This window comes from Lineus longissimus, chromosome 12, assembly GCF_910592395.1.
Source record: "Lineus longissimus chromosome 12, tnLinLong1.2, whole genome shotgun sequence".
NCBI classification, from domain to species: Eukaryota; Metazoa; Nemertea; class Pilidiophora; order Heteronemertea; family Lineidae; genus Lineus; species Lineus longissimus.
Genome location: NC_088319.1, coordinates 13,658,688 through 14,098,402, shown reverse-complemented (window position 1 = coordinate 14,098,402; position 439,715 = coordinate 13,658,688). Strand labels below are relative to the sequence as shown.

At 41.1% G+C, this 439,715-nt stretch overlaps 20 protein-coding genes and 1 long non-coding RNA gene across 32 annotated transcripts; 11 read left to right on the top strand and 10 right to left on the bottom strand.

Moving 5' to 3' along the window:
- Positions 1 to 4,970: 4,970 nt before the first annotated feature.
- Positions 4,971 to 14,571, bottom strand: LOC135496605 (ubiquitin conjugation factor E4 B-like). Its single transcript, XM_064786021.1, has 25 exons — positions 14,378 to 14,571; positions 13,683 to 13,899; positions 13,322 to 13,388; positions 13,046 to 13,133; positions 12,668 to 12,797; positions 12,242 to 12,407; positions 11,916 to 12,054; positions 11,574 to 11,674; positions 11,302 to 11,416; positions 10,886 to 11,032; positions 10,413 to 10,529; positions 10,180 to 10,278; positions 9,735 to 9,848; positions 9,191 to 9,386; positions 8,834 to 9,075; positions 8,491 to 8,618; positions 8,194 to 8,292; positions 7,730 to 7,965; positions 7,250 to 7,376; positions 6,962 to 7,109; positions 6,589 to 6,723; positions 6,146 to 6,337; positions 5,755 to 5,929; positions 5,466 to 5,615; positions 4,971 to 5,259 (listed from the first exon to the last, which is right to left on the bottom strand). The coding sequence occupies exons 1-25, from the start codon at positions 14,399 to 14,401 to the stop codon at positions 5,198 to 5,200; spliced, it is 3,414 nt and encodes a 1,137-aa protein (XP_064642091.1). The 5' UTR covers positions 14,402 to 14,571; the 3' UTR covers positions 4,971 to 5,197.
- Positions 14,572 to 14,821: 250 nt separating this feature from the next.
- LOC135496606 (solute carrier family 35 member E2A-like) lies at positions 14,822 to 20,136 on the top strand. Its single transcript, XM_064786022.1, has 7 exons — positions 14,822 to 15,010; positions 15,364 to 15,822; positions 16,163 to 16,298; positions 16,717 to 16,965; positions 17,279 to 17,332; positions 17,585 to 17,788; positions 18,050 to 20,136. Exons 2-7 carry the CDS (start codon positions 15,519 to 15,521, stop codon positions 18,246 to 18,248), a joined length of 1,146 nt encoding a protein of 381 aa, XP_064642092.1. The 5' UTR covers positions 14,822 to 15,010; positions 15,364 to 15,518; the 3' UTR covers positions 18,249 to 20,136.
- An 869-nt stretch (positions 20,137 to 21,005) lies between these two features.
- Positions 21,006 to 23,070, bottom strand: LOC135496810 (uncharacterized). The gene is made up of 4 exons (XM_064786335.1): positions 22,917 to 23,070; positions 22,446 to 22,569; positions 22,246 to 22,320; positions 21,006 to 21,700 (listed from the first exon to the last, which is right to left on the bottom strand). Exons 1-4 carry the CDS (start codon positions 23,009 to 23,011, stop codon positions 21,392 to 21,394), a joined length of 603 nt encoding a protein of 200 aa, XP_064642405.1. The 5' UTR covers positions 23,012 to 23,070; the 3' UTR covers positions 21,006 to 21,391.
- Positions 23,071 to 23,668: 598 nt separating this feature from the next.
- On the top strand, positions 23,669 to 29,459 carry LOC135496905 (uncharacterized). Its single transcript, XM_064786476.1, has 4 exons — positions 23,669 to 24,580; positions 27,471 to 27,596; positions 27,948 to 28,122; positions 28,517 to 29,459. Exons 1-4 carry the CDS (start codon positions 24,220 to 24,222, stop codon positions 28,758 to 28,760), a joined length of 906 nt encoding a protein of 301 aa, XP_064642546.1. The 5' UTR covers positions 23,669 to 24,219; the 3' UTR covers positions 28,761 to 29,459.
- A 5,285-nt stretch (positions 29,460 to 34,744) lies between these two features.
- Positions 34,745 to 36,908, bottom strand: LOC135496906 (Parkinson disease protein 7 homolog). Its single transcript, XM_064786477.1, has 5 exons — positions 36,751 to 36,908; positions 36,212 to 36,370; positions 35,808 to 35,877; positions 35,587 to 35,673; positions 34,745 to 35,460 (listed from the first exon to the last, which is right to left on the bottom strand). Exons 1-5 carry the CDS (start codon positions 36,838 to 36,840, stop codon positions 35,300 to 35,302), a joined length of 567 nt encoding a protein of 188 aa, XP_064642547.1. The 5' UTR covers positions 36,841 to 36,908; the 3' UTR covers positions 34,745 to 35,299.
- A 347-nt stretch (positions 36,909 to 37,255) lies between these two features.
- On the bottom strand, positions 37,256 to 39,374 carry LOC135496943 (60S ribosome subunit biogenesis protein NIP7 homolog). 2 transcript variants are annotated; one of them, XM_064786543.1, is made up of 5 exons: positions 39,249 to 39,374; positions 38,664 to 38,750; positions 38,326 to 38,464; positions 37,909 to 38,049; positions 37,256 to 37,593 (listed from the first exon to the last, which is right to left on the bottom strand). In XM_064786543.1, exons 1-5 carry the CDS (start codon positions 39,302 to 39,304, stop codon positions 37,474 to 37,476), a joined length of 543 nt encoding a protein of 180 aa, XP_064642613.1. In that variant the 5' UTR covers positions 39,305 to 39,374; the 3' UTR covers positions 37,256 to 37,473. The 2 variants fall into 2 exon arrangements, with proteins under 2 accessions (XP_064642613.1, XP_064642614.1); XM_064786544.1 differs by having other exon boundaries at positions 39,175 to 39,280.
- Positions 39,375 to 39,468: 94 nt separating this feature from the next.
- LOC135496942 (uncharacterized) lies at positions 39,469 to 45,512 on the top strand. Of its 2 annotated transcripts, none has more exons than XM_064786542.1 (5): positions 39,469 to 39,527; positions 40,170 to 41,115; positions 41,796 to 42,512; positions 42,704 to 42,750; positions 44,549 to 45,512. In XM_064786542.1, exons 2-5 carry the CDS (start codon positions 40,419 to 40,421, stop codon positions 44,801 to 44,803), a joined length of 1,716 nt encoding a protein of 571 aa, XP_064642612.1. In that variant the 5' UTR covers positions 39,469 to 39,527; positions 40,170 to 40,418; the 3' UTR covers positions 44,804 to 45,512. The 2 variants fall into 2 exon arrangements, with proteins under 2 accessions (XP_064642612.1, XP_064642611.1); XM_064786541.1 differs by lacking the exon at positions 39,469 to 39,527 and adding an exon at positions 39,797 to 39,922.
- Positions 45,513 to 50,130: 4,618 nt separating this feature from the next.
- LOC135497157 (carbohydrate sulfotransferase 15-like) lies at positions 50,131 to 54,037 on the top strand. The gene is made up of 6 exons (XM_064786902.1): positions 50,131 to 51,040; positions 51,576 to 51,783; positions 52,022 to 52,286; positions 52,801 to 52,969; positions 53,156 to 53,303; positions 53,573 to 54,037. Exons 1-6 carry the CDS (start codon positions 50,555 to 50,557, stop codon positions 53,758 to 53,760), a joined length of 1,464 nt encoding a protein of 487 aa, XP_064642972.1. The 5' UTR covers positions 50,131 to 50,554; the 3' UTR covers positions 53,761 to 54,037.
- Positions 54,038 to 88,763: 34,726 nt separating this feature from the next.
- Positions 88,764 to 211,603, top strand: LOC135496662 (galanin receptor type 1-like). Of its 4 annotated transcripts, XM_064786103.1 has the most exons (5): positions 88,764 to 89,729; positions 122,223 to 122,322; positions 185,884 to 185,922; positions 202,761 to 202,883; positions 206,937 to 211,603. In XM_064786103.1, coding segments are annotated over exons 4-5 (1,254 nt in total). In that variant the 5' UTR covers positions 88,764 to 89,729; positions 122,223 to 122,322; positions 185,884 to 185,922; positions 202,761 to 202,881; the 3' UTR covers positions 208,189 to 211,603. The 4 variants fall into 4 exon arrangements, with proteins under 4 accessions (XP_064642173.1, XP_064642174.1, XP_064642175.1 ...); XM_064786104.1 differs by lacking the exons at positions 88,764 to 89,729; positions 122,223 to 122,322 and adding an exon at positions 138,737 to 138,992; XM_064786105.1 differs by lacking the exons at positions 88,764 to 89,729; positions 122,223 to 122,322; positions 185,884 to 185,922 and adding an exon at positions 201,738 to 201,795.
- A 358-nt stretch (positions 211,604 to 211,961) lies between these two features.
- Positions 211,962 to 214,110, top strand: LOC135497309 (uncharacterized). Its single transcript, XR_010448796.1, has 3 exons — positions 211,962 to 212,241; positions 212,942 to 213,008; positions 213,347 to 214,110. It is a non-coding gene; the product is annotated as an uncharacterized LOC135497309 (long non-coding RNA).
- A 3,584-nt stretch (positions 214,111 to 217,694) lies between these two features.
- LOC135496852 (protein tilB homolog) lies at positions 217,695 to 221,492 on the bottom strand. Its single transcript, XM_064786406.1, has 8 exons — positions 221,416 to 221,492; positions 221,057 to 221,167; positions 220,736 to 220,829; positions 220,519 to 220,646; positions 219,999 to 220,141; positions 219,704 to 219,749; positions 219,353 to 219,504; positions 217,695 to 219,186 (listed from the first exon to the last, which is right to left on the bottom strand). Exons 2-8 carry the CDS (start codon positions 221,153 to 221,155, stop codon positions 219,072 to 219,074), a joined length of 777 nt encoding a protein of 258 aa, XP_064642476.1. The 5' UTR covers positions 221,156 to 221,167; positions 221,416 to 221,492; the 3' UTR covers positions 217,695 to 219,071.
- A 142-nt stretch (positions 221,493 to 221,634) lies between these two features.
- Positions 221,635 to 229,264, top strand: LOC135496945 (DNA ligase 3-like). Of its 2 annotated transcripts, none has more exons than XM_064786546.1 (17): positions 221,635 to 221,695; positions 222,328 to 222,906; positions 223,164 to 223,337; positions 223,521 to 223,676; positions 223,926 to 224,032; positions 224,175 to 224,464; positions 224,674 to 224,842; positions 225,112 to 225,399; positions 225,599 to 225,678; positions 225,778 to 225,865; positions 226,105 to 226,182; positions 226,394 to 226,517; positions 226,659 to 226,876; positions 227,168 to 227,314; positions 227,519 to 227,710; positions 227,920 to 228,033; positions 228,292 to 229,264. In XM_064786546.1, the coding sequence occupies exons 2-17, from the start codon at positions 222,351 to 222,353 to the stop codon at positions 228,547 to 228,549; spliced, it is 3,039 nt and encodes a 1,012-aa protein (XP_064642616.1). In that variant the 5' UTR covers positions 221,635 to 221,695; positions 222,328 to 222,350; the 3' UTR covers positions 228,550 to 229,264. The 2 variants fall into 2 exon arrangements, with proteins under 2 accessions (XP_064642616.1, XP_064642615.1); XM_064786545.1 differs by having other exon boundaries at positions 221,637 to 221,804.
- Positions 229,265 to 229,894: 630 nt separating this feature from the next.
- Positions 229,895 to 233,466, bottom strand: LOC135496859 (uncharacterized). The gene is made up of 5 exons (XM_064786418.1): positions 233,386 to 233,466; positions 231,196 to 232,872; positions 230,741 to 230,910; positions 230,330 to 230,495; positions 229,895 to 230,144 (listed from the first exon to the last, which is right to left on the bottom strand). Exons 2-5 carry the CDS (start codon positions 232,805 to 232,807, stop codon positions 229,969 to 229,971), a joined length of 2,124 nt encoding a protein of 707 aa, XP_064642488.1. The 5' UTR covers positions 232,808 to 232,872; positions 233,386 to 233,466; the 3' UTR covers positions 229,895 to 229,968.
- Positions 233,467 to 233,675: 209 nt separating this feature from the next.
- Positions 233,676 to 241,208, top strand: LOC135496777 (exocyst complex component 8-like). Of its 2 annotated transcripts, XM_064786288.1 has the most exons (15): positions 233,676 to 233,734; positions 234,105 to 234,254; positions 234,390 to 234,485; positions 234,939 to 235,036; positions 235,581 to 235,631; positions 236,662 to 236,804; positions 237,190 to 237,343; positions 237,574 to 237,724; positions 237,912 to 238,073; positions 238,309 to 238,686; positions 238,884 to 239,017; positions 239,122 to 239,241; positions 239,517 to 239,619; positions 239,843 to 240,033; positions 240,411 to 241,208. In XM_064786288.1, the coding sequence occupies exons 1-15, from the start codon at positions 233,677 to 233,679 to the stop codon at positions 240,579 to 240,581; spliced, it is 2,160 nt and encodes a 719-aa protein (XP_064642358.1). In that variant the 5' UTR covers position 233,676; the 3' UTR covers positions 240,582 to 241,208. The 2 variants fall into 2 exon arrangements, with proteins under 2 accessions (XP_064642358.1, XP_064642359.1); XM_064786289.1 differs by lacking the exon at positions 235,581 to 235,631.
- Positions 241,209 to 241,308: 100 nt separating this feature from the next.
- Positions 241,309 to 253,796, bottom strand: LOC135496778 (speract receptor-like). Its single transcript, XM_064786290.1, has 20 exons — positions 253,338 to 253,796; positions 252,816 to 253,016; positions 251,841 to 251,994; positions 251,326 to 251,490; positions 250,686 to 250,951; positions 250,001 to 250,175; positions 249,389 to 249,564; positions 248,588 to 248,769; positions 248,210 to 248,336; positions 247,691 to 247,861; positions 246,734 to 246,910; positions 246,462 to 246,624; positions 245,953 to 246,096; positions 244,031 to 244,214; positions 243,634 to 243,774; positions 243,143 to 243,266; positions 242,657 to 242,900; positions 242,304 to 242,402; positions 241,793 to 241,884; positions 241,309 to 241,526 (listed from the first exon to the last, which is right to left on the bottom strand). The coding sequence occupies exons 1-20, from the start codon at positions 253,779 to 253,781 to the stop codon at positions 241,404 to 241,406; spliced, it is 3,552 nt and encodes a 1,183-aa protein (XP_064642360.1). The 5' UTR covers positions 253,782 to 253,796; the 3' UTR covers positions 241,309 to 241,403.
- Positions 253,797 to 255,753: 1,957 nt separating this feature from the next.
- LOC135496803 (uncharacterized) lies at positions 255,754 to 260,808 on the top strand. Its single transcript, XM_064786320.1, has 10 exons — positions 255,754 to 255,926; positions 256,036 to 256,287; positions 256,629 to 256,821; positions 257,093 to 257,186; positions 257,679 to 257,835; positions 258,104 to 258,260; positions 258,545 to 258,721; positions 259,124 to 259,246; positions 259,845 to 259,931; positions 260,137 to 260,808. The coding sequence occupies exons 1-10, from the start codon at positions 255,912 to 255,914 to the stop codon at positions 260,439 to 260,441; spliced, it is 1,560 nt and encodes a 519-aa protein (XP_064642390.1). The 5' UTR covers positions 255,754 to 255,911; the 3' UTR covers positions 260,442 to 260,808.
- Positions 260,809 to 261,460: 652 nt separating this feature from the next.
- Positions 261,461 to 265,435, bottom strand: LOC135496760 (uncharacterized). Its single transcript, XM_064786245.1, has 8 exons — positions 265,421 to 265,435; positions 264,292 to 265,062; positions 263,744 to 263,932; positions 263,220 to 263,555; positions 262,922 to 263,027; positions 262,579 to 262,805; positions 262,270 to 262,396; positions 261,461 to 262,022 (listed from the first exon to the last, which is right to left on the bottom strand). Exons 2-8 carry the CDS (start codon positions 265,033 to 265,035, stop codon positions 261,880 to 261,882), a joined length of 1,872 nt encoding a protein of 623 aa, XP_064642315.1. The 5' UTR covers positions 265,036 to 265,062; positions 265,421 to 265,435; the 3' UTR covers positions 261,461 to 261,879.
- Positions 265,436 to 265,697: 262 nt separating this feature from the next.
- Positions 265,698 to 270,891, top strand: LOC135496663 (uncharacterized). Of its 2 annotated transcripts, none has more exons than XM_064786108.1 (6): positions 265,698 to 265,846; positions 266,244 to 266,607; positions 268,636 to 268,736; positions 269,020 to 269,136; positions 269,326 to 269,457; positions 269,704 to 270,891. In XM_064786108.1, exons 2-6 carry the CDS (start codon positions 266,316 to 266,318, stop codon positions 270,010 to 270,012), a joined length of 951 nt encoding a protein of 316 aa, XP_064642178.1. In that variant the 5' UTR covers positions 265,698 to 265,846; positions 266,244 to 266,315; the 3' UTR covers positions 270,013 to 270,891. The 2 variants fall into 2 exon arrangements, with proteins under 2 accessions (XP_064642178.1, XP_064642177.1); XM_064786107.1 differs by lacking the exon at positions 268,636 to 268,736 and adding an exon at positions 266,781 to 266,881.
- A 3,696-nt stretch (positions 270,892 to 274,587) lies between these two features.
- LOC135497048 (uncharacterized) lies at positions 274,588 to 282,606 on the top strand. 4 transcript variants are annotated; one of them, XM_064786711.1, is made up of 7 exons: positions 274,588 to 275,014; positions 278,406 to 278,871; positions 279,767 to 280,262; positions 280,580 to 280,781; positions 280,998 to 281,143; positions 281,350 to 281,466; positions 281,815 to 282,606. In XM_064786711.1, exons 3-7 carry the CDS (start codon positions 279,866 to 279,868, stop codon positions 282,063 to 282,065), a joined length of 1,113 nt encoding a protein of 370 aa, XP_064642781.1. In that variant the 5' UTR covers positions 274,588 to 275,014; positions 278,406 to 278,871; positions 279,767 to 279,865; the 3' UTR covers positions 282,066 to 282,606. The 4 variants fall into 4 exon arrangements, with proteins under 4 accessions (XP_064642781.1, XP_064642783.1, XP_064642782.1 ...); XM_064786713.1 differs by having other exon boundaries at positions 274,622 to 274,638; XM_064786712.1 differs by lacking the exon at positions 274,588 to 275,014 and having other exon boundaries at positions 278,116 to 278,871.
- Positions 282,607 to 282,821: 215 nt separating this feature from the next.
- Positions 282,822 to 293,570, bottom strand: LOC135496919 (G-protein coupled receptor dmsr-1-like). Its single transcript, XM_064786507.1, has one exon. The coding sequence runs from the start codon at positions 293,561 to 293,563 to the stop codon at positions 292,370 to 292,372; it is 1,194 nt and encodes a 397-aa protein (XP_064642577.1). The 5' UTR covers positions 293,564 to 293,570; the 3' UTR covers positions 282,822 to 292,369.
- Positions 293,571 to 293,697: 127 nt separating this feature from the next.
- LOC135496921 (G-protein coupled receptor dmsr-1-like) lies at positions 293,698 to 334,628 on the bottom strand. Its single transcript, XM_064786508.1, has 3 exons — positions 333,536 to 334,628; positions 297,069 to 298,629; positions 293,698 to 293,810 (listed from the first exon to the last, which is right to left on the bottom strand). Exon 2 carries the CDS (start codon positions 298,318 to 298,320, stop codon positions 297,136 to 297,138), a length of 1,185 nt encoding a protein of 394 aa, XP_064642578.1. The 5' UTR covers positions 298,321 to 298,629; positions 333,536 to 334,628; the 3' UTR covers positions 293,698 to 293,810; positions 297,069 to 297,135.
- Between the last annotated feature and the right edge of the window lie 105,087 nt (positions 334,629 to 439,715).

Genomic DNA, 439,715 nt, shown 5'->3' with positions numbered 1-439,715 from the left:
TGACCATAGAAATACAATGTAACTCCCTTCTGCCTTTGGTAGAGGGTCTTCCCAACTGTGCTCTCGAAGACCGACACTTACCACAAGGTCCTTCCCCCTTGGCAATCCATGGGCCCTCCTGGGAGTAGCTCATGTACCTGGGACCGCATCGGGACCCTTTTGCCTTTGGTTGAGATTCAACCTTGCTGTGCTCTTGAAGACTGGCACAAGTTTCTCTTTGGCAACCTACCCTTCTTGACTCAGGTCAACATCAGGAAGACGGATCCAGCTAGCCTGACCATAGACCAGCCTACTTGAAGTAGCTCATGAACCTCGACAACATCGGAGCCCTAATGCATTTGGTAAAGCTTCTTGCTGTAGTCTTGAAGACAAGCACAAGTTCCCCTTGGCAAATCAATATACACTGTACCCTTCTTGATATAGCTCATGTACCTGGGGCAGCATCAGGACACATGTCTGCTTCAGGTAGAACTTCATGCTGTCCACTTGAAGACAGGTATAAGTTCCCTTTGCAATCAACACACCCACTATATCTGTATATAGAGCTCATGGACCTGGGACAGGGTCAGGACCCTTTTGCCTTGGCAGAGCTTCTACCTCGCTGTGTTCTTGAAGACAGACCCAGTCTGGCCATAGAGTATTAGCTCATGTCCCTGGGACCTTCTGCCCTTGTGGAGCTTCTCCCTCACGGTGCTCTTGAAGACAGGCACAACTTCCCCCTGTCAACCCAAGTACCCTCTTTGAAGAAGCTCATGCACCTCGGGCAGCATCAGGACGCATCTGCCTTGGGTAAAACTTCTATCAAGCTGTCCACTTGAAGACAGGCATAAGTTCCCCTTGGTAATCAACATACCCACTATATATAGCTCATGCACCTGGGACAGGGTCAGGACCCTTCTGCCTTGGCAGAGCTTCTACCTCGCTGTGCTCTTGAAGACAGACCCAGTCTGGCCATAGAGTATTAGCTCATGTCCCTGGGGCAATGTGGATGGTGCCAGGACCCTTCTGCCTTTGGTGGAGCAGGTTCTCCCTTATGATGCTCTTGAAGACGTCAACACAATCCCCTGTCAGCCCATAAGTACCCTCCTTGAAGTAGCTCATGCACCTTGGGCAGCATCAGGACACATCTGCCCCGGGTAAGCTTCTATCATGCTGTCCACTTGAAGACAGGCATAAGTTCCCCTTCGCAATCAACAGACATCATGCCACTTGATACAGTTCATGTACATGGCAGATGTAACATGCACATGACAGGCACAACCCTCCCCTGTCAGCAGCCCAAGTACCCTCCTTGAAGTAGCTCATGCACCTGGGGCAGCATCAAGACAGATCTGCCTCAGATAAAGCTTCTTCATGCTCAGCAGTTGCAGCATGCTCCCAAATGTGCTGTAGTGATTAGGGTCCTCAGTTGAAGGTCACACCCATGAGGCTGTGGGCGTGGCAGATTAAAAGAATCTGGCCCTGAAGACCACTCAGTCTACTCTCCTAGTAGCCATAGCCACCGCCAGTGACAAACTGAGCTCTATGTTTCAGCCTTTGATAGGGTAGTTTTTAGTGTATTATGGCCTAGCTCACATCCGTGGATTCCTTTGGAAAAAAACTGGCCCCCAAAACCTCCAGGCATCCGGTTAGATTCCTTCATTGTCTTAGACAGTCTCTGGGGAACTCCCAGACAGAACTTTACGCCCAGTAATAATGTTAGGGCAAGATCTTTCACCATCGGACCAAAATTCTTTCAATATGCAGTCAATTCCATAGACCGGGCAGAGTGTGCATCTAATGACACAAGTAGGAATGTTGAGCAGACGCAACAAAACAATATTTTCAACTGATTCATTTATTCACAGTCTTTGTGCACAAAGCAAACAGACAAAATTAAAGGGTTAAAATAAACCAAAAGTCAACTACAGAGCCTTGTATTGTACATTAAATAATGAATTGAACTGAAGAGGTAGAGTGCAAAAAGTTACCAAGATCGAGAATGATATGCAAGGTCTGGAAGGATTGCTAAAGCTTCCTCTGAAAAAAGATCACACTGATACTCATGTAACATCTGGTGTACTGGTACCTCTCCCTCAGACCATTCTAATTCTATTTCCATCAAGAAAATGTTCTTTCCTGAGTATGAAGGCCAGGCTGAGCACTCGCGAATGTTCGTGATGTGGATAGCCCTGAGTACTAGTACACCCCCAGCGGAGTATTCAAATCAAAAGGTCTGGGTTATTTTTACAAAGTAACACCACGGTATATTCATTCCAAATTTTACAACACTCAGTAATTTCACATTGAAAAAGATATACACTTGAAATCAACCACAAAGCATCCACCTTGCAACATCATTCCAGATATTTTTTCAACCCCAGCAAAAGCGGCGAAGGGTTAAAGAGGATGTGATATGCATCAACTGTAGAGAATTCTGTCTGATTGCAGTATCTATCCAAAAATCACTTACCACAACCCAATAGTTCAACGTGCAAAAACAAAACCACTACTGTGCGGGGGTCATCCATCAACATCGATGCATCTCACGATTGGAAAAACTCGAGGATTGACTTTTAATACCTTCCTCAGCGTCAAAACTTTTGAACATCAATTTCATTAGTTTCTCCACAGGCATGTGAAAATCAAGAGCTCACCAACCCCCCACTCGACTGACATACCCCTGCTGACAACACCTGTTTTCAGTAGATGAATGCCTGTCAGTCTAATGGGGGCTATTCAGCTCTTATTATCACGTGCCTGTGGGTTATCCCCTAGTTTTACACTCCAAACTCCCCCCCAGACCACCTGGGATTAATCAACAGAGAAAAATGGCATCTTCACTCCAACGACTTGGAGGAAATAGTTACACATAGCCTTACCCCTCCTCTCCTACAGTAAGTTTTCAAATCATGAAATACATCAATATTTCTGGACTCTCCCTTATGGGGTAAAACATCTAAAAGGCTGCATTTGATGCAGGCGAGTGCAACAGTGCCACAAAATGCATGCAAAGTTTAATAAATAGAAATATCAATTGTCTGCAAGTCACATGAAGTTGTTCTTGGCCGCGTGTACATTATACGCAATATATTAATGTACAGGTGGCCAAGGTCAACTTACCATGACATGAATTCGCACTACAAAAGCATGACTTGGAGATTTCTTTTCTGACCCCCCTATGAAATCTTACGCCAAAGAGAGACAACTTTGTCATTTTCTAAAGGTAAGACCAGGGTTGGGCAACTCCTTTTGTGTTTCCAAAAGGAGTGTTACCAAAAGGAGTTGCCCAACCCTGGTCTTGGGTTGGCCCGCCCGTTCGCATTTTCGCCACTTGCGAATGCTGCACAGGAGTGGCGAATGTAAAACAATAGGGCCGTTTAGACGACGCGAAAAAATCCGGATGCGTCCCGAATCCGGATTAATTTTTCGTCGTGTAAACGCAAAAAGATCCGGATCAATGTGGTTGCATCCGGACTAAAAAGGTACCATCGCCTTGGGTGGTTTTAATCCGGATTCATCCAGATTCGATCCGAATGCGGTCTTTTCGTCTGTCGTCTAAACGGCCCTAATGTCTGGCTAAAAATTTTGCGAAGTCAATTTTAATTGCCATGATTTGGCGAGAGAGCAATAGTGTTGTGCGAAAGTTGATCAAAGTCTATTAAAAAGATCCACTCCAACACCAAATGCACCAAGGAACGATCGTTAGTCAATCAAGCTTTATCATTATTTGCGGGCGGCCGCGCTATCACACGTGGTTGCTATCGTCTGCATTGTAGTTCTACCCGTTGCCGCTACAGTGATTTGGTGGCGCTGCTAGTCGCCTTACGCATACATTATCGGCTAGTTGCCCGCTCGCTTCGTTGCCATGGAATCTCCGGTCACATGTTCCTCGAATCGTTCGTTGATTTGCTAGTCTCCGTACTGGCGGGCTGCCATTCTCGCACATGTTACTGTGGGCTGGGTCTGCCCCAAGATGGACAAACGATCGGCAATGACGAGAGCTGAATCAATATAGCTAAAAATGACAGCCACTTGGCTAAAAAGTGGCTAGGAGGAAAAATTTCACAGAGCCAAAACTGGATAAATGATACATATTCATGATCCATGTGTAATCTTGAAACCATATCACTTATAATTCACTGCATCCATTACTTGAACTTTTGTCCCTTAGCTGGGCTGGATGATGATAGGCTATGGAAGAAATTGAGCAGATTTCATGGAGGGGGATCAAAAAGTCTAAATGCACCAACCTCTCATAAGCAAGCAAGAAAAGAGTACAGCAATTTCCTAAGGAGATTCCCAGTGAATTCAGAAGTCTCACATACAGCAGACAGGGTCATGTTAGTGTGCCTGTGTTTCTCCTGTTTACAGATAATCCCGAAAGTGTAGGACTGCGAAAAAGATGATCGAGACAAATAGTTCCCTTTAAAATCTCACAGCAAGTGCAAAAATCTATCAGATACTGAAAACATGGAAATATTCACGGCCATTTTACTTCCCGGTTTTCGTGAAGTTACAACGTTTTGACAACCCCGTACAGTTTCTTCATCACCGCCATATATTTTTGCAATTGCCCACAAAAAGCGAAAATAAAACGCACGCAAACATTTCCAGTGTTATATCATTATATCCGACAATATCAAGACAACAAGAAAAACACCAATTATTGATAGTTATGTCCACAGGAATACTGACCAAGTGTAAACATTACTAAATGCAAAAGCTTAGGAAGTCGGCTTCTGTGTGAGCTTGGGAAAAACACTTGACTTGAACAGTCCATGACACGAAAGAAGCCAGAGAACCATTTTTTATTGAAATGCGCAAAATGGGGGTAGCTGGGGAAAGCTAGCCATTTCACTGTGTTCTACATGTACACACTATTCTTGAGTGTGAATTGAGAGCAATGGTGAGGGCAATAGCTTACCCCCATTTTACTTTGCATTCAATTCTGAATGAGGTAGTCGAGGGGGAAAGCTGGCCTTTCATTATTTTCTATACACAATTCTCAAGTATATGAACGGAGAACAATATCAAGGGCTAGCTTTACCACAGGTAACCTTACAGATCTTCTTTTTAAACTTGAGCAAGTGTTAAATGGACCCCTTTCTTAACTGGTCATTTTTTTGTCTCTAAACTTCATTAATTCTCAACAATTTCTACATCTTCTGAATGTTTCTTCAATAAATATTGCTCTTGGCAGCCCAGTGGAGTTGATTTAGTCAATATGAGAGTCCTTTTCTTTCATCCAGGCTTGGATTTTAGCCTTCAATTCCGGCACTGAAAGAAAATAGGGAAAATTTCATAAAATGCTTAACACAAACCGATTCTCCAATTTCAAACATAGGAAGACACAACTCCTGATTACCCAGGTTACCAATCAATGATCGACTTGAGATGCTAGAGGAACAAGACATTTGCCAGGGTCTTTTCCCTCCTGGTGTTTACAGCAAGGCAAGGATTTCCTTTTGATGATGATTACTTACATGGCTCAAGCTGCTCCTCTGTGAGGTCTTGCCTATTAAACGGATCAGTCTGCGAGTTAAGTAAATGCCTCATTATATTTGATCTATCCATGATTTTGCCGCTGGTTGGTAGGAGGACGGGGTCGGCCATCAGCGTGTCCATTACAGGATCTGCAATCGATAAGGATTCAAAACATGAAACAAAGTTGCCCATTCGAATTCATGTAGTTATTTGATTGAATTGAAGTATCAACTGATATCAATATAAGCTAAATTATCAATACAAATAAAATCGGAATAGATTTTCTACCTTTGAATTCATCAGGTGCATCCTCGTAGTCGATTTCTGATCGCTGCTTCTTAACGACAAGTTTTTCTACTTTGTCCTGTAGGTGGCGAAACTGTTCTATTTCTATTGGCGTCTTAATGTTGGCTTTGAGCATACGAGAGATTGCGTCATCGAACAATTCTTTTTTGTAGGATCGCTAGAGAAGTAGAAAAGAGATCATGAAATATTTGAACGGGAAATGATGACGTCTTCAAAACATCCAGGTAGATTTTACCTCTCCATTTATCATCCTCACCGATTGAAGGAAATCCCAATAAACAGATGGCACATCAGATCAGTAGACTAACGGGGACAAGCACAAAAATCTATGACCCCATTTGATTTCAACCGCAAAGATTTTGACAACACTAACCTCGTCATTGGCAATCGAGTAAGCAAACTCATCACAGTCCAGGTGGAGGTATATATTTGTGAGCTGATTCAAGAGTTTCTTTGGCTCCCAGCCGTAGTCGTCTGGGTTCTTCACTTTCAGGTTTTTACATTTTGGACCACATAGCTGCTGCAGGTTGAAGTTTAACATTGCTGTCAGGCGATCAGCAAGCTCCTGGAAGAGAGAATTGTCAACATTGAATTGAGAATAGAAAGGCCTTTTTTCCACATTCATACTCTGGAGCATAATGTGATATGCATGTCACGTGCCAGTAAGGTTGAGATGTTTAGCCAAGTGACTCTATCCAAAGCCACAGAGCAGTCCACAACAGGCTGCAAACCACTTGGATAAGGTCTTCTGCTTTCCCCTGGAACCAGAACAACAACTATAGGAATGATAAGACTTGCAAGAGGTACTTTACTCACTGGAGTTAGGAATGGACGTTTTATACAATCGGTGAGATAATCAAACATTTCCACTGTCTCTGAGGCTAACGTCAGATAGGACCGCACTTGCCGCTCATCACTGGATAGCTGCCTCTGTTTACTCTGCTGCTGCTCCTGAAAAATATTAAATTACGCTTGTCACAGAACGATTTTTGAATTTTCCCCTTATTTTGCTAGGAGGGAGGAGTCCGTCACAAGCTCCTAAAATCCCACACTCAGTGTCCAGGTAAGTGTCAGATATGGATACCCAGAAAAGATGGACCACTTGTCCGAACCGGAGTACACAGGGGGGGGGGGGGGTTATAGGCCCCAGCTCGCATGCCAATGTACCATATCTTAAAGGTGCACTTGCCTTGCTGAGTTTGTTCCATTCTGCAGTGTTTTCTATCAACTCCTGCAACTCGTGAATCCGTTTCAAACAATCGAGGCTCTCGTCGAGGAGGAAGGTTGTATCGTTCATCAACATGTTGACAAACTTGATGAAATCTTTACTCGAGGAACTGAAAAGTTAGATGCGAAAACTTAGCCACCTCACTTCAGCATTCGTTCTTCAGAGCGCATATTTGCGAGTCTGCTTGGTTGTGCAGCAATTGGATTTATTGACCTTCCCCTTGCGAAAAGGTTTTTGGTTTTGACTTACTTGGCTTCTTGTATGAACTTCATTCGTTGTGCTGGAATCTCCCAGAGAGCTTTGAATATGAGACTGATGTGATAGCGGATACCAAACTTATCATAGAACTCGCTGCTGGCACCAGTGGTCTCGATGTCTGGAAGGTGAGAATTCAAAATAATGTTGAAAAGATAACTGACAAGATGAGAAAGAATGTTGATGATGACGGACGAAGGTATAGTTGCTAGATAAAGCCTCTAAGTGCTGATCCTTTTATACACTTACAGCATGGACTGAAAGGGTCTCAAAGCATCTAGCGATGTTTGAAAAGAACAAGATATGGGCCGTCAAATACCAGTTATCTCCAGCTGACTTTAACAATATCCTAACCAAGCACTGGAAAACACATGTTGCACTGCCAGGTACCACAAAGTTGGAGTTAAGCTATACATGTACTTGCATGTGACAAGGCTAAAAGTACAAGCTGCAAAGATTGCTTTGACTACTCACCTGTGTAAAAGTTGAGAAGGGCAGACACCAGATAATCCAGCGCAATGGGATGCATAAGTATGATCTCGTTGAGTTTCTCCAGACGTGGCTGTACGTAAGGGTTCACATGGAATATAACCTCGACCAATTTGGCGACCAAGTATGGATTGCCGAGGCAATGGTAGTTGCAGAGAATGGTCAAGATGAAGGTGACAATCGGAGACATGCTGGCAGCGTCCAAGATTTGAGGAAGAAATCTGAAAATCATAAGTGAAAAGTCAACAACAGGCAATACAGAGCATGGAAAACCCTGCGAAATGAACTGATAGCTTTTTAGCCCAAAATATTGTACCAGTAAAGATGACAGATTCGGTACCACTAGAAAATGCTGGTCAAGAGTTTTCCAATAAATAGTCATGTTTCGATGACTTATACTCTCTGTGGCAAATTTGTGTTCTTTAGACGAAGAAGAATGATCCACTTACTGTAGTATGAATAATAAGAAGTCGCACACATCCTCGACGTAGAAGTCTGGAAGTGAACTGAACACCATGGTGATCTCTGTGGGGAGTGGAAGTTTCATCCTGAAAGAAATTAGGTCAACATCAACTTCACAGGCAAAAGTTTCGTTCATTGAATCAATGACTGATTCTACCTTACCATGGGGCAGCATCGATGATTCTACATGTATGATGGAGGACCTTTGTGAATCATTGATTGAAACCACAGGTTTATATTGGAAGTGGTGAAGTCAGAGAAGTTTGAAAATCTAGTGCACCTACCCTGAGGGGTGCTGATCTAAGATCTTGAGCAGTAGTTGTGTGACCGAGCTATAGAACTGCAGACATCGACCCAGCATCGCTTCGTGCATCAGACCAGCATCCGCACAGAGTTTGCCTTTTTGTAACCTCTGAAATATTGAAGAGAAATGTGTTTGTAACCTATCAAATTCAAATAAACAAGATGTAGCGCAGTGCTTTCTTCATCCAAATCCCACAGTCCTTAAATTTCCGGAAGTGAGTGCACTTCAACAAGTGAGAAAAATCAGTATCTTCCCGAGGTCTTCTGACAGAAGATTCAAGTGAAGATTTCCATGGCGTACGAGCTGTGAAAAATATGGCTCACCTTAACTTGTGACTTCCAACGTTTTAATAATTCCCGATTCCGATTTGCCTGCGGATGATGCTTCCACTGTGGCTCTGCATTCTGTAGTTCCTCGACCATGCGACCTAGGTCGCGTATTGCGCGCAATCGCCGCTGATACTTGCGCATGATTGGAATTATGGACAAGTGATGGCAATGGAGAGTGAGGAAGTAACATTCTGTCGGGAAGCGAGGCTCTTGCCAAGAAAACGAAGCGTTCTTTTCTGAAAAGAAGAACCAATGGACTAGAAACCTGCACAAAATCAAAGGAAATTTCACCAATATTTACTGGGGAAACTCGAGTTGTGAACAGAGCCAATGTACAATGTTTAAACTTACCGAGATCCTCCAGCCATTTTGAGACATCCTGAGTATTTGACTTGAGTCTTGTTTCCTCCTTGATGTTTACTCTCGAGCTGGGATGATGCGGATAGTGAACGTCCACTTTATCCAGACTCACTTTGATGGAGAGTTTTTGTAACACAGATAGCAGATTTAGCATGAAACCCTCACCGGACACAACCCTTTCATCAGTCTGAAAGTAGACATGTTTGAATATTGAATTGAAAATTGAGTAGCACTGGTTAGTGGTTGTCAGTCACACAACACATTCAGGTCAAAATTATAGTCTTTGCCCTCAAAGCAACCTTGATGTCATGCAGTCTCAGTTGGGTGCATCAAGACTGTCCAGCTCAGCCAGAATGTCGATACCAAGACAGTTGTTCCATCACATCGTGACCGGGCATTCTCTAATGACCTCCCAAGCGGCTTGCATCGTCTGACCTCATACACCCCTCTTGAGAATCAACACCATCACTTTATCTCCTGCATCGGTCCAATCTATTCAGAACTTGGAATACGTAAAAACGAGGCCAAGACTTACTTGGATTTGTGCTCTCTTTGCATTGTATTCGATCACAGTTGCGATGAACGACAGGGCTTCGTGCCGTGTGTCACTGTAGACCAGCAATGAATGCAGGATCTTATACATCTCATCCTGAAGATTTGAAGAAAAAAGAGGTTTCTAAACAAATTGCCGAGTCATAATATATGTACCTACTGGCATATCATATTATTAAACAAATTGCTGAGTCATGATACATGTATCTACTGGCATATTATTTTAACTTGTACTGTAGCCATTTGATAGGCTAATGGTCCTTTTCTCATTCATACAAAGATGTCTGTGTATCACTAGGTTGTGGTTCTCAACGCTGGTACCATTTCTGGGCAGTTCATCCCCTCAGCAATTTCGACAAATTATGCTGGTGTGTAATGCTTTTTTCTAGCGAAGAGAAGAAATCGACACAGATTCCTCGACGACTTACCCGAGCAAAATCCATCTGATGATGCAGCGACTGATTAATGAGACGGGCGCTTTCTGATGTCACTTGATTTCCTGAGAAGAACTTCTCAACAACCTTAGTCTGAAACAAATGTGTGTGGAAATGATCAAAAAAGAGTGGGACAGTAAAACATTTATCCATTAAAGTAAATTTCCAACCAAATTTGTTTGTAATGATTTAATAGGTATAACGCAAAAAGAAACAGGTTTACTTACAGTATCTTCTGCGAAGACGGATAGTGCTAAAAATGGTCCTAAGAAAGATAGCTTCTGTATTTCCATGCCACTATCCTTGGTCATAGGTTTCGGAAGCCAATTCGGTTGCTGTATAATCTGAAACGGCAAAAAACAAACTGAAGAAACTTTTTGAGACCAAAAGATCCAAGCCTGGCTCCTCAGATGATCAAGCAACATTGTGTATTGCTCAAGATTTATCCCTGACACTTTTCAAAACTTCAGGCAAGTGAAGGTTGGAACCAAGTCAAATTATGCCATGTCTCAAAACTTTGCTCAGCTGAATTGACTTCATACCATCGGCATCGACCCAAATCTCTTTTTTATCCCCACAACAACATTCTACAGAGAAATTTCCATCCAACAAACAAGGGTATGTGCATCGAAAATGAAAATAAATGTCCAGGTTTATGCCCACTTTAACAGCAGGAGACACCCCCAGCCAGGCTACTTACCAAGTTGCATATAGGCCTTTGATTTGATCCCGTCATCTTTATTTCACATAACTCACTCAGGGCAATGAGGGGCTGCTTGAAGTGGTCACAATCGAATGACATTTGGCGCACCATCTGACAAAGGCCTTGCAGTATGGGGGAGAAGATCTGTAAAGAAAAGTTGAAGAAGATGATGAAGAAGCCGACAGTTGCAACATTCCTTATTTTTCTGGTCGACAGAAAGGCAACAGGCAGAATAAAATGATAAAGTTAAAAGTTAAAAGTCTGTAAGAGTCGTGATTGGCTCATCAGGCCAGATGAAACAGTAGCAATCCTTCAAAGAATTAAACCTGATCTCCTGATTAGGAACCTGGCATTCTAGCCTCTATGTCACTGATCTCCCGTTGAAATCATTAGTGGGAAATCCTTGTACTCACATCAGAAAAAAGCTTGTTATCTGGACTAGTAGCACTGATTAGTTCCATGAGGAAACCTCGCGGTAGATTATGGGATAGCATGAAGGGTAGCAGCAGTGATGGCCGGGCAGGGGACCTGCAAGCAGACAAACATGAAGTTTCAAAAATTTCTGTGTCACTGGCAGTAACTGACTCAACCTCTCAAGGATGCAAATGATTTTGTTTATGTCACTTATCTAATCTATTTTACATTATATTTGCAATAAAAAAGTAACACCATTACATCAACCCACCTTGGTTCTGTGAAGACCCCCTTTAGCACCAGAGTGGCATGATTAACACACTGCAGTCGAGATTCTGACAAAGTCAGACTCAACGGAGGACTACTGGCTCTCTGAAATAAGACACAACAGTAAGACATGATTGATCAGAAAGAAGACCAGAAAAGGAATTAAACAATGCACATTTTTCACTTCAACGGTGCCTACTTTTGCATTTTGAATTTTCAAATCTCCGACACCACAAAGACTACTCTAAGTGCATCATTGCCTCAAAATTATTAGTGAAAAAGAGCAAGGTTGTTTCACAATCTTAGAACAAACATTTGATAAACATAACAGTAATCAATCACATACCTTTGGCGAAATCCTTTCTTCAATAGCAACCCTCTCGTAACAATCAAATATATAAGTTAACAGTTCTGTTTCTTTACATTTCTCGGGTCGACAATGTTCAAGGAATTCTCTTTTAGGCTTCGATTGGAGATGACTGACACTAAAACAAAGGATATACACAGATTGATAAGAATTGATGGACATTGTGGCCCTAGGCCAATTGCCTGTATGTACATACATACTATTTCACGTTGCCCCACTCACAAAGTTTTTGTAATGCACCAGGGAAATCTGTACAATCTGTTCTTCGAATAAACAAATATACGTATAGTAAAAAGGCATCATACCTTGATGGGCTGGAGCCAAATGATTTCATCGGAGAGGCGGAGAGAACTTTGGTGGTTTCCTTACTCTCCTTGGCTAACTGGCTGAAAGGATTTTGCTTCTGGATTGTCATCTGCTCTAATGCCTCCACCACGATCTGACTAATTAGATCACTGTGATCTTGATATGCTGAAATGACATGTATATAAAAACCTGATAAGTGACAGTAGTTCCTCCAAAACAAAAGTCTTTATTGAGTACTTTGAACTGACAAATTTTCAAATTCAAGTCATTTTTTTGCAATTTGTAATAAGTATCAAAAACCTTTAAAATTTCTGTTCTGATTTTGAAATTTCTCGATTCTGCACTGGCCTTGATTGTCAAATAATACTTCAATTCTAAGTATGTTCACATTTGATTTCATACTTGTAAATGAGTAGCTGCCATACCTTGTTCTCTTTCTGCTAATTCTGGAAGATAAAGAGTGTCCGTCTCCTTTTCTCGCCACGACACTTGAAAGACTCGTCCTATAGATGTCAGCACCTGTTCTTCAGTGGCTTCAGATCCAAAACTGGCATCCTGCAGAGCAGAAACAAAAAAGGTCAAGAGATTTACCCAAAACATGCCAACTATCATCTTCATCCCATATGTGACAAATTTATGAATTTCTGTTCATTTTCATGAAATGCTGACCTGTTTTGTATATGTTCCTTGAAAATTAAACGCAAGCGCAAGCCTAACTCATAATCAGCTGTAACTTCAAGTGTCTTAACATTCAAAATCATTGACTTTTGCATGCAGATATACACGTAGTTCCTTTCTCTTACCCTTTTTCTTTTTCCTTCATGCCTCTGCTCTACTTCATCTACTTCCATGGTCTCTATACCAGAGTCGAAATCAACCTGGGACAGAGCACTGAAAGTACAACATAAGATCAACATAAAAGCTCCTTTTTCCAACCTACAGGCGCATGAAGTTTTTGGCGTGCCAATTATTTTTGCAACATACTTTTTCTGACTTTTGCAAAAAAAGTTATAGTGATGGTAATGTGTAATTTTTTGGGAAATTTGAAGAAGAAAAAGTGAATGACGAGTGAAACCTACCCTTTATCACAGCTGTCCACTTCCATACTCTGTTCTTCTGATGAAGCTGACTGCTTAGGTGTACTCACTGAAAGTAGAAGTTCAAAGAAGTATGGAGTGCAACTTCAAAGACGAAGGGGATAGCTCACCAAGCTGTGGGATGAAGGGTGGTTACCTCACAGTTCTTTTTAAAAATGTACACTGTCTGTTTTCAGGCGATATACAATTTAACTATTCCTCACTATGAATCAAACTGTAATATTCTATTTTGAGCAAAATTATCATATCATCTGATCAGAAATATTGAGCACTTGAGGCTTGAGCACATTTTGAATAGCGCCTATTTCCCACCGAATAACTGCATGAAGGTGAGAGAGATTACCTGGTGTAGTGGTCGGTTTCTCCATAATCTGTGGCGTTGCTGGAGAAGCCATGGGCGCTGAGTCTACAGGTGGATTTTCCTCATTTTTCTCTGGCTGTGCTATGGGCATCTGTGGAGTGATCTCATCCGGCTGTGATGGTGATGAACTTGCTGCTGTGCTACCCTGGCTGGACATGGAAGGACTAGCTCCTAGCCTGGCTAAACGACGCCGTCGTATCTGCAATGGGATTATTTTAGAATAGGTTTAATTAGAAAAGACAAAGGGGCAGTTATTGATTTAGGATGACAAATACAATAGTGAGCAATCCCTGGTATCAACTAAAATACTACGTAGGCCTATTGACAAAACATTGTCTGTACCAGTGCTAATCCAAACTGCTCACTCCTCTTTCCTCATTTCTTGATGTTAAATGATAGAGTTTGAGGGACCTGGAAATAAATTGGAATCCTGGTCCTGGATCGAGTCTTCGTTCGTTCAGTTTTTTTTATCTTCCTTTATCGGGTGATTTAAAAACCATACCATAACATAAATCTTACAGTTAAACACACCTATATCTCATATCCTGTTAAAGGATATGATGAATCATCCAAAGGTTTTAGGCCTACAAAGTAGAAACATGAATAGAATATAGGCCTAGGTCACAGTACATTTGTACGGTCATCATAGCTTCATTTTTCAGAAAAAAGGTTCTCACTTCTTCGGCACTTAATTCACTCATTCTGTCTTGATTTCAGTATATCGATGTTATTTCATTTGCATATGAAGTCTTGGATCTTTCTGTGCTAAAATTATGCCGATGTTGAGCCACACAGTCAAGAAATAGGACTTTATAAATCGGCCGAAATCGTCAACACACAACGCAACAGCGCCATCTTGAATTCATTACGTCAACTTCGGGGTGCCGGTTTTTGTTTCGTTTCGTTTGGCTGATTTTATAAGCAACCAGGGTCCCTACTTCCACTTTTCAACCTTTTCTTGAGTTTTCTTGGTTTAAGAATAAAAATTTGTCACATCAAACTCTGGTCTACTACAAAGACTATCTCTTGACTGCTCTGTAACTGTTAGATCCGAGTATTTTAGAAGAACCAACGACTTTCTAATGAAGCCATATACCAGGCCGATTCCACTATTTATACTTAACTTGTCCAGTTGTCAACATGGCGTTTTCATGAAATTTGGCATATTTTCAGCGGTCAAAAAAACATTAAAAAGAACACCTTTCAAATCGAAAATTTGTCTGACAACAATATCAAATATTGGACGAGTACTTCTCTTACCATTCATCTAAAAAGATTGAAACCAGGGTCTGATATTTCCAACATATAAGGTGATCATTTGGTGCATATGCCAGCAGGGCCTGCATCAGTGCATGGCATGCATGCAATACAGTGCAAATCCACACATACATTTTACATTGCTCAGTAAAATTTTGGAAGTTGAAGCCATCAGGCCTTTACGGTTTTGTCAATCTAGTTTAATGACCTGACAGCACTACATTTTGATTTTGAAAGCCAATGACAATGTCTTCTTCACAACCTAGGCCTAAAGGCCTACCTACCGCCCCGTTACCACTACTAGCCTACCCTTGGCACTAGTTATTGACTTACAGTACACAGTCACGAAATAATCATAAAACTATTGATTTTTAGTTAATAGCAATTTGTTATCTTTTATTTACAGTCAGGACCAAGAAAATTCACTTCAAGTAACACCTTAAGATACTTCTTGTGATTACCCTGAGGCCTGATTACGTACATAAGCCTACATGGGTATTTTTGTAACTTGTGTAACCAGCCTTCGAACAAAAGACAACTTCACTTCAGCTTCCTTTGGCAATGGAACAATTGCAAAGAAATCGTCACCGTTCATCATCAGAGTCGGAATTTATCAATAATACGGAGCCTTTTGAGTTAACGGATAAAGACAATAAGGAAAGGATGTATGCATTACAGAAGCTTAATCCTCATCCACCGGTTACCATGGCGAAGAAGACAGACGTGGCAGAGCAACCAGAGAAAGAAGGGCTTCTCAATTACCGCGCCATACTCTTCTTGGTCCTGTGGTATATTTTCAGTTTCTGTACCCTGTTTCTGAATAAATACATCCTGGCAACACTGAAAGGAGATCCAATGTTATTAGGTGAGCTTGGCAAACTTTAAGATTTTGGATTCACAGTAGATTACATGTACTTGATAAGCTGATGTATTTTGTGGTACAGTGAACATCTCAATAAAATGTTCCTAGATCTATTTTGGATTGGAATACCATTGGGGCTCTATTGTATTTTGTAACATGGGACAGTATGCAAATACGAACTGTGTTATTTGTACATGAACCCAAGCAAACAATGTGCATTGAGCAATTTCCATTGATTCAAAGAAAACAAATTTCACTGTCCCCGGTGTAGTGTATGAGTCCATTGGGATAAGGTGGCAGTAGAGTTTGGAGTCGTAGACTTTATTTCCATGTTTTTTTCCAGGTGGAATGCAGATGGTGATGACGACAATCTGTGGATTTATCCAGATGTACCTTCCTTGTGGCTTATATACTCCTGTAGAGCGGGATGGGAAACCGGCAAACTTCATTAGGAATATGGTGTTGGTTGGAGGAATGAGGTTTGTAACACTTACTTTCTGCCTTCTTAAAGGAGTAGCGTATCTGTCGCGCTTGTACTGAGCTTTTTATCTGCTCACTTGAGATACAACAAAGACATAACTATTTGGGGAACTAAATAGTGCTTGGCTGGGAATCTACAATGTATAGTACCTCCAGGTATATGGCACGGCTTAACCCGCCGGCCATGAGGGAATTCCTTTATGGCCCAGTGGTTGGCGCGTTGGCCCCAGAGTGGAAGTTAAGCAACGTTGAGCGCGGTCAACCTTTGGATCGGTGACCGGCGCGTATAATACATCTGGCAGACCTGCGTACCTGGCGTACAATACATACAACACAAACCTTTTTATCAGGGACAAAATCATAGCCTCTTTGACACAAAAAACGTTATTCTATTTCAATTCAATCTCTCATTTTCAGATTCATCACGGTTGTCTTGGGTCTGATTGCACTAAAATTTGTAGCGGTGTCTTTCACAGAGACGATTAAGAGTTCTGCTCCAATATTTACTGTTTTGATTGCACGGTTGTTGTTAGGAGAACGGACAGGACTGGTTGTGATGTTGTCCCTCATTCCGATTATGGGAGGGCTAGCCATATGTAGTGCCTACGAGCTCAGCTTTAACATTCAAGGATTTATTGCGGCACTTGCTACGAATATAACAGAATGGTAAGTGAATCCTAGTAATGTGCCTCGGAATTTAAAATTAAGCCTTAAATTTGTTTGTGTAATGTAAATGTAAGTTGTTTGTGTACTAATGGAGTACTCCTTTTGACATTCTTAAAAGCAGTTTGTCACGACCCCTTGGCTTTTACTGTCTACCTCGGAAAATATTGCTGAATAATCCTATGGTTTTTGGCATAACTGATGCTACTCCTCTCTTCAAAACAGCAATTTGTTATCCTAGACATTAGCGTCCTGTTAGTGCTGTGTCTGTTTTTCAGCTCCAGATTTATTAAAGTTGTCATTTGTTTCTTTTCAGTTTACAAAATGTGTACTCTAAAATGCTTATAAGTGGTGAAAAATACAAATACACGTAAGTATTGAGTGGTTTTAAGAATGATTCTGATGGGTTGTGGGCAATGTTGGATACACACTTTTGGAAAATAGGAAAATGTCATAACGGAATTGAATGGCCATTGGAGCACATTATTTGACGTTGTGAAATTCCACCAGACGTCACAAACCTTGTGGCTCTGTTGCGTGTTCTAATGATGTCCAGCGTGACGTCATGCAAGTCATCTATAAAGCGCTACAAATGAAAATTAAGAACTTACTTTTTTTTCAGACCTGCTGAACTCCAATTCTACACAAGTATAGCGTCTGTGTTGGTACAAGTTCCTGCCTGTTACTTTATGTTGGACTTGCCACATACCAAGAAGACGACAGACGCCCACTTGATCCTCATACTTATCCTTAATGGAATCTTTTTTCACTTTCAAAGTATCACTGCCTATGCACTTATGGGTTACATATCACCAGTTACACACAGGTGAGCTTCTTTGAAAACATATACACAGTTACTATTCAGTCACCACATGAAATTGCGAGGATTTATTGCCGAATGAGTTATGATCAGTATACTTTATACCTAAGTTTCTAAATCTGGTGGATGAAATTATAAGTGAGGGACTTTTCATGAACAGATTACGCTTGCTGAAATTTCGTCAATTCCTTTTTGCACAGTTTATGTTAACTGAGAGTTTCTGTTGAATTGTCAAACTAATTTCTAATTGCCTCTGTTTCTTTTCAGCGTGGCGAACACTGTGAAACGTGCATTCCTGATCTGGTTATCTGTGATAGTATTTGGGAACCCTGTGACTTTCCTTAGCGGGCTTGGTACTTTGATTGTCATTATTGGAGTATTGCTTTACAACAAGGCAAGAGAGTATGACGAAATGAAGAAGAAACTAGCAATCACCTACAGTAACAGAAACTCTCCAAACGTTTAACATTTCTGTTGTAGAGGTTGTATTTTTTTGTTAGAAGAAGAGTCAAGATTTCATTATTTAGGATCTCAAGTGGTGCCTGGAGTTTCGAGAAGTTGAAGGGTGCCATGAATTTTCACAAGTCAGAAGGTGCCTTGAATTTCAGCTAGTCGGAATGTGCCTTTAGTTTTTAAGGGAACGGTAATTTGTAATCCTAGCCGGTAGTTTAGTATTATCATCAGCCATGGAGATGCATCCAAAAAGATCAGAGGGTGGTATTTGGTATTGGTGAATTTGGCATATACCCTCGGAATGGGGCCTCATGGGAAGCCAGAGGTCTAGCTGTGCAGTTTGGAATGTAAAGATCTGGACTCTCACCTCCCTAGAAAATGTACTTACTATATAAATTATAAAAGGTTAAATTTCACGGCTGGTTTAAAGTATGTGGTTCTTCAGTGTAGATTTAGTTTGATGTTTTGAGAACACTAAAGTAATTTCAATTAAAATTTAATTTTTTCGGGAATTTTGCTGGTCGCGAAAATGAAAAATTTAAACTTGCCCAGTTAACAGTAATTGATTTTACTTATGTCCAGCTTACTTGTGTAATCAAAGTTGCACAAGGCAGCAACATACATGTTATCTTTGGTCAGGAGCTGCCGGGTTTTGGCGGCTGTGGTCTTTCACTCGTGGTCATGTGGTCCCTGGTTCAAGCCCACAGTCCGTGTGAGACTCTAGGCCGGTCTCTTTGCGTCACATTCTCAGTTGTACATGTATACAAGTAAATCAGTACTGGTCACAAAAATTTGAGCATTGTTATTTCCGCTGCTAGACACGCTATAAGTATAATTTCATTATCAAGGTTCTAAACCATATCGGCTGTTTCTGCATTTCTGTAATTTCTCAATCAAGTTGAGAATGAGATTATCTGACACTAATCACAAATTTCTGCAAGACAATTACTAATTCATTATCAATTAATCATCAATTTCGTCTTAGAATATACTAATAAGTACTTACTCATCTAACACGTGTGTGGATTCTTCAAAGAGAGAATATTGTGCATTCTAAAGTGAGAATATTGTAGATTCTGAAGGGGGAACATTGTGGGGAGGGAGGAGCAAACTAAAAAAGGGTACATGTACAACTTTAAGCTACTGGTGGGCTCAAAAAAAGGTCGGACAAATAAGTTATCTTTGTTAACTTGTCACTTTAGTGCCATCTTACATGTAGGTGGATCCAGTGAGACCTTTCATTTTCTGTCATTGGCCTACTGTGAGCGATTTTTATGTGCCAAAATCCTCCCTTTAATTGAGTGTGGCGATCGTAATTACTCGTGGTCCAGGAAAGTAGGAAGGCAGAACATTTGGTTTCCAGTGGTACTGTTAGAGGTGTAACTAAGAGAAACTGCATTTTATAACCCAGTCATGATGCCTTTTTTGATGAGGCTAATATTTTTGGGGGGAGAGGGTTGAAACGCAGACTTGCATGTACATGTATGTTGCGCGAAAAATTGATTTATTCATTGCATTTGCAATGCATCGGTGCAAATGAGAATTAGGAAAAGCTGTTTTCGTGAAGGAACAAGTAGGGCCATGAAAAGATTGTGGTATCAAGTTGTATAGTACGTGTACGTGTATTTCAGTTTTTTGTCAAAAAGGTCAATGTAACGACGAATGCCCTTGCCATTGACATTGACAGTGGAGGCCAGCTCTACAGTCATGTAATTATCATGAAAAATAGATTTGTAAAGTTGGCAAACATTTGTTGTATATTCTTAACATCTGTATTGGAAATGTGATGGGACTCTTTTGTAAGTTGTGGCAGTCTTTTTTGTAGACAAGTTCTATCAACGAAACAATATCTAGTAGTATTTATCTATCAAAATAAACATATTTTCTAAGTAAACGATAAATTTAGTCATTTGAATCCATTCTTTTGCTGCTCGACTCTTCTCTGAGGACTTCACCGGAAGGATGCACACTAAGTCGCCCATCAATTTTTCCAGACTTGATCAGATGTGACATCAGGGATCAGTACCAGTGGTGGTCCGGAAGTCACAAGACCTTCATTGTACATTTAGATGTCCTTGATGGCAGACTGTTTTGTCTTGTTCACCACGGTGACAATACAGTAGAACCTCTCTATATTAAGGACACCCTCGGGACTTACAAGTGCTGTCCTTAATAGAAAGGTGTCCTGATTAGAGAGGTCAAATTGAATGGAAACAACCAATTTGGGACCAAAACTAGTGTCCTTAATAGAGAGGTTGTCCTTAGTAGAGAGGTGTCCGCTAAGGGAGGTTCCACTGTAGTTACTTAGTCATATTTCATGGCAGGGGTGCGAAATGTCATGAGTATCAGAAGTTATGCATGTTTCCAATAGGGTTTACTCCATGGTGAAGAGCAAGCCAACACAAAGTGTGCACCAGTGCCAACTGACATTTCTGTCGCATACACTACGAATGGTGGGAAAGGAACCAGCCAAATTGTACTGGCCGACCCCTGGCTGGAGCTGCCCAGGCCGCAAGCAAATGTCCCTCCCGTCTTACTGTGTACACCCAGTCACTGCTTGGAGATTGAGAAAGACTGCAGACAGTTAGCCAAACTGAGTACCTGGCCCAGTGTAGGGTCAGCTTGAAGAAGCTTCTGGCTGTCTTCAGCGCAGTACGACTGCGACTGACAATTGCAAGTGTCAGATGACTCATAAGTGGTCCTTTAGGTGCATTGTCTTCATATGCAAGACCCATCAAAATTATTCAGAAGGAAACAAGCTTTTGTAAAAAATATTTATTGCAAAAAATACTACATGAAGTTGAACTACTATCATTTGGGTTACTACATTTCAAATATGATTAATACAATATTTATATAACATACCCGATCACCTCGTATTTGGAATGATTGCAAAAAGCTAGTCTTGGACGGAGTGAGGAATACCTTTAATGATAAAAATGTAAGGACGGAAATTCTCTTGCCACCATGTTTATCCCTTTAGCATTTCTTGTTTTTAATTTTTGCCGCACTACCGCACAGAATGCAGTCAGTCACTGCTTTTAGACATGATTGATATGGGAGATGATCTGTGAGATTATCTTATCGAGAGCGGACTGTTTGAATTTCAAAGTTCACATCTTTCTAAAGAGTAATGCTGAAACAATGTGTCCACATTTATCTTGGTGACTTTAAACCAAAAAGCCCTTTCTTTTTTTTCTTCTCTTTAGTAGAGGATTTGCTCTCTGGTAAATTTGGGTCAATTGTCACAGATTTACTAGAGCGTCCTGTCTGGGGTGGTGAAAGATTTGAAAAATCTGCTTCTGAAATATCCAAATTATAACCATTTTCTGGCATCAAGTCGAGTTCCGATGCTTCTTCCGAGACCGAGCGATTTGAACGTGGCGTATTGCGTCTCCTTTTGTATTCGCGCATCTCTTCGGACCAGACAGGGAAGATATTTTTCACCATTGACCAGTAGTTATTCTGAAAGAAAATTTGAATATCGAACTTTAATTGAAGAAAGCCTTGGTGCGAAAGGAGAAATTTCTGTTTGCTTACGAATGACAGCGCAGTGGAAGAGCTATGGTCTCATGATCAAGAGGTTGTAGGTTCCACTCCGGGCAGAGTCACTTGTTGGTTCCCCCACAGGCCATGTTCAAATGAACGCTTTGTAGTTTCTCCTCGAAACCCCAGGAAGTTTTCTGTGGAGACTGGGATAATGATAATCGCAAAGCACTGGTGAACAAATATCGAGCCAACTAAAATGAGCACTGGTCTCTTTGAACGCACTTCACAGTAACAGGCAGTACATATGAGCTTCAATTACAATCATGTCTTATGAGACTTTTGGCGATTCTGGCTGTCTTTGCCTGAAGACTCCTTGCACAACATGAGACAACCACATTCGCCCAGATCATTTAGAGATGGTAGAAATGGATATGGCAAATGATCCACCACAACAAAAATCGACCCCAAGTTGACACTAGCATACAAGAGAGATTCAATCCTGCTTTCGGATGTTGTATTACTTTTAGTGTTGTAAATCTTGGATCTTCTTTGGCTCTCTTCTTCATCTTCATCTCTTCTGAAAACTGTCTCATGTCCTAAACAAGATAAAAATAAAATGTAATATAAGTTCTCAATAGTGCCTTAATGACCCTTATACTTTACATGTCCCCTAGAATCTAAACCATTCTACTCTAAGGACAACATTTTATTTTACCAGTACCTGGAGTAAAAGTTGATTTCTCTCAATGGCATTATTGTACGTCCCAATAAACGATCCCGACTTGTCATCTTTGTCATCATAAAAAGCCTCGGTTCCATTCAGTAGTGCCTCGCGTCTCAAGATACTGAAACCAACAATAGAATCACATTCAGCCTTTCAGGTTTTTCTTTGGTCCCAGATATGATGACGATGTCGATGTCGATGGTATTGGTAAGGTTTGTACATTCAGACATGACCTCTCTTCTTGAGGGTCTCTTCTTTGCTAATTGCTTTGCCAGCTTAGACTCATTTGTGTGTATTGTACAAACTATGCACGTATGTATGGCCATGGCCTATAATAGTATGCATATACAATGTATAGTAAAATGCAATGCATTTTTAGGTAGTAGTATATAGTAGACTACTAGAGAAAATGGTGAAGAAAAATTACCACAAAATGTGACAGAAAACAACCTTAACATGCCCACTTACATTTCCTGATGTCTCTGAGTTAATTCCACCTCATGCTTGAGGTATTTCGTGTCTAACATATTGGAATTACTGTTGCTTTTTACATGTTTTAGCATGATTTTAATTGGAAATATTAAATGGACTGTGATGTATTTCCTGAGATTATTCTACATTTGCCGAGAATACTAGTTATTGTCCTCACTAATAGGTGGCAGCATAGACAGGTGACCTGCAACGTACCTCGAACGTAAGTAGGTCAAACCATGAGAGAAATTGCATGAAAGCAGGAGATAGCAGATACTGCAACAACTATATCATAACATGCTGCCACAACCAGACCTGATAATACAGCATAGTGCTGTCACTACCAGATCTGAGTGATAGACAGCTGGAGATGCTGGCACAACCAGACCTGATGAGATTTGCAGATACTGTCGCAACCAGACCTGCATGGCGAGATAACAAATGCTGTTACACCCAGTGGCACCAATGATGTCAGTCATTATTCGGTCTATCACTTATGCCAGATCATATCATAAGCATAATCATTATCACAATTGTATCATGTTCCCGACCTCAAAGGGTCAAAGAGACAATGAAGAGTATTAACCAATCAATGCGAACAAAGGTGAAAATGTGGGAATTCCCCCTGTCCGAATTTAACCAATCAAATTTCGCGCACTTTTAACTCGCTAGTGACGTCCTTAGCAACGGAGATACTATGTTTATAACGCCATAATAACAAGTGAAAACATTGTATCTAAATAGAAAAAATGGCGATTATCAGCTGGCTAGTGCTGCAGTGACGAAGTGAACCATTACGAAACATTACTATTGGGATGACTGAGGCAGAAATGGTGTTTTTGTGGTCTTTATCAGACTAAGAACGATGTTTGCAGTCGCCGGGTTTCTGGGACTAAGTCTAAAGAATAAAGCCTGTTGTGCTCTATTTTTGGATATCTGACGTGCCCCAGCAGATTTCTAGGACGTTTGTGTATATGTGCACCGTGGCGACCGGTAAACGTGTGGCATGGTCTCTTTTCACGCCGGTGTCATTAATTAGTTTTCCCAGTCTATTTTTGGCTGTTTTGAATCGTCGTTCTGAGGAGACAATTATATAAGGGACTATAATAGTGAAGGAGCAGAAGGAAGTGGTGTGTCAAAGAGGGATACATTTTCTTTTTCTGTTTGTGATTGTGGTTCATTTTATGACTTAGCTTGGCTGCCAAGATCTGTTGTGACCTGTGTATTACTGTATAGTTGTATACATTGTATATCATTAACTGAGCCTAGGATCAGGCTTTGATTGACTTGTTGGCTTCCTATGGCTCAGACTCTTATCCTTCGCGTGGTTTCATCGCACGCTGGGACCACGCCCACAGACCCGCCATCCAGTGGTGGGAAACGCAGACCAACAGCACCCCTGGTCACAACCAGCGATGAAGACGAAGACGACAAGGCCGATACACCAGCCCTGAGCTCCACTGAGTACGAAAATGTCAGTTCGCCAGGAAACAGCAGCACGGCTAGTGGCCCGATTTATATTCGGCCCCCTGGCTTCAGCCATCATGGACAGACAATTATCTTATCAAAACCAAAGTTAAAGAAAAAAAAGACGGCATTAGCCATTCGAGAAGGACTTAAGAAACGAGATCCCACGCCACCAAAATCAAAACCAAGGAGAGGTAGGGTCATGATTTCATTCTGATGAATTTATCCAGCGTCATTTTCATTACATAATAATGCGGGTAGATGTTTCCGGTCCCTATAAATCCACAATAGTCCGTACCACAACCTAGGAACATCATGTGCAGTGGGGCATGTCCCTAGGTTTTGGTATGGACGTTATTCCCCTTGAAATGTGTAGACCCTGACATTTACTATCCTAAAAAGATAAAATTAAACTCAATTGCCTGTGAAATTTGTCAATATCTGGTTGATTTCAAAATGGCAGGGGGCATTAAACTCCAAAGCGGCGATTATATTCTAGAGTAGGACCGCCTCGCCACCTATCACTGTGCCGGAGTATGTAGCAGGGGGCCTCGGGCGGGCGGGTAGCATTTCCATCTTTTTTTTTCCTGTGTACACCCTGTACATTTTGAGACCTTGTGTCCCACTGATATCATTAGTGTTGCCATTGCTCTTAATCCATTGCTGCTATTAATAACAGAATGTTTACCTGTATCTAAGTGAAGGAAATGGCAATAATTTTGTCATCATTAATCAAACCAATGCTAAAAACCTATGTAAAGTTCAGGCCATCAATAATAGAGCAGTGATGTGCCTTTCTATTGAAACGTATGATATTTACATTGTATTATGAAACAAATTTAGGAACACTCAATTCCAGAGATTTCTTTGTTGGAGAATTCTCTCATCAGAGATACACAACTACCTGTTACTACAGAGGTATACGCTTGATCTCATCTAGGCCTTACCAGAAACTGCTACTGTGCAATATCAATTCTCCTGAACGAATCATAAGGATGGAAAAATAGATCCATTACTACATTATATTTAGCCAGTTGCCCAGTGCAGTCAATAATAAATAAAGGTTAGTCCATCACCAATCATTGGAAAAAATCAATTAATGACCTTTTTAATTGCACCCCTAAAATACAAAATCATTAGTAATTCAGATGAATCATTTTCAGCAATAGTCAATAGTAGGTGTATCTTTGAAAATAGCTTCCAGATTAAAAATCTATAATTTTCCACTATTATATGGAAAAACCATGCAGAACTGTTCAAAGTGTAACACAGTGCACCATTAAAAATGCTTAAGTTTGATAGCTGCAGACTGTCGAAAAATTTAAGTGGCATAACATGCAGTGACTAAGTTTGGAGGTCAGTGTAAAAGTTACTTTTGTATAACTCTCCACTTTGTTTATCCATGAGTTTCATTGGTGAAAATTTACATCCAAGTTCACTTTCTACCCAGTAGTCAACCCCTTAGCTTTGATATATGCAGAATTTACATTCTGTTAACCCGGTATATTTAATTCCAGAGATTTCTGATCCATTAGTATTCTTTTCAAAACTCGATCCAACCTTTATGCAGTTTGACAATTGGTGATCTTGGCCTACCGGGCCTAGTGGCAATATCATCCAAATAGGAATGACATGGGGTCATAGATATCTCGCTAGAACATGTATTTTAGATAAACAGTACATTTATTTCTTTGGTAAATTTGCCGAAATGCCATTGTAATGTACATAGTGACCAAGATAAACAATGTGGACATTTTTGACAAATTTCTATAGTTTGAGACATGAATAAGTAGCTTTTGATCTTGTACTTGATAGATGTCGTATCCTGGCATGGGGGCTCCTGGGCCTATGCCACGTTGGGAGAATATAGGGCAACTGCTTTCACCTTTATCATTTGTATCCCCAGACAGGCCACTTGACTTCAACTAGGGCCCCAGCTATTTGTCTGTATCCTTGGATAAGTCACTTTTAAACTCAGCCAGGCCAGATTGGGTTTTTGTTCACTTTCTCTCGTATTGGTGTCCTTGGGCAAGGCATTTCAGATTTGAACTAATTTTTAGATTTTCCAGTAGTGAATACCCAAATCTATATGAAAATGTAAAGAGTTTCTCTGTCTAATGGTGAAGTCAAAAAACCAATGTCATGCACGCCATCAACTAATTATAAAATAAAGTCTGAAGTCAATGGTGTTGTCATGGATTTGAGACAAAGCTAAGCTAAATATATACAAAAGAAAACACAAAAAGCTAAAAAAATAGTTTTAAAATGTTTTTGTCAAAAATCAGCTATGCGTGTCATTAGGCTTAACATTTTTTTCCCTTAAATCTGATTGTCAAATTCATATGCCAATAAGCATGGAATGCGTCCAATTCCCACATCGTTTAATTACATGTAGGCCCAATAAATTTCATTCACTCTAAGCTGAAAGAAATTTCTTATACATTCAGTGTATTGTGACTGTTCAGGTTGAGGTCAACCAAGGCTGAAACAGACTTGAGTAATGTTGTTATAAATTATTAGTTTCTCTGAATGGACATATACTGCTATGCACGTAAGGGCCTAAATTAAGTTGTTTCCTTGTTGTGGTCAAGTATGAATGACGTTCGCTGAAGTTGTTGTGGCCAATTTATAATTTAACCCATTAAGTGCCATTACAGTGTTACTTTACTGTTATTTTGTCACTACATATATTACATGTTCTGTAATTAACCCCCAACAACAATGTAGCTGTCCTCCAGAAGCCCATAAAAGAGGCCTATGTGTGCTCTCACAGTGACTTTTGGTGTTTAAAATAGAATGGTCATCCCAAAAATCATCAAACCAAAATCAGGCTGTGACCATTGCAGAATAGGTGACCTGATTACGGGCAATAACTGGTTTCAAATTCATATGCTGGGTAGACCATGCAGAATTCTTATCTAATATGAGTTCCACCCAAAATCATGTTTAAAAATAGAATTCTTGACTGTGATTGATTTCATATCTTGTTGTTTAATTAGTCATTAACATGCATCTAGATTTGATAATCAGCAGATCAGCATACCACACTTGATTGCCACTTTCATAATCGCTCTTTTCTTCCAGAGCCCCTCCCAATGAGATTACGGGCCTTACCACAATCGTTCTGGCAGCAACCCAACAAACCCCAAGTGTGTTCCCCGGCATCCGTTTTCCCATCTTTGCCGCCATTGTGTAAAGATGATGTCACAGGTGAGGTTTGATCATCATTACAGATAGATTCGATACGGGAAACATCCTATCTTACAATTTTTCTATTGGTGAAAAAAAAATTATACTGTAAGTGTAAGACCAATTCAATCAAGTCATTGATGTTTTCAGGGCCAGGGTAGAGTGTGTGGGTTTGATAACTGATTCAATTAGACCTTACTTGTGACCTTCGACAAATTGCAGTGATACAATGTAGCTATCTAAGTAAGGGCCACTTCAAACACAGAAGAAGAATTGAAAAGGGTTAAGATTTTTTAATCCAAGATAATAGCGTCTACAGAAAATGAGAAAAGTAATCCATCATTTTTTTATCAAATCTTTCCCTTTTGGCAGAGATCCGTCCAGTAACGCCACCAGAAGACAAAGAAAAAATCAAACAGAGGCCAAAACCGGAGAGGAAAGTGACAGCCGCGAATACAGATCTGTTGTTCAAATTATTCGAAGGAATCGGAGAAGCGGACAAAAAGCCATTAAATCACTTTTCAACATCAACTTACAGGCGTGGGCGGTAAGAGGCAATAAGACTAGTACTGTAGCTCGCAGACGACCTGGCTTCTTCTCATTATACAATGTACTTCCCCCTACATGTGACGTCCAGTACCCGCGGCCCATTCGACAAACCTGTCCAAACCAACATCCTGCTCCTTTTCACCAACAGCGAGACTAGGGGTTGACCTGTTCTTCTCCTGATCTCGGTGTTCCTGACACGATTGAACCATCTGATCGTGAGAAGACGTTGTAGGCATTGCATGTCAAAGGCGGCTCCTGCGTCGTTGTTGTGGCCTTTAGCCTTATAGGTTTCTGTGCCATAGGAAAGTATTAATTGAGAGTTCAGCAACTTGATTTTGAGGATTGCCTTGCTCCGACATACTATAACTTCACAAATTTTTGTTTGATTTCAGGCCCCGAAAACACGTTGCATCATCAACACTATTATCAGGAGAGGATCCGTACTTAGTCGAATGTGTCACAGAGAAAATGTTTCCCCATTTATCAATCGAAAACAGCAAACATTATCAAAACTCAGGGCATTCTTCTTTACAACTAGTGACGCTTCGCGAGGGCGATAAATCTGTGACACTGCCCTCTTTAAGTGTGGAGCAGAACTATTCACAAATGTTGTCCGAGTTGGTGATGCAGATTTAAAGGTGGTATATCATCATCCTCTTGGATGGCCCTTTCAAACAAATTGGTTCGAACTTTGCCTTTCAAAGGAACCTGTGTGATATTTCAAAATATTATTTCAATAATAAGTTATCAGATCTTCATCCTCCATCGATCATGCATATTGCTGTGGTTTCGACATGGTGCCTACTATGTGTGCAAGGAATTTTGACTTGATTTGCTTTTCAACACTGGATTTGATATGATCCGTCCTGAAGTTATGGAGTCTCCGTCTTGCAAATTCAGGTCAGGAACCGTAAAGCTTTCAGCAGCTGTGTTATGTCATGGAGTATGTTATTACAAAGTTGTGCCATCATCTAGAAAGTTAAATGTGACAACTCCTGACTGGTTTTACAGTATATGTGAATATGCCAGATCTGTGATGGCCCTTATGCCAGTAGAACTGAATTTAATGCCCGCCACACTCTACCAAATTCTTGAGTTATTATCGACTTTTTTATGCATTATTTCATCACCACTTTAATAGTGTGTGGAGGGCATTTCACACTACGCCTGGCCGCCATTCGTTCTGGTCTGTATATAATCAAATACAGATTTATGATGGTAAGACTTTGTGTAAATATAAGATTGGCAGGCTTTGGTGCCTTGTTTACTGTATATATTTCACCAAATCCCTAACAAATATCATTCCTGATATCATTTGTGCCATTGTGTCCTTTAGAGGGGGGTGATATAGGCAAGAGCGGGGGGGGGGGGGGGGGTGAGTCAGCAATAATTATATTCCATATATGTGAATAGTTTCAATGTATTGTGAGGTAGAAGCGGCCCCTGGCAGTGACCACGTGTAATTAAATCTAACCTCCCTGGCTCCTGCATATAATCTCCCTTCAGAATGGTTTCCTCTGTGATCTCAGTACAACAAGTACCAATGGTTGTAAGGAATTGAAATTATGTCAATTTCCGTCCACGATAGAAAATTCTACCTCTCACGGTTCTCCAGTCTTTGATTCAGATCAAATCCTTTAGCAAAACCACTTGGTTGAGTTGTTGGGTTTAGTGGATTTTCTAATTGTGTGAACCACTGGATGTCATTATTAATCTCTGTTCACCAGAACCACTGGAATCCCATAATATTGTTCATGTCGGGATTGAATTGAAGGTGTTGCATGTCAGATGCAATTTACTGTTAGTGGAATTTTAGATCTATGGTCGTGCTGTTGAACACTTAGTCAAACAGTGTGAGTGTCATATTAGAATTATGTGGCAGGCCACATATATCTATGTTTATTAGCTGTGATTTAATTAACAGACTGAGGTAGAGTGTGTATGTTGATTTCCATTTATTCATAACTAAACGTATGTCTATGAATTAAATGACTGTCTCGAGCTAAGTTTATAGAGCTCCTGTGCAGAGGCTGGTTCTTGGATATTTCCAGGAATGAACACAAACATTCTACAAACTATCTGTGGACATTTTTGGACGTATGTCAGTTGCGCCTTCTGAACAGAAACACTATATTTATCATTAATGCCAGATGGGCATTGTCTTAAGGCACTCCCCCTTAAAGTTAATGTAGATCTATCACTCAGGCTTGATGCAGGCTGTTTTTGGTACCAAATTTGAAGAGAAAAATCAAAGCTGGCTTTTGATATGTTAGGCTCATTTCAAAAAGGGTTAACTGAACAAATCACATTGGTGGAATATTTAAAAGGACATTACCATGGTGTTTTGTTTGAAATGATTTTTTTATCAATTATAGTTGTTAAAAAAGCGACCAGAATATAGCTTTAAAAAATGGATGACTATGCTTTAATGGTGCAAGCACATTATTGTCCGTGTATTGACCGCAAAATATCATCTAGAAACGGCTTACTATGGTTTACATGCTGAATCATGCGGAGAGTAGATCAATATAGCCCTAGCGTGAGATGCAATACGAATTATTTTATTGTTGATATCAGAAATTCATTAGCTCAGTGTCAGCTCACAGTGATGAAGATTCACCATGCTAAAAACATGATATTTCCATGGTTAAAAACCTCGAATTCATCAAAAGGACACAATTTCACCATGGTCAAAAAACAAAAGTTTTGCACTCAGTTCTTGTCATCTGGGGATGATTTCAATGCTTAGCACCGTCATTCAGTCGGAACAATTCAATACATGAGTTGATGTCACTTGGGGCTGCAGGCTTGGCAAAAGTGGTACAAGACAATTGTTTCTAACAGTTATATGTTTTGGTAACCCACATGCGTGTAAAAAACAACATTCTCATGTTATGGTTCTGCCAATTTTTTGTTTGAATGACATTTTTTGGCACTGAGAGGAGCAGGCCTTGTGCCAAGAAAGATGGTCTCATTTTAGTAATGGTTTTCATGGTGATCCATTTTAAACAAAATACATGTACAAAAATGAACTGAATCAAACAGGAGTTACTGTAGAAGTTCGAATAAGCTGCTGAAGTACATGTATATCAGATTAAGGCCTAATTTTTTTTGTTTATAAGCTTACTTTTTTTATGGCTGTGCAGCCATAAAAAGTGGCTCTTTTCAGACCTCTCAGCCTTTTCAGTGGCTCGCCTCCCGGCTCTCCTGAGCTTTGCCTTTACCTTCTTAGTATGTTCTGATTTCCCTGGTTGGCATTACTTATTCCAATGTCTACAGTATGTAAGTTCCCATGACCATGAGCCTCATTTGGTATTTGGGGAAACTTGTCGAACCAGACAAAACCAGATTAGCCTTATTTTGGCCAAGGCCTCGGGAAAGTTCCGCGCTGCAGTTAATATTATGGAAACCACAAGTATCATTGCATGTTGTTGTTGGGCAAGTTGACTGGGAATTTCCTACTATGACAGGGAATTGAGTATCAAATATGCTCTTTGTTTTTGTATGGGGTTAAGTTCCAGTCTATGTACTGTTAGGTACCCATTATCCAGTATCATTTACAGTACTTATAACTGTGTGATTTTTTATTCATAATTATGATTGCGCGTGAATAATTTGTTTTATTTTGGATGAATGGTTGTAAGGCATGTGACTGCACTGACGCGCAGTATTCCATTCTAGTACGGTATTGCCCCTGTGAAGGACACCTCAGCAGGTTGGAAGGCCTACCTGATTCTTGGCAAGCTGGGGGATGACTCTCCAGGGTGGAATGTGTGTGTTTAAGTTATAATACCCAACAGTCAAAACTGTATGGCTGGGAAGACGAGGTCAAAATTATCAATTTGGTGAAGAAGCAGCAAGGGTATAAAAAACTTGATTGAAATTCAATAAAGTGATCACCACAGCTTTTTTTACTTGTAAAAACATTTAGAGGTATAAAGTTTATGAAGCTGAATTATTATGTACATTGTAGCTTTTAATAACCTGTAAATAATTAATTGAGCATAAAAAAGGACTTGTACATTTACTGGTGCACTTTGAAACTGATATTCCTAAAATTGCTAGATTATTTAGTTAATGTATTATGAAATACATTTTGCATTTATCCTCAGTTCTTCTTTACTGCCAAGTTTGAGAGCGAAAATTTAAATGGAAAAAATTTGAAATATCAAAAGGAAAAAAATGGTTGAAAATGATATTACCGCATTTCAAAATATCAGTTTCAAAACGTATACTGTACAGAAAGTGTTCTTAAAATCATTTTACGAGTCGTTAAAATTGAAAAAGGCCTATTCCGAGATGCATTGGATGTGACCATCCAGTAAGGCCTACTCATGAAAGCTCAATCAAGGGAAAAATATGTCCATATTTCATATTTATAACAAAGAGGCTTTTGTGTGTACAAATGTATAAATCGTTGAATAACCCTGTAAATATTCCTTGATATTTTTAGGATATTTGTTGAAAGTGTGATTTTAGATCATTTGTATAGTTCATGACATAATTTTGTCACCTTAGTCATAACATAGTGTGCTCATAGACTTCAGTCTGTTCTCTTAAAGATTCATACAGTGTGTCCCAAGGAACCTTAGCAAAATCAGCTGTTGACAAATTTTTTGGATACACAATGCTCTGGTGATCTTGTAAGAGAAACAGACTATCGCTTTTATTCTAGATCTTTTGTTTTTGCTAAATTTTCTTTTTTCTGTAGATATTTATTTTTCTTGTTCACTTTTTGCATCAGAGACTGCACTTCAAATTTGTACAATAGGTGCATCAAGTAGGCTGACCTTTTGCTCCAATTCATTTGGTGTTTATTCTCCAAGCCTAAATAATGCTGTGGAGAAAAGTATACTCATGGTGATCACACATTAATGTGACTTGCAACTTATGACATCCCCGGTAGCCATCATTGGTAGTGGCAAATATTCCAAATGATAAGCCTGTCTCAGGTCTAGCGTAGTTCCTGTCACATCATCTTTGGTTGTCTTTAGACATTAACACTGGATGTACCACTGAGATTTGCACACATTTGCCAAGGACATATTTCGTGTAAGGAATAGCTTTATTTCTTTAATGCAAAAGTATAAGTATTTTCCAAGAAACATTCTGCTAATTCGGTATGAATGCAAAGCTGCCTTGGAAAAATTCTCCATAAAACCTTAATCCATGGAGTACTTATAGATCATTACCGATCATGACTGAATCTACACTCCTGTGCACTGGTTACAAAATATGTCTAAAACTAAACTTTGCTGTGAGATACTGCCTTAGGAGTGTAGACATCATCAGTAACGGCAACATGCAGCTTTTGTAAGTTTTTCGAGTTTCTTGGAAGGTATGCTTTCGTACCCATTCATTCATGTCCTAGTGTCAGGTTAACCAAAAAGTGAAGGACCAAATCAAGCATCATCACCCTGAGTGAACCTGTTTGAGGACAAATCTTTTGTATCGTGCTATTAATTAGTCCTATTTGAAGCTATTTGATAGGACAGCTGTAGTAAGTTTGCAGTGCTGGGAATTTGTTAAGTTTTTTCGTATTTTCTTGTCCCAGCACACAAGAGATAAAGACAAAAGCACGTACTGTATCTCATGTTGATCTTTTATGTATGATACAGTAATATTAGAACATGTCTTTGTGATCACCAAAAATGTCTCCCGCCATGGCCCTAATGGCGGCTGTTTTGGATGTCTCCAAGTATTTGAGGTTGAACCGATGCCACCAACAACAATGTCATGGTTCAAATCTGTTACAAATTTCACTCTATTTATTCCGTCTTTTCTTGTTTTGTTTGTGACTCCACCTATTGACCATTGATAAAGCAATGCTGTTGTTCATGGTTAACATGAATCCGGTAATAAAATGAAATTACGCAGTACTTCGATGTTCTGTTTTGCGGTTATGTTCTCCAAAGTATCCAGATATGATCCTCCATTGGAGACCCCATGCCAGGATGACATTAGCTCAAAAAGCCATTTGCCTCTACAACAGCACTGGTTCATTGAAGGACAGCTACTTTTGTCTCTGCCAATAGCCATTAGCCAATGGCCAGGACAGCCACCTTCGTCTCTGCCAGAAGGAAACTGGCTCAAGGCAAGAACAGACACATTTGTCTCTGCCAGGGAGACATGGGGGACTCAAGGCAAGGACAGCCAGTCTTTGGTCTTTGGCAGGAAGACATCGACTTAATGGAGTTCATTGAAATATATAGGACGTTCAAGTTTGTCCCTGCTAGGATGACATTGGTTCATGGAAGGACACCCCATTTAGTCTCAGACAGGAAGACTGCCTCAATGGACAAGTTACATTCACCCCTGCCGGGAAGACACTGGTTATGAGAAGAGCACCCACGTTTATCTCTTCCAGGACAACACTCACTCAAGGCTACGGCATCCCGTTCTGTCTCTGCCAGGAAAACACTTGCAAAAGGCCAGGATGGCCACATCTCTACCAGAATGAAACCATCGATGATGGAAACCCATTTTATTCCTCTGCCTGAATGACATCGACTCGTAAAAAATTGACTCTGCACAGATTACGAGTATCGCATTCAAAGGGTTGAGCAATCCTAGAGTCCGAAACACTTAAAATGCTTCAGAAAAAACCAAAAAGCACAAAATAACTTGTATTTACAATTTATTAAGTCTACCTTTCTGGAAAAGGCAGTCATGACAGTATAGAAGGGGTTCAGTAAACTAAGCACAAAATGCACAGGCAACAGCATGCCAACCTTGTTCGGGAGCAACCTGTGTAATTGGATATGCAGCAACAGAAACTTGGCAATGCCAGGTAAACAGCCACCCTACCATCTATAAACAACCAAGAACACTACATAAGCCAGCATTAAAAGAACAGGTCACAGTTAGTAGCGATTGCTGTCAGCGATATAGAAGCTATCCCCCATTGAGAAGACCAGCTGGCATTGCTCTGGTGATGGTGTCAACATCAGATTCAGAGTTCAGAATGAAACTGAAAGTGTTACATCGGCAGAAGATGGACAGATCACTGGCAATTAGTCAATTTGACAATACAATTATATTTTTAAGTAAGCACAAGTGTCCTTATACATTTTTTTTATAACAAATGGCGATTTCACACACTCGATTTTAAAAGGAGGAGCAAAAATGACAACCAGCACCATAACTTCCTCTTCTCTCTATGACAGTCCAAGCATTCACAACTTCAGCAACATGGGTGGAATAATTGAGTCTGCCTTTTCCTTGCCTTGTAATGCCTCAACTATTGCAAGGGAAAATTCGAAGCAGGTTCCAGGGCCTTGACTTGTGATAACCTTTTCATCTCTGACCACTCGCTCATCACAATAGGTGAATTTCTCTGAAAAAGGAGAAAAGAAATTCAGCAAAACTTTCGACAATTTTTGGCCATAGTAATCCAGTAATTGTTTTTGCAAGATCTTTCAAAGGGTGTTAAACAAACGATATTTTTAAACACCAAACTTACTGTCTTTTTCCATATCCGCCTTGACAGCTGGATGTGACGTAACCTTCTTGTTCAAAGCGATGTCATGGCTATGGAAAGCCAAGGGGCCTGCAAATGAGACAGGGAAGCATTTATTGCCCAGTCTGAATAATGCCAAGTCATATTTATTAATCTGTTTTTGATTCTATGAAACAATTTGATTTCTACTTGTTAAAGAACATTGGCTGAATATTTTGACCCACCTGCACAGATAGCTGCTACAAATCGATCACTCTTCTGTTGCTCACTAAGAATGGTCTTCATCTTGGGTGACTGAAGAGAGAAGGACTTGGAATACAGACATTTTGATTGATGGAAGTATTTTTGGAAGGGCAAAAGGCCGGACTCGATCACTCTTCTGTTGCTCACTAAGAATGGTCTTCATCTTGGGCGACTGAAGAGAGAAGGACTTGGAATACAGACATTTTGATTGATGGAAGTATTTTTGGAAGGGCAAAAGGCCTGACTAAATAATTCACTGTCGACACTTTTGTGCTTGGATGATAAATCTCTCTTAGACTTATTTTGTTAATCAAATCGAGGCCGGCCGAGAACCTTCTCTGGGAAACGGCAGTGAATTGTCAAGTTGCTCTGGGCAATATCTTACCGCAGCCAATGCTGTTGCCCCACCCATTCCTCCAGGACAGATAACGATATCGTAAGTTTTGCTTGCAACGCTATCTAGATCAATATCTGGCTTTAAGAAGACGCCGCGGCTGCACTTGACAACGTCAGGGCCGTCCAATCCTGCCACTGTCACATCAATCTGAAAATACAGCACATACAAAAGCTATTATGGGTAAAAATGGTAAGGGTTAGTAGTAAAATATATCACTCTAGAAATTACAGCTGAACCTCCATTTAGTGTTAGTGGACACCACGCTATCAATAAGAACACTTTTGGTCCCAAATTGGTTGTTTACATTCAATTTGACCACTCTAATCAGGACACCGCTCTATCAAGGTGAGTACTTGTCAGCCCCGAGGGTGTCTTCATAGAGAGATTCTACTGTAGTGAAAGAGAGTTGTCACTCAAGTCGCTCCGCCAAAACACATTTTTTGTGACACCCTGTAGGTAAGTGTAGTGAATCTGTCAAGTGCAAAATGTTTTCGGCGACATTCAAATGTGTTTTTGTCTGTATTTACCCCTCCCCTCCTCAAGACATCCACTGTGATGACCGTCTCCATCTCCTCTGCTCCTTCTGCAAGGACCACAAGAGCTGTCGGATTCGACATGCTGTGATAGACCTTTATTAATTTAAAAGATGAAGAGCCTATTATGCAATTTGTTACATCCTCGAGGTACACATCGAGGGAAGTTAGAAGGATGTCGGAGTTCTTTTTAGTAATAACAGGTGACGCCACCAGTTCCTAACGCGGGAAATACGTACGAATGCGCGCGTTTAGTGTTTAAAAGAGGTTTTTAGATTTTAAAAAGGGATGGCCCCCTGTAGAATTTGTGGCTTTTAAAGAAAGGGGTCCTGGGGGGGGGGGGGATGTTGGCCAGGATTCATACTAGTGATAAACCATTCAATGTGAACTCGAGTGAATGTGATCATCTGAAGGATTCATACTGGTGATAAACCATTCAATGGTAGGGCCTAAATTCAGTTAATTTGGACCTATGAAGAAAATAGGATAAACACAGATATCTGAATCACAGACAACTTTATTGTACATTTATACAACAACACTGTCAACAGAAGATAAATTTTTAACCGAACACAGTAGGGATAAATGTCTATTTAGTGTTCTCACTTCTATCACATTGACCCCCCCCCCCCCCATGAAATAATCGATCCTGATTTCATTCCAGAAAGTTATTGTCCAAGAGCCAAGAGTCTTTGTTTGATGCAAATAGACTTTATGCTATAAAAGTGCCTCCTCATTCCGGATGAATTCTCCGATATCCGCTTGGTGAAATGTGATTATTGTCATCGGATCTGCACGGCGGCACTCCTGTGTTGATTTTGCGGCAACTCCAAATCCCTGAAAACAAGAAACAAATTACTTTTGAAATAATTCTCTATACCACTCTAATCAGACAATTTTAATGCCACTTTACTTTGATGTCCATGCCATTTGAGTGAAGAAGTTCTATATGCAAACAACCTTTGTGTGTTTTGGTCATTACAAAATTCACGATAGAAGTCACAGACAAAGGTTGTGTAAGAACTCCGCATTGACCTGACAACTTTGATAATGAGCATACTGAATGTCTACTGACCAAGTGTTCATGATTCACTCCCTTTGCCCAAAACAACGTTTGCCAGACCCCCTCCCAAGTTCTAGAATTCTACTCACCAATGGTAAATCATTCATAGAGTAAACTACCACGCCTTGGTACTGGTTTGTGTTTTCAGTGATTCGACCTAGCCCCGACTTCATCACATGATGGCCGTACAGAAACTGCTGCTCTGCACTTGGCTTCACCCAGATTTTAAACTGGAAGAAAAAATGGCTCATGTTGAGCGCGAAGAGAAGTCGTCTGACTGCCAGAAGTGTGCATTTGTTATCGCGGTTCGAAGATGAAATCTGAGGACCTTACGAAACTGTCCATTTTGTCACCTGTGTTTGATATAGGAGAGCCAACTCACTCCGGTACAATCAGAGCCAAGAACATTCGAGACTCGAGGTACCAATCTGGTACAAATTTAGGTTTTGAGGAAAAGCATCTGAAGCAAACAGGATGTCCTCCAATAAGTTTCGACATTCACTCACCTTAGCGTATGGTGCCAGAAAATCTAAAGCTGTGATGTGTAATCGAAACTTTCCACTCTTTGTGAACTTTCCAAAGCAGGTTCCAAACGTCATGAGGTTCTCTCTTGAAACATGAGCTGCCTTCTTCAGTATCTCTTCACTGAAACACAGATAAAGAGCAGATTTCAGTAACTAGTGGCAATACTTGAAAGCAAGGCCTCAAGGTCGGGTGGTACCCCTTAAGAATTGATGTCATTCAAAACGTTTTTTTAAATTGGATGACATAAAAACGTTTTTTTAACTTTTAAGATTGCGATTTAAATGCTGCACACAGCACAACTCCAGAGCCTGTGTCATACCTAACATAGAATATCCTATCGCGATGATATCTGAAGCAGTATGTGCCATCTGGTCGGTCAATCAGCAACTTGATGTTTTCTCCAATACTGAAAAGACATGACAAATGAGTTGAGTTGACAAAACAGAACGACTGACACTAGTGCACGGACGAATAAGTGACTTTGAAAGTCACATGGCTATTGCTCACGTCGTCACGACATGCTCGGTTGCGACATATGTCTGGCCGATCTGTCGGGTACCAACTGTATAGAACACTTCCGAACTTCGGTCCCAGATCTAGATCTGACGATGGTTCCGAGTTGTCGTTGTGCAACTCGAACTGTTGGCTGATCCGCAGCAAATATATCATCATTATGGCCATTGGAGTATGGCACGATATCACTTCGGTGCAAAATATACAAATAAGCGTCAAGCACTGATAATGTATTTTGTATATCATGCATACTGTTCAATGACATGAATGATGTACAAGTGATATGACATGTAGATGTACAGCGTTGATGTACATACCACACCATACAATATTTAAGCTGCCTCTTTCACACTCTTATTCACAATTTGAAAGTAAATTTCTAACTGCTCACTATTTAGACAGCTTCTCGAAAACTGTTCTCGTTTCTTCGTCTGTTAATGGCCGCATTTTGACAAGATCTAGAGAGTTTTAATCGAACACAAACACGACCCACGTGTTTTCATTTATTTACTTCCGGTTTTTGCAATCTGAGCATGCGCATCGGTAAGTATGAGGGTTACACGAAAACACAAACTCGATTTACCCGGATCGCACGTCAGAAGCGGGTAGCTGATGATTAAAACACTTATAACGCAAGAATAGGCTACAATTTCCATAATACGATACACTGGTAGTATAATTTGATCCATTTCAATCTGCTATTTGAAACTGTTTGCTTTGGATTCGGAATAAAAAAAAGGAAAGTAGAGCTTTCGTTTCGTATTTGAGCAACTAATCGATTGACGGTTAGTTGCCCAATCTCCCGTCGCCGGGCCAAGTGTTGAATTTGCATGCACCCGCTGAAATTGTCACTGTGGCAGAGACAGTAGGTCGAGTGAAGCTTGACAACAATGACCACCATTGACAACGCTTGGAGAATGTTAGTTGCCATGGCAGTGAACATGGCATTGCGGAAGTGAAGTGTACATGCATGACAAATGTCTTGTTTACATTCGATTTTATGCTGTTTTCTCAGTACATGAGTAACGAAGGGAAGACAAACTGTTCGTGCGTTATATGACCAATGTGAGGACCATAATATATTCAAATTGTAATGCATATTCGTCCAAATTTATATGAAAAAAATCATAACATTTTGTATATTTATTGCATCAACTTTATATAATTATAAGTTTATCAAGCATGCAAGCCATCATGGCAATGCCAATGCCAATGGTCAATGCATTCGCATGGCTTCAATGTCATGACATGGGTATGACATGACATGACAGATCTTATGGAGATGGTCTACCTCAATCATTTATCTTTTCAGGCGCTCAGGATCGAACTACATGAATTGAACTATGTGACTGAGGACCTCCCTGCCGCAGTTGGCAGTCCAAATGGGTTAGGGCCTTGGCCAATAAGAAAACTTGAAAACAAAAATAGAAGGACCTCCCTGCCGCAGTTGGCAGTCCAAATGGTTAGGGCCTTGGCCAATAAGAAAACTTGAAAAAAAAAAAAGAAAAATGTACTTTACTTACACTGGTGTTGAACTTGGTCCAGGTCGCTGACATGACTAATGGTAAGACAGCTTGGAAAGGTTAATGACAGTGTTATCAGGAGTGCAATGACACAACCAATGATTCTCTCTCATCGTGCAAGAAATCCCTCAATGGGCCCAAACACACCAACCCAAGACTTTCAGAATAACCTAGAGTTTGATCGAAGAACGCCAAAAGAACGATTCTTTGACAAAGTAACGGTTGTGAATTCGAAGACGAGCTTCCTCCCACAGATTCCTAACAACTTAACGTCCCAATCAGGCCTTCAACTTGTTGGAACTTCTTCACCTTTGCAAGAAGTGTTCTATTTCGGAAGAAAGGACACCAATGCCGAGTTATCGGTTCAGTCACCTGTTGATGGTTCTGACTCCGTGAAAGGCTCTGGATCAGAACAAAGTCGGACTCGAAGTGCGGCAAGTCTTCACAGTCTTCAGCACAGCATCTCAAGACAGGGCTCAGATTCGATACTAAGGGAGGATCAAAGTGCTGCAAGCGTTCACACTCGCAGTCTTCAGAGCAATATTTCTAGACAGGAATTAGATGCGATACCAAGTGAGTCAGGAAGTCGCAGTCTTCAGTACAACATTTCAAGACAGGACTCAGATTTTGTAGTTTCAGTGTGTACAAACAACCGGGACACTCTTGATGTTCAAGGAACATCTCCTGCAGAAGATGCTGTCCATGGCAAAACAGCAGAGGATATTTCAAAAGCCGGTATGTATTCCTGAAACACAGATTTTGAACATTGGGTAGGCAGTGGTTGATAAGGAACTCCCAAAATATCAGACATGGCAGACAGCCAATGTTATATAGATGCCTCATTTTCCTCCTTATATATCTCAAGCATATCAACTCTTTACATCACAGTCCATGGGACATCAGATGAACAAACTGTAACAAATGTTGGTCATTCCTTCTTATTGTGAACGTGAGCCTACGATTATTGGAATACAGTTCACCCTGAAGCTATTTGAAGGCTTTTTATTTATCAATATTTGATGAAGTGATATTGATGTTTTAGCTGGGGGTGGGATCACTGTTTTGTTGATGAACACACTACATTTATTACATGTCAAGGTGGAGTTTTTTTGGACTAACAGATAGGTAAGTATACATGTCTTGACTGCATGGCATCTTTTTACTGCAATACCAATCACAATTATGGGTGGAGGCAATCCATTTGTAGTGTCTGGCATAGCTAAACCAATAGGCTCCCTATACATCACAGTACATGTCTGTTGATGAATTAACTCAGTTACACTACAGAAAGATATTTGGCTCATTTAACTTAGTATCAGACACAATATGATCTATTTTGGTAAGCAATTTGATGTCGAAACCCAAATAGATATGTGAATCACATCTATCTCAATACATTTCCTTTTTCATTTCAGCACCTTGCCTGACAAATTCCCAGAAAAAGAACCTCACGAAAAGACGAAAAAGTGGAAAAAAGAAACACAAAAGTACAACTGGGCGTCAAAGCCTCAGATCAACAAGCAGGAAATCAAAACATAGTGAACAAAAACAAGGAAATGTCACTGTGTCAAAAATTGAAAAAAAATTGACAGAAAATGGCAATACAGCTAATCACAACAAAGATTCGAAAGTTCGAATAAAGTTAAAACTTTCCTCATTCAGTACGAAACGCCTAACGAACATTGGAGGTGCTTATTCCGTAAGTGCTGACCCACCGATGGGACAGCGGGTGTCACGCGTAATAAAACCGCACGATGGTGCTAAGGACACATCAGAAAGTGATGATCAAATGAATCTTCTGGGTTTGTATTCTCAACCGATACAAATTTCACAGAAGCAAAAACCGACAAAGAAGACGGTGACGTTATCGACGCCGATTTTTGCGCCGAAACCACCGAAGACGAGAAATGTTGTACAGTCTTTTGGCGAGATTGATGCTGATGTGTCAGCCCGGAGACGACCTGTTGGTGGGAGCGTGGATATCGGGGATTACGTCCCGTATCGGCCGGCAGAGGAACAGTATGCTGCGACGCGAGGTTTGGTTCGTGTGTACCTCTCTGAGCGACAGTCTGGGACGATCAAACTTCATGGCCTGCAGCATCCCGGGGCTCCACCTGCCACACCCACTCCTGGTGCGTAGTTACCGTAGTTACCGTTCTTTTCAAGTTCCGTAGCATCCACCAATCTGATAATTTAATGCTGTTGAATGCTGAAGACGACTGCCTGGGTTGGATTTGTAATGTAAGCATCTCTCATGACTTAAAAAGACAAAGACAATGGAAGACATTATTGTCGTAGCTTATTCAACTTTTTTCCATTCCAGCTCAGCTAGGCCATGTTCTCTACATTCCAAGCATGAACGATATCAAGGTGAGATACTTAACACGTGAAAGTTTTTTTTCTTTTAAAGGCTGACGCTGTTCGTTTGATTTTGAAATTTGTAATTGAATTTGAAAGTTTTCAATTGCGTAAAAACACACTGAAAATTAATTTCAACACTTCTGTTGTGTAGACAGGCATAACCCTTTCCGGAGATTGGGTCAGTATATATGACAAAAAGTTCAATATGTATATGTATTATTCATAAGTGTGACCAAACACCCCTAGGTTTGTTGTGCCTTATTTGTTGTTAGCTCTGAGTTGTTATCCGCTATTAGTAAAGTCATAATGCATAACTACAAGTAGGGCTCAGTCCAGTAATCTTTAGTTTTGCACGGTAGGCATATAGGCATACTTAGCTCCATTTTATCAGGCCTGTGAATGCCTGATGACTGAGCGGTCGGCCTATGTTGTCAATGAAGTGAGAAATTTTTGTGCCAACAGGGCTGGAGTCAAGGTTTTGTGTACTGGACGTCTTTATTTCTGTGGATGTTGTCCTTCCACAACTTCAGGTTGGATGGGAGTGCTTGAGGAGACATTGAGCATCTAACTCAATGTCACATGTCTGCCAGACTGTTTTCACAACATTCAATAACCTGCCATCCATTCATGAGACGTACACCACAACTTATTTCAAGATATAATCGTTGTTAGTTGTTCAGTTTTGAAATATCTCGAGGAATTTCAACTGTTGTGGATGTTGTATACTTGGCCGTCATGATCGTTAAGGCTGTGTTAATGGAAAATATGTGTGATGACAGTTGTTGACATGAAAAATTGGATTATCTGCATCTTCATCTTTGACATGGTCATGTTTTGAAATTGACCAAGCAAAATTTCATCAGCTATTCCAATGTTGACATTGGGCCTGGAGAGTCGTGCTGAACAATCGCTATGCTAAACAAACCAAACAAACAGACGAGCCATGGGCTGTCGTCCTTTCCACCTCTTCTCCAGCCATGGGTCTCGGGCTCCGTATCAGCCCTCTCACAGACTTCCAACGGCAAAAGTACACCATTACCAACAGCAATATCAACAAGCCAAGTTCATGCGCGGCATCCGAAACCGTTAATTTCATCCAAGACTTACATTTGCACTCGGTTAGATTATCTATCGAAACCGAAGGAAATCGCCCTGTCTCAAAATGCGAGACTTTCCGTCCCGAAATTAAAGCGTTCTAGTCGTATAACTAGCCCTTACACCAGTCGCGGGGAGAGACGTTGGCAGCTGAGTCATTCAAAACAAATTTCACCAAGTTATGACCCGGTGAAAAGGAATGATTCGAGTGTGATATTTGGCTCGCCCTATCAGACTTCAGCTGGGTATCAATCACCAACAATCGAAAAGTATCGTTTTGCTAAAGCAAGTCAGGTAAGAGACAAGGAAAAGGAGACAGCAAAACCTATCAAGGACACCCTTGGGAGAAAAACTGTACTTCATTGAGAGGTGTCCTGATTACAGAGGTCGAATCAATTGAAATGACCAATTTGGGACCAAATGCAGTGCCCTTAATAGAGAGGATGACCTCGGGAGGTGTCTGCACTGGGAGATTCCACTGTCTTTTGAAATATATTTTGAGCCACTGTCCTGTTTTTTCAGCGAAAGAGAATGATACCACGTAACATATCTTTAATTGGTCTCTACTTGAATGAGGGAGGGCACACATACTTTTGGAGGAACCTCTGTAATAAGGAGGACACCCATGTGACTGAAATCTTACGGGGGTTCGACTTGTTTAAAGTGGTAGCTTTGTTTATTAACGTCGATGATATCAATCTTTTCGTTTTAGGCTCAGCGTGAGTTAAAAATGAGGCTGGAAGTCTTAGATCGACAGGACAAAAAGCGACAGGAGAAACGAATTGAAGAGAATCTTCGAAAGGAGATGAGCGCTCAAAAGGAGAGAGTCAAAGTGCTCAAGACAATGCAGCGCTTACAAATCTATGCTTTAAACGAGGTGATGACAACGTTGGAAAATGAGCGCTTCGAAAAATTCAAACAACAAAAAGAGAAACATTTAGAAAAGGATTTGAATGATATTCGGTGACCATTCTAGGAGACTTTCTCCTTAGTTTTTTCCATAAAATCCATCCAATGGTTGATCCTCAGTTTAATCCGTCCAGTGGTTATTACTTTTTACATGAATGTTGCATAATTCAGTCAAACCAATAGCGAGGCTTGCTTTAGTGCCTCTAGTTTATTGCCGACAAGATAAGATTAGAGTAAACTCAGTTAGGAGCAGTCACAACATTCTGCTCCTGACTGGTTTTACAGTAATTTTGAGATTTGCCATTTTAAGCCATTTACACATAGATGTTTATTGCATACTGTGATATTGTTATCATTTATTGACATAAGGCTGCAATTGTATAACTGTAATGCTGAGATTGATCAACCAATTTTTTTACTCTTTACTTAAAGTAAAATGACATGGTTGGTGGTACAAGGGGGCTGTAGGAGGGCCATTGAGCTCTTATTTTTCCCTGTGTTGCCCTATAGGTGTTTTTAAATTGTACCAAAGCAGGGCCTACGATTGTATCAGGGCTATAATTGCACCTTTTTACCTTGATAAAGAACTGCGTTATGGATGAGTGAATACAGTAGCGTCTTTTAATAGCAAAGTTTAGCAAGTACAGGTTCAGAACTTCATTAAGTTTGATTGTGAAATTAGTGCTTTGCCCAGTATGGGACAGAGCTGTGTTTCCTGTGATAGAGAAAAAAACACTATGTAATTTTGGACAATCAACATTACATTAGCTGGAATAAAATTCCAATATTAAAACCTATGTTTTGTGAACTCCTTGAGCAGTACATGTATTGTCAGGTATCTCGAGCAGTGGAATATTTCAAGTTTGCAGCACCTGCATTTCTCTTACTGGTACAGACATCACGCTCCTGACAGATTTACAGTAATTGGCAAAATGATTGTCCTCGTTTATCTGATACAGATAGTGACATCCATCCTGAGCTACAGGCCAGGTCTTTCTTTTGGCACAACATACGGTCAGTGATTTGTTCGAGGAAGGAGCAATTTTGAAGGCAAATACAAACTCATCAAGTGCTATCAGTATCAGTCTTGAAAGTTGGGACGGCCATGACAGCTACTTGCTGATTGACAGTATTGAAAGTTTGACAAACGACTAACTGTAAAGTCGGCACTGTCTGACGTCCGTTGCATGGCAAGGAGGTCATTGTCCCACTTGAGGAGACAATGCACATCCAGATGTTGTCCCGAGTTTCGACCATATGCCATAGTTGAGCTCGACCTCAACGGAAAAGTCAAGAAGTATACGTACTAGTCGGCACGTGGCGGACAAGCCTGCATATGGAATTAGCGCGCCTTTCAAAATCGAAGAACCCGTTTTGTCCCAGCAACCATCGCTTCGTTTATCATTAAAGCTGGGATATTTTAACTATGATTCTCCGTAATGATTGATTCTGCCTTAAAATCCCCTTTTGGGAATGGAACGTTGAGAGTGAGCCTCGGTGATGTGGTTGTTGTACTTATAGGTTCGTGCGTGGCGGCCATCTGTGGGGGTTACCCTCCACTCGGGCTCTATTCTTGGCCTGGTGCGGCTGTATCCATGCATCGTGTCGCATGAACGTTGGCCGGATTTCAGTGCGTTTTCACCAAACACCAAAGAAAACAAAGCGTATACATTCCTCGGACCAAAAAAATCCATATCGCTCCAGACAAAGGGCTATCAATTTTGATAAATGTGATATTGCAGTTGGACGAAGTCTGCATGAAAACGTCTGACTCATTGCGATTAGTAGGATTTGGGAAATATTCGCTTCACTCCAACCAGATCGTCCTAATCACCTGCACAGGGTAAGCTATAACGAAATGCTCATTGCCACAGGTGTGCTGGGTTTTAAAAAAGGTTCAGACCTTGTCCCATTATGTTATTTACAATATCGAATGCACAATTGAAGGGGATAACTGAGTCCCGCCTGCTGGGGACGGCTATGTTGCAACTTGGCCCTGTTTCAGTTTGATGCATGTATTTATGAAATGTTATTTAACATTCATTTCTGCAGATTTAAGCTTTGATTTAACACACACATGGCCCGTATTTGTAGTACCTTCTATTGAAATATATCAAAACTTTATGCAGCTGCACGACTGCCCACACAACTGTAAAAACAGACTCGGACTCGAAGTTTGCCATGTGCTTTCGTTCGTTAGGATAATGTAGTCAATCTCATCATTGTTCCCGGACTGATGACAAGAGGAGTTACTAGAGGACTGACAACTATAGACGACATCACCCTGCGCTCCGCCTGGCCCTGCAGTCACGGCGTAGAAATTCGTCATGGCAAAGTCAAGAATTTTCAAAGTGACGTTAATATTCGTCATTGATTTGCTCCTTATTTCCAGTGGAGTGGCTCTGCCTACTGGCTGTACATCCACAACAGTAACCGGCGCAGAATTGACCCCAATGTCGTCAGTAGAATGCGACTACAGTTCTTGGTCTCCTCCGCTCCTTTCATCCGATTTTACGGATTACCCGCAGATTCTCACGATTATAAACGTCAATGATGGAAAAATAGAGGCGGACACTTTTAAAGATTTAGAAAATCTCGCGAAGACTGCTCTGGTGTCAGCTGAGCCTGTTGAAGTGACTATATCCTGTGACGGAAGCACTTTGAGCCTGGTCGTAGATTCTTTCGCAGGACTTACTGACACAGTCGACAGAGTCACAATATCGTATTGCACCACAACAGTTGTGGATGGCGCATTCGCCGGACTAGGAACCGTGGATTCCCTGGTCTTCACCGCCGGCGATGTGGGCGGACTGAATGCGAACACATTCTCGGGTCTTACCATCACTCGGAACGAGTTCCTCCTGGATCCCAGCGGAAAGTTGGAAATGTCATCTGTAACTCTTCAAGACGGAGCAAACATCCTCCCAGACAACGTTTTGTCGCCACTGACGAGTATTAACGAGATCAGTATTACATCATCAGGGATTTCCACCCTTTACTCTTCGACGTTTTCTGGGTTGACGAAGCTGAATAAGTTGACACTGAGCGGTAATACCTTCACGTCTCTTCCGGTGAATTTGTTTTCCACAAATACGGGTCTGGAGACAGTGGTGATGGATGACATCACCTGGGAGTGTTCCTGTGGTAACGCTTGGATCATACCCTGGGCCAACGCGTCCTACGTTTTCCTGCAGGGGGAACTCATCTGCAGCACGCCGGATGCTTATCAAGGTAAACTGAACGCAAGAAATTGAAAGACAATGTGGATGCGAATCGGGGACGTTTCTTGAACGTCGGCGTCTTAGGTCTTTTGAGAGACAAAGAGTTGCTGGGGGATCGTCTGCAAAAGTTTAGTCCGATGTTGAAAAACTTAGTCAGCATGGTATACAAACTCATAAAAGCTGGCTGTGGGGCATTCGCTACGCCCTAAAGTTTTGATGTGAACTGGTTCTCTGTGTCTTCTATTTGCAGGGACCAGATTGAAGGTCTACTACCATGCCTACTGCGAAGCTCCCACGGAGCCGGGTAAGGTTCTTTTCGAAACACCATGATTTAGGTGATGCCTCCTATACAATGAGTAGTAGCGACTTATACGGCATCGACTAGTCTTTCTCTAGACTTTATATAAACCCCGTAAATCTTTTCCAATCATATCCAGCCTTATTACAACAGAAAATGTTCAAATTATTTGTCTTTGGATGTCGCGCACAAGGACTCATTTGAGTGTCGTGACATTACTATAAAAATGGAAAGTCTCCGGTTTATTCTACTGCAGGATTCTGGATTAGCAGCCTCTTCTTTACGGCGAAGGAGACGGCGCACATGGTCGTGACAATCGTCATCCTCGTTATAGTTATACATACCACTTGTATGACCTGCAAGAACAGGAGGAGGATCTCTAATCTGGGTGAGTTTTAAGAAGAAAAAAAATGTGTTAAACAACTCACTCACTCACTGCTGCAACTTGACATTTTTATGTCAACTGTGCCTCTCTTACAACTGCAGCGCTCCCTCCATCGCCGGCTCCAACATACTTCCTGCGAGTCCGGTATCGCGCCGTCCCCTTCGTCGGTTGCCACTCCAACACTCACTATCTTTGGAAGTCTTGCTGGCCCCATTTGATATACGTGTCTTAACCAACGTAGTCTACTCCTTTTCACCAACAGAGAGACTGGGGTTTGACCTGTTCTTCGATCTCAGTGCTGAACAACTCAGTGTCGGTAAATGTAAGAGACCAAGAAAGAAGCCGATTGACGATATCCGATAATCTTTTAAGGTCGTTGCTACTTCCATGCGCCTTGTTTCATAGACGCTCGGCCGTGGGCCAGGCTACTTCTATGTTACTTTCTTTCATAGACACTCGGCCGTGGGCCAGGCTACTTCTATGTTACTTTCTTTCATAGACACTCGGCCGTGGGCCAGGCTACTTCTATGTTACTTTCTTTCATAGACACTCGGCCGTGGGCCAGGCTACTTCTATGTTACTTTCTTTCATAGACCGTCGGCCGTGGGCAAGGCTACTTCTATGTTACTTTCTTCATAGACACTCGGCCGTGGGCAAGGCTACTTCCATGCCGGCTACTTTTTTCAAAGACTCTAGGCCGTGGGCCAGGCTTCTTTCAAAGACCCTAGGCCGTGGGCCATACCTAAAACGCTGGCATTCGTGACAACATTTCGAGGTAAAGCAAGAATGCTTTTATCGTTATGTCTTGTTTTGTTTTTTTTTGTTTTTTTTATTGCAGCTTTTTCTTTCAGAATCTCTTGAGAATGAAAGGGAAATCAGACGCTTGGACAGACAGGAAAAACTAAAAGAAAGGAAGGAAGAACTCGCCAAGGCTGCGGTGGAAAAGTGGGCGAAGGTCCCCGCGGCAGACAAGGCCAATGAAGAACAAGAACTGGACGCATGGAAAGACTCTACACCGAAAAAAGTAGACCGCGGTAAATCGCCGACGCAAAGGAAAATCTCGCCAGCTCCTTTTGAGGACCAATCTTTGAAACGGGATGCGGCCTACGCGGATGTGAGGTATGACGAACTGGGATATGATGAATTCGGCTTTGATAAGAATGGATTTAATCCGAAGAGGACGGCGGCCATTACTCCGGGGCAGGCCTACACAAATGCTGCATGGGACTAGCTACAACTTCATTGGAATCGAACTCTGATTCATGTATATGTTTCTGACACATGAATATGGTCCGAAGAAGACAGGTTTTGTTAAATGGGGACTAAAATGTACATTGTATATAGGAAGGATGTGTCTCTAATACCGCAAAACTCTTATTTTTTGTATTTATTGTTTATTTGAGTAATTGTTCCAGTTCGCGATATTGTAACATTTTGCATTATAATGGTAGTGGTTTTGACAATACCTTTGACCTCTCCAATTAGTATACCTCTCTATCAAGGATAACACTAATCATTCCCAAAGGTGTACCTAATAGAGTGGTTCTGCCTTATATATTTAGTCCACAAACCAAACACTCGTGATTCAGTTTCTTTTGTGACATTAAAATACTTTGTTAAATATTTTGTCAAAGTATCAACGTAATACGCCCGATTACTCTTTAGGTAATCAAGGGGATTTAACGTTGGTCCCAGTATAGCATGAGTCGTTTTCGGTGAATAAATAAGTCCGAGAAAAATAAACGTATGCCATGTCAAGCTTTAGGCGAAGACGGACGAAGGATTTGGTCAACATTGTGACCGAGGAATCTCAGTGTAAAAACTCGTGTGGACAGTGCTTTTGGCAGTTCTTGGTTTAACCTCACCTCTGATTTTGAAAACGAGTAACTTTACTCAGTGTGTGCTATGTATTTCAGAACAAATGTTGATATTTATAAGCGTTGTGTAGGTGAGTATCGGTTCACAGACAAGCTGGGAATGCCCGAGACGTTCAGATGGTTTTACCGAGTCATCACCATCCTGGCTAACTGTATATTTCGGCGGCGAATCCTCAATCTAGCAGGAGTCACATTTTTGGTTCTAATAGGATTAAATACGTACAAACTGTCAACATCACTATGGGTCTCCAACGTAAAATCGGAAATTAATAATAGAAGGCACACCAGAATAGATTTTGTCATGTCTGAAGATATCCTGAAAGCCAGAGAACAACATAGTGCTTTATCAGAGAACGTATCGCGGGTCCGAACAGACGGGTTGATTACGAGAGAGGACATCTTGGAAGACCTGGCGTCCTATGTGCCAGTAAGTGACGCGCCCAAGGACGTACTAACGGCAGAATGGTTCGGAAGGTTCAAACCAGCTGATCTTTCTCTAAACTTGGACATCGAGGTGAGTCGGTTATTATTTTGCATTGGAAAATCCTCCAGAGAGAGGTTGAATCGGACGTCTCTTACTTAGAGTTATGATACAATTGGTGTCGATTGTTAGAACGATCAAATGGACCTTTTCGACAAAGACGAACCAGCCCCCTCACCCCCATTAAAGGGAACACTCCGCACACGTTACAAGGCCTAAGAAAATTGAGGACGATGCCATAAGCCACTGGCCCTTGTTCCAGGCATAACGCATGACTAGTCAGCGCCCAGACAAACTTCTTCGAAATCAGCTGTTCAAATGGCAGATTCCAGCGCTGGTGCAGAAACGCCAGGGGACGTATAGCTTTTTTGTTGCTTGTTCAGCAAAATGGCATTTGATTACTTTCACCAGCATCTTTAATTACAGAACTCTAAATGAAGGTACAGGGTTTTTTGATGTTGCAAGAAGTGAAATGATGAACATGTGATTATATATCAGGTCATTTTCTATCATTTCGTTGACTTTCCCCCAAGATGCATGCAACCAAGATGTTCACTTCACATTCCAGCCCCCAGCTCCTGCGACGATAGAGACAAAACTTAAAACCCGTTGCTGGAGATTGATAGAGAAGGATAATGACATGGCCTGTCTGCCCTATTTTTACCTCCTTGGGTTCCCTAAAGCAGGCACCACGGATTTCTGGTACCGTCTACACGAGCATCCGGAGATAGTCAGGAATTATAAAGAACACCATTTCTGGACAAGGAAGAAATATAGTAAGTTAAAACCTGTCGAATATAGCATTTAAAGCTGAATTGTCACCGATTATATATACCAACAAGAGTTAACAAAGCCTAGCTTTTAATTTTTTGCCTGTGCCTGTTATAGACCATCTAACGACAATCAATCAACCGCTCATTTCAGAATCTCTGATCAAATAGTTGAATACGACTGGGCTTTCACAGAAATCCGTCCCGTTCGATCCTAACAGAAACACATTGTTCTTCGTTCCAGAGTATCCTTTGCACAAAGTTGGACGATATTATAGACAGATGCTAAACCTGGAGTCGAGAAAAAAGTTTAACACAACGATATGGCAGCAACCTAATCTGATTATAGGTGATGGTAGCCCTTCGTACTACTGGGATGTCACGTACCGGGAGCGCATGTTGACAGTCAGGCATGAGCCAAGGGCCCCTGATATCGTGGTAGGAAACCTGATTAAGGCGTACACCCCCGATGCCAAGTTTATAACACTTATCAGAGATCCGGCAGAAACGTAAGTCAAACATCAAATTGATAAAAAACTTCTTGCATGGCTACCTAAAGGCTGCCTATCCTAAAACGTAGCCTATATAAAGCGCATGCCTCTTTCGACGCAGTCGATTTATTTCAATCGGAGCTATGAGCCGGAGCCAAAGTCACCGAGGACGAGGCTGTGGCCTGCAGCAAACAGCCGCGAACGGCAATCGTCGAAAGAGCTCAGTGCGGGAAATGATGGTTACTAAAATCTGACCGACTAATAAGAAGTTTGATGCCAGCATACCTCAATCGGTGGTTCCCGTCAAGTATTGGCCAGTCAAAAGTCGGCTACCACGCATGTTCGGCAAAGACAGCAAGGCCATAAAATGAATACAAGGCCTATTATTGGCCAATGTACGCGATTGGGAGTCGCTTCTCGAGGAAAGTACCGATAACCCGGGCAAAGGGGGCAGCAGGATTTAAGCTAATTGCTGCCAAATTTAGGTTACAAAGGCAGTCAATTGCTCTATGTTTGTTACCGTTTTTTTCAGCGTCTATTCGCACTATCTGTACATCAACAGCACGTGGGCCAAGTCACCCCAGATCTTCCATCACAGAGTCGTACACACCATTAGCATTTATCTCGACTGTTTCCGGTCGTACTCGGTTCGCGCATGCGCATATAATGGCGACATGGTCATGAAAGCAAATGAACAAAATGTAAGTGGAATATAATACATTTGTATCCTTGCTTTCCTTTCTTGGTGAATATGCATATAGCAATTAGCCTAATGCTCATGGCCGTTTGAAAAATATCATTTTTCCTTTGCCTGTTCAGAAAGATTTTTGCACTGCATTTTTATAAAGTCACAAAACGGCGATTCTGATTCTTTATATTTCCTCCAGGTTCGTCTATACACTGGTCTGTACGCTGTCTACATCCATGATTGGTTGAGAATATTCCCACGTGCCCAGTTTCTTTTTGTCAAAACGGAGGAATACAAAGAAGACACGGCAAACCATATAAAGAAGGCATTCAGCTTTTTGAAGGCTTGTAAGTAGAACGTCGTAAAAATACCATTTTCTAATTACAGGTAGCTTAATTAATCACGACAAAACCAGTTACACTATTTGAGGCATATATCTTGTGACCAAAATCAAGCAACAACCATCCAAAAGAAGCGTTTGAACAGATGCCGAATTATCTGACAAACGCCCCCTAGGTCAAAATTAGGTAACTATAGGAGTGCTAGTTAAGATGTTCATGTATTGCTTCCCAATTCTTAGTCTGTATTATATCTTGATTTCATGTGTCTCTTGCAGCGGAACCCTCAACGACTGTGATGGACCGCATTAAGGAATACGAGTCCGTAAACACACAGGAAAAGATCAAGTCACAAATGGGACAAATGCTACCAGAAACTAGGAAACTGCTGGACAGATTCTATGAACCTTTCAACCAGGTACTGGCAGAGTTGTTACAAGATGAAAAATGGAAAATGAACTCTTGAAAACCATTCCGGTCACAGCGTTCTAGTATAAATGTGATTTTTGGCCGAGGTGCCGTTCATTTAGTTCGGTATAACGAAGGGGAGAGCACTTATACATATCAGTGTGGTCCATTCTACGCACACGTGGGTATCTACAGGCATGACGAGAGAAGGCGGGGGTCGATAAGGCGGTTCGAACAATCTATTCGCCGCAACATGTCACGAACTATGAAAAAAATGTTACGGGGTTCTGTTTAGAGTTTATGCAGGTTTTTGATTAAATGAGGCATGTACAAGAACAAAATTGTTTCATGGTTTTGTGAGCTGTGCCTTTAATGATTTTAAGATGATAAAATAATTACCTTGCATACACCAGTATCGACTGACGATCATTTTGCGTATACTTCCAATACATACATTGTGGGCAAGTATAATGTCAAATATTGGATCTGATGCCGAGGCGAACTACTTGTAATCAGTTCCAGACGTTTAGACTATAGGCGCCACTACTCACTGACGATCATCATCGCCACTGCTAGCCTTGTCTCGCCGAATAAGACGAGGTTGCAAACGAGATTGCTATTAAGACCAAAATGATCATTTTAATGACGAGGATGAGAGTATCAACTGTTGAACACGGAACTTGTATTTCTTTCTGACGACTGTCGTGGACAGATAGCGTGTTCGTCTTGAAGTTAGTTCCATTTTCAGCGTCCAGTTTCAATCGAACAATCGAGGCCAACGAGGCCTCATGCATTATATATACATGTACATCAACATCAACGGTGTTGCAATCGAGGTTGATGTGCTTGTGACTGCCGTTTCAAACATGCCCAAGGCTTTAATAAATAAGGATTGCTCAATCCCGAGTCTTCCAATAGCATTCCGCGACGTTACTATTTATAGCTCACAAGGTCATTTGAATAAGATATTCATGACGTTGTAGTCACGTGACAGTCGGACATCGACACTTATTTCTACGCATTTGAGCTTATTTCAAAGTCAATTATCTTTGACCCTGCATTGTTTTTAGCATGAATGATACCATAGAGTCAGAGAGAGAAATATTCAGAACAATTATGTAGTATTTCCAACACTCGGACATGTGCCAGATTGAATCTAACTGCCCTAGTTAGAAAGCCTGAATCCATTACGAAACCGCATGTTTGTCCGACATTGCCTGTAATTCAGCGATGGGGAAATAGAGGGCAGCAGCTGCAGTGACGTCATCTTCGCGGAATGCTATAGCGGTGAAACGTAGTTTTACATGTATGCAGCATTCTCAAACTGAGAGTTGGCAAAATCCAGCTACAGTTTCATGGTCTATTTTCAACAGCCAAAGGGTGACTTTCGAGACAAGAACAACAACATTGTCTAACATTTTTACAAGACGCCCTTGAAATCTTTGATTTATACCGGTATAGAAATGGTGCACAAGACAACTCACGACGTAGCACAAAGAAAATAAGACAACCACAACCAATTTTCTATATGATGTGTTATTTTTATCACATCGTTGCTTCATATCGACTTGAAGTTGAGAGGCGCCTCCAGTCATCAACAGCCGTTTGTGACAGGCTCAAAAATGACTACACACATTGATGTCTGCGACTTGAGGCTTTCTCTTTCATGTTTGATACGGTTAGGATATTACAAAGGAAGGAACAAATTCATGGCTTAATGTCAATTTATCATGGTGTGCTGAAGGAAAATGAAAAATGATTTGGGTAGTCTCGGCAGAACATTTTGAAAAATGAAGTCTCGGAAATCTGTGTCTTTACGATATACATGTACTAGTGTCTATACTTAGTCTATGTACATTGCATTCCGCCATGATGTTGATTAAACCACTGCTTATATTATTGGAAGTGACTATTTGGCAAGCCCGGCTCACCAAACAGCGCCTTTTTTCTGCCCTAGATGGAGAGCCGAACTCATGCATATTCAACCATCCAGGAGCTCATTATCATTCGTGGCAACACGGTCAGCAACACTGGAGTTACAGTGAAACGCCTTTAGAAATGCACACTAATGCATTTAACATGCTTATCAGTTAAATCACGTTTATGACTTTTTTTGTAAATCCATACAGTCATGTACATGTACATGCTTCTTCATGGATTATTGACCAAAACCAGAGTTTAGTAACAGAAATTGAATCGAGAGCGGGAAGTCGGCCATTGTTAAATATGCGCATATAAATTCGATTTTAACGTCACTACTCTCTGATTGGCCAACACGTTGTAACCTCTCCGGCTCGCCAAAGAGGGTAGTATTTTTGCCCTGTTTGGCAAGCCCGGCTTGCCGAACAGGGTGGCTTTTTAGTGCTGGTTGGCAAGCGGCTCTCCAAACAGGACAAAAAAAGATGCCTGTTCGGCGAGCGGCTTGCCAAATAGACCCGGCCTATATTATTAAAGGTATGGGTTTGGCATTAGATGTATACGTTGGTAGGTTGTTAACATTACTGCCACTAACGTTAGTTATATTGGTGATACGTTTGTCTAATTCCTGATAGACAGTGTCACAGAGTTTAAAAGTGATTTTTCTTTCTTGCACAAGAGTTTGATACGGCCACCTTCTACATCAATTCTAGCGTAAATTCCAATATGAGCGTGCCAGAATCACACGTAAAGGTACTAAAACTTTAGTACACCGATGAAATGTGCCCCTCGCCTACCCTGGGCAAAGAAGAGTTCAACCCGATTAGCAGACCTGATTATTTGGTTATTAATTTGCCAACCGCTATGAAAGATGGCTGGAATACAGAATGTGACGCGCCAAGTGAACCATTCTTTGTAGCCAAAGACAAGGTGACTTGTTTGTTTTAATTTCCCTTGGGCGGGTCCAGCATATCGGGTGGAAACTGCCGCAGAGGTAACCAACCACGTGGCAATGGCAAATAGTCTCGCGACTCACTATGGTCTTATTTTGTCAGAAGAAAGTTGTAGGGGAACAGGCGTTACCTGTCAAATAAAATTATTATTCTTCACTATTGCCCAAATCAGTAATCACAAATTATATTCTCTAATTTCTCGGGGGGAGGGGGGGGGGGGGGGCGGGGTTGTGTGCCTGAGAGGAGTTGTCGCCACAACACATAAAAAAAAGGAAAAAATTTAACCTCATCACAAGGATTCCGTGATCGGCCATTTTGTTTAGTGTCGCAAAGAACCAACCACCATGCCAGGGACGAACACGTAAGGTGACACACCAAGTTAGTTAAAAAAACGGAAGCGTTCCATTAGCACTTGCTGATTACAACCACGTTCAAGGCTAAGGCTAGTTAGTGGGAGAAGAAACTGAAGGATTGTACTTGCTCTTGTCCAATGCAGCTAACTCTATGCGTTTAGTGCTCGCTCTAGCGCATGCGCACCAACCAAAAGTCGATTAAATCAATTTGGTTCATTAGTAAAATCCAGCCTCCAGAAAAGCGTATCATTTCGCGAGCATGGCGGCCTATCAGTTGACATCACCACCTTCCCAGCCTTAATTTGCCGCTAATTTCATCAAATAAAGGATGGGAGGAGGCTGCTATCAGGAGACGAAGCCTGTCAAGGTCCAATAATCGTCGACATCACGATGAGGTTTCAGACTGAAGATCACAGCACAGTTTCCTTGTAATTAGCTCGAACGCTTCTGTCTGTTTTCTTACAAAATCTCCTGTTTGATCTAAAAGTATAAACTTCTCTGTTCCTCAGACGTAAGTTAGGTTTCATTGTTTTACAGCCAATGAGAATGGCCGATACAATGCATCGCGGCAGCGGCCAATTGAAAATTTGTTGACATGCATAACCATCTGCATGCATGATATGGAAAGCAATGGCCGACACCTTTTGTCGTGTACATTTTTGATGTACATGTACATGATTGGTTTTTAGATCTATGCGACAAGATCCGTTCCAACATGGCACGTATGGTATAGCAATTCTGAATTTCGTTTCCACTCATTGACTCGGGCTCAACAACGCCTTGTACCATGAGTCGGGTTGAGGAACACGTCGGTTAGAGATCCCAAATTCTTGTTTTCTGGAAAGGCAATCGCTTTCAGGGCACTTTGGGACGTCGGCAGACTCCAGACCAGTCGGTCTCATTTCCTGGCGACCGCTCACACGTGAGATTTGGGCCTGTTGGAACGTTATTGATCGGCTCTCTCCCAATTGCAACCCCCTGTCGAATAAATATACGATTCCCGCTCAATGTAACAAACAAAGGGGCGGATGTTGCAGACCTTCATAATTTTGGTGCCAGCAAAATTTTGATAATGACCGACCACGCCAGACTCAAACAAACAATTTTTGATTAAGAACAGAAATCCGTCCAACTCCACTATAATTCTCTTCTGCAGTCAATCATGGACTCCTGTTGTTCGTCATGTCGTTGGTCTTGCACGTATTCCATACTGTATCGTATCATCATAGTAGTCGGGGCGACGAGTCAAGCCGCTCCAGTAAGCCAGGTATTCTATCAGGGTTTCACAATATCCATCATCTTAGGGTTCTTAAGGGATCACCGCACTATTGGGGATTAGGTGGGCCAAATCTGCACAAATTAATGATTTACGAGGCAGATCAATAAGCGGATACGCCAACGTGATGGTTGTTTCGTTAAGCTTAATGATTTTGCGTTTGGTTGTGACAGTAGCTAAGAGCTTTTCCCTTCTTGCGGTCTGTACATCAATGTTTTCTGAACAACAGGTTTGTCGCTAACTTGGTTACTGCAAGTTTGATGTTAATGTTTTTTTAACTTGGCGTTAAATGTATTTGGCTGAACTGAAGACGATAACATCAAGTTAAACTTAACGCCAAGTGATGCCAATAAGGCATTTCGACAGTCTGGTTGTGAGGACAGATATAGTAGGCCTGCATGGGTGTTCAAAACAAGTTAACGCCAAGTTACACAACCGGGTCCTGGCTTATTGTGGCTACCGAAATGCCTTATTCGCATTGGAAAAGCATGCAGTTGGCTTGAAGGAATGCTTCATTGGCATCAGAGGTATAATCGTACGATATACGTGCGTAAACAGTCAACTGTGGAGAGGCCTTGTGTGGAGTGTCATCACAATTATTCAAACCTTTTTTGGGCCGAATCGTGGTAAATATGTATGCTCTCTATTTGGTTGGTGTTCTCACCAGCATCGGTTTGAATTGATTCCAAAATTTCGGCCACCCACGGCATGTACCATGCAGTACTCCATCGCTACAAATTGGGGATAATTACGAATCTAATGATACAGAATATGATCCGTACTAGGACCTATTACCAAAGGGCAGGGCAGAAATAGAAAGATTAGCCTTGTTGCAGGAGACATGGAAACCATACCTGGGTATGAGGGGAACTGATTAGCCTCATCAGGGAGATGGGAAGCATCCTCTTCAGCGGGCTGAGGTTAATATTCGGTCGGCCGTTCGTGCAGAGATACTTAAAGTTGCGAAGTTAGCACGTGTTGTCCTACTGATTCCTGGGCAACATCATTTCTGTCTCTCATGGGAAGCGAGTACATATCAATCTATACTAATATTTGCGTATTATAAGGAAACAGAGAAACAAATCAATCTTAGAAGCTTAGCGCGCGGATCGTGTGGGTCTTTGATCTTGTATCGGGTACCCAAGACAGCAGGCATAACTACTCGATCTTGCTATTGCTCCTCTAATGGTACTGCACTGCTCCGTGTGACTTTTTCCCTTCATTTTAACCCTATCGTTATCCACATCATTCGCTTGGCAATTTATATTAACCATCATCAGAGAGGTATAGTGTCTTTTGTCTTTTGTCTTTGACTGAATTTTGATTGAATTCGCTGTCTTAGTTTCCCCTGCACCAGGATTTACGACAAAAATTTTGGCCTGCAGACACCAAATATCGAGGGAAAACTGTGTAGAACACAGCATGACTTCGGAACGACAAGGGGCTTCCTCTCCGCCAGAAGAAAGAGAAGAAGAAGAAGATGAAATGTCTTTGTGTATATGTCTGTTACGAAAGCAGGAATGTCATGTCTATAGTACAAACCTGAATATGAGAGAGGTCAACACTATCAGTCCATACTACATTAGGCCTATAAAAAGCGGTAGATCTGCTGTTGTCAGTCCTGGCTTTTGGAACCATGGCTTTTTGCTCCCTTTGACGTCATTGTATCTAAGCAACAGTGTTGCAGGGTATGGAAAAACAGCCAGTGTCGACGTATTAACGGCAGTGTAACTATGATAATGCTAGCATGTAAATTTGCTTAGCCGCGTGCAAAAAGAAAAATCCTAATGAAAATTGGGGGACATCTTACTGTTACAGAGTAACTGCTGTAGCTTAGAGTTATTAAGGAGTTGTGTAATGTTTTAACTGACTACAATGTGCATTGTACTCTCGTTACACACAATGTCCATCTTTTGAAATATATATAGTTGAAACACAGAGAACTTCTCAGATAAACACATCCGATTAAATCCCTCTAGTAACAATTGCAACCTTGACTGCAATGGCCCGGCGGGCAAGTTCTAGCTGCCTGGCAACGCGAATGCTGTCAATTGAATAAAGACCAACATCGCTATCGTCGGAGAAATTCAGTCAAAAAGACTACCACTCGACTGGTAATGTTCTTATTCTAGATATTAGGGATTTTTTTGCTAATCAATTAGCTCCAATAAATATTCCCCGCAAACAAGATCGTGCTAATTAAGCTATAAAAAGATTGAATACCTAGCATTCTCTCCAAAATTAGCTGAGAAAATTGCATAGTGTTTTTCCTTAACAAAATACGGTGTATCTCGGTTGTTATGCGCAGTATCAAAATAAGAGACGTATCATTCTGTTCGTATTGGTCACCCTTCAATTGCAAACGGTTACATGTAAATTACTACCGGTTTAAAAAATTCAACATTCTTGCCATAAGGTAAGAATGCATTGCAGTTCATTTCTTCTTTAGCCACAACCAAAGTCAGTTAGACAGTTATCAATATACATCATCCAATTCGAGCTCATTTTCTCCATAAAATCGTTACAAGAGTCGGAGTTACGAAAAATCCAGCTTTGCACGCTATAAAGACGAGCAGTTATCGAGCTGCAAGTGGTTTTTAAACGATCGTATGATATTTAAAGCCATTGAAAAGGTTTCGTGTTCGTTTGAAGCAGCTGCAAATGAAACGATTCGCTTTATACTTCTTACAAATCAAATGATGGACGCTATTAAAAGTGCGTTTGATGTGAAATTGCGATATCTTGTGGCCTTGCCAAATTGCGGAAGAGACTCAGGTGAGCGACCTGGAGCTATTGATTCTGCCTTCAGCCTTGTGGAGACTGGGTAGACCAACCTGGCCCGTCCTACTCTATACAAGAGGTTGCCAGCTCATTTCGTCAACCTCGGTGCGGACTAGAGACTCGGCAACAACCAGAGTGAGGTCAGGAGCCCAGTCAATTCTTAGCCATGTGGTCGATACCCGCCATCTTTTTGAAGAAGCGTTGAGATCCTTTTTTTCTGAAATAAACATACCAAGTATATACACTGACTCTTTTTTTAGAGCTGTTCCTTCGCAAAGCCTTGATAACTTTAGTCAGTCGCCTTGCCTCACTATCCTTCTTTTCGTTTGGGAAAATGCCGAATGAAGTAAATTTTCAAAGATAATAGACTCTGAACAAAAACCTGGAAATGCTCTCTGATGTAAAGAAAATCTTTTAATATCCCCTTAGGGTTTGTAACTTTACCTAAAGACTTTGATTCAGACATCGCGCCGAAGTTAACTTTCTTTCTAAATTGCCTTGAGAAATCTGGCGGAAGACCTTAGAGAAGGCTATATCTCGAGATCAGATCATTGGTAAAAACTGCCGTTGACAGCCTTTATCGGCATATTTTAGAGTTAGCAAATTTTCCTGGTAAACAGTCGCCGCTGTGTCTTTTTCATGGATGAAGATAGAAATAATAAAATGGCATTGCCAAAGCGCCCCAGGTTACGCCTGGTGTTTACTAGACAAGCCCATCCCTCTACAAAGGGAGCTTATTTCGTCACTGATTCATCCCTAAGGTCAGTTAGATTATTCGGCATAACTCACCCAAACTACAAGTATATAGATACTGCACTTACACTGCTCACAGCCTCCGTTGACGGGTTCAGTTGCCATCAACATAAGCCTTCTCGGACCTCAAAAATTAATATACAAGTACATGTAGTTTTGGACACAAGTGAGCAATTTTAGTGCATGGCATACAGTGGTTAGGCCTATAGAGCGCCGGGCACATACATATATTAACCCATTTAGGCCTGAAATTGATGGTCTGCGACTCAACCCTTGATCCGCTTAGCGACAAACTAATGAAGCTTCCACATGTTCAGTTGGTTACTTTATACAGCCGTGCAGGCAGTTCTATTTCTGCCATTCATGACTGTTCCTTCGATTGGCTCGGTCTGATTAACCTGTCACATGTGCCCATCTTTCCTTTGTTTCCATACACTCGCTTGATTAGCTCTCGGAGCGACTTACGGGCGACACCCTCCATCGGTTTTTGTGATGAGCGGTTTGGTATAAATGCTGGCCAGTCGAAAACGCTGAACCACCATCATTAGCTTTGAGCAGCAGCGCTGTGCTGAGCGATACTAAAACTAATGAATTAAACAAGGATTTGTAACACTCGTACTCGATTCACATTTGATTCGATTCTGCTAGCGCTTTTGCCATATCATTCATAACGCTGATTTTTCTTTGTCTTAGATTTCAGTTAAAGGGTAATGCATCAGTGTAAGTACATTTGGCGAAATTGGCTTATCGTGTGACGGCTATAACTGGCCTTTGTCGATTAGATATGGAAATTACTTAAAAAATAGGAAAGCCGGTCAGTGTTCCTTTATGGATTTGGCAGGTGTCTGGTGCTGATATTGGCATCCTATCAGACAAGGGCGGTTCACCAATGGTTGTCGGGTCAATGCTGCCGACACCAGTTCGTAATGGTAGTGTGATCAAACGCCAACCCATGGACTGTAGAAGGGATATGTGCACCATTAGTTAGTTTTTGCAAAGCTCCCCGATTCGCCCCGCGCCACCGTGGTTCGAGCGCCTGAGCACGATGTTGGACAATGGGACAGGCATTCGCGTTGGCGTTTCCGGGGACTTGCGAAAACTCACTATCCCATATGACGCAGACCTTTCACTGTACATTAGTTTTTTGCGTCACTTCTTTTATATGATATTGTTATTCTCTTCCATTATCATTGTGAAGGCGATAATCACCAACCGTGTCTTTCTCTTCTTCTTCTTTATCATCGACGTCGTCGCCGCCGCCCCAACACTACCACTACCAACACCATCGACCCCAACATCACCACCTCAACCATCACCACCACCACCACCACCACCAACGCCAATGCCAACATCACCTTTTTCATCTGAAAAACCTCGGTGGGCTAAGGTATCGGTTTGTCAAAGAAAACTACGTACCAGGAGAGAAGATGACGACACAAAAGAAACAGATAAAAGATTAGTTCTTTTTGAGGGGCGTTAATGCCCGCATCCCTTATTTTTATCCGATTGCACCCCTCCAACACTGTAGTGGGAGCGCCTTGTTTCTATTGTGTTAAAGGTAATCCAATACTTTTACCCTGCGTGAAAACCTCCATTTTTTGTGTATCACATATCGGCAGAAAAAACACTTCAGCACGCTATAGCTTCAACAAGTTCATCTAATTATTACTGGCGGCAAACGCGGCCGTTAACCAAGATTGCCGTGATTGCTTAGAAACAACATGACGGAAGTGGCTTCATGGTGTCACCATGGTGACCGACAATAACAGTGATGAGCAACACTTCCGGTGGCACTTTCTTAATAATCTTGATGCATTGGGTGACACTGATCTTTGACAATGTATGGACGCGGTTATCTATTTCAAAAGTTGCTCATTTCTGCGAGAGACAGCGGCGACTGCCTATGGCATTATTAAGGACATTATTGCCAAACTGTCGGCTACCCAGTCACCTTCCATTACACAGAAGCTGTTCCCACTCTCAAATAAGAGATAAAATGAAGAGAAAAAAGAAAAAGGGAATGAATTATCACGCTATTCCGATTTTAATTCCGACTGGACCCCCGTGTGGCCTCCGTGCAGAGATCATTTTTTTGTGGATCAACACATGACGACGCGCTCTGCCGGGAGCTAAGGACGAACGTGACGACTTCGTCATTTGGCGTTGGCGGAAAGTTTTAGACATGACTTGCAATACAGACATAGACCTACTGGTACATTTCGTTCTAACAAGAGCATTGCTTCCTGCAGTTAAATTATTTTTAACTATTATTTCTGAAAGTCTCGGTTCTGCTGGAAGCCATTTTAGTGTGAAAAAACCTTATCTCACGACCTACCTGCCCCTTTAAGAATTTTCAATTACTTTACCATGTCAACTGGAGACAGAATTAATTAACTGATGTACACCGGCGTAATCAGGCAGTAAGAATTTTTTTTAATCGGACAAGTCTGGGGAACAAGTGTTTTTCTTGTTACATCTTTAGTCCGTGAATCTATAAAATCTATAGTGCAGAAGTGATGCATGCAATAGGTAAAAAATCATTTCCAGTCCCGTAGGGAATGATGTTTCTAATTCAGCTTTTATTCAGAAATTCAAAGTAATTGGGTTCTTTTGATGATCATATAATATGGGGCTTTCAGTCCATCGATTTCTGTTGAATTGACATTAAAGAAGTTTAACGCCAGTTGTCGTGTATTAAAGGTCACAAGAATGATACGTCTATGAAAGCATCTTAAGGGGGAAGAGGTCAACTTTAACCATACTCACACAAAATGATGATTAAAAGCCGTTGTACCAGTTACAGCAGTCAAATCGTAGAACAGTTCTCAGCCCTTTTTGATTAAGTTATGTCCATTTCCTTAGGTAATGGAAGAGAAAAAGACGAATATTGCAATCTAATCCATCATCTTGAGGACAAGATTAAAAAAAAACACACGATACTCGATGCTCGATCCTCTGTCATATATAAATTAAATGTGATTTCTTTGGCCATCGTCGAATCTTTGTCGCCGCTAACCCGAGCTTGGCTAAAGAACTTCCATGCGAAGATTACCTGGTCTCCTGTACAATAGCACAGTTACGTCTTTCACAAAATCTATTGCTAATTCATATCAAACGAGTTGGACTCGGGAGTTCTGAACGAGAAAAAAGTTAAACCATTCCGACTAAAATATATTGCAGCGTTAAGGAGAATTCACGCTTTTCCGGAACGAGTGGTATGGGCAATAAATTCAATTCTAGAAGGAAATGGAAACGATTAATATTGGCTTGTAACCGCAATCAAGCATCTAACTCCACAATTTTTGTTTATTTCTGCCCAAGATATCTGAACGAGCAGTTGATATCATGTGAAATGGGCAATATTCGTTGACATTTTTGATTTATATTTTTGATAAAAGCAAATACCCAGCGTTCACATGGAATCAAGCCATGATGTTGGCAAGAATAACACAAAAACCTCTCGGAATGATCTGTATTTGGGCTGTTTTTAAAATAACACCCACGAATTGACTTAAAACCGAAGAACCTTTCACTTTATAATGCGGATGCTGATTCGCAATCTAGAGTAAACATGGCAAGTCACTTTTCTTTCTCACTGGTCGCCATCTAGATGTGACCTTTAAATGACCATCTTAAAAAAGAAAGTGGTCAATGGACTCTACGACTTCTTTCATGCAACAAGCATGGCTACGAAGTACACATCCGGAAGCTGGCGAGACCCTTATTATCAAGAGTGGTCAACACCCTGGTCGAGTTGAAATCACCATCTTAAATAACAAAGAAGATTGGCGGTCAGTGAACTAGACGATTTCATATTCTGTAAGATAACAAGTGGGGCAAGTAAGTACATAACCTTAACATATTTGGGGTGGTCAATTGCCTGGCCGAGTTGAAGACGGTAGTCAGTGAACTTTTACTTGCATACCGGAATTGACATTTGCCGTCAATACTAAAGCATTTCTGGCCTTTAGAAAGCAAACCTTGGAGACAGTTACTACTCCCATACAATAATCTATACCGAAACACCTGCGAGTTGAGTAAGCGTCTCCTGGAGACAGGGTCTATTTCAGAACATCGCGCCGACCAAACGACAAACGTGCAGCATCACAGCTTGTTGTCTGATATTGCTGATCTGATGATATGCAACGTGCAAGTTGTATTCTTTGGGAATAAGGAACGAAATTCACAGAACGTGTTTGACAAGAAACTTTTGGACATTTCAAGCCCCTTTATTGGATTTATCCTGATTCGTGAATGTCTTGTTGCCATTGATGTCCAGCCGGGATCGTGGTAAGTGGTTTGCACACTTGGTCAGTGTCAACAGTGAATAGACGGTTTGCGAAAATACTTTTCGGCCATTTTGTTACGCCCTTTTCTCTCCCGCAACTGGAGTTTACCATGACATAAAACCTTTTTGTTTTAGCCGGGTTTTCTATTCTACCCATCCTTGCACCAGTTGTTTTCAATATAGTACGCATCTCGATTTTTTTAAAAATTTTGTTTACGAAGTAGGAGTATCAAAAACCTGCATCTCAGGATGTATACTGCCATGCCATTCCACATCAAAGCACAGCAATCTGATTGCTCATGACTGCAATAATTAAGGCAATACCGTGTGCAAGTCAAAAACGATTGAAAATCTAACGTCGGTGATCCAGCTCAGAATCAATGTTAGCGCAATCTCGAGCCAGAACTTTATTATGATGAGACCAGCGAAGACAGAACTTAATTGAAATGCAATGCGGCGAGGAATAAGTCGTTGCTTTTTAGTTATTAATTACCTACGATGTTTATGTGCGGTACGGTTATTATCAGCGGGGATAATTTCATGCGTCTTAATATTGCCTATTCTAGATTTCCGTTGATGAAAAAAACAGTGCATAATTGTATCATGGAGTGGCATTCAAATCAGATAATGACGTATATTTTGATATTAACAAATCCGGCGTGGGGGGGGGGGGGGGGGGGGGCAATTGAAGACATAAAACTCTTCGCTGATATACGAAAACTCATCTGGCTCACCAATCAGCGTCGATTGTAGTACCAATGCTTACTCTCCATTACGTTATTTTGCCCCTTACGGCTTGCAGTTAAAATAATTCAGGCCCAGGCCGTCAGAGGCCTTTGCACCAGGCAGAGGAAGCCACTGCTTGCCACAACAAACACGCAGCAAAAAAAAGACCACATGGTCGCACACCACATGTTATTTTGTTCATTGTGCCTATATTTAGGTTTGTTTGGGCCAGCAGTGGCTTCCTCCTCCTGGCGTAAAAGGGTGTCTATACACGGTCAAAGCCCAGATAAGAAAAGGCTATCAACTGATGGGACGACGCCACCTTTTGAATATGCAAAAATTTGAGGGAACCAGCCATCAATCTATTGGAAGCTTTTTTTAGCTGTGTGTATAAATTTGGTTTGAAAAATACCCCTTGGGGTACATGTACTATATCCCGAGATCCTCCCCCGAAATCCACCCCATTTCTATCTTTGTTCGTTTTAAAATGACAATGGCGGGATAAAAAAACGAGATCTAAGGGGGACGTGGTTGGTGTGAGGTGATAGGGGGCATCCTGGACTAACATGCCATATACCAGTCGCTACAATAAACAACTCGAAATTTTAGTTCCAGCCTCACCCGAAATCCACCCCATTTTCCATCTTTGTAGCGACTGGTATGGCACGTATAGGAGAGACCCTATTGGCGACTTCGTGTATCTTACTCTTGCCTATACCTACCTACCTTGGCTGCTGCCTTTAGTCTCGCTTTATTGGTCAGCTAAAACTGGCTTGATTTTTTTCAATAACCCAGTCCTGATGGTCGGAGTTGAAGACCTCGTGTTAGAGTAACAGTGACCCGCCGCCGCTGGCGTGTTCTTCGCTCCTGGATCGAAGCTAACGTCTTAATCGAAGTCCCTAGACTGAGAAATCGAACCGGTGCTTTGAGAGCTTGTGACAGCCAACGTAGGGCCATCATCAAAGTCGCCAAAACTGGAATTAATTGGCCGTAATGGAAGATAAAAGGCTTACGTTATTACCTGAGTTACCTGGAGTACAGACTCAAAGACGTATCATACCCAATTAAGGCCAGAGAAGATATCTTGGATGTAAATATCATCAGTGAAAGTAGCAAATATCACGATTAAGGTCGAAAGATGGTCAACTTCGCTCTTTCATACAAAGACACGTGTTGGCTTCTTCTTCACGGGTGCATGTGGACATTGACTTATAGTTACATGTACTATAAGTCGACAATGCATCCCTTAGAACAGCTGTTTTGGAGGTGTGTTTAAACACCAACCGATCTCATCATCAAATGTTTAACTTAAATTCATCCAAGGACAGCCATCTTACAAAAATAAAACTTCCAAGATTAAATGTAGCTATCGGTTATGAAAGGGACTAAATTACTATCTGTTGAATTTCACACTGATGATTAGCTTGAAAAGTCTGGTTTGCAACATTAATCACATGTTTAGCGGAAATTAGAAGCTTGAAGGGAGGAAATGATGTTCTAGGTGTAATAATCTTCACATGATGATAAGTGCAGTTATAAGTAATATCAGTGATACATTTGAGCCAGCTTTGTCATGCATGTTAGAAAAGTAACTGGTTCCCCAAAGAATGTTGGTGCGTCATAAAAAAAAAACAAGATGCAGTCTGTGGACAAGGTTTGTTATCGAGATTGGTTGGTCTACAGCATTGCCTCCGCAGACGGCACCCAAAGCAACACACTAGACTCGGGTCTATTTCTCACAACTCCACTCGCACTCACCTTGTGGCACAGGTGCTTGGATGTTGCGAAGAATTACAATGGCCATTAAAAGCACATCTCGGTGCATAAAAACTCACGATTATTTACCGACAATCGGAATTTAACCTATATATACTCTAGAAAAACACTGACCAATTTCCTGGATTGGGAAGCAATCGATTTGAGTGTTGTCAATATGCCGGGCAAAGCACAGAGGTGAGTACTTGGCCAGACTATGATATTGCCTTGGTAGATATTTCAATCACCAGCCTTAAAAAAAGTCGGGGAAAAAAGATTGGCTTCATCATCTAACCTTGACTTACAATACATTCATACCAAGTTCGATACGTTGACATCATTAACCGACCAAATTACCATTTCTATAGCCCAATATTTCTATATCAAGTCAAGTAGAGCATGCAGTAGACCACACACCCTAGAAAGCGCAGACCAAACGCCCTTGACATGCTTGAGTAGATTTGCAATCCTCTCGTTGGGCCCGTGGTGATTGCCTAACAACACTTCCCTGACACTTTCAGCTCGCGGAGCAAATTCTAATGTGGTCGAGACGGAAACAAGTTGGCCAGAATCATACATACATCATGCACGCCCAATGCAATTGGCCTTGACGAGTGTTCGGTGAAGTCGACTCCTGTTTGTATAAGACTCTTCATCAAATGACCACAGCTGCTGGTATGCCGCCAAGAAAATAATCCGCGGATTTTCCCGCTTCGAGAGATGTCGAATGATTTGTCGCCTGGATTTCCCTCGCACCCACTGCCATTAATCGTGTTAGAAAATCCGGTCTCGTGTCGCAAAATCCGACATTCGGTATGTTCAGTTGGTCGATCGTCTTAGCAGAATAAGATGTGGACGAATGACAAGATGAATAAATGCAGTGAAGTTGAGGCAGATTCGTTACGGAGGAGGTTATTCATGTACCGCTATAATATTTATGACAAAATATTGGTATTAATTAAGTAACTGTTAATGTGTTTGTGATTAGAGTAAGCGTTTTGACTTTTAAGAAGACCAAACATTTGTCTTTAAGGTGCATCTTCTTTAGGTATGGAGATACAGTTTTATGTGGGAACCTGTATAGAAAAGAAAGTCCTAGATCACTTTAAGGATGAAATTCACCATCTCGAGAAAACACCAGTTCTGCATTCAGCTTTGTTTTCTTCAAAGGATTTTGCATGAAGATTACATAAATCCTGCGCTGTTTAATTATGTAGCTCCGTTGCGGCAAAAACGATATCATTATTGCGGTTAGAAAACAGAACGCAATATCGCTGGCTTGTTTCGCGGTGGAGTTGCTTTTGCAACGAAATGAAAAACAGTTGTTGATATATCAGTTGCAGTACAGCTGAAGTCTCACAACATGGAATTTGCCCATTAGTCATCAAAAATCTTCACGTTTTCAATATTCGACCGGGCGGGCACAAAAACGTTCAACACTTTATTACACCACGAAAATGGCAGTAGAAACGAATTGCATGTACTTTGTCATCGCGTTATTACTTTAGGCTACAGAGCACTTATTTACTCATCCACTCACCCACCCACTCACCCCCGAATTATTCCCCGCAACTTGATTTTTGGATGTCAACTGTGCCACCATATTCCTTCAGGTCCTGAGCTGTGTGCATCAGTACCTCTTATGCGACTCAATCTTTGCATCTTTTCCAAAAATATGTACCATGCTATTGTGTCAGAGCATGAAAAGATAATTAAATAAAGATATTCCTAATAAAAATAGGTGATAAGTCAGGCTAACCTAGGAACGTAAATGGCTACGTAAGGAAGGATTCTATCATGGGACTTCTAATCTCTGAGGCATAAGCAGTCATGGCCTTCATAGAACCATCATCCATAATCCGTCACTACAATAGACCGGACACGTTCTATGGACCGGGGTTCTGATGCTTCAGTCATTGTGAGATATATCATAAGCACTGTAACAGTTCCGATCAGTGCTGATCCGAGAGGACGTATCGAGCGGTTTGTTGTACCCCTGGGCCACGAGCTAGAGGGTCCCTCGCGGCTAGTTCATTTCCAGGGGTTCATATAATGCTGATTTCAACGTTGCCCGCGGTAGTGCTACAATTACGCTGCAGGCTGGAGCCAAGCTGCTCAGTCAATCGAGGCAATAAAAGATCGTAATGAGAACGATTCTTCTTCGAACTCCTATACGATAACCTATCCCGTACTGGTAGTTGATGGCAGAATATAAACTCTTAAGTTTCTTTTTATAAAGTTATACTGAGATAAACTGTCCAATTTAAAAAAAATGTTTAACTCATTCGAAACCAATGTAGGTTGTGCTCCATCAACTAGTCCTATATTTGGATGCTTTGATACTTTTAAAGGATGTTCCTCCGACATGATCATCCTATGTAACTGTCATCTATTTCATGAGCTTGATATGGCTTTCTTTCAGGATGAATGAACTCAGAGTTTGAAGTTCTATTTTTACAAACGGTCTTCACCACTTTATTGATCGCAATACATACTTAAATTACTGGCGCCTGACTGCATTGATCCTTGAAAGGATCACTTGTGGAAATTCCTGAGGCGAATTGAAGGCAAATCAATGCTGACATTTTCCGGCCATCAGCTAATTCGTAACTCAGCGAGAGTTAAAAGGCCAATTTCAATTTCACCAGTACCCTAAGCGGCTCTCTTCTGGTTGACTGAACGTCAATTCGATTCTTAAGTGGGTCTGGTGGCAAGGAAATTCACTTGAATGACGGTGTAGTTGGATTTGCGTTAGTTCGTACCCTATCGGAATTCGGTCCGGTTCGCAGTCACCGAAATCCCAGGATGACAATCCAAGCCACTAATGATTGCAACCTAAGACGCCAGGAGCCAATATCCAACGGTGTATCCAACTCTCGTCTGACTAATAAGGCTACTTGTATTCTGTCACCATGCTATGCCGCTAGAGCGATCTCTGAAAAAAAGAAAATTTTGCAAGAGACGAGCAATTCGAGGTCCCGAAATAGGCTGCGAACAGAACGACGGTACTCGAACTTTTTCATCTTTTCTGAATGACTGTTGTTGTTCATATTACTGTATGTATAATTGTGTTGTATTCCCAAAAGGTCACTAATGTGATAGCTTAGTCGAGAAACGCTCGTCAGTATCACATGATAATGTCTGTCACTAAGGAGAATTGGCTTTCTAGCCCAAGTTATAATCATATTGTTGATACCTCATCGATGCTGTACCAATCTCTCGGGATCGCAGGGAATTTCACCATTTAAGCAAGGTCATTGAGAACGTAGAGAGTGTCGACGCCAGCGTTACATCCTCACGCTACTTTTGAAAGGAGATATTAAGGAGAAGGAGATAACAATTAGTTGAGCTAACACTGGTGTTTGTCTTTGACGCTCGTTCATTAGTACGTTTAGCTATATCAGAGTAAGTGAAGTCAGAAGGATGAGGCTGGTTTACGCGGTTGCTTTGCCAACGAGGAAATGTCAAATTGGTTGAAATTTTATACTTTACTACTTGGCGAAGTCAGTGATGGTTTCATGGGTTTTATTCTCATTCATCTTTCGAGGGGGGGGGTCCAGGGAGATTAGAACAGTATGCGTCCCTCTTTCGAACAAGGTCAAACATTCACACAATTTGCGAACTCATGATAATAGATTGCCTGTAGGTCATTGGGGGCTGATCAGGGCAAAGGTTCTAATCAAACTTCCAATTAATCTTTCTCATTGATGACCGCTATCATGCATGCTATACATGTACGTATAGACGATAGAACGGTAACATAACATCGTGGCCTTGCTTACCCTTTATGCTCAAGGAATGATATTTGGTCGTAACACTAAGTGGCCAGACTAAACCTCTCTAGTGGCATTACGTATTTAAATAGAAATCATAAGTTTCCTTGAATTATGGTTTTTAACCTCTTCGCGCGCATTATGAATTCCACCGTTACGCACTCTTGAAATCCGCCTCGGCAGAACTTTAGAGTGTAGAGTTCATCTCAAAATGCCCTCTTTTTTAGTCACTTCGATTCATGTCTTGGTGATTGCCTTTCCAAACCTGGCCACACTCCTCGAGATGGCACAGAATCAACATTAATGCGATCTCATTAAACAGCTAACGCGTCTAAGGTAGCTACTTTTTAGTTGCGGCGATTTCTTTTCAGCTCCGCCAGTAATTGAGATTGCTATCAATATTGATTTGGAAACATAACATGCTAATGGGCGTTAATCTGAGATTTGCAGCTTTGGAGACAAAGTCCTGTTCCAGTTAAATGCGATTGACGATTATCCATCAAGGGTCGGTACGGTACAAATGCATCATTTAATTGTTCTCGGAAAGTTCTTCACGATAACGACCAATACATGCTTCGAAGACAGCCAAGGACAGTAACGAGTACTTTAAGGACCATGGTCAGGTCTCATTTCCTTACCTTTCAAGGATTGGTTTATAACCTCCGTGGTGGCCACTAGATCTTCAAGCATACGCCTCCTCAATGACTGTGTTATGAGCTTAGAGTGAGCCTGCATTTGTGAACAGTATTCGGAGATTTGCACTTTGCAGAGGGAGCGCATAAATCAAAATCGCTTTCCTTTGCGATGGTCAACGCGGATGTCTGCTACAAGGTTCCAGGTGAGAGCTCATCGCACATTGCGTAGCGATTGTAATCTTGCGTACATGCAGAAGTGACGACAGTGCTCGGTTTGCGCGACGCGAAGAGTCATAAAATTCGTCAACGAGAGATTGAGAAGAGTAAGCAACATTAATATGGTGCAACCTGATAACATGGGAAAGATTGTGTGACCGTCGGTTGAGTAGTTTTTACCCGGTTCGATGGTCACCAAGGGACTACGGAAGCCACAGCGGCAAAGGTAGACCATCGAACACGACGATTCCATATTCCCCCATCGACTCCAAAACTCTGACCACACCGTCACGGTTTCATAAACAGATTACTAATGATCAAAGCTATTTACCGTATCAGGAAAGAAACTAGACTAATTCGCCTCCTGGCACTAATCTACATTTTTATTGCGGTAGCCACGTTGTAAAAGGAACGAATGTCTCCTTTTTCAGTTCTTTGGTGTGATAAAGGAGAACGTGCTGTGCTTTCAGTTTAGACGGAACACCATCATTTGGTTTTTTTTCAGTCTCACTTCTGTCAGGAAAGTATAGTAGAAGACTTGCAATTTGACAAATTTTGTTACTAATTAATGAACACCAAGCCGCGGACTTCTTGTACATAAGTCCGTGATGTAGCAAGGTAACATCTGTCGTTTGCCTGCAGCTAACTCGAGAGCATCCTTGTTATTTTATTTAACGTGTCTAAGTACCAGCGTACCAGCCAAGTCTTGCATTATTTGCCAGAAATGTCTCATCGTAGTTTAATAAAATCATCCAATATAATTACCACATGGATAGCCTTTAAGCACATCACAGGAAAAAAATATCCTAAACTCAAAGTATTCTTAGTCAGTTTTTTTAAAAGTGCACTCCTAAACAGTGATTGAAGTTTATAGAGATGAGAAAATCAGTTCTGAAAGAATTGCGTCTTAAACGAAGCCGTCAGTTAATAAGATTACGCTATATAACACTCGCAGTATAAAATCTGACCGTCAAAACTGTCGCCTGTCGAGAAGTACAAAGTACAAAGTTGTTCCAAGGAGGAAACGTTGACCTACTTTACATACCGACGTATCGATTTTACTCAGCGGCCGGGAGACGCTGTCTCATCGGAGAATCACTTGCTCCTTAAGGACACCTCACAACAGTTACTAATGGCAGGGTTTGAAGATTGAACTGAAATGTACTTAGATTCGAAGTAGGTTTACGTCTCCAGAATCCCGTTTGTTAGTCTTTGATGTTCGTTTTTCTAAAGTCATTATCTACAAGGATACATTAGTGCGGGGCTTGAAAGATATTGTGTATGGTGAATACATCAAGGAATTTAACGTAAAATAGATATTGAGGGGCTAAAACAGCATTAAACGTAAGGGATGATTAAGTCGAGTAGAACATACGATGGATATATTAAGCCTTTCGCTTTTGCAATTCTCGTGGGAGTTGAAAACGCTTGAAGTGAAAACTTTGACATCTTTAAATGGATATCGTAGTGGAGTGGATCTGTTAATAAATCGCTCTTGGAGAGGGTCTTCCAATGTTGCATTCTTCGGAAGGCGCAGTGTGTCGACAAATACGAAATGTAGACAAGACTTTGGTTTGGTTCCCATATCATTACACGTCTAGACCAGTGCTGCTCGACTTGATTCATCACAAATCTGGGAAGTGTCAGTTTTCTATCAAAAGCCCGTCTCATTTTTTCGGGCCTCCAAACTTTAGCTAATTAATTTCCTTCAAAACCTTACTCCTGCAAGATTCAGTTCCCAATTTCGGTTTCGCTCCAATCAATCTGCGATTGCCTAGCAAGAGATTATGGCACTGTCTGGGTATGGCGCCGACCATACACCGGGGGACACTTATTCAGGTTACGCCGATCCAAACCAATTGTTGCTCAACAGTCAATCAAAAGAAGCCAGACACAAATCAGTTCCTTTTGTCCATCCCCGGCCTTCTTGGATTTACGTCTTGATTGTCAGATCCCGGTGAACCTTCGCCATCACTTTACCATGCATACGTTTTCTATCACCTATCATCTCGACGAGAGGGGGTTCCGATTTATTTCTTCCTTGTCTGACACTCCCCACTGCTCTCCTAGTCTCAGCCAGACAAGATTCGGTTCCCTATTTCACCTTCCGGCCCTATCAGTCGGCGGATGGCCTAACAAGAGCGGATGGCATTGTGACAGAAAGTTGCCAACAATGCTCGAGGGAAAAACAAATCAACTTACATGAATAGTAGTATTCTATTACGTGGTATTCCCATTGGATTTGCTGTCTCTTCAGAAGAGCTGATAGAGGCAGGTCTGGCGTTTGAGCGATTGGAACTGATGACAATCATATTGTAAAATGATACATAAAAAGAAAGAGGAGCAAAGCAAAAAAACGAATTCTTCGTGATCAGATAAATCTTGCTTACAGAGTACTCCGCTATGAGAGAGCTTCCTCTATTTCGTTTGACTGAATAGGCGTACGAGACAGAACATAAGATATTGAACTAGATACATGTTTTTAGTTTACAATAGATACCTTTATCTTATACAAATAAAAATCGTTTGTATAAGGCCAGAGAATTCCAGGGTTACTCATCATCGGGTACCGTATAACGAAGCGGTCAACGCCGCCAATCAAAAATACCATGCTCTGTTGTTCATAGCGCCGCTAAGCAGAATTACAATATCTTCTATTGCCATCCTATTCAACCCCGCTAAGAAGAATACCATATTTGCTGTCATCTATTCAACGCCGCTGAAAGAAAACCATGGCCAACGGCGCTAAGCAAGAGTACAATCGTTGCCGTTATCTATTCAGTGCAGTCATTGAGACTGTTTCCATCCTCTTAACCGTACCTAATTCTTCTGAAAGAATTAGACATGCAATGATAGCCGCATATGTCTTGATTTAAATGTAACGCATCGAAGCTGTTGCTGTCGTCATTCATATTTTGCCATAAACTTCATTAGGCAGAGACTGGTGGTTTCTATTGTTATGATGTTTGGTATTCATATTTCGCCATAAAGTCAGTTAGGTGTTGTATTATGGAAGATTTGTGATTGCTTTTATGGCAAATATAATCCAATATCGAGTGCAGTGGCCAGCATGGTTGTGCTTTATTGGCAATTGGTGCTTTACACTTTTGCACGCATCATCGAGACGATGTAATGCAAATCAGTGTTAGTAAACTCGAAAGAGATTTCGGTTGCAGAGATGATGTATATGATATTATGGGTTGACCGAAGGCACCACCATTTTAGTTAGGACTTGAAATCCTAAAGCAATTAGAAGTCCTTCAAACTGAAATGAATGTCAAATTCAAGGGTGGGAGTCTGTTCTGTGGAAAACAAACATCTGACTCCCATCCTTGAAATTGGCATTCATTTCAGTTTGAAGGACTTCTATTTGCTTTAGGATTTCAAGTTCTAACCAAAATTGTGGTGCATGTGGTCAACCCTTAGAGATTGGGTGAATACCCCTTGTGTCGGGCGAGAAGGATGACAATTGTAAATCATAAGTTTAGTGGGAGAATGAGGTTCGTGGAAGTCAACCTCAGTCTACAAATATCTGTAATTCATCCATCCTCTCCCGCGCCTCATATTCTTTCTTCGTTGTTTCTGCAAGGCCACATATTCCCTGATAACAGCATATCACTACACTCCCACTATCAAAAATCAACAACCATATGATATTCCGGATAGGGAATTATCTGACTTTCATATATTCCGATTAGGTTAGTGATATGCAAATTAGGACTTCATACGATATTCGTGCAAGCTTAGTAAGTGAGTACGTCCAAAGTAACTTGATAATCATATCATTCCTATCGGCGATACTATTATATCAAAGGCAGATATCGTAAAGAAATGATGGATATTATAGTAGTCATTACACCTTGTTTTACGCGAATGACATCGTAAAATAGTGCCATAACGTTGAATGAAGTGAGATTGCTGTAAATAATTAACACCAATTTCCAGTACTGCGATGCATACCGAATTTTATGTCTCTGAAGTAACATGGTCAGTCGTATAAAGGTTGGAGCGCCGGTGTGATAGTAAATTGGGTCCATCATTTTAATAGTCCTCTGCTATTGTTCACTGATTTGGGATTTATAGCTACAGATACCTATATCTTAGATTATGATCGTACACCAGACTATTTGTTGGTCTTCCATCTCCGTTACATCTTTCGCCATACACTTACAGGTTCTTGATTTTTTAACGTATCTTAAAAAGGCGTTAGACAAAAGAAGCTGACCAAGGCTATGAATTAAATGTTATGTAGCAAATACTACTGAAATGTGGAAGCCGGTCGTGATTGTGGTGGTCTGATTTAGATTGTTTGATATTTTGCATTTCCGGTTGGGCACAACGAAAAGTCGATTATCTCATTCTTTTAGGAGGTGCCTCGGGCTACCAACAGTCTGTCAAACCAGTGAAGTGGTCACCAGTCGTAGCCATGCAGCTAACTATCTGGTGGCCTTTAAGAGTTCTTCACTTACGGTCGGATTCTGCATCCCCGGTCCTATTATCACAGCCAATTCCCCCGATCAGCGGCTTCCGTCAAAATTGTCATGACAGTGGATTATAGGCCGGACAGGAGATACCGCGGTGCCAGGCTCCGGCTTATATCATCTCCTCAAGGGAGATGCAGCTATTGATAGCAGCCAGACCGAGATTCCGATGTCGGTGCAAAAAGACGAGTGTGTGCGGGCCGGAGGTCGGGTTTGTCCCGGTCTTTCTGCTTGAGAAGAGTGGAGAGCACAGTGTCAGGCTGCGGGTTATCGCCGTAATCCGGGAGGATTTTGATAAAGCATCGAGACGGGGAATGTTTAAAAGTTGGTAATGAAATCGAGGACAGGTTGGAGGGATTGCCCTGGTCATCTACTGCTGTCACGAGCGTCACTGGTGATGATTAGGCTGCAACGACTGGAGTCCCGGGGTGACGGTCGAAATTATCTGTTCACAATCGGGAGACTGCGCATTTGACAGTTGCTGTATAGGGATTTCAGCAATTGATGGTGGCGTAAAAAGCTGGGATTGATGCGTTTGCCCTGATCATTCAACCGCAGCTGCTATGGTTAACCTAGAGGGGATGAGGCTGCTCCTGGAGAATGTGTGTTGACATTAGTGAGATTATCCGGTAACTTGACATGAAGAACCTTAGCAGCATTGAACCAGTGCAAATTGGGGGCCATGTTATTAAATCATCATCCTCATTGACGCGAAAGTCCACGGAATACGATAATCACCGAATTGCCAGAATCTGCAACGCACTGATCATTTTTCAGTTGCCTGGTCACGGCACCCTAATCATCATCATTGACCAAAATGATATTGACTCGAAAGGTCCTTAATCCGCCTCATCGGAGCTTGATACTTATTGGAGGTGCCGGGTCGTGGCTGGATGGTTAGGTTAGAGATGATCTGTTCTTAAGTAAGTATTCGGGCTCAGATGATGCATCAAAAGTTCCGAATGCCAAAACTGCGGAGAAGCAATCCCTTGACTCAGTGCACAACATCGGAGAGTCCACTTCAGTAGATTTATAGTAGACCTCGTCGGCAGGCCGTATTTTTGCATAATGCTTGAGTAACTTTTAAAGGGTGACCCTGGGAAGGATCAACCGGGTAGGTATGCAAACGTCATCGATATCTGTCCTTTGCAAGGGACAACCTTGCTCGGAGACTAAGATCCCGGTAATCAAACAAAGCCCCGTTTCCCATCTTACGTCCCGGCTGCTTTAAGCAGATATGATTCAGTAATTCGTACAAGAATATCCCGAAACCAGTGATCATCATATCGGTCCCGACAATCCGGCGAGTCGCTTTTGTACTCCTTGTTGTTGTCGTCTTACTTGGAAACCATAAGTAGTATTCCGTTGTGGCCGCTTCTTTGTCATTTCCTTGTCCTTCATCTCTGACTTTTGGCATGCCTCCTTGGTGTGAAGTTCTGAGATATGATTGACGAGTGTCTAATGGAAGCGCTGGGGTGAAAGATGCTTGTGCTCCATGATAACTGATTCTGCTTGCTATTCGAGTTTCATATCGGATGATACGAGCTGCAGATTCACTCGATTCTCTATCTCTTATATTTCAGGCAGTAGTCAATTATATGCACTGAGACAGATTACGGCATGTAGAGCTTTGAAACATACTTGTTTGTTTGCTTACATGACGATCACAACCGCAATGACATGCCGGTGTAACATCTGTGGTTGTTCCCCATGTGTCAGTGTTTCCAAACAATAGGCAGCTAGAGAGACCACGACTTTTCAATAAGGGGGATACACAGAAAAACTTGTCAATCTATTTTTGAGCGTTCCCAAACAATGAGGGGAAACACTCAAAAACAGAAACACTCAAAAACATTACACCGGCCCATGCCCTGAAGCCTCTGATCGACATCTATAGTCCGTCTATCATATGGATTCGCTTTCCGTCTACTAGCATAGTAATCAATAAAAGTTTGCCCCAACCCTGTACTTGTACATCTGTCTTGGGCAATTCTCCTCACTAAGCAAGTCTTTGGAGCCTTTTGTGACCAGTACCCAGTCTATCTTTATCTACGGGGTTCGCTTTCCGGCCACAAGCATGGAAGTCAATAAAGTGGCTGCCCTGGCCATAAATTGGGCTTGGGAATGACATCCTCCAAAGCTGGTCCCTGGAGCCTAATTTAAGTACCTATAGGTAGTACGTAGTCTACGGGATTCGCTTCATTTCCGTCCAATTAGCATGAAAGTCAATAAAACTGACGCGTTGGCACTCTATGGGGCTTGGGCACGACATCTGCCCAAGCAAGCACCTTGAGCCTCAAATCAGCACCCTATCTATCAAAGTCGTCTACGAGAATCGTTTTCCGTCCACTAGCATATAAGTCAATAAAAAGGTAATCAAGACCATTAGCCTATAGCCAAGGGTAAATTAGCTATTTCTATTCATTGTCAGGTAGTAGGAGAGTAGAGAGGCTACGAGGGAAGTGTCCTTTATAGGCTAGTAGGAGAGGAGTCAGATTCAATGAGTAGTCCTCATTACATGTACAATCGTCGTTTCTGGTCTAGTTTTTTCCTTCGGTTATATCTGAGACTTGCAGAATTTAAATATTTTAAGACTTGTACAAGTTGATCAGGTATAGGCATATTAAGGGGAACAGCTCGCTCAAGACTAACCGCGGCCAATAGAACGTGAACCAACCCATCGCTCTGCCGAGATGTTGACCTAGCGGGGAAAAAAATTTAAAACAGAGGTGTCTTGCAATACACCTGGAGTTGTCACGAACAGATATTGGGTATAAAAGGATCGATACCTGTTCATATATCACAGCCTGTTAGCGCGATGATCCTTGTCAGCTCAGTGGCGTCGATATCTACTGATCTCATTTTTTCCCGGACTTCTTCCCATCACATCTCAAACTTGGTCTTTACCAGCAATAATCATAGCAGAAAAGATGTGTCTCTTTACCTACATCCGGACCGCGCGAGTTCATGCTGAATAGTATCTTCGTCCAATCGGTAACACCGAGCACGGCTTGTTGTGCTACAAACTATATAAGCAGAGCTTCGTCCCATCTCATCCAATGTAGATTTTGGAAAGCATTAGCATAGCATAATAGATATGTATCAGCCATGACGTCTGGAATGTGACAGTAGGTTATGCTAAATTTCCTTCTAATCGGAGATTCTTGATATACAATGGATATAAAGACTTGTGACAGTTGCTGGAAGGCATTTTGATAGTGAGCCGAATCAGTGAAATTCGCTATATAGAGCTGGAAACGCTCACAAGTCATCTGATATCTTCACGACCAAACACGACTTAGCGGATTCGGCATTGTCAGTGCAGAAATTTAAAAAAGATGCTCAGCGAAGCCCAATGGTAATTTGGTGGGTACCCTGCCTGGAGACATATTTTGTTTCAGGGTATTTCTCAACCTACCTCAGCACATAGCCGGAGTAGAGGTCATAGACACAACACCGCTTTGGCACAAAATTGATAAAAACCTTGACGGCAGCGCGCATTCAGAACAATATCGTTAATCCCCTAAATCTTCCTCAGATTGTGTACACGGAAAATGGGATCAGTTGGCTTTAGAAATGCCCGGATGTTTCATCCCCTGTCGTGCAGTATCAACACTAGCTCGATCCAATTTCCATATACATAGCGGCCTCACTGATCAAGTCACGATGATAGGAGATGAGTTCCACTTCTATGATTTAAGCCCCAACATGACCAGACTGTTAACAAATTAATTTGCTCCCCTGTAACTTTTCGGTGAGGATAAGCGGTACACAATTCCCGCATTACAGCCATTGCATTCGGAAACTTTTGTTACGAGCAAACCGATTGGCCAACTTGATAAGTAGCTTATTGTTATTGCAGCACTGATTGGCTATTGTGTGAATCGTCTTATAGATATCCGTCACTCGCGAAGATCCCCTCTTGTCGCCAGATTACTTTGATTAGCGAGAAAAATTGGACAAGATACAATTAGAAATGCAGTTGAAAGTGGACACAGTAAGATGATTTTTACCCTTGGCCTCAAGCTCCGTTAACCTACCCCGGGACATACTGAACTTCCAGAGGTATTGTTGGTTGTTAATATTCAAAACCCATCACACGTTTATTCGACCTACATGTACCCTTTTTCAACAGTTGCCGATTACTCTTTACTTACTCCTCCTGCAAAGTGCGCAACACGGTCGTGGTTTCGTCCGATAAACATTGTCGTAAAAAGATTAATCAACCTGATAATCTCAACCTTGATGACGCACAACAATATCGCTTCATACTAATAGTCTTTCAATTCCCTACCGCCTCCTACATAACTGAATTTACAATCCGGTCAGGCAGACGTCTGTCCCGAGCGAGTGACTATAGTTTGGCTTTTCCTGTCAGCAGTCATAGATATAGGACACGAGGGACCAGTGGTAATCCTTCTTGGTTACTCAAGCAGCGGGGATGACATACTGTTGTGCTTGTCAAATCATTTGTCGAGATTTCTATTAATCAGCAACCTATCGACAGCGGGTCAACTCCCGAAGTTATCAGGTGAGTTCTGCAAATGGAATCGGCGCATCTCCGGAGAGTACAGTCACGGGTCTAGCTTGTCCATCTTCTGAGAGAGGGATATAGGATACCTATTGCTAAATGTCGATATAGAAATTGACCTCTTTTGGCGAAGCAATTTGTGAAACTGATAATTATCCTATCCAAACTACAAGACTCCATTCGTTTCCGATTCTCAAGGCGAGAAAAATATATTCCCCTCAAATATTAAGCAGAATTCCATCGTAATTTCCCAATATGAAATTCATGAATGCTACATTATTGTCTAAATGGCCACTTAGAAATGTAATGGATTTTATTTTTTCATATGAGAATATTTCACTTTTTTATACCCGGAGGTTTTCGCTAGATACAGGCAGTAGACATGGTTTTGCAACCCTTACGAAGATCTACGAGCGGTGAAGTACGAACTATGTAATCAATAGTCGAGATGTTTTTAACGGATGACTATGCCATAAAAGACTTGTAACGTTGATGAAGGTCATCAATAGTTGGCACAGTTTTCCGAAGGAAACGGATGAAGATACATATACACCACGGAAGATACCATAAAAGCTATGTTAGAAAGCAAGTACTCTTCTTACATCCAGTCATCAAGCCTTTCTTCACTCGACCTTTGTGCCTTGGTGCACTTCGCAACCAGAATGAGTCTCGTTTCCGATGTACTGTCAAAAGCGAAATTTGAACGAGCTTTGAAAGTACTCGGTACAAAAAGTCGCTGTGGGCATTTAAAAATGCGTGTTTTGAGCACGGATTATGTTACCAGTAGCTGAGGGCTGACATGTCATATGTACATCTTCATCCCTTAGGACAAAAGGCGCGATTCATAATTTTCATTGCTGATACAGAACATGTCACTCATGTGTACTCAGCGTACATTTAAAACGACTGTGATATTATACTCTCGCTAAGTATAACCGGTACGTAACATTCCGATGACCATTCGAATTTACAACAACAATTATTTTTGCCATAAAATGTCATCTATCAGGCAAAGACCAGTCTACCCACTTTCGCGTGAATGAATCTGACGCGCGAATGTGAAAAACAGATTTATCTCTTGAACAAACAGCCAGCTTATAATGCATCGATCATTAATACTGATGAAGCCTTGCCAATTTGTAATATTGATAAAAACGTGCTGCTAATGATGCGACGGAAGCAAAACAAGTGAGTCCGGAATACAGATTTGACGAAGAACTGTTGATGATGAGACTGGCTTCTTGGTAATTTTTTTTCCTGTGCTGATTATTTGGTGCAAACATGATAATGAAATATAAAAATGACGGTCTGACATTTCTATTCTTTTTCTTGAATAACGCAGCATGGTGAGTATTGATGCATTGAGGAAGGAGGGCATTGAAATGTAAGAGGGACACTTAGTGATGATATCTCCTGGCCCGGAAAGCTAAAAGCCAGGGAGTGTCTAAACTATAATCTGATTTTAGTTATTTTTGGTGAGAATTCAGCAGATGATTTGAAGAATAGTTTAAGTAATGTCAGTATCGATTGCCGTTGGTAATGATGGTTGTAAGGCGGTAATTGCCGTACAATCACTGTCATTCTTCATACATTCACTCTCGGGAAAGATTCAGCAGCGTTTTTACCCTGCCATTCCACTTATGCTATCTTGCTGAAGGTCGGCAGGCAATCGCATGTCAACTGCGCCCGGACATTGCTGTCAGAGATGATAAGGAGCACACCTGTCAATTTCATCTTAGCGCTTCTAGCGACGTTCATTTCCACGATGATCGTGACTTGCCCTGGGCATTCCGAGTAATCTGACAATGACATTTCACCTTGAAAACCATCCGCGATCGACCGAGAAGTACTTCAGCGGAACGCTGTCTGCCGTTTTGGGAACGAATTGTCAGCCATTCAGGAAAGTTCGTTCGACCAAAAATGTCGGAAGGTTACAGTCGACATTTGAAGCTCGTCCTGACGTCGAGTCATGTACAAATCCTCATCATCCTCTACTGTATTTGCAACTTGTTCCTCAGGTACACTTTTAATTTCCTGACGTCTAGCCAACCAGTGGCAGTTCCTTTCGATTACAGCGTAACGGGACATCGCCAAAGTGCTTATATTGTACTGGTACAGCTATCTTACTAATGAAATGTACGGTCACACGCACGGTAATTCGGAGACCATGTCAAGCACCGCACCACTGTGTGATTTCCATGGCAATTTCAATACCTTGACACTTTACGGAAGGAACAATGGATGATTAGTCACGCTCTCGATGTAACGGTATCACGGTATGTGAAGAAATGCAACCAGTTGGAATACATTAACAACATTGATTACTTCGATTGTGCGTGCGGCAGTTATTCTATGTCTTTTCAGTATGTCAGTCCATAATGAAAGACGGCTTGTGGGGGAATATTCATGAAATTTCGAATGTTTTATTCAATAAAAATCACAGCTTCGAGCCAAAGGCGCGCCAGTGTAGTCTCGACCAGTGATTGACATTGACCAGTGATTGACACTATGCACATGTATAGTGTCCACGCAAGTGAATCGTAATGAAATGACTTCCGTTTAGGATGATAATATCATAACCATAACCTAATTGTAGGGTATATTTGACAGCATGGATTTATGGTAATAACATCACGACAGACATTTGTCCATAAATGCGCTCTTCATTCCAATGACATATTGCAGTTAACAAATTTCCCAGTGCTATTTCAGCAAATAATGTAGTTTCAAACTGACTTTGTCATGGAATGAACGGTTCCGCAATACACAGATGAATTGCGTTCCTGGCTTTGCCACTTCTTCGACACACATGATACATGTATGCCAGAAACTTAACCATATCCTCACAAGGTAAAGCTCTTCGGCTTGGTTCATCTATAGTCGGACAAAGCATGGCAGGAATAAATACAAAAGTTACCGATTTTCCCAGCCACCTATCTATCTACCTGCTACCTATCTTGTATGAACACAGGAATACCATATAAAATCGCCGTGCATTTGATTGACGTACATGTAGATAAACCACTGCTCATTATTGGCGCATCATAAAAAAGATAGAGACTGAGATTGCGCCGGGAAAAATTATCAGAATTTCGAAATAGGAAGGAGATGATTACCTTATTTATGCATGTTTCCCTGGCAACAACAAGAAAATTACAAGCACATGCACCACTAAGTACTCACTGTTTCCCACCTAGCGATAAGCGGTCGACTAGTTGGTGAATATAATGCTCTTGAGATATGGTCGCATAAAATGTCATTTGAAATCAAACTTCACGAAAGTCAAAATAAGGCCGCGGTCGGAATTGAATTGATGGGAGGTATGTGGTTGATGATATCCTTGTTTGAGGTATCTTTCTATCATTGCAGATATGGTACAGCTAGAGAGGATATGTCCCCTTTGTCACAAAGATCCAGCTAAAACAAACTCCTCCAAAACAGCTTTCATAAGGGTCGATAGGCGGCAAGGTTTAAGAAAGGTAATGTTACTGTTGTCGAGCCAAGAATTTACCAAAAAATTAATGAAATGCCAGTGAAAACCTAGCCTTGCCCGCTTTAATTGAAACCAAGCTTAATTCCTAAACGCTATGAACCACTGATTATCTTCTTTCTAATGTTCCGTTGGATATGACTCGTCGTCTGAATCCTTTCTTTACATTCGCACATCTGTCGTTTTCCCATCTATTGTTCTTCAACTTTCTTTGGATCCGGCGAATTATCATATCTGTTCTGACAATGAGTTACGCTTCAAATCCTACTGATAACATGATAAAATCAAAGACTCGTTTTATCAAAATCCAATATTTCCAGTAAGGGATCTTTATAGCCCTTTTGAAAAACCCAAGCATGGGACAGTCTAGAAAGACCATTGTCCAGAACTCAACGTTGAAGAATGTAGCAGTCCTTTGCACATCGAAACTCGAAATCAAACCGCAACGGGGAAATACAATCAAATCTCAGTTAGGTCTGGTAAATGAGGCAATGATATCGGGTCTGACTCTGGGAGAAATCGAACAGGTCTGATTCTGGGTCAATGGCGAATGTTGACCTGTCTGATTCTGAATCAATGGCGATTTTTAACTGGTCTGATCCTGGGTTAATGGCGAATGTAAATTTCAGGTCTGATCTGGGTCAATGGCGAATGTGAACTGGTCTGATACTGGGTTAATGGCGAATGTTAACTGCAGGTCTGATCTGGGTCAATGGCGAATGTGAACTGGTCTGATTCTGGGTCAATGGCGAATGTTAACTGCAGGTCTGATTCTGGGTCAATGGCGAATGTTAACTGGTCGTAAATAGGCGAAAATATGGCGGTTTGTACTAGGCCCTGCTATTGACTGAAAGTATCAGTTACAAACAACCTTGAACAGAATATCTGCGGTTCTTCATGTCGTTAATGATATTGGGTTTAGTTTGTTGAGAATACCACATTATGATATGTTTCATCAGCTTATTAACCTTTCATTGCTATAGCAAGAAAGCTTGTTTCGCGTAGCGTAAACTCAGATAAATTCGTTATAACATCGCTAAGAAGTACACGGTGGTCTATAAGTTTGTTTTATTTATAGTGAGAAGGCATTACTTTGGTTCAATCGAGTTACTTGTATACGTGGGATCTGAAATGCCTCAGATATATTTGATAATATTTTGAAAGTGTTTTAGCCAGGTTTATGCAAACAAATATTGCGAAGACACCTGCATGTAAGCTTAATGTATCTTTCTATACGCTCAGCTGCAAATACGTTACAATACATAAACAGAATAGCACCGCTCTGGATTCTTAACGGGTCATCGCTAAAGAGCTATCGCTTAAGATCTTCGATGCCGTCCATCTCATGAAATCGCAATGATATCATAAATTGCTCTGAGCGATATGTCCGGCTGATAACACATTTTAGATACACATTGATAGTCCGATTGCAGTCCTTACACAAACAAAAGAAATCAATGTTATCATTATGGCAGCGATGTCAACAGCCTGACATTTCCTTAACATGATCGTGTTATTTTGTCTATGAAACTTGAGCCTTGTGTAGAAATGAGGGTAATGAACACCCTAGAGGTATCTTAAGGTCGCTTGTAGCCACTCGCCTCCAGCTGTAAACGTTGGTTCAGCTCAGACGACCAGCTTGATTTGGCGTGAATAATTTATTCCTTCAGCGAAAACTTGGCCATGTTGGAGTATACTATATCTAAAAGTATTCATGGCGTGAATGGGGAAGAAAGTGAGAGTCACGGTGTTAAATCTCGCCAACTGTTCTTCATGTATGTTACGTGGGCAGGTGCAGAAATTTGAAATGTCCTGGGATAGGATGTCAGGCGTTCAACGGATTCTCTCATGCACTTTTAACCCCTGATGTATTGACATTTATAAAACCGTATACCATAATCTTCAGTATATAGTAGAGCCTAACAGTTCCCAGGGCGACATTTTCTACTGCTACAGCGGTCGCCAGTCGTAGATATAGAAGCGGAGATTAGAACCACTAACCTACCCGATAACTGTAATATAGGTACGTCATTTATCTCTAACTTGGTACGGATTCAAGAGGATCTCATCAGGACTATAAGCGTTTCCCATTAAGTTAATTGGAGGACATCAGACACATGGTATTGCCATCGACTCTTTTGGAGTATATCTCATCACCTAACTAAATGTAGCGTCGATTTTCAATTGTACCTCCAAGGTTGCCGATACCTAAATTATTGTTTCTCTAATTGCAGGATGAAGGACAGGAGATAGATGTATATATGTGAAGCAGCAAAATCGTTTTCTTGAAAACTCAGCGTTCACTGCGTCTTGAGGACAGATGAAACACGTTTTGCAATGGGACGAAAGTAGTTTTATCTGTGACATACCATTCAAATAAACTTCGACGATAGAGATCAATGACCAACCAACACCGCGATCATTAAAGTGCCAAACCTGGAGATGACGTCGTGTTCCATTGAAAAGATATAATCCCTGTCAAATGGACGGAAACCAAAGTATCGGAATTTCTGAGTCCGTGGTAATAAAGCTACGATTTTTCTCCAACAGAATCGGTTCATGACTCTGAACTCTGCCAATTTCAATCGTCCTTGAAATAGTTCGCCTACCTTCACCGTCAGTCGACTCGATGATAATCTGACTATATCGGATTACTCTATACCCAGTTGTCTCTGGTTGCTCCCCGGATCAGACAGGATTAGTCTTTGGATTAGTCCACTAGAGACTCATAATACGGCTTCTATATAGGCCAACACAGCCAACATCTATTGGCCACTGTTCAAATTTGAACTTTATTCCTAACAATCGAGACTCGCGTTGAATGACCTAACATTGTAGAATCAAATGGATTTACGATAAATTCGTAGGAAGAATTTCGGAGAGGATTATTCTTGAATCTTGTATAATCTGAAAGGATTTAGAGAGATTTGTTTCAATCAAATTCCTGATCTTGGAATCTGCTGTCGGTATATCTAATTCAGAGTGATAGTCAGATAAAAGATGGGTTTGGACCTAGTGAACAGCTGTCGTGGATACATCGTATAATTATCGGATCAATTTTGGATTCCGGAGTGTTTGTGTCAATCAGAAAGGACTTAGAGTTCCGTTGGATTCCGTAGGCTTGCATCTTTGCAATTTATTTACTGCAATGTACATTTGTTTCAAGATAAAATCGGGTGCACGTTTTTGTCATGATATCAGGAAATGAGATTATCGTACCAACGATAATACATGCTTGGTAACCGAAATCGGTGGTCCTTGATTAATTCTTTGTTGTCTTCCACGGGTGTACACGGCGAGTAAATATTCCAGTAAAAAATCATTCATTGGCCGGCAACAAACTTTATAAAAATATATCTTGCATGTAGAATCCACAACATTTACAAATGGGGCAAAGATTTTGCCGACTATCGAATTATGGATACGCGGTGTTGCTTTGTTGAATAGATTTCTTTTGACTCATCTCAAGAACAACAAAGCGAATTGTGTAATTGTCACCTAAATTGCAATCTCGTGTTAATTCTTAGCCATGTTGCATTCAGTCTTCATGGCTAAAATACGATCGCTGCGATTTGTAAGTACGCTCTACGCGCTACATTGATTTCCGCGAGACAGGTGGTGTTTGCCGCGAGAGCGAGGCTTCTGAACGTAAGGTCGGGATTTCTCGAGACTGAGCCTGGAAGTACGGTTCGTCTGCAGAAAAAAGAAAACTGTCTAATTGATTTATTTCGCTGATGCTCTTGCAGTTTATGGATGGACTTGTTCGACTAGACGAATGTCAAAGTAGTTCATTGATCGATTTGATCGATTCATCGCACTAACACATGTTGCTGTTGTAAGATGTGTAACAATTAAATACATTTGGAGTTAGTATTTGGGATCAGTAACAGTTACTGCACTGAATCGAAAACTATTCGAAAGTGGAAAATCGAAACATTTCATAGGAATTTGGAGGACTTAGAGGAACGTTTATTGGATAATCCGCTTTGTTTTCAACTGGAATCTTCACATATACTGGAAAGCCTATCGGAACGAAACGGACAGTGGATAAAGACAGCTTTGTATAGGGTGATCTCAGAAAGATTATACAACCGTCAAGGTAGGCGCAATTTATTTCCGTACATGTATCTTGCAATTTTTTCAGTTCAGATTTTTTTACATCACTCGCGTCGTGAACTTTTCGGAACGCGATCCATTGAGAGAGACGACCACCAAGCTACCCCACGAATCCATGGCTACACAGCTTTATCTAATTTTGATTTGACGGAAGCACAGTCTGACTGACTGGCCCGCAATCAAACCTCGACGCTAGGCGGTTTGATTTCCAGTGTTTCACAGAAACATCTTACAAGCACGAAAATGATTTGATCGTTGCCGAACTCATTCAGGTTTGTATAAACATTCACCTAGAATGACAACAACATGGAACATAAAGATGACGAATTTGTTTGCCTATTCATCATTCCCTACTAGCGAGGCATGTCAAATCAGCTAAGTGAAAAATCGATTATACTCTGTCGAAAAAATCTGAGCGTAAACTCAATTGGCACCAAAAATTTCATTTTACCTCTTTGGGCGGAAATTTGCGAAAAATCTAAAAAAATTATCCAGCAAAGTTTTTGAAGTAGCAAAGAGTTTAGAAGAGTTTGTTTGCCACTAAGAAATGAATAAGACGTTCGATAGAGTTAATATCTTCTCATACTATCAACAATCATGAGCCACTTTGACACTGAGAATCACTTAATGTTCTCCTTGGATTTGGCCAATACCCGCGATTTGGGAAAATAACTTTGTAGAAAATATGTTTTCGATTGGAAAAACCAGCACAAAATTTGCGATCCACCAAAACAAATTCACGATTTTTTTGGCGGCAAATTAATGAGACAGGTTTTTCTCTTTACGGAATTGTTTTTTGATGTTGAATTAGGCGGCATTATATCTATTAATTTGCATACAATTCTCATGAATAGAGCTTAAGGCATGAAGTTGGCCGTATATAATCTCGGTACTTTAATTAGCGTAGCGTTTAGGGTATCAATAAACTATTCTAGCGGCCGGGTAATGAAATTAAATCATATCTAAAAAACAAAATCAGTATGCGACAGTGAAGTAGTTTTACCGAAATTAAATGTCACGCTAATTGAACATCTAATATTCAAGGATTAGTAAGCAACTGATTTACAATCAATGATTGGAATTCAGATATGTCCAAAATGAGAACAGATCGTTTTGGCGAAACTTTGGCCTGCAGCCACGGAAAGGACAACAGCAACAGGAGGATAATTATTACATCAAAGCCTTGGTGTTCATTGAATACCAATACATTATTGGGAATCTCATACCATAAGAGTTAGCAGGAGCCAGCCCAGATTTCTTCAGAAGATCACCTGGTTTACCTTGATCTAATAATGACACAGTAGCCTTTATTAATGATGCGAAGAAAGAGTAAAAAGGTTATCCGTTGGCAGCGTTCGAACTTGGGCGATGGTGTTACCAAGTCAAAAAGGATATGTTTTCAGTTGAAGCTTTAGAATTCAACAAAATCTTATACCATATGCCAAAATTCCCGCCGGTTCAATACAACTAGAACCTAGTTTTCAGTGCATTGTAAGCCAGTTAAACTACGCACGCGTTTTATTTTCGTGGATTTTGCGAATGATATCGATTCGCGAAAACAAAAATCGCGAAAAATGTATTTGATTGGAAAATCCGAAAGAAAACTGGCAAATCGCTAAAATTAAAATCGCTTGAGGCGCGAAGTTACCAGTTTGGACTTTGACATGATCGAGGCCTTCGGTGACTAGTGTGTTGTTACCGCTATATACGATCATAAAATAATTCCGCACACTCTTATGCACACCGAAGTTATCTCTTACATTCGAATGGTCCTATTTGGGGCAAGTTTCGTGAGAATCAGCACATTGGTTGATCAGATATCGCATTCATCCCCATAACTCGTGATATTCCTGGACTCCAATCTGTGATTTTCTGTTGATCTATCCTAATGTGCGTCCAGTGGAAATGGTAATCCGTTGATCTGTCACAGCGCATCTGTGGAAACTAAATCAGCTTGCTGGCAGCTTTATTCAATCAGTGTTCCATCAACGTTTTCATCAAGGGTCATGTCTCGTTTCTGAAGTAAGGTTTTGATAGACGATTTCTGCTATACCGATACGAAGTGCTGCGAACGACGAAGTGCAAAGTGTGTAAATGTACTTCATAGAAAGTTAATTATAAGCTCAGCATGTTAAAACACGAATAAAACATTGCAATCGATCGCCAATTCTGCACTTTCTCATATAAAGCAAGCAGGTCTTTTGAGATAAATTAATATATTTCTCACTGTTAACCACGATTGATTTAATTCGAGTACATACAGGCGTTGTTTAAGATATCAATTAATCAGTCTCAGCATGTGGTCGGCAAGGTCGATGGGTTTGCTCCTGATCTCGGCAGAGTTAAATTGGACTCCACAAGATTCATGTCGTCTATTGTTATAAGCCGGAAGACTGTCATATCAGTATCGACATGATAGTGTTTTGTCCTAAGGATTGACGAGAAAACACTCATGGGGTTTTATTAAAATACACACGTACGCGGGGCCAAACAGATGGGTTTGCAACCTCTTTGCTCTGGGGTCATCGCGCCCCCCTAAGGTCGATTGCACCGGAGTCGACTCTGATTGCACTAACCCCGGTCAACATCCAAAAATATAACCTGATTTGATTTGAAATTGATAATTAAAATCAGATGACGTCACAGGAAAGCACCTGCAATTTAGAAAAGAAAAGCAAAAATGTAAGGTTTTTAATTTGATTTGTCGATATGCCAAATACTAGTTAGTATTCTTACTTGCTGAAACAGCAGTTTGTACAGATTGCATTTGAGAATAATGGCCGGCATGTTGTAGGCGAACACAAATCCAGGCGGGATGAAGGATAACGCTTTTCCAATCGTAATCCCGGCTGAACTCGAGTGAGCCCTCCGTGTAGTGATCATCTTTGTGCGGGTGGATTCATTGGCGACGCGCCGTGGCGCTGGGTTTGCTAGTCGCTGTGATCACCGACTCATGTTACTGGTACCTGCGATGACCACTGCAAACGGGCGATAGTCATCGCATGCAATTTGAATCGCAGGTAGCAGTGATTTAAATTGCTCGTCGTTTTTTGGATGCTTTTAAGGGGAAACATCGGGAGCACTCAGGCGGCGGGAGTTTTCCGCATCAGGAATTGTGCGTGCTTAAGATAATTAACGGGTTTTTCTGACTGAGTTGAAACAAGATTGGAAAAAAGTCGAATACTTTAAGAAATGAAAGGAAATTAGCAATAGCCATCGTATCGAAGGAACAGCCCTTTTAGTAGGCTGGGTCCATTATAAGTATTCATTTCGCAGACCTTTGATATTGAATACAAGTCGTCAACCGATCCCCCTATGACAACATGCCATCTATACCAACAGCAATAATCGATGAAGGTATTCGGTTGCAGGTTGTAATTTTTTATTTAAGCATGTCAGTCAACTGTGTTGACATTGTGTTTGAGGTTGAGAATGTAAAGAGTGATAAGACAGGTATACTAACTGGTATGGTATGCATGTTGGAGAGTTCGTATTCTTGTTGGGTTGGTTGTAAAAAGTTAAATCGGTCCCCCTGGATAATGACTGGCACACTGCAATTAGCTGTAACATTTTAATCTTAGTTCATTGTCAGCTCATCTGATTAGAGAACTCCAATAATGAATTGTTTTTCAAAGAAGAGAGGATGAGAAATTGTCCATCCAATTATGATAAGGAAAATACCAAAGAAAGAGCTTCTTGTTACAAGTCCTTGGCGATCCAAATGTCCTCGGCAAATCCTATTCACCTGCTCTAGAATTGATCTTCAGCTCCTGACTATGCGGATGAAGGGAGAGAATTCCAATAAGGTATCGATTTTCAAAAAAGAGGGACTTGGGAAATTGTTCCGTGATATTAGGGACAAAGACAGGTTATTCTTAGTCCAGATGTCCTTGGCATATCCCATTAACCAGCTTAAGAAGTTATCTCCTGCTCCTTACTACTACTTATTCAGTCAGAGAACCCAAATAATGTATTGTTTATTTTCAAAAAGTGGGTTCGGTATGAGAAATTCTTCAAAAAGTGATATCAGAAACAAGACACCAAGGAGCTTCTTCCTATACGTGTCCTTGGTAATCCAGGTATCCTCGCCAAATCCTGTTTGCACGCTTTAGAACTTATCTCCTCTAGCCCTTTATCTGCTTACTGTAGCTCACCTGGTCAGAAATCGCAAGTAATGTATTGGACTATTGCTATTCAAAGGAGACATGAACGCTTTGATGTTTCACTAATGTAGCAATCATTACATGTCAGTCCGTCGTGGCCAGGCCAATCTTCGTCAAGTCAAAGATGGCTATAAAAAGACGCTTTCGAGGTTTCCTTGTCATTGGCGGACATCACAGATAATTGGATCAATGTCGGTTTGTTGGGCCTTTGGTTATTCTGGAAGAGGATCCCCATGTTATTCTGTTGCTATTTTACCAATGGATAAGTAATCAAAGACTAGATATACATGGCTAGAGAGACCAATTATCATTGTTTTGTCCCTTTCCCGCGCAGTTACAAGCATCAGACCTAGCCAAATGCACGGTATATTGTCTTTGAAAAAAGCCCACTCGCACCAAGGCCTAAATTCCCATTGTTCTACGTCGATCTCCACGAGACAGCTTTCACGGGGGTCGATAGGCCTTAACGGGCAGGGCAAATAAATGCAAAAACGATCTTCCTTTTACTATAGCTACAGTGTACATCAGCCTATAGCTTTGAACTGTTTTTGCTGTTTCGTTGCATACCGGTACATCAAGGACAATAAATGCACTGAACGAAGAAATCAATGAAATGAAATTTACTCGCGAACAGTTGTTGTCAATATTTGTCCCGATGACACACACCTTTTATTACTGAGTCGTGCCGGATCTCTAAGAAATGGGCTTCATGGCACGCTTGTACAGATAGAGCAGGCATTATTAATCGACTTGAAAAAATCTTGGGGTATTTCTAAAAATGATTTTTATTTCTAGGGGTGATGCGTCACATGGCCCCCTGCCCCACCATCCTTCCCCCACTACCATGACTACTGCCAGCAACAGATGACTAATACCAAACCGTTTTATTGATATATCCAGTGGCGTGAAGCTAGCTTTTTTGTACGGGTGGGATGACACTTTTTGAATTTTATTTGGTCTAACCATGGAGAAAAATGTAGCTGCGTTCGAACAGCTCAACGTGCTCAAGAGTTAATTTAATAAGCGTGACGACACGGGAGCCATGCTGTTTTTATCACGGGACACCTTAATGGGATCACAAGTAACGACTTGAGTTCATTTCCACCGCCATGTCGCGAGTTGGCAGACGTGGAAATCGTGCTAATGAAATTTTAAGTATTTGCTCCGATTTTTCGAGCGCTCGAATAACCAAATAGAAATTGCACGAAACATGGTTTGTAGCAATGCGGACAGATCGGAGGTTTTTTTACACCCATAGCTCGTACAATTAAAGGTGAGGTTATTACCATTTCACGTACAGCGCGAACGAAGTAAAACTTGATAGTCAAGAGTGTATGTAGTTCCATCTCATTCCGTGAATTCATTTTCAACTTCGGTCAAACCACTCTGGGCCATGCATGTACTTATAAGGATAATAATCAACAAATTTACTTTCTTAGATGGAATGACTTTGCCTGCGGCAATATGTTTTAACCTCTGTCACCGTGCTATGTGATATTAATGACACTGAACGTGCGAAAAATTGATCGTATTACAACTTAACTCTTTCCCTTCATGGGTAAGCATTAATACTGATAAACTCCGGATTGCAACGTGTTTTTGTTATTGGTCTAATAAATGTGTTAGGTTTTCCTTAACTATATGATCCTACATCATAAGGCGCCTTGTTGTAAACAGCTTAACTTCTTAGACACAATTCGTATGCAAATGTATCAAGAACCATCATATCAGAAATCAAGCAAATCATGCTTGCTGTTCGATGGGTGTAGGTTGATTGAGGCTCCAGGCGATTCGCTAATTAGAACAGATTCATCCCTTCTGTTTGTTATTGAATAAGCCAACAGCAGTAGAATGCCTGAGGCCTCAAGCTGTTTGTTAATTAGTACGGACAACCATCTCTGCAATCAATTTCTATCCAACGGCTACTTTGGGACATCATCCCCATAACTAAAGGCGCTCGCATTAGCAATTAACCACCCGGCTCACGCGTTGGCTTATTATTTCGACACACACCAGGCCTACTTTAGGTTCCATGCTATTTATCAATTGTGGACAATAAAGGTCTCGGTGATATGAATGAGTGTCTACCCAACTGCAAATGTTATGTTTCATCATGACTTATGACAAAAGGGACTTGGAAAAGCACAATTGATGAGTCATTGCTCTGAACCCCTTGCATTTAACGTTGGAGCAAACTTCAGCTTGTCGATGAGTAAAATTGCTTCATCACCTAGTCCAAAAATAGTCACCACTCGACTCTGTTTGGAAGTATTTTCACCAAACTCGCTCCCCAACTCCAGTCATCGACATAAGGCGAATGACAATAATGAATCTTCCAACACCTACGATCCTCCTGATGACTATCAAGTGGCTGAGACCTATAGTCATAGATTCTAGGAGCGATTTCACCCCCTTAGGGCTTAACTTGTTAATGATCTCACTACACGAGAAGCATTTCTTTGGTACTTGTAAATAATTAAAGCGATGAAATCATTGAAGGGCTTGGGATATTCTTGTACTTTCAGGTTGATGATACGGTAAGCATATCACGAATTGTCTCTTATTAGGCGGTTTTTGGGGATCGTGACTACGTTAGAGCATGTTTACATCTGTGCATGGATGATTAGATAACAAGACAAGGAAGAAGAAAAAAAGAAAAAAAATTCGGCAGATTCACCGGGGGTCGAACCCGTGACCAGCCGATCCACAGTCAAACACCTTCAGCGCTGAACCGTCAAGGCTTTCATGTTGAAATGGAGATTTTATTCGCCTCTTATATGCGGTATGCAAACGAGCGCGCCACAATAGTGACAAGGTCGCGCAGGTGGCAAAGTGATTAGCCGAAATAGTTCCAAGTAATCGTATATTTCGATAGTTGTACAGATTTTTCTCAACATATCGTATGGATATACCTCAGTGATATAAAAGATTATCTTTGCAGTTGATTTAACGTTTGAATGACCTTTTTTAAAAAGTTTTTCAAAATCGAGGTCAGCAGGGTCAGACACAATCATTTATTGTTTTGAAAGACTCCGGCAGGGTCAAAAGAAACAGTTGTTGGCGCCGATGATGTCAGCAATATGGCGAATTTCCGCCCCACCCGTGAGATTTGCTCTCGTCACGTCATGAGCACATTGAACTGCCAGTGAACCGTGCTCAATATGTACCGGCTACCGCTCTCTCCATCATCAACGACGATATATGTCGGTGCCGGCCGTGCGAGGTCGTTTCAATGAAAAAGACGCACGCCACTGCCGTACCCGTACCTGAGAAAAACTTGCCGTTTTAGGCAGATTTGCGATGATTGAAACAATACATCTACCTCATAATTCATGTACTCGAACGCCCGGAATCAGTATGTGCTGGAGTTTGAAAAGTTTGGGTGCGCGGTATGATAATGATGATAATGAAAATGTTTACATCTGTACATGGATGATTAGATAACAAGACAAGGAAGAAGAAAAAAAGAAAAAAAAAGTTCGGCAGATTCACCGGGGGTCGAACCCGTGACCAGCCGATCCACAGTCAAACACCTTCAGCGCTGAACCGTTAAGGCTTCCATGTTGAAATCGAGATTTTATTCGCCTGTTATATGCGGTATGCAAACGAGCGCGCCACAATATTGACAAGGTCGCGCAGGTGGCAAAGTGATTAGCCGAAATAGTTCCAAGTAATCGTATATTTCGATAGTTGTACAGATTTTTCTCAACATATCGTATGGATATACCTCAGTGATATAAAAGATTATCTTTGCAGTTGATTTAACGTTTGAATGACCTTTTTTAAAAAGTTTTTCAAAATCGAGGTCAGCAGGGTCAGACACAATCATTTATTGTTTTGAAAGACTCCGGCAGGGTCAAAAGAAACAGTTGTTGGCGCCGATGATGTCAGCAATATGGCGAATTTCCGCCCCACCCGTGAGATTTGCTCTCGTCACGTCATGAGCACATTGAACTGCCAGTGAACCGTGCTCAATATGTACCGGCTACCGCTCTCTCCATCATCAACGACGATATATGTCGGTGCCGGCCGTGCGAGGTCGTTTCAATGAAAAAGACGCACGCCACTGCCGTACCCGTACCTGAGAAAAACTTGCCGTTTTAGGCAGATTTGCGATGATTGAAACAATACATCTACCTCATAATTCATGTACTCGAACGCCCGGAATCAGTATGTGCTGGAGTTTGAAAAGTTTGGGTGCGCGGTATGATAATGATGATAATGAAAATGTTTACATCTGTACATGGATGATTAGATAACAAGACAAGGAAGAAGAAAAAAAGAAAAAAAAAGTTCGGCAGATTCACCGGGGGTCGAACCCGTGACCAGCCGATCCACAGTCAAACACCTTCAGCGCTGAACCGTTAAGGCTTCCATGTTGAAATCGAGATTTTATTCGCCTGTTATATGCGGTATGCAAACGAGCGCGCCACAATATTGACAAGGTCGCGCAGGTGGCAAAGTGATTAGCCGAAATAGTTCCAAGTAATCGTATATTTCGATAGTTGTACAGATTTTTCTCAACATATCGTATGTATATACCTCAGTGATATAAAAGATTATCTTTGCAATTGATTTAACGTTTGAATGACCTTTTTTGAAAAGTTTTTCAAAATCGAGGTCAGCAGGGTCAGACACAATCATTTATTGTTTTGAAAGACTCCGGCAGGGTCAAAAGAAACAGTTGTTGGCGCCGATGATGTCAGCAATATGGCGAATTTCCGCCCCACCCGTGAGATTTGCTCTCGTCACGTCATGAGCACATTGAACTGCTAGTGAACCGTGCTCAATATGTACCGGCTACCGCTCTCTCCATCATCAACGATGATATAATGTCGGTGCCAGCCGTGCGAGGTCGTTTCAATGAAAAAGACGCACGCCACTGCCGTACCCGTACCTGAGAAAACTTGCCGTTTTAGGCAGATTTACGATGATTGAAACAATACATCTACCTCATAATTCATGTACTCGAACGCCCGGAATCAGTATGTGCTGGAGTTTGAAAAGTTTGGGTGCGGGGTATGATAATGATGATAATGAAAATGTTTACATCTGTACATGGATGATTAGATAACAAGACAAGGAAGAAGAAAAAAAAAAAAAAAGTTCGGCAGATTCACCGGGGGTCGAACCCGTGACCAGCCGAGCCACAGTCAAACACCTTCAGCGCTGAACCGTCAAGGCTTTCATGTTGAAATGGAGATTTTATTCGCCTCTTATATGCGGTATGCAAACGAATGTTTGATTTTAGCTCCTGGCTGACACCCTAATCACGAAGCCTAAACTGAGAGTAGAACTGGAACACCGAATTATGCTTTTGAGACTGAGTTCAGTGTACATATGGTAGGAAAAGCAGATGGTTCTCGGTACATTACTTGCCGGTTCACCCTTGGCTATAATACATAGCTGAGTAATCGAAAACGCCACTTAAATTAGTTTTGGATGGAATCACTCGGGGTTGTGAACTTCGATATTACATGTAGCTTGCATTCTGTGTCACAAAACCCGAGAACCTAGAATTGTGAATTAAATGAACAGAATTTATTCACAGTTATTGCCTATAAGGTAGTATTCCTTAATCTATCGTGTAAAACATTTGAAAGTTACAGAAAACAGAAATTAGAGAGTAAGAGATAAAACTTCTTACCATAATCTGAAATTTCAGATATCCTACCTTTTACAAAACTACTCAACTACTCCACACATACGCTGGGACTACGTATTGCTGCTGGCTTACACTGTCACGGATGGGTATACCCATCCGGCAGCAAGTCAGTGTTGTCAAGTCTTCATACACCCCAGCTGTCGATCGAGCATTCCTGGAGTTAAAGCTGAGCTCACCATACGAAGACGTCGAACGCCACCAGACTGTTTTACTAACACGGTGCCCCAGGTCATTAATTATCTGTCTATCGTGTTGATGAGTGACAATATTCTTTGATTAACATGTCGGAACTGGGGAATATATATGTGACTGCGCAATTACATGTAGCACAACGGTATTCTCAGACAGGCAATCGTCATGATACATTGCATTGCTGTACATTGCATTCCAGGTCAATTTAAACTGAACAGTCCCTGCACTCGTCTGAACTCGATTCGATGAAATTTCGCTTAGTGAAGCAAGGTCCAATACATAGAACGTGTTAGAGTGCATATTTATAGCTACAAACTTGTTATAATCAGCATCGCTCTGCACTTATAGGTGTTATTCTCCATGTAGCATTCATCCTCATCCGAAGCGCGCAGGATAAGTAGTGTCTTACGAGTCGCTACGGCTTCTAGGCGCCAATTGGGTTTATTAGCCAGGTGACCTGGTCTTCGACTATAAACTTGCAAATCACTCTATTTTATATTATCGGTGCGGATTTCCATCTATTCGGTCATGATGAGCATCGAAGGTGACAAATACTGATAATTTTGGAGACTGCATAGCTTGGTATAATCGGTTGCTTTTATTCAGAGATGCTCAGAGATTTCGACAAGGTAGCTCTGCGATTAATTGGCAGATTATGAAAAGTCCCGGTGCTGCGTCTAACAGATATGATTCTTCTTGAGATTCCTCCAGTTTTTTGTAGACCCAGTTCAAAACATTCAATTTGTCATGCCGCCTTCGCGTAATAAGATGAGCACCAGAAAAAACACCCAATCATCGTTGCTGTTTTCTTCACTCCGTGATCAATTGCCTGTCATCTGACTCGCGATCTGTCTTTCTCGAGGACCATCTGCCTTTGTGGTGAAGTGGATATGGCTGCATCACGAAGCAGACGTCAGGTCAACACAAACTGACAAGAGTCGCCTTAAGAAGAAAAAACAGCTTTCCTTCAGCTGGTCACATGGCCTGGACTAAAACAGTGTTAAAGGATTCACTTTAGGTGTCTAGGGAACTATACGGAAAGGATTCTACTAGGTGTTTTAGAAAGAAAGTTGTTATTTTCTCCGGTAAGCTAAGGTTGAAAAGGAATCCATGCATGCTTACAGTATCTCATGTAACGACATTCTATCATGGCATCATCAGATTCCGATACATACATGTATACTCCATGGTCATTTCAACATGCAATACCTATACAAGTATACCCCATCGTCATTTGATCATCCGTCTCAAGTCGACATCGTATTAATAATGAATGGCTATCACTTCCATATTAAGGCTTCTACATATAACCTGACACCTATACCCAAAGGCTAATGTCCATTAATCCCAGATTCAGCCAAATTATTGAAGGCAAGTGGGGCCCGCGCGGCCTCGGGTTTCTCTGGGATAGTCTATCCCCGTGGCCCTTAGCATTGCCGCGTCGAGTAATCATAGCTTGGCAAGTAGTGTCTCATTTCTCCATGAACAGACAGTACAGGGTCTCTTGTATTTGTTTCTACTGTGAATATGGTTGTTGTTCGGAGGCATAACGGTGATCTTGTTTCAGTGTACTATTAACTTATTCCCTTAATACCTCACAGGCCTAAACCCAGCCCAATACACAGTCTATTGTCTTAGAACAAAGCATGCTCGCACCGCGGCCTAAATTCTCATTGTTCACCTCCCTTATCAAAGGTTTATCAGGGCAAATCTTGATAAGAACGACCTCCACGAATTAGCTTTCGTGGGAGTCGATATGCCTAAACCCGCTAGGGAAAATAAACGTGATGTTGGCAAGGGATAGAGATAGAACTTCTAACTAATCTTCGTTGGTAAGAGAGCTGCTGAGTCGGTTGTATACTCTTTAATTTGCTATATAATTAAATATCGTGTCTCGTTGTACCTACTTTAAACACGGTTGTTTAAGAAGTGACTTGAGTGCTGGCTTTAATCGCTGACATGGGATCTACTAGACAGAGTCTGTTCTGGATCTAACTCATTTCTATCTTATCATGACAATCTTGTCTGGTTCTGGCTGTGAGTGCTTAGATGCGTTATGAGGGTCTACGACTAAAATCATCAGAAAGAAAAACAGCGGAGTCGTTCAGAACCCCTAACGCATTTTCCCCTCAACATCGTGTCTGCTTTCGTCGAAACCATGATGGTTTGGAGACGAAGTGGCATGGTGTGCTACATTTGATATTGCTGGCAAGACATAAATGTTCTTGATCTCGTACTTTTTTCAGTTACTTCCAGCAGTTCCCTAACAAACTCTATCGTATTGATTCAGATAATAAATTAGAAAAATCATATATCTTTTTCCCAAGACAAACAAAAAATTGATGTGCACTTAGATAATGAAAACGCCTACAGTCAGCACAAGTTAATCAAAACCTCGATTGCTTTACAAAAACGCCTTCATATAAAGGTGCCGCCGCTGTAGACATTTCCTCATGCGCATACTGGAAATTAGGTTTACATATTGAATAAAATTCGACTCAATCTTTCGGCGAAATGATTGTCTCAAAACAACTTCTTGCATCGGCCGAACCGTCCTTTCTGTTACATGTACTTATAACGTTTAATTGGTCTTGCTGGTTAGGTGAATTGACCTCCACGAAGGCTGTTTCGCGGGGGTCGATGTATCAAGACTTGCCCTGTAAGCCCTTTGATAAGAGAGTAGAACAATGAGGATTTAGGACTCGGTGCTATCGGGCTTTGTTTAACGACACGAGACCGTGTATTGATTGATTGGGCTAGGCCTGAGTTCCTCTTTTATCTGCAAGGTAAGGGCGGGGGAAAAATAACGTCATTCTGCAAGAACGAGAATGCGATCGTTTCACGTGAGTGGCATCCCCAGCTCCAACACGACAAATTACCAATTAGCGATCTAATTAGGCGGAACTATCGAAACCAGACTGATACGATATACTGTTATCCGATTAGGTTATGTAGGGGCAGATTTATTCCTGGGTGACATGGCAGGTACGAGGACGCATCGGTTGCTTCCGCTGAAATTAACATGAAGATGACACAAAAGTTTACAAGTACTTTGGCATACTGCATTTGCGCAAAAGCTATGAAGAAAACTTCTAACAAATTTTAGTGTTGCATATAACAATGTTAAGCTGCCGCAGCATGACACGTTTTCTTTGACACTCTCACCTCACGTACGGACTAAATCTGGAGAAGCCACACCTCCTAAGTTTAAGGAGTTCTGTGTAGAAAATCATTTCATACGTTTGCCTTCGGTCTTAGCTCTTGGCTTTTAGTCATGTATATTTTCACTTGGCGTATATATTTTTCTCCCCGATGATTACTCGTTGCGTTCTGTAACAGACCTATCCTTTCCTTATATCAGCAACTGTTTCATAACCTGGACTGTTCGAACTCGTACTAAGAGTCCAGAGAGATACCTCTGCCCTTCCCCGATGTCACCCCCAGGCTGTTTCTGCATGAATCAATATCATTGTCTGTTTGAAGGTTATAGCCTCGTCCATCGTTCACCAAGTCAACGGGCTGAGTAAATATGACCGTGCGGGAGTTTCTACGTGGAATCAGCGTGTTTATCGCGCTTAAAAAGGGCATTCACAAGGACCAGCGAGAGTATGATTATTTTACACATGTATGGTATTATATTTTTGTCAGGTTTGAGAGGGTGTTGAACAAGGCACGCGCACACATTCCACAAAGTAAACATTACGCCCCCTCCCTTACCTCGCTGTTAAAACAGACCTAGCCCAATCCACGGTCTATTGTCTTTTAACAAAGCCGGCTCGCACCTTGGCCTAAATTCCCATTGTTATTCTCCATGAAACAGCTTTCCTCTGCGTCGATAAGCACAAGTACACGTAATGAAACCCCAAGTGTCAAATATGAACACTTGATGTTATTCAACAGGTCAAGGTTAGTCGGACCATGTGAGCTTTTGATGTAGGATTTGACTGGGCTGCCAAGAGCTTGGTAATAATGTCTTTAATAATGTCATTGGTCCGTGTTTCGAGACCTGCCATATCAATGACAGCTCAGATCACTCCAAGTTTTCAATCATCATCAATATACATCAATATACCAAGGGACGAGCCTGTCTAATATCGCATGTTCATGCCGGAAGGAATGGCCCTGTATGAGAAGTAACACAATCAGTCGCGCCCAGTCGGCGGAATGGCCGCGGTGATACAACACCAATAATGTCGCCGACGCTTCCTTTGTGTTCGGTCAGATAGTTACTGCTGATGTTGACTCGGACGCATAGCCCTTGGAGATAACTGGAGAAGGTCGGGGGTCGTGCCTTGCTCACATCAAGGCAGCCGATGTGTCTTACAAGTCACTGAGTCCCTTAGCGTGTGAGTGATATAATTACAGGATATTTTGGGTATCAGATATTATTGAAGTCGCACTGCAATGCGCTTCTCGATTACTTTAAGTGAAATGTCATGAGTTCTTCTTAACCTTCTTCTTCTAACAGTTTTTCAATCGATCTTGTTCGCGTGCAAACTTACGATACGATAAGGCGATTTCCTGAAGTTGTTCTGTCTGACAATATTTTTTCCGATTTTTCCTCTCAGTGAGGGACGATAACTCAATTTTGTTGTGAAAGACGCTGTTGAAACGCTCCATATTGAAATTAATGTCTGATTACTGTCAATTAATTGAATGTACGATTACTACACGACCTGGTACGACTTGCGCTTAGTGGATGCTTGACGTGCAATCCGGTTATCGACGAAGTGTTTGCCGAAGATCTGAGCAACACTAAGTGATTGATGCAGTATAATGACTTCAACGCGAAGAAGAAAGCTCTTTTTCTGTTTGGAGCAAATCTACAGTGCCTCCAACGGATTTTTTTCTGTCTAGTGTAATTTGATTATGCGAAGTCTTTGTGATGTCCCGATATGCAAGATTGAGATGGAGGAGATTCATGACTCTGGGAATATCGTATTACGCTGCGTGCGACGATTTGATTTTGCGGGTTTTCGACCTCCGATTTTCGACGAAGCTCTGGGGAGCAAGGGAGAAAAGAGACGACGACCAGGTTTATCAGAGACATAGGCCTGGTTCTGTCGTAAAGCCATAAAAGAAAATAGAACGCTTAGACGAAGAAGGACTAATGGCATCTTTGCGATAAAGTTAGTTTCGGGGTAGCTTGCGATTGATCAACTTCCAGTGATGCCGATGCAGACGTAAGTCGCCTCGCATTGCAGCACGACCGGTCAGCTATGATTTACCAGAATTAGGACAATTGCAAGCCATCATAACCAAATCTGAAGTTGCCAATTGCCTCCAGTAAGTCACTAACTAAATTGATGTCAATACCTCTTGATTGACGGCCACCAGACAGATGGTATTACGGGCATTACGGTTTCACCTACGGCTATAGACAGTTAGTAAACCTCATGATTGATCAGTAAATCCGCCAAGGTGAGGTGAATGATAACATTTAGGGGGTTGTACTGATCTCTTGCCTCCTAAATGGCGGTTCAAGCATAATTCCAGATTGACACAAAGCTTAACACAAGGTATCAGTGCCGAGTGGTAGAGCCACATCAGCCATCAAGGTAGCTCTCTAGCGTACACAGTACCATTCATTGCATTGACTGATGCTCTATGTAAACCCCTGCCTTTGTTAATTGTAGGGGATCTGTAATTGGCTACATTTATAGGTGACCGAAGCTTTGCATTTTCTTTAAGTTTTTCGTTGACTTCAAAACACTTCGTAAATGCTATTCACAACATGATAAACACATGGGTAAGACGATAGAGTAGATATATTTCATACCCCTTTAACATAACCTTGAAGCATCCATCTAAGCAATCAAAATAAAAGCAATCAAGCTAAAAGGAACTTTGGAGTAGAAATCGCATGCTATCTCCTCATTTGTTCCAACACGAAGCCACCTTAATATATCTCTCTTTTATTAGTTACTTTTACATGATGGTCCTGTTCTGTCATTACTTGGAATTAGTTTCGAAAATTGATGTTTGGTGATGGAAAGGAGATTGGCAGATGGGATCCGTAAATTGTAATAAGGTGGATTATTATGTATCTTGATGTCATGACATAGCGAAATTAATGAAGTTGTCATGTCTGTAACGGGGACTTCAGGGGAAAATTCATGAGCTGATTAGACCTCATGAACCGACTGGCAGACATGATGTTCGTTTGGTATTTTATAGGACGGGAACGGATCAGAAGTCGAGAATTGAAACTCTTCAACAGGGGCATTCTTTTAGGCAAGTCTATTTCAACTTAACTTGAACACATGATGTATACACGATGAGCCAGATAACTGTACACCAGAAAACCCAGGTCAATCATCAAATAATTGATTGGAGAAAAATGATTTATCGCGAGGTATCAACTGGGATGGACACTGATAGTCAGGTGCCCTTTATTCGTAGAAATTTTGAACATAGAATTGTATTTCCCGAATATCTGGTTTAAGTTACAGACTCGTTTGCTCTATAAATTCCACAACAAGACAAAAACAAAATATCATCGCTTCCAATAGGTTTAATTGCATTATGATGATACTACTTAATGTCAATATTTTTGAAATAAGTCAGATCATAAATGCTCCAATTGATAGACACAGCTCAGCTGCACTCTCCAAACGTCTTCAGATAATTGTTATGCTTTCGGCGACTTATCCGTGAGATTGAAACACTATCACCATGGGAGAGAGCCATTGTGGATGACAGGCAATTTGGGTACCCTCTGGGGGTGATTCCTTAAAAGCTTGCACTCTTCGAAGTAACATTATTTCGTTCTGGTATGAATTCGCGAGGAATCTCTTATCTTGGCCATGTTTTGATGGATCTGGAATCGTGTATCTTGTTCAATCGTGATGATTTAGGGTGATACGAAAATGTGTATGGTTAGGCTAACTGGCCATTGCAACCTTAAGAATCAATTCCTCAATTTGTCAATAGCAATAAACGAGATACTTTTGCTGATATTGGGAGTGTAATGCCGCTCGGCTACCATGTAACGCCGCGCGCTCTGCTACCATGTAACGCCGCTCTGCTACCATGTAACGCCGCGCGCTCTGCTACCATGTAACGCCGCACGCTCTGCTACCATGTAACGCCGCTCTGCTACCATGTCACGCCGCTCGGCTACCATGTAACGCCGCTCGGCTACCATGTAACGCCGCGCGCTCTGCTACCATGTAACGCCGCTCTGCTACCATGTAACGCCGTGCGTTGGATGTTGGTTCTAATAAAGTTGGATAAAACCATCAGCCGATACCGAGTTTAACGTTAGGTTTGCCCCTCCAGAGGCTGTAAATCTTGACCTGGCAGTTTATTCGGAGTAATTCGGTTACCTTTAGAAATCAGCCGCGTCCCATGGCTTGCTTCCATTGCCTAGGTCGGTCGATAGGAAAAAGCCGCGATCCCTAGTTCATGGTCCATATGTTACATATCGGGAGTCAAACGTGTCATCCGACCATATGAAATGACCAATCAGAAAGTGCCAACGCATGAAGCTAAAGCATTGAGCGATACACTCGTGATAAATTCATGTTGTTATTACCTGAATTTGGCTAACCTTGATAGATATCAGATTAGCTATTGCAGTTAAATATCAACCACCTGTCTGATCCCAAACTGTGTGTTAAAAGGCCTGGCACTATTAAGTCCAAATATGAAATTATACAATGTTTCTGGACACTGTAACAGGAGCACGAGCAACAAACTTGGCCTCCGATTCCTTCTGACAAGGAAATCTCCATATCACTTCGTTAAGATTTATTCACGCCATCAAGTAAGAACAAGGGCCAAGATGTTGCTTAACGGCTGGAGATATGACATCAAACATCATAATGTCACTCTTATCGGCCATATCACAGGTCATCTCGAGAGATTGCTCTTTGGGGGTGATGTATATCTCGTCACTTCATTCTGATATAATGCGACTACTGTTGTTGTCAATATCAGACATTCTGCTTCAATGGCATCAAGCCGATTTATCAACACTAATAGGGGGGACGTCCTTTTGATAGATATAAAGCCATATGATAAATTTCTTTTGGCAGTAATGGTGTCTATACTGACATGAGACATGAGAAATGTTTAACGCGTTTAGAATAGTTTCCCTGACATTGACACTCGCCTTGGTTATAAATGCCTTTCTCGAGGCAGCTTTGATGGTGCCATCATTCACCATCGTTCATCATTCACTCTTTGATAACTTCGTGCTGTTTGCTAACGCGCGAAACTAGGGAGAACTGACTGACAGAAGTCAGATTCATCTTTACAAAAAATATATTTGTTCAGTCATGCAGTAAGCTTCTCATCGGCATTGTCAATTTGTTACAGGTTGAACGATCATAATTCATTACTCGGCAATATGAATAGATTGAAAGCAGGTAGATTCCTTCAACAGGTGACACAGCTTACCAACCCTCTCCCCGGCAAAGGAGGAATCTGTCTGAGTGTGTAACAACACGAACAATGATATTGCATGAATCTGATACGTATCGAATAGCTTCTTCGATATTCCCCGTACTACTCAAGGCAGCTGGCTTTAAGACTCGCTCATGATACATATAGCGAATACTGATGAGTTTGGATTGTCTTCACTATCACAACAAGATTATGTGTCACTTAAACAAGTAAGCCCACCAAAAGCTATCTGGATGAAAACTCGTCAATTATTCACGATGTTTGAATGCAAAACCACTCGAGGACATTTAAATCAGCTCCCTTTCTTTGATAGGTCTCCCAATCAAGGTATCTGCATTCAGGACCCACTTAGTAAAACTCCAATATGTCGAATACTAATAGATAGGTATGACTGCGTTAACCATTTCAACAAGACTACGCGTCGTTATGACGAGTTAGGCCACGAAAAGCGATCTGGATAAAACTCGTCAATTATTCACGAATTTGATTATGCAAATTACTATTAGAAGACGAGATTTTCTTAAGACATGGAAGATTCATGATTGAAATGTTTATAAAGGAGACTTACAAGCATGTATGGGGATGATTTTCAATGAGAACTCATTTAAATATGGCTGTGATGCCTCTTTCAAATGTTTTCCGAAGGTGAGTAAATGTGTTTTTCGGCGATTATTGAAATCAGAGTGACACGAAAGTCAAGGCGAAGGTGATGAAGATCACGGGAGATTCTGGTAAACAAAAAGTGATCGCCATCTTTGCAAAGTGTGAGGTAACGGGAGCAACATCAAACCGATAGAAGGTGAAAACCTTAAGGTTTAAATAAGGTAATCATTCTTAGCAATATGAAAAGTACAGAGAAGGAATTACACACCAGGGGGTCATGATCGAACTACATGTATTCTGTATTCATAGTTTTCAACGCGGCATGTAACCTTGTGATTAAGCGGTGGCTGATCCATAAGGCAGTAGCATGTATAAACGTCTTTTCAAATTCCTTTTAAAAGGAAATTGGCATGGAAACTCGGCAGCACCACAGTGTAAGGCGGTGACAAACTGTTTTTTTGTTTTCGTGCCAGTACATAACAACGTAGGGACGTGTTAATTAACAACACAAAACGCATCGGCGCGCCAGTCCGTCACAGCCCTTAAAAAGTTTATTTGTTTTTTGAAAGCATCTCTATCAGATTAGTACGCCATGAACATGTAGATAAATCAAGAATTCTTGGGAAAACTGGTAGCTTTTTTGCTTGGTTTTACTCTTACCGGTCGTCTAGACAAAATAGTAGTAATAAGAAAAAGAGCCATCACTCGTGTCAGTACATGAAAAACAAGTGTTAAAACTGAAGCTTCTTTAACACCAGCAATATTAATGATGTGAAGAACAGTTGGCATTAGTGCTATTTGAATACTGTAACCAGCGCAACATGCGCCGTGAAAAAAGAATAATTACCGTCCATCATTACCTCTGAGTACTCCGTGAGACACAAACAAGGATTGGGGATGAGCTTTTGAATGCTGAACGTCAATTCCAATTCCCTGACTGGTTTTTGCCTCCGGCTTCAAATCAACTACATTGAAGTATGCATTCTTGAAAACCTTGTTGATCTCATCATGTGTTTACGAAACTTTGGCCATTTGTGGGTCGTTAAATATGCCAATTCATCTGCAAACTAATGTGATGGGATATCATAGTACTCTTGTGGGACTGCTGGACCTCTAAAATTGTCTAATGGGCTACATGGCAGAGGGTCCGCGGGAGTACTTACGCTAGGCGATGTAAAGAGCGTGGTGGCCTAGGTTCACCCGGAAGATTAACAGACATTACGTTAGTTTGCATCTTACCTTGCAATTGAAAGAATCAATGCCAAGCCCCCAAGGTCTATTGGCTTCAAACAAAGCCCGCTCGCACCTTGGCCTAAATTTCTATTGTTCTATTGTCTCTTATATATAAAAAGGTAAAGCCCGCAGCACACTAGCCGCCAACTTTGGCGACAAGAAGCGTTCAGCTGACGCCTCTCGACGCCGAAGTGAGCGGCCAATGGATCCCGGTCAGAGCACACCTGCCCAGAATCGGCGTCCAGTAGCGTCTTTTCCGCAACTTTAGGCTGCCATTTTGAAATCATGTGACATCAAGACGCATACTGATTGGCCATAGCCTCGCCGCCGACGCCAATTCAGGCGGCATTCCGTAGCACACCTGGCTTCTTCTTGCGTTTAAACGCGGCGACACGCGTCAAAAATCAAACATGTTAGATATTTGGAGTTGAGTTGCGGCAAGTGGCGGCAAGTCGCGTTCGCTGACGCCGTTCATAGCAGACTACGGATTTTTCAAGCGCTCAGGGCTCTTGCGGCAAAAAACGCCAGTGAACGCCGAAGTTGGCGGCTAGTGTGCTGCGGGCTTTATCAGGAGAAATATTGATAACATCGACTCCCACGGAATATCTTTAATAGAGGACGATAGGCGTAAACGGGCGAAGGCAAATAAAAATAATAGATCTGCAGTTATCCCGGATATCTCCATCCACTTTCTTGCCGACAGTCTTCAAGAAAATGTGACCTTGGTTTAGTTCTGTTCTCCGTAATAAATCCAAGCTCAATGTGCCTTAACACTACGCCGAAGATATCACCAATCACTATTTATTGCTTGGATATGTTGGGACAATTGCGTGTACAATCTTACCGCACAAAACATATTAAGCGAAGACTACATAATTTGTCAACGACCAAAGATCATCCAATTTAAACACAAATATGCCAGACTATGCTGAAATATCATTAACTTGCTTGCCATATCTTTCGCATCAAAACTCGAATAGCAGAGGTTATCTCAAGACCGTCGTTTCAGTTTACAGTTCATTGTCAAATCGCCCGAGAGGAAATTGAGTTGTGATAACCAAATTGCTTCGAGTATTTTGCTTGTCAGAAACAAGCAATGAATATCCTATATCTTTTGATGAGGGACAGGTGGAGATATCATCGGAGTTTCACTTGAGGTGATGTTTGAACACGGGGTTGCTTTATCTCCTCTCATTCCGGGATGACAACGTCACAAGGATGACGTTTTCTATACAAACTCTGTTGAAACGACCTTGGTTGAATTTAATAATACTGCAGTGCCAACACAGATATGACAGGCCTTTCTGGCATCTTACCAGCTATAGCTTTTTAATTCACTACTGTTTGCTTGATAACAGAGTTCTCTCACCGCTGTCTACTTAGTTTCTGTACATGTAATTGTACATAGTTCAACGTCGAATTACGCAAGAGTCATGATAACCAACCAGAACAACCTAAGTCCTATGCATTAACCATATGACTTAGGTTGTTCTGGTTCTCAACCCTTCATTTGTTCCTGGCATTCTATTGCAAAAACATGCTCTGAACATCATACATGTCATTTGATGAAGGACAGGTGAAAACATCAATCGAAATTTTATTTGAAGTGATATTTGGGCTTGGGATTGTTAACATCCTTGCCTTATGGGAAAACAACTTTACAAGGACGACAAGTTCGATATACCAAAGCTGTTCAAATGACCTTGGTTGGATTAAATGTTTGATCGAGTTCCAACACAGATCTGCCAGTCTTTATCTGAAATATCACAAACAATTGCTTTTCATTTCACCAGTGTTCGCTTATCATAGGAATAGTTCTATCACTCCCACGTCTGTTAAGTTGTTTAGTTGCAGTTCACCGGATTCAAAACGATACTATTTTTTTAAAAACTTTGCTTGTAATAGCTTTGGACTGTAAATAAAACCAAGCTATTGAAATTATCTGGACAACTATTTGACAAGTTACAAAATCAGGTAAAGCATGTTTTTAGTCGCATGCCACTAAAATACCGGCAAATATAGAACCTTTTACTCGGAATTTTCTTTTTTCAACAATAACAGTTTCCTGTCTAGACATCTTTGACTAAACAACATACATCAGCTCGTGGTTCATGTTTAAAGTTGAATTAAAAGGCCATGCCGTATAGTTAAAACACGATTAGCGGAACTGCATGTCATTGGAGCAACTTCACTGAACCTTATCTGATTATTTATTATTGTTAAGAAGCCTCGTGGGAAAAGAGATAAATGTAAATGACATTTCTATCATGAAAGTAATCCTTTTTGTACAGCACACACTTTCATTATCTTACATTGTTGTCGATTGCTCTTTCATCTTTCACATTATTGTTCTAATGAAATGTGCTCCATGTATTTTCAAATATAAATTGGATTGAAGTGAAATGAAGACGGCAGTCAAGAATTGTTTGTTGGTAACAAGTTGTTCAAACCGCCATTTTTTCTCTTCGCGAAATAAGAAATACGATTTTTTTAAATTGGAAAGACCGACCGATATTTGGTTTGGCCCAGTTTCCCCATAACAGGAAACTTGGCGAAATTGTACCGCCATGGTTTGATACAAAAGATACGTGTCACTGATGGTATTATTACAGGACGAATCCATCTTTGCCCTACGGAGAAAGATGGCCGCCTGGGTCCCAAACACTTCTTTTCATTACGAGTTCCCAAGTGATCGATACCTGGAGGGTCAAAACCGTCATCATCAAAGTACCTCTCAAACATATCGCAAACGAAAATTGAGTTAGCTCCTCGAGCGCACCTGTGTTGTCGCGTCGATTTTGGTTAGACCTGAAGTGGTTCTCTAAATATTTCCCTCCGCTCTATCTTACTTCCGTATCATCAGTGTAAGTGAAGTTTATCACTCAGAAAGGAACCAATAGATTGTTCCCTATAACGTGGTGGTGTAACGACCAGTAGCGTTCACGGTGCATGCTTGGTCGTGGTGCATCAAGATAAAATGTATGGACCATTCCGCGTAGGAAAGAAACTAGAATGTGCTATTTTGCATCTTTGTGGTTTCTTCTTCAGAAATCAACTACAGAATGTTCTCCAGAACGTAATGCAGTTAAAATCTACGACTAAGCGCTCAATGTGCACGCGTCGTCATGGTGAATGGAAACAGAATGTTAAAAGAATACACATGGCTTCCCGCCTACCGGAATAGAGGGGAAACCTCAATGTTCAAGCCGATTTACTTAATTTTTTTTAATGACGTTGTTTTATTTCCGTGACATCATAACTGCGGCTCATCATCATTTAAGTTGATGGTCATCAGCGATTACTGAGTAAAAGTTGCGATAAAGGCGATTGGAGACGGACTGTTGCTGATATGATTCGGTGTCGTACTTCTGTCAATCAGTGACTCGACCTAGCCGAAGACAGCAATATCGTGTTTGTAAGATTCTTCCGGGTGATCAACAAGAAATGACACTGAACTCATGGTCATCATATCACAACAATATATCCTGCACGGATCCTGTTAACAAGTGCTCGTGCCGCAATGTTTACGGCAGAATTATGTCGTAAAACAGCAGTAATAAATAACTACTGATGTCGTAAAGTGCATGTTTATTAACTACATAATCCCCCGTTCTGTACAATTAGGGTAATGCTTGTTTATGGTAACTTTATTATTCAATTAGGAACTATCAATGGCTCTTGTCATGCATGTACAAATAACGTACACTTTAAGTTACTTGTGTTGACGATATTTACGGTACAGTAATCATTTTACTACTCGTGATAAATCGTGTTTCTGTCATGGAATTGGCTTTATGAATTAGCTACGGTAATAGGAAAATAGACAAATATCCGGGCCAGACCAATTACCAGTCTGAGATGGTGTTGAATTGAATGAATCGAATAGAGTTGAAAGCCAACCACTACAGCGATACTTCCGTAGCCAGAATTTGGGCGATGATGATGATAACCATATAATTCTCGCCGTTAGCTAATGCCTCGTTTTTCGACGAATTTCTGCCCATAATCTCCCGGTATTTAAGGGAATTATGTAGTTAAACTACTTGAACCTGCTGCTAATTCGGACGATAGTAAACTAAAATAGAATTGACTGGTACCATTGAGTCATGAGTAAAAATGCTCTCTTGAACTAAAAGATGTTTGTATGCAAGCAGGGCCGAAACGGGAATGACTACACATTTATAAATTATAACCAGCCCTAATGCAAGTATCAATTCGTTTCTTGTACCCCCCCTCCTCAAGGGTAGTTGAGCTATCACCACTAATCTTTGCCGATGCTTGAGTAGTGTTTATATTTCCTTCAGTGAATATTTGGCGAAGCTGGAAAGAATAAGGATGCTAATGTGTCGATGTCTTGTCGAACATACAGCCTTACCCAGTAAAATTAGTCCGGTTACTTTATATGATGGTGACAACTGATATATTGTTGATGGTGATGTCTTGACGAAAGAAAAAGTAGCCTTGGTGAAAAAAGGGTGATGCTTGAGCCTTAAGATGTCGTTATAGGGTGATAAGGTGTCGTACCCTTGAGGAGGGGGGGGGGGGGGGGGGGGTACAAGACACGAATTGATACTTGCATAAGACTATGTGGCATACCCACAATATACAAGGTTACGATCATTTAGTGATGATCTTCTTGAACTTGACATGGCCATCATCAATCAAGACTCTCACAGTGTCATCAACCAACCACGCACAAAGATAGTCCAACTTCACACCAGCCGCTCTTCAGCATGTCGATCTATCGACCTTGGGCGTGATCGGTATCCCTTGGAGGTTTTAAGAATGTCACACAGCGCTGATGAATCGACATACTCTTTGGGGTGCAATTGCATGAGAATAACTAACACAAACATCTCACTACATTAGACGTAGTAAAGCTGCATCTCCCAAAAGTGCCATTGCCAACACCCAATACAAGAACGTACAATTAATCCATCATCGATCATAAGCGATGTGTTTAATCGGTGCCAATTTACAATGAAACATTGGTGTACGTGGAGCAATTCTAGCTACCTCGCATCAACATAGGTAAGTGATTGAGTACACTCCATGCTGACAACCAGCGATTTCATTGAGATTTTCCGCGGATGCCACTTTATTTCTGTTCCTAGGTACAGAAAAGGCAAAACGTCATTATGATGTAGTCGTGCCAGAATGTCAAGCTTGCCATCGACAACCTGTTGCTGTACTGTCTGTATCAGTTGATAACAAGGGGAAGCATGGAAACAAGAAATTAGGCGATCAGTGGTTTAATGATCATCGCCGGATTTCATGTACCAGCCAGATCCATCACGTACGCCTTAAAACGAGTTATTGACTTTTAAATCGATCATAACGTCATTTTGCCCCTTACCAAGCAGTCAAAAATAATCAGGCCTAGCCGAGAAGGCCTACACTGTCTATTGTCTTTAAACAAAGCCTGCTCGCACCTAGGCCTAATTCCCATTGTTCTACGTCGATCTCCACGAGACAGCTTTCATGGGGGAGAAACCGGCAGGGCAAATGAATGCAAAAAACGATCTTCCCTTTTCCTATAGCTACGTTATTTTATGTGTTTCACACCACATTGCTCATTTAACAGTGTCACTTTTAAGTTACTATATAACGGTTATTACGGGAAAACAAAAATTGACAGTATATCTGCTTTTTGGCGTGATAAGAAAAGAAATGTTACATTTGATTGATACACCCTGCAGTAGTTTTACCCAACGGTGGATTCTTACAAGCAGTCAATCTGAGGAAAATTATCGATTTGAAAACTGCTATCTTTGAGAAACATCAGCGCCCGTAATTGATCCCCATTCCCTCTCTGGGCAGCCGCGCGAGTATGCGGAAATGTCACCATGGTTGCAATTTAGAAGAAACGAGCCATTGCGCTTTCTATGGAAAACAATTGAGATTTAAATTAAAGAAGATATCGCTATTTTTGTAAACAAAGATCAAGGTTATTTAAAAATTGATGATACTTTCAATCCAAATCAATTGTTTGTTAGCCTGGCATGAAATGAAATGGCCATATTTAGTTGGGGGAGGTTATCGAAACACAATAACTGGGATATTCTCACCTTCGGTCTCAAGGTTAATTGGCCTTGACTTGTTACCAGGGATTAGATGGCTCAGAAGTCACTGTTCTGCTGGAAGCCAATGTTGCACGGAAATCCATATCGTATGCCCAACGTGAACGTGTCCTTCTAAATTTCGCAGCACTCCCAGATACTTTTTTTGCTTTTAAGGAGAAACCAGTCAAGTGCTTTATCAAAGCATTAATGGGTTTGCAGTACATCGCTCATACCCTTGTCACGCGACCACTCTATGTTTTCGTTATACGATAAGTGATGCTATAGACAATACAATCGTGTAACGTAAACCTTGTTGTCTTCTGTAGTTTAGGTTAAGGCTTTTATCAGTTGTAAGTTTGTAAGTTTTTTAAAGCGTGTTCTATTTGTACAAGCTCGAGATGCTTCTGACTATCCGCATTTCACCAGATACATGTACTGCCAAGGACAAATTGGCATTTATTTCACATTTCACAAAACAAGTGTTGAGCTGTCAGATGATTTCATCCTCCCGTAGCAGGCATTTCGGTCGATTCCAGGCTGAATTGAGTGTATTTCAGAATGATACTGAGCAAAAACATTTCAAGGATGACTTTTGTGGACTACGAACTTCTCGTTATTTCAATAAAAAAGTAACGATATTTTAGCAATCTTTATTTCGTGAATCGAAAGCATTCACGGAATCCGCGACACACTCTGCGGATTACAACATCGGTTTTGTCAGAAGAACCTTACTGTAACTGAATGACGACTCCAATCTGATGAACTGCCACAGCGATGACGCTGGCAAATTCAGATAAGTAAATAGTAGCGACCTATCAGGTACTACATTATAGGTTTCTAGACTCGCACTTTGCCAACGAAATGACCGCTACAAACGAACGCAACCTCTGCTGGTTTCTTACCAGAACGGTCGCCTTCATCATTAATATTAGAGGAAGTTGCTTGGTCTTTCCTGTCAGGACCTGCATAAACTTCTAAGGGACATAAAAAGGATGGTGAATTAGGAATGCCTATTGGCTAAACTAGCGATCGTGATGTGAATTTGGATCGCCAACCCACGCCGACGCTTTTCCTTTCTTTACGGGACCATCCGTCATTGTCCGTATTCATCCCGAGTTCTCTCTGCCCCAAAATCAAAGGGGTGCTATGTGTCTTGTGTTCGATGAGTCCTGGGTTCTATAGCTGGGCTCTAGAACAAAATAGCCAGTTTAAATGATGTCAGTGAACTATACTACTGGGGGTTTGCAGAGAGCTTTTGTGATGGCTATCTGATTGTGTCCGTATGATAATGGCACGTCTTTCCTGAGCTACCCACCACAAATAACTAAATTGCTTCAAAGCTTGTCACGTCCTTGCTCATTACTGGCCATCTCCAGATCGTGGAACAAATGAAGTTTCATGCTTGCGGGGTCGTTCCAACACGTCTGACCCAAGAGGGAATTACAAGTGTGTGCGTCTAGCTTTAGTTGAAGTCTACATGATAAGATAAAAAAAAATAAACGAGAAGCTATTTGATCTATTATTAAAGACCTACTAAAGTCATTCTCTGTGAACCCTAGAAACCTCATAACACAGATTGTCAAAAGCTGACCAACATTGTAGCCAAAAAATAATGGCTCCAAAGTGGAGGATCATTTCTAGCAGATATAATGGTTATTTCTTGGATATCTAAGATGAACACTTCTGGCCTTGACATTAATGTGATTAATGGAGATAAACATACGACACTAACGACAGTTTGCTCTATAGATAGTGAGACGATGATTTAAACCTTTCTGGCGGTGAGATGTCATTTCTGTACGTACCTCATTTTTGCCAAAGGTGAAGATAAGTCTATTCTCACTTCGGCCCTACTCTAAGTCACCATTTTGCGACCAAGATAGTCATGTCAAATAAAAAAGAATAAATCCGCTGTAAAACGGGAGGGAAAACTGATGGTACGTCGCATCAAAGATAACCCCCGATGTTACTTCCTGTAGTTGGTCCAAAATAGGGCAAATTATGTTGCTGACAGTAGATCTCCTTCGTCAAAGAAAAACTAGCGAGAGTGACTTTGCCTGTTCGAACTTAAAATCAAACGGATGATGTGGAGTAGAAGATCTTTAATACCTTGAGGGTAAATCCCATCACCGCCAATGTTCGTGGATGAAAATGTAAGTGGCAACAATGTCAGTCTGTGGTAGTTTGTTCATCACAGCATGAAACTTTTGACCGGATAAGTCATGATAGTGAGCGGAATAAATGGTCATGATCAGTCACCTCCGGTGAGAGCGGTCGCAGCGGAACGGCGGATAGAACCTATATGAGTATGTTCGATGGTGAATAAAAGGGATGCCCTCTGGCGATTGTAACAGATCCTCGCGCCGGAACACGGCAGTATTACCCCGGAAGAAACCATGCTATGGATCACCGAACTCTTTGTCGGAGAACGGAAAGGATGTCTGTCAAAGTTGACACGACCGGACACTGAATAATAGCAGTAATGCACAGATGAATGCGTAGTGTTTTCTGGCAGCTTAGCATGATACTGATGGAAAATGTATGAGTTTCGTGTTCCTTGCCCTAAGGTACTCCCGTAGCCTATTAGGAAATTGACATTCTTCGCATTTGGAACTAACGTAGCGGTATGTTTTAACCGGCTTGTGAACCATGCGAACCTTGGCTAATATATTGTCTGGCCAGAGGGACGTGGTTTTGAGGGAAGATGGCACCTTTCTACTTTCGTTAAGTCAGTCAAGTAGAATAAGCTCCCTTTCGATTATATCGGTTGAGGTGTTTTCTGCTCATGAAAGAGTGATGTGGCGGATTACGGGAGGTAGATGATATATAACTCTTGGAAGCTAAGGCCAGTAGGTCTCAAAAGTTCGTCGCTAAATTTATATTTTTCCTCATGAGATGAGTGGCCCGCGCTTGATTTGACTCCCCTGGGAACGGCCGTGATTTATGGTGAAGTGCTTCAGTGCTTGTCGCGATAGTAGCCTGCTGATAAACGACCGCAGTTTAAAGACCAGCAAAGACCACAAGTCGAGTCTGTTGTGCAAATATTGCATTAAAAGGGGCCATCGGCCGCTTAATGACAAATTCAATTTGTACGGAGACGTGAACATATCGGTTTCATTAGCCTTACGATGACAAGACCCCAATGACATCTCGGCCAGTCGCGATAGGAAAGCGTCTGTTTGTAATTTAATGAGAATCCTGTAAAAGACTATTGGAATTGGAAAAATGATTTATCTACAGCTGAAATTTGTGCCGAACCACACTTGGGAAAAATTAAAAGTGTCAAATGCAGCGGATGTAGGTGAAATCGATATAAAACCCAGGCGAACTCAGTGCTTTTGCGAATGGGGTGATACATCTCAGCGATATATCTAAAGAAGCAAGTGATTATTTTGATAGATGGGGGCTAATTACAGTCTGTTGATTTGATCTTATGAGGGGAAACGCTGGCACACAGAAACACTCACAGATACTTCACCGGCATTCCCTCCGAATCTATCAGACCGGTATTCATCTACTGGTGATGGCTCATTGCTGGTGGACAGCCTGACAGGCCCCCTGTTCCAGTTCTGATTCTGTTCAGTGGCTCAGCACTCTAATGTCGCTCATTCTCATCATTGGTAGCTATAAATGAGACAAATATGATTAATATGTTTACGTGGTTCAGCGCTCGTGTAGTGTCTTAGCTTGATAAATTACGCAGTAAGGGCGTCCGGCAACTGTCTTAGACAACCGGATATTGTGCCCCTGCTTGATGAATGGTGATGTAGTTACTGCACTGGTATATATGAGGTTGCATATTACTAATTAATCGTGTTGGGTGGAGTCAATGAGTTGAGTCCTTTGTCCTAAGACGTTGTCCTTAGTCAATAACAACAGATGAGTATAGTTTTGTGAGGAGATTATAACTTCCTGACGCTCTTGCGGAATTCCATAGTTGCATCTTTTCCAAAGAGGATTGGTATGGATGATGTCAAGAACTTAGCTGGAATAAAGACCAGTGACCTGATCCGCTTGGACTAGGACAGAACTGCATGGTGCCGCATCGTTAATGGCACAGGGACGCCGAAATGGTTGCTCGGCTGCGGGACATGATGATAATGTTGATGTGCTCTTTCCGGATACATGAACTCCATATTAAACATCGGCGACATACTTTCAGGGACCTAAGGCTGGAGCCATATGTTTATGAACGGGCAAGGACAACGCTATCAGTTCAAGAGGTCAACTCGCGACAATCAATGATCGTCGTTATAGATGCAGCCTTCATTCCCTCCGGATTTAGTCTAATCAGAAAGGGTTGATTGATGCCGAGATACTTTCATAGACCTTATGCTGGAACCTGTGTTTATCAGTGGGCAAGGGCCGTGCTATCTTGGCGTCAACTTGACATAATCAGTAATCGTCGTTTGATGCAGCCCTCATGTTCTCGGCCATTCCCTCCGGATTTAGTCTTATCTGGAATCATTGATTGATGCTGAGATACTGTCAGTGACGAAAGTTTACATCTGATAAATATTCAGGGCCAGTTTTAATGCACTTCGTGAGCCCAAAATTTCTGTGGGGAAACTCGTAATAAACATCGTCTAAGGCATGCACATGTAGGCTATGTATTACGACATTAACGAGGAGAAAAAAAAATCGTTCTAAATGGAGATTCCGTGGTCTATGATAACAATTTCCTTTCATTCAAACTGGTTCAGTCGGCCTTTTGAATAAAAAGCTACATCCATGATATGTACTGCCAGCGGTTCATTTTGGAAAATGCAATTAACCAATCATGCATGAAATAGTGTATTTTTCGTAATGGATTATTTTTCCCTGAGGGAGGTGCTGATGTGGTTGGCCCGCTTTGCAAAAAAGTTCGAAAATTTCACTCATCCCTCTGTTGGCGCTGTTGTCACCCTCAGGCACCACAACTTGGCCTCCGAAAAAAGTATAGCATCGCGCCTCTGCCGAGACTCGAACTCGGAATCTCTGGATCAGAAGTCCAGGGCTTGCCCGTTAGGCCACAAGGGCGCGTGTAGTTGTCCGCAGTGCGGCAATGCTAACTGTTGGTCGCTAATGAATTTCCAAGCACATGTATTATCATCAGCGCATTGCTCAGTGACTTATCATTTGTACACAATGATGACCAGTGTTCTACCTTTGGCCTTGCGTCTCGATTGTCTAATGTTAGGGTGTGGTTAATCAGAGTGCCGCAAAATCTCAACAACATCATAAACCTAACCAGAAAGATAAGACAAGTATACACTTAATCAAAAGATAAATTCCACCAAGAAATCAGGGACATAATTCCCGCCCGCGACGATTATTGTCAGATCGTGCTTTATGGCGTTATGAAATGGAAATAAAGCATCAGAAGAGGAAGGAATTATAGCGAAATCCTGGAGGGGTTGATTAAGCCCGTTAATCAGTAAGCGTGGAGGTGAAACCAGTCAAAGGAGACCTGGCTCTTCCTGTCTTAACGGAAATAACTTCATGTTAAATCGCCATCAAAAGACGGGTGTTCGTGACGAAGCTCGTTATTGACTTGTATATGGTATGATTAGGCTGTACGTTAACCTTTTGGTCTGACAGTTCAATATGTGGACTCGGAAATAAAGTTTGCTTTACGGCATTGTTTCCGACAAGGTAAACGAATGACAAACATGGCGCACGATCCGGATAGGTCGATATTATATTTATTGCCGGTCGTGACCAGTCAGTGTATGAGGTATGCAGCCACCATAAACTACATACAATAAATCAAATCATAAATCGTAGTCACTTTAGCAATGAGCTGTTTTCATGTGCCTTGAAGAGAGATAATCGTAGTGTTTGTTTTTACCTTTGTAATCATATGCACTGGATTAATGATGTTGATGAAAGTTCGAGTGAACCCCTACCGCTAAACCTGAACTTAAATTTCGTCATTGTTTGTCTTACAGAGCAGAAATTGCTAACTTAAGAATTATAATTTCAGAAAGTGTGATTTAATTCTCTTTCAAAGCACATGTTCGTAGAGGTACTGTCATGTTAAGAACAGTGCATTAGAACTAAATGTACATTCCTATGGCACGCTGTTCTAAAGTTCTCAGTCGCGAAACTTTAGATTAGGCAGATTTTTGGACACGACCTTTGACCTATATCTCCATTTTTCTTTACAGGTTTTTCAAAAGGATAAACGAAACTAATAGACTGCCATGGTAAATGTGGATTATTGTAAAATCTGGATTTAGGCGGCGTTTGCACACTGAAATATATAAGGTAAGTTACGCACTGCAAACTCTTCAAGCGTGTTGATTCATTCTGCGTAAAATGACGAATGTATGTACATGACCAATGATATTTTCAATGTCATTCTGAAAAAACGGTTAAAAGTCCTTTATTTCTTCAGCGTATACTCTTTTTTACGACATTTTTATTATTGCAACTTCAGGCCACTCAGGTCATCAGGTTTGCTTCAGAGGGTCATTAGAAGGACAACGAGCCTATTAAATAGAAAACGAGGTTGTCTCAGGTCGATTATGCCTTTTTTTCTTCACCGTCTCATCATTAGTGCAATTGTCCAGGCGGTCGAAGTGTCATTTCGTAATCTTTACGAAAGTGTTCCGATTATTCTTGCTGATATAAATACTAACGAAACATCATCAAGTCGAGAAGCTGGATATGGACTCGCGATCGCCTGGTCATAGTAACTTAACGATCACACACTTTTTGCCAATTTACCTATCTCTGGTTTAAAATGACGACCACGCGAACGAACATTCGCGCATGGCTGAGTTTTGGACCTCTTTCTGCTGAAGGTAAGAACCTGAGTAAAGTTAGCAATACATGTTTTTAAAACAAGTTCCTGGGACCAATGTTGCAAATACATATTTTCTTTCTTTCCGGTTAAGGTCAATGGAAATTTGACAAATCAATTGCATTTTTCGAAAAGGTGTAATAATTGTATTTTAGTCAGTGAATATTCTTCGATTACGGTCGAGAGTATTTTGACAAATGAATGTTCTTTCTTGATGGGGGGGGGGGGGGGGGGGGGGTCATTGGTATGTTGCAAATGAAACGTCTTTTTCGATGAAAGTCTTTAGTATTTTGCAGATGAGAGTTCTTTTTCGATACGGATTCGGTATTTTGAGGGGCGAATGGTCTTTTCCTGTTATGAATGATAGATCAGCTCTATTAGATCTATAATTGACACGGTGTCCTTTATTGCATCCAGCACACATGACGGTACTTAACTGGGAGAAGAAACCGATGGATCATTAGATGCTAATGGTACTGGATGTCAAAAATAACATGATACACATCTAAAACTGGTTATCTAGCTTCTCCATGAAACTCGGGTCACTTCTGATCGAAGTCATCACAAATGGCGAACAACTGGAATTCGATTAGCCGATTACTGAGGTCATTTGATGATTTGCGTCCTCTGAGTGATATGTCGTAGCTACTATACTTGTTCTGAATGTTGATGCTACTCAGTTGTAAAAGTGTATCTTCATTTTTTTTGACACAGAGTATTGCGACAATGTTTTCCCGTTTATACAAATGTGATGTTTGTCGCCAACATCTTCGAATAATGAATGCCGGTGTGAGACTCAAATCGCCATTCCGGATTCGCTACTTCTGGAAGAGATTCATTAGGTACTTTGCACAGAATAATGATGAAAAACAAAGGCTGGTCAGCGCGATTTACGGCAGGCATTTTGCTTGATAAGGACATTACCATTCGATGTGGACGTTGCCTAGTTCGATATGATTGCCTCCGGGGCCCGTTGTCGTCTGTTTATACCAATTGATGTTTAGGGACGCTTGTAAAAAATACCGAAGACGCCATTACGAATCTACTTAGACTGATGGTCGTTTCGTGCAGGTTTTGATGAAGTGCTGGCCTGTGCAGTCAAGGCTCTTACGTCTCGATAGCTACAAGAAAGCTAGGATGTCGTGGTACTCATGTTGGGAGATGTTCACTAATGGAGCTGTCTATTCAGCAAAACATTGGCAATACAAAATCACCGTTCAAATGTCACACACTCCAATGACACACTTGATGGTCACTGAATGTTGTATCTCATTATCCACTTATGAAATTAAACAGCGGTACTTCCAAGGGGTTTTTGCACTGAATTTCGAAAGTCAATTAGGCTATATTGAAAACAGGTCAATTCACTACCCACTAACCTGCATTCACTGCCGTGCGATCAATTCAAAGCATAGGCCTACTGATCGGGCTCCTTTGTCTATATTGCAGCTCCTGACACATATTACATGAGATGGGAGGAGTATCTACAGGCCTTGATTTCTAATCCTTTTTATGGATGCAAAATCTTGAGTACTCGAGCGGTTTTATAAGCAAACCTATAGGGTCATTTGATCCTGCGCATTTTATCGCCAAGTCATTCATAACGATAACGGTAAATGGATTCCCAACAGAAGATAGGATTATTGTAGTTCAGGCCTTGCATTTCTGATTGATTTTAGGGCTTAAAAAGCGTTCTTTAGGATGCAAAACATGATACTCTGGCGGTTTTTAAGCAAACCTCTGCCCCTTCTTGGTTTCATTTGCTCCTACGCATTATCGCCAAGTCATTCATAACGATAACGGTAAATGGGCGCGGGAAGCGGATATGGATGACCGATCTCATCAACGACAGGAAATACCTCACTCCGAATACGTCATTGATCTACTCATAAACAATAACACATGTTTCTGTTCTATTCATCTCTGAATGGGCCCCTTTAGCATACAATGTTTTGGAATAGAGAGTTTGCCCTCAAATTCTCTAATTTTTTCAATACAACGAGGAGGGAAAAAAGGGCCGCAATAAAGCAGAATTTATGTAGTTCCATTTTTTTGCCAGAATTTCTTAAGTCTTTTAGACATTGAAGACATGCCAGGAATTACATTTAGTATTGATGTGTGTTTAACATTGAGTCAAACTAGTGGAGTTCTTCATCGAATTTTGTCGTTAACAAAACCATTGACAATAACACACATTGTTGTTATTTTGATTTTACATGTAGCTGTATGAGGATTGTGCCTTTTTGGGACACCCTGTACAAGCCCAAAAAGCCATCGCGAAGAAAGATTTCCCTTTAATTAGTACCTGGTTGCCTCCAACCTTATGAATATTTAAAAGGTGCTGGTCGTATCTGACAAAACCTCGACAATAGCCTCATTACCAAAGTAACCGAATGCTATAACTTCGCGGCTGCTGCATTTCTTTTCACTGGTCTTTGGCATTTCTCAACCAACATTTCTGACAACTTATCTCCGACGCCTAGAAGGCAACTGCCCTTCTTCCTGTATCCGATGTCAAAGGATTATTTGTAATCGCTGATATAAACATAGTATCCCCTCAGGTCAGGCCTGGTTGAGCTTTAGAATTATTGTGTCGTCTGTGTGATAGGGCTAATGGAGGCTTTGTGATGGAGAAGAAAGCGTGGTTCTGCAGTACGGTTATTTCAAAGTACGATTGTGAACAATGGTTAGTACGTTGACGCGTCGCTGGGTGTCCTCTCAACTTGGTGTCGTTATGGCCTTGACACTTCGAAGACATTTTGGCCCGATTCACACGAGACCAGTCGCTCTGAATAACTACAAACGAAGAGAAATAAGTATTTCTACAAAAGGAAAATCGAACCTGTCATTATCGGAATATCACTCGTGTTGCAGCTTCTGCTCACCCTGGCGACAAGAATGTCCAATATTGAGATGGATGGTGTACTCTTCGGCTTAGTGTGTGAAAATTAGACATGTTCGTTGAGTAATTTATCGATGTGCCGCAGCACTATCCACTTGTAGGAAGCTTTTTCCAACTTCTTCACAATTTCTATAACTTTTTCCTGGTTTATCCAACAAAATTTCGACATTTGTCCGACTTTCCCCCGAAAAGTCGGATTTCTGGAAAACTTGTGAAAAATACTAGGGTTCCCAAAATAGGGCATTAAAGATAAAAGGCCTATGTTGAATGGGGTTGATGAGGTGACCTAATTGAGAACCATGCTAGAAATGTACCTGCACGAACAATCATCTAACCAGTTCCTTCACGTGAACCGCTCGGGAACAAATTATTTCGACACCAGTACCCTATAAGTTCCATCTAACGTCCGCGATCTATCCCTTCTCCTCGTGAAATGACGTCCTTCTAAAATACGATAATCCTTCTTTGATTGTTTTAAGATTGGATTTCTTCAGCCTTATATCCGTCTGGTTTTAGCCCCTTCCCCGTTTTCATAAACTCTGTCATCCGACCTACACTGAACCATCTTCGAAGAGAAACATCGCCAGCACAAAAATAGTCCACGCAATTACCAATTCTTTGTATCTCCGCTCATCTCGTCTTCCGATCTCCTCTCAAAGAAAATATGTCATTTTCGTTTTTCGCTAAGATAGAAAAAAGTTATATTATTAATAGTTTGTCAGTTTTTGTTGTACAGAACATTAGGAACAAATGGAGGATCGAGTAACCTTACAATGGGAAACAGATACTTAGAACCGCAGGTTTATGCGGCCTTAGAATAACAAAGGGATATGCGTGTATCAACAATAGGGAGCTGCAACACTAAACTCAGTCCGTCAAGGTTCATGTTGAAATTTGAGAGCTCCAATCAAGTCCTTCATCACATTTTTTTCTTTCACGACCTAATTTTGAGACTGAGATATTCTTCATGAACTACAGTACTTACTATATACATGTACCAACATCTATGCCGTTGATTATGTAGGTTTCTTCTTGGGGGACACCCTGTGTTTATTTCTTATTGGCTAATGCAAAGGAACTCAACCGCCACTTTCAAATTTTTTCTCATGTTCATTCCGCCAATCATAGGATTATATGTCATGGCAAAATGACAGAAAATCACTTGACGGAGAGGAATGAAGCTTAATAGGGGAAACACGAGATGCCTGGCTTTCTTGTCAAACCATTTCGAGATCCTCAAATTGCTGCTCTTAGGATGACGAGATGGATATCTTTTGGTGCGCAGTATTATGCAACTGTCAATGTGAATCTTGCCTCCTCCTTATCATTCAGGGACCAGGTCGAATTGACGGCGATTCCAGGGCGGTTTTGAATTCTTTTACCGAATATTTTCCTGGTGACCGGTTGTGAGCATCATCATGAGAAATCGTACTCTCGTCGATTTTGTTTAACTCTCATCAGCTCACAAGAAGAGACATGTATCCGCTTGTTCGCCGGCACATCAGCTTATAGTTCCAATCGCTGCGGGGCCTATTTTAGCTGCCCACTTTCACGCCTTCGTGGTAAGACTATTTCCCAATAACACAAAACAGCTGCTCGTCAAGAAGCTGAGGTAGAATGCGATTTGTGGTAGGTTCCCGGAGGGAGATTCAGTTATGAAACCACTTAATTATCTCTAAGCTGCATCGGAATTTGTGTATTTTCTCTAAAAACGTATCTTTATTAGATTTGCACGTGACAAAATACGTTAAGGCCTTTAACAACAGTGTACATTCTTAGAAATAAAGGTTTTTGAGCTTCTGAAAACCAATTAAGTACTTTTCTGGAGAATTGGGGTTCATATGGTGGATATATACCCCCCCTCGTCGCGCGTGGAATTGCGGGTCTCGATCTCGTTCGAAACACGTGACCATGACATTCTCCATTTCATTCAATTAAACATTTCACTTTATGTAATTAATTTCGGCGAAATCAAAGCGTGACGGAAACAAGATCCAATTATTATAGGCTTGTGTTTCAAAGTAAGCAACATTTGCCTGACATATTCGCTCATGTGCATGAAATGCTTAGGAAGGGAATGCAATTATTAGACAATCCCTTGAAGCCACGATTTGTTTATCAAGTGCGCTGTTATTTCTAATGGGATATTGGCCATGCCGGTGATGATTAGACTGCAGTTATTTACGATATACCTTCAGTTTAGAATCGGTTATACTATTATGTTGCAATCAAGATTTTAAGAAGATTGTTGTATTAAGGTCCTTGTTAAGATCTAAAACCAGATCCTTCCAAGAATCATACCGACGAGATATACCGATGCACAACGTTGATAGAACGGCATGTAACTAGTGGAAAGTGAACACTCCTCCTACAAATGGACAAACACTAGTATCGCAGAGCCGTGAACCGTCGATGAAACAAAGCCGTATAGCTCCTACCCCCTGGGTGCGAACATGATTGAGGGAATTGAGCGCTGAGGCCGAAAATGACCTTACTCTCGAGTATATGATGTTGATAACAATACTTTCTCAATTTGTCCCCCGCGAGTTTCCATCCTGTATATCATTTGATGGTCGTTCGGTCGCCTCGGGGCACACGTGAGTACAGCAGTATCATCTATATGAGAAGATTCCCCCGAGGGATCCGGGGTATGTTATATGTCATAGTTCTTGAGAGAGGCCACCATTCTGCTCCCCCTAACTTGACCTGGTTCCATGGAATCATAAGAAACCCATTACTGAGAGTCAAAACCCACCTTATTGTCGGCGTTGTTGCTAAATTATGTGAGAAAAAAGTCTGGTTAAATTCGAATGTTTCGAGCTCAAGATCCAGTGTAGTTGCCCACCGTGCACTTGCGACGGACAAACATAAGAATGTGTTAACATTTTACCAAAAATGGACTTGGTGATCTGATCTGTACCATCGATTTCAAAAGAACCTATCGTTTTTTCCCAATGAATTTCGCGGTGTAACAGTACTTAAGCCACATTGTCGCCATCCATATTCGGTGACGATGCATCGCAAGAGTTCAACTCCTTCCCATCTGTCGGAATGATTATTATGAGCAAGAACATCGCCAATCTTGCCTTATGGGAAATCTGCATCAAGTCCTGTCAAATCTGCAGAAAGAATCAATCAGATTTATTAATTGCCTCCATGACCGTTCCTGTTGCGATTTTTCTCGTTGATTGGCCATAATTCCCCTGATACCGCCACGACAAGCTGCCCAATAGGCTCATCACGTCCAAAATGTTAAAAAAGGTTATCAGAACGGCCTTACTTTTGTGACATAGAACTCATCTGCATAAAACTAGAATAAAGCCTGATTGGTGCAAAAATCTTTGGAGCATAATTTTGATTAGGCAAAATCTTTCTTTTCTTATTTAAAGATTATGAATGAGGTTGTATGATATAGGAAACGTGCTGGATATCTGGCTATGCCTGCATTCTTTTAACTATGAGGTCGGGGACAGAATAGCGTAACGGCTAAATGGTAAAATTTGGGGCTTGCTGACTTGCCAATTGGCACGACAATTATCAAGTATTGGCCAAAGATTGGAGTTAATTCCGTAATGATTCTTTCGACCAATTCCAACGTTTTCCGATATTGGTACGGAATTCCCCCAACGCACTGCCAAGCCCACGACCGGCCAATCACGCAACAAATGCCTGGTCAATAATAATTACGGGGCCACGGTTTAAATTCGCCGTCTAAGCAATCCATTATACGCTGGACCAATCTTTATATCAAATAAAACAGGCTATCGTTAATTGCCGCTTGTTTGCAGTGGTTTTGTGTTGATTTGTATGATAGTGTTTAGCGAATTCATCAATGTTACCCGGACACTTCTGGCGTTTTGACGTTTTTGATAATGGTGTTATGGTCCCTCGGGGCATTATGACATACTGGCCGACATGTTGGTTATATTAGGCGAGTACACCATGGGGAATATTAATGAGAAAAGACGACAGTGGGTCTTGAGCGAAAATCGGAAAATATTTGGAACTTGTCAGTGGGAACGCCTTGAAAGTAAAACATGAATCAAATAGAATATTACGCACTAGTTAATCTTCGTTGTTGAAGCTGGACATCTGAAGTCAAATTTACATGAGTATAGCAGTTACCACTTAGGCTACACACTATTTGACGGTAAAACAAGCGGTTTTTTTAAAGTTTTAATTATACTCGTGAGCGCCTTATATGGCATGTACATCATGTACATGTACATTGGAAATGTGTTCTTCATTAAATGAATGATATCATGACGATGTGCCTCAAATGAGAAATTTGCCTCTGGATATGACGTCTCATTACCAGTCTTACTTTCATCAGCAAATCGACGCTTTTTGCCTTGAGTGAAGGTCGACCTCGAATTTCGACAAAGGTGGTATCTTCGCCCCTGACAAAAATAAATAAGCAATTACTTATGATTTAATCTACAATACTCCAGGGTTAGTTTAACAAACACATATCTATCAAAGCAGACAAAGAACATGCCCTTTGCAGAAAAAGAAAAATGGTACCTTTCGTTCCAGGTGGCGTCACTTTTTATATATACCACTATTAGTTTCATGCTTCCCCTGTCGAAGCATCTTTTATGTGACACATTTTTTTCTCTTTTTAATCAATCAGAGATGCAAAGATGGGAGAGAAAAAATGCTTCGGGACAATTCTCGAACCTGACATGTTTGTAGGTGTTGTTACTTCATTATAAACTTTAGAAGGACTCGATCAGCGTAGAGAATTGGTTCGTAAAAATGCTTACGTTTGGCTTCCTAGGTAAAATGCGCTGAGGAACTACAGGTAATTCGACTTTTTCGACTGCTACGTCGACCCAGTTTTACATTTTGTCTGAAAAGAATGTAAAGAATGCACTTCGTATCCAGATTCCCTTCCTCTCGGAGCATCACAAGATTTTCAAACGAAAACGTGTCTCCTCATTTCCTAATATTTGTTGAAGCAAGACTCGGCCTATCCCAGTGCGAGTGGGTACACATCAGTCTATGATTACCTGACTTGGACTGGCTTTCTTTGACTCGAGCAAAGCAAATACGTTTGTTTATAAACCGGATTGAATTTCACCCTCTTCATCGATTCATCGTTTACCGTAAATCGGGTAAATAGTCTTAGTCTTGATTTAGCCCAATCGGCAACCTTCGCGTGTTCCAATTCATGCTCGAAATATGGTCGGACGATCAACCCCGCCACGAGTTACTCTTTTATGTTGCTGTCTGATGGGTATTTGTCAATTGTAATTGATTGGCTGAAACATCTCGCGTGATATGAAGCGGTTTTCCGCGGTTTGTTCGCGTCTTACCTCATACTCAAAACCAGCAAAATATAAATTCATACGCTTGCGATAATGTTTGTGATAATTTAATCTGTAAAATATCTTTTGCAAATATTAGGCCTTGATATCCTTGAGACTGACTTCATACGGTGAAATAGCAGCTATATCCAGAAGTGTAAATAAGAAATGAACCGTGGAAAACAACAGTTGGCTTCATGGTCAGGAGTAATCTGTTAGGAAATATGGTGACACTATCAGGTTTTGTTTGCCCTTTTTCCTTCACAACACTAACGTGTTGATATGCCAAAGCAGTCCTTGACTTGTTGCCGAGAAGTGGTTTACCGAGAGAAAAGGGGAATGGAAGGCATAGCGTTCTGCACTCGTGTTCAATCAAATTTCAGAGCACATACTGCTGATCAGGATCATTTAGCGCTAAGCCCACCCTCAACCTTTTCTAAGTAGCAAGAAAACGGGCTGTAGATATTTCTTCGAAAAAAACCTCGATCGTGTCTCTAATCTCTATAGTTGTACATACGAGTTGTCTCGTTGCCATTGCTATATTCTATACATGCCGATACGAATGTGAAACACGCCCGATAACCAATTAGGAAGCCGCACACGAATATGACATTTCTTCACACATTTTTTCTGTGCTCCAAGATGATTCAGATAAAGGTAGGTCCTCGCTGGAACCCATGTATTTGTTCGGAAATAAGATCGCGAATGGTGGCAAGAATCCATACATAGTTACTTTTTCTGGCTTGAGGCATTTTAGATGTCGTGCCAGGCGGATTGATTGGGTCCCGGTGTTTGGTACAGGCGTGATCGTGGTTGCAAAGATCTAGACGGTTCTGGTGACAGAAGAGCTAAGTTCTCAGTGAAAAGAATGATCTTTTTGGCACAGCGGTCTTTCATTACCAAGAACCGCTCCCTTTGGCAGTAAATAAGTTTTGTCGGCCTAATTCCCTATCCTCTAGTGCAAAAGGAAAAGCGCTAAGTATCAAAATCTAAAGTTTATTTGGCTTTTCGATTATTTGCCCTTTGCCGGTATAGGCCAGTCGACACCCATGAGAGCTGTTTTGTGGGGTCGATACCGATTTTCCCTGATGACCCTTTGATAAGATTGTAGAAGAATGGGAATTTAGGCCTTGGTGCGGGCGCGGGCTTTGTTTGAAGACAATAGACCTATTAAGCTATGTCATGACTTCTTTTAACCGCGAGGTAAGCGGCAAGACAACGTTGGTAATGAAGCCCTTTAACAGCACTCTTATTATATTTACAGATTCTAAGTACGTAAGCTACGTGCACACTGTCTTTATAGCTCAATACATGACAAGACACAAATTTATAGCCTTCCTCAGATCGCATGAAGTGTCATTAAAGAAATGGCATGTACATGTACGCTTTGTTGTGTATCGAAGTACATGGGGATACCTACATCTGATGTTAATGAGTGATACACGTGAAAGAATCGGTCGGATAACGGATCTGTAATGCATTTGTAGTGCATTTGCAATGGATATTGGCACACATTTGATGAATGTATGGAGGGTGCAAACTATAGTACACTCCACCTCTAATGCAATGAGTAATTTTGTTCTGGTCGGGATGGAATTCATATTATTCATGGCTGGAGGCAGCGAAAAAGTAGCTACACTAGCTGATTTCGTGTTTCCTGTCAATGCCGGAGGTAGTTTTGAAAATGTTTACAAGGTGTAGGCCTGTCTTGTCTGGTTCCTGTTTTCAATCCTATAGAGCACTTTTTCAGCAGTTTTAGCAGTGATATAACGAATGTTCACTGCTTACTGTGAATCGACTTAATTTTGGCAGATTTCGCGAAAGACCTCAATGTGTGAAAATTAAAATCGCGAAAACATTTTTCATTCAAAAAATAAAAAGCTATTTCGAAATTCATTAAAATGAAAATAGAAAGTTTACTCTCCCCACGCTCAAGTACTCCAATAGCTATACTCTTCTTGCATACGCACTAAACATGTTAATAGAAGGGTTACGCTCGCGCCCCACTGCACACTCAAATACATGTTGACAATGAACTAGGTTCTGCATACGAATGCCCTTTGTGACCCGAGCACATTGCGTTGAATGGAAACCTTCCCGTCGTGGTAATCCATGACGTAACGTTATAAGCCCGGGCGCAATGCATACAATGTATATTCAATGTCAGTTCCTGGCTTGAGCGTTGAGAGTGAACACACGTTTGTGTGGTCGCTCCAATGTTTTTACAGGACTGTGCATGCATTTAGTCAATTTCCCAATTTTGTGTGCTATTTTGGTCAAATCATCTTCTGGCGAATCTTAATGATATATTGGGCATGTTGAGTGCTCTCAGATTGATATGGTGTATTATGTCAAAGGACATGTGAAATTTTATGGTGTACAGGTTGTGTGACAGGTGATTTAGCATAGGGCAGACAGGTCATGTAGGTACTTTGTGAAGTTGTTCGCCTTTTAGGTGTGGCGACGTTCTCTATTGTACGACAATAGAATAGGTTCTTTGGTTCGTACTGGGTATGATTATTTGTGATAGGCTCTCCAGTTGGAATTGATTCCAGATGAACAAGGTGTTATTTGTACGCAAGCCCAGTTGGGCAACCACAACTTATCTGTCCGATCAATCAGCTAAAGCATCCTCTCCAAGTATTATTTATTACCAGTCCGTCATCACTTGTTATACCGCCGGAAAACAATCCGGCTCACGTTTCCACAAAACATAACTGCCGGTGTGCAACTACCTAATCCTTCTAGTTTACCGCCGGCGCATTTCAAGTTGATTCCGGTGATGACATGACGCAGCAATTCTTCTGAGATACGCTGTCAGTGGAACTAGAAGCTTAATATCTCATATTTGACATGTTCTAGGAGTTGGTGTCAAGAAAATGTATCCTGATCCGTTTTACGATGTACTTTTGTGTGGGCACTGTTCTGTATAGGGAGGTTTTCATTATGTATGTTATCAACGGTGACAAATAAGTTACGTCTGCACATACAATGCAAAAAAGCACAGAGGCAATACAATGCAGGAATGTTTGATCAGCATGTGATTGAATTCAATATTTTTGATTTCAGAAGTAAGATCATCAGTCGTCAATGACAATGCTTGCCTCATAAAACGACATTTGTTCCAAGCTTTAACCAACTGAGATATTTGCTGCTGAAAGTACATCTGTGTGTACGCTGAATCATTGAGAGTATGAAAAAGAAATACACCCCATCTCGGCATGCGACCTTTGCTGATAGAGTGCATGGGATGTAGAGGCTTCATGAAATATTTGCAGTCCTTGTGACACACAATCGTATAGAGCGGGGTCGACGTTTTCTCAACACCAAAGCTTGAAGCATGCGTTGTATCGTTGTTTTCAGGTTGTTTCGAGCACCAAGGTATTAAAAAAACTAACACCCAATGAACTCCGACGAGCCTGTAGTCTCAGATTCCCATCTGATCAATAGTTACGATATATATTCATGCCAATAGGTTGGTATTTACTCAACAAGAGGTTAAGTAAATGGTCAGAATTGATTGCAATACATTTTGTTTGTCATGTACTCCGAACGTATTTATCAATATAACCAATTTGCCAGTATGACACACATACGCGCTTATCCCGTTGTATAGCCGATCATATTATCTCCTCCATCATATGGGCAAATATATTCGGCTATTTCGTGTGGTTGCAAATTAGTCTTAAAGCACTAAATATTGAATTTTCGCAATATTATTGCGACCGAAAAATACATTTGTGTACTCATGTTCTTAGACTTTCAAAAGCAGAACATGACCGGAACTTACCCTGAAATAGAGCATTCTTAGTGACTCATCCCTAATTAGCACGCCGAGGATGCAGAATTCGGCACTTGTGATTGGACAATCAGCAGAAACTAGTCTGCAAGTTCATGTGGATGAAATTTACATTGTTGTTATATTTAAATCATCATATCTACCAAAATATTGGTAATGGGTTGTTACACACGATTGACCTGTGGCGAGGGATTGACACACAGTTTCTTGACGCGACACTTGATACGGAGGTTAGGACGTGTTTACTGTTTCATAGCAATGAATCTCATGTAAAAATCCGTGAATCATATTGGGCCACATGCTGCTACCTCTAGTATTTCCTTCAGTTGTAAATTGCATGTGATATGTAAATTGTGAAGGTTCTTTCGACTAGAAAACTCTTTTTCCTCAGCGGTTCATTATACTGTCAGTGGTACCTGAACACTTCGATAAATTGGCTAAGCAAAAACACCCAACAGCGGCTGCTTTGTGCAAATTTAGATATGAATATGTTGTTTTAATGGAAAATATGTGGCATAGACGCCAGTGTGATTGCGTTAGCTAACTGAAGCAGGTTGGGAAAACTCGGACAAAGTGGTTCCAACTGATTTAGCGATCGCTTCCTGGATTTATCGGCTGCATGCGATCCGCCTGATGAATTGATACGCCTGGCTAGTTATTTTCCGCTGGTGCACGCTTAGAAATAAATGTTTTTAGTTTTGGAGAAAATTATTAATGGCCAGCAGAAATATGCACCCATACAGGTCTGTCAGCGAAGTGAAAAACCCGTTGAGGTTTTCGGAATCTCAGACATCGTTAGTTTTTCATTTTACCAAAAAACCTCCACGGGATGCGTATATTTGTGTTGGCAGAGAAAATGTTTGAAGATTTTTCAAAAGCTCAAAACATCATTATGTCTAGAGTGTACGGCGAGAAAAAAACGCCTTCCACATCCGAATATAATCTAGTTTCAGCGATGTAAGATCAATTTAGCAATCACTTCGAAATCGACGCAGGTAAGGTCGAAACAAAACCTTATGACGAAAAGAAAAAATGGTGTCGTCAACTCATTTTCTATCCGAATTGAATATGTTGAATGGCATTTAAAGTCCAATGTACACATTTTGGGTCTGACTTGAATATTCAGATACGGTTTTAGATAGGTGAAACTAGAGAAGTATACTTTGGTTGTCACCTGTTTTGATAAGGACAACTTTTCCTGGAAGCTTGTTGATTATAGAATACAATAGTAACCATCAATCATGTCAGGTATGCATTCTATTCGTATGCTAAAAAAGTGCCTGTTTTCCTATCTCACAACGTACTGCAATAATAAATGCTAAGAAATGCCCAGGACCACATTTAGAACCAGAGCTGACTGCGCATTAATGTAATTATTTGCAATCAAAGTTATACGAGACAATCAAATTAATCGCCTTTCACCATGCAATTGCCCAAAGGGATTATGCGGTAAAAGCACGTAATCGTTCTACGCGAGACAACATATGAGTGTCATCCCGCTGCATACAGCTTCAATTGAGTATAGCCGCGTAAGAAAGATACCGGAGGTGCGTAAATGGCGGAGTTCAATCGTTGAAGCGACGAATTCCAATCTAGTAACTAATGATTACCTCACACCCTAGAAGCACCTTTTCACATACATGTACATATATTTGTTCCTTATCTGTACCCTAAAAATGACAACATACGTGTGTGTATGATTGATAAAAGACCGATTTGGCCAAATTAAGAGTTAATCATCGTTTGATAAACAATATTGAAGGAACAGGTTGGGGAAGAGGTTAGATAGATTTGAAGGGAAGAATGTCGAGTTCCGAGCTGAAATGAAAGCCAGTTCCTCAGTGAGGCCCGTTGTTCCTAACATGCATATTATGCTTCGGCCTTGCTGCTTGTTTTTTGATGCATCATTTGACATTCTAGTCTATCTCAGTGATCGAAAGAAATGCTGTTCATATGCTGTTAACTAATGCATGTTATCTTTAACATGGTTTCCAGGTGATATGGAGTCCAACTGAGGCGTTTGTGGTCCAGTGCAGTGTCGGCCAGCGATGGAAGAAGTAATATAGCATCCATTATGTATAATCTATCCTCGGTCGTCTTCTAGTCGCTTTTTCCTTCTTCATCAGGCATGCACCAGGGATTCTCATCATCTTATAACCAGATTATGATTTGTTTGCAAATTGGTAAGGAGAACCCATGCAGGTCCGCGTTGGCACAAAGGCACCCCAGGGTACCTAAAATAATCAGAGCTGTCTGGGGAAAAAAATACATGGTTTTATCCACTAATTCGGTTAGTTTCTTCCTCATCCTGTTAGTAGTTTGGTGGCACAAAATGCTTTGATACCATTTCAAGATCTTCATAATCCGTGCAGTACTTCATCGTAGTCGAGTAGTTTATACTGCCCGGCTACGTTGGAGGGAGCGGTTAGACCCCAGGTTCGTTTCCATAGAAGAACCTTCTGTCTCCTCATAGTTTTTTGAGTTGGACTTGAAACTGGGGTCCTCTTTGCCGCAGTCCCTTTTCTAGGGATAGGCTTTATATCCTCACAGAAGTAATGTGGTGACAAATAGAGCAGAAATTTATGGTATGATGATAGCACTACGTTGTCACTTGTAAATGGTAACAAAATATCCTTCAGAACATTGATGGCACATTTATGTCAATTGATTATGACATTAATCCGAATCAATGTACGTTTGTAATTGCAACAAATTACCGCGGCTGCAGTCACCGTTTTGGCAAGTATGGAACACTTTTATTGTTGGAATAATCAAAGAGACACTTATGAATTGTATAAAAATATCAGAACCCTATTCATCACGATCACGAAAACACAAAGCCATTTGTAGTTACTGCGCTTATTTCAATATTTACATTTGCCCCATTTCCGTCAAAGCGTATTCACCGTCAGTTTGCTCTAAAGGTCATTGCATAAAAGGTTTAGCGACTGATACACAAATATTCCATGCAATGTACATAACATTGTTCAGATCTGCATGCAAGAGAAAAGCTTACAGTAAAAGTGTTATGGACCATCACATTTCATTTTTTGCATTAACACCAGTTAGTTTGAAGAGGTTCGTGCGTGGGAAACCTGTTTCCGTAGATTATCGAAATTTGACACCACGAGGTGAATTATGGCAGAATTCTAGGAGAATCTTCACCACACTTAAAAATTGCGGCTTGAACATTGTTGACGACGAAACCAATTTCTATTTTTTGTTTGATAAGTCATGGTAATCTTTTTATGGTGAAGCGACAGGTTCTCAGTTGTGTTTAATTTTGGATATCTGTGCCAAGGCTTTGATATCAAACTCGACTACATGTATTGTTTACTTCCTGACAAACTGCATATTGATCTGCCGTCGTTGTGCTCATATCCATCCTTCCATGTGAAAGGAGGAGGCTTTAAGATTGACATTCACTGCCGGTGTAACATCTGTGGTTGTTCCCCATGTGTCAGTGTTTCCAAACAATAGGCAGCTAGAGAGACCACGACTTTTCAATAGGGGGGATACACAGAAAAACTTGTCAATCTATTTTTGAGCGTTCCCAAACAATGAGGGGAAACACTCACACACGGGAAACACTCACATACATGTATATTACACCGGTATAAGTCGGCATGGACAAACTAGTGTTAATACGAATGGAACAATTAATCACAAATTGGTTGAGGGGTCTTGTCTCATGGTAGAGGGAGCGCCTAGTAATTCTCGTAATTACTACACCACCAATTGACGCTCCCTCGATAATAATGGTTGGCCCCGGCGCGAACGATGTGACGTCACTTTCACGTGGAGCCAAGGCGAGATCGTGGAAAGCCACCGACATATTATCACAATTGATCGGCGCTCAGCATCTGCCATGCTAGTTCAGTATCTCACAAGTTCATGAGGACAGGTACTCGCATGTTTTACGTACAGACATTCATTATCGGATTAGACAAGAGTTTCAAAAGTCGTTCTTGCAGTCTTGGCAGTTCAGGGGAATTGGACTGGAGTTGTGTCAGTGGACCACACCCTTGGATAGCTCAGTTTGGTTCCCTATTAAGGCAATGCCTTAGTTCTGATTGGGTGGCGTTTGATTTTAGGCGAAACTTTGGATTATCCATATCCAAGGTAAGTTTAACGATCGAATACTTTTATAATATAAGTTTAGTATCTGTAAATGTACTGTATGAAACTGTGTTACTTACAGCGGCTTCTGTATTGTATGAAACGTGAACGGAACTCGACTTAACTAACTTTCTGTTTCTAAAGATAGCGATTAAACATCAAATGCATTCAAATGGAATTTAAACTAGTCACCTGGAGATACAGTTTAACTAGAGTCAGTGAATGAAGCTAATAGTATGTGGTGTCGACGTTGGTCTTCTCCTTAATTCCTCCACATTATCCAAATCGCTCTTACTTCATATCATTCACAAATATCATATTTCACTTGTCATCCCAACTACTTACAAGACGACTTAGATTTCAGAGTACACAAACTATTTTCATCCACCACTTGACAGAAGCTTTTAGTTCACAGACAGAATAAAAGATATTTAAAAAGAAAGACAATACCACAGAGAACTGATGCTAAAGTTCACTTTTTACTTTTTTATCGTCTGTTGTTCAAATGGGCAGGTTTTGCCACTGCGAAGATATACGCACGACGAAGTGCAAAGTAGGGATATGCATTTCATCGATAACGGTTTTTCGAGAGATTCCTAATTTGTCGTGCAACCTTCAAGTATGCTTTCGATTACAAGTGTCGCAAAATTGATTCGCGCAAGTCTTAATGGCATCACATACCTTTATATCTGCCTTATATTAGAATGTAATGGCAAGGTTCGTTTATGGACGCTGTTTATTATGGGCTCGCTAAGAAATAAAAGGGCATTCCAGTAGTACTGTTACCATACACGCCAGCACTATAAAACGTGGAATGCAGTGGCTTATATATGTAATGCATCAGCCTTGTTGCAGTGTATGTTCATAGTGTTTTACAGGATTAGAAAAAACTCAAATTTCAAACTTCTAGCAATAAACGAATTTGGCCTTTTAATGAAAATAGAAGTCGTGACATTTAGTCTGTTGAAAACCACCAGTTTGTCTTTATGCTTGACTTGGCCGAGGAAACAAAGCTTGGGATTTGTCATCTTAATGTGAGAGTGCGTTCAGCTGGAATCGATATTTCTGCTGTTGACATTGTCAAAGGAATATACACATTTTGAATCTTATTCCAGGTTGGAAATATCAAGAACGACATTAGGGTGCGTTCAGTGAAGCGATAACTTGTAATCTTGTCTCAAGCGGGGTCAAGGGACACTTGTTAGTCGGATTAAGATACGCTAAAATAATAATCTGATCTAGTCTTTATTCAACTCGTATCAACACAGCATGTCTCTAGATCCACACCCAGGTAGAGATAAAAACAATGTTTTGCCATGCGACTTATATACAGCAGGATTATTCACGTCGAGACTGGTACAGCTGGACCATTCAGCTCAAGCCATCAGAACCACTTTCAGAATAAATTTGAACATAAAACATTGGCCAATTTGCACAGGTGGGTGTGATGTTTTTGTACAGCCTGTATGGATTTACTATTCTTTTTATTGAAACAGACACATTGAGATGATGGACATATTCTCTGAAGAATAAAAGATAGTTAGATTAGTGTTCAGGATATTGAAACCAGTGTTTAACAGCAACCAATGTAGAAGGTTTACGTCAACGCTTATAGGGCCGCACCTAAAAGTGGTTTATTTTTTAAAGTAAGAGCGATTAATAAAATACGTACTCAGGTCCAGAAAGCCAAATTTTATCCTTCCGCGTTTAGAAATCTGGCAAAAGCAACGCTTTAAGGGCCGAAGCTAAAGGCGGCAAAGGTATGGTCATCCTCCCTATACCCACCGCTGACCATGGCTAGCTACGGCACTGGCTATCAAAGAAAACATCAGCTGCTCACGGAAAGTTGTTCCCAGGATTTGGGGTTCAGGAGAATGATCGCTCATCATAAGCCACCGTATGGTCATTGACCAGGAACAAGCCCAGATGGTTATATTGGTTATATTGGCTACATGCATGTATGGTAATAGTTCTTTCACTCGACATCCGGCAGAGGCCATATGTCTTTCACGCCATATCAAATTTTGATAGAACTCTTGCTTTATGTCAATCATTGCATGTTTACTAGGCTATTGCGTGTAAGAGAGCTGTAATAAATGATTACGATATACTGTTGCGGTATTCATTAATAATGTTGTATCAAAAAAGCACGATTTGACTCGCGAATTTCTTGGCATTGCTTTCGAGGTGTATGTTACAGTCGCCGAGTCAACAACAGTCGTCAAAATGAATCCAACCCTTAGAAAACCGCACTTTTTCCCTGGACATAGTGACTGGAAAAGATTCGACCAATTGATCCGAGTAGTTCACCCTATAGTGGGTTTGAAATCTTCATGATCCCTTATTACCGTTGATGTCGTTCCCAATCGCTTGCTGAATGAACCCGCAACTTATGCCGATACTCGTCAGAAATAGCCAACAAAATTGGATGCAGTACTGCCAGTAGAACGTAAAACGTTTTGGGACACCCTGTATATGTCGGCCAATTGAGCAATTGAAACATGTCACTAAAGCGGCCACTTAACGTATCGCGCTGGGAAGAGGAATCACGAGTGACTTATCTGTCTCGTGCTTATGAACTAAAAACCTTTCTGCTCTATCTCTAAAGATACGGAAAGGTCTCCGATGACTGATGGCGTTGCCAACATCCGCTAAAGGAAGCAGCTTAGGCGGCAGTTGGTTCAATCTAAGGCAAATCTCGACTAATCAGAATGACGGATACAGGCTTGCTTTCCCTAAAATTTGAGACACATGGACCCGGGGCACAGAACCTTTTTTTTAAAACTTGGAACCCGATAACATATGATGTAACATGTGACGCATAGGGATGACCCTGGCGATGATCGAGTAATGGCATTTGAGGCGGAAGACTTGGCAGTCACCAACTTGACCTTCATCGTATCGGAATAGGTACTTTATCGCTCACGAGTCCAATAACAATAAACCCTTATTGTTGGTATTCGTTAGTTGCTTCCATTACAGCTTTGTCAACTTGAGTCAAGATTACGTGACATGTGTTGTAATATAAATAGGCGATAATTAGTGATTTGTTTAATATAGTGCCCAATGGTCAATTTCATCCCATCGTTATTGTCATGTTGTTTGACCTCATGTGTACACTTATGCAATTATGTACAGGTCAATAAGTGCAAAAAATGGATTTCAAGGAGATGTTGAATAACAGAGTAGTCATCAGTGTGTGTGTGGGCAAACATTGATTTTAAACCTTCTGCCTTATTCTGCACTGTAAGGTGCACATTCTCCAAGAAAATTGCTATATTTTTGTCTAAGATTGGGTTTACATAGAATTCAAGTTGTCACTTGTGTTGAGGTTCATGTGTCACTATGTCACTTGTTAAAAGCATGTTCGTCTTTTGACTTCGGCTTAAAGGCAAAATTACATCACGAATCCTATGTAGCTCAACCAAAGTATTACGTCACAAGAGACAAAGTGAACTCTATGTAACTCCAACCTCACTACTTCTTCCTTAAACAAACGTTACCTCTTCATTATATAAAAAGCAATCAATCTCTATTGACTCTCAATAGGCTGGAGCACTATTCGATTTGTCAGACCACAACAACGATAACCTTTGTTTAACTGATTAAGCAATGAAAGCCACATTCAAGGAATCATCACGAAAAAAGGTACATGGTTGTCAAGATTAGGTGGTAAATTTGTAGGAAACTGGTAAGCGTCACAATGTACATTGTGCGTACGTGACAATGACATTCTTAGCAGTATGAGGTCGTGTTCACTAATGAGCCAATTAGCACGTTGATTGAATAGTGCTTTTAAGTACAGAAATAAGTTTGATTATGGGTATTGCACAACCAACGACATGATGCAACCGAACCTCCGGCCTTGGGATATAAAATGCTATTTTCTTACCTTAGCATGATATATCATTAATATAATCAACGCACTCGGCGCTAATTTGATAACCAAATACTGTACTTATGAGTTCGACGTTCGATGCAATGACCTATAATGTTACTAACTGATCTGGGTGTATCATTTACTGGATGATTGTAGCTAATAGACAATGTCATCATTAACTGACTGATAGAGATAATTAAATAACCACGTTTGATGTAATACAGAGATGACATTGATTTTCTGATCAGTTTTCATTGTGTCCTGCGATGACCGTATTGTCCATAAAGGGTCGATAAAGAGGACATTTAATCATTATTAAATTCACTGCCGTAATCGGTGCGTATACTCTACATGAATTGCCGTCGGGGTGAACTTATCATAGGCAAATCTGAGTTCATTGGATCCAATCGTACCTCACTCTTCATTAAAGGTGCGATCTATAAATGAGTTAGATTATTAATGATGAGGTCGATTTGAGGCCATATTGGCACCAGCTATCGTTCCTTTTGAACTTGACCCCAAGTTCGGAAAAACTTTGGGTCAAGTCAAGATGATTTATTTCATCTTCTGATGAGCAACTAATGCCACATCGCCTACGTATTGGAGGTACATTTATAATAATTGAACTACCTGGCTTTCTCAACATCATCATCATGCCCGTGTTTCTTTTTCAGACCTGTTTAAGCTGTCATTGCTTACATAGAGTCACCTGCGGCCAGGTGTGCTTGCGGAAGCAGTCCGAATACCGGAATACGCCCATTTCATTTTTGTCAGAAAATCTTTATAACATACCAATGCAAAGGTCGCTTTAATTAAAACTCTGCAATTTTCGTCACCTTGTTTTGATATTTTTCTACCTTGAGGATATCAAGGCTAATTCAATTTCAAGGGTCTGATATATAGGGCTTTTAATCCAATCAGAGCCTCAGCTGCTAAGTGTCCCCTTTATAGGAATCCGTTTTTGCGTTCAGGCAGTAACAAGTGCCGGCATACAAGTTTGATGGAGCACACACTCTTGGGTGTGCTAAAACCGACTTTGCGGTAAATTGTCTCTACTTAGAAATAATTAGGTTACATGAAGCGGTTACTAGTATGGTCTTAGCTAAGTGTGGAAATAAGAATTCGTTTTTTAAGTGTGCCAGTGTTTTACTGTTGAATGTCACGTGTAATTAAACATTTACCGATATACGTAGTGTGTCTTGTTGATTACGTTACTTCATAAAGTGTTTTGTATTTTTTGTTGATTACATTAGTTGAGGTACAACAGTGTTTTTCATTTTAAGAGCAATGAAAAGTAAAAGATAATCTAGACTTGAATACCGTTAACCTAGCGTTTTTGTTTTAAACATTGCTCAGAAATATTTGGTCAGATATCGATTTGAAGTTCCCGATTTGAGAGTCAAGTGATTGGTTCCGAGATATAGAGCAAGAGATACCATGTCCTCCTTATGATCATAGATGAATTGGCTCAGATTCGATGTGAATAAATAATTGAATATAAATAAATAAATATAAATAATGCACGCTTAAGAATAAACGTGTTCGACATTTTGAAAAACCTTTCAATTTTTTTCGGCTAACACGAATGTGCACTCCGGAGAGGTTTTTCGATAAAATGAAACCCCCCTTTTAAAGATGGTGAAAAACCTCTTATAGTTTTTCATTCCGCTGAAAACCTCATTCACGTGCTTCTTCATAATCATGTTCTGAAACTCCTTATACGTGTACACATGTACAGTACATGTAATAGTTATCTGGAAGCAAAATTCCATGCTTTGATCGAATTAAAAACAGAGTATTTTAGTTGCACAACAAATAGATTGGTAGAAATAATTCACGGCATCCATTTAAAAAAAGGAATTCAGATGATTATGCTGTAAAGCAATTCATTAGGTAAGTGAACATCAATTAGCTTCATCCTTTCTCGACACAAAGTCTAAGCCTAATTAGCAAGTAGCAAATTGATTGCATTTAAGCTTCATTTTGAAGGATCTTAATATTAATCTTCTTCCTCGCGTAAAATACGCACTTCAAACCGTGACAGTGATTTGTTGAATATTTTTAGATTACATCCAAAGAGTTTCATTAGTTTGGACTTGTTAGAGTGCAAGGTGCCTCACGTCAAGCAGAGTAAGCTGATGAAACTCTTTGAATTTAACATAAAAATATTTAACAAATCACTTGCCCTGATCCCATCCTATGGGTTTCCGTGCCCACTAATGATTCATAAGTTTCGTCTGTGCTCCACAATGCTTCCTGAGAATCATGGTTTGGGGTTCAGTCGATGATGTTGCTGACGTTATTGGGACACGCAGTGTGTTGTCTGTTGGTTGTTTCTGCCTTAGCGCTGCAACAACTGTGATCAACAGTTGAAAATAATTTAGTTTCATTAGTTTTGACTAGTTAGAGTGCAAGGTGCCTCACGTCGAGCAGAATAAGCTGATGAAACTCTTTGGATTTAACATAAAAATATTCAACAAATCACTTTCCCTGATCCCATCCTATGGGTTTCCGTGCCCACTAATTATTCATAAGTTTCGTCTGCTCTCCACAATGCTTCCTGAGATTCATGGTTTGGGGTTCAGTCGATGATGTTGCTGACGTTATTGGAACACGCAGTGTGTTGTCTGTTGGTTGTTTCTGCCTTAGCGCTGCAACAACTGTGATCAACAGTTGAAAATAATTTAGTAAAAGTTCGGTTAAAAGCTTTTCTCTCATGAGTGCATCCGTTAGTGGAGAGTGCGCCCCGCTACTTAAAGACCTAATTCAACCTTTAATGATCGTACACATCTGGTATATATCTGAATGTAGTGTGTACCAGATCGGTTAACTTGAAAACCTTGTTCTGTCTTAACTGCCTTAATAACAACAATGGAGAAAAACACAGATGTTTCGTACAGGAAGCCAGGGGAGTTAGACTAAACGATGCAATCGATAGATGGTGATATATATATAGTTTACCTTGCCGGGAACACGTACATTTCTTCATGAAGGACGGCAACTTGGATGTTGCGGAACGAACCCAATAATTTCCTAATCCTTATAATCCGCCTAGCTTAGCGGCATTCGTTATTGTAAGTAGCCGCGGTTACCGGTGCGTGATCTCAGTACAAATGTCATTGGACCCGTCTGATACCTTTCCTGTGTGTTGCATCATTTCTTGGTGTAATGCAATTATCCTATGACTTCCTCACTGCGGGTTTCAGTGGACTGAGTCTGTCAAACTTCCGTTGCTCTATCTGTTTCCGCGACTAATGAAAGTGACTTGCACCAGTTCTTGGTCGTCTCACAGTGTGAAGGCAAACGATAGCGAGTTCATGATATATGTTTGACGATTGCGTAAATACGTACGAAGTATAAATTTCAGCACTGCTGTTGTGTGGACCACAAGTAATCTACGTGACACTACGTCATCACTTCGCCTTCTGTGCGATAAATGCTTTAGCAAGAAGTTCATCATGGATTGACGCATAACAACGTGATAGAACGTGATGATAGAATTACAACGCGCCTACAATATGAAAACGTATCCTTAATCTGTTTGCTTAGCTTTTGAAATAACATTCGAGTTGAACGTGCGAGGCATCCAAAGAATCTAAAAACAATAGAATGCCCGGCATGCAGTCATTTCTTTATAGCCTCTATTAAAGACCATACATATCCATGTACATTGTTTACATACAACCTATAAACATTGACGCAGTTCAGTAAATGCACGCGCTCCCTCGGTGGAACTTAACATGCAAATTTTGAACGAACGAACCTGTCCTTCGATCAATTCATACAGAGAAGCCTAGCAGACATTCACCTGGAAAAGCATTGTTTTTCTGTTTTTTTAAGGTCAAGAATTTGCTTTTCTTGCCAATATTGCAGATCTGGCACATCATAGATTGCCGTGCTATTACGAATCTTCTAAACTGCACGGCGAAGAACAGAGTTATTTGTTTGTTTCTGTTGTGCTGGAAAGTCAAGTGTTTACAACGCCGCGACCATGGACACATGTACAATATCTGCTCTGGGTGAAATGTACACCTTTCGCCACGAATTACATGCGAACATCTCTTGAAAAAAATCAATAGCTTATTGTAGTAGTTTGAGGTGGGCAGGAGGCAAAAAGCTCCAGGACAAATATGCACCCGTTGGCAGCTTTCAGAGAAATGAAATATCTCTCATGGTATTTAGGCTTGTGGAAAAAACTCAAGTCGTTCTTCTCTTCCTGAATAACCTCTACGAATGCATATTCATGGCCACTGAAAACCGGCCTAAAAGGTTTTCCGAAAGCTAAAAAACCTTTACTTTTAAGAGTAAACGGCTCTTTAAAGGGTGCACGTGTGTTCCATGTTGCTACTCGTCAAATCAGTTTTAAAAAAAGGACGTTATTTTCATCATATCTGAAAATATGCGCCCATCGGTTTCCGTCTATAGATACTATGGTTGGAGGACGTGTCTCGATACCTCCGCGATTCGCAAATCTTCAGAAAAAAAATGCCATTAGTAAATTATGTGGGTTTTTTGGTATATATATATATATATATCAGACGTTGCCCTTTTCTTCTTGAATTTACAAAGAAAAGAAACAATAGAGGATTTTCGCCTGTCGATTTCATGTGTAGCTTAAGGAAAAGAACCCAACCCTCAAATGAGCAGAAGGTCAATATTATACTGGTATGATAATGTTTTAGTTGAATCCATCTGGCCCATTGTTAACGGAAAAAATGCAAACTTGTGCCATGGACGTAAATCAACGCTAAATTTGTGTATTCGCCACTGAGCAACTCAAAATACGCTCTTAATCAATAAGGTCAGTCAATGGTGGAAGTTTTAAAAGCAAAACCATGTGTACACCACGGCGATGATTTGCTTTCAACACGCCAGACACTGGTCTGTAATCCGTCTACGGACCCTGCAATCACACTGATGGCCAAAGCGAATAGATCAAAATGGTGTTGTGAGAAATTCGGTCACGAATGTTAGAGGATGTGGTCTTAATGGTTAAGTAGTGGATTACTTGACCAGAGACCAGCTGAGGTCCAGCGCTATGTTGAACAGAAAGACTCGTCCGTCATGATCAGTCGTTAACCAGTTTTAGAAAAAACATGACAGTGGCATCTGCGAAAGAGGTGGGCACTAGTTTTATTACCATCAGTCGATTTTTTAGTGATTGATGACGGTGATCCACCTCATAGGTGATGGCGCAGGGGCTTTATCGTCTATGAACCTAATGGTGAAGACAAAGAAACGTTTTCTGCTCTTGGTCACTGAAATAAGACACGTGCGTGATTGTAAAGCCGGAACAGCTCGACACTGCCCGATCAAAGGGGATAATGGCCAATGACCATAAGCTTCCAAGTTTCGAATCAGGTCAAAACCACAAGCCGTACGATGATGATGATGATGAATTATTCAAATGACGGAAGTTTTCATGGATTTTTAAAAAAAACCGGAAAGTATCAAGTTTTTTTCCTTGGAACATGTTGCATTATTGATTGATACTTCGGAGTTCATAAGGCAAATAACCTTTAAATGTTCGATTAGTAAGATTTTGTACAGATGTTGCATTGGGCATTACAAGAACTGAGACGATGGGATAGAGCTCTAAACTAGGGGTGATAGGGACAGTGGCTAAACCGGTATTATCAAACCCCTGGTCTATTCAACCGTTAATAACACGTAATTCCTTGCAACAATTTTCTTCTTCTCTCCTGACATCATTTTTCATGAGTGACACTAATCTAAACTCACAAATAATGATTGTAATGTGTAATGTTGAGCAATTTACATAACCCATTACATGTACGTATATCATTCCCCACATACCCGTCTCATTTTCTATCACGCTTAATACCTCATTTGTTACATGGGTGGTTATACACTGTCTGATGTGTCCATTCAGGCGAAAGTTAGGAGAAACCAAAGAACAATGTTGATATTGAGGAAGCTAGCGCGGGAGGGTGTCCTTCTTTGATGTGATGTGTGGACGGTATAGGGCATATTTTCTGCTCATAGAAGTGCTTCCTAGTAATACTATCGTTTTTCCGTCAGTACTATCAGGATGTCCATGCCAGGAAAAAGATTGGTGCAAGATAAGGTTATTATTAGAGGCTATTTATTGAATGTAAGCGTTATTATGAACAAGCTGACATTTGCAGAATTAAAAAAATCCACCGAATCGAGTTTTTAAAATTTTTGAGTACATTTATCTCGTAAATGATCCGATAATATTATTTGCACTTGACAAATTCTGAATCGATATGAAAAATCACATTCGCTTGATATATTCGATATGATAAATACCTGAAAACGCCTTTTTGTAATGTGGTAATGGTTTTGGCGATGCTATAGGGGACACTACTTTGATTACTTTCGACAAAGAAACTGTCAATAGATCGATATGGGACGAATATTGCCACAAGACAGAACAGAACAGCTAAATTAAGCATTCGAGTTTGAAAAAGTGATATGAGAGCTAACAAAGAAAGATGCGGAATAAAAAAATGGCGTAATCGCCTCATGGAACGCATACAGTAAAACGTGCCAGAATCCACAAAAATGACACATTGGCACTATACTTGTTTTGCAAGTCATGTGAAGTCTGTGGTGTCGAACCACGTGCTGCTTCATACACGATACTCGTAAATCGACTTTTTTACTCAGATGTTGGAGAACAGGGATCACTTTCAGACGAAGCAGTCGATAAGTTATTCGTGCTTCGTAGTTCGAAGTCTTATGAAACTACTTCGTCGTTCGTAGCTCTTCGTAAGGGTTGCGAAACCTGCCTATTCATGCGAAGCTTGGCTTATAACATAGGTGACTAAATCACACCTGAGGAGAGGATTGATTGCCTTCGGGAAATAAATCGTTCAATGAAAACACATCTGTCATCCATTGATCCAGGCTGCCGTTATGCGGTCAATGAAGACATGGAAAGCGGAGTGAAAATAAATATATTTAATTTTGTAGTTTGCCGATGATTTGAAGGACGATATCTAGCTCGATAGATGCTTGGAATATACTTATTCTATTCGTGTGTAATTATGGCCAGTGACTTTATACTTACAATCAGTACGTATGATCGCTGTTATCATAGTTCCCTGTTGAATTTATAGTAATCATTATGACACTTAAATTTCAGATGAAACTGACATTCGTGTGACCGTATTTGTGGCATCCTAGCATGCACATCCGACATGAGTATGGGTGTTACATATGGGTATTGAAGATACTTCAGCTGACTTGATATGCTTCTAACAACTTATCAGCGAAAAAATATTTTGCTGTTTTTTTCATTCTCTAGTGCGGCACCATCAGTCACCAAACCCATTACGTAGAGTAGAGTGGATTTTCTTCAAGTATTGTCACGCTATTCCTTCGAGTGCACGCAGAGATATTTATTTGCGATGACAATTGCACATCACATCACTCGCATGGTAAAGCAATTCTGTCTGTACGGATACTGACCCTAATAGCATCCGTGCCTGCGTTCCTGTCCACCGACATACCCGATGACTACCCCTTGAGGTAGCCATTTGGGGCTTTTGGTTTTTCGTCACATGTAAAAACAGCTCTATCGTCAATTAATTTGTACCACAAACCACGCAGTACGATTGGCGTGGGCAGCTGTGCGCAAACACAAGACATGTGAATGGATATACTGTCAGAACAGAACATTTTCGCGGGATAAAATGTTCGCGAATCCCCGACAATCGACATATCAACGGCAGAATATTTTCGCGAGTCAAGATTTGTTTTCCAATAAAATGAAATTGTCTAAATGTACGTGTCTGTTCTCGCAAGATTCCTAATGTCTTAACTAAAAATCTTACTAGAATCTATCAACGAATGTGCGTGTTCAAAATCAAAAGACAGCACAGCTAAATAAGATCGAAAAGATCACCTAAGGCCAAATACTCATCTAATACCTGTGCTAGAAATAATAAATAATAATATTTTTATATAACTCTTTCGGACAACAAAAGAACACCTCCTAGATAACCAAGGTCGTAATAACACACCAGGCGCGGCCTACACGCAAAGCTACATGGTCTCATCATATCTTTTTGTTGTCCCCACCCCCCCCCCCCCCGAGTACACAAAAAGAAAATTACAAAGCTCAGCTAAATAAGACGCAGGTCCCTCCCATCAGCATGTCAAAGTGTCACATTACCCACCATTAATTACATTGTCATACGAGATTTTTGGCCCTTGCGGCGGTATCGGCTTCCTCGTGGTTGTGTGCATTCTTCTCGATATCCGTGTAGTATCATGTTGAGTGAAGACAGTAGGAATGCATCACTTTGTAACATGTGTAATACAAGAATACAGACTAGTGCTACGTGGAAATGGCAGTAAGATAGAAATCATGGTGGTGGTCATACCTTTTGAGGAAGGCCTAACCAGGTCATCATGACTTCTTTGAAATACGTGATACTGTGCCAAAACACTGAAATCAACCTATTGTAACCAAAGGCGTTTCTCCATACAAGTTAAGAGCTTGTTTTTGTCAAATGACTCGTACAAACCTGGTCAGATATAACAATCAGAAGTGTAATTGGTGATACAGTAATAAAAATATGAATTGATTTTTTGAAATTAATTTATAGTCACTGTCAACATACATTCTGTCAAGCACATCGAACTACCATTAAACTAGGCACGTCCATCCATTAACCAGGCCTGGATGGGTTCGTCACCAGATTTTCAATACTTAGACAATAGCGTCGAGTACATTTCATCGTCTACATTTTATACTTCATCGTCTCAAAATACCTTGAAGCCAATAACGGTTTTTTCTCATTTCTGTCTTGATTTCCAAAAACCAAGTACTTTTAAGTCACTTTTTTTCTTCAAAATATGACATTGTGACCCTGAAACTCATTAGCCTCGCGGTTATTTTGAGACGGCCCCTTATTAGTCCGCAGTAGGTCTCCAATCCAGTGCAACCAGTACATTGTTCCCAGCACGTCCGTCAACCATTAAGCCACATCCTTCCCACTCTGCCTTATTCTGCCGCCTCAAATAACCGGGCAACATGATCGCTTGATTAACTAAATTGCATGTACCAAAGCATCCCAATTAAGGGTAATTTTCCGTTCTTTCGAAGCGTCAGTCTCCATTTATTAAGGCAAGTGGCCATCTTCTACTTTATCGACTAATATTTTAACCTTGGTTCATCTTTCAGGTAATCTTAGGCCAGTAAATCTAACACTAAGTTAAAGGCCATTGATCCACCAATAACAGATTTTCGAGTAAACCTTTCACTTAACTAAACACGTTAGAGGTAACGCCTGTCGCCAAGTTAATGGCCAACTTGTTTTGATCAACGCGGCCAGGTTATGATTGAGTTTGATATAGATTGATCCACCACTAACATATTTTTGGGTAAATCTAACACCAGGTTAAAGGTTACGCCGGCCAAGTTGGTGGCCAACTTGTTTTGAACAACGCGGCCATGTTACGATTGACTATGTCATAAAATTGATCCAGCACTAACAGATTTTCGAACTGCTATCGGTCTCAGCAGCTGACCACGAATAGCTCATAACAAATCAAATGTGCCAGTAAACAGACGCTAATCGGTATCAATACTGGTTGTTATGCTATTAATTGTATTCCTATCATCAATAGCGATCATTAAGGTTGAGCAAACCTAGACGAAGATAGATCAATATCACACGAAGCACGTTCTGCAGTGACTCATGTTGCGCATGTGGTGAGATTTTTGGATGTAGTTTTTTAGGCGCTAGCATCTTGTTTGGAAACTTTTTTTAAGTGCTAATGTTTCCTATTACAAAGTCTCTAGCCTGAGGTATAGTCTTACCTGCGTGCATTGCATATAAATACCTACGCTTGACTTCAACTTAAGCTGCTGTCATATTTGATGCTGCGGGACTGATAACCAATCTCGAACCGCGCTTTCCTTGTGTAAGAGAGTGGCTCTTTCTCGAGTGCCTCTTATCTCCTACCATCATTGCTATCAATATGAACCGCTATTGTTCCTAGCTGCGTTCATCATATTTGCCGCCAAAGTATCATGTATCTACTTCATAATGATTTTTCATCCTAAGAGCGGCATTTGACGAAAAGGTAGAAGGCGTTGACGAACTCAAAACAATGCGCCTTAGTCAATTATCAATACCTGATATGTCAGAACTTCGTCGGTTTTTAAGTTTCGAGAAAAGTGTGAAATATTCCAATAACGTGGCTCTGATAGAATTTCCAATAACGGTGATGAGAATGTCACAAAATGCTGCACAGCTCGAAGAGAACCCGTTTATAAACATCGATTGGTCGCAATCGGGGGTCACACTTTTTCCATAGACATCATGGCATCATGCTAAAGAAAACCAAACCGATAATTAGTTGGTGAGCCCAGCTTGAACTTCACTCTCATTGATTGCATGCCTTGTTCCTAAAGCTTGGGCATGTAATCAATATACGTGCGAAGATGATGAATCTTTGTTAGTTATCACACTGCCCTTATGTGTCACAGTGTGATAGGTCACTGCCCACACACCCTCTACGCAGATAACAGTAAGATATAAGCTACCAATGTAGATGTGGCATTGCCATCGGCACAGCCAAGATTTTCATCAGGTGGTCGTGTTCCAAATAAATACATGGAGCGACACGGCCAACCTCAAACATGATTTTCTCATTTGATTTGTCTCCATCGACTCCGGTTGCTCCCGCCTTGTCTGTCAATCGGCCGAAAGGCTGACCTCAGATGTGGCTAAGACTACTCTTTTCTCATGCTATGTGTCTTGGATGTAATCTTGGAAGTAATCTAGAAAAGTGCAGCTGCCTCCGGCGAAGACAAGATTGGCGTCGCTACTCGGTGAATAGATAGCGTTTTGATTGCGCGGGCAACGGTAAGCTAAGATGATGCAGGCGTGGTTGATCCCTTGATCCTTGATGAGGCGCTAAACGCTGTCTTGGTCATCCGCCTTTAGAAGATTGCTAGAGACGTGACAGAGCGGAGATTGACTTTTGTCGGGAAATTAATTAGGAAACAATAAGTACCTTTGATGCCTTAACAGCATGACTTGTAGTCACGCGGCTGTTGTGCGCCTACTCAGATGGAAGAGCAACGCAAATAAGCATACCAAACATGCGTTTATTTGCGCTTGTCGGTTCAGGGCCTAGCGACCTCCATGAAAGCTGTTTCGAGGGGTCCGATGTTTTGTCCTGATAATCCTTTGATGGGGCAGAAGAACAATGGGAATTAAGGCTAGATGCGAGCGGGCTTTGTTTAAAGATAATAGACCAGGGCTAGGCCTGAATTCATCAACGCGATAAGGGGCACAATGACGTGATGTATAGAGTGAGGCCGTGCCTATGCGTCGAGAGTACATTCCTTCGTTGCTCATTTATTCCACAGTCAGATATCAGCGTTTCACGAACCAATCATTGACTGTTTACTCTAAATGTGGACATTACATTTCACTTTAGACAACTTGTATCCAGGCTTGTCTGCCTGGTTAAGCTAACAGTCTGAGATTGGTTTGCTTGTATTCATTCAACTCGTAAACGTTATCACGTCGCTGGATCCTTGACAAGTTACTTTAATCCACTGTTACTCGTGTCCCAAGTCGAAACCTGCCGAGTCTCAGTCACCTGATGGAAGAAATCAACACCAAGACATATCCTATTGGTCATATTCTAAGGACATCTATGAAACACAATTTTTTAAAGATACAGCTTCATAAGACATAAAAGACGGACCAAACACATACAAACCATTAGTAACTCTCTCTTAAACGTTCCAGACATACCATATCGGACTAATATTTCTTGCCAAACTTCTTTAGCCTCGCGTTTGTTATTACCAGACGAGTTAATGTACCTCCGGAGATTTCGAAATGGTTTCTCCGATTTATGACCGACTTATTATGAGTGTTATAGGGACTAATATGCGGTCTGGAGTGGCAGCTTAGTCGTAAACCGATGGTGTATGAGTGAAAACTAAGCACTCGCTCAAAGCTGCACTTTGACACCCTACTTCTTATTCCTTATCTTGCGCTAGTTGTAGATAAGGCACACCATATCCAGGGCGGTTGTAAGATTTTGGCAAATCACTTGACGAATCACGTAACTCCTTTTCGAAATCACGAAAAAATGTTCTGACATAAATTTGTACTTACTATATGCTGTTTAACCCCAGCCAAATGGCCGCTGAGGGAAACTTTAAGTTGCCACTCAAATCTGCACTTTGATATTTCTTCTTATTCCTTGAGGAGTTTTCAGCGTGTCACAAAGCATGATGGATTTTTAGCGCCTGTGGTGATTGAATGTGTTATTTTCAAAATTTACAGTTTAAATGACGCTTTTTTTATTTTGAGCCTCAAGATTTTTTCAGCAATGTACGTCCGTTCCGGCAGTAGAGTACATATTTGAAAATATTTTGATAACGAGTTACTGGTATGAGATGACTCTTCACGCAATTATCTTTAAATGATGTACAAATATACTTCACACAAGCTTATATAAGGATTGACGTGATTGAGAAATCCCCAGTGGAATCGTGTTTTTCTCCCTTTCCCCAAATTGAGACCTGCGGATCCTGGTCACGTATTATTTGTACGCTCTCTTTTACGAGTAAACCGATATCATTCAGGTAGTACTCTATGTCATAATGGATGAGTTATGATGATATATAAAGACTATCGAAGAAAGAGATGAGCGCGTTGACATGTAATTCGAACTTTAGCAGAAGACAAGTTTTCTCAAGGGAAGCAAAATCTAGTAGACAGAGCAAAACAGATCAAAAGACACAACGACTATCAGTAGCTTGAGAGCCCTTCACAATACAAACCAAAGACTTAACTTTGTTGAAGATTCATAAGCGGATTTACCCAAGGCTTTCGGGACTCAATGGTAAAAAGCTTGTACATTGTATATGAAGTCGTAACTGATTAAATATCCCCGAAGACCTATTCGAAACGTACGTGCATTTGCGACCCCCTTAGAATATATCTGCATCATACTTTCTTAAGATCGCTTGACATCGGAAGCGTAGGCCAAGATGTGACTCGGGCCCCTAGACGAAACTCATCCTCTTTTCCATGCAAATCGAAAAGCATTTCCCGATCAAGCATTATTCGTCAATTTTCAGGCTGCATTACGCAAGGATGGGTTCATGAACAGCGGTCTTCGCTTAAACGTATTCTTAACGTAAAATGTACCTTCCACTTGTGCGTTTTCCCTTTGGAGCAGTTGGAAATGAAGTCCTGCTAATCGACCAAGTCATATTGCGTAAACGTAAACATAGATACAAGTGCTGCCATACCCTTGAAATCTCCATTCGCGTGAACAGCTCAGCAGAATCTGACCTTTTCTCGAAATCCACCGTCGCGTCCTTCGGTTTAATGGATTTAACATAAACTGCCTTTAAGTTACCTTGATCTATGTGGCATCTATCGAGTTGCGAATCGACTTAGAATTCCAACGACAGACAGTCAGATTCAATGAAGCTGATGAAACTCTTGCTCTAGTTAGCCATGTTAGACTGTCGTTTATGCCCGGTGTAGAGTTTCCGTGGGTGCTATTTCAATTTCTTGGTATGATTAGTGGCGTTAATAGTCGGTTGGATTTCGTAAATTTTGTTGATTTTGTAATATGGTCTTCAAGATGGCTTCCAATCAAGGCTAGGATTGAGTTTAAGATTCTCTGTGTTATCCACAAATCACTGAATGGTGTGGAACCTGAGTACCTCAGTGACCTCCTTCTGGAAACAGAAGGTCGCACTCGGTCAGTTTCCTCCAAGGCCCTTCAGGTCAAACGTACCAGATCGAGGTACGGTGACCGCAGCTTTTCAAGGTGCGGCCCGTACCTCTGGAATAAACTTCCAATCGAACTACGATCCCAGCCGGAAAAAACATTTAAAAGACAATTAAAATCTCTGCTCTTCGAACGAGCCTATCGGGAGGTGGCGCCTTGAGCGTGGTGCGACCACGGAAAGGCGCCTTGATACAAATGTAACTTGATTGATTGATTGATTGATATTGCAGGGTTCTAGCCTGGTCCCTGAAGTCACTGTTACTCTGATTGCTGAAAAGGATAAGGCGTGTGATATGGTCAGTGTGCTGAAGCAAACAGACGCGAATCGTAATGCAATAATGTAGCCTATCACAGGAGTCAACAATGAGACATTAACACATTGGAGCTGACTTATTTATGTTAGTATTCACAAACATCTGCAATATTTGCCCTCTCAAATTCGAATTAAAATCGGAAATTAAATCAAGACCTGTCACTGAAACGACACTTCATATATAGACATTCGCATGGTTTCACATCTGCTATGTCCCACGGCCCGGAATTCTCGAAAATGAGTTCACTCTTTACCCTTTACTCTCACAACAAAGCTGATCAAATGTTCCATCTGCATTTTTAAAGTGGTCCCGTCTTCCGCCTGTCCACATTCAAACCGTATGATCTCAGGCCTTTCTTCGCAGTTGTAAGGCGATTCTGACTTCGTGAGTTTTTTTTAGGTTGCCAGGGAGTGCTTAAAAGGGGGTCATTTTGGTCACTTTTTAACAGCTGGGAGGAGAAACTTGGGCATTGAAAGTGCTAGTTGTTTTCATTCAGCGTTTGAGCAACATGCGGCCTTGAAGGCATCCACCTTACGGCGACAGTCAATCCGATGATGACTACTCTACTAGACATCGGAACAATATCTCATCATATATTCATCACAAAAATGTATTGACGTACAAGTCATATGTATCTATCGAGTTTTAAAGTAAAAAGTAGTTTCAAAGTTTATATTACCAATATTTTAATTATTAAAACCACGAGACGTTTTCCCAAGTGACATATTTATAGTTTCCGTGGGCGGTTCTTGTGCTTTTGTAAGAGCGTCTAGAACCATCATGACCGCCTCCGATCCGCTGTTAGAAAGGCTAAGTATTTTTATATTCGTTGGAATTTCGTGCATAGTTTTTGTCAAGTTCTTTGGTTTGCCATCAGCATTTGTTGGTGTTTAATGGAAATTCCCTTTCAAAATGATTTGGATTGTTGACAAAAAACCGCCGCTTTGTGGGCAGGTGAGTTTGCCTAGCTTTTGAAGCCTTTTGACGACGACACTATATTCCGACTGGTAATTGATAAAGAAATTAAAAGATTAAAAGCCGTTGCCATTCAACAAGTCGTTCAGAAATGGATGTATATCTGTTCCTCTGGGAGAACCGCTGGCGGTTCATGATACAGACTGACAGTTAGCTTGTTCGCCTGGGCTTTCAAGCAAATACCACCGTCTAACGCCCTGAAGATTTTTATTCCTCTAGATTGTCTATTGGTTTTTATGTCAATAATGTAGAACGCTAGCCAATTGTGCTATCGTAGGTACCCACTGGTCCTAGATTAGAGTTAAAAACGCCCATTTAATGCCCTGCCTACGCCAAGTTATCATCTTTGTCAGCGACCATGATGCCCCATTAGCGTTTTCATAAGTTATTGTCACAGACCTTTTCGGCTGTTGTTCAAAAACCTTTTGGCCGATTTCTATAAAAGTTTTTTCTTCTTAAATGTAGTCTTGGGAAAGTAGAACCCGTGGACTAGATTCAACCAAACTGGTATACCTATTCGGATCTAACTAGCTCTACTTTTTTGAAAATTCTTAGAACATACGATTTCGCTAAATCGACGATAGCTTCTAAACGAATTGGATTTTTTCATGAAATGACAAGCACTTTGATCAGTAATACATCTTATCGTTCTACAAGCCTTGATAATTCGGCAGACTCGCTCTTTAATTCGAACCCCTCATTAGACAAGCCACTGCAATGATAGCACGATGTGCTGGTACAGTACTGTATTATAGCCATGAATACAGCACTTATAAGCAGAAACTTATGCCGAACATAAGTAAAGTCTCAAACTCAAGTTCTGTTAATTCTTTTGAACTAACTGTACAAACCCAAACCACGTGAAGCTACCTTTTGCCTCACTTAACGTTCTGAAATCGAAGACAAACCAGCAACTAAATGATACCATTCCAAAACGTCGACATGCCGCAACGAGGATTTTTGTCTAACTTCTTTCTGAATGCTCCAAGCTAAACCCTTCGAGCCAATTCTCCGCTAACCCAGGCTTCTCTAAAATCCAATCCATTGATTTCGCGCGCATGGTTACCTTTAGAATGGATTTCACAGCCTTGAGCAGACACACTAATGGTTATTACATTACACCCTGGAATTTCGAGGTTTTTTTCTGTTTCACAATTTCCCCATGGCAGAGTTGATGTGATTTCGTTTCAGCTCGAGGTGACTGAGCCCGTCTCTACCTCAGACAACGGTAGTCTGATGAGCATGAAACCTCAGCGTGAACGGGACCTTTTTTCTCTTTTGGTCTTATGACAGGTTTATGGAAATTCGTGTGTCCGTGTAAGAAATGCTAACCCACTTGCTGGAAACGCTATAGGATGGAAGGGAAATTTTGCTCCAAGAAAATACATTAGTTGTGAGGCGAAGCGTACAAATTTGACGCTTTAAAGTCAGCTTACAACAGAGAGAATGTGTGCGTGCAGCAGCTGCGATTGTCGAAGGACATTTTGCAGTCGCAATCACTCCTTTGCGTTAAGTCTTTGGGCATGGCCTTGACAATCTCCCTGTATGGTGGAGTCCGATTCATGTGACTGCCCATAGTAAACCGAAAACGTTGGTAGGAAGTTTAGGTTGCACGAAAACACGTCACTTAATATATTTGACATATAACCCACGCAATAATTTTGAAATACCAAGATGCCACAGTCACCGAAAGAATACCGACCTCGTCTACCACGCTCTCAAGCGTTTGATATGAGATATTCTTGTCGCATTGGTATTGAACATTGGCTTCATGCAGTGACGATATTGGAGGGGACTCCAAAGAACGCCCACCAAATGACTTCAAAAGTAGGGTGTACTCGAAATCATGTAAGCCCACAATCTGCCGAGGACGCTTTTGCGTCGTGGTTTCTGACTTTGATGGTAACCTGCGGAACTGCACAATATACTCTATTTTCACTGGTCTAAGACTGCATCTTTCTTGTCATGAACATGACGTCATAAACAACGGACGACGATGTCGCAAACCAAATGTTTATCCATTTTTGTATTTGTCATCATGATTGATATCAAACGACCCTGAGCATAATATCAGCCTTAGTCTTAGTATTCTAACGGCAAAACTAGAGTAGGCGATATCCTATCTGCACAATTCAAACCGCATTCTTTCCATCAGTATTCACCTGTCAAGTATTTCTGATTAGGTCTCCTACATATTGGCTTTTTCTTTGATACAATAACACAGATACCCACATTGTGGGCGGAAGGGGTGGAATCAGAGGAGGGACCTTAAAGGTGCCTTTACGTCAATGTTACCAACTTTCGTTAAGGGGGGTGCGCTCCCGTTGACCCACTTCTGGATCAGCGTCTCATGCCAGTGTTAGTTGCAACTATTCACTAGTTGTTATCTCGTTGCTACATCTATTTTTCAGAGGGCATGCGGCTGATATCCGATCCAATCCTGTTCTAAGAATTCGCCTTCCTTTATAAAAGGCAAATAGACAGGAACTCTCATTTCCAATGATAATTGCGGTGATGAAGGATTCATCTCTTTTGATTGGACAATAATTGTCCAATCTCTTTTTATATGACAATTCCTGCAGTATAATACTGCAGGAAGAATTCTGGAAATTCATCCTAGCTATGAAAAAGCCCTGGTCAGAGAAAGCTTGCGTCTTTTTACCACTGGCCAAATTGTCTCATAATGACTGTGGTACAGTAAAAGAGTTTCCGTGGATCTGTGGGAAATTTCCTTTCATTCTTCATTCCAGTCTAGTAATGTTAGGACAGAGTCGATAGTCAAAGCCCGGTATAAGACCCCTTAACTACGCAAGCCTTGGTGTGACACACAATGACAGACATCGATCTATGTTTAGTGGATATCACAGGCTCTTAAAGGTTATGATACCTGGGAAAAAAATAAATACCGTATTCATAATATGAGAAGGCTAATATGGACGCAATCAATAGATGGTTTAGGATTAAAAAAGACACGGTATAACAGGCGGCTTACGAGGTCGTGACTATCGGAGAAAAAAAGCGATCTTTATCGCTTGATATAGAAAACACAACAGGAATATAAGGATGGCTTATTTTAGGAAAATCTGGAGATAGATTGGTTGATATTGCTTTTTGTAAGGTCTCTGTCAGATCTAGACTCAATATTGACAGTCCGTGCTCATACAATATGTCCAAGGCCAAGTCCTCTTCTATACACACACGTTGGTTTTTTTTGCTGTACTACGGAAACTTTTTTTTGTTTTGCCTTTTTCAAGGCTTAATGCCATTCCATTGCAAGCATCTCTCACATTCGTGCGATACACAGCGGATTCCAAACGGAACGTTTTGTAGTTTTACGATTTATTTTTATTTTTTAGAATTTATTTTCTTCCCAGAAGAACGATATTCCTAAAAGGTCTGTTGTGCATAAACTGCGCAAAGTACATGTACAAGTGTTGCCTAATCCTTTGTTTACTTCTATCTTCCTTAGGTAAGTCGACATGCTAAAAGAGTCATCGCACAACCAGGAGGTAAGGGTCTATTCCGTAGAGATCTGATGTATCGAAAGGATAACCATCGTGAATAAAAGTCTAGGCCTCATTTGACATTGTTCCCATTGATCCTTGCTCAGATAGCCCTGTACAGTGGAGGATGATACAAAGAATGATACCCAGGCCGCCCCAATTCGCTCCCTCCCACCACACTATCAGTATGAGGAAATTACTAGTATTGTATAGCGTATTTTGCTGATCTCCAATTAGTCTTGTTTACCAGTGTTTATCAAGTGGTTGGAAATGCCTCTCCTTATTTGTGCTTAGGTGCCGTTTATTGCAAATGAATTTTTCAATAATCCTGTTTTTAGTATCAACGATCATATTGGAAGCCAGTTTCGTATGCGAAGCCAACATAACTAATGCTCGTCTGGTCCCTTTAACAGCCTTTGGACAAGAGAGCTGTTCAAGAAACAGCGCAATGGAGCGTTAAACCAGGAAATTTTCACCTCGTAACTGAATACGAGACCAAGTTCTCACCTATACAGACCTTTCCCCATGTACGGCCATCTTCAATCTAACAAGTACATATCGGGTTATTTCCGTTGGGACACCATCCGCAGGAACACACACCCCATGGTAAATCAACTGTTTGCCGTGATCAGATTGTGCTAGTATTTGCTCGGTCTTGCCTTACGGTTTCTACTTTCAAGACTGAGCACGGTTCGTGTGCATAGACAATAGTAGAGGCGGATGCATTGGCAGTGCAGTACATTGCCCAATCATGTAGAGTAACCGTGGATTCAAATTGCCGTGTTCCTCGCCAAGGCTCCGGTTTGAAATCACAATTCAGATTGTTATCATGCTATTCCGGTTTTAATTCCGACTGGAGCCAAGGGGGCCCTCTGCGAAACGATCACTTTGCCATGTTTGTCCGGTTCGATGCATTGGCGACGCGCTGCGTCGAGGCGAGCTCAATTAACCCCTATATACTGCATGTACGACAAAACTGGCAATATCTTCAGCATAATATCGTGTTATAGGGCTACGGGCTACGGGAAAGGTTTCCTGCCAATGATTTGTGCCTGCTAAGAAATAATGAATAGCTCGTTTATTTCGCACATGTTTATAATATATTTAAAACATTTTGGGGAAAAAAAGTCTTTCAGAAAAATAGTTCAAACAGGAGAAAAACTGATTTAACAGAAAATCTGCTCGTTTAAGGAAGCCGCATTCATTCTGTAATTAGATGAAACATTGAGGAGAATAGTTTACTTAACGACTCGCTTTCAATCTGAAAGCGGATCACCATTTTAATCATTTTTTCTTGAGTACGCTTTTTATGTTTACTTCATATTTCTATGTGAGCTGACTACTTTATTTCCCATTTTTATCCTGTGTCAGTATGATATCTTATGAAAAAAAAACCAATTTTCAATATACAATTAGAAAATGCTTATCTACATCAGGCATGTCTTTTTTACGGTATACTTACGCAGTTACCGTCAGAGAATGTTGTCTATGTCTCCTTTTCAAATATTAAAGGCTTCTTAATATGAAGTGGTTGCTTTGCTTTTAACAGAATATGACAAAATTGCCTTTTTAGCATTCTGTAGGTCGTCTGATATATGTTTTATGTTACTTTCTCGATAATCGGCTCTTGCTCCAGTATAGGGTTGCCTCTTCATTCTTTCTCCATTATCTGTTTGGTTTATCTTTCTCTGCTTGATTATCGTTATATTTTGATATCTAGATTATGACCTCTCGATTCCACCTAGCATGAAAAGCGTACAAAAGAAAAGAAATCCACCATCATCGTGTTCGGCGTGATACCATTTCTTTAGCTCCCAAGAATCTGATCCCAGTGGTATTGGAGGATTATGCCCTATATGTTGCAGAGTGTGCAATAAGAGTCGAATTAGACGATGTTTCTGTTTTGCCCTAGTGATCACAAGAACGACTCGAGGAGAAACCTTATGAACTAGTTGTGACTGTTATATGGCTTTCCCTCCACGGTAAACAGGCTGTCCTTTTGTTGTTTTCTACGCTCAGGGAAGAATCTTTTTGCGGAGTGGTGTTCTGCGTTACTTCGGGGCAAATATAGGCCGGTAACCGATCAGGTGACAGGAAAATATCCGATATTGCTTTGAATTCGGCTGCTTCAGCTATTGGTGTCTGTCTGAGACTTCAACGGTCTCGTCTCAGACTGATATTGAATGATCTCGGCGTTTTGTTGACATTCGATAGGGCAGGCATGCGAGGATGGATTATTGTTTTGTCGAATCGATTTCTATGGATACTGTTGGACAAAATCCCTTAGGGAGATACAGACGGAAGCGTGGTTGGCCCGATTTATGTTCCAAAAGTGGCCGATAGGCGTTTATCCTATAGTTCAGCAGCACTATCGATATTTGTATGAGGGTTACTGAAAAATATGAGTCTGTAGAGTCGCGTTCATTTGCTCATGTATGCTACTGATTGCTGCCATCAAAAGGGGAAACCTAACAAGATGTCATCAGAAAAAACCCTACTTAACGAGCCGGAAAGGATTGTCGTGTAACAAGAAGGCAGACAACTAAAAAACATCAAATGCGCTCTCCTGTCTTCCTCTTCTGCTATTTACTTGGCTTCCTGATCACATACTGGCAATTCCTTCTTTGTAATAGCTTCAGCTCATTGTAACATCGGGTGCGGCGTAAATGTATTACAGCGAAGTGTTTTGTTTCTACTTGATGATGGACGTTGTTACACGCGGTATTACATCCATTACATGGAAGTGTTTTCTAAAGCCAATAAGCTCATACTCCATATCGAATCAGTGGTCATTGATTGCATCAGTCTCAGACGGGATTTGTGTCATTTGTTTTCATCAGGGGAGAAATTGAGTGATTTGTAGGCAATGGCCAGGCATAGTATGAAGGGATGAAGGGATGAGGATTGAGCCCAGAAAAATTAGCCCGGGAGGGCATCAAGTTATCATACCGACATCACCAATCATTAGAACCCAGCCGGTCTCAAGGACACCGGTGGAATGTCAGAAAAACCGCGCTCTATCCACCAACTGATCGGAAGGACATTGATCTTCACATCCGCTGCCCTTTTGCTACAGACAAGCATTCTTTGTCTACCTCGTCCCTCATTAGCCTCAATGAAACCTTCCACCTGGTATAGGTCTCACTAGCCAGTGGTGATCAGGTCAACATTGGTCCCCCTTAAAAAAAAAGTTCTTCAATCTCAGGCGATTACCATGGATACAGATGAGCCTATCATATCGCTATTGCTGCATGTTCAAATGTCGGTGTCCTGGGTATTTTGTGAAGAGGTAGCTCTGACGATTATTTGAGGAAAATATCAGCTTCTTCTGTGCACGTCCGCAGTGACCAGGCCTCGCATGCTATGTATAGCTCAATCGGATGTTGACATGAACTGGTTCCTGTCAGAGTGCACATGTTCTCAAGGTGAGACTTCGCGGTCAAAATGCTCAAAGAAAAGCCGCAACGACACCCTATTTTGGTATCAAAATTTAAAATTGTTATTATTTTGCTTTCTCAAGGTGATAAGTAGAAGTTTATAAAAATATTATTTCACCATCCATGTTAATCGTCAAGTTATAAGGCGGCAAGGTGAAATTTTCCAAATTCTCATCGATGTACAGGGTGTCTCATGTATTGTGCTGCCCCCATGTTCTCATGACTGAATTACTTGATAACAATGAAAGCTGGCCAGATGTATTCTAGAAGCGACAAGCTATTCAGAAATGTATAGGTTTATGTGTGAGAGTGATATACTGCAAGGTCGACAGCCACTTGAACAGGGGTATGCATGAAATGACGTCGCGCCATTTGTGGAGCCAGGTAGGCCCGGCCATTGCACTGGCTAGTGAGACCACAGTGTTATTTCTGTGGTTGTCATCATCTTGGGAACTAGCATGGGTCTGAAAGATCGGCTCTGATTCGCTCACAGATAAGATGCCGGAAACGGAAGAGAAGTCATTGCCGTACGGCAGATAATGATATCGTGATCACGTGACGTCTGTCATGTCTCCTGTCAACATACGGATAGATAAGAATAATCGTCAATTCATATCATGTTATTGTTCCAGAATGATCCGGAACAGGACTGTCTTTTTACCTGTCGTTTTCTTGTGAGTTCGCAGGTTTGGTCGGGAGCCCAAGGAGCCTCATGGCCTAGTGGTTTACACTGCTGGCTACCACGCAATAGGGCCCGGGTTCGATCCCGGGGAGAACCCAGGATCGTATGTCTGGATGAACCGGCGTGGCTTTAAAGGAACTAAAATTCCTGGCTCTTCACTGCAGTCCTTCGAATGAGACTCAAAAACAAGGTTCCTTGTACCTGGTGTCTATGCCAGGGCAAGCTAAGACCTCACTAAGTGAGAAACATGAGTAGCTCGCCAAAGTCGGACCACTAGGCCAATAAACCGAATAGGCGCCTAACCGTAGCCGTAGTGGGACGCAGGATACGCTCATCCCGCCTTAGAGGAGGATTACTCCTAGGAGAATGACCCCTCCAAGTGCAGAGCGAACGCTGAAGAAGAAGAAGAAGAAGGTCGGGAGCCCAATAGCATCTAATATCTGCCAAATATATTTTTAACATATTAGAGTTTCGTCTAATCAAAAACTCTTTCCATTCTGTATATCATTGCACATTGTTGAATATGATTAAATCCACCCACTAAATTTGTAGGCCCGAAAGATTTTAATTCAATGAGACATATATTACGTTTTTCAACACATTAAATCTCGCTGGTGTCCCAGACACATTAAAAATGAAGTTAATTGTCTGGTACACTCTACCAGAGTGCGATTTTTATTGCTGTGGACAGATTTAACTGCATGAGTTACGTTCAATGCTTGATTTAATCGCTTGTTTAAATTTTCATCAGGAGGCGAGGAGAAGACGAAGCAGTTTTTATTGTGGACATAAGTACCGCATTAGCCGTGGTCATGAAATGCCGAATGGGTCGTTGATTATCGTAGTGCCAGATTGATGATCAATGATGTAAATTCGTGGTAACGATATCTGCATGTTGCCTGTTAGCTGTTAATTTCAGTCAGTGTGTTAATCCATTTGCAACTGGTATTACATGTGGTAATAATCCTGGTAATCATGGCCGTATATCATTCTTGGTTGTCAGGGTGCTGCAGTGTTGACAAGGGTCTAAATTTGAAATAACAATTGTAGATGTTATAGCCATCTGCACTAATCCATTGGCAACTTTTATTAATAGCCAGTAATAAATCCTCACTGATGAGAATGGGAAGATCTACAATTATCGTAAGGCTTCACTGATGGCTCAATCCTCAAGGGAGACACTGATTTATTTTCGCTAGGTTTAATTCGAGGCGTCGTCTCACTAATATTTGTTGTAAACGGCTAATGTGTGCATGTTGATGTACATTACACGTTGTTTGCGCGGAAATACACCGGAGAATACCAAAGAGCTCGTCGCCAGGATCTTTCACACGACACTCCGGCGCAGTAGTCATGGTGGAAGTAGTACTGTGGTGAGGCGGTCCTAATATCACTCACTGCTTGAATTGGCCACCATGGTTACACAATGTAACACGTCCTAATCAAAAATAATTTCCCTCAAAGCACAAAAAAATGCAGCTTCCGTCTTACACAAAGCAGCTTTACCACCATGACATGGCCTCTAATTTAACATTAAGACGTGCCGATGCTTAGTAGTTAAAAAAGATAAGACTTCAGTCAGATTTTAAACCCTGCCACACTAATGACTGGTTGAAATCCACTTCAACAATCTCAACTGCGGCAGTCGAATCATTGGCAGTGATTTGGTGGTAATTTGGTTCTGTAATGTCGGATAATGATGGCGCTTAACACCGGAGCCTGGCTTTTTTCAACGAAATGTGCAGGATGCGTACATTGATTTTGCTGGAACGCTCTTGTTAAATGTTGAGTTTTTTGTGGCCCTGTAATTCTAATAAATAAGTTGAACGTTATTTGAGGTCGGGTTGGAAGAAATGTGCGAAGATGATGAATTCAATTTTTCTAAATGTTGTACTAAATTATTGAGTTTTATGTAGCCCTGCAATCTGATATAATGTATAACAAGAACATTACCCGAGACGATTTTGCTTTGATTCACCTCCCCATCATCAGCTACATGTTTACTGCCGGAAAAACACGTTTTGAGAATGCGTGAAATTGGACACGACCATCAAAGCATTTTCAACTGGGACATCGTTTATTCATGAAGTTTCGTAATAAAATTTTCATTAACCGTCTGATATAATTTACCTCAAAGCTAGAAGTGAGATATCATATCATTTAGTTGTTTGGTTAGTGTCGTAAGCAGATGCTCGGTGGACTATGCCTAACATTTATCAATGATAGAAAGTGATACTGAACTGGAGGTGTCGTTGCCTCACCACGCAAACAGCGCTCGGATGGAGCTGTTATTTCGCCAAGGACCTTGTTGGCCGCGCCTCCGCTTTTGGCCTAAATCTTAGCTCCACCTTTTCGGTGCTTGGTGAGACAACCAGTATACCCCCACTTCTGTATCAAAACCTCAAACATTGGATCTACATTGTATCTATGTCTATCATGTCTGCTGTCGATAATAAATCACCAACACTTTCGTTGTCTGATTTGTGGCATCTGTAAATCTCAAGGATTGCGATTGCATAAACGTCAGACAGCGCCGCACCTAATCTGCCCTAGCGATGCTAACTGCAGCTCGATGAGCCCATCTTCATCCTGCTGTCATCACCATGGCTTTTTATTGCAAAACTCATGTTTTATTGCGCGATCGATCCTAGTGATTGTCATCTCATCTAACCTCTCTATTAGGAGAGCCGTACTTCCATAATCACGTCCTGAATAGCATGCCCTCCTTAATTCAGCTCCAATTACTATCATTGCAATAACAATAAAAAACCGTTCGCGCCGATGGTTGCTGACTGGCTGTTGAAACACAAATCTGCCGGCAAAAACAAACCACCACTGTCATTGAGTGTTTGCGGTATAAACGCACGTTTTGTCAACATTATCGAAAATCAATTTGCTGATCGATCTTGCGACACATTCTGCCGGAAATTGAACTGAACACGATAAAAAAGACGTTGGTGGCACTTAAAGTTGATTGCCGTCGATGCGAATTTGCATTTCTTGTGTAGTTTTGTGGTCCCTACAAGCGAGAATCAACGTATTTGGCAATAATCTGCATACAAGGCACGCTAAAATGCCGATGGTGGCACTTCGATTAAAGTCAATGAGAATGGAAATAAGATTATCGGTGGAGTAAGTAATCTTGTGAATCGTCTGCTGTTGAAAAGCTGGTGTATTTATTTCTACTAGTACCTTATTTCTACTAGTACGTTATTTCTACTAGTACATTATTTCTACTGGTACGTTATTTCTACTAGTACTTTATTTCTACTAGTACCTTATTTCTACTGGTACCTTATTTCTACTAGTATCTTATTTCTAACTATGAGTTCATTGGAGGGACCGAAATGGAAAGCCAAACGATCTGGATCTTACTTTATGTACCTTTTGTCCAGCTTCTAGCAAATATTGCCGGGATGAAATATTCTCAACTTAAAAAAACCAAACCCCCAGAAATAGATGTTTTTGTCTACCACATCGACGTTCAGATCTCCGTGCATGAGATCAGTGGTATTGGTGTTTCAGCTGTATCCATTGCTTTGAATTTTTTGGAGCTTTTGAGTTGAACAGTGTCAGTTCTGTAACTCCATCTGATATCCACGCGACAGCGCATTACTTCATCATAATTGTATCTCAAAGAAATAAAGTTACAGAAAGTATAAAATTCGACAGGAAACCCTATAACGTCACAGGAGGAAATGTCAATGAAAATGCATAAAAAGGAAAATTCAAGTTTTTTCTCCACCCGTGAAAAACACTGCATTCGAACTTAGTTATGCAATGGAACATCACTTGATGAAAAAAGGACTCTGCTCGCTTCAACCTTGGCAGCAGCTGCGAACGTAATCTGGTCACTTTGAGAAACGCAGCAATGCATTCGTGGCAGATTCTTACCGAAGAATTTTGTTTATTACGAAAAGATCGTAGGCAAAACGCCTTTGCTATAATAGTAGGTTTTACTCCTGGATTTTTAAGAACGTACAGGTGTGTTGTTACTTCGGGAAAAAATTATGCTTTGGAACGCAACTCAAATTGTTAGCAAATGCCACAGAAAAATCTTAGCCGTAAATCCAGGCATTTGGCAAGAAATATGCTGTAATTTTGTCAGATGAAAGTAAATCTTTGAGCTGAAAAACATTCGGACAGAAAACTTAAAAATACTGTTTACGTAAATGATTGTGAGCAGAAGCCTAATAAAACCACGCGCCTTCCTGTGTAGTAAAATTCAGTCCGCCTATTAGAATGTCGATATCCTACTGATGTGAACATGCCATGTGGCCATAAATGCTAAATCAGATGCGTGGCTGCCTCGTCCCAAGTCACTATGCTCCTTCGCCAATTTCTCACGCGAGGTTGGATTGCAGCTACGCTGACCGGAGCCAACGACCACCCAAATATCACGACGTTCAGTTTAATACTTTTTGATAAGGAATAAGATATAACAGTTTGATGTTATACCACCGATATGATAGCTGCCGCAATTTCTATCTTTTAGATAAGCACGATAACATTCATTCAATTACTTTATGTCTTTGATGAGGTTATCCATTCCATTAGCGTACAGTTCAGTTTGAAATGCAGTACACAGTCATGCTATGTAAACATTAGCAAAATTATTCTCAACTAAATTGCAAGCATATGACAAATGATAATTCCCTGGCCTCCGCCGCTTTCATCAGGTAATCCATTACATTCGAATAGTGTACAATTCGATTTGAAACACAATACATAGTCACGCCAGTATGTATACATTGGCGATATGAACTAAAATTTAGCACCTATATAACAAATGGGATTTTTTTAACTCCTCCGATCCATCGCTTTCAACAGGTAATCAGAGTGTACTAATCGATTCGAAAAACATAGTCACGTCATTGTTATGTAAACATTTGCAAAATCTACCCCCAAAAATAAGTGAAATATGAATGGTAACGGTGTTATTGCCTGGTTGTTTCGTCTGCCCTATCCATAGTCTCATCAGTTGATTTATTACTACTACCGTTAACAGTTGTTTGAAAAATCGTATACAACCACGCCGCCATCATTTCGCAAACATTACGACCATCAATCTCAGTGTCAAATCTATCAATTTCTCGCAGGAGCACCGAAATAAAGTGTCATTACAGTCATGACCTTTTTAAAAACTTTTGTCATTTATCATCGCTTCAGCAGAAGAGATAGCGAATGGAACTCGCACTCTGTTACTGTCACCGAGTTCTCGTGGATTTGGTGCACGTATTGTCGGCATTACCGATAATTAACGATTATCACTATCACGCAATGCACTGATGATGAACCATCTTGATAAATGAGGAATGTTCAACAACAACTATCAGCTTTTTTAGTGAATTCTAGTTCAGATTGCTTCGAAATGGAAGAGACTGCGGATATTTCTCTAATTTTTTTCCTCTAAACCAATCGGAAGCGATCATTTCTGCAGCCCTCACCGGAATAGTAAATAGAAAGGAGCCAATCACGAGCCGTTACGTTTTCAAGTGCGGGGATCGAACCTCCAACTAAAATGCTTGCTCTTCGTTTGATATCGTGACCAAGTATATTTGCTCGTAGTTACAGACAAACACGGCGAATAAACATAGGTTAATCTGAAATCACTAATAAACAAAATGTTTTGGACGCCACGTCCACGAGAGCAGCTTTACAACTGACTTTATTTATGGGGTTATACCACGAAATATAGCTCGGGGAGTTTCAATAGTTCATACTCTTGGTTTGTACACAACTTGGCCAAAACATTGCACTCTTTATTGCCCTATCATCGTGTCGACATTTTCATTAAAATCCCGACGAAGGTAGTGTTTGCCAGTGCAAATTGATCAATCATTTTACCGGTAATGAAAATGCATTTGCCGCGTACAGAGTCAAGTAAACACGTTTTTACTTGTTCGAGGTGTAATGAAATATCGGGTGCAATTTCGAAAAATGACATCTTACGCATTCCACGTTGTAGACTAATGACGACCTAGTTTCTGCCATTTATTAGGGAATGTCTGCAACACGTACATCATCGCACATGAGCAAACTCTTGAGTTTTTAAGCGAATTCCCCTTGTACGAGGTGTAATAAAACATCTGGTGCAATTTCAAATACGACATCGCACGCATTACGTTGAAGGCTAATAATGAATTACAGCCGTAAGCAGCTCATTAGGAAATGTCTGCACCACACCAATGCAGACGCAACATATGACTGAGCATCACGAAATTCAATTGATTTTATGCTTTATTACGGCGAGGTAATTTGTAATGAAGAAGCACATAAATGCACGAGTAAATTTGCCGGAACTTCAGAACGAGTTTCAGTGAGATCATTTTCTCGGTGCCCAAACGATCAAGGGTACTAGAGTAAGAAGTCCATACGCATGCGTAACGCGTTACAAAAAGTAGCTTCTGCCGATCGTGGAGCTGAACCAAAGCCCCCAAAGGAATTATTATCGCCGTGCTTGTCGTATTTTCTAGAAGTTGATTTAATTAGAAATCCCAGACGTATCAAATAATTAATAAAGCACGCAACAAATAATTCAGCTCTCGAAAGTAGAATTACAGAAAATGGTAAAAAACGATATAAAAAACATGATCGACGATGATTTCATTCACTGCATCCCACTCTTGTTACGTAAACTATGTTGCTTTAAAGGCCTACTTGTCGGTAAATATTTGTAATTCAATTAAACAATTTTCAATAACGCGTAAATGCCTATTGATTTTAGCATTGCCGTTGGGTAAAGACAGATATAGAAATTCTGTAAAGTTTCAGCAAATTCGTATGCATAATAGTTATTACGACTGTATGCATAACTGCATTTCTATTTTCCTGGACCACCAGTAATTACGAACGGCGTACCCCTTTGAAATCTGGTACGATCCCAATCAGTTCAATGAACTTCTGTAGATAAATGTCCTCAAGCTGTCACTGCGTGATGGGTACTATCAGCTGGCACTGGGTCATTCAATTAACCCCAGGGCGGCTCACCCAGATATTGACTTACAGTTACTTATTCTTATTGTATTGCCTTCTTCAGGTGATAATCAATATTCATATGTACAATGTAGACAGGTGTAAATTAAGAGTGTTGTAAAGTGACTCCCGTAAAGTCAACTATTAGCGTATATTTCACCATACGGTTTTGTCACAGAATGCGAGATTTGGCTAAACCTCTAATTTCAGCTATCAAAAGTAAGCTCAGTGTAAATCTTTATGCCTATCGTTATGCTAATCAAGAAGTTACATCGATTGGTAATCAACAATGCTACTTCAAGATGCTTTGCGGATATCGACGAAACCGGTGATCTTTTGATTTTGTTTTTTTTAAATTTCAGTTTCAATCTAAACGCTGAGAATAAAACGCCGTTGTACCCAAACGTGTTGTGAATCTTTTGGCACTCTTAAAGATTTCATTGATTTACATCCGTTTTACAATGTTCCACTGAAGCGAGAGGCATTTGCTATTATAAGGACGCTCTTCGACAAAATGGATATCATGATGAGAGAAGAAATAAAATACCGCAGTATTTTTTTTCTTACAGTTAGTTAGCGGTGACACTGAACAGTCAAAAATTCATTGATCAACTACTGAGTACCACTACATACTACATTGTGCAAACAACAAACTACTATACCGCATAGTAAATTACTACGTAGTATAGTTTCTCTTGGAATCGAGTCGAGGTTTTGAATGAATATTCCCAGTCATGGCTCTATTGATCGCGAACTACATGGTGGAATTCCATCTCTCGTTGAGAACAAGAATATCGTGAATGAAGAAAATACTCGCTGGTTTTTATTGGCGTACGCACCACATAATGCTTTCATAACTCTGTTTATCACAACTCTTGAAAAAGGACCCATGGTAATTTCATCTATTTGTTCATAAAAGAAGATTCGTTTGATCTTTTAAACTAGAGCTGCAGAAATTGACGATCAATATGGCCAATATTACTGAGCTGCAATTTCGGGCACAGCTTGGAATTTCTTGTTTTAATATTGTGTTGGATTTAAGATTTTCATGTTTTAGTTGATTAAGAGCGGCATATTATTGTTGAAATTGTTGGACAGGAGACAAGTATGGGTCACGTTGTGCAATTGATCGTGTGTTGTTGATTCGATCTATTCGGTTCGCAATTTGAATCTGAGACAGTTGACTTGACTCGGCTGAACCGCTTTCAACTACGACGAATCTCTGGAATATGGGACAAGAGCCTTCTGTCAAGTGTTCATCCAACATGGCGTCATTTCAGGTCAAGGCCAACTAATGAAGCTTTCAACAGGAAGTGAATGTTTTCGAAGAAACTTTCAACTCGAACTATAATCAACCAGCACAATGAAACCTTCAGAGCATATATACCAGTTGGAGGTATTCTCAATAAACATTGAGTTTGTACGCTAAATAACTAAGAAATGAATTCTGTTAGCCCAATCACGGCAGTGTCGTAGTTGCGGATGCATGGTAAGTAAAAACCTCACTGTCAACTATTTCCGCACGAACCATGAGACAATATTCCCAGTCAATAATTGCCAACACGCGATTCCTCCGATTGTTCTAGGCTAATTTTTCAAAATTGAGAGAAAAACATGTCTTACTAATTGAAGATTGTTTTAAAATATGCAACGTGTCATTCCAAGATTCGTGAGACGTCGATTCGTATTCGTGCCCTCCGCGACAGCTAGCGTATCATATTAATGACGGAACAATCCCCGGGCTTAAAAGAACACGAGAAAAAAAAAATCGGAAATCTCTCGAAGCATTATTCGATGTAAATACCCTTGCTGATAAAATGTCGTGATGTGACGTGAAAACGGCATTTGAAATAATCTTTTAATGAAGAAATAGTTGCACCTCGCCCCAGTTGACTTAACTCAGATGGAGCGGGAATGCTATCAGTGGTGTCTATTGAATTTTTTTAACCTGGGGTAAGGTTCACAGTGTGTTCGTTTAATCGCTCGACATGTGAGTAGAAATTACAGCGTGACCTTGATTTGCAGCGTCTTTTTGACAAGTCGCTTCTTAAGTTCAAATTGCATCTATCTATAATGCCATGTTCCCTGGCGGCCAATAATAAACTCCAGCAAAAATGGTCCCATAAACCTGCTTTGAATCATAAAAGCAATCCACTATCATCTCTGGTTGCGGACAAATGACCAGAGGATTAGCGAGACAACCTGGATAGAAAGAAATACCTTAAGATTATGAAGCCTGAGAAGAGAAGCATTTCATTGGTTTGCCGCAGAATGTCATGGCTTGTCGGAAATCATATTTTTCTTATCTCATCCAAACAGTTGCATATTTGGTATAGACGTGGGTTCGGATGTACACATCCAATATTCCAGGTCTTAATCCACTTACAATGCCCCATGTAACCGCAGCAGCTTTTGAGCTGAAGAAAAAAGGCTACTGACCATACACCAGAAAGCATCACCGGAATCGTGACATGCCATCGGTAATCCACGCTGCAGCCGTATGCAATCCGAACGACACGAACAAACCACATGTCACGGACATAATCTCGATTTTAAGCTACCATCTTTTGGCTACTTAACCTTCTTATGTTGTTTTCTGTCAAAAACTTTTTTCGGGGCATTGCAAATGGAACATCCGAAAGCACATGTTACCAAGCAACCAGTCTGCAAACACTCAGTTTGTGATATAAATAGGTGGTTCAGCAGATGAAGAAAAATTCTTAATTTTTAAAAATTAACGAGGAATGTCCTAGAATAAATACGAAACCAATAAGGCCCGGCACCAAAGGTCATTAATTTTGCACAAGAGTGGAAGTCGCTAATTCTAGAAAGATCGTTTCCCGTTAAAATATTAACGCAGTCTTTTTTCAAAATGAAAATCATGATTGATTTATCAGCATAGTTAGTATAATGTGACATTTAGATGACAAGCTTTAGAAATCGATTCCTCTTTACCCCTAAGAAACAGTATCCTGTGAGAGACAACATTGGGTCGGCTTATCCAGGAGTTGATGAAGAGTACCACTTTCGGGATTTTGATATATTTTGCCTCTTCATGCCTATCAAACTGGCCACTATCGATGAAGTTTGAAATCTGTGACCTTTGAAATTAGGTTTTCGGTTTCCACCTTTTCGGCCCCTGGAAGGACATCTGAAGGGATTTTACAATTTAATCCAGTCCATGGTCATTATGTTATCAACTATCATAACTTCTGGTCCTAAAAGCTGACACATAGTCCGTACTGAACTGTGAAGCTGTGGTAAATCCATGACTGTGATGGGTGAAAGTGGATTTATTCTTCAATCTTTGGTGGATTCTTAATCTACAGAGCCAGGCCATAACAGGGAAATACATTTTGATAATTGATTTAAGGAAATATTGTCTCACTGGTCAGTTTAGAACTTGTATTCTAACAGGCCCATATCAGTCCCCGAGTGACGATTTGATGGCAATGCTGTACACAAATCAATTTTTCTCAGGCAATCGGTATTGGAATGTTGTGAATTTTTACTATTATTTCGATAAAGGCCTCTTCAAAACACATATAGAATTTGGTGGAAATTAAAGCACCCTTGGTGTACTTTTTTCACCAACCTATATTCATTAAAATGTACACAGAATGTACACGCTGGCTAATAGAGGTCTCTGGCCTGTACATGTATTTCGTTTTTATTGAACGCGCTGCAAAGCGACATGCAGAAACAGCTGGTTAAGTATTGAAAGGAATCCTTGTCTCTGATGCCGATATTTCTCCCAGCGAAGGAATGCGAAATAGCGCCGTATCGGCAACCGGATACATTGTCGTTATCACAGAGGCCGTGCCCACGGGGGTTTTAGGAACATGAGATATCGGTATCATCCCTTTTTTGCAGTACTATTGAGTTTCGCTGCCGGGAGTTTATATCATGTTCACAGTGGTCGCACAGTGAAATTTTATTTATCTTAATGTTTAAACGAAGCAAATGAAGCAAATTTTTAGAATGAGGCGTGTTGCTGCATGGATGGATAGTTTATTGATTATGTAAAGCATTGCCTAATGCCTGTGTGATAGATTGATAGCGCCAGTGAGGAAATTGCTGTTACCGCCACATTATTCTCGAAATACATGTAACCTAAGAGGGTTGAAGTGCAAAAGGAAATAAAAGGAAATAAAATAAAGTAATAGGAAAAGAGTTTTCATGTTGTTCCATCAAGTTGTCGGACCAATAGACATCACCACGTGCTCTTTGTATCCAGGAGTGACTTGATACAAAATAAAGATTAATCAGGCTAGTTTATCAGATAAATAAAGCGTGTAGCTCATCTCCAACCTCTCCCGAGAGGATAGTTGAGAAACCTTCCAGGCAACAGCTATTTAGTTGTCAGAGACAAATATTTACCTTCGTGAAATATAGCTTCGCCCCCACCGATTTCGTGAATGAAATACCCAAGGAGGTGTTTACGTTGAATGTAAACAGTTGGAAATGTATCCCAGTGAAGTAAATCAACAAGGCAGTTAAACGCGTAGGGCCTACTGACAGAGCTGGCAGCGAAATAAGGTCTTTACCTGTGGTTTACTAAATGACATTGCAATGTATTTCGAAAATACTTTTTACCATGGAAGTACCTAAAAATACACAAATCTAAATATGAATATTTATAGATGTCACGAGCCTTCGCATTGTAGAAACTTTTTGAAGCATGATTTTTAGTTTTCAATCATAAATGTTGTTTTTACACTTCGTTTTTATAAAGACTCTTCGCTCCATACGCTAGTGAATTTGAGTGACACACAGAGATGTCAAGTATTTTCGAACAACATTTGCATAACATGTGAAGGGCACTTTGGTATTGAAAAGATTAACTGGTCTGGAGACTGGAGTCAAAAAATTCCAAAGTGTAATGCTCCCCGAAAAATATGTCTTCCATCATTGCTAACATCAAGTTAAATGTTTGGACGCAGTTCTTTGGTTTACAAATAATCGCCTCTGATCATGACTTTCCCTTCAATAAACAAGATCAAGACAGTGCATTCGCCGCACAGATTATATTCAACTCATCAAGGTTTTTTCTCTCCAGATTTGCATGCATCACCAAATTGCCTGAAATGAAAGAGACCCAACGCGGATTAGGCAATATTTTGCCGTCAACAAAATTTGATGAAGTGCACAACTTGATGCTGCAGGCAGCTTTGCTAAGTAAAGCATGAAAGGAAATTAACCTAGCTTGTTTATGTTTTAACAACGAAAACAACTTCTGCTAGTGCTACATAAAGGAGCGACCCAAACGAGTAAAATTGATGAGGTAACATTTATGCATACGCTATAGGGCAAAGGCATGAAGGGAAATAAACCTCACTTGTTATGTTTTAACAACCTAACGACGAAAATACGAACTTTATTTTGAAAGGAAGCCATCTTTGATTGCCGTTTGCTGTGTTATACCATTCGCTTTTAAATGCGTTTTATTTAAATGAAAAAGGCAGAAAGATACTTGTCTACGCTTTTTCCTTGATAGGGAAATCGTTAGTCTGAACTCATTTTTTCTCTCTTTCAATTTAACCCACGCGTAAATCGCTGAATCACAATCACTGGTAGACTGGAATCAAATTACGCGGCAAACGTACTTCGTGTCCCAAGAGTTCATTAGACGGCTGCAGGGAAAAAACAATTCCACTCTGAGTATATCGGCGAGGCAATCCGATATTTCCAATGTAACAGCCGACAGAGTGAATAAAATATCAACTAATTTAATTTGGTAGCCAGCTGTTTGTTGATCAACACATCGAAATCAGTGATGATTTAGAGAGAAAGAAAATGTCAGTTTCATCTGGCGAAGAGGCTGACCTTAAGTATCAAATGTTATGTACTGAAAATATTAAATCTTGATGAAGAGAGCTAAAATGCCATCGATTTGAATCTGTCGATGATTATACAATGTAATCACATGGAAAAGCAGATAAGATTCTATGATTGAATGTCGTATGGAGATTGTGAGGAGTAACCGTATCATTCCCTTGGTGTCACTTTGGTCACCGTATTGTGATAAGAACTTATGCCAGAATTCATTTTCATAGGTTTTCCTTTAAAAAATGTGTATAGAAAAATCCGTTATTTTTGAATGCACTCTCGTTTCATCGACCTTAGATCAGTTCTGAGTATTCAATTTAAGCTAGATGCTTTATAAAGCATATTGTCTATCACTGCCATTCAGCAAGCCCAATTTTAACAGCCGCAGAGCTACGACATACTGTCACATTAATCCCTTAAGTCGGTTATTAAACCACCGATTCGACGAAATTGCTTCCCCTTTCAGATTATTTTTTCCCGGTAATTATTAATTATGACAATTATCGATATCCAAGGGCACTGTCATTCATTTTTCTGACAGGTCATTTCCGCTCCTCCTGTTGCATTCTGGGTAATCATTATCTTGGGCGTTGGCGAAGAAGGGAAATAATGTGGTATTGAAGAAGGGTTTATGAGTAAATAGTTAATGATGTTCATCATGAACCGCACTTGTCGTATGTATATAAATGTACATGTATTTTAGTGATTCATTGGCGACAATAGTAAGATATATCACTCTAATACATCGCTGGACTCCTGAACGCATCTTGCGAAGTTTTCTTCAACTGCTGAGGGGAAATGGCTGACGGTGTACAAACTTTTACTGATTGTACTGAGTTTTAGACCAATAACTATCAGCTGATCGCGTTTGAATAGAATGTCTCTAAAGATTTCCTCCGAATCTACCTCAAGGCTTCACCAAACCCTCTATTCCAAATTGCGGATCGAGGATAAAAAACTGTACTCCCTCCCCAAACAAATGCTGGATAATGGCGATAGACACAACAGACGATGTTTTGAATACAAGAGATTGGTGATCAAAGGGAGTGTTTCAGAAAAAAAGTGATATCATCCCATTTTGCTGATTGAAGGGGTTGTTATTGGTGTAATGATGTACCCAAAGGTACACGTTGCTACCCGGTATTATTTGGTAAGTTTCCTTACTGTAAACAAAGAAATAGTTCTCTTGCGTAAAAAATATCATTAAGCACTTTTAATCTTGGCTCTTGCCAGACGTGATACCCCCGTACGGTATGACTTTGGGTCTATTCATACGGTGTTTGTTATTCAGTCTGGTCGGCTGTGGTTCCCACATGTACATTTTATAACCGGTTATGCCACTTACCGCGAGAGCTGGACCGAAATTACAGGAAAATACTTGATTGTCGCGGGAGACAAAGCAGGCAATGTTTTGAATATAAATGACGACTGATCAAAGGATTAACTTCTGCAGAAAAAAAAATGTTCCTGTCCTCATGATTAGTGAGGCAGGAGTTGATATTCTAATGATGTTCCATATTTAGCCTGATATTGCCACTGGTAAGGAAACTCTTCTAGAGTATAAAATCAAGATCGAGTACTTTGTTCATACATGGTACATGAGTAGTTGGTCAAAAAAATAGATAGGTAAACAAAAGTTAATATCTGAACATTTCATCCAGACTGGCTAGTCACAAAGCGTACAGAGCGGAAAATGTCCAAGTGCAACACACTGCGTCAATGTACACAATAATACATGTTTTTGGGTGCACGTCAACGGTCCTGTCGTCAATATCTCTGAGCAGAACCTGGATTCTGCGTCGTCTACACGAGGCGACCCGACCCGTCCCTTTTTCTAGTTGATCTGATTGCCTTTTCTGATTATCCATCCCTGCTCCTCCTAACTCGATGTCAGCAGGGAGCCTCTATTGAAGCAAGATACCAAAGTGCAGTCAAAAGATACCTTTCTCCTTGATAGATACTCCAGCTTACCGGACAAAAACCAATCATTGCATTGAACGTACTTACGAAATGAACAGACAGCCTTTAGTAATCCCTTAATACTTGGATCAAAAGAAGAAGCGCCGATACTTCCAGGAAACCAATTTTGTTTTTTGTCTCTATAATTCCGTGTCATCTTTGATATTTAACGGCAAGCAGATGAAGCGCGTCTGCTTCAATTCAACTTACTGTGTACCACTGCACATTTATGAAGTATAATGCACACGAAATACACGGATAGATCTGTAATTCTTTAGCTTGAACGAATTGTCAGACCTTTATGATTAGTCGCAAATGCCGGGGAGTGCATGGTCTGACTTTTCTCTCTCTGTGGACTGCGTGGTCAGCTGAGCAAGCCTGATCCCCAATCTAGGTCACTAATTCATCAGCAGCTCTGGCAAGATCGGATGGATTATCAAAGATCGTCGGATTGAGGGCAACGTACATCTGACTGATGGGTTGATCCATATGTCAAAGGAGAGTGGTTTGTGGTGGTGTCTGAGCTGAAAGTTTTTATACTACTAGCCTAATGTTACATCATGACATTATCGTTTATAGATGGCCATGGCTGAGTTTTTCAGAGCAGTCTGTCATATGCATTTGCTCACGTGTGACGGTACTAGTGATTACACAGCAATGGCGATTGGAGTATATTTAAAACTCATTCTCTGCCATCATAATCTTTTTCCGACGTATTTTCATTTTGCTTAATTTGTTAAGCAGTGAGGTACGAGTAACTCGTTATAGTTTTGATATGTCTACCGCCGGGTTAAAGTGTTAAAATCCTATAACTGAACCACGCACGTAGGAATTCCACCCACACTCATGCTGCATACGCTTTCCGAAAGACAGATACTATAATCAATTAAATACAATTGCAAAACTGTCTCTTTAGGCGAAATTAATCATTTTATTAAGTGAGCGATTCGACTGACATTTGCCGGTATTTTGATAGTAATTGCATGTCAGTTTAGAGTGTATGAGATACTGTGATCGAAGTCATTAGGATCAGATCTTGAAGGTTATTTACAGCGTTCTTCGCCAAGAGATTTGTCAGCCTTTGAGCAATGTACTGTTCTCTGTTTCATAGAAACGAACCCGAGCATGGTGGCCCGTATACTCATTATGGTGCGTGGGGATCTTCTTGCAGTTCGGCTTCTTTCTCTTATTTGACCTCAGGTACATCCAATCTGCTCTTGCTGTTTTACAAGAGTATAAAGAGACAGAATTGAGAAGATATACACTTGATTTAGACGAACACGGAATCAGATTTCGAATCAGGTATCACGGCGGTGCTTTAGACATGCCTCAGCTGCGCCGTGGTCTCCTTTGCTTATTTATTGAGGTTTATTGGGACCCAACGGTGATGTAAACAATCATAATCGCCAAATTAGTTAAAAAGATGCGTGTGCTTCATGTAGGATATCGTCGTAAGAAACTTAACTACATGCTATGCACGCGGGGATGCATCTTCGGTCGTTTTTCGTTCTTCTTTTTTCGTTTTACACAAGTTTAGAAGATGCTTTTCGTGAGGAAACATCAGCGTTTTCTTCTTCTTCTTCCCCTCCTCCTCCTCCTCCTCCGCTTTCTTTATCTTCTTCATCGAACTTCCCTTTTCTTTCTTCCTCTTCCTCTTCTTCTATAGCAGCTCAGGCTATTGATTCTCCATGGAAGTGTTGTACGGCTTGCTTATCACCACAGTTTTGAATGCTGATTAGGATTATTGACCTCGGTGACCAGGTGGAGACAGATGTATCGAGATCATCAAGAGTTACCCGTACCTCTGACACATAGATGTGGTTCTCTGCTTCACAAGGGTTACCACCTTGCAATCGAAGCGACGTGTCCGTGTTGATCGGATCACGACGCCGACTACCTGGGCTATCATTAGTGCACACCATTCCCATTCTGTGAGCATGTTTTACAAATACCATTTTGATATTACAATAATTATGTATGTATAACACCAGACAATTAGGCTAAAAACGTCTAAAATGATTTCTCTCTTTAGAAATTATACATTATCTGGCCGTGAAAATCTAATATCGCTGATCTCCGGGTCTCATTTCGGTGCGTCCATTAAGCGTCCCAATATCTCACTATAAATGTTTCTCCTGGGATTAAACTGACTTTGAAAGCAGACCCAGGGGGCTAATTCTCTCCGCCGATGATATCGAGTATAGTTAGAAACTAGCCTTGTCACTGCCGAGCCCGTGTTTTCTAATTCACCTGTTGTCTTGCTATCAGGTATACCCGTACCGCGTGCATTAAAAGAATTCCGAATGCAGAAGAAAAAGAATCCTTGCCAAAGAATATGACGCCATTGCAAAACAATGGGCAGCATCTGCATGATCCGCATACATGTCGTATAATGCAATGAAACTTGTTTTTGTACAAATAAAATTTGATAACTTTTGAAAATGATAAACATAATCCTTAGCAAAACGTCTCATCTTTTTTATACTTCGTGACATGTTACAGCGGTTAATAAAGATTATCCTTTCAATCCTCCACAACTGCAGGCACGCGTAGTCACAAATTGACCGTGTGCGGATTTATAAAAACACACCTGAGGGGACATTTGGTTTCCGGTAGGACTGAAACACGCCAGAGGGGACTTTCCGGAGGCACTGATACAGCTCACCTTTGCTTTCGCCTGAGGAAAGTTCGCGATAACATATTTTTTTGTTGTGTTTCTCCAGTATCATCATGGATGAACAAAAAGAAATAATGATTAAAAAAACGACCATAAATCTCGTACCTTTTGTCATGTCCAAAGCCACGAATCAACAAAAACGTGTTTTGCCGCGTCTATCCTATTACCATCGCAGTAGCCAATGTTGTTAAGTGTTATTTTAGGAGCAGCATCGTTTTGAAGTCGCTTCATCATCTAAAACGAAAGCTTCGAGTTGCCTGAAGTGGTCTGTTTTAATTTTCCCTCTTCGTTTTTACGTTTAAGAGATGTTATTTCCGTTCACGCGTTGAGGCAACGTGATCTGTTGTTTTTTCGGTCATTACGGTCGAGTTATGGCTTCAACGCACTCACAAGTTCCTCGTAAGCGTAGTGCAGTTATTTAAATAAATGCCGCTACCATTCGAATGAGAGCTTACGATCAGCATTTTCTAATGATACCAGTTAATTTACTCTATGATGATATTTTGCGTGAATCGTGTCGGTGGTATTCAATACTGGCTTTTCGTGAGAAAGGTGCAGCTGCAGGGGACGTGTTTGACAGGTTGCTCCGTTTAATACGCGCTTGGAGGACTCTCGTGGTGATTGGAAACCACACTGGGGACATAGGCACGTGGAAAAAGAGCTCAATAGCCCGCAAATGTGATTATGATTATGGGATAAAAATATCTAAATTACAGTTCTAATACTTTTTATATACTGTACAATTAATTTTTATTAGTGCAGGTTACTCCCTTTTGTGGGCCACCCGAAATATCATGTTATGGCAAAAAAATGTATACTTCAACTCGATCGATGACAAGTTATTCCAAAAAGTTTGTTGAAAAAAAAACATTGCCTTGAGTGTCCCAGCAAATCGAGTTCAATCAATATAATTCCTAATTGGTCTTGCATACTCAGAAAATCCGACGAAGTCTCAAGAGCCGGACACACAGGCATGGCAGGTCCGTTGACATTTTGCCAATATATCAAATATTCGTCATCTCATTCTAAGATATAAACATGTTACCCGATGCTGCCCCAATGCCTCTTGAGATAATGCCAACGGCTTCGTAATGGAGCTTATTGAGAACAAGTGTTTACCCAATTAAGTCATTGGAGCTTGTACTGTTTGAACTGGTCGTAATCCTTGTAAGGGTTGCTGCTGTAAAGCCGTCGGAAAGGAGGATTGGGACATCGATGAAAGGCGTGTTCGGACTTATAACCGGGCCATCAAGTCTCCGATATACCCGACACTTCATTAGCTAGTGATCTTGGCTAACTTTACTAGTATGGATCAACGACCTTATATATACTTGGTAGCATGGACTGTCCTTTTCTTTGGATAAGATGCAAAGCCGAGTTTGCTCGCGCTTGGGGCATTCCAGGACAAATGAGCTCATCAACGTGAAAAACGCGAGTAGCCTGTGATGAACTCAAGTCGTGGTATTCTCATTGACTCATGCCGACTTACCAGCGGTGAATATCAATCCTAAAGTCCCCTCGGTAAGGATGGATAATGCGCCAAACGCCGTGCCTTGACAAGACGGAGTGCCGAGTCCTGAAAACCCCACGGTCATCAATCGGTACTGGAGGGACGCATCCAGCGTTCATAAGGGCGACGCAGAAGCAGGAAGACATCGAAGCATCTCTTCTTCAAATAGTTTTCTATTCAGCTTGAGATGTTTGCCTGTGTGTATACCCTTACCCATTGTGCTTAGCATCTATTGGTTATCTGATATGGTCGCATTAGTAAGTCTCGATGAAGCCCATATCTTGGTAATGGAGCTAATATCTACTAAGATGAAATCCAATCAACAAGATATGCAATGAGAACTTTTGACTCGGCGGCTATCATTCATTGGTAGTCAGGGTAAGATTTCTATGTGAAAAGCTACACTTGAAAAAAATCGATGAAGAAGACAGGTTTTCCTTTCGAAATCTTTATTGGCCTATTATATAGAGGTTTTCGATATCGAAACGCTATAGATTCCATTTATAATCTAATAGATATAGATTCTACTCATAAGCTACATTATATGCAATTTTCTCTACATGTGTTTTTTAAAGATCATTTGCCTGTATATGGTCTGAAATAAAAAACAATGACACGTGTATGTTTATTTTGTTACTTGGGGCTGAAACGTAAAGAACATAAAACTATTTGGTATATTGACTTACAGTTATTGATATCGTCAGTTTATAGAGCAAATTTCGCCACCTGACGATGACAGGACTCCGAATATGACAAATACCAATTAGACCAAGCAGAAATCGTGCCTTGAGAACAAAAGCAAAAAAAAATCGGCACTTGTTTTTGTGACACCCCATAGTGTATCATAAAGAGGTTATCGGATGCCGTTCTGAGAGGAAGCATACTTGTTGGCGCCAATGGACTGATAATGGAGACAAGTCACAAGGAGAGTCACTCTGTCAATCGACTGACATGACTGAAGAGGTCGCCCAGTGTTTGAACTAGTGGAATTTCCTTTCACAAGACGTAACACTGCGGGACTTGCTCGGTGGGCTTCAGGATCAGGACCGGCGTGAATACACAGCACAACATCTGTGTTTACCTTGGTGACATCATCCTAATTTCTATCTGAGCGTCTGTTTGACTTGACTATTGGTAAAAAGTCTAATAATTCTTCAGCAAATAGTTTGTTTAGAATATTTTGCTGAACGAAGCAATTTTTTTAAATTCATCAAATTTACTTGTTGAGGTGAATGGCCATCAAGCGCTGGTAAGCTCGCGGAGGCCATTCAACCCATCAGTTGTGACATTCAGAGCCCTCTGCTTACCATGCAATCAACTGATTAGCGAATGAAAACTTCAGACTGATAACAACGTTTATTAATTCTGTTCTTTCAGATTACAAGGTGAAGATCAACATTGATAAAAAGCCCGGTGGTAAGTCTTTCAGTCAGAATTGATTGATTTATAATTCAAAAATGATCTTTCCAAGTTCCTCTTCGAGAAGACTGACCAGTTTCAAGTCCTTTCCAAAGAGTAAAAGCTGTCACTACTGTATGAGACGCTGTAGTGCGAAGCCCATGGCTGCTTGGTTCCAAACAACTTTAATTTCACTCTGTGGGTGACAAAAGCATGTATACTTGACAAAGCTTAAGGCGAAACAGCGCGAAAGTACAAATTTATTTCAAACGACTTGTTGTTGGTCGTTTATGAAATGGTGTATAATATCCTGATGCTGGTAACAATATGGCACATGGAATACTACTATGTTTAACGCAAGAATACTGCCGGTTGAGATGGCAGCTTCGTCAACCAGGGTAAACATTGGAAGAGTCCAGACATTTGTATTGTCATTTACATGGCAGTTACTAATAGTGTTGCATCCTGAACCAACTTTAAACCCGACATACCAACAAGATCAATTATGTAAAATAAACCGACCTTAGCATGTAACAAATATTGCGAACGAACTACTTAGGCTAATCCTTTAGATTGATTGACAAATGACGTCCTGTCCAGCACAAGCGTCTGTTAACGGAGTTTCTACTGCAACTGCCAACTTGTCATTTATATGTCGCCTCCACATAAAGGTTTCGATAGAATATACAAAAGAAAACGCAAAGAAACGGCCAGCATCAATCTATTACCTAAGAGCGTTCTTTGTCACTTTTCGGAAACTCTGGGCTATTCATCTTTACCTAGAGTCCGCAGCGGTCTTGCGTGAAATTGGTAACAAACTGTCACGATTCTTCGCTCCTTGACCACCAACATCGATCACGAAGACTGGCAATTTTACCTAGATCAATTAAGATGGTAAATTCTCAGTCGTAGCATGTCCAGACAGGACCCCGAGACAAATCACCGGTGTAGAAATCAGACAGTACACGGGCCGGAGATTGGAAAAAAGTTTGGCCATTCATCATTTTGCTGTTATGGCTACGACCGGAAGTGTCCACCGTCTGCTAGTGACTATGCTCAGTAAAGCTCGAGTCTATTTCCGGGGAAAACACTTCCTCTTCGTCTTCGTGCAGGTGACGTGTGATTTTGACTGTATCTGAATCATCTGTTTTGATATTGGAGAAGAAGTTCGCGGTTGGTAAAGGTATCACACGCGTATACCTTTTTCAACAATGTAAAAAAACAGGCCCTCCCTTTCCTAGTGTTCGAGGGGTAAAATGGTGTGAGAATAAGCTATGCGTGGCCGCAGGCGCACGTCTCTCAAAATGATTTAGCCATTTGTCTGTTTCTGATGTGACGTCATTTCCTCTCAAAGGTAAGCAGGTATTTTAAAGGTTAACCAATACGTTTATCCACCATGCATCAATTTACGACCTCCTTCAAAAAACGACCTAAAGACAATCCTACTTATTCAAATATCGAAAGCGAATAACGAAAACAACGTTTGTTTTGCATAACCTTGTACCAAAACTTGCTTTTCTCATCACCTGGTCTGTGTCGACTTAGAAGGGAAGTAAAGTACATGTACGTAGTGTACTATTCAGTTTTGTGTGCTCTACACTGAGGAGAAAAGGTTACTCATTTAACCCGTTTCGTCATAATATCCATTCGATCGACAACATTACTAGATAAATTTCACTACCACGCAATAAACGGGAGTAACACAATCACACCGTTCCTTTAGACCGGTGTCGACGTTCTCAAAGGCGAACATCTCAGTCATCAAACCCGCCTCCGGAACAGCCAGGAGACTTGAAAGACGTCCTACCTCATTCGGCTTGACCATCAACACTATCAAGTGTTGCAAAGATATTTGCGATCAACCAATGGATATCACTGACTGATAGTGTTGCAGATGAATCGTGCTGGTATAAGAAAGAGTAGCTTTGTCTTATATCAATGGAATCTCATTTCAAAGCTATCTTACTTTGATATGGCTTGGTTATTAGAATCAGCGGGTATATCCATTGTTATTAGTCAAGTTGCATCGTCTGCCTGTTACCACAACAATGGAAGACTTTATGGACATTAAAGATCACGATATGAGATGCACGTATTTCGTAGCCCAGAGGCCTGGCCACGCATCCGGTAATGTTATGTTGATAGTTGGATTTGTTCTGTTCCTCAATGCCCCCATTGGAACAAAATGGAACGTCTTCCAAAAGTTCCGTTGACAAATTCGTCGAGGCTGTCGTACACGGTTTAATTCTCCTGGGCGTCCTATTTTCGCGGATTTTTTTATGTATATACTAGCTGAACCGAAAGAAATTTTGTATTTTGTCAGAATGATAAACACGAAAATTTCATTGTCTTAAAAAAATATCGTGAAACCGAAAAAAGGCGCTATGTTTTGCAATTTCCAGATATCTTTCCATTTTATGTGAAAGTTTATTTCGGAAACTATTAATGTCTGACTGTGCTTGGTAATAATGCCCTGAAAAAACTCATTGGTCCAAAGAGAAAAAGCGCAGGTTTTTCTTTTCAAAGGATCGCGTGGGCAATTTGGTTTCCACTATTTAACAGCATCATGGGTATCTGCGAGATCAGCTGTAGTGCCCGGATTTTGCGTTTCCTTACTTGTCCGTGTCATCGCATTACATAGACGGTGTTTTCATAATTAGCTGAAAAAAAGGCGGGCTTGATGATATTGATTTATCCATCATGAGGCGTTGTCATGAAACATGACCGGGTCTCATGACCAAGGAGCTTTGAAGATTATCAGTCTGTTGCCATTATATGTGACCTTCTGATGGCAGTCTTTTTACATCCGAATGGGGCAATTTCCGTTCTATATTTAGTGATGTACAGTCCTTGGAGCGATCAGATATCGAAAGCTTTTTGCGTAGTTAGTTACAAAGGTGCGGTTAAGTCTATACAACGGGTATATTGCGTGTACAAAAATGTGGGGTCTGGTTGATTTATCTCATATTGAGCCTGAAACTTATGTTGTGAAGAACGAGGAATTTTAGTTCCTGAAAGCCACACTAGTTCATCCAGAAATACAATCCTGTTTCTCAGTGTTAACCACGAGGCTGTGAAGCTTATCAACCATGACTATAGTTTCTTTCAAACACCGAACTCGCCCTTCGCTTATTGGGGCTTTGTTTTGGGGTATGTGAGGCTTATCAACCATGACTATAGTTTCTTTCAAACACCGAACTCGCCTTTCGTTTATTGGGGCTTTGTTTTGGGGTATGTGAGGCTTATCAACCATGACTATAGTTTCTTCCAAACACCGAACTCGCCCTTCGTTTATTGGGGCTTTGTTTTGGGGTCTGTGAGGCTTATCAACCATGACTATAGTTTTTTTCAAACACCGAACTTGCCCTTCGTTTATTGGGGCTTCGTTTTGGGGTCGGCAAGACGCTTAGAAGCAGGCGGATGCCGCTTAGAAAACAGAAACTGTGGTCGGAGGATTACAAAGCGAAATCACTGTAGTTTTCAACAAAATTATCCTATATCATCACAAACCCTTCGCCATGTCTTTCTGTCTGCAGAAGTGGAAGAAGAGAAGACCACGGCAACCTAAACCATTATCATGCCAATGAAGATAGAGATGATTCACAACCAATATCCTGTTAATTCACTCGGGAGTCATCCCTGATCTTTGGCTGTCACAGCGCATAAAAACATTGCCCTTTAACCTTGGATCACTAAACGTCCGTATGGTATGGTATTCTTCAAGATATTGGTACCCGATGCAACCGAAAGCCTGTGAATAATAAAAAGACAGCCGCATAATGTCCCAGGCATTCAGTCATGTCAGAGTCTTTATCAAAAGACTGCTCCTGTTTCGTCTTGGTGAGTTGGCTTGGTGCTATTCCTATTCGACTATCGTGTTGCCAATTACAGACAATTTACCAGTATCCAATTGACAATGACCCTTGATAATCGCACTGTACGAATAAAATATTGAAAACATGTTTGCCGGCTTTGCGCCTTTTGCACGCGCGCGACATTTCCGGGGCATCATTACCCAATCCATTGTCAGTTTGGTAAGCTGTTCTTGACCGAAACGCAATGCGAATTTGTGATTTTGCTCCTGCTTCTCATTTAAACAATGTTTTACATCAGTCGTTTTTATGGCTTTATTCCCAGGCTATTCATCAGATAAAGCTTTATAGAGTGGCCAGTGGAATGGTGATCAGAATGAAATATTTTTTCTATATAACCCCATTTTTCAAAGTCTCCCCAAATGATGGTACTTACTGGAAGAACTAAATATTGCATTTATTTGGATCAGTCAGAAGTTTTCACAATGCGTTACCAAAATTCAGGTAAAATAGCGGAAGGGAACCGCACAATTACGACCACGTTCATAATAACGTTATCCAGGCCGAGTCCAATACTCAGTCTATTGTCTTTAAACAAAGCCCGCTCGCACCTACATGTAGGCCTTAATTCCGACTGTTCCATTGACATATCAATGAGTTGTCGGGGCAAATCTGGAAAACACCGATCCCAGGAAACAGCTATCATGGAGGTCGACATGCCTGAACCACGTAGAGCGGTTCAATAGGCCAAAGGTCGTGGTTCATTATAAGTTATCCAACATCTGGTTGGGGAAGTCTGGGCTTGGTGTGATTCCTGGTCAACACGCAACGAATTCCATGCATGTTAAAGTACTTTTGATGAGACACTACAAAAGAATTGGAACCTTACGGAACGTTTCAGATCTCCAGAACGTAAACAATACTATAACATTTGATATATGTCTCCTGAGATTGAGTGTGAATGTTCCGGTATAGTGTGATGGCTATATGTCCGTTGATCAATCAGTGGCCTTGGGACAATCGCTCGATCCACTGCTTACACTGACCCCTCTCGTATTGACTGTCTCGATAATGGTCAATATATCATGTTGAGCACCATCTCGGGGACTTACAGAGATAAACAATACATTACCGGTCAGAATCAGAGAGGGACTTAGCTTTAAGTGGGGGCTTGACCGAGTTAGGCAGGGTTCAACGTTGGAAGTCGGTGCAGAAGTAGAAAATGTCCCTCTGGAAAAGGTAAGTGGTTCTATTGTACTTGTATTCTGACGGATTATGGTCTATGCTTCTATAGTGGCCATGACCGTAATACATGTAGCTCATCGTTTTTTCTTCGGACACCCTCTAGACAGGTCCATGCCAGGTAAAAATGGCCCTTTTTCCAGTCAAGGTTTTCTCAATTGATTTATCTACTTTAGGGCATACTCTTTAAAATAAGCTTCTGGACCACCCTGATTTTTGCCTAAAATCCAATATGGCGGCCATAAATCGAATATGGCCACCCCAGATATTTCAATGTACAGGAAACTTTTTTCTGGTCCATTTTACACCCCATAAATGTATTACAAACAGATAGAAACATGATGCTAAACTACCCAAAAAACACGTTATAAGTAGTTTGTGACGTCTCCTTGACGTAGTAATGACGTCATAACAACGCGATGCTCCCCTGAATTTCAATGTACAGCAAACTTTTTTCTGGTCCATTTTACACCCCATAAATGTATTACAAACAGATAGAAACATGATGCTAAACTACCAGAAAAACATATTAGAAGTAGTCTGTGACTAGACATCTCAAACCTCTACACCTGGATAACGAACGGGCTTGTTGGGCCGAGAATATACGGTATTGAAAGAACGACAAGACGATACAATCTTTGCCTAAATTGTTATTCTAGTGAGGATTATAGATATCACTCTTACTTTCGGCATTCCTCTTGGTCGCTTTCTAGTCGCGATCTCTCATTTCTCCCTGGTCGTTTTCTTTCGTCTCTAAGGACAAAGAATGGTACATGTGTATTGATAAGCACAATACACGTAGAAGGAAATAACTCAGATTTGCAGCAGATTAAGTAGTGTTGTGTTTGATCGATAATTGGCTGTGCTTATGGCATTTTCACGTGGGCGGCATTGAAAGGAATAAGTCTTTCGATTTCAGGAGTATCTTCGCGTCTGCTGAGAGGAGAAACAAGTTAGGAGATCAGTACAAGCTGACGTTTAGTATCAAGTTAGCAAAGAAGTGGTGCTCGCCTGATGACCCCACAAAACATGTTCATGGGGTCGGTCTTATCAAGATTGTCCCGATGACCCTTGGCATCAGTCGTTTAGTCTGTGCATCTTGGGTATTTCTCCTGCCTGCTAAAGAAAGAATGTACAACATTCTGCTGCGATGCTTTTTGGGAACTAGACAGCTCGTCTACAACTATTATTTCATATCAGAAAGAGCTTTACGTTGTAGATTCAGTTAATCCGCCATCTAGTCTAGTCATCAAAACCATCCGAAAAATATCCTTTATTGCTTTACCGTCGCTATAGAAATAAATCATGAATTAGTCCCAAGAAATCGTGTTAAACGCCGTGAAGCAGAAAACACACTCCCAAGTTCTCCCCGCCTTAAATATTTTCATCCATATTGGATTACGAATTTGGTTACTCGGATTTGAGACGAATGTGAGAAAACGATACGGCAAAACCCCATGATTAAACCACAGATTGGCGCTATGGCGCAAAACTGATTCACCTTATTCCCCTCCAACGTAGCCATGAAAATATTGGATTACAAATTGGGTTATTCTAACTGAACATGATTCGTAGGAAGTATTGTGGCGAAGGTTGGATGTCTTCGAATTTGTTTGGGAATATAGACATGTCCCACTGGGTGCCAAGGAGAAAAGTCCTTTTTATTTAGTGTACTCTTGTGGTTTTGTCATCTTGAAATCACACTCTTCAAGGTGAAAACAAGGTACAGACGTCCGTCTATACACCCTTTAAGGACTTATATAATATAAGGTTTGTTGCTAACATTATATGTGTGACGTATTGCTTATAAATACAATGGCGGTGACTCCACGGAAGGTTGGAATTCTTGGTAGTAGAAGTCATAATTCTTACATACTTTTTGAAAAAGTCCAAATATAAACCTCATATATAAAGGGCAATCAGGGCGTTTGTCTTGACATTTTAAGCTCACATTTGCTCAAATGAGATGTAATACCAGGAAAGGCATCGGTAAAAATGCCAAACGGCTCTACGTCTGTCTTAATATTATGATAAATCAATGAAAAAACATTAGACGCGAACCGTCAAAACATTGACTAAAGCTAAAGCTTTGGATCCAGTGTATGTTTTGTTCACGTTTTAAAAGCAACTTGTGAGGGTATTTCCATATTTCCATTATATAATGGAAATACCCTCACAGTTTGCTTTAAAAAAAATGAATTCCATAAAAATGTATTTGGCTTCATTTGCGAGAAAAGAAACGTTATTTTTAACTGCACGTTAGGCCTACGTTATAAAAACGAACTATCATCAGTTTTGTATTTTATTTGTTCAGGTAATATCTACGCCTGGTCTCTGCTGAAATAATCCTAGTTTGCCAGAAGCTTTTGTTCCATTAAATATCACGTCAGCATTATTTTTTTATACCTGACGTTGATCATTTCGTATGATTATACAAATGCCAAATCTTTTTTTGCCTGTACGGTTATAAGAGTTTTTAATTCGTTTCCAATATAGTTACATTGTTTTCTTAAGTTCGCAATAGGTACAAAGTGTTGCCTTGTTTTAAAAGTTATTTTGAAATAATCAAGAGAAATTGATAAAAATTCGTTTATTAATAATTTGATAAGAATGTCGAGAAACATAAGTGTAAACTCCATCACTCAGTGACTATGACTAATACATATTTTACCACGAGGAAGGGAAATGGATATACTCCCTATTAGTTCGTTAGTTATCCTTCAGCGTATTGTCACCGAGGTAGAAGCTTTTTACGACCTTCCGCAGGATCGCCGCTTGGATATCTCGCGCACGGGGATGCGCAGTAGCTAACTGCGCTGGATGGAAACACGATCTCCCAATGAGAACACGCGCTTCATTTGCCTCTTAAACAGGGAGTGACCAAATTAACGCTGAAACACAATGGCGAGGGTAGGAGATTGGTAGAAGGAACGTTGAATCTTCCACCCAGCAAACAGCGCCTGTTTTTCCAATCTACGTAGTCCTGAAGGTGTACATTTTGATGTAGTTACCTCTGGAACTGTATAAACTATATCCAACGCATCTGATACATGAAAAACAGGTCGCATTGTTTTTTGTACAGGAGTTTACCAACAAGCAAACCCGCTTTCCTTGCGAAAAAACCTGACTTGCTTAGGGCTATTAAGTTAAGCATTTTCTTGATAAACATGTACAAAATGTCCATTGTTTGATGCAGGATGTTTACTGCATCTTTCTGATGAATAAATAGCCACATTGAGCGGGTTTATTTATAATGTTGGAGGCTCTAGAGAAAATACAATACTGACTTTTGAGAAAGCGTACCGAGGGCGTCGGTTGCGAACGTCTATGAAAATAACGTTTGTCACACGTCATGAAGAAAAACAGTACGTCATCCACGTGTCATTATGATAAACGATAACCTCTCAAAACACGAATAATTCAAAGATTCCAAAAGGTTAATGTGAATATTGTGATTTCTAAAAACACAATAAATCGAAAGATAAAGACATGATAGGAAATATGACAATAGAAAGTGTCACGACATGTCGTAAAATGCCGTAAATTGTGCCGAAATCCGGAAGTAGCCAGGAAGACATTTCCTCTGTGATATATTTCATTGTGAGAACGGCCGGATGGCACACCTCTATTTCATTTGTCAAGTTCGTATTTTACATTGACCCTTTGACATATCGCAAGTGATTTGTAAGGCATTATACCGTCTATGGATCTGGCTTGTAGTCGGTTTTGGTTGCAATACAAAAAAAGCCGAACTAAAATGATGCATTTCGCGCGGCTTTGCAGTAAAAATATATATGAGATGATATATTGCTTCAGATCGACTTTCCTCGGAAAGTTAACGTGAAAAAAAGCAATAAGAAGAATGTGATGAAATTGCGATGCCGGCAATTTTCTTTATAGTTAACTGGAGAAAAGCATGTGCAATATCATTAGACAATTGGCTGTTCCATGTTCACAAAGTCAAAACAGCAAAGTACCGACCTACTGACGAAACTCACTTGAACATTAATTGAACACAGCACAGCCTAGCCTGCATACGGGATTCTTCACAAACCAATAGCCCATTGGTTCCCGGGCTCGGGTACGTTGATGTCCGAAGTCTGTAAAAGCAGGCGATTTATCCAATATTTTGTCGATTCAGCATCGAATTGCTATGGATACTTTTAGTAATGCATCGGTAAGCGATACCCTGTTGGCAGCTTCTCATCACACATCGGCTGACAGGTTGGTCTCGGGCGAGTTGTGAGCTGTTATCGACTGGGACTGGGGTCGTGCGGCGCTGTCTGATGGTCTTGGTGTTGTAACTGAAAGCTAGGCATCTGCAATACAGGGGCCATTTGAAGGCTTGGTGTCAAAGCCGACGGATCAAATACACTTTCCCGAGTAAGTCGGAAGCTGAGCACTTTGGAATGTTCGGAAATAGATAAAGTTTCTTCAATTAGTAACTATAATTAGTATGGTTTATTACGATCGTAAATAAGACCATACATTTTCGATGAGATGCTTGATGAACCGATAAACTACGCAGTGGAAGCAAGTTGACTGTCGTAGAAATAAATGACAATAGGGAGTTTCCGCATCGCTTACGATTACGATTACGATAACGATTTCAAAGTCGTAATCGTAATACTCTCAATCCGCATTCACACCAACGACTTGGTGTACTGTGGTATAGGCCCTATACTCTGCTCTCATGCTCTGGGTGCACTTTTCTCGGCGCTAAAACATGATCAAAATCGCCGTTGATCACATTAAATGAAGTTCCTATGTTTGACAGATATGTTCTAAAGTATTCTTCAATGAATATTTCACCTTGAATTTGATATGTAGCGTGGAAAATAGGCTTTTCGCTAATCCATGTAATCGTTTTTCGACTTACGAAGATCAGCCGGAATCCTCGTAAGAACGAGACGAAAGTACCATCGACGATTTCGCCGGGGATGACGTAGCACCAAAAATCGATGACGTCAAACACAAATCGTAATCGTAATCGTAATCGTAAGCGATGGGGAAACTCGCTAATCATCAGTAGATTTAGACTGTTTCAGCTGCCGACAAAGTGTCGCCATGTGGTTAATTTGCTTTTGCCATGGTTGCCCCGACTACAGGATATCAGTGGAAGAAGCAAGGGATTTGATACATAAACACACTTTCTCCAAGGCATGTTGTATTATCAATAAGAACAATATTTTGACGAGATAGCCTTGGCTTTTATTCAAGCTCCTCAGTTGAGGCATGGGTGGAGATAACAAAGAAAAATACGGGGGTGCCCGGGGGAAAACGAAATTATTTCCTTGTTATTGTCTTTGGCTTTTCGTAAGGGACTGTTTCGTTGGAAGCTATGATTAAGAGGCTATTGCTTGATCGCATATTTTAGGTAATTACACCATAAATTATCGAAATTGAGATGGATCCTTCGAAAGTCTACTCCGTTCAACTTAAATTGCCTGGAGTCTTTTGGAAAAACAAAGCTTTGACACAGCATCTTCTAAAGATTGACTGTAGGCAAAAGCTGTAGCAGGTCAATTTGGTCATCTTAAGGTACATTTGTAACGGGGGGGGGGACGTCCACAGTTAACATACATGTAGTGAGTGTGAATGACGTCATTTGGTGGCGTGCGTACATTTTGTACATGTATCTATCGGTCGATTTTGTGACAACATTATTTTACGGAATTATTTTGAGGTTTATGGCACACTTTTTTGTGGATGGAAAGCATTTGTTATAGATTTCCGACTGCCATAAATATTAAAAATGATTTGACAACAGTAGGCCTCTTTTTTCTTCTTCGAAACTGTCAGTTTCATCGAGTGGGTGTCACAATTACCTAAGCCAACGCAACACTTGTTAAGCGAACAGTGTTCAGTATATATTTCTGCAGCGACACATTGTGTACTTGCCATCATAATGCAACTTATGAAACTTTCGGAACTTCCTCCGGCAATTTTGTGTTCTGAGAAGAAACTTATCATGTGGTATTATGCCTTTTTCTTCAGTTTCTAAGGCGAATATTTCCTTTTAACAACAATGTTACCATGGAAACGCTAATGGGAAGGGTATAGGCATAAATGGCAAAAGCTGAAACCTAGTCCACATTGCCATGTATCCCGAAGTTTAACTGTTCCATTCGAGTCGCCGCTTAAAAGCTAACAGGGGTTTTGTCTGGTTAAAGGTCAACGGCTTTAAGTCGAATACAGCATTAATTGTAAAGAGACCCAATTGGTCACATCAAGGTGTTCCATGGCTTATTGCCACAGTCAGCCAGCCAGCTCCCGTGATATTCAAGACGGTCGATAAGATTTTAGGTTCACCATCCGCCGTGGCAGTCCACACTAACGAACTCTATCAACCACAAAAGCATGGATATTATCACATCTTGGTGAATTTCTACAAGATGGCCGGCCAGGCTGTTCATTTCAGCAACACATTGTGTCAAGATTGTATAATTCGCTAAAGGTGCTTATCTTTTAGAATTGTATGTGAACAGATTCTGAATGTATCGCCTGTCAAAGCTCGAGGTTTTTTAGTCAGATGCATTGTGTTTCCGCCATTGCTGCATTTCAAAGCTTTTGGAATATTTTCTGGATATGTTAAAAAAATCTAGGGAGAACGATCATCGAAATAAAAGATGTTTGTCAGCCAAATGAACGCTAAAATGTGAGCTATACTTTGCAGAGAAAGTTTAACTGCCCTGAAGGATGTACTCGATACCCCTGGTGTCAGATGATGAAACCATGCAGTCGCGGAGGCGACATGCCTTTTCCGTTTTCGAGGAGGAAACCTGTTGTGCTACCTTTTCAAAATACTGGAAATCGTTTCGAGTTTCGAAGGGATAGATCGATATTGTGGAGTTTTATTAGTATATCCATTTTTCTTGATCGCGGAGATTGAATCGAGACTTCTAAAATGAAATCACATTGCTTTAGATTAGTTCTGACGACGGTAAGTGTATAACTTGTGCCGATCAGGAAAAATCTGGTGAAGTCCATCATCAAATGCTCTCCATTTGACAGGTGTCATAATTGAAAAGAATTCTCGTGCTGGACATCATTGAGATGTCACGTTCCAGTTTTACCTTTCTTTTGATTTTGCAGCAGTTTTAGTCAACAGCTCTTAGATAGATGAAACTACGAGAGTATTAGCACTTTCTATGCCCAAATTTAGCCTGTACATATACTATTTGTATAGCAAATTGTATTTGGCACATTAACCCGACTAGACGATTTTTCATAATTTTACATCGACCGAGTCTCATGTTTAACTTAATTTGCGGCAATATCGGCTCTGACATGCGATGTCGAAAATCGTTTTAGAATCCTGCCATACCTCGTTAGCGTTTAAGAATGGATATACGTACTTAATTCTATTACGTCAAATGACATACTGTGTGTTCGCTGTTCGTTTTATTCTAGGAAATTTCGTTATGTCCAAGGTCTAATTGTCAATCCAATAAAAGAAATCGTGTTACTTCTTGCTTTTTCAACCGGTATGGGTATTGTGTGTTGGGAATGCTACCTTGAAAAAAATAAAGACTCGCAATTGCTTTTTTCAAGTGTTCTTGAACACTGGCCCTAGTGATATACATTATGTAATTCCAGCAACTTTGTGCGCTATGACAAATGAACGATAGGCAGCTAACTGAGTCTTTACTGGGCAGGCAGCTGGACAATTACGAGACTTTGATACCAATAGGTCTCTCCTTAGAACAGCCGCAATCGGCTGGAAGTTCAACTGAAAAGTCGCCATTGTGACCGCTTGAGTTTACCTGACCGACTGTGTATAATGCACATGCACGTATCGATGTATACTTTTGTTCTGTTTACTGAATTATCCGTTTGTTTTCATTCTTTTCACTTGAAAATTTTGTAAATATTCTTTAAATAGGAGGAATAAACAGAAGTATTTATTATCCTATGTAAAAGCTTTTCTAGCCATATATACTGTTAACAGCTAAATTTCCGTTTACCACATGAGCAGCTACCTAGAGAGAGAGCTTCATCCCTGCTTTGAGTTTGATATGGTAAATTTGGAAAAATAACCTGTGGTATAATTTAGTCGATGAGTGACTTCTTAGAATTCGCGAGAAGAAAGTAGCAAGAAGCGACATGAACGTTATCAGATCACGGCTTTGAAATCAAACTATGATACCCCAGCTTTATGTATTTGATTACAACTTGCCTTTGCCAATTTTGCAGTAACCAACCGAGGGAGAAAATGCCTATTTACCGGTAGCCTCAAATATCAACTTTGAAAGTTTGTGAACCAGGCAAATGTTTTCTTGAATTGCTATCAACAAGACACTTTAAAAGGGCAAGGAATTGTAACCGCACCATAACCCAAGGCGAAATCACATAAAAAATCAAGTGTTGAGTTGTGTTTAGCCAAGTGGGAAACTGAAAAAGGTTTACTTTTACAAACAGTTTTGACAAGGAATGAGAGCGCAAATAAAAACAAACTTTTTTTGCAAAGAAAAATTTGTTTGGGTTATTTTGTTGGTGTGGAGAAATCCTCTGAGCCGTAGGGTGTCGTTTTTTGTTGTGCTGTCTTCGGGGAAATGCAGAGATTTTATACTTTTCTCTTTTGAGGATTTGTTTACCAATTTTCTGAAAACTCAGAGATTGATAGTTACTTTCTTATTTAACAGCTTCTTTCGATAGACGCATGATTCGGAACCTGGTACATAGTTCTAAATACAGATCTAGATTTGCAAATATAAATGGTCTAACTAGGCTAACATCTGCCTGTTAGCTTCTTTTTATAAGGCGCAACCACCTAATCAAAAGCCATACGTGTATACCGGACGTTGCTAAATTGACAAGTAGACCCAGCATCATAGGCTGATCGCTTCTAAGATGAAGGCAGAATCATCCCACTCACAGCATCCCCCAATTCATCCTCCTCAAAGTTACATGTTTAGATCGCGCATAATCTTCTTTTATCTCGACATAAGATAACAGTTAGCAAGTCATATTTTACAATTAGTTAATTGCAGCTTTGTTCTTTGAAACCTAGTAAACGATAAATGGCTCAGTGTTTCTAGAAAACCAACCCCCACATGTTAGCTCCTTAAAAATAGTAATAGTGCGTATAGTTATAATTATGTGGATGGAGATGTTGTCTTGTAGTTTAGATGTAGATTGTCTGTAAATGATACTTTATGGATGTTATTCTTTTCATATATAACGAAGAATGTCAAAATCAACGCTGAAAACGACTTTATCCATTTCGCCCATAAACACTATTAAGCGAGCAACAGTTGGGTTTATTGTGGCGTAGGGACCGGAATCATAGGGATCGGAGGCGCATGGGTGCAACTGGAGGCGCGTGGCACCCATATATAGTTTCAAAGCCGTATTACTAATCTGTAATGGAGGTGCGGGTTTTGCGGTTTTTAGTGTTTGTTCAGCAGATTGGCTATTGTTGAGGCTAATGTGCCGGCCTCTCCCCGGAGGCTATCGGACATGACGGAGATGAAATTGCGGCGTCAAAGCATTATATGTTCGTCATGTGACGAATCATGTTTCCCCTTCCTGTATGGACAACACCGTCTTAGCAATTGAATCAATATATCGCCCGAGATAGTAATAATATAATTGCTCTTGCATTCGTGCGATTTCTAAAGGTTACCTATTTCGAACGCAGTGCAAACTTTCAACGCAGATCGAATTCATTGTATTTACTTAACAATTGAAGACACCATTAGAATACGTTGAATCAAAACTTTAAATGTTGAAAATAGCAATCCAAGCATCGTTTGCGGCGGAATTTGCCACGCCAAGCAAGACAACTCTACCCCGGGATTGTTACCAAACATGTATATGAGCAATCCTGACATTGCCTATACCTGTGTTGAAAAATGTCCTCAGATTTTTTCTTCAATTTTACAAAGACATTTCATTACAAATGCCATTATCTCTTCGCATCCTGATTTAACAGCGATCTCAAAGGGAAAGTTAGCGCGCAGTCGTGAAACGAAGTAAAATGAAATGTGCGCTTATAGAAAAATTGTGAACAACAGCTCTGCTAAGAAAGAATTGAGAAGAAACGAAGCCTCCTTTGGCCGTGAACAAGCTTAGACTTCTTTAAATTAATAATCGGCGTATTTTTTCCCATTTACTTACAATTTATTTTTATCAGATGAAGAACGATAAAAAGTATAATCTTGTTACAGGAAACTTCGTTATCTTACAAAACCTATCTTGAGGCGTGTTTAAAATTCGTTACAAAGGGTTACTCAAACTTTGCCAATACAAAACGGGAAAATTCTGATAATTCGTTAATATTGACCAAGCAAGACCAAAGAAACACATCCGTATCCTTGTATAAGAGCATTATGACATTTTAACTCTTTCCACCTGCCTTTGATGGTAACAAACGGAAGGAAATGTATGACACTGTGTACCTTATGTTTTTCACATTAAGGTGGAAAAATCAGCACATTTTATTAGGTTTCATTGCAAATTCGATACTGCGACAAGTTTACCGCTCGCGGCGAACAAGTTCAGCTGGCGTGTGGCAAACAGGTGAAGGGTTCAGACATATAAGCCAAGTGTACGTAGGCAAATATCCAATATACCCCAACCTCCATCCCACTTTATTTTGTATCTGTCTTGGTCATTTTGGTATCTGGTGCAGCGGATTGCTGTCGTCTGTCTTCATTCTATCGTCTGTCGCAGGGATGAAGAGTTCAGCAACGCATCCAGGCCCAAGCCAGTTCTTTCTCCGGACGGTGGTCCGGTGGTCAAATTTTTCGTTCAATGTTTTAGTATCACCGCTGACTTGCCGGTCACGTAGAGATAGTCGAGGTCAAGCAGGAGGTGAAGCAGGAGGTCAAAGGTCAGATTATCTTTTATATTTTTGAGTTCTCTTAATGTTTGTTTCTGGCTGTCGCGCGCTTTTGGCATCTTGCTATTCTGTTCTTCACCATCATCGTCCTTTATTATCCACTTGAGGGCTTTAACCCTCTCGGATTCTTAACCTTTGAAACGCATTTGAGTGAACGATATTGGCGACCTCCTTATTTCCACTTCAAAAGAACAACATGGTGCATTCCCGTTGAACAAAGCAGAAGATCGCCTCTCCTCTGTTTTCCAATATTCGAAATATCGAACTAGCCAAGACGAATCAGGCTCTGTTGCCGGCCATTCAGGTTCTCGTCACCTTGTAAAGAACACGGTTCCATATCTTGCAATTTGTGTAGTCGATCATTCCTCGGCAGAACCTTGAATGATATCCACACTCGTCCGTGATAATTTCTTCATGATTGGAACTGGCACTTATCCTAAAGGGTAAATTGTTAAGGTTAGCCTGTGTCTTGGAGAGAGAAAGGTCCATTGAGTAAGAAATCCACTGAGAATATTTTCATGCTCTGCACGTTAATTTCACCAGAAACATATTTGTTGTCTCTTTACGGATGTATAGCTGTAGCTCTTGCTTATTTAACGTGCACTCCCTAAAAGTGTTCGAGTGGTGGAAAGACCTACTGAGGCCACTGAGGCCTTTGTACCACCCTTATCATTCTCAAAAGCGTTTGTGTCAACAAGGTTTATGCTGTCTCAGGTTAAACTCTCAAAGAGCATAATATAGAGGTCACGATCGTTATAAAAAATGTGACCTTGACCGAATGACCTTTCCACCTGGTGCCGATTCGCATAGGCTATCGTGTGATTCAAAGCATAGTTCCATACAACAAGTTAGTTTAAAAACTACCTCCTTGCAAGGTAGAAGGTGAAATACTACCTGGTTCTGCTTTGAGATACTTTTGACATCGTTTTTAATTGTATTCATTTTTATCATTGCAGAAACGGCCACTTCGCCGATGTTCATCACTCTATAAACTGGTGACGTAGCCTTGACGTAGGATGGTTGGTCACTGGCCCCGGTCATGACGTCACACTGATTCTGCATCCGCGTTTAAACAAAATGTGAGTTTATTATACTAATTTTGAAAGATTTCAGTTCAACAGATTTTTCGCTGTTATTCATTTAAGCAGAGTCGTTTTGAACTGTTTAAGTGTAAAACAAAAGTGTCGGACGAAAATAATTTTTTGAGACTCGATTATTAAATACCATTTCATATTAGCCGAAGAAATACTCAATGAGAAAATTTATTGTGGGGTGTGTGTTGTGGAAAAAATCAAGCAATAACGAGCCATTAGGAGCAATGGTAATTATACAGGAGCCGACTTATCATTTAAAAGCCCCCTATTGTACGTAGTATAGTTTCCATGTACTTAGTCTTCATTATCTTTAAGTACAACTAATGCATCGTCTCCTACGAATAAGCACTACTCAGACTCAGTTTGCGGGCGGTAGTTTAAATGGGGAGGTATTGCTCTCAGCTAGAATATTGCACATTTTTTTCAGCGAGGATTGTCTTAGTTCATACATTAGGCAGAAAAATTGTTAGGAATTTCCCTAACGTTATTTGCGGAGATTTAGGCCCATGTTAACCGATATTGCCTAAAGCCTAGCAAGTTATTAGAGGTGTTAGCTTTGTCTCATCCGCTCAGGCGGTAAAATGGAGATGAGAGACAACGCCGAGTCTCCTAATATGGAGATCGATCCGATAAGGGGCAATTTGTGAGGTTGGTCAACATTCCATTGGTGGTGTGGCGGTCAAATAATGGGAAATGTGAAGGTTGTCCGGTCACTTGTCTGCAATTTGTTTTTTTCGGACAACCTCATCGTGTTTTGACCTATCTTCTGCTGTCCAAGGATATATTCACCAACCGATCCGGTATACGATATATTCCGAATGTCGTGATGATGGGGTCAAGGTACATGGAAAATACAGAATCATCTGATGATAAAACGACTATGGCGGAATTTCGATCTACGACGCTTCGATAGAGGTCGATCGCATCTACAAAATGCAGACTTATACCGATGGAACGAAGATGGGAGAATGATAATGTTACAAGGGGCGCTAGCAGTGGCCCCGAGAACTATCGTATCAGAGATTATTAGAATCCCCGCCAGAATCGTTTGGGTAAAACAAAACACGGATATGTTTAGGTCTTTGAGCGAAAAGGAACACCTGACATTGTGGAAACCGGATGTGAATACGGTAAACCGGAAGTTGGTGGAAATCTGCGCGCGCGGGCACTGGTCACAAACTGTGTCCCAAATCCATCTAAAATTGTGACACAGTTTGTTACGAGTACTCGCGTCCGCATGGGCGATGACGTCATCACAGCATTCGACTCCTTGTCCCGTGACACGATGGATGTGTAATGAAAATTTCACCCTGAAAATGTACTCTATAGCTTAAATGTTAGACATATATATTCCCTCGAGTCAGATTGAGATGTGGGTATTGTGGTTTGTAGGCATACCTGTATGATGTACACGCAATGAAAAATCTCAATCTTTAAGGGTTGCATGCAGGTGTTGGCCGAAAACTGTTTAGTAGACCTCAGATGAGCTGTTTAACCAGCGCTTCACTTTTCGAAATGAAGATTTTATAACTTTGAAAACCTTGGAAGACGCTTAAAAACCTTCTGATAAAGTCTAGTACGTAGTTTACATCCGACTATATAAAGGCAAAACTCTTTTATCGGAAAATTTCTGGTCCTCATACTTTGGAATTGACTTTCCGTCAAGACCAATTATAATGGTTTTATATATTGGTTTTCGCACCAGTGTACATGTAACAGTAACACTGTTAAAGGAAGCCTGGGTCCTTTTCAGTCGCCTACACCAGGTTTTTGCCGAATGGTCATGACAGTGTTTTTCAAGTTTGTAAAACCATTTCTGTTTCCTACTTCTACAACATACTGCAAGAGGTTTTTTTGCACTAAGACTGGCGTCATCAAGTGACAGTAGTGTCCATGGTTCTTAAAGCAATAGTATTCGCGACATTTTGGGATACAATTTCTGTTGCTGCCAGCCAGAAAAAGGTCAATGCTGGCATTTTCAGGAACATAATGTACATAAAGAAGGAAATGTTCTCTTGAAACACCTGCTTGATAAACGTATCGGTGCTTTTTATTTGCATAAATCGGATTGAAACAATCAAAAAAGTCTGGTTTCTGATAAAAGATTTTAGCACTTCATGAACCAATGCAAAAGTGGTTTTAATCGCCATGAAATCCGATGAAAGCATTGACAAAAGTACAAGTTTCTGACGAAAGATTTAAGAATGTTCTTTGTAAAAACATCTTCTTGACGAATTGGCAAAAGATACTGCCGCCGGGAGGGAGGTAAAACGGTATTTTAAGCCACATAATACTCGGAAGGAAATAAAACATTTCGATGTGCCATTGAGACAGGTGCTTGCCATAAATTGGACCAATATTATATAGAAAAAGTACAAGTTTCTGCCGAAACACCTGAAGATACCACGCCGTGTTGCAAAAGCGATGAAATGCCAACTTCTGGCTTTTACAAGACGTGCTCGGTCACCAAGACAACAACTTGTTGAGAATTTCTTCATGCTAAGCCCAGCCTCTTCACGGCTTATCTAAGGCCGCTTTTCAGATGTTATGTTCCGGTCCTCCATGACCCAGGTTGGTCGAACGCCCACATCTTCCAGAATTGAAGCGGTTCTGTTATTTAAAGGAAGACTATGGGCATTGACAACCCCATCCCCGTAGCCCGGCAAGTTAAATTTTGCTTTTAAAACGCCAGATGTCACCACTTTCAGCAATCCCAATTCAAATTTCGATGAACCTGGTCGGAGGGCCTGTTCCGAAGCAGTAGGCGTTTGCATTGGCGTTTCGGGGGCTTTGCGAAACTTCCCTTAACCTTATAACCCGGTCCAAGCAAATTCGCAGCGCTGTGGCTTAATTGAATCCCGCACAACAATCAACACAGTATGAATGTGATGAATATCCTCGCGGTTTGGAGACCAATTATTCATATTGACCTTCCCCGGGGTTAAGGGCATATTCATTTCACAAAGTTGAGAAACGCCCTGCGGACCTCTTCTACTCATTTCAATGTGGGTACAATACAAGAAATTCGTCAGTCAGTGAGTAATGAGACCGGGTTTCGATATTGCTTGCGATTAGGCTACACATTGATTAGCTATAGTGTTAATTATCACTGTTGTCGAGTATCATCGAGCTAGTTTAGATGTAGTATTGTCAGAATTGGTCCATTGGGTCCTCTATTCAGAAGTAGAGGTCATTGCCAACCCTGAGGCGGTTAATTTTCCTTCTGCACTTGGGGAACCCCCCAGCATCCCTAGCTGCGTGTCACACATGGGACTTTACACGAACTGGTTCAACGAATGAATGTTCAATGAATATCGACATAATATGCAATTGGTCACTCAGGATTTGAACTATCAAAGGTGAACAAGGGCATCGGTTTCACAGGGTCGGAGAATGTTCTCTTTAGGAGTCACTAACTGCAGAGAGCGAGTATACAGCCATACAACCTTGGAACTTAGGAATCATAATAATGTAAAAATGTACTTGAAATGACAATGAAACGACACTGTATGCATATGACTGCAGTGTAGCAGCATGAAGATTGCCGAGTGTTTGTGATATGATGCTCCCAGAAGTCACAGTTCTGCGGGAAATCATTTTAGAAAGAAAAAAACAACACATAACACGGCCTGCTTCTCCTTTTAAACAATGCGATTATGAGTCAGTTCATGATGATCTGAAAACAAGAAATCATTCGAATGTGATTATGATACTTGTTTTTAAATGTGAAATATCGTTGTCCACTTTTGTTCCCCATCAGCTGTTGCACTGTCATGGCTGTGAGTGTGTTTACCCCATTGTGTTCTGTCTGGACTATAAGTGTACACATGGTGCTCGATAATCTATTCTCTGAGTGTAGCCCCGTCTTTGAAGGACCATTTAAATGAAATGCACAACTACCATGACTACGTAGTGTTTCGCCCAGAAAATTCCGTAACGGTAAGTGTCATACAGAGTGACCCAGTATAACTTGAAGCTGAACTGACGTTTTTTCATCCCCCGTCAAAATGAAACTGAAATGTTGAATTATCTTTTCAGGATGGACACTATGGCAGGTAACCAGACGATGTCTACGCTTAACGTGACCACGAGCCTCCCGACCAACCCCGCAGCTGCCGTGGCGGGGGTAGGGGACAGCACCGTCGCATCAATAGGAACAATTGCCATGATTTACACCACCCTAGTCATGCTTGGAATCATTGCAATCACGGGCACGGCAGGCAACGCACTAGTCATCTACGTCTTCTCAAAGCGCAACGACAACCAAACGTCGACGATCTTCATCATAGGTTTAGCGATCGTGGATATGGCGACCTGTGCTGTCATTGTCCCGTTCACGATGGTCATGGAGTACATGGAATACGAGTTAGAATTCGATGCCTTGTGTAAAATATATCATTTCGCTGTGACCTCCAATGTACCTTTTTCCGCCCTGATAATGTCGGCTATAGCTGTTGACAGATACTTGTGTATATGTCATCCGTTTCTTCATGCGATGAACATAAAACGTGCCAAGATTTGCATCTTGTGTTTAGGACTGTTTTCGAGTGTTTTAGGAGCAATTGTAGCAATGATGCACGGCGTTTTTAGAGGAATACCTTACAAGTACTGCAACGTAACAAATGTAAGCTTTACAAACGGGACCTCGTCAGTGTCGTATACGTTACATTCGCGGCACCTCTGCCCTCTAGTGGGCAATGAGACAATAGACGACTTCCCACGTAATCAAATATCAATACAAATTGAAAACGTAGGTGTGTGTGAAGTTGATGACATATTTTTCCAAAGAAAGGCAAGAGAGGCATATCAGAAAATCCACGTCTCCGTTTTTCTATTGTGTTTGCTAGTTGTAATTGTCCTTTATACTCTAATATATAAATCAGTCTTGATGCGACGGAGGAAACGGGCGAAAATGAAGAAGACAACGGCACATTTAGTTGCAAGAGAAACATCTATAGATTGCGAGGAAACAATTTTAACTACAGTGAATGGCACGGACAAGCTCCACACACATGTTCATAGCGACAGCAAAAGAATGAAACGAAAATCCACGCGCAGGGACCGCCAAACCCGCATGCAGAATATCAAAACGGCGGCCATGTTGTTTGTGGTGACCGTCGTGTTTGTTATCACGTTCCTCCCAGCTGCCTTAATGGCGAATGCCGTCATAGATTTTGTTGGGATTGTTTTCTATATGTATTTCGCCAACAATGTCGCCAACCCAGTGATTTATTCCTTCATGAATAAGAACTTCAGGGACGACTTGAAAAAGATCTTCAACTGCAAATAACGGGCTCAGAAGTAATGGCGTAAGGGTGACCTTAGCTTGACTTGTGCTGCCGCGCACTCTTTGAGTGACCTTGGCATTAGCGCCATCTCTGGACTAAGTTCATGGTATATGTGTCATTATGAATACCCCGCTAGGGAAAGGTTGTATATCTGCGTGTGTGTGGTGAATTATAACAGAATACTTGTCGATACTATCGAAAATGTGTACAGTTATATGATTGCATTGGAATCGTTTAGATCCTTAGAACATTTCACTGCGGTACGCGATTGTGTAGTAAACTTATAAAGGGGAACTGTAGAAGAATTATGCGAAACTTGGCCTATTTGAACGTATAATTTTTAGGTACTGTATGTTGAAATACTCAGTCGATAGCATGCAGGTCATGGGAGTGAAAACGCCAGTTTACCGTCTAACGAATATAATTTTCAGAAACAGTTTTCCGAATGTTGGCCGGCATATCTACAGCGCACTTTTATAACTACTAACCATTGTCTTCGATTATCATGCCGAGCCGACAGTCTCTACCGCTACTCCTCCTTGGTATTTTGCGACGAGGAACCTTTTATCATCTTCTTGGATCCAGCCCATCGCCACTGTTCTTCACCGGGAGGCTCTCAATTCACTGAGAGGATTGACTTTCCACAAAAAATCTTGCGCAACGGACTATAATCATTGTTTTTATCCTGCTGAATAGTACCGTCATTGTGAAAAATACACTTTGAAATTGTTGTCATAGTGCCTGTCCAAAGGAGGACGCGCACGTTTTGTACAGTCATGACGTCATATTGAGGTTACGTATAAAACACAGATCCGCATGTATAGAGGCGGCAATCATCTTATCTCATCACTGTTTACCTTCCGCAATATTAAGCCTGATCGTCATAAATCTATCAACTCGTCAAGATACAGTGTATAAATGTACGTGCAACGTCATCTTTGAAGCGATGTACGAATTCGGGACATTTGAGATTGTCGTCATTTCTGCAGGATGTAGGCCAGTTGATTTCTTTTTAGCTTTCAGCATATCGTCTTCAACTTCAAGCAAATTTATCGCGTTCCCCTCCGAACATTCTGAACTTCCAGCAGAATTGCCTCCGTAACCTCCGCCCATACTCACGTTGTCTGGAAGCTGAGTAATGTCAACACATTCAGGGTCAAGATGCCCTCGGCTAGACTCCGAATTGCGGTCTGTGATGGAACTCTCCAATTATAAAGAGTTCTTCGAGCAGTTTAATCTACAGCGTGTTTGGTTGATGAGATGTGTATGATTGTGCCTGTGCTTGTAGTGAGTGCGTCATGTGACCTACACGTACCAATAAGATGTCAACATTTCCAGATAAAAGTGACCAGTCTTCACCACGGCGCCAATTCAATAAAATATGCCGCCTGGTTGGGGCCACAATAGACTTGCCGAAATCCGTTTTGGCTGGTGAAATTGAGGGGCGAACAGGTCTGAAATAAGAGTCTCTGACCCATTTAAGAAGATTTTTGAAAAAAGATTCCGTTCCGGCTAATCCATTGTAGCCCGTAACCTGAGTATGAATTTGAATCCCCACCATAATCACGTGCTGATGCCTAGCCAACCCTTTGGCGGGTGCTCCGACAGCCTCCAACTTCGGTGCGCCTCGGTATCACGACGTTTGATGCGACGCCGCTCCATTCTATTTCCCTTCCCGACAGTGCTGGCAGGGCTTCTCTTTCCCAGGGCATGACAATGACCAGTTGTGGGGTGTGGGACCTTTGGGTAGCCATGCAGTATTCTTGAGATATCGCTATTGACTTATACAGATTCTTCTAGAACCGTTATTTACACTAGTGATGGAAAGCATTAATACGTCACGATAAAGGCACACCGATCACTAGTGTGAACTTGTATTGTAATGAGCAACATCCAGCGGAAATGACGATGAAATATAATGCAAATTATTCTATCCACTAATTCAAAGACTTGTTTAGCCTTGGTCATCCAGCCACCCATACGTAATCAATAATGTACATACATTTAATAATCCTTGTTTTGATACGGATTTGAGGCAGGTTGATGGCAGCGGTACCTGGCTGCATGAATTGTGGTTCTTTCCACGAGGTATTTGTATGCGTGATTATTCTATACAAGAAACAAGAAACAATCAAATAATCACATCATGTTTCTTTTTCGTTGAATATGATCCGCATGACGATGAAATGTGTTGCAGTCGTGACTTCTGAGCCCAGAAGGGATCATGTCCTTTAACCAGAAAGGATGTCGTACTGGAAGCAATTGAATACCGTACATCATTCGATTCAATACAGGCAAAAGTGCCAATGCGGGGATTAATCATCTACACGTTCCATCCACGGGCCCATCCACGGATAGATGATGGAGAATCCCCATCAAAGATCCTTGGGTGGAACCAGTAGTCGCATCTACCTTGGGCCCCACCGTCCGCATTGGGCTGTGATGGAACTCCCATCAGTGGATCTACGATGAGCCTTCAGAAGATATGATGTGATCCATGTGTAAAACGTGGTTTGTGATCATCATCATAGACCCATCGATGGTCCCATGCATGACCCATGCACTGGCACTTTTACCTGTGTGTAATAATCAGTGTAAATATAAGAATGTTACTTAGTAATTTTTAGTGATTTTCGGTTAAAAAGGGATTGTAATTCATCCCAGTAAAGGTTAACAATCATGACAGTATGGTTTGAATAGGATATTTGAGTTTTTGTTATTACTGTTATTGAAGATCGACAAACAGTTACGTCGTTTAAAAATTGTTTGGGCATCAGTTCCTGCTTAACAAAATGTATCAAGAGGTACATATTTTGCTGGCTCCTAGCTGTTAACAATTTTGAAGAATATTGTTTTCGCAGCAGTTGTTAGTCATCATTCTAAAACAACTTGAACTTGGGTACTGAACAAGATTAGGGCAACGTTTACAACGCTTACAAAACGTATTTATAGTCATATCATTTGAACTGATAAGCAGCACGACGGTTTTGAGTAAAAGAATCATTTCGACATCTTGTGCAATATCTTTAACCTGCCTGTCACAACAATAGGCAGGTTTCGCAACCTAATGTGCCGAGTACGAAGAACGAAGGTATATGGTGTCATCAGGTCTTGTGCTAACTCATTTACCTGGCACTCCTTTTAGACTTATAGTTGTAGAAGGAATGAGGGTACCGTTAATCAAAAATATCGTCGATAAAAGACACACACTTTGCACTTCGTCGTTCGTATATATAGCTCCTCTTTCGGCTTGCGAAACCTGCCTATCATAATATCTGATGATCCCATTGTCCAAGATACTGCAGTTGACGGCAGACGACAGTTTCGTTTCATTGTTGTTCTATAAATAGACGCTGTCGTTTGTTGATATCTCAAGAATATTTATATATCATCGATCAATAAAATTTATGCTTTTCAGCGTTCCTCTTATCTTTGTTCTTCTGCAATGATACGGTACCGGTATCCGAACGAGTGTTTGTCAAAGGCAGTCAAACACATGTACGCCAGATTGGAGCATACTTTTATTGACAAACAAATACTCGAGTCGTCTGCAGGTGGAGGTATAATAATATACACGTTGCTTGACATGGTAGAATTTCACATCCAGCCCGGAACGCGAGGTCTGTTTGAAGTAGACCTTGTTTTCAGACCATGTGAGATCCTGAGTCCATATCAAGCACTGTACATGAAACATTGATTGCAAGTTTATCGACAAGGCGTATATGGTCGATGTCGTGCGTTCAGACAGACGTATAAAGGTCGATTTCGTGTCGGAGCCGGAAAGGGACCACACAGTAATTCTCTGCTAATGAAATCGACGGAGGAAATTGATTCTATTCAATTTTCTATGACCATTACCTTTCATCGATTTATTGACAACGAGAGCTGGGACGGCCTTCAAGTTGAGGCTAGTACGACAAGAGTACCACTTCTCAATTGCCACCTGCTTTGGCAATAACTACACAGAATGGACGAGTCACAACGAATGATAGATACGCAGGTCGATATGTATCAGTATTAATCTCATGGATAGTTATGGTTTAGACCAGTACTAGGTAAGTTTCCATGTCCTTTACAATATTGAGCATTCTCTTACGAGAAGCATACTCTGACAACCCTAAACAGCATCTGCAAAATCCACATTCGTTCACATGCCCGTCGTAATTTCGAGGGTAGACCATAGACACCACGATTTTGGCTAGAACTTAAAATCCTAAAGCAATAGGCCCTTTGTCAGATATACGCCGGTACCACATAGGGTCGGCCCGCGGTGGGCCCTGTGTTTCTTTACTATTACATGTAACTTGTCCGTCGCCTTGGAGAACGTACCATGAAAAGCCGTATTCAAATACATAGCACCTTATCCCTTTATGTTCCCCTCCGCTTACTCATACCTGCAGTGCAATCTTAGGCCGGAGTTATAAAGGATTCACGTTGTCGCTTAAAACACTACTTGAGGGTGAAAAGTGACATCGTGAATCGTTTCCCGCTCTTGACTTGTTCACATAAAAATTGAACAGTCACACATTACATATGAAAACGTGAACTCTTATATAATCGCAACCTGAGTAGATTTATTTCACTCTCATTTTACTATTTCCATTGTTTTGTTTTGTCATCTTGACCCCAAATACTTTGACATCACTTATATAACCTCGAAGTTAATGCTACATGGTGAAAGTATCAGGTGGTATAATACAATGAGAATCAGGATGCAATGTTGCGTCGAGATAACTCCTACTCATTGCGTTGCAGGTGGGAACGACACGATGTCGAGGACGACTCCCTATCTAATTCCACTGATTCTGATTGTACATTTTGGGTAAGTCGCTAGATCACCGGCAAAACTATCGTCCTTTCTAAAAGCTAAAAGAGCGCTCAGTTTAATTACAATCCGGATGTATGCACTGGTGTGGCCTCATCCCTCCCACTATAAATATATAAACATCATGACGAAATCGGACGACATCGGGAGCCTTTGTTTTATTGAAGGAGTGGATTATATTTGTTCAGCACCGCAGAAACGAGATGGTTCCAGAACAGGGAGAAAGTTTATTCCAAAGGATGGGTTTCATCCACCCGACAGAACCTTAATAAAACCAGAGAAAACTAGCCGAACATCCCTTCAGGATTCTCAGCAGCTTACATTTCTGTCAACAGGTCTCAGCCAAAAGAAGTAAACAGCGCCTATCGCCGAGACTGCTTCTACGACTTCGAAGTCCTGTGCAAGTACCACTACCGCCAGCCGCTGCTAAAATGCGGCACAGATCAACACAAGAAAATAGCCAGAGGCAAGTGTAAACGGGGAGTTTGCACCAAGCTTGTTGGTAGAGGGGCCATTTCGGCGGCTTGTAAATCAATCGTGTGGCTTATAAAACAGGGCCAATGCAACATGACTCTTCAACCTCCCTGTGGTTACTATTCTAGCGCTACTTTTCCCCTTCTGGCAACAGTTCCGCCCGTCACGTGACTGATATTTGACTAGACCTGATGCGCCTCGAAATAATACAACAATATACCAATCATCGTTCGAATTGTGAAAAACAATGATTCCGAAGAAAAAAATACGGTGCGACAACAGACGGTCTGTCTCCATGTTTGGTTGTGACTATGTCTCCAGAACATGCAGTCGAGTTCGTCATATCATAAATCAGCCATACATCAATTGTAATTGTGTCATGTACGCCAATAAGACTGGCCACTTATATGTAAGTAGATGACACTATAAATTATATGTATACGTTGCTGGGAAGCGATTGGAGACTGGAACATTCGTAAGGTCCTTCTTAAAAGGCAGTCCATTGGCATTCAAAGATGGTTCTGGTACATATATCTACAGGATGCATGACACTGGGGGAGACAAACGGTGCAGTTTGTATTCAGCCACTGCAATGGCGTTTGCTTTCCTTTTCAATTTTCGTGCTCATCTTGTACAGAATAAAATGATTACACGTAACACTACCTGTCTTGTTTTTTCATTCACACATGCTAATTCCGAAAGACGTAAACCTTGAGGACATATCAATGTCTCATATATATCATTCTCCGGCAACGTTGGGCAGCCAGGCCCGTTTCGGTCTGGTTGTAGCTGCCGCTTCATTCCCACCAGCTGGCAAGACAGCGGAACTACCACGTCCGATTCCCTCTGGTCGTGGCCATGCAACCTGTGGGATGTGGCACAACTCAAAAGTCAGAATGCCATGGGAATACTTTGTGTCTTTCCCATACAGAGCCGTCTTTGAGACTCTTATTCATAAGGGACAAGGATGTACAGCCTAAAAGTATTCTTTCATCTTCAGTTTCGGCAGAGAACAAAACATTGACATGTTCCCGAGGCATTCTCATTTGAGATTCCGGTACCCCTGACCTCCTCTCGACTGCTCGACAAGAGCATGGACCCAACGATATCCGAGATCCAAGTAAAAATTAGTCTAATTTGAATGAAATGTTTCGATAACCTCATCCGTCTCAACGTGTCGGCAACACGGTGCATCTGTCACGGATGATTCGGTGTGGTTGTGTCTGTCTCGTCTCCCCCCGACCCCACATTGTCTGCAAGGCAGTGGAGGTGACATGCGCCAGTCGGTCTTGCTGTGACTGTCTCATCTCCCACGCCTTGTTACAGGCTGCAAGGTTCCACTCCGTCTTGATGTGGCTGTCTATTCTCTTTCACCATGCTCGCGCTCGGTGTCGCTGCCAGGTCTCATTCGGTCTGACAGGCCCAGTCCGGTCTTTTCTATCCATCTCACACACAGTTTCGGCGATGCGATGGACAGGCCAGGCCCGATTTAGCCTGGTTGTGACTGTCTCATCTTTCTCACCAAGCCGTCGACACAGTGGAGAAGCCGTTCCCGATTCGGTTGTGTCCGGTTGTGACTGCTTCATCTCTCGCGCCACGTTGGCAAGTCGGTGGAGCGCCTCGGATTTATTCGGTCGATTGTGACTGTCTTATCTCACTCACTCACTGTACTGTGCCACACCCATGGACGATTCGGTCGGATTGTGGCTATCTCATCTCCCTAAACATATTTGGCAAGGCGGTACAGCGGCCTCGTCTGATTCCCTCCTGTTGAATCTGCTACAATGGTTCCCTTACCATTAAATACCATAAAAATAAGACTCTAAGACACTCTAAGACATGTCGCGTCCAATCCTAAAGGGACAATGTTGTACCCAATGTAACCTTTACTTGGGTAGGGGAGGTGTATAGCTCAATCCCTCGGAGGCAGTTTCGGCAGAGAAAAAAAATACACATGTTCTCAGGGCATTCTTATTGGAGACACCGGTATCTGCGATCCCACCCCGACAACAGCTGGGACAGCTGACAACCGACAATATTGAAGAAACGTTGTGACTGCCTCATCCGTCTATATGTGTCGGCAACACAACATAGCTGCCAGGGACGATTTGGTCTGGTTGTAACTGTCCGATCACCCTCCCCATGCTCATAGACGGTAGAGGTGAACGGGGACATGACCGATTCGGTCTGATCGTGACTGTCTCATCTCCCTCATCTTGTTGTCAAGACAGTGGAGCTGCAAAGTCCGATTCCCTGCTGGTGGCCCTTACAACTCTTTAATGAGTAGGGATCGGACCCACCACAAAATGTTGAATGCCATTGAGATATTCTTGTGCCTTTTTCTCATGAAGCCGCCTTTGACACTCTGTGACATGTCTCGTCCAGTTATGAGGGGACCATATAGCCTTTACATGGGTAGGAATGGGGTACAGGCCAACAATATCATGTCATGGAGACATTTTCGGCAGAGAACAAGCCAACGCCCACAATCCAAAGCATTCTCATATGAGACGTCTGTACCCCTGACCCCTCCGCAACAACATTCGAGATCCAAGTAAGAATAAGCCTAAGGTAAGTGAAAGGTCGTTATTGTCTCATCCGTCTCTACGTGTCGGCAACACGGCGCCGCAGCCAGGGACGATTCGACCTGGTTGTGACTGTCCAATCTTCCTAACCTTGTATGTAAGGCGGTCTGGTTATAAACACACCGAGATCGCAAGACTGTTGGTCCTATTCTGCATGGATCGGTCGGAACCCATCTATTTGATACGTTCAAGGTAACTAAAGGCGAGATCAGCAATGTCTGATTCATTATAGTTGTGCCAGTGTCATTTTTCAGACAGTGTTGGCAAGACAGTAACAGGTTGCAGGTCCTTTTCTGACTGAATATGTCCGTCAATTCTCCCTCACCGTATTTGCACACAATGTAGCGGCCGGGTTCCATTCTATGCTAACATGAGTTTGGACCGGCCGACAAGAGTCGGGACACAACTAACCTCTCAGATAACTGAAGGATATGGACTGTTTCCTTTCTTTGAACGTGTTGTCAAGAGGGTGGAGCAGCCAGAGCCAACTAGTTCTGGGTGTGACTCTCTCATCTCTCTCACAGTGTTGGCAGAACGGTAAGCAGCCGTGCCCCATTCGGTCTTGTTGCGACCGTCTTATCTCTCTTCCCTTGTCGGCGACGCAGTAGTGCTGCCAGGTCCCATTAGGCCTGGTTGTGACTGTCTCATCCCCTTCACCATGTTTGCAAGACTGTAAAACCGACAGCCATGTCCCATTCCGCCTGGTCGCTATTCAATGTCGGTGACAGGGTGGTGCTCCCAGATCCGATTCAGTCCCGTAGTGACTGTCACCACTTTCTCCCCGTGTTAACGACTTATTAGTGCTCCTAGGCTCAATTCGATTTGGCTGTGGCCGTCTCATCTCTCCCTCGCACCATGTTGGCAAGACAAAGCTGCTGCCCGCGAGCTAATTCGCTTGTTGTGACTCTCCTCACAGTGTTGGCAACACGGTGGATCTGCCGCTGAGGGCACATTCGGTCTGGCTGTGACTGTCTCCACTCTCTCACCATGCCACTGAGGTCACATTCGGTCTGGCATTGACTGTCTCCACTCTCTCACCATGGCTGCAAGGCTGATCTGCTGCCGGAGCCTATTCGGTATGGTTGGGACTCTGACTTCTCTTACAGTGTCGGCAACACAGTAGATCTGCCACTGATTCCTCATTCGGTCTGGTTGAGACTATCTCATCTCTATCCCCATGTCGGCGACCAAGTGGATCTGCCAGGTCCGATTCGGTCTGGTTGTGTCTAATCTTTATTTCAATGTCGGCGACACAGTGGTGCTACCAGGTCCAATTCGGTCTCTTATCCATCTCACTGCGTCAGCAATACGATGGAGCTGCCAGGTCCGATTTGGTCTGGTTGTGACAGTCTCAACTCCATTACTGTGTTGGCAAAACGGTCAAGTAGCTGGTCAGAATCGGTCTGGTTGTGACTGTCCCATCTTGGTTCCCATGATGATTTTAAGGATTAGATTAAAAGCAAGTGGGCGGACAAAGTCACAATCAGGCCAATTCAGTAAATGTTGGGTGAGAAAATGTCTCTGGATGTAGGACAGTGTTGAGTATCGTAACCTGTCCTCTCTGTTATTCTGCGACCACTTTTAGACAGACTAGAGAAAGAAATCTCATTAGTTAATGGCAATTTATTATAGACGTTCATATGACTGCCATTAACTTTTACAATTTCACATGATAGAAATTATGTAAAGGAACCAGTCCCATGTTGCAAAAATATGTAAGATGTATATAAATCATTCAGGATTAGAAGATGCAATTTGAAAGACACATCCTAGAATACACAAGCTGTCTTCTAAATTTACCCAACTGAAAAAAGCATCCTCCCATCCACCTAACACAATTACTTGTTCATAAACTCGGACTAGACAACTTACAATATAATAATACAGTTGATTGTGGACGGATAATTGACTACGAATAAAACTGATTGTCTAATGTTATAACATGTATAAATATGATTGTTTTCTGACTTAAAAAATACAGGTATCTAAGATTCAGCCAGCTGTATCTTTATAGACATTTGGATGTGACCTAAGAAATGAACTGGGAAATAACAATTGCACACCATAGGAAAAATACATTATCATACATCCGTAGTGTCACAGACTGAGGAGAGTTCCCACCAGTACAAGAGGCGCAGACATAGAGTTACACACAAGACTGAGCACAGTCGCTACCCAACATGTGGGGTGCATACTCAGAAGGTTGCATTCAAGACCGCCGAAGGTCCATACCAGTACAAGTAGTGCAGACACAGTCCCAACCTACAGGTGACGGTGTAGACATAGTCACACACAAGACTAAGGACAGTCCCGACCAGTACAAGTTGTGACGGCATAGTCCCAACCTGCAGGTGACGGTGTAGACATAGTCACATACAAAACTACGGACAGTCCCGACCAGTACAAGTGCTGTCGACATAGTCCCAACCTACAGGTGATGGTGTAGACATAGTCACATACAAGACTAAGGACAGTCCCGACCAGTACAAGTGCTGTCGACATAGTCCCAACCTGCAGGTGACGGTGTAGACATAGTCACATACAAGACTAAGGACAGTCCCGACCATTACAAGTCGTGACGACATAGTCCCAACCTGCAGGCGACGGTGTAGACATAGTCACATACAAGACTAAGGACAGTCCCGACCAGTACAAGTGCTGTCGACATAGTCCCAACCTGCAGGTGACGGTGTAGACATAGTCACATACAAGACTAAGGACAGTCCCGACCAGTACAAGTGCTGTCGACATAGTCCCAACCTGCAGGTGACGGTGTAGACATAGTCACATACAAGACTAAGGACAGTCCCGACCAGTACAAGTCGTGCAGGCGACGGTGTAGACATAGTCACATACAAGACTAAGGACAGTCCCGACCAGTACAAGTGCTGTCGACATAGTCCCAACCTGCAGGTGACGGTGTAGACATAGTCACATACAGGACTAAGGACAGTCCCGACCAGTACAAGTGGTGTCGACATAGTCACATATACCAAACGTCTTATGATATCGTACATCGTTTAGCATTTTCCTCCTCCTCTGTGATCTCATCCATCTCCGACGGCAACCGTGGAATATTATCCAGAAGTTTCAGCTGAGGTAAGATGCCGAATACCCTAGAATAGAGCACAGCAGGTAGAGTAATTGAATTATTCATGCTTTACAGTGATAAAGGAACAGAACAGAGAAACACTAAATCAATATCAAGAACACCTTTCTGGGTACGCCATTCAAAGAATTTTCCACCACTAAATAGACTCTACTAAAACCAATTTGACTTACCTCGGTCTGTAATTTTCCTTGAATTCTACAGGGTTTCCTTTCAACACTAGACTCTTTAATGGTGTTTTCTTCAAGCTCTTCAGACCGTCCAAATCATGGATGTTATTGTAGGACAGATTCAGCCAAAGGATATGCGGAAGTTCCGGAAGACACTGGAATGGGACAGAAAAGATATAACATATAATTTAAGGTGGTTCAATTATAGCCTGAAGCTTAAGACACGTAAACCTTCATAGCTATGGCCTTAGGATGAGATATAAAACCAAGATTTCTTGTACCTGGTGTCTAGGCCAGGGCAAACAAATAACCCCAGCAAGACAGTTCGACTCCTGAGAGAGAACATTAACTTACATTCAGGCTGTTCAGGTAGTTCTTTGTTAGGTTCAAGTGGGTGCACCTGAAACGCAAATGGTTTGGTTATTAGCTCAAAGACTTAACTTTTTATTATGGCTCAAATGGCATAAATGTAAAAGAGAGGGGGTATCCAAAATTGTTGTTTCATTCGCAAAAAGTCTCCTGGTGATTCCTATGCAAAGTCCAACAGGACCAACTGAGAATTCAAAAGTCCGCTCAAAATAATAGCTTTCACTCTAAATTCCAATGGCAATATTTAGCCAGCATTGTTATATTTAGCAAGCAAACTTACGCCGGGAACTTTATACTTGACAGATTAACCAATGTGTCTTCTACCAAGTTGATCTCCCTGGCGTTTACCAATCGCTTCAGGACTCGTTTGAAGTTGTCCTGTTGATACTTATCACCAAGGTCTTGGTATGACAAATTGCAAAACTGAAAAAAAGTAGTGTCACATGTGTTGATGTCATGCATTCCTAACTGCTGGGCTATAAAACGAACGAATGACAGCTTATGTATATATATAGCACTTCTCACTGACAGGCCAGGGTACATGTACATCTCAAAGTGCATTGGGTCTTCTACAACTGTCACTATTTTAAATTGGCCTCTGCCAAGGAACTCCACAATCTTTAGAACTGCGTGTCGGACACCCAAACCAGAGTATGAAGACTTTAACTAAAAATATCGAAGCGCAAAGACTGCAACTGGAAAACCTAAGACTAAAGACCTCAGACAGTGGCTACAAAGGTAACTAGTTATTTTCAAGACAGAACACTATAAGATCATTACAAGATGATTTTTAAGAATACCTCAGCTGACTCCCAATCTTCCATCTGATTTCTATAATTCTTCCTCTCTTTCCCCATCTTTCCATGATGGATGGGATTCTCTGCATCATCAGTCACAGTGTGGAATGTCTCCTCTTTAATTTGCGGACCTGAAACGAGGAGAAAAAACCTAAGGATTGCCGATTGACCCTTACTACAAAACATCAGGAAATTGACTAAAATTTGTTCTCATTCTTACCATCTCTAATCCTTGGCGCCCACAACACAGGGCCATGGATCTCAGTATGACTCAATTCATGCCAGACAGTGTGTTTGTAGCGATGGGATGGAAGCTGTAACAGATTCAATATATCAATGATGAGAACAAAACCAAGTATAGAAACTCAACAGGGGCTGGTGCAGCAGGTGTGGGCATATTGTAATCACTTTTGAGAAAACTCTTTCAACTGACCATGAAATTTGGAATGTTAAAACCACCTTGGTTCTGCTTCAGAAAAACACCAAAACACAATTCCAACCTTCTACTACAGAATGCATCCAAAAGATAACACATTCTCACCTTTGGAAGAATTTCTACACCATTTTTCTGCAGAATCTGCTTTTCTTCATATTCTGTTCTAATAGCTAGAGAGACATTTGGTCCCGAAAAGTCTGACATGGTGTAGCTCGACTGAAACAAAGGAAAAGGGTGAGTACAGGTCAAGGGGTACAAGTGAATGACTGCGAGACCGAGAGGATTGACCGAGTGTGACCGAGTTGCCTATGGCATTATGGGCTATTTTAGTTGAAAATATCAAGAAATTCTGAAGAGAAGAGGCAACATTTCACATATAAAATGAAAATATCGCAATCACTTTGCGACCTAAATAATCTTTGAACATTGGTCAACAACAGTTATTACATATCATGAAAATATACCTTCGGAATAAGATCTTATTGGGCAAAATGACGTCAAAATCAAGTTCTTTTCCTCAAGCCAATGTGCACAATATTTGATGACGTAGCCACATCAGTCGCAGTTACGTGTAAACAGAAAATAGTTCAATTCATTGAACGATAGATGTCGCATTAAAAATCTCAGAAATGATTGACAGTTGTCAGTCAATCGTTCGCATGGTGGCGCAACAATCGCCAAGAAAACAATGACAAATCGATGACAAAAGCCCTGAATCACCCACATGTTATTTCGAAATATCAGGTAGCTTGCCTGGGCATGTCGAAAATTGACCAATAAAACCCACCTGACCTGATTATTTGATAGAGAACCCGGAACACGGTCGATGTGACTCCTAGCTGGCCTTCTACACGTACGGTTAACAGTAGAATATACACTATTATAAATATAATCTACATGCTATTGTTAACTCTTGAACTAGCTTTACTCATTACTGTAGCTGTAGATTTGTTATGTATTTGAGGCAAATTCTAATCTTTAACTAGCTATGGTAGTGTGACTTTTTTAGTAGCTAGGTAGATGCTGTCAGTTGTGCCAGGGCCACAAGCACCATTTCGACATTGACGACAAGATGAAAGTGAAACTGAAACGGGCACCATGACCACGTCGCGAGCGCCCGAACAAAAATGATAAAATCAATGGGCATATCACGACAACAGATATTAATGATTTCGGAAGGCCTAACCACCCTAAGCAGTAACTTATCGACAATGCCAAAAGGCTGGCATATACATGCACGAGGCCTATATTTTAATTTTTCAATGTTGATTTAAAATCTAAAATCATTAAATATCGGCAGAGAAAAAGTAATGTGCATTACCATCTAAAGCCTACCAGTGCTGGCAATCAAAATTAGATTTTCTATTCCATTACAGAATATCACCAGTTGGTACATTTTATGTACACACTTATTAGGCACGCCGTCACCAAGATTGCCTTGGCCCCTTACAAGGAATTCCCTGGCGCAAGAACCTCATTGACAAGTGCAGTCCTAGTAAAGCAATCAAGTGGTGATAAAAGATTGTTACCTCCAAAACGAAGACTGATATTTCCTTCAAAGAGAGGCCTTACAGAACAAAGTCTTTGCCTTACAACAGGAAAACATTACAAAGGCCTACCACAGATAATTTTCGCAAAGGGACTTTGTATAACCGAAGACCACGACATGGCGGATAATAAATTTTGCGCAGATTATGATAAAAGAGGAATGGCGTCCTGTAAAAAATGCAAACAGAAACTTACAAAGGGTCAGATGCGATTAGGAAAAGTGACGGTTAATCCATTCAGTGGCGATAGCGGCGGTGATATGAAACTCTGGCACCATCCTCAGTGTCTGTTCGACACGTTCCTTCGCGCTCGTGCCACGACCAAGATCATCGAGGAACCGAGTGATCTTGAGGGCTTTAACGATCTACAAGACGAAGATAAGCAGGCTATTAGAGATCTAATTGCAGGTTAGTAGAGATTGCACCGTTTGAAAATCAAATGAAGAAAAATGTGTTCCTTGTTCAGCCATGCATGCCATGTCTGTCTGACAAACCAAGTCACAAGATCAGAAGAATTTGACTCCCGAGCATTTTCAAAAACATGCAGGCTATTTGGGAGAATGATAGTATTTGGACTATAACTACAGGTGTTACCGAAAATGTACATTTTTATGATTTCATGAACATAAATTTAATTATTTTGAAATTTCTGCTGTGATTTCCAGCTCATGAAGCAAAGAAGGGTTCGCCTGCCAAGAAGAAAACTCCAGCAAAGGCAAAAACTACCCCTGCAAAGACTACCCCTGCAAAGACCACCCCAATCAAGTCGCCAGATCCGAAACAGACTCTGCTCACACCTGTCAAGAAGGCCGAATTCAAAAGTGATTCTGATGATGATGGTAATTTAAAACAATAACATTCGCAATCTTTTTAGCACCTTTCATTTTCTATACATGTAGTAGTGATTGGACTTATCATCAGTGCTATTGCTGATTCCTGTTAACCACCGGGCCAAGGAATGACAGTCCAGGACCTTAGTTTTACAAAACGATTAATTTTACTTGGATTTTCTGGTGTTGCAGGTCCAAGCACCTCCAAAGCACCAATTGACCCTGATGCAGAGAAAGACAACTCGTTTCGGCAGTACAGACGCATTTGTGCGGAAATTGCCGAGGAGAGCAGTTACACTGGGAAGACCAAGATCCTCTCGGAATATCTCAAAAGAGGCAGTGATGGGGGTAAGATTGTGAGGGAACTGAAGCGTGTTCAGACTTGCCATGATCGATTCTGTCAATGTCTCATCTAAGAAGTGCCTGGTATTGCTCAGAGCCCTGTCGATTTCCTATTGACTCACTTAGCCTGTTACTCCCAGTGGAGTATAGATCGCCAACATGATTTTTCACTTCCTCCTGTTTTGGGCAGTTCTCTCAACGCAGGGTCCAGTTCATCCCTATCATCATAGCCTCATGTCTTCCATATGCTTTCAGATGGTTTTAAAGGTGATGTGTATGTGCTGCTGAAGTTATTGCTGCCAGGATCCGTCAAGAGGGTTTATAACTTGAATAATAAGAATTTGATCAAGCTTTTTAGTTCGGTAAGTTGCATTCAAACTAATTGTCCGACAAGGGCCTGTAAGTGCACATAAAAAATTGTATTTTGTGTTTGAACCAAATTCAGCACAGCCTGTTTCTTTTCAAAGAGTATGTTATACATGTATGTGTGTTTGTGTGTTCTAGATATTCCATGTGAGCTACCAGGAAATGCTAACAGACCTAGAGAAGGGAGATGTTGCTGAAACAGTCAAGGACTTCTTCGAACAGAGTACCAAACTTCCCCCAAGCAAGAAGAGCACTTTATCATTACAAGAAGTCGATGCGTTCCTGGACGACCTAGCCACGTTGACAAAAGATGACGAACAGACCCGGGCTCTAAAGCACATTTCTAAGAAATCGACAGCCAACGACTTAAAGATGGTTGTACGGCTTATCAAGCATGATCTCAGGATTAATGCTGGAGCGAAACATATGTAAGTAAAAAAAAACCCATTCGAAAGCCTTGTTGGGGTTTTAAAACATGGCTGCTATAGTTCTTCTGTGTTTAATGTCAACACACATGGTGTGCGCTATACCAAATAAACAAATTTGGGACCAAAATCAGTGTCCTTGAGAAAGAAGGTGTCCTACTAATAGTGCTAGGTGTCACTGTACATGTACATGACTTGGTGTTCTTTCACAGCCTCGAAGCCCTTGATCCAAATGCTTACGACGCATTCCAAGCATCTCGTGATCTCAAAGATGTCGTGACAAGAGTCCAGAAGAATAAAGATGATGCCCAGGGAAAATTTGGCCTGCAGAAAAAGCTGAGCGTTAGGGCGTCGCTGATGACACCTATTCTGCCCATGTTGGTAAGTCAGTCAGTCGGTCGGTCCAGCCACTTGTGACGTTTCAAAGTGAAATTTGGTGTGTGGGTTGCCGCATGCAACAAAGTCCTAGATGGCTGCTCCCTTCCAGTTGAAATCTCGTCGGTGCACTTGTCAGCGCAAACACCCTGGCTTTAGCGATGGGAGACCTGTGCGTAACACTTGTTATTACGGTTTCTCCAGCCAAATGCTGGACTGATAATCATTCTCTATTGAGAACTTTAAACATGATCACTCTATCGTTTTGTCTTCAGGCAGAGGCATGCAAGTCCATCAGTTACGCCTTTAAAAAGTGTCCTAACGGCATGTATTCAGAGATCAAGTACGACGGAGAAAGGGTCCAGGTCCACAAGAAAGGCAACGTCTTCAACTACTACAGCAGGAGCTTGAAGACCGTCCTACCTCACAAGGTCCAGCACTTCAAGGACTACATCCCCAAGGCATTCCCGGGAGGCAGTGATTTGATTCTCGATGCTGAAGTCTTGCTGATTGATACCAAGACTAGCAAACCTTTACCGTTTGGTACACTCGGAAAACATAAGGTTAGTCGGATTTGTTCTGTTCAAGAGTACATTTATGATAATGAGGTTAGTCGGATTTGTTCTGTTCAAGAGTACATTTATGATAATGATAATAATAGTGAGTTCTTATATCGCACTTTTCACTGTTTCATGTATTGTCTCACTTTGCAGTCGCTGACATTATTACCCAGATTTTAAATTGTTTCTTTTGTGATTTCAGAAAGAGGCTTTCAGTGATGCCAATGTCTGCCTGTTCATATTTGACTGCATCCATTTCAATGGCGAAGACCTCATGGACAAGTGAGTTTGCTTTTGTTTGAACTGTTTACCTCTTTGCATCATTCATGACATAACTTACATGTACAACAGATTTTGCAAATTTCAATATTTCTTTTTAAGGCCCATAAAAACCAGGAGGAAATTTCTTCGTGAGAACATGATCGAAATTCCCAACAGAATCTTGTTCTCGGAGATGAAACACATAACGGTGAGTATAGCATGATACTTTTCCTTATAACTTGGCGCTGCTTTCTCACCATCACCACATGACTAGTTGGCTAAGCGCAAGTGACATAAATTGGCTCACGCAGCACAGAAAATCAGGGAACCTCAATTGCTCAATTGGTAGAGCAGTGCACTGACAATGACACACAAATTCCACATCAGTGTCGTAAAATGTTTGATACTTCTGGCTGTATCTCTACACGTATAGAATTTCTTTTTCAGGTGCCCTCTGATCTCAATGACATGCTTGTGCGAGTCTTCCGTGAAGGTCTCGAAGGATTGGTCCTCAAAGATGTAAATGTAAGTCGACGTATAATTTTGTTTTTGCCAGGAATACCGAGGTGAGAGTGGATATTTACCAATGTTAACAGGGGCGTAGCTCGCTTTTTGGTCGTGGGGTTATGTAGGGCTCAACTCCAGTGTCCCCACAGGTTTCTTTTCTCCAATTTTTGAAACAGCAAACAAACACTTTCCAATCATGGCCTGAACATGATTTTATGACTGTTTCTAGGGCACCTACGAACCTGGTAAACGACATTGGTTGAAGGTGAAGAAGGACTACCTCTCTGAAGGAGCCATGGCGGACACTGCTGACCTGGTTGTGCTTGGCGCTTACTTCGGCTCGGGAAACAAAGGTATGAGACAGTTTGAATCATAGCCCTTCATCCATAACACGTTCTCTGGTGCCTGGTGACTGACAGATGGTTTATCCCAGGAACTGGTTACACACATTGTCATTGTCAAACCTCAAACCAAAAAATCGCCTTTCTCTTCAGGTGGTATTATGTCGGTATTCCTGATGGGTTGTTATGACCCAGATAACGACTGCTGGAAGACTGTCACAAAGGTCTCGGGTGGACACGATGACAAAACGTTAGACCGATTACAGGGAGAGTTGGACATGATCAAAATCAGCAAAGATTATTCCAAGATTCCAAGCCATCTGAAGATATCGAAGGCAGCCGTTCCAGATTTTATCATAGCCAATCCTAAGGTAAATATATGTAGAAGTTTGGCTCTAAAGTATGACAGATTATCATGTACCGTAGTAACGACAAACCATTTCCTTGAACCACAAAATTTTTGCACGTCTTTTTTTAGATTCTTATTTCTAAAAAAACTCTAGAATCATGATAATATATTTTGGAAAAAATTATGAAATTCCTTTCAGTTTCTAGCGCCAAACAAAAAATTTTTTTTTTGATTTTTACTAAATAAGTTATGTTTTGTTTGTGATTTGAACACCAATCATAATTTATTTAAACCTTTATTTTATCGCTTTCAGAAAGCCCAAGTGTGGGAGATCACAGGGGCCGAGTTCAGCAAGTCTGACGCACATACAGCTGACGGCATCTCAATCAGATTTCCAAGGGTCACAAAAATCAGGGACGATAAGGGCTGGGAGGAAGCTACGAACTTAAAACAACTGAAGGTAGGGATTTGCCTTGTAGGATTGAATTGGTGCTTTATTTTAGATTTATAAGATCCACTCTCTCCTGCAACTCGGCATTACACCTCCCTTACAAAACACCTCTCTGTTAAGGTCACCCTCTCCATTAATGACACTGCATTTGGTCCTGAAGTGATGATTTCCATTGAATTTGACCTATAAATCTAATTCCATAAATTCTTTCAGGTTTTGTTCAAAAAGTCCAAAGAGTGCTCAGACATACCAGATGCCATAGGAGGTCACAAAGGCACGCCCAAGAAGGGGGGTGCATCAGCATCCCCATCACCGTCACCATCGCCTTCTCCATCGCCATCCCCATACCACACCCCCATCAAGAGGAAAGCAGATTCTTCCCCTGAGCGGACACCAGTCAAAAGGGTAGGTCTGAAGAACTAGTTGTCCACTCGGAACAAATTATAAATTTGTTTGTAAATAAGTTTGCAGTTTATGTCACATTTTTCATGCTGATGGATAAGCTAAAAAAATAAATGGCCATAAAAAATCACAAATCAATCACAGAAAGGAATGCAGCAGTACAAAATATTTTGTCCCTCGAGGTCATGACTCAGAATTTTTCTTCTCTGCAGTCAAAGCAAGTGTGTAAATATGGAGCTAACTGTTACCAGACCAACCCAGATCACCTTGCAAACTTTGACCACCCCAAGAAGACCACACCAGAGTCACCTGCCAAGAAATCTAAGGTAAATGTCCGCTTACAGCAGACTCCTCTCTATTATGGACACATCATTATTAAAGACACCCTCTCGACATGTATCAAGGACACTGCATTTGATCCTAGACAGGTTGTTTCCATTGTGTTGGACCTCTGTAATAAGGACACCTCTCAATTAAGGACATCATTTGTCAGTACTCCCACTGTGTCACTGAAATTTTATTGCTAAGTTTAATATGTCTATTACATGTGTATTTAGTTTTATGGATATTGCTCTGTATTTCAGCATCTTGCAGACGTATTCACTGGACTGAAAATCTACCTACCAGAGTCCGTCGAAAAATACAAGGAACTCCGACGATTTATTATTGCGTTTGACGGAGAACTCGTAGAAGAGTTCGATATTTCAAATGCGACCCATATCGTGGCTGATAACGGTGCAAAGAATGGACATGATGCGGCCGATGCCATTCCAAGTGTCACGACAGACTGGCTGTGGTGTTGTATTCGTGAAAAGAAAATGGTTCCTCTGACCAGTAGTTAACCTACATGTATGTTTTGAACATGACAGGCATTGTGACTTATACATGTCGATGGCAATAGAGAAACTGTATCAAACAAGAAAATGGCAGCCAGGCTTTAGACATTGTTGGTTGGTTTTACATTTACACGTACGTGTATAGCGATTTATGGAGTTTCAGGCCTACATTTCTTGCATTAAATTGGCATTAAAGGTATTTGCATTGGTCAATTGCCGCAAGTTGTCCACTAACTTGGTTGGACAACAGGTGCAGAGATCCTATTCAGAAGTTGAATGTTGACATACAACATGAAATGTCCGCATGATGTTTGGAGTATTTTAGTTCATGGGAGGTGGCTCTCTACACCACATTCTACCTTTTACACTTACATGCAGTAACTGTGAGTTTCAGCCAGGAAATACCTTGTGCAGACCACTCATTTGAACCTATATACTGTTTGTAGCATTTATCACACTTGTATTTAGGCTAGTATTACAGAACGCACATGTACATGTACTGTATATATTTGTATGTTTCCTAGCTGTGTGTGCTCTTGCCTGGTCCAAGTAGGTGTTGCACTGTACATTTTCTTTAGATGATGAGTTGAGATCAGAGCATCCAGTAACTATCTAAGATACTAAAAATGTACATGTACATGTACATGTAGACATTGCTGTATTGAACAGGGAAACGCATTCATTGAATTTGAATAAGAATAAAGATAAGAATAGAACTAAACAGTCTTAATTCATGTGTTCACTGTTTACTGTGCTAGTTGCACTGTTCGATTGCATCAGTGTGGATAACAGGTGGGAGTTACAGGTACATACATCAAAAGGCCTTCTTATGTGGCCGGTCTCTCGGTGTCCCAGATGGGTTGGGCAGTTCTGGAGCACATTTTCTGGTGTCTGATCTAATGTGCTACACTGGCACCTTTTCGACTCTGCCATGTTCATCCCGAAGTAGGCTTCGAATCTACAGTGGCCTGTCCAAGGCCTGAAGATCCGGTATTTCTACAGGAGTCCAGAATGAAGAAAAGAGAGTCAGTGCCCACCTGAACACTGCTACATCTGTACATGCGAGTCAGCATGCATTATACATGCTTCCCGAAATTGGTGGCTTGCATTGGAACGAACTTTTTCCCCCTTGTCCGTCATCAAAGGCATTCAAGTGTGTTGGTCAACCATGACTATCTCCTTTGTCCCTCCACCATTAGGCCTAGTTTCCCCTTATGACATCACTATTTCGGACACTCGGCGCCCCATTTCTGGAAAGGTGTATAGTTGATTGTCAATCAATACATCAAGGAAGACAAAAATCATTTCTTTAGGATAATAAACTTTATTCATAATATCAGCAATGCTTTCAATGCTTACAATAAAAGGATATTTTTAATCATCTTTCTTTGGACCAACATGTACATGTACACATGTAACTATATATTAATCAAACAGCCAGTAAGCATCATCCAAATATGACTCGGTCTCAGATGTTCCTCGCTTCCGTCTCTTAGTCTGCTTTAGCTGCCCATCCCAGTCTTGCTCAATCAACTTGAACAGATCCAGTGATGCTCGAGCATCTTCCACGGAGCAGTGACTACCTTTTTGGATCCAGCGATCTGGAAATAACAAACAAAGAGGTCTTTAGTGAGATGAGATATTCAATTTCGAGTTTACAGCAACTGTATCATAGTTGAGTATAATACTAGGTAGTGGGCCTATTCCAAAAAGCTGTCATTTGTATCTCATTAGCTAAAGGACGCAGCTCAGCTAGCACCACTCGTGAGCATAACCAGATACCTACCTAACAAAGCTCTTGCCATCTTCTTAAGACTACACTTTGTCTCGTTTGACCCCATCATTTCCTTAAGTTTGGCAGACGTTATTGTATCTCTGATGTTCTCCTGCGATGGTGCTATTTTCAAGACTTCAAGATCGTTATGAATCGCATGACCGATGATGATTTTTCCCTAAAAAACAGGAGGACATTTTGACAAAGTTACCCAGTGTTTTGATTTCATGCTAGGAATAATCTGCATCCGGGAATCCAATGTGGAGTTTGCCATCTGACAGTTTTGAACATGGTTATCTTCTGCACTATAAACTCTTCATAAGTTAATTCCTGAGAGTGAGACACAAATGAGGAAAATTTACAAAATTAGCCCAACTTTACCACAGTCAATTAATTTCTCTATTGCAAGCCTGAGAATCATACCTCGATAATCTGTTTTATTCGTCTCCTTGCACTTTCAAACGGCACGGCATTCTTCATGTGGTAGGGATGTATTCCACTCCAAGGGGTCCTGAAGTCGGTGATTGGTTCTTCTGGGCAGCTGTAGATATCTAACACAACTTTCCCATAGTAGTTAACAATGCTGGCACGTCCTGGAAGCAAAGAATATAAATTAAATCCCTTGGTTAATTTTGTTTCCACCGCCCAGAATAGGCTGAAACCAAGGAGGAGGAAGCATGACTGGCCAGGGACCTTTTGCCATCAGGTTTGTTTATGAATGCATAGCTGATTAGGTTTATGGTAAGTGTAATACTTTGAAAGGCCTTTCAAAATTCAACACGTAGTTCTTGAAAACTTTTGAACAATTCCCATTCTGAAAGTGCAACTGACTACACGGAAACATTGTGGAAGCAAAGTAAGGTTAGCATGCAATTTACCTAAAGCACTCTTCCGACCTTTTTCCCCAACTCCAACAAACTCGCAATCTAAGGCAACATACTGCTCAGGACGGGGTCGCTTACTCTCCAGCTCCTCTATCGTACGCTTCAGGCCTCTACAACTCTGGACAATCGTCTGTCGTGTAGACGAACACTCATTATCTTGACTAGAGCTCTTCCCAGAAGTTGAAGGCTTTTCTCCAAGGGGGTTCTCAGTCTTTCCACCTTGAATAGACTGACTTGACTCATATGAGACTTTAGTACACTTGCTTGATGATGCCTCAGTGTAATTTTCCTTCGATGCCCACACACCAGAACTACTAGGAACAGATGACGACACAGCACTGGTACATGGAGTTCTATCAGGAGACACTGACGTAGACTTCTTACCAGGTGTAGCTGCCTTTTTTATCACACCTTTGGATGAAATGATTAAATCACAAACCAACTCTGAATCTGACACAGATGAAACTGGCTTGGCCATTCCATTGGAGGTTAGAACCTTGCAATCAGAGTCATCTGACACATTTTCAGAACTTTCTGGAACCCGATCGTGCATCTTATCCAGAATTTTAATACCAGTACGATCTGTCCCTTTCTCCGAGTCAGAACCAGTCTCTATTTGTATGTCCTGCCCAAATTTCTCCTGCACAATTTCAACAATTTCAGACCTTGTCAACCCAGAATCATAAATCACAAGAACCTCCTCCTCTTCTGATTCAGAGACAAAAATTCCACTAGTGTCGTCCGCAGACCCCAAAACTGAATCCAACTTCATTCTCTTTCCATCACTTTTATGTAAAGTTTTAGCTCCTTTGTCAACATCATGTGTCCCATCATCTCCTGACCCAAAATCACATCCACAATTGTTTTTGGACTGAACACCTCCAGATTGGTCAGTTGTGCAACCAATGCTCGAAGATGGTCGCTTCACACCATGTTTTTGATTCGAACCCGATGAACAACTGGGTGTAGCAACCAACTCTGTCGAGTACTCCGAAGTACCTGATTTTAAGTGACCTGACAAACCATTTGTCCCAGACACGCACCTGTCTGCATGTAGATATTTACCAGTTGTATTTTGAAGAGAATTATTCCTGGAGTCCGCACAATCTTTTTGCGACACCCTGTTACTTGGACCTGCAGAGGGACAGGCAGAAGTTTCACGCCTAGCACCATCTGAAACGCCAGAACATCTATCAAGCTTATCTTTTGCATTCTTAAGTCTTTCTAATCTGCTGTTTTTTTTCCGCAGCCTCCGTTTCTGAACCCTGGTCAACTTCTTCTTTGGATCTGGTGATGTTGGGGGAGTGGGACTTGATTTTCTTTTCCGTGTCAACTGTTCATTATCGGGGCGATTGAAAACATCACTCAAGAAACTCTGCCATTTTGGATCAAGTGAAGGAGAGTCACATCTTTCCTGGTATAAAAGACTATTTGACGGTTTTGCCACAGAAATATTTTGAGTCTCTAGTGACATTTCATTGTTTTCTTTTAGCCCTGTGATTTCTGATCGAAACTTTTTGAGCTGTTCATCATCAATTGTGAATCCTGCCGACATGAGCTTATTAACGGTAGACTTCTCATTGTCTTTTGAGTCCATTCCATCCATGACGTCCTCACCAAGCCAGGCAGCGCCTTGACCTAGCCTATTGGTCTTCCAGCTAGAGGCTAAAACTGCAAGTACAAAGAAGAATGATTGATATGATATGTGGTTTGGAGAATCGGAACCACAATTAAGGGCATGCTCCGCAACGCTGATGGGTAGGCCAGTGTAGCTTTTTCTTGGAGTTCATGCAACAAGACATCCTGGCTTCAGTTAATATCGTCATGATGCCGATATCAAAAACATTGACATATAATAATAGTCACTTAGCACTGGTGCCACACACGTCCGGCTGTTCTCGAGAAAAAAAGAGGGCCATCAGATATTTATCAAAGAGTCTTCAACCCCATTATATGAGCCATGGCCCATTACCTGGCTCATGTGCTCAAGGTGCATGCAGTGTGTCATTTTGTGTGTGCATGGATGCAATGGACAGTACATCACAATCACATGTGCATGGATCATCACAGTTTTTTTTCTTGGGACCTACATCCCAGTGATTTCCACGAAAAACAACGAAGATTAACTTCAAATATAGATGTGATGAGTGGGCTATACTTCATTTCATATTTCTATAGTCTTACTTCAGTTATTCTAGCTTCAATTTTTAAGAAATAGGATTTTTAACGCTGCTTTTCTCACAAATTCAAATATAGCCTCTAAACTATATCCCATACAAATTGTTATGCTAAAATAGCAGGGTACAAAATTTGCAATTACTCAGATATTGATTTGTAAATCTCAACTTACTTTCAAACATACAGCTTTAATAATATAACAAAACCTTAATATGTCCAAATACAGGTAAATCTTTGGCAATGGTGGTAAATATTGCAATTTTCGTCATAATTTGTCTGGGATATCTAAAAAACAAAATGTCGTCCGAAGGCCTGGGGAGGGTCTTGTCAAAATCTAATTTTGATGCTGATGGATGTATGTTCTCATCTGATTCTCTTTAAACAGAGATTTTTGAAAAGATAAAAAGATAATCTTTAATTTGATACCAAATATGTGCTATTTGCTATTGCTGGTTTTTAGTATTTAATGGTTTATATGGAAAAAAATTGGAGTTTTATGTATTGCCTGTATAATACACTGTATAAACACAGAGCTACACACAACACATTGACCTTACTGGGGTCCCTGCAATGCATTTAGGCCGGGGATAAAGGTAGAGCAGCCATACTTGCATTTACACAATCCACGCACAGCATATCAGCTTAAGTGCCTCACTATCTCTTCATTCTGTGGGCAGTATGTCCATCATATCCCAACTATTATCCTCAATCCTGTTAATTTTCAGTTGTTAAGAATGTGTCCCAGGGAGGAGAAGATGACTTGTTGTACACGCGACAGAAGGTTCAGGTTTTGGCTGACGACACTGCCTTGGCATTGAAGAAAAATGTCTACAAAAACTATTCGCAGTTCATTGAAACTGCCAAGGAGATTTCAAGTATCCTTTTCAGTTTCTTTTCATCGAAAAACAAAATAAGAAGACTTCCATTTGCAACCTGAAGTGAAAGATCAAGGCTTCACCCCAAATATATGTACAAAAATCGGTTGTCTATTCCTTGATCATGGTGTTCAGTCCTTGAGGGGGAGATGTACCAGCTCAGCCACATGCTGACAGAACAAAAAGCTCTGCTGAATGTCATGAAGGAAATGTCTCTGGTCAGTGACAAAGGTACGTGTAGGGATAGCATGTTGGGAAGTCTGCATAAAATCTAGGATGAGTAATTTCCAGATTTTGGAGGATTCAAGTTTTTCCTCTCATAAAAAGATCCTAATTTGATGGCTGTAAAGGAAAGATCTGTGCATCATTCAACTCTCCATTCGAATTTTCGAAATCGGACAAAAAATAACCATTTTAGAGGGAAAGTTTGCAGGGCAGTTTAAAGGACAGCATTGAAAAACTCAAAATCACATGAAAAACTTTTCAGTTTTGGGCTATGGACACATCTACTACTAGTCTAATCTTCCCCTCTTGTCCGATGCAGGTAATTTGCAAGCTTTCCGTCTTGCACCACTTGAGTTCCCACATCCATCCCTTCGAGACCCGAACACATTTTAACATCGTCACGTCATGTCATTCCCGTTCAGTTGATCAACCCCATAACTGTAACTTTTCTCATTTTAGCTGACACGCCGAAAGGGGAGGAGGAGGGAGAAAAGAAGGAAGATGATACTAGACAACAGAATCTTGCTTTCTTGTTGGAGAAAGTAGAAGGTTGTTCAGTGAGTATTTGTCACATTTTCTCTCAGCAGGGAAATAGCATTCTCCTATTGCACGTCATTGGATCGTTTCTTATACACTCGCAGGCCTTTGATCGAGTGTATTTTAGGAACAGTAAGAAGGTCTGCTATTTGTGAATGGAAAATGATTACAGTCTTATTCTAACTCACGCACAGACTTTGCAAATGCAATGTGGTGGTATGCAGTTTTTATTGCATTATTAGTTTGCCATAACTTCAGTTGCCTGCGTAAGAGGGTCATATGAAAGTAGCCTTGCATGACAGTAATTGGGGGGGGGTGCATCTGGAAACAGATTCATGTCACGCTGCCACATCACTTGTGACATCTGGTGAAATGTTGGAATTCCACCAGATGTCACAGGCGATGTGACTCTGTTGAGTGTTCTGACGTCGTTCGCCATTACGTCATGCAGGTCGTCTATACCGTCTGTGAAATGTTAACACTGCTGTGTTGATTCAAATATTCTTTCATCCTCACAAAATATTTTCTTTCTCTTCTCTTCCTGCTAACTTTGATAACATCTAGAAACAGGTTCAGAACCTGTCACCCCTCTTTGTAAAAGTGGAAGGTGCAGCTGTAAGTGTATCTGAATGGTTAAACCGTGCATGTTAAGTACCACTTTCCATGGGTAGGGGTGGAAGCATCTTGATTTGGTGGGAATTCTTTTATCTGTTGTATTCTAGTGTATACATTAAAGGTAGCATTCTGTTTGTTATTTCATGAACGCATTTGGTGGGGGAATCTGCTAGCGTTAGAACTTCATAGTTCTTGTGTCATACAATTATATCATGTCATAATTCATTACTGGTGTCATGACCCTTTTGGATTTTAGCCAACGGTATGGAGTCCACTAAAGGCTAATGACTGTCCACCTATTGGTGACTGTGGTACTCTGTTAATTCAGTCTGAGATAAGCTGTTCCATTTATAATCAGAGATTCATAGTCCTGTCAGCAAAGTTCTTGACGCCAGGCCTAAAATGTTCATGTAGATTTAGTCATGGCTTTTGGTGGTAGTGAATTGTCTTGGCTGTGTCTTTGGGTAAAGAAAGATTTCTCAACTGCAAAATGTAGTATTTATTTGGTGTTCGATGTTTCACTGTATAAAAGTGCCAGTTCATTTGCATGGCTTTCAATCTCCCTGATAGAAGGTTTGATTGTTTATGTTAGAGTAATTTGAAACTTCGCTATCATTGACCTGTGGACTGTTTTATCACAATTTGTCAGAAAAAGTTTAAGAAAAAAGGTACTGCAATTCAATGCTTTAGTGATCTGCAACTTTGGCTCCTAAACATTTTGCTCAGCACGCATGAGAAAGTTACAGTATCCAGCACCATCAAAGCAGGGTGTAATACTCCTTTTGATCAACACCTTGATCAGCAGAAGTTGAAACAAAACTTCCATAATTTGCATTCAGTTAGGCATAGACATAGTAACCAAGGTTTAAACCAAGCATTACAAAGGTATAAACGATTATTCATGAAAAAAGATTTCATACACATGTACCATTCTGGGCACGATGGATGCACAAGACCATGCCTCTTTTTGTGATGAAATATTCTTGCGTGTTTTGACGTTCATCTTTTAAAATATCGTTCGATATTTCAGCGAGTGACAGAGGTTCCAGGGCGATACCTGATTCATGCCAGCGATTTGACAGAGCTGGACTCTGAAACGTTCTCAACGATCCAGCGAGTTCATGCGTTCCTTCTCAACGATAGCATCATGATCGCATCGTGGCTGCCACAAAGGTATGTTCTCGTCTGCACGCGTCATCATTCAAGTGGTGGAATAGATACCTCTGGCTCTTTGATACTAAACCATAACCGTCCTCCATTGAGACTGACAACTGCTGTCCTTAATCTAGAGGTGTTCTTATTACAGAGGTTCAATTGAATGGAAAACCAATTCAGACCAAAAGCAGTGTCCCTAATAGAGAAGGTGTCTTGCTTACAGAGGTGTTCACTAAGATAGGTTCTACTGTATTTCAAAAAAAAAAATGTACTAACTTTTAATCCTCCCTCAGAGTCAGATAAATCATCAAATTTAGGTGATGACCGCTTTTAAAAAACTCGCAAAAACAGAAAAAAGATCAGAAAATCCCAACTATTACACTAATATCTTGTCACTTTTCAGAAAAGGCCCTGTGAAGTACAAATATCAAGCTCTGTATGAGTTAGACAACCTGGCCGTGGTCAATGTGAAGGATGTCGGACCGGTGAAAAATGCCTTCAAGATTCTTATGTTTCCTGATGCGCGGATGTACCAAGCCGAAACCCAAAAGGATAAAGTATGTCCGCTGTCTTTTCATGTCCAAGAGTTGTGATATTGATAGTGGAACTGGCTCGGTTTCTGCAGGAGTGTACGATAGGTTCATTTTGTGTACCCTAGAATAAGTTGAGGGTACGTGTGCATACCCTCAAAAAACAATAATGTCACAACTGCAACCTAGTTTATTGACCTGTCTGTATGGAAGGAGTCTTGATCGTCAAATGTTATGGCTGTGTTCTATTTTTCCAGAGACAGTGGCTGGATGTTCTTGAAGAATCCAAGAAGAAGAAAATGGCATTGGACAATCAGAAGCGCGAGTCGGTGATCAATTTGAAGCTTCCAGAGTCCAAGTCGTTGAATCCATTTGAAACGGGAGCTAACCCTTTTGAAGACAGCAATCGTAAGTAACGACTACAGTGGAACCTCCCTTAGCGGACACCTCTCTATTAAGGACACTAGTTTTGGTCCCAAATTGAGAGTTCCATTCTATTTGACCTCTCTAATCAGGACATGATTTGACCCCTTACATGTACTGACAATTGATTTAGTGGCCTGTGTTTGAAATCTTGTCGATTATTTCTTCACAGCTTTTGATGACGAGGACGAAGTCGACCACACCCCAGTTGAGCGCCCCCCTCCCCCAGACAACCACATGCTCTTGCTCAATTGGGTGCAGGAAGTTCCTGAAGATTTGGACGTCAGCATTGCGCAGCGGGACTTTGAACATGCTGTTGAAATCATTACAGTTGGTAGGTTCAATGGGCTCAAGCTCTTAAATTTTTCTGATAGGTGGCACATTTCATCATACACTCCAAGAGTCTTAAACTTTGGTATGTTAAGATGATATAGGCATCTAAATAGGTCGTGGTACATGGTGGACGAAGAACTATCGAGTGCTTTCCGTTTTGTGTACGTTGCTCCTTGTATTTCAGCTGAGCACCGGGCCCTTGGGTCTCTTGTTCACTCATGTATTCTCTGTTTCAGTTAATCAGCATCTGAATAGTGCGCCGAAAACACCAGCACTGATGGAGTACAGGGCAAGAATTGAACATCGTGTTAAAACCCTGACCGATGTCCTTGTGAGCGAGTTGCGGGTGTCGCCAGAGAGGTCGCTGAGAGGTGGGCCCCGTGCGGCAAGGAGAGCGGTCACACAGCTCATCAAACTGGGCAAGTCCGCCCAGGCTTGTGATTTGTTCTTAAAGAATCGAGCAGCGATTATCAAGTACAATCTGACCCAGGTGAAGTTGGAAGGTGCATCGTCGTTGTACATCAAGAAATTCTGTGATGTTTTCTTCTCTGGGATGACAGATACGGTAAAGGAATTTCAAAAGGCATTCCCGGATCACCATGGATGTTATTCAGGTAAAAACGCACTTACAAATTAACAAATAATTTGGTGGAGTTTACTTGTCAGATTCTTACTTCTCACTGGCTCATTAGTGTGTACATTTGGGCTTTCTGGACTGGTCACATTCTGACTTGTCTGACCCATTTCCTTATGGCATTTTATCACTTACACAGAGATATTCCGGCCTAAAGGGGCTTATCTTTCCTTTCAGCATTCCTTGTTTGGATTCAAGAAGAGATGAAGGAGTTTTCTGTGATGTTCCGTGACCAGGTGTTTGCTTCAAACAAGGTGAACCTGACGACCGTGGCTGAATGTGTGGTGATAGCACGCCAACATACAGATGAGGTGAGAGAAAGTGCTTTAAGGGTCGACCATTGGTACCACCATTAGATTAGCTATTGTGCCGCATCAGCCAATTGTAACAATGTGCAACGTTTTCTTGTTTTCAGTTGACCGAACTTGGCCTGGAGTGCACTTTTGTTCTAAATGGCCTTCTGCAGCCAGATATCGAGAAGCTCATCATCGATAATCGGGATCAGTTGGTAGAGGCTGGCAAACACCGTGCTGCTGTGAGTATCTTTTGAAACACTTTTGACTACATGTGATCCAAAATCGGGTAGTACAAATTTGCCAGGCCTATAGTTTGCTCCAGGAACTATAACTCCATCATGTCCCACTTCTAATATAGTCAAAACTTCTTCCGTCCAGAAAGTGAGGACATTGTGTATGAGAGATGTTCCCCAGCAAAATGTTCATGCCATGCCATGGCTCATCATGATGACATACTGGCAACTACTGTTGTTTTTTCTTTCTCATTGATTAATTGTTTGTAATATATCTACAGGAGGACCTCTGGCGCCCGATGAATCTAAAGACCCGGTCGGCTATGAAGATTTACGTGGAGGAACTTAATGAAATAGGACTTGCTGTGGTCAAAAATCATGTCGGTAAGAAATCTAACACAGAGTTCAATAGAAAACCTGGCCAAAGTGCCTTGTGTTTGGACTTCAGCTTCACCCCTTCGGTCTCTGAATAGGAAAAAATTTGTCGATTGAACCAATATCGGGTCTCCCAACTTTTTCGAAATGATTGTATCATTGACCTAACCAGAGTTTAAGTCAATAAGAAATTGACACATGCATCTATATCTGGCCTACCATCTTTTTCCAGATGACTGTAGCATCAGCTTGACCAACAACACCTTGAGTTTTAGTCGGCTGTATCTCAGCTTCGTCGACGACATGTGCAAACTTTACACGGAGGAACTCCAGACCTATATTGTCGCTGCACTCGCCGACGTCTTCAAGTCACAAGTCAAGCAGTATGAGCGGTCATTGAAGGCGAAGAAATTCATAAAAGATGTAAGTAGCCGTTTTCATTTGTCAGATTTTCTGCGTCTCATCTGTTGTTGGCCTTGCGTGAGGTACATGTAGCAAACCATGTATGACTTGGTCTTACTGGTCTTCTTACAAATGGTGGCACTGTCCAGGCAATTGCATACCGGTAGGTATATCGGGCCTCTCGCTTAGGGATTTTGAGGGGAAGGCAAAGTCTACTTTGATAGGGTAATTAGCCTTCACAAGTGCTGTCTAGTCTGTTCAAGGGATGCTAACTTTCTGACGTAAAAAAGTTTGGTTATTTGGATTGACTATACAGTCGAGGGTTCCACATAATTTACCTTGCCATGATATCGAATTTGTCAACACACATTCGATAAATCTTTCTCTGCATATTTCAGCATAAATTTATTCTGAACAATGCAACATTCCTGATTGAGACGGTGCTTAAACTAACGGAGGAGAAATTACGACGGAAGACCGGCATTTCATCGTATCAGATGTACGAGCTTCACACGGCTATGAGGAAGTTAAAGACGATTTCAAAAGATGCCACTCCAGAAATGGTATAATTTAGGCAGACTTTTTGATGGGAGTTTTGCAATATCTTCAAGGAAATGTCAAGAAATTGTGCGTGGAGTTATTCTGATATACCACGAGAGTCGTATACTGAGAATTGATAAGGAGTAAGAATGTCTAAGGAATACATGTATTACAGCCTCTTATTTTGGTATACATGTAAGTCTTAGATGAATGTCCATTGACAACTTGCATACAGTAGGAGTTCAGTAGAACATGGTCCATTGAGTTGTCGGTGGGCATTTATCAAAAGAAGTGAAAAATAAGAAAAATGACAAATCATAGTTTAGGTGAGTTGTACAATGTTTATTATTCTCTGATGGAATACTATAACATTTGTGTACAAGTGTGGTGTGGCCAATAAGAACACATTTGTGCTTGTTATTTAAGATAACTTAGGAACATGTGTGACATTCGTGAATGTGCAGGGATAATTTTGGATGAAAGCAGTACAGAAAAATTAAGATTTTGAAGAAAATTTTCAACATGCAGTTGCACTCTTATCGATCTGAAGTCAAAATTATTAATGCAATTGGTAACGACTAGTCTTTGTTAATAGTTGGCACGATGTAATATAATAATGTGTCATGTAATAAATAATAAAAACTTCACATAAAGGTTACCATTGATTGGTTATATTTAATACATGTACTCAGATCTAGACGTGTTTGATTTGAATTTCATCTTGACAACGTCTTCTTCTGAGTGTCTTAACATTCGATGAAAAACCTCAGAACCCAACTGGGACATGCTAGTAAAATTGCTTATTTGGACCAGCGGCGAAATCAGGTACAAAATGTCGGCCAAGTTCCCCTTCATTTCTGAACAAAAGAATCCAAGGAATCGCCAGACATTCGGACCGTTTTCTTCTCGGCTTTTGCATCCAGGCTGTCCGCATCATGCGATAGTACCCAGTGTGTAAGGATTTCTCCCTTACCCTACAAATAAACAGAAGACATATTTCTTTAAGATATAGGGCCTAATCTTTTGATTAGATCGTGCACCAAAAGTGAATGATATTACGATTTTGCTGTTTAAACACCGTAACATGGGTCTGAGACTTGGAGAATCTTTTAATTTTAGGGTGTGACATGCCTGTTAGTGCATTTTTTTATGTCAAAGTTGCCTTGATTTATAGGCATTTTTCATGGCATTAGACAAGTTTATAGAGGGCAAGCTACTCTGTTTTTGTGTTGTGCGTTACCTTCATGGCTACTAGTCCTCTCTCTTCCGTGACAAAACCACCACACTTTTCCAGTAGTTCCAGGCATTCTGGCGAACAATGGATCTTCAGGGCTGGAATGTTCAAAATTTCTTTGTTGAAGGGAATTTAACACGGCCAGATTTTTTGCCAAAATGTTTACATTTCAACCAGCCAAGAAAAAGGCCTTCTTATCCCTGTTCTAGGCCCAGTTAGCTACATTCAGTCTACGGAACTCGTGATCAGGTAGTCTTTTTTCCTGATGCACAGAAAATGTTCCAGTTAGCCAGATTCTGTCTGCTGAACTACGTAGTGATTAGGTAGCGTTCTATTCAGAGCGGAATTCCATGATAGGTGACTTGGAACCCTCTCTTTGATACTGACTGAGGACATATTGCGTCAGCCCTGGGCTTGTATTTTTCTGTAACATGTAAATGCTTTAGTTAATAAATCAAAATTATGTCTAAAAAAAAAAAACATAGAGGGAAAAAATTGATGAACTGAAACAACTTACGTAGCCCGTTTGATTCCATTCGGGACGCTGTGTTGACTGTGTCGCCGAATAAACAGTACCTGGGCATCTTCAATCCAACCACGCCGGCAACAACTGACCCTGCAATCGTAAAAAGTTATGATGACAAGGGAGACCAGAGGGGCATATGATAGTGGTAGGGAAATCAGAGAGGCATAGTGGTTAGAATGCCGGTTCTTAATCTGGAGGTCGTAGGCTCAAAACTAAGAGGGATCAGGTCCTAGTTGGACAGGCTGATATGCTGCCATTTATAGCCGAGCAGAATAACATTCAGGCTAGATATTCTTTCAGGATATAGTAGAGTCATTCGATGAGCATAATCTCAAGCATCTCACCAGTGTGAATGCCGATCCTCAACATGAGTTGGTGTTCTGGTTTGTGTCTCACTTTGAACACCTTGATGGCTCTCAGAAGGTGCAGCGACATTCCAGCTATCTCTGCAGCATGTCTGATACCGTTGCGTATGGGTAGCCCGCTCACGACCATGTAGGCATCACCAATCGTCTCAACCTTGTAGACGTCATACTCCTCTAGGATGCCATCAAAGCATGTGTAGAGGTCGTTGAGAAGATCCACAACCTGAAGTTTTAAGAGGATTCTGATATTAGAGTGGCTACTGGGGATGAGATTTGGGGCACCTAGAAACGAAACGGACAAAGTCCTTCTAAAACCATCAACGTTGACGAACATAAATGAAAATCAGTTTGAAAAATCAGTGAAGAGGTCAGGTCGCACGGGTGGCAGAGTGAATTGGTGGTCCCCTCAAAAACAAGTTTCGGAAAAAATTACCCCCTCCCCGTGCTCCTTCCTTGAACTTTTACCTGTATGGGCGTACTGGCAGACGATAGTGCCGTGAATCCCACAATATCGCTGAAGTATATTGACACACTATCAAACGTCTCTGCCTCAACCCGTTTCCCAAGCTTCAACTGGGCCGCAACCGTCCTAGTTGGAAAGAAAGAAAATTTAAAAGGTCGAAAAACGTGAATATATGCAGGTTAATGATGGTTTTAGTCATTGGTCGGTGCTCAGTTGGTACTGCTGTTTATGCTCCCAATTTAACCATTCCACTGCGGTGGTTCAGTGCGGATTTCAGTCCTGAGCGGTATGATGTATGCTACAACGTGACATCTGATCTTGTCACTTTGGTAACATCTGATCCAATCACTTTGGTAACATCTGATCCAATCACTTTGGTAACATCTGATCCAATCACTTTGGTAACATCTGATCCAATCACTTTGGTAACATCTGATCCAATCACTTTGGTAACATCTGATCCAATCACTTTGGTAACATCTGATCCACTCACTTTGGTAACATCTGATGAAGGAGTTCATCTGTTTTCTTCTTCTCTTCAATCAGTTCTCCCGTCCTCTCCTCTATGATACTTTCCAAGTTGTTGGCGTAACGCTCCATGATTGACACCATGTTATCCATAATGTTGGATTTACTGCAGAGAAAAGATGGTGCCATATAACTACATGTAGTCCAATAAACTCCCTCACAGTTCCAGAGTGCTCAATCCATCAATTTACCCCAATAACAAGTAAAAACTAGTGACATGCATAAACTCCTCGATTTTGGAGCTTGTTGTTGTATATATGTTGTGGTGAGGGCGTTCACCTCACAAACATAATTGTCACTGCTTTGAGCTTTAGCCATCTATGTTGCTATAGAGTAGGTGCAAAGTACATCTCTCAACTTACAGTCCCTTGGACAATGGCTTCAGTTTTGACCTGACCTGGCTGAGATCTGGGCGTTCATAGTAATACTCGGCCCAACACATGGCAATGGTGTCTGTAACAAACTTTGGTACGGTGTCAAGCTCAGCGAGCTTCGGTCGGAATGGTCGATCTGGGTCCTGGTTATGTTTTACGAGTTGAATGATCTCTGAAAGGGGAATCGATGAACTTTCTTTCATTTGGTTAAAGAGTTTTAATTGTTAGTTCAACTAAAGTTTGGAGGAAGCAGTCTGCAAAGTAGCATTGATTGTCAGTATGCCAATTGATGGCTGAACCAATAGACTCGTTCTGTCCTCGGCCATAGTGATCTTTCATGCCACTGATATCTAATCCAATGACACTTACCCTCTGGTCCAAGCTCACGGATGCCATAGAGACCATTCTTGCCACAGATATCTAATCCAATGACTCTTACCCTCTGGTCCAAGCTCACAGCAGCCATAGTGATCTTTCATGCCACCGATATCTAATCCAATGACTCTTACCCTCTGTTCCAAGCTCACAGTTGCCAAAGTGATCATTCTTGCCACAGATATCTAATCCAATGACTCTTACCCTCTGGTCCAAGCTCACGGATGCCATAGAGACCATTCTTGCCACAGATATCTAATCCAATGACTCTCACCCTCTGGTCCAAGCTCACGGATGCCAAAGTGATCATTCTTGCCACAGATATCTAATCCAATGACTCTTACCCTCTGGTCCAAGCTCACAGTTGCCAAAGTGATCATTCTTGCCACAGATATCTAATCCAATGACTCTTACCCTCTGGTCCAAGCTCACAGTTGCCAAAGTGATCATTCTTGCCACAGATATCTAATCCAGTGACTCTTACCCTCTGGTCCAAGCTCACAGTTGCCAAAGTGACCATTCTTGCCACAGATATCTAATCCAATGACTCTTACCCTCTGGTCCAAGCTCACAGTTGCCATAGAGACCATTCTTGCCACAGATATCTAATCCAATGACTCTTACCCTCTGGTCCAAGCCCACGGATGCCAAAGTGACCATTCTTGCCACAGATATCTAATCCAATGACACTTACTCTCTGGTCCAAGCTCACAGTTGCCAAAGTGACCATTCTTGCCACAGATATCTAATCCAATGACTTTACCCTCTGGTCCAAGCTCACAGTTGCCAAAGTGATCATTCTTGCCACAGGTATCTAATCCAATGACTCTTACCCTCTGGTCCAAGCTCACAGGTGCCAAAGTGATCATTCTTGCCACAGATATCTAATCCAATGACTCTTACCCTCTGGTCCAAGCTCACAGATGCCATAGAGACCATTCTTGCCACAGATATCTAATCCAATGACTCTTACCCTCTGGTCCAAGCTCACAGTTGCCAAAGTGATCATTCTTGCCACAGATATCTAATCCAGTGACTCTTACCCTCTGGTCCAAGCTCACAGTTGCCAAAGTGACCATTCTTGCCACAGATATCTAATCCAATGACTCTTACCCTCTGGTCCAAGCACACAGATGCCATAGAGACCATTCTTGCCACTGATATCTAATCCAATGACTCTTACCCTCTGGTCCAAGCTCACAGATGCCAAAGTGATCATTCTTGCCACAGATATCTAATCCAGTGACTCTTACCCTCTGGTCCAAGCTCACAGTTGCCAAAGTGATCATTCTTGCCACAGATATCTAATCCAATGACTCTTACCCTCTGGTCCAAGCTCACAGTTGCCAAAGTGATCATTCTTGCCACAGATATCTAATCCAGTGACTCTTACCCTCTGGTCCAAGCTCACAGTTGCCAAAGTGACCATTCTTTTGCCACAGATATCTAATCCAATGACTCTTACCCTCTGGTCCAAGCTCACAGATGCCATAGAGACCATTCTTGCCACAGATATCTAATCCAATGACTCTTACCCTCTGGTCCAAGCTCACAGTTGCCATAAGGACCATTCCTGCCGTATATTTCATAAAGAATGAAGGCAATCGCATAGATGTCTCCTTTGACTGTACCAGTTCCTGAGTAATCACGCAGAACTTCAGGTGCGGTCCACAGCATTCCTGAAATTGTGAATAAAGCACAGCATGACAAACTCTCACCTCGGGGTATTGAAAATTAAAATTCCACAGAGGGAGAAATTGTTGTGTTGATCTTGATGTTATGTCTTATGAGCTCAAAACAGAGCAATTTATAAGTCACAACTGGCAGTGCATTACTTCACATCCTTCAGTTGTTTCTCACATAGCTTGTGGTAGCAACTCAACTTTTGAGGTAAAGTCTTTGGGAAGTGCAAGGAATTATCACAATAAAATGTTTTACGTTGATAAAATGGGCGTTAAAGTGTTGATTAATCCAGGTTTCTCAAGAGAATTTCGTTTCAGATAACCTCCTCAAGAGGTATTCTACCCAAAATGACCTAAATTACCTTGATATGTAGAGTGTGCCTCCATGTCTTTTTTCTCTCCCTCCCGGAAATCAGTCAAACCAAAATCGGTCAGCTTGAGTACCCAACGACTGTCAATTACACAGTTTGATGACTTCAAGCTCCCATGGCAACAAATGAAACTGTCATGGATGTATGCCAATCCCTTAAAGTAAAAATATAAGTTCTGGATGTTGTTACCTCTGGTAAACTTACTTATTTAAAGGAGATCAAAATCAGAGAAAAAAATTTCGAACTTTATCAAAGTATCTCACCTTCAATATGTCATTCACAATGGATGCAATGAACATAGAATCCAAGTTGATTTCGTCGTTTGCCAAGACATCAGAAAGAGAACCTCGCTGGCAGTATTCCATCAGAACACATATGTTGGGTGCTTCCACGCAAGCTCCTAGGAATGAGGTGATGTTGTCATGGTTCATTTCTTTCATCTGAAATTGAGAAATGTGTGTTTATACCACATTTAATGGTTTATCACCAGTATGAATCCCAGTACGGCTGTACATATTACATCTCCATACCACATTCAATGGTTTATCACCAGTATGAATCCCAGTACGGCTGTACAGATTACATCTCCATACCACATTCAATGGTTTATCACCAGTATGAATCCCAGTACGGCGGTAGAGATTACATCTCCATACCACATTCAATGGTTTATCACCAGTATGAATCCCAGTACGGCTGAAGAGATTACATCTCCATACCACATTCAATAGTTTATCACCAGTATGAATCCCAGTACGGCTGTACAGATTACATCTCCATACCACATTCAATGGTTTATCACCAGTATGAATCCCAGTACGGCGGTAGAGATTACATCTCCATACCACATTCAATGGTTTATCACCAGTATGAATCCCAGTACGGCTGTACAGTTTACATCTCCATACCACATTCAATGGTTTATCACCAGTATGAATCCCAGTACGGCGGTAGAGATTACATCTCCATACCACATTCAATGGTTTATCACCAGTATGAATCCCAGTACGGCGGTAGAGATTACATCTCAATACCACATTCAATGGTTTATCCCCAGTATGAATCCCAGTACGGCGGTAGAGATTACATCTCAACACCACATTCAATGGTTTATCACCGGTATGAATCCCAGTACGGCTGTCCACATTATAACTATAGGATTTCAAGTTCATGCCAAAATGGTGGTGCCAACATGTATGGTCACCCCTTAAAATACTCACCGCTTTCAGACCCCTCTTGAGCTGCCTGGTAATCACAACATACGATACATTGATGCGCTTGATGGCAACTGTCTTGTTCTTGAAGACGCCCACTTCCACGAACACCTGATCCTGATGACTTGCGCCGGATCTGTTGGAGCGGAGCGATGTATGGGACTGCATCAGACTCATCTGGAAATAAAACTACTGTAAAGACTTCTTCTCTGAGCCATCCTGCCAAAGTTGACGAAATTGAGTAATGGTCAGTCTCGTTAGAGTCATATCAACACTGCATGCCACAGACTGATGTTTTGTACTGTCTTTTTTGTTGGAGGATCCTTATCCTTTGCCCCCTTGGTGGTACACTCCGGGTGTTGTGGACCAACTTCATCATGAGAAGAGACGATCGTGAACAGGATGACCAAATGCACTGCCTCCGGACTCTACCTTGGTGTTGGCTCAGGGGGATATTGGCCACACAATGAAATGATGTGGTTTGCTGTGTGCTGATTGGGAGGACGGATATGGCCTTGAATTTACCTTGGAGGCCATGGGGCCGCTCCTTAGGTTGCTGTGGGACCTGTTTCCACCCCTCTTTGGGATAATAATGTCCTCCCAAGCCACTCGCCACAGCATCTTCTCAAGTTCCTGTTCATATTTCCAGTTTCTGAAGAGAAGGAAGACATATAGCATTGCAATCACAATTTTTTTACGAAATAAACATTAAAATGAACATACTGGTAAGTACATGTATAAGAGAACCTCTCTATCAAAGACACCCTTAGCACACACAAATGAAGTCCTTTTAAGAGAACTGTCTTACAGCCTCCAGGGTTTTCAAAGGGGCATTTACTTCATTTTGAAGGAGTTCCAATTAATTGCTTCAGGAATACAAGGTGGTACAAACCCTTAACTCACCTGTAAACGAAAGAGCCTAAGAAAAGAAATATCAGCATTACACCCAGGGCAACTCCTGTTGCTATCTTCCAGGTGTGATCTTCTGGGATTGGTGAGCATTTATCGCCCCTGAATCCACAGTTAGGTTCGTCTTTGGGAGGTCCATCTCCAATCCATTGGATCGTCCCCTCAAGCTTCAGTACCTGTTGTAATGGAAAAATAGGACCACACTTCTTTTTTACGGTTACACTATAAAGGCTTATTTGAAATCACTATTTTCATATTTGAAAGTCTCAAATTCTATTTCAGAGCTTTGAAAGAAGGGACAACGTCTCTAAAAGATGCTTTAACACTTTCAGCCCCACGTGCCCCCCTCCCCTTTTAGATCCCCAGGAAAAAAATCTATCAGAGATAGCTCAATAAGGTATTTTCCAATAGCTTTCCCAAGACCAGAGGAACCGATTACTATGGCCCCCTAGCTGTATCTTACTTTTCTCCTTGAAAAGTGACAGAATATGACCAAAAATACCCCCTTTTTAGCACTCCCGACCCCCTCTAAGGACATACTGACATAACCAGTGATTATTTTGCGTACGAGGTATGGGTACCAAACCCTGTATCTCAGGATGCTCAAAGACAGAGTCAGTTTCATTATTACCCTGAAGATGGCGTTTGTGTCGTTTTAACGTTAAATCGCTTAGAGAACGAATACGCGGCTGGAGGGCTATTTTTGCGAAGGTTGGCATTTTGGCCGAAAAAGTGATTTGGATCTACGTCGGATGGCACCGAAAGTGCTCTGTTTCGGGTTTGCTGTTTACTTACTAGAGTATCATTAGGTCCTTTCCAAAACGAGCCAACTTTATATAGTCCAAATGGGTAGCTTTTGTTATCGGCATCCCTCTCTTTGTTCGCATAGCTGCCCTGCTGGATGCTGGCAACGCTGAAATTGCCGACAGCCTCCGCATTATCATCCAATTTGGTATCAAATCCGTCAAAACCTGAAGAAGAACTTACTCTAAACATGGTGAAGTATTCCTGTGACCTGGTCTTATTGAACCAACCTGGATACGCTTGCCATATCTGTTCAAGTTCGAAGCCATAATACGACAGTTTCTGTCCTGGTTTCTGTGTGCGGAATTTGAAAATAAACTGGCAAATGCAAATGTCCATGGATGCGCAAAGTCTCCTTTTGGTATACATGACAACCTAAGTGCCCACATACTCTAAATTAACATGCAGCGATCGGAAACTGGTTGTACGCGCACGGGGGGGGGGGGTATAGTTTACGCACTATACGTATCCACACAGCGCTATTTACGTCATGACTGCCAGCCATTTGCTTCTGGTGTTGCCTAGTGCTAGATAAGCGCACTAAATACTGTTGAGACATTGTAAAATAGATTTTACATGAACGTTGTCTACCATTAACCTTACTTTTATAATCCATTCCCCGTAGCTGCTCGTTAACCTGCAACCCGTCAAAAAGGGAGATACTTAAATTGTTGTTGTTGATTTCCTTGTTGTATTCAATAATCTGATGTATGGCTTTGGCATAGAGCAAGACTGCGTCATAAATTGCTGCAGAACGTGGATCTTCTCGTAGCGCTGCCTGAAGTTAAAAGGACACCGGTGTGAAACTTCATGTTTTATGTTATACAACCCCTACGAAGAGCTATGACGAAATTTGTAGTATGAAAGATCCGTGTTTTATAACGTTGCTAAAATATTGTCTGCTGGATCTTCTCTGATGCCGGGAATAGTATTCCCCACCCAATACGATCATATCTATTGGGTATACCGTGGTCAATAACAAATTCAAGTAAAAACACCTCTTCTCCTCAATTTGGGGCGGGAAGAATTTCGGACAAAAAGCACTTCAAAAAAATTATGAGTTGCCGTATACTTATGTCATTCATGTTGAGGAACAATGTAGGGTGGAATTATCATTCAGTTATGTTTGAAGCCCGCCTCCTCTTGACTGATAATTAAGTCCCTCGTTCAGCTCAAACGCTTTGAGCGAGGACCACTTTTTGTTTTATACTGCCTCAAACAAAACCAAGTTTCCTTGGTTCACACGCGATTAGCTCACTCATACTTTCTAGCTCAAATATTGACTCACCTCAAAGAAGCTCTTATCGTTTTGCCAATTTCGGTGCATTCTGCGGACAAATAGTTGGGTCAATACACCGATGTCAGCGAACATTTTCATGCCGTCAATGTACTGCAAAGATCGTTCATCGTCCACTTTCAAACTGTTTGCCGAGCGGCCGATGAATGCGGCGGCACGTGTGAGTTTATAGTAGTCCGAGTAGAAAGTGACGGGCATCGCGTTGTGTCTTCCAAGTTTAGATTCGAGCACTTCGGGCCTTGGATTTCCCGAAGTTTCTAACAAAAGAGCCAAATTAATATGTTTATATCAGAGTTAAGGGTTCTGTTAGTGTCTGGGATGAAATATGTACATGTACTGTACACGGCCCAGTTGTTCAATCAGCGTTAGTGACAAACGCCAGCGGTATAGCTCATCTTAATGCCAACGTTACTGCTAACGCTGATTCATCAACAAGTTAGTTATATGCGAGTATCCGGTGTATTTGAGGCCGATAAATGCAAGATTGTTATAATTATCTTCAAGGGTTCACCCGTATTAGAGGTTACAAGTTTTAATTTTTTCAGTTGTCCCGTATTCTCGGCTCTCGGCCGCCGAACCGCCGAGGATACAGGCGGAAATGACGCCATGAAATCCCAGGAGTTTCTCTTACCGAAGTTCTTGAGCCACACCGTTGGATCAGCAAGATTATACGTTCCCCCGCTTCCCGTTCCTAGGATCAACACAAAATATTCACCGGATAAAAGTAGGCCTTTCGCATGAAGTCTTAAAAGGAATAAGTAGGCGCTGGTTTTGAAGGCAGGGACCAAGATGTAGACTGGAAAAAAAATAGTTAAGTTGAATTTGCTCTTGACAAAGATTGTTCAAGCAGATCATGCCGATCTATCGTAGTTGTGCGTATTATCCACCCTCATCCAGATGCGTATTATCCACCCTTCATCCGGAGAGGATGAGACTGTGATTGGTGTTCACCGCCGGCAGGTTCGCATGCAGCAGATGTGCATAAAGCGACCCTGAAAGGGCAACTTGGGTGTGTGATATAGTTAGCCATGATGATGATATATCTACTCGCCACCAAGCACCGGAGGGAGTTTTGTCGTACATGTATGTGATCAAGATCGTAACGACAAAAATCGCTTGTCTGCAGAGCGCTTTATAGGGACTTACTCCTGGTGGTGTTGTAGCTCCTGTCGATAACAGAATCCATGCTGTTGATGGCGCTCTTGTCATCGATAGTGTGAAAAGGCGTTATTCTCTCCTCAAATAGGGCATTATACGTGTATTGGTATTCTTGTATTTTCAACTTCTCAATTTCTCCCTCCTGAAAGGCCAAGAGAGGTCAGTGTCAATGTCGCGCTGTGACAAGATTAACACGAACGTATGCTTGGTGTTGAATGTGCACTTCGCACAGTTGTCGCTAATTTATGTCCACTTAACCCCCGGGCAGTATACCAGGCCTATTGGGTGCGAAAACCTTGGCTCTGGGAAAATTCGTCCCCGGAAAATTCGTCCCCGGAAAACTCGTCCCCGGAAAATTCGTACCCAAGGAAAATTCGTCCCCGGAAAATTCGTCTCCGAAGAAAATTCGTCCCCGGATAATTTGTCCCCGAGGATACTCGTCTCTGGAAAATTCGTCCCCGAGGAAAATTCGTCCCTGGAAAATACCTCCCCAGAAAATTTAACAAAAGTTGAAAGTTTCTGACATTACTTTCTGGTAATAACTACTACTTACTACTTTCGACTTTTCTCATTCAGTGTAACATCTCTTTACTACCATACTAGCTAGTTACCTACTCCACTTTTTTCATAGTAGGTAGAGGTAGGCAGGCGAAATAATTTATATTTTTTTCAAATAAGTATTTTTACTGGTCAGAATGAAAGAAAAGCTCTAAATTCATCAATAAAATATTTCGTCTGCCTACTTCTACCTACTATGAAAATAGTGGAGTAGGTAACTAGCTAGTAGGGTAGTTACACTGAATGAGAAAAATTGAAAGTAGTAGTTATTACTACAGTCCATTCGACAAGAGTCTTAGAAAGTAAAGTCAGGCGATGGGCTGCCCAGGGAGTCTAATACGGTATGTGTTGGCCGAAAAATGCCTTAAAATGCCAGAAACCTTACTTCTAAGAGTGCAGTTATACCTTTTTGAACTTCTCCGTGATGTCCTTGAGATCGGCGACGGAAGGATTATTCGGTACGTAGCCGTGAACCAAGGTGACTTTAGTCCAGTTAAAATGCCTAAGGAAGGCCATAGCGCTGAGTACCATCTTTGAGGCACTTGCTGCCGCGCTTGCTACTGTGGGGTACAAGGCCTTGTCCGATATGGCAGACTCCGCGCAGCCCTGGTGATGGTAGAAATCAAATTAAATGCAGTTTGGAAGAGGCACGGTGACTACGGGATAGACTCTTTCACCAAGCTCTTCCTTCTGCTCAGTACACGGAATAGAGGGTCGACTGAGGTTCCCTGGGGAAGAGCACTAGTTTTGGTCCCAGATTGGTTGTTTCAATTCAAATCGACCTTTCTAATCAGGACACCCCTCTATCAATGACAACAATTGTCAGTCCCTTGGTAATAGAGAGGTTCTACCGTATATCAAATACGCAATATGGACCGACTGATCTTTCTTATCATTTACCTAAAATGCACTTAAACCATTACTCACGTTGTAAATGACTGGCAAGTTATACGCTGCGGCAATTCTTGACTCCACCCGGCAAGTCGTCAGAAGACCCACAACTGCCGCGACGCTGTTCGCCCCCATCGTCACATCATTTAGAGCTCGGATGGCATACACCTTCTGGGCACCGATATCAATAGCTTGAAATCGCAGTTTATGATTTGGTAGGAGATTGGGGTCATTATTGACTTTATTTATTGCCATACCAAAACATCCGAAGTCCCCTGCAGAAGATTTGTCACTTGAAACAATGGTTCTTCTCCCGTCTCCGCTTATATTTGCTATGTAGCTGTACATATATGCGATTGTGATGTTCTCGGGCTCCTGAGTAGTAGTGGAGTTTGTGGGGCCCTGTGCAGAAGTCAGACCCTGGTTCTTGATGTGCAAGCAGGCCACTACAAGAGCTGTCCAAAACATAGAAAGAGCCATCCTGATGGGTCTATATATACATTACAATAGTCCAGTCAACTTGTGTTTACGAGGACATAGTCACAACAAGACCGATTGTAATACGTATGTCTGTCACTGTCCTCACGTCTGAGATTATCCTTATCCGTGAAAAAAATGACAAAAGAAAGGCAGTGAACGAGTATCAAAATCCCCGTCCATGAAATACTCGGCCTCCTATGTAATCCATTTCGTCATCCTGATCTTCTTTCCTCGGTGTACCGGGCGGCAGGACGATGCCAGTTAACTGCGTCCGGAGTGTTCCACAAAACTGAACGATGTTGTTGTGAAATTAAACCTGCGCGGTGTGATAAGGCGATGACGGTGACGGTCCTTAACGGAGTGTGTCGCCGCCAAGTTTTGTGATTGTCTGCTTCTGATCATTAGCAGCCGTTCGTTTCGTTCAGCGCGCACGCAACAGGAGGGTGCGGGAGGGGGTGCACTGCTGGTGCGTGTGGGGAGGGGATTGAAAAGATGATATTGAAGCGCTCGTGAAAAAAATATAATAAATGACCACCTGTGATTAAAATCGCATGCGACGATAATTACTCGTTTGTGATGGTCCACCATTGCAGGTCGCAGTGACCACCCCTTTACAGCACCAACAGGATCATTGAAAAGTAATTGGAACTACAAGAAACGATGCACTAGAACGGGTTGTAACCTTAGGCCTGCCTGAAATTCGGAAGCCATGTCCAAAACTGCCTCCCAACACTAGTGGAAATCATTATCAGAGAATGGCATCAGTGTAATACTTCAGGTGTAGGCGCATGGTGGAAACTAGGCACAATACAGTCCTGGCAACCCCCTAGGTAGTACCACGCCCAAGTTGTCCCTTTAAGAGGCGCCTAACCCCTTTTCATCTGGCAGTGATGATTAACAGCGCATGAAAACGAAAATAATGAGAGTAAATGGACTGCCATGGTCGCAGTGGGAAAATGAGTTTATTCCATGCTAGTAACAATCAGTGGAGTCTGTGCGCGATACACCTATGATAATAAACAAACTTAACTTTACACCTGAATGATTTTCTCCGACGCCGTTCATTCGATCATATCCATCAATTTCTGCAACATTATTCTCGGAATACAGTTTATCATATTATACCCTAAGTGAAGTGATGCGGCAGACTAGACCACGAAAACCTCCCAAAAATGCCTCGATGATTTTCTACGGCCTGAAAGCTCTCTACTGCGGTCTCGAGCTTTCAGGCCGATCAATAGTTTGGTTACGCCAAGGCAGAAAACAAGAGAAAAAGCCTAATTGGTGGTACCGGCTATACATTGTTGGGGAGGAACCAAGTAATGCACGCAACGGGCGATTGCCAACTGCTGTTCGTCGCGCTACATTGTTGGATTGCTTGGCCGGAGATTATCCAGAAGGTCCACAGCTCGAAGGCGTATCAAACTGACCGGAAACGACATTATGTATTTCCGTTTCGTCATGGATAAACAGGAAGCAGGTGAAAAAACCCTATGGAAAATGCGCACGCACGTTATTGCCAATACTGCACGGATCGATCGCGTGCTGCTCTAACCCGGCAGGGAGTGGCCTGAAAATCTCACGCAACGGATGTGTTGCAAACCTGACACCGTATTCGATGATTGTGATCGTCTGGGCGACTTTTGTACGATTTGATTTCCCGCTCTGTCGCACTCTCCATCGCATCTACAACAAAATATTTATGATGGGCGTATTCCCCGTTTTCATCATTCTTGATAACAGCAGGGCCGAAAAAGCGAACATTAACCCTTATATCCTCAGGATGTAGGCCTATAGAAGCACAACTATTTGGGACCAACGCTCACAATAGGGCCCGACGCCAGACATTCTACTCCGGAAACATTTTTGACACTTTCACCGTGTTTCATCAATTCGTGCGCAAAAGTACACACCGCCTCGGGAGTGTAGAACTGCGGTTCAGATGTTGAGCATGTTTACACTTGGCGACGACCACAACGCTATAGTTTTTTACTTTCATTTCGATTCAATCCTTATTTTCAACCATTTATGCATGGTTATCGCTTATTTGCACTGGTGCATAAAAACGAATGATTCCTCTACTTCACAAGTGAAGCATTCCTATCTTCGATCACTCATCAGTGTGTTTAAATGAAGCCAAGAAAGGTACTATAGTTCATAGTGACATTCACAGGCACAGGGTGAACCAAAAAAGCATGTTCCCACTCAACCATGTCTTGGCGTGACTTTATCTTGGCCTCTTGTCTGATTTCAGGAGCCAAGCGAGAATGCACTCCAGGGTGGTGATTTGGAGGAGATCAATCCGATCCTGGATGAGAGTCACATTAATGATGATGACTGCATTGTCATTGATAAAGAGGATAAGTCAACATCGGACAACAACGTGAAGGAAACCCCTCTATTCCCCGATGACACCCAGGGCCATGAGGGACACACTGCAAAGGTTGCAGCTCCTGAAACTTTGAGACAATCTCCTCAAAGTGATGGAAAAGTTACTGTAGTTGTTGTGAGTTCATTCTTAATCTTTTCATTCGGCTATGTTATGTTGCATCTACATCCAAAATAATCCTCATGTACCATGACAGAATTGGCTGTCTGCTGTAGTATAAACTAAACCCCTCAACAAAAGTAAGTTCCCACTGAAAGTGATTGGTCATATTCCTGAAATTCCATCAAACGCCGAGCAGAAATTTCACCATTCACGAAGCAGAAATTACACCTTTCACCTAGAAGAAATTCTACCATACTGGCATACACCGTACGTGTCTCCTGATTTTTGGTCATGATCTGAATTTCTGAAATAATCATCTATTTCTGAACTTGATACATTTGTGTCCGTTCTTTCAGGAGATGCTTCCAGTTAGCCATGTCAGTATTTCGCAGTCTTCCCCAGCCATTCTTGATCATCTCACGGTCACTGGACTCCCTACCAATGGTGTCGTTTCAAATTCGGCTCGTTCCCTGCTGAGTCATTCTGGATCAGGGGCAATATGCCTGGAAGAAGTTGTGCCTACAAATTGTCAATTAGAAGAAGAGGAAGGTATAAGCTCTTCTGTTGTAAAATTTTAATGTTGTACCGGTATCACATACATGTAAGAGAGGGTCTCGGGCTGGAACATGAATTTTTTAGAAATTTAAGTGCCAAATACTAAAAAAGTTTTCTGGCCATCGTGAGGGCTAAAATTTAAAAAAAAAAATTTTATGCCCTCTTCCCTGTAGCGATTTTGAAAAAGGGTTTGGACGTGAAATGTGTTCTTAAGTTTTACCTGCCTGGTTGCTGCTACTCTACTTAAATGTGAAATTTTTTTCAGAGAAAAAAGATTTCTGGAAGATGTCTTTGGATGCATTTACTTCCAAATGGAGAGGGAAAACAAAAGCAGATAAGAAGTTACCAAAGAGTGTCAGGTTTGTTGAGAATTCTAAAAAAACTTGTGCTCGAGCATGCATCTCAAAAATTCCGAAGTCGGAAGAAGCAAAAGCGGCCATGGCATCCAGATAGTGACTACTGTACAGATTGGAGGGCAGTATTGCAATTATGTTATTTTTACCTGCATGTATAAGAACTATATCTTATCGTTAGCCTCGTAGCATAATTGCCCAACTCATATTAATTTTGAAGGTTTTGAGAAAAATTAAAGAAAACCATTTTTTTAGACAACGCTTAGGAAATTTTTATTCGAACTTTAACATAAACTTATAACAGATGTCTCAACTTTTTTAAGACCATTAAATAAGTAAACAATGCTTGAATAACACAGAAAAGTGACATAGACATAAAATTTTCACATTTTGGCCAAAATATGACTTGGGCAATAATTATGCTATGAGGCTAACGTTATGGCAAATCGCTTGCTGAATTGAAACCATTTATTTGAATTTTAACTTGTATATTTTCAGATCTTACTACCAAGCACAAGACGACTTGATAAAAACGTTCGAAGAGACGGCAGACTTTGATAGATCCGATGATTTGACTCTAGAATTGGAAGCCAAGGACAACAAAATAAAACACCGGTCGAATGTTCTTGCCAAGGTGACATTGGGAATAAATTTGGTGAGGTTTTTTATGAATAGCGTCGATATTTCTAAGATAAATACAGTCAACGAGTTCAATTAGGTTTTGTTGAAATTGTTGGAACGAGACACTTCCCCTGATTTATGTGAATAAAGTATTTGTGCATGTGCAATTTTGAAAACCCTCATACTGTACTAACCTAGTGCCATAGTTTATACTGCTGGACCTCGCAGTATGGCCACTGGCCCTGTGTTTTCCCAGTCTTTCCGATTTTCATATCTTCTCAGTTTTATACTTTCTCTTTCAGATATTACTCATTGCAAAGCTGGCTGCCTCGATCCTGTCTGGTTCTTTGGTTGTTATCTCTAGTTTAGTGGACAGTGCTGTCGACCTGATGTCCGGGATTGTGATCTGGTGGACAAGTCGGGCAGTCAGGAAAAGGAATCGCTATGTTTACCCAGAAGGTATTGACAACGGATGTCAAAAATTATACAGTGGAACCTCTGTTAGCGGACACCTCTCCATTAAGGACAACCTCTCTATTAAGGACACTTGTTTTGGTCCCAAATTGGTTGTTTCCATTCAATTTGACCTCTCAAACAGGACACCTCTCTATTAAGGACAGTACTTGTCAGTCCCGGGAGTGTCCTTAATAGAGAGGTTCTACTGTACTTTTAACCAGTATTGGTATTTACCCCCCCCCCCCCCCCAAAACAAAAATCCCCTGAAGTCTTTTACTTTTTTTCAGGAAAAACTCGTCTTGAGCCCATTGCCATTGTGATTCTGTCTGTGATAATGTCTGTGGCCTCGGTGCAGCTGATTGGCCAGTCCATCCAGTCCATTGTGAGCATGGCAGGCCTACCTGGACAGGAGGGCGCACCCGTGATGGACATTCCAACTGTGGTGATTATAGGATTTACTATTGGTAAGATAGGCTCGGTGAATGTTATTACTGTCAGCAGAAATGTTAGTTCTTTGAAAGCAATGCCGGTTCATCTGGAAAATACAATCCAAACTTAACTTCTCCGGGATCAAACTGTGGCCCTGTTGCCTGGTAGGCAGAAGGGTCAATCACTAGGCTATGAGACTGCCCCAATATGATGTGACTATCTATTACCAAACCGACATGGTCCTTGTCTCAATTGATGACACTTTTGAATACATCCTGACTCTCGTGGGTTTACGTCAGCACTACATGTATCAGGCGTGAGTGACTTGGCACAGGTCAACGTATCGTAGACAAGGCAGCACTGCTCAGGGCTCCAGTTGTTGAATTCAACTCGAAGCAAATGAATTTTCAATTACAATGTTATGTCTTTTCTTCCAGTTTCGAAGCTGATATTATTCCTCGCCTGTAAAGCATTCCGGAGTCCTATGATTGATGCGCTGGCGCAGGATCACAGGAATGATGTCTTTTCCAATGCAGGAGCCCTCACCTTTGGATACATAGGTGACTAATGCCTTATAACTCATCTCCTTTCTTTTTGTACGTCTCAAAGGTTGGAAACAGTTATTTTGGGTGCATTTCATAAACCATTAAAGGGAACTGAAACCGCCAAGCCAGTTCGTATGACCTCGTTTTCATTTCCCGCGTATCGGGTGATCAGAACGAGGCATGAATGAAACATGGCCCCCAGCTGTCAATCATTGAGTGACGTCACTACTATGGAATTTACTACGAAAACTAATGAATGAAAGATCGCATGACTCACGTGATTCTCACATGATTCTCAATAATAACAAACTGAACTGCGCATGCTCGGGCACTGGGGGCGGAGCTACAAATCTGAACTCGAATAGGAAGTTGGAAGTTTGACTTTCTCGGGCGGTGAAAGTCGAAAAGTTGAATAAATCGCTCGGCGGTTCCAGTTCCCTTTAAGTTAAACACTTTCGCTCTCCAAAGTTTGCATAAGTTCCCAGGGCAAACATACATGTATCAGCCTTGGAAAAATACAGTTTACAATTCCTGTATATCCTTTGAGTGTAATTGCGGAAGTAATGCACTTCGATTGGGGCCATACTAACAAGTATTTTTATCCTCTTTTCAGCATACAAACTGTGGAAGTATTGCGATCCCCTTGGTGCCATATTAATGAGTATTTATATCTTCATCAGCTGGTGGATGACGGGTGCCAGTAAGTAGAGCCTACAGCTCAGTAAAAGAGTTGACATTTTTCCATAACGTTCCTAAAATTAAAAGTGTAAATTTGGTAAATAATAGAAATTTTTCAATTATTTCAGTTATTCAAACTAAAAAGTGTATAATGTTTTTTGTGTCACCCAGTACTTTTCGTACATGTACACATATTCAACTAATACATTTTCCTCTTGATATTTCAGAACAAATAAAGATGCTGACTGGGTACACAGCAAAACCTCATTTCTTGAAAAAGCTCACATGGGTTTGCCTGAACCATAGTGAGGAGATCCGTTACATTGACACGGTGCGCGCCTTCCATTTTGGAACGAATTACATCGTCGAAGTGGATATCGTACTCCCGGAAAATATGACTGTGAAGGAAGCGCACAATATCGGCGAGCCTCTTCAGCAGAAATTGGAAAAGATGCCGAATGTGGAACGAGCGTTTGTTCATCTGGATTACGAGTTTGAACATGATCCCAACACCGAGCACAAAGTTGTCTGAACGAAACGGTCAGTTGTCGAAAGATGTAGGAATCCATCTGAATCTTTAGTGTGTTTTGTACTCAAAAGCTCAGGTATCTCTCTGAATGTCACTGTATTATATAGAGGCAATGACGTCCAATTCAAGAAGGGACTGAAGGATGTCATCAATAGTTAGAGTTCCTGTTATGCTGGAGAAGGATGTACCTTCCTAAAGCACAAGTTCTTTTCTTAGGGAAAAACTCCGCAAAGTATACTTTTTTGTGTGATATTCAAACTTGTCTCAAATTCTAAGGTGCTTCTATCATATTTAAATCAGGTTGCCCTTGTATATTCTGTCGTAAAAATAAAATATTACAAGAAACAAAAATATTCTTCTTTTTTAACTTTGGGTATGTTTGTGATCGAGATTACCATGGCAATAAAAATAGGGATGGATATCAGGCAGGGAATCCGGGATGCACTACAGACATCAGCGGGTGTTATGGTATAAAACATGTCTTCATTGGGAGTGACATTTTGACCTGGTCTGGACAAGTTCAGGTGCGGCAAAGACTCGTACATGTACATGTACATGTTGTTTGAAAGGATGTTTTCTGGCTGAAGACAAGGCAAAGCTGAAGAGGCTCACTGCAACACTCATCCCGACGTGCAGAAGAAAACCTCTCTGGTGAACACTTCCACGGGCAAATCGAATGCTGAATAAGTGGCACTTAGTCCGAGTGGGGATAATATTGTGACGGCAGCACACTTTCTTGGGATGGTACGCCTGCAGTTCCAAGCAGTAGTTTTGTCTCTATTGCCAGGTGCCTGGCAAGAAGGCAGGGTGTACATGTACTCTATATACAACAAGCTGGTGGATAACCAAGCGGCTGAATCGGAGTCTTACATGTATACAGACGAAAATTGACCTTCCATTTATAAGGCACATGCCTTGTAATTACTATTCCATCAGGATCAGTATCGGTATGTGTATGGAAGAGCATTCTTAAAGGTAATCCAAGTATTTTCTCCAACTGACAAAAACAAATGATATAGGCATACAGTAACAGTTTATTTACTTTTTTATTATAAATACAGACACACAATAGCTACTTATGTACAAGGTGGACAACCTCAATAAGTCAACCACTGCCTTTCTAAAGCTGGGAGCACACAGATGTAAAATGTCTGTGAGAGAGTGTTACAGAGGTCCCTCAAATCCTTCATTGACAGAGTAAAGACTGCAACTGCTTTAAAAGAACATGTCTTATAATATACATATCTACACTTGGTGTGATCCTGACGTATCTGAAGATGACATATCCGGTTCCTGAATAGTGGCAATGTTTATTTCCAGTGGCACAGACAAAAACAGTTTACATGAACAGCTTAGGCCAACTCATACATGTATCAGTTGAAACCCTCACGCCTGTGTCAACAAGTGCTTCAGAGTGCCGATACGGCACCCATGGCGAATTTCACCATCCACTTGTATTGAATTGCATGTATCCCTCCACCATATATCTTATCATATGACGTTTCTCCTTCAAAATGTTCTGTTTATCTCGGTAGATGCGTCCACAGTCTGAGTTGGTCAGGTGTAATGGTCGGCGACGACTAACTGTAAACAAAGAGAAGTTATTTTTGAAAATAATGCACAATTTTCAAGTATTTTGAAGACAATTCTATCAAATCATTTAAATTTGAGGTACAATGGCCCCAACATGTGCAGCATCAATATGTATGTGTACATTGTACACCCAATGTGTACAAGCAGGCAGCCCTCCATGTTGCTTACATTATGTATACATCAGTGTACATAAAATGACATCTCAACACGCTTTCTAACAGCTGAGCCCAGTACTTACAGTCCGGTCGTCCTGTCATGTAGAACGCTGTCCACACAGACCCGTTGAAGATTTCCTTTGGCGTTGGACACTCATGGGAAATCAGCAAGATCTTTGCCAAGAACTCATACGCATGGCGATACAAATCCTAAAGACAGATGAACGGATTTATTACAAATATCATAACAAACAAGACAGAACACTGTAAGAGTAATTTTTAATAGTCAATCAAAGGCTGGCTTACACATGTACTCCTCAATACCTATTCTGGTAAGAATGATGTTTTCTTTAATACAGAAGTGCTTGAAAGACTTGTGAGCACAACCTTACCTGAAACCAATTTCCCAAAGTAACACAGCGGACGCTCGGGCAAATACCGAGGCCCTGGTAGAAACTGAGATTGAGTCCTCGAGCAAACGTCCCAGCCACCAGATCCAAGTACTCATCGTCCTCGATATTCAAGTTCTTGCCTCTGTTCATCAGGAGGAAGTAACGGAGCACGTAGACGAGGAAACCGGTCCTGCGGCCGTAGCGATTGAAGAACTCTTTGACCTCGCCTGGAGCAAGAAACAACAATCATTCACGAATCAGAATAATATTTACAGAAACTGAAAGGTCCTTTTTCCTGCGTTTGAATCATTTTAAAACATCAAATCAACCAAACGTAACTTACCACCTTCTTGATGGGTGATAATGAGGTGGAACGTTCTCAGATTTTGGAATATCTTATTATTGTGGACTTGGTTGATCGGCCAAAAGTTCCGGTCGCATGACATCATCTGAAAATATATGGAGAAAAAAATACAGGCCTTAATTTACTACAGTTGTACAGTGGTCAGGCCTAATCCTTTTTCGAACACTGGGTTAAAGGTAATTTCCCCTCAATAAGTTTGAAAGATAATCGCTGCACAGTGGTCCATAACCTTGTGTAGTTGTTCTTGTTTCAAAGCTTTCTTTCAGAAATATCTTACCCCCGATGTGGCCAGATCCTCATCATAGGGCGTTCTCCCGTATTCCACAACTACAGCCTCGTCCCGAGGTAGCACCAGTTTGTAAATAAAACTACGAAGCTCCGCCAGAGCCCATTCAATGCAAGGATGTCCGTATTTTGTGTCTTCAAGCAGCATTCGATGCCAGTAGAAGTTGTTGTGCATGGACATGATGTTAGGAGAATACGTGCCGTTAAGGACACCTTCTTCGATGTCATGGGACATTTGACCTTTAAAATTCACTTCCGGCTGGGAATACATCAGGCAGTAGAATTGGCGAGAGAATTGAATGGCATTCATAAGCTGCTTGTTCTTTTTCTAAAAAAAAACAAGAGAAAAATCAGAGGTATCTTAAAATAACCACTGATAATCATGCAAGAATTGTTGCAATGGCTTCTTCATATTCCTTTTTGGTGATAAATATCAAGACAGCATATTCTAGAGTCCGCAAAAAAAGCTTTTTTAAAATTTATTTTTAGACCTGACACAAGCCACATGTAACTTACCGCCTCTTGTTTTATCATCGGATGGTTATCAACCATCTGGTAGTGTCGTACCCATCCCGCTATCTCCTTCATATCCTTGTGGTCCTTGACGTCCAGGTTTTCCTTGATGTGACGACTGCGTATGACGGGACCCGTGAAGTCATTGCCACAGATTATCGACAACTCAATGAGAAGGCGATGCTCCTTGAACTGAATCAGAAAAAAATATATCGAAAATATTTTAAACATTTTGATGGTATAAAAATTTTGATAGCTTTTAAAGTGCAACCATATTGCTGTAAATTGCATTGCCACATGACATTGTACAGTGGAACCTCCCTTAGTAGCAGACACCTCTCTATTAAGGACAACCTCTCTATTGAGGAGACTAGTTTTGGTCCCAAATTCGTTGTTTCCATTCAATTTGACCTCTCTAATCAGGACACCTCTCTATTAGGGACAGCACTCATCAGTCCCGAGGGTGTCCTTAGTAGAGAGGTTCTACTGTATTTCATAATAATCATAAATGAAGCTCTTATCACAGCCGTAAGCGATATATTGCCACTCACCCCCAGCAATTCGGAGACCCTCTCCTGTGTTAGGATTCCAGCAACTAAACGAAGAGGTTTCTCTGGCAAAGAATATGGTCCCCCAAGACCCATGTCACTTTCCATATCAAACAAGTCCACATGAATAAAAACACTCTCTCTGAATATACAAAAGTCTGTGTCGTTTCCGAGGACAGCATAGGCCTTGGGCCTGTCCATCAAATCTCGAGCTATTGCGTAATCCGCTTCGCCGAAGGATACCTGGTGAATTTCACAACCGCACTGTCTCAAAGTTTGGAACACCTGCACCTCCAGTAGAACAGGGCGAACTGCCGTCTCATACGGCACTGAGCTAATATTCGTCTTTCCTGAACATACATCTAACAATGTATTCAACTTCTTCACATCGTTTTTATACCGTGACTTCCAAGTGTCCAGTTTATTTTGGGTCTGGTACGTCGAGCTGCCTTTGGCGCCATCGACGTAAAAGACTAGACTGATGTCCACGGCACGGAGGTCTTTAACAAACTTTGAAAAGTATTGGTCTATTGTTTCGTATTCCCCTCCAGCTAATCGGAGATAATCATTCCGTCGGACCTCCCCCAGACTCTTCCACATACTTTTAAGAACGAGATGCTCAAAAGCGTAGAAGTCCACCAATAGCTCGATACCATTTCTTTGCCTTGCCTTTTCAACCAGATCAACGACTTCAACCACCTCCTCCTGGTGCCGCATCAAGTATGTATACAACCCTTGGACACCCATACTGATTTAATATCTAAACCTCTCCACCTGGAATAGGAAAGTTTACAATCAAATCAGGAGAGTTTGACATACACAGCAGATTTTTGCATTTGGAATGGAAAATAAGGAGATATAAATGTGTCAGTGGTGGTGGTGGTGGTGGTGACTGGCATGGTGTACTGTAGTGTAGGGTGTAGACGTAGTCTGTAGTCAGTTTCATTTTTGAGGGCATGAGCCAAGGGACTCAGCTGATTATTGCAGTTGTTTTCATATTGTTGTGCCGGCCACTCATCATAAACTTATTAAGAAAACAAAAGATGTTATAGAAGGTTTGTAATTAACCACTTTTCACCAGGAAAGTGGTGTTTTGGGGGCTACAATTTGATGAAAAAAGTGAAAATTTTACACTGGATGGCCAGCGCCACCTGGCATAACAATGAACTAAAAGCTGAGCTTTACTGATTAGGAGGGATACAAATTTGATAAACAATGCCAAATGTAAATAATTAAATACCGAAAGACTTCTAAATCAACATATATTGGTATCATATTTCACAAAGTTGAAGGCAAACGCTTCTTTTTCATGTCGGGAATTTTGTTTGTTGGATGCGATCGCTTGCTGTGAATTCTCACCAGCTCTGCTTTTAGGGAATCACAGGAATGACGCAAGTTTGGGATTACCCTTTGTATTGTGAAAGTAACAAAGCTGACGTGTCCCTTTACATTTTGAATAAAAGCTAAATCCTATGGCCATTTCTTCATATCTCTCTATTTTACTGTTCATGAGATAGTTAAGATTCGGGCCAAGACTTGATAGTGCATACTAAAGTTGGTAAGTATTAAACTGAGTCGGTCCCTTTTTTAGAAATGATACTAACTATACATACTATAGGCCTAGGCAGTAGTATACAGGGTGGCCCAGAATTATTTGCGCGAGGGAAAATAATTCTGGACCACCCAATGACCCACTACCCGGCCCAGTCACTCTTGAGCAGCTCTACAGGTACGAAGGGCAATGTTGCCCACACCAGCCGATCGCCATTGATGTCCCCTGGCAGGGTGAGGGTCACATTCCATCAACAGATCAGAATCAATAAGAACTACATGTATGTCGATACATCCATATTTTGCATGTTTTATGTTTGAATTCACTATTGTTTATATTTATCATATAGCCTACCCCAGTGAAGTTTTCTCATTGTATCGAACTATATTGAATTTATTTTCAGTTCATACACACAAGAATCGAGGCACAGTGTTTTTAAAAATCTAGATTAGAAAGAAATCGTCCACCTGTCATCATGCTTGTTGAATACCTTCCGATGGAATTCTTCCCAGTTGCTTTGATCATATTGATAATCCTGTGGGTTCATCATCTGTGGAAGAAAAATGGTCCCCAGAGAACTGAAGGGGCAAGCAATCGTCCAGGTCAACAAAGGAAAAACAAACTCTACCCAGACTTATCAGAGAACAGCCTTTTGAAGAATTATTCTGCTCGACACTTGAATGCCATTGTTGATAAGTTTTCGAACTTGGACGATGTGGGGCAGGCAATTCGGAATGCTGGATTGGAGTCTAGCAATCTTATTTTTGGTAAGTTGATTCACGTGTCAGTGATGAGGTGCAGTGAGATTGAAATTCCTTTTGGTCATAAAAATTTTTATGTTTTAGGTAAGAACCAAAAGTTGGGTTACCGCTGTATATAGTTTGAATTTTGACAAAAAAACTAGAGAAAGATTTTAGATTTTATTTTTATTTAATTTCAGGGGTAGATTTCACTGCCAGTAACCAGTATCAAGGAGAAAGGACATTTGGATCCAAATGTTTGCATGCTATTCAAAATGGAGTCATTAATCCTTACCAACAAGTAATTACCCAACGTGTGTCATGTGTACATGTAGCTTGGGACAAACAGTGGTCATCTGGTGTATGGTTTTAGAGTAAAAATGTCATGGGAAAGAAAAAAAATTATCAGAAATATTTTTCCAAAGTTCCTTTTTAGCTCACCTCTTAGCAGAGGTGAGCTTATCCCATACCGTGTCGTCCGTCGTCGTCGTCGTCGTCCGTCGTCCGTTAGCAGGGCACGTTTCGTAACTCTTAGAGCTATTGAGTTGAAACTTGGTACACATGTACCCTTATGTAATGACACCTTGGAGACCAAGTTTCGGTCCGATTCGTTTCATGGTTTGGCCACCAGGGGGCCAAACGTTAAAAGTGAAAATATGCAATATCTCCCTTAATAGTAGTCGGGAAATTTTGAAAAAAATATGGTAGGTACTTCTAGCAAAGGTGCATCATATATCCTCCGGGTTTTTGATTTGACCTCCTTTTCAAGGTCACAGAGGTCAAATGGTGTAAATTGGCCGTTAGGATGTAACAATGGCACGTTTCTTAACTGCAATGACTATTGATACCAAATTTGGTACACATTTTCCCCTTAGTCAGGTGATCTCAGGGACCGAAGTTTGGTCCAATATGATTCACCACTTGACCACCAGGGGGCAAAATCCCAAAACCTTAAAAATGTGATTATTCCTTAACTTCTTGCCCGATTGCCACCAATTTGATATCATGGGTACATCTAACCAATATACAGTATATGTCACACGGGTTTTTAATTTGACCTTCTTGTCAAGGTCACAGAGGTCAAATGGTGTAAATTCGCCGTCAGGCCGTAACTATGGCACGTTTCTTAACTGCAATGACTATTGATCACAAATTAAGTACACATGTACCCCTTGGTCAGGTGATCTCAGGTACCGAAGTTTGGTGCGATCTGATTTGCCGTTTGGCCTCCAGGGAGGGGGCCAAATCCTAAATTCTTCAAAATGCCATTATTCCGAGTAATGACTTGCCCGATTGGCACCAATTTTATATCATAGGTACATCTAATTCTAACAACCATTCAATGTGTCACCCGGGTCTTCTTTGATTTGACCTACTTTTCAAGGTCACAGAGGTCGAATGTACTGTAAATTGGCCATTTTGGGGAAATTGTAATTGCTTGGACCTACATCAAACCTAACACTACATGACACAATACCATGCTCTTTATCCATCTTTCCTCCACATGAGGTGAGCACAATGGCCCTGGCCATTTCATTTCATCGTTTTGAGGGGTCTTTTCAGATTTCTGGAAAAATTGGTGCGTTGTTGATGACATTTTTTGCCTACGTGCCTTCCCTAAACTTTTGTGGAGATGCATGTTACAACTAAGAATTACAAACGATATATAGATGGCCTATTTTTGGGCCCAAATTGATCAATTTTCAGATGATTGAATCATGATTTTCTCCTATGGCCGAACATGTTAGAACCACATCATATCAAACTGTTTGTCCGATCCTAACCTCTTCTATAGCCTCCTCTAGCATCTAGGGCAATGTGAAGACGTAGAGCACCGGCTCCTGAAAGCCAACCAGCCTCTAACACAACCTTGCAGACTTTCTGTCCATAAACATTTCTCCTGTCAGAGTTAACATGAAATGTGTTAAAGAGAGTAAAAGAGGGAAAATTACTCGAGTTGAAATATTTTGGAGGGAAAGTCTCAAGGTGCCATTGTAGCTCATAGAAAACTAATCTATCTTCCTCTAAACTGCCCCACCTGTGCTTTCTCCCTAGGTATCGACTATACTAGCAGTAATGCTATACAGGGAGAAAGGTCCTTCAATGGGCGTAACCTTCATACCATCGAGCCTGGCCTTTTGAACCCCTACATGCAGGTAAAATGTTACTACATTTCTGCAGTTTTGGTTACAAATATTTTCTGTCGAGTTTTATGACAAACTATTACGTGCTCTACTTCTTCACATTACGTATGGTAGTTCTGCTGCCTGACTATTATTCAGTTTTAAACTGTTTTTAATTTGAGACTCAAAAACTGAAGTAAACAAGTGACGAAGTGTTAACTTGATAGTGTAGTTGCCATATCAAAACTCAAAATAATGACACTGTTTTAGAAATTACAAAATGAACAAAAGCTTAATAGATTTTTTCCCCCTCCAGGTGATCTCCATTCTCGGCGAGACATTGGAACCATTTGATGATGACGGTATCATTCCGGCGTTTGGATTTGGCGATTCCACCACCAGAGATAGGGGTGTGTTCCCTTTCAGACAAGAGGTGAGAGGTTTTGCGAGAATACAGTCAAATCTCTCTATCAAGGACACCCTCGAGACTGTCAAGTGCTGTCTTTAATAGAGAGGTGTCCTGATTAGTGAGGTCAAATTTCGATGTGCTTTGAGATATGAGAGAATCATATATGTACTCTCTTAATTTTCTTTTTGAATACATTGTGTGATTTCTTTTTAGGGTTACTGTACCGGATTTCATGACGTCCTACAAGCCTACAACCAACTCACCCCAAGAGTGCAACTGAGTGGGCCAACAAATTTCGCACCATTAATCCACGAGGCAATCAATATTGTCAGGACAACTAAAGCCGTAAGTTGTTTATAGTGCGCATTGAGTGATGAGAGATAAATGCTGTAAAAAAACCCTGCTCCATTTCTTAAGGAATCTGACAGAACCATAAAATCTGATGATTAGAAATTACCTATTAATTATAGCCGACTTTACACTGCCGGAGAAGTGCTGTTTCATTTTACAGTTCTGAGTTATTATTGAAGTTGTGACAAAACATTTTGTAAGTAGATTAGAATTTAAATTCGATTTTGTAATCTTTTGCAGTACCATATCCTAGTGATAGTCGCAGACGGTCAGGTGACAAATGAACGTCCCACGAAGGAGGCGATCGTGGCCGCATCCCAATACCCACTTTCGATAATAATGGTCGGCGTTGGCGACGGTCCCTGGGACATGATGGAAGAATTTGACGACGAACTCCCCGCGAGAAAATTTGACAATTTCCAGTTCGTGAACTTTCATAAGATAATGGCGACGTCGCGGAACAGGGAGGCGGCATTTGCGTTGTCTGCGTTGATGGAGATTCCGGATCAATTCAAAGCGATTCAGGCGTTGGGATTAATGAATATGTGAAAAGACAAAAGTGTATATTTTGGATCTCAAACTGAGTGGTGCTGTATTGCTTATGTCAAAGGAAATACACATACATGTAGAAGTTATCTTCTCACAGTGAAATGTGCACAGTATAAGTTCTATTATCATGTGTAATGATTCACATTGATTTCTCCTGTTCATGTCAAAAGAAATGAATAGAGAAGTGCTGTTCTCAAGTGGCATGTGATTCACATTGATTTCTCCTGTTCATGTCAAAAGAAATGAATAGAGTAGTGCTGTTCTCAAGTGGCATGTGATTCCCATTGATTTCTCCTGTTCATGTCAAAAGAAATGAATAGAGTAGTGCTGTTCTCAAGTGGCATGTGATTCACATTGATTTCTCCTGTTCATGTCAAAAGAAATGAATAGAGAAGTTCTGTTCTCAAGTGGCATGTGATTCACATTGATTTCTCCTGTTCATGTCAAAAGAAATGAATAGAGAAGTGCTGTTCTCAAGTGGCATGTGATTCACATTTTTTCTCCTGTTCATGTCAAAACAAAGGAGCGTGGCCATTCCTTGATTTGTGAACATTGCCACCTGAACACCCAAGGAGCTTGAGCTTGTCCAATCTAATCACTTCTGTGAATCGTAAAATGTGACTCATCACCTTAGAATTGAACTTAAGTACATGTATGAGTGTACTATTTTAAGCATTTTGGCATGTGTAAAAAAATCAGCACTGTACAGGGGTACAGGAACATTTTAGAACATGATAATGTTGACCTCTATGTAAAATATTCACGTTGGCCTTCAATGAGTCTATTGTAAATAAATGTTATTTTTCAATATTGGACTGTACTGTAAATATTGTAACAACCTGTACAGTTATTAAGATGTATATTGTGTAAAAATATATTTTTCACACTTTTTTGTTCAAATTGTTTATCAAAGTGTTAAATATTTTTTACTATCTTCTCAACAGGGTCTTTATGTACAAGAGTAAAAGCATGTACTTTTCTTTATTCATATTGACCATGTTTGCCGCAATACTGTAGACTGGCCAAATAAGAAATTTTGTTCCATCATGGCTGGAGCATGCGTATCTGGGACAATGTCACAGCCATAGGCTGGCCCACCCAATAGGGACATTGTTGCAGCCATACACGGCGATAGGCACAAGCAGGCCAAATCAGGCCTTTTGGCTCTACCGTCCTGCAAGCACAGTGAGAGAGATAAGACAGTCACCACCAGACCGATTCGTTCTGGTTGTGGATGTCTCCTCTCTCTGGCTGCATCGGCAAGACGGTGGAGCTTCCAGGCCCATTCAGTTTAGTTGTGACAGCCTCATCCATGTCTTCTGTAAACTTGCACTGTTGGCAGGATAGTGCAGCCGACAGGCTTGATGCGGTCTGGTTGCCACTGTCCTATCTCAAATCGCAGGCAAAGGTCGGATCAGGCTGCTTCACCATGTTGCCGCAATCAGTATTAAGAGTTGAATCAGTCACAAGCAGACTGAATCGAAATTGGCAGTTCGGCCGTCCTACCAACACTATATGACCATTCAGCCAGTCATAACTAGACTGAATGCTGTCTGGGATTGCTCCCCTGTGAAGCCAATGTGGTGAAAGATATGAGACAGTCACAACCAGACAGAACCAGGCCTGTCGGCTCCACTGAGTTGCCATATCGGTGAGAGAGTCGAGACAGTCACAACCAGGCCGAATCAGACCTCTCAGCTCCACCGCGTCGCCAAAACGGTGAGAGAGTTGAGACTGTCACCATTAGGCCGAATCGAATCTCAGCTCCACGGCGAGAGACCAAATCGGGTCTGTCAGCTCTGCTGTCTTACCAAGACGGTAGGAGGGATGAAACAGTCACAACCTTACCGAATGGGACTGGCAGCTCCACCATCTTGCCAGGCCAAAACGGCGATAGAAATATGACAGTCACAATCAGACCTTTGGGCTCCACCCACCTGTCAACACGCTGGAGAGATGAGAGAGTGATAGCTGGGCAGAATTGACCTGGCTTCCCCACTGTCTTGCCGATACCGTGCCGTCGAAACCGTGTCGCAGACACGGTGTAAAGGTTTGGTCTGATCATGCCACCACGTGGGCAAAACGGGGAAGATGTCAGGCCGTTTCGGCCTGGTTGTGACTGTCTCATTTCTCTCACCGTCTTGGCCGGACGGTGGAGCTTGTCAGTCAGTTGTTGCGGTAGTTTCGACCAAATCGGACCAGGCTGCTCCACCCTCTTACCAAGACGTTTGCAGAGATGAGCCGGCCACAAAGTAGACCGAATGTACGTCTTGCCAACGCGGTGAAAGAGCAGGGACAGTCAAAAAGCAAACGAAATCGTTATGCCATAATTAAACCGTCTTAATGATACGGTCAGAGAGAGAGAGAGTCACAACCAGGCCGAATGGACGTGGCATTACCATCATCTTGACAACTCAGTGAGAGATATGAGGCAGTCACAACACGACCGAGAGGGGGCTGGCTAGCACCTCCACTCTTGCAAACACGGCTAGGTTCATAGGTAAGTGACATGGCAGTTCCATCGTGTCGCCAACCCGGTGGAAGAGCTGAGGCAGCTCCAGCCAACCTGAATCGTCTTGCCAATACAGTGCGAGAGGTGAGACGGTTACGACCAGACTTAACAGGACTGGTTGGTCATCCGTGTTGCCATTGTGGTGAGAGAAATGAGATAGTCACAACCAGACCAGATCGAATCTGTCAAGTTCATCGAGTTCCCGACACGGTGCCAGAGATTAGACAGTCACACTCAAACTGAGTGGGACCTGTCAGCTCTATTCTCAAGTCCGCACGTAGAGACAGACGAGACAGTCACAACCAGACCGATGCGAACCTAGCAGCTCCATCGTCTTGCCAAAACGGTGGGAGAGATGAGACAATCACAACCAGACCGAATGGGCCCGTCAGCTCCACCATCTAGCCAGAACGATAAAAGATACACGGTCACATTCAGGGGCTTCACCAACTTGCAAAGACAGTGAGAGCTAGAGATGAGAGAGTCACAGCCATACCGAATGGGATCTCAGCCAGGCTGGATTTGGTCTGGCTGTTATGCACTCTTATCTGTCTCACCACGTGTTGACAAGACGGTGTAACTGACAGGCCAGATTCGGTCGGTTGGGGCAGTCCCATCTCTGATCACAGACAAAATCGAACTAGGCGGATTCACCTCTTTTCCCAACACCGTGAGAAAGACTGATGAGACAGCTACAAGCAGACCGAATCGGCCCTGGCAGCTGTATCGTCTTGCCAACACGGTCAGAGAGATGAGACAATCACAACCAGACCGAATCGGCATGACATCTCCACCATCTTGCGATAAACGGGGAGAGAAATGTGATGCTCACAACCAGACCAAGTCAGACTTTTGGGCTCCACCGTCTTGCCAAGCACGGTGAGAGAGAGAGGAGACAGTCACATCCAGATCGAATAGGACAATGGCTGCCACACTGTGTTGTTGGCGTCGTGTCGCCGACACGATGTTACGGCCAGACGTGTGCTGTTGCTGTGGCCTTCTCAACCGAAACCGAATCAAGCATGTCAGCGTAGCTGTCTTGCCAAAACGGTGAAAGAGATGAGACAGTCACTCCCATACCGAAATGGGCCGGCCTGGCAGCGCCATTATCTTGCCAAGATGATGACGGATATAGAGCCGACACAGCCAGCAGTTGCCCCTTGCTTATTCCGCCGAATTACCAGCATTGGTAATATATGAACAAACATTTGGGGAAGAGCGTGATATCGGAGTCACTACAGTAGTATGGTAGTATCAGAGATACTGGCACGACTCTGGTTATTACATGGATCAAAGACAGTGTTAAAGTGATCATTTATTGACCATATCAATCTGGACACAGTGCCGAGGACACGTTTTCGTTTAGTTCCACTTTATCCACAGGTGTCTCTTTATACTACCTCTCTTTGCTGCCTTTATTGGCCCTCGGAACGGAAAACTAACGACATGAAAACGTTGTCGCACGACGCTTCTGTCATATCGGAGATGATGTCACATCGATAATGTTGATCACGTTTGCGGAGACGGCTCGGCCGTTCCGTGCTCCCAGGGTGAAATCAGATTTGAGACTATCTACTTGGGGCTATTGTAGCAAAATAAAAATAGTGTCACAACTATAGCCGAGCCATATCGGAGACAATGTCACAACGATATTCTATGAGTGATATCAGAGACAGAGTCACGACGATAGCCCAGTGATACCAGAGACGCTGTCGCCGATATGGCTTGGCTATGTTTGTGACAGTGTCACGACTATGCTTTGCCTAGTCGCCACAACTACGGCATTGCCATTAACAGAGACCGCCTGTCACAGTTAAGACAAGCCATATCATCGACGGACCCGCCTGTAATGAAAAGAAATACTTTGAACATTGCATAAGCTCGCTCATCTTAAATTTTTGCTTTACAAAACCTGACCAAATAATAAGAGACAATGTCACAACTCTGATCTGGTCATGGAGACAATATCATTGTGACCATATTGGAGAGCGCGTAACAGCATAACGATCATAAACAATTTGCAAACCTGAGGTGCCTAACCAGCAAAAACGATTACGGATTGACCCAAATCCGACCACGGACGAAGACGGAGACACCGGAGCAAAATCCTAACGGTAAATAGTTACCTTGGCGAAGAAATGGGATAATTATGTCGGAGTTTGCATAGCGTGGTCGAAGTTTATCGAAACATGAGACGTCAGTCGTGGAATTCACGTGTGTTTAGTGAATATCTCATTTAGTCGAGGTGGATTAGGCTCCCAGTGCAGCCCGAATTTGTCATAATGTCTATCTGTTAGGGAGAGGGACAAGGCCAATACCGCTGCGTTCGGAGTTTAAGGTGGAGGAGCAGCGGCCCAGTGCAGCCCGATTTTGTCATAATGTGTATCTGTTAGGGAGAGGGACAAGGCCAATACCGTTGCTTTCGGAGTTTAAGGTGGAGGAGAAGCAGGCCGGAGTAATTGGGCTGAGTTGGATTACTAATCGAACAAGGTAGGTGTATCTGCGCTGGCATCGACACGCTGGACATATTTCACCATATCATCGATCGTCTTCGTCATCTAGTCCGCCGAGGCTGACAAAATGAGCTGACATTGTAGTGGGCAGGACCGGCCGGTCTAATCGTCTTTGTCTGTCGTCATAGTCATCGCGCGACTGTCATCAACACTGATTCCTGTTACACCGATGTTAAAAGAATCAAAGTCCCCTGGAGAAGTAGTCTGGGGAAATAACATTTTTGTACGATCGTTCTGACCTTTTGTCACTCTCAACCACTATATCAATTTCGTCCGACATGGATGGATAGGGAGGACTACTTATCTTGGGACATTATGACATGCGACATTCTGCAGCTGAACAATGCATACCCCGGACGCTGCAGATCAGTGTAGTCCCTCCCATCGTTAGACGTATGTGCAGACTAACGGAATGCCCTGGGAGTCTACTGAAAGAGACCTCATTACATGTATTGATCAGCAAATAATTAATTTCAAAAGATTATTGCATTTTCGATGATTTGCGGCAAGAAAGAAACAATGGCCCCACGCATGGGCATTGCGTGTCGTCCGTTTACATTTGAAATGAACAAGTTCTGTTTTGGTGACGGGCTTTAGCAACCGCATCATTGTCCTTTGTTGAAATGTAATGACTCATAGCTGTTTGATAGAGTCCGGATCACTGTTCATTATTGATTGATTTGGTAATGATTAACTTGCATTAACTTCACACGCTGATGCATGCAGTCCGGCTGTGATGGGACTAGCCGCTGCATGCACTTAACAGTTTGCCCATGTGAAAGAGGTTGCGAGTAAAAACCTAAGGGAGGGGCTGTTCAAAACATGTTACATGTAGCTAAGCCCGAATGTAATTTTTATGTAATTAACTGAGGTACATGCATTGGCAACGTTTTTTGGATGACGCCAGAAAAAATGTGTTCATCATGGCCATATCCAACCCTTTCTAAACTATCCCACTGACAGCCTTTCCGCTATACGGTCTTTTTGTACAATCAATAGAAGCTATATGGAACACTTCCATGGTTGATGAAATTGGAAAGATATAGAAAATAAGCTACTTGTACCATGGTGAATATGCCATCTACATGTATTGTCTTCTGATGAGAGGACGTAGCTTGTGGGACGGCGATGGTAGTCAACCTACCTCGGGTCCAAATATCAGTCACGCGCCCGGGACCATGAAACTGGGACAAAACTATAGAGGCCGACTTGACCTTTAATGATATTCTTCGAGCATACAGTTCTGATCACCAATCGATTAGTTAGACTGCTGGCAGTTATTGCCGAGGTAGGATATCAGATATATTGCCAATATGCCCTTAGGTATGGACTTCTAGTATATACCTAGCTAGAAACATCTCGTATGACCTTAACGAAGAATGCATTGGGACAATATGGAGGAGAGGTATGGAAGATAAGGTAAGGTAAGCAGTTTGGTTAGAGGATCGATCCTCACAATCCGATCTGAATCGGGATGGGGGTCCATGGGGTAGCTGTCAACTGGGAATGGTGCATCCATAACCAAGCCTGAATGAGGTTGCTTAACAAAAGAAGAATTAAAAAGCTCAACAACCTTTATTTCTAAGAGAGTGTAGCAGTGACATCGAAAACTTGATATGAGTTTCGAGAGGTGAAAGATTTCTCAACATCAAACAGTTCGAGACCGGTCATCAAATGGGCAATGAATACTTTTATCCCACGCGATAGTCTACCCTTTTGAATTCAAAGAGCTCTGGACGCCAGAGAGATCATACAAACTACATGCTTTTGATATAAATGTAAATAATCTCACGCTTTACGAATATTTATTGGTTGTTAAAACATCAAATGTATACATGATATTTTCTAAAAAAAAAGCTCTCATTAATCATTGAGGCTTTGAAATTATCGATTGAAACCATGAAAGCTTACATGATAAATGTGATCGTCGTGTTCGTGAGCTTCTTACTGAATACCAATAACGCCAAAGACATGTTGGAGACGGAAATGTTTGGAAGGCGCACTTTCTCTTTTTGTTATGATATATAAATCACACCAAGGAGCTATAAATTACACCGAAGTTGATAGGTAAATGTTTTTAAAGTGTAAAACGGCCACTCCTTTATGAAAGTTATACCACACGCGGTTACAATGAACCCGCCAAAGCCCATGGTGCCAGCAGCGACACGCCTTCATCGGATAGCTTCCTTTGGTGGCAAACGACCACAACTGCGTCCACATACCTACTTCCTTAATTCGGACACATGCTGGGAAGAAGCCCCAGGGAGAAGTGGTGAGAAGAGACACAGATTAACAGACATTTTACAAGTTTGTATTTGCTCAAACCGAATATGATATACAGAAGCTATACATTGCCTTTTTGTCTTGAAGACCACGACTAACGCCTAAATTGGTGTACCCGTCTTGGCCTGCTGTGATCGTGTCTTCATTGTCTCGAAAGCTTTGCAAACATTTCATACCGTACCACTCACTATCATTGCAAAATCTGTTGGAATCACCGATAAACTTAAGGCAAACTCGTGGCAGAATATGCTGAAAAAAACAACGAAGGCAGCGGAATGGATCAATCAACATGATCAAATCTTGATTGGAATCTGGTTCAAAAAAGACAGTGCGCTCTTTTTGAACTGTGAGCATTGATTGAAGACACAACCATTTACAAATATCAGATATACATGTACATGTTTTTTTGGCAAAAATGCAGTATTTTCCCTGGCCTAATCCCCATTGCAATGTCATGTTCTGCAGTTTGTTGTCGCATACTTCAACAGTATTGAAACAGTCCGTCAGACACATATCATGGAGACGTGAATATGGCTAATTTGCCAAATACTGGAAGGTATAAAAGAAAATCCAGAACAAGTATTAACTCAGGTGTCTAAATTGCCGTAGATGTTGTTGAGATTCGTGATTTCTTTTATTTTTTTGCGCTTTTTATCTGCTTTCAACGTATCATGTCGAGTGATAATGCCCATAGGCGAATAATCTTATACCGTCCAGCCCATTCGCCACGTTTCAAGTTAACGCTATTAAGCTACTGACAAAATTGTTTTGAATCACTGGAACCAGACTCTTAAGTATCTCCACGGCACTGTTTGAACGCTAAACGTCGCTTTTACACCTCATACAAAGGAATAGGCAATGGAAGTAAAGAGACTTCTCCAAGATCATACGCGATATGCATGTGTCCTTCCATCCATGAAATTTCCCATCATGGCTTAACGGTCAATTGAAAAGAATATCGAATACGATTGATTACTATCAATATAGCACGCTCAGTGAAATAATAAACAGCAGATCATCACAATGAAAAATCACCCATCTAGAATATATTCCCGTGATCACATTCATCATAATTTCCATTTAAGGTCTTCATGGTGTGCCCATTGGAGATGTAGGCCAAGACTGGTCTGGGATCTGAAGATCATTATATCAAGAGGGAGTTCTGTTGGGACTCGATCGAAATGTGATTAAGGAAGGACTCCTCCGCCGTGAAGGACATTTACCTCTAACATTTCCGCTGTCATGAGAGATTGTTGACGGATATTTCATGAAATAAACTCAGTCAGTGTTGCCGTCCATCAGTGAGTGAAGTTCAGATTGACCGCTTCCGGAAGCAACATGACATATCTTCTCATGCGATGTATACATGTACATAACTGCCTGTAGGAAAGGACAGTTCGGATAAGCTTTTCTCAGACACAGACAATACACTGGATTAGTCACCAATTGGATTATCTTTACCGGGCATTACAGCGGATGAAAATTCTTGATGACAATTCATCGCGAGATATGCAGCAAATTTGAAGATTTTTGAAATTCGCTGGTAAACAGGTGATGGTATAATAAAAAGCTGATAATTCGTCAAACTTCGAATGCAGCTTTGTACTATTAAGTGCACATCATGTATTTCAAAGCTCAAATAAGACAGAATATAGAGATCGCTTCCGATGGAGTATGAAATTACTCGATTCATGATCTACGCGTCATTTTGAAACGACATCGCCGGCCACACGCTGAATTCGGGACATCTTATTTGAGCTTTGATATATTTAAGTAGTATCACCCCGGACAGCAGAGTATGCACATAGAAAGATTTATGTTCACCAACCACTTATCACGAAAAAAATCCATCAACTGCAAAATCGGATGAGATTGCATTGAAAATGTGATCTATTGACTGAGGACTTCAATATAGAAAGCCGAGGTAGACCACGATCTTTGGAACATTATATCTCTCATCTTTACTCCTTTATTCCTTGGTGCAACATGAGTGGCTCAAATGAACACTTGATGTTCACCATCCCCTCATATCACGAGAAATAGCAAATAAATCAATAAAATCTAATGAGATTCCGTTGAAAATGCTCCCTTATTGACAGAGAACTTTAGAGTGAGAAGCCGAGGTTGAACTCGACCTTTGAAACATATTTCTTACTTATTCTTGTTTCATATTGAAATGTACTTCATTGGGGAAGACACGGTTCAACATGATTGGCTCAAATAAACACTTCCTTAATCTCATAGCAGAACCGCCGGTGCCTCATGTATACACGAGGGGTCACACCCATCAATGGAGAGGTAACGATATTTGGCGTGCTCCTCGATCGGGTTTAGAAATCTTCCTGGCTTGTGATATTAATAGTAATAATACTTCAAAAATGCCATTCGCAAGATTGTGTTGGCTGGGTGAAGATAGATCTTAAAGTGTTACTTTTATTTATTTTAGAAACCAGTGATGCTGTTTGAGGATAAACGACTTCATAACAAATTGATTTGGTCTAGGTCGTCGCGAAACTTGTAAGGAAAAAACTTTAAAAAACCTAGTATGGCGATGGTGATGCCTGGGGTTCCAGTGAGACGTGGCTCAAAGGAGGACGCCATGCGAAGGGTGCGAAAGAACATTAGCAGTCAGGTCGATAAAGTCAAGACTACACAATGGAAGATGGACGACCGGAAGTTAGAGAAGGAACTGGGCATGATCGAAAAGGATCGGATGCGAATGAATCGTCAGCTTCAACGGGAGAAATTCGGACTTGCGATGGAATTGCGGGAAATGAAGAAAGAAGTTGCGGAGGTTAAGAATGTTAAGAATGAGTCTTGTGTTGTTGTTGGTGATGGGTCGCTGGTCAGGTTGAATCGGCAGAGGTTACGGGAGAGGAGGCTGTCTTTGCCAGTGAATCTCGTGGCTAGGCCTTCATCCGCAGCCGTTAGCCTTTTAAGCGGTAAGATGACCGAGAAGCTGTTCACAGTATGTTTTGTCATCAATGGTTACGGCTTCGTCATATTCATTTGTGTCGACAGAATTTCCAAATGGGAGCACATTATAGGCTCTTCATCGTAAATTTTGAAAGTTTAAATGTTTAGACATCCCGTTTTTTATATCGAATTTAGCTATCCATTGCACTGCCCGAGTCCACACCAATACTAATACTATCCTGCGATTGGTTAATAATGAAGACCGTGCTGCTGGTGAAGAAGGATTGAGTGCTTTTAACTGGCTAATACGATGTTACTGAGCTACTCCTCCTTCGTGTTTCAGATGGTAGTACCTCTACCACAAACATCCGGCTAGGATCGCGGCGGCCATCTCGTCCAGGGACTTGCGTCTCAAGGATTGTGCCTCTCAGCACAGATGACGTCATCCGTAACATGGAGCTACACAACGGGCAAGAAGAGAGTGAAGATGGGCAGAATGGCGAAATGTCCGACGCGGACGATTTGGAGCTTCGACGGAAATTTGGGTAAGATTGTTTTCTTTCGGAGTCAGTATGAATCTGCCATTCTGTAGCTGCAGCTGTTTGCTCGACAGAAGAATCGTCCAAAATGGCCAAAAGGCTTTTTCCTACCCTGAAGAAGACGGCGCAAGATAAACGCAGATTTCCTGCGTGGCGACCGCAGCGGGAAAAACGTCCTTTACTCATGCCGTTCGTCCTACATCTAGTTTCTTTTCCAATTAGGTCAGAGTACGGTCGACGGCGGCGCGCATCAGTAGGTGGCGAGATGACGCCCAGTGATGTCAAGCTTCATTTTATGAGGCGGAACAGTATGAAAGACATTGGTGACTTCCCGAGAGTACAGACTCCTGGTGCAGGGCCTGAGTTTGGTGAGTTATTAACAGAACATAGCAGTTGAAAGCAGGTACGTTATTTATGTATCATAAACCGTCTACCTTCTTTGAGCAGGCTACTGTGGCCTACGCGGTGACCTGAAACGAATAGGAGTAAGGTACACGGGAGAATGCCAATATACGATTGATGATGAAGTCTGTAAAACGCGCACGTCATTTTTCATGTGCAAATTCATTTTCAGATTTCCAAACTGGGCCAAGATCTCGGTTAGCATTACGGCGCAAAAGTATGCCAGATATCCAGCGGGCTAGGACAGCCATCTTACTTGGGACAACACCTAATTTGGAACCTGTCGGAGGTAAGAAGCATGTCCATGACAAACCCATGTGGAAGGGGTCTCTGTACTCTGGAGCGATAGTCCGGAGAATTACTGCTGTAGATCTTACAGAAGCAGCAATTTTTGTATCGCATTTTACTATATCGGCATTATTCATTATTTCGTCAACGGCCAATGGTATATTTCGTTTGCGTCACTCTCGATTCATCACTTTAGTTCTTCCTGTCCCATCACACACGGTTAAGCTTCATGTACATGTAGTTCCCTATTTCCTCTCGTATCAGACCAGATCTACAAAATCATTTGTTCCCTACTGCCAAGTGTCACTTCCGGTTTATCTTCTGATATTGCTCCGCCTTTTTTTCCCAGAAATTGAGGACCCCGTAAAGGACCCAAGGTTCAGAAGTTTGATGGGATCTCTGACGAATCAGTTTAAGGACTTGGACACAAGGACTCAGAGACCAAAAATGGCCGCCGAGGATAAGTCTTATGCGTGGCCAGATACAACAGCGACATCTGCGGTCATTGGACTAAACCGAATGGATTTTCGTAAAAAGGAGCTGAGAGTTACAGAAATTGAGCCACCTCATCGAACTCGACGGTTGTCGTCAGCTTTCTGAGTTTCAAATTTGATCTTAAAAGAAAAAGTGAAATGCATTTAACAGATCCCAAAATAACGCTAGAATTGGCAAATATGGCCATTTGCAAGTTGAATGGGACTTACGCGCCTCCAGTGAGCTACTGCATGTATAAGTATGCGACAGCGTTCCTTATGCACGACTATTGCACGACATTTATCCGAGACGAATACTTTTAGGATGTTATATAAAACGTACGTTCACCGTCGGGGAAAATTTTCCGTATATTGATATCCAGGAGATCTGATCACCGTGCTTCCGAGCAGAAGCATGGCTACATTGCCGAGCTTTATATGGTCGGTCGACCTACTCCCGACATACGTTCTCATTGACCGGGAACGAAGTGGGGGTCGCTGGCGCCGATCTTTATGTCGGTATTGTGACGCAAATGCCTTGGGAAGCCGTGGGTCGTGATATTGATGTATATACCAAACAGTGGCACTATCTGCGTTTAGTGAATGTAGCTTACCGATGTCACAAGTCTTCCTGTCTTGCTGACTTTCAATAAAGTTGTAGTTTACTACGCTCGTCTTCATATTTTCTAAAGGTGTTTTCATGAGGTGAGGTTCAGGATGCGTGCTGGCAAGTATAGGTTGATAGCCTAGAATGATTTACGAGTGTTGCGTCAATGAATCAGCACATGGCTTAATGACACACACGACAGACCTTCGTCGTTCGCATGGGCTACGAAACCTGCATAATAGCTAAGTCATAGAAATTAACCCTAACAACTCGAGGTAAAGGTAATTCATTTTTTATTCATCATGCCATATTTACAATATACATATTAGAATACAATGGCCATCCCAAACGGTTCGTTCTTTGTACAATAACATTTGTCAGTTTCCCGCCGCTAGATGGCAGACTTAACTACAATACAAGCGTCGCCACGTCGCCCTGCCCACGCCAAAGACATTCTGAGTTCTACTCTCAAGTCACATCCGGTAAACACTGTTGCCCCAACAAGCTTTTATCTCACCCCTTGATCTAGTTGAAAAGTTTTAGTCACACTTATGATAACACCCGCGTATACAACGGGGCAAAACCCACTAAACGTTACTGAGAGGCATGGGAAGGTTCTGATCCACTACTTACACAAAACTGATACGTATCATGTGACGTATCAAAATGCACGTTTAGTAGGTTTAAATTCGTATGATGAGTGGCCAGGTAGTCTCGTCTTGACCACCTGTAAACAAGTGGCTGAGGAGGCCCTAAACGTTACTGAGAGGCATGGGAAGGTTCTGATCCACTACTTACACAAAACTGATACGTATCATGTGACGTATCAAAATGCACGTTTAGTAGGTTTAAATTCGTATGATGAGTGGCCAGGTAGTCTCGTCTTGACCACCTGTAAACAAGTGGCTGAGGAGGCCCTGGTACCTCTTGAAGGGAGGACCTGAGGAGAATGCTTCTTTGGGAAAGGCTGTTCCCAACTCTCAACACTTAATTACTATGCAAAACGGGCTGCTATCTACAATTCCGCTTCACGAATCTCGGTTCATACTACAGTGTAATGTTACAACCACATTACTCGATCATCCATATGTTAGAAATCACTCTAAAGCTCTCAGAGCTCGTCCTTCATATTGACACTCAGCTATCAAGTTAGTATGCATTTTAACCACTAATTCTATATACACAATCATTCGTACTGGACTACATGTGCTATACCTATAATGCGAGACGTCCCAGCTAAAAGGCAAGGGTCTTGTGTCCCATGTTCATGTACAGTATCAGGCTTATATTTTACCAATGTGCAAATTCATACCGTTGTGGACAATATATACATAAAATTACTTTGAAAAATACTAAATGAAACGATGTACATGTATCACTATCGCTAGGGATTATTCATCTATAAATGCAGCGAGTTTATAAGTTTCCCGTAAAACTACATGTAAAGGTGTAAGCTTATAAATATGTACAGCGATTGATAGTACCTTTACTTTCAGACCACTTATAACGGTCGCGGTTGATTAGTAGACCTGCGAGTGCATAGGTCTTTAGCTTCAAGTTAGATGCCGCTAAAGAGCTGTGTTAGACATGTCAAATTTTCCACTTTATGAAGATAAGTCTGTAATTCGATTTTTTTTTCATATAACGCCCTCTCGAGTTCAACATACGGACTTGTCGTTCTACAATGGCACTCTACACGATGCACTGGTAGGCCGGGTCTACTAACCGGACCCAGTTACAACGCATCATTTATCGCGGCCAAGTATCCGCACCACGGCATTTTTTACATCCATTCAGAGCAAGTCCACACCGCCCTGGACAAAGGGCTTTATTTGATAAACGTATGCCAAAGGGAGTTTGGAGAGAAAAATATGACATCACATAACCTCGACAAAACATATACCATGTGCTCCCAAAGACTTTTGTGGTGATCGGCAAAGCACCATGTGCAGTGCATGGTACTAATCCCCGCATCACGTGAACGAATCATCAGACATAAGTCAGTTTCCTCTGTTAAAATGTTGGTAGTGAATTAGACTATAAAAAATAACAAAGAACAGGAAAGAAGCCCTTATCACAAGTGTGAATAATAGAGAAAGAAAATACAGAAAAGCAGTTCAAATCAAACGTGACAGACATCGCAAAATACACGCGGTTTGCTGCCATGTTCGAAGATGGCATCATGAGCAATGGAAATACAGTAGAACCTCTCTGTTAAGGACACCCTTGGGACTGACAAGTGCTGTCCTTAATAGAGAGGTGTCCTGATTAGAGAGGTCAAATTGAATGGAAACAACCAATTTGGGACCAAAACTAGTGTCCTTAGTAGAGAGGTTGTCCTTAATTGAGAGGTGTCTGCTAAGGGAGGTTCCACTGTAGAATCAATGGTATTTCAGTAGACAGTGATAAGAAGCAGACAAACAGGGAAGGAATCTTTGAGCAGGACTGGGAACACAAAAGGGGACAATTGGCTGTGAGTGGACGTTTTTTTGCTGCATCAAACCAGACACAATTATACATACGTCACATGCAATCACACCAGCAACATTCTCTACTGCAACATTATTTCGACCGTGCACACTTCAAGATTTTGACACAAACTTTAGATAGGAGATACACTTTGTGGTCGTGGATCTCGTACAGCCAGATTCGCAGCAGAACTTTCACAACCGCACCTCACGTTTCTCACACAACAGGACACATTTCCACCTGCGGTACATCTTTTTCATACACTGATCCCCCTCCCCCGTTTCATAACGTATTCACCATTAGTTGGGAAGCTGATGGTACAAAGTATTAAGAAGATGACCTGACATTAATTCCGGCTCTAGGAAAATTAAACCGGGAGTGGATGGGTACGCACCCTTTGCAGGAAGCGGATATCTAGGTAGCCATCTGGATATCAAGGAAACAATCATTCAACGCTTGGTTCTCATTACCAACACTCAAGCTGACATTCACGATCATACACGTACGTCCCACGCAGTTACATGTAGTAGGTTTTTTTCGCAAGGACTCCGAAACGTCAACGTGAACGCCTATCTCATTGTTCGACCTCATGATAACGATGTCAAACAATAAGATAGGCGTTCACGTTGACGTTTTGGGGGCTTTGCGAAAACGTTCCCTTAGGATCAGTTGCTACTGACCGCAATTTTGCTTGAATCACATGGGGCAGGCGTCATCGCAGAACCAGAGCTTTTGATTGGGTGTGCAGTTGTTTGTTTGGAGGTGGAAATTTCATCGAATGACAATCGGTCATTTGTATCAATCGGGTAATTTCTAGCTTACCGCCAGGGCCAGGCCCAATCTGCCGCAGTGGTGACAGCAGCGTAAAGTGCTCCTGTGGAATCAGGCCTCTGTGGGAGAAACGTTCCCGCTGTTCAATGTTTTACTCCTGAAAAGCCGCCAAAATACGGGTCACGAAGGAGAAGACCTAATGTTGCATATGGCTCTGTTTCGGGTATGCAATAATTGTGTCTCCTATCGATCGACATTGTGCCAGAAGAAAAGAGAAAGAATATTCGGCGTAACTTGAGCAATTTCCGAAAGAAGGGTCAGCCTTTGTACAAGGCATGGTAATGAGGTATTTATCTTTTTTGGTCACGGGGATGATAGGCTCTTAAACAATCCCAATCACATCCGAACAAAAAGGGTAATTTTTGTTCAAGAAGCCCCAAATGGACATTGCCATCTCGCCAACATTCTTTTTCGCACGCCTTGCAGTCACGACACAGCCGCCCGCATCCGCCCGCCATACCTCTCGCTACTCTGGCCACCCACTCGTATCCTCACCACTCGAACAGCCAACACGCGTTGATTAGGCGACCCAAACCGGTGAACATGGCTAATGCATTAATCATGTCCACCAAGGAGTCGTTCTTCTTCTTTTTGTGGCAGAATGATAGCTAATGACATCAATTTTCTATCTTTTCTTCGACAAGTTCCCAATAACCATCTCTTTTTCAGGTCAACACGTCGCGAAGTCGATCCTTATTGGATATTGTTTAGGAAAGCAAATTGTGCTCGATACGGTTCTTTTTGGATCCATTTTTAATATCATTCAATCCGCCTGCTCTTCAGAACTTGCCTCTGGTTAGTTTAATGTCAGATAATTATTTTAAAGTGGCTGTGTATAAGCAAATCTGCCCAAGTTACTTACGAATGGGCGTTTGGAGAATTATAAATACAGTGCTCATTAAGGCTTCCTATCTAAAGACAATTCCCCAGTGCAGTTTTTCTATTTTCTGTGTTCGCTTGTGATCGGGACGATGTTGATGTTTGTATCGGTTGCATCAGAAAACATGCTATGGACACAATGGAAACAACGGAACAAGTCGATAGGCTCACAAGCGAACAGCAAAGATACACATTCTCAGCATATTGCCTATGATAAAAATAGACGTAAAACTGAATGGATCTGTCGCATGAAAGAGCCCTTTCAATGAATGAAAAGGAAAATATGAAAGTAGTTGTTTATAAAGACAGTACGCGCGTTGGCTTGATAAAAGTTGGCAGATTTTTTCGACTCACACTGTAAACATGGCAAATAGAAAACACACACTCGAAGCCAAACGGATACACTGACATCATATTTGACATACACACCCTCAGGATACTCCACCATACACACACAATGATGAGATTTCCCTGTTGTAACTCGAACGACAAGAGGAATCGCCCGACAACACCAGACGAATTTCGTTCAATTATTTTCCCAGCTTCATTTGCGGCGGGATTGTTATTGCAGAGATGGCGGCCAAAAGTAGGAAAACATCAGAAGATACACCGTTTTCATCAGATAGGCCGCCGGGTAATTTGTTTCGAGGACTCGATACTATTCGGCAAATACCGTGTCTTTGTTTCCGAAATATTTTGTCTTCGTATTTGAAAAATATTGTATTAGTCATACTCTTAATAATAAAGGTTTCCGAGCTTTTGGAAAAAGCTTGATATGGGCATGACATCGTCCCCGTTTATGGCCAAAATTAGAATTCAGTGAGTGTACGTCTTGTAGACGAAAACAAATTGTGGCAAAATTGAAATGTCTTCTGGGCTTGTCTGAAGCAAATTACCGTGATTCTACGACATGCTCCTTAAATCATTGTTTAGACCAGTCAGGCATTATCTTAAGGCGCCACAACTTCGATAGGCGGGGATTATCAAGCGAGATTGCTTGCTCGGAAAGTGGCTAATGTTCTTCAAATTAAGGTTCGATAGTCGTAAAGGGAGATGTAAGATAACGAACCAACAACTTTAGTGAAGAACAGAATTCGTCAATGATGTTTTAATCCAGCTTCTTCACAGATTTGGTTGGTAACTGGTGCAATCCACGAAGATCATTGGGTATACGCCAATATTGCGAAGGGTATTTTCATTTTCTATATCTTAAAATCCCTCTAAGGGGTGTATAATTGTCCTGGAAGAAAACCCTTAACGGTCTTTTAAAAGCGCCAAAACCTTTATTTCTAAGATAGTGTACTACTGTCAACTCTGCTCAGTATATTTTGGACATTGGCCAGGTACATTGGAAATCTCGCACCGCGATTTGAGATCAGTCATCACAGAACACACACACACGCATTACAACACCCAGCAGGCCTACTCAGAACTGGATTACGTCAGCCCTCACTCAAGCCAGTCCAGATCCAAAGCACCCTGCTAGAAATGAATCCATTTGATATAATGATTATAATATAAACCACCCGTCGCTCCCAATATCCTTACCATATAATTCTAGAGGAAAACGAAGGTGTAGGGTACATTTCCATGATCATTAGGCGCACGTCTATCCGAATTCATCAAAAGTCTTGACTGGAGCATGGCAATTCATCGCAAAAGTGATGCCATCGAACTACTAATAACCACATGTCCAGCAATGTACTACGGAATTGGAACTGTTTCAAAGAAGTAGTTCCAACCCATTGGACCAAGTGCATACGGCTTCAACTCCTTCAACTCGTCTAAAAGTCTGAACTGCATGGTTTTAGTATCTCCAGCCCCTCTTGACCGAGATCGATTAGATTAAACGCAATCTCCAATGCAGTGCAATTAAACCTTCAGATATAAAAGATGGCCAAGAGGAAATGTATTGCTTAGTAGAGAGTGCAATATGCCTAAAAAAGCCATGGATTATTATCTAAAACCGAACTGGTTTAGTACTCTACCATCTCTTGGCTGAGACGGGCAATAACCGTCAAGTCAAGTCGCCCTCTACCAAATGACAAAACAACTCACCACGCAGCACGTAAGGTTTGTCAAGAGGAAATTCGCCGCCCAGAGGAGAAAGAGAATGAGAGAGAGCAGATGGCTAGCACACCGAGAGGAAGCACGAACGACACGAAGCTTCCATCTCCCGGAGACAATTGTCACATGGACGACACTGAAAGTGTCGCTGTACTCCTCGAAAACTCCCCCTAATGGTCAAGCAATGAGTGTTACCAAAAGGGTCATGAGTCAGTTTCGAAGAGATCATGACAAGCAAATAATTGGAAATAAACTTGAGGATGCTACTTATTTGTCATCCTCGATCACAAAAGTACAAGATGCGGTGGTGTTGGATGGTATTTGATATACTCCAGTTAATCTAGTGTATGTCATAATGATAACAAGCCACAATAATGCCTTAAAGGCGATGTACTTGTCATGTCCTCATCATGATCTAAAAGTAACTTGTCATCCTCATCATGATCTAAAAGTACATGATAAAACATAGTGAATGGTGCTCACGTTAATCGAATAACCGGAACTTCAGCGTTAAAGTGGCGCGTCGTTCGTCATTACTGGTGGTCGCAAGGAAAAGAAAGGCAGTTGTAAACAATGCCGTTTGTCCCTGTAACATGTTTAGGATTCAATCTGAAAGGCCGGGAACCATACAATAGATCATTGCGAATGAAGCATGTGCTATCGTAATGAAAGTATGATTTATGACTAATTCGTATGGTGCTCAAGTTAATCAAGTGCGGGAGACTTGAGTTTCATCAAACACAATAATGATCACCGTATTGAACCTAACGGATGTAACTTGTGTCATCGCCATAAAAGTACAGCACATGGTAATTCGGGATTAGGCATTTTAATCGAATGCTCTACAGACTTAACTGCGAACATTCTGTGTTCCGCAATTGTGAGGGAAAGAGCTTTGCACTTTTAAAATCAATTATCTAATACTCAGTCTAGCTTGAAGTGTGCCCTTTGCGTTAGACTGTTTAGTAGAAGAGTACACCAATAGTTAATTTCTGCTTCCTGAACATACTGAGCAACTTAGGGAAAGGGGGAACAAGAGAGCCCTTCAAACTACATTGTAGTTGGAACAGAATAACTAGCAAGCGACGAGACGTCTTATTCAACTCCTAAATAGTGAAAGAATTTGAAGAAACATACAGAAAGGGAAAACTTGGGTGTGGGATTATTAATGTGATAAGGCATCGTGTCACACACAGGCATGACAACCGAAACTGGATCAACCTCCCGAATACATTAGTTGCACAAACTCAGCACTGCCAAGATAAAGCTATGAACATGTTTCTCAGTCAAGTTTGATAGCAATGGCCTGTTTTATGGTCACGCTTTTCCTAAGACTGACCGCATAGACCTGATCAATAGTGGTGAACTCGGACATGAGATTCAACTAACCGAGTTTGTTCCATAGCTGTTTCACCATCCATTTTGATGGCAGGTCAAAATAGCCTGCAGGGCATCGATACCAACAAACGATTTATCTAAGATTGTCAACTTCAGCCGAAATAAGCGCAAGCTCGGCCGAACAAGATCATTAACTCTAATAATCGGTATTGCTTTCGTTTCTGTGAGACGTCGTGACCGCATCGATTGATCAACATAGGTATTGACCGCCAGAGAATGTACCAGCTTCAGGTCTAGTCAATGGCTGACCTACCCTTGAGAGCTAACTTTTTAAAGCTATTTTCTCAGCAGCTACATTGTACCAACCTCAAAGAAAGACGGGAACGCCAATCAATATTAGAATCAAACTCAAACAGGAGACAGAATCGTGCGCTAGCGAATCTTCGGCGTAATTTGCTGAATTATAGCTTGTGAAAAAAACCATACCGCGAGCATAGTTAGCCTAGAGAAAGGGAATGCTATTGTCAATGTCTTCAATTTGACGTGGTGTGTCGGTTGGTGCATCATCATTGTCATGAAAGTAGGATATGCTGTCAGAGGAATATGATACTAAAGGAAAACTGCAGGAAACTCTTTGAGCGCTGATCCGAGTATCGATATTGTGTACAAAGTGCAGCCGATCACCGGGCTTTCAAAACCGTTGCAATTACATACGTTGCATTACTGGATAAAGCTAGATTTCCCTCGTAAAGATGGTAGGCTTGGTCTTAAAGGTCATGGACCACCCATTCCACAATAATACCATCATTGGGACAGTTAGCCGTGGGGAAAATGTTTACATAAACCTGGTTGTGGCCATAAGCACCCCAAAAACCTTCGGAAGCGGAAGTAGTTAACGCGTTGATTGTGTAGGTAAATTGGTCGCGAACCTCGTGCATTTACATAACAAAAGCCCAACCACACAATTATATACAATACTACGGTGGCCGGTAAGAAAGCATATTATGTACGGCATTTTAATCTAATATTGCCAGATCTATTTATCAAAATTAGTTGTTACTTTCGCCGCGGTGAGGGCGTAGTACACATAGGAAAAATATCATGCAGACTGTTCTCTCCATTGTAGCCGATAGCAAAAGGATATGCCTTACGGGCCACCGTAGATTTACAAAGAAAATCATTCATCAATAATAGTAGGCATTTCGTAGATATGGCACGGGTCATTGAAAAGGCCCCAACAACTGTAGCATCAGGTATGCAACTGTACGGATACTGCACGGAATAGTGCTGTGCATGGTACTGCAAAGCATAATGCTATACAGACGGCACTGCAAGGTTATTGCCATACTGTACTGTGTGATACAGGATTATCATTGGCATCTTATCACCTTTAGTGTCGACCGCATCGCCAAGTGGTCTCCTTCTTAAAAAATTGAGGACCTTTTCAATGCCCAGTTTTGGCACAATATAATTCGACACATTTCACAAGTCAATAGAGGCTACAGAAACCAAGCTAAACGAATCCTGGCATGAAATTCTGCGATTTGAACTGATGAAGAAGTCATTGGGGAATATATCTTGATGAGCTGGCTCAGCGAAACTTTATTGCCGCAGCCAAAGGATCACATCATCTTTGTACTATCCCACAGCAACCACATGTGTGCAGGCACGTTGAACACCCACGTTTTTTCATCTCGATTTCAGATATCTTCAGAATGACCTTATATAAAATTCTGGTGAGTCATGGTGCCCTTTTCCCCAGCTTCTGGTTGCCGCCATATCAAGACAATTATGAGATTGCTTTAATCCATTGCCGCCATGACATTTTTTAACCATTATGTTAAAAGCTACTTTGCCAGCATATGCACGTCTATCTTGTTTTTGTAGCCAAATCGAATGAGCTGTATTATCCTGGGTCCAAGGCTGATCGAATTAGAACGCAAATATATGTGACATATTAATCAAACTGTTGTGACGTTTTACTAAATAATATATGACGTAAAGTATATCCCAGAAAAGAAGTCTGGAATACGTCTAATAATGATATTTACAGTTATGTATGATTACATCAACATTACAATAATTTATGCATACATAAAGATGTAGGTAGAATCGAACCAGCCATTTGTGGTATTTATTCTTTGATGTAACTCTAAAAAATCAAGTTATTGTACGGTAAATTATGATATACAAATCTCAATCAACCTTGGCCCAGGTGTTTTAGCCCATATCAACCAACACTATACATCAGTACACTGTGTGTTGCTGTTATGATTTGGGACGAGAATAAATTGTCCCCGACGACTGTGACCAACATGGAGCGGCTTGATAAACAGCAGTACAAACGTTTCTCGAAATTGTTTACTCATTGTACAGTATAGAATAAAATTTATACCATTATTGACAAGAGCAATGATATCGAACAATTCTCCTAACGGATAATATACATCCCTTTCGAATTGCGCTCCAAGAATTCCTACGAATATTCCCACGATTCCCTGCGGAAGTTCACATATGACAAACAGAACCACGACCGCTAAGAGCATGCGCGTTGTCCTGTTCGTCTTCCGGTCACGTGAGTCAGAATCCTTGCAATTCGGTCTCGATTTTTTGCGGAGATTTTTCCGACGTTTTTCTGCCTCCTGCATGCACCTCACAAGAAGAATACTAGCAATGATAAGCAGAAAACAGGGAAGCAATTTAACAAGTGACGAAATCACCCAAAAGTTAATCCGCGAGATCACTGCGTAAACTCTCGGCGAATCTCGCGTGGAGGCCTGATAGGTTGATACATTTCTTTCTGGGTCGAAATGATGCTTGACATGGTGTCCGATAAAATTAGGTATACAAACAAAAAGATTTGCAAAGAAGACGAGCACTACGGATAATTTAGCTCTTTCAATCGAGCAGAGAATTACGCCGCGGCGAGGATACCTAATGAATAGATACCTGAACACGGCTAGTGTTACTGTCAACCAAATTGAGATACTGTGCGCGAGCACGCTAAAATAGATATAAAATAGGAAGAACTCTGCAGTGCCCCGGCTTTGATCGTCCGAAGCCCAATAGTACAAGATAGCGAACGGTAAATAGGCCATCATGGTCAATCCATCTGCCACGGCCATTGCAGTTAAAATCATATTAGTTGCCGACATCATATTTTTCCTAGTCAATACAATGATGTTGACACCGTTTGCTATTATTCCTAGTACGCATATGATTGAGGCGAGATACCCATGTCCATTGAAGTACCACAAACGAAATTTTTCCAAGTTTTCCGCGCCCCAATAATAGTAACGCCGGTATCCTTCTTGCTGTTGGATGTTTCGCGGGTCGCTTGCATTTATGATGCTGAAAGGAAGCTCTGTGGAGTTCAGCCATGGTGACATGGGGTCATAGGTCACCACTGTTTGTTCTGGTATCCAGTTCGTCATGTCCGTTTCGTAAACTACCGCCTGGTGGCAAAACAACAAACTAGACTTTTTTCAAAAACTGACCAATCACAAGACAGTATCGGAGTTGACAAAATATGACACGATCTTCATTTTGGTATCAGTTTTTGCGTGTATTAAATGCGTTGCGTAGAAACGATGCAAGCAATATGACGTGTATTCCAATAGGCGAATTTAGGCATTGAATATGTATCCGCAGATCCGAATTTTCTTGTACATTGTCTAGTATCTGAAATGAAAGAATTGAAAATTGTCTCAGGACATGCATGAAAAACATAAAAATATACCGTTGAACCATTGATTAAAGATTTAGCAGATTCGCAAACTGAAGTCGGATTTCAATGATAATATCACACATTTTAAAAGTAGTTTTGTTTGGCGAGGATGAATTTTGTAAAAGAAAAAAACTTACAACACAAACATGTAATCTAATATTGTCTAATGGGATTATATCGTAAGCAGCAGTCTTGCAAATAAAAACTCGATTATGCTATTTTAATTGTAGCCCTCCGTCGATTTGTGGTCAACAGACATATGACTAACCGCACCTTATCGCAACACCAACGGAGAACAATCGCAATAAAATGGTGGATTCCCCGCTTTAAACAGCACCAATAACCACACGAAACAACATCAATTCACCAATGCCCGGAAAGATCATGTCTGACTTCTTCCTCATCCAAAAGCACTCCGTTCAACCCTGGCATAATTACATTTGTATTAACTTTTAAATCAAACTGCGAGTTGAATAGTTGGCAAATTATAGTTTAGTAGATTTAGTATAACCTCCACCACACAAGCAACAGAGATATTTGGCCAGGTAAAAATTAAAAAGAGATTCTTCTTCCACAAATTCCGTGCAGGGTGGGTGAATTTCGATGTTTCAATTTTTAACTGATGGTAGACACATTTCAAGGATAAAACGACAGATGTTCCTCTTCTAACAAACAGTACGAAGGCCGAAATCAACTAAATGGTGATTTATAATACAAGGAATCTCTCTCCGATCCCCCTGTAGTGCTGACTGATTGCCGTTAGGACGGACAGCGCACATGCCGTGCAGTGGCAAAATCAAAGTACTTGTTACTCCTTTTGAAAAATGTTTTCGGGCGATGGCCTATGACGGACGAGCGAGAACAAGAATAAAGGTATAATTTTTACCTGGCATTACCACACGCATGAAAAAACTAAAATACACAATATTAAACCGTTAGATAAAGAAACACTGCCTCAAATAAGCGATAGAAATTACTTTCACGCATTTGGAGTTTTCTACTTCCGGATTTTCTTGCTTGTCAACTTTAATAGTACGATTTCATTTTCAAAGATAATGTGGTAACATAAAGGGAACATGTATGGAGAAGGTAAATTACCAGACATTGGCGATGTTTTAATTTACTATCAGCAAGGGTATATTCCTAATTCTGCCTTGTTGACGTCTTTTTCAGGATCCTCACATGTTAATGATACGAGTATACAGTAGAACCTCTCTATTAAGGACACCTTTGGGATTGACAATGCTGTCCTTAGTAGAGAGGTGACCTGTTTACAGAATATAGAATTGTATAGAAACAGCCATTTGAAAGCACAAGCATTGTCCCTAATAGACAGATTGTACAGAAAGAGCAACTTTGTGAGCAAAATCATTGTCCATAGACAGGGTGTCCTGCCAACAGAAGTTTCTACGATGGAACGTGTATTGTACTTCAAATGCGAGAAAGTAAAGCATTGAGACCAATTATTTATATACAGGATAGTTGATGGAAATCATTTTGGTCAGACGTATTCAAGTTGAAATAAAGTCACAGATTGATAGAGCAACACAACAGAAGTAAATTTGGATGATAGAGTGACATAGCGTGGCTTATGTCATAACAAGAATATTATTTTGGGAGCCCATTATTGCAGTGGTTCAAAATGACTCTTTTTGATAAAAAAGTCTAAGCCCAACCAGTATGCCTTAACCATTGTCCTTGAATTTAAGGGTTAATGATAAGTAGCCGAAGAAGGGCAAGTGATTAGTGTTCAAACCGCATCCAGATGAGAGAAAAAATCCCCGGAACTTACCTTTTCGGGGATGCTGCAGGCATGCATCTTTGTACCAGGAGTCCCAGACAGAATGAAGGGTTCAATTCAGACTTAGTTATTACTAAGGTTTTACAAAAGAGGAATTTCGAGTCCCGTTACGAAGTCAATCTTTTCCTTCGCCGTATTCAGAGTTAAAACTCATCAGTTTATAGAGTTTGATTCACGTGCCCCGATTTATACGTGTACACTACGCGTACTGAAGAATGAGCCATTCATATCCAATGTGCAAACGCCACACACAGGCGTTTGACATATCATTTCAAAAAATTCTTTTCCTCCTTGCCTGAATCTGCTCTGGATAACAAGGATATTTTTCTGCGGACTCTGTCCGAGAAGTTGATGCCTATTTTGTAGACAGTATCATTGGACCCTACATTCTTTCGGGGACACCAAATATGGAATGGAGAATAATTAGTGTGCAGGAAGTTTAGCACGATACTAAAACATGTCTTGCATAATCATTTTTCTTAAGAAAGTCGTCCGAGTTCATTGCCGATCCCTGTTTTGGAGGCATTGGCAAGTTTTTCGTACTTCTATCTTACCGCTCTATTGTGCCAGCTCATCATCTTTCCACACCTTCTGTGAGAAAATGAAGTTGTCCTGCCTGAGACTGCTTATTTACAGGGCGGTAAAAATAAAGAACTGAACGTTTTGACAAGCAATCAAAACAATATGGCGTGTTTTGAATTCTGGATCTGTGTCAGACGACTTTCTATTGATCGACCTTGCTCACAAGCCGACTGTGACCCGGATCCAGAACACAGTACATTTCTGTATACGCCATAGTTACCGTTCTGAATGTGTGTTTGCGTGTACAGGGTATAACCACAGACTGTAGAAGAGATCTTTCTAGTCTGTGGTATAACAAACTGTTTGTCCCATGCGGTATCACTGGCTATAAAAGCCGCCTGGCCGCGGTAGTACCAGCAGTGCGCGGCATGTGAATTTGGTATAAGTGCGTGGACACATGTTTGGTACGTATGGTTTAGTGAGAAAATAGCAAGCATGACCGTGAGTAGACAGACCTGAGTTTAGCAGACAGACCTCGAAAATCAGCAATCACAAAACTAACCTACTTAACACCACACCCTATATATCTGGCGAAGATGGCGGCTGTATATCGCGTTACAAATGTATCTAATGTTAATTTAGGAGGCTGACTCTGTTCATTATTAGGTCATGTAAAGGTGGCGTATCATCACTACGCCATTATAGATGACGTATCATTCTTAGATCACTTATAGATGACATAACACCGACGAAAAAAATCAAAGACAAGTGATATCACAGCAAATTATGCCATAGATATGTCACAAAGACAACAGTATGATATGCTATGTGACTTCAGGTGAAAGGAACAGCCGCCAACTTCACCGCCAAAATCCTTCTTCTCACAAACCATTTAATTCTGTACGCAACGAAAGTAGCATGTTATCCTCTTGCGTCCCTACATGGATTGGACGTCGTTATAAATCGGTCGTCTTCGTGATTGAGGATGAGTGATTCGGGACTAGGGAAAATCTGCCTCTGGTGCTGCCACCTAACCGCAGCGGCTTGAAAAATAATATCACGAACGTATCGCGGAACTGTTTACTCATTGTGCAGTAGAGTATAAAGTTGATGCCATTGTTCAGTAATGCTATGATATCGAACACTTCACCCAAAGGATAATAAATTTCTATGTTAAACTGGTTGCCTAAAATCCCGACCAGCAGGCCAACAATGCCTTGCGGAAGTTCACAGATAACAAAAAGGATAACAACAGTAAGGAGCATGCGCGTTGTCCGATTCGTCTTCCGGTCACGTGATGTGTCACCGTCTTTGGAGTTAGGTCTGGCTTGTTTCCGGAGATTCTTTCGTCGCAGCTCGGCCTCCTGCATACATCGTATTAACAAGATACTGAGAACAATTAATAAAAAACAGGGAAACAATTTCACTAGCACCGATATCATCCAAAAATTGACACGGCCGATTATTTCGTAGAAATAAGAATCTTGTCTACCGGACATGATGTACATTGTTTCGTTATTTTCGTCTCGCATTGTCTTCACATTATGTCCCATAAAATTGGGTATGCAAACAAGAAGTGTTGCGAAAAACACTAAAATGATGGACAGCTTCGCACGTTCAATACTGCACAATGTTTGGCCATGGCGCGGGTAGCGGATGAACAGGTATCTAAAAATAGCCAGCGTGACAGTCAGCCATATTGAAATGCTATGCGCTAGGACACTGAAACAGACGTAGAATAATAGAAACTGGTTTACGCCCCAGCTATTTCTATCGTTCAAGCAATAGTAAAGAATGGCGAAGGGAAAATACGCCAACATTGTCAAACCGTCCGCAACGGCTAGGGCGCTCAGGATTGTGTTCGTAGCAGATATCATATTTTTCCTCGTCAGAACGATGATATTTAAGCCATTTGCTATTATGCCTAGGACACATATAATGGACGCACAGTAGCCATGTCCGTGCTCATACCACTGCTGGAATCTCTCCAAGTCTGCTGCGGCCCAGTAGTAAGGGCCAGGTTTCTCCGTCGGCTGTTGTGTCTTGGTATCGATGCTCAACAGCGGCTGATCTGTTGCATTCGGCCACATCTGCATCGGATCATACGTCATCGAGGACGGCTCAAACGTCAAATTCGCCATTTTTTATTCCTTCGCACAGCGCCACCTATCGATACTAAATTGCAGGTAGCAGCTGTAACTATTTACTATGACGACAGGAGATCCAAATATATGTATTAATTTACTCCTGACTAGACCTCACTTTTACCGCTGACATACCTTTCGTAAATTTTCGTAAATCCGCGATCCGTATCACAGAAAATCGTTCCCACATTTTCTTTTTGCAAGAAAAAGAATTGAAATCTCGTGCAAAGAATCCGACAGCGTTACTATGCGAGACCTAAACAATTTTATTCTACTTCCAGTGTTCGTTCTTCTTCTTTTGAGTATCTGGAAAACATAAACAAAAAAAGAATGAGTAACGATGATTTAGATTACCATCTTTTTGTCTACACATGGAATGCACAGCCTTGAAACTGTTGTTACACTCGTACAAAAGAGGTTTTCTAGTTTATTGTTTTTCACGGACACATGTACGTCCTACTATTCGCTTCTTACAACAAAGGTTTATCACAAAGAGGAAAATACATTTGAAGGTTGTCTGGAAAACGGAATTTTTTTGCAAATAAGTCTTGAGGTTATGGAAACCTAATGTGTTCTCAATATGTATCTTTGAACACCCCTGGAAAACTCTGGGAGAGTGTAATTTCGCTTGACTTTTGTTTGCATCTCTCTTGGCAGGAGCTCAGCTGGTTGCATGACTCGGGGGTCAAGGAGCTAATGTGCTCCGCAGAGATTCGTAAAGAGAATACAGGAAACGAATGGTCTGATCGTGAACTCGAATGACATTATACTAGGGTAGCTGAAAATAAGAGGAAGGAGAAGAGTGATTAGCTTCCATGCCCTGGGGACGGCAGAATACTGCGGTGATGTCCATAATTGGGAATGCTGGAAGAAAGCAAAAGCGCGAACTACATTCATACATGTAAAAAGCCCGGGACAACACAGAGCTCCAGGTATTTTCGGACACGATCGCTGAACAATGGTTCCATTGTCATGAAACCTTCGAGAACCCATTGTCCGCCAGCGAGTCCACATACAGTTTGGCTCAACGGTGCGGAGACGGCGCTTAACAATGGTGTCATGGTCATGCACCCTATGTGCATCTAGAATAGGCGTACGTTCGTATTACGAGTTGTTTACTGTATGCCGCACTGTCACCTTGGACTGATATGTTGCAATCCTCCTGAAAGTGAGAATAGTCTTTAGCAAGTATATGGGAAAGTGGCGGTATGTTATGCATAAATGCCTATACGTGTACAGTGGGGTTATCAAAATTGTACATACAGACATAGAAAATAATCTCAACGCTGGGTAAGCTGGAATAATGTCAAGTGTTTCAAGATTTATATTCCCAATTTCTGAGACAAGCTATAGGTATATAATGAGGCATGTAGTTCATTTCACGAGACAATGACACTTTTTTTAATTTCAAGCAAAAAACGCAACAGTTGAGTAAAAATCGTCTCTCTTTTAAAATAAATCCTTTCTTCGAAGTATTTGAAAATAATCACTTGGCCTTAATTTTAACAATGGATCACCAAGAACGATGGATTTGTGTGGCGAAATTTCCCCGACGTAGTTAGACTTTTTTGTGTGCTGATCACTCATAACGGGACTATAGTTACAAGAACACGCCAGACCCAACATATTTGTAAGCTATACCTGTCACGTTATATGCGGAAGCTGATATCCTGCCATGATTGAGGAGACCAGCACCTGCCCCCTTCATCAAGAGGCAACGCCATTACCGACATGAAACATGTTTTTCTATTAGCGCCGCTCAATAGTACACTCCCGAGCAGTGGAATTTCCCCGTAGATTTATTGCCCCGCAGGCACGATAGGAGAAGGTTTGTCTCGATTGCTTCCGAACCAGCCACCGCCGTATCCTTTTCCCTGGTTTAATCATTCTGTTGTGCTTGCTTTATGGACGGGTAAAATGTTTCCGTTAAATCAGAGTCTTTGAAAGACTCTGGTTAAATGGTGCCAACGTGACTGTATTCCGAGTCAATAATCCTCACAATGTACGGTAATCCAACCAAAGAGACAGGTAATTAGAAAATTGAACAAAGGCAACCTTAAATTCGCCATATGTTATAGATACTTGGAAACAAATGGGCGATATGAAGGTACCTGTACACCCTTTAAACGTTTGTTACTTTTATTCACGCTGTCGTTTAAAACGACATTGAATAATACAGGAAAATCGATCCAGTTGTATCCATTTTCCCATTAGCAGACACACAGATAGAGAAATTTAGCACGTCGAGTCATCTTTGAGCGGACTCTCAAATTACACGTATATTGATAAAAATTGCCTCCAACATGTCCAAGTATTGAAAGAAGGCCATTCAGCCTCTGCTCTAGACGTTTGCTGACAGCTGGTTGTGCGGATCAGTTGAAAAACAATTACTTTTAGCAACTTGCCTATGACAGTGCGTTTTGTTCTTCACAACTTGGACTGTGGCGTTAACAATCTAAGGCTTAGGCCAGTAACGTGATACCATATTCTGTTTACTCACTTTTATTACGATTAAAACTCTGTCAAATCGTTTTCCTGACATCTGGGACGGATGTATTCAATTTGTTTTCGTCGATAAGTGGTAGACGACAGCAATGTATATGCGACTGGGTGCCAGCCGGCGCTATCTGCATCGATCACTGTGAAACATCAGTATTTCACACAAAAGACTGACATAGCTTTGTGCTGTTTTGTCTTTGCGCAGTAATAGCAGTGTGATGAGGCGGTCCTGATACTTTCAGTTACCACCATTGAATCTGGATGTGCTGAAATAGTCATTCACATAACCATTGCTGTTGCCTGTTTTTTTCTCCCGAAAAGTTCATTAGAGATTGACATTTTATACTTTTGAATACACATTGCTGAGACCTATATTTCAACGACGAAAAAAAATGCATAAAAAATAGACGGCAGATGTCAGGGAAGTGATTAGAAAACGTGTCAACACTACTGGTCAGATAAAATTTCAACTATGTTTAGTGAAATACAGGAGGTTTCAAATTACAGTTTTTCAGTATTATGTCCAGCAGTACCGTCGGTACTGTCTTTTCAATAGTGAAAAGAACCACTCCGATTACATGATGGAATAGCTGTAATCTCCGCTTCTCAAATGAACTATTCTTTCGTCTACTTCTTTCGTGGGTTTTATACATTTCTTCCGGTGGTAAACACGTATTTTGATTAGGTTAACCGATATCCATAACCAGCATGAAGTTTCATATTTCAATATTTTGCGTCAACGTACCGTCCTTGAGGAAATTACCAGATCATGATTGGAAACGATCCGAAAAATTGCGAAATTGCGAAAGAATCTGATGGTCATGCCCGTTAACTGACAATTGACAAAAAACGAGGCCATTAAATCATCGTCCACACAGAAGCTCGTGAATAGTAGTGTAGTGTGCTCCAGAACAAACCGTGTCGATAAAATGTACAACAATGCTTCTGATGAAGTCTTACATCCTATTATTCTCTTCTACCCGAGCAAGAAACAACGACAGTCATTCCCTTAGATTGTAGACCCGATTAGACGGTTTCGATTTAAGCCTGAAAATGCATACCCGGAAACTGGGATATCATTTGCATAATCCAATGCTGTGGTTTAGTCAATGCGTTATCTAAGATGAAAGAAAAAAAGACTACAGCCACGAACATAACAAAATAGACTCAAACTACCAAGCTAATGGAATATCTAACCCATAATCATTCACCACCGATCTTTTTCTTTTGAAGTAAATGTTGCATGCGCGTCTGAAAGTCTCACAGGCTTTCCATAAAATGTATGTAATCCCCGCGCACACCCAGGGAACAAGTATAATTGGCCAATTTCATATGAAGAATGAGTTTTCCTAACTTGAAACGTGGGTGTTGTCAATTAAATTAATTGTGTAGGAACCAAGGCACGAGGATGGGACTCGTGTTAAAAACATCAGATAACCGTACGTTGTGTAATTGTCTCCACGTGTAATATGATTCCACAGGTGCATTTATATTTTAAAGCCAGGTTGATATCATGTTGAAATTATAATGGCTACATTTTTTCATCTTAAAAGCAGTGTACATGTAATTGTTATAAATTGTCTTTGAAGCAATGTAAAATGTAATGGCTTTATATATTGCCCCGGGCAATATATAATGCTGCTTAATCCCACCACCAGAGCCTGATGATTGAATGTTTTCAGTTGCAATGCCTTCGTTATAAGCTTTCTACTAAAGTTTTCTAAACACGTAGTACTAATTAAAGTTCTTTGGCGTACATTACACTGGATACAGCACTAGGAATGCCTCTGGAGATAGCTCTCCGATGATTTCAGCGAAAGAAATGGGGATGGGGTAGGGCTACATGCCAATTTTGCTCTATAATCGAACTACCTCAGTGGGATAATTGGCTATCTTTTCTCCACAACTCGATATGCATATCGTAAAAATGTCTGACAACTTTTTTACATGTTCCATGCGACAACGTCGCTGAAATTACACTTCAGATACGCACAAAAGGCGTAGGAGTGAGATATACGTGAACAATGGCTTTCGTCATATGCATGAAAAAAACAAGAAAGGGTCTCTTCTCAGCCAACACATTTTTCTTTCAATATTTCCCTCCGATTTTTTTCCTTACATGGAAAATAATTAAGTGGATGAAAAATGTTGATTTTCATGCGAAAGAGCTTCCAGGTTGACCATTACTTCTCAAAACACGATCGTTTCAAAAGTTATCAAAATGATTTCAGCACAGGGCATTCTACATATCAGCCACAAGTGGCGGTGCATGACGGCGATTTGGGGTATCATCCTCTTACTCGGTAAATCCATTACCAGTTGCTGGCTTTAAACAGTCAAGATAAAAATATACAATAACACTAATCGGCAATACTTCTAACAACGTAATAAAAATAACCGAAGTGACCCGCAAAGACCTTTGGATGATGCGCCCATAAAGATTTTTTGATAATCCACTACATGTATATTCACCAATGCAATATTTAGGCGATTCAGGCGTTTCTAAATAAAATCTTTTAAACAACTATTCAAAGTTATGATATAGTGAATCGTGACAGAGACCGCTGATACGTCCTCTCTCAGTCGTGCTAGCGGCTTCTCGGGGAACCGCAGATGGTAATTTAACCTTACAACAAGAAGCGCGGAGCACTTACAATGAACCACCTGCACATGATACGGAGATGAAGAAGTTACTCTTATCGTAACTTTTTTAAGATCTAATATCGATGGTACGTGACAGAGTGTTTCGCTTGAGAAGACAAAGTAGAATTCCCAGGAATCAGAATACAGGTTTGTTTAATGTAAGCTATGACGAGGAAATTACATGAAATATTACTTCAATGAAAGAAAATCAAAATTCGAATGCAGAACAAAGCAAAAGAATCTTGATTAAACCCAGCTTTGTATAAGTTGTATGGGGACTGCTCAAAAGGCTTTGGTGTTCTTAAGCCCGTAGCACGCTAGCCGCCAACTTCGGCGTTCACAGACGTTTTTTGCCGCAAGAGTCCTGAACGCCTGAAAAATCCCTAGTCTGCTACGAACGGCGTCGGCGAACGCGACTTGCCGCCACTTGCCGCAACTAAACGCCAAATATCTAACATGTTTGATTTTTGACGCGTGTCGCCGTGTTTGAACGCAAGAAGAAGCCAGGTGGGCTACGGATTGCCGCCTGAATTGGCGTCGGCGGCGAGGCTATGGCCAATCAGTATGCGTCTTGATGTCACATGATTTCAAAATGGCAGCCTAAGTGGCGGAAAGGACGCTACTGGACGCCGATTCTTGGCAGGTGTGCTCTGACCGGGATCCACTGGCCGCCAACTTCGGCGTCGAGAGGCGTCAGCTGAACGCTTCTTGTCGCCAAAGTTGGCGGCCATTGTGCTGCGGGCTTTAGGATTCTCCTTGTCACAACCAACATACGTACACTACATAAAACTGCCCTCCACATTCTGTTTAAATGGTTGTGTTAATCGATTGATCAATTAATTGGGGCCAACCATTCGCTCTGATTCTCGTATCCTTTAATTGCGTCAGTGTCCTTCTCCTCTAATCGCGGTGAAGCGTCACGTGACTTAGTAATGGTGGTCTATCTTGACACAGACACGAGCAAGTGTTGTTTGGGCAGTACAAATAAATGTGATATTTATTCACCAATAAACTCCATCTTTATTCAATACTGTGCGACGGCGCATTAAATCAAGATGATGTATCACTTCCTTGACACCTGTATCGGCAGAACGCCAGTTTTGGATGCAAGCAGGCAGCTGGCGACCTGTGGCGAATTTTCCCGCAGCATTTTTGATAAAAACACTGATTAATCTAAAGAACAGGTAGTGCCATCTTATTAGATTTGGGACAGTTGCCAAACAATGTAATCTTTTTTTTCCTCGATCATTCCAAAGCCCATGGGGTCTCGGGAAAATATCAAGTAGGATAATGCTGTGTTGAGAAAATATTAAGTGGGAAGTTGTCGCGGAAAAAAAACACTCGTGGTTGTGATTTTTCTACTGCATTGTTAACCCGATCACGAGAAGAAAGTTTTCCTCACACGAGAGATGCGCCACTACCACTCCGACATTTTCCGAGTAAATCTGACTTTCAGTCAAGAAAGTATCTTGCAGTTCTGGCCCAGGTGGCCAATCACATGAGCATATCGTGTTGTGATGCATTAACAGAGGTAGTTAAACACTATATCAATGACGTTCCTTCAAGACTCGATGCCAGATTCGTGACATCCATCCACCGACCTAAAAAATGGATGCTGTCGTCTAACGCTTTGAAGAAGAAGAAGAAGAGTACACACTTCGTTTGGCGAACTATCAACCGCTACAATTAAACAGCCATTCGTATGGGTGCGGTCACATCCATCAATCTCAGCACCTCGCCTAATTTGCTCGACCTTGATGAAAACCATTGACACAGGGTGAAAGGCGATTCAAAAACACGACAAGATGAGTGGCGACCACTGCGTGATAACCAGTGCTAATTATCTGCCACCGTCACCTTTGGTTCTGCCCTCTCATTTCCGCTCATGTCGTGTTGTTTTCTGGTGTAATTATGGCCTGATTAGCTCAAACGAACATGTCTGACCCGAGGCAAGTCCGATGGCATCTCGATCAGGACATCCCTGAAGAACTGTATTTTTCTCCAGTCGTGGTATTTTCAATCTGGCTTTACAAAGAGTATGTTTAATTTGGTTACTTAAGGAATAATGATAAGGAATCAAATAAAACAAGCCACTTTGGTGGTGGGGGAGCGCTTTAATTACGAGTCGGTCCAGGACTATCCGTGTTTTACGAGCAAGTATGAAAGAACTTCTGGAAGATCCCCGCATAGGATAACGAAGAAAGCAAAAAGGGGATCACCTCGTACTCGGAGACAGAATCAGGCGGCTGCTAACCCTGTCCAGTGTTGCTTCGAGTCCGACTTGATTGCTAGACAATTTTACGCCAGTATCAACATGGAAAAAATTGATATGACCCAGTGCCTCGAGCCAAAGACTTATTACTCCCAGACCAGCCTGGCCATGTTCTCCGTCTAACCCAGGAGCGATACAGGGCCATTTTTTACACATCAGCTCCATTAGTGATTAGCTGTTCATGTTCGGGACAGTTACAAGTGCAACTAATGATCATCACTTTTTTATATCAGGTGTATATTCGGCGAGTATTGAATGACTCAGAATTTTTTTAAATGACGCCTTGGCTTTTGTGTCATAACTATTTTTCAATGCACGGATACCCTATAGAATGAGTTCCCCAGGTTGTCTAGAATCGTATCTTAATCTCGATTATTCAAGTCAGGTCTTCCAACTTACCGAGTCAGTGTCAGTAATAGTAACACTTACCGACACCATGTATATCGTGATCGACGATCAACGAAAACAATTTACAATCGCGCAAATCGAAGTAGGGTTTTTACACATAAAAGCTTCAATAAGTGTTTCTAGTGTGGAATATATATCCCACTCAAATCAACTTGAGAACAAAGGCAATTGAGATTGAAATACTGGAGTGAGGAGACGCACACGTTTCCGCCTCTAATTTCCTTTTAACTTTCTGAATGCTACTAATGAACTCGGATTCGAATTTTGCTGAATGCTGTTACTTGAAGGATCAATTGCCTATGGCGAACTATGTAGTAACGAACGGGATCAATGTAAAACGCTTATTTGAGTAACTCGGCGACATCCTGAGTCCCGACTATGAATTTTGATGTCTTGTCACAAATATTGGTGGGTACGTCTTCTACAAAGCTCTCATTCCCGTTGAAAAAATAGGCTAAGCCGAACCTAAACCGACAGGGCATGACATGGTTTACCTGAAATCTTACGTTGAATATATCGGAAGATTCGTTTATGGCTAGTCAAAGAGAAGAAAGATGAAAGGCGGGTGCATAGAATCATAAGTTAAATAATATCGACACGTTCTTGCATTCTTTGATAAATACAGTATATAATGCAGCTTTTGGAGCTATTCAAGGCAAAAAATAAACTCCAGGTTCCAATCCTGGTATAGACTTTCTATTTCCCAGAAACGTCTCACTACTCTTAGCCTTTAGCCAAAGGTTTGGGTTGTCAAGTCTGAGTTTACTGAAGATGTCACTGCTGTGTCTTGGATTTCTCGGTGGAATATCAAAAAGGATTCCACTAGTGATTAATAGAAAGTTTGAAAGATCGTCACGTTGACGCATTTTCAATAACGCTCTAGCTGAATATTTCACTTTCTGATGATATTATATAAATACATGTACATGTAGCATGTTTTGACCGAATTTCTATCTTTCTTGACCACCAGTATTTATGAACGACATACCCCTTTAATGTTTTACACCGTTCGAAGAGGTTGGCCTAAGGTGGATACAACCAGCTGGTTGCTGTGATCTGGCGGCTGGCCAGAACCGTCATCCCTTGGTAGTTTATCCAAGTATAAATCCTATAATTCAATCTCACTATTAATTATCCTTGAAATACGAGATATCCCCAAGGACATGCGGGTGCAATGGAATATCTGGTGATGGTTGATGCTTAATTTCAATTCAATCAAACCTAACATACGAAGCAAGTCCTCACTAATTCTTGCTAATGAGCATAAAAAGAGTGCATTTCTTGACAACATTTGTTATAAAGTTTTATCCCAAGTGGCGTTGTTTACCAGACTGGTAAACGAACACAACCATTTCTTTTAAAACAACTATGGTAAATTACCCTATTAATCAGCTTAAGCCTGCTCCAGGGGGTAATAGTTCCGCCGTATAAATGTAAAACTCCCAAACTGATTTTGGACAGAAAGTATGTTCATACTACGGGTTACATAATGTTTAAGACATTTTTGAATTCGAATATTTTCTATTTGTGACAGTGAAGATGATACAATTTCAAATGTAAAGCACTGTAAATCACATCAACGAAATAAAATGCGGGCACTATAGTTGCATAACTCTGTATAGCTTTTTAACAACAGCCAAATACGCTTCTGTGCTTTTCTTTTTGTTTTTACATGTCAAACGTGAAAATAAAACTTGTCAGTATTTTATGAAACATGTAGTACATCACGCCTCGTATTTCCAAGCAGACAACAGAGACAATAGATTTCTGTTCATTGAACTTTTCTAATGGATCGCATTAGGTAAGCTTTGCCTCAAACAACATCCGAACACGTGACCGGAACAAATGAACCATGCAGACCATAATGCGTCTCGCGACCTTTGAACTTTCGATCATGAATCTAGAACAGCGCAGATCAATCGGGAGACAATACACCAATTATTGCATCGTAGACTAATGGACCATTGGGCTACTGGATATACGGCTGTCCGTGCAACTCTCCTGAATAAAAACATTGCGGCAAAAGCAATTACAGGAAAGACGTATTAATGCAAACAAAATATGGTGCTAGATCCCGAAGATGTTTTTCTTAAGCAGCATTAGGACTCGTGTCGTGTGAAGAATTCACAGTCCCAGGAAACGATCCAGTTACCGAAGGCGAATCATAAGACACTGAGAAGTAGAACATGAAATATTCAATAGCACTGGTTAGCCAGTCAATTTGAATACTGATTACAAACATCAAATATTTCCAATTCTGTAAGTGCAGCTGACACCGGCGACGCTAGTTTCTTCGTGGAACATCAATCTGGCAGTGAGTTCGGAATCAATCAACTGGTCCTGCCAAGATATCAACATGGCTAAGAGCAAACGCCCTGAAGATGATGAAATATTCATCAAATGACACCGCAGGTGTTAAGAGCATTTGCGTGGCGTCGGTCGAGATGTTTAAATGCGTTAGACGCCGATTTAAGTCCTTGAATATTCCTTTCAAGGTACACCCACAGACGACTTTGTCGCTATTACTTGTCGAGGGAATTGCGGAGGGTGAACATAAATGATAAAGAGGTTAAAATGTTCTTAGTGTGGTTGATTTTGAGGCAAACATTGACGATTCAATTTAGTCTGAAGAAGCCTTGTGACAGCTTTACTGATCAACTCGGAAGTGTTGACGGTATAACATGCTCACTGGCATGTTTAGGTGAAATAAATGACTCATCATTAAAATCTAAAACTTGATATTTAGATTATGATCATTCGAAAATCACTTTGAAAATAATTACATTGTACGTTGATATCTGCGCTAGGTCTTACACCAAGCTGCATCCAACAAAAAAAAAACGTATGAAAAACACTGTTGGCTACAAAGGCAAAGCTAGAGCGAGAAAGCACACTTTTCTCTCACATAACTTCTCAATTACGCCAAATACCACTTTAAACTGAAGGTATTAGCACCCCAGGTCGTCTCTATGATCTAAGGTATGCCATGGCTGGACCTGCTGCGCGAATAAAAAAAACCCAGTGGCAGGCAATCAACAACAGGAATACCTCTGATCATTTCTGGGCTTTACAATCAAAGGCAAGTTGTTTGCACATATTGTTATGGTGTTTTATATCGGTGCCTAAAACACTAGTAAGATCATTTTCATCAATCATGAGAACTCATGTGGTTTAAAAACAGGTAACAAAAAGAAAATCAGGTCGCCTATCATGACCAGGCGACCCCGGCTGATCCGGAGGAGTTTCGTTTACCTGACGTGTGTAGTTTTGTCGTCGCAGGTGACCGGAGATTGCATTGGAAATGATGTCTTATGCACCCAACAGGCTGTATTCAAAGATTGATGGAGGTATCCATCCGTTTGACAGTATTAGAAAAGTTGATGATATTGACGTGAATAACGACAAGCTTTTGAATTAGGAATAAAATATATATCATCACCTTTTAGAATAATGCGAAAGGCTTGAACACAATCAAGACTTTTGCAATAAAGCCAAAGATACCATAAAGCCAAAGAAATGGAGACCATCAAGTATTCATGAATGAAGACTTGATACCATCCATCGTTTGAAATCTGCCAAGTAGATGAATGATTTAAACATTTTGAATTTTGCCAATGGAATGAATATGACATTACTCCCACAGAATGCTATCTCCTTTGACCTGCGACAACAGTGTCAGAAAAAAAACTATCACACATCACTCAATTACGCCAAGTACCATTTAGAGTCCGACCATTAGCACACGAAGACGATTCTAATCCGACCAGATGGAATGATAGTTGCCGCGATCAGAGCAAACGGACGATCGCCAAGGCGGTTATTCTCCATATAAACTATTTCGATTATTGCGGTAGTTGTGCTAATGAGGAAGCCCGCGAACGATGGCCATGCCATGGGAGAATCTGTTGTTCGAATGCGGCGGCCTTGCACCTTGGAGTGGTAGCTGAAGACTATACAAGTTGGTGTCTTCAACAAAATGCCTCTCCAAAATGAACAGTGAAACTACATGTAGAGTAAGTGAATCTTCATAAAACCTATCACAACATTCGATTGCGTCGAGCACCACTTAAGAGTCTGACGATCAACGCACGCGGACAATCTCTGTGAGGGATATCCTCCTCTCACGGGCTATTTCCATTTATTGCCGCGGCTGTGGAAGGCTAGCCGACAATGAAAACGAAATTGGGCGGTGTATTTAGACAAATATGTATGAGGTTTCGTGAATAAAAAGTTGGTAGTTTGTCTTTCCTCCACTTAAGCTAAAGGGTTTGCGCAGATGTATGAGGGAAACATGTCCTGGGATATATATCGAGTATTCCGGGGAACAAGGATTGTATTAGCAGGGAAACGTCAACGTGAACGCCTATCCCATTGTTCGACATCGTTATCATGATGACATACAATAAGATAGACGTCCAAGTTGGGATTTCGGGGGATTTGCGGAAATTCCTAACGATGAGTTTCTAATCTTTGTATCGAGGGTTTTGGTCTTCTCTCTAAAGAACCATTCAATAAGTCACTATAGTATAGGTCATAACATCTTCTTTTCCAGGGAGACATTTTTAATAACTTCACCGTCTTCTAGGTTTCCTTGCCGAGTTTTTGATACTATATACGTTGTTGCCTATGTCCTAAATTCCAAAAGATTATCCTATATATAAATAGTGGGTAGTTGGGTCGTTTTGCCCCCAGCCTCGTTCCACACACACATGTATATATAAATAATGAGAAGTAATTAACTGTTTGCCCGGGAACTTAACTCGAGCTCCCGATCATGAACCTCATCCAAAGGCACCCAATTACTCCAGTACCGCTTAAATTCTATGCATTCGCACCCAATATCGACATTACGTTCACGAATGACGACCCAACCGGCTGGGCATAACAAACGCGATAGTAGGCAATCACTTTGGGAGGAAAACCTCTTATTCTTCCACAAAGCTGTTCCCATCAGCTGACCTGCGAGTCTCGGAAGCTATAGGCCATTTAGGGCTTCCTGCTAGATTGCTGCACTAAAAGGGACGGTTTTTATGTCGTGCTGAAGGTCTCCAACGTCGGGAATGAGTTTGTTTTAGATGTGGGGTACAGTTCTCTTCTGTGCACGGTAGCGATAGCCTTAGCTACAGCCTCTGATGTTTGTGATCGTGATGTGGTAAAAATATGACCTCCGAGGCAGCGGCTGACCAATAATTCATGTGATACAACTTGGCAGGTAATACCAAATTCACACAAATAATCTGGTTATTGCCTGTGTCTTCCAATCATGTCGGGTATCTATCAACCTGCGGCAATCAAGGCTGGTAGACTGGAGACAGTAACCTTGTGTCGCCGAAGTTGGATCTCATGATACAATAATGCAACAGGGAGAGCTGTCGGGAGAGAAGACAGAAACGGTCGAAATCTATTCCCGGTGTAACAGTTTTAAATGTCCCAGGATAGAGTGTCCCGTGGCCAAATGATTCGTGATTGTGCATTTGTCTTATCTGTCGTATTAGGCTTACTAGTCACAGGTAATCGATGCAAGCTGAGGCTGTAAAAACCCAGCACAATAACGCATTTTGCGTTCATTTCAATTCATCGAATCTTAAGGACAATAATTTAGTCAGAGTATGATCTCGGGACGACAATATGATTATTTCGAACAGATGGTATTCTGGTCACCGAGTGAAAGGAAATTATGGTTACCCCGCAGGTGATGATATGGTCAAGACTAGAAGCTCTGCAGTAGCAATAGCTGTGTCGCAGTGAGTGGACATATCATATATGTAAAGGTCGATGGAGATGAAATGTCCTCGCTCCTGCTCTCCCAGAGCTGGCTTATGTCCGACATCTGGTTATCACGAAACAAGGTGACAGGCGTATCTTAGGATGTGCTGGCTGTCGTGTTTTATTGTGACAAATGGCTGGAACCCAATTAGGTCGGTGACAACCTCCAGGAAATTAGCCGGCTGGACGGGGTAGCGAGGATGGCTGTCACGAAGTTCGTTAATTTTGTATAAAATTATTAATTTGTCAGCCGAATGTCGAAGCCGACAGTGCCAAAGTGAAAATGGACCTTTCTGTGTGAAGACGGCTTTTATTCAGGAACGGAAGGTCCTTTCGACACGAGGTTTTTACTATCGGAGAGCAGACAAAGTGTCCCGAAATTTTTTTAAAGCCATATGACGTTTTGTTTTTGTATTACGGGCGTTTGCAGTTGACCCATTGTAGCCAAAAATTAAACCACTGAAAATACTGGGAAATTTGCCATTAATTCTAACCGCGAAATCAGTCAGTCAAGTTGCTGCTTTGAGCTACAACTGGCAAGTCAATGATCCTCGAGTGAGTTGATCACCGACCACGCAGACAGAATGGCCAGGATAATCACAAGTCCCGTCGTCTGTTGTCTCCAATCACCACATGCCGCCTCTAATCAACGCGTTCTTACATCTTCGAGATGAATCAAGGCGAACAACCATGTGCATGTTTACCAAAATAGCGGGGAGAAAAAACCCACGAGATCAACATATACTTCGCTACTATCATCAACTTTATGATAATGCAATCTGCCACAGATTAAGGGACATGAATGTCTGTGAACACCGTCCTTGGGTATGTTTCATTATGCCTTTAGCGTTAATGGCACAATTAGGTACTCTGATCAGTGCATTGATTGATGGTACGGGGCTATTTAACTTCCAAAACAAAACATTATAACAGTAGAATCGTCCCGTTCCAAAGATTAGTCCGTACGCAGGGCCAAGACAGTGGGGACATGTGTAAAGAAATGAAACACACAGAGACAACTGCTCCAAGAGTGACCACGAAATCAAACATAATCTACCGCTAACATTGCAGTCAAAACCACCTTGGCAGTCGATTTGCTCGTACATCTCTTCTTTAATAGACGGGCCAGTGATCTCAACCAATCATTCAGCCTTTTATGCCATCGACAATCACCCAGGACAGACGCTATACAAAATAACTGTCATCCCAGTCTATAGCGTCCACACAACCTCTTCAAGCGCTAATCAACGCTTACGCACGAGTTGGCAACATTCTTAGATCTTCTCGATTGTAGGAATGACAGCTTCCTGCGACGGCGAGCTTTAGATGTTTGATATCTACTTGAAATAGAACTGTAGTCTGAGTAAGCAGAAAACTAGAATGTTGTCAATGTAGACATATGACCACTAGATACTTTTCCGTGTCCTTTGGCCATCAATATTCTGGGTGGGTGACGTGATCGTCCCAAAATCAAAAAGGATGTGTGCCCCAAACCAAAATGGGCCACGTTCGATCATTCTAGATTCTATGTGTCCAAGTCTCTATGTCCCTGGTTCTTGTGTCCCAGATGGAGTGGAAGGTTTGGTACACAAATACTTTCTGTCATATTTGGTACTTCGCAGCCGTAACCACTGAACATGTAACATTCCTCTACCAGGTTTATGAATAGAACTCAGGGATGGGGAAACAACGGGACGACCTCCAATGTTGACCAAATATTTTCACCTACATGTAGGTAACCAACTTCAGCCTATGAAAACCATCGCCTATCGCAACAAGAATCCTTCGTTTGCGGGCGTTTCAGCAACAAATGACCACACGACCAAGACACATTCGTTTTGACGCCCCCCTCACCATCTACCGAATCACCACGCATTAGCAACAATCTAGGTTACAAGTATTGTGCATTTGGGACCAGAACTCTGCAAGCCATCGAAATGATGAATGATACAACAGGGAAATTAATAGTCAATATCGACAAAATGACCATTACGTCCACCATAATCTAACATTTTTTCCCCGTCCCAATTACGCTTGGCCGTCGCTCAGATCAATGTATTTTTACATTTTCTAGATTATAGCGAACTTCGTACGTGCAATACAATGCCCTTCCGGTACCTCAGTAGGTACCAAAGCACTTGATGACCCATCAAGTCATGTCCACATGTTCATGAGGCCGAGTCTAGCTGGCGCTGGACCTATAAACAGGAAATGAGAAGGTTCATTTTCATCGCCCGAGAAAGTGTAAAATGAAGGACGAAACGTCGATCTTGCGAAGTCCCCTTTAATATGAAATTGCAATACGTTTGGCAGATTTGCAACCAGCGAAATGACCACGGAATCAAGGCTATAATCTATGCATCCTCCAACAATCACCTGGCTTTCTTAATCAATACACTGCACGCATGAATTGGCAGCCTTTCTACGAATTAAAGAAATCAACAGTCATCAAGGAAACCCGCTTCCCGCGATGAATCCATCGTTAGTTGTCGCCTTTGTTTATAAATTGGATCAGTGGGATTCGCTCGTGGCTGATGCCGACGTGACATGCTACGGTCTCATAGGCTGTTTTTAAGCGCATTTTCATCTCCAAAAGAGAGCTTATAGCGTCCTTATAAACTTAATACAAGTCCACGATTGTAGTAATGGGCAGCGCAAAATAAATTGGGCAGCCGATCGACTGTCTGTTCCTTAACACTTTACAAGTGATATACCATGTTCGCAAGGCCTGTTAGTTTGGAGGCTGCTAATGGCAAGAATGTCTTTTTCTGCACAACTTAACAAACGTTATTGCTTTCCAATATAATGGTTTTGGTGTACCGGGGGTTACATGTAAAGTATCGAACACCACCTACTCAAATTGGACTGCCGAGTGATGGTACATGTGCCCGTACCTTAGTGACCTGCATCCCAATAATCAAATAAACAGATACCAGGTTCACTAGGTTTGTCATGTTTGTTTAGCCTGTAAGATATTGTGGAGGTCTATTTAAAAGTATCTATGTTTTAAGGAACTGTACACAGTTTCGCCTGTTCCCATATCTTCATACCCTGTAAGATATTGCTCACATTTTAACTTTACATTCATTCAGGTCCTTTTTGTTGTTGTACAACCACGATGTGCAAAATATTGACCATACCGCATCAAGGGGTACGCCGTTCGTTAACATATATTTACTGTTGGTCAAACTATTTCTAGTTTTTACATCTAACAGCAGGCGACGCCAAAAAATTTCCATTAAAAAACTTCTCCGTGTTGCAATTCATCTATTAGTGTTGGCTGAAAAACGTTTTTTTTTCTTCAAAAGCTAAAAACCTTTTTTTTTGTTTGCACACTAGCAAATCTTCCGTACCTCCACCATCAGAAGAGGTCTTCCCCATGGCTGTTTAGCTCGAGTTCATGGTAGGCACCTGGGAATTTATCGTGTTTTAGGTTTGGACTTAAATTCGTTTGTTATGTTTATACAAACATATGATTTGCAAAATATTACCGATACCACCTATTCAAATCGGAATGCCGATTTATTGACTGTTGTCTATACTCAACCCCCAGGCCAGGTGCACGAATTTTGTTTAGCCTCAGTGATAGTGCACAGTGCAAATCACCCGAATTTACCGTCTTTTCCGGATCTATTTGTTTTGAGCAACCACATGAGAGGCAAAATATTGACGATACCACTCTTAAATCAAATTCCTCGACTGATTGTATGTACCTGCCGCCATGAAGGTAGGCAATGTCGCCAGGCGTGTTTATAGCCCGAGACGTATGTATGGCAGGCACTTGGACACATTCCTTTTTCTAAGGTTCAGGCTCGCGAAATTCTTTTGTATATTAACCACGTGCAAAATATGAATATACCACCTTTCCAATCCGACATGACTTGTTATTGTATGTTACCTACCTAAACAACATCAACGAACACAGACCAGGTTCAACAGGTTTGTTTTGCCTAAGTGATATGCAAACATCTCTGTACAAACCGCTTTTTAACTTCAAATACTCTTAGATTGTTTCCAGATCTCCATTGTGCCTGTTTTGGCGCGTCTATTTCACATTATAGACCGATCACTCGTCAGCTAGGTTTTTTTTAGGCGCCTCCAGATCAACCGGCTAGTTTATATATTTTTTGCACAAACATACGAGATACTGAATATTGACGATATCAAATCAGAGCTGTTGATTGATTTTCGAACTGACTTTAAATCAACTACCCCATCAGAGAACAGGTCTTGTTCGCCAAGGTTGTCTAGCCTGATATATGTGTCTGCATGCATGGCACTTGAGAACTTTCCATTCTAAGGTTGTGACACCTTATGACTGAGATGCAGAATACTGGCCAACGTCATCAATGGCGGATTTGCCTTTAATTTCGGGTGATCCTCATGGAATCGATTCACAGTTGCAGACCGGATGATTGGGAATTTACCTCTTCTTTCATTTGCCGCGGGATCAGAAGCAGATGAGGTGTAAGTGGCACTTAAGGTGCACTTCACCGAAGGGAATTTCTTCGGGTTTGTTTATCTCTTCGCCCCGATCGACAAATGTGAGGTTGCGTGGAGATCAGTTCGAAACGTTGCGATCGAGAAAAACTAACAGAGATAAAAATCCACAAAATATACCACACGATGTTCATGTAACAGATCAGGTTTGAAATATCAAACAACTTGATTTGTACAATAATACAACGATCTTCTCCCCCAAAGAGAGGTGGTTTATACTCCGATCCCCTTGACTTGCGTCTGGGGCTACCATTGTGAAGTTCACACTCTTGGCGGGGAAACCATGATCACTCGATGACCCTGCCACACTTGAAAATCGCAAAAAGTGATAGAAGATGTTCTTTGGAATATAGAACAGAGGGATTACTTTTCGTCACTTTGTTTATGATCGCTATTATGACTAACTATACCTGTCTTGAACTCCTTCTCTATTTCATTGTGCGCATTTATCATCAGTCATGTTTTTTTGCGAGGTATGTGGAAATCGAGACCACTCGTCTGAGGAACTTAATACTTTGCAAAAGCAACTGTTAAGGGGGTTCGGTGTTAGTATTTAGGAAAGTAGAAATGCAGTGGCATGTAAGCTTAAACATAATGCACTACTTTAGTCATGTTGCATGCCAGTTCTAAGAAAGTTCTGAGCACTTCCAAAAATTAATCAGTAGACACTCATCTTGCTAGATTCATTCAATGCCTTATTTAATCCACAGAACACTGTTACTGCCTCACCGTTGTTGCGAATTCGGCGAAGACAATATTTACGAGAAACAGTATTAAAAGCGTCCTTCGGGCTAGCAAAATTGGATACAGCAGTGCATACGATTAGACTCCTGTATCAAACCACATATCATTGCCTAAAAGTGGCCTTTTCTCGCACTGCAAATGTCTTTAAGCGAGTGCGTTGTTGCTTTGTAGAGCGCTCGAGATTATGCATTTTGCGTATTCCGAGCACTGAAGAAATTGGTTTTTTTCATAGGATTGGATTTGATGTTTTAACTATTCCTTCTGTGAACGAATGCAGTGCCCACGTGCTGAATGATAGTGGAAACGCCTATCGGCGACTTGAAAGATGTCTAATCGCGCAGATACACAGAGTCATTTTTAGATGACGACTAATGCATGCGATATCCAAATTGGTCGCATGCGTGAATTACGTCTAATAAAGACACCCTAAAAATTGATATAATAGGGTTTGTTTTTTTCCTACATTTGTGATTATCTTCTGGCCTGTACACACAGTGTGCAACTCGGGGAATAAAGTGGTTTTTCGGAAAAACGTTATTATGCCATCGCATGACATGGACGAAAACAATAAACGATTTTTCAAAACTGTCACATCGTCAAATAATGCTAACAGCATTGCCAACAACTCAATAATAGGAATAGTCTGATAAAAAAGCAGATAATACGAAGAAAACGCAATTTACAGGCAATGATAAGTTACCCTATCCAGTGGAAATTACAAAATTTTCGAAGACTTGAATTATAGCTGATACGATAGATTATAGAAAGCAATATTTATTTGACGAGCTGTCGGCGACGGGGGCATCTTAATCATGAAATTGTGTCATCGTGTTTGGTTTACATGTCTTGGCGAACTTGAAAGACATTCACATTAACATGTAGTTGGTGGATGGTCTTTTCAGTTCGTAACACGCTGATGATCATAATTTTTTCGATAGTGTCACAAGCAATAATATCTATTAGTCTTATGACGCTCATTGTTTAAAGCGAAATTCAAACGTGCGTACTGGCATTTGTCCATCAGTTGACGACCTTTTATCATGTTCGATCTCAAACAGCGTAGTAATTTACTCGCACCATGTCGCTTAAGTCAACTTCAACACTAATCAGCATTTGTTCTCGAGGCTTAAATGTAGGGCCTAACGTCCAGCACCTGTCTTTAGTTCTCTTCAGTCAAAAGATTAAAAGACCTAACGAGTTTTCCGAACTTTTATTGTAAAATCTATCTTTTAGCTCGTAATCTATCATCATTAATCAATCGCCTTAAACACCAGAATTGACGATTAAGTATAGGAAGAAAAGTGAACAAAAACGTGACGTGGGGCTTAATTTTACATGATCAATCTGTACAAAATGCACATTATCTCTTTACGAATTGCTCACAGGTGTTTCAGCGACAATTATTTGTTTTTAAGCGACGAAGGAGGCAGTTCCGTAAATTATCATTACGAATAAAATCCGCTGGTAAAAACCATTGCGAGTTTTTATGACGTGTAGAGCAGTGTCTGAAATATCCTCGTGCAGAGCGAGATTTTTATTTGGTTTTCTCGATCTAAACAGGTCTCCTCGAATTGGAACAGACACTTTCCGTCGTTATGTTCATTTGCCTTTGATGGCTAAGGCCTGAGGACCCCCACGAAACGTGGTCTCATGTGGGGGGGGGGGGGGGATTGCACTTGCCCTGATGACCCATGGATTAGCGGTTCGGTTTGTGCGGCTTTGGCCAGCTTTGGCAAAGGCAGAGGCCTATGGCTAGCACCTTAACAGTAATCTCCATCACCGGTCCTTTAACAGGCATCCCGGTATGAACAGACATCCACGTAGGCCTATATTCATGCTCGGGTGTGGCGTGAGTGAGGTAAGACGCATCGCTTTATCTGAACAGGAATTTTCCGTGTTGTCCAGACGTTGAAAAAATACTTCAAAAGAAACACACAGGCGGAGTCAAACGCGAGGTTTCTAATACTAGTAAGAAGAAAGTACAGTGTAGTAATCGACAAATACTTTGGTCCATCAATGCATATTAGCGGCCGGTACACTTGTGAAAGTCGGCCTTGGCCGCGCGTTGCTTTTTCTCCCTGCTTATGAATCTGCCCGGGATATATGTGTATATTTCAATGGACGCTTGTGCGTTTACCAACATCTAACACATCTATAAACCGTAGGTGTTTTTTTATGTATAGCACTTGAAGGAAGTCGCAGTTACTGCGTGAGTGTGCACTGAAGAGCAGTTTTTTTCTTCTTTAGACATGTTAGATGCAGCTAGAAAGAAGGCTGGTAATTTTTACCTACGTAGGCGTGGTGGAATGCGGTGTATATAGGTGTCTTGAAATGGGAACGCGAACAAAGAACTGTTTATAATACATCAAAACGCAGTCATATAAAGCATAAAGCATAAACTCACAGACAGTCGGCGCCCACGATGAAGGAGGATTAAGAGACTCGAAGAATCGTATCTAAAAAATGTCTGTCGGTGTTAACGAGTTTTTGCTGAAACAACAGAATACTCCTGATACCTTCTTGAGGTTTTTACTTTCCCTAATCGAGGTTATTTGCAACGTCCGCGAAAAAAGTATTGTACGCGAATATTTTGCGGTTTGTTTTAGTACGATGTCGCTTTTAGGACCAAGGCGTGGAAAGCGCACATGATACTTTACAACACGTTGTCTTGTGATGACATTGTTTTGTGTCCCACTGGATTTGAAACCCCTTCCCATCATGCAATGTAGCAATGACGTTAAGCAAATACATGTGGGGACGGCTTTCCGTTTTATTTTAATTGAGTGCGGTAAAAGATGGCCATAAAAGGCAACTACGTTGTCAGATAGAATTTAACATCCGCGCAATAAATACTTTGAATCTTTACCCTATAGAAAGTGTCTTCGATTTTCAACGTTATTAGAATTAAATTTGCATCAACCATGCCAACGGGGATCGGCTTAACCAGGATGTCTGCAACTCTCCGCCGGAAAGGAATAACTAAACAATCTGAGGAGAGCAAGCGTCAGGTTCCAGTTGGATCTGACGCCATAAACCTTAAATAAAGATAGCGACGAAGGGAGTGTTTGTAAAGCCACACTGTATTACCCTTTATGTAGATATTGAAATTAAAATCACACCACCGTATTGCACAGCATACGTGAGGGAACGCGAAAAAAACCGGAACTTAAAGTGAAAGGAATTGTAACCAATAGAGTATATTAGTTTTCAAAACGGTTATTTGAGAGATCGACCAGTCATTACCAAGCGCGTAAGGCTAAGATTTTATTTGTCACGCGATATTGCTGAATGTTTTGAAATCTGGGCATCTGTTCCGCCGCACACGTACATCCTATGCGATTGGAATGGAAGAGATATCCCATACGTCATAAAATTTCATCGGGATTCTACATGTATGTAGAGTGAACGCCAAGTATACTTGAACATGATAAAAAACATCGTCAGTTTAATAGGTGACATTGCTGCATGTTTGGAATTATCCAGATTGACTTTTAAAAGTTTAGTCACCATCTTTGAGTCATTATTGCACCTCCTACGTGTGAAAACAATCCCAACATGAATTACACCGGTAGATCATTGGGTTTCAAAGGCATTTCAATAAGAAGCCTGCAAGGTGTTAGGTAAATGCGGCTTTTGCTAAGCGATTCTCTTGAAGGTTATGCATTGTTGAAAGTTATTTCTAGATACCGTATTGCAAGACCGAGCAGGAAACGGGTAAGCTTACAGTCGTAATAGCTAAGTGCGGGTTAGCTGGAGAAGTACCTCTACAAACAGAAATTTCAATAGGACGTCCTCGGATGTCGCTTTGGCAGGCCATAGCCATAGCCACAAGCTCGACGATAGTGTATACCGAGGAATTGGAACTGCCTAAAGCCAATCATTGCTAGCGCCACTGCCGGGAGTCGATAATGGCAACAAGATTTTGAAACACATTGTTAATTTTCAAATTTAAATTATACATGTATAAGACAACAACATACTATGCGCAATTTATAAAATGTTTTCCACAATAACCTGAATCAAACACTTTTAAAAAAGGTAAAATGATACGCTTGGAATATTTTAAACAAGCAACTCACAACCCACGCTGTCCATGAAATCAATATGTCTAGTCAGGTTCCAGATTGCACAGATTTCCGATTAAACAGAGCATTGCGCGCGATTGTGCCGTTCAGATATAATCATGGTCATCAGACAGTTGATGTAGTATAGTTACCATGATGCAACAGTTTTGCTACTACTTTCTGTAAAAGATCCCTGGTTCGATCCGCATGCAAGCATGGTCTCTTCGCTTAACCGGCCAGGTCGTTGATATCAGACGATGAACCCAAAACTTGACACTACCAGCTGCAAATGCATTCGGGCTGTCTGAACTCGACTCCTGTAAACTTCAAGATCCTTTTAACAATCAAGGTTCGCTACACTTTTCGGTACAAAAAAGCTTCAAAAACGACGTCTCGTGCCGTCATAGTTGAGTCAGTTGAGTCAGATGATTTCAAACGTGAAATTGCAATTTCGACACTGAAAGCAAAGATTGTTTAAACATCGTTCAAAGATCGATTTTTCTGCTCTCGAGAATAAAACACCGCGGAAAGAAACATCGCCAGCAGATTCCGGGTCGAGATAATCAGGAATCCATCAAATTCCGCTTAATTTTGAATTTCCATTAGGCGTTGGGAAGTCATGACACTAAGCTGACGGTGAAAAAGTATCTTCGCTACTTCCCTTGAACTGCAGGATTACAATCGTACGCTTGAACTAGATTACAATGGTAGGTGTGCTCTGTGATTGTTCTGAGATTTCCGGATTGAAAGCCTTCACATTTCATTCGGATAGGGTTAAATGCACGAGCGTCTAGCTATGTTATTGAAGCAACCAAGTCACAGCTATGTGTACGACGTTTTAGAGAAAGCATATACGTTAGTACATTGTACTTGGTCTGTCATCACATATATATAATTTTTTTGTACGTGGTTGCCTAAAGTCCACCATGTACATCGCTGTGCGCCAAATGTGTCCTAAAGAAATTCTAGTGCTCTCAAGATCGGTCGTGCCGTATACATGGTATATGCCCATAAATGCCCATATAACAATGTATCCCTATATCCCGTATCAAGTACTAACTGTCGTTCTTTAGCTCTCTACAAAGTTCCGCCGATAAGTCGAGTTGTCGGTAAAGCCTCTCCATTCGACACGTCTAAAGCAGATATCAATACAAGTCCGCTGACGTTACAAGTAGTCGTTTCTCGGATTAAAAAATATTTATAACTCCAACTGACATAAAAATATATCATCACTTGCTTTCGAAATAATCTCCAAAGACGTCGTTAAAAAATTGGAAGTACTAATCTGACATCAGCCCAGTTATATATAGCATCATGTGACAACAATGCAACTCGCTTTTCCTTTGAACACGACCGCGCAATGGAACACTAAGCCCTCTTCGTAGCCAGCAAAAAGTAATCTTCGTAAAGCGTAAAAATGTCGAAAGCTTCGGCGGTTTTCTCATGGCGTCACAGGTAATCAGGTGATATGTCTGTACGAGCTCCAAGGCAGCGTAGTTTTAAATGTTCTTCCCCGGAAAAAAGTATTCTTGAATGATGACATAATATCACGGTATAGTTCTACAGAGACTCCCCTAACCGTTTCACTGGTGTCGACATTCTGCCACTAAGCAAGAAGACCCTGACTGCCACATGAATAAGTAATGCCGTTTTACAGAGAAGTACACTGGCCGTTCATTTCGTCGTACTGACACACTACTGTCCGAACTTTCGGTGCATTCTCTCCCCTGTACACGTTGCGTACGCCTGAGCCAGAACGTTCTTGATTAACAAAACCATATTCAACAGAATTAATGAAATGGAGAGAAAAATCCGGAACGTCTTCGGAACTCCTATGTCATGCATCGCACCACCATGTGATGTGCTTAACGCGTTGTCATGGTTAGTAATCATGCGTTACTTTGCATCAACGTCAAAAAGAAATGACACGGTGATATTAAGAGATGCATGGCTATTAATAGAACAGAAAGGGCTTAATAACCATAAAAGGTATTGTTGTCCTAACCGTCGCAAGGGTTTAGGAGCCATGTTTTCGCAGAGACATACCCGGAAAAGTCTTGTTAGTTTGAAGGATTTGGTATCTTCGGTAGGCCTACCGTGCAGCATGAATACTGACAATCGAAAAGTTTTAAGCTTTACAAGTTGCACACCGGAAATGTCTAACCATAAAAGAGACTCAACACCGGGCAGAAACACTCTCACCTGAGATGGAAACTATACTTATGCTCCAGGTGGAGGTATGCAGAAGCAGAATTGCAGAAGTTTGGTTAAACCTGTCGATTCTTGACCTTTCTTTCTAAAATGCAGACATGCTACACCAAAAAGCGAAATAATGATGACGCGAAGGGCGAATCGAGAGAAAAAAGTACAGGAGAAACTTTATCCACAAGGGAAAGGGTAACGGCCAACAGTCCCCGAAGACAGCGTAATACAAGTACTGTACGATTTTTTCAACCGTACCCGATGAGAGAGTTTTCGATAAAAAAATGTTTTCTACTGAAACAGGAATATCTATGAAACAGCGAGAACCGGTGTAATGTTTTTGAGTGTTTCTGTTTTTGAGTGTTTCCCCTCATTGTTTGGGAACGCTCAAAAACAGATTGACAAGTTTTTCTGTGTATCCCCCCTATTGAAAAGTCGTGGTCTCTCTAGCTGCCTATTGTTTGGAAACACTGACACATGGGAAACAACCACAGATGTTACACCGGCGGTGCAATCGATAGTTCTTTCCATTCATATATACATAAACATCTGTTTTTTAATACAATTTTATAAGCTTAAAGGGAAGGGCCCGCCAAAAAATGGGGAGTTTTGGACGGCCCGGTCAAAACCTTAGGCGGGAATAAGATTTCATTGATAAATATAAGGAGTTTCACTCAAGGCATGTTTGTTTTTATAGTTAAAAAAAACAGTTTTCGTACGAACGAACAAATATTCAATGTTTACACGCAGGAAACGTCACATTGGTCCTGGTATAAACAAGTACCAACATTCATATAATTCATAAACATTGTACCAGAAGACAATCAACCTTAAAGCAATATAAGAATCGACTTGGAAGGACTATTTCAAACAAGAATCGGCTAACCAACATTTTACGGCCTTCTATTGGGTTTACACTGCAAGGGAATGCTTCTCATCGGAAGTGACGCACATAGTCATCCACCCTGCATGAACCCAACAAGTAACTTTATCTAAGTATATCATGACGAGTAAACGACAAGCATATACCTCTGTCAATTGAAAAACTGTGTGTGAGAACAGGAGCCGTCAGTCTAGAGCATAACATGACATTCTACCTAGACGACTGACTTTGGCGTCCGCACAAGCGTTTGTCATCAAGACAGCAGTGAATCCACTAATAAGGGCACTGACATTTTGGAATGACAAGTTAGAATGACGTGCGGCGTCTGGTATACTGAATGACCTTCCTCTTGGAACGCATGCATGGGTGACAGGAGGACCAACATTAACCTTTTTGGCGGAAAGTTCCATCATTGTCAGTGGAAAATGGCAAACATTTCGAGAAACCATTCTCATATGCAAAACAATGTAAAACTTCCTGACTTGCTAGAAATGGCGTTATTTGAATCACTGTATGAATGCTCATGATAATGTACAGAAAACGAAATAACTTCTTTATTCTTAAAAAATCCGATCAGTTTTCGTATTTTTTTCAGAAGTGAATTATGATAGTGAGGGATAATTAACAACACTAGTACTTTGCAAGAAGATTTAAAAAAACTTTCTGACAGTGAAAACCGAGTTTGTAGTGCGATTATCCGCCATTTTTATTTCCCTCAAATTGAAACCGTTATTTTCCTGATATAGATGGATATTTTGTTGTTGAGTCCATTGTGTTGCCAAGTAATCTTCCGAACTCCGGAAAATAGAAGATAAGGTTGCGACACGAGATCCTCGCTGAGCTGCACAAAGAAATGGTGGAACACCCCCTCTATGATTGTTACAAAACTGGGAATGACAACAAAACGAAAATGGAATGCGCACGTGTGAAAAAAGTCTCTACCGGCCTCGCATCCGTAATCAACTCCAGTAATTTGAGGAATGTTGTTAATTTCCACTTGCAAGAGGAAACACTGGCGAATCTTTCGGCGTTCCCCGGATGACGGCGAGGTACTCGATGATCGAGTAAGATGCGATTTAGCAGCGTTTTTAAGAAATGTATAGTAACGGTGCTTAGTGTATGCAGAGCACTCGCTGAATATATTCCACGTTTAAGTAGACTACCATGGCCTGGTTGTAGTAAGCCTATAGAGCTCGTTATCCCAGATAGAGTCTGGTGTGTCAAGATGGGCCCAATCATGATAGTTTATGCGTCCTAATCTTCTTGCTTCAGTATAATTTTATTCTACTCGCGGGTACATCACTTGCGTGCTTATCTAAAATCAAATCTACTGCAAACATTAGCGGATATTCAATTAAGTGGGGCTTTAAATGCAATCAGAGTATGGATTTAAATCAGTTTAGGAAAATTGCAAATGGAGTACGGACTTTATAATTTTTACGAGACGATCTTGAAGGGTCTTAGATAGTTTCCAGTATTTTACTGTGTTGTTATTGTTCATGAGCATGCTCGGGTTGCATGCATAGCCATCTACGTAGTACATATGAAGCATGCATAGCCATCTACGTAGTACATATTTAAATGTGTATAGACAAAACCGACAAGACATTCGAACCTGGTTCAGCCGGAGCTCGTCAACGCACAGTACGGCTCACGTCGATCTGTAGCCTGGCATAAGCCTTTTTTCGGTTTGTAAAATATTCTACGAACAAGGGGATTCTGTGCCATTCGAGGCTCGGGAAAATGGTTCGAATCTGTCCATTCTATACAGGCGAAATCTTCAACATATTCCCGATACGACCATTGAAGAGCTTTCTCGCCAGGCCCGAGTTCGCGTCATTCCTTTCATTGTCAGACCCACTCAGCGCCCCTAGTTTGATAAGACAGCTATTTAATCACTATGGCATCCGTAATCTACTTTATTTGTAGAATACCACCTATACTGATCGAGACGGGAAATGATATGCGCATGATACATGAGAAGAAACGTGCCAGAGGCTTTTAGAAATGGGCGAGATGAAACGAATACTGAGAACATAGAACAGCTGTACAGTCATCCATTATCCTTTCCATCGTCATTTGCAAGAAACAATCGATTTCAATGAATCGAAACTAGCATTCCAAATGTTTTTCTGACTGGCTCTGGGTTTTAAAGCTAAACAATGAATTCTTAAGATATAAAAAACATCAATTCGGAATTCCGACTGCTGAATTAGGAGTTGATTTCAATTAAAAATGTTTTTCATCCTCGGGGCTCTTTTATAATACAGTGAGCCAATCAACAGTCAGGTTCTATATGTGGTTACTTCCAGTCGATTTTGCTTTTGGGGATGAGTGAATGCACAAATGTCTTTAAAATGTGTTAAAATCGGAATGATCATGATGGGCTGTTGAATAGCAGCTCATCAAATGGACTTAAAATACCATTTCGGATACTCTGAATAAAAAACTCGGATGGAAAAACAATATAGGCACAATGGAGTCTGTTGTTTATGTAGTAAGTGAAACCATTCATTACAGTCCCATAAAGTGATGCAGTTTCGGGCGTTTGTCCTTCTAAAAAATCACGGTAACCAATCTTACGACCGCATTCCGGTAATAGCAGATCCGCCTTATCTTCTGCGACTGGCAAACTTAAAGCTGAACTGCATGCACAAAACCAGAGCACCCCATGCGGCAATAGTAAGAAATTCAAACTACCGAAAGGCCCTTCTGAATACGGCTTGAAACCTGACAGACCTCCAATGCTTCGATGCGCTTGATTTAACAAACCAGCAAGCCGTGGGACGATGCGGACCTTCGCAGAGAATTCTGGAAGGGAAAAAATAAAAAGGTCCTCTCATCAGGACTCAAACTCCAGACCTCTGGTTTTAGTGGCCAACAGTCTTATCCTCAAGGCCACTAGGCTGCTTGAAATGCCCGTCGTTTTATACGCCTTTATAGAAGGACCCTTCGATCGTTTGAATTTCTTACTATTGCCGCATGGAACGCTCTGGTTTTGCTTACAGTTCAGCTTTAAGGTGCATGCGTAGGGAGTGCATTACGTACATCCTTCTAAAATTTGCTTGAAAAAAGATCGGGCGGGTTTGGAGTTGCCGGAAATCTATCCCCCACGCATTACGGTTGCACGATTGGGCATCGTCACTAGACTGCTTGAGTTTTTGTCAATTCATGTCAATGCATGTCAGGTTGAATTGCCATGCGCCATTTTTGCGCAGAGTCATTTTGTCTCATGATTGCCCACTTTCCTAAGAAAATGAAATGTTATTTCTCTGCAGCCTTTACAAAGAAGAAGACAGATAACAGGCATAATACAAAATCCGATACCGAGGAACATTCGATTGCCACTCAGAGGCAATTTTGTTGACAGTGGCTTACAACGACGTCACGCCCACAATATTGTAAAACTTTACCTTCCTACGTATTTTTCGTAAAAAGTCTATGAAGAATAAGATGATTATACGGAATTCATTAACTTAAAAAAACTGGTAATGACTCGGTACTTCAGTTAGTTGAAGTAAAAGGAAGAATAAAGAACCTCCTTCATAGGAGACGCATCGAGAATATGAAAACCCTCTCCGGAGAATGAAAATCGCCAAAGGCAGCAGATTTTCATTTCTTCGCTTGTCAGAATCTAATTTCATACGAGACGATTTACTTAGATTGAGCCATCTTTTGACCTTTGAAGGGGACCACTGCAAAATTAACGCAATCAGAGTACCGCATCCTCACCTTCATGCGGTTGAACTAGAGCTGAATTTTCATACGCGCGGCCGCAGTCCTCGCGGAGATACCATGTCTTCTTACGCGTGTGGTGAGATTTGACTCGAACAACGACGTCCTGTGCCTCACTTCAATTGATCTGCCACGGAAGTCAAACCCAGAAAATGACAGATATGATTATAAGTCGTTTACAGCGCATCTTCAAAAAAGGTTACGGATCCGGCAAATTCGCCTTGGATAGAGGAGTCTAATTTCAATATATAACACTCACCAAGTATATGACAAGGATCGTTTGCGGACAACGTTTACCGCTGTCTCGCTAAAACTAGATCTTAACATTACCCGTATGATGCAATAGCTAAGCCACTGCGCTTAACTTGGCATGTATGATTTTTACACCATATCAGTGGACATAACATCACTCTAACTTGATTTTATTCACCTCAATTGGAGAATCACCAGTTCAAATTCAAGTTCAAATTCCGAATTCTGGATATTGAACAAACTACGCCTCTAATGCATCTTCCAATCTGTCGACAACTTTCCATCCTGTGGGTATTTCTTTTACAGAATGAGAAATATCCTTGAAGAAACTTAGTAACACCATCCGCTTCGGATTGGTGCGGATTCTAGTCTCGATTCACCGTGAGATGCCGGATGTGACGCCAGCACTGCACTAGAAAACATTGTGCTGTAAGGCTGGTGCATCAATTAGCATCCTAGACACCCGAGTCCTTCACATTACCTCATCCGGGTCCCTCGATCGTTCATCCTAAAATGCCTTTTTGAAGTGTGAAGAAGGGAGTATTTACACCTGCTAATTCAGGATGTCAATTAAAGGAGGATCACGCGTAACGTGCGCATTATTTCTTTGCTCATCGCAGTCAAATAATCTTTTTGAATGTACCAACTTTCATCAATGATAAACTCATAAAAAGGACTGATGAAAAAAAAGTGTCCGCAAATTTTATTACAGATTCCATTAAAACTTCGGATTATCTGCCAGTTCGAGAATGAAAATCGTTCCCAGTCCGCGCGATAACACATCTGATGTATTCACCAAAAGGAACACACCATGGAAACCAACTTTCCAAACAACCACCTTTATTTGGTACTCCGTCTCCGCGTGCGGTATCTTTCATCGTTGCGTCCTCCATTACCTTCCTTCAAGAAATCACGTCATCTACACCAGCTAATAATAAAACCTAAAAAAAACCACGGCTATCATATTCAACGATCTTTAAAATATGACTTCAGGTGATGGCTTTGATGTCTGTTAATTAATATCGCTGAGACACTGACGTGGAAGCTGTCTATTAAAACAAGAGTGTGTTATATGAGTTGATATTATCGTTTAATAGGCATGGACATATGTGGTATTGTGGTGCGAATGTTTGAGAGCAGTTGGGTAAGGATGTCTGGCCACATTGCTTTCGCCTGACGACGTGTTCCAAGCCGTAAACCACGGCATGAAATGCCACTTTAGTTATAACCAACTAGTGCACTTTTACTGATTACATTTTTAAAATTTTCATTGGCAGATTTATGGAACAATCTGGACATTTTCACAAGATAAACGGTATCAAATGAATCACTCCTCATTCCACTATGGCACCACTTTGAGCTCAATACCTTCTCGTTCTTGCAGGAAAGTCAATAACCTCCTCATGTACCGTCTATCGTTAAAACGTCAATAACAACTTTCAGAGCTTTTGGACGTTGGATATTGCGTTTAAGGCATCCGATGCAGAATATCTTGGGTCAAGCTCCGTCTTTGGTCAAGGAGAGTAGCAAAGGTATCAATCCGACTCGCTGACACATTGGCAGACACTTGCCAAATGCCAGGAGGTAAGTTGAACCTAACTGAAATCCAAACTACGGGGTGTGATGACCAATACTCGCCGATCATCCTTAAGGGATAGTGCCTTTAGCTTTCATCTCACTCCGTAACTTGCGTCATCATCATTTGAAAGTTATCGATGAAGCAACTGGGATGGGACATTTTTACTACCACTCAATATGATATTGCTGTTGATTTGTCAGATTTAAACTTCAAATGACCAGATGTTTTTGTTGAAACACCTGAGCTGCTCCCGCCTACATGTATACTAGTAGCTAGGGTGATTGTCGAGTAAGAGCACAAGCAAATAATCTCTCAGAATTGGAGGGATTCCGAAATGTTAGATTGGAAGATGAAGGATAGGGAACTACGAAATGTTCGAATGAGCAATCTATGAAATGAACAGCAAAAGTCAGTTTTTAAGATTAAGCACGCCGGTTAAGTTTCAGAATGATAAACTTAGCGTGAAATATCCCTCACGTGGGACTCTGATAACCTAGAGGTAAGCTTACCGTCTTCAGGAAAACCAATCCTAAACAAGTCACTGACGATGACTTTTTAACTATGGTTCGTTTTCTCAGTTGCCGCCAGCGGAGTTCTCGGGCTTGCATAGTCGCACACTGGTGGTCGTCTTAGCTAACTTTGACGTCGATTACATGCACAAAACTAAACTTCCGAGGTTTTTCAGAATCTCACAAACCATCAGGGGGTGGGGGTCATTTTACCGAAACATTTTACCGGCATGCATATCGATGATGACCGAAAAACGTTCAAAAGTTTAGTTAGAGCTCGACAAACTTAATTTCTAAGAGTGTTAATAATACAAAACGTCACCGGAATAGAGAAAAGCACTAAACACGCAATTTTCTATTGTTTCTTGCTTATAATTGATGTGAACGGGGATTAACATTTTGCAGGAAATAACTTCGTCGAACAACAGAAAAACGAACACTTCTCGTGAGTATTTTGGCGTGTTTCTCAGATAATGCACTGTTTTATTAACACAATAACATCATCCAGTTGCATTATTTTCTAACTTCATCGCAAGCTGCATAATGTAAACATTGCAGCTATTTCGGCGAAAAACCCTTCGCTCTCGGCATTGTCTTTATAATTTCTTAGTAATAGATTACGCGGGAAAATATAGATCACGCAGGAAAATACCGTGTTTGCTGCGGTGTAGCGTTGCAGCGGAAGATTTTATAGTCGAGTTGATGTCGAACTCGATTCGTTAATGGAGAATTTGATATTATACCAGAAAGATTCCCACGTTTTGATGGCATGGTAGTGTGCTATGCAAAAAGCTGGAAACAGGTGTTTTAATGATTATAATCTCCGTGATGATGACAGATCATATCCAAGAGGGGCAAACGTCAGCCGGAAGACGTTCAGTATCGGGGAAGATTTCACGAAATGACTTGCCTTTACTCAACAACCAGTCGTGTACCAGCCGTATTTAGTAGGGCGGGAAGGCGTAGCTGCTGGCGTTAAGACAAACGAGGTGTCCTGTCCTTTGCGCCCTCCCTGACGGCCCCCTGTCTCTCTAAAGGACCAAAGTTTATAGTTAATCATTAAACCTGGCCAATTTCGTCCTGTGTACCGATTGCGAAACCTACCCACTAGTAGGAACAAAACAGAATAAAGGACGAAGATGAAAACCTACAAAAGAATCTCTTCCAGAAACGTCAGTTTAAATCAGGCTGCGAAATATGTTTTATTGACTAGTCTAGGAGCCCAATCATGCTTGGCTCTCGTATACTGAAGATAGATAAAGTATCATTTTGCTAGTTTGTGATATACTGCTAATGAAAAACTACTTTGACGTGACAACCGAACATATTATGGCGACTGCGAGAAATATTGAACGTTTAACATATCAAGCTTTCTAGTACTCAAGAAGGAACAAACATGAGCCTTTGACGATACTTATTTATTTAATGTAGATCTGATACTAGTAGCTGAAAGAATTGTAACTTGCTACTGATCTTATAAAGATGAGAATAGAGTAGCCGTTCTTCACACTAACTAGCAGTCTCAGAGTACCAAGCATAACCCAGTTGTTTGCATTGTACGTCTCAAGTCTAATCATGTCGTGAGCAACCCGCCGGCTGGGCTATCACATGTCGCGCTAACGAGTCTCACGCCGGAATACAACAATATTGCTGCCTCAAGGCGGTTACCTGTTATCCCAAATATGACCTATTAGTTCACATGCAGTAACTTACGCAGTTGAGCCAAATTAGTTTCGAGTTAATTGACACCCATATGGCGAGAGGCATGTAACGGATAAGTAGTGAGTACTATATCATATATACTATATAAACTCGATCGGTGGTGTAATGGTAAGAGTATATGACTCTCTATCGAGAGGCAGTTGGTTCGAATTTCATTTCGATTGTTCCACGTTAGAATTTCAGGGGTCACTTTGTGACCGATGAACTTGTACACTATTGTTGTGTTACAGGAAACATAAGTCTACCGGCTATTTTTTTGTTATGTATAGGAAGCAAGTGGTTAATGGAACCGCGATATATGCTTATCATGTTCTAGTGCAATTAACAACCAATGCAAACAAGATCAGGGTCAATAAACTCCTCTTTCATTGAAAAGATGAAGTGTACCGTTGTCCACAACAAAGATGAATGCCACAAGAAAATGATTATGAGAAAGAAAATATTGATATAGTATTCCACTGATAATATCATTAATCCTTTGAACCATGTCGCAATATGGCAATAATCAGCTGTTTCAGTACCACGAGGCACATTAACCGAGCTATAATTGTCCATTGGCGAAAGAATCCACTTAGCTCATTTCATTAGTTTCTCACAGTGTGCTGATACATGTAGTTATCACACACACGCAAACAAAAACTTTGCTAAAAAGAAGACTTAAGCAGATTATTGCGAATTCATAACATCCATATGGGAACGATCCATGAAGTTATTCCCTCTTCGAACATCGTCTATAGGCGTGGTACAGGCGTGCTACCACGCAATAATGGAGTCTTACAAAATCAATTTTTACATTTCAAGTAAGCTAAAAGTTATGTGATTCATTGCATCAATTTCACTTTTGCCAAACCTTATGGCTTGTTGTATGCCTATCTTGATCTATTTTTGTGTGCGATCGTGTACAAAAAACAGAACTTTTCAGATCATACAATAACGTGGTTTTTGAAAGACTGGGTCGAATGATTGCTTATTACAAGTATCCAGTATACACACCCGATTCTGTCTCCTGCTGATCTAAACAGTGCTGAGAGCGATCTTAGCTCTAGTCAATCCCTTGGGGATAATATTTGAGAAATCAGAAACTTAAGCGAAAAGTATCACAACCGTCCTTCCACTATATATTCAAATTCTTCTGAAACTGGTACAATTTGCTTTGATTTGGTACATATCTTGCTACGCGAACAATACAGAAAAACTATCTTTGCTATTACCTTTTAACGTAACGATAAAATGTCTCTTGAAGTAAGTAAAATGTAAGCGCGAAAACAGTGATGTAAGTATGTTGTCATTCATCACAACTTTTATATCCAGCAAGTAAAATATTACAATCATATACCTTGACCGGCTTCTTCAAATATTCCGTTATAAGCACGACAAAAACGCTTTACTGAGCATCACAAGATAAATAGCAAGGATAAAACTAAATTGGCTCACCTTTTATGACGTTCCAATTAGGATATCTCACGGCAATCCGTAATCAAACTCGTAATAAAATCCATGATAAATCCCGATAAAGTTATTCACGTTATATCCAACACTGGTCTCGCATTGTAACTGCTCAGCAACACCTTGCGTAGGCCGTCTGCCTCTCGACGAAGCGGTGACGTTCAACGCGTCGGCGATGCAACGCGCTAGCTTATCGACGATGAGTCTCGCGATCACTTTCAGGAGCTTGTTCTTTGCTAAAATGATACCATTCCCAGCAAAAGTCGAGAAGATTTCAGTCCTATTCTCCGTTCGTTGGCGAATGGATGACAAAGTAAACAAAATGCAGCAAAACTTCGGAGCGGATCGGTTACCAGCCCGTGCTTCTGGCAGTGTCAGTAAATAGGTTTCCTTTTTACTTTAAGGTAATCTTGAGTGGATCTTTAATTGCAGCGTTCATATGCCGTTCGAGTTCAAATCCAAGTACATACAATATAATAAAATATATTGGCAGCCCCTCCCTTTACTCGAACATCAATTTATACCCATCACGGAGGCGTCAGAATCACAAATGTTCTGCACCGTGTGGTTTTGTCTCATAGGCCATTACCACAAGTATGAGCAATAGGCCTCCTAGATTCTCCAGCTGCGCAACTATTCCGTGATTGAGTGCTGTTCCTGATGAACCTCCTCCCGCTGTCAGTCTAACTGCCTTCGTAATGGATATACTAACAAACTGTCCAAACACCTGGTCGAAATGATTGCCTCTCATGAACCAACTCAGTATGTTGTATTGGTTCTAATACAATTCCATTAAACTTCAGTAAATACTTCATCCGGATTGACTGAACGTACGTATCGGTCTTCCTGACACTTAAATCCCGAGTCAGATTAAAATAACCTTCAAAAATTCAGTTTATATACATAGTTGCATGTATCCTTCGAATGATGAACTTTTTAAATTGGACGAAAAATCACAGTATAGAAAGCGTCCACGCGTTACTATTCCGGTTTCACAGTTCCAGCTCAGGAAAAAAACATTGCACGTACGTATACTTCCTTTTAACTGTCTAGGGTAGGATACGCTTTTAATACATGGTTTCAACCAGTTTAACGGTCTATGTAATAATTACTTCCGTTTATATTCGTTTTGCATGTATGCCAAGCAGAAATCTCCAAAAATGAGTCGCATAATTAATACTTGTATCAAATTTTATTTTTTCCCTGCTACATTGTTTGACCGTTTTTCATTTCAATTTCATGATGAGATAGCTTTTTGTCCTTGTATCAAATTGCCTATTTTACTTAATCATTTCCAACTGGTCCTGACAGTATTTTTCATTTCTGTTAATTATTGGCAGATGGTGGAGGAGAATCACTCCTGTCACGATTCCGGGTTGATTTCCGTTTCTTATCTGCGTAGCACGTGACTATTACCCTACTCCTCCAGTAATTCACCTATCATCATCAGTTGTAAGTACATATGAATATCTTCCAAGACCGTACCTTGTAGAATCCTCAGCGATACGAACCATATAAAGCCACCAGTTGTCTTGAATTCACCAATTTTCGTGGTCTTTAATTTTCAAGTATCACATTTACTTGAAGTCTTCTTCATTTAAGAATATATCGTTCAGCTGTCTTCAGTGTTCAGACTAGTTCCCCTTTAATGCTAAGCTGGCATCTAAGTTGGCATAAACCCTGTTGCTATGGTCATAATCGTTAGATCCATCACTTATGGTACAGAGCTTTGGGAATCCTGAAAAGACCGATAAAACAGGATAAAAGAACATTAGGTGTGTAAGATTTAGGATTACAGCATTACGTTTGATCATGTCATTTGTATTTTCCTCATTGGGATACACGTAGTGATATTTTACATATGATTTGGCAATGTTTTACGACACTATATGAATAATCTTGCGAACAAATCTATAATTCGTGATTTATTTCATGGACGTATACAATGGACATGTACTAAAAACTTTTTCCGTGTGCTTTATTTTCGCGAATTTCACGAATTATTTCGATTCCCAAAAATAAAATTTCGATAAGTTTTTTTTGTGTGAGAAAAAACAAAAGATATTTTGTACATTGTTATCCACTAAAATAAAAATCGTTAGAATAGTATTTTTTTATTTTGCCACTTTGGCAGCTGCGAATCCCCCTCCCCATTAGCATTCTATTTTTACACTTATGACACATTTTTCTAACTCTATAATCCATGGGAACTAGTCCTTCTGTCATGTTTGTCTTACGACAATCTCCAACATAACAAAATCTTGTAGGATATGGCCATTGTAGTACCACATGTACGTGCATTATACTAGGCCTACTTCCCACTCTGGATATGAATATCCAATAAACTGTTGTTGACAAAGTAACTTTAAACAATATCTAATATTTACATATTACTATTTACTAATATTTACTATTCTCTTATCCTGATTTAAAACGAGGTAAATGTAGTACAACGGTCAGTGTACTCTCTACCTATACAGATCGATTGTAAGAATACGATTGCGAATGTCTGGAATTGGTGAAAAAGAAGAAATAGGTAGATTAATGTTGAAAACCAAGATGAGGGTTGTGAGCAGATCAAAGACACTAGGCAGTATAAGATGTTCAACGGATGACTATTTCAGTAAGACGAGTCAATTCTGAATGATCAATTTCAAACGTCATTTGTAAATGTCAAGTCTCAGTAATCAAGTCGTCTCATAGTTTATGAAATATCCTATATGCGTATGAGGTAATTTATTTTGGTAATGATCTTTGTTTGAAATGGAATATGAAAAGCAATTTCGGGAGACAAATTGGAAGGCACTGTAGGTATGTCACTGGCAGCATGGACGAGCAAAGGACAACTGGCGTTACTTCACGTAATCGAAAGCGGCATTGAGAGGGATCTGAGACTCACTCAGTAATCTTATTGACATCCTAAAGTACTGAAGATCGTTTAAAGGAAACCATTGGTAAGTGAATATCAGAGAGGTTGGCCTGACTGATCATAGGCCTGGATTGCCTCTGTATTTTTCTAAAGCTGAAGTAAACACCGGTTTGTCCTGGGATCACAATAACCCTAATGCACACAACCCGAATAAGAAAGAAACTCAAAGCTCCGGATACACGACATGCATGTACAGGTCGACAAACGGTGTGCTCTCCTGTCAATTTAAACAAGAAAAACCCTCGGGCACATTAGTATAAAGTTGAGCAACACAAGACTTTGCCAATTTCTTAACTTCGGAAACAAATAACGGATACGCCCCGAGGCTTTACTTTGTAAGTTGCTCGTTGCTTCGACTCTTGATAGCTGATGCTACGGTTGATTCATCGGCTGAGGTAATGAATGCCTGTTACATTTACCTTGTTAAGTTAGCTGGTGTAAACAAATGTTTAAAGCTTTAGTTAAAATTTAGAATTGATGAGAATACTTTGGTTCAACAGGTATAACAGCCGACACGATTGAAAAAAGCCGGAAACTGTTTCTGACGACCAATGGTATCTCTTGGTTTCATATCGAGAAATCCAGACCATTAAAGGGACGATTTTAGATATGCATTGTCTATTGACCCATTGTAATCGGCATCTAAAGAAAGATCTCGCTGGATACTGAAACCGAAGTGTTCCGGCATTGACAGTCTAGACGTGTAGGCGAAAGCTGCTTCAACCTCGGGGCTTTCAATCCTGATCATGACCGAATGTACTTTTATTATAGATAGGCACTGGTGTTATTCACTGCTTTGAGTTTTCAATCTTTTTTAGATACTTCGCCGCAACACCACAACATGGAGGTGTTATAATTCAGTTGCCATTTGGGTAGTGTTTGTGCCATTGCTTGCTTCAACCCTTGGCACACTTAACTTGAACTGCCGGTTTGGCAAGACATGTAATTTAATGTAATGTAATGTTTATATTTATATAGCGCTAAACAGTAAAGATGCGTCACAAATGGGTTTTTTGGTGTGATCAAAACCATTGCTGACCCTATCCAGTGACTACAAATGTAGGATGCAGCATGCAAAATTCAGTAAATTTGCTCACCCACTCGACCAATGCCAGAGCTCGACAAGAACTTCTCATTATACTATAATTTCATCAAGAATATACGAAGCACGTGCTCGTACATCATATCAAACATTTTCCAGTCCTTAAATCCGCCATCGATAAGACATGCATGACAGCATGTCACTTGGAGTCAATATACATGATGATGTAGGTTATGCTAAGTAAACTTCCCTTCCCCATGGCAGGAAATAGAAAATTCAAGTACGAGCACGTGATGTGACGTCAGTATAGCAGATGGTTGACACGGGCTGTCAGCCGTCAGCAAACACCACGAACATAAAACAGTCCCGACGAAAATTTAAAAAGATCTTTACAATTCTTGATTAGAACGACCCAAGAAAATATCCCGGGAAAAACTGGAATCTTATCTGGTGGTCCGTAAATTTTTGTACTTACATTAAATCGGCTTCCATCAACCTCTCATGATCTCCCAATCAGAATTGCATCGTAACCGCTGGCAAAGTCAAGAGGTTACCGTTACTAAAGCAACTGGCATTGTTAAGGTGTGTTATTGCTGAAAAGATAATGAATATGCCAGTGTGTTAGTATTGGAACCACTAAAATTACGAGAAACTTCTGGACCGAGCTCTCAGACCGTTCGCTCTGATGCGATCTCCAAGGCTGTAGTTCTATCATCACATTGATTCTGTAATTTTTTTTCCAACGACTGTGGATATCTGGAAAATGAATGGATCCACTGGGCACGCCTAATAACGAGCAAGGCTAGGCTACATCTGTCTGACGACATATAGGCTACTAGAATACAATGCCAAATTCTGACCAAGAAGATTACTATAATTGCTGTGAGAATAGAAAGTGATAATTGTGACAATATCTTGGACTTCTTTATTTTGTCGTGACATACTTGTATCATCCACAAAAGAATTTAGAAAAAGTATCCCCATGATCACTCGCAGTGTGCTGGTTCTAATTACGCAATGCGTTTTATGGACACTGTCTCATATGTTCTCTAATGCCAGCCTTGGCGAGTTAATTTGTAGTGCTATAATTAGAGGCTTCTTTCAGAAATGACATATCTTTTTGAGTGGCTCATTGTGGAATGGCGGGGTCTTTTTCAACGTTATTTTCACAAACAGACAAATCTCTATCGCTTTTTATTTGTTTAATGCAAAGAAATGCACTGGAAAAGTAACTATTGCCTTCAAAAAATATAATTTTACACCGTGTAAGGCATCGAAAAACTATTTGAGAATATTGAAGTGATTTTCAACCTGGGCCTCATCCTCAACAACTCTGTCTGCATCTGCCCCGTTGTCGGCAACCCACAAGTAGATTTAGCACTTTGGCTGCGACTCTAAGCACTCGCGTTCAACCCAAGTTCGGCCTGGATGTCAACTCCTGTACACAGCGGCAACGAATCTCGAATATTTATATTTGTTGTACTCTACCCAGGGTGATTTCTATTCAAACCACCACGATCTATGAGTTCGCCTCTACAGTTTGTGTATCTCAGTCACGCGCAAAAACTTTCCACGGCCCTTTGACCACGGGGAATAAGAAACCGCCGCATGGTCATCCTTCTTAGATCACGTATTGGTCATTCAAGTAACACTCGACGAGTGATTAGCGTCCCTTCAGGTGTCTCTGAAGCCAGATGCTTGACCACTGTCTCGAGTAGCATACTAAAGAAGTACGCGAGGTTGGTCATGTTGGTAAACCGGATTTGGTCATGAATATAAGCGTGGGATTTCGACAATGTTATGACCAGAATGATGGCCAGTCAGTGAACAGTGTATCGTTAATGTTACCAGTTGAGGAAAAAGCATTATGTTCTCGAAGTGAAAAAGGCCACAAGACGGGTTTGAGGCACTTCAAGCCCGTCAAGCTCTCTTCAAATCGTTGCTTTCAGTATTTCTTTGATTGTGTATCAGCCATTCAAGAAGCAATCCACGGGTGATTACGGCCTCTTCAGGTTTCTCCGAAGCCGATCGAGGGTTTGACCACTTCGAAGAACACGTGGAGTCGATAAACCCGTCTTTGGTAACATCCGATGCGCTTTGTGAATAATGATGATGTTGTCGACTAGGTTGTTCATGATTAATTGTAAAGCGTGGTCTGCCCGCAATTTTAGTTCTGAAATACGAAGTGCAGTACACGCCATGCCATCTTTTTCTGCACTCACTGATTATTTTAACGACACTCGTTATCATAGGGTTCTTTTGATAACACACAATTGATATACAAATCATAAATGACACCGACGTAATAAAAATCAGGCCGTCATGGTCGCTATCTTAACCGAAGTTTTCCACCTTCGTGAAAATCTTTCTGCGTATCATATAATTCATCACCTACTACTCATCAATATTTATCCTCAGTTTGCCATTCCACATCCTCTCATTATACACTCACAGATGCCGCCCGATATCCCTTAATTGCATATTTAGAGTTGTGAGCATTCCGTCCGCCCAGCTGTTCTCATTAATCAAGGAGAACTGTATTCGCTTGAGTTATAGTACCACAGTTGTGAGATAGCGTATCCGGTATCTTTGAGGCAGGCTTGAACAATTTCTGTCTGTTCCATCCAAGCGCCGCACTCGCAAGAAATCATTCTTTAGTTTAGAGTACGTTTAACTGCTGTTATCGCTTCCAGTATTGTTCAACCTTTGAGGGTTTACATAATAGCTTCACAGCCGGCGAACAATGGCCTCACTCCAAGAAACCATTGTTCACCGGCGTGTCCGAAATCTATATGTAAAGCCGGCCTCATGGACCTTTCTGGGCCTGGATATCCAAGACAAGTTTTCTCACTACCGCTGGCGTTAGCTTAACCTGGTGTTATATCGCCTTCAGTGAGCCCTTTTCGAGTCAACGCAACGCTACGTGAAAGTGACAGAGCTTGTTAATTAATTTCGGAAGAAGGTGATTTTCCATGCTCTCAATCGCCTTGTGTTGCGTTGTTCTGTAAGCAGTGTTATGTACATGATCTACAGTGCTTACTGCCTATAATCACGGATGAAGCACTACATCCGTCCTATAATGATCGGCTGGTTTATATCAAAATACGATTTGAAACATGAGGATACAAACACGTACTTCATATCGTATTTCATATGATGCGCTGCTAAACTATTTTTTACCTCACTGTTTAGAATTGTATCTGTTCTTCCAAACGCTAGTAGTTGTATATATTTGTTTGTAAAGTTCATGTTTCGAAAAAGGTAGACAAGCAGCCAGGACATAACCGGTCATAACGTCAGCTTATTAAGGAAGTACATGTACATAACTATTCATTTGAGTTTTCCGATACCATTGTTGATGCCTTATATATTACTATTTGGCAAAAACACATTTTTCATAGTCGGTTGCAATGGAAACGAGATTTTCTACAATGGGATTTTTTATTTTCCACGACGATGCCACAGCGGCACTCATCGAACACTGAATACTATACAGCCACCATTCAAATATGTAAAAACTGTAGACCCATTGCTGATATACAAAATATACCGGATTTCTGATTTACGTCCTGACGATGGCTGATGAGAGCCCACGAAACAGCACCGACGCTTTGGAGCCAGCTCATGGAGACCCTGCCATCGCCAGGATGATAGCCATTACAGAAGTTCTTGTCAAGTGGTGGCCGATCGTCACATATACCTTGGGCATCTCTGGGAATCTCATGTCCTTCCTGGTGACCACGAAGAAGGACAACCGGCTGATAAGTTGCTGTATCTACATGTCTGGTTTGAGTATTGTCGACACGCTTGTCCTTGTCGGATCGCTGTTGTACAAAACGCTGGTCTCACATGGACTGGGGAACAACCTAGACGCAAACTTGATATTTTTAAGGTTTGTCGTTTTCTTTTAAATGATAGTTTTTCTGGTAGAAAACCCATCAGTATCAAGACTAGTATGAATACGCCGACATCTCAATAATTATGTAAAATTCACGTGAAACGTAATCACATGATTATATTTCCACTGAACTGTCGTCTCCGATTATTTTTGTCCTTCTGTGACATGTTGTGAAACCAACTGTTCTCCCTAAAGGAACTGAAGGCGTCTTAATCATGTTGCCAAATTAATCAATGAAAATGGAGTGAAAGCCCAGGGAAAGAGAGGTGTTATGAGATTAAAATCGAAGGCCTCGGTCACCCTAAAAGAACCTCATCTGTCCGACATCGAATGTGCTGAACACTTATGAAGGATAGGAGTCACGGGGATCCAGGGGAAATAAATGTACTGTTACAACCAGAATATACTGGGCCAGCAGAGCAGTTCAACTACCTTTTAGATCGTCCTTTATTTCTGCTAAAATTTTGAATTGTTTTTTCTTGTCAGCTTCATCTGGTACGATACGGACACTTTTGCGATAACCTCTGGACTTTTCCTAGCCGAAATGAGCATAGACCGCGCAATCGCAGTCATGTACCCAATGAGAGTCGCCACGATCTGCACCGCCTCACGCGCGGTCAAGGTTACTGTCATCACAGCCTCGATTCAGATTATCTTCAACATCCAAGCCTTCTTTTCCTATAAGTTACCAAAACCGCCGAGCGGTGGGTTGTTACGTGACGTCCCGGAGGCCCGATGGGTGGAAAGGTTCTTGAACTTCTACCAACTTGTCATAGGAACTTTATTACCATTTTCAATCTTGATTATCTGCAATAGTGTAATAATATTCGGGGTGCGTCGAGCAGCCTCAGTCAGGAGGAAAATCGAATCAAAAGAACGCAAGTCGAACGAAGCAAACTTGACTATACTACTTTTGATGACATCATTTGCTTATTTCATTTGTTCAATTCCAAAGAGATTATATGAAGCGATGGTGAACAACGACCACCATACTGACTCCTATTTGTTAACCCGGCACATGTTGATATGGCGGATATGCACAGAACTGTGGCTCTTGAATTTCGCCATGAATTTCTATGTATATTTCCTCGGCGGAGGGACACGGTTCCGCAGGGATGCGAAGGAGGTCATCACTAAAATTGTTCGATCATTTTTGTTAATTGCCCGAAGGCTTGTTTTCTCTAAGAATTTATAAAAATGCATCGCATCCCTCAAATTGCCTCTGAAAGTATTCCTTGGCAATAGGTATGTGAATATCGTATTTTACTATACCAACAAAATATATAAATCTCATATTTTTTAGTACCGTTATTAAGGTGGGTCAACGCCAGAGCATTGTCTGACAATGCCAATGTTGTAGTGGTCAGACGTCAGTGCTGTGGTGCTTAGCTAACCTTAATACGGAACGAGCCTATTCAAGACTATGCCTGTAGGACATGTTTCGATGTTATATAGCAACAAGAGCAAATCAAACGAAATCTGTGCGTTAGAATAGCAGTAACACCTCAGTTTTATATAATAATAAGTGAAATCACGAATTTTTGCTAAAGTACATCTCGGCGCCTGTAAAGTAATTCATCTGCCTAGGAATTTTGAAGCCGTTACGTCATCTTAAGAGCATTGTTAAGTGGACAGCTGGCATGGTTTATTTACCAAGAGTGTATTTAGAGAGGTTCGTACGAACTTTTGTTGCGATATTTGTTCAGCGTATTTGAGTGTAAAAATGTATTATACCATATACATGAACAACTATCCAACATGATCTCGGTTTACAGCTTCGCTTGGTTTACAATTAGTGGCCACTCGGACATCTGCTGCACCTGTTATCAAGTATGGCTTCTTGCTAGTATGAAGGAAGCTATTTACTCTGATCGTATATGTACACGTACTATAATGTTCTTTTCGTGCGCGCATTCATCTAATCATTGATAAAAACTGCTAAGCTTACGCGTAAAAATGTCTTCAGCGCATCTCAGAGTTTTTGAAATATGTCCAATGGTAGTTCAAAGAAGCGATTGAAAAGGTAAGAAAGATTAATAAAAACAGCACGAGCTCAGATTGAGTCAACGTAAAGCTTCTAGCAGACTGACAGCAAACATTTCTCTTCCCGCCGAATTTAGCGGTCAGTGTGTTGCAAGCTTTGAACCAGACCTGTAACAAATGGCGTAGGTTGGGGAGAAACGTCATCTTGTAATTTAAGTTCTGGCTCGAAAAAATAGCGGAGAAAATATGCATTACTTGTTGTTCATGTTGTATTGATTGTTTCGAGTTGTCATTCAAGGAACGCAAGGGAAATCAGCAGGCTCTCCTTTATCCACCAACCATGTTGATTGTATTCTTACAAAAATGTGGTCATGATGGACGACACGGTCCACTGAGCGTTGTAAATCGTCTCCGGCAGCAATTCTGGAAAGTCATACGAGTTCAAAGCTTGCAAGCGGAGTATATCGGATAAACACAAAGTCCCGCTTAAAAATGTTATGTATCGTCATGCATTAACTTAAGACACAATATATCAATATAAGTCGGCACTGTCTCTTATAGTGAGGATTTGCTATACTGTTCCGAGAACCGATCAGTTCGCCATTTTCCCGAGTTCCCGATCCCGTAATAGCGGCCGAGATACAGCGCTTGACGCAAGGGCCCAACGCGCCGCGTAGTGGCAAAAAAGCGAAGCTGGCGAAACATTTATAACGGGTCACCGTCACTTATTATTGGACTTATAGCGCATTTACGGGGTTGCAACTATTTTGCTTTATAGTGTCACTAGGAAAGAAAAGCATGCGACCTAACGCCGATCTATTTGTATAAAGTGATAATTTGAAGGTATATAGTAGGAAATATCAATAAAATAATCATTCCATGTCGTCTTTTGAGGGCATTTTTGATTGTAAAAAATATATGTGTACGTCACCGTAGTCTCTGCAATGATAATTTTATCAGAGCCGTCTCGCGCAAGTAGAAGTTCTTTACCTATTAGTTCTTCACTTATTAGTCTCAACGTCTGGCGCAAAGCCAGACGTTTTCCATTACGATTTCACTACGATGTTTGACAAGAAGGAGCAGTGCGCGAGATATGCTAATGAGCAGACTTCCCTCGCTTGAGTTTCTGAAGAATGTTCCATATCGCGCTAAGCTCATCACTGCTGATTATGACAGGCGTGCAACGGTAAGTATTTGCTCCCCAACTTCCACCCTAATACGGTACAATAAGTTACCATTTGATGGGAATGGGACAATGCCCACACTGTGTATGGAGTCATAGGGATAAGAAGACATTATTCATTAGTGTTGGTACAAGTGATTTTGCCCAAAAAGCATGTGCATTCAAAAAACAAAATATGCAAGGTATCACGTACATACATGACCATGACGACGTGCAGAAAGTGCACTGGCCAGTGCATACCCTATGGCTATGTACTAGTAAACATGGTAAACATGAACAACATCATTATTCATCGGCAGTTCATTTTACTCCGAGCTTTTCCTGAAACATATAGCCATGATGATTAGGCCTACCATGTACCATGACATGACCAATAACAGCACTAGATCATGTAGATGTCAACAAGTTCACATGAACCGTATAATCCCGCATGGCGCATGTGGGGCATGCGTCTAAACCAAAGCCCCAAAATCACTTGTTTTGGTCTATTTCACTTGTGTTTCCCCCGTCTCCCAGTCCATAATACATTTACAGTTTACAATCCCCGATCATGGCCCAACAAAAGGTCATCGGTTGACTAAAGGAACACAACTGTTCAATGGATTTATAGTTGAATGCGATCAAACTACGTCTTTTCAATCGTGGATTGTAAATTTAACCCCATGGGCCTAGGGAAGGCCCTATAACAATACTTTCGACACAGTTATTATCTCCGCTGCCTCCACCATGTTACACGCAGTGCTCACTGCTGATTTTAAAAAATGCACCACCTAGTCAAAACAGGACATATGTTCTTCTAGGAATAGATCTCTTTCCAATATTTCGTCATTCCACTATCGTCATCACCTCATGATACTTTCATTGACATTACAGGCACACATCCACAGAGCACTCTTCAAATCATCTACACAGTGGTTATCCAACTAGGATTATAAAGGTAATTTCTAAGCCCCGCACAGTGGGTTTCACTCTTGATAAAGGGGCTCTATTGCTAGCAGCTAGGTAGGCAAGATAAAGTTAGACGAAGTAGCCGATAGGGGTCTCTCACCCCTCAAAGTCCGTCACAACTGTTCAAGCTTGTACAAGGAATACATGCAGCGCTGACTCTCACAAGACCCAATGGGAATGTCGCACAGTCATCTGTCAAAAACAAGACCTATGTTGTAGTATGATCTCTTGCCAATATTTAATAATTGCACTATCGTCATCACCTCATCATACTTCATTGACATTGCAGGCACACATTGGCATAGACCACTGTTGCAATGAACGACACAGTCGCTATCCAAGTAGCATTATAGAGGTAATTATCATTATCATATCTCATTAGCATGTGAACCAATCGCGTCGCGTCCTTTGCGATCACGGCAAAGCCTCATGGAATAATGTCTTTCACCGTTGAATAATTTTTCATATTCCATGCCTACAACTTCAATTTCTTCATATTCCATGGCTAGAAGTTCAATACTAATATAATATCCAAGATAAAGTTACAAGAAGTAGTCAATAGGGGTCTCTCACCTCTCACTGTATGTCCACACTATTCACGCTTGTACGAGGAATACATTCAATGCTGAATCTAACAACACCCAGTGCCCTTACTCTGTATATTATAGTCACTGGAAGATGGCCCATTTCACTCCTTGCTTCTACTTCACCTATAGTCTCATTGCATACGCCTCAGTTCTATGATATCACATTCACTTTCAGCGGTCATGCAACGCAACAACTGTGCTATCTGCCATCGCACATCAACGAAGAAGTGCAGCCGCCCACATTCCACCTCACATCTGTCCGACCAGCTGCAATCCTCGAGGACGCCCCACTGTACCACGATTTCACTACGATGTTTGACAAGAAGGAGCAGTGCGTGAGATAGGCTAATGAGCAGACTTCCCTCGCTTGAGTTTCGGAAGAATGTTCCATATCGCGCTAAGCTGACCACTGCTGACCATGACAGGCGTGCATTGGACTGGTACAGGTTGGAACTGAACATTGAATATGCTGGTGGTGACGCTTTCTGATGAGAAGTTGGTCGTGACTGATGCAGTATTGTTGGACTTGTCCACAGCATCGTTCAATCATTGCTCTCTGAGCTGCCTTGATTCTGTACTTACCCAAATACTAAGACCAAATGCCTGTTGACTGTGCTTTAAGAGAGACTGGCGCCATGCCTAGAGATATGACTGACCCCTATTGGCAAATTTGTATGACTTTATCTTGCCTACCTAGCTGCTGCCTATAGTCTCCCTTTAACTGTGGAACACTTCAAAGTCGATAAAATGCCATGTTCCACCTTTTAATGTGTTCAGACCGCCATTTTCAAAATAATCAAGTCAGGACACTGCCTTCTAGTCTCATAATAAATTTTGCTTTCCTCAATAATAACATTTCTTCTTCTTCAATGCTTTCATCATTCCAAACTTCTCCTCCTCTGACTTTTACAGGGGTACAGTCATGGCAATCAAAACCCAAATACTGAGACCAAATGCCTGTTGACTGTGCTTTAAGAGAGACTGGCGCCATGCCTAGTCTCTCTTAAAGCACAGTCAACAGACACCAACCCCCTCAGACTCAGAAACCACAAACGCCCAACCCTTCCTGCTACCTTAATACTTCTGGGTATCGGAGAACTGTCAGTGTTTTATCTTACCTTTTGTTCGATGTCACCTTGGCATCCGGCCTCGGGTGATGTTACATTTGTTGAGACAGAAATGTCACCTTACACCCGACAGTAAAGACTATATTTGATTACTCCCTTCGGAACAATAATCGCTGCCAATGTTTTATCATGATGCCAAAAAGGTTAATGGTATTTTCACTTTAAATTGCTTTCTTGGTGCGCTTGTTGCCCAAAACGCTAAATAAATGGCTTTCAGTGAATACGAGTTTCCATTACTGCAATAATTCTTTACGCAATTGTACTATAAATGACAAAGGATCGGCAAAGCAACTGTAGAATTTACGCATCAGGCGCCACGCTGAGGTAGAGCGGCAAATGTTACAGCTTAAAATCTCACTATTTATCAGAGTCTCCCACGCAATCTGTCATTTGCCGAGTACATTTATCAAGACCGCAATTTCAACAACAAGAAATCAAGTTGCACATTCAAGTTCTTCTTCGTATTCGTCATCATCTTTTCCAAAAGTGGAGTGAGGGGCCCCAACAAACTGATGTCCGGAGCCTGTCCGCTGTTAGTGTCCGGAGCCTCACCGCGACAGACTGCCGTAGAGAGCTAATATTTATAAATATGACGACCCATTCTATCAGACAACAATGATTGTAAAGCTGTCAGTCTCTTGGCATTTGACTGGTCTCATGATCACGCGGTGCGACCGATGCCGAACTCGTTTGTAACTTGACCGAGTGCGGCGTAGCTACGGGACGGATCAGATCAACTGTTTGGTAATTCCAAACGTCAGGACACAAACTACCCCTGGCATGTAATTTGGCGACCATCCCTTGGCTATTGTCTGATAACATGACTAGTGTATTCTTGGGTCATTCGTATTCGAGTCCAGTAAGGTCGCCCCTAATCTTGATGGTGGTCGACTCAGTATTCATAGGAAACTATGTTTTTCTCTGTTACCGATGCCAATCAACATTTAGGATGCATTGAAAACGGGCCACAGGTATAGTCTGGAGACCTATACATGAATGGATGGAATTGTTTTTCAACTGAACCAATATGCCGAATTGGCAGCAGACATCCATGAAAAAAAGTAGATTCGTGCGATAATCAGTGGTGGATTCAGAAATTTGTCAATCTTGAAAACAAAGGGTGGTGGTGGTGGTGAGGCTCCCCAAGATGTTGTTTTCTCTCAATATTTGCCGAATATGCGTTTTCCGTGAAAGGTCAAGGGCTTAAAGGGTATTTCCTCCCATTCACATATTCCACAATGGTATTTCAAATGGCATTTACCAAACTCCCATTCCTTCAACAGTAATGAATTAACAAATCATCCTGATCATTGCTGTGTTGCACCGAATGGTATTTAACTAATCTCCAAATTGGTCCTCTGAATGCAGTTACCTCTTCGCGCATAGCCTCCCCTATTACCTTGTGTCAACTGAAAACCCCAAATATTCGCGCCTGTTTATTTCTGCAATAAGACAATAAAATATCTAACATATGATTTTACGACTTTTCTTCTGGCTGCATACGAATTTCCACCGGCTTCACCCTCCGAAGACACATCGCTTTGCAACTTTTTTATTGCAAAGTTTGGACATTTGAAGAATACTGTGGTGTCAAACTTGAATTGTAGAACAGCAAATACGTCCAATGAATCATATGTCTAAAAAACAAAACAACTTAAAATGGTAGCTGATGCTCTTGTTTCCGCCTGTTTAGGTAAACCAGCCAGCTATTAACGCTGCTAATATGGTAAAAATGAACATGTCACAGGGGAGTCATCATGGTACTACTACGCAACTTTGGAATGGATAAGAGGTGACTCTGTCACTTCAGCTCCAAAGACTGCATTTTTCGATGTCAGAGCACTACATATCATTCATCCCAAATGCTACTCTGCATATGAATGACAATTGCTCTTTACCGTAGCGTTAAATGGAAGCAAAGGACTGCAGGTAATTGTGAGTTGCATCCATTCCATTCAACATGTCCTTATACATTTTAAAGTAAACGGTTGAATACAAAATGATAATACTAATAGTCCCCCAGGAATCATGGTAGCCACAATTAGTATCCATGACACGGTCGGATGATGTGAGTGCTGATGGCGCGATAGTCTCATATACTCATTTGAGAACTCTGAATCAATACCACTCTCGGCAGGTCGGAACAACATTTTCAGATTTTCCATCCGGTTACGCATGCGCACTGATAAGTAACCAAGGCAACCAAGTCGTAATTAAACCTGGTCAACTTATCACGCGAATGAATACAAAACCTTGACATTTTGTCTGAACTCCTGCCGACCACGGTGATGACTAAAGTCCTCAAGGGAGTATCATTCATATTGACCAGTGGCCAAACTGCACCCTCAGCTGGCGAATAATAGTCGTGTCCAAGTCGTTCAATTTTAAAAGAAGCACACTGTCCGCGCAACACATTTCTAAATAAAAGCTTCTAAATAAAGAATAATGGAAATAGTTGTGAGTTGTGTTAAATTGATATCACCCTGGTGAATCGGTACTGTATGTCTGAGTCTCTACACGCAATTCTTATATCTTCATGTGTCAGCATACTATCACTCATCCAATTCCCATCTCACTAACCTACTGAAAACTTTCAAATTATGAACTGAATACACAACGATAATATCATTTTGACCAATACCTGCATTTGACCAAATATGAGATTTTAGGAGGACGTGGCGAGATGTGACTCATCAGGTGAGATGACAGCACCTGGACTCGGGTATAGAGATGCGATTTGACTATAGGTCTTGCAATTGCTGACTTTCCAGGCAGGGAACCATGCGTTTAAAATGCAAAGGATGCGAATTGCCTTTGGTTGCGATAGGAATTATTCCTGCGTCACCTTAGCTATATGGCTACAGACATCATGAATGTCGATAACCACAACAAAAGCTGGATTTGAGTAATACATATCGGAATAAAGTTGTTAAATTCTATAGGGCAAAGGGCAAACAAATCGAGCATTGTATGTGTAATTCCCCGACAGGGGGTCGGTGCCGTGTTGACGCCTCAGGCTCACTTTGCCATATTTTAAAGGCATCCGTCATTGTCTGTTTGATACCACCATCTCAATCCAAAAGGAAACGAGTCTTTAGATTTGACTCACAGCCCAGAAGAAATAGCAATTCAAGATAAACAATGACTATACATTAACTGTATTTATCATGTTCATACGAGATTGCTGAACATATAGCCTTATTTGTAAGACTTGTGTCTGTAAGAAAAAGATATAATTGTAAAGACTCCCGCGGAAATGTCACCTACTTGAGTGGGACAATGAGACGAATGTCGATGTTAGTAATACTGGGTGTAGCGACTTTGTTCCCCATATTTCAGGATTTTCATATGATGGACAGCTATAGAGAGACCAGAAGAAGACACAGAAGAAGATCAGTGTTCCGAAACAATGAATGGAAACATTCAGGAAAGCAAACACTTCAAACGTTAAATCGGTTCTCAACACTTGTGTGGGTCGTTTCTTTTCCTCAAGGCCATCAGACATTGGGGAATAGCCAAGCGCAGTGTACATGTATACAGTTGAAAGTTATTACGCTTGTGAATCGTCATGAGTGAAGCCTCGACTATGAAGATATCTGTTTGTTCTTGGTACTCGACTCTAGGCGTCTTGTTTGTATAGTCGATACTATATTGGGCCGTTCATGAGCAGTCTTGCATGTTACATACCGACAAAACATAGAATCTAATTAAAAATCACTTCATTACACTGTCCTTGTTGTAGGGAATGTTTTTCTGACATCCATGATAGTACGTAAACAATCCAATTGTTTGCAGAGACTGTTCATGTGAGCTTACCTCTGAGGGATCAGTCGTACAGTAAAACTGCTTACAGGCCTGCTTAAGAACTTCCTGAACTTTTCTGAGCCCACTGATAAAGGGTTATTGTCAGCATTTTACTCCCGCAGGCCTTGTTGTGAGATACCATTCGTACTCACTGATTCCAGACTTAAGGAAATATTTCTTCCATAGGTTGCCGCGTTTGTTGACAAAGCAAATAAGTACTTGCCTCGGGTATATTCTTTGCCAACATCTTGGTTGAACAAAGGAAGTATACTTTTTGTTATGGTTATGTTTCTCTTCACCTTTCAGATGGATAGAAGACAAAACAGGAGATCGGGGCGTGATTTGTCGGGTAACTGTTAGGGCGTTTGAAATTGACAATAACAATATTATCAAATATTTTTATTGGTGGAAAGGTGTATCTGGATTGATAGTGATAAATGTATAAAAACTACCTATCTTCATATAATTCATATGTCCCATTTTAAGGGTTAACCACAGGCACCGTCGACTAGAACTTGTCAACTCAAAAGCAATACAAATTCTTTCAAATTGACGAAATGAACGCCAATTTCAAGAGTGAGAAAGACTCCAACCCTCTAAAATGGCATTTTGAAGGAGTGATAATTGCTATAGGATTTCAAGATCTAGCCAAAATGGTGGTGCCCACGGTCAACCCTTAATTCCATTATGTCTGATTTTATTGGAATCTTCCTTCAATTTACAGGAACTGAAATACGTTCATCCACTACACACTATTAGATGATCTATCAATGCATCAGCACTGCATGGGCGTTGGCGTTTCCTGATGTGATTACATTCAAGGGCGTTCATCCAATCTTAATATCATCAAAAGACCCAACTAAGACATTCAGAGGCAGACATATTACCTGTAATGAATTCGACCTGGACACAATGACAGACACAGTATGCACACGATTTTCTTATATCCAGATATCTCTTCTGTTCAGTAAACTTTTGTTGATCTGGCGAGCCATACTCTCTTTTCACATGAAAAGTACAAGCTACCTATTTTTTGAAACGTACCGTTTAAAACGTTCATCCTACCTTTTGCAAAAGTTCATGGCAGGTGTTTAAGTCAACCACGATCATCGCGTCAATTTAAATAGAATATTGTTTGCATAAAAAACGTTTGCAATTGCCAGTAAGCATTAGCATCATGAACGTATAAATAGCACGATATTATGTGGTCGTGCATCGATCTACAGAGATCCTTTCCGAGCATAAAGCAGCGAGAAATTCACTTGATTCAGGGGTGAACCGATTCAGGTGATTGCCAGCGTCCGTTCGATACTTATAAGAATGAAGGATAAAAAACCCTGTAAAACTGAACTTTTTCACGAGCACATGGGACCAGTGTTTGAGGTTTTGCAAAATTTAACTAGTCACAGGACTTTTCACAGAGTTAAAATCCCCCTCAGGTTGCCGAGAGAACTCTCCTTTATAGTCCAACTTGTTACACTGCAAATTGGTTTGACAGTTTCTTAAAGAGATGAACGTCTGACATTCCCAGCAGTGACCCTCCGTTCTCATTCATACGCGGACAGTAATAACAGCATATTTGTGTTATAATATACACTTTCTATGCAAACGAGGAGATATTGGTGCATATAAACATTCTTCACCACGTTTTGCTAAATCCCGGTTGAAAGGCGATAACGTCTGCTCGGAAAAAAGTAGGTACTTTACATGCTTATTTGAAAAATTAGGTGAATAAGAGCATGCTTGGGCAAGTTGCAGTGATTTCTGCCTAAATTTGAGAGGATCATTCATATACATCATGCAGCAGTGTCCATGATTTCAGTAATGATGGATTACTCGTCTATATATCATGGGCGCGAGAAATGCTTTATTTAAGCTATCGAACATGTTAACGAATACAAGTAGGGTGCTATGTTTTGGTAAGTAACATGACAAGATATTCATGGTTTCATGTACGCATTTATTGACTTTTGTTACGCCAAGATACCCCGTCTACTTCGTTGGATGAGATTTCGTCTTGATTACTTGCTCATCACGAGGACCCGAATAGAGTTACTTTTACTTTCGGAAAGTTCCACGGTCCAATAATTATGTCCTCAAAGTTGCTATCAGACACTTACCATGCTTACAGCGACATTTCCTTTCAGAAAGACGGGATGTCCCGTCTGAACATCGATACCTCTTTTACGCGAATTACTACAAGAACTTTTGACAACATCTATCAGTGGCATTTTCTGATAAACCAGCAAAACACGACTTGACAGGAAAAGCCATCACGCCACGGCCCACAGATAATCACGGTCTTCAATCAAATGCCATCAAATGATAATGTATATCTTGCCATTGATATGTCCCGAGGGGTGATGGGCATTAGCGCAAATGCTAATTTGCTTCGGCCATGTGCGTGTGGGTTCTATTCGGCTGGTTACAGCTTTACGACGGTCAATGAACTTCGAATACACATCAGCTAATGCATGTTATGGGTAGATTTCAGAACGAACAATACTTTTTAGAGCAATTTGAATCAGCACCTTGATTGGCCTGAGATGGAACAAAATATTTGTATCCGCATGAATGATCGCAGTAGAAAAATCTTGTGTAGGCGTTCGTAACCGGTTACAAAATGCAGAAATGGTGTTAAGATACTAAAAAGATACTTATTTCAAGATCATATTCAGTTTCGTGCACATATACATTGGTAACTTGATCATTTGTCAGGATATGAGCTCTGAGTCTTACAACAGCATGGTAAAGACTACATACGTTCACAAACGCCTCATTTGCATAGGCGCCGATAACCTTAATTTGGAATTGAAAAGTTCTTTCCCAATGTTCTATTATTAACACATTCTATACTCAACACATTCTCCACGCTAATTACTAGTAACTCTTAGGCTAATTTATATTTTGAAACAGATCTGAAATAATCTCGTTAACTTGTCCGCCTCATTCAAAGTGAGAAATTCCGAAGAAGATAAATACCCAACAGCTGCAAGAAAATCAATGTTTTGAAATTTTGCCAAAGTGTTCGTTCCTCTTTGCATGTCCCTAGAATTGGACAGAAGCTCAGTCAACGCCGAAGGGTGTGAATATACCTGTCCATAGCTGATTCTCTCCATAAGTGTTTTTATCTTCCTCGACCAGTTGAGATCCATCGGCGAGATACGACGCCCGGTTATTAATTACCTCCCTCCCAAACACCTTAGGGGCAAATATGCAACAATTAATGGCTATATCTCATTAGATTCATAGATTGCCAAGGGCGGAAAGCCCTATCAGTTTATTATGGCTTATTGGGACGTAGACCCAAGCGAGATTTTGCCAGCGGCTCCTAGTCCCGCCGGAAACATTTCAGGTTTGTGGGAGAGCAGATTTGAAAAAAGCAACGGAAGGAAAGAATCACTAAGCCTTTTGCAAATATTTGGTTACGTGTGAATCTCTCGCCACCATTTTTTCGATATTTTGGAAAAAGAGGTATCATATGTTACTGGGTTATTCAGAAAATACCTTTCCTAACTTAAAAATGACATATGCATCAACAAATTTACAACTCAAGTCACATTTAGGTGTGAATGACATAGATGTCGTACAAGGTATGAGTAGTATGTGGTTTACTCCTGTCTAAAATTGACCTATTTCGATTTGAACTAGTTTCATGTGACCTAGAGCACTAATGGCAGACAAAATATGTAACTAAGTAACTAGGTCGCTCGTTGGCATACTAAATAGGTCAACTGTAGACGGGAGTAAACCACATATTACTCGTATGTGATATAATTTCAGAAAATATCACAACATAAAACAAGTCCTTTAGTCAATTTAAGAGTTATAAGTGTTATACGTGACATAACCTTGAACCGTGACCATTCAGATATTAAGCATGACGTCACGTTTGTGACAGCTAATCGGATTGAAGTATCCAAATATTTCCAAAGTTCACTGCAAAGGCAATATCAAGTTCGAGTACTGATTCTCAAGGGGCTTTCTCACTGCCAAAAATGAACTGCCCAATACATTCATTAACAAATTATAATGTGGTTTCGGCGGTCGATACATTTCCCCAAGGACGTACTATTCGTGCGAATTACCAATTGTTAGCTTAGATCTCAATTCACATCTTATCATTCTGACAGCTCTAAATTTCTCCCGCTATCGTAAAGCCAGAACTTAAGCCCGTGCTTCAATTTTCCCTAGTGATATTCATAGCAAATTGATTGGAGATACGTATGAAATATCTACGTGAAATGACACGCGTAAAGATAGAATGATAGTATAGTACTTCCTACGTCCGGGTGCATCTAATCCCTTGATTGAGGCAGGGTGTTTAATTTCCCCCTTTCTTGTCTTGTTGTACGATATGGCACCCAACTGTCACACCAGCTTCAGTTTACTTTATGGCGACCATGAACGATGTCTGTCCGCAGATCCGCCAGATATTTAGTGTGAAGGCCATCTTCTCTCGACAGAGTCAGTCAAATAAAGAGTCAGGCAACTAGTGCAGGTATGGTTTCAACATCCAGGCCACCGCCAGTTTCGAAAGAGTTCTCTCGGGTCAGGCGTTGACCCAAACCAATTCCACACAACTGGAACTTGAACAAGTTCTTCGATCAGCTAATATGCGCTTTGACAAACGCTCTGTTGTTTTTGAGACTCTTCTCTCGATAAGTAGTCGCGGGTTTTCATGAATCTCCTGTCTCTCTAGATCTGTGCATATAGGTAAATTATCACTCCGCAGGCCAGGTAATGAGAATGCAATGGTCGGGAAGTTCCAAGTTGTCAAGTAAGAATTATTCTTAACAGTCACGAGCTGACAGAATATTTACTCTGCATTTTGGGGTATATGTAACAATAAAGTTCATCAGTCATCAGAGTACCAAATTTTCCCCTGGAAAATATCCGTCCCTACAACTATATTCTGATGTATTATTGTACAATGGTTCTAATTCAGAGGGCATAATACATCGTCAGAGATTAACAAGCACATAATAGATTCCTTTGTTCCTCAGACACTATTCTAAGGTCACGGTTCAACGAAAGAACTTGTTTGGCCTTAATACCTGACTTGATTGTCTTATGTTCATCAAGACCGCGCCGTGTTCTGGATCATGCACCATCATTGATCCAATGACATATACCAGTAAAATTCAGCCCGATTTCAAATAATAAAACGCTCCAGTAAACAAAGGCCTGAAAGTTCGAACAAACCAAATTTGTCTGGCGTGTTAGCGTCATCGTTTAACTTGATTACCCTCTTTACATTGCACAATCAATTTCCTTCAAACATTGCCACTGAATGAAACCAATTTGAAGGAGTTTTTTTTCTTCACAAAATATCTCGTCGACATTCAAATTATTTTCTTTCGTAGAAAATGTGGAATCGTCACTGATGCGTAGTTACGATTCGTCTATGACACAAATTGATACCGACGAATCATGACAATTTTACACTTGGGAGTTGATTTGAATCAAATACACAATATCTGGTAATTGCAATTACGATTCATTTAATGCCTCATTAAGCAGATAGAGCTGCATTTCCGCCGTTATCGCTGCATGCTGTTGTTATCAGTATAGGGTGTCACAGAAAACTATCCTGTTGGGTTTTTTCCTGAATGCTTTATTAATATCGCAGTTCAAATAATTCGATACTTACGGACTATTACAAATATCTATCATGATATTTGATATCCATATTGTCATATTTTTAGGCTGTTTCCACAGATTCTGCTAAATTGCCATGGCCCCCCACAGCATGCCATGCAGTTGTCAGCTTTACACGAGAACACTCTATACTCAGGAAGATAAATACTTTAGATATTTTTCCAAGATCACAAAAATGACCATGCTTGCGCTGACATATTGGAACATCAAAACGATAAAAACATAAAAAATATGAAGGAAAAAAAGAATCAGTTAGCGTCAGCAAGAAGCCATCCATAACAACGCCTATTCTTATTGCATTCATTTAAATACGCATCGTCGCCATCTAGTAAAGATATCACCTGTTTACAACGAGAATGCACCAATTCATTAGTGTAATATAAGCATTTAATGCTTACTCGTAGATTGTGCTGATTTGGTTTACGCACTAACGATGCCCGTGGGACTAGCCCGGCCCTTAATTCCCGCTCTTGGACGGAATAATCTCATCGCAGGGCAACACTTGGTGCTATTTTATGAGAATTGGCTGTCCAAGTTATGAGTATGGTTTAAGATGTAATTGCACATCTATAATATCTGATGAAATATGCACCAATGTAATATTGCTTCAATAAAACCTTGCTATTTTCCTGAGTAGCATTGGGGAGGTCGGGGAATCCGTGGTTGCAGTTTGGTATTATGATTTGTTACCCTGTTGACTCAAGCGGTGTAAAATGACGGACTTATCGTGATTTATTCACTTGGTAACCCTTGACCATAGCTAATTCTATGAACCCAACATGAATAAAAGATGATGTTCATCTCAACACCCTTGATTTTGCTCAATTTCGATTTACGTGACCTAATTCTCCTTTCACGAATTTGAACATAGATCATTTGCATTCTGACCAGTTTTTGTTTTCATCAAATTTCTAACACATTGTTGAACTATGAAAGTAAGTCACGGCTGCCTTGTAATCGTCTTGTTTCGAAAAGAAAAACATACACAGCAACCAAATCTCTTTGCATCAGAACGATATGATGGGTCAAAAGCCTCAATTAATTCACTGCACGACCACTTGGAAAAATAAATAAGGACGGACACATTGTCTTGTAAGAAAACGTTCCCAGGCTGTCGGATTCTTTAATTCAACGATGATGGTGCAGGTTATATTTTTCAGTTTCTAGAGCACTTGGGGACAAATCGGGTCAAGTTGCCTGTCATCCTTTGATGTATTTTGCTCATAACAATCTCGTCGACTATAAATAAAAGCAGGAAAAAACCTTTGTGGGATGCCATATAAACCAGGATATTCTTTTTTTAGTCTGACAACAAGTTTGAAAATCAGTCGATTACATAAATATAATTTATTGATGTTTCATGGCAATTGCTAATGCTAATGCTGCCAAATCAATTTGCCAACAGATGCCTTGCTTGCCGAAGTAACATGGGTTTCATATTGAATTGAAAGTTGAACCGATTTAACTCAAGTACTTCCCAGCATCCCAGTGGGTTTTACCAGTAAATTTACAAGTTATAGCCAATTAACAATTTACAATAAATATTTGCGCTTCAGGGACGACCAACAAGTCGATTCATAAAAGCGTTTGTCCGAGTTCGCGCATCGTTTGAGGAACGCTCTATCATAGTGTCCCGGATGATTAATACCCTTGAAGCAGGGTGCCGAATTTGATTGATACTCTCTAACGAGCGCGATGCCAAGGGACCTTGATAGATCAACAAACTAGTTGACAAAATGTGACTTCGTCAGAAAACTTCAGAACGATGACGTTAAATAGCCGCAGGCCACGTGTAGTGCAGTATTGGACACCCCTTGGTCGGTTTCTGTAAGACAGGGAAATAAATGCAATGGGCCTTGATACTGTTTAACAGTATACTTGTAAAGCTCTGTAACACAACTTTCATTTATTTTTGTGTGTTGAAGTTCTACGTCAAGAAACGGTCATTTCGGACAATGATTTTTTTCCGTCGTGAATTTATTTCAGGAATTCATCACAGTGAATAGCCAGCATCATACCGAGACATAGAAAACTTCGCAGTTGACAAGGCCAAATCATTGACATACGATAAATCAAAAGGGTTTCAATGAATATATAACTCGTGTGCTCAGATCTCAGTTACAAAAGACTCGAAATCGTAGTTCAAATATGAACAACACTACGTGTTACTTTCTGTTTCATCAGTTTGCAATACGTAATGCGCATTTGTCTATGTCATGTCAAACATGTGAACGTGAACTCGTCAAGGGTGATGAATGTTTATTTAAAACGTTTCAGAGTTTGACGGATTGTTGTTGAATTACTAGTGTAAGCCTTGGCAGATTTCTTACGCGATGGATGTCTTGTTCTGTGGATTTAGAATTTCATTCCATTATGTATCTCACATTGGTATTCAAGGAATTACAATTCAGATATTTCAGGAAGTAAAAAACGGTATTTCTTAACCTGTGAAAAGTCTTAAAAGCCGAAACTGGCTAATATTCTACCAATTTAATCATATCAGTTTGTTCATTTTTCGTCCCGACACTCCTCGTCGATATTATCAACAATACAATCCACGTATACATTTACAAAATACATGCGTATATAATGTTTTTGACTTGAAGCCAGTAACATTCATATCATGGCTATCCTTCAGGCAATGACCAAATCAGCCAAATCAGCCCCGGTTCAGTTTCTTGTGAAGATGTGTTACGGAGGCCTCAACGACAATACACACATCCTTCTTGTGGCCAACACAGTGGAACATTTCTTAAGCCGCATCTTCCTAAACATCAAATGATTCATAATAGTTACGCATCGACAAGTTTTATATATTACTCTGAGACTAACTACTTGCGAGCAATCTAGCAATCCCACACATAAATCTACATCGCCGAGAAAAATAACCCCGGTGACCCACAATTCTGTTCGTTCAATATTTCATTCACCAGTACATCAGGAAAATATCTTCCGCCCGGTGAATTCACCTAGGATACAAATGGTATTCAAACTAGAAATATTGAAAGCCATCCATTATAAAGTCTCGCCCAAAGCGCGGTGAAGCCTGGTGGCAGTGGCTCGTATAGCGGTCGGGGAGGTTTCGTAAATCAAGACGCAAAGGAATTTCCGGAACAGAATGGACGGACACGGAATTATCTTGGCGCAAGTGTATATTGAATAAGATACTGAGTGTATATCATTTAGTTGAGGTGTGAGTGCCTATACTGCGCGCATCTGGATATATGCCGATGGGAACTGCCTCACTGATAATTCCTTTCGGCGGTTGGGGAAGTTGCCAAATTCTTAAAGTGGTCCGACTTGGATTCGAATGAAGCGACCGGTGACACCCTCTAATACTGTGATCGGGGATGTACACTAAAATATCCAAATACACGTAGTGCAAATGAGCGCTTGCCATATTGCCAGCAAAAAGTCGTATAGGCACAACATATCTTTTCCTATAAAATCAATCATCCATTTACGGTTTCCCCATAACTCGCGAAAATCTTTAGAGTAACCAGATCATCTCGGGAGTAGCTGTGACCACTTTTACCTGGACAAAATACTGTTCATCAGTATGCAGGGCAGGTGGTAGCAATCTAGCTGCTAATGAACCTACTCCTTTAGCTGCAAATGTAGCTTTCCCCAGGGCGAGCACGATCGTGCAGAGATGTTTTTGACAAAATGATGACATGAGGTAATTCAATTTACAACAAAATTGCAGCGTTACAGGAACCATTTACACAGTTTCTGTGTTCCTTAAGGATGGGTGGGCGACCTGAGGGCCACATAACTAGAGGTTCAGGGATATTTTCAGTTGTTGGTCGTGTGACAACATTTCAAGGGCAGTGTAACAGTACTTCTATCATGATATTAAACAGACGATGACTTTTTACTCTGCCCCCGAAATGTTGTCGCGAATTCAAGAACAACGCTTTTTGGAATTTGGCCGTGTAGCCGACAAATGATAGATGTTGTCATGGAGCAGGCGAAGAAAACAGGCGAACAGAAAAGTTAAGAGTGAGGCAGACTGGGCGGAAAAGGAGGACATGATTTAATATCTAACTAGTTTTGTCTTGGATATGCGGGTCAAATAAATCCACTTCCAGAGAAAGTGCAAAGACCACTATGAGCCAAACAGAATTACTTCAAGAGGGCATCTAAGTTCAATTATTCACACGAACTAGCTTTTTGCCAATTCCATAACCTTTATTATATTCACATCAGATCTGGAGAAGGTTATATACGTGACGTAGTTTTCAAAATGTTACAAACTCGATCACGTTTTACAAGAATAGCACTTGAATGTCCACTTTTGTTTCTTTCACTTTCAAGGATTCTTACAGGATGATGTAGCCTTGTCATACCCACACGCACTGACACAATAATTCGATATCTGTGGTAAGAATTACTAAGTGTATACTCAACATGCAACATGAAAGGCATTTTCTTTCTATCAGTTCACGATAAGCTTCTCAACTCAGTTTCTGGCACTAAAGGAGATCGGATTTTTTTGCGCCAAAACGTATCATGGCATTGCGCCGATTATTCCCTGTTGGGCTGTTGGAGTGGCGCAATAGAACGCTTTTAACCATAGAAATCTAAGAAAGAACACTTTTCACGATGTTTGCTGTGATAACTGGAATTCTTTCCTTATACAAATTACTTAGCGAAAAAATAACCCAAAACAAAACCTCTCGCGAAAAGTTTGTCAGAACTTTTGTTTGTAGACGACCCAAATCTCCTTGGAGAAATTCATTTATCATCACGATCATGGCTAGCCTGGATTGTGGGGTATTGTAGATTTCCTTGTTTAACTGGGTAACATTTGCTAAAACATCGTTAAGTCCATTTGTAAATATTCTGTCCGCATCGTTTGGGGCTCTGTAACGCGAATTGCTAGAGCGTATTTGGTTCAAGTTTTGTTATTTACCTTAGATTCGCGACCAATTAGGATTATTGGGGTTTAAGCATTTCTGTGCAGAAATTAAAACATTTCTTCAGCAAAGGATGGGTATTTTGAATCCCCTGGATTGACTATAAGTTGTTTCTGGACATTTGTTATTCATACTTGGCACATGAGCATGGGTAGATGAAGACAATAGACCCAAATTATTTCAACCAGAATGGTGGAGAAGTAAACCGCTTAGAGCAAAATATGACGAACTTCAATGCACTTAGTCATGATCAATGCGCACAAAAACATACTTAAATTTTTTTCGTTACAATGGTTACTGAAACAAGACATGCCTGTTGGGTGGCAAAGCAAGGATCAATAAAAAACACAATTCAAAGAAATCCGACCAGTAGTTTATGCTTCAGAGCCCCAAATGATGCTGACAATACATCTTCGAACTAAAATGAACTTTTAATCAATAAGCTTAACGTGATTTACGACCAGAAAAAATCCTTTGGGTATGATATTTCATCCGTATATCTCGCCTCGAACCTGCTGGCTCGTACTCATGTAAATTATGCAGAACTGATCTGTCCAGAATTGATGTACAACAGAAGGGAAGTACTATCAAAGCGGTTAAGTGGAGATTCCTCGGTTCCATGTACATGTACCTGCCTTTGCCAGGGCAAGACTACAAGTAGTAAGAATACTATATGCTGTACGTCTAAAGGGAGTTTAAAATGATGAACACGTCAGTGTGATTTTTATGAGACCCTCCGTGGCATCTGACAGTTGTACGACTGACGATAGAGCACTTTCCATCAGGGACTTCAGAGTAATGACGCTCGGCGCTGAGCCGTAAGGCTGTTTAATTTCTCTACATTTACGTAGTTGTAATTCTTTTGTAAATCTTCCATGCATTACACCTTTTAATAACGTCGATGCATAAACCCACTCGCATGCAGTCAGATGCCGCAATGCAAACGATGAGCAGGATGTAAATTGGATGAGATAAAAAAACTAGCCCGGAAATCGACGTCTCGGATGCGTTTTAACAAAATTGAACATTAATTTCACGGCTTTTGAACCGAATGAGCTCATACCGGCACCGAGCGACACTTCATCATTTCAAAACCGCAGTATGCAACCCCATAGAGAATTCCGCAATGGCTCCTTCGCGGTTTTTGATTGAATTAGTTTGATGCTCCGTACCGTGAAAAACAAATGGTTTTGAGTGATGTGGGGGTTTTCTGCTTACGGATATCCGTAGCGAAATGTGAAGTTTCCTCCGACGAGTCTGATAAGGTATCTCTTCAATATCGGTGAGCCGTAATCGCCCTTGACACAAAACGCGTAAAATGTGGCTTGGTGCGGACGAATGTTTCATTCAAGCTGATATAAAAGGTGACTATTTTGAGTTCAATACGCTTACTCCAAATAAAATGTAATCGCCACGGAGAAGGCTATACAGTGTCCGTCTTTCAAGAGGGGGCAGTGGATACAGGGAGACACGGACTGTGAGCTGTTTGTTTGCTTCGTGATGATTTTGACATGCTCCCAACGTTATTTCCAGCATGACACGAAACAATTCATAGTGTGGACGCGCTCAACCCAAACATAAGCAAACTCGGTGTTCGGTTATGCTTGCAAACGAAATGTTTGGAGAAATCTTCTGGCGAAGGCCACACATTCACATAGAAGCAATAAACACTTGGGCAATCTCGTAAACATCACACCCCACAACCCACATCATCATCATCGTCATGACAAAGTGCCATGAGAGTAAATTAGTCTGGCAGTCCCTGTCCAGTCGTCAAGTGGTCTGTGAAGGGGAATGATGCATGCTAATAGAAGTTACATAAAACTCATCACTACATGTAGTAGGAGGCTTTTTCCGACTTCTTAACGGTTTCTCTATTTTTTTTCCTGATTTATCCGGTAAAAATACGACTTTTCCCGGAAAGGTCGGATATCTTAAAAGTCTCTAAAAATACCATCCCAAAATACTCCGGCAATTTAAAATTCGTGAAAATAAATTATTTTCAGAGTTTGTTGCGGATCACAAGCTTGAAGGAAAGGAAAATGTTTGATGACTTAATACAGTTCCCTGATGAAAGGCAAATGTATTGACAATAGTCTGATCAGTGGTACGTTAACAACCAAGGCCATAGTCATTGTCAGAATCATACTTCGAGGGTAAATTACTGGCTGTCCCCGACCGGTCGTCAGGTGGTCTGGATCGCAGGGTCATTAAACCATCAGTTGACAGTCAGGTTGTCGCCTGCAGGAACCCTTCGACCTCAGAAGCTACAACATCAGGAATCGCATCCCCAATTTTCTAGTCAATATACAGCTGGAGGTTAACATGTCGCTATTCGAGGCCAGTTTGGATTCTTGGAAATGAGGAGCTGACAATGGTATAGCAAGCTGATCGAGAATGCTGTGAAAAATCCGGTATCAAAGATGAGAAATCAGGACTCATATCTAATTTTCCGGTCAGCGTGGCCTGCTGGTCAGCGGTTTAAAGTGCCAGTTTACACACAAGGCCAAGATGGGATGTCCACGTCAGTATGCCTTCGAGTTTAAAGTACTGAAATCAAAATACTTCAAACATGCGTTGAGGCAAGCTGTGGTATTGCTCTATCAAATCTGTTTAGCCTTCTACAGAATCCGACCGGAGCCCGTCTGACCAGGTCCGTCTACTCATAGCTTCTCATATGCAGTCTCCCTCTCAAAAACAGGATATGAGGAACGAGAACACGGCTACTCCAAAACCCATTAATCGAATATCTATCAGAAACATCGTTCAAATAGCTATAATATTCTTGGCTTTTCAAAAACATTATAACAATTCAGTAGGAGGTTAGATCCTCGTGATTCGAGCAGGGCGACCTTGAAAGTCGCCTTACAGATATCAAATTAGATTGTATTATATTAGATAAAGAAAGAGGTTCGAAGACTGCTGGGTTATTGCCTGAGCAACCAATGCAGGCGTGAGTGTAATAACCTGTTTCTTTCTGTAGTGGAATATCTCTCCCCTTCGATCGACTGGATGTTTCCATTGCAGGTTAGATTTTTGATCCTAGCTTTGAGAAGCAACAAGAAACCTATTTGAATACTCACTTCTAATTAATAACTCGACGCTTTTAAAGAATGTCTAAAATCGTAGTTCATCTGTAGTTCACCCAACGACTAATTATATCAATTTCCGATTCGCGGCCTTAATCATAATGTCAATCAAAATGTTTTTGGAGTTTCAATTTAAACTTCAAACGCGTTATTGAGCATGAATGTAGACTATGATAGCTCGATCTGCACCAACTGAATCGACTTTGATTATGAATTAGTTCAGAGTCCAAACAGGTCGTTAGACTACGTGAACTAGATATACAGCAATTAAATAATAAAGATTGATATTCATCAATGTTACAGTCTTTTAACATATGAGTCGAATTAAAACCAATTCAAAGTCGACAATTTCTTGTCATTAGAACTGATCCGTCTTTGACTGAGGATCTTTCAAACATTCAGAAACGTGCTAAATTCTCAGCATGTGGTGTTATATGAACTTTGCCGGAAAGTATTTAGAGAATGTCACTAAGTTATAATTGACTTCGATGTCAACAATTTTGCTGTCGCGTTAAGCTGTATTGAGCAAGCAGCTGCAGCCCGGAGTGATCATAAACTGGGTCGATATGATAATATACAGTCCTCCAAGGATGAAAACACGAGATAGCAAAACAAAAATATATTGCTTGGGAGAACTTACCGATCTCAGATGAACTAAAGCTAATTTTAGGCCAAAAATATCTTGAAGCTTCAAGACTTAAACTTTTCACAATTTTGATATGCGCAATTATGAACTGTCAAGAGCAGAACAACTCCTCAATGTTAATCATTGAGGGGTGAAGATGTGCAAAAATGCATTTTATCGTGAATTAGGAAACAGGTGACATAAGAACACGCTTACCTTGAGCTAAGTTGTCACTTTTTATTCTTTTCTGTAATTAAAAGAAAGAAAAAGCGAATGTGAATTATACTTCTCATGCATAATGATAATATACACTGATAGTATAATTATCTAACCTGTGAACTCTTTGTATATTTGGGGCTTCATTACTGTTCAAATGCTAAATATTTTCAGTAGGATATGCTATAAAAACTAGTCCATCGAACCGTCCATCGACAGAGAAAAGAAAAATCTGCAGATCCAAAGTGTATCCTGGCGGTGATTGAGCGAACTGTATTTCGTCTCGCATGTTCACCTTACGGTCGGCTTTTTTGTGCGCTCTCAGGTTATTATCTCCGTTTTTTGCCTATTTCTCGCTATTTTAGATTTCTATACAGCTATCCCGTTTCTAAGTTTGTGCTCGTCCTTTTGCCAAATTTAGAGTTCGGTAAGGGCTATTATAAAGCTATAGTGAAGGTTCCAAGTTTTAGGTTACTTGGCAGTTTGGTTATTTGGTATGGCGGCCATTTCGGTTTGGTCATGTATACAGAGGTATAGGAAATGCATAGGTAAATGCATTATGGAAATAGGTCTGCTAGGGCAGCAAAACATTAGGTTTTACATTATGTAACATATCGAGGGTTGGGTGCGCACATGCGCTTTCCCGTCAAGCTCGCCGCGTGATTCGTGTTACGTGACACGCCCTTTTGTGCACGCCGGAGATCCTTTGTTAACTGGCTTTTACACCTTTCAACTGGTTTTATAATCCCATTCATAATCTCTGGGCGTGAGTTTAAATTCAGGTCTGGTGGCAATCTTGTTTCACTCCCTTCTAGGCCGTGGCTAGATTGCTTCGCTCCTAGAAGTTTTCTGTCATGGCTTCCAATAACATATTATTGCGGAAAAGGCACTCATTAGTGGGCAGAGATTTGCTGCCCATTTTGAAGCTTCTCGCCCGTTTCAAGGACGACGACCTCCCGGACCCACTTGCTCGTATACGCCTCAACCGCCCTACCGAACAATTGGACGTCCCCGACATAGCAGTAGCCTTTCAGGAACTCACGGGTGAAGATGCGGTAGATTTTTTCAGAATGTCAGGTCGAGAAGATTCGGTAGGCAACTTCCGCCTGCTGCTACATTCGGCCATTGTGGTTGCGAACGAGTATGGACAGCCCGTTGGACAACAATTGCATGAAGACGAAGCACCAGTAGCCAAAGCCCCTCGCCTCGACCGTCAAGAACAGGATGAGGAAACCGCGCCGCGTTTACGGGAACGAATTCTAGAACTAGAAAAGAGAGAAAAGAACCGAAAGGCAGAACCGGTGGAGGCAGTCCTGAGGAAGGTGAGGAATTTATCCTTACAAGTAAAGCCCAACGTTACCCTCATCCTAGCCACTTTAGACGAACTAGTGGCGTGCGCCAAGGACCAAGATCACAAAGATTTGCACCTCTTTTACGAGCTCGGCAAACAAGCTGAACGTTTCAAAGATACTGTTGATATCCCCACTTTTTGTCTTTCCGCATTGGGTGGAGGCCAGTCTGACGTAATAATGAAAGCTTTAGCCAAGTGCAAAAAGGCCAAAAAGTTGGTAAAAAAGCCGCTTCGTTCCAGGTCACAGTCTCCACCGGTTACCTCTTCTGCCGTATCCTCTTCCCCCCTTCAGCATGTTTACGCGCAGCCTCCCCCACCTCCCCAGCATCAGTTTGGCTTTGGTGGCTATGGTGCCGCTTACGGTCAGGGATATGGCGGGGGTTATGGGTACGGCAGAGGTAGAGGTCGCGGCAGGGGTTATGGCGGTTATGGTTATGCTAGAAATAACCCGGGCCCATGTAATTTTTGCGGTGAGGTTGGGCATTGGTACAAAGAATGTGAAAAGATGAAGTTGGCAAAGGCCCAATTTGACAACAAGAAATAGGTCTAAGGTAAAATAGTCCGGTACGCTAAGTGGTATAAGTGTATTGTTTAGAAAACCGTTAATAAGTAAAGCAATTTTGATTTTGAACATCTTCCTCTCTCTCAGCTCAAGGGATCTTACCCCTTGCGGACCTAGTTCGCGCGAGCTGTGAGTTAGGAGAAGTTCTCCCTTTGATAGTCTGATACGCCTGTAATGAGATGTTTCTACATTTTATTTTGGTTCTTGCAGGAATCCCCCCTACTATCTCACTGGGGCACTTTAAGCCAGAGATTCCAGAATGGGAATATGCGGTGAAATTTAATCCAATTGCTGCCGAAAAGGTCAAGAGGTTACAGGCGTCTTGGACTACCATTCGGGAAACTTCTCCTGACTTCACAGCTCAACAATTCAAACTCAATCAGGTTGTAAATGATGTATTACTTCTACAAAAAACTCCGGTGCCTTTGGACACTTTGCCTTTAAGGGACCCTGAACACTTTGTCGCTGGACAATTGCATCAAAATATTGAACTTTGGAGTTCCATAATGAACGATTTCCCAGAGAGCGAGATGGTTCACACTTGGTTGGAAAAAGGGGTTGATGTGCATTCTTTCTTTAGGCCATTTAAGGGTGAATTCAAGGGTCAGAAATACAATTCAAACGAACCCCCAGTTAGTTTTTTTCCTAACTCTGTCCATTGTCAGAAACAAGCTGCTTTTATTTCCGAAACCTTGAATGATAGAATCAAAGCAGGTTCAGTCAGAGTTTGGGGCAAAGTTGGGGAGTGTCCGCCCCCTAAAGTAGTCATGCCCTTGGTAGTTGAACCTTCAAAGCCGAGATTATGCAATGACCAGAGATTCCTTAACCTGTGGATTAAGGATTCTCCCTTCACATTAGATACATTGAAAGAAGTACCGCGATTGGTACACAAAGATGCTCTCATGTTTGCCACTGATGAGAAATCGGGGTATGACCATATTAAATTATCGCAAACTTCGCAAACGTATTTTGGCATGGAATGGGCAGGTTGGTACCTAGTTTGTACGACGCTTCCGTTCGGATGGAAATCATCGGCTTATGTTTATCAAACTGTAGGCTATGCAGCTACAACCTTCTTAAGACATTTGGGGATCCCAACCATCCAGTATATTGACGACAGATTCTACGTGGTCCCTAAGAATATTGACGCGTCAAGCATTCCTTTGCTTTGGGTCTTTTTGGTATTATATATCCTTACAGAACTAGGTTACACGTTCTCCTTGCCAAAATGTGTTTTGCAACCTATGATGGCGCTCAAGTCCTTAGGGTTTCTAGTAGATTCTAGCAGGCAGGCGTTTCTTCTGCCATCTGATAAGAAACAGAAGTTTAAGGTTTTGCGCGAGGAAATTCTTCGTCAGCCCTTCGTCAGCCTTAAAACGCTACAAAGATTCGCGGGTAAATGCATTTCTATGATGTTGGTATTTCCGGCCGCAAAACTATTTACGAGAGAGTTGTTTAGCGCAATAGCCAAAGCTTCGAAAAACAGTAAAACCATCCCAATCTCTGGCCCCCTACGGGACGAGATACAATTCTGGGCATTTTTGGATGATTGGCATGGGCATTTTTCTTGGAGACCAGAAAAACATTTACATTACGCTCTGGCTACTGATGCTTCGGGATATCGCTATGGCGCGGTCACTCTATCAGGGCCACAGGTTGGTCATACTTTAGGTGATTATTGGGCTGCAGATGATATAAGGCCGATTCATGTCAAAGAGGCCGACGCCCTCTATTCTTCCCTCTTAGCATTGAGTACAAATATAAAAGACCACCGGGTAGACGTTAAAGTCGATAACACAAGCCTAGTTTCGTCGTGGAATAACAAGGGTTGCAAGGACAACGCCTTAAATGAAATGCTCATAAAATTGTTTCATCTTACTCAGCAATTAAATATTGATTTACGTTTGCAGTACATTTTTTCGGCAGAAAACCCAGCAGATGCTCCTTCTAGGGCGATTTCAGCTCAGGACACTATGTTGGCAAGTGAAAAATGGTTCCAATTGGAGTTACTCTATGGCCCGCACGGAGTAGACCTCATGGCATGTGACTCAAATGCAATGCGTTCAATACAGGGCGATGTTTTGAGACATTTTACCCTGCACCCTTCACCTCTGTCAGCGGGTCAAAATGTTTTCGCCCAGGAAATAGCTAAGGAGCTAAATCCTTACGTTTTCCCACCTATCGCTGTCATTCTACCCCTTATTCAGTTTTTGATCCAGCAGGAAATCCCAGTTTGCACGCTTGTGCTACCCATGACGTCACCTGCGCCAATATGGTGGCCACTATTAAAGCCCAGGATAATTTCACAGGTTTGCCTTGGGGTTAAAGGAGAAAAGGGCGTAGTATATTATCCCTCCAAGCAGGGGTTCATCAGAGATAACGTCGGTTTGAGATGGCCATTAATGGCTTTTCGAATTAGCTGCACATCATAATGTGGATGACGCTCTGTGGATGACGCTTTAATCTTGATTATTTCAGAAAATCAGTGTTGACATGGGGGCAATTGACAAGCGGCTCCAGGAGTTGGATAAGGCGGCTTCCGCAACCCCCCTTATGAAGAAAAGGCAATCCCTAAAAAACGAGCTGTTGCAATTTTTGGCACAACTGCCTATGAGGCCAACCCTGGAACGGGTTTCTCCAAAAGATCTAACACGATTTTTAGTATGGAAAGACAAAGCCGGTAGGACACAGATCCAAAATGCTTCCTGTATATTCCTCGGGCATCATGGTAAATTCCACTGTGGGTGTCCTACCCGTCTTGCCTTCGGTACGTTAGAAGGATTAGTCCGGTCCCTGAAATCCATTATTTCTGAAGAAACCGACAGGGGCAGCACGTGGGATATTTTCTCCGGGGTTGGGAATCCGGCTGATTCACCTCCTGTGAAATCGTATTTGAAGTGTGTCAAACGAGAGCAAGGTTTCTCGCACGTAGTTGCCAAGCAGGCAAAACCCTTGTTCATGGATAAGCTTCAAGCTATTTCAAAATATATCGATAACCAGATTAAAAGACCAGATCTATCCCTTAGGGAGCAATTCGTTTTGTCCAGAGACCAAGCTTTTCTCAAGATGCAGTTCTTTGCCGGGGATAGGGCGAGTGATTTGGGAATTTTAAAAACACAGGAAGTTAAACGCTTACCCGATGGATCAGGTCTTGTAATCTCTCATTCCCATGGGAAATCGTTTTCGGTAAACAAAGTGAATACCTTCATTGTTAAAGAATGTCCAAATCATCTTATTTGCCCGGTAAAGGGAGTTCAGCAGTATATCTCCAAGGCACAAACCTGGGGGGTGGATCTTACGGTCGGATATTTATTCCGTCCAGTCTCAGAAGCCGGTGTAGTGTTGGATGCGCCTATTTCGTACAGTGCAATTTACGATAGATTAAATATTTATCTAAATACATTGGGGATCAACCAGGGTGAGACCCCTCACGGCTTAAGAGCCGGCTGCTCCATTACTTTGCTTCTGTCGGGGGCAGCTTCAAGCCCGGCGGAAGTAATGTCTCATGTTGGTTGGTTCACAGAGGCATCAGCAGAGTACTACAGTCGGTCAGATATTTTGGTAAAAGCGGCTAATGTGTCCGAAGCCCTGGCTGACAGTTCTCGTCGGCCAGAAGCGGTTAAAACACTTTACAGTAAGTTTGGCGATGTTGATAATTTCCCAGCAGCGTTCCCTTGAGCAGATTTCGATGTATATTTTTATGCATTTTCGTATTGTAATTATTGCATGATTGTGTTGGTTAGAGTGTGGCCTCGCCTTTTCGCTACATGCATCATCATACTAAAACCATACCGTGTAATCTTCTGTGGAATTTAAAATACAGTGTTGAGTTCTTATAATAAAGCAATGTTAGAATTTAAGTTACAATTTCTCGTTACCTTATTTTCGAATTCCGGACTAATTAGTCCCTAATTAATAATTAATTATGGCGGATTAATTAGTTAATTTTGTTTAAGTATTGGGAAAGGAGTTATGAAGTAGGGCATGTTTCTCCGGGATGGTTGAGAGCCCGGGCGTGCGCGCCTGTACATTTTCACACCCCAACACTTAAATGTGAAGATCATACACAAGCCTGGAGACACTTTGGGTATGTGCAGATCCAAAGTGTATCCTGGCGGTGATTGAGCGAACTGTATTTCGTCTCGCATGGACACCCAGAAGGAAGACAGTTTGGCGTGTACAGGTTAATGTAAACCCTGTGTACGATGGCAGGCTCTGGAGCCACTGCAGTAGATTGGCTTTCCCCTCCCTCCCCGCCCTAGTATCCGGATTGCTTTAGAGCCGTGTATGTATCTTCGCGCCATTACATTTTCACACCCCAACACTTAAATGTGAAGATCATACACAAGCCTGGAGACACTTTGGGTATGTGCATAGTGGTTTTTACGAAGTTCTTTTGTGACGCACTCCAGAATATGTTATCCTATCTTAAGTGCATCTCCTCGCAAAATAGTTCTTTTACGAGTTGCAAAATTTGCAAAACCGGATATACCAAACCAAAAACAACATGTTACCGATAAACTTCTGAATAAAGGGAAAAAATCCAAATAAAAACGTACCCGCGGCTATTAGGGTGCTTTATCACCCGGGTCAGATATCACATTTATAAATTTCATCCCAAACTGATCTGAAATCTGATATAAGATATCGCAATTTTGTAATGCGAGGTTTTTCGAACACTAAGCGATAGGATCGGAATTTTTTTAGCAACAGTAGTTTAACACAGATTAGGACGGGTGACACAAAAAATATTGATATACTTTTTGAGTTTGGGTAGGCCTAAAACGGCAAAGGCAAATTAACGTTATGCTCTGGCAACGCAGTGTTGCAAATGTTGACTGCACTGACCGACCGAGTAGGTCACGATATTACATTACAGGAACACGAAAGCCTGCTTAATAGCTTGTCCACACCTGTTCACGGAAATGAAAAATCTCTGCATCTCTTTACTCTGTTTAGTTGTAAAAATGCGGGAATCAGCTGTCATTACGAGGAAATCTGTTACCATCGTGGGCGGCTGACGAACATCCTACAACGTTCTGGTTGGGTGCAGAATGTGTTTGGGGAATTAGAAAATGAACGTAAAGGGCGTTTTACCGTCTAGATGGATGCGTTGTGTAGAGAGCAGAAAAACTAGTTAAGGTAAATCTGAAATTTTATCCGAGAAATTATTTTAAATACATTACAGGTACATAGAGCACAGAAAGCTGCGTTATGTGGAGAGTAAATAAGATTTAAAGCTGAACTGCATGCACAAAACCAGAGCACCCCATGCGGCAATAGTAAGAAATTCAAACGACCGAAAGGCCCTTCTGAATACGGCCTGAAACATGATAGACCTCCAATGCTTCGATGCGCTTGATTTCACAAACCAGGAAGCCGTGGAACGATGCGGACCTTCGCAGAGAATTCTGGAAGGACAAAAATAAACAGGTCCTCTCATCGGGATTCGAACTCGAAACCTCGGGTTTTATTTGCCAACACTCTTATCCTCGAGGCCACTGGGCTAGTTGAAATACCTGTCGTTTTATACGCCTTTATAGAATGTGCAAACATTTGTGTGTAATCTTTGTTCAACATCTTTGAGTGGCTTCCAGTGGGCAACTGCAGGAAGAAAGTTATTTTTTCTTTGCTGTGCGTGATTATGTATGCGGTGTCTACGTTTTCTCTTGGCAATGTTAACCTTTGTCTTGGTATCTTCTTCTATTAAATGTACTTGAGAAAATTTCTGGTTCATTTCTCAAAAATAAAGCATAATCGCCATTCATATAAGATATATTTGCTGGCAGTATTTAACAAGAAAGCCCCCCTATAGCTCAGACGGTTAGAGCGTTCGTATTCTGAGCCCCAGTTCCCGGGTTCAAATCCATGTAGAAGATTTTGATTTTTTCTCTTCCATAATTTTTTTAATGTGAGGTAAGGGGGCGAAAAGACGTATTGACACAATGATAAGATAACCCGCCTTCTCCTTTAATGATATTGGAATTGCTCAAATCAGCTAAAGTTTAAAAAAAAGGTTTTATCAACTTAGTGCACGCTGCTGAAGACCCCCAACTGTCCTTATTAATAATTGCTCAGGGAAATGTTCATCTGTGAAATATCAATATTTCAAAACTGCCTTTGGGAAAAAGCAAAACAAAAGTCAGGAATTTGATTAACAAAGGCGACGAGCTCTTTTCGCCGCGAGGTCAACAAACTTCCTAATTAGATGACTGTTTAAAAGATCTTTGGTAAACGGTTAAGAAGGCAAGGGAAACGAAGCGTTAGATCCAGGCCAAGAAAGTTTTAGAGAAGGATTCCCGGTTCTTACTTTTCCGGCGGTTTTACTGTGTCTCTGTGAGAAAGGAGAGCATCGATAAAACACATCGGAACAAGGCTCCGTGTTCTGTTCATTAGCAGCTGCAGTCTAAAGCAGTAGCGCTCAGAAAAATACAGTCGGTACGCCAAATTAAGAACATGCATGTTCGATGCTTTCGCTTTGAGCAATTTTCGACAACTACTAAAATGAACAGAGCCGCCTTTATTGTAGAAATCACCATTGTCAACGAGGGTCGATCATTCAGGCTCAAGGTGTATACAGGAAATACCGCCAGAAAAGAAGAACCGCAAAGGTCTGGTAGTTGTACTCTTGGACCATCAATATAATACATTTGTAATGCCCACAGGCTCATTCTCCGTGGCAGCTTCAAAGGTTACTTTATTTCATTGGATTATAAATGTAGCCAGTTGCATAAAGCAAAAAAGCACGTATAAGGCATGTCCCTATAAGGAAGCAGATTAAACTCCATCTCATATTGTTTACTCCACTAAGCTCCCCGAAGCCCCAGGCTAGTGACCTTTCTTAGAGTCATTTCCTGAGTCTGGCCTGTATAATGACGAATAAAATGGTTCATATTAACAATTGACACGACCTGGCAGTCGCCACGGGGTACTTATTTTCTCATCGTACAGTAAGTATCGCCCCGGTATTATTAGTCCATATTGAGTGATTCCTACACATCAGCGCTGACCTAAGTAGATGTCGGCCAATTTGGAATTACTTGCCAGGCTGAGATTCGGGGCAAAGATAAACTGTGGTTGGTTCATCCTGGACCAAAACAACGCAACTATGGGTTCGACCCGTGCAGAAGCACAACGAGTCATACTTGGCTTGGGGCCAACTCGCAAGACGTTGATGACATCCACTGCAAACCATTCTCAAAACAGAGACCGCTTTTGCGAGAGTAAAACACAAAATGCAGCCGAACATATACAGCGGCGTATGACCGTGACGACGTTGAGTCAGCAGGATGATATTGGTCAAAACTCGGATACTATATCAGACAAAGAGGGACGCGACAGCGGTTATTATCGAGCTACGGGATACGCGAAATGACGTTGAGACCACGCTGTGCAATTTATAACCGTATGTTTGCCAATGGTCTGTTCATGGGGCACATCCGATTGCCTCCAATCATGCTTCGTACGATACGTTCAATTCATGAGTGATTATTTGAAAGACTCTGCCGAAACCAAGTCGCAATATGAACTTAAGAAGGGGTTCTTAATTAGAGAAATACTAGGAACTGTTGACAGCTCTGCCTCGCATTTGCGGAGCGATTTTCAGCAGATGACTTCCCGGAAAGAATGCTCAAAGTATTTTTTGTTTTTCATTTGATTGACAGTCATCCAATTACACAACCTTTCAGTTACATTATTTAATTAACCAACATTCCGTGATTATTGAAATCAAACCAGGAATTTTGTAAGATGAAAGTTGATTAGACCTTTTTTATTTGCTTCGTTTTCCTGCATTGCTTCGAATCCTGTGTCTGCAAAAGATAGAAAAATATCATACCGTGCATCAGAATATAACAAATTGGTTTCATCTAAAAAAACAGGAGCCAGTTTTAGTTTTACAGGCATTCATGTTACAATCATCGCGGATGATCGATTGCATTGGGGTCCCCCTTTGCAATCCCGATTCTTCCACTTTCATTAATGCTTCGGCGCCCAATGGTCACCAAGGACTAAATAAACATGCAAAAACCAACACAATTACGTCTGTCGCGTGTCTTTAGTATCATTTCATATTGTTCCGCCCCTAAAAACGGCATGAGGGCGATCCTGATAGCGTGTCCACGTGACACCATGCTATGCTGTCATCCAAATGGCCAATCCCGGCCGATATCTATATAATTTATATGTACGAATAATTTGCTAAGATGGTACACGCTTCAAGATTGGTAGTCTCCCTTCGACAGCACTTTGTCCTTGCTACCAACAATTTCAAGTAACTGCTCATGGCATCACCATTTGCACAGCGAGCATGTCACCTTAGGAAATATCTGAAATATTTGAAAAATCTAAGTATACCAAGATGGGAAGCTGAGAACGACTCTGTATGCTTGTAGGCCTTTGGCATGAATGGGCAATGCTGCAACTAAACTATCGAAAAAGTAAGGATTTGAAGAATCATCGACCCCACGAAACAACTTGCACTGGTGTCGATAGGCCTAAATCGACGAGGGCAAATTAACGAAATGATCATTTTCCAAATGATATGATGATTATGACTTGACTCTCTCAATTTAGCCTACCACGTTTTTCCCTTGACCATCTCAGCCACGAGAAGCCACATTCCTTATCTCAGTCATGCATTGACATGTGGCCTTTTAGAGATGAAATGCATGTAAAAAGAAACCTTCAGCGAATTCCCTGCTAGTCGTGGTAACAAAATCAACGCGAGGTCAACTTTTTTCCGAGACAGTAGAGAAATATGAAAAAATATGTAGATCCAGGCTCCGAAATGCGATCAAAATTGCGTGTTCACATTGCAGAAACCGACACTCTACTACCAATTTCTTAAATGGAACTTCTTCATTATATTGCGAGACCTATACATTTCCCGCTGAAATCGATCCATTTTTCTTCTATATGATAATTAACGCGCGTGTGTTTCGGATTTCGAACCCTATATCAGATGATAAGAAGTCATGAAGATAAACGGTAAACTATTTTTCATTGACATGATTGAGGATTTGTTGATCGAGTCAGGGCGTTGTTCTCGCTAATTGACACGTGTGGCCTGAGGGGCGAACGCTCTCTTATACTTTTTGTGAAGTCAAGGTGTTCACAAAAGTGTCAAATGCAGCAAAACTGTTCAATGATAGTTTCGTTTTGCTCATTTGACGATGAGAAATACGCCAACTGTTCCATGGTACACGGCGCATATTCCTATATATTCCGCGACTCAGGACGAACTTCAGTGGCGCCAATTTTGAAACTTTTACCCGCATGACCTTATTTTTGAAAGGTTTACGACTAAAACCCTTTAATCGTTGACAAATAAACATCCGCCTTGCAGTTGGTACCAAATAACAACAAATCTCATGATCTAAAATCTCAACTCTCTAGACACTAATCAATAATGTGCAATGGACCCCGGTGCATTTAACGCGACAGTTCATAAGAATAAAATCTATTTACCGTTTTCATCCGCTCAATTAAACACACGTAAATTATTCTCAGTGATTCGTGGTGCCGACATGATTTTGATCTTTTGGAAAGATTTCGATGCAACTGCTATCTCCAAATCGACTTTCCGTGTTTTTCGATATTTGCACTCGCATCAACCCCCCAACTTGTCAAACTCAATTGAAGCGATTGAGGTTTATTTGCCGTTATGATTCTTGTTGACCTTTCGTTAATGTTGTGCGAAATTTTGTCATTGGCCTCATCAGAGAGATTAAAGCGCAGAAAAGTTCGTGTCAGGATTGTGATAGATAGATTAAAAGATAAACAGACTAACAGGAGGAAATTGATACGAGGCGAATTCCTGTTGAAGGTTTCTTTTAATCCGCATTTGTTTTTGATCCTTTGTTGACTGAACTGTTGGTAAACAGGACTGAGACGCCTTCGGATAGATTGATTTTTTGAAGCAGCATGAACAGTGACCGGTGTAGAAGTCTAAAATGTCCTCGGATAGAATGTCCGGGGAACAAAGGATTCTGTTATGCGCCTTTAATATCTGAGTGAATGGCGGTCATGGCTTCTATTGAGCCATTTGCATGATCCAGAACCATATGCATGATCCGTCAGAATACCGCGGACCCGTGACTTTTTCCAGAGAGACATTTTCCACCTTTACACCGGAGAGAAAAAGGCCCGGTTTTGCATCAACAACTTCTACGATGATCGACCTCAGCACGTATTGCCAAGTAACCACTGAACACAGTGCAACTATTGCATTGCATCATCACATAGAACATCAACACTGCTTTCTTCCGCGTCTAGTGAAAATAAATTTAATCTATAGTAACGTTTTTCCACATCGATCGCGACATTCTTCATGTTACTCTCGCGAGATCAAAGTGAATCTCGAGGTGCGAACTCTATATTAATCTACAAGAAAGCCACCGGATTTCGCTAAGATTTTTCGTTATCGTATTGGCATTTTGACTTTCATCTTTACACATATTGAAATTATTGTTCTGGTGCAGGGTCATCGTTTGCGTTCTGGCATAACACTTGTGCACGAGGTCAAAGTCTGTCTGTAGATGGTTTTGTGACTTTAACATTGATTCTCTATTCTTTTATGATTATAGTCATTTGCTATCTGTTCTTATTTTCAAACTCGACTGCTTCATCTCTTCAAATGTTAACACCACGGTTTATTCAACATTGAGGGATACACAACGGTTTGTCCTTTCTGAACTATGCGTTGATCATGTAGTAGGACAGTGTGTCTCTTCGGATCTATGCATTCCATATTGAGTGTACACAGTACAGTTTGTCATTCCTGAACTTTGCATACAACTACAGTAAAAACTATGATTCTGGATGAACATAAATATTTCCTAAGAGGGCGTACATGTCGAACATACCATATCATATCCAGGGAGCTTATGAGTACATTTTGGCTCGCGTGATAGAAAGCCGTTAACACGACGTTCCAATAAATTACGTTAACAGTCAGAGTGCTGTTGTGAACATACCACATTGTCAGTTTACTTTTCAATTATTCAATTTATCTTAATTTCTTTCTCCCGATTCAGCTGGAAGCATCGCACCCCTGGCTTGGGTACAACCAGCTTTTACGCATGTGCTGCGCTGTAAGGTGTTCTCCCCTGTTGTTCGGCTTAGTTATTTCTCAAAAGAAAATGTGCTGTTTTTAAAAACCAGCTGCCATAGTTGTGAGAGAAGTACGGTGGCCGGGAAAGGACATCATGCAATTTTAGTTTTTCAAAATAATCTCGGAATTCCGACTTTTTACGACGTCCTTCACGTCTTTTCTGTGGCTGTGCCGTCACCACACACATTTTCATTCAACTTTCCTCGTCACATTTCGTGCCAATTAAACCATGGTAAGTACTACGTTGGCTGGGAAAGGACATTATCGAGTAGAGAAGTGCAAAGAACATTCTCTCAAAATATTGCTTTTGATTTTATTCTAAAGATTTGCTGGAAAATTTAGCACTCCGGACCATATGACAGAAAAATAACCACTATTTGCAAAGTCACCCGATGTGGCTCTCCTGCCATAGAAATATAAAGCCGTTGGTATTTAATTCTTGGTAATTTATAGTCAGATATATATCTCGTCGAGTTCTCCCGGAAATGCACATCTAGAGTGTATTATGATTCGTTACGCCACGTAGTCAGCCTCGGCACATTTTTGGCCCATGGATGAGGGAATAGATACGCCGACATTCGCGCACACAGTCAGTAATTTCCCTAATGGATATGGAGTCGTGGTCATATCACATTGTCAGTTTGTTATCAGTGTCAATACTTAAGGAGCAAGAAATCTTTGATACCCCACGCACCGCAGGGGATATAAAGAAGGTGACATATTTGTTTGCGTAATGATGATGCATCTGAGCAAGGACTCAAAGGGTAAAAGTATATGGCATCTCTTTTCCTGTCTTTTTAAAAAACGTGGATGGAAGTAGTGAGACTCGTGTCTTATTTCATATACTGCGGCAAAAATAACATTAGGCAAAATTCCCAAGCTTTACGAAGAGCTAGGAACGACGAAGTAAACAGTGTATTCATGTAAATGTATTTTCACGACTTTCCCGGATTCCTCGCATAATCTAGGTCAGAGGATGGTTTGAATTACGGGTGTCGCGTTAATGAATTTCATTGCAGATGACTTGATGATACCACAGACATTCGTCAGTATTTGTCCGATCGTTTGTACGGATTGGGAGACCTGCGTTTTGCCTGCATGCAATTCATACATGTATGCTATATCTGTACGCATCTGTAGAAGCAGGTCCATTTATTTATAGTTTACCATTCCTAAAGAGGTTCTCAAAAATCCACACTCGGCTCAGACCCAAACTCAAATTTGCACGACAATGCACCAAAGCATGTCAAGCTGGATCGCCGGGCAGAATCGTAACGGGAGCAGATTGCAATTCAACACAGCAACATGGATAATGAAAATCTGATCGAGATTCATCGCAAATCTCATTCGAGTAATTGTTACAGTGACAGCCGAATTACTGCCACACAAGCAATCAAGCCGTCTCATCACCCGCTTGGAAAACGTGTCCTAGAATTGCGATTGATCTGACGATAACCAGGCGTAATTAGTCAATAAATGTCGACATTTCCTTCAACGAGGACTGCAGAAGATTAGGTCGAGGACGCCATCAAGGTGAACCAACGCCGACTCGTCTTGATAAGAGCTAGAGCATTTATCCTTGAATGCTGATACGTTCAAAGGATGTCATGGATATGTACAGGTATAAATAGCTGTTTCGAGCACATATTAGATTTACAAATTAGCTTGTCCCTCAAGGTGTTTGCTTTTATTTGTCGACAGTTAAGTTACATAATAGGAAACTTTCATCTTCTATTAGTATCAGCGGCAGGGAATTTGATGTGCGTTTTTGCACAAGAAGGCGCTAACAGTTGGTCGCTGTTAAAAACTGCGTCTTTCGTTTTTCACCAGGGGCAGTTAGCTCCGTTATTTTTATGTACATAAAGTTTATAGTTGCTTGTGGAAGATAACTTATCAAATGATACATGTCGCCAGAAGGTACTACTGTCGGTATGGACTCATTATGAATCTTAGCATACTATTCTGGTGGAAGTATCATAAAGGAGTACCAATTTTCGACAGCCGGATGTCTCGCGATCGACCAAAAGGCTCCACGGTGGATTAAATTAAGCCGAGGAAAAAATGAACAAGTCATTGTTGTCAAGAGAAACGCCCTTGGGGTATTCAGAATTCAATTCATATACATCCGCCCTCTCCGAGTTTGCCAACTCTTGAGGAATAGACAACGATCGGATAGCCGGCCTCTACTTCCCGTCCGAATGGTGAATGAAGCGGCCTGAATAGACCGCTAATAGTAGCCACTTTACAGGATATACCAACAGAGAAGCAATCAAGGCAGTCATGGCATCAACTAGTCTTAAAATCCGATAGTTCGAGGAAGCATTGCCGTCTAATTTGGGTCTAAATTGGCGTATTTATGAGTAATGGCCTCCGTGATTGGAGGCAAGGAGCTCGCATCCGTGGGAGGCGCTCTTAAAGTATCGAACAAGGCACAAATAATGGCTGGTATATTGAATTAGGAGTCCCAGGTCAATTCGCAGTGATTTCACCAAGGGTTTTTATTGGCGTATTGTTTCAAGTGGCCACTAAAGGAGTCATGGTTTTTTAGGCAATTTCTGGCTGAAGACGGGTGATCGGTATCCGAAGATACCTGATAGATGAATTCAACCACGGCTGTTGAGAGGCGAAAACAATGTTCACCGTGGCCAAAAACAGTTTTCAAGCTATATTCTAAAATACCTTGGTACCGTAAAGTCAACTTTTAAATGGAAAATGCATAAGCCTCGTTCTGAGAGTGGAGTGTTTTGGACACGCAACCAAGATGCTCTACCAAAGTTCCCTCGGGTTGCACTAAAATGTGGAACCATGCACACAGCTCACTTCAGAAGTTTGAGGCTCTCAAAACACTGCTTCAAACACAAATCAGCCAAGGAAGCATCAACCACCCTAAGTTTTTTAATGAGCACTACACATATTTGCTGAGAAAAACGCTCCAAATAGCCCATTTGCGCGGATTTTAGCGTCACTTGAGCGAGCCGATCCGGACTTCCTATACGCGCTGCCGTAACATAATGTAAACAACGGCGCTACCGGCGCTCCGGGCAGGCGATGGATGGAATTTGCCAAATTCGCACATATTCGAGTTATTTCGTGGCCTATCTTTTTAAGTTTGAGGTATTTTAGAATAGAAATTGAACCCTCGGCTTCGGACCTTGGTTGAGTTACCAAGACACTCTCGGGTGGAGCTAAAATTTCGTCCAAACCCTCGCCTGTCGGCTCGGGTTTGGACTGTATTTTAGCTCCACCCTCGAGTGTCTTGGTAACTCAACCAAGGTCCTCCGCCTCGGGTTCAATTCCTTAAGTACAGCCCTATTTTGCAGCCAGTTGGGTTAGTTTTTAACCCAGGGTTGCACTTGTGTAAAATGGAAGTCATACACACTGCATGGTGTAATGTTTTTGGCTGAAATGCATCGCAGATTACAGTGTTTTCTAACAAAAGATCGACGTAATATGACACAAGTACTTGGCCTAAAAAATATGTTCAAAGGGATATTAATTGTAACACGTCCTATATTTCTATTTCAACGAACTTAGATCTTTTTCTCATGTCATCGGATTCCTTTATCCAATTATAACAGTGGAGAAAAAAAGCATCAAAGATATTCTGATATGACTGTATATATCATTATCTTCTCATCATTCAAAGAAAGCCCCAAAGCGGTTTGTATTTCTTATCAAAACCATATATTTATTAACATTGCGTTTCAATAGGAATGCTAGTCGGGCTTCAATGTCTTAAGTAATATTTTGCATTTCCAACCCTTTATATACTATGCCAAGAACAATAAACGAAGCAAAAGTGATATTGATGAGAAAATAATCGCTCTTTAATACCTTTTGACAACGATTATTTGCTCAAGGAATATCGAATCCTTGATCATAACTGTTTGAAGTATGTAATGAGAAGAAGAAACAAAACATTAAAGCAGCACCACTGAGAACATTGCGTTGACAGATCAGTATCAGCATGTTCCATCAGTAGCATAAAGCCAGTTTAAGCAACCAGACTAAAAGCCACATTCCAATTCGATTCGCCTTACGAGCGACAAAATTCGAAGCATGCCAGTTTAAATCATCGACGACTAGTTAAAGTAGGACTATTAGGCAGGAGCAGAGAGGGGAAAAATTGGCCATCTTTGGGTGACCAATACGCACAGCATAGTGAGGACACAAGGTCATGTTTGATTCAGCACTAAATATATCCCTCGTACAAGCATGAGTAGTTTGACGTACTTAGGGATGAGAAACCCCTACACTGTATCTTGCCTACCTGTAGCTGCTGCCGAAAGAGGCCCTTTAAGATTTCTCCGATTCCTAAGTAGAGGAACACAAATGTCACGTTGATGAATTAGCAAAAGGACTTGATGTCACCACTGACATTCGTACTTAGTTAATTTCGCCGTTCGTGCAAATGACGAAACCTGCCTACTCTCTCTTACGACTTGACACAGTGATACCGGCAGAGAAATGTCACATTACTTTTTCATTTGCTAAGAAGTATTACCACTGCCTCGAGTTGCACAGCAAATCCGGTCCCTGACCTTAGCAGAGAGCTAGCGCTGCCGTTAAAAACCTCTCTGAGCCCTCCTGACGAAGCTGAGGTTGCAAAATCCGCTTAGCTACATGCAGTGCGACCTTTCCCTCGGTACGCATCACATCTTGTTGAGCATGCGCAACCCGAGGCCCCACATCCCTGAAAAACAGGACGGTCATTTGTCCATCTCTCTTGAGATTCGCATGGCATCACGCACACAAGGCGCAAATTAAAACATCGAATGGAACATCCTTCTACTGTTGTTAAACCTCCCCAATGCATATTGTAAGGAAAACATGCCCGTAATTACAGGTACTCATATCTAAAAGGTGAAGGAAGACCGACTCGAAACGTATTATTTTCTTCTCGGCATTTTAACCCTCAGGCTGTGGATATTTCTCCCATTCCCTTGCGGTTTCGAGGAAGGAAGGTAACAGTATCGTACATTTACGCATCCTCGCGCATTAGGTTATTGCTAGCATATAGCCTGTAGTTGAAATATCAGAAGTGGTTAATCGCAACCGAAGCTCGCCGTCTGGGTTAACACAGAGCGCGATTAAAAGCCACCATTACTTTGCAAGAGGTTGGGTGAAAGTGCACGATGTATATGGCGATCTCTTTCGGCGAATATGCATGTTTTGCACTAAGCCTAGCAAAAAGCTGAAAATAGTTGAAACTTGGCATGTATCATGTTTTTACATTGATGCACATGGCCAGCATTTTGAAATTTATATTCGGTTCGTGATTGAATAAGGCAGATTTCGCAACCCTAAGAAGAGCTACGAAGGTCGAAGTATGACAGATGTATTTTTTTATCGACGGTGGTCATTCCCCTACACAAAGAAAGGCTGAATGTCATCCTCAGCAGACATAGGTCAGCAGAAAATAGATAATTATATGTCAGAGGTGAAAAAAGCTTCGCAAAAGCATTTACGGTTATCTCATATTACGGAAATGGATTCAATTGGCAGATATGACAGGTTTGAGGTGTTTTTTTCTACCCTGGCCACGTCAATCATTATTGTGACGATAAGGTCAAGTACAGGTGCTGAGATGACATGCCCTATACATGCTTCCCGAAATTGGTGGCTTGCATTGGAACTAACTTTTTCCCCCTTGTCCGTCATTAAAGGCATTCAAGTGTGTTGGTCAACCATGACTATCTCCTTTGTCCCTCCACCATAAGGGCTAGTTTCCTCTAATTACATCACTATTTCGGACACTCAGCGCCCCATTTCTGGAAAGGTGTATATTTGCATGAAAGGGCTGGTCGAATAGATAGACCCAACACGTTAAGGCATAATGTCTGCTTCTAACAATCGTGTTCATGGCAATTGTGACCAAAAGTTAGATTGTGAATCACGCCTCCGGTCCAGTTGGAACGTTCTTGGTGCAAAAAGCGAAATTAACTTTTATCTAAAGCTATGCAAAAAAACAAAAACTCATGTTTGCGTTTTGTCAGTATGCAATTAGTTATAATCAGTTTACAATCTCCAGTAAACTGTTTATATATTTTATCTTTGATTTCATCTATGATAAACTAGAGGCTATACACATTCAAAGAATATCATCTCAATCTTAATTTCTTTTCAGAAATATAGATACTGGTTATAAGAGCGTTTATCATAGTTCATTTCATAGGGAAATAACAACGAGTTTTACAGTTAAGATTCATCGGTCCCTAAACGGTGTCAATTGAAGATGCGTCCCCCGATTCGAAATCGGTCTCTCGCTTCGAGAGAAGGACGCTGTAGTATCTTATCTCCCACGGGTTCCATCCATCAATCGTTATCAGCTTTGATACCCAAAGTGACCTGGAGATTTGCAGATCCTGCTATCAAATTCATATCAATAAAGCAGGCCGGTTTCCCTTTTACGTTGCAAACAAATTGAAGGGCTTATGACTGCAATGTTGAAAAAATTAACAAGACCAGAGAGACAACGTCGCCATCTAACACAAAAACAGTGCATTGGTTGTGTATTTTAGTGTCTTTTGAAGCACAAAGGACACCAGGCAAATAAACACCGATATGTGTTTTAATGCCCACTGGTTGCGATATCTATACGGGGTAGACATCAGAATATTGGCTACACCTAGGTCCCATAGCCTAAAAGCATCTTGGGGTCGTTTTGTATAAACCATAACAGACTGAAAGTTGACCTTACGTTATCAGAGAAAGAAAAGCCTACTGTCATTGAATGGCTTTGTTATTTCGTCTTTTCCAATGTCGACAAGTGACACGTTTTTGCTTTTATTTTCTTCGTTTCACGAATGTACACCGAGAAGCACCAATCTGTTTAAGGTTTTCAAACCAATCCGATCCCATAAATAAATGCTGCCCAATATAGATTGAAGGACTATTTTGCCTCTTGTGTACAGGAAAAGGAATGTAGACGCGTTCTCCAGATTTGTAGTGGGCTATTCATATCTGGGAAGAGACTAGAGAAGTCGAACGCCTTGTGGAGACGGAAAATCAATGAAAAACGCCAGGTCCCTGCATCGCCAATGCTCTAGCAAGCCGGTAGCGCCTCAATCCTAACTCTCGTGAACTAGCTAAGAAAACCAATAATCAAATATAGCATTTGCTGAACTCCGCATCTTTGAGCGAGCGGCAATCACGTTTCAATTTACGATCTCCATGCATAACAGACAGGTGGTCATTTTTTGCCAATCTCCACCTTTTTGCCATGTCGATTCCTGCTGCTCATGCCGTCTTTTCTATTCATGTGAATTGATAGCGGAAATTCAATACGATTTTGTGATCTAGCTCCCATCTTGGTGAGGCTAGCCTGGAGCTGACGGCTACAACTTTTTTTGAAGACTTTGAAGGCGTTGGTTAGTACCGTTCTGACAGCATCATCTACTTCATTTTCACATGATTGACCCGCTGGTCCCTATCTGTCGTACAGTTTGGGGCTGACAGAACAAAATATACCAAATCAGCGTGTCTCAGTGTAGTCACTTAAGTAGTGTTCACAACTAACCTTCTTGCAGGAACGTCAATATTGTTTTATATCCACCAACTTCGCCGATACATCATCTCAGAGTGGCATGTTCTTCAAAAAGTGACGTTGGGATTGGAACCTTTGTAATAGAGGCTGTTGATCTGATATAAAAAGTGTACTTGATTCCGTATTCTGTTCCGAAGGTTCAACTAGCATGGCATGCGAACCTTCAGAGGTCAACTTTAAAGACAGCTCATGCGACTTCTTCAATACTTGACTTGCCAAACTCAGCTCGACGCCGAACTGCAGCGCCACTCGCGGACAAAGATAGAACAACTCGACATTTTTTTCACCGGTTTTCTTGCTGCACATGCGTACCAGCGTCATCTTTTGTTGATTTCCGCTGGTACGCATGCGCAGCGAGAAAACCGGTGAAAAAAAATGTCGAGTTGTTCTATCTTTGTCCGCAAGTGGCGCTGCAGTTCGGCGTCGAGCTGAGTTTGGCAAGTCAAGTATTACATGTACGCATACAAGTTAATCACGATCCACGACTCCGGTCATTTTCGTGCCAGGTCATTGTATTTGCCTATTCACCTACATGAATGCTGTTTCGTGTGGTCGATTGTATCAAGATTTGCCCCGATGACCCTACGATAAGGCAGTAGAACAATGGGAATTTAGGCCTTGGTGCGATCAGGCTTTGTTCACAGAAAATATGCCGCATATCGTCCTCGGCTCGAAGTCTTTTGTGCGAAGAAGGGGCAATTAGCGTACAATGGATTTTCTGTTCAAGTGATAATCCCCACCGATCATTTGCCATTGTTAACGTGTATGGTAGGCGGGAGGGGACATAAATCAGAATATATCGGTCGATTAATTACTTGCGCCGCAAAGGCCTCCCGCGAATGATGCGCCGCAACAATGCCCCGCTAAAAACACGCCGCAAAAGAATGCGCCGTAAAAATCTCGCCGCGTGACCCAATTTAAACCAATCGGAGCCAAGGACGATTTGAATTTTTCGGCAGAGGTATTTTTGCGGGTGTCTTCTGCACGATTTGCGGGGGACTTATGCAAATTTCGACACTTTAGCGGCGCACTTCTTTAACCAATCAGAGACATCGTAACTTCGTAAACCCGCCGCCAATAAGTTGGAAAGTAACGATGTCTCTGATTGGTTAAAATTGGGTCACGCGGCGAGATTTTTACGGCGCATTCTTTTGCGGCGTGTTTTCAGCGGGGCAGTGTTGCGGCGCATCATTCGCGGGAGGCCTTTGCGGCGCAAGTGATTAATCGGCCGATATATTCTGATTTATGTCCCCTCCCACCTTTAAACGGAACGTGACGGGAGTCACCCATGTGAATAACCCACACAAAGCCAACCCGTATTACAGAGCTACTCCATTTTAGCAGCAAAATCATAGACAATGGGCTCCTTGCGAGCACAGTCGCATTAAGATTAGACCCTAGATGTGCTTTACGTGCTGACGTATTGATTACAGTCTATTTGCTAAGCAAATTCAATAGAAATTGGTATTTTATCTTGCGGCTTGGTAAGGCAAGTCAGTTGATCCTTGGGATGTCTTTTTTTGTTTTGGTCAATCAGAAGTTAATTGATAGTTTAGTGCGCCTAGACCGGCTGAGGCATCGATTCTATTGAAACTCGATGTGTTAAACGGCGGTTTGTGGAAAGCCGCTGATATACTGTTTGCGACAGTGCATTTGCAACATACAGATGTAGTAAAATTCCTAGATCATTTTTCGTGCATGCATCATTCGCATACAGTTGCAGAATACGGCTACTGAATCAACAACTCAGTAGCGGTTTATACTTGGCTCACAACGTACAGATTGGTAGATGGTGTAAAAGCTAACCTGTGTTCCCCCTTTCTCTCATCATAGTGATCATGCGTATTTTCTGAAGCAATGAATATCAATATGAAAACGCCCTTCAATTGAATTGAACCAAATATATGCGACTGTATGACTGTAATTCAGCCATGGAGATGAATTCGAAGTTGGAGTCGGAAAGGTGCGCAACCTCCCTAATATTGTCCACGATGCGTTGTAGAGCTGGCTTTTCTGATTTCTGACAATGAAATCTCTGGCTGTCGACTTTCATTGACAAGCCATACAGTCAATTAATCAGAGGGATGGTGGTCCGCCAGTGTGCTGTCAGGGGAAGGCGGTTGATGTATATAGAGACTGGACAGCTGTCATAGCCGCAACATGTTTAACGAGCAGGAAAACTTCAGATATGTCATGGATTCAAAAATCGGGGAAGCTTCTTTGTAACGCTTGGGTGGATTGCGACAGAAATGTCAAAATGTGAGGCAATTCTGCAGGAAAATATAAACTTATTTTAAGAAGCGTACGCAAAGGTAGTGACATATGGTGTCGCATCAAAGAGCAAGGGAACTTCTTTCTGACGTTTCTTTATGAAAACAATCTCCCTTAGAAAGCCACCGATGACAGGAGCAGACAAGTCAGTTTTTCACACTGCACGACATCATAGCACAAAGGGATGAGTGACCAATTGATGGTCAGACACAGACTGGAACAAGAGTCAAATTAGGTATCGATCAGTTGGCAATTACTCTTCAAGAATATTTTGGAATGGACCTCCAAAGTCACTATGAGATATTTACCTAAAAGTCTTCTTCGTTAATAAATTTTGAGTGTACAGCCAATGTATCTGCCATACTCCGATAAAATACGACCTTTGCAAATGTCGTTACCTACTTGGCGGATAATTCTAGTCACAAATTTTTCAACAGATTGTGTTCAGAAACATAACGTATGGACCCCAAAGGTGTTGTATATTTCACACCGATAATATCGATATGGGCAAAGATATACCGTCATCAGATTATGGCACCCACTGGCGTGTGGTATTGGAGGCGTGTTGCCTGAACTGCAATATTGAAAAGAGACTGCAAGAGATTTACCGAACTCATGCCACAGATCCTCGCCGTGTCCTACTGCTACGCAGTACACTATTTAAAATCACCTAATAGTAATTTCTAAATGCATTTCATCAGCTGAAACTCCAAGCACAATGATAATCATTCCTCATTTAAGTCTGATATTTGGATTTTAGAGGAAAAGACCTTAAAGACGGATCATTATACTCAATTTGGTTTCCTTTCATAGAGCGTCATCATCGTTCAACATTTCACAGACGCATGCTGCCCTTTCAGGTTCCTTTTATAATAATAATTTTAACAGCAGGAACCCCAAACCGTATTGCTGAGAGAATGTGTCTAAAACTTTTTTTTCTAAGTTTTGTAGGATGCGCACAATAATCAACAGTTGTCAGAAAGTGATGAATTAAAACTTTGTTGTTTTGAAAGATGTCGTTTACACAATCCATGTGTCAATTAAAACTACCAGTCGCAGGATGAATAACAAATAATTACAAACCATTATAAACAGAATACAAAGGTTAGGGGTGGTTAGAAACCGCGATGTGTTGTTACAAAGAAAGCAAAATCGTCATCAGCGGAACCATCAGCGAGATACACTTCACCACACATCCACATATAGAAAACCCCGGAGCGAGAACGAACCGGATGATGGGCTCAACAAAGGACTAGCCTCAGGCAGTCACAGCGAGATGAGACATACCTAAATGTCATTTCTACTTCATTTCTGGTCCTGATGTGCAATGAAAGAAAACATAATTGTTGAATGAGAGTCTTGAATTTGGTTTGAGTGATGGCCACTTTGAAGTTTCGGGATGGCTATTTATGATTAGAGATACCACCACCGCGATGGTAATTGTCCGGGCGGCATTTAAGGAATTTCAAGACGACAATAATTCTCTCCAAAGACAGTCATTTGAAGGAGAAATTCACATTCTGTAAAGGTGAATAAGATTTTATTTAGAAGTAGTACCCTAGGCTTATTCCGAATAAATCAAATGACCAAACGCGGAGTGAATAAAAGCGGCCAGACAGGTCATAATCTAAGACAAGTACTTGGTCATGTGCCAGGTATTGATGCAATCCTCAACAACCTTAGTTGAGTTCAATAGGAACCTTGACATTTGCAGGTGATCATTGGTGACTTCCTGTTGTTAAGATGGTGTGATTTCGAAGTTATCAGTTATTGTATTGTAGGGCAAATAACACAATGCCGCAACAGTGACTCAACAGCGCCCCATCGCTCAATCTTATTATGGGACTGGCAATTGAAACCCATCGGGTGTTACAGTAACAGTCACAGTGCGAGTTCAAAATCGTCACCAGGCAGCCACATTGGGCACCAGATCGATTACAAAATTGATAGGGCAACTCTTCCCAGCCCAGCCCACTCCGCCACAGAAAATCTTCGACCAATACGGTACATCATTAACTAAGGATTGTACATATAATGTACAGCTGTCTATACGCGACATTTTGCTGAAACGGCGACGCTTCCAAGCTACTGATAGGAAAAACTCCGTGCACTTTCGAATAGAAATATGATAAATTTATAAAGAAATATGATGTGTTATGAGACTAGTAAAAAATGTTTTCAATATTCAAATGATGTACGTTTTGCTATGATATCGAATGCAATGGAATAACATAACCTGCGGTGAATCCGATAAACTGATATGCACGTTTTAACTCGTTCGGTACCGGTGACCCGCAGATATCGAGTGGTAAACATATTTTCTTTGTTATCAACTATCAGTTTTTAAATAAATAACAATTTTCGCCATTTAATTTTGGCAGACTATGATATTTCATCTGGTTCTTCCAATATTTATTTGCGAATCGATATTAATCACGAAATCCGTGAAAAGATTGTTGGTTTCCAGCATTTAGTTAGCATAACGAATATTCCTATTTTGCAAAATGTCGAACGCATCATCATACATACACAGTCATTAAAGTTGAGTGAGAGAAAAAAAAAGAAGATATAAAATCATATTTTTTTGGAACTCAACAAAAATTTGACGAAATTTGCACCTCAACAAAAAATTTGCACCCGCTTGTTGAGGTTCAAGAAATATTTTCGAGGTCACCGCCGCAGCCTGTCACAAGCAGACCCCATCCTATAGGTGAAAGCGGTCTTCATACAAAAGGGCATTCTATGTTCTGCCAGGACATTATTTGGGTACGATCGGTACTATCGCTGTAAAGCAACGGTGAAGCAACTGTAAAGCATATTTTTTTGGAACTCAACTAAAATTTGACGAAATTTGCACCTCAACAAAAAATTTGCACCCGCTTGTTGAGGTTCAAGAAATATTTTTGAGGTCACCGCCGCAGCCTGTCACAAGCAGACCCCATCCTATAGGTGAAAGCGGTCTTCATACAAAAGGGCATTCTATGTTCTGCCAGGACATTATTTGGGTACGATCGGTACTATCGCTGTAAAGCGACGTTGGGCTATTGAAATGGGAAAGAAATGTATCGGAGAGGAAAACATGCCTCCCCTCTGTCATGTTGATGAACCAACGAAGCAATCCAATATGCATGAGCTGCTTTTTACAAAAGTTCCTTAATGCACTTTCATATACTAAAGAAATTGCTGGGTAACTCTCGGAATCATTCAGACTACATAATTGTACCTCGCATGTTCTATCAACGAGTGCTTATTTAGAAAATAATGGTGTTTGACGAAGTGCATGCCCACGCCATATAGACTATTATCAGTAGACCAAGCATTGGCTTTTTTATGTATTTTGTCTCCATGTCGTAGTTGATTAAGAAATTTTAGTTACTCCCCGGGCCTCTTAATGTCAATCCCTTTTCTTAGTCCCTGCAATACTCTCTAGAGTAACATTTAAGAGTATATTTGTCAATATATGAGTTATTCTTGTGTTCTCACACAAAAACAATGCTGAACTCGAGTGACCCACTGGTATCGCGCAATCGCCTTAGTCGGACAACAATACCATCTTATAAAGTACAGCAATGATGGTACTACTCCAACCAACGATGCTGCACAAGTGTACTATCAATAATACCAGTGCTACTAAGTACTCGCAATGAACAACCCTGAAGGAGTATTCGTAGGTGGAAGATTCGACTCGAGAAATCACTTGTAGAGGTCGAGAACCGTGTATACCATTTGCAGCACTACTGCCAATGCTGCCAATGCGATGAAGGCAATCATTTTAAATCAACTAACGCACCAGAACTCCTTTCTAGCTATTTTTACTTGTCAGTCGAATTCTTCCGTCGAGATCGGCAGAGAACTCAAATAGTCAGAGTGCATTCTCTTATCAAGCCATTCCTCAAACATGAAAAACAAGTGCCTCATCTCCTTCCACATTCCAGCAATGCCTAATTCCCCTCGTCGGATTGTTTTAGAAGTCAACACCCAAATGCCACAAATTCCTATCATTTGGAATACACCATGCACAGAGAAATCTTTAATCATTTTGTAAAGTTGACGATACTTCGTCTATTTCATCTAAAATTAGCAAAATCATTGTACAAGTTTTATGATATCAATGCACGTCTGTTCTAAAACGTTACAGTTGAATTAGCATTGACACGAACCAGTAGTCACAACACAAGAAAGTTGATTAGCAAGTTAGCGCTGATCTGAAATCTGTAATAAAGACAATTTCTTTAGATAATTTTTTTAATTTGGCTGGCATTTCGTCATTTTATTGACAGTAGAAATGGTTTCTGAAGTCGTAAATTAATTAGCAACATTGAAATAAGGCAATATTTTGCCCTAAATGCTACATCAACTAGAATTTTAAAAAGGTGAAGCGACATTAATCAGGTATCATCCGTAAACGCCGATGATGGCAAAAAGAACCCAAACCGATTCTCCCCGCCAAGAAAAGGGATATTAAAACCAGCAGTGTTTTCGCTGAAAACACATCTAGGGTAGCATATCGTAAAGGCCGAAAATCATTACTACAGTTTTTTCAAATTCAAAAAAACATTTTGTTCCAAGATTTTTTCACCATCATCATTTTCATGATAAACGAAGTAGCAATGCACACGAAAATTATTTTCGTAATAAACGAAGTAGCAATGCACACGAAAATCATTTTCATAATAAACGAAGTAGCAATGCACACGAAAATTATTTTCATAATAAACGAAGCAGCAATGCACACGAAAATCATTTTCATAATAAACGAAGTAGCAATGCACACGAAAATTATTTTCATAATAAACGAAGCAGCAATGCACACGAAAATCATTTTCATAATAAACGAAGTAGCAATGCACACGAAAATTATTTTCATAATAAACGAAGTAGCAATGCACACGAAAATTATTTTCATAATAAACGAAGCAGAAATGCACACGAAAAAATTTTTGGAAAAATTCGATTGGAAAAATCGAGAGAAACTTTGATGGTCAACAATACTCGGTGAGCTATACCCCAAAGACCGATGTGCATGTTATGTTACCGCCCGCAGTCGTTTAAGATGACATGGATGTAAATTTTTATGATTACATTCTGATTGACTCGGAAATGGGATACTGCCGTTGTGCTGGAATACGCGTGGGATTACCATACACGACCCTGGTTACACTCAGTACGTTTTTTTCTGGCCAGTGATCGATTAACGAATGCCCCCCCCCCTTGGTAGCCAAAAGGGTAAAGTACTGGATCATGGACAAAGGGTGTTCAGAGAGAAATTAAGAATTAGTTTCTTTTGGCTTCAGTGCATTTTGAGATGAACTTTAATAGAGAGATGGGCTTGATGTCTAACGATCATGTCTAACACTAGCATCTCAATTCGTCAGGGTGACGTTTTCTTGCGTATTAAGATACGACATATTAAAAAAAAACTGCCTGCATCTATGCACATAATGTTTGTACTGGTTCATGGTATAGGGCAAATGTGGCAATAACACGAAATATCGAACTTAAAATGATGATATTTAAAAATTACAGCAACTATGGTTATCGAATTTGAAATGTTTGAACTCATAGACAATGCGTTGAAATCAATTTCCGTTAATATTTTATCAGTTTATACCACCAACGGCAAGCGATTTGAAATAATAGCTTTTGTTTAACCTTTGTTATTCTTGTTAATAACATAGCTAATTAAACGTAATTTCCATAGCAGGAGGTGATAAATTAAAACTATGACATTTTTTATTTTACAGTTAAGATGAGAGAGATAAAAGCTATTGGTATTGCAACAAAGATGTTTGAAACAACAATTATCGATAACACACTCTAGTCGTGGATGATCAACAGCTGCATCAGATTCACTATCTCCATTCTACAAAAGCCAGGCCAATTCTTATCATGGAGATGACAGCTCGCAAACCTGGTTTGCCTCAGTCTACGTTCAAGCCATTGTTACTCAAATGTCAAAAGCGGCCTCCGTCGTTGTCTACTGCCCTTCCTACAACCCTTTATATAGTCGTATGCCCTTCCGACAGTGACACATCCTGATTTTCTCAAACAACTACTGATGGCCTGGTTGTACCTTTGGCGTTAAGCTTCATTTCCAAAGTATCGTTTTTGCTAACTCGAATATTTTGCAAAACAAAGGGGACATTGTTATCCTCAAACAATGCCCTATAGCTCTGACCGAAAAATGGTGATTATTTTATCCTCCCTTTCATGACTTTTAGTTAAAGGGTAAGACGCTGAGTAAATGCCATGTGAGAAACGAGACTACACTCGTTGATTGAGACCTCCTTGAGACACTACTAATAGGATTTTTTCCCGAAATATGTATTTTGGGTTGAAACATTACTTGGTCAATTCCCTCAAAAGACTATTCTAACTTGACGAATTGCTTTGATGAGAATAGATTCGTATTTAATATCATCAGCCATGATAGGCCTTAAGCAATGAAAGGACACGAAAATAAATCAATCCTAACCTAAATAATCAAGGCTTCATTCTTTATTTAATCCGTTTTAACGGTAATATTTGTTCGGTATTCTCTATGTTTACACTTGGTTCCGATATCCTGAATGCATTGATTTCGCCTTCGTCGGAATAAACTTTGAAAGCTATAGTCAGAAATTATTTTGCGAATGTGACATTTTATGGTATTTGTCGAAAAAGGAGTGTTGGTTTAACTACATCAGATATCGAATTGTTCCATTTGCATGTTCGAGGTAGTGGAAAAACTCATAGGCCATTGTATTTTTGTATTTGTCATTCAAGATTTCTCATCAGCAAACAGGTATAACTCCTAACAGATATTTTTTTTTGTTGAAAAAATTCGATTTCTTTAACCTCAGTCGTTGGCTGTGTTGGCGTATCATAAAGTGAAATTAAACAACCTACTTCTATCAAATCGTGCTTTTGTCGGCTACTTTTCATTTTCTACTACTCATAGACGCAGAAAGTACATTTTGGATCGATGGTGAAAAATCCACACTATTCTGTGATTTGCCTCTTTGTATTCTTGAATCGCTAAATCCTTGCCTCTCTAAACGGCATTGCATTTCCCAGCGAACTAAAAACACTCTCTCCCTTGTCAATTGTATTTGATTTGAATGCCTAATCGTAAATTAGGTATTCATGACATTGCACCATAAAGCACTTTATCCTTGATTCTTTCTGTGCAACATGAAGACGTGTGCTCGTTTCAGTTAGGACGACGGCATGTTCAATAAAAGAAGAGAGCTTGATCATTTTAAACCTCAACGGGAGTTTCTCATCATACGTGTTTCTTCCACCCCCCCCCCCCCCCAGAAAAGAAATAAATAATTCGAAAGCAATTATGGCCATGAATTATAAGGCTATCGTCTTTCTTCATGTTTTTCGTCGGGGAATTCCTTCGTTGGGTCATAATGCAAAAATAGATATGTTATAAACTAATCTGATGCATTGCAGCCGGAACCAAAATATCGCCGCACGTACTACCCACCTTCGTGCATTATCAAAATAGCAAAGACGGACGCACAGCTTTCAAATGAGAATTAAACACATCGTTGTAAATATTTACAAATTTCATGAGAATTAAAAAGTGTTGTTCCCACTTTTCTTTGTCATTTACAATGCGTCAATAACAGACGCCCTGAGCTATATATCGCAAAGGGTAAATCGGAAATCGACCATTAGGAAAATCGGGTTATCTTTTGCACCCACGTAGCGTCTAACCCAAAATATCTTCTTTTCAAACAATGCTAAGTAGTTATCGGATTTTAAATGAAACAATCACGATAACCAAAAATAGATCGCATTCGACGCCAGGTCGATCTAAATATAATTTTCGACTCATCAAAATAATCATAGGCAACATAACGATACTGGACTGGAGGGGGGGGGGGGGGTTATTCAGTCTAATCGCATAACAAGGGTATTTAGGCTTAAAAATATTACATTATGGCAGGCAAAAGTACAATTTTTTTCAATTGAGGGAAAAAAAGAAACAAAATCATACGAAATGGTAAAAAGCACTACATTTGACGGGAGCGTCAACTTTTACGAATCAAAGCACCACCGAGAAAAGGATTTCTTCAGACAAATAGTGGCACTTATTGGAAATATCACCATTACATTTTGAAGCCGCATGAGGTGGGAAAAGCAAAGTGATTTTTCAACAATTAGCACAGAGAACAATGATTAACAATTAAATGCCCCACTTACCCGAACTACAAAATCCTGAAATTACGTGTAGCCAAAGCAAGAGAGAATTCCGGAACCAACGCTTGAACACAAAACATCAAGATTCCCCATCAGTTAATGTTCATTAGGAGATAGTTGAAAATAATCGTGGCAAATCCCATCTATCAAGGCAGTACTTCCAAATCAGATTTACGATAGTTTCCAAAAAATCCAGCCGTACTCTTGTATAAATAAATTTCACGTACGTGCCTGTACTGATGATTAGTCAATCATTGCTTTAACGAAATACTTGAAAACACAAGCTTAGCTGAACAAATCATAACAAGGTGTTTCCTGGAATCAATTAAACCAATTAACAACACTGCTGAAAAGAGATATCTACGTCATAATTAGACTCTACTTCGAAATCGGATGCCCCAATGTTTCCAAAAAATTCCAACGGATAAATTTTTGGGATAAAGAAGATTCCGACATTCCCGCCGATTATCTATCAGTGTTCATATTACTTTATCGAGATGCTGGTGAACAAGCTGAGCAGATCCAGTGTCTTATCGATACTTGGTATATACTATCTGATATAGGTGTTTGGTAATCAATGATAATAGGCTGCGATCGTGTCGTTCTATTCACTGTGGTTATCACGGTTGTACCTGACGGCGACAATGTCTTCATGTCCTGGTTTGCACATCCGGATGTGACGTGTGAGGACGTGCGCCACTGATTGCCGACTTTTAAAATTGACAGGCCAACTCTATTTTAACTTTTTATAGCAGGAGCGTAGGTGGGATGGTTGAATGGTAAACAATTCCATAACTTCTTTGTTGAAATAACAGATTTGGCAGATGGCGACTTTTAATCTCGTAATAACGACTTTTAATCTCGTAATAACGACTTTCTTTCTCGTTATAACGACTTTCTTTCTCGTAATAACGACTTTTAATCTCGTAATAACGACTTTCTTTCTCGTTATAACGACTTTCTTTCTCGTAATAACGACTTTTAATCTCGTAATAACGACTTTCTTTCTCGTTATAACGACTTTCTTTCTCGTAATAACGACTTTTAATCTCGTAATAACGACTTTCTTTCTCGTTATAACGACTTTTAATCTCGTTATAACGACTTTAAATCTCGTTATAACGACTTTAAAGCTCGTAATAACGACTTTATTTCTCGTTATAACGACTTTAAATCTCGTTATAACGACTTTAAATCTCGTTATAACGACTTTTAATCTCGTAATAACGACTTTTAATCTCGTAATAACGACTTTTAATTAAAAGTCGTAATAACGAGAAAGAAAGTCGTTAATACGAGATTAAAAGTCGTTATTACGAGAAACGTTTTCTTTTTTTCTTCTTTAGTGGCACTAAAATGCTGCCGTACGGTACACATCAAGGATAGCTGATAGCTCAATTGATCAATAATTCGTTGTCCCCGGTTTTTTAAGCAGCAATATGTAATGATTGCCTTTATAAATCTTTAATCAGTCATCCGATAGATAAACTTGTCTTCGCAGCACGTTCTAGAACCACCAAGTGCTGACAGCATGAAGTCAGTTTCGCAAAATTCATCCGACGATGGATTAAATTCTCATTAATTCCTGATGTTTATCAAATATTCATCGCGAAACTTTCGCTAAGAGTCAGTTAGATGGTTGCTCGGCCTTGCACTCGCATCGCTAGGAACCCGGATGTTTGTTCAATACATCATGAACAAAAAGTATACCTTTGCTGTTGACAGATATCAAGATCTGCTAGGGAAAAAAGTATCATGAACTATACCTTGACATAATCTAGGTATCGGCATACCATTTTTTTATGTTCTTCAATTGGAGTTAGTATAGTGTTCTGCGGCCTTGACAAGCTCAAATTGAAGGGAAAATCGAAGAAAAGCTGTGGGGAACACAGCCGGACCTTCGGGCGACAAGCCGCTTCATCTCCGCCACAGGACTGAGGTTATAGTTTTACTTAGGCAGGTTGAACGCTGAAGAAGAAGAAGAAGAAGGGAAAATTCCAGAATAATCGTCGCCCATGATCATGTACGCAATTCAATCCCACAAGATGTTGACACCTAAAAGGCATTGGTCACCGGATATCATTGGTTGTAGTGGAAAATACGTTCAGCCTTCGTTCCTTAGTATCGCCACCAAGACCCACTCGCTCAGAAATCTGATGGCCTATATGATCGCTAATAGAAATTTATACCTCACTGGCGGTACTTGGCTATCTAATAAATACCGCTCGGTAGAACTTAAATTTATTTCAAAACCTTCGACTGGCGCCTCATCGCTTTTAAACGCCTCAGTTTCCGATTATCCCAAAGGTGCTATAGACAACCGAGGATTGTCAACTTGGTATTATGCTTCCTTACAAGACCCACGCAGCCACAACAAGGGCTGCTATATTTACAACATGGAGCAAGAACAAGTGAAACACTATTTGTAGACAACAGAGGATTATCAACTTGGTATTATGATTCCTTACAAGACCAACGCAGCCACAACAAGGGCTGCTATATTTACAACATGGAGCAAGAACAAGTAGAACACTATTTCAATCTATTTCGTCGCCAGATCATGATCAGCCACGAAGATGGAACACGATTTATACTCCTTCTGCTTGGTAGCCAATTATCTCAAATCCATTAGAAAATTTCAACCACGTCAATTGTACATGTTGCGACCTTGCTAAAAGCTCTATCTAGCAGACTGAAAAATATCGACCTTGAATTTTAAGTTAACATACAATCCAAAGTATCCAATGTTTTGTTTTTATATCGGCAAGAAGACTAGAGTCATCTGAGATATTGGATTTTATTTCTTTTAACTTCCAGGGTGATTTTACTAAAAGCATTCGTGTTACGATTGCGATCGCCGGCGAGAGAACTACCTCGGCCTGAGCAGTCGTTTCTGTTACCAAATTACCCGCTAATGCAGTCGAGGCGGGGCGAGGACGTATCATAATAATGCGCCACACCAATTAACCGCACCAGTCCAGTGGGTATGCCAAAATGACCGCTCGGTCGAACGTAGTTTTGTCGCGATATGATAAAAACTGGCGTTTCTCGTGCCCAAGAAAAGCACTTTAAATATCCTTTTGTTCTCTAGGTCAATCAAACAAAAATGCAGTGCAGGTTTGGTAAAGTTAGGATGAAATTGACTCTGCCTTCATAAAAACCGATGCTGCGTCTACAGGAAGTTTTTAGAAGAGAATTGCCAATCTTGACAAAAATATATTTAGAAACCTAACAAATATTCGGTGTTTACAGTATGAAAATAGGTTTTTGTTGAAGGCGTTTTTACCACTTTTGTCCTGCTTTACCTTGATAACCCTTTGAACTTAAACCATCAGTCCACGGTGGAATCAAGTATGCATAGAGACAGCTATAAACTAAGGCGAAAATATTATTGAGTTGAGATGAGTTGTACGTCAACTTGGACCTTATTAGCTCTTTGAATAATATTTAGCGATTGTTGTGTAAATGTAGGAGGAAACCAGAGAGCCCAGAGGAAACTACCCAGCCAGAGAGAATCGCCATATAAAGACGTGCACCGAGCGGGAGTCGAACCCACAACATCAGGATCCTTAGGAAATGCTTCCTGTTGGTAAATTGGGTATAAACTTCATAATATCTAAGTATGCTTTCCGATTTGACATGCTAGCACATGTACTGCTAATATAGTATAGCTCTCCTTATACGTGCTCTTAACATACTCATGCCTTTTAATATCGATGTTTATCCACAACTCGACAAGTGACAACTGCTAGCATCAGGCAAATATAACATGTTTTGAAAATTGACGTGAGGATTATTGACTGTGTCCTCAAAAACCGCTCATTAAACCAGTCAAGCTAGTACAATCTTCTGCAAGGGCAAGCACTAAAATAATAATAGGCTCGCAGGATAGCGACTCCGGAATTTCCAAGGCCCGGCAAATGTACCCCCATTAGCATGATATGACGACCATGATGCCACCACCATCAGTTCGTTTACAAAATTGAATATGGCAAATGCAAAAACTGCAACAACATTTGACAGCCTAGTTCACTGTACATTTACACACTGTATAGAGAGACAGAGCGTACCAGACGTGGTGGTCTTAGCTCTATCGATGTCGCCATCGTCACTTGTAGTACAAATAATCGCAATCAATCGTAAATAAGCAAGACGTCTGATAAAGGTAATTGTGATCCAACCTGACGCTAATCACCGTTAGGCTAATAAGTGCTGGGTCTGCCATTGATCAAGAGGAGAGTAGCATGACGCTAAGCATTTATCAAGTCTATTACCGAGTGGTATTGACGGCTCGTGCACGAGTATTGACAACTGGCCTCTCATTAGACTGGTGCTCATAGCATGACTGGAGAGGCGCATTGCCAAGGTTTGATCCCCAGGCCCTTCGTGTACAGACTGTCAGGCTATCTTGATGTTTGGAATCAAACCAAGCAAGCTGAATTAGCTGGTCCATCGAAACGATCAGAGCATACGGGATGTACTGGTATACTGCCGGATAGGTTATTAGCTTATTCTATGTTTGCCTGGTGGAGATCAGACGAATATCAGATAGCGGCTATCAGATGACTGTACTTTAGCACGGGACTGGTGCTCTACGACGTTTCATAGGAATTAAGTGAGAGGATATTGGAATGATAGATATGCATTGGGATAATGACAAACGAAGTTAGGAATACGCCTGGTTGACTCTAGGAGTCGGAGAAATAGGGAGAGTGCCCGTGTAGAGGTCCCCCCCCCCCCCCCCCTCCCCGCAGCACCCCCCCCCCGGCAAAAGTGTGTGGCCACAGGGGCTAATCACACAGAAATGTTCAATGGCGCTAGAACGAGACAGTGTGGTTGAAATCATTGTTTGAAAACAGGTGGCTATTGTTATCTGAGACTGCATGCCAGATTTTTCTTAGACCTGAACAAGATATACGCCTCCGACTACGCAAATGCTCGTTGACCAATTCTACTGAGCAATATGTTTGTTAACCATGGTAATCAATCCAGAAGTATTAGGGTAGCAGGAAGGGTTGGGCGTTTGTGGTTTCTGAGTCTGAGGGGGTTGGTGTCTGTTGACTGTGCTTTAAGAGAGACTAGGCATGGCGCCAGTCTCTCTTAAAGCACAGTCAACAGGCATTTGGTCTCAGTATTTGGGTTTTGATTGCCAGGACTGTACCCCTGTAAAAGTCAGAGGAGGAGAAGTTTGGAATGATGAAAGCATTGAAGAAGAAGAAATGTTATTATATATTGAGGAAAGCAAAATTTATTATGAGACTAGAAGGCAGTGTCCTGACTTGATTATTTTGAAAATGGCAGTCTGAACACATTAAAAGGTGGAACATGGCATTTTATCGACTTTGAAGTGTTCCGCAGTTAAAGGGAGACTATAGGCAGCAGCTAGGTAGGCAAGATAAAGTCATACAAATTTGCCAATAGGGGGTCAGTCATATCTCTAGGCATGGCGCCAGTCTCTCTTAAAGCACAGTCAACAGGCATTTGGTCTTAGTATTTGGGTACAGATTCAAGGCAGAATCAAGGCAGCTCAGAGAGCAATGATTGAACGATGCTGTGGACAAGTCCAAGGATACTGCATCAGTCACGACCAACTTCTCATCAGAAAGCGTCACCACCAGCATATTCAATGTTCAGTTCCAACCTGTACCAGTCCAATGCACGCCTGTCATGGTCAGCAGTGGTCAGCTTAGCGCGATATGGAACATTCTTCCGAAACTCAAGCGAGTGAAGTCTGCTCATTAGCCTATCTCGCGCACTGCTCCTTCTTGTCAAACATCGTAGTGAAATCGTGGTACAGTGGGGCGTCCTCGAGGATTGCAGCTGGTCGGACAGACGTGAGGTGGAATGTGGGCGGCTGCACTTCTTCGTTGATGTGCGATGGCAGATAGCACAGTTGTTGCGTTGCATGACAGCTGAAAGTGAATGTGATATCATAGAACTGAGGCGTTTGCAATGAGACTATAGGTGAAGTAGAAGCAAGGAGTGAAATGGGCCATCTTCCAGTGACTAATATAAAGAGTAAGGGCACTGGGTGTTGTTAGATTCAGCATTGAATGTATTCCTCGTACAAGCGTGAATAGTGTGGACATATAGTGAGAGGTGAGAGACCCCTATTGACTACTTCTTGTAACTTTATCTTGGATATTATATTAGTATTGAACTTCCAGCCATGGATTATGAAGAAATTGAAGTTGTAGGCATGGAATATGAAAAATTATTCAACGTTGAAAGACATTATTCCATGAGGCTTTGCCGTGATCGCAAAGGACGCGACGCGATTGGTTCACATGCTAATGAGGTATGATAATGATAATTACCTCTATAATGCTACTTGGATAGCGACTGTGTCGTTGATTGCAACAGTGGTCTATGTCAATGTGTGCCTGTAATGTCAATGAAGTATGATGAGGTGATGACGATAGTGCAATTGACCAGGTGGCGCATTTTAGAATCAGCAGTGAGCACTGTGTGTAACATGGTGGAGGCAGCAGAGATAATAACTGTGTCGAAAGTATTGTTATAGGGCCTTCCCTAGGCCCATGGGGTTAAATTTACAATCCACGATTGAAAAGACGTAGTTTGATCGCATTCAACTATAAATCCATTGAACAGTTGTGTTCCTTGGCTTTAGTCAACCGATGACCTTTTGTTGGGCCATGATCGGGGATTGTAAACTGTAAATGTATAACTGTAAATGACGGGGGAAACACAAGTGAAATAGACCAAAACAAGTGATTTTGGGGCTTTGGTTTAGACGCATGCCCCACATGCGCCATGCGGGATTATGCGGGATTATACGGTTCATGTGAACTTGTTGACATCTACATGATCTAGTGCCGTTATTGGTCATGGTACATGGTAGGCCTAATCATCATGGCAATATGTTTCAGGAAAAGCTCGGAGTAAAATGAACTGCCGATGAACAATGATGTTGTTCATGTTTACCATGTTTACTATACATAGCCATAGGGTATGCACTGGCCAGTGCACTTTCTGCATGGTCGTCATGGTCATGTACGTGATACCTTGCATATTTTGTTTTTTGAATGCGCATGCTTTTTGGGCAAAATCACTTGTACCAACACTAATGAATAATGTCTTCTTATCCCTATGACTCCATACACAGTGAGGGCATTGTCCCATTCTCATCAAATGGTAACTTATTGTACCGTATTAGGGTGGAAGTTGGGGAGCAGATACCTACCGCTGCACGCCTGTCATAATCAGCAGTGATGAGCTTAGCGCGATATGGAACATTCTTCAGAAACTCAAGCGAGGGAAGTCTGCTCATTAGCATATCTCGCGCACTGCTCCTTATTGTCAAACATCGTAGTAAAATCGTAGTGGAAAACGTCTGGCTTTGCGCCAGACGTTGAGACTAATAAGTGAAGAACTAGTAGGTAAAGAACTTCTACTTGCGCGAGACTGCTCTGATAAAATTATCATTGCAGAGACTACGGTGACGTACACATATATTTTTTACAATCAAAAATGCCCTCAAAAGACGACATGGAATGATTATTTTATTGATATTTCCTACTATATACCTTCCAATTATCACTTTATACAAATAGATCGGCGTTAGGTCGCATGCTTTTCTTTCCTGGTGACACTATAAAGCAAAATAGTTGCAACCCCGTAAATGCGCTATAAGTCCAATAATAAGTGACGGTGACCCGTGATAAATGTTTCGCCAGCTTCGCTTTTTTGCCGCTACGCGGCGCGTTGGGCCCTTGCGTCAAGGTAAAGAGAACACGTTAAGCCATGCAGCCATTAATGGAGAGTGCACATGGCCCCAATTAAAGACCACCGCGACAATTTTCATGAGGTGGTAAATTGTTCCCAATTTATTGATACGTATAAATCAAGCCATTTTTTACGAGACTATGGAAAATCGTGAAATATGGAGGAAGTCTCAGTCTGATTAATTTCTTTGTTCATCTGATAGATTATCATGTGCACCATCGAAACCAGTCATTAGTGTGGGAAAACATGTTGTTTTATTCATTGCATGGTTCGTTATTTATTGGTACAAAAACATGCTCAGATCCTGCCTTGATCATCCTGCTGAGCGCACTTCATATATCGAAATAGACCGTCATCTTCGAAAGTGTAATCGTGTGCCTATTTCACCTTCCATTCATTCATATAAAGTAGTTGTTTAGACAAAGAATGCTGTCTTTCAAATGTACAAGTGTTAAAACACAAAAACGATATCAATGTAAGTAATCGTTTTACAAAGCAGAATCCTGCATATCAAATGTCATCCCTATCTCGAAAGAAGAGCGATATCTGTATTATATTTTTAATAGGAAGGAATGAATACATCATCAGCTAGTAGTCTCATGTCAATCGCGCAGTTAAATGCACAATACGAAGTAATTAGGCTAAGAGAGAATTAATGAGATGGCATTTTTATCTCAGACCGTGACGTGCCTCGTAATCTGTTGATTATTACAAGACTAGATGGTGATTAATTGCAATTCTGTTGAGATGCTGTGCAATAACATGTGAATTTGCGTGATAACAGACAGTCGTGCATAAGCAATCGCGTTATGAAGTCTGGAGAGCGAAGTTGGATACTGCTTTTTTCTCCCCAAAAACTGTCGACAAGTTGATATGGGAGTGTCCTTAACGCATTCTTACAAGGCATGACCTGGCGACAGCGCTCGCAGTGCCAAAAATCGCGTTTTTTGTTCCAATAAACTTGGTGGGCACTAACCCTATAGGCTAGGATCAGGTTCGTGTCTTCATGGTTCCAACCACGCCTGAGATGACGTCCACATATTACCTTTGTGTTCTCTCATCCTATTGCCTACTGGTTAGAAATCAAAAAGAGGTATTTTTATCCATTCTATTATATCACAAGTACACCATTAATGGTGAACAAAAATCAATTGTCACATATTCCTACAAATCGCTAAAACCATGACCAGAAAATGCGATCCGACTCTCAGCCGCTTAAACTGTCCACAGGGATTACAGGACAGTATCAGTCAGCGGGATTATATCTGACAGAGGAGCAGAATCAAGGGGGATCGCAAAATAAATGCCATTAGCGACGTAATTGCTTTAGGTTCATCCACGGGTAAACAGACACAGTTCTACTTTTGCAATGTTTATAGTCGACATAAATGCGATATCGGCAAATAATACCGTTGGTCTTCCGGACAAAACACTTTATCGTTTAATAACACGAGCTCTTCAAATAGATATGAAGGTTACTTGTATGGAATTGTAAACATGGAGTGAGACTTAAGCAACTGTGTCCGAATCCCTTTCCGGGTTTTATGCGTCATATTCCTTTCATCATGCATTTACCTGATGAAACTGTCTATGTGTGCCAAATGCTTCATACCATGCTAGTGTTTTTGCCAAATGCTCCATAAACCAGGTTTCTAGGCAGAATATTCCATATGCTTAGTGCATTTTTCTCTACATTTTCTCAAAATATTTCTGCATAACGTTTCAGCAAGCCTTGCTGTATATTATTCATATTTTTGGTGCCACCTCATTTTATTTGAAGATTCAGGGAAAACAGACTTACACGGATATGTAAAAACACAATCAAAGACCTCGTCTTCAAATCTATGTCCCCACCCCTTCGGTTGTGTAGCTCCCCTGACATAGCCAAAAGCACTCTTTTTTATCTGTTGTCGAAAAATTTCGACTTATTAACCACTCCCTGCAGACATCGTCTACAAAAAACAGAGTGGACCTCCCCATCGATTAATTAAACGTGTCGGACCACTCTTGTGAGATGTCTGGGGTATCAAATTCCTGTTGGGCCAATGTGAAGATAGTGTGGCCTCGAACTCTTCCGGGCGTGTTCTTCTTTGTTCACGTTGCTGACTAATTACGCTAAAAGTCCCATGACCTCAAGCAAAGTCTCAACACAATTTAAAACTTCATCCTTGATCAAGAGAGAAGGACCTCCCAAGGTAACACGTTGTCGCATTAACACTCGCCCACAGCTATTTAAGCGATCTCGACAAAGTGCGCAAATTGTTTTGGCAACCCCACAGGCAAATCAACGAAGTCAGACCTCTCTAGTTAGTTGTCTGTTGTTATTGAATCCCTTTGGCTCAGCTAATTGTTATACTGGGATTTCAATTTCGCTTTTTTGTTAACCTGTTGCCCCCACTTCGGAAGCTCTACAGATGCGACGCTATTTTGCACAGCGAATCTCCAAATGGCAAAAGACATTTGACATACGACACGAATATGATTTTCCGGAATCATATTGCAGTTGCTTATTGACAAGTGCTTGGTTTAAAATGAACATGAGACTTTGAAACCCAAGCCTTAATCAAGACTATAAACCTGAACGGATGACTACTTTCGACTACCAGACAACACCCATTTTGTTCCATTATCCCTAAGTGTAGCAATTACCAGCTCAGCTATTAGCTTATTGAATGATTCAATTTAGGTGAGGTCGTATCTACTTCCGAGAGATTTTGTAGATTGCAGAATTCAATTAAACTCTTAGCATTTTCCCGAAGTGTTCTTATCTTACGCTCGGAAATGATATGGTAGCATCTTGAAAACGTCGTACAAAAATCGTATTTAAAAGGTTTCAATCGTTTCAAACGTCTTAATAATAGAAACAAAACTATCCACGGGCACCATCGATAATGATATAAAGTTTCCATCCATAATGACGTACATCCGGATCGGAGCGGTACAGGGATTTTTCATCTTGGAGGAAACCGGACCCGATGAGTTTACAACAGCACATCCTTTGTGCCACAAGATACAAATACACAATAGACCCAAAATAAACAAATCTACCTTATCAAATGTCCCTTTTGCCAATCCTAGGTTGCCACTATCTTCCTTTGTTGGAGATATTTTGTATTCAGCCGAGGAATATTCATCACCACAGCGACTACTGTGTCCATATCTCACGAGAATTATCAATATTCTTCTGGTATGTTTGTAAAAGTAAGCCTAACATTTCTGTATTAACCCTGAATTGCAAGAGTCCTGAGCCACACTTTATTACAATGACCAGGCGTCACGAAAACCTAACACGCCAACTCTCCTGAATTGAACCATGCGTTCTCTCTAAACCGACAAGTAACTATTCGATATCGTTTTTGGAGGTATGGTTTATACCTCCCTTCACACTATGTCTAGCTATCGAATATCCCAGATGTTGATCAAAGAAAAAAAATTATACCGATTGAACAAAATTATTTTGCCATTCCAAGCAATTTCGTCTGAAGTTTGAAAATTCGACGAAACTACAATGCTCACCGTCATCATCAGTAGACCGCGCAGCAGGTGGTAAAAAAACTTAATAGCAACACGAGACTCGAAGTGAGTGTTACTTTGAAACATAAGCGGTAATCAGCCTATGGCAAACTACAACCCTATATAGCCCAATGTCCTTGACGCAATTGAGACATTACTCCATCCAGTCAACAGGATGATTTGTCGAATCTGTCCAACTAGTCCGCGTCCATATGTATGAAGTATTCTTCCCTTCTGGTGTCCGATTCCGGAAAATCTTTCCAAATCAATGTTTCCAGAACAACAGCTGAAGTTTCCCAACAACATTGTGACTCACAATCAAATGAAACTATTTCATTTATTGTGTAACAAGATAAACAAATTGCATTTGGGACAAAAAATGACTCAATTGGTAAATTTTAACACATTATGCAAATATGACTGAATACAAATGAATAACAGTCACCCAATACTAATACATGTTGATCGTATTATAGAAGACTAAATATTTTTTGTTGTGATTACATTTGTGCTAATGTGATAAAGATTGTAAGAGCTGCTTGGAAAATATGCCCGTTTTCCATACCCCAGGGCGACTGCCTCCTGGCTCCTCAAGGAGACGGGAGAGTCTGTTTTTTGTGTGGTTTTTCTTACCCTCCCGACTTAACCCTCGTCGGCCAATGGTAGATCGATATCAATGTTTCATTCGTTAATATTTGGCAAAATGCAAACATGTAAGTATTTTGATATGACGATGAAACAAGAGAGGGAAGGACAAGGAGCCGCATAGCTTTAGTGGTTAACACTGCCGGCTACCAAGCAGTATGGCCCCGGGGAAAACACAGGATTGTGTTTCTGGATGACCGGCGTCGCTATCAAGGAACTTAAATACGTTCGAATGAGACTTAAAACCGAGGTCCTTTGTATCTAGTGTCCATACACGCAGTGCAAGGCAAAGACCCCACTTTGAATAGCTTGGCAATGTGTGAACTCTACCTATGGCCAAAGTCATAGTCACAAGGCCAATAAACGCAATTGGCGCGGAGGACGATTACCTCCAAGGGCAGAGCGAACGCTGAAGTAGAAAAAGAAGACTAGATAGGCATTGTATTGATCGAGTGCACCTAGAAGACTTTCCACAAACGTTCCCAGCCTGTTTGGCGCCGCAACAGCGCTATCTAGTTTCTGAAGCCTTTTGTTGCCAGGGAACAACAACTAAAGTCTTTGATATCGTATGGTGCTATTCTAGACATGCTGCCGGGCGCTTATAAGACTATCTCTGGCAATCGAGTGTCGATACAGAGGACAGATGCCGTGTCGCTTTATGATAACTTTACTGTGAAACCATAATGCTCACCACATCAGTCCATTTGTAACGTAGTGGCATTCCGTTTAGTCTGAGTTTTCACCACTCTCAGTCATTGTACTAACTCTTGTAGTGAAGAAGATCTATCAACGATGGGCGTTAGCTTTTACGACTATCATGTATTCAAAACTTTCTGTCATGTATGGAATAACGACAAAACAACAAGTAATCACACTGCCTTCTTTCCGTTAATTAAACGACTGGCGAAAAGTCGAATATATGTATATTCTAGATACGAAGAGCTTCTTTATGTGCAAATGAAGATGTACTGAAAATTCCGCCGTGGTGAAATTTGGTTAAGTGTCATGCTCAAGGCTACAAGTTATCACCTCGATCACCACAAATTGGTTGTGTGGTGAAGAAGAAGTGCCTGCGAGGTGTCATTCAAGGTAGCGAATTGAAACCTAAAGACACGGAAAGAATCAATAACATAAAATTACGGTCCATATCATCCTTTATTTGACGGAACACACCCTACATTCATGTAGTTTATCATATCCAAGTGCACATGTTTGTTCATTCAGCTTGATGTGATATGAATAATACACCAGAGCACGGTCTATGTACTTCCATCACCATCCTCTCAAGGGTAGGAAAGCACTGTGTCAATTTTCCGTTTCACTGCATTCCTTATTTTATACAAACCTGCCTGAACACAAACGATTTTTCGTTTCAGCGCATTTTGGGTTCGTGTGCGCGCATCACCGGCAACGATCCCCTCTCAGAGTGATCAAAGGCAACAACACGAGTTCGTTTCGTTGAACTTCAAAGTCTGCGAATGCGTATTTGCCCCTTCGCCCTGTGTGGATTTTGCCTGGTATTCGTCATGTTATAGTCTAACATTACATTGCATACTAGATGTTTTAGTTTTCCTGATCACCATTCTTCTGACTGCTCCGCGTGCAGCCTTGGCATTACCGAGCCATTTTGATTAAAAAACATGGCTGAGGAATGCATAAGGTGGACGCCCCCCCCCCCCCCCCCCCACTAAAAAAGAAGTTTGCGAGAAGTCCTATCCCCAATCAAAGTTCAAGTTAAGATTATATATTCGTGTACATATAGCAAAGATAAAACGTTCGTAGTGCGTTACCTATTTGTCAATCTACGCTCTAAAACAAGACAAGTATCGCAGCACCGACGAAAATCCAAATAGCGTATTGTCCGTGGAATTCAGAGTTTTGTAATGGGACACCATCTTGGAATATGGTGACATCGTTGCATGGTTAAAAAACCACTTTTTATTACTCCCAATGATGAAATCATACTCCGAAAGCGTTCCTTGCATTACACTGAACGTGGAGAGCCAATGTATGGGCATTATTGTCATGTTGGGATCCTTTTGGGACGGGGCTAGTAACGCGAGAGGCACTTCCAACTGAGCGGCAGGAGGGATTTTTGGAGGGTCATCCTGATGGCCCCGAATACGAGACTGAGAGTGGCGGGTTAAGCTGTTGGCTCCCGAGTAAAGATGGCACAAAATAGACACCACACATGAGTTTATATCACGAAAATGTATCTCCTCAGTGAAGAATGTTTACATAGTTCTTTATATATTTGTGGATGAACGTCACTCGAACCTAATAGCTAAAACGACGCGCAAATAGGGAGAGACATCAGAAGTGCTCCATCTTGCTCGTCCTCCATGTGGATTTACGGGGGTTCCAAATTGGGGTCCCTTTAGATCGCGTTATTATATCAATTAAAGAGCATGTCGCAACATGCAGCTGGAAATCTATATATTACATTATAATGCATTGTTTCACTGCAATAATCAGCCCAAACAAAGGCGACAGGGCGTAAAACAATTGCTTCATAAAGCAAAGATACACCAAATATTCACAGTGAAGTTCTATTTGAACATGTTGAAACATTACCCGTCATGCATCGTAGATGAATAGGACGTCGGCGACACTAACGTAGTTTCTTTGATCACCGTTTTTCATAACACAAAAAAATCATTGGCATCCATCTTTGTAGCATGTTGAGTGACGTTGGAACCCCAAACCATCTTCCTCTGTAATATGCTGGCGCCATTTGTGACGATTTTACACATTACCTGAATAGACGGACAACATGCACAGGAAAAACAACAGAAATATTGGCTTATCATACTCTGAAAAATCTTCGCCTGACTTTGGTTTTAAGTATTCTTAAATAAGTCTTTATTTTCTTTGCCTCACCAAGACGATATCCACCATAGCAGGAAAAGGTGTTGCACAATACCTAGTAAACGGTTGCACTGGTTCTTGTTGTATGTGTGCTACTGAGTCCTCGAAAAAATAGGTGTGGTGTGACTAATGCTTGGAACTACCACTCCAATATCTGGCAAAGTGATATTCATGTTTTTCTGTAGATTGAGGAGTTTTTCTGGTGAGGCAATGCTCGGCAAAATAACTGCTTTTACCTTTGACCGAGGCTTAATTTACACAAGCGAATGATAAAGAACATCTCCTTTCGTAATCGTGCGCATGGCAAAATATAAAAGTAAGAATTCAGGCAGAAGTTCATGCTTTCTGCAAGGATGACGAGGTTCAGAGCGAGTCGCTTTAAATGGAAGGTGTTTGCTGTTACCGGTCCTTTCCACTCCGACCAATAGGTTGAATTGACCTCATCTGGTATTTGAAATACGATGAATGCAGCAGTCACTAAAAGAGTGGCCAGAGTAATGGATGATTCGTTAGAAGTAACAATCGTCTTGCTCAGCGATTGGTTTCGTTTCCTTCTGTACAAGGCCACTAGAATTCCCAGATTGAAGAAAATTATGGCGGCCATTGGGATGTACGTGAAAATAACTCCCTCTATTGTTGAATATAGTTGATCCATTGGATGGTTAAAAGTGTAAGGACACAACCAATGTTTGTATCTTGCCTGCCAAGTTGTTTTGAGTTGAAGAAGGCTAAAACTTACGCCGAATACGAAGATGACCAACGCCGTGATCCTTGCCCTGCGCATTGTACAGAGCATGGCGACCTTCAGTGGCCAATTCACAGCAATGAACCGATCAAATACCATAAAAACTAGGGTCCAGGGGGAGAGAAAGTAACCAGCAGTAAGGCTAGCCAAATAGTAGTGGCAGAATGGATCTTTCACTTGCGAGGTTTCGAAAAGATGAGGAGCAATTACCAGGAGGTAACGCAAAAACATCCTTCCGTGGATGTAAAAGCAATCGAAGACTGCCATGCAACGCATGTAAAAACAAGTCGTACTCTTCGCGTATTTCTTTTGGCTCATCAAGAGAAAGCTGAAGAAGTTTCCAAACAGACCGACGAACACGAGAACCGGTGGGACTGGAACGGTTAGAATAAAGACAACAATATCCACAGTGTTCTTCAGTGAACCATCACCAGTCGACGCTGATTTTTCAGAGGTAGAAAGCACTGTCACTGCAGTACTTGCATTTCCAATCTCCATCTCTAGATTTTATCAACGCCTACCTAATTGTCTCTGAAGTTCCTTTTTCAGGTTGTCGCCGGGTTATCTTACGTTGCAACTGGGTGCTGAGCAGTTTTTCCGATGGTTTTGACAATTCCAAGTGATGGCCCTACATATGCCAGAAATCGGAAAAACTTGCTCTCAAAACTTTCTGGTTAATTAAAAGCCTGAAAAATTCGTTTATCTAGTTTCTTTAAAATATCAGGCTCCTCTGCTTATGAAGTAGAATTTTGAGAATTATGTTCATACGTACATGTATAATGAATGCTGCTGTAGATAGACTATCAAAGCCACTTGCCCGTGCTCTGGTTCATGTAGATATGGTTGGGAAATCAGAAAATTGCATTTCAAGGATTATGGCATCTGATATTCCCGAACGTTGAACAATTACTGCTAATGTTACATACTCAACAAACGATTCGATCATGTAACGAGCCGGACACCCATTATGAGTATTCTAAACACGTTGAAGGTGTTAAATATCACATCGTGGTCAACTATATCATTAAATCACAACTCTCGACTCTATCTGTATAAAAAATAAGTTTTGTATACGTATATGTTTGACACTCAATATGGTATGAAATGTACATCAACACTCAGGAACAAAACTTAGACTATGCGTGCAGTTGATAGATCTAATTCCGCCGTAAAATACATTTAAGAATATTGATAGGAACAACGATTGTACTACAGCATACACTCAGCTACGAAAAAGTAAGTTAGGAGGCCTGCCTTGAATATACAGGATTAAGATTGCATTCTCGGTCAGTCGGAAGAACTGATTCTCCCGGATGATGCACATAAAATGATTCCATGGTACCGAAAAAAATGATTCGACAAAAAATGTTCTGTCTTTGGATCACGATATGGTTAATAAGACAAACCCAGTTGCGATCTTCAATCTCTGCCCAAATCAATAATGCAGTCTAACTGTATGCATGGATGGACAGCTCACTGCATCCAATGAATAGCAATTTGTACATTAGGCTAGTTTTTTTAACACTCAGAAGGAAGTCGATAACCTTTTCAGTTACTGTCATCTCTTCTTTAGAGTTGAACCTGTCAAACTACGAACGTCCGTCACTGTTCGCCGGGAAACTGGCTCAGTCAGGGCGAGATCAACAGCCGCGAGCCCGACAACTCACTTGAACATCCATCCGGTAAAGTCGAAAGTTTTAATGTTTAAAAAGCAAACTACAAGCCAGTTGGGTACTGTATGTGTAAGTACACGGCATTTTTTTATCGCCGTTGATGTCACTCGAAATTCGGTTTTTAATTGAGTAGTGTCATTGGAGTAAAGCATTTGTATTTCATGTTTAAATTGCTGAAATGAAATCATCTCAACTACAGCCACCGTACTTATATAATTCTATTCGCAGTGCCTTCGTTTTTTGCGACCCACACGATATAGTGTGCGACGTATGTTTATAGAAGCTAAAGTTTGTTATTCTCTGACAAACAGACTTCGAATGTACCATGAGCTATAGACTGTAAATCAATATCGATACTTGACAAAGAATAATTCTTTACTTGATAAAGATTGACCAATAAGCAAACTGATACATTCGCTTTACCAATAAATGGTGCATTTACATTGGTGAAAAAGCAAAAGTAGTTCGTCTCATAAAGTTTAGTCTGCAGAAAAAATAGTAACTCATAACCTCATTGGCCGGATATTAATACATACCCCGCAGCTTACTGTTGGCCGTGTAAATAAAGTGCACATGATTAAAGTGTGCTGAGATGGAAAGACATCATGCAGATACTGTGAAATTATGCAATGTAACTTTGGGACATAAGGGGCTATTGCAGGTCACTGATACTGGTTGAGTAGTCGAGGTAAAGCGCCGGGCAAATGAGCAATTTCGGTTGCTGCGACCTTCAATAACAATGGCTACGATGTGCGACAAATTATCTCTCGTCAGCAGTTATACTAGTTTTCGATAGGTTTGATATGGATCGCACATGTCGCTGCGATTGCCGACTATTGTCTCAGGAATCTGCGATTACAACCGCAAAGGAGCTATTTTGGCAAGAAATACAAATGACAGCATGTCGCTGCAACATGAATCTCTCGTATGGGGCACTTAATGTCAACAGCACAGAAACAACGCTTTTGATTATTTGGTTCATCTAAAGAAATGAGTTGTCAATATGAGAGAAATACGGTGGCTGGGAAAGGACATCACATGATTTTTTTTCCACATGAAACTTTTTTTTTCAGGAAATATCTCGATCGTTTGGGTTATTATCTCGATCGCTCAATCGAGATATTTCCTAGAAAAAAAATGCCATGTTAAAAACAAATCACGTGATGTCCTTTCCCAACCATCGTAGAGAAAACACTTCTTTCGCACTGCTTTTCCTCCAGTTACTACGATAATCTGATATTAAAGGACGTATCTCCTACTGCGAAGCCATTTACAACACCATAATTATATCGTCGTCATTATTCGTACCCCATGCAAGGAGGTCACTTGTTATTTCATTTGCCGCCGGAACCGGGAACGACGACATGTTTAACATCATCCGGTCACACTAATGGCTGGTCTCCGCGATAATGTTTTTGTTTTCTATAAGCTTATTAACACGTCCTTATGGTAGAGGGCAGAACACTTCTTCCAAATAGCATCGGCATTCAAAACTGCGTCATCGGTTCTCGGAATAATCAATTTCTTTGCATTCACTGATGTACGAAGTCAAGTGTACATACAAAACATTTATACGAATATCGCACCTTAATTCTGTGTTTTGCCCCTTCCAACAGGGCAAGCACGGAATGGACCAGCATCTTCACCAAAAATGACATTGAGAAATAGGAAGGTGACGTTAACAAAATCAACACGATTACACGCGAACAGCCCGAGAGATGTTTAAACCTGACGCAGTATAACAGGTGTTTCCAACTTGACTGGTGTTTTGAATTGATGAAGGAAAAGTTGCCAATAGCGACTGGTTCAAATACCACGGCCTATACTCATGCGTTCTCATTAACAATGCATGTAGAACAGAGCTTGCACGGATTTTTAAACGCTTTTTGCAGATGCTTTATTCAATCTTACCTTTTATAGTTTTCCTTCTACGGCAAGCAATGCGGAATATGATATTCACCTGCAAATACAGTAGTTTTGAGATGGTATCAGACATTTGAAGAAATTCATTGGATGAAAGACCTTCAATGGACAACTGTGCGCACTCAAAGCAAAATCGTCGGCGGGAATCGACGAACAAAGATGTACGGCAAGCCCCACCTTGCTGTAAATGTTTTCCAGCCGGCACTCTAGATCCAGAACGTCATGCAACAAATTAAGGAAATGGATAAGGCCAGCTAAGGTAGTCCACCGTTACTTGATTATTGATGAGGTATGCTTGCAGTAATCAACCATACATCAAACTGCAACTTTGACGTGCCTAATCAGTTGGTAACATTCTTTCTGTCACGAATTATTCCGGACACATCTTCCGCATCGAGCTAATGCAGGTGATTCGCTTGTGTGCAATTTCCGCCAGCCTTGTTCAGCTCAGCGTATTATCGGTAAGAAAGCCTGACATATTGGCCGCTCAGAAGTATGGAATGGCTTAGAAAAATCAGCAGTCAAGACCTCTCGATTTTTTACGTTAAAAGAAATGAAACCAAGTCATCTTCTTTAACTGCTTTTTACTCTGAAAGACGAAAAACCTTGAAATCGTTATACTTGGAGCTTAATAAGACCCACTTGGAGAAATGCCTGATACTGACATGCACCTTCAAAGTTTCGACAATTTTACAGTAACCTAATCAACGAAGATGGAGCAAACGGCAGCTCACTTTGATGTTTTGACAACTTTCGCAGTTACCTAAGCATTGAAGACAATGCATATGGCAATATCACTTCATCATATCGGTAATTTTTGCACTGACTTTAAGCACCACCGGAATATGGTGACCTTTTTCTTCGGGATAGCGATGCAAAAAATGGGTAAATTATGATCTGTCCAGCGCAATTCACACCCATTGCAGCGCCCTCACCCAGTCCATTCTCCTCCAATGCAATTTAATACATCAGACATGACAGAAAATAACACTTGATTTGGCAATGTAATAATACACGTCACCTTCGATATATCACCCCATGTGTCTTGATACATTCCACGTCGAAGACATCATCAATGCCGGCCATTCTTCTTTGGTGCATGATGTAAGGCCGTAATCCACTTTGCCGATTCAAGCTTTTTGTTGTGTCGGTGCTCTCAAGATTTGGCCTAAAAAGACCGTTTGATAAGACTCCAGAAAGTTTGGGAATTTAGCCCGAGGTACGAGCGGGCTTCGTTTAAAGAGAGGTAAGGGTCAAAATATAACGTAATGACGTTTTTTAGATGTATTGCCTGGGGTGGCAGTTGACCCTACACCCATTACCTGCACCCTACTTCCATAAATACAACCCTAACGATGGGGTACTCGGGATTGTTTGCCATGGCCGCGCGTTTAATCATCGCCGTATTTTTTCTCGAATTGTGGTCGTTTGCGATAGTGTAGTGTTACCGATCGCCTCATCAGGAGCACTACACTTGAAACTGCAAATAGTTCATTAATCAAGCGATAAAAGCTATGATGACAAATAGCTGGGCAACCGCTCTGGATCCACATAAAAGCCACCCAAGCCAAACAGTGCATTTGATCGACCAGAATACAATCTAAACTGGAAAAATAATGCTGAAAATGAATACGAGTGCACTAAAATAATGCCCTCCAGAAAAAACTGGCAACGCATTGCTATATTTCGGGTTTATTGACTTCAGGATTTATTTATTACGGTTTTTCAGGTTTTTGTTATCTCCGCATCGACTTATATTTGCAGTTTCCGCCCCAGCTGACACTTTGGGATGACCTATCATATTTCATTGGCATTGTTATGAAAGTTATAGAGCCGCGTACAAATATTCTTGGTAGAATTCAATATCGTATTTACAATGATGAGTGTTTACTTATCGGTATGGTTTTTCAGAATTCTCCCATACAGTTGATCGTAATATTTTCGTGAAAAAAGTTATTTGGAACACTGAAGAAAAAGTCAGACGGGCCGGGGATTGGAAAAGTTGTGAGGTTAAGATTGATTTCCGAGTCTGGGTCCGACTCATGAATTGAGACGGATTTGCAATCATCTCAAGACATTTTCCATTGAACCAATTTGGTAAACAATCAACCACGACATTTACTTCAATAGGAATATCCGAGTATACTAATTGGAAACGTGCAGGCAAAGTCGCCAATGATAATGAAATCGTATTCCAAGACTTGAAAAACGACTTATTACTGGTATATCTGCCCATGTTAAGGTTGGTTCATCGATTCGATAATGTTCTTCAATTAAGTTAAGTCGAAAATCACTATATGACTGTAATTCAGTCTCTAAGTGAGTCAGACTCGAACTCAGAAATGCATCGAACCTCTCTATTAAGGAAGCTGGTCACGGTTACGTACATCCAGTGGTGATTATTATTGTTATCAAACAGGTTCAAGTAACCTGGCTGATTTCTTTGAGCGACATTTTCCACATTTGTACCGCCACTTATGATTAGTTCTATCTCTCTCTCTCTCTGATTGTTAACACTCAGCTTCAGATAAGAAGCTCCCTTTTCGAAGAAGACAATCTCTTTACGTGTCGTGCTGAAGAAAAGAAGCAATCTTCTAATCTCAGACATATAAGGATAGCAAAAAGGGTCGTTATACCAATAAAAACCAATAACCGCTCCAGTCTCAACACTAATCGCCTCTTGTGCTACTGTTTTATTGTCTTGCCCTTATAAAGACGAATATAATATAGTATTGTTATGATGAAATATTGGCTTCCTTAGCATTGATATGATAAAGCACTTTGTGTATTTATTGCGACAGAATTATTGTTAGTGTTCCAAGGGACCCGCTAAACGAATCAGTCTGCGCTCACGAGTGCTGGTCAATTATCACAAACTTGCTTTGTAATCTTATCTATCGGAAGAGAAGCGCAATGGAAGGGTTGCTTCTGTTGTCAGCAGCGGCTTTTTAGGATAGACTCTTGGCCGAAAATAAGACCTTTGTCGTGTTATAAGTTGCCCGAAATGTGATAGTTTTTGTACTACTTCATTTCAGGATTGGTCGGCACTACAAGAAAGGGTTGGATCGTTGCTATGACAGGTTTCTTCGCTTGTAAAATCGCTCATTGTAATACAATGCGTTCTCCCTGATTTAAGCAAAGTGCGTGGTTTTATAGATACTCCAAGCTGTGATCAGGCTCTGTCACTATCCTCACGTTTCGATGAATCACAAAATGCGAAGAGATTCGACACAACACATTTCCACTTCAGTTGACGATGTATCTAATTTTCCTGCATCGGCCGATTCGCAAGCCACAATGACAAATCGACAGTAGTTTGTCAAAGCACATACGCTCATAATACATTTATTCCTCGCGCATGTTTTCACCCAATCAGTTCAACCAGACTGGTTTAACCATGTTTTTCATGTTTATTGGATCACATAAACCATACAAACATCTTGTTATCGGCCGCATTTCTCTTTATTTTGAGTCTGGTGGATAATTTTATGGCTTCTCAAATTATTGTCAATATGTGTTTGTCTTCGTTGTGACATCATCAACATCAACAACAATCTTATGAAGGATTGTCCCAACTGATTGTATCATTATTTTTGCGTCACTTTTGGTTTGCGCACTGTTTTCTCAAAATACTCCAATTTGTCAGTTCTTCTTTTATCCCAGACAGGGGAAACACAAGCTATTTAATTGATTACTTCAAAAGAGTTCATTTGCGCCAACAAAGTTTCCACCTCGACATGCGCATGATTTCCACTTATAGCAACACAGAGGGCAACATAGGGCACATCGCATGCGCAACGACGCTCCAGATCTTGGCGCTGCCGAGCAGTTTTATGGACACCCCAAAGTCTAATGAGCTTGGTGAGAGCTTAGGAGCCCACGGGTCACGGGCACTAGATAGTAGGAGGCGTTTTCCGACTTCTTAACGGTTTCTCTGACATTTTCCTGATTTTTCCGACAAAAGTCCGACTTTTCCCTGAAAGGTCGAATTTCTAAAATACTACCAGGGCTTCCCATAAGGGGGCAATAAAGATATTCATGTTTCTTGAACAGGGTTAATGAGGTGGGATGTTTTTAAATCTTACGGGTAATCATTTAAAAGGATAATTAAGCAAAGTCATCCTTTATGCAAGACCACAGGCATGGGCACCACGATAGTCTGCGAGAAAGACGCAGAAATGTCTCAGCTAATCGACTATTCCCGGCACTGCCGTTAAAAAAGCAAAACGTTTCTTTTTCTCTCAATAAATGATTTAATAGATATCTGCGACATAAATCTCTCAGACATTTATTACTGTGTGTTGTCGTCAGCTATACGCCTCATCGATCAACTTTTTATGGTATCTAAAATACTCCCAGAAGAAGATGTGGGAATTTTTTTTTCAGGATTTAAACTTCACTCATGATACCAGTAGATGACCTTATTAAAACCAACTTTTCACTTCAATCCAAGACACTAAACTTTTGCGAATTGAAATAATGCTACATAGCATAGCCCATGGACCTTCAGTTTGGGATCAGATGTCGATTTGAACATATAGCAAGGCATCACAAACGAAATCTTAAGGGACAAAGAACAACCTTCAAAAGAAACAAAGCTTTGTATACATAAGTTGTAGAATTTTCTTTTTTTTCATTTGGCGAGGCAATATACAGATATCATAGAACCGAAAGCAAACTTTGGTGAAAGGCCTAGGTAAAAATTGAAAACTTGACATTTTGAGATTAAATTTTGTAATACGCATATCGGATTTCATGGATACAAACTGACATTTCTTTCAGAGTAGGAAATCTAGACGCAAGGGCCCAACGCGCCGCGTAGCGGCAAAAAAGCGAAGCTGGCAAAACATTTATAACGGGTCACCGTCACTTATTATTGGACTTATAGCGCATTTACGGGGTTGCAACTATTTTGCTTTATAGTGTCACCAGGAAAGAAAAGCATGCGACCTAACGCCGATCTATTAGTATAAAGTGATAATTGGAAGGTATATAGTAGGAAATATCAATAAAATAATCATTCCATGTCGTCTTTTGAGGGCATTTTTGATTGTAAAAAATATATGTGTACGTCACCGTAGTCTCTGCAATGATAATTTTATCAGAGCAGTCTCGCGCAAGTAGAAGTTCTTTACCTACTAGTTCTTCACTTATTAGTCTCAACGTCTGGCGCAAAGCCAGACGTTTTCCATTACGATTTCACTACGATGTTTGACAATAAGGAGCAGTGCGCGAGATATGCTAATGAGCAGACTTCCCTCGCTTGAGTTTCTGAAGAATGTTCCATATCGCGCTAAGCTCATCACTGCATGCTGATTATGACAGCCGTGCAGCGGTAGGTATCTGCTCCCCAACTTCCACCCTAATACGGTACAATAAGTTACCATTTGATGAGAATGGGACAATGCCCTCACTGTGTATGGAGTCATAGGGATAAGAAGACATTATTCATTAGTGTTGGTACAAGTGATTTTGCCCAAAAAGCATGCGCATTCAAAAAACAAAATATGCAAGGTATCACGTACATGACCATGACGACGTGCAGAAAGTGCACTGGCCAGTGCATACCCTATGGCTATGTATAGTAAACATGGTAAACATGAACAACATCATTATTCATCGGCAGTTCATTTTACTCCGAGCTTTTCCTGAAACATATTGCCATGATGATTAGGCCTACCATGTACCATGACCAATAACGGCACTAGATCATGTAGATGTCAACAAGTTCACATGAACCGTATAATCCCGCATAATCCCGCATGGCGCATGTGGGGCATGCGTCTAAACCAAAGGCCCAAAATCACTTGTTTTGGTCTATTTCACTTGTGTTTCCCCCGTCTCCCAGTCCATAATACATTTACAGTTTACAATCCCCGATCATGGCCCAACAAAAGGTCATCGGTTGACTAAAGCCAAGGAACACAACTGTTCAATGGATTTATAGTTGAATGCGATCAAACTACGTCTTTTTAATCGTGGATTGTAAATTTAACCCCATGGGCCTAGGGAAGGCCCTATAACAATACTTTCGACACAGTTATTATCTCCGCTGCCTCCACCATGTTACACACAGTGCTCACTGCTGATTCTAAAATGCGCCACCTAGTCAATTGCACTATCGTCATCACCTCATCATACTTCATTGACATTACAGGCACACATTGACATAGACCACTGTTGCAATCAACGACACAGTCGCTATCCAAGTAGCATTATAGAGGTAATTATCATTATCATACCTCATTAGCATGTGAACCAATCGCGTCGCGTCCTTTGCGATCACGGCAAAGCCTCATGGAATAATGTCTTTCAACGTTGAATAATTTTTCATATTCCATGCCTACAACTTCAATTTCTTCATAATCCATGGCTAGAAGTTCAACACTAATATAATATCCAAGATAAAGTTACAAGAAGTAGTCAATAGGGGTCTCTCACCTCTCACTGTATGTCCACACTATTCACGCTTGTACGAGGAATACATTCAATGCTGAATCTAACAACACCCAGTGCCCTTACTCTGTATATTAGTCACTGGAAGATGGCCCATTTCACTCCTTGCTTCTACTTCACCTATAGTCTCATTGCAAACGCCTCAGTTCTATGATATCACATTCACTTTCAGCTGTCATGCAACGCAACAACTGTGCTATCTGCCATCGCACATCAACGAAGAAGTGCAGCCGCCCACATTCCACCTCACGTCTGTCCGACCAGCTGCAATCCTCGAGGACGCCCCACTGTACCACGATTTCACTACGATGTTTGACAAGAAGGAGCAGTGCACGAGATAGGCTAATGAGCAGACTTCCCTCGCTTGAGTTTCGGAAGAATGTTCCATATCGCGCTAAGCTGACCACTGCTGACCATGACAGGCGTGCATTGGACTGGTACAGGTTGGAACTGAACATTGAATATGCTGGTGGTGACGCTTTCTGATGAGAAGTTGGTCGTGACTGATTCAGTATCCTTGGACTTGTCCACAGCATCGTTCAATCATTGCTCTCTGAGCTGCCTTGATTCTGCCTTGATTCTGTACCCAAATACTAAGACCAAATGCCTGTTGACTGTGCTTTAAGAGAGACTGGCGCCATGCCTAGAGATATGACTGACCCCTATTGGCAAATTTGTATGACTTTATCTTGCCTACCTAGCTGCTGCCTATAGTCTCCCTTTAACTGCGGAACACTTCAAAGTCGATAAAATGCCATGTTCCACCTTTTAATGTGTTCAGACTGCCATTTTCAAAATAATCAAGTCAGGACACTGCCTTCTAGTCTCATAATAAATTTTGCTTTCCTCAATATATAATAACATTTCTTCTTCTTCAATGCTTTCATCATTCCAAACTTCTCCTCTGACTTTTACAGGGGTACAGTCATGGCAATCAAAACCCAAATACTGAGACCAAATGCCTGTTGACTGTGCTTTAAGAGAGACTGGCGCCATGCCTAGTCTCTCTTAAAGCACAGTCAACAGACACCAACCCCCTCAGACTCAGAAACCACAAACGCCCAACCCTTCCTGCTACCCTAATACTTCTGGGTGAGAAATGTGAGTAGCTTACGATGGAGTCCTTCGCTCTCAAAGAAAGCTCATTACACATGTATGTAGTTGTTCAGTGACGCTTGGGAGTCCTCCCCGCATCTTCCAGAAGTGGCGGCAATAAAAATAGAAAAGCGGGATACGTCATTCGCTTATCCACTTGGCTTAGCACCTATTGCCCTCTCTTTACTCAAGCTTATTGTACAGACACGATAGATATGCAGGGACACGAAAACTCATCGCCGACTCATTATCAGAGCAGAAGACAGCCTCAAGGCGACTGTATTATTGATGATCGCATAGCGTACGACGACTGTTGTCGCTTTCGGAAGTAAATAAGTCTACAGCAATTTGAAATCTTGTGCGTAAAATGTTAGTCTTGGCAGATTTCTTCGAGTAGTTTTCTTTTTTTCCCTAAATAGTCAGACTTGAAAAAGATGTCATGTTTCGGGCTCGCTGATCATAGGTAACGAAATTATTGATGAACCAATGGGGATTGTTGTTAAAGAGGGAGTTTCTAAATTGCAAGTCACTTTCGTGAAAGTTAAGACCAAAACTATGACCTAAAGACCTGACCAATTCAGTCAAGAAATAAGGATTGTTAAATGGTAATATTATCAAGTTATATAATGTAGACCATCACTAAAACCTAACCATCCCATACACGAGAAATATTTCACGTTCGAACCGATCAAGTATAGTTCAGATAATTCGATTAGAAAATATTGACGAATAGTTGTGCGCAAGAGTTGGAACCCAAGGCGTGCGTTTATTTCTGGATGCGACTGTAGACTAGACTTGCTTTGACCATACTGCCGGCTAATTGAGGTCGGCTGTAGCGCGGTTAGCCGCCACTACCCATAGTAATGACATCTTATTATCTACAGTATTGTAGCTTATGGTCTCAATTACTGCGTCCCTTATTCAAAATCACCGAGATGCGCTTAGCAGAAGGGGGTCTTCTCAATATGGCATTTTCTCCAGCGTGGCACATTGTACTGAGTATTGGACACGTGGTCTTCGCCATCCATTGTATGTACTTTAAGTGTTATTGATTACATTTCGTCTAGCCCATATCATTTAGCGGACACATTAGATATCCATTGCTTCGTCTTACAACTACACTCTTAAAATATATCAGTAAAAACAAGTTATCTAGATCTTGTGTTGTAGTTCCTACTGTACAACTTGTGAACTCAGTAAATATTGTAGTGAAAATAACCATTACCTAGTTCTTCTAGCTCAAAAAATTGTAAAAAAATGAATTAGAATTAATGGTTAAGAATTTCTGTTTCGATAGTAATACAACTAATTCCTAAGTTCGTACAATAAAATCTACCGGAGCAGTAAAAAAATTACTATCAAATAGTTATCTTTACTGATTAATTTTTACAGTGTAGTGAGACGATAAGTGAGAAAGGTACCTTCTTATGCACACATGTGCTCATTCAAGTTGAACACCCCATAGGCCGAAACCGGATTCACTACTAATTATTGGTTTGGCTCAGTACAGTCGGCCGAAAGTAATGTCAGTAACAGTATCACGGATGCAACAGCATTTTGTTATGGAACCATAAGCCGTGTGGGATACGGCTGCTATGCATACCAAACTGTGGCAAAAATTGGAACACGGACACACTGACCATGTATTAAATGACCGCTTTTCTTTCCAAAATAACAAGCCATCGTTTTTCGTTTTGAATAGGTGTATCAAGTGCCTGTTATCGGAATCCTTTCCAATAGCTCGCTATTCTCGGTTCTACAGTCTTCCTCCGCACTGCGATCAGAGACCCGTAAGATGAAGCATGTCCAATATCGCCGAGTCAAATTCCTATACAAAAAAATCGAATCCTCTGCATGCGGCCGTTATCTTTTAGTGTTTACGGTTAAAAGATTTACCAATAAAACGGGTTAAGGATAATGATACTGGTCATACAGGTCCGGGTGGTAGAAAAGGTCAGTGCACTCCGTTGGTTGATTACTTTGTCGCCGGACAAAAGCTTTGGCATCTTCTTAGATGAAATATCATACCATTCATGCAAGTGGTGCAGGAACAAGGGACATCTTTCTATTGATACGCTAAAAAGAACAGAATTGTCATGACCCATCAGGCATTTGCTTACAAAACATGCTCCCTTCCAATAAACGGTAATATGATACAATTTCTGGCATATTGGATAGCTCAACCGTTAAAGAACACTCCCCAATTGATCATGTTTATCAAGCGAGTATTGGCAATTCTTTCGTGAAATCTTATGCAGTTAGGGAATTTTGAATTCGGAGCTTGTTATATCAGCTGCCTGCTTTAGGCGAGAATGATCACCACTACACTACCTAATCATATACTGTTTAAGTTGGTCCAGTAACTAGAGGTCACATCGGGAATCGATATTACAAGTTCTGCCCCATTCTCGAAATTCATCGCCTAAAACCATTATTTTGCCACGACGATCGGATAGCAAACCAAGAAAACCTAATTATAAAACTTCTCAGTCACGGAATACTTTTCGAATTGCAAGTAACCGTAAAGAGCAACATTTTAGCGCGTGTTATAGTATCATCGCAAAATGTATGTTTTTTAAACCACCGAATATAATTTTGTATTCCACCAAAAGAATTTATCGCGAATCGCGAACTAAAGAGGGCAGACATCTGGCGGGTCGCAGAATTAATACTGAATTGGGTGAACACGAACAAAAGGCCGTCCGTGGCTTGATTAACGGATAGCTGAGATGAGAGGGCTGGCGGCGACCTTCCCTAATGATCCAATCGATGAAGGAATCACGCCACTCTCGTTTCGATCTCCGTACCTAACAAACCACATCCGGTGACCGTCTCATATTGATCAGGGCACGATCAGGCCAGTGTCGAGAACCTTTCAAATTGGCTTTTTGCGACAGCTCGTCAGGACCACGCCGCAGTAGCACAATGATTTCACTGATCACCAAATTTTCGTTTAGCACTACTTCCCTAGAGGTGTTTTGCTCATCATTGAAGCATCAAATCCGCCCACGCCTGACTGATATTTTGACAGATCTGTGGAGAACTGACCGTCATTATTCTTTTTTCAACGTTGTGAATAATATGAAGATTTCCCAGCACGCGCGTGGTAATACTTCAAATAGACAGATAGGAAAACACTCGAGCTCAAAAGCTATTCCACGAGAACTCTAACAGCTGTTTGTCGAGACTTTACGTAGTGTAAGCTCTGTGGCGTTTGGTGCATGTATGATCGGAGCGCAGGATTACTATTGATCAGAGTGGGCGCACATGTGAATTCGATTTGTAATGTAGCCGGCAAGAATGTTAACTTTTCAGTAATCAAGCATTCATCCACCCAAACAAGGTTGTCTGCATCAATCCAAGATAGCTGTTTTCCCTAAAAGGAAAATAGAATAAATATTTCACCCCTGGCTACATTTTGAAAGAAAAAAAACAAAATCTGTCCAATATTATGACAAATATCGATCGTATATTATTCGACGCTACACTATGCCAATGACATGCAGCAAAAAAATTACGCACAACATTTGATACGCAACAGGAAGCGTACATCATCTAAGATCGTCATGGGTATTGACTTTGCCATATTCGGTGTTCTCAGTTGTAAATGCACCTCCCTTGATCCTATCAAAGATATTTCATACTACGGCCATTCGTGCTCAGTTCATGTCTGTATTGACCCCGGACATCCTTTGTTGGGCCATTGACACTCTTATTGGTCGATATATGCCCACATACGGTAATATTAGCGCTACATAACAAGCGATCTTCTTACGGGCTAAGTGATACGCTCAAATACCATCTATATCATGATAATTAGCGTTACTGTTCAAAGACGGACGCTGAACTCAAGGTTCCAATCAAAACAGGTTTTATTCATGAATCGTGTCCTTACGTCTTGGATATGGATTATTCGATATATTGTGTCATTGAGGTGAAGCGGTAGATCGTGTTCATACATGTGAATTTCTCGATGAAAAATCCATGACCAATTGATACTACGTTAATAGAATAATGACAAAAAGCGTGACGTGAATGTGACGTCAAACTCCGGTTAATGCCTGTTTGAGCGTGTGTGAAATATTTTCCCCTCCATGTCAGTGATGCATTGTCCCGTGTGTGTGATCACAGCGTAGATCATCAACTCGATCGCTCTTTCATCGTAAATTTAAAACACGCGACTATCACTTAGAACCGCGTTGTAATAATCATGGTAAATAACATTGATAATAAAAACCTCAGTCGTTATATTTTTGAATTTAATGTAACCAATTTCATCTCTGCAAGAATTTAATCAGCCAAACGAGTTTCATTACTGAATAAATAACTTTTTATTGTCGGAAGTTTCTGTGTTTGAACCATCGATCTTGATAATTACGTCATTACATTATGAATTTATCTTTTTTGTTGTCGTTATCGCTACAAAAAGTAAGCAAGTTATGAGTTATTGCGAATTATCTTTTAATTAACTCGACGAAATTAAATTAAACTGATAGCTCCGCCGTGTATCAAAAAGCATTTTGTACTCTTGCATTACAGAAGTGCTCAGTCAAAATGGTTAATTAATAGTCACTCAAAAAGTATGACGGACAAAATGACCCACATTGTCTGTGTGGAGAGGTTTTACATGAGATATCATATGTTCGTCCTGGTTTGATCTTTACAATGAAATCAATAAGAATAATATCATCAGAGTTCAGAGAAACTTGAGTTCTCCTTTATGAAAAAGCACACTTACAAGTTATTGACCTTTCTAAGTTCCAAATTCTCAGTCTATATTTAGATGTTATGCCTTCAATCAAACTCTGGTCGAATGCGTTTATCAAATTCTGCACGACGCGTTCGGTGATCAAAATGGCGTTACCAAGATCACGGACTTTTTTTCGAAATTAATATTGGCTAAAACACGCGTCGACGCTCTAGATGAGGATCATGACATTGACAGGTAATAACATTTTATTGCGTGACATCATGCTTTTCAACTGATTGCGTTGGTACAAATATTGTCAGCCTTTAATGCAATTCGTTCTTGGATCGATATGTTTTGTTGTTGAACGTATGCCCGATGGCGGACGTAATTCGTCAAAGACGTGTTGTATAGCAGCGGCAATTGCTCGCAGGGCCATAACATGCCCGTGAGTTAAGTACTGCAGTTAGATTTTCACGCGGCTATTCATTAGAGTGATTAGCAAATATTCGGATTTTTTCCGATCAAATTTGCATTTGCAGCTTTTAATCGAAAATCGAAATTTTTCGTGAAATCTGCGAAGATAAGACCCTTACGATATTTTTGGGGCTTTCCAGGTTGTCAGCTGAGATTAAATCAGGGTAAACGCCGAATACATGTAAAATATTGCGATATACGCCTCTAAGCATCCTTTTGGTCAAGGTGTAGAGTTCTATAGAAGTATTTGTGTTCACGGGGCCTTCGTCAAGATGGTCAAGAATAAACTCCGTGCCAAATGAATTCTTCTAAGCTATTATGCAGGCTAGCAAAAGATGCTCGGAAACTGTACGTAAGCCTGATACGACCGACCTTTTGTATAGAGATGTATAGCGACAAATCATATGCTGAGGTTAACAGAAGACAGCAACATCTTTCCATTATTCGTCAATCGATCTTTAGTTTCCCCGATAAAAACACAATACGTGACAGATCGTCTTACCTATACAGGCAGGTGAGCACGTCAGGGTATATAGGCGAAGGATCGGTGTACCCGGTAGACTGATTTTGGCTTCAACAAAAGAAAGTAACTGAGAATAAAAATGGTAGATTAACATATATACTTTTTTTTCATTGAAAAAACTGAAAACAATTTATTCGTATTTCGCCCAGTAAAGGTATTGAAACTTTTTCAAGAAATATTCTTTGATCGCATGGTATTTTCATCAAAACACACATTGATCCATGCAGGTTTCCAAACGTGACTTTTCAAATGCGCATCCTCGGTGCAAACCTTGGGCAGTGACGGCGTGTGTGTGCATCGTTCTTGGGTTATCGACGAACCGGCATGTTTAGCCGACTCTCTATCGACACGACGTTACGATATTGACATTTCTGTAGATAAACCGTTATTTGAAAACGGAATTCATCTGAAAGATATCTTCAAGGACTATCCCCGCTAACAAAGCTGCTGCCGCGCCTGAACCATGCAGCCGTATTTCTTGGTGAGTTCGCGCCTTGGCGTGGGTAGGTGATTCAGGGGTACATTAACCGCCGCATTATATGATCAAGAAACGTGATCAAACAAAGCGAACGATGGCACTTGTCAAGTAACCTACAACGCAAGCGACTCCAATGTGCGTTATTAGATCAAACCCTGTATTAGTCCTTCACTTGTGTCTTTCTAATTTTGATCTTATGCCGGTAATGCAAATCAAAATAAGGCGATCTGACGGTTTTGAATTTAAAAAGAAGGCGCTCCCCGCTCTCGTGCTTAAATTGTTCCATCTAATTTGTTAAGCGAAACGTCATGCGTGTGCTTTTTTCTTCAGCATACGTATACTAGACTGAGAAACACAAAGCAAAATCAAAAGACTCGGATTTAAGAAATCGCAAGTGGAGATTACTTTTCATGATACTGTTGAGAAGAAATGATAGGCTTATTACAATAATCTGCATCCTAGTAACCTTAGGCATATCAGAAAACTCAAAGTATTGGTAAAGTTATATATGCATGCACTTTTGAAGGCCAGTTTAATATCTCCGTCACGAAACCTCTGCTAAGGTGCTTTTGATATGTCTGAGACGACAAGTGTGGAAGTTTTGTAAAAGGCTCTGAGACACTGTTGCAGTGAAAACGGTTTCAGGGTGCGAACAATCAAAAAGCTAGGATAGCACTGAATTGACCAGTTTGCACTTTGCCCAAAGTCCTGTGCCGACATATCATATAGAGAAAAGTTCACTTCCAAACCCTAGCTATTTCATAGTTGAAACCCCAGATTAAGTTTTGTGGGACCGGTGTGACAGCGGATATAGTCCCCCTGGAGTCATAGTCCGGTAGCATTGTATTTGACCAATTAAGCAGCATGATCTATTGTACCGCTAACCCTAACCAAAACATTTAGCAATGCGGGCTATTGTTACACGGACTATCAGCCCTGGGACTACTATCCCTTGCACACCGGGATGATGATAACTGTATCGTATCCCATAAACGCTTTGCGTAGGAAATAAAATGGTATATATGAGAACTTTTTTGATAAATCATCATGTCTCTGGAACGACCTGTGCGTAATTCGTGATCGGTCCCTGATTTAATCAGCCTAGATTTTCAGTATATGTCTTCATCATTCTGTTCATATGCACATAAATATGTGACAGGGGGAAATTGGTTCGAATCTTGTTTATGGCTTTGGCGACAGGCGGCGTCAACTAGTTGCGAAATATCGGCCATATCTCATTGCTGAATCTAAGTCGTATTCAAATAGTTGGCCTTCTGGACAGCTTAAAACATCTATCAATCTTTGCTTATATTGAATGTCAATATATCATATATCGGTGCTTCAAGGTTGTGACGACTACCGCCGTCGGGACCTTAAACATCTTGGCTGCCTGGTTGCTCAATCGGCGAACATTGGCGTTAAGTCCTAACACAACTTTTGCAGTATTCGCTTTATTGAGCAAACACTGGGGTTTGTCTTTGACCCCGATTCCGCAACTGGACCAGCGCAGGAGAGAAAGCTTGAGAAATATATACGATTCAGACATCATCATTGACTTCTTTCACACGTGCGTCTCAGCACTACCAATTGCCCATCTAGCTTAGCCAGGCGCTGTCAACAATAGAAGTGCTCTGAAGAACATGTCCGCCCGTCTGATCCACGATCCGTCTTTCCTACAAAGATTGAAGAAAGATACCCTATGCTTCCAGAGCGTCTCCAGTGGATTAATCATACCCAGTATCATCACGGAGTGCGACACGTAGATAAATAAAGCGGGTCTTGATAGAGCTGTCGATAAGTAAGGGCCATTTGTACTCGTTTGATTGGTGTGTAAGTCTCGAGAAGGACAGTCTATGAAAGGCTCCTAATATCCTCCCGATGATTAACTAAAGGTACTGGTAATATAGCGAATCCAGCTGGATCAGATCGGACGATTATTATCACAGAGGTGGAGATTGTGCCATTTTTCATTACATTTACATGTACCTGCGATATAGCAGTTCGCTAAACAGCTGTTGATATACTTATTATTAGGAACATTGATCTAATATACATGTACATGTACATTGTATGTGTAGAAGACAATTTGCCTCCAATGGTTTGGAATGGTGATTAAAAAATCAATTTTTTTTGACATCTTTGAAAATATCCTCCAATTGTCAAGGTATAACAAACCCAGCTGGATCAGATCGAAAGAATATTATCACAAAGGTTGAGACAGGACCAGTTTTTATTAACCGCGTTGGCTAGCAGATGATATATGATATACATGTAGCAACACCAACCTAATATGCTTCCATTCATTTTGACTGATGATAAAATGAATAAAGGCATGTAATATGAAACTTATTGGCACGTCCAATTTTTCGGAAAAAAAATAATGCAAAAAATCTTAGATTGACCACAAAACTGATTTGTACTATATCGTTACCCCGTAAAAACTAATATATTTGGTCAAATCACATTATGGACTATCAAGAAATTTGTAAAATGAGCGATAGTTTGCTGACATAAAAATATAGAGACCTCGGCCCCGTGTCTCAAGGACTGTGTGATACTGAGGCAATCATTTTAGAGATAATTTTTCTTTTCATAATCTTGTTCATTGCCGAGGTGCTTTCAGTAATTGTCACTTATAATTTGCCTAATTTGTGAAATAAACTAAAAAATCTCGCATTTCACATAAACGAGATGATAACGAAAATTGGATTTGATCTGATAACGGTTATACGTCAAGAACAATCTTTGAGAAATTTCATTGTGAGGCAATCACAAATCATTTAGCTAAGATCATTACGACGAAAATGTCAGAAGGGTTAACATACTGGGTTAGGCGCCGGCATTACCATGATATAAGATTCCCTTCATGTCGTCTTCAGTTGCCATCCTGTGGTTGATTACACCAAAGCTTGCCGCATCATTCCGCGTTGAATGGTGCGAAGGAAGTTAGTCCGCCTTGTTAGTGGTGAAAGCAGTGGATCTAAGGGTGACTGATGCAAGGGAAGATGAGGACGGATCCATTAATAAAAGACACATTAATTGATGGATAGATAGTGACACGACGAGTCATGAGAATGCTTTCTTTACAACGATGTTTTGCCCCTTACCTCACTCGCGCGGTTCAAAGAATTTTGGCTTAGCATAATAAACGGTCTATTTTCTTTAAACAATGCCAGCTTGTACCTCGGCCATAATTCCCATTGTTTTACTGTCTTACCAAATAGTTATCAGGGAAACACTAATCCGAGAACGTCGCACATGTCTCATCTTACAGTTTTGTCCATGAGTAACAGTCACTTCTTGTTTGCATTAACTTTCATAACGACAACGCACGAACCTCTTTGTTATCAATCAAACATTTCATTCCAGAAATATGACTTGATGGTGATATGTATTTCGGTATCTAGCCCGCGACATTGATTACATTAAGTTACAATTCCGAAAATGTTATCCAATGTTTACAATGTCTATGAGCAACTTTTGCCAATCAATTTCGAATGAATATATTTTAAAGTAAAATAACCGTCGAGACCGTGGGCAAATCTTTAAATGTCAGTGCTCAATATTTACTCCCGTCGCCTATGGCAATTTAAGAACTGAAATTTGCCCCCAACTAACCAATCTTCCGTTCATAATAAAGTATATTAGCCTGGTTTGAAATATGATATAGCCATCAGCAATGATCAGTACTCTATTCTTTATCAGATTTTATACTTATATCTAGGGAAATAAGAATGATGATTGTCTCGAGGGCTATGATGAGGAAAAAAAGAATTGGCCATTTCAAATGGCGTTGTACCGGCGAGGGTTCGGATGACCGAAGCGTAGCAACCTTTCTGATTGTATCTGACATCATGATCTCATTTGAACGATACACAAAGGAATTCAAATATATAATTCGTCTTAAAATGATTGTAGCCGCATGTTGCCATTCGCGTGTTAGTATTTTTAATGCAGAGAGACACTGGCATGGCCGGATGTCTTGGGTTGAGTTAATGCGTTTGAACTATGGTAACGTTTGTTAGTGAACGCTAACTAAATAAACATATCTGCTACGTTTGCCCTTATTTTGTGTGGGTCTTTGTGAGAGTCAAAAGGAATTTAGACCAAGCTGCTAGCGGGCTTTGTTTACAGACAATAGGCCATGTATTGTATTAGATGATAAAATGGGTAAAAAATAATGCCACGGTCAATATAGAACCACGTCCTATCAGAAATAGTCCCATTTTAATTCTTCCTTGTCTGATTGCAGGGCGTAAGCAGCAACAGTCGGATTATGGTTTATTATACTAAGTTCGTGTCTGTCACTTTCTCAAATTGGCTTGAAGATCGATCGAGTCTTATTCAATCTAAATTATGTCCAAGGTCACTTCAAGAATTTGTTCTTATGGCATCATGTTAATATCGTATGCTCTGAACATGAATCCTTCATGAGACAAGTGTTGTTAGTCAATTCATGGAAAATTATGAGCCGGTGTAAAAGTTGAAAATGTCCCACTGGAAAAGGTGTCCGGGCATATATATTGTATTCAATAGGTGGATTGTGGTACATGTATATGGTTGTAAGGAGGGTAATTGATAGAATCCTTTTGTTTCCTTGATATCAGTAGCGACTTAAAAAACCAATATTTTTTAAACAGTTGAAAGTTATTGGAAAGCTCTTTCAGCATCTTAACAGAAGAGAATAGAACCAATCCGTGTTCAAGCCTCAAGTTATCCAATATATTTAAAAACAATGGCCTTTCAGCATAATCTGATGCTCGCACGATTCTATTTTCACATTACCGCCAGTTCCCATCAACACGAAGCAATTTGCGTATTTCCATTCGACACGATAGTAAACAGGAACCTCACTCGAGGCGAGTACTTATAAAAAGGAAGTCGTCTTGTCCCTGCGTTGCTGTAAGCAGTTTCCTAATTGGATACTTGGTATCTCCTTTGTTCTTTAACTAGTTCAAATGCTATCTTAAGGATTTGCTTCCCGAGCTAAGACTGAAGCCAATTACTGATATTAGGCCGCACGACGATGCAGGTAATGTATGGGCGATTCTGCAAATACGACTGCGGTCAATTTCTCTTTCGCCTGATTCCAACAATATGAACAGAATGCACAGGGAAATGTGGAGTCGGTTGGGTACTACAGATATGATGAAATATAATCTAACGTTGATGCACACTGACTTCTACAATCACCTGTTGGAAGTGGTATGGAGATCGAGAATGAGATTATTCAGAAGGACGTTACATCGTTACCAGCTAGTTAATGACACGGATGTGCAAGGGTGGCAGTACGTGAAATGAGTACGACTGCATTGTACATCCTCAACTAAGTTTTGAGGCTTTACCTTACTCAACTATACCTTAGTCAATTGTACCGAGGTGGTGCATGCCCAACCAATCCTGATATCCAATTCCATATCAGATACCATTACTCATTACAGTCGATCCCAGATGTTTGAAATGTTAGACCGTCTCATGAATCGTCTCAATTGCATGACCACCATCAGACACCAACAAACAATTGTGATATAAACTATCAGCACACACGGTCGATAACGCACCAATGGATGTCGATCTAGAGTAATTGACATTTAATTGACAGTTGTCAGAGATTAAGCGGACTAAATCAATGAGTTAGCACATTAACCGACATCACTTTCTCATATAGTCACGCGGCTTTTTTGGCGACAGGCTGTTGTGGCCGCTTTGGGGAAGCGATCGATACAGTATGCCAGTCTGGGTAATTGAGAAAATGATAAAACACCACAGATATCGAGAAATCATCCCATGGTCATTTGGAATCGCCATACGCCACTTCGGGGAAGATTTAGGGCGGCCGGGACGGCCCATGCTCTCGATGATCCTGATGCGTCTCCACCCTGACGTCACGGTGAAGGTTTAACATCAGTGCAGCGGGTCGTCATCGATCCCGCGACCCCCATACGAAAGTTATCGCTGCGCAGGAGTCTACATGGCCCGGTTGGGATGAGCGTGATAATTGAGTAAGATTTTGAACTCTTGTAATTCAATCAAGGACTGCAGCTGTAGAAATGATAACTGGGCAGATGTCAGCTTGCTTATATTACAATGGCCTTGATAATGCCATTGGTCCTATACCGATTAACAAAAGAATGATTATAAAATCGATCACACTTTTGTGCTGTCACGTTATACGTGCACTCCAATGTCATTGAGGGATTTTCTTCCAATTTGCGGTTCAAAGTGATATAAAGGACACACGAGTGTCGTACAGGCAATTTCAGAAATAGCCCTAATATATCAAATCGATTGTATTACGCGTTGGCAGTTAGCTATTATCGGAAATTATCTGTCATTCTAGTTGTAACTAATTTATTGTTGGCATCGGTACTATCATCGGGTGGGATTACCACGTCATAGAAATATATATCAACTACATTTGTGGCCTTGCATGTTCGATAACATCAACATGTACTAATTAGAAGTCCCCCCCCCCTCCCCTATTTCCACGAGGCAAGAAGGCGTGTTTTTCACCACAGACTAATTACGCTAAGCACTTGTGGTAATTTAACAATTAAAAATTACCAGCAGATTCGTCATTTGATGATGTCAGCTTCCCACCAGAGCCCTAGTGGGTACTTTTGAATTTTGACTTCCGGGGGCGGCAAAACCACTCTTAGTGGAATCAAGCCATAACGTATGTCGAATATAGGGTGTATATAGTGTCAACTGTCGATATCCTTACATCACTATACGCTTGGGCTCCAGTTCACGATGGTAACTAATATACCGTTGCCTTAACGCCTCCTATCACCAATTAATTCTCCAATAACATGAAAAGGCACTTATGAGACATGTTTATCATCATCTTTATTTCAGGAAGCGTATTTATTTTGATATAAACACGATAAATGATACAGGAAGCAGAAAATCAGGTTCGGCGATAAAAGCGTGAGTAGGAAAAATTGACGCCATATTCGTCGTTCGGATGCACTTACGATGCTATCGAACAGTGACCTACATAATCTAACACGAATTTGCTCTTGCTATGATGAAGCACGACATCGTTTCGCTTTCGTGATTTTTTTCATTTTGAGCATAGTTTTATCAAAGGTTTATTGGATTTAAACATGCTACCACCTATACACTCTCTTCCTTAAAAAAAGCAAGTATGCAGACTTGATGATAGGTCTATACTCTCATAGGGGTGTTCGGAAAAGAATTATTCACCCCGAATTGGTTTTATGAGGGCGAAGTCATAACCAAAAGAGGCGGGAGGACATCACTTTGATTAACATTGCCCTTCCTCAGTTTACCTTTTTGTTTCTAATTCAGAAAATACAGATATCACTCGGTTTTGTCGGCTAATATATACCAATTACAGTGATGGCAGACAGCATGTCTCTCTGCCCTAATTTTCATCCCCAAGCTCATCTGATATTCGAGGTCCGTCTCCTTGACACGATCAAAGGTCATCGCATGTCACTTTTACGATGTAAGCCAATACCCTCCGAATTAGTCCTTATCTTCGACGCGAGGCCACAAGATAATACTACAGCAAAATTGTGGGTAGTTCGGATAATCTGTCTAGTACGATAGTTTGCGTTGAAGGACAAGGAGAGAAGCACATTAAGGTTACACGAAAAGTAGATTATCGGTCATCTTTCTGATGACTGTTCTTGCTCAAGGCTAAGAATGGAATAGAGGTAACGCAAACTTGAACATTTTTATACCCTCTTTGATATTGCGTTTCGCAAAACTGACAGGTGCAAAAGTTTCTGATAAAATTCAAATGTTCACGATTTCTTTGAGATAGCAACCAGAGGCCAACACTACAGTAAAAATGCATGCATTCTCTTCCAAGAGAATAGGTACCTTGTTTCCTTTACCCTGTTGTTCCCTCGAGGGATATTTCTCATATGTTTCATCAAATTGACCATCTGTTACTTCTATGCCTATGCACAGGTTCTTCACTACATGCTGGCCTCCCAAAATAATTTCATGCCTTTGTCTGGCAAGAGCATGAACACAGACTGGCATGAAAACATGGCTGACAGTTTCTTTCCTGCCTCCAAAATGTTACCCCCAACTTGACTTCTTTCTGAGTAGACTTGGGTATATCGTCAATTCGAAGAGATTTTATTCTAGCTAAACCCAAGGTTAACCTTAGTCTCGGAGAGAAGATAAGATTTAGGTCATCTCGACCCTTAAGTAAATATCCGAGTGGTTTCTTTACTAACTCAAACTTGACCTATCCAATCAGTCTCCCCCCTCCCGAAATGATTGTCCCTTGTACATTTTCTGATAGCCTCACTTTCATTACGTCAGTTTAAAAATAGCACCGTCGAAGATTAGCCCCATTACTTGTATTGGATCACATGAGCTATCATCCACTTTTCGTTGCAATTACTTGGTACCGAGGACGGGTAAATCGCCTTCAGTCGTCAGTTAAGTGGGTTATTCTGCACGGAGAGGAAATAGAACGCCATATCGTCTAATAATCGTTGTCACTTTTCGTTTACAGGAATATCTTGCACTAAATTGATCATGAAGCGAAACAATCCTCTTATTGCAAATGTCATAGCAAGTATTTACTTGTTATATTATCATAGACACTGTGAAAACTTTTTTAAAACTTTATATTCCGATTATTTTTTAGGTTTTCGAAAAATGCCAAAACCTGCAGGAAACCGCTTCACCGATCTCACCACGTGAGATGATTCAGCCAATCAATAACTGTGCCAACTATCCGCCATTTTGTACCGCTTAGCAAACGTCCCGACTATTTCCGAGCATAAATAAGGACAGCGAAGGTTGCCGAATGTTTTCGTTGCCATCAAGTTGAGTTGAATATGCCACTCGCTGCGCGGAGGCTCATAAACATTGCTTGTCATGCCTTGAGATGTCATCATCGAGTGAAAAGGCGCAAGGACAGATCGAGAACAACCAGGATAAGATCGACAGATGCCAAGTTCTTCGGATTCGAGAGGATCTACGAAGACAGAGCGACCAACGACAGACAGTCAATGAATTTTGACTAAGTCACGTTTGCGGTACATACGGAGTGGCGGGGAATAAAAACAGCAGAATGATGTAGCTTAAACTATCACTCAGTGACAGTGTCAACTACTTTTTTTCTGCATTGATTATCACCATGCGCAGGTGGATGGCCATTAACTACTCAATATTTCCTTAACATTGCTAGGTGACCCGAGTTTTTTTCTCAGATCTTGCTACGAAAGGCCGATGTTGTGCCAGACGAAATGTTAACACTTTCAAAACATTATAAACATTGATTTCTTAATACGAAAACAATTACGCTCTCTTTAATCAATCAGGCGGTCGTGATTACTATTTTTCGAAAATCTAATCAACTATACAATGTCATTAGAAACCATTCAAACTAGCTATTTCACCCCTGATTGGCACGGTTCCAATCAATGCACACCGGTTAAGAATGGCATCTCAAATGTCAGTCATGTTTTTCTGGCGAATGATGACACGCGATATTGATTGACTTTCTGCGGCATAGTCGCAAAAATCATTGCTTATTTACATGCTAAAGGCGTTATGGGAAAACAGATCAGTATGTTGCAAAGAAAGTACTTTAAGGTTCTATTTGATACCACGGCATAAACACGTGGGTAATTGATTTTCCCTGTGAGAATGAGTGTCATGATTGTAGAGACCTACGTCGAATTAAGGCCAATCTCCTATTTAGCAATTCAGACACTAGATTTCACACAGACACTAGATTTCGTAAAGTAAGACAACGCTGATTGCATTTCCTACTATCTTGTAGATCAAATGCGACATCCTTCCTACGTATTCATGTTGTCCTTGCTGCATTGCTTAGGCCTATTAAGGACCCCATAAAACGTGTTTCATGGGGGTCGGTGTTGCACGCCATGGTGACCCTCTGGGATTCGCCGTTCAATTTGCGTATCTTGGGATATATTCCAGCCGACTTTAGAAATTTTTTTACAACATTCTGTCGCGATGCCTGTGGGAAGAAGACAGTTGGCGTACGTATTTATTTAACGAAAAGCTTTCTTAATTTGAAAACAAAATAACTGCAAAAGTGCTTTGTTATTTTACGCCGCACTTCACAGTGGAAAAATCACTTTTGTCGTGAAATTGTCGTAAAAGCGTCAAATCCCATTCCGCGTAAACCTGCCTAATCTTGGCATTTCTCACCAGACTAATCAAGGTGTTTCCTGATTGCTGACACGCGACATCCATCGACCTTTATCCACAACTTAATTGGTTTTTCCAGCGGGCTTGAAGAAATCGTTTCTTCTTACGATAACAGT

Coding starts and splice junctions, on each gene's coding strand:
- LOC135497157 (XM_064786902.1), top strand. CDS start 50,555: ATGTATTTCAGAACAAATGTTGATATTTATAAGCGTTGTGTAGGTGAG. Junction 52,970..53,155: donor TGAAAGCAAATGAACAAAAT/GTAAGTGGAATA, acceptor TATTTCCTCCAG/GTTCGTCTATACACTGGTCT. Junction 53,304..53,572: donor ATTCAGCTTTTTGAAGGCTT/GTAAGTAGAACG, acceptor TGTCTCTTGCAG/CGGAACCCTCAACGACTGTG.
- LOC135496906 (XM_064786477.1), bottom strand. CDS start 36,840: ATGTCGAATCCGACAGCTCTTGTGGTCCTTGCAGAAGGAGCAGAGGAG. Junction 36,371..36,750: donor ATGTCTTGAGGAGGGGAGGG/GTAAATACAGAC, acceptor CTGTATTTTCAG/ATTGATGTGACAGTGGCAGG. Junction 35,878..36,211: donor GGGCAACAGCATTGGCTGCG/GTAAGATATTGC, acceptor TTCTCTCTTCAG/TCACCCAAGATGAAGACCAT.
- LOC135496777 (XM_064786288.1), top strand. CDS start 233,677: ATGTCGTCCGAAGGCCTGGGGAGGGTCTTGTCAAAATCTAATTTTGAT. Junction 234,255..234,389: donor AACTGCCAAGGAGATTTCAA/GTATCCTTTTCA, acceptor CATGGTGTTCAG/TCCTTGAGGGGGAGATGTAC. Junction 235,632..236,661: donor TAAAAGTGGAAGGTGCAGCT/GTAAGTGTATCT, acceptor TCGATATTTCAG/CGAGTGACAGAGGTTCCAGG.
- LOC135496605 (XM_064786021.1), bottom strand. CDS start 14,401: ATGAGTGAATTAAGTGCCGAAGAA. Junction 12,055..12,241: donor TTTGGCTCCAGCCCATCAAG/GTATGATGCCTT, acceptor CCTTTGTTTTAG/TGTCAGTCATCTCCAATCGA. Junction 6,338..6,588: donor AACGTCCATTCCTAACTCCA/GTGAGTAAAGTA, acceptor TCTCTCTTCCAG/GAGCTTGCTGATCGCCTGAC.
- LOC135496778 (XM_064786290.1), bottom strand. CDS start 253,781: ATGGCTCTTTCTATGTTTTGGACAGCTCTTGTAGTGGCCTGCTTGCAC. Junction 246,625..246,733: donor TTGTGAATGACATATTGAAG/GTGAGATACTTT, acceptor TTTTACTTTAAG/GGATTGGCATACATCCATGA. Junction 242,403..242,656: donor GAGGATCGGCATTCACACTG/GTGAGATGCTTG, acceptor TTACGATTGCAG/GGTCAGTTGTTGCCGGCGTG.
- LOC135496859 (XM_064786418.1), bottom strand. CDS start 232,807: ATGGATGGAATGGACTCAAAAGACAATGAGAAGTCTACCGTTAATAAG. Junction 230,496..230,740: donor GAATAAAACAGATTATCGAG/GTATGATTCTCA, acceptor CCTGTTTTTTAG/GGAAAAATCATCATCGGTCA. Junction 230,145..230,329: donor GATGGCAAGAGCTTTGTTAG/GTAGGTATCTGG, acceptor TGTTATTTCCAG/ATCGCTGGATCCAAAAAGGT.
- LOC135496803 (XM_064786320.1), top strand. Junction 257,836..258,103: donor TGACATTGGGAATAAATTTG/GTGAGGTTTTTT, acceptor TTTCTCTTTCAG/ATATTACTCATTGCAAAGCT. Junction 258,722..259,123: donor GATTATAGGATTTACTATTG/GTAAGATAGGCT, acceptor CTTTTCTTCCAG/TTTCGAAGCTGATATTATTC.
- LOC135496810 (XM_064786335.1), bottom strand. CDS start 23,011: ATGCTAAAACATGTAAAAAGCAACAGTAATTCCAATATGTTAGACACG. Junction 22,570..22,916: donor ACTCAGAGACATCAGGAAAT/GTAAGTGGGCAT, acceptor TGTTGGTTTCAG/TATCTTGAGACGCGAGGCAC. Junction 22,321..22,445: donor GAAATCAACTTTTACTCCAG/GTACTGGTAAAA, acceptor TATCTTGTTTAG/GACATGAGACAGTTTTCAGA.
- LOC135496760 (XM_064786245.1), bottom strand. CDS start 265,035: ATGGGTGTCCAAGGGTTGTATACATACTTGATGCGGCACCAGGAGGAG. Junction 262,397..262,578: donor CTTTGGGAAATTGGTTTCAG/GTAAGGTTGTGC, acceptor ATCTGTCTTTAG/GATTTGTATCGCCATGCGTA. Junction 262,023..262,269: donor CATGACAGGACGACCGGACT/GTAAGTACTGGG, acceptor CTTTGTTTACAG/TTAGTCGTCGCCGACCATTA.
- LOC135496942 (XM_064786542.1), top strand. CDS start 40,419: ATGGTAAGACAGCTTGGAAAGGTTAATGACAGTGTTATCAGGAGTGCA. Junction 41,116..41,795: donor AGAGGATATTTCAAAAGCCG/GTATGTATTCCT, acceptor TTTTCATTTCAG/CACCTTGCCTGACAAATTCC. Junction 42,513..42,703: donor ACCTGCCACACCCACTCCTG/GTGCGTAGTTAC, acceptor TTTCCATTCCAG/CTCAGCTAGGCCATGTTCTC.
- LOC135496905 (XM_064786476.1), top strand. CDS start 24,220: ATGGCTCAGACTCTTATCCTTCGCGTGGTTTCATCGCACGCTGGGACC. Junction 24,581..27,470: donor AAAATCAAAACCAAGGAGAG/GTAGGGTCATGA, acceptor CTTTTCTTCCAG/AGCCCCTCCCAATGAGATTA. Junction 28,123..28,516: donor TCAACTTACAGGCGTGGGCG/GTAAGAGGCAAT, acceptor GTTTGATTTCAG/GCCCCGAAAACACGTTGCAT.
- LOC135496943 (XM_064786543.1), bottom strand. CDS start 39,304: ATGCGGCCATTAACAGACGAAGAAACGAGAACAGTTTTCGAGAAGCTG. Junction 38,050..38,325: donor TTCTGGCACCATACGCTAAG/GTGAGTGAATGT, acceptor TTTTTCTTCCAG/TTTAAAATCTGGGTGAAGCC. Junction 37,594..37,908: donor CTATGAATGATTTACCATTG/GTGAGTAGAATT, acceptor TCTTGTTTTCAG/GGATTTGGAGTTGCCGCAAA.
- LOC135496852 (XM_064786406.1), bottom strand. CDS start 221,155: ATGTCAGACTTTTCGGGACCAAATGTCTCTCTAGCTATTAGAACAGAA. Junction 220,142..220,518: donor AAGATTGGGAGTCAGCTGAG/GTATTCTTAAAA, acceptor ACTTTTTTTCAG/TTTTGCAATTTGTCATACCA. Junction 219,187..219,352: donor AAGGAAAATTACAGACCGAG/GTAAGTCAAATT, acceptor GCTCTATTCTAG/GGTATTCGGCATCTTACCTC.
- LOC135496921 (XM_064786508.1), bottom strand. CDS start 298,320: ATGGCGAATTTGACGTTTGAGCCGTCCTCGATGACGTATGATCCGATG.
- LOC135497048 (XM_064786711.1), top strand. CDS start 279,866: ATGGCGATGGTGATGCCTGGGGTTCCAGTGAGACGTGGCTCAAAGGAG. Junction 280,263..280,579: donor AGCCGTTAGCCTTTTAAGCG/GTAAGATGACCG, acceptor TTCGTGTTTCAG/ATGGTAGTACCTCTACCACA. Junction 280,782..280,997: donor GAGCTTCGACGGAAATTTGG/GTAAGATTGTTT, acceptor TTTTCCAATTAG/GTCAGAGTACGGTCGACGGC.
- LOC135496945 (XM_064786546.1), top strand. CDS start 222,351: ATGTACACACTTATTAGGCACGCCGTCACCAAGATTGCCTTGGCCCCT. Junction 226,518..226,658: donor CTTCGGCTCGGGAAACAAAG/GTATGAGACAGT, acceptor CTTTCTCTTCAG/GTGGTATTATGTCGGTATTC. Junction 227,711..227,919: donor AGCGGACACCAGTCAAAAGG/GTAGGTCTGAAG, acceptor TCTTCTCTGCAG/TCAAAGCAAGTGTGTAAATA.
- LOC135496663 (XM_064786108.1), top strand. CDS start 266,316: ATGCTTGTTGAATACCTTCCGATGGAATTCTTCCCAGTTGCTTTGATC. Junction 266,608..268,635: donor GTCTAGCAATCTTATTTTTG/GTAAGTTGATTC, acceptor CTTTCTCCCTAG/GTATCGACTATACTAGCAGT. Junction 269,458..269,703: donor TTGTCAGGACAACTAAAGCC/GTAAGTTGTTTA, acceptor AATCTTTTGCAG/TACCATATCCTAGTGATAGT.
- LOC135496919 (XM_064786507.1), bottom strand. CDS start 293,563: ATGACGAACTGGATACCAGAACAAACAGTGGTGACCTATGACCCCATG.
- LOC135496606 (XM_064786022.1), top strand. CDS start 15,519: ATGGAACAATTGCAAAGAAATCGTCACCGTTCATCATCAGAGTCGGAA. Junction 15,823..16,162: donor AGGAGATCCAATGTTATTAG/GTGAGCTTGGCA, acceptor GTTTTTTTCCAG/GTGGAATGCAGATGGTGATG. Junction 17,789..18,049: donor ATATCACCAGTTACACACAG/GTGAGCTTCTTT, acceptor GTTTCTTTTCAG/CGTGGCGAACACTGTGAAAC.